Source organism: Aythya fuligula, chromosome 2, assembly GCF_009819795.1.
Source record: "Aythya fuligula isolate bAytFul2 chromosome 2, bAytFul2.pri, whole genome shotgun sequence".
Classification (NCBI taxonomy): domain Eukaryota; kingdom Metazoa; phylum Chordata; class Aves; order Anseriformes; family Anatidae; genus Aythya; species Aythya fuligula.
This window is the reverse complement of record NC_045560.1, coordinates 29951731-30528446: the sequence shown is the minus strand read 5'-3', so window position 1 is coordinate 30528446 and position 576716 is coordinate 29951731. Positions and strand designations below refer to the sequence as shown.

At 35.1% G+C, this 576716-nt stretch overlaps 2 protein-coding genes across 10 annotated transcripts; both read left to right on the top strand.

Annotated features, from left to right (window-relative positions):
* The first annotated feature begins 98009 nt into the window (after nt 1-98009).
* Nucleotides 98010-459109, top strand: DGKB (diacylglycerol kinase beta). 9 transcript variants are annotated; one of them, XM_032182682.1, is made up of 28 exons: nt 98677-98777; nt 131436-131688; nt 167191-167267; nt 170472-170492; nt 188226-188379; nt 190888-190923; nt 192520-192660; nt 196505-196554; nt 198389-198463; nt 199032-199151; nt 206644-206761; nt 209601-209689; nt 209770-209886; nt 214056-214154; nt 223973-224005; nt 227743-227859; nt 232217-232290; nt 239606-239680; nt 252478-252563; nt 254380-254469; nt 259561-259721; nt 316676-316740; nt 373917-374007; nt 379415-379610; nt 446355-446475; nt 448445-448505; nt 450419-450477; nt 458675-458734. In XM_032182682.1, exons 2-28 carry the CDS (start codon nt 131619-131621, stop codon nt 458676-458678), a joined length of 2400 nt encoding a protein of 799 aa, XP_032038573.1. In that variant the 5' UTR covers nt 98677-98777; nt 131436-131618; the 3' UTR covers nt 458679-458734. The 9 variants fall into 9 exon arrangements, with proteins under 9 accessions (XP_032038569.1, XP_032038573.1, XP_032038568.1 ...); XM_032182678.1 differs by lacking the exons at nt 98677-98777; nt 450419-450477 and adding an exon at nt 98010-98050 and having other exon boundaries at nt 458675-459109; XM_032182677.1 differs by lacking the exon at nt 450419-450477 and having other exon boundaries at nt 458675-459109.
* A 50690-nt stretch (nt 459110-509799) lies between these two features.
* On the top strand, nt 509800-576508 carry ETV1 (ETS variant transcription factor 1). The gene is given in 16 exon segments (XM_032182098.1): nt 509800-509942; nt 510451-510584; nt 511376-511463; nt 513184-513231; nt 523246-523299; nt 543999-544093; nt 544095-544126; nt 545645-545678; nt 545680-545772; nt 545774-545831; nt 549522-549773; nt 562083-562151; nt 564542-564610; nt 567635-567804; nt 571426-571527; nt 573989-576508. Coding segments are annotated over 15 exon segments (1431 nt in total). The 5' UTR covers nt 509800-509942; nt 510451-510539; the 3' UTR covers nt 574211-576508.
* Nucleotides 576509-576716: the final 208 nt, after the last annotated feature.

Here is a 576716-nt window from a genome sequence, read left to right as displayed (position 1 = left end):
CCTCCAGCCAGGGGGAGGAAAGGGACAATCGAGTTTATTGGACTGTGTGGATTCGATGGCCTGGCACATCACGCGCACAGAAGTATAAGGCTTTAGTAGACACCGGTGCACAATGTACTATAATGCCATCGAGCTATAAAGGACCAGAGCCCATCTATATTTGTGGAGTGACAGGGGGATCTCAGCAGTTGACTGTATTGGAGGCTGAAGTGAGTCTGACTGGGAATGAGTGGGAAAAGCACCGCATTGTGACTGGTCCGGATGCTCCATGTATCCTTGGCATAGACTATCTTAGAAGAGGATACTGCAAGGACCCAAAAGGGTTCCGGTGGGCTTTTGGTATTGCTGCCTTAGAGACAGAGGGCATTAAACAATTATCTACCTTGCCTGGTCTCTCAGAGGACCCCTCTGTTGTGGGGTTGCTGAGGGTCGAAGAACAGCAAGTGCCAATTGCTACCACAACTGTGCACCGGCGGCAATATCGCACCAACCGAGACTCCCTGATTCCCATCCATAAGCTAATTCGTCAATTGGAGAGCCAAGGAGTGATCAGCAAGACTCATTCACCTTTCAATAGTCCCATATGGCCAGTGCGAAAGTCTAATGGCGAGTGGAGACTAACAGTGGACTATCGCGGCCTGAACGAAGTCACGCCACCACTGAGTGCTGCAGTGCCGGACATGCTGGAACTTCAGTATGAACTTGAATCGAAGGCAGCCAAGTGGTACGCCACAATTGATATCGCTAATGCATTTTTCTCCATCCCTCTAGCAGCAGAGTGCAGGCCACAATTTGCCTTCACTTGGAGGGGAGTCCAATATACTTGGAATAGGCTGCCCCAGGGGTGGAAACACAGCCCTACCATTTGCCATGGGCTGATCCAGTCTGCACTAGAGCAGGGGGAAGCTCCTGAACACCTGCAGTACATCGATGACATTATTGTGTGGGGTGACACAGCAGAGGAAGTTTTCGAGAAAGGGAAGAAAATAGTCCAAATCCTTCTGAAAGCCGGTTTTGCCATAAAACAAAATAAAGTCAAAGGACCTGCACGGGAGATCCAGTTTTTAGGAATAAAATGGCAAGATGGACGTCGTCAAATCCCAATGGATGTGATCAACAAAATAACAGCTATGTCTCCACCAACTAACAAAAAAGAAACACAGACTTTCCTAGGTGTTGTGGGGTTTTGGAGAATGCACATCCCAAATTACAGTCTGATTGTAAACCCACTCTACCAAGTAACTCGTAAGAAGAATGAGTTTGAATGGGGCCCTGAACAACGACAAGCCTTTGAACAAATCAAGCAGGAAATAGTCCATGCAGTAGCCCTTGGGCCAGTTCGAACAGGACCAGATGTAAAGAATGTGCTCTATACTGCAGCCGGGGAGAACGGCCCCACCTGGAGCCTCTGGCAGAAAGAACCTGGGGAAACTCGAGGTCGGCCTCTGGGGTTTTGGAGTCGGGGATACAGAGGATCTGAGGCCCGCTATACTCCAACTGAAAAGGAGATATTGGCAGCATATGAAGGAGTTCGATCTGCTTCGGAGGTGGTCGGTACTGAAGCGCAGCTCCTCCTAGCACCCCGATTACCGGTACTAGGCTGGATGTTCAAGGGAAGGGTCCCCTCTACGCATCATGCAACTGATGCTACATGGAGCAAGTGGGTTGCACTGATTACTCAGCGGGCTCGAATAGGAAACCCCAGTCGCCCAGGAATATTGGAAGTGATCATGGACTGGCCAGAAGGCAAATACTTTGGGATATCATCAGAGGAGGAGGTGGGTCGTGCTGAAGAAGCCCCACTGTACAACCAGTTGCCAGAGAATGAAAAGAAATATGCCCTGTTCACTGATGGGTCCTGTCGTATTGTGGGGAAGCATCGGAGATGGAAGGCTGCTGTATGGAGTCCTACGCGACGAGTTGCAGAAGCTGCTGAGGGAGAAGGTGAATCGAGTCAGTTTGCAGAAGTGAAAGCCATTCAGCTGGCTTTAGACATTGCTGAACGAGAAAAATGGCCAGTTCTCTATCTCTACACCGATTCATGGATGGTAGCAAATGCCCTGTGGGGATGGTTACAGCAATGGAAGCAAAACAACTGGCAGCGTAGGGGCAAACCTATCTGGGCTGCTACATTGTGGCAAGATATTGCTGCTCGGGTAGAGAACCTGGCTGTGAAAGTACGCCACGTAGATGCTCATGTGCCCAAGAATCGGGCTACTGAAGAACATCAAAACAACCAGCAGGTGGATCGGGCTGCTAAGATTGAAGTAGCTCAGGTGGACCTGGATTGGCAGCATAAAGGTGAATTATTTATAGCCCGATGGGCCCATGACACCTCAGGCCATCAAGGTAGAGATGCAACATACAGATGGGCTCGTGATCGAGGGGTGGACTTGACCATGGACGCTATAGCACAGGTTATTCATGACTGTGAAACATGTGCTGCAATCAAGCAAGCCAAACGGTCAAAGCCTCTTTGGTATGGAGGACGATGGCTGAAATATAAATATGGAGAGGCCTGGCAGATTGATTACATCACACTCCCTCAAACTCGCAATGGCAAGCGCCACGTACTTACAATGGTGGAAGCAACCACCGGATGGCTGGAAACATATCCTGTGCCTCATGCTACCGCCCGGAACACCATCCTGGGCCTTGAAAAGCAAGTCCTATGGCGACATGGCACCCCAGAAAGAATAGAATCAGACAATGGGACTCACTTCCGAAACAACCTTATAGACACTTGGGCCAAAGAACATGGTATTGAATGGGTGTATCACATCCCCTATCATGCACCAGCCTCCGGGAAAGTTGAACGATACAATGGCCTGTTAAAGACTACCTTGAAAGCAATGGGCGCTGGGACGTTCAAAAACTGGGATACGCATTTGGCAAAGGCCACCTGGTTAGTCAATACTAGGGGATCTACCAACCGAGCTGGACCTGCCCAATCAAACCTGTTACGTACTGTAGATGGGGATAAAGTTCCTGTAGTGCATGTAAAAAATATGCTGGGTAAAACAGTCTGGGCTACTCCTGCCTCAGGAAAAGGCAAACCTATTCGTGGAATTGTTTTCGCTCAGGGACCTGGATACACTTGGTGGGTGATGCAAAAGAACGGAGAGGTCCGGTGTGTACCTCAAGGAGATTTAATACTGGGTGAGAATAGCCCATGAACTGAATTGCACCATGTTAAATAGTATATTATACTGTATGTTATCACTACCATGATTACTATAGGTGACTAATTAGAATGTATGGAAAAGAGTGTAACCTGAGCATGACATAAATGGTATGGAATAAGGGGTGGATAGATGTCCTGGTTTCAGTTAGCACAGAATTAATTTTCTTCCTAGTAGCTGGTGGAATGCTGTGTTTTGGCTTAGGATGAGAAGAGTGCTGATAACACCCCGATGCTTTAATTGTTGCAGAGCAGTGCTTATACTAAGCCAAGGACATCTCAGCCTTTGCTCTGTCCTGCCAACGGGCAGGCTGGGGGGTGCAGTAAGAGCTGGGAGGGGACAGACCCAGGACAGGTGACCCAAACTAGCCAAAGGGGTATTCCATACCATCTGACGTCATGCTAAACAATATATAGGGGTGGCTAGCCGGGGGGAGGGGGCCGGACTGCTCGGGGTTAGGCTGGGCATCGGTCAGCGGGTGGTGAGCAATTGCATTGTGCATCACTTGTTTGTACATACTATTATTACTTTCGTATTATCACCATTGTATCATCATTATTATTATTGTTATTATTATTTTGTTATTTTTTTTTCCTGTCTTATTAAACTGTCTTTATCTCAACTCACGGGCTTCACTTTCCATTTCTCTCCCCCGTCCCAGAGAGGGAGGGGGGAGGGTGAGCGAACGGCTGCGTGGTGTTTAGCTGCCGGTCGGGTTAAACCACGACATAGACTCACATCCTCAAGTATCTCTGCTATGTAAGTGCAGACTACACCATCTTTAGGAGTCAGTCCACAGTGCTCAGTTAATTCACTTCAAAAGAAGTGACTACAGTCACTCTTCCAATAAGCGTCAAAATATCATGCATCATATAAGTTTTTTTGGTTGTCTAAGGAAAAGCTATACATTCTACTGCCTAATCTCCTTCAGCTTTTTTCTAAGTCAACACCAAATTGGTGCGTTCCATATTGTAGTATGTATAATAGTGTAGTATAAAAGTATAGTATTTATTCTAAACTATCATTTTTAACCAGGGAAAGAAAAATCATTTCTGCTAGTAGACATTGTTTATTTGCTTCTTCAAGAAAAGAAACAGGTGGACAACACGTACAACAGGTCAAGGGAGGTGATCCTCCCCCTCTACTCAGCCCTGGTCAGGCCTCACCTGGAGTACTGTGTCCAGTTCTGAGCTCCCCGGTATCAAAAAAAAAAAAAAAAAAAAAAAAAAGACAAAAAAAAAAAAGTTCTCCTGGAAAGAGCCCAGTAGAGGGCCACAAACATGATACAGGGCCTGGAGCATCTCCCCTATGAGGAAAGGCTGAGAGACCTGGGTCTGTTCAGCCTTTAGAAAAGAAGACTGAGAGGGGATCTTAGCAATGTTTATAAATGCCTGAAATGTGGGAGACAAAGGGATATTGCCAACCTCTTCTCAGTGGTTTGTGGGAACAGGACAAGGGGCAATGGCCACAAAATGGAGCACAGGAAGTTCTACACCAATATGCAAAAAAACTTATTCACGGTGAGGGTGACAGAGCACTGGAATAGGCCACCTAGGGAGGTTGCAGTCTCCTTCTCTGGAGGTATTCAAGACCTATCTGGACACCTACCTGTGCAACCTGCTCTAGGGAACCTGCTTTGTCAGAGGGGTTGGACCCGATGATCTCTTGAGGCCCCTTCCAACCCCTACAGTTCTGTGATTCTGTGAAAATGAGACACCATACTAAAAACCTACAGGCAGATTAGTCAATATCCATCACAGTTTTCTTCATTTCTTTCCCATGTCTGTTGATTTGCCGAGCTGTTATCTGACCTTCATAACTAGGTTTAGATCAGCTTAAACATCTACGGCTTTTATTATGATTTCACCTGTTAAAAGTAGCTGCAGAAGGCAACTATGCTATCAAACTTTCTGAAATTAGAATGAAAGGGATTGAAGTAGCTTCATGAATAGCCTTAGCCACTTTTTAAGGGAATTTTAAGTCTGTTAAACAGCTTTTACTCTGAAAATTAGAACAATTAATAAATCCTGATATCTGTCTCATCTCCAGTAATATATATATGTATATATTCTCAGGGCATCTAAAAGTAATCCAATAGCAAAAACGTTTATTATTATAAACTTTGTACTTCGAAAATTTATGAATTCTAACAGTCCTCGGTAAGGTCTATCCAAAATTGCTTTTAGAGTTAGAAGTTAGTTAGGTTAGTCATCCACAGACCAAGAGATCAGAGTGGTTGTATATCCCTGCATTATGTTGTCAAAGACATTGTACCTGAATTCAATGTCATAATATATAATGTTGCATGCTACTGGAATGCATAGATGTATTAGGTATTTCTGCTGTTACTCAATTTTGCTTCGTTTACTCTTTTTTTTTTTTTTTTTTAACATTTGCACAATAATTCTCTGTAATCAAGAACATCAAACTATTTTTCACCAAGTTATCAGTGATTTTCACAATTAATGTCTCTTACAGCTGTGAAATGCTTAAGAGTAAGTGCTCAATGTTCAACATTTCAGAAGGAAAATATTTTAATTTAAACATGCTTCTCAGATTCTTCAGGAGCCTAAAACATTGCATGAAAATGCAAAACTCATTACATTATAAATAAAATCTTTACAAGTCTTTTTAAATTTCTTTGAAATGGCTGTGAGCACCAGTGTTTTCTGTGCCACACAGAAAAATAAAATTACTTTTTTTTTTTTTTTTTTTAAATGAACGAGCAGTGTCCAGAGGGGAGAGACTCTTTCAAATTAAATGTTCTGTTGCAGTCACAAAAACGGCTTCAGTATTCTTTAGATTGTTTATGTAAACTCCTGAATAATTGATTCTATCACATCAGCCTTCCTACTCTATCTGATATTTATGTGATGCTTTTTTAAATTTTGTAAGTGGATGAACTACTAGAATAGGAGCCTCTCAGTAACTTTAGAAAATCTCAGTGAAACAAAGCCTACGAAATAATCCTTCATTAGAATGACATTAATTACAAATCAGTTACTTTACAATAATGTGATGTGTACCTGCTGTGAATACTAGTTGCTTATGAGTTGTGATCCATTAAAACAGCTCGTGTTCCACACCAATAAATAATTTAACTGAAAAGAAAAACTGAATTTTTTTTTTTAAAACAAAATCAAGCATGTGACCCAGTATAACAGAAGTAAATAAAGAAATGGAAGCACAAATTATGAAGTAGAGAGCTAAAACATTATTTAGTGGGAAACAGTAGGATTGGACTATGCAGGCAGTTCCTAAATAGGATAACTTTTGTCATTGTTTACTTTAGTAGTTCTGTTGCACTTGTTCATTATAAAATTAGCTGGGGATCCTCTGTCACACACTACATTAATAACCTTTTTCAACCCCTGAAAATACAACATTAAACAAGTAAACACATGTAAACATTAGTAACAGCTCCTTTATGAAACATACATTGGTGTTATCATTGCAATTCAGTGATTAGATTTAGATTCCTGCTTTCTTTTTACCCACCTTACTTAGTTTAAATGGGAGCCTTCAGACACTGATAAGTAACAGTCTCGAAATATGAAGGTAAATTACTTTTCCATCTACTGATGCTGCATTATTGAATGTTATGTTTCCATGATTACATTATAGATCAGCAAATAAGAGCTTGTACAGAGGCTTGAGCTTACCTAGGAAAATCTGCATTACTTTTTTAGAATTTGATCAAAATACCAGAAAAGATACTAAAAACAATTTATAAAATGTGAAGGAGGAATTTCCTGCCTGAACTATTTAAGGGTCAGAATAGATGCATATTAATTGTAAGTTAACAGTCCTAGTCCTTAGCCATCTGGGGCCTGATGCAAAGCCCACTGACGTCAATAGGAACCTTTATACTGCTTCCATTTTGGCTCATGTCCTAAATTTCTGTGGCAAAATATAATGCTGTCACACAAAATACAAAGCTGTCACACACACACACAAATGTATGTATGTATATATGTATGTAGTACTGCGACTTTTCAAATCTCAAAATAGCAGTGTATACAGAAATCACATAAGAATTGTATTGCTGCTGTTCCAAGACACTAAGTATAGAAATACTACTACTGCTTTTATGTCCAAAGTAGTGATTTTGAGTACAAAAATTAACCTATCTAAATTAAGTGTGTGCTGCATGGGGAGAACAAATTAACTTAACTGTGCTGTGGAAATGCTTAAGCAATGCTGAGGTAATTTCAGCGAAACTGAAGGGGTGGCAAAATAACTCTTGTATTTCTCAATGGTAAATTTAGTAGAATTGAATACAAATGCTTCTCTTTTCAGTTGCCATAGCGTTATTTCACAAAAGCAAAGTGCATTTTTCCCTTGCTGTTTCTCAAAAAAAATGATTCATGCAGTCATAAAATTTAAGAATAGCATGGATTATTAGGAGCTTAATTTATATAATTATATATATGTTATATATAAATTCTCTCCTACTTATTCTCTTTTTGTTCCTTGGAACTTTTTAATGATTCATCTGGATCTGAACCCTGTTACTCTAAACACAGTGCATTTAACTTGTTAAAATGAGGTTGGAGTTGTAGGATCTTCAAGGTCCCTTCCAACCCAAGTCATACTATGATTCCATGCAATGTCACATCTTTCCTGTTGCATATGGAAACATTAAGAGGGATTGTTCTATATTAAAAGATAAAACAAGAATACGTTGAAAAGGTCATCAAAGTAATTGATACGTGTGTATATATATACATACAATAATAATTTGTTCATGTTTTATTGTGAAGCTTACAAAAATGTAACCTGCTCCGTTAACTCTAAGACTACACTTGTATATATCTGGCTTTTAGGACAGACAAAACAGATATTAAAAGTTGAAATGAAGGGGTGAAAACCTTTTTTTTTTTGTTTGTTTGTTTGTTTGTTTGTTTTTTGTGGCATTTTCATCTGACAGGGTAGTAGTTTTTGACAAAACTGTACTAACATCGTATCTGTGAACAGGTATGGGTTTTGCTGTTTTGGAATTGCTGCCTTTTAGAGTCAATGAGTAACTGAAGTATGATACTTACTAGTTAAGAGTCTTGTTGTCCTCCATCTAGTAAAGAATTATTTCAAGACTTTCAAGCATTATTTTATCCCCAGGAACACTATTTAATATAACTTAATAAGTTAGAGAGATAAGCACTGACAATTGGTTATACAGTGGATTTTTGGTTATACAATGGATTTGGGGAAAAAAACGTATTTATTTCAAAGCAAACAAATTAATAAATAAGATATCTGAGAGCCCAGTTTGTATTGTGTGTGTTATTCTGGGAGAGTAACATAAAGCTCACATTTATTTATTTGCTTATTTTTTCAAATGAAGACAGAGTCCAAGAGCAAAGCACTGCACATTATAACCTGATGTCATTCTATGTGTTTGAGTGCTGTGAATCATGAAGAGCTATGTGAAAAGCTCTCAAATGCGTTTCATTATTCTCCACTCACCTTACAATGTAAGAACCCTTGCATTTCAGGGCATGACTCACTGCCTTTCTCCACAAAGAAAAGAAAAATATGCAGTCTTCTATGAAAAGATCCTTAATGAAAAATAAGGAGACACAGTGCCCCTACCAAATTAAAAAAAAAAAAAAAAAAAAAAAAAACACAAAACAAAACAAAAAAAAACAAACAAACAAACAACACTACCTCATATATTTCCTGAGGATATTTCATTTGTTATATTTTATTCTGTTTTAGAGTTTTTTTTTTTTGTTGTTTTTGTTTTGTTTTTCAAGACTTCATTCACAAGCTGTGCAAGAATTCTGATGCAGCTGCAGAATGTGACCAATTTATCTCCTAAGTACTCCCTGCTCAGAAGTGCAAACACTTATTTCTGGAGAGTTTCCCTGAAAATTCAGGTGTCAGTGTGTTAGAAGTAGGGACGCTGAGTAAGAGAGTACATGGATAACATGGAAAAAGGGCTATGGATATTAAATATCCATATGAAATGATATAAAATTTAGATACGAATCCATTTTATACATGGGTAGAAAATAAAATATAAAATACCACAATTTTGTAACTCGTATATCTGGTTACTAATAGAACAATACAAAATTGTAGTTTTCCAGACAAGGCCTGGAGGTACTTCAGCATGTGGGTTTAGAGTAGATTCACAGAGGTCTATTTTCAGAAATAATGTCTCCTAGTAATTGCTTTCATTGTGTCACATGTGTTAAGGATTTAATGTGTTGTGGTAAAAATAAATAGATAAATTCAACAGTTTCTCTTTACATATGAGTGTTGATCCTCTTTTAAAAACAAAAATGTCCCTCCTACCCCAAGCAACGTAGAGAATTAATTAATGGGCAAACATTCATTGGGTCTGTGCAATCAAAAGGTTATAAGATATATAAATCGAGCGTGTGAAAAAAAATCTAAGGAAAACTAAGCTTTGAAACTAAGCCCCAGAGCCAAGTCTTTCAAATACAAATGAAAAAGTTTTTCTTTCATGAAAGCTTGATGTTACCATAAATACATAGGCTTTAAGGATTCCCTTTTGCTCTGGGAGAAACTAAAGCCAGCCTCGTGCAGTGTTCACTCTTACTGTTCATTGGTTTACTGTTATAACCAGTAAAATTGCATTGGCCTCTGTTTGTTTAATCCTGATTTACATGAATATACACAAGATTATGGTTATGTCCTGCAGGTAAGTCTACAGCTTTTATTTTGAAAAGAAAATTGTAACAATTCAACAGACAGCTATGGCAAGTATAGATTCTGTAGATGTGAAGTAATAGTCTGTGACTCTATAGGTAATCAAATATTACAGCCCTCAACTTTTAAAATAAAATATTCAAAACTAAAGATGTAGTATATTGATATGGATTCCAAGGGCTCTAACTCAAACTACAGGAAAATCATAGCTGTTTGTTTCAGAGCTTTTTGTTTTCAAGCTAGCTTCTTGAATATGAAATCAACTCTTGATTGCTCAGCTTGATGTTCCATTTGTTTTTAATCTCTCAGTAAACAGCAGCGTACTTGCAAAATAAGGTAGGGGAAACATTTCAGTGATTTACTCCATGTCCTGAAATGTAAGATTAAAAAGAATTACAGAAAACACTTGCTGACTTTGTGGGATGACAGAATGATTTTAAAATCAAAAGTATTTTGGAGAAGACAATATTATGTATGTCAGAGCTGCTTTTATTCCTAAACTGATGAATGTGAGAATATAATTCTCACTGTAATGAGTTTTATCCTTATTGTGAACTCAATTAATAAACAGTGATTTTAGTCTTTTCTTGACATTCTTTATGGGTGAGATTGGCAGCACCTTGAACATTTTTCTTGTGATGAACTTGTGATGGCTTGGGATGAACTGATATAATAAAACTCAAGTAGCTTCTTTTTATAATAGAAGATTCTAAATTAACAGCTTTGCAGTTATTTGTTTGCAGATGTTCTAATAGTCAGCACAAATATTGGAGTAAGTGCATTGCAGAGGTACCTTTGCAATTCCACCCAAAACAAACAAACTAGACCAAATATGATGGCAGTTCATATATGTGACTGGAATGTCTTGATGATATTTTGAGCATTCCACACAAAATTATTCTATTTCTACCTTCTAAACAATTTTCATGCATCTCCTTAATTTTCATTAAAAACACATTCTCAAGGCCTTGTTTTGCCATTGAGTTATTGGTCAAGTTCTGAAAGCATTGTATTTTAAGTGAATGTTTTTATCTAATTGAAAACAGCTAGAAAAGTCTGAGTTTGTCTAAATTAAAGTGATTCTCATGTAGAAGCATTTTATTTGCTTCTTCATGTGACTTGTCCTAGTGAAATTTGAGATTCACTGTGGAGCAGGAGCTGATGATAACTAGATAGATTTAAGAACTTTAGGAGTTAGTATGAGAAGGAAATAAATATATAATTAAATGTAATTAAGTACTTAATCTTACTTGAAAGTAAATATTTTTAAATACTTAAGTACTTTAAAGTACTTAAAGTATGTAAGTACTTTACTCTGGGTAAACCCAAACCAACCATAAGGTTAACACTACTTCTGTGGTGCAAATCAAGTGTTCCACAAAGGTCTTGAAACACTAGTATATCGAGACCATAATAGACATGAAATACACAGTATATCCTGAGTCATCCAGTCTTCTTTCAATAGCACGAACTGATGAAACGTGACAAAATTTGAATCTTGGTTCTCTGCAGCTTAGTGCATTTCAGATGCTGGTTTGTTACTGTCCATGGTGCTGTTTGATGGTTACTGAAAATATTATGAGTCCTGTATTTGCCAGTTAAATACAGTCACTCTCATTTCTATTAATATATTATGACACTGATCTTCAAATACATGATTTATTATCACAATATGTCTCATTCCCTTACTCTTAAATTTTATGTCCCAGTCACCATTCTCACATTAATGAAGTAGACACAAAGGAAAGCTCTCGTTTAGAAAGGACCATAGTGAAACAGGTACATGTTGTCCAGGGTAGCAAGTTCACAGTACTCTTGACACTGCCTTATTGCTGACATCTGCATTGTCGCCAACATATGTTTTGCTGCAGGTTTCACCCAACTCACTCTGAGTTCCTTCAAGAACTACGAGAAAGATCAAAACCTTACAGATCATGAACCTTCCCAATCCCAATCAGATAATGAGACCTCACTACAAGTTTGTGCTGATTTATCCAGCCTACAGAAAGGTTTGGTTGTGTACTTACTACTTCTGTATACATGTACGTTTGCTTTCTAAAATCTATTAGCATTTGACTCTGAATTAGAAGTCCTTGAATTGGCTTCCATATTGATTAAATGGATGACAGTTAGTTTTACAATCTTTGTGATCCTCACTGTCTGCCTTATATCACCAAGCACTCTCATGAACAGTCTACTTTCTTTTCCATACTAGCCTAATTTTAAGGGTTATGTCTTGTGGATGCAAATCCTGCTGGTATTATGTTCTCTCTCACTTTCTTAGAAAAAAAGCAATTCAGAATGTGAGATGTTGAGAGGCTTAAGGTTAGCTAAATGACACATTTGTAAGATCTACTTTTCCTTTAGCACAGCTCAATTTTTATTAGATTTCATGAAGCACTTGAAACCGTTTTTGTCCTACATAACAGCTGCACAGTACTTATTAAATCAGAAGATAAATGGAACTGGTTCTAAATATTGCAAGTTACATTCTGATATAAAATCAATCTCTCTAAAATTCAATTATTAAAATCCAGTAACCTTTCAAATGTCTATAAAGACATGTAGAACAATAGGCTGTTTGAAAGTATTACATTGTTTAAAAATTTATTTCTACCCTTCATTACTGAAAACCAGGGCTAAAGTATCACAGAATCACAGAATTGTCTAGGTTGGAAAAGACCTCAAGTCCAACCTCTGACCTAACACTACAAGTCCTCCACTAAACCATATCATTAAGTTCAACATGTAAACGTCTTTTAAAGACCTCCAGGGACAGTGACTCCACCACTATCCTGGGCAGCCCATTCCAGTGCCTCACAACCCTATGATAAGTAAGTTTTTGAGAAAAGAAAAACAGAAGAAAAACAACAACAACAACAACAAAAACTCAAAGACGTGCACACACTTCATAAAATCAATAGAGATATGAATCTGCTTGTAGGTCGGACTTTGATTAAAGTAAGTCTACTGGCCCATGTTATCTACAATTAGATAGAGTGAACTTTGATTATGTGAACTTAGCTGATGTTATCTTATACATCTACACGTACAGACTGCTAACTGTAGTTTGCTCATGAGGTTAGTTTTGAGGGAAAATGCAGAATATCTCAGATAACAAATTTCCATGTCTGTGCAACACACAATTTTAAATCAAAAGCAACATTCTGATAGGCACTGAAAAGATATTACTAAAGAAAAAAAAATCAGAGACAAAGCAAGCATAACCAAGATTAACAGTGATGAACAGTGTCCAATGACACATTCTGCATATAATAAATTGCCTTTTTCATCTTTTACTATTATTTATAAACTTCAGGAAATAAACCAGGCAAGATGTAATAGAACTTTAGAATCCAAAGTGGCAAAGTTGGCTGGAATTCTTATTCTCACTGCCATCCTCCATCACTGAAATATACTCCTGTTTCTTATTCAGTTCTCATGCTGTCATGCCTCAGCCAGTGATGCTAAGTTGAAAAATTAATGATAAAATGGCCATAACTCTAGCAGTGTCTCTGAGTGTTCCTGTTGGATTTTTAATACGTTCTTTAGAGATAGCTTGACTCCAGAAGAGAAAAAGAAGATGGATGGATTTATAAACAAATTACATTATTGCTGCCAAAACTGAGCATATAGTCTAGTCTGTGGGTGATGCATTTGGTCCATCATGGGATTTTTGATTACCTCCATGTGAGGGAGGGTAATGTTTATAGCTACTAATATATAATGATACTAATAATGTTTTATAACTACTAAAGTAATCCCTGAAAATCAAACCAATCATGAATTTAGGGTTCTTTTGAAATATTATTGTATGTTACTGACTTGAATACTTATAAAGTGCAATGAATATGCACTTTATAAGTGAAGTGAAGTGCTATTTCATGTGTTGTGAGATCAGAATACTTTAGAATTTGTGGATACTTTATGGTGCATGAGACTGTATTGCACTGAATGCTATGTGATGTGAATCAAGCACTGAGGTATGGCATTAATAAAAACATTACAGCATTGTCTGTTTCATGTTGCAGTACTCAGTCTCAGAACTTCTCATTACAGAAACTGTGTAAAGGATCTCTTTTTCCTGCTATTCAATCTTCTAAAGCTCTTTATTTTGAAGGAAAAAAAAAAAAAAAACTGCTAAATAAAAGTGAGAGTCTTTAGATAAATTCTTAAAGGCTAGGTACCCCAGATGGAGAGTTCTGAGTTATAACAGTTTCAAGTATCAAGATCAAGGCCTGAAGCACAAAAAGAAAGCTGTTAGAAAGCTGTTTGCTAAGCATTTTATCTTTGTGTGAGACATTTGAAAGACAGACATATCCAATATATTTGGCAGCATTGGGAGAAGTAGAAAATGTGATGAAGAATGTGTTTGAGAAAGTATTTGCATATTTTACTTCTATCTCTTCATGAGGAAATAGGATTTGTGTGTTTTGTATATTAAATATGTTGAAGAAATGCTTAATTTGGTGTTACCAATTTCTTCTCAGAACAGTTACCTTCAAGAACACAAAATTTGCTCAATAGAACTCAGCAAAGTGGCAATATTTTTAAGGTCTGAATTCTGAAAACATTTCATTTCCAACAGGTAATTTGTTGATTCAGTGGAAATAGTAGGGTTCTCACTACCCAGAAAACAACCCATATAGAGGTTACCTATAATTTCATTACCAGACTTCTGTCAAAGGAGCAGAGGAATACAGTAGTGTGTTGTGTTTCTCTCTATGACAGGGAGAAGGATGGGTTAAGGGTTGTCAAGCAAAATCATGTAGAATAACAGAGATGGTCAAAGAGTAGATATAAATGCTGTTTGAATATAGAAAAAGAAGTCTGCAGTGAAGTTGAAACAATGAGCTTTTTATTTTCTGTCCTGATTAAGTTGTCCTTGCCAACATGCATGAAGTTACACAACTTCATGGAGGTACAACTATGCTTATGGCCTAGCCTGGCATTTCAGTTTTGAAACAAATATCACAGGACAAGGGGATTTGACCAACCCAGTTAAGGCTGGTTACCATCACATAAGATAAGAAGGACAAATGTGGAAAGGAAAAGGAGAGTGAAAATTGTTGAAAGAAACACTATTAGGCACTACAAAATTTGCTGGTCTGTAATTTATGGCTTATCCCAGGGAACATTAGTTTTAACAATAACTGTCAAACCTTTTGTGTTCCAATATAGTTCAAATCTTAGATTATAACTGCAACTGAACAAAAACTGAATGTGTTTTGAGTACTTCCTTCAAAAGGAATGCTTTCCCTAGTTATTATTCCGACTATAATACTATCCCATTTGCAACACGTTAGGCTCTAGTACCTTCATGTGAAATATATGAATTGTTTTACTGATTTTCAGGTGAAACTTGTTTGCACTGAAATCAGAAGTAGTTTTGCATTGAATTAAGTGGTGTCAGTTGTGAATTGCTCTTCCTTTTTTTTTTTATTTTTTAATGAATTAATTAAATTTGTGCTAAGCAAAAAGAAGCAGAACTAAGTTTTTGTGCATGGAAGGTAAAAATGACTGGTACCTGAAACTTACATGAAGGATTACAGGTGCTTTTGTGTTGGCTAGGAGACTGGATATCACAGATCTTTAACGTACAGATTGATGGTGCCATTATCTCAGAGTCCCTCTTGTGTGTGAAATGGTAGTTGCTGACTATCCAAGCTGTTCTGACTCTACATGATCTGATCTTTTAACTGAAAACTTCCTGTTCTTTTCTTTGCATTATATTAGCCTGTTTGATTCTCTATCCAAAGTGCAGTTGGGCTGTACAGTGTTTTAACAGACCATTTTATGTCCAGATACATAATCCGTCAGTCCTCTACTTTGCCTATCAGTCATAAATGAACAAAATTATTAAGTCCTGCTTTAAATGTGACTTGATCCTTGTTTACAGTCACAGGATGAGATATATTTTCTTATTCCTCAAATATCAGGGGTCATAAAAGAATTAGAAAATAGTTTAATGCAGAATGTCTTTGTTTAGACATCAATTCATTCATGTTTTATAAGTGTATAGAAGTATTTGTGTTTGAATATTTCTCAGAAGTAAGGAGAGTTTCACATGCATTTAAGTTAAAAGTGACATTGTAATATCTTATCTGAATTCTAGAGAGAATTTATGCTAACCATTTATTTTATTCACAGTGTACAGGTCCATATTCCTGGGTTTGACAAGAAAAAGGTATCCCTGCTTAACAGTAAGACACAATATACTAATTTAGATATTTTGTGGTGTATTTTTTCACACTTACATACCATGCAGTCTGTTTTCTCACTGAGCAGATGTCCTGTGCATGTAGTATGAAACAAATAAGACAAATATATTTTGTTTTGTTTAACTTAACTTCTGTTGTAGAGCTTAGATGTCATTCATGTACAGAACCAAAGGTGACTTTAAGATATCTCAGTATTTCCTTTTAATACACTGCAAATTCATTAGATTCTCAATGTCCTGTAAAACAAAGTTTCACAAATACGGTTTAACATAAGTGAACATCTAAAGACAATAAAAACATATTCCAAAGAGGAGTTAATTTCTGCATCCAGCTAAAAATGTAACAGGTTGGGGGAAACAGAAAATAACTTATGAAATAACAACACCTCAATATTAAAATAATATATTTTAAATTATCTCTTATTCAGTTGTTAGGAATCACAGTCATCAGAGTGTTAGCAAACTGAAGATGCCTCATTAGCACAACAAAATAGCAGCAAAAACTGTAAAAGAGCTCAGAAATTGGCTGATTTCCAAGAGACCTTAAGCAAAATATACATGAATAAGAAATTTCTCAGTAATTAACTACTCCTGATCTGTGCAATTTTATGTTGCAGGATTACCCTTGTTGCAGGAGAGAGAAAAAGACTCTAATGCAGAAGTTCTATAAAATCTCACTGCAGCTTCACTTTCGTGGTAAATTTTACCATGCGTGGGTAAATGATCGACCTAATTACATTTCTGATATCTGCCACAGAAGTCGTATTATTTCCTTCTGTTCCCCCATCTGTCTCTGCCCATCTGTTTTCTCATATGGTTGGCCTGTAAGATCTTCGGGGCGGGGGTTGTTTTTTGTTTCTGTGTACAGCATCTAATTAAGAGTATCTTGGTTTACAACTAGAAATTTTAAGCAGAAGAATCAAACAAATATTTCATAACAGTTCTTACATATATAAGAAGCTGAGTTACTGGTGAGTTGTAAACACTTGAAGACCTCAAGACATCAAATTTTAAGCAAGTGTAAGGCATTCTCTTTAGCATATCTATAGCTTTACCTGTATGATAGTTCCTTATGCGCTTCCCTTATATCAGAAGTGCACTGGTCAGTATGTATCTGTTCTGTCTGTAGGAAGTCTGTCACAGTGCCAAATTCTCATAGAACTGTAAGATTACTATCATTAAAGAATTGTTCTAGAAAACATGAAATGGAAACATTCCTTTCTCCTAGTCTCCAAGTCCTGTCTGCAGCATGCCAGGCAGGATGCTTTTCCAATTTCATTCTCTGCTTTCGTCCAATAGGATTACACCTTGAGTCAGAAGAATTTCTCTCTGTCCTACTTTGGGATTATTAGGGCTTCATTATCCGGAAAAAAATCTAAAACTATCTAAGTAGCACTTCCCCCAAAACAGCCTCATTAATGATGTGGAATTCTTAGAGTAGCAAGGTTTTTTTTCTGGGAAAAATACTTTCATAAAATCAATTTATTCCTGTAGTATGCGTAAACATTCAGGACTTACCAGTGCTCTCTGATAGCTTATTTCTTGTTCGTTGTTGTGAACACGGGATCACATAAGGTAAAAATTGATCTAGAAAACAACTTCTGAGCAGAGCCAATAAAGGATATTGGTAATTGCTGAAGAAGACTGAAAAAAAGATCTTGCTAATCTCCTTTTGGATTGCAAAGAAAAAATGATTAAATCTTGGACCAACCTACATAGTATATTCAGGAAAGAAAAAAAAAGAGAGAGAGACTTCTTACAGCAAAAGGAATAATTTGGGTGCAATTCTAAACTAAATTCTAAACTAAAGATAATTTGGGCAATAGATGTTTTTAGCCAGTCACAGGTTTGGTATTCATCAATAAGCTAAATAAGTGAAAACAGGAATACAGCAACAGGCCCCATGTGGAGGTGAGATATTGTATTGAAGATAGCATTGTTACTATCAGAAAACGTGGAATAGATTCAGAATTCATGATACATACCTTTTATCACTGTTCACAGTCTTATCGTAAAGTGTATTTATTTTCTATGTAAAGCAAAGAGACATAATAACTGGAGGTATTTCCTTTTAGTCTCAGGTCTTTCATGGGGGGTATTTATATGGGAGCCTATTTCCTTTTTTAATCCTCCTACTTCTCCATGAGTATGTAGGAAGCAAATTATGACTGACTGTTTTAGAAAAAATAGCAGAATAACTAAGTTTTAATGCAAGCAGGGAACACTTTATATACCATATAAACACAACACATTCCCCTCTGATCTGTACTTTCTAGAAAGAAAAATGCAGCTATAATTAGGCATTTGCTTTTTTTTTTTTTACTTACATGTTTGTAAGAAAACAAAGCAAAACTAAAACATATTAATCTTTCTTTAAGACAGAGAGGAAGGAAGAAATACTTTAATTGCCCTCACTATTTTTATATTTTTGGCTTAATTCATTTTAATAATGCAAAGTGGTTTATGCCATTCACATATAGGTGAAATTTCAGTTTATAGCTGATTAAATGTAAGTGATTAAACATAAAATAAACTACTGAAAATTCCTTCTACTACTCGCTCTCTGGAACTTAGTGATTCATCTAACATGGAGTCCTCCAATGCATTCTAACCATTCTAACCATCATTCTAATCATGATGGATGCTATCCTGAGTGACTCAAAAAGAATCAAACCTGTAATAATTAATTCAAGATGCTGAAGCCATAAATAACTTTGTGAATAATTCATTTTGCTGTAGTATCAGATTTGTTGATGAACAATCATGAACTATCTGGAATTCATTAGGTTATAAATATTTATGACAGCTATTGTCTCTGTATGTTTCATGATTCCATGCCTGTCTAGAGTCCTCCAGGAAAAAAAAAAAAAAAAAATATATATATATATATATATATATATATATATATATATATACACATGAAAAGAGGGAAGCTGAAGAAAGAAAGATAACAAAAGATTTCTAATTACTTCTGGAATGTTATTTCAGAAATGACAAAAGGCTAGCAGTGTATCAGTTCATTTCTCTGATATGATCATGTGAAAAGAAATATAAATATTAGGCCACAATAATGCCACAAATTGGCTTACAGTTACAGGGAACCCTAGCATAATACTGTTTGCTCTCATATTTATAACTTAACAGTTTGTAACACAATAAGCTATCACAAAACCTTTATATATTTATGGCAGCAACCTAAAAGTTCAGATCAAAAGTTCCAAGGATGTGAAACTGAATATCTAGAAGCTGAATTGTTTTTGATGTAAGATATGTCTGCATGTCATATCATTGCTTTATATGTTGTAATTCACCATCAGGTCAGAATTGCTGTTTGTTGAAAGCTGTACTACACAGATCACATCTTTTTGTGTCATGACATTGCAAATTATTTTAAATTTGTCATCAAAAAATCTGCAGTTTTTCCCAGCTATATGTTTTAACTACACATGAATAACTAAGTCGTTTTAGCAGCATAAAGAGTGTAAAATTTGTCTATGTTTAATACAGCAGCACCTACTGTAAATCTCTCAAAGTGTTTATTAATGAAAAAGAAAGAAATCAGTATAATTTACTTTCACTGTAGTGTAATATTAAATCACTTTGGTGAAATGTTAAATTTTACTTTTTTTCCACATTCTTAATAACACTTAAAAACATATGAAAAATCATGTTTGATCCTGCAAGGTTTGCAAAGTTGCATATTATGTTCCTAAGCCATTGGACTACTTTAAGTAAAACATTTGGGTAGTAACAACCTCTTCAGGGTTAATGAAGAGTTGTTAAGGTTAATGTGCTGTTGCTCCCTGGAAGTAGCTGATGTGAAAGTAGAGGTTCTCGTGAGGAGGAGTTGTTTCGTCATGAAGGGTGGTGTGGAGTCTGTGGAAAGGAGAATTGATTTAAGAATGTCAGGGAAGAGTGATAAATGTTTTCTAGATGTATAATTTGGAATTTTGGTCTTCTGTTCAAGGAAGAGGAGATATCTGGACTGATTCTGTTTCTTTCTGAAAGGTAAGCAGTTACAAAGGTGTTAGGAGTTAAGGTATGCTAGAGTGCTGAGTAAACTGGGGGGAGCATTATTTGCAATTTCCCATCTCTCTGGTGGAAATATTAAGCCTAGTATGTCAGCCAGGGTCTGGGGCCCTCTGTGTCTGACTCAGGTACTGGTGTTTCCAGATGCTTCTCACACCAGGGTATGGCTTTTTCTGTTCACAGAGTTATTGTGCACATTTCATGTTTCTGTATGTGATCACCAGCTGCAGATGCAAAAAAGATACATTGGCCATTTTCTGGAAAGATCAGGTATATTGCTATAGTTTGAAACCTTCTTCCAGATCATCAGAGATGTACAAGTGATTTTGCTCTCAAATTTTAATCTTTCTGTAGATCAAATACTTCTGCACATTTCCTACTCCTATTCCTGTATTAATGAATTTCACAATGTCTGTTCAAGAAGATTCAGCATTGTCTGCATTTTTCCTACTGCTGTGAACAAGCAGTAATAATTTCCTATGCTTCACTAAGGATTCTTAATTTGTCCTTTGTCAGTCCTTTCTTGCACAAGATAACTGCTTGTAAGAGCTGATTTTGATTTAGATCTCTTAACTAGTTGGTCTTCAGTGATTGCTCTGTCTTGAGTAGGCTGCTTCTTATATGCTTTTATCTGGTCTCTCTGTCAGATGACTTCAGTATTTGACAAGGTAAATTCTGAACAAATGGATTTTTTTTATTTTTTTTTCCCTGATGTTTCTCGTTGGTGTTAGTCACCATTCATGTGGCCAGTGGAAGAGCAGAAGTGAGATTTCAGTGAAATATTTGGTACTTTTGGAATGAAGAAAAATTTCTTTCAGATTTTTTCACTGTATTTTTTTCCTGAAAAAAAAAAAAAAAAAGTGTGATTACTTCTAGAACATAAACAGTTGAATATTTATAATGATTTTGTTAAGGGCAATATCTGTGCCAATGAACATCACTTTAAAATGTGTGATTAAAATTGTGTATTACTACCAAAAGACCCATCACAGATGACTAAGTAACAAAGTATCTGGGGAAAAAAAATAGATAAATAAAAGAAAAATAATAGTTTTCAAAAGATCATTTTTGGGGTTTCTCAGATTTCTACCTTGACTGTGAGAACTGCTATTCTAAAATATTTATATTGCTTGAGCCATGCATATTCTTCCTGAGGTTTTTGCTTCCTGGCTAATGAAAGAATAATTATGAAGTTAGCATGAAATTGTAAATTTAAACTGTGAATGTGTTTTAATAAGGATGAATATAATTTCATTACAACAAGAGCTGGAATGTAGCTCCTCCACTAATTCCTTACTACTTCGAGAACTATGAAGAAGCAAAATAAATTTGGGAGTCAAGGTGGATGTTATGAGGTTATTTCTAGAGGGAAGGGATATTTCAAGGGGATTTCAGGAAACCTATGAAATAGTTCAAATCTTGTTTAATACTAAACTCTAATGTTTTTTTGCTAGGTATTCATATACCTATATATACCTATATATATATATACATATATATATATATATACCTTCATGACAAAATTTTCTGAGGGAGATGGGGAACAACCAGGGCTTGTGATGAAAAGTTAAGAAAAACACTTCTGAACCTAAAATTGCAAAAATGGATAAGATAACCTGAAAACAAACAGATATGCAGCAGTATAGACTGACTTTCACCAACTTACATAGTGGCTAGTTAAACTCAATGCTTAGAAGAACACAAAGCAACTTAGAATTGGCATGTTCTTTTCAGTACATGGGTGACAAAGGGAGAGAAAGTTAAGTGGGGAAGGGTGACAAGCAGGATAGGAAGGAAGAAAGGAGATGGGTGTATTTCAGTGTGTGACCAAAAAAAAAAAGCCACATCATTCAGTTATACTTTAATGTTGTACATTTGGTATGCATAATGCAGTATCTGATAAAGATGGATGGTTAGCTGCAAAATGTGGTTTCAGACTGGCCTCTCCGGTCAGCTGTTTCTCTGACAGATCCCTTGCTCATGATTCTTCTTACTACTATCTAAACTAGCAAATTTCAAGGTCTGTTTTTTTGTTTGTTTGTTTGTTTTTTAAGAAAAAATATTTCATCTCTATTCAAAATATGTATATAAAAGAAAAGAGTTGAATTATAACCAATTTACCTGAGGCTTTAATCTATATCAATCTATAGTGTTGCACTACAAAACAGTTAAATCATGCTCCTATTTGTATTGCTTCAATAAGTATTTCACTAGTATATCTTGACCACTTATTAACTCACTTGCTGGTGTCACAAGTTAGTCTTAAAACAGTCTTCAGTACAGCTGAAGCTTTACAATACTGATATGTACAAGACATAAATATATTGTTTTTAAGGATTTTTTTTTTAATGGATACAAAATCATTTTTGTAGATAGATTTCATAGATCTAAAGAAGAGCTGAGGCATAAATTTTGACCTAAAAATAAGGACAGGTGAATTTGTGGGTGGTTGTTGTCAAATGATGATGTTTTTTGAACAGCACATTAAATATCAAGCAACTTTGGCACACACAAGTTAGAAAGCCTCTGATCTTGGGACAGAATTTAAAGGACTTAGACTCTTGAGACTGCATTTAGAGATTCAGGAGCTCTTCAGAATCTACTAGATTATTATCTGCAGTACCTGAAATCTGTAAAAGTGCTAATGGTCAGAATAAACAAGACCAAAGTATTTGAATTGTTTTGTCAAACACCATGAAGAAAACCCCTTTGAAGAGAAAGGAAAGCTGCAGTAGGAGCAAAAAAAAGAGGGCTTAGGAAAAACAAATCCTTCTTTACTTTTCCACTTTAAAAGTATCTTTGAAGTAATTATGTTATTGTACCAGCAGAAAAGCATGTATATGCTGTGAAATGTGCTTGCTGCCCTGTTTGTACCTTACCTTTCTTCTGTATTTGACATGGTCTTCTACCTTAGCTTTGCTGAATATGCTCACTTTTCTTATCCTGAGGTTGCAAACTCTGTCACAGAACCATTTCTTTATAGCTGTATGCTCCAAATTTAATGACTTGACTCATACCCCAGAGGACTCTACAGTTCAAGTACAGTTGTGAGAAAAGCTGTAAACTCAAGGACACAAGGGTTTGTTTTGCTTTCTTAATAAATAATAAAACAACTTCTTGAATACAGTTTCAGGCAGGAGAACTCTACCTTTTTTCTTGATTATTCTAGGATTCATGGCATATATAACTGATCAGTTATCTATAATACCTTTCATTGTGACGTTTGTGTTGTTGTTGGTCTTTGTTTTGTTTTGTTGGTTGTTTTGTGGTGGTGGTTTTGGTCAGTCAAGAACTGGAAGCTGAGACTCAGTGGATAGAAGTCCCTGGTGAGACTGGAACAGTTGAGGTCCAACTTGGCATGAGGTCCAAATAAATCTTCATGCAGAAGTACCAAGGTGTTCCAAGTAGCCATCAGTGGTCATTGCCTTCACCCTTTGGCTGATAGGGTGGTTTCCACAGTTATCAGATGTCCTGGATAAGGTTTCTATGCTATCTTCTGTCTGTACCATAGGTACATAGTCTGTACCATAGTTCATCTATTAGCCAGATGCTACAAAGCCTTCCACAGAGGGGAAAATTACAAAGAAGAAATATTTGGCAAAGACTTGCTTCAAGCTTTTATAATTTCCAGTCACTTTATATGGAAGCTGTCTATTTAGTTTGTTGTCTCACAGTCTGACTGAGACTATGAAATAAAATCATTATAAAACTCAGGATAACTGAAATTCTGACCGTCATCAGAATACCTGCACTGAACATGCCAAATGTTTTCTTCTTCATGTCTTCAAGAAGCCAAGCTATACACACAATTATTCACGCATTGAGTATGCTGAGATAACACTCATCCTCACAATGTTTTGTACAGAACATCATCTGGTTCAATGATCATCTCAGGCCAGGAAACTGAAATCTGTTTTGTACATGCACATGAAAAATTTACTTTTGAACTGTAGAAATTTCCAGGTAGGACTTCAACCAGTAGGTCTTTTTATGAGATAAACATGTAAAAATAAGGAAGATGCATAGAAGAAGCATAAGTATGACGGTGTATGTGTGGAGAGTATAACATAAAATGATCTGAAAATTGCTCTTATGTGTCAAAAATACAGCTATCACATACAGCATATAACAAAATTCTGCCTGGGTATTTTTTCTTTTTAAAGAGTTTAAACTAGTGTTTCTAGCCTGTGGTTAGCAAGGTCCCTGTAGTGAGAGAAAGGAAGAGGAAAAGACTTTATCGTACTCAAATTAAGACCTTATCTCTGTCACACTGGCTGTCAGCAGCTGAAACAAGGAAGTGTATCCTTCTGTTGGTTTAAACTGGTACATATGTCTGCCTGCTTGTTAAAAGGAATCTCATGCTGAGAGTACATGGTGTAAACGCTCATGAAATTCAGTGGCTTACTGGGTAGGGTAGCGATGCCAACTTTAACCTACCTAAGTCTTAAGTACTTTGATACTCTAAAACCTTAGACAGCAGAGATAAAGTAATTCTAAATATTGTTAGGATAAATAGTGTTTTATATTTTTTTAATTTCCATTATGCATCTGTATAACTTCAGTTTTGTAATGCTTCTCATGAAAATCACAAAAATCATGAGTAGTTGCTCAGGACATAAGGTCCCCAGAAGGTTTTTAAGCTACCAGTTGCCTTCAACATCATATACATAACTGATAAGAATGACATAATACTGATTGAAAATACGTGCTTAAATATATATATTTTTTCAGTGTCTCTGACTTTGAGGAAGTATCTTATTTTCATAGTGTTGAACGACCTGATTAGTGATCAGGTAACAACCTGATCAGGTATTGCTTTGAAAAAAGCAATGCTAATGAAATCAAATGTACCGTATGGAAGTATTAGAAATCAGTAAATTTATAATCTAATAATTGCAGTTTATCTTTTAATGGCTCATTGATACTTTATCTTAATCATCCCTTGGAATGGTAAATGGGTGAATATTTATAGAACGGAACCATTAAGGTTGAAAAGATCTCCAAGATCATCTGGTCCAACTGTCCCCCTACCACTAACAACACCCACTAAATCATGTCCCTAATCCAACCTTTCCTTAAACAACCCAAGGGATGGTAACTTCATCACCTCCCTGAACAGTTGCAACCCGTTTCAATGTTTAAAGTGCCTTTAAGTTCTATAAGATATAAATTGTACAGAACATTAAACAAGCAAAGCTTTGCAGATAGAGGTCACCATTTTCTGCAGGGCTGTCTCAAAGAAGAGTAAAGATCAAATCCATTCTACCGCTTATTTTACAGGAGAATTGATCACCTGCTGGGAACTGAAACTTTGCTTACTTAGTAAATACCTTGAGAAATTCTTTTTTTTTTGACTGTGGTATTGGTTTAGTTTTTTGTTGTTTTGTGGTTTTTTTTTGTTTGTTTGTTTTTGTTTGGACTTTGTTTTTCTTCCATTATTGTTGACATCTCTTTTCCATTTAAATGCCTCCAAAAAATGGCTAAAAGAGCCATTTCAGATCAGGCATACCAATGAAGGAAGTGATGTGGTGCTATTTTCCCCACATTCAAGGACTATAAACTAAGAAATGTATATATGTATATATATTTTTATGTAATATACCAAATAATATAAACACTGTATTATTATATACTATTATACATAATTATATATTGTATACTTAAGTATATAGGCATGGTAATAATGTAAAAGATCATCTTGTTTACTAGTTATATGAGATGAATTTAAATTTTATGCTTTAACTTTTTTTTTTCAGAAATAGCGATGGGTTATTGCCTTTTTTTTTTTTTTTTTTTTTTTCTCCATGGATCCTTGGTATATTTTTTTTCTAAATAAGAATGGAAGGTAGAAGGTACTTACTAAGTGGGTTGTTGTTCAGATATGCTATTTGGGCCTCTTTTATATTTATTTGTTGCCCCCCTCAAAAAGCAGCAAGTGTAGTTAGGCACCAAACAAAAATTTAGCTATGATTCTCTGCCTGTGAAACACCTCTAAATATATGTTCTTAAAATGTAAACCTTTGTAATCTCTCAGGGAAAGCAAAATACCTACAGCAGAAATTATAATAAGCAATTTGTTTTGTCCCTTCCTATCCCTTATTAAGATAAGCTTGTTCCCATAAGAATTAATTTTTTAAGCTATCTTGTTTTCTGCGGTGGTAAAAATATGGGGATACATTACTATATTTTGAGGTAAATATAAAGTAAAGCTCAAATCAGAAAATGAGAACAACTTATTGTCAAAAACAAATCTGTTTCCTTTATCTTTGCTGCCAAAATCTTTCACTGGAATGATTAGTTTATTTTCTAAAGTTATGGTTGTGCCACCTTCACAAGCTCCTACTTCCAAGCCCCCACTCCTGGGGTCTAAAGGCATTAACTGTTGTTAAAAATGAAAGTACTGGAAAGTACAGCAAAATGACTCCAATCTTGATGTAGAAAAACAATGGTATAGTACAGGTAGTGTTTAATTTGATAGAAAACTAAACACTTTGGCCTCTAGTTTTAAAGCTACTGTTTTGATGTCAACTTTGCTTTCTGGCAAGTGTAACGCAGAGGGGTTTTTTTATTAACATTTGGTTTTCCTGAGATTGCTATTAGGCACTATCATTCTACAGAACGTAAATTGTATGTGTGGTTACAGACTGATGAAATTACTTTCATTCATTAGATTACAAATCTCTCAGAAGAAATAACACAGATACTTTCCAGCAACTACAATTTAAATAATGCTTAGCCTTTATTGGTCCAATAGTACAGCTTTAGCCCAAGGCTTGATTCTTCTGGGAGTGATGGTCTCAGGTGATAACACAACATAGGAAAAGTAAGGATTTGTAACCTTATAATATATGTGACCAGTAACTCCTCCTGAGAGGAAGCATAGAGGGAAGGGAGAATTCTATTTAACGGAAATTATTGGAGCAGAAAGATAGGGAAAAAAAAAGTTAAATTTGCTTTAATAAAGTACTTGGTGCACAAAACTGCATGAGACATTCAAAATACATTGAGTGTCAGGCAGCCCATGAAGATGAACCTTAAAACTATGATTCAGGAGACTGTAGGTAAGAACAGTATCAGTTTAAACCAGGAGTATTTATATACTGTTAAACAGATCATAACCTCAGTTAACATCTAAGGTCTTAAGAGATGCAACAGACATTATTTTATATTCCAAAGAATTTAAATTGACTTTTGTGTGATTAAATATAGATTAAATGCCCTAAAAGGGTGAAAAGAGATCATGTAGTAATCCAGCTGTGCTTTATTTCCATCCCCCATATTTTTTTTCCACCAAGAAGTAAAGAAGGAAAGACTTTTGTACAAAAAGAGTTGTCCTCTAAACTTAGGAGTTTGCAAATGCAGAAATAATTTAACTGAAAATGTATAAACTTTAACTGAAATTGTATAAATTGGTTGAGAGTTTTAAGGCAAAGTTTTAATAATACGGTGCTTTTAATCATTTTAAAGATTACATTTGTTTTGCATGGTTACACGCTTTGAAGATAAGAACTCTGGCCTACTTTTCAGTAATTTATGGCAGCAAGAGAAGGATGAGTTGCATGAAGCTACTGCTTGCTCTTTCAAATCCAAAGAAGGTTTCTGGGTCTTCAAAGAGAGAGAGCTCAGGCTAGTTCCTGACTTGTATGCTTTACTGTTGTCTGCCACAAATTTTGCTATACTGGCAACCTATGCTTTGTTACATGACTTGAATTGAACATGACGATGATGTGCTTTTAACTTTCTGTTTCATCTTTGAGAAGCAGTATGACAATGTAAATTATTGTAATAAAGGCCAAATCTTTCACTGAGTTGATGCAGAAAGTTGAAATAATTAATGCTGTAAACAGTTTACTTTATACTAGAAAGAATGGAAGATATGAAGGAATTATGATTCACGAAGTGACAACGCTCAATTCCCCTTTAGAAATACAATAGCTCAGTTCATAATTCAGTGTACAGTGATTGCAGAGTTCAGAACAACCTGACAAACGTTAACTGGATTTATTTTCATGCACAGTATATAAAATTCTGCTTCACTGTACAACTTTATGTTGCACAGGGTAGAATTAACTAATGATGTTACTGAGGTTTAAGTTAGTTAATTATTTTCATAAATTGTTCCCACTAGGTTTACTGGAACGGATTCCTAGTCTTAGAAGATAGCCTGGAGAATTTGTTGAAAGTACCTTGCCACAGACAATAGAATAGAATAGTTCAGTTGAAAGGGGCCTTCAAAGATTATCTAGTCCAACTGCCTGACTACTTTAGGGATAACCAAAAGTTAAATCATGTTACTGAGGGCAGTATCCAAATGCCTCTTGAACACTGACAGACATGGGGCATCAACCACCTCTCTAGGAAGCCTGTTCTAATGTCTGACCACCCTCATAGTAAGGAGATTTTTCCTAATGTCCAGTCTTAACCTTCCCTGGCTTGGCTTTGTGCCATTCCCATGCATTCTAGCACTAGTTACCAGGGAGAAGAGACTAGCACCTCCTCTCCACTTCTCATAGAATAATTTCTCCTCTTCAGGAAGCTGTGGAAAGCAATGAGGTTGCCTTTCAGCCTTTTTTTTCCAGACTAGATAAACAAAGTGTCATCCGCCTGTCCTCATGGGACATTTCTTCCAGCCCTTTACCAGCTTTGTTGCTCTCCTTTGGATGCTTTCAAGTATTTGAATGTCATTTTTATATTGTGGAGCCCAGAACTGCACACAATATTCAAAGTGAGGCTACATCAATGATAAATATAGTGAGAGAATTGCATCTTTTTATAGGTTGGCTATGCAATGTTTAATACACTTTAAAATGTGGTTTGCCCTCTTGGATGGTGGGGCACACTTGTGACTCATTTTAGGCCTACTGTTGACCAACACCCTGGATTGCTCAGTACTCCAATGTATCTAGATCCTTCTGCAAGACCTCTTGTCCCTCCCAAGAATTTACATCACCTCCCAGTTTAGTGTCATCAGCAAACCTTCTGGGGATGCATTGAATTCCTGCATCTAGGTAACTAATAAAAATGTTGGACAGAACTTGTTTTCTCCCTGCAGATACAAACTGAAGCTCTGTACTCCCCCTGTGGATCCTGACCTTGCTTTCAGAGGTCATGTATTTTCTTTTTTTGCCCTAGTTCCAGGCACGGTTCCCTGTTCAGCTGGGTCGGTCTTCTGCCCTGCTTACTCCTTTTAAAAGGTGATTCTTGAAAAAAGGCCAGTTCTCATGAACCCCTTACTAAAAGATGTCTGTAACTAAAATAAAAGCCTGTAACTTGAATGGCAATTAAAATGTCAAGTCCAAGCCAAATAGCAGCTAAATAAAAAATTTCTCTCTTCGGTATCTTCGAAGCCCAACTTACTATCTTGCTTCTGATATAACCAAAATAAAAACAGTTTTATTGTATCAGACTGAAGTTATTGGGATGACTGATAAATGTACATTTCTTTGTAAATTTACTCACAAAGAAGGGCACAATGATTATATTTTTAGTCTTTAGTCATGGGAGAATGCAATTTTTATTTTTTTTCTTACTATTTTTTTTACTGATTTGCTTTATTGGTAATAAAGCTCATTTCTCTTTTGAAGTGCTTACAAGACTACTCTTTCAATGGCTTTCATCTTTTAACTCAATTTCCAAATTTTCTCATTATGTTCTAAACCATCAAACAAAACAATTGTTGCTGCCTGCTGTAGTCAGTCCATCTTCACTTTCATTCAATTATAAATTTTCAACAGTATTAATTTCTAAATATTTATTTATTTTCCCTTGAGGAAAGGATCACTGTAATGACTTTATTTTTGCTGCAATGGATTTGGACCCATACACTCACCATTTATTGCTCTGGTTAGTATACAGGTAATGCTTTTTTTATTTCCTTTTTTTTTTTTTTTTTTTTTTTTTTTTTGCCTTCAGTCAGGAACTTTCTCAAAAAAAAAAAAAGATTGAATTACTCATTTGTTTTTTTTCAAAAATGAAGAGTAGGATTCCATGTATTAAAAATTCTGACCTTTTTTTTTTTCTGTTTTCCAATTTATCAACAGTTGGGCTTTTCTGTCACCTAATGTTAATTGGTTAATGTATTAATAAGTAACTAACTGCTTTCTGAATTATTTCTGATTGTTCCTGGCTGTATATTTTGTTCTTCAGTGGAACTACCTGTTAATTTCAGTAGTTATCTACATATTTAACAAATGATAAATTGTATCGTTTTATTTTCCCTGAATAAATTACAGTCTTTCTTTCACTGTTTCCCAACTTAAGCTTCTTTCTCTTTCTCTGTTTCCTTCTGTTTCCTCTTTTCTCAATCTATTCAGTTACAGTATTATTTTCTATAAAGATTTGCAGAAGCACACCTTAAAGTAGCTTTTTCTTCAAAATTCACATTTTTTTAAAAATAAAGTGATTATTTTATTTTATTTTTAAGAAACCTCTACAAAAGATCATGTAAAAAAACATATTGAATTTGTCTTTGGAGGTGCACCTCTCTGAAATGCTTTCTTTCATGTCTGGCTTAGAGAGTGACTATATTCTTTCAGAGACTTTGGCTGTGTGTTTTTTAAGATCAGTGAAGAAGATCTTCAGATCTTCAGACTGAGAAGATCTCAGTTCTTCTCCATGCACAACAGCAAAACATCAGCAGCAAGAGGAGAGTGGATATCTCTCCTCATGTACCAAAACACTCAACTACAAGAAGTGGGTACTTCTTACCTGGGAAGTAATTGACTTCGGGTATCCTTCCTGAAGAAGTGATACAGCCTGGTAGAGACCACCCTCTCCTCTGGTTGGGGTTTCAAGAGAAAACAACAGTTTCTCTTTTGAACAACTAGATGCTTCTTTTGAAGAGACTTGGACTTGGAGAAGAAGTATATCTTTTTTGCATTTGAATAGAGCACATATTCCCCAAGGAGGGTGTAGATTTTCATGTGCAATTTTCTTCAGTATTTCTTATCTTCTGTATGTAACTCTGTTAGTGATCCCTTATTCTAGGTGCCCAAGGTAGAGCTTTGGAGTTCCCCTTTAGCTACCAGTGTACTAAATACAGTCTTTTAAACACAGAAATTTTAAAATAACATGTTCTTAATACATTTGTTGCCTCTCATTTCAATTTGCATGAAGCAAGAACGTTTTCTTCTCCCTCATAGCTCAAGCACAAATATTGTATAGACAATGCTTTTTTTTCATAGAAAATCTCCCATCTCCAAATATATTAATATTGGCAGAAGACCCAGACAAGATTGTGTGTCAGGCCTTTAACTTTCTAGGGCTTTACAAAAGTAATGAGAACAGGAACAAACCTTTATTCCTGGTACAAACTCATACTTGCTTACATTTACCTATTCTAATTTTAATCTTCCCTTGTCTCTCACACTGCCGGTGTGACTTTTTGCAACTCTCATGTTTTTCATCTGCTGGGTCATTTGTGAACTGAAGTATTAGATCCTTCTGGAGAATTCAGTATAGATAAAGATATTTGTTAAGTAGGTCAAATGCTTCCTAGCCTTTCTTAGCTTATTAGATGGTAAAGAAAAGGAGTACAGAATGTCCTCTCTGAAAATACCGGATATTGTGAAAACAGCTCTATGATGACTACTTTTAAAAATATATACTACTAATAATATTTCAGTCAAGATAAAGATTTATACTATGTATTTTCCCAATGAGTCCTTGTCTCACTTTATGAAATTATAGATGCTCAGTATCTTAAAAAATTGTGGGAAGAAGATAAATTAATATTGACCCTTTTAAAATGAGTAGTGGGAAACACCTCAGGGGTTCAATTATTTCTGTCAGTTGACTTAAGTTGCTACACTGTAATAAGCTCAGCCTTTTGAAAAATCTTTTTGTTGACATCAGAACAATTTTTTTTATTTTCCTGACTCTTTTATCCCCAAAATGGAGTATGTGTCTTGAAGAAGTAGCAGTCCGTTTGAAACGGCTGTTGTAATGCTGCATTCTCTTAGCTATTTTTTTAATTGTATCCACGTAAGTCAATTTTCTGGTTTGAATTTTATTTATATACAGTAATAACTGAATATAAATAATATGGGAATACTCTACTTTTGTCAGTCATAGTATTTGCATACTTTTTTTAATTTATAAAAGACATGATCTATTTTACTTTTTAGCTGTTCACTTCTAAAAATCTCAAATGAAATATGCTTTGTAACCATTTATACTTCTTGAAATTTCTATGTAGAGTTGGAGGTAAAATTAGTTGCATAATAATCCTTTGACTTACTACTTGCATGCTTTTGAGGTTTCTTAATTTTAATTTTACTTTTATTTCTGCCTTGGTCTGGATCTGATTTTTGTATTGTTATTTTAGTAATTATTATTCTTTTTATTCATAGGCAATTGATGTGTTATAGTTCTATGGGAGGTCATATTCAGGGCACTATGAAAATATAAATACTGTCAACTCCTGTTTTGATTGCATCTTTGAAACTGCTTTCTGCACTGCATAGTCATGGTTTTCTGATTTGGAGTTAACCCTATAAAAATAACTGCCTCACATAATACTGTTTCACCAATTAAAAGGAAATTATTCAGGATTTATTCCATAACCTATACAGAAGCAAGAATTTATTTTTTTTACCTTTTTGAGCAAGAAATATTTTTGCTTGGCAATATTATATTATTCAACTTTTTTTTTTTATTTAAAATTAAATTTAAAGTCCTCAGAAGTGATATATATTCTGTTCTCATTCTTTTCAGATAGAGCAATAATGCAGGATAACATAATGTGTATTAGTCTCAGGTTGTTGAGAACTATGAATATTCAGCATAAGCTTAATGCTAAGAAGAAAATAAGGCATGTGACTCAATGGTATCAATGTTTTGGCACCAAAACTTTGACTTAAAATCTGTGAAATGAGAGAAAACTATCTTTGGCAAATTTTCCACTTTTTTTCTGACTGTATTTTCAGTAATTGTTTGGGTTATTTTATTTTATTTTTTTTAACTCATCTGACTACTAATGAAATTGAGATCATGAAATGACCATGACTGATGGACACCAATGTGGTACCTTTTCTAACAAAGGTAAGCAAGCATACATACTGAAACACCTCGATGCTGTTAATTGTCTTCAGGATTCAGTTAAATGTGGTTTTACAGAGCAGAGAATAGTGGGAAGGTGATTGTATTTGGGGTGTGGAGTTGTAACATGAAATTCATGGGACTTGATTTCTTCAAGAAATGGCACTAGATCAACACCTCTGAAGAATATGGAAGAAAGTTCCTATATTATTTCATATTTTACTATAATACTGAAATAAACTATATATTAACTTAGAAATAAAAACTGCCATCCACACAACTATGTGGTTATTAATATGAATTAATAGTCAGATAGTTCAGGGAAAAAACTTTGAAAAATAGAAAAACTGAGCAAATAAATATAATGTAGAAACGGATGGACATGTATTGCATTTCATCCCAAGCCTGATATGTCCAATTCACCTTAGAGGCTTTCCTGATCAAGGACAAGGGCAATGCTGCAAATTTAACAGCAGTTATTTTTGCAGCTGATCAAAGATTAAGCTGTTTGCATTGCCGTGTGTAGACCATGAACCTGAATCAAGAAAATAAATTCATCACAATGGAATGGAGAGAGTCTTTCAGATGACAAACATAAGTTACCATCTCTTACTTTAAAAAGAGCTGGGGGCAGAGGCGGCAAGGAGGGACACAGCACTTATGGCAAATGAGCTAGTGTGTCCAGATGGGAAGCAGCCTAAAGCCATGTGGTAGTGAACAGCACTTTGAAAGGAGTGTCTCAACAGGTGTCTCGGAGTTTTCCTTTCAAAACCCCTTCTTTGCTCAAGTCAGAATATGGAGCTTTCTTCTGACAGTGTGGCAGAGGAGGAAATTCTTGACATGTTTCACAATATCTGCAGCCTGTGGCATTCATGAAGGAAAGGCTCCCATTCTAGATGTTCCTAACCTCCTGGGGCTTGAACGTGGAGGTCATACCCCAAGAGGTACCAAGACAAGATTAGGAAAAGTTTTTACTTTTCTTCTTTTCAAGCTCAACATAATAGAGCAAGGCATACAAATTTATATGGCTTAGCAGGAAACCAAGAAATCTCCCCTTTAATTCAGTCCTCCTCACAGAACTACTGTTTCTGGGTAAGGGTTCTCATGGTTGGTGATATTTGGGCAGCAACGTGTGTTGTTGTTGTTTTCCTTTAATTCTCTCACCCTTGAAAGTAAAATGTAAATATATTTTGCACTGCAGCAAGTCCAGACACCAAAACTGCAGTGGAAGCAAATTCTTGCCTTTGTATTCCTGGAGTGCAGAGGCTTAGCAAAAACTGGAAGGGGAAAAAAAAAAAAAAAAAAAAAAGTGTGTGGGGGAGGAGAGCAGGCTGTTTTCATTTAGAATATTTCAAAGGCCTGGTATTAAAAAAGTTTGAAATTAGAGAAATTTGCATTTAAAATCTGCATGTACAACTTATAATTCAAGGCTATTTCTCATTAAAGTCATTAACCTCTAGTCCTGCATATACAAAATATACACAGCAACTCTTTTTGATGGAATTTTAATCACACAATCAGGATTTGTTCTCTAAAAAATGGTATGGGAGGGAAAAATGAAAATAAGTTGCAGTTATCAAATATTTAACACCAAATACATTGTATGTCTCAGAGGTGTAAGTGAATCATGTTTGATTCATCTGAATGAAAATTCAAGTAAATAAGGCTGGTTCTCTGTTGGCCTCAGCTGGTGATGATGTATGAGGGAATTTCCATGTTTAATCTTCCTTTATCATTCTCCCTTCCTAACTTGACACCAGGATTACTTTTTTTTTTTGTTGTTTTTTAATGAGGACTTGACAGTTAAAGGATCATAGCCTGTTTATGAAATTGATAAAAGCATTTTGAAATGTATTTGAATACAAAATAACATAATTTCTAATTACATTTAGTTTTATTTCTGCCCCTCAAAATGTATGCATATAAAATTTTTTGCATGCCAAGTCAGCTGGAAATTTAACACCAAGATGAATTCAGGAAAGTGTCTCTTCACACTCATACGTATTTTGTCCAACCTGTATGTGAATGACACTGAAGAATTAGGTTTCACACTTCTTTTTATATTTGCATCTTCAATGAATGAATTACTTACTATAGTACCTACTTCTGTGCATATTTGCTCATTTTTCTGTTTAGAGTTGATTGCTACACTGTCTCAATGGAGTTTATTGGTGGTACAATCCTGGATGCTGCTACACTGGTAGAAGGAGTAAGGATGATTTTTTGTTGTTGTTATTTTTTACAACATTTTGCAAGTTGAGATGCCAATGGTAGCGTCAACCATTGCAAATGATGTGTTTAACTTTTGTGGTTTCCATTTTACCCTCACTTCCTGAATAAATAGTTTGACAGTAGCAGCAGCAAGGAGCTAGTATACCTGTAAGCTAGTATACTTACGGCCTATAATGGCAGTAACTGTTTATGCTCATCTTTTAAGTTATTTTACTGTCTGTGTGTGGCTGAAGAAGAAAAGGAAACATTGGTTGAGTGCTACAGTTGGTAGATGTGGTGTGGGGGCAGGTAGAGAATAAAATGCACACACACACCAAAAAACAACACGCTATTCAGTCCAGATTAGCAAAAAATGCTTTTCTATTAGATTATGGTGCTGAGATTTTTATGTAGCATATGCTACCACATCTTTGCTTTCATTGTTACTACATTCAGTCCTTTAGAAATATTGGTGGAGGGCAGGAGGTAGACATCTGTCTCTAGTTCTGAAACACATCACTATCTGGTGACAACAGTGGTCTGCTTTTAATGCTGCCAAAAAATATCTTCTCCAAGTAATGCTGAACATGTTCTTACTAATGGGAAAATTCTTGGATGAGTGCCTACTCTGTTGAAAGGCCTGCAAGGCTGACTGCTGTAGAAGACAAACACAATTCCCTCTAAAATGTACAGTTTCTAAAGCATATCACACAGCAATTTGCAACTATACAGCATACCCTAAATTATATTTCTACTCTTACACAAGCCAAAAGGACAAAAACTGACTTTTATTGCAACCACTGACTACTTATTCCTGTTTGTTTGTTTGTTGTTGTTGTTTTGTTTTGGTCTAAAACTAGCTGCAATCCCTTTTTATACTCTTTACATAACATAACCAGGTTTTATGTACTCTTAATTATTAAGCTACAAATACAGGTGGGGGAGAACAGCCTTTCTTAGCATAGAACATTGTAATCAGAGAACATTGTAATAAATGGAATTATACAGTAGTAGTCTATTAGTCTCCTTTCCTGTAAAGCCCAACCATAATATCATTCAGACTTCTATGAAATGTCTAGGTGATGTGTTCCAGTTCTCTATTATTAAACTTCTCCTTGTTCGGTAACACAGCTTGTCATGAAAGTCAGTTTTGCATTCATATCTATTGCAGTCACATTTAATATAATATTTAAGAAAATAAAAGGTCTAATAGCATTGTCTCCATTAATGTACTTCTTTTAACAAAATCTGAGGCTATTACAGACAGTTTTCACAAAAAGAAAACTTGCAACTTATATGGCATTAGATATTTATTGAAAATAATAGATGGAGTGATTAAGGAAGTATTCTATGTACAAGATTCCTGTTAGGAGGCCTTTTATCATAGAAGGTAAAGACATTAAAAAAAGGCGGTTATAGGACAAATAATTCTTCATAATAAGGTTGTTCTATTTGCTAAGTTTTATTTTAAATTATTTTATTATTAAATTATTTTAAATTATTTATTTTAAATTATTTTAAATACATAAGTATACCAATTAAATACATACCAATACATACCAGACCAATTAACTTTTTTTTTTTTTTTTTTTAAATATAACGCCTTTAAATCATGATTAAACATGATTAATGGTATCATTTTTCAGAAATTTTTCTCTTCATACCAATCAGGGTGAAGCAGTTAAATAGTGGAGTCTGTTATAGAAATAAAATAATAATAATAGTGAAACAAACAAACAAAAAAAAAAGAAGAATTTTTTAAAATCAAGCATCTTATCCTCCTTGTCTTGGATTTAAGATTTTGTATCGCTCTGAATCCTTGTAGTATTTGTTATATCTAGTTTATATTCCAATAACAAATTGGAATGGAAGGTAGGAGAGATGATGGATGCTCGAAGGGCAGATAGAGCTGTAAATGGAGTTTGAAGGAACTGGAGACCTGAATCAGGTTGTTTGTGATATCAAACCATGAGATTTTAGTGGTATCACAGTACTTGAAGGGATGCAGAATGCCAGGTGGTTTTGACTTAGAATAACTTTAGTCTCTTATTGCTATCTGTAGCTCCAGGCTATCTACTTCCTCAATGATCTGTAAGGTGAGACAACACAATCCATTCTACCCATTGCTCTTTACCTACTAGTAGTAAAGGACTACTATAGATAGGACTACTAAAACCTTTAATATGCTTTTTACTGAGAAATATGTTGGTAGGTACTCCATGCATGATTGTTCCTCCACTGGTACTGGGTAAACTGGAATAAACATGGTTCACTAATAACATGTCCTATAGAGACTTGTCCATTTTGGCTAAAATAAGACCAACAGGGTCCACATGCATGCACACACATACACAAACAAAACAAAAGAAAGAAAAAAACCTGAAGCTAAACCTAGTTTATCAAGAATCTGCTTAGCATCACCAATCAATTATATCTCCACTAACAAATATCCACAACAAATGAATGATGTATTGCTAGGGTAAGCCTCTTCAGCTACTGAAAATTGCCAGACCAAAATGAACTTGTGCATTTCTAAAGTCTTATTTCAGACATTAGGTACTTACTACTGTATTTGTTTTTGTATGTATGTATATGTATGTAAAAAATGTTATACAAAAGTAATTTCTATTTTTCTTTTTCCATCCCCTTTTCTCCTTCTTTTCTTCTTCATTTTTATTGCTCATTTAAGTGTTACCAGTTTCCTGTTTTACGCTGTTTTCCTCCATTTTCATTATGTGAACCAGTATGAATGTACGGATATATTCAGGATAAGTGACACTAATTACATGCTGCTAGACTCATAAGGTAGCCACATATTTCTTTAGTATTTCAGCACTGAGTATAAATAATTTATATCAGTTACATAACAACCTACACAGAAAAATATCAATTTAAAAATTTTTCTCTGAAGAACCCAATACCATATTGTTAAGTGTAAAACTCATATTGGGTTTGTACAGCAATATGTTGAGACATCTGCATAGGCAAATGTTTCACAGATTCTGAAGTACTAAAAAAAAAAAATAAATAACATGAGTCATACCTATTCAAACAAATTAGAGGCCAATCTTTAGAACATGAGGAAAACAAGACAGAATCAGAAATAAAATTTCAGGGCAAAATTTATACTATGTATTTGAATCAATTATATGGCAAATCTAATGGGATTAAAATTTAATCCATGTTCTGCTTGGAAATGTAACATAATATACACAAAGAAACAAACAAACAAACAAACAAACAAAAAAACAGTTAAAAAGATGTTTCTGAAAAGTACCAGGCAAAACTTAGTATTGGGGAATTTAGAATTAGCCTAAATTGTTGGAGAATTTAGAATTAGCTTTAATGATCTAAAGGCAAGATATTTTCTAGTCTGCATCTAAATTCCTTTTGAAATGACAACTCTACAAATTGCAATCTAAACAGTGGTATAGATATATCAGAAACTTAGGAATGCATTAGACAAAGGGAAAATTTTGATTATCTGCCTGAACACATTTTTTTAAACTACTAAATTAATTTGAAGAACAAATCTTCAGATGAAAACTGTAACAAAAATATAATGCTACTTTATTTATTAAACAGTAAGTCCAAACTGAATCTCTGAACTTCACTGAACTTTGCTGGGAAATGATTTATCTTGTACATTTTATTTTAAATATAAGAATAGATGCAACAAATATTACAAGAATAGAATCTCCACTTGAAATAGCAACATTGAAATTTTATGACTAGATGGAGTGTTTCCATTTTCTTAGTAAAACAAAAAGCGTTGCTTGATTGTATTTTCTTTTAGGTAGCCTCAAAAGAGTACCAATGAATCTTTTCTCCACCTTAAGTTTTCTTAACTGAAGAAAATCATGATTCTGAATTGCAGTTTACTGATTACTGGTTTTCTTTCATTTATTTTATTATTATTATTATTATTATTATTAATCTTCATATTTTCATTCAGATTTCTCTTTCCTCTGGTATGATTCTTACTCTGAAATCTGATCTGAAAGAGCTGAATTACAAAGCACAAAGTATTTGCATTGTGAGGACAATATTTGTCAGGAAGCCTGAGAGATGGTGAAGTGCTCTTGACTGTGACAACATTTTTGTGTGCTAGGTGATGCAGCACAAAGAGAACAACAGGACTTCTGTCAGCAGCAAAATGAATTAAGCTTGGTTTCATAAAATCCTGTCTCCTATTTGAACTTGCTCATGCTTAATATAGTGAAAAACACCACTCAAAAAGTATCTTACCTCCCATCTCCCTCCATCCCCATGCCCTCCATGGCTGGAGTTTTCATGCCTGTTCTGTTTTCTAATAAGAATTTAGCTCAGTGGGACACATTAGTGAGTTGTATCCCTGCATATAATCCTGTATTTCACATCATTTTTAAGGATCTAATACCATAGGGTTTGTATTTCTTTGGGGGAAATCAAACAATAAATTCAGCTGTGAGGAAAGGAATATATATATATATATATATATATATAATATATATATATTCATGCATTATAGTACAAACCTCTCTTTCTAAGGAAGCCAGGCTAAAAAGTATTTCTGCTAGCATGTTATGATAATAAAATACTTGCATTATAGTGGTCAGGCAGCAAGCATTCACTGCTATCAGCAAGCCATGGACTGAGCAAAGAGAATGTAGTGAATACAGGGAACAGCTTTAATAAAAGATCCTCAGCTCCATTCTTCTGCCTTCAGGCAGTTATAACAGTATTTCCTCTATTGACAAATTATTTGGTACGTATAGGATATGAACTGATTCTGCTTTGAGGCTAGTGTCATACTCCTCATGCCCAGTGTCTAGTTCACTTTAGGAATGTTTTCAGTTCTGTAACATCCCCCTCTATTTTAACAGTGCTTTTGTAGAATTAACTAATTTATTGAAAATATAGATATTTCACTGGTAATGACAGCACTGGGAAGGTGGAGGGGCAAGGAGAAAAGTAAAAGCATTCAACATGCAAGTGGCATTGTGTTGATAGAGTACCAAGGAAGGCTGCAATCTCCCCAGCTTTGTATCTATTGCTGTTCACAGGCTTTTAACATTTCAAACAGATTAACAAACGTGCAGCCTTGCTAAGTGTGTACATAGAAGAAGCCACTTGACTAAACTTGTTGGAGGCAGAAAGAAGGTAGGAACTCTTTGCCCTAATTTCTCTTAACATTTTGGAGTCTGAAAAACTTCAGTTAAGGAAAGGTTTCACATCCTTTCTGAATAAATCAGAAATTGCCTTCAACTTCTTATGACTAGAAGGAGGGCATTGATAATTTTAGATAGGAAGCAGAGAAAGTGCTTAGTAAATCTTCTATGGGTGATCTGGGCTTCAACCCAGCATCTGTCAGTGCTTCAGACACGCAGGCAAACAAACGCAGTAAGTATTTGGGGTATGTTTCTGATAGGAGGTTGGAACTGGAGAAAGCTAGTTAATATAGCCAGGGAAGGGCAGAGAGAGTTTGAATAAGTGCATGATGACAGTGGAGAACAGGCATGAAGGGAAATAGCTGACAGAAAGCATTTTTAAATTGCGGTGAAGTTGAGGAAATGTGGATAGAAAGGGAGTGTAAACCAGGCCTGTTTTTATCCCAATGTCATTTTACTCTCTGATCAAAGAATTTGTGAATAAAGGGAATGAAAATGAAGTTTGCTCTATGATGGTTTGCAGAATTGTTATAACTGGCTTGAATAATGCAGCTATCTCTTTTTCTTTCTTCTTTTTTTTTTTCTTTTCTTTCCTTTTTTTTCTTTCATAGATGGACAACCTATTTTGAAGTGAAAACTATAGTTTCCATAGTATGACTTTACTGTACCCCTATGGTTCATTTGCTAACGAAAAAGCGATGTGATCTGGTGGTAGGACACAGTCTGTGCTGTAAAACGCAAAGGCTTTGTGTTTTATTCCAGATTGAACTGTCACTCAAATTAATGAAGGTGTTTAAAGACTATGGGCATAATAACTAACTTGACTTAAAGAGTCTTTATCTAGATTGAGATGCCATTGAAATGATTATCTTAATTACAATTTATAACATATACATAGAGAATTCGTATATACACAATTGAAACAAGAAAAAAGTTTTTTATTAGTTGCAGACTTTTGTGTTCTAAAAATAGAAACCATTTTTGTTCATACTCTGTCTTTAAAGCGTTCTTCAGATGAATTTCTTTAATGACACTCATTCTACAAAATAGGTCTTTTGATCTTTGAGTATTTAACCAGACTGCAGTATTTCAGTTCCTCAGTTGAAAAAACCTTCAGTATATTTAGGGTTTTATACACTGTTAGAGGGACAGTAATTGCTGTGATTTTTAAGTGATGTATGAAATATTATGACTTATCTTAAGTCTTTTCCATCTCTACTCTTCTACTTTCTATGCTTCTAAGGTATGCTTGTAAGGGATGTCTTTTATTGTTACCACAAATTGATTTAAAGTAATATTTGTTCAACAACACATGTAAAAGGTATTATTTGGGGGGAGGAGGGGGAAATCTGGTGTATATTTTTCAAGAATCACACCTCTGTTAACTTCCTCAGCTTTATATTCTGATTTAATGGCAAAAATAACCAAGGATTCATGCCTGTTTTCAGCCTCTAGTTAATTCAGTTCCCATAATAGGAATTTTGAGCTGGTGTTGCTCATTTTCTTGCCTGGGAATTCCAGCATAAGAAAACTTAGTAGAAATTCAGCTGGATCAAGTGCCTCATGTACTTAGTGGATCTGAGCCAAGAGTACAGTTAGCATAAGATGCAATATAAAATTGTGATTCTAAAATAAATAAATAAAAAATTGAAGAGGTTGCTGTATGCTTATAAACTCTGAATTTAAAATAAATAAATAAATAAATAAATAACCTTTTTCCAGTTCTGTTTCTCGCAAATGCTGCAATAGAAAATAGCTATTGCTGAAACTCTAAAAATGCTTTCCACATTTCTTCTTAAAAAGTATTCTTCTAATGTTAAAAAGCTTAATATTTTCCTTTAAATACAATTCATTTGTTTGCTGTATATTAAGCTTCTAAGAAGTGGACTCCTTTTAACTGAACACAGCAGTATTTATAATTCCTGTATGGAAAAAGATATTTCCTAGAAGCCTTTATCAGAAGAAGGGGAAAAAAGTAACGATAGCTGAACAAGCCTAGAAAGACCTTCTGGAATACCAGACTTACATTATTCAGCCTGTACAGCATACAACCCTAGAAACTAGAGGCAAATAAAAAGAGAGACGACAACCAAGAGACTATTTTGCATGCAGGGAACATGGCCATGTCTATTTACATGAGATATGGAAATTGTTGCAACATCTTTTTCTAGCTGCCCTGGAGATTTAAGATTTTGGTATTTCCATTTCTTAGCATGCAACCCAAAGTAGTTTTACAGAATTTGTATATAATTATAACAGAAAGACACAACTCCTGGCTTAGACATGCCATTTGTGTGTAATTTATGCCTAGAGTAAGCCAGCAGTAGTCTTATGTCAGAGGGACTGTAATTTACTTATTTTCTGAGCAGTTTCAAGTTTAAGTTTATAGCTCTGCATGAAAGGACAGTCTATAAGTCTTGCAAGAAAGAAGCGAATTTTGTCCATGCAATATTAATGTCTCCCTACTCTGCCATATATGAACTTGCCAGTGTCAGCTTGCTGGTGCTGTACGAGATTTGATGAGACCAGGGCCTACTGTGATTTGGTTACGACTTTGCATTTGCAAGATGCAGAAAGAAACATGTCAAGTAGAAATAAATTCAAGTAGCTTGGCAGTATTGTCACTCTCTCAGCAGGCAAAATGTAGCATACACATAACACTTCCAACTACAATTGTATGAAGCATATACAGTCTGAGCAGCTTCTACAGGATATAAATTGTAAAAGCCTCAGGGAAAAAAATAAAATAAAATCCTTGCCATCTCAAAGGGAATGGATATTATGTAGTAAACCAGACAAACATGGTCATGTAAGCTACTTCATTAAGAAAAGTTTGAGTTTAACTGCTCCCTAATTATCAATTAGATGTGTTAATTCAATAGTTAAAGGTCAGGAATTACTCATGGCTAGCACTGTGTCTCAGAGGGATATCCAGGAAATGGTCATCAGATCAAATCAGAGGTGTTAATATGTAATTAAAGGTCACAATAGCTTTTGCTGAATTAAATGAGCTGTACCCTAGATAATTTTTTTTTTTATTTTATTGTTTCTTTCTTCTGAGGGACAGCTGCTTAGCTGAGCTTAATATGCCTTCAGAGGAACATTCCAGTTGAGCATCTGATTTTTAGAGGAGTTAGAAGCTTTCGTTAGACATAGTTTTGGAACCAACTTGTTATAGTTTCAAGTCCTACTTCCCCTATCTGGATAGAGATGAATTGAAAAAGTGAAAAGAAAAAAATATTATTTTTGCGTTTTGTTGTGCTTATTGCTGAGTAGTTGGAAGAAGTTAAACTGTATATAGCACAGAATTAGAAGTATATAAACAAGGGTAAGCATGCTTATCTTAATCTGTAGCTTGCATCTCCACTTCCAGAACACTTCATATTGATGAGGAACTAATTATATCTCTTTGATCTCTGTTATCTGGGGTGGGTTTATCAGTTTATCACAGACATTAAATGATGGCTGTGTATTCTTATGTATGCTATAAATTACTTTCCAATTAGTTCAAATCCTCTGCTTCACCTAATCAATACCACTACCATTAATAGGACGCAGAACTACTACCTGGTCAGCTAGTCCCTACACTGTATTTGGGCAGGAATGTATATGCTTGGAGTTAGTTTAAATAGTTTCTGAAATTTTTTTTTAACTCTCTTTTTATTTTTTTATTTTTATTTTTTAAGCATAAAATAACAGTATCCTATGGCTTCTCTTTGTGTGATATTGTTTGTAAATTCAAGTTCCACTGGTTGATACAGAAATTTTTATCACCATTCTATCAGTAAAAACATTGAGCAGAACTGAAGATATGAGAGCTCTGAGAAGAATTTGATTCATCAGAACTTTGCAGCATAAAAATTAACCTGATGACTGCCAGGATTATTTTTGAAGTAGTTTTGAAGTATTAGCCATTACATTCATCCAGACTAGACCAAACTAGATGTTGCTAAATACTTAGATATTTCATCCCACTGGAAATTACAAACAATTCTAATATGGGGAGGTGGAGGAAAGCCCTAAGGAGTCTAAATGACTAAGTATGTTTTAGTAAATAGCACACTAATTAAGTTATAGTAATCTGCTATTTATATAGGGTACAAGTCTGTCACCTCATTCTGTAAATGAGTCATTTTACTTTGGATTTGGTGAAGACAAGGTAGCATGTTACTAGTCAGATATTGCATTTCTGAACATTCTAAAGATCTATTATTATTTCTTCAAATACTGCTAGTTCAATCCTCTTTAACTTTGCTTTTATTTTGTAATTGTCAAACCGTGTTGAAAAAGATCTGTAGGTTCATTCAGCTTAACTTGCACCTGCATGACTGATACCTGTGTTATTCTTACAGCTGCTTGTAAACCAGATGTTTGTCTCAAATGCCTATAGTGAAAATGGTTAGTACATTGATTAGTACATAGGTGTGATAGCATTAAAACAAAACAAAACAAACAAACAAAAACTCTGCATGAAAAACAGCATGGTCACCTCAGAAATGTTGCTTTGACATCAAGAACGATGTTTGGATTAGAATTCAATTGCTTTTTTCCTCCTGCACTTTTCCTTCCATAATGTATTTCCACATCTAATAATGTCATAGATTATATATTGTTCCACGCTTACAAAACACATGAAGGTGCTCCAAGTTTTTAATAAAAGACTTTTTTTTAATAAAATGACTTATTAAAGACTTTTAATAAAATTTCCAAGATCTGAGGTTAGTTAAAGAGTTAACTAAGAGTTAACTCATCAGAACATAATTAAACTGCTCTGACCATCTGCTGCTTTCTACCAGCATCCTTCAACATTCAGTAGATGGCTGTGTCCATATGTATGCTTACTTTGTAAAGTCTAGAAGGGTAGTAGTAATTCCTTTAAAACGCTGGTGTGCATCCCAGTATATGTCTTATTCACCTCTTGATTTAGTTCATCTTGTTTTAACCTTAGTTAAAGAGACCCCTGAGTTAACATAGAACCTTCTATGAAAACAAGTCAAAGTCTTCTGTCCCAAGTTTTATGATGCTTCCTCTGCCAACCTCAAGTATCCTTTGTCAAATGTGATTGAGTATACTAATTTCTCAGTGAAAGTATTCTCTTTGAATACTCATTGTTTGATAGAGAAAAATAGCTAGTTATGTCTCTCTGATCTCTATTATCTCTGTTGTGGTGGATTTATCAGTGCAGTCACGAGGAGAAGCACTAAATGAGTCTGTCTTTAAACAAACACTCTTAAAAACAAACTGATAATATAAGTCCATAAATAGCATTCTGAGGAAGTCCTTTTATAAACAGGTATGAACGAATCATGTTCTTGTTGCGTTAAACTGTGCAACCCAATGTAGTTTGGAACCATGCTTTTTAAGTGAAAAGCTATAGCAACTGAAGACTGATCATGTTTGATTGGATCAAATATATATACACTTCGTTATTGACAGCACTTGCTACTTAAAAAAATAAATGCCAGATACTACAGAATAGAAAAAAAAAAAATTTCAAATATGTAAGAATTACTCAAAATATTATTTTAATTAGGTTTACATAAGACTGATGGCCAGTCTCTAATTCTCCAAAGGGATCCACTTTAGGGCCAGTTCCCTTTAATGTTTTCATAAACGACTTGGATGCAGGGTTCAAATATGTACTAAGTAGGTTTGCAGGTGACACTAAATTAGGAGGAGCTATTGACTCCCTTGAGGGCAGAAAGATCATGACAAATTAGAGGGCTGGGAAATCACCAACTGCATGAAATTCAACAAGAACAAGTGCCAGTTTCTGCACCTTGGACAGGGCAATTGTGGATATATGTATGGGTTAGGGGACAAGAGACTGGATAGTAGCCCTGCAGAAAGGGTTCTGTGGGCTGGTAAGGGTTCTGCATATGGTAAATTGAATATAATTCAACAGTGTGCTTTGGCAGACAAAAGGACCAACTGTATCTTGGGGTGCATTAAGCACAGCATTGCTAGCCAGTTGAGGGAAGTGATTATCTTGCTCTATTCTGCACTGGTGTGACCTCACTTCAAGTACTGTGTACAGTTTTTTGGTGCCACAATATAAGGACTATTACAGAGTGTCCAAAGGAGTGCTGCAAAGACCTCTAGGACCTCTAGGGCCTAGAGGTCAAGATGTGTGAGGAATGGCTGAAATCACTTGATTTGTTCAGCTTGCAGAAGAGGCAGCTGAGGGGAGACCTCACCACATCCTACAGCTTCCTCGCAAGGGGAAGCAAAGGGGTATCTCTTCTCTCTGGTGAAAGCAATAGAACCTGAAGGAATGGCATGAAGTTGTGTTAAGGGAGATTCAGGCTGGGTAATAGGAAAAAGTTCTTCACCAAGAGAGTAGCCAGGCATTGGAACGGGTTTCTGGGTGTTCCCAGGTGGTCAAAGCGCCAAGCCTGCCAGAGTTCAAGAAGTGTTTGAACAATTCGCTCAGACATTCAGTTTGATTTTTGGGTGGAGCAAGGAGTTGGACTCAATGATCCTCCTGGATCCTTTCCAGCCTGGGATATTCTATGATTTATTCTATGATTCTGTGATAAGAACTCAAGCAAGATAGTTCAGTGTGTTTTTAGTATTCTTATTATATATATTTCTCTTCTCTTCTCTTCTCTTCTCTTCTCTTCTCTTCTCTTCTCTTCTCTTCTCTTCTCTTCTCTTCTCTTCTCTTCTCTTCTCTTCTCTTCTCTTCTCTTCTCTTCTCTTCTCTTCTCTTCTCTTCTCCTATTACAAGGTCTTGACTGAAGTCATATATACATTTCACTTCTAAATCTGGGGGCAGGGATGAGAATTTCCCTTTTTTGTTCCTTTTAAGCATTTAGTCCTGTTTTATACAACAGTATAAGGCAGCTTTCATTCTTTGTACTTTTTTTTCCTTAATATTTGTTATGCATCATCTTTTCAAAATGTACGGTCCAAATATACTTAGTTCTCTCTTGATGTGAAAGGTTTCTTTTTCCTGCTGTTAGTAATAGTAATCTATCTGGAATAACTTTCACTGCAATATTTGTTGAAAGTTAAGTTGTAAAACATTATACATAAGGGGATTGAGTATCATAATGTTGACTACCATGTTATTATCAGTGTTATCTCCCATTCCTCTTTTTATGTCATATTATCTAGATTGTTTTCATGATAGGATATTAATTTGATTTTTATGTCTAAGTATGTCCATCACTAAGTTATGTTTAAGATATTCTGCCTCAGTACAGTATACTTTACTGATTGTCCCAAATGCTATCTGCCATCATTCTGTCCAATCACCTAGATAGGCTAGTATTTCTATAGTGATTAGGTACATTTCCAAACTTTCATACCTTTTTTTTTTTTTTTTGGTAAAAATATGAAGTGTATTTTTTTAAAGTTCAATTTATCAGAAGAAGAAAATCTTAAAAATATTTTTATTTCTTCATGTGTAGATAGCTCAATTACATTCCATGGAGGAGAAAAGATCATTTTGGAGGTAAGTGTTGCCTGATAAATTTAAAAAATTTTCAAGTAACATTTCAGCAAACTTATCCCTTTTGCTTATTATTTCTGAATCTGAAAGGTCTGTTTGCAGAACTAAGGAGGGTCACAGTAGCTGTGAAAGAGGAGTAAGACAAGGTTTAATACAAAAATGTGAAATCTGCGTTTCCACAGTATAAACCAAATAACGCTGTACAACTACAGGTATTGAGATGAGAAAGTATTGCTTAAGTGAACCATATGTTTCTGAAGAGTGTGGGCTTTTCTAGTGGAGAGGGATCCGTTTTACTACATGATAAGGGATAATTATTTTGTGAAATACATTGGGAGGCAGAGAGAAATCAGAGCCTAGATTTTTTTACAAATGCACATTAACTAAAACAGCAGTGAGAATGGAAGCCTTAAAATGATAAAAACTAATTAAAATCCAAGTAATTGTTTTGATATTTAAAAAATAAATGAGAAAATAAATGAGTATTTAAAGAGAAATAGTAAAGAAAACATTTTAAGATAGCAGAAGTTATAGCAAGCCATCAGAACATAAGAGGGTAGATTTTAAATTCAGTGCTGCACACACCAAGGCTGGATTTGGAGGAGAAACTGTCATATATAGCACACAAATGTAATTGAAAGGATGGAGTGATAGGTTAGAATCAGTGCTTGTGGCAGGAAAATCAATCACCAGTGTGATCTGTACATGCATTGATACTTCAAGCTTTAACAAAACATCAGTAGGGAAACACTGCAGATCTTTTCTCAAGTACACTACTTAAAGGGTTTCAGTATGAAATGTATGCTTGACTGTCAGCCTGAATGTTGGCAGATCAGACTGAAAAAAAGGATTCTGGCTTTCAGACAATGCTTCAGGACATTATCTTGCCTTACAGTGCCTGTCAGTAGTGACTCTCCAGTGTCTCAGGCTTCCTCCACACAGCAAGTTTTGTCAGCATGAGCTGTTGTCAGAATGACCTTTCCAGTCTGAGATACCTATCCTGAACTTTCTTGTTGCCTTATTCTCAGAGGTCTTGGCAGTGTATCCATCAATCTGTGAAAGGAGGCAACCAAGCCATTAAAGCCATCATGGCTCAAGTGCTGGTGCTGGCCTCTGAAGCAGTCTGTTTGCGTACTTCAGTATCAGTCACTCAGATCTTTCATTTGATCAATAAACTCTAGAGATAGTGAACACTGAAGTCAGGTAAGCACAAAATGTTCCAAAAGTGCTAGGGCTGTAAGAAATTTAAGTTTTTTGTTTGTTTGTTTGTTTTTTAATGATATTTTATGGCAGCCCAGCAAAAAATGTCCAACCTTTTTAGTCATGTAATGTCCAGATTATCATTTAAACTAAACCACAACTAAAATGCTAGTTTAGAATGAATTCCTTACTTTAGTTGCATTTCAAGACAAGGAAACTAATTTTAATTTATACAGCTGTTCAGACTGATGGTGTTAGATATAGAATTCCTAGAAGATATGGCCAAACTTGTAAGATTTGCTTAGTAAAATTACTTCAATATCTATAAAATTGAAGAAAAAAAAAAAAAAAAAAAAAAGAAAAGGAATGGAAACTTTGCTGGAATAGTGATCTAGGTAAGACCTTTCAAAATAGAACAGGTGACAATGGTACCAAACCTTTACAATGATGAGAAAAATATAAAAATTACACTTGAACTCTATGCAAGTAGCAACTGGGAACAGCATTTCTAGATGAATAAAGTTGGGGAGCAGAGGGATTGAGGGTGAATGCCACTGCACATCACTCAGTCGTGTTCTTGACAAGGCACCTAGTCTCTACAGAGCCAAATCTTCAAAACACAGCAACCTTAAAGTCGCAAGTATAAAATTCTTGATTGAATTATGTTACAGTTTGGTAGACAACAGAGACTGATACAGTAGATTTTTCTCTCATGCTGCCTTGTTGCATGTCAATATTAAAAATTAGCTTCTTCCTGTTTTATGTAATATCTAGAAATAGTTGGTGAGGAATAGGGCAGCAGACATAAAGCAAGAATGCTCCAATTTATTTTCAATTGAAATAAAACAATATAGATTCTGAAGATTTGCAGTTAATTGTTTGATGTTAGAGCCGTGGAAGGTGGCAGTCTGAAACACGTTATGCACCTTTCATTAAAAACAAACAAACAAAAAACAGTAGTGCTTTAGCTGTGGAGTTCAAAGAAGCTGTATTTACTCTGTAAGTATTGGTTGTAATAGTATGGTGTCTGGAGTAGTTGTGAGGAGAATATATTCAGCATCCTTACCAACAATATCTGTGCAGCCTGCTACACATGAACTATTTTGTTATGGGTTAATAAATGAATTCTGTCTATTCCACATACACTTTGACTGTTGAATTAACTCTTGATACAATAAACACGTTATTTCTTTATGGAAATGCTTCACAATAAGCAAGAAGACAGGAGCAATTTCACTTTTTAAACACAAACACCACCAACAAAAATCAGTCCTTGATAGCTATTTGAAACTCCAAGTGGGTAGCTTCTCTTCTTCAGTACACTAAAGACAGCATAACACAGTTGGTTTATTCATTTCAACAACATTTTAAATTTGGGGTCTATGGATTCAGATTGATGTACATTATCAGATGCCAGTATCAGATGACTATAAATGCATAGGTGTTTTGAGGGATCACTGATGTTCAATGATACCTTGTGAAATGGGTGGGGAGGATTCTGATGAAACAACTGACTGTTATTCGTTCATTTAATTTTATGTTTAATTTTATGTTATTTACTGTTATTTTTTGTTTAATCTGCCATTTAATTTTGCCCTCTGAGATCTCTTAACTGGTGCTATTTTGGTAAAATTTATTCCAGACCTAACATCTACAACATCATTATTTATTTGTAACAAGTTTTCATATGAAGTTTTGCTATTAATATTTCATAAAACTTAGAGTGATGAATTGAAGGGTTATTGACTCAATAAAACCTCGTGATCAGTAACATCTCTCTCACAAAATTCGTTGATTATAAAAATTGCAAGTATATGGGAGACTTCCCAGATACTATATACTTGGAGACTTCCCTGGGATGTATATGATTCCATATTATAAAAATCTGCTGTTTAAATTCATACTTATATCACTAAACATTCTCATTAACTTCATTGTTTGTAAATAGTCACTTCTGTTACACAGATATAACCAGAATAAATACTCATTCAGAAATGTCAGCTTGCAAAGTTAAATTAACTGTACAAATGAAGCCTAAATGCACTTTATAATGAAGAGATCAATTTTTATTTATGTTTTAACACAAGTAAATTGAAATTCTATGTATTGTCATCACATGCTTATTTTAAGACTAAACCAAGTCAGTGATTGTCAAGGGTATTTTTTTTAGTGGTTAAAATTGCTGTGGTTTAGAGTTAGGGATCATAAACCTGGGGTTGCATATATTAAATTACTCTATGATTAATAGTATAGAGAAACAGAACTAGTAGGGGATTGCTTTATGATTCTGCTGAGAATAGGAAATCTTTTGCTTTACACTTGCTTTTATTTTAGCACCTGAACATGATCTTCACTGATAAAGATACCTAAACCAAGTCATATGGAGAAAAAGAGTTGAAATACCTCCTGTGATGAAAACTTTGGCATTGTTTTTAATGCAAGAAAATATACTGCATATCTTTTTAAACCAATGAATTTTGTTGCTCTAACAGCTTATTTAATGAAACTGACCGCCAGTCTCAATTGCATTGCTTTAGAAATTTTTATTTTATTTTATTTTATTTTTTTCCTGGTCTAGTTAGAAGGCTCACTGTCTGCTCTTTCTGTCAGACTTTTGAAGTTACATTTTCCTCTATGTTTGCTGTTATGGTTGATTCTGAACAAATCCATTTAGATGTACTGGTTGCATGGAAAGTATGCGGTTTCAGTGAGGAAGATATGATAAAGATTCAAATATTGTTGTACTAATGAAAATTCAGGGAACTTAAGGTTTCAGTTTTGTTGCCAGAGTTTTTGTTTTGTTTTGTTTTGTTTTATTTTATTTTATTTTATTTTATTTTCCTAGATTTTCACAGTTGTTCATATTACTTTTTAGAAAGATTGTTTCAAATATTACTATGACGTTTATAATGAGCTCATTCAACTTTTAAAGCAGTTGGTCACAGAATGATTTCAGATCAATACTGAACTTCTGTGCTGTATTATTGTGTAAGAGAACAACTTCCTACATAGGGATATCAGTGAAGAATGTAGCATCAAAATGTAGCAGCTGATAGATGCTATCTTTTTGCTGGCCTTGGATGAGTAATCTGCTAACAGAAAATTTAATCCATTAAACACAAACATCTTTAAAAATAACTACTAAAATCTTCCAATATTCATAACACGCCTAACAATATTTTTGCAACATAGGCAAAAAAACCTGTTAAATACAATTATGTTTTTAATCTTAGTTTATTTTACAAGGAAATAAAATGTGCTTTAATTCGTTTTGAGTTCTTAATCTAATATAGATTACAATGTTTATTACCAATTTGTATGGTTAAATCCATAAGGCTGTTTTTCTATTTAAAGTATATGCACACTATGATAACAAATGTACCTGACTGTGTCAAGTACCAACTCACAGGAAAAAGTGTCCTCTATTGCTCATGCTTTATAATATAGTCCTGGACAAACTCTTCAAAGCATATAATATAATAATTTAGGGATAGTAACAAGAAAGCCTGGGGCAGTCAGGCCTCCCATTAACTGTTGCTGGTAGAAAAGAGCCTAAGTCATGTTTATCACATAGTAAAATAATCACATTTGAAAACAAAGATAGGCTGCCACATTTTATTTTAGGGTTATATTGAGCAGAAAGGGTATGTACTGCAACTCAAATCCTTCTCTATATGCTTTTTTTTTTTTTTTAATAAAATTTGGTCTATGTGAGAGGACTTTTAAAAATGTAGCTTTGTGTAAAACAAGGATTCTATTTTTTTCCTTTTCTCCATTCTCCTTTCAATTTGAAGGAATTAAAAATCAACTGAAAGGAGAAATGGAACAGAGAGAATCCACATACTTGTAGCTGACTGAACAGATGGTTGTTTTCTTTCGTTGTTGTTGTTGTTATTAAATTAAATAAGGTATTCATGTGATTAGAGATTTATTTTATTTTAGTTCTCAGCTGAATTTAATAGTATCCAACCAACTAAAGAAAGTACTGGGTAATACCAAAGGTTTATGTCATTTAGTATTTTTTCTTTATCATTGGCCAGTAGCATGATTATACTGTAACTCTTTTTAGATTATATACATATAAATATATTTTAATATTTTTGTTAGCACTAATCTAGGGCCTTCCTGAGAAAGAGGCTATGGTTTGGCAATCTGTGAGTAGCTATCAGGGAACCTAATTCTTTTGTGAACCAGCCTATCTTCTGAACTTCAAAGCCTGTCTTTGATTATAAGCTCTTTGGTTACAGCTACTTTATTAATTATGACTTATAATATTATTTTTTTTTTAAACCTAATATTTGATCATTTGATTGGATGTTATCTATTGTTTTTAACATCAATGAATCCATATTTACCACAAAAACATGAGATCTTCAATATATCAGAATACGTTGGATTTATGTACTGGTACAATTAAATTTCTTTAGAAACTGGAGAGGTGTATTGGTTTATTTTCTACTTAATATGCTACATAAAAAAAAAAAAAAAAAAAAAAAAAAAAAAAAAAAAGAGGTCTGGTTTAAGATTCAAGCTCCTATCAATAGCTTATGAAGCATATTTTTTTTTAATAGTCATGCTCTTTGGAGAAAATGTTTGAAATTAACATCAGAGTATATTATCTGTACTCTGAAAATTATTTATATTATCAACAGAAAATACTACATTCTACACTAATTTTCTTTGGCAGATTTCATATAGAACCACAGAATCATCTAGGTTGGAAGAGACCTCCAAGATCACCTAGTTCACCCTCTGACCCAACGTTAACCAGTCCTCCACTAAGCCAAACAAAGAACAATGGCTAGATTTGTAAAAGGTGAACTGCAGCCTTCACCTACCATGAATTCCCAAACAAAAATCAAGCAACATACACTTTCTGTTCCAGAACTTCATATCAAGTAGCCTTTAGTGAAAATGTGCAGTTTCAGAAAGGTGACAAGATGTAGGTTGAAAATAGGCACTTAAATATTACAATAAATTGAATTACAATGAAATTGAGGGTTTTGCAGGTTTTGGTTTGTTTATTTTAGAGGGCATAACTATATTTTGCAAGAAGATACTGTACGACTGAGAATATATGTGGGATCAGTTTTTGCTCCTTTTACAGTTTCTACTTCTTGTGTGTATGACTTTACCCTGTAAGAAGCTTCACTTCTTATTTTGAAGTCACTTCTCATTTTTGACTATGTGTGCAGAGTTACAGAATCAGACCTAGAAGGTCTGTTCATTATGGTAGAAAATGCTTGAGATTTTAATTTGTGTACAGAAATTTTACAGGCATACTTTTGGTGTTTCTTTTGTTGTTTCCTTTTTTATTTTTTTCTTTTCACTCCTCCTTTCAAGGCTGCTTACGATCAGAATTAATATAGTTATATTTGGATTAAGGAATGGTATAAATAATCTAATGAAACATGAAAAGGAGACCAACACAAAATACATTCAGGAATCAACACTGATGTTTTCTCCAGATAAATTGCTGTACTGATTGTCATGAAGTATATTGATGTCACTGTCACTATGACAACATTATGACAAGAACCAGTCACTCTAGGCTACCTTGCAAAAAGGATCTGTCATATATATATATAAATATATATATATATATATAAATATATAAATATATATATATATATTATATATATATATTAGAAAAAGTAATAGAAATGATTATTCTAATACAAGGTTTCATTTAAGGTTAGATGATTTGATATAGACATCGGATCAAGGTATTCTCGAACCAGTAACAAGCTAGCTTTTCAAAACAGGTAAGAGCAATATATTATTCATACACATGCTTTTACTTCTCAAGTAGTAAAAACAAGAAGAAATTGCATTCTCTGAAATGTAAGTATTTGAATATTAAACAATAATAATAATGTTTTGATGTATTTCTCAAAAGTAGAACAGGATTTTATTTTTTTTAATTTGACAAAGTAAAACATTTAGAGATGGAATGTGTGTAATTTAACTTCTAAATGGATTAGGGTTTGGGGGGATTTTTTCCTGTAATCAATTGTTTCTCTCCTTTTCATTTAAAATAATCTTTCCACCCTTATGTATTTCTGGTTCTGTGCTGCTTCAGCTAAGCCATGGGACCTGTGTACAGCACTTATACAGTTATATTTCAATACATATGTATCCATAGACCTAGTTTATTTTCTGCTTGTGAATCTGTTTGATTTCTTCTGTCTCATAGATTTTAATGTTTGAGTTTTGCCACATCAGAAATACTACACTGGTGTTAGGAAAAAAAACTTGTGAAAATTGTAGCCTGTAGAAATATCAAAAGATTAGTAAAATTCATAGTATCTCTAAGTTCATTTGTCTACATCACAATTTTTGAAAATGTGTTTACAAGACATAGTGCTGAATTTACTAACTGTTTAGAAACACATAGTATCAACACGATAATAGCGTGCAAGTAAACCTAAATCATATTTTCCTGGAGGTATTTGTACTCCTAATAAATCTTAATCAAGTCCAAAACTCATATGGGGAGTCCTTTGTATGTTTGCTTTGCTGTCTTTTAAGTGTGTAAGCTGAAAAAAACATCCTTATTAAGCTCTAGCTACCTTGATCTTTATTTCAGTTAAAACAAATTTAACTGATGATGATTTATAGACATGTCCAAACATATTTATTTTAAAGAAATGTTTACTACAAAAGAGAATTTTAATTATTTATCAAATACAGTATTCAAATAACTTTAATAAGGACAACAGTTATTAAGGTTTTATATCGTCTTTTTTTTTAGGGTTATTCTCTGAGACGACTTTAATGTGAAAACTGGGCAATCCAAAAAGTTATCGTTTAGATGACGTTTTTTGTTGAAACATAACTAAGTAATATAACAGAGGCAGGATTTCTGAGTTTGAGGGTAGGCATAAGTATTCAGCAGTTAGAAAGAAATCCCATCCAAAGGGGAAAGCTGCCAGGAAAACAGCAATTAGTACACAATACATAGAGTTCAAACCACAACCTCCCCCTGCCTCTCCCTTCCCCACCTCCCCCCCCCCCAAAAAAAAAAAAAAAAGAGAATATGATATCTGCTTTTAAAATGAAGGTCCTGAGCTCTTTAGTGGGTTAGTTGTTTTCCTCAATTCCTCTGCATTTATTTATTTATTTATTTCCATCATAATGTGTTAGTCTGCTTGTTTTCAAGGTATTTTAAGCCTGAATTAAACTTCTCTTGTATGGACACCCTAACACTAAGTGGCCAGATTGGCATTTTGATTAAAAGTCTGAAATAAAATCAACTGAACATATAACTTCTGTATAAAGGGATCAGTGGTAACAACAATCAAAGTAGATTATATGGTCTACATGTACTGTTCTCTGGCTCTCTTTCACACTGTACCATGTGAGAAGATCATTCTGTTGGTGCCTTGTTTCTAAAAGGGACTTAGAAGAGAATGATTCCTTCTCCTCTTCCCAAATAGCATGCACTCAATTAAAATGCTTCATCTGAAACATCTTGCTTTAGTGCAGTGAGAACACAAGATGGGCAGTTGCCCTGTGGATGGATCTTTAGCATAGGTGAGGAAACAAAATGCCAGGGCATTAGACTGCAGGAGGTGGCTTTTCCCATAGAAGGACCTGAAGAAACCCTGCTGTGGATGACAAAGACTGAGAGGTTCAGCAGCAAGGGCAGAGGCTGCTCCCAGAGGGAGCACAACTTGTTTTCTCTCCACTTCTTTGTTGGTTTCAGAAAGGTGCAAGTCCAGCTCCCTTGGGCTCCAGCCTAGTTCCAGCTTTTCTCTTCCAGCTCTGTTCAGGTCCCAGCCTTGTGCCCTTTGGATAGGAAAATTTGGTTCTGACCACACTGCTGAGAGACCTGGAGCTGGTTCATTTACCTCACTGTCAGAGCTCAGACAATGGTTGGTTTAACTCTGCGCTTGCTTTAAAAGGTCTGACAAATTGCATCTGGTTGCTGCTGAGTAGTAGTGGGATTAAGGCCTTTTTAACATTTAAAATCTGTTTTAAAATGTTCAGTTATTTGATGACTAGAAAGACAACTCATTAGCTTTATTGTGATCAGTGAAAATAAGTAAATAGTGTATTGCATTGTGCAAGTGAAAATTCTGATACTGAATTTTTTTTCAAGAAATAGTGATGTCAATGAAATTACTGTTTATTATATGAACATGCCATTCTGGTTTATCTGCATGTTTAGTTCTCTAAAATGTTACATAAATATAGAATACAGTTTGTAACACTTGCATGATTTTGACACTGGAATTTTCATTTTCTTATAAAAGAATAAAGAACTACAAATGAGAATGGATAGACAAAGTAAATCAAAGTTTACCTAATTAGACCAACAAGTGTTTAAATGGTATAAAAAGTAATCTAATTAGGAAAATGTAAAAGCAAGCTGCAGTCAGTGCACACACTGATATATTTTATGGGTCCACTGTATGTTCTGGTAACAAAGTATATATCCCAGAGACCAGGAAAGGGATTCATAATCAAACTAATTGATATTACCTGTTATGTGCTTTAATTTGTAGCACAAATCTTGAAGCTAAATCATTCTTTAGCGTTTCAAATTAAGCTGCTTTTGAATGGTTTACTATAGTTCTTCTTCATTTCCTGAATTCTTCCGGGAGTGTTATTCTGTAATGTTTTCAACAAGCAAACAACAGAAATAAAAACAAATATATATTTTTTTCTATAAAAATAAGCTATAATCTGTGAGTTTATGAGTTCTTGTTGTTGTTCTAGACAAAACCTTAGAAATCTTTAGAAGTACTCCCATTTTAATACCCATGAATGACTCTGATTTTTATTTTTTTTTAAGTTTTGAAAATTTTTTCTCTTTCTAATACATTAATACCTAGCTGGAGTAATATGACTATGACCACCACGCTCTTCAGAAGGATTGAAATAATTTTGAGTCTAGAGCAGAGCAAGAAGAATGATAGGTTGGAAAAACATGACTGATCATGAAAATTTAAAGAAAGCAATTCACATCATTCTGTGAAAGAAAGGTTATTAGCTGTTTGGAAATCAAATGCTACCAACATTATCAGACAAAAGAGTACATTTTGTAGCAAAGAAAGGTATTAGGGAAAACTTTTCATCTCTTAGGACCAAAGACTGGAAATGTAGAATCTCTCATTGGAATTTTTTGCTTCAAAATAAGCTGATAAGAGAGTCTGTTTTAAAAAGAGGTAGAATAAAAATAGTTAAGTATATCAAATCTAAATTATGTTAAGAGATGTAAGTTTAAGTGTAATTCTGAAATAGTTGTGTAATAGTGGTGCCTTTTTAATAAGCATTTCTACCTGTTGAGTATATTTTAATTGGTAGTTTATGTTACTTTCAGAATGGATGATTAACTGACTTTAATTATCTAAGTAAACACAGATGGCAGAATGAAGTTGATTCTGTTCTTTCTTTCATTCTTCAGGAGAATTACCAAATCCCTGTATATATGCAAAATCAACAAACTGCAAAACTTTAAGCAAGGTCATAATACAGATCCCATACCTAGTATTGCAAATGATGGTATACAGGTTATAAAGAACTCAGTTTGAGCCTCAGCTTATAATATAAATACATCTTGGATAAGACTATACACACACACACACACACACACACACACATATATATATATGTAAGTCATAAGCATGTAATTAGAATGGAAATTTATTTACTTATTTTAGTGATTTTCCTTCTATAAAAAGTGTTTTTATATAACCATTCATATTATTTACATGTGCCTGTTTGATGATTTTGTGTGCCTTCTCTCTATATATACAACTGGCTTTTCATTGTTGTTTCTCTCTTCAAAAACAAGAATGAAGATGATCCTCTACTTTACTTTGCCGCTCAAGTCTGGTGTAAGTTCTTTTAACACACTGGATATTTCATACAAATTCACAATCACCTTTCCAGAGAACTAGCTGAGAAAGGACAAATAACTATTACAAGTGTTGGTGGGTTGGCAGTTACTGGAAAGTCAAAGAACAAAGAGGCATTAGTACAGTCATGAACTGCTCCTTCTCTGCTTTGTACTGTGCCTTCTTCCATTGCTCCTGTCTCAAGAAGTTTCATTGCAAGAATTAGTTATGGTTTTAGATACTTTCACTTTGCATCTATTCCTTAGACCTTTCATTTGTTAATGTCTGCCCCATTCAGAATGTGGGTCTATTAATGAATTGTCATAAGCCTTGGTTTTGAAACGTGACAAAATTTCACATTCAGATTTGACCATTTATTTCTGCAATACATCTATTTATGAATGTGTAACACACCATGCACTTTCCATTTTTTCTAGAGAAAAGATATAAGTAGTAACCATAATAATGGATATGAAATCATTTGTACATGAAATGAAGAAAAATATATCCTTCTACTATCTGAGAAATCGTATTTGTCCTAGTGTATACACAGAGCCTTATTTTCCCAAATCTTTGTTTTCGTCTCCTTAGACCCAAAAAAATATTGATCGATGTAACACTGCATTGCCACTGCAAGTCAGTGCAAAACATACCATGTATAATCTTATATATGACAGAGGTCAAATTCTGATAAAGAGCCTTTCTTTAACTCAGTCCTGTCAATACTCTCCACTATTGTCTTATTATAGATATATATATTTTTAAGGGTTATTTCTCTCAAATCCAGTAGACAGAATTAGAATCACAGAGTGACTGAGGCTGAAAGACACCTCCGGAGATCATCTGGTCCAACCCCTCTGCTGCTTTCCAGCTGGGTGGTCCCAGTATGTCCTGGTGCCTGGGGTTGCTTCTCCCCAGGTGTAGGAGTTTGCACTTCCCCGTGTTGAATTTTGTGAGGTTCCTTTCAGCCCATTTCTCCAACCTGTGAAAGGTTCCAGATTAAGGTGAAAATTATGAGAGTAATACAATTTCTAAACTACAGTTTTGAAAAAATATATATGTTTTTAAAGTAGATTGTGTTTGTAAATCAGATAGATTGAAATTTGTATGGTGCTTTGCATGTTTTAAGGACTGTGTAAGTACTAACTAGTCTTCACCTCTAGCATACAGCTAAGCATTGCCCCAGTTTTATGACCTTCAAAAGTGATAAGAGAAAAAGTTAATAATGTAGTCAAAGACCAAAAGTAGATGAGAAACATAAGAATTTAGAAAATGTGCTTGAAAACGTGTCATCAGCCATATCCGATGCACTGACCCGTTAATTAGTTTGATTACAGTTTTGACTATAGTCTTAATAAAAAAGAAGTGAAGTGGAAAAAGATATATAACGTTTAGCATAGAAAATGTTAGCTGTAGGGGACCATTCATAATGTATAATGCTGTTAGTGAAGTGTTTTTTTGTGTGTGTGTGTTTTTCTTTCTTTCTGATTCTTCAGAATATTGAACGTTACTATTATTATATATTATATTTTTATATATTTTATATTACTTATATAATTCTATATTATATATAATATATATATTATATAATATAGAATTATATAATGTAATATATATATATTATATATATTATTTTATTTTTTCAGTTTCTTCAATGACATCTTTTGAGTTTACGTAAATTATTTCTTCTGATTTTTTCAGGTATATACAACAGCTTAAAGAATACTTTAATTGCCAAAAATGTAGGTTAAATTTTTAATGAATTGTTAAGGAGAATGTTTTATTACTCAAGCTACATGCAATTTTTTAATCTCAACATTCACCTGAAACATTCTCAGAGGGTTATGGCAGAGTAAGCTGTAATTCCCCTTCCCTTTCCATTTCCTCTTTCAGTTTGACTTCCCATGTTTGTCTATTTGTTTTTCCTGTACAGAATAGATTTTTCTTCTTACTCTTGATTTCAGCTTTGTTAAAAATAAGAATCTGGAAATTACTGAACCGACATTTAATATTAGATAAATCATTGGATTACCTCAATCATAGTAATAGACTCATTCATACATCTAATTTGCCTTCTGTGTTTAAAACCACAAAACAAACAAACAAACAAAGAAAAAAAAAAAAAAAAAAAAAAAACACTATATCAAGATCCAGAGGTTTACAAATGTGGGTCAATGATTTATGCCTCATCCATCAAGTTGTAAAAGGCCTTGTCTTTGGCCCTTTCTTCCTCTCTCACAGAAGTACATTTCCATGGTCTTTCCCACCTTGGTGGGAGAGATTCCTGAGGGGAGCTGTTGTCTATCTCCTAGGTATATAACTATGTAGATATGCTGGCTCTGTATAGCTGGTCTGGTGTGCATATCAGACCTTCCTCTCCCTTCAGCAGTGAGTCACCAGTGACAATGATGCATCTTTTATTCTTTACTGAGGAGGTTTTAATGCAGCGGGTAGTCTGATTAGACTTTGGTGAAACCTCCACGTAGGAAGAATCATCACCCTCACCATTGTCCAGTTGTCCTCGCAGACCAGTATACCTGTTCTGCAGGGGCAGCTCGGGAGGTAGGGGAATCACTAGGCAGATGCACCTGCTATGCTTGTATCGCCAAGCAGGGACCTTTTGCCATTGTCCCCTGCCCCACAATTCATTACCATTGTTGTTACGGGAAGCAGAGGAAAGGGGGTTCACTGTAGCAGGAACTCTGTGTGCCTGCTGGTCCCCTACTATCATCTGCTTGCAAGGCAATAGGGGACGATGTGTTTCTTGTGTAGCCTCTGCTGGCTGTCTAAGCTTCAGGGTTGGTATTTGTGGTGTCTCACCCCGGTGCCTTTCTTTCAGGCCTGGCAGGCTCCACCAGTCTATCTCCTGATCACACTCCCTGATAGCCCTTAACCTCTCCACCTCCTCCTTGAGCTCTGCCACCAGGCTGACCAGGTCATCCACCTGCTCACACCTCACACACCCGGTGTCTCTGACACCGTCAGATGGCAGCAACTGGCTCAGGCATGCCCTGCCGCACACAGAGACTTGAATGGCCCCATTTTTGGGCGGGCACTCAGTCTGGGTGGCCACAGACTTTCTAGAAAGAGCTTTCTGCCTAGTGCAGACCATGGCGGCTTAGCTATAGGTAGACAGCCAGTAAATGAGCTGTCCTGAGCACAGACGGATGCTCTGCCCTCTCCCAGTGTGCCCTGCCTGCGTGCAGTGCCGTGCCAGGCCGTTTGCCCGTCCTGGTCGCCATGCTCCCCAAGGGCTGCCTTTGAACGGCATGGGAGGGGGTACTGCTGGCTTCGCCTACACCTCATCAGCCTCCCTAGTGAGGGCTGCCGGGCCCTGGCAGCTCCCTCAGTTGCCATGAGTGGTCCCGATGCCGGAAAAAAAAAAGCCCTGCCTGCCTCGATCCCCTGCTGCACTGCAGAACGCGTCTGCCCCGGAGCTGATCGCCTCCGCAAGTGGCTGCAAAATGGCGGCGACGCCTGATTTGGGCAGGAAGTGCTCGAGGGCATAACCCTTCTAATTGCTTGTGAGTGAAAGCGCAATGGGCACCAACTGAAATACAAAGAATTCTGTTTAAACATAAGATTTATTTTTATTTTTTTGAGGGGGGTCAAATACCAGAATGGGTTGCATAGACAGTGTGTGGAGTGTCCATCTTTGGAGATACGCAGAGCATGACTGGACATAGTCATGAGCAATCTGCTGTAGTTTACCCTGCTTTGAGCAACAAGCTGGAGTAAATGATCTCCAGAGGTGCCTTCCAGTCTCAGCAATTCTGTGTTTTGGGTTGCCTTATGCTTCTAGACCACACTTGAATTGCAGCATAACTGTTGATAGAGAAAAGAGGTAATCCAAAATATTATCTATGATATTTTCATACAGTATTTCAATCAAAAATCTCTACAAACTTAGACTGAAAAACTTGTCAAAACAAATGAGTTACAGCAACATTATTTTAGAATTGTGAGCAAGTTCCATATTTTTATAGCATAGGGGAACTCTATGATAGATAAATGATATGATAGATAAATGAGATAGGTAAATGACACAAGACTGTGCATTAATATATCCTTAGTTTTTAAGGATCCTTCACAACCAGGGGAGACAAACAAACAAACCTCACTTGTTTGGCAATAGTATTGGTCCACCACAAGTTTTACTGTATGAATTGTGTCATTAAACACAAAGAGCTACAAAAGACGATCTGAAATGTGATTCACTATTCATTGTTGTATAGCACCATGTGCCCATCTTTTCTAAATACTGATGAGAAGAAATCAAAAGGATCTGAATCTAAATACTATGCATTAGCCACAGTAATGTGCATTCCTCCTTCCCTGCATTCAAGCTGCAGATGAGGAATGAAGCGATATAATAAATAAACAGGATTTTCTCTCTTCTTTTCCCCCTCAATTCTGCAAATATGTTTTTAAGCTACTGCCAGTCAGTAATTAGGATTTTGTTTTCAATGTGGTTATGGCTTTTTAAACTTGCATATTTATGTATACATGCTCCAAATAAACAAAGATGACTTCACAGGTTTTTCTCAAGGGATTTCCTCAAAAGTTGTTTCCAAAATAAATAAATACGTTGACTGTTCGGGCACAAGGGCTGCTACTCCCCAGGACACAGATGCTTTTGGGGCAAGTTAATTGTTTCTCCCCACAACATGACCTCATTACATAAGACCACTTCAGAAAGAAACACATATCAGCTAAAATCTGTTTTTAGAAAGTAGAAGGAAAAGAAAATGCTTTGTTGTGTTCTGTGGTGTCAGTGCTGCTCACAGTGAGGAATTAGATTCCACTCTACAAGGAGAAATCATTAGTCAAGGGGAAACAGGTCTGCTTTTAGAGATAAGTTGGGAAAATTTGTAACTCTTACTGGTTTTATGAAGAGGAAAAAAAAATGTTCAAAACAAGCTTTATGCTTTTTGTAATCTACGTAATTTCTTTAGCTGGTTCTTGTCTTTTGGTCTCAGAACATAGAAAGAAAAGCTCCTCTAACATCTTGCATTATGCATGAGAACTTTAATCTAACTGTTGGTGTTTAATATTTTATACTGGATGCTAAACTTCAGATTGTGAGAAATACTGAAGATTAAAACAAGAGGTGCAGAAAAGACTAGAGAGATGGAGAGACAGTACAGAGACAAAGAAATGAAGAACTACTCAAAGCCACAAACAGAACAGCACAGCAGCTTGTTTTTTTTATGTCAGCGGGTGCTTTGTCTAAGGATATGTTCTTCCATTAAGAAACGTGTATTGTTACTCAAGAGGCATACTTTGAAAAAAAAAAAAAAATCTTATGTTCTAAATAGCACAAAAAAGCAAGTTGTATAGCCAGCTCTGTTTAAAATTATCCTGGTATAAGCCACTTCAGTCAAAGTGCAAAATTAAGGCTCTCACACAATAGAAAAGACAATTTATGATGATTCCTGTCACTGAAGTTGCTTGTCAGTGTTGACAGGCTTGAGATACTGTATTCTGTCTGAAACCTTGTCAGACAAAACCACTGAAATGAAATAAAACACTATCAATGGAATACTAATGTTTTCTTCGCTGAAGTGGGCTTTATGCTTCCCTAAAACTGCTAAAACTGAATGACTGTTGCTCATTGTCAAATAGGATTAACACCTTTAGCTGAATATTTCTCTATTCTTTACCAAACCTTTGCAAACTATTTGCAAACTATTAAAAATGCACTTAGACAATATATTTCTTGAAGACATTTAAATGATATCTGATAATACAAGAGAGAACTGTTTGTAAACTTCCCTGGCTTCCTCTGCTGTTGTGTCTCAAAGAAGAGCATGTCTCAGACATCTGTGAAAAGGTGGAGTAGCTCTAATAATAATAATAATAATAATAATACTCTGTTACAATACTCATTACAATAATAATAATACTCTGTTACAATACTCATTACAATAATGCTAAGATTTCTTTTTGTACTTTCAGATAGAGTAGGATCTCCGGGTTAAAAGCTGTTTTGAAACCCTCACCTGTGTTTTGTAGAGAGAAAATGGTTTAGTGTTTTCTGGTTAAAAAATAAACCAGTGATTCGTAGGCAAAAGAAACAAAATGTTCTCAATGCTGAAGAACGTTTTTATGTGTTATTTAACTCTTTACCTTTTGAAAGCAAAAAAATTGAGAACTCTAAATTCTTTTGCTTGTTTACCTTCATTTTTTAGAAACATATTTTTGAGTGCTTTTGGAAGCTGTTCTGCCCTGTGTTTTTTAGTATTATGTAACATATTCTCCCTCAATGCTCTAACTACAGTGCATGTAGAGAATGACAACCGTAGGCAAGCAGTGAAGAAAATGAATTATATGTCAATACAGCACTAACTTTGGCTCCAATGATTTTGGAATCCTTTGCACTTCCATGTTATAAAGAACATGGAAGCTTATTATTTGTTGAACACCAGGGAAAGCTATGAACTCTACAAGATGAAAAATGAATGTCAATTTTGCCCTAAGCGTCTGCCACATACAGTAAAGTCAACTTGGTTGTTGAGTGTAATATGGATGCCCTATTCTTCCTATATGGCTAACTTGATCAGTTTTCTCTCCATAATTACAGAAGCTGTTAAGAGTGGTTTGGCTGATGGGATTGTGTCAAATGTGGATGAACTGAGTCAAATACATAGTGAAGCAAAGTGAATGTATTCTCATTTCCAATTCTCAATTGAAGTTCTTGATTTAAAAAAGAATTGTCAGGTCATGTCATTATATGGTATGGATCTAATATGTAAATTCTATTTCAAGAGAGAACAGTGAAAAGACTCCAGTGAGTCGTCTTTCATGTAGAATTTTTGGATTAATTGATTTTCCAATCTTAATTTTGATAGTTAGACTTGCCAAGCATTAGAGCACCGCTAGCAAAAATAAATAAATACAGTTATTGTGGGTTTTATACTTGCTGAAATGTACGTATAAACATTCACTCTTACTGAACATATTTTAGATTAAACTAAAAGTCTTATTCACGTTCTAATTTGGTCATATTTTTAATTAATGAAAATGGGCTATAGAAAGATTTTTTTATCCCATTTTTCCCCTATGACATTTCTTACAATTATAGGAACAGACATAAGTGTCTCTAAAGTAATTGCATAGTATCTGAGTCATCAAATGAAGCTTGATATATGGATATTTGCCACTGCAGTAATGAAATTCTTTGATTAGAGCCAGTCAGTTAGAATTCAGCAAAAATAAGCTGATATCCTATTTTTTTTGTATTATGTCAATAATTACTTAATGTTCCAAGGCACAGACTGACCAAAGAACTTGTTAAAATTCTTTGATAAAGTATCTTTTGTCCTCAAACTGCTTACAAATAATATATATATTAATTATTTCTTAGAAATAGGTGAAATTTCTGTGAACTGACTTTGAATATTTTTTTTTCTCTGAAAAACGGAAACTATTTTCATATATATTTACTTGTATTTTATTTTTTCTTAATTGCATTTTATGTCATCACCTAAGCATCAGACTGATGCCTGATCAGAAGTCAAGTTCCTAACTTCTGTAAGCATTTGATATAGTGTTATGATATAGTTATGATATAGTGTTATGAGTTAACATCATATCTCCAGATGTAATAAATATTTATAGAGGGATTGTTTATGACCATGTGAGACCATAACTGACTCCTTTGCAGGCTGTAGAAATGTCCCTATGGTTTAATAAGCGTGTTAAGAGTTAGGCTTTTAAGTTTGTGCTATCAGTGGCCTCCTCTGTACTCAGCTAAGACAAAAATGTGACTCTTAAGCACAGCTCATACTATTCTGAGAGGTCAGATGACTCACCCTCTGTTAATGCTTATATCTTGCAAATACCTGTGAAAAGAACTTAGCAGTCTGATTTTTAAAATGTATATCAACAACATAAACTTACACGTGGTGTTTCAGAGGCATTGTGCTATCCCAATTCGAAGAGATTTGAATGACTGAAAAAGTAGGTTAAAATGACATTTTAGGCTGTGTACAAATGAATGGATGTCAGGTCAAGCAGAAAAGTGCTGAAAAAATTCCTAATACCATTTTTTTTTTTTTTAATGTAAAGTGGATGTTTAAACAGGCTGTTGTTGTGAAGTTCTCACTTGACAAAATCAAAAATTTTTTAGTTGGCTTGAATAACAGCTTGAAGGGTTAGTAAATTGCCAAAGGCTAGATTGTGCAAAACTTATTTGCACAGATGAGACTTTTGTCATGTAAGCTGCTTGACTGAAAACAATGAAATTCCCCATACAAACATGTTTCATCATATGATTTTCATATGAGAATCTTTTTAGTCTAATCTTTGAGTTTATCAATATAGATTGATTCGGTGGAATGAAGTGAATGCATAAATTGTTGACCTCTTGATGATGCCAACATAAATACCTCTAGACACTGGTTTAGCTTCTTGTAATTACCTGATATCTTCTTGGCACATCGTGGGGTTATTCTACAGGATAGAAACCCTGTCATTTTTCCCATAGCGTAATGCACATGATATTGTATCTCATGTATGATATTATTCTTGCCAATGAGGCCAGTGTAGAAAATCATGCTGCTGTCCTGCTATCAGATGTGATGATCTCGGTTCAGAAACCCCATACATTTCCTCTTTATTTGATGATGATTGAGTTAAGAGAAATGAAGACAAAATTGCTAAAATAGAAAGTAATATATGTGTTTTGTGGTGAAATTTAAATATATACAGAATTTGCTTGCCAGATTTCAGTTACAGTCCATTTAAAAGAAATGTTTGCCATGAGTTGCTAATTGCATAAAACTAATCCCATCTAAAGTTTAGAGAGGGTTGGCACAATCCTCACAGATAGATTTGATACAACATATGGGTTAATCCTGGGCAGTCATTTATGGACCCTTATGTTTGGTATGAATGTGTGTGATGAGCCATTAGCCCATCACACTGAAAGTTTCAATTACAGGTGGACTGTAGGAGTGGCTGAGTTTCAAAACTGATGCTCAGTGTTTGAAATAAAGGTGAAGCCTGCAATAGCAGAACTGTAACAAGCTGCACTCAGTCAGATCTTTAAATTTTTCCTTTTTAAATATTATTTAGGAGAGCCATAATGTTAATTTAATGAACTATGACGATTGTCTTGAAGATTAAGAATGTAGTGGAGATGGACTATTCAATTTTAGTTCTCCATTTAGAGAATATTCTGAGGTACATAATTCCATAATTTGTCAGAGCAATTAAAAAAATAAAAAAAAACTATGGTATAATTTATGTTTGTAAGCATGGGGGGAGGGTTGGGACAACGTAACACACAAAACAGAAGTTGGTTTACTTTTGTCTTGACTGTTGCTGAAACCCATCAGTACTAGGTCCAAGTGTGCAAACACTTTGCAGTTTCCTCTGCCTGTTGCAGTTAGGTTACCTGGAGAATGTTGCCAGAGCTATTCCCTTCCAAATGTGTTTGTTCTGCTGTACAACCTGGGCCCATGTTCAGTCGTGCAATAGAGTTTTTTTTCCTGGTTCTTTATCTATTTATCTTGAGCTACCTGTATATTCTGTGATTTTTTTTTTTTTTTCTAAATGGGGGCATGAATTTAATATCATTGGTTGAATTACTTGACTTTGGAATTTAAGAACTTACCTGTTTTTCATTCCAAGTTGGATATCTAACTGGTATCCTGTTATCCAGTTATTTAAAGAGTTACTGGAAAGAACAAAACAAAACAAAACAAAACAAAAAGTCAATATACATGGAGAAGTAAAAAAAAAAAAAAAAAAAAAGTAAAAAGCAAGAGCTTTTTTTTTTTTTTTTTTGAATATTTAAGTATGGCAGCTTTATTTACTCTGACAATGAAATGTTGCTCATACTAATGGTGACTCACAGTGTTTTGCTGAGTCTCTGTGATTAACAAAATACAATAACAGTACAAAATTACTGTAATTTGGGGCTTGGATCTATGACACAACTCTACTTTTCTGTTTGCTTTTCTTTGGGGCTGAAAAGGTTGGATGCCTATAAATAGGACATGATCCAATAATCTGTAGAATTGTTTGTCCTTTGCTTTTGAGAGTCTGTGACATTTTCCTTTGATGATACCAGGTTCAATAGCTTCAGAGAAGTAAAATTGTGCTGTAAGGAAATAGTACCAAGACTGATTTCAGCTCCATTCCCACTTTTCTGTTAATACTTGCAATTTATTTATATCATCATTTCTATGAGCCAGATGGCGTATTGTTTGCTGGGGGTAGGGAGGAACATTAAATCTACAGGTGTCTTCATATTTCTCTCCCTCCCCCTCCTTCTCCAGGCAATATATACTACTGCCCTAATAGTAACCTAAGAAGTTGTTTGTCCTTCTGAGAATGGGGTTCATAAATTTATCCAGCAATCTCAGTAATTTCCTTTTTTTTTTCTTTTTTTAAATTGCTTGCACTAGGCAATTGCTTCTAAGATCAATACAAAGTTTCACATAGTGATCATTACAGTTTTAAATTTTGTTAGTGGCAATCAGTTTAACTACAATAGTTCTCATTTGCTACACGGCATCTACAGGGGATCAGTTAGCCTTAGTGGATTGCTTCTATTTTTCAGATAGAAGAATGGTGTTTTGTATGTCATAATTAAAGTAACATTTGTATATAAATATATTTCCATTATTTATTCCTTTATTTTAGAGCATTCAGTGTACCACATGGAAAAGAAAAAAAGTTCCAATGTGAAGCCTGTGTGTATTGCAAGTCATAGTCAGTTAAGATGCTGTTAACCTGTTAACCATCTCTGTTGACCTAAAATACATTCCTGTACTAGTCTATGAACTACAAATCCATTCTGAATGATGCAGAGATTTTGCCATATAGCAAGATACTCACACTTGGCTGTCTATATCCATGTTTAGGCATAAAAATTTTAGTGAAATAATTGTCAGTGGTTTTGAGCCTTGGCAGCTGCTATTGGCTTGGAGATAATTTTTAGTTACTCACTGTTTCTGGAATCATTAATGATGGTAGATGTCAGTGAGTGGGTTGAACTTGAAAAAATTGAAACTTTTTAAAAGGAAAAAAAAAATGGAAATACGAGAATTTAATCGTGACTTGGAATCAATGCAATCTCATTTGTCTATTCTAAAAATAGCTGTTGCCATGAATAGTTGTTACTTTTTAGCATGTTAACATCTAGGCAGAAAGTCAGGAGATTTAGTTCATTTACATACAGAAAAATAACTTGCATTATATGCATTGTGATGATTAAGGGAAATTTAAAGTACAGCAGTTCAAGGTCAACTATTGAAGTATGCTAATCCCCCATATTAGAAACATATCATGTTCTAGTTACTCCACTATTCTATGTCTCAGGAAAAAAAAAAAAAAAAGTGCTATAAAAGGTTTAAAAGACTGGAATTGATTGAAGGCAAAATATTAAAGAAGAAGAACAAGGCCAAAGTAGGGTTATTACAAGAACGGTGGTTTTTTTTTTCATAGATTCCCAAGAAAATATGGCCATCTTAATGCTGTTGACTTCACTTTACCCATCTTTTGTGTAGGCAGACCTCTATAGTTGCTGTCATTCACAAAGTAAGTCAGGAATGTCTTTCATCCTACAGCTACATTCCTGTATAGGAGTTGTACCTTTAGGGTAATTCTTTTTTAACCAGTACCCTTTGTGATACATGTTATTAACAAAATACTCATAATAAAATGAACAATGGCTAATCCTTAAAAAAAAAAAAAAAATCATTTTTTGGCTTTGAAAAAGCAGACTTTTCCATCCTGTTGCATCCTTTGATAGGTAGTGGATTATGATACCTTCCCTGTGTTTAACTACTTCTGAGACAGTTGACATAACTTATTTCAATCTTGTTTTTTTTTTAAATGACAAAAAATATAGGTGGCTAAAGTCTGATATGAGGGCTAAGGGCAAATTCCCACTACCTCTCTCAGTAACTGTATTAATAACAGACCACCATCTTTGCTGGTTAGGACATGGTTATGACAGGGGAACTTGTCCTTCCCTCCCTGTACAAGGCCGTGGGGTGTGGGCATGCCTTCCCCACGTACACCACCAAGATACACCTGTTAACTTTTTTTTTCTGTTTTCAGAGGCATGGAAGATACTGGGGAAACACAGACCTGGGGAAAGCAAGATGCTCTCAACCCAGCAGAGGAGGGTGGTCTAGTGGGAGCTCATGCTTGTTAGCTCAATAAACATGTCTCTGTCACGATATATAGACTAGTGTAAAAGAGTTTCATGACTTCCCTCTCCCCCACATGTCCCATGTTTCCCATTTTGCTCCTTACCCTGTTACGTAAGCCAGTAATTGCATCTTTAAAGGCTGTGTCAAAAAGGCTTGATCTTCCATTCCTTCTATCTTAAGCTTTTTGAATCTGGATCTCAAGAGAATAGCAGAAATGAAACTGTTTTGCAGTAGTTGAGCAGAGTCTGGAGAGGTTTTCTGGCTGTATTTGCAGATATAAAATTAGTTCTAAGATAACTATTCAGTTGCATGCCTCAACAAACCTCATCCTGACAACAAGTTTGCAATATTCAAGAAATATATAATGAAATGTACAACTAATTTTCTTTAATTCATTTGATTAAATGAGCATGAATAATAAAATTTTCAACAGTGCCTCACTGTAGCAGGTGAAGTATGTTTATTTTTATTAAAAAAAAAAAAAAATAATATAATGAATATATAATATTTTAACAAATGTGTTTAAATAGTCTTTTAAATAATTATATTTCTCTAATCAAAAAATTACAACAGTTTAAATGTTTTGGCAAGATTTCTTTCTCTAACAGGTAAGAAACTCTTGTTTCTCAGTGGCTTTCTTTCCCTTTTTTGGGGAAACATCAGAAAGACATAACATTTTTTACTTACTATTACTGGTGAAATCAACAGAAGCATTGGTAGAATTTTTCATTCCCTTGACTTCCTTTCTAATTAGCATTAAAATAAAATTTGGATGTCTCTATACTGAGTAGTACTTAATTCCTGGACTCACTATGTTAAAATCAGCACATCGGAAAGGTAAGTCCTATATCTAGTCCTATGTATGTTTTGTTGTTTTCATTGCCCAAGCAGGGTAAAACGGCAATAAATAAGTAGTTTAGATCATGGGGATCTTTACAGTTATTAAATATCCTTATTACAAATAGGGATGAAAGGAACATTTTTGTTTGTTCCAATGATTTCAACATCTCTTTAGATGATGTATAAAAATAAAGTGTTTCAGATATTTTCTGAAGATTCATTAATTTTATTAGAAAAGTTTAACTATTTTTACCAAGGTAATTTCTGTTTAACCAAATACAAAAAGCTGGAGACATGACTGTCTTATCTTTCATGAATGTATTCCATGCTCTTGTGAAGGTAGGAACAGTTGGCTGTCAAGCTTGTTGGTGGCACTAATTACTCCATGTTTCTTACATAAATTCTGCTTACATATGTTTCAATAGCATGCCATTTTTCATTCGAGAACTCTTGAAATTCATTACCCTCTCTGAATCTTAAATGTAGCTGGTTGTTCCCCATCTTGCAATGATGGGGAACATCTTACCATTTTACCCCTCTTGAAGAACATATGCTGAAGCTGCATCGTGGTAAGGTTATCAGTCAAAGTTTGTATCATACTTCCCCTACATTAAGATAAAGCAGTTTTGCAACTTTCATTTCTGCTTGGACAGAAAATTGTTGCAGAAGGGAAGCTGAGGGTTCAAATTCTGCATGCCATGAGGTAGACATTTCTCATTTTAAAAAACAAATATCATTTTGTTTTCTTAAATTAAACATTTCTGATATACCTAAAATCCATGCAGCACTATTATCTAGGCAGGCTGCTTTGACCATAGAAATTGTTGAGACTGAAATGGACTAGTGTCATATAAGATTATTTCACATTTCCTGTGTGAAATGGTCCTGCATATATAGTATGATATTTTTGACTTTCTTTGTCTCTGTGATTCATTACCCACTGTAAATTTGACGCATATTTAGTTATTCCACCTTTTGTATTTTTTCCAGCTAGGGATTAATCCTATGTGTAATACTTTGTGCATTTCTTTATTAAATTAAATCTTTTTTTTTTCTTTCTCTCTCCTTTTTTTTTTTTTTTGGTCACTTTTTCAATTTGTCAAGGTCACTTTCAATTCAAATCCTATTCACTAAAGTGCTTGCAGATGCTTTCAGCTTGGTATTGTCTGCAAATTTAATAAGTGTACTCTCTATTCCATCATCCAGGTCATTAATGAAAATATTGAATAACATTGGATCCAGGACAGACCCTGTGAAACCCCACTCAGTATTTCCTTCCAGCTTGACAGCAGGTCAAGCTCTAAGTAGAGCTTCAAATTTGTTGTGCACCTAGCTACAATAATGTCATCTCAACTGCTTAATTCTAAGTTTATTTATGAGCATGGCATGTAAGACTGTCAAATACTTGAAACAACACATGGTATTTCCCTTTAGGAAGAGAGTAGATGGGATTGATGTCTTCTCTTGAAAAGTGAATATTTGCTCTAGTTCATCTGTAGTATTTACTCAAAGATAAAGCATTTTTGTGAGAATTGAAGTTATATTGACTAATATGATATTATCTGGATTATCTGTATCTATTCTACTTTTTCAAAGTTAAGCACAGCTGTTTACCTTTTCTTGTTCCAACTCTCTTCCATATATTCTCAGAGGAAATATAAATTCTGAGATTATTTTATCTGATTCCTGCAATGGTTCCAGTAGCCTGATTCCAGTTTGCTGATTTCACAGTTTAACCACCCCTTTGGAATAGAAACTGAAACAAATAATTTAGTTACTAACTGTTTATAGGTTCCTTTTTTTTTTTTTTTTTTTTCCTAATCTTTTAGGAAAGTAGCTTTTTGCTACTTTCTTGTTGTCTTTATATATTTTGTAGAAAGAAATGTTATTCATGTACATTATGAAAAAGCTAAACTGTGTCTCTGTGGACTTCTGCTGCCAACCTCTCCCTTCTTTTTTGTCTTAATGTTCCCACATATTTGGGGTATTCCTATATTTTCATTTTCAGTCATATGAATTAATTTCCACTCTTTGTAAAATTTCTTCTTGAGTTTTTAATTACTGCTTCTTAACTCTAGTTCTGTTTGAGGTGGTACGTATTTTTGAGAAACTGCTAATGCTTTTATGAAAACGTAAAAATAAAATATCTGTGATATGTCTACAAGTACTCAGCCAGTAGTTGAGGTACATATAAAAGACTTCAGGTTGCTAAACATATTATTTTTTGTTCTTTAGTTTTATCTGACTGTGGAGAATTTGAGCCATTCCTGCCACAGCCTCAGGTAGGGCAATGTTTCCATGGCATCCTGTAAAACAATAAGTGGAGATTTATATTAAAAAAAATTATCTAAGTCTGTTCATATTCAAGCTGATGACAAAACCTACATGAAGTTTAGTGAACAAAATTAAATAATTTTGAGTGTGGAAGTATATATTAACAAATGCATTTGCAAATTATATTCTGTTTTCATAATTCAGAGAACAGCAAATACAATTTAATTTAAGAGCTCTTATCTTCATCTACGGAATGATAGATCTTGATTAAAATAACTTGCAATGAATTAGAAAACTTTAAAGACTTGAGAAAGTGTAGCAAAGAGTGGGAAAAAATTACTTGAAATTACAGGCAGAGTTTAGAGCTCACAAACGCATGGGAACAGCATCTACTTAAACATGAGATACTTCAGGCTTAAGAGCAAGACAGTCCAAGAAACGGCAAGAAGTTTTCTTGATAAATAATCTCAAAAAAATTCCACTGATACAGCAATTTTGGATGGCATGAAAAGAAATTCAAGAATAGATGCTGTCATTTTTTATTGGTACACTAAGAAATGTTTGAATTTTACAGTGGCTCACTACATCAGGTTCAATCAGAAGAGAGAACTTTAATAAAATGAGAAGAAAACATCTTCTCATTTTGAAAGTTAGGATGAATGGAACCTTGATTTTGTTAAGCTAAATCTCTGAAACAAGTCTTTTGTTTGAATAAAAAAGGTGGCTGGTTTGGTCTTTTTTATTTTTGTTATGTTGTTGTTGTTTTTGAAGCTTCCACAATAAGAAGTGTTAAATTACTTTTAAATTAGAACCTGTTTTATCTTAGCTTTAGCCACTGGACGAGGAAACTATTGTATTTTGGATGTTGCTGGAGGCAATAGTTTATTCACAATGAGCATCTGCTATTTTTCTTTTGCTATACTTTTGATTCAAATTAAAGAAAGCTAACTACCAAAATCTAGAAGGCACAAGATAATTATGAAATATATAAGTATACATAAACTCCTTTGCTTTCATTTCAATGTTCAGATTTATAAAATTATTCAGAAAAAAAATAGTCTTTTAAATATTTATAGAAAGTTTCCGAGTGCATTAAATTTATCAACTCTGAAAAAAAAATAGTTATATTGTTTAATATCATTTCAGGAAAATCAGTGTTTCAGGAAATCTGTAAAAGTTCAATAATTTCTAAAATGAGTAGACAATGTCTGATGTGACTAGTTATAATCAATCACAGTTTCTACTTGTCAGAACAATTAATTTCAAAGATTCATGAAAAAATAATCTTTGGTATTCTTGGATGACTTTTTGCAAAACATGCTTGTTACTCAAGCTGTTTTAAGCTAAATAATGAATCGGCCATGAAAATACAACTCTAGTTCCCTTGGCAGATTACCCATTTGCAAATGCATTTGAGTAATGCCAAAATCTGTTCTGCTCTCAAGTTTAGTTTTAACTACAGGAATTGTGTGAAATGATACCTACCAAAATTTAGTTGAGCACTATATACACTTTGATGGGAAGTGCATACATGAAACAACTATTTTTTGAAAAATAATTTAAAGTTATGAAAAAATGTATTTCTGGGGATTAAATTGTCTTCACTAAAGATAGTATTTTGCTATTGATTTCCATGAAACCAAATTTTAAAAACATTCTCCTCTCAAAAATGATTATAACATATACTGTTTTCTTCATTAGAACACTGTAGAGAACAAAGTCATGAAGGCTACCACAAGGTAAATACAAACATGTAGGTTTTACCTTACCTCAGGGTAGTAAAAATATTCAAGGAACCTATAGGGATTTGGATTTTGCTATTTTTCTTATCTTTCTCCAGGATCTAAATATTGATCTTAAAGGTCAGTTTGAAAATTTCTCTGGTGATATATTTACCATGTATATTTAAAAATTTTTCATGGTTATGGTAACATCAGCAAGAAAAGCGAGGGAAATCAAATATTTAGTGGTAAGCCTCCCATCAAAATTTGGTTACAGTTAGCATGTCAATGAAATCTCACTTAACAAGTCTATCATAATTAGTTTCTGATTCTCATTTATGTAGTCTTTTTCCAGGAAAGTTTTTAATTATAGTAATGCAAATAAAAATAAAAATCCATCAACACCTCTCTGAAATTATTTGTGATTAGTGAAGGCAAGATTTAAGAATAGGCTTTTCGAATCTTGAAGTGAATGCTAATACAGATTTAATTAATTTTCTTCTTTTTATTAGTATTGTTATTTTGAATGAATTAATGAATTGGCCATCCTAGTTATTCGCAAGCTAGTGTAGAGACTAGTGTAAAAAATTGTTCGGTCTCTATGCTTGAGGAAAACAATGTCAATTTTTTTCCACCATTTTTTGACTCTGATGTTCACAGTCTAGAAAAGTGTCATACAAAGGCCATCATCTGATATTTCTGGAACTGTTTCCTTTGATTGCCTCAAAAATCATTGGACTTCTCTTTTGGGGAAATCTCCAAAACAGTCTTTCATCAGAGCTGTATAGTTATTTGAAATTAAAAATGATAGCAAATCTATTGCAACAAGTATTAATATGTATGTTATTTTTGTCAAAGATATTGTGAATTTTTGTTTTCTGAATAGCAGCTGTCACAGTTGTATTAATTTGGAGCCATAAGAAAATGAAGCTTCTGGAGCACAATATGTATGAACCTCCATACTAGTATTATTTTCCAGCATTCTGGTGTTTATCCTCCTTTTGGTGTTTCTTGTCCAAATGGAAATCAAATAGCATCATCAAAAAGCCTATTTATAAATGAGTCTATATTTTAAGTGTTGGTTTCTTATTTTTTTACTGCCAGTTTTGCTTTCCTTTTGAAGGAAAGCTACACTCCCAGAAGGCTTTCAATATTCAGAAGGTCTCTCCTTAAATCTCAATTAGGAGAGATTTCTACAGGAACTACGAATCAAGATTGAAAAGACTGAGGAGCTGAATGTAGCCCCTGCTGCTATATGCACATGAAATATTATTAATTGGCTTAAACCAGAAATGAGGTAGTTGTCAATTATGTATATGTGTGGGTTTTTTTTAGTCATGAGTTGATTGTGTTATGTATATATAGACATTCAGTCAGACTCTGATTAAGTTTGGCATGGCTGTTCTTCCAGTTGAAACAAAGTGGGGTGGATTCCTAGGTGAAGAATGTAAACATGGGGTATGAGAGGGGAAGGGTGAGAGTGGTAAGGAATAAATGAAAGGCTTAAAAGGGTAAAGCTTGTACAGACAGTGCTCTTTCATTATTGTAAGGCTCATTTATTCTCTACAGATAAAATCCTACAAATTTTTTGAAACCTAATTTCCATAGGAGATAGTTTTGCTTAAGTGACGAAGATAGTATTCCAACTTAAATGTTTCTGTCAGAATCCACTTACACTAAGTGTTGAGAAATTTTCTATTTTCAAATTCGTCACCAATTTATTAAGTATGTTCTTTTCATTTATTTCAAAGGAAGAAAATGTCCGATATGCCTGTGTGAAAACAGATATAAGAAAATCTATTCTAAACAATACAGCAGAAAGCTTAAAGCCATTTTGCAAAGCTTAATTTAAAAATAAGTCCCTTTCTCATCATGCATGTTTCTGCTGAAGAAATTTATCCTGCCACCTACTTCACCATATGGAATTTCAACTTGGTGCTAAATCACAGTAGATGCATCTGTGACAGTGTTGAATACATGCTTAAGTCAGTGAAGAGGCTGAATTTGTACACTAATAGCATAGCTCATTTGAGTACTGTTTTCATTTGTAATCTACTTGAAGTAGTGCTTTTTACACCTCAGATGTTCTTTGGCATGGTGTACTAACATAATTATTGTCTTGAGGCTCAGTCCATCCCTTCTGGAATCCAACTTTTGATTTTCTTTTCTTGGTCTAAAATATATTAATGCAACTTTGCTATTAAAAGTGTCTTGGAAGAAAACATTTCATGTGCATGTTTGAGATATTATCTTTCCACTGATTCATCCTGTCAATTTACAGATGGGGCTAAATGCTGTTATAAATGATACTGTTTCAGTTTTGACTAATCCCATTTTCAATAACATATTTTCAAAAATACCCGCAACTAACAACATCAACAAAGTTGTATATAATTTATATATACTGTAGCTTATGTCCAGGCACATTGCAGTCCCTTATGTCCACGAAGCAAAGATTCCTCTTTGTTCAAAATACTGAACTGTAAGTCAAGGGAAAAAAAAAATCACTGTATTATACTACATAAAACAACAGTTTTGTCTCTTTCATTAAATATGGTATGTTTGTTTGCTCTTTTTCCTGCAAAACTGTTATTTATTATAGGCTATTTCAGTATCCATTGTCAAATGTTTACCTGTAGGGCTACAGTTATACCCTGCCATGCTATCATGCTATGTGTAATTTGCTCTTTTTTATTGCTATGAAAAACATAAAATAATCTGCTATTTAAAAAAAAATATATAATATCTGAATTTCACATAATACATTAATACATTTAGTTAAAATATAAGGCTTTTATGTTTGTCCTTTTCCTTCTTATTGCCAGGATATATTACTTATGTACAGATCAATAATGTAATCCTAGAGCTGCTCTGGATTGTACTATTATAATGTCAGTGTTTATACAAATAGCATCTAGGTTGTTGTGTTGGTTTTTTTTTATTTTTGTGTATGGACGTTCAATAATTTCCCACTCAACTGAGTTTGTTAAACATTGTAATTCAGTAAATAAATCTGTTAAATACTTATTGGTAATAAATAAAATGTTGAAGTTATTGACCATTATTATAGAAGTGTGATATATTATGTTATGATATATTATTATTATGTGGTGATATATTATATCACAACAAGAATACTTTTCTCTTTAAAGACGCTTCAATTTATATTCCTAATCTTTAGTTCAGCTGGGTACATTTGAAATCTGCTGATGACCAGAAAACTATTAAGTGAAAATAAATAAATTGTATGTAACTCATTAGGGGATATGTTTTAATAACATCAGTAAGATATATTTAACATTATAGAAATACAACTTCACTGCGCTCTTTCTGTGCTTTTTTCCTGTGGGTTTTTTTTTTTTCAATTAATAATGTAAACAAGTTTGCACTCTTGTAGCAAGTTCACCCTCATAGAATAAACTATATCATACTGAATAGCAAAAATGTGCACATTTTGTTAAAAAGAATTTTCTAGAAACCTTTGAATGAATGGGGAGATTGAGTCAGCTTCTAGCAAAAGGCTTATCTAATGCCCATGTGAATGCTCAGTGTATTGTTTTGATTAAAGTGTGAATGGTAAACTGCTGATCTGAGGTAGCTTGTTATCCAAGATGCAGACAAAGCCATTTTCAGCTGTGTAAACTGCAAAGTGTTAGTGGTAGAATGGCATAAATTGTGTGCCATTCAGTGAATGTACATTATGGGTTTGGATTGCTATTCTAGATGATTAGGATTAACACTAAATGAAAAAGAATAACATTACTACTTTTTTTTTTTTTTTAATGTCTTATGTGCAAAGACTGTTTCGCAGGAATATCAGGGTACATGTGGGATAAGGAAAATTAGGATTAGAGAAGCTTTTCTGCCATATATTATTTTCACATATACTTAGTTTAGTGTACTAAGTTTACTATACTAAGTTTAGTGTACTGTAACTTCACAGTTGCCCAGTTTATAAACATTCTAGAGCATTAACTCCACCAGTCTTGGTTACTACAGTGCAAGACTAATTGTAATTTATTTATTTTTTGATCAGTTTTCTCCTCACTCCTCTGCACCTCCAAAACGCAGACTATTAATAAAAAACAACATGAAATGACTTGCTGATTAAAATGCAAGTGATGATTCAGTGATGAAAACACCTTGAAACAGAACTACATTATTGACAGGAGAAGCTGATTTCTTTAACAAGGGCACAATTGATGTAACTTTTTTTAGCATTATATTTCATATGTAAATGCATGTACTATAGCAGTCTAAAGTTCAAATATTTTAACTTGCAGATTAAATGAAACTGAATCCAGAAGCAAGGACAGTCTTTGAAACCATGCCCTGTCTGGCTCAAATCTGTCAGGTAATTCAAATGTTCTGTTCTGCTCATGATATAACCTGATGTTCCACAGCTATAAATGAAAGGAAGATATGCAGAGCCATGGGTGATAAGCATGTGTGGAATAAACAGTAGCCCCTGGAAGAATTTTTCTCACTGCCAAGTGCTCTTGTTCAAGTAGACATGTTAAATCAGAACACATTGGTAAAGCAAACACTTGATAAAATAGCAGAATTGATAACTGTCTGCAACATATAGTTTCTTACTAGTAATCTGGTCTATATGTTATGGTAATCTATTTCTTCCTCCCTCCCTCCCTCCCTCCCTCCCTCCCTCCCTCCCTCCCTCCCTCCCTTCCTTCCTTCCTTCCTTCCTTCCTTCCTTCCTTCCTTCCTTCCTTCCTTCCTTCCTTCCTTCCTTCCTGTCTCTCTCTCTCTGGTGCTCCAGGAAAATGCATGCAGTTGTTGCTATATACGCAACTGTGCTTAGCTCCTGACAGGGTTATGTGGCTTACACAAGATATTTATCTTCAAGAAAATTATTTGTGGCATCTCTGAGACACCAAAGTGGGTATTTCTCATGGTCTTATGGCTCAGACCATGCCACGTAAAATTCAAATTCATCTCAACACTTGACCGTGACACTACATATTCCTTCTGCTCTTCAGGTTCAGAATAGGGTACCAGAGAGGCAGTCAGAGATGATCCTACAAGGATCAAAGAATCAAAGAACCATCTGTCCTAAAAGTAGTTGGCCTCACTAGGTGCTTTGTAGTCAGACCAAACTCTGCCTGTCTGTAAGAAAAATGTGAATATGACATACCAAGTCTCCAAGTCACCTAAACTTCAGGGACCTACTGAGATCTCTCAGCAACGAGAGTTACAGATGTCTGCATAAAGCATATTGTTAGTGGAAGTTGGACAGATAAATATATTGTTGTATTTTGAAACTAATACAGGTTCTGAACTAGGAGTTCCACAGTATTAGTTATACCACTAAGACAGAACAACTCCATTGTTTTGAAAGGAACTGTTACAGATTTGCAAAAGAAGTAATTACACAAATTTGTGGGCTGCATGCTCCATTTTAATTAAGTATGCTCTGAATATAATAAGAAAATGCAAATCAAATATTCTTGTGGGGTCCTTGGTGTTTTTTTTTTTATTATTATTTGTTATTGTGGTTTTTATCTTTTATTTTTAGAAAGGAAGAATTATCTTACTTTCAACTATTTTAAGCATATTTTTAAATAAGTGCTTATTGACAGAAAACAGAGAAATTCAGCTTGCAGACTGAGATGGTGGAATTTGCATGCCCATTGTTTTTTTATTTCAAAAAACACGCAAACCTTATAGACAGTAAGTGTTTTGTTGCTACAGCCTAGACATATGTCCCATCCCAATGCAGACACTTGTATTGTGGCAGTGGATGGGGACAATTTTTCTTCCAATTTCAGACCCAGATCCAGAATTTACTATAAATATGCAATAGTTTGAGGTAAATCAACATTAAAAAGAATTAGACCTTTTCCACTGAATTCTGCTCCGTTAGGCTGATGATGCATGTTCACTTTTAATACGATCTTTAAAGAAGAGCATGTCTGTCTGGAGACAGGTATCTTATAAAATTTATTGATAAGTTTTAGTTCTGCTTTTGTTCATGATTTCTTCTTCCAAGAATTAACTCTTCTAGCATTAACTCTATATGGCCATAAATTTATCTGAATAACTCCAGTATTATTGTGTAAGCTTTCACTTCACCTTGGTGTGTAATTGTCTATCTTTTTTACTTTTTTTTCTTTTTTTTGGATGAACAGTATGCTTTAAAAAAATAGAGAACATTGGCTTGGACTCTTGGGGGAATATAGCTATTTAATTCATAAAAATGTGAACTGAGGGTACTTCTTGAACAGTGTGCAATTATCTTAGTACCTTTAAGTAATGTAACATCACAGACTACAACAGTTTAATTGGATGACTTTGTACATATATTTTGTAAGTACATAAAGTACAAAATGTTTGCTCTCTTTTGAGGTCTCGTGGAAGTATACAGAGCACAGTGAAACCCACGCAAGATATGCATACAAATACAAGATGAGTCATTCAATAGGAATCACACTGTTTAGAAACAAACTAGAAATAGGGAAAGGTATATTGATTGACAGGTAACAGGAGGTTAACTACTAGTAATGGAAGGAGTGTGTCTTAAGACTAGACTAAGTGTTACTGAGGTAAGGAAACCTTATATCTGTATCTTGCAGATACATTCTGTTCATACTGTGTGGAACACTTCTGGGGTATGAATCATTTGGCATAGCAGGCAATTTTGCTATAGACATGCACATTTAAAATCAATATTTGAAATTACATTTTAATTAAGGTTGATATTATTTTCCATAGTCACATTTTTTTATTGTTACTTCATGAGTAATAAAGCTAGATTTCTATTTATTTATTTATTTATTTATTTATTTATTTGAGACTGAGGATTCATTTTGCAAGACACAAGTTATTTCGGTATAGCTATTAAGATAATGAGGCAGCAATGAAACTGATTATGGAACGTCCTGTGGTGTAATCACCTAATATAAAATACATGTTATTTTATGTTCACTTCACCACAGCAATTGAATTGCTTGAATTCTGAGCAGCCTAGCAGTCAGTCCATTGCACAATTTTGCATTAGAAGTCTCTAGTTAAACCTATGTACTATGCTTAGTATTCCATGCTTAGTATTCCATGGTGCTCACAGCTAAAACCTAATAAAAACCAGAGCAACTAAAGAAAGCATTTTATATAATTTTGAGCTACACCATCCAGGGAAGGTGGGGGCTCTTACTTTATGTAACTGCACCTCATTTTTTCTCTGTCCTCAATTCTATGTGAAGATTGGTTTAATGTAAAAAAATCTACTGATTGCTTGTAAGTTATACTGAAATAAATACAGTTTCTAATTATAAGAAAAGGATTAGGTCAAAATATAATCATTAATGGCAGCCTCTTATAAAACAAAACGGAAAAAGAAAAGTACATGCACAAAAACCTTCTAACTGTATTTTTGAGTAGTTTGTTCAGCTGGCTGTAATGATTCTCTGGAAAGAAATTTTCCTATAATCCGATGGAAAGATAGTCAATGCGTCTAGGTGGAAAGTTAATTAAGTGTGTGGTATCTTGTCATTTTTAGTGTTTCTGCTTTTGCAAAGAGAAAGAGAGGAAGAACTTAGAGACCACCTCCTCAGTTTTATATGGAGATGTACACTTTCAGAAGATCAAGTTTTAGTTATCTGAGTACTGTTTCCCAGATGTCTCTTAGTAGTCTCACCAGAATTTCATAAACCTATAGTGACTTGTACTGTATGTGAGCCAGGCACCATAGAGATAGAAGTATGTTCACCTGAGTGCTTTCATTTCTTTTGCAATGCACCTACATTTCATTTTTCATGCAGCATGTGGTCAACAGGAACTGAACATCTATGCCCAACTTGGTTTGCTGTGCTGCCTGCCTTTGCTAGTTCCACATAAAAACTGATCTTTCAGTTATCAATACACGGCATCAGATTTGCACATTGAAACTAGAGCATCTGCTATAAATTAAAGGAACTCTATGTCCAGTCATTATCTCTTTCGGAAACTCCAAATTTCTTTTTTCTTTTTTTTTTTTCTTTTTTTTTGTTTTGTTTTGTTTTGTTTTGTTGTTTGTTTGTTTGTTTTTCTCATGTGAATTAAAATCTCAACATTTCAGTAAGAACATTAAATTTGCTTTCATCTGTTTTTCTCTTAGCTGAGTTACTAACATACATGTATGCTTGCCTTCAGCTATCAAACTATTGTGAGGAAATGCTGCTGGTCTTCCCTTTCCTTCTTTGTATTTGTTTTGAAAAATATATCAATTTAAGGAGAACCTAATTATAATTAAACAATGAAATTATTTTCTTTCTACATTATAATTAATAAGTATTTGGTTCTACTCTTTTTTTTTTTTTTTTTTTCCTCCCTACAACATATTCAGCTAACATATTACTTTGCCAAGGCAATAGCTTTGGTTCTGATGTTATAGGCCCATTCCAAATAACAATTGAGGTGATCGACTTTCTAGTTTTTTCCAGTTGATACAAGATTATATTGTAATAGCCCAGTGGGAAATTAGAAAAGTAATTACTTTTATTAAGAAGCTTAATTCAATGAAAAGACCCTTTCAAAGAACTTAATCTCAATTGACAGTTCATTGTGCCATTAAAAAGTAATATAGGATGATGGCATCAGCAAAACAAAATGATGCTTCCTAGCAAGTGATTTTACATTCGGTACTAATGATGTAGTTCTTTTGTGAATCATGAAACTTTTTTTGAATGTTTAATCTATTATGTCAGTTCACCTGGGGAAAAAAATTGAATGCTTCTAACTGCATCATCATTTACTACTACTACTTCCATAGCTTTAATTCTTAATTCTTAATGCTTTTTGGTAAGAAAGTATTTTTCAAAGTTGTTCTTCTTAGAATTTAATATCAGTCATTTCTTATTCATATGCTTAATTAGGATACAGATTCAATATTTGTCTCTTTTCTGGGTGGAAAGTGATTTTGAGTCATTTTATAGTTCATAGCTTCTCAGCACTGTTTATTTTGAACCATTTTTTCTTTAAGAAGGGGAGACGTTGCACTTGCATACTTCCTCCTTTGATAAATTTGCTAATTTGACTATTGTAGGAATAGATTGGTCCCTCAGGCTGACAAAGTAGCTCTGTTATTTAAGAAGTAGCTTTGAGCAATTAATGGTTGTCTTTGCATATTAAAATTGTTTTGCTACAACATTTCTATTTAAAATGGAAATATGTCCTTCCATGGCCAGCTGTGCCACACTTCTTAACAGCATTTTGAAAAACCTGTGGAGATCTCTGAGTGTATGGAAGGGCAGCACTGCAACTCTTCAACACCTTACTGAGTGCTTATAAGGATGTAAGGTTTATGCAGCATCAGCTTTACAAATGCTTTTATCCTCTGCCTTCTATTTTCCAACTGCTTCATGCAGTAGTACTTCTAGTCTCAAATAGACTTTTCACTGAATCTTAGTCGTCATTTTTGTATGGAAATTACCCAAATTTGCCCTGCCTCCCACAGTGATGATGTAGGTCAGCTGAGAGACTTTTAACCATATCACTTTTGTGATATGGTTAAACCATATGTTTATGGTTAAACCATATGGTTAACCATATCACTTCTGTGACTTTTAACCGTATGTCAAATTTAGTTAAAATTGACCACTGTGTTCAAACATTATTGAAAGATAGGGAGTAGGAACACACAAACCTCATTTTTATTAAAGAAAACCTAAACCTGGGTAAAGACAAGCTAAATCAAACCCCTCCTCAGTCATAAATGTTATTAGATCATATGTTGACTTTTGAAGAGCTTTATACACATTTCTCAGCTTGTTATTTATTTTATTGAAGACTTCCAGCTACAGTTAGTTCATTAATTCTTCTTGGCAATTACTACAACACTGAACTACTTTCTGCTATACAAAAGTAGTGTTCTTCCAGAAGTGTCAGAGAAAAAAATGGCTGTTAAATATTCACATGCATATATATTTAATGATAATATTTCAAGACAATCAGAGCTCATTTCTTGGTCTTCCCAAATGTCCTACTTCATTTATTTCTCTGTACCTGCGTACAGTTCTTTCTATAGTTGCTACTTGTGTCACTGCTGCATTCTACATTGTATTTGAATGTTAAGACTACAAAACAATATGAAACAATTTCCTGATAACTGACCATTTCCTGACCATAACATACAGCATTTAAATTCCTTAGACTCCAGATCACCCTTTCTGTGCTCACCTTGCATAACATACCAATGTAACAAGGTACAACCAGTAAACCATTATTGCACATCCACAAATGTTCTTTTTGCACTTGTTCTTCCTCTTATTTTCCCTCCCGCCCCTCCCCCCCCCCCCCCCTTTTTTTTTTTTCCTCTGCATTATGCACTCCTCATAGGATTTATTCTTCCTTGATGAGGAACCTGGCTGATCCTTTCCGTCTCTGCCACTGACTCCTAGTAGGTAGAACAGGAAGGACAGTGTAAAGTGTCCAAGTGTATTACACCCAATGTAGCCTTTTTTGTAGACAAAATTCATTACATTAGGTCTGAAATACGTGAATTCTGAAAAGGGAAACTAACAGAGAGGAATATACAAATAAAAACCAACATCTACTGCAGTGTCATCAGGGAAAATTGTGAAAGGGAGCATGAATGTTTTTTTCTAACAATACTTCAATTATTTAGGTTCAGTATTTCTAGTAAATCAAAAGGGGATTAATTAATCAAGATGCTGTCTAGTTGTTGTTGCTTTGTTGTTGTTGTTTGCTGTTTTGTTGTTGCTGTTTAGATGCTCTTAGTATATATCTCTTAGTGCAACTAATGAATTTTTCATGAAATATTCTGCAAAATAATTCTGATAAAATGCTGATAAAAGCAAACTGAAAACACTTTTGAAAATACAGTACTATTTTAATAAGATCTGAGTTTATGCTTGGCTTTAAGAACAAATTGTATTCTACCTTTAAGACCACAGAACAGGAAAAAACAACAACAAACAACAAACAAAACAAACAAAACAAACAAACAAACAAACAAACAAACAAAAAACAACAAACAGAAGCAAGGAAGTTAGACTTTGGCAATTTCAAACTGATTATACATTTTCTGAAGGTGATTCAGGTGAGGATTCGGAAAAGACCTTCAGAGCTACTTTACTTACATCATAGGAGCTCTGCTGGCTGCAGTACTATTTGGAATTGTCAATTAGGATGTAAGCCGTATCTCCCTTTTTCCTGTATCAAGCCTATTTTCATCAGTATTTGTGTCAGGCAAAGCCTCTTACGGAAGGATCAAGAACCGATCAATAAAGCGTAAAAATGCTAGTTAAGGTCTGAAATTTCTACTCACAACTTTTAAAACACTGCACCAAGAATAACTGAATGCAGATGGATGACTGTTCATACATATGCAAATTTTTAATATCATGGAGTTAGGTTCCACATAATAAGCCTGAATATATATCTCTGGCAGAAATGAGAAAAAATTCCAGCATCAGAAGTGTTTTGTGTTCTGAGATGGGCTGTGCATGTTTATTCATATTAGCAGACAGACAGCATTGATTCCATTCAAGACAGAGAAGCTAGTCATGAAAATAAGGAATCACCGAAATTACCAAAAGTTGAAATGCTTGTTATATAGTGAAGAAGATAATTGTCAACATTGCAGAGATATTAAAGCTAAAATATAATAAAAATGCTAAAGTAATTACAGGAAACAGAAGAAATATTACGTCAGTTGGCAACATACATGCTTAAAATCAAGTTTACAACAATTAGACTAAAAAGTGTAATTAAGATTTGCATTCAGGAAGCAGCAAATTTAAGTATTGTATTTACTGTTTGGTTACCTGATTTTAGAAGCAAGCATTTCCTTTGCCACACAGCTCTAAGGAGGGGGATTGTATGGATGCACACAGTCCCATGGAATCCATTTATATTAGAGAACAAACACAGATTGAAATTCCACTGTGCTAAGTACTGTGTGAGAACTGGCAGCAGAGGTTTTCCTGGGTCCAGGTAATTTCACTCTAGATAAGTAAAATATATATTAGGATATGTTGAATATAAAATATGTTTTTTCAGAGGGCATGCTCTGAAAAATAGTACAAAAGATAGATTTGACAGTGTAGGCAATCAAGTGTTTCCTGCTGCCTAACGATAAATTCAGTGTCTCTTGTTATTCAAAGCTGCTTAGAAACCTAGAATTGCACATATCCACATATCTAAAATTTCATTAGTCTTCATATTTGTGTCACTATTGTAGTTCAGGCAAAAGTTGAACTAGATCCAAAAGCAGATTCATATTGTACTGCTTTCAACAGCTTTCTCTAATAGATTTTTCAGAGCACATCCAACAAGTATTCACATCATTTGCAAAAGCATCACCATTTCTTTTTAATACTTGTCAAGGGAATGAGAAAGTGACAATATAAAAATTAGAACTTGTTTCAATGCTTTTCTGAAGAGGTTCAAACCTCCACCTCCCCCTACGCCAGAATTTTAATGCTGAGTCTGGTCTTGATGGGATTTGTCTCTGTGACTTTTCATTTGAGTTTAAAGAACAGAAATTTGATTGTATCAAAATGACAATTCAAAGTATCGCTTTATAGACCTTCTAGATAGAAAAGCATTCTGGATCATAGGAGAAACAAAAAATATAAACAAGTTCTTGGCCCTTCTGAAGGAATACAACTACAGTACTGTTCTTCTGATTTTAGTCCAATTATTTTTTTTCTGTCAGTCTCCATACAGTTAGTGAGGATGTTTAATTATCTTCCTGTCAGGTAAGAGTTACAGGTTTGTATTCCTGAAGAACAAGAGGTCTGAACTGGGTCACCCATATCATACGTTAACTGCTGAGCAATGCTGGGCAAGCTGTTCTAGCTGAACCTGCTTGAGCCAGGAGGGTTGGACCAGATGACCTTCTGTGGTCCTTTCCAACTTCAACTATTCTGAGACTCTGCAAAGTTTTTGAAACATGACCTGCTTACCCTCTGCCTATACTTCTAAGTAAATATAATCAATTCCCCTGTGGTTTTTATAGACCTTGATTCTATGTTTATACTGGGAATGAGTGAAACATGGTTACTATATTTAGAGTGCCCCAAAGGGGAAATGAAAGAAAATGTCCCACTGGAGGCCTAGGTATGAGTGCAACATTGATCTGTTAAATAATAATAAATTTTATATATATATATATATACACACACACATTTTAAAAAGGGGAATTTTTGTGCATCTTTAAAAGTAGAATTTTAATTAACTGAGGGAAAAATCTGACTAAATGATGGTAAGAGGCTGTAAAAATTGCAGTCTTAAATCACAGTGCTAGTTTTATGTGCATAGATTCTAGATGTCAAGTCAAGTAATGGGCTGCCAGCAAAACTGGAATATACAAGAATCTAAGCATGCCACTGAACGCTTTACTTACAGGACCCTGCTGCTCTCAGAAATGAAAAACTTTATTCACCTCATTGTGTAGATCTAGAATAAACCATCTTGGTAGCTGTGACAGTACAAATAGAACAGAACCTAGTTATTAAATAGCATGTTTTGTAAAATGAAATACTGGATGATAAAATGCTAAATTTACCTCTGGAATCTGTATGTGAATCTATTTCCAGATAAGTCAGTGGAAAATGTTTTTTATTACATACTTTCAACTGCATGTAGAACATCACATAAAAACATAACAAATGTGAGCATTTTAATGATATGAGGTAGGAAATGATAAAGAAAAAGAAAAACTTGTTAACTTAAAAAATAAACAACATATGTAAAACAGGAGTTATTTAAAATATCTGCAATATAACACTGACGTGTTTATTACATATAAATATTTCTAAAAAAGGTAACGGTAGGCCCAGAAGGCATTACAATATGAATCAAAGAAAATAGTGCTTCTTTACGGATCTAATTTATTTATAATAAAATATTTTTTTTACATTATTATAAAATGTTTTTCAAGTGATTTAAATAGATACATCCCTGATCTATCAGTAAAACATAACTTCAGAAGGAGAAAAAATATATATTTTCATAAATTTGACCAGTAACTGTGGAAGAATTTGAGATTTAAGGACTACAAAATAGAGCAGGTGCTACCAAGCCACTATTTACCACTACTGACTTATTTTCTTTCTCTAATTGCCTTAAAACCACTGAAAGTTTCTTTTTGAAGGCTACTGGTGACCTCCTCATTAATAATAACATAAGGGAAAAAAAATCTCCTCTTTACTTTTTTTTTTCTTGAGAATTAAAATTGTTGATGTCACCTTTTCTGTAAGCTTTCTCTTGTAAACTTCTTTGACTTTCTGTTCCAAGAAATGAATAACAGGTGTACCAGAGAAAAAAGTATAAAATCACTTTGGGAGTTTACTTCAAGGATTTACTTTACAGAATAGGAATAAAACACACTATCTGTGTGTGTGAGAGAGAGTTAATTATTAGTTTTTAATAGTTTTTAATAATTTCTGTGCTCTAATGTTTCTATATGGGTCCATAGATACCTAAAACCAGGGGGAAAGAACATGGGAATAGAGTTGCCAAAAAGTTTGTCCAAGAACTGCAGACCAGCTAGTGAAAATGTGGGTGACACAATGTCTCAAACACCAACAAATATATATATTTGTCCGGTTACACCAACAGATATTGATTTCATATATAATTGTTGTTGACATTGGAAACATGTTTCTGGTATTCATTCCATCTGTCCCCCTTACTTTTTATTACTTTTTTTTTTATTACTTTTATCTAAAGTAATTAAATGTAACTATTTTTTTCTTCTTTTCTACTACTTACTTTCAATTTCCTTTCACAAATCTCAACACTCCATCTTGCCTTTACCTTCTGATGTAAAAATATACATATCTTTTGAATATGCAGTGTAGTAGTACCCAAACTCTGCAGTCTTGGTGCTGGTTTTGTTGCTTATAATGTAATACATGATATACCGACATGGTATATCACCTCCTCTGTATTCTTTCTCCAAAAATTTTGTCTCCTGATCACATTAATGAAAATGCAAGTAAAATAGGTCTAATTAGTTAGGAAATTCAGTTTTTGAATTCTTACAGTTACTTTGATTATGTTTTATGATAAATTGTACCCAAATACAAGGAACTAAAGTGTGTATGGTTTTAAATTTTAGCTATACTTTTAAATAATTTCTTACTATTTTTGTTCTCTTTCCAATGCTTGCTTCTTATAGGGTGTTTTTTGAAGCTAAGGACATTTGCAATACCGTTAGTTCTCTATACATTTATTTTTCTCTCTGTTCTTTACCTTGTGCTCCAAGAACCTGGAAGATGTTATCATTTACATAAAATATTTCTATTTGCATTGAAATCTGTGAATTAAATTCACCCTATGAATTCTTCCTTTGTTGCTCTCTCCATTTTTGATGCCTTAGCTCTTTAGTCAACTATTGTCCTTCTCCCTCATCTTTGTAAGTCCTGCACCTTTGCTCTCAGTCATAAAACTTTGTACTATTACATGTTTAATAATAATCTGTAAAAGTTCTACACTAACTTTATATAGTATATATTCTATATTATACTACCTCTGTCAAGTCACAAATCAAGAAAAAAGCAGATGTTCTCAGTTCTCTTATGAGAACTCACCATAAATAGAAAAGGGAGGTGATTCTTTCAAATATCTGCTGTGTATTTATATTTTGAGACACGGTAACATACTGCTGCCTTTCTTTGATCTACCTGTGAGAAGTAAATATGCCGGTATGATGTTAAACATAAATAAACTAAGGAAATCAAAAATTATAGAAAATTTGGAAAACAGAGGAAGAAAGAAAACAAAACAAAGAACCCATCAACACATCTTTCATTTTGTATTTTACTAATAGGAATGATCTTTGTGCAAGGTGCATACAGTGAACGAATAGCATATAAATTTAATAGTTTAGGCCATCGGGATTTTGGAATGATTACCATCTACTAGAAAATATATTACACTTGGATTGCTTTGAGTAAAATTTTAAAAAAAGTTCTTTCTAAAACAAATTATATTGGTTGCTGAATGTTAAATAGTAATTCCTAAATATGTATTCAGATTCAACAAATGTTTAAGGACATGTAATATCTTTTCCCACGGTTGAGACAGTTCAGAAAACATACAGATGGTAATTAATGTATCAAAACCATCTTTTAATATATAAAGCCGCCTATGAGATATTATTTTTAATGACTTACTAATGACAAAAAGAAGTCTTATGCTTCTTTTTGATATCCTGCATACATGTATATATATAATGAAGTGTAGTGAAAAAAACATGCATGTCACTGCTTTAATGCTACTTCAAGAAGCATACAGTAAATACACTTTGCCCCTTACCTCCTGCCTAGCTAAATATTTAAGAATTTGTATAGAGCTTAATAGTCTTTTTTATTACAGTGTTTAAGAATGAATGAGTTATCAGACATCTGCTTCTTAGATAATCTGTAACCATGTGGCCTCTTCTCAGACTGAGCAAACATTTCTCATTTACTATGACTAAGGGCTCATTTCTGCATCCACTTGAGATGAATGGGACCTTTCATGTAGATTTATGAGCTTGTAAGCCCATTGCCTGCTGATCTCTCTGAAACTCTTGCCATTGAGATATGATGGCTCTAGACTGAGGATCCACCTTTGGAATAGAATCAGAGAATCATAACGGTTAGAAAAGATTTCTAAGATCATCTGGTCCAACCGTTAATAGGGGCAACAGATGAGAAAACTGGTTATGTAGATTGAAGGTAAAGATCAGTAAGATGAAAAGAAAAAAATAAATATTTAAATTCACTGAAAAGTACTATAACCCATTGTCCAGCGTGGAAAATGAAAGCTTTGGAGAGACCTAACAGTAGCTGCAAGGAGGCCGTCAAGAAGGCAAAGACAGGCTCTTCATAGTTATGTATGGTGGGAAGGCAGAGGCAATGGGCCTAAATTGAAATGAGATGTTCAGACTGGATGTAAGAAGAAATTTCTTCAACACAAGGACTGTCCAGCACTGGCAGCCCACAGAAGTTGTGTTGTCTTTGGAGTCTTTCAAAAGATGACTGAACAAAGCCAATTTGATCTAACCTCGTATCTGATACTTACTAGATCTCCTTGTACTGCTCCCAGACTAGACCTCTTCAGGGTATTTTCAGACAGAATTATCCAAGGATTCAGTATTGAAAGTGTGACCTATCAAATGTAGAGGGGGATAATCATTTCCATACAGACCAGGAATGAGTTGGTCAGCTTTGCTGCTAGGGCTCACTGCAGACTGATATTTAGATTGCTGTCTGCTAAAACCCCCAGGGCTTTTTCAACAGAGCAGCTCCCCAGGAATTGCCTGGAGGAGTTGCCCTAGGAGTGCCCATCATGACCCCATCACTGCAGAGTTTTTTCTTCCCTTGTGCAGGACTTTGCATTTGTTCTTCTCAAATTTCATAAGGTTCCTGTCAGCCCATTCATCCAGCATGTGTAGGTACCTCTGGATGACAGTTCTGCCCTTGAGCATGTCAATTAGTCCTCCTGGTTTGTGGGTCTCGCAGACCTAAGGAATGTACACTTCTTTGTGTCCTCCTGGTTACTGATAAATGTGTAAGGACAGGTGTCAGGATAGATCCCTGGCCAATTCTGGTTGCTACCAGCATCCAGATAGAGTACAATCAATTAAACAGTACTCTCTGAGCTTGACCATCTGGCAAGTTATTCACCCCTCTAGTTTCCACCTACACAGTCTGTAATTTCACAATGTGCAAAAGTCAAGATATATTTAATATGGTCAAGTTCACTGTTCTGCTCTTGTCCATATATTCCATCAGTTTATTGTAAAGGACAGTCAGATTGATAAGGCTACATTTACCCTTGGTAAACTCCCACTCAGCATATCTTCCTTCATGTGTCTCAAAATGTGTTCCAAGAGGACTCATCCCAACATTCTCCCAGAGGCATAAACGAGACTGAGTGATGTGTAACAATTAGGGAATCAAGCAAATGTACCTGTATATCAGTGACAAGCCAACAGAGGCAAATTTAAATACTTTCAGTATTATATCTTACTTGCATAAATGAACAAATAGCTAAAGATTTGGCTGGAATATGTGGTATACTGGATAATAAGCCATGAACAATAGTTCAGCTGATTGATGTAATTTCCTGTGGTTTGCCAACAGTCCTTGATTATCGCAAATTCAGATATTTTCTCTGTTGCATATTTTATTAGCTACCATAGATTTATATACATACATTTTGAATATCAGTAATGTAAGTGGTAGCAGACATGTAAATGCCTCTGGGTATTTCACAAGATATTTTTTTTCCCCATTTGAGCCGTGCAAATAGCTATGCCACTCAGCATAAATGTATCAAGGATATTGTACATACTATTCTATGTTTTATCCTTATCACCACAACAATTAATGTTACATGATGTAAGCATGGTGTGTGCAAGAACTTATTCTGACAAAAATGATGAATTCTTCTTTGAATCTGTATGACTAAATTACCTGTGAATTTGGTATTTCTGGGAGGGAGCAATATACTGCACTTACATTTCCTGATGAAAATGGAAAAAGTACAGAATTTACTGGGTGAAAGATGCTTAATCATTATTTTATATTTCCTTCACAAAAACCTTCATGTTGTAAGAATTGTGTAAGATTAATTTTTTTAATTTTTTTTTTTTTTTTTTTTTTTGGGGGGGGGAATATACCTGCTTCTGATAACTGTATATTCTAAAGCAGATTTTCTAACTTATATCTGAATATAAGTTAGCTGAATTCACATAGATTAGTTTTTGATAGTTTACACCTGTGACTTTTTAGAGTCATAGAATCATAGAATGGCTTGAGTTGGAAGGGACCTTAAGGATCTAGTTCCAACCCCTTTGCCATGGGCAGGGATGACACCCACTAGATCAGGTTGCCCACTGAAGTCAGATTTGGAAGACTGAATTCTGTTTTTTCTAAAAGTACCAAAAACTGCAGATGATTGATATTGTTGCAACTTCTCAATAGCAAGTAACAAATATTGGAGACTGAGAACTGTTTTTGCTGTTAAGATTTGGGCTTGGTCCTTTTTATTGTTTCAAAAATGGTAAAAAGCTTAGGGGTCACAGTTCATAATAAAGGTATATTAAATGAGCAATCTAAAGTCATGCTTAGCAACAAAAATCATTTATTTAAATATCGAAACACAGGTCTAAGGATAGACCATATTTTTTTATTTTTTTATTTTTTAATTCTGGCTGTGGATTCTATACATCTGTTATTTGCTCTGCTGTAAGGGAATGAGCTGTTAAGCAACAAACTTTCTGTATATTTTAATCTGTTTATGGTAGGTGCTTGAATAAAGAAGGAGAGAGAGGCAACAAGCACAAACTGAAACACATAAAGTTCCAACTGGATATGAGAAAACACTTCTTCACTGTGAGGGTGACAGAGCAGTGGCACAGGTTGCCCAGAGAGGCTGTAGAGTCTCCTTCTCTGGAGATATTCAAAACCCACCTGGATGAGATCTTGTGCAATGTGCTCTAGGTGATCCTGGCTGTGCATGGAGGTTGGACTAGATGGTCTCCAGAGGCTCTTTCCAACCCCAGCCATTCTGTGAGAGGACAGGGGTATACACAGTTTGTGTGATACACTGCTTCTAGAGCAGGACACATCTTTGCACAGAAACCAGAACAAAGCTGCTGACCTGAATGTGCTACTCCCAAACACTGTCATTAAGGTCTAGGCTGAGGACACTCTTAGCCATCAGATGTATTCCATTTATCCCCCATCTTTGACATATACTCTGAACTGAAAATAATACAATCCTGTTTCTAAGGCTAGCCACATTGAAACCAAACTTCCAAGTATTTTTCAATGCAAGCAAAAAAGCCAAATGTTAGTATGCCTTTGGTGTGACATCTTTCATGTTGCTCTTTCACAGCTCTGTTGTTCCGAGTTGGCTTTGGCCTGTATGGGTATTACTGCTTTTAAAATACAGATTAAATATTTTAAAAAGTGGTTATTTTTCCCATTTCAACAGAAGACCTCAAATTTAACTTCAGTGTTTTAAATCTACAAGTATCAATGGAATTAACATTCCATTTTACATGTAAACTTGGTGGACATTTTCTATTTCAATAAGAACTGGAGTTGTACACTGCCCCAACACATGGCCAAAGATAACAGTAAAGCTCCAGGTTAAGTGAGTATACAAAAGCTATGCTCAATATTAAAACAATAAGAATAACAACAATAAAATTGTAATAATTGTGAAATGTAATTTATCTACTAATTTTGCTTCTAATATGACCTTATGTTATGGAGAGTGCTTGAAACCAATTTTTAAGTCAGTATCATCTTTCAAAACCAGGCTCCCTTCCCTGAACCACTACATCAATCAATTTATTGTAGGGCCTATAAAATTTTTGTGTAGTACTGAAATGATTTATCACAATTAAGTAACTAGTCACTGCACTTCAGTGTTTTGATCTATATTTAGTAACCCAAGGCTTAAATATACTGGGACTGAATTCCTTCCCTGGGAGAAAAAGAATTTTCTGAACTCTGTTGTTTAAATGGATAGCAATATATTAAATGTTGGAGACTAGAGTCAAGCATTTGTCATTTGTCATTCGATAAACTGCTGTTTGGAAAGATATTTGTAAGGTTAACTACTGGATCTGAGATATAAAGGCTAATGTGTGTAATAATACCCTTCCTAGAATACGTTTCACCAAAGTTACAGATAAATTTTTATTCTGCTTTTGTGTGCATATGAGGAGAGGTAAATAAATATTTTAATATTTAGATTATGGGCATATAAAGGTTAATCAAAATTATATCACATCATAATTTTAGTTGTGAATGCATTTATACCACTTAGTATATGGTATAGCATATGTATCTTGTATTATACAAAGTAACTGTAAATTTCGCTTGCACACCTGAAGCTTATCTGAATTTTCAAACTCTTTTGTTAAACACAAAGCTGGAGTGCTAATGAGTTTTAGAAACCTGCTATTTCAAAACAGTTAAATGCCTTTTGCTGTGCTGTGTAGAAGTGGAATTACAAAAATAAGTACCATGTAGTCTGAGGAAGCCACTTACATCAAGCTAGGTGAAGTGAGGAATCCTTTAAGGAAACAAAAATCTTTATAAGTCAAATTGAGCTCGTTATGTTTTACATGGTTATTAAAATAAAGGAGATTCCAAAAATTTCTAGCACTTGCTTGTTATGTAAAAATTAAACCATTTATGTACAGATTTCAGAAAGGAAGAATGGATGCATTTAGAAAATAAACAAAAATTCCTGGCCAAAACAAACAAACAAAAACACATTTTTATACTTTTATGGTCTTCTTATTATACACAGCTATTAGCAGTATGCTATATTGCATCTAAATTGTCTGAAACACTCATCAAGGCTGAAAGGCTAAAGTATTTATAGTATTATATAGCAACAAAGTGAATTTAGATAGGAATTCATTGTCATTATAATTAACCAAATCATCAGGATCCCAGCTGATGTCCTGAGGCTAATCTAAGAGCAGAACCCAGGACTTGGTGAAGATGGAAGTTTGGCACCGTTTGCTCTGCTTAGAAATTCACCTGTGTTTCAGAGGGATTTATTTTAGTCAAGACAAGTTGCCATTGAACACGCTGGGAGGCTGTCAGTGAAAGTTTCATCTGATCCCTTATTTTGTGTCCTGCTAAGTGGGAGGCAGCAGCAGAAAGGCATGAATTTTTATGCCATCGCTATGCTGCTTCCTCTTTTTTCTTCTCCAAGCAAATCTGCAAATTCCTACGAGCCCTAGCTCTGGTGTTGCTACCTAGAGGGGGGGATTCCCAAACACGTGCTGGAGACCCACCCCTCGGGAGGACAGCGCGGCGGGGGAGAACGGGCTGCATTTCAGTGCCGTGACATTCTTGCAGGTCCCTCATCGGGGACGGCCAAACGGTGGCTCTGGAGGCTCCGGGACGAGGAGCTGGGCACCGGGCCGGCCTTACTGGGGGGACAGTGTCTGCAGCGGGGTGGGGAGCATCCTCCCCCGGCTCTCCTGCGCCCCTCCAGCCCCGGGCAGCTCAGTACCGCGCACCTGCGGGAGATCGCCCCCGGGCCTCAGGTAGGCGAGGGCGGGCGGCGCGCAGGTGCGCAGCGGGGAGAGCCGCGCACCAGCCCTCGGCGTCCCCGCGGCTGCGCGGCTGCTCTGCCAGCCCCGCTGCCGCGGAGCGAGCGCGGAGGGCCGCTGGCGGGGGGAGCGGGGAAACTTTGGGTAAGTGCTGGGAGGGAGGTGTGGGGATGTGGGGGAGCATCACCGGGGGGTGCGGAGAAGCATCACCGGGGGGTGCGGAGGGTCACTGGGGAATGCAGGGAAGCATCACCAGGATAATGCGGGGGGTCACCGGAGGATGCGGGTGCGCCGGCCAACAGGTACCGCAGCTGCGCGGGTGCGGGAGGGGCTGCGTGTGTGTGTGTGTGTATGTATGTGCGTGTGTTTTTGTGTGTGTGTGTTGTGTGCGTGTCGCCTGTCCCCTCCCCCGCCCGCCCTGCCAGAAAGGGGTGGGAGATTTCCCTGCCTCCCGGCCGCTTAAAACCGCGCTGCCCGGCGGTGCCTTCGTGGCCCCGGGCGGAGGGAGGCTGGCGGCATCCGCGCTGCGCCGCGGGGAGTGGGCGGAGGGGAGGGCGGTGGCGGTGGCGGCGGCCCCGCGGGGCCGGGCAGCGCTGGGCTGCGGCAGCCGGCGGGGGCGGTCTCTCGCTCGGCTGGATGGCCGGTTCTGCCGGCTGCCCAAGGCGCCGGGCTCTTTCGCATCCCGGGCTCTTTCGCATCCCTCCTTCCGCATCGCACTGCAGTAAGTTCGCCAGGCGCTGGGCGGCTGAACTGGTTGCAATCGCGGAACTGGGGAGGGAGGGATGGAGGGAGGGAAAGGAAGGGAGAGGGGTTGTGTGTGTTAAGTTGTAGCTAAGCGGGCTATATTGAATTTGTCACGGTTCATGGCTTTGGTTCCTAGTTAATGGTAGTTTGCCTCGCTGACCTACATCACTTTGCTCAAGCACGGTCAATGTCCTGCTGCTGCCAGGGCTTTCATTGAGAGCTGCGTTCAGAAGGCTTTCATTGATGGCTAGGTTCAACCCGGGGGACTGCTGAAACACGCAGTGGGGGTAAGCACAGACCGAGTCCGTGAAACAAAAGATGCAGCCGAAAACTTGTGCCGTAAAGACTGGTGAGCAGAAACTTTTAGTGGTGATGTGACAGGCGGTCTAAGGGTCTTTTCGAGGAAGAATTAAAAATGCTATACAAATCGACAAACTTTTGGATGTTTGAAGGCAGTTTACAGGCAGTTTATTTTTATTTTATGTAATCCAGCGTTGTTCTGATTTATTTTCTTGAAAGTAGTTTAATTTGTCGTGTCTGAAATTACAATTTTCATTGTGAGTATGCTGTTTTTGAAATGGATGAAAGACTTTCTCATAAGATTGATGTATCTTAAGTATTTTTCCTCATCTAAATGAGAAGATTACAGTGTCTTCTGTTAATTATCACTACATTTTTAGAAAAGCGGTCAAATAGGAAGAAGAACTTAATTAATTTTCAGAAGTAGTTTTACCTGGTTGATGCAATTTTCGAAAGTTTATAAAATAGGCTTCTAAAATCTATCATGGAAAATAAGAGATTGCAGCAGAATGAGGAAAAAGAACATTAATTCTCACAAGAGAAAATTTTATAACATCACTAAATCACTTTTTATAACATCACTAAATGTTTTTCCTAGATCAAATGACCTCATGTAGCAAAGTTATATTTTTTCCTTTTTGCACTTGAGTGGCATAATGCTGCTGCATATATTAAAACGTCATTTTACATCAGGAAAAAAAACAAACAAAAAAAAAAAAAAAAACAAAAACAAAAACATAGCAAGAATCTGATATGCATTCCCAAAAGACTGGGCTTGTTCTATGCTTTATGGATAAAATGATAGGAAATATGTTCTTTGTTTCTCCCCGAAGTGATAATCCAACATTTCTGAGTGCCTGAAATGTTTATTTTTCACAGAATGAAAGCAAGCATCAAGGAACATGGGGCATAAAAAAGCAATGTTTTCCTCCTGGGGTTTAAGTTATCCCACGTTGACTTGTCAAGGTGGAAGGACTTTGTTGTTTACCATGGCAGGAATGTCCTGAAATAATTATTTAGCAGTCTGAAATGAGTGCGGAGTAAAATATTTTATGCTATAGATTTGAAATATTTGGGGCCCAAATCCATTCCTCTAATTTAGAGCCCTGCAAACAACTGAAGTTGCTGCTCTTACGCAGGTTTAGAAAAACTACAATCTTGTGTTTGTTTAAGAAGAAATGTGTATGAACTGTTGCTGACAAACTGAAATCATCTTTCCTTAAACACCTGTAGGTGTCTCAAAATAAAACACTGAAATAATATTGTTCAGTAGAAATGCGTAAGTGAACAGATATTTTTGAAGAGTTTGTGCAGCTTGAAGGTAACAAAACTACTACGTTCTGAAGAGCACTTGATATCATTTTTTTTTACTTATAAGGTTTCTGCATCATTTCTATTCTGGAGCAAAGTGTAATTCAGGTGATGGGAAAGGTCTTAATGGGAGAGGCACCTAGAGGTGCCTCTTGCCAATGGAATGAGATCACTAGTGGAGGGATGAAGAGAATCATAAGAGGGCTTCTGATAAAGCAGGAGGTAAATACAGAACATTTGTGAGTACAGGTAGTAATAGGTCAAGGCTGGAAAACTTCAAAGTCGGCGGGACTGGGCTTCTTTTGCTTCATGCTTGTGTGGTAATAGCATCAAGTTCTTGCGAAAGTCACCTATAGAATGAAATGTATAGGGTTTAAGTTATGTTTTGTAATTACAAAAAATTAAATAAATAGCAGCATATCTGGATGACATATAATGTTTCATTCTCTTTGAATTGTTGTGACTTTTATTAGTTCATCGATAAGTTAAATGTTAGACACACAATTCTAGCAAGTCTTTTAATGGAGGTCTACAGGAAAGATGGGGAGAGAATTTTTACCAGGGAGTACAGTGGTAGGACAAGGGGAAATGGATTTAGACTAAAAGAGGGTAGATTTAGATTATATATTAGCAATAAATTCTTTACTACAAGGGTGGAGAGGCACTGGAACAGGTTGCCAAGAGAAGCTGCGGAAGCCCCATCCCTGGAAGTGTCCAAGGCCAGATTGGATGGGGCTTTGTGCAACGTGGTCAGGTGAAAGATGTGGGGGGGGTGGAACTGGATGGTCTTTAAGATCCTTTCCAACTTAAACTGTTCTATGATTTTATAAAATGTCGATTATTTCAGATGTTTCCTTGGTGAAAGTTAATTTTGTTGCCAAGAGCAATTTACATGATGAAAGCTGTATTCATAGTATTTTTTCTCATCTTTTGTCATGGTAAGAGATGTGGACTGCTGTGAAAAGTGTGTGACAATACATTCCCATCTGTGTGATGATGAAGGAGTAACAGCCATCAGAAGACTGAGCAAAACAGAAAGAGCAGCTCTTGCTTGGTAGTTTGGTGACCGGGAGCAAAAGTATTTCAATTAGGCTTGACCTCTGGAAAGAAGGTACTTGGAAAGACATCTATATTTATTTTAAAGTTATGATGTGAAATCTGGAAGACATCAACAGAGTGAGTGCAATTCTATTGAAGAACAGGATGCTGGCTTTCTGAAATACATTAGTTTTAGACTCCAGCTCTCTACCTGTTGTCACTATTGAGTAAACTTTGCAACTTATTACAGGAGATGCCAATTGAGCTTTGCATTACTCTCAAACAAAAAGTAAATCAATAGAAGGTACCAGGTATGCCTTGGATATCATTCACCATTCACTTTTTTTTTTTTTTTCCTGTGCAGAATTAGTTCGAAATGCTATTCTGTAGGAATGATAACATTCCATAGCAAATTTAATCAATAGTAGCTAGTGTAAGAGGTTGGAAAAAAAAAAAAAAAAAAAAAAAAAAAAAAACTGAGAAGAATTCTGCATAAATGATTTGTGGTAAGTTTCCCATTGTCTTCTGCACCACTTACAAAATAATTAATAACAGTAATAGTAGACTTAAGACAATTATTTGTCCATAAGTGTGGTTTTTCATAACAGTAGTTTAACTTTTTTGTCATTTGGAGCCTTGCTCTAAAGCTGGACCAACTAATTCATTGTGCTGGAGGGAAGAGTAAGTGGCATTGTGGGTCTCACTTAAAGGGATTAGACGTTTGTAATTGTATTTAATATGTCTATGAGTGTGAAAAAAGTTACAAACTTCAGCTTCAGTACAAATTGAATGATACCATCACTCAGTCAACATGACCTATCTTACATCACACTAATGCTTTTACTATGAATAGAAATTTAGGCTGATTTGGCAGGTAGAGAAACACTTTATTATTTTTTAGCCATTTATTTTTAAAATCAGGATGAATAACTGTCCCAAAACAACTTTATGCAATCTAGAACATATTTTCCTTTTTAATTGTTTCTGAAGAATTTAATTAATTATTTTCTCTGAATAATGATTGCAGAAGTTTAGCCCTGAGGGAATATTGTTTGGCACAAGTTTGAAAACATAACCCATGTAAGTATTTTGAGCCTGTTTAATTACTTCTTGTCCAGCCCCTACCAGTTTGAAATCAAAATGTCCAACTCTGACACAATTGTGCTGCCCTACACCATTGAAAAATAAAAGTAAAACAAATGAACGCAAATGTACAAATGCATTTGTCAGTTTAATGATACTAAATAGGTTTCTAATTGCTGGGACAGATTAACTTTTTATTTTTAGATAGTATTTGTTATTTACTATAATAAACTATGAATAAAAAGATACCTAGATACTTTTTTTTTTTTTTTTGGAAAAAAAAAAAAGTTCTATTTTCAAGAATGGAACTTCTATGTATGCTAGCAGAAATCTTTAGTTAATATAAATTCCATGATTATTATTTTTCTTAGTTTGATTCTCAGCTACATTTTGATTACTTAATGTGAAATTGTGAGAGTTTTTTTTTCACTGTGTGTTCAGTGGGATGACCAGTGCTCAGCAGTAGTAGTAATAAGTAGTTCACTCCCTAGTCCTTACAGTAGGACAAGAAGAATCCCAACAGACCTGTAGTGCAGTTCTCACAAAGGTTTATGTTGTATGGTGCTTATCAAACTATGAGTCTTCTGCTGTGAAATTTGGCTTCCCTATCCTTTTGAGTTGTCTTCTGGGAAATAATGAGGCATTGAAATGTAGTGGTTGTTTATTTAGAGAACTGGGGAACTTGCACAGATAATGGAAACCTTTTTTTTTCCCCCTCTGTCTTCTAAATTATGCTGCATAAAAGAAAAGCAACTAGTCAAATTTGTTCTCCTTGCTCTAAATTTCTCTCCAGGTAGACATTTCTGATGTTTACATTGGTTCAAATTTGAAAGAAACACAGATGATGTGAAACCAACAAACTTTCCTGTCTCTTCTTCTGAAAGTAAAGGAAGTGGTGTCTTGTAAATCTGGTATGTAGAGGCTATGGGTTAGACATAAACAGTATGAACCACTGCATCCCAAGAATCAGGAGGGTTTTCTTGTTTGTTTGTTTTCTCCATGGAGTCTTTGGCCACTTTAATTGTGGATTTTCTCATGTTGCCTGAATGAATGTTTGTATTCATCCTCCAAATGGTAGGTAATGTTAGGATAAGGCCAGAAAGAGCTTTTTTTTTTTTTTTTTTTCGCAAGGAAGAATAGGGGGAGGAAGAAGAAACAAATATATGATTATAGACAGGAATAAAAGGAATAAATTAAGAAAAAATAAATTTAATGGCTACTATTACTCTTTTTCACATTTAATTTCCAAGGATTTTTTTTTTCCTTTTTTAAACATTTGAAAAAAGCTAGCAAATTCTATGAAGAGAGGAAAAAAAAAGTCAGAAATTTTAAAGCTTGAAATCTCTTTCAGATAGCTAGGGTGGTGCTTCCTTATAGTCCTGGAATATTTTACTGGAGATTTTTACATTGGTAGTTTCTTCATATTTTGAATAGAGTAGTTATGGTAATCTATGTATCATTAGAGTAAAGTTTTGTTAATGTTCAAACCATACATAAATGGGACTAGTCTGTCCTACATTCAGTATCTAAGTAATATCTGGTTACCTTCTGTCTCTCCTATTATTCCTGATGGAAAGACTGATGGAAAGACAAAAGCACCTGCTGAGGAAAAGTCTAATTTTATGATAAGCACCCAATATAGGTCAGTTGAAGTACATTCTGGATGTATCCAGGTCTCTCAATTTATTATAAAGCATGCCTAAGATAGTAATTTCACAGTTTAAGGTTTACTTTTAAGGCATCCAGCTTTGGGTGAGATAAATTGCACCCTTGGGTATCTTCTCAGCTAGAAAGAAAAACACAAGGGAGATTTGAAATCCTAAGGATGTATCAAATCTTCTCTGTGCATTACTGAAAATAAACACAAAGTAAAATAGTCTTACAAAAAGCAATTGCTTAGAAGGGGCTATATCCCAGAAGTTAAATATCAAAGTACATATTTTTAACATATATAAAGTAAAAAAGTACTCTTGAGTATTTCTGTTTTTCTCTATGCTGTAAAAAGTTGTCTATAGCTTGCTTTCATCAAAAAGTCACTGTATTAATTCCTTATTGATATAAAATATTCCAGTAACTCTTTTTTTATGGAAAATAAAGCTATATTGCTTCCTGAAAAATCTTGACTTACTATGAAACTGAGAAGACTTGCTCAGGCATTTAGTTTTACTTTACTCTGCATGTTACATAAATTGAAAAACTAATACAACAGTGACCTGGTTTATCTTCACAAGCTGTTGTAAATTTTAATGGTATGGTACTCCAGTGACTTCTGGTCAGGAGGGACAGTGGGCCATTTTGCCTTTTGTAACTTTTGAAAATCTGTGTTTAAACAGCATTATGGCTTTTGGGTCACAGAATTCAAACCTTCTAAGCAATGTGATCTTTTATAGAACAGAAGGAGGAAACTTTGTACTGGCCATTGCTAGGCTTAGCTCCGTTGATACAACCATTTCTTTCTAAAAGTAGAATGACTAGAGGAAGCCTGGGGAAACCTCCCAGTTTTGAAGAACAATTGCTGTTAAACACAAAAGATACTCTGATAATAATATATTTACTTTATATATTATTATATATAAACTACTATGCACTTACTATATATTTTTACTTCCTCTTTAAATTTAAAATACTGAGCGGATGGCTTTTGTTCTTCATGAAGTAAAATACCATATTCGGTTACAATTAGTTTTTCTTTTGAATTCAAAATAATGACTTTTAAAAAAGCTTTATGTTCTGTCAAAGACTGTTTCCTATAAATAATGTAGGCATCCACAAACTATAAAAAAGCTTGTGAGATTACTTGAGTGATCAAGTTATTTTTCTGTCTTACGTTACACAGTGTACCAGCAATTTTTACTTGTCTCTGTTGGTGCTGAGAAAAATAATCTTGATGGATGATCCAGTTCTGACTTCTAGTTGCACGTCTAATGAAGAAGAGGAAATTCAAGTCTCTAGTACGGATTTCTGTGCATTCTTATTCAGGTTTGATGAGCCATGAGGTCAGGGTAGATCATCTGTCAATGACAGGAGAATCTGTAGAATCGCACAAATGTACCCTTCCAAATAACAGTAACACATTCAGTCCTATTTCATCACAGTTTAATGAGCAGAAAACTGTAGAGGAAACTAATAAGAATATATAAACCTAATAAAATAGTTTGTATATTTGAAGGGCACTCCTTCATAGTTCAGTTCTGACCTTAGATTTCTTCAGAGTGCTTTTCTGTCAACTCTGGTCATTCAGTGAAGCTGTTTAATTTCAGACCCTATATCACTAACTCTCAAAATGCTCTCCAGTTAAAGGAAGATATAATCTATTCTTTCTGTATCCTGATACGGTGGTGTATTAAGACAGCAATTCTGTGTGATTAATCCAGGACCCTAGCTAAAATGATAGCCACTACAAAGGGAATGAAATAGTGATGTCATAATCTAAAAACCTTGAAAACTTCTGTAATTCATCCCTAATTCATCTACTATCTTCCAATAAAAACGAAATAAAAACATTCATTTACAAAACCCACACTAAACTACTGAACTACTGTGAAGCTTGGGTTTATAAAGATGAGAATTACAGGATATAAAGACACTCTTGTTTTGTTTATTTGTACTAAAATCAGATCTAAATCTTCTATGTATCCTGACAAGGTACCTTAGATTTGCTATGAGGTCAAGGTCTGGGTTGTCTTGCGTTATTTATGTTGCTGGCCACCTTTCACTGGAGAGCATCACAAGTAGGCAAAGTTTGCCAATTCTTGTACATATTTCTTGGCATGCTTTGCAGTTTGCTCATTCAGATTCAAATGCTTCATTCTTCCCCCTTAGAGACTGTTAATCTTTAATTTATTCAGGAAAAGTTTTACTGCTCCTCCCCTTGTCTTGTTTACTGCTCTGATTCTTTGGAAATGCAAATATGTCTTTGGGAGAGCAGGTGCTATCTCTTAAACTATGAGTGAATTATTAACCCATGGAGGAATGAATTGCAGTTTCTCTCTCTAGGAGTGCTTGCATGCATATCTCAATATGAAGATCTTCTATACTTGCTGAACTTTGTATTTTAATATTCACATGTACATTGATTACCATGCTTTTTGGTAATTCACTACATTCACTACACATGAATGTGAATACCATATGAAGCTCATTTTCAGATCAAAACTGTTCAAGCTAATGGAATCCCAATTCTCCCTGGGGGATACATTGACACTTAGAGAGGTTCAAACCCTCAATGTATAGAACATGCATGTCTACTTTTTCCTTAGAACATACATGTCTTGAACATTTAAAGACATTATCTACTACTTTCATTAAAATATTTTATGGATATGCAAGGAATGGCAAGGCCACTTAAAGATTAATTCCTTGTGCAATGCACAACAAAGTTAGGAGAGATTTGGAACTGTTCAGAATCAAGCAACTGAAGCCAGAAGAGCTGTGACGTCTTTCAACCTGCGAATGCTGGAGAAGGGAAGACACTAGTTCATAGTTGAAGATGAGAGGAAATACTGTTGTCATTGCTTCTTCAGATTTAACACAAATTTCACTGAATATTTCTTTTTAGGGTAACCTAATGGAATTGAAGGGAAAAGAAAGAAAAAAAGAAAAGAAAAAAAAAAGTTCATGTTGATATACCCGTCATGTATTAATACCCTTAAATACCTCCAAATGGATGTAAACAACACAAAGTGAAGACACTTTGCTAAGCTTTTTGTGGAGAAGAACCATGTGCAATAGATAGATTTTCCTGGAGAGTTGATGGTGTAGATTCCACGTTTTGTGTGATTTCAGTGGGATTCAGTAAATGACTACATAGATGATTAGAACTTAAACGATCTTTTTCTTTTGTTTTCTATCCAGTTATTACTGGATTCCTATCCAGTTATTTTTGAAAGTTACACATGTTGTAAAACCTGTTGTTTATATGCCCCAGTTTTTACTATATACTGTATATATGGCAAGGAGACAACTGTGTTACAGAGTGAGGTAAGCTGTAGATTTTTTTATTATTATTATTTTTAGAGATTATTCTATCACTGTTAACTGATTTTGTCTGGACTCTTTATCTTTGGGGAATCATGTTCTGCACATTGTCCTTAAACTTTATGGCTTATTCATATCCATATCAAGTCAAGGCAGTATAACCAGGTCAGGTGAATGGGATCATTTTTCATCTTTCTTCTTCTTAGAAGCAAAAGGATAGCTTTACTGGATCAGACTAGCTGTCTGTCCTTGCTATGCTGTCTTCTAACAGCGATTATCAAGGAAATATAAGAATAGGCTAAGGACCTACAGTGTTCCTCCAGTCTCCAGCATTCTATATACATTCATTACTTCACGGATCTCTGCCGTATCCCATTGCTTCTTTTTGAAGCTGGAAGATTTCTATTATAGTCTTTCATCCCTTATCAGCAATGTGCTCTGTCTTTTTGTCCTTCTCTTTCTCCAGTTCTACTGTAATAAATTCAAAACTCTGTTACTGAAAATGCAAGTGTACCAGGGAGCTATAGAATGGAATAAATCGTTTTATTCTTTGGTCCTTTCTGAACACTTTTTTGAATGCTGCTGAGAACAAACTCGATGTTTCTGATTATACTTAAAAAATTTAATTTCTGAGATATAACTCATCAGTGGTGAGCTCACTGCTCATCACATTAAGTGTACAGCTAGGATTGCACCCCTCCTCCTGCCTCCTCCCCTCCCCCCCCCAATACTTTATCTATGCCGAAGCATATGAGGCATTTCCAGCAGAACGTGAAAGCTAGCTAGTATTAGCAAGTAGCAGAAGGGAGAGTTAGGCTATTAGGGGATTTAGTGTCTCTGTTATACTTAAATCCTGTTTCAACTCTCTAAATCTTTTCCTGTGTCTAGCCTTAAACACCTTGTAGTAAGTTGTGTGTTTTGAAGTGATGTATAGGATTGTCATTTATTTTACTTCAATGTGACAGCTATGTGATATTTATCGATATGAATAGAATAGAAGCAAGTACAAGAATGCTTTGATCATCCATTGGAAATAAACACTTTTTTTGTGAGTAAAATACATAGTTAATAAAAATTATTAAAAATAAAAACTTTGTAAGTAATGAAGAGCATCTCTTGTGTAGACTTATTTATTTAAAGAATTATTAGAATTAAAAATGTTGTAAATACTCTTTTGAAATGATTAGATTTCTTCCTTTTTCTGTCTTTGCTAGCCTTCTGATCATAACCTAATTTAAAAAAAAAAAAAAAGATAAAGTAATTAACCTTTTGCTGTATAATACATAAATAGTTTAACTTTGTCAACTTAGAACACAGGTGTATATATCTAAGTAGGCATATATTTTTCCGTATCTTTCTGACCTCATGTTGAATATGCCAGCAAACATTCATAGTATGTTCTGGTCATGGATAAATCAGAAGCCCTCAGAATGTGTCTATTCCAATTTAATTATTTACAAGATTAGTTTTAAGGGAAACAGTTAGTTTTAGAGAAACAGTTCAAGTGACTAACCCTAACTGGGATCACGTCAGTTCTGGATGAAGTCCAAACCTTGACAGAAGTGTTATTTTTATCTAGATCATATGCTCAACAGAAGTGGAGTATGTAAGTAAATGGTACTTACTCTGTGTGTGTTTGTCCACATGTACAATAACTAAATAACTGACCGTATATTGTAATATTAAAAAATAAATAAATAAATCACCATATTCACCCTCTTTTAATTGACTAATATAGCAGTGGAACATGGAACTGGAATGGATCACATGGACCATTGTGTCATTTACAGCCTTAGGAAACCGTGCCATAGATGCTTTATTTGGATGGAGTTCACTGACCATCAATTTTGTACACCCTTACCACAAGCCACAGAATTTCTCCCTGCAGTCTAAAAGAAAACAAAACAAAAAAAAAATATATTGATTTATAAGAGAAGACCAAGACATTAGAACACTAATGTGGCAAGAAGAAAGAGGGTAAAAATACTGAGATAATTTTTGTTTAGAATAAAACGATTCTTTGGTTTGTATGCCTTTTGTGCTATGTATTTAGGTTTGTATGCCTTTTGTGCTCATCTGTGAAGACACATAAGCAAAGCAGTTAATATCATAATTTAAGGTCTGCTATTTTAAACTGAAATATTGGAGTAGATGGGAAGAATATTATGTTTTAATTTGTAAATGTGACTGTTCATACTGGGAGTCTGTTTCCAAGAATTATACTGTGAAATTGGTGATCACACTTAGTTGAAAAAATACATTTCCCATAAATTATTCTGCATGAACTACCCATCATTATTATTTATAAGCACTATTATTTACAAACATTATTTGTAAAGTATGTAGCCTTGTAGCCTTGCGTTACATCATTTCTTTAATGCTTTTAGTAGGAGTTACAGTTCTGTGATATGCTATACTAATTGAAGTGAAACATTGTCCAGTACTTCACAGGCAGTCTGAGCTAATGAGATGTACTGTACACCTAACAGGCTAGTATGAGTCTAAGAATTTACATTACAAAGGAATCCAGGCAATTTTAACTCAGCAAGGTATGTATTTAATAATAATCGCTGAAGTGTTCTGGGCTGGTAAAATTAATGAATACCAAAACCTATCAGACAGTAGCATGTTATTCTATTAATCTGAACTTGAAAAGGTGAATATGATGAGGGAAGTGAATAGAAAATCAGGTAGGCTGATGCTGTCTGGCTGCAGTTACTTCTCTTTTAAAGTTTACTTTTTCTGAACATATTTAGGTAGGTATTTAGGGCATATTTAGGGCAATGTTTCCTATATCTCAAAGTTCTGAAGCAATAATGATGTATAGTATAAAATAGATGCATCATAACACTGACTATTCAGATGTGTCCTCCATCATTCTGGATATTTTCTTGGCAAAATTTATCACATTTATTTTCTGTGAGTAAAACTATTTTTGCATTATGGTTGCACTACAATCTAAATAATAGCAGATGCGCAGAAAGATTAGCAGGTTAGAAAGTACCTGCATGTTACTCTGAGGGATTTACTTCAGGATTTTGACCAAGATGAATTCATGCTTCTGAACTGTCAGTGACTTCCACTCTGTGTGTGGAACTGCTGCTGGCATATGCAGGAGTTTCCCTTGTGTGCAGAGTGGTTGTGGTTTGGAGTGCCCAAGACAGGCTTCAGTGAAGTGATTTGCAGTCAGTAACGTGGGAGTTGATTTTGATGTATGTTTGAAATGTCCTGCTGAAGTTGTAACTTCATTCATTTTGGAAAACTGAAAAGGGAAGTTGTGTGAATCAGGTATCCGAATAGTTTTGTTATCTTCAGATCCTTAGGTGATTTTCTTTATAATAGGGTTGCACATTTAAAAGAAGAAGCGTGTGCAGATGTGATGATAATGTAAGCTTTTTTGACTTTTAGTACAAAAAAAAAAGATTTTTTTCTATCTGTTTATATCTGGAGCTTGCTGTATTGGAGCACTGTTTACAATTCTACTTTCTATGGATATGTAAAATATATACATTAATTTTTAGAGAATAATACTTTTGTAATCAGTATTCAGATATGGTACTTTGTTCTAGATAACTGTTATTCCTCTACTTTGTTGTATGTTATTCATCAACTGGGGATTATACAATAGCTTATTTTTCTGTTGCATTACTGCCATGGTGGTAAGATTCTTGGTAATGCAACAACATATTAATAAAATCTAGGGAAATTTTTAGTAAAGATTATCCATTTCTTGTGCAGCGTGGAAGTGTATATTTGGTGATGCATGGAAATAAGTCTTGAAAAATAAAAATGTTAATGGATGTAACCCTCTTCCTACCCTATTATCTTAGAGTCCTTGAAACATGTTGCAGAAGTTAAACTCACCTTGGTTTTTATAGAATTCTGGAAGAAAATTCTCTTGCATTTTCTAAACCTTACAACCAAAAGCACGGCTATGAAAAATTCCAGTCATGTCTTTCTTATAGCCCTTGTCTTACAACCTCTTAACTGCTGCAGCAGCCTTTTTGTTTGTTTGTTTTAAATCTCTGCTGATGCCTCCTCACTTTCAATGTCCTTGGGCTGTTCCTGCTGAGTCTCTTCTACTGGGTGTTGATAATGCAATCCAGGGATCAAGAGCCCAAAATTTGGAACTCCTGGGGTTGATCTCTATCTCTGATAGGAGTTAACACAGTCAGTGGTAACTGCAGTGGGAGCAACAGGAACTGGATGATTAGAAATCCTATCTTCTTCCTTCTTTACTGAAGGTGTGGGAATCTGGTGTGTATGGCAAATTAAAAAAAAAAAAAAAAAAAAAAAAAAAGTAAAATCTCTACTTTCCTAATTGAATATTTAATGGTATCAAAGAGAGGGTAGTGGCTTCCCCTTCACCATCATAGGCACAGTCATATTTGATTTACTTGTATGTTTCACACCCTTTTGAATGCATTTCTGTTTCCAAGTATTTACATTTCTGTTTGGAATGATTACAGCAGATAGTGGTATGCAAAAAGTCAATCTCTACTTGTGTTTACCAAGTATTAGTGTTAAAATCTCGGCATTGTTTAACAGTAAGCAATTTCTAGGCAAAGATGTTTCTTTACTTTTTAGATGAAGATGTACTCTATTATTCTGTGGAAATTACAGTCTGTGAGGATTGCTTCTTCAGAGAGACAGAGTGCTACTGCTAAAGACGGTTTGTGAGAGCAGACAACAGATTGACTGCCAGAGTAAAAGTTGGTAGGAATAAACCACACACAATCAAATAAAATCTGTCACTGTTTTTTTTTTGTTGTTGTTTGTTTGTTTTTTTCTGTTGTTGTTGTTGTTCCCTTCTCCTCCTCATGTGAGAGATGCTTATAATTATTTTCCTGGTAGGTAGAAGAACAGAGGGAGTTAGTTCTGTGGGTTTAAGACATCATGGAAATGCTGTAAATTTTTTTGTGAAGCTGTTGACCTGAATAGAAATTGTGTGACCACATCCTGTAAACAGAGCATTTGCTGCTTGGTCCTCTTGTGCTGCAGAGGCAAAAACAGGAGGAGAAGGACCAAGATTCAAGGTGGGCATGTTCCTCCCCAAGGCTGACAGGAGCCTTGGCTCTCAGTCTGCAAGTAAGGCAATGTGCTGTGGTTATGGAAAGGGTAGAACAAGGAGTTTTTTTGTTTGAGGGAATAAACTAAGCACTTGGTAAATTCAAGAAGGAACAAACAAAATGCTGTGGTGAGTGCTTGAGAAGTGTAAGAGATACATCTTCATGTTGATGTTGGAATTGCTGTGAAATTATATCACAGACTTTTTTTATGGTATCATGCGTGTTATTGTTTTACTATTTATATTTGTTTGAACCTATTCTGACAGAGATGTCACCTGTACGGCTAAAATATTTCTAAATATGAAAAAGATGCTACCGACCTCAGTGATATAAAACAAAGTAAAAAGTGTGTTGCAAAACCTATTAAATCTGTGTATGATGCCTAGAGGGTGGGCATTGGATTAAATATGTCCTTTATGTATTTTTAAATTATCTATAAAATTGAAGCAATTTACGGAACTGGTGAATTTGAAAATTAAAGTTTTGTGATAATGCTCTTAGTGTCTACTTCTGTCTGTCTGTATGACTGTGTAAAAGGATATGGTTCCTTTGAACTAGACTGTAGGACAAATAATACTATTGTTCTAAGACCATTGGTAATGCTATGAAAACACTGGAATTCCTAAACAATAACTGTTTAATGAAGCTAAGGGAAGCTTTTCTCATAGTTATGTCAAACATGAGATAATTTGAAGTTGCACTGATACAGAAAGCTATTATTCTTTTGAAAGAAGTCATTTGACTTCACTGGGGACTTCTGTGGATGTTCCTCTGTTTATACTGTAAAATAATAGTTCTGGTGGAGTGTGAATAAGGATAGCATGCCTCTTAATAGAAAATATTTGTTTTGGTCTTAAATCAGAATTTTATGATTACTTTGGTATTTCACAAAAAGTTGTGGTGATTTCATGGCATTAAAGTTTAGAGCTGTGTTTTCTGTTGGAGAAGTATTTTTAACAGAGAGTAAGCAGTAACAAGACATGAAAATATTTCCTTTCTTTTGTGATGTTCTGTAGAGCTGATAAAGTGCATCAAAGGTAACCCGTTGAGGTCCTGTGGCTGTGGTACCAGCACTGTTTGCCATGTACCTATCCCATGAAAGGACTGAGATGGCACTGGTCAAACATGAGGGTAATGTTAGACTGTCAGAACCCAGTTTTTTTGGTCTATGCTCCCATGCCTCTTTGTTTGCTAATATTGGTAATGCTGTTGGCTGCTCTTCTGCTGCCAAAAATGTGTGGGTAGCTGTGGTATGATGCTGTCACTGATGAAGACATGAGGGGAAGGAAAGGGAACTAGCAGGACTTATCTTCTGGAACAGCTTGGACTCCCCTTGTGGCCATGGGCATCCTTGTCTGCCACTGCGGCCATGGTTCCATGTGTACCTGTCAGTATATCTACCGTGTTCATTTCAGTGAAGAAAAAAAAGAATAAGGGAATACCTTACTGGTAAGGCTACAGCTTGCTAAGTGTTGCAAAATCTTTTTACTCAAGGGTATTATAGCTAGGTAAAAAGTACTCTGGGACATGTTGTTCCATTTATTATTTTTTTTTAAGACTGTTCTCCATAAAGTCCCTGGAGAGTTCTTCTTAAAACAGATGGCACAATGTGGGCCATTGTAATGCAATTTTCATTGTAAAATGTTATGTCCCAGGGCAAATTTACCAAAAATGGAGCAATCATGATGTCCCATAAAATAGAAGACATGTGTTTTTGCAAATTTTGATGTATCTAAAAAAAATGCGTAACTCCCCCCACTTTGCCAAATAAGCAAGGCTTGCTATTTTAAGACAAGTATTTTGGGGCTTTTAGAGTATCTGGAGACTGTTGTTATTGCATTAACTGCTTAGAGTATTCAGGAAAACTTTGTATATCCATAACTGTAAACATCAATAAAGAGAGTGTTATCTGGAATTATGATTAGCAAGATGATGTTAGATCTCTCTTTGAACTTTCTGGCAGGAGAATATGTATTTTGTGTTAGCCTTCAAAGCTTCAGTAAATAATATGAATATGTATAAACTTTAAGGCCATAAGACAATTGAATATTGTACAGATATCACAATGGAGATACTTACACTGATTATTTGTGAACCAGAAAGATGACTTATGTATCTTGTATGTTAGTCGTCTGTATCAAATTTGTTTTGGTAGTTAATGAAGCAACAGTACTGTAAGAGATCTGCTGCCATTATTGGTGACACCTGTCGTTTAAAACACTACATAAATTTCATGAATAAATAAAATAAGTGAAAGATATGCAAAACAATATGAATGGTTATTTTCATCAGAATAATCTGAAAAATAAACGTTGATCTATATATAGAAATGTATCTATACAGAAACATATAGGTTCAGGATTCTGAACTTTATCATAGGTAGGTTTCTAGAATATTGGCAATGTAGTAATGTTCTGTATAATTATCCAGAAGAAAAGTGAAAATAGGGAACACAATTTTCTCATATTATTAATAACAGGATACTTTTGCAATGGATTTCATAGGTATATTAATTCTATGTTTTTCTTTCTTTTGGGATGCCAAAAGAAATAACTTATTTTAGTCATGCCAGTTTAAGGCATGTAAGCTAAATCTAGTTTGGTGCCTGGGAACCTTGAAGAGTGGAAGCTACTAATAAACATCAGAGATCTCTAATAATATCTTGCTTAATAATTTGTTTTGCATATCTGAGAGGCCAAAATCTGTGTGAGTCTAAGTGCAGAAAATTCTCATGTGTTTTTGCAAACACAGTATTTAGCATCTTGCAGTTTGTATTTCAGGTAGCTGTAGCATTATTATTATTATTATTATTTTATCTTATTTTTCCTTTACTCTGCTTAAGGTATATGCCAGAAAGGAAAGACAGAAAACAATTAAGACCTAGGAGTAGGTTATGTGTATTGGATTTGTACTATAAGGCAGATTGCTCAGATTCTCTGTCTTCCTTTTATTTAGGGTGTTTTTACTGGGACAGATAGGTTGGTACATTAGGAGCTTGTCTGGTCTTTTGATTGTAGGCTCAGGGTGTGGGCACCTCTTCCCAGCATCATTTTGGATAGAACTTGGGCTTCAGTTTGGCTCAGCTCTGTGGAAGAGGACTCGAGCTTCTGGAATAGGGTGGGACATTTTCCAACCAAGTCTGCAGCATGGATGACTGGAAAACCAGGACCCTGGGGCAAGCCACAGCACACATGCTCAAGTAATTTAGAAACAGCCACAGATTTCCAGAATGATGACATTAAGGGCTATGTGTAGTTAAATCTGTAAGTGATAACGTTTCCTCAGCAATACTGTGAACTATTTCTTGTTTTAATTAGTGGAGTATTAACTAAAGGTAGCTGTACATGACACAGACAGACAGAATTTTAATTAAACTTTTGTGGTTTGGGTAATTAAATTTAAATGATTACTTTTCTAATATATCTTTATTCCAAGATATCATATACCTTTTTTAGGCATTTAGATTTAAACTTACCAGTTCAAACACAGAAAGACAGACAAAAATAAAGCTGTTAAGAAATAGAACTTTTATTGACATACATAAATTAACACTGTTCATGTGTTTAAATATATCCAATTACAGATCTCAGTTCAGTTCCTGACTTTTTCACACGCCTCCCATGTGATAGTGAGCAAATTATTTGAGAACAAATGTTTCAGTGTGTCTAGTGAATTTAAAATGCAGTAATTAATGCCAGTTGAGATCTAGCCAGTTATGAAATTCAGCACTAGATGTTTATTCATTTTTAGGAATTTCAATTCTGTTCTTTCTGTAAAATAGTATATATGTCTTTCTGTTATTTTCTACTCTGTATACTTAAAAAGTAAGCAGGACTGTCATATTTTAATATAGTACTGCCACTGATACAGTCAATCCTAGTAAAAGTTTGTGCTTTTATAATACAAACACATAATAATGATAATAGAATTAGTAGTTCCTTAGCATTTGATGTGGCTGGGGTGCATCAAGCACAGCATTGCTAGCCAGTCAAGGGAAAGGATTGTCCCACTCTGTGCTGGTGCAACTTCTCCGTGAGGTACTGTGTGCAGTTTTGGGTGCCACAGTATAAGAAAGATATAAAACTGTTAAAAAGCGTCCAAAGGAGGGAAACAAAGATGGCAAAGATGGTAAAGGATCTAGAGGGGAAGACGGATCTCAAAGAGTAGCTGAGGTCCCTTGGTTTCTTCAGACTGGAGAAGAAGATATTGAGGGGAGGCCTCATGGTGGCCTGCAGCTTCCTCACGACGGGAGTGGAGGGGCAAGCGTTGAGCTCTGTTCTCAGGAACAGCTTGAAGCTTTGATAGGGGAGGTTCAGACTGGGTTTCAGGAAAAGAACCACAGGGAGGGTGGTTGAACACTGGAACTGGATCCCCAGGGAAGCGGTCAGAGCACTGAGCCTGCCAGAGCTCAAGAAGTGTTTGGACAATACTTTCAGATACATGGTCTGATTTTTTTTTATTTATTTATTTATTGTCTGGTTCTTTGGGGACTCAGGAATTGGACTTAATGATCCTGCTGGGTCCCTTTCAACTCAGATATTCTCATTTCTTTCCTTGGTCAAGTCAACATGTAAAGATCAAGCAGAAAAGCAAAGTGTGCTGCAGTGTTGGACACTGCAGGGTAGGCACTTGGGTCAGGAAAGCAGTACAGTGCCCTGTGTAGTCCCCCTTGCACAGTTCAGCTCAGGTCACAGGTTTCTGTCTGCACAGTCTAAGCAGTTAAGTTGTAGTACTAAGCAATAGTATCTGTCATTTTGAATCATAGTCTTGCATGGATGTACGTGACTGTTATGGATGACTGTTCTTTGTTTTTTTTTTTTTTTTTGTGTGTTTTTTTTTTTTTGTTTTGTTTTTGTTTGTGGTTTTTTTTTGTTGTTGTTGTTTTGTTTTTCTTGTAGCTACTAATTATTCTTTGTTCTTGAGTAAAAGAACACTTGGTGTGCCTAAATAATAAGGATACCCGTCTTTTGGTTTATTGCATATATCAGAAAAAAAGAAATTAATTCATTATAAAAGCTAGTCGGTTACAGCAAAAACACTTCTGTGAATATTCACTGAAACTTATAAACAGGTTCATTTTAAGGGCATTTTATCCTTTTGAGTATGGAGGTTTATCATAGAATCATAGAATATCCCGAGTTGGAAGGGACCCATAAGGATCATCAAGTCCAACTCCTGGCACCACACAGGTCTGCCCACAAGTTTAGACCATGTGACTAATTGTGCAGTCCAATCGCTTCTTAAATTCAGACAGGCTTGGTGCAGTGACTACGTCCCTGGGGAGCCTGTTCCAGTGTGCAACCACCCTCTCAGTGAAGAACCTCTTCCTGATGTCCAGCCTAAAGTTCCCCTGCCTCAGCTTAACACCATTCTCGTGGGTCCTATCACTGCTGTTTACAGAGAATAGGTCACCTGCCTCTCCACTCCCCCTTGCAAGGAAGTTGTAGACCGCGATGAGGTCTCCCACCAGCCTTCTCTCCTCCAGGCTGAACAGGCCCAGTGCCCTCAGCCACTCCTCATACATCTTCCCCTCTAGGCCCTTCACCATCTTCGTCGCCCTCCTCTGGACATTCTCCAACAGTTTAATGTCCTTTTTGTACTGTGGTGCCCAGAACTGCACACAGTACTCGAGGTAAGGCCGCACCAGCGCAGAGTAGAGTGGCACGATTACCTCCCTCGACCGACTAGTGATGCTGTGCTTGATGCACCCCAGGATACAGTTGGCCCTCCTGGCTGCCTGGGCACACTGCTGGCTCATATTCAACTTGCTGTCAACTACATCCCCCAAATCCCTCTCTGCAGGGCTGCTCTACAGTGTCTTGTCACCCAGTCTGTATGTATAGCCAGGGTTGCCCCATCCCAGGTGCAGGACCCAGCACTTGCTCTTGTTAAACTTCATGCAGTTGGTGATCGTCCAAGTCTCCAATCTGTCCAGGTCTCTCTACAAGGCCTCTCCACCTTCATCCGAGTCCACAAGTCCTCCAAGTTTGGTGTCGTCAGCAAATTTGCTCAGAACACCTTCTAGTCCTACATCCAAATCATTTATAAAAACATTGAAGAGGACTGGCCCTAAAATGGAGCCTTGAGGGACTCCACTAGTGACCATCTGCCAGCCAGCTGTGGCCCCATTTACCACAACCCTTTGAGCCCTGCCTGTCAGCCAATTGCTCACCCATCATATGATGTTTTTGTTAAGTTGTACCTTGGACATTTTGTCCAGTAGGATCCTATGGGAAACTGTGTCAAAAGCCTTGCTGAAGTCCAAAAAGATCACATCAGCTGTTTTCCCTTGTTTGACTAGATGGGCGATCTTTTCATAAAACGAAATCAAATTTGTTAGGCAGTACCTACCCCTCATGAAGCCATGTTGGCTGGGACCAATGACTGCGTTGTCCCCCAGGTGTGCAGGGGTTATGAGGATTATTTTTTTTATTTTTGTGAATGTTCTGAGAAGATAAACTTCTGTGTCATCAATAAGTATAACTTTAGCATTTAAGATGCAATCTTTTGTAGAAAGAGTTCACCATGGAACAGATTTCAATAAAACAAATTGGAGTATTTTCTCCCTTTTTTTTTTTTTTTTTTTTTTTTTTTTTTTTTTTTTAAGTTCTGTAAGTTACACCAAAATAGGATGACCTCAGTAAACTGTGACTTACAGATCACATAGCTCTGGTATTTTATTTTGGTGATTAAAAAGGGTTTAAGTGGAACAAACATTTTTAGGCTTCTACTGTATGTGTTCATACAACTCAGTTGTGTGTTTTAGTATAGAACAAGTAAAAGCAATGTCTCATAAATAACAAACCATTTAATGAAGTTAAATGCTACTTTTTCTATTAACATAATGGTTCTTAAAACTCACAATCTGTACTTGATGAAAGGGTTTTACACAGGGGTAGATCATGGGAAAAGTGCTATACATGGAAATCCTGTACTTATCGATAAGGGTAGAACACTCAAAGGACTTTTGAAAATCTCTTAATTTGAAACTCTTATGGATCAGTTCAGGATGTAACAATATGGGGAAAAAAAAAATTATAACCCTTAAAATATCTGCTTGTCTCTCTCTCTTTTTTTTTTTTTTTCTTTATTGGGGACTTCTCATAGGTAGATGGAGTAAAACGTACTTCAGTGGTTGCTGACTTGATATCATCTGATCTATGCAATCCTATCTTAATAGGATAAAAATTTTGACAAATGATGAAAGAAAAAATGTCTTAAAAACATCTTATTATTTATGATTAGGTGCAGGATTGTTATTCATAGTTTCTCTCTGTTAATAGAAAACTAAACAGAGCATTGGTTTTTCAATTGCAGGATAATGTGGAAATTTTATAAGGCCAATGTTTTAACATTTAAAATTTACTTGTATAAATACTGTAGGCCCACTGAAGACATACTGACTGAAACAAAGGTATCTCAAACTGATTTTTTTTTTTTTTACCATTTATGTGAATTTAACTGAAAAAGTTAAATTGTAGGATTGTAAACTTTGCAAAAGGAAACAATTCAAAAGGATTAGAGTCTCTGTGAAGAAAAATTTTTGAAGTAGTCTTTTAACTGCAAAAGTTGTTATAGCTCTTCCTGTAGAGTGAGCTTACTTCTGTGTAAAAATTGCTCTTTAAAGGGTATTTTCTACTGATCTAAAATGCAATAATTAGAAACTTTAATCATACTAATACATATGTAAAATAAATAGCATCTTTCCTGCTTCAAATGTATGATATCACCTTGCAGAGTAATTTTCCCTTAATAGTAGGGGAAATTAACTGACTCCCTTAACTGACTTTTTGTCAGTTAAGAATGTCCAACATTTGTAAACGCTTTTGTTAGAAATTATCAGTACCTAAATTTATTTAATTTCCATTAATTGAAATCTGAAGTTGCCATGTTGTGGCTAATTCAGCAATGTCTTAGTGACTTTTTAAAAAATAATATAATAATAATTATATATTTATTGTTGAGTAAGGGCTGTCTGTCACACTGACTTGTAATGCACCAAGTGCAACGTGTACATCCCAGTGCTTCATTTGAGAAACAACGTAAAACAGAATATGGGTTCAAAGCAGAAAGACTTTTCTAGGTTGTCCTAGTGAAATAGATGCAGGTTTACAGTCACTTGTAGTTAATGTTGCTGCTATAAAAGATAAGAATATACATTCATGGAGGCAGTATGTGAGTAATTGCTATTATGAGGAGAGCGGTAGCACTTTCCTCTGATAGTTCTGTTCTGTGTGGGAAACTCTGTTCTGTGTGGGAGTGTAGTCCAGAAGAGTAAATTATATGCTTATTCCATTTACTTACAGAAGAACGAACGTAGTGTTACGAAGGTGCCATCCATTTCATTATACTTGTTTTTTTCATTTGTGACTGAAGAAGAATTCCTTAATAATTTAAGCACAGAAACCAAAATGATTTTTTTCTCTGTTTGTATATTTGTTCTGATGTTCTTATATAAATAATCCTATTTGATATCTAGTTATTAATTAGTTACTATATTCTAATAGGTAAGCCTTTCTAATGAAAAGCCTAAAAATGTTGTCAGAATGGACTAAGTTCCTCCCCCTTCCCCCTCATTTGTCGTTATTATTTCAAATGTGAAACAGAAGGAAGTGTATCAAGCTTGTGTATCTTTTGCTTTTTAAAGTTACGGGGGAAAAGAACTTCACATAAGCTAAAACAGAGGAGAAAAAGCTCTTAGGTAGAACTGTGAAGAAAAACATCCTGGAAAAAAGACAACAGAAATGCAGAGCCTTTTTCCAGAGAATAAATATTTAAAAAATACAAGAATAATATATGCTAGCTCAGACAAGAAACATTCTAACATTCTCAAGGGGAAGAGGATCAATTCCCCCCCCTCCCCCAAGATGGGAAAATACAAGGAAATTCAAATTAACAAAAGTAAGATTTTTATATTGAACACCATGGGAAAAGAACACAAATTTAGGTCTCATGAAAGTGCAATTATATACCATCATTAATTAAAAGTACAGTTAAGTACTCATTAATTATTTATTTATTTTCAGATGTTTAGAAGACTCGATGGGACTGTTGCACTTTGTTAGCTTCATCTATGCCCTTGGTGGCACTGCGGACATGCCCTAGAGCTAGGAAGAGCTAGGAATGCGCAAGTGACAATGTTCACAGAGCCTTCCCAAACCTGAAATACAATGTCTCCTTGGAGTTGAATTTGAACGTCAGAAACTGAAGGGGTGAACAGGGAATAGTAGTTTGAGATGCTGCTGCCATCACAGTTTCCTTTGGCTGTGGATACACATTCCTGTAGGCAAGGGCCCATCCCACTTTCGAAATCCATTTTGGTAGTATTGCTATAAAAGAGTTCAGTGACAGTAAGCTAATTGAATAAATATGAAATCCTTTGTAGTTGTCTAGAAGGCTCCGCAATATCCCAGTGGACAATGACATAGCGTCGGCTATTCATGTCCCTGGACTGCAATAACTTCTGCATGTAGCTCTCCCTGGGGAAGGTGAAGGGGGATGGGGAATAACACATACACACACACACAAAAAAAAAAGCTAGTGAAAAACAATGTGTCATGCCTTTCTGCTACAAAATCCATTAACCTGCCTGCTAACCTGTTCTGTATTCTTTGCACAAATTTCCTGTTGAAGATTAAATCAGGTTCATATACTCACATATTATTTAAAAGCCACTGAATTACCCTGTTCCCAGCCTATTTTAAAAGTGCATAAAACTTTGGAATGAGGACAGCAGTTAACAAATCTTTTCCTTGAGCGCAGTGGAACAGTTGTGTCACAAGACTAAAGTACATCTCTTCAAAGGCTTATTTCTGAGCATGAAGTAGGAATTTCTGCCCCAGGAAATTAAGGATCATCAGAAATCTTTCCTAGTTATAACTTTTCAGCTTTGCCTTCCTCTAGCATAACCACCCCTAGAGCACCTAAATATGAAGAGATTAATTATACCAAACAATTATACACAAAATAACTGTAGCTGATTGCCAACAGAAATTAATTGTTATGCTGAATTTACAGTTCATCCCATGAGAAGAAATGGAAAGAAAAGAGGAACAACATATGACAGATATTAACCAAACAGCTGAACACTCTGGTAATGTGGGATCAGCTACTTGTGCCACTTGTGGGCAGATTAATGCAGGATTCCCACCAAAGGGTGCACTTCTGAAACTGATTGTCATAGAAAAGGTGGCAAAAGCACAGACTGGAAAGAAGCAGTTGCCACTAAGGTGTTTATTCTAAGATGTTTATTTGAAACTTTGGAGGAGTTTTTGGTGGAGAAACTAAATAGTGTGTGACGTGGAAAGAGTTGTGATTAATTCTCTTGACTGAGTGATTTATCCAGTGGAGCCAAATGTGCTCTATGACTGAGAACTTCCTACATATTATAGTTACACCCGTCAAATCCTGGGCTTTTATTGTCCTAGATTACTTTGCTCCATTTATTAAAGAATATGCCTTAGAGATTTAAGTCATATGCCTTAGTGATTTAGCTCTTTTAAGGGTTTGGCTCTTTTTAAGAGTTTTGCATTTCATGCAAAAATGACATATTTTAAAAATTGCTTTATAAACAATTACCTATAAATGCAGAATGTAATATATTTTTTTCTAAAATTGTGATGGACAACACTTTAACATTGGTAATAGGTCAATAACTCCCATTTAAAGAAGATTTTTGAATTATATGCTGTTTCCCTCATGAGTGTAAAATGAATTCCAGTCTGAAAAGAAAAGTTTTTTTTTCTTAAAAAAAAAAAAAAAAAAAAAAAATTATTCATTATGTAATTTAATTATTTATTTAAGAAAGGCTTTAGACCTAAGCGAAGTACCTACAGTACATCAGCCCATAAACATTCTGGCATTTTATTGTCCTAGTTTTATGCTTTGATTTAATTTACTTCAATATTACTTTTAGTGAAGAAAACATTGAGAACACCAGGTGTAGTTCTTTTGATGTGGTAGATGCTTAGTATAGCAACTTGAAAACAGCAAGCCTAGAATAAGTTGGAAATATTTGAGATCCATCTGAAATTGCTTGTAAAGCAGTCCTGGTACACAAAGTTAAGGTATGCAAAGAGCAAAGTGAAAAAATGTATATATGTCTCTATTTAAAATGTAAATAAATATATAAGGTCTTGCATCCTGATCAATTTATACTGGTTATTGTTGCTAGTATTTCTTCTCATTGTCACAGAAAATAGTGTTAGTGAAATGTTTTATTGGGTATTCAAGTATTCTGCTTATCATATCACGATGTGTTGTGTTTGTTGGTGTTTTTTTTTTTTTTTTCATTTTTTTTTTCTGGTACTGCATGTATTCCCAGTGTTTGCTGATATATTCCATATAAATAATTTGAGGAAGAGAATTCGAATAATTGCTTCTCTAGGGAATACAGCCCACATATATATATTAAAATTTATATGGATAGTTTTGCATATCCTGAACTACTACACCTGGGGATAAAGTAGTCAGGAAAACATGCATAGTTTGAATTTTGTTCAAGTCACTCCTTTAAAGGGAGATATTTTCAGTCTGGCAAAAATTTTTTTCACTGATTTCAGTATATTTATATTTATTTAGAGTTAGTATTTCTGAATTATAATTTATATCAGTAAGTGTCCTTTCCCAAACTGAGAAAGAATGTCTATTACTAAAATGGCTTTACGTATGCTAAATACTATGGAAAAATGAGAGGGTATTATATAAAACATACAGGTTCAATTTATATAGGAAAATATAGTTTTCTATATTTTCTATGGGATCTCTCTTTTTTTTTTTTTTTCCATTCATGTAATAAATGTCTCAGTCTTCAAAATAGGACTATACACAAAGTTTACAATTTATTAAAGGAATAGAGGTATGCAAACAGCGCTGGGTGCGCCAGGAATCTCTGCTCCACCAAGACGCACACCAGTTACATCAAGCAGCTGATTTTTATGCTCCTAGGCTAATACATATTCATTACTACTTCTAAAAAAAACATTACTACTTTCTAAAAAAAACCTGAAACTATAATTAGTTTCAGGAATCTAAACCCTCCTACTGGAGCATGCGTATCAGTCTCCGCTGGTCCCTCTGGGGGTCTCTCGTGCTGAAGACTCATAGTCTTCCTCCCTCTTGTCCTTCTCCTTTGTCCAGCTTGGCTGTACGTCAGAGACTTGTGCAGTGTCCCCCACAAGCTTTGTCTTTTAGTTGTTCTTCAGCTCTCCCCGTCTCCTTAATCTCCTGGCCAGATATCAGAGACTTTCATAGTGTCCCATGCAATAGTCATAATGGTTAGCAGTTATTCTGAAATCCCCCAGATATCATAGACTTCAAGGAAAAGCCTACAAATACATTTCCCTTCAAGCTCTCTATTGACACAGATTGCTAAAACATTCCTTTGCAAGATACAAGAACTATATACATTAACCACTCTGTTTTTCTTAGACTTGTGGTTATACAAGGGTACGTAAGACAGAAGGTCACATTCATCATACCGTGCGGCCCTAGCATTGTTCCATACTGACATGAATCAGATGAACGTATTTCACAATTCATACAGTTGATCCAGCAGCAGTTAGAAACAATCATAGTGTTTGTGTATTTGAGAATAATGAAATCAGGATGATGATTAGTAAATGTTTTTGATTGGATTTTTTTTCCTTCCAAAACTCTTCAGGATATACTTTCAACCACCTGAATTTGGAGTATTTTTGTTGTTAAAGACTTTATTTTCTACAAAGAGTAAAACTAATTGCAACAATATTTTTCACAAATTGGCTATCCATAAATAATGCCAGCATTTTCAAGGAATTAGAGATGCTAGGTTTTTGGTTTGGTTTGGTTTTCTTGTTGTGTTTAATAGTTTCTCTGACAATTGCAGCCTTAGTACGGAGTATATTGTGGTGTTCAATAGTGAGTGTGGTCATTCAGTGCCCAAGAAATACTATGTACTTAGATCTCAACAGCTTAATTAATAAAGCAGAAATAGTGCATCATAATCTTGGTTAAACATTTATATGATATTAATATATATGATCACGAGAGTATATCATAAAATATCATGTATTTTACACATGAAGGTGGAATTTGTCTCTGCAAGTGTTCATTGAAAGAGTACTTTTCCATTGTTTGATAGGCCTACAAATGACACTGAATGTTCAGAGGAAAGATGATTTGGTCCTGTCTGTACAAAGAATATGCCTGCTTTCTCTACCTATTTCAGGGATTGATGGAGAATAGTTTCATAACATGTTATCTGACATGTGCAAATTTTCCTTTGCAAAGTCCATGTCACCCACAGGACCTAGTTAACCATGGTGAAGGTATAGGACCCAACTGAAGGAAATGCCAAGTACATTCTGTATAGAAAGTCCTTGAAAAGCATAATTGCTTCAACCTCCATAGCAATTAAGGTACAAAACATTCTGTGTTGTTTATTCCTGTTGTTCAGGCAAAAATTTGCAAAATTTTTATTTGCAAAATTTTTTTTGCAAAAAATTTTTTGCAAAAATTTTTTTTTTGCAAAAAAAATCAGTCATGTTGTGGAGAACTATAGTTTCCCTGGAAGGAAACTTGTCTCCTTAGGGTTCATGTTCTCCCTCCTCCTCCTCTCCACCCTCTGCTCCCTTCTTTCCTACTAAAAACATAAACAGATTGAAACAAGGTTTTCATGATAGGCTAAATGAATTAGTCATTTAACAGTTCTGTTTCCCACATGGTGGGAGGGATGTTCTGAATCAGTAATTTAAAGGAAAGTGTGGGGGGAAAAAAAAAGACTTGAAGTTCTGACTCTCATATACAATAGAGGATGCTTTTTTAAAATCACCATTTTCTCACTTGCACCCCTTCTTGGCATCAACCTTATCCCGTCCTCACTTTATGGAGTAATTGGAAATTACTGATGAAGTTACATGTGAGATGTGCATCTGTACAATATTCTCAGGAAGTCAAAAATAGCTGGATAATTCCAAAGGCCAGTTTCTTGGTTGTTTCAGGTTTCTCTGTTACAATTAATATAGAAAAGCTCCTTAAGGTATGTGTTAAGAAGAGGTTTGTGCTTTCAGTCACAGTAGTGAGGATGGACCCCAGAAGAAGCATTCCTCCCTTTCAGGAGGGAGTTGAGTTGGTTGAGGAGCTGGACATACTTGTAATTGTAGAATCATCGAGGTTGGAAAAGACATTCATAAAGTCCAGACATCAATATGACCTATTGAGTCCTGCCTCTAAAGCATGTCCCTTAGTGCCACATCCACGTGTCTCACCTCCAGGGATGGGGACTCCACCAATTCCGTGAACAGCCCATTCAAATGCTTGGCTACCCTCTCAATGAAGAAATTTTTCCTAATGTCCAATCAAAACCTCACTTGGCACAACTTGACGCCATTTCCTAACGTCCTATCACTTGTAACCTGAGATAAGAGACTTACACCCTCCTTTCAGGTAGTTATACAGAGGGATGAGGTCTCTCCTCAACCTCTTTTCTCCAGGCTAAGCTGCAGTTCCCTCAGTCACTCCTCATTAGTCTTGTTTTCCAGTCCCTTTACTAGCTCTGTTGCTCTTCTCTGCACACGCTCAAGCAATTCAATATCCTAGTACTGAGAGGCCCAAAACTGAACATGGTATTTCAGGTGTAGTTTCACCAGTGCCACGTACTAGGGAACAATCACTTCCCTTGTCCTACTGGCCACACTATTTCTGATGGAGGCCAGGATGCCATTGGCCTTCTGGGCCATATGGGCACATTCCTGGCTCATGTTCAGCCAGCTGTCAAGCAGCACCCCCCAGGTCCTTTTCTTCCAAGCAACTTTCCAGCCACTCTTACGTAAGCCTATACCACTGTGTTGGGTTGGTACAACCTAATTGCAGGACCCAGCACTTAGCCTTGTTGAACGTCATGCCTCTTTGCACAGACCACAGTCATCCTCTGGATATGGTGTCTGAAGCTGAACCCAGTATTGTTGATTTGTTTCTTTAGAACTGAGAGTAATAGTTTTTCCCCGTACTTTCTAGAAACTCCATTTCCTTGCAGTAAGGACTTTATGAGCTGTGATGAGATGATGTGAGTGCTGAGTCTAACATATAGTGTATATGCTCTTATCTATTATCTTTTCCTCCATTTTATATTCCTGTCTCTTCTCTGTTCTTCAGGGTGGTTTCTTCAGAGCAGCAGAGAATTTCAAGGGCATGGTGGATTCCTGGAAATCTGAGTTTGTTAGCATTATTGTCTGAATGCTGAGTAATTGGATTTGTAGAGTTTCTAACAAAGTTTTGTTTCCTAATTTGGTTATGTGAAGTGGTGGGAATCTTGACAGAAAAACTGTATAAAACCTAAAATACGTAAAGAAAAACAAGTTTTTGAAAGGGAGACTAGAATTGAAAAAAATATATATATAATAAAAAAATCTTAGTCACAGTAGACAGGTTTTTTTATATATATATTTCTTTATGTGATAAAATGAATGATTCATTAATACAGCCTGATTTCTCTTAATTGTGAGGACTGCTTTGTGTCAGGCTGTGAATTGTATCTAAGCAGATAGTAACGAAATGTGTGCACAAATCCATGTTTCCTGGAATGGGTTAAACTCTTTGAGGATCAGTAGAAGAGATACCTACCTGTCATTCTGTATGTTTTAACTGTATACTATAGTGTGTTCTTTGAAGTAATTTATCTTTTTCTTTTTTTTTCCTTTCTTTTTCTTTCTGTTATGTACTACCCCTGTAACTACTTTCTTCTTTATGCACTTGTGTATAGTTTTCTCACTGCATGACTATCCTCAAGCACTGAGAGAGAGAAAGCACTAAAATAATGTGCAAAAGTAGGCATTTAAATTAAACTGTGCTGAAAAAGATGCTGTAAACCAATCTTGTACAGAAATTAAGATTTTTTGTAAGATATAGGAGATCTCAATCTTTACAAATGAGACATCATATAATGTAAATGTGCATCAATGGCTCTTAGCCTTGGCATCTATGTAATGTACATGATTGCTTACAGCTATATTGTTGTCTATATATAGAATGTGGAAAAAGACACTATAAAAGGTTTAAGTACAAAAAAAAAAAAAAAAAAAGTCAGATTCAGGGAACTACCTCTCCTTATTTAGGACTCCCCTACTGCAGAACCTAATTGAAAACTGAAAAGGGAAGCCTGTATGAAATTTCTTTTCCTGAGATTTTCTCCATTATGTTTCTGCATATTCCTGCATCATAGGCACTGAGGTGATGTACAGAATCTGGCAGCAGCCCAAAGACCAGTTAGTCATCCTCAGTGACTGTCTACCTCCCCATTACCTTTCCAGGATTAAGCTTGGCAAATTAGTTACACTGGATCCCCCACATCTTCTCTTTTTAAGGTAGGATTTGTATTTAGGGAGTTTTCCAGAATTACAATGTAGCCTTAAATTCTTATTGTCTTCCATGAAAACTTGGTTGGCTTTATGTTTACACATTCCATTTTCTTTCCTGTGGACTGCCATACCAAATTTTCCATTGCTCTCCCATCTCATTCAGGTCTTGGCTTTTCTTGCAGTGCTGTTCACAGGGTGAGCCTGGATGTCAGGTAAAGGAGAAAGGATATCCTGTTTCAGAGTTGATGATTTTGATCTGAAGTTGGAGAAGGGGAAGTCAATGACAAAGTGTTCATTTTCACTGTCCATGTACTGTGGATGTAGCAATCCCTATAGACAGAGTTCAGTTAAAGATATTGCATGTGAATAGACTGATCAGTTTAGAGCCCACAGCAGGTATTACCTTGCCAACCATAGCAATTCTAATGCTAGGCTTCCTATCACAAACACTCATATTCAATAATTGAGATGATCTCTAACTGTACAGCATTCAACAGTGTTAGCTTTTACAGGTAATGAAGCTAATGTAGTTCCTAATTCAAAAAAATAATACTGTATGAAATCACGGTATAAAATTTTGAGTCTATTAAATCAACTATGCAAATATAAAACCATTTTCAGTAAAACCTAATTAGTTGTCACGAATATGAAAAAATATTTGAAGAAATAAAACTGTCTTCAATACAATCTAATCAACTTTTAGAAATGAAACGTCTCTAATTTGATTAAAATGTCTCTATTGACCATCATTATTTTCTCTTGTTTTAAATAAGAGGACTGAGGCTCTCCAGACAGAATGATAGCTTTTTGATTGAATGTCAGTTTCAGCTTTTGTAGTTAGTCCCCTTTTTCTGGCACTAACGGTGATTCACTGATGTTTAAAGGCTGATGAGCCTCATTCCTGGCCAACATTATCCATATTAATATTGCTTTTTCCATCTCAGTCTCCATGCTCTTATTAGCTTTTGCTGTTTGTTCACTCAGCTCCTAAATTTTACCCTTTCTAACTTATCCTTATGTTTTATTCTAACTTGAGGAAGTGTAGGAATGTCTTCTGGTTCAAATTTTAAAATAGAGGGCAGTTGTTGCACACCTATTACTGTATTTGGATGATGCGACTTTCTATTAATACACATATACATTCATCAAGAAGGGCATAAACAATGAAAGTATACTTAGGGACTAAGGTGTCTTCCTGAATTTCTTTGTCCAGGAGTGATGCTCATATATATGAGACAAGGAGACAAATATATATAATAAATAAATGTTGTCTATAATTGGGTTAATGAGTTGTGTTTATATATATATATATATATGTAGATAATATTATATGTAGATTATATTATAATAAATTGTATATATATATTCTTCTGTTCCTAGCCACTCTGCTTTTTATTTTTATTTATTCCCCATCTCTTCAAACTGAGACAACATGCCTTTTCTTCTCCTCTCCCAGCTGCCAACATCTTCCTTCTTAAGCTCTTTCTTTTATTACGTCAGTCTCTTCAGGACTGATTTTTTCCTTTGCTCTGTTTGTAATCTGACCCTTGTAAATAACGCTATTGCTAGGCATATAAAGAGATTCCACTTACAGTCTAAAATTAGTTTTCTAGTCTAAACTTGTCATCTAGGCAACCTCTGCAATCAATAGAGAAAGATAAATACTGCAAGAAGGTAATTCATCACATCTTAAGATTATGTTGAAACTGGAGGGATTAATTGCTGTCTGGGCTGCCTGTCTCTTTCTGCTGATTAAAGAGAGAGCCCTAGCTGACAACCTTAGATGAGATACCTGACTTCCAGATGGATAAAATTAGATGAAAGGTATCCTACCTGTTGTGCAAGGAGTGGTGTTGGTAATGTATTTCATTCGTAAGGTCTGCTTACAGAGGTAAAAACAATGTAGAACTTGAATGAGATGGTACCCAAAGTTTGATATTTTTGTCTGAACCAATTTGCAACAATGCAAATTATATTTGATTTTTTAATAGTGTCTTCAGCAATGTTGTGACATATTCTTAAAATCAACCCCCTACTATTTTGCTAGAACAGTTAATATTTAAATAGCTCTCGTGAATATCTCACAAAATTGCTAAATACAATTAATTTCATTTTCACATGGGGAGACTGAAGCTTTGGAACATTTTTGACAAGGCCACACTATGCAACAACATAATTGGATACAAACCTTGTTATCTGAGTCTCATTTAAAATTATAGGGGAATAATGTTACCGATAAATAGTATCTGCAGTGGACATTACTGAAAAAGCATCCCCACACAAATTATCCAGATACAATTTGATCATAAGCAATGGATAAGATAATAATTCATGATCAATGCTGCACATAAGCAATTGGAAATAAGAAAATAAAATTTATTATAAAACTAGTTATAGACATTATAAAACTAATTATATACAAATTTTGAGCAAAACTAGGTATGACAAAATACTTATCAGTTACAGCTATTCTAGTAGTAGAACTGGTATTTAGACTTCTAATGTTTGACCTTATTTTAACAGTGCTGTATCTCACCGCTGGACCAACGAATTGGGAACAGCTCATAGCATCAGAAACTTTATACTAATGCCACCTATCAAGTCTTCAAGCACTGTGAACTGAAACTACAGATCTTTATGGAGCTTGTATCAACTTGGTCAAAAGGAATGCTTTTCTGATATTTAACGAGTACCATTTCTGCCATTATGACGAGCCAGGAGAAGTGGGTTAACCTTAGTCCTGGAGAATTCTCTCAGCTTCAGAAATACGCAGAATGTAAGTACTTTCTAAAATATGTCATTTTGCCTCTACTTAAAAATTAAGGATATTTGTAACTGTAGAATAGAATATTAAACTGGAGTCATTAGATAGTTAACATGTTACAGTATTATTGTATTATTAATATTATTCACTGTTAAATAAGTGGTTAAATTATCATTCACGTCTACGGCTTTTTTTTCATCCAGAAAATCTCTTCTTCAGGGGAAAAGAAAAAGCAAACAAAGAAAACCAGTCAGTGACACAGTAACTTTTTTCTTCTTTACTGAACAGTTATTATTCAGTGCGATACCACTTAGCCTGATTATGACTGTGTATTTGGAGAGTGTATTTCTACAACTTTGCCTTCTTAAATTCATCATTACAATTTGTAGGCAACTAGAGTGAGGTTTAAGAGGAAAGCTTTTTCACTCTTGGAGGAAAGGTGATCCTCCCCCTCTACTCTGCCCTGGTCAGGCCTCACCTGGAGTACTGTGTCCTGTTCTGGGCTCCCCGGTACAAAAAAGACAGGGATCTCCTGGAAAGACTCCAGTGGAGGGCCACAAAGATGATACAGGGCCTGGAGCATCTTCCTTATGAGGAAAGGCTGAGAGACCTGGGTCTGTTCAGCCTGGAGAAGAGAAGACTGAGAGGGGATCTCCTCGGTGTATATAAATATCTGAGGGGTGGGGGACAGAAGGATGTAGCCAACCTCTTCTCAGTGGTTTGTGGGGATAGGACAAGGGGCAATGGCTGCAAGTTAGAGCACAGGGAGTTCCACTCTGACATGTGAAATAACTTCTTCATGGTGAGGGTGATGGAGCATTGGAACAGGCTGCCTAGGGATGTTGTGGAGTCTCCTTCTCTGGAGATATTCAAGGCCTGTCTGGACGCCTACCTGGGCAGCCTGCTCTGAGGAACCTGCTTTGGCAGGGGGGTTGGACCCGATGATCTTTCGAGGTCCCTTCCAACCCCTACAGTTCTGTGATTCTGTGAAACATGGAAATTCCAGTAGAAACAAATCTAGCTGTTCAATATGAAGATGTTTCTAATATTGTAGTAAATTTGAAGTTGGTTATCTCCCATACAAGACCGGGAAATAAAAATCTGCCTAAGCTGAAGATACAGCTCTTTAGTTATTATTAAGGCAAAAATTCCATTAATTTTCCTGAATAAATAACTCAGAATTGCATGCTTATGGGACTAGATACTAAACACGAGAAGTCAGATTTAGGTGGCAGTTTGTAAAGCCTGATAGGAACTGAACTAAAGTTCAAGAATGTTTCAGAAGTTTTCCTGTATCATAAATAAGATCAAGTCTCTTAATTTATGAATGCTGTTGATTTATTACTAAAGGAAACATTTCATTACAAAGTATAAAGCATGTAAAGTAAATGAAGACCACTGATTTCTTTTTTGTGCCTATGACACCACAGCATCTAATTAATTGTTCATCAGTGTAGTAACTTAATAAAATAATAATAAAATGATTGTTAGATTTAACTTTTTTTCACATTCCAGTGGAATTTACTATTGGGATTCATAATACATTATGATATCAAGTTGAAGTATGAATTTGAAGTATGAAGTATTTATATAATGCAATTTCATTCAACAACAACAACAAATAGGTAGAAATATTTACATGATGCTTTCTGGAACAGGAGTATATGAATCTCACTGTTTTCTACTATTGTATTGCTGTAAAGTTTAAAGTATTCTATTTATTAACAAATCATGTTTCTTCCCCATGCCACCATCCTGTCTCAAAGTGTAAGTTTTAGGGATGAAGGAAACTTACTCGACATATTGTTTTAAATATTAGTGATATTACCAAAGAAGGAGCTATTTCATTTCTCCTTTAATAGTTATAAAGTTTAATAATTTAAAGACATTGCTACCTCTTCAGTACTTAATCAGTTAGAATCTCTTCCTTAGGTATCTGGTATGAGTCTGAGAAATGAATGTTCAAACTTTTCTAATACTTCTTTTATTTGTATGTAGCGTACAGAAATATTAAACAAAGGGAGACAAGATGAAAATATAAAGAGCTTAAAAAGAACACATACAAAATTTATATTGATGTTGCATTGGCTTCAGAAAGCATTGTAACAAAAAATTGTATGTTTGATGTTGATATGAAGAAACTTGCTTCTTTTAAAATGCATCATAAAATGGATAGTAAACATAATATAGCAGTTTTAATGAAAATATTTCCTTCTGTAAACATTTGCTTTTTCCTGTGAAAAGGTTTTAAATGTGTTTTTTTGTTTTGTTTTTCTTTCTCCAGTACTAGATGTGTAAGATCTCTAATACAGAGAGATATAACAGTTACAGTGTTGTTATTTTTTATTTATTCGTTTATTTTTCCCTATACATTCTTATAATTTAAACCTTCAGTGCAGCATTTGCCAAAGTATTTGTCATCTTCATTACTCTTCGTTACTGGGCAGGGCTGTTAATATGTTTCTTTTCCTTTCACTTTCCTTTCCTCCTCCAACACTTCTTGCACACATCATAATTCAGAGTCTTTGCTTTGATTGCTGTTGATATCAGAATAATGTGTTTGGTAAAATTGTTTGGATTTGTTTGTGTATATATAAAAGAAAGACATGATGTCCTTAAACTGTGTTCTTTCTCGTTTCCTCTGGTTGTCTGGAACAGAAGGATGTTTGTTGTATGAAAATGTGAGGCCTCTATAACTATTTTTGTAAAAATAGTTAAATTTCAGAGGCAATAAGAAAAAAAATGTTAATAGTATATAATAATATATAATGGTTGATACATAATTCCAGGGGAATATAAACCAGATATGGGCCATATTTTGAACCTGTGATCTGTCTAATTTAATTTTGCTAAATGACTGAATAACAGTATCTTTAAATGTGTGTTTAAGACTTTAAAACACAATTTTGTTTATTAAAAAATAATTGGATCCAACATTTTCAAATTTGTTATATATCTAACATACAGAGATATGAAATATTGTGTTAGTAAATGCCTTTACTCACTACTGTATAGTAATTATGTGGAGCTTTATGAAGTTTGAATATATAATTGCTTTGAAATTCCATTGTCCTTGTTGAACGTGACAAAATAGTGAAGTAAAAATCCTAGCAGAATTTGGCTGGCTAGAGTTGCCAGTGAATCTCCTTTCATGATATAATCCCGTAGGTCACAGTGCCTTGGTACACTTCTGTATCAACAATGTCATTTGACCATCGTGCTTCTTTGTGTTTGTACTTCCAGTCATAAAAGATTAAACAAAATTTTGCAGGAATCAATGGCAATTCACATTTTAGTGTGAAGTTTAGTAGTTTCATGATTTATTTAAGTTTAAAAGGAATGAGAAGACTTGATGAAATTCCTGGTTTATGAAATAAGATACCCTGTAGTTCCTGAGGAGCCTTGGAGACTCTTGCTGGAAGGAGCGATGATAACACTGGTAAAGTAACACTGTAGGAAGGTTAAGCTTTCTGGAATATGCATGCCAAAAAAAAAAAAAAAAAGTGTCATGATCCTGCAGCCTTGCCTTATGCTGGAGAGTGGTTTTGTTTGTGTTTTTTTGAAGGTCTCTGGAATACAGTAGGGAAGGTATAGCAAAGTGACTCATTTTCCACTCTCCTGCTGTTACTTGGGATTTTTATTTGCTCTGCCATTCATTCAGTTTGATATGTAGGCCTTACTTCCTAAATCTTACCTGAATTGTAACGTGATATTCGCTTTAGAAATTTTTAACACATGAACTTTCTTAAATTTACAAAATATAATATTCATATTCCCTATTTAAGTTTGAATCACGCCTAAAGTGAATAATGGAATAAAGACTGTAGTTTCTCAAAAACGTCATGAGACTGAAAGAAAGCAGTACAGGGAATTCACTCAGTAAGACCTCCAAAAAGTGTTTTTTCTGATATCTATATTAGTGCACACATATTTTGGTGTGCAAATCAAAAGTAATAACACGGATTAGTAGACTAAATTAAAAGAAACCATAAAGAGATTCTTAAGCAAACCGCTAGAGAGCATAGACTAACCTGAGCTCGCTGGATGTAATTCAGAATTCACACTTAACAGTTCTTTATTGTATTGTAATGCTCAAACACTAAATGTTGGCAGCAGGAGGGTGCTTCACAGCATTTACTATAGCTGATACAAAACAGATAACAGATACCTTCAATGGGTGAGTCCAAAGAACATGAATGCTCAAGTGCCTTTATTTATTTTATTTTTATAAAGCCTGAGTAAATTTAAGAACACTAACTCCACTCCTGAAAATAAATGAGTATGTGTTCTGCATTTTATGTACCTGTCCACCCAGAAAGTAGTCTTCCTAAAATAGTTTTACCTGTGTTTTGCATATTAGCTTAGCTGTCAGGAGGAAAAACAAACAAAAAAACACCTTCACAGTTTCTTCCTCACACCAAATCCCTTCAGCCTAAGCTGGCTACAAAGTGAGATAGTCCTTTGCTTCTCTGGCACCCCCAGCTGCTGCTCTCTACACAAGCACACATCACATTTGTGGTCTAATAGTTGTTTTTATGAAGATGACTGCTGGAGCAATACTTTGCTGGAAGCACATTTATGCATACGACATTTTCTGAGAATAACAAAGGAATAGGCCCATCTGGGTTTTAAAGGAGAAATCAAGTGCCGCTTCTTCAGACCTTCTGACCTGTAACAGAATTTAGGAGGAAACTAAATGTGTTGCTTCCCTTGTGCATCAACTAACTTCAGTCATGTAAAGAATTTTCAAACTATATTGAGATACAGGCTGCACAAATAATAGGCTTAAAGGACTTCTAGAGTTATGTTATATGTGAAAAACTGCAACTGGATTCAGTATGGATCAAGCTGTCCTGGCCTTAAGAGGTCTTTCAGCCTCAACTCCCATTTTGGTTGCCAAAAAAGATATATGGATCTCTTGCTAAAAGCACCTGTTAAACTCCTCACTTGGATCCTAATAGTTGAATAGAGATATTTTTCACTTTCTGACTGAAAGACACTTTGTTCCAGTTCAATATAGTCCAACGATCTTGTGTGTTTCATTATATTCTTGCAAACATAGTTAAATAAACAAGGCCTTCACTTAGCTCTGTGTCCAGATACTCTCCTTGCTATCTCATGAAGAAGTTCCTACCACATCTTGTCTGTCTGTCCTCTTCATCACATATAAAGCTGAGAATCATGTTATCAATATATGTTTTTTACCTAGTAAACAAAAACTCTGAATTTAAAATTCCTTTCTGGAATACATACCAGCTTTTTCCAGTATCCATAAATGTAGTTGAACAGCAAAGAAGAGTATGGGTTCTACAATACTTGTTCTTAATCACAGAATATTTCTCTCCAGTAAATACTTGGAACTTAGTAGTATGTAAATATCTTCCAGTAAGTTAATATCTTTACAAAATACTGTAATTCAATGTAGTTAGAAATAAGTAATATAAATATAATATCTCATTGAAGGATAGTCTTTCCACAGTCCAAAGATTATCTATAATTTCATTTTACAGAATTAATTTTGAGCTCAAGTTGAGTCAACTTTATACTTGCAGTTTAAAACCTTCCTTCATCTGCTCACCAAATAAGAATCTGGGGCTTCAAAAGAATTTTTGGAACAGTTTAAGTATTACTTTAGAATGAAGAAAAGATTATTTCTAGAATTCAAAGAGCATATTAATTAATACTTGCCTCTTTGCAGCTAATTTGCATGTGTGCGGATTTATTTATTTATTTGGGGAGAATAATTATTTCCAATGACAGTTCCTCTGTGTCCTCCTTTCTGGTCAAATTTAAAATTTTATCTTTTTATGAAGAGAGAACAGTAGGAATGTTTTGCATTAGATTTTTGCTTGGCTTTAAAATACCTGTGAAGAGTAAGTGAGAAAAAGAACTGAGATGATGGGGGTGCTCCTTATGCAGTAATAATTGTAATAATAGCCATGTAGTCTATGCCAAATGGAGAGAAATATGTATGCTAAGATAAATTCCTTTTTTCTTTCATTTTTTTCTTCTTTTTTTCTCCTTTAGATTTCATGATCAGGCCTTTCTGTGAGAAAGAAAGTGAAAAGGTACAGGGTATTTTTGCATGAAAATGTCACTTAAAATGCATAGGGTGCATTAGCTGGGTTAGCTACTAGTAGCTGGGTTAGATACTTAATACAGTGCTTTTGAGGCAGAGGTTGCTTCTTCTAAAATACATGTAATATTTCTAATACCAGCCTGAATTGTAGGGACATTAAAGAGAAGCCATAAAGGTAATCCATTTGCTTACCTGTGATTATTGCCTGTAGAGTAAGGTTGATCAGTTTGGACGGTTTTGTATTGTGTCCTTCTTTTTCTTTTTTTTTTTTTATTCTTTTTTTTTTATTTTATTCTTTTTTTTTTTTTAATTTTATTTTGTCTTTCTTTTTTTTTTTTTATTTTTCCTTTTCTTTTTTCTTTTTTCTGTGTCATCAGTAAAAAGGATTTTATTAAATGGATGTTTATGACTGTTATAGTCCAAATCATATGTTAATAGAAGTTCAGAGGATTCTGCTCCATAAGCAAATGAGAAATTATTGAAGGGACAAGAAACAGTTAAAGCAAGACTGTTTCATGATTCAGATAGGTTTTAAAAGAAAGAAGAAAGGTCTGCCCTTCCCTTAGTAGGGGGAGAGAGGCAAAGGAAAAGGCCTCTGAGCTCTGGCAGCATGTGTACTCTGGGGAAATAGCTTTGTGTTGTCCTTTTGAATTTGTCAACAAAATGTGCCCTGAGGAACAAGCCTGAAAAGACGTTTTGCAAAATATTTGGCAGTGATTTTTTCCCAGGCTGGTGGAGGAGAACTTGGGCAAACTGTCACAGCCTGAAGATAGAAATAGATGTTGGAGTGCTACTGAAATGGCTGTGAGAACAGGAAGAGCATCAGAAGAGCTGCAGCATCTTTTGATGTAACATCAATAGCTACTGAAAGAGCTAGACACTGTAATAATTTTATAGGGGAAAAGGAGGAAGAGCTAGTGAAAAAGATCTCTGAAGAGAAACAGGAAAGCCAACAGAAGTTTTGGTCCAGAATTAAGTTGCCAGAGACTCTTGTTTAGGTTTGATTCTCTGTCCCTCACAGATGGAAAAGATTTTATTTTACAGTGGGTATAAATGATAACCTTTGGGGAACTTTATACATGTGGCAGCTGGCCAGCAGTAGCCCCAAAAGCTATGAGCAATTACCCAGTCCCTCAGAGGAATCCAGGCTTCTAATGCCATATTGCCTTTTACTAATTATAATGAGAGATCGAGCCTCATCAAAGAATACAGATTGCTAAAAGCAACTATTTTTGGCTGTTTGGGAAGGGGAGAGAGAAAATCGCTAGTGAGTACTGAAAAGTTTTAGACTAAGTATTGGATTTTAGGAGTTTCTGCCGCTGTAACAATGAAGGAAATTAAATTCTTGTGAAGTTTTCTGAGAGACTGTCAGATGTCATCATGCACTTCATGGAGAAAGTTAACCTAGTGAGAGATTCCCTCTTTGCAGGCAAGGCTTAGTGATGATGGAATAGTGTGGAGTGGCCAGTTGTTGACAGAGAACTAGGATTCAGATCCCAAGAGTAAGTAACTGGGAACTAAAAATCTGCCTCTGAGAAATCAGTGTCCTACTCAAGGGTTTGGTGGGGCATTTGGTTTAGTTTAGAGAGCTGAGCGTTACTGATATAACACTAGTTTTCTCTTAAGCTCAGTGAATTTAAATTCAGGGTGTAAATTACTTTGTTGTATTAAGTCAGAGAAAACAGAGCAGAAATATCTTATAGATGTAGGTTTGTATTGGGTTTACGTGGCAAGGTTTTGGTAGCTGAGGGCTGCAGGGGTGGCATCTGTGAGAAGAATCCAGAAGCTGGCCCATGTTACATCATAAGGGCCAGTTTCAGGGGTCTCCAAGGGGACCTGCTACTGCCCAGAGCCAAGCCAATAAGCAGGGTTGTTTGCCCCTCTGTGAGAGCAGATTTAAGAAAGGAAAGAAAACAAACAAACAAACAAACAAAAAAAACTGCTGTGCAACTGCAGCTGGGAGAGTGAGGAATGAGAAACAGCCTTGCAGCCCCCAAGGTCAGTGCAGAAGAAGGAGAGCAGGAGGTGTTTCAGGCTGGGAGCAGAAGTTCCCCTGAGGCTTGTGGAGGGGACCCTGGTGGAGCAGGCTGTCCCCCTGCAGCCCATGGGTCTCACATGGAGCAGATCTCCATGCTGCAGCCCGTGGAGGAGCCCCCGATGGAGCAGGCCCTGGGTCGGAGCTGCAACCTGTGGAGAGGAGCCCACGCAGGAGCGGGGGGCCTGGGGAGATCTACCACCCGTGGGGGATCCATGCTGGAGCAGTTTTCTCCTGGGGGATGAACCTCATGGTATGGAGCCATGTGGGAGCAGTTCTTGAGCAGCTGCTGCCTGTGGGCAGCCCCTGCAGGCTTAGTTCATGAAGGACAACATCCCATGGGAGGGACCCCACGTGGAGCAGGGGCAGAGAGTGACCATGAGGGAGCAGCGGAGATGAAGTGTCAGGGACTGACCACAGCCTCCATCCCCATACCCCTGTGAAAGATAAAGTTTTGTTGTTTTTTTTTTTGTTATGGTTTCTCATTGCTCTAATGTTATTTATTACCTATTCCTAACAAGCTAATCTCCCTATGCTGAGTTTGTTTTGCCTGCAATGATAATTGGTGAGTGATCTCCCTGTCCTTTTCTTAACCCTTGAGCCCCTTGTATCTTCTCCTTTTCTCCTCCTTCTGAGGAGGGGGAGTGAGAGAGTCATTGTGGTGGAGCTTAGCTGCCCAGCTGGGTAAAACCACCACAAGGTTCTAGTCAGATTTGTTCCTTAAAATAACTGAACAAGCTGAACTCCGTCCAAAGGAAGGTGGATATATATAGTCTGTGCTAATGAGGGTACTAGACTTTGACACGTTACACTGAAATCCGGGGTAGACAAGTTATGAAGGTGTGAGTTATTTTTCCACCTATCCAGTCATAGCTGGGATTTTGTCTCTGAAGGTTATTTTGTAGATTAAGTCATTGAGGGCACTGGAACACTGGGCACCAATGTCAGTAGCAGAAGTATTAATGGATCTCTTTCTCTCACGAGGAATTCTGTTAGGTCTTGAAGAGAATATAACGTAAGCGTGATAAGCCAAACATTTCTGAAGGAAAAAGCCAAGAAAGGTACAATAGTATAGTATAATTTGGCTCTCTGAAACAGGCTTCCTGATGACCTAAAATGTTTAAAGTTCCATGATCTATTCCTATCTGTGACTGGCAGATGTATTTAAGCCCAGACGGAAATCAGGTGGTTTTGTAGTTTATAGGTTAAACTGTCATACTGACTTCATCCACAACTGTGAGTAAGGAGGAACCTCTTCATGGCAGTCATGTGGGTATATGAATGATAGGTGACATGCAGAACTTGGTTCCTCCTTCCATGTCCATGTTGAAGAAGGTCATCCAATTTTTTTGAAGTGTAATAGTCCATTTAGAGAACAGGACAACACAGAAGAATGCCAACCTCTATATACTTTGACTAAAGAATTTGCCAGATTGTTCAGGAGTTACTTTATTTCATGACAAAGGCAAATGCATTTGAGATCTCTCAGACCCTCTCAGGGTACTAGATACTCTGATTTAAAACAATCTTATAGGAAATGATGGTTTTCCTATAACTTCATTTGAATTTTGTACAGTAATTGCATACAGTCATGTTGAGTGACTTGCTACAGCATTATTTTCATGCCTTAACTAATTTCAGGGATCATCTCCTCTTTGGAGTGCAAGAACCTTTGTGTGTCAGTTGCATAGAGACATACATGTACTTTAAGAGGGCAAAACCAGTAAATTTATATGCATTTGTGGCTATTAGATGGCAGAACTGGAATATACTCTGTTTGTAAGATCCCCCTTTTCCTCTGCAGAGCAGAAATAAGTTTTTAATTTCTTTTCCCTCTGCAAAACAGAAATATCTGTCTTGTTCAAGAGTTCTGATGTAAAGGGATTATAGCCAGCAAAATGCATGGCTACTGCTGCTGCATGCTGTTGAATGGAGACTGCTAGCAAGAAATCATAAATCACAGAGAATGAGTCCATTCAGTAAAAGCAGACAAGGCTATAGGCCTTTAGAGTAAATTTATAATTCAAATTTGTTTAAAGATGTTGACAAATTGGTCCACAGTAGGATCAGCTCAATGAAGCACCAGCTGGTTTTAGCTTCCATTCCTGTCCTAAAGACTTCTTTCTGATTCCCAAATGATTGAATGACAAGGTCAAAATTAAGATGGCTCAGAAACTTTGAACTTTCACTTAGAGATAATAAAATTTTAAGGAGAAAATGGTCTCAGGTGTGCTAATGCTAGCACACTTTATTTGTCCATTTTAGGAAAGCTAGTGAAAGTGTCAAAGTTGTGTACCTATCTAGTTCCTATATGGAAGAAATGTTAAACGATTGCAGATAAATATCACCAGTCATTAAGGTCTGGTGTTGCAGCATCAGCTTTCACTGCCTTTGAACACATATTCTGATTATTAAAAATTTGACATATGGTCTTAAAGTCACTGAATGTGTTTTCATACACTATCACATGTATTAACATTGATTGTAACTGTTATTTTTCCTGCATTTCTACATATCTTCCATATTTCTTTATCATTATTGTTTGGTTGTTTCTGTGGTCATTTGCATGAAACCAGAATGAAGCTTTCTTTTCTGAGTTTGTCTGTTCCTTTTGCTTATTCCCTAATACAAAGGTTTGGGGAATAATTCAGTTGGTTGCTGTGGAAATGATCCTGATGTCACAGAGAGAACTATAGTTCACCAAGCTCTGAAGAAACAAAGTGAAGGAATAGTGAACTAATTCTGGGGTCACGTGGCTGAATCTCAGCTCTCAGTAAAAGCATATATTTTTAGTCTTTGTGTTTCTATAGAAAAGCTTAAAAATGGTAATCCAAATGATGACAAGCCATGACTCATCAGGCAGACTGAAAAAATAGCTCTGAGAGAGGGACAGTCCCTCTTTGCTTTTATGGGATTCAGACTCAAAAAAACAGTAGATTCTAGGGGGTCACCTCAGACTAGCAAAGTATTGTATGCCCGCAGACAGGAGGGGAAAGCAGCTCACCCACTGCAAAAGCATACTTTATTGTTAGGATTATTGCTTATGCTTTTCTACCTCTCCTAGATTTTTGAAGAAAGCAGCCTTCCTTGTGTCGTGGTTTAACCCGGCTGGCAGCTAAACACCACGCAGCCGTTCGCTCACCCTCCCCCCTCCTTCTCTGGGACGGGGGAGAGAAATGGAAAGTGAAGCCCGTGAGTTGAGATAAAGACAGTTTAATAAGACAGGAAAATAATAATAACAAAATAATAATAACAATAATAACAATAATGTTACAATGGTGATAGTAGGAAAGTAATAATAATATGTACAAACAAGTGATGCACAATGCAATTGCTCACCACCCGCTGACCGATACCCAGCTTAACCCCGAGTAGTCCGGCCCCCTCCCCCCGGCTAGCCACCCCTATATATTGTTTAGCATGACGTCAGATGGTATGGAATACCCCTTTGGCTAGTTTGGGTCAGCTGTCCTGGGTCTGTCCCCTCCCAGCTCTTACTGCACCCCCAGCCTGCCTGTTGGCAGGACAGAGCAAAAGGCTGAGATGTCCTTGGCTTGGTATAAGCACTGCTCTGCAACAATTAAAACATCGGGGTGTTATCAGCACTCTTCTCATCCTAAGCCAAAACACAGCATTCCACCAGCTACTAGGAAGAAAATTAATTCTGTTCTAACTGAAACCAGGACACCTTGTTGCTCCTGAGAACAGGAGAAAGGAGGTTTCTAATGATGGTTCAAATTAGTAGACAGAATCCGCTGTGTAATGAATAAATAAATAAATGGGTTTGGGGCTGTCTGATGGTATCATAAGACCTCTTTCCTTGTATCATTTATTGGGGGTGAAGAGCACTGGACTGCATTTCTCTCAGTTGTTTTCTACTAATTAAAAGAAGCAAAATTGGTTTTTAAATGTGCATGTAATTATGTATGTCTCGTTTTTTTTCAAGCACTTAAAAAGATGTTGCTTTTTATGTGTGGCCTTGGAAGATTTTTATTGGGTGTTATGGAGTGTCACTGCAAAGTTTTTATGGCTACATTGCAAAATATACTGGCTTTTTGAGAACATTATTGAATGCTAAATTTGTTTTTAGAACCATCACATTTTGTGGGGTTTATTATTTATTATTTTATCAAAACAAGTATGGAATACCAAGGAAAGAGCTTGTCATTAAATTCCAGTACAGCATTTTCTTGCATAGTTTCTGAAAATACAGGTTTTTGATTTTATTTTCAAAATTAAAGGTTACAAGCAACTTGTCCTTTGAAGGCACTTCAACTAATTGTAACAGTAATGATAATTATTGATAATGAATTTGTTTCAAAGAATGTCTTTGCTAGAATTAATTAACTGGTTTAGTAATAGATTAGAAGTTTTCATGCATGAAGGCATACTGAATAGCTTTAAAGTGCTTTGTTAACAATTTTATTTATTTTAACAGATGGTTATTTCTGCTTTTAATACCTTATTTATGCTTGAGAAAGGGAACCGAATCTAGCATCTCTGTGTCAGAATCGATTACTTAAAGACCCTGACAGTCATTAATAACATAACTGCTTTCTAAGAAAGCATATACTGTATTCAATAGATAGGCTCTTATACAATGGAGGTTGAAATGAATGGATGGAAACGTAGCAAAAATTTTAGACAGTTGTGGGAGGAGGATGGGAGCACTCAGTTTATATGCTAAATACATGTCTGAGGACTTTATTGAAGAGAGGTCCTTCAGTACTGGATAGGCTTTAAGAGTTTGAGAAATTATTGAAATGATACTAGAGATGCTGAAAAAATGTTGAAGAGATGCAAAGAAAAAAAGAAGTCAACAGCAGGAAAATTGAAAGATTGGAGTAGCCCAAAGCACTGAATTACACCAATCTGATTCATAAGTACATTACTGTAGTTTCAGATTAAGGTTACAAATGGTACCTGTACCATTTTAGCCACATGAATTTAGGAGATTCAGAATTCCTGGGATGAAGATGGGGAAAATCTTGAAGGGGAGAAATTTATTGAAAGAGATGAAAATACAAGCCATGGGAAAATAAAAACAAACAAAACAAATGGCATCAAATCAAGTTTCAGTATACCAAATGCTAGACCAAAATCCATAGATCTGTGCTACAGCACTGAGCATTGATTGATACAACAAAGAAACTGACTGATTGATGCAGTCAAAGAAACACAGAAAACTGATAATCAGAATGAGATGATTAGGCCAAAATCAAAATGGGCTGTTAAAATGTCAGAACAGCAGAGAGGAGCCAGAACAAACTCTGTACCCAAAGGATGATTTTGGAAATTCTTTTTGATGTTTTTGTGTGGTCATACAAATGATAAATATATTTTTATGAAAAACAAATAGTGAGATTGAGAGTAATGACTACATAGAGCAAGAGGAAAAGCATTCAGATAGAGAACCCTGGTGGCTAGCCACATCTTACTGTGTAGCAATGATTTAAAATACTCTAACATAACTTTATTTTCTGGAGAGGGCCTACAGAAGTTTTTCTATAAATTCCTAATGTTAACGTCTGTGAAAACGTGAACCGGTACTATTATTTTTAATTCTAAAACTTGACTACTTATTGAGCTAATATTGGCTCATATAAATCCAAATAGGTTCGCAAACTGGAATTTGATATAAGCCACTTGAATTCCCTTTGGAGGTGCTTTTATTCTAGAGTAAATCAGAAATGATTATTCATTCAGTACAATTTTAGTAGATGAGATGTTAGTTAATTAGGAATTTACTAATAGTTAAAGGGATAATGGCCTATTTCATATTTCTTTTTGTTTTCATGATAGAACCACATTTTTATGTTTTGCTTCAGTCACAGTGATTCTTGTCACATGGCTATTCAAGTCTAAGCTCATTATTCACAGTTTTTCTAGCATGTGATACCTCCAAAGACTATCATGATATCTCCAAACAGTATATAACACTACCATATGTTTTTATTGTTGCTTTAAGAGGATTCTGGGAGTTTAGTGCCTCCATAGAAAGAATGACAAGTATAATTATGTTGTCCCAAATGGTACAAAAGCGTATTCTGAAGTATTTCCCCGCAAAAGTATGTGTTTAATTTAAAGCACACACTGATTGTTTTCTGGATTAGGTTTCAATAAGTTAGTGCCAGAATAGCACTTGCTTCTAATAGCACTGTAGAGATGTAATGACTGACTATATAGGAGGACTGCTGAGCTACTGTTCAAATTCTAAACTCAAGGCCTGCTCTACCCTTAAGACAAATACTTTGCAGCTCTATCTGCACAATAGAGCTTAATCTGTACATAGTACAGTTATATTGTACAGTTACATACAATTATCTAATCTCATATTTTCAAAAATAGACTGAACAAGTTTAAATTTCTTGCTTTTCCTCCCAATAATAGCTGTAAGAAACAGAGTTTCTCGTTTTTCTTCTTTTCCCTTCCTGTCTTGTTGTGTAGCCACAAAACATGTGTAACATCTTTGGCTAACAATAAATAAATAAATAATCCAATAATCTCTACAGTTTAGCATTCTGTCCCTGGGAGACATGCAAGGTTTTGTAAGGAAGGAAAAACAGATATTTTTCCTATTTCTCCCACCTATTCAATTATTACATGAACCAATAATTGTTGTTGTTTTAAAAACAAAACAAGCAAAAAAGATGGAAGAAATGGGGAAGAATTTTCATCTCGTTCACAAAAACAGAAAAAAAAATCCTGTATCACAGTAGATTTTCGTTACTTTTGTTATGTATTTTTTTCTTAATCAGTTATTGGTGTACATAGTTGTGCAGTACATCAGTCTTGTCTTAGTCTTTCCTGAAACAACACTTCACCAGGAGGGATTCCCACTTTTACTGATCTTTTACTGTCAATAATTGTCTTCCATATAATTATGAAAATTTGATTTTCTTTGCGTGCAGAATCTAGAGCTAGATTACTATTTTTATTTATTTTTATCCACTCCAGATAGTTTTAGATAAGGGTCTAGATAGCTTATGGTGCATAGGCAGTGATGGTTGAAACTTTGTAAAAGAGGGTACTTCTTGACCATGTCATAACCATCAGTAGATAACTTTGGAGCTCCCTGTCAGAATTAGCTGAGACTTTGCAAACTACTTTATTTATTTTTACTTTTTAGTTGGCATCCAATTGCTTTATATATATATATAAATATTATACAATATATTATATATATATAAATATTATACAATAATGCTATTGGACTTCTAATAGTCGTTTTAAGGGAGTGTAGGAGCGTAGAACGTTCTGCTCCATCTCTATTTGCAGGTCTGGAAATTCAAATAGCATCTTACAACTTTCTAAGCATCTGATTTTTTGAGCTTTGGAAAAAAAAAAAAAAAAAAAGAGAGAGAGAGGAAATTAATCTTGAATCCTCCAAACTCAAAAATTAAATTTTGTTTTAACAAATTTAATTAGTACAGGGTGTGCATCACTGTTCTCCATGAAATTAATTCATTATCAGTATTTCTTCTGAAAAGACCATTCCATTTCACTTCGTCAAACTGTTCTCTGTGATCACAGTCAAAGAACATTGTAAGTTTTAAAATGACGTGAAACTTTTGCCTTAAAAAAATGATGCAGATCAAGTAGAAATATGGAGAGAATGAACAAGGAGACAGATAAGGTCTGATTTTCACCAGTTGCTTGTTTCTTAATTAAAAATTGTGAGTCTGTAGCCTATAGAATGGCCATCCGGAATAAAAGACAGGAGGTACAGGTGAAAACAACAGTGGTAAATAAGAAGATTGCAGAAATTTGGATAAAATAGAATGAAAATTATGACAGGGGAAAGGTTAGTAAGAGGCAATGCAACATGCATGAAATGATCAAGGTTTTTATTTGAGTGTTGGAATAAAGATGGAAGCTTCAGAACCAGGGCAAAGGAGGTTAGAATAAAAAAGCATACAGTCTTGGAATGGAGGAAATTTTTTCCTCTGTTCTCAGAAAAATAATAATTAATACCTTTATTATAAACATGTATGTTTTTCTTTATTCGGTTATGCACTGAACCACATGCAAGCTTTTAAACAACTTAAATTATAGCTATTCCTTTTAAAATTGGACAAAAGTCAGTTCTTGATCTTTGTGTGAAGTGCTCAATGCCTTCACAGGACACAGAGCAGGCTGAATGGGAAGCCTTCATACCGATTTTCCAGCTTTTACATGGTTAGAATTAACTCCATATGATGCATGTTGTTGTATTTGTGATTGAAGTTTCCAGGGAATTACTTGAATTCTGATAACAAGAAAATAGCATATTTTCAGTATGCAGAGCGAGTCTAGCCCTGGCAGCCATGTTGCTTTGTGGAGCTCTGAAGTTTCTGCTGCCTGCAATCTGTCCTTCTCCTCATTCTCACTCACAGCAGCAGCTATCCTCATCACAAATACCTTTCAACAGATGTCCCCATTTCCACCCATTCTTATCCCCTTCTTCTTTTCCTCCTTGTCATCTTCTTGCAGCAGTGCATGTTCAGTCCCTGCACAAGCGGCTCTCCACTTCTGCTTAAGGCCTTCGTTATGACCCAGATTGGCAATGGGATGAATTCCCACAGATGAAGCTGAGAACCTGTGTGGTACCAAAAAAACGTGTGCACACGTGTCATAGACCCTGACTTGGATCAGTTTACAGGAATAAGAGGCTGTGATGCTTGGTCATTTCCCAGAGAAAAAGCGTGCTTGTGCTGTACTTTGCAGTGTAGTCTAAGGGATCCTAAACTAGAAACCAATGGTAAACTGGCACACAGCACAGCTGGAGTCTATTTTCAGTTTATTTCAGGAGCTCTAGAATTCCTCTGGTGCCTGATTCATGCTAATCAGCGTATCTTTACATAATAGTACCAGTTGTGGGCATACAGAACAGCAAATTCTTTTGGTGAAACAAAACACTGTGATGTTCCTTTTGAAAAGAAACATTCTGATGTTCCATTTGAAATATTTCATTTGTATATTTACAGAAGTAGATATGTGAATATTAAAAAAAAAATCTGATTGTCAAGGTAGAATATGAATATTAGGTTTATTGGGATATGTTGTATACTGCAGCATTAGGGGTGTTTTCTTTTTTAACAAGGAGATTTCTACTATATTTTATCAGATTGTTTTGATAGGACAACAGCAAATAGTTCACACAAATTAAATGATTTTACTTATATTTAAATGTTATATTGCAGAGGGATTTCTGTATTGTCTTAGGGTTTGATTTGGGGGATTTGTTTTCTGAAAGTAGCTTCAAAAAATCCCGACCTTTACCTCACTGTCTGAAATAAGTTACCTTCCTGTCTAGCCATGTTATTTATATTCATATCTTTTTTATTATTATTATTCAGATTTTGTTAGAAGATGCAGAAAAGAGGTATAAATCATAGATTCTTCATTTTAGTGTGACTTACGCATTCTCTGGTTTGCTATCTGTGAGTGACACCAGGCTTGAGATACTCTGACAAGGATATGGCATATTTCTTAATGATGCAGAGGATTGTGCGTCACTACTTTCAGGCAACTGGGTCTTTATTACATGACTTATCTTGAAGCCATGATCTCAGACATATTGAAAGCTAGTAAGTCATTTACTCTCTGTCATTTTCTTAATGCACAGTCTGGGATTAGCTCTATTTTACTAAGCACACATAATGTTAGAAAAGCATTAGAACAGAAAAAAGAAGTTATTGATTTGTGAGAAAGTTCAGCAAAAATGCTATGTACTTCTTTTATGTGCTTAATCAGAGACCCCATCTGAATTTAAAATTTACCTTTTTATTTACCTTTTTTTTTTCTTTTTTTTTCTTGCAAGAGAATGAACAGAAATGATATGGTGCTGTGGCTAGAGAAGAAATTGGAGCAACCCAGCTTGAATCATCCTAAATGATCAAAAAATGGCATATCCTATATTTGCTGTTTATTGTATTTCTGGGGAAGCAAGTTCTTTTCCAAATTGTATTCAATATTTTATATTTGCCATTGGTTTTATATTTGCGTATATAGTGTTATTTAAAATGTGACAGGGTGTAATGGTACCATAGCTTAAGAAAAACCTCTACAGCTAATCCCCAGAGATGTTACATTTTGTCTCAAGGAAAGATAAATTTTATCAATATACCATGTCTCGTATCTTTTCATAAGATGCTGTCTACTGTGTATAGCACTTACTGCATGCCTGACAGGATCCATTACTTCCAATGCCTTTTTTTTTTTTTTTTTTTTCCTCTTCTTCCCTCACAGGAATAGTTCTGTTCTTTACAACAGAAATATTCAAATGTATTATTTTCAAATTCTGAAATGAAATACAACACAGGAGTCCATCTTGAAAAGAGGAAAAGTCTAAAAAGTCTCCTTTGTCATCCCTTGACAAAGCTCTTAAGTAGCAATGAAGGACGTAAAGTCTATATATTTTTTTCTTTTCTTTGCTCTGTCTCTGATGTTGGTCTCTCCACCAATGTTCCTTTTCCTCAATTTTTCCTGAACCGAGGCATGATGTTCCTAAAAAACGTAGTCACCACAAGCAGTTGAGTCAAAAAGTTCCATTTACTTGGAAAGTTACTCTGCTGCCTCTTGACTAGTCTGTTCCTTAAGTTTCTAGTTTTCAAGAATGTTCAGCTGCAAATTAATGATGAATACGAAAACTTGGGAAAAGTTTAGGTTCTTCTTTGCAACTATAATTTCCTGTTTCTGAATGCTCTAGTACAAACTTCCAATGCTTTTTCCTCATGCAGAGAGCATTTGAAGGAAGATCTTTATTCTGGAAAGGGAATCATCATTTATGATCATCATCAAAAAGTTAAGAATCCTGGAAACTTTAAATATGATCTTATCATTTTCCTAGATTCTTTAAGGTCATTATAACTGATACAGTGCTGCTGAGAGCTTTTTCTCTAAAGATACATTAGTTACACTTTTTTTTTTTTTCCATCTTGTGAGGGAGAAAAAAGGTGGAAGAAGGAAAGATGATCTGTTCTTTTCTTAAAACTGACTTTCCTCTTCTGTTTCGTCTTGCTGTTTTGAAGTCTGATCTGCCTTTTCCTATCTTTATCTCTTCCCCATCTTTTTTTGGTCTTCTGTTGTTCCTTTTATCCTTTTGGGAGACTAACTCTTCCTTCTTTCCTTCTCGTCTTTTTCTCTTTCTTCTGTTCTGTTAGATCACTTTTGTTGAAATTATCTTGGTCTTAGATGTTCTGGACAGTATCATTGTTAATATTCTGAAATGAACGATAAAAAAATAAATAAATAGACCCATCCTCTGTGAGTATACTGTGGTAAAAGTAAATGGATTAGGAAAGGATATAAATTTGAATGCTGGGACCAGGGAGAGTTCTTAGTTCATTACAGTTAGTTTGACTTTTGTCTATGGCAACATTAAGTTGATGAATGTCAGTGTCGTATTACTGGCTTATGTTACATATTAAGTGCTCTGTATGTTTTACAGAATTAACAAGGTCAGGAAACTTAATGTTTTTATAATCCCTATTTTTTTTCAGGACGTGTGTTCATAAAACGCTTGTATAAACTTACATTAAGTTTATGTTAATCTTACATTAAATAGACATTTATCCTTTCATCTAAATATACATTGGATTTATCTTTGGGTTATATCTTTGCAATGTGAAGCATAGCTGACAAAAAAAAAAAAAAAAAAAAAAAGATATTTAAGATACTTTAGCAAATTGCTTTGTTCATCTCCTTCCTATTTTTTTCTTTAAACTGTGGTATTATAAATTGGAAAGGTAAGTGAGTATTGCTCCAAAGGCTACTGTTTGTTGGCATGAATTACTTAAGCATAGGAACAATGGAAAGACCTTACCAAAGCTATAGAAATATGCAGAAATTTGAAAACTGATTTTGATAAGGAAATGTTAAATGCTGTTCTGACCAGAATGACAGATTAATGGCAAGATTCACTTTATAAGAACTAGCAATTTTATCTGTATCATACATATAGTATTGTCCATAGCAAGTGCTCACCTGTAATGGGCCTTTACATTAAATAAATCAATGAAGTATATACGTATTAATATCTCTCTATATAGTATGCCATTTTATAATAGACCTGTGATAGGGTTGCTTGTCTGTATGGAAGGGAAGAATATTAAAACTTTTATAAGTATGCTCACATTGCAGTCAAATTGTCTCACATAGCTTTAAAGCAACTGGTTTAATTTAGCTACCTTTGATACCTTAAGGATAAGGCTTAGTTTTTCTCCTTTTGAAGTTAAGTTCTTCAGTTCTTTAAGAAAAGAGTTAAAACCCATGCTTTTATGAGTCACACTTACTGAAATTAAAATATATATTTCAGGGAGAGCTTAAAGCAATAGAGACCTCCAGCAATAGACTATGAGCTGTGATAAGCATGTGCCTCAATGGCTACAGTCTCTGTTTGAAAAAATATATATATATAACTGCTTGGTGGCCAGGTATGCATGTGTCTTCTGAACAAAGAGCTTGGTCTCTCTTCCTTCTTTCTCTTACAGTAAATATGAATTTAGTTATACATACTGATCTATTTTTAGCAAAAAAAACCAATTTAACCTTTTTGGTTTCTTTAAGTAGCTCAGTACAATCTCTTACTTGTCGATTTTAGTTCTCTTTAGAATGTGTAGATGGATATCAGAAATTTCTTTCTTGAACATGCTGAGTTGTTCACTAGCTTTTCATTTTTTTTTCTTTATTTCATGTAGCAGCACAATTGTTTTATGTTAACAAATTCAGGATTAATCTCAAGTTTTATGTTAGAAGTGCTCATGCTACATAGATATTCAGAGTTCATACAGCTTCGTTTTATTCTTCATTCAGTTAAGCTGTGTGCATTTGTAGTACAAATTACATTTTTCCCAGCTCATTTGATATTTTTATGTTTTGATTAGTTGGTTGGTTTGGTTTGGTTTTGGTTTTGTGTTGTTTTTTTCAGGACTTCATCATATAGCTTTTTTTCTGTACGCTCAGTGACCTCTGAACACTCTGAACTTTTTTTTACTAAGTTCAGGTCACTTGGCTTGCAGCCTTTTCACAAGATACCTCAGTAATTGCACCTTTGTTCATTCACTGTAGTGTGTGTTTTCAAAAGTCCTTCATCAGTGTTTTAGGGAAGAAGGTCTGTATTACCTCTTGCTCTTTCTAGAGACAGTGCCCTTTTTAAATAGGACTATCTTCACTATGACTGTAATTTGCTGAAAACAATTCATTTTATATTATCCCAAACTAAAATATAGTTATTTTTTCATTGACAAGGAGGTAAATTTATAGGGCTGTACAGATGAATTTTAAAACACTGATACTTGTGCAGGGCTACATCTGTCACAGGAAAACAAAAACAGCAACAAAAACACAACAGAGCCAGCATGTATCTTGGGGATACTGGAGAAAACGAAGCTAGTAGTGGGAAAGATGCAAAATGACAAACTGATAGGATAAAAAAAAATGGAAAAACAATTACAGGATAACTTTAAACATACTTCTGAGGGACTAGAAAAAGATGACTGAAGATTTATTTATTCTTTTTTGTTTATTGTATTAGCAAAACAGGGAAGTCCAGAAAGTGAGATTGTACAGTTAAGGAGATAATTTCTTAGGATGATTAAAGAGCTCTGTAAACTTTCTTGAAGATACTACTTATCTAAATAATTGTATTACAAGACCTTGTCAGGTCTTGTAATTTTCAGTATGAAAATGTTGTCCTCTCTGGAGTGGTACTGAGGACTGTTTGCTGTTGTTGTTTGTTGTTGTTTTGTTTTTAACATTAAAATGAAATTGGGTAAATTCAGAAATAGTCCTTGATAGTAGGATTTAAGACTGCCTTTATCAATGGACTACATTATAAGCTTTGTTCTTGCTTGTTGTCTCCTTGGCACAAAAAAAATAGTGTCCTGGATTGCCCAGTAGGCTAACTTAAACAGAATGGGCTAACAATTCCTATTTGAATCTTGATAATCACTTGATAATCACTGAAAAGGTGGAGAATTATATCATTAAATATCCCTAATCCCCTTCAACTAAGGCAGATCTAAAACTCAGGTCTAATGTATATGTAGTGAAAGGGAAAGGATTTGAGATGCATCAAGATACATCAATCAACAGAATACAGCTCTCTAGTAGCATAAACTCATTGTATGAGTTTTTCTTCATGTCCATGTACCTCCTCTTGTACCCCCTTTCTCAATTATTGTCTATTACGATCAATATTGTCCCTGAAGGCTCTTAAGAAAAAGATATAAACTAGTTAGGAAAAAGATACGTAATATTAACAAAAAGACGACTTGGTCTGACAACTTTGAAAAAAAAAAAACTGAATGGAACACAATGCAGACTTCGATGGAAATAAATTTTTAAATTTTGAACTCCACAGCTAGAAGATTTATGGATGTAGTACTTGAAACATATTTGTTTCTCAGAGCTTGAACATAAAACAGACATCCCAGAACAGGTTTGTAATGGCAATTATAAGATAAATGAGCATATATTAACTTTAGTTATTATATGAAGGTAAAATATAAAAACTGAGTTGCTTTACTGTAGTAATGGAAATAAGAAAACTCCCATTCTTCCTCATGTATAACTAAGACAAACTTATAGCCTTATATCTGACCTTTATTTTATTTTCAAGACTTTGTGCATTAGGACATTACAAGAGTAAGATCCTAGAAGTTAGTTCTTGGCTGGAGTCAAGATTTTCAGATTTTACTGCACAGTCTGTAGCCTTTTTTATTTGAGTTTTAGCTTTTGTTTATTATTATTTAGCAGTACACTTTTTTGTAGCCTTCTAAGGTAGCTGCATGTGTAAACATCTCAGTAGAAACAATCTTGGCAGCAGTTCATGCCTTTGTAATTAAGCAGCAGTTGGGAGGCTGTGACTTCTAAGCCGTTGTCTACCTAGCAACTCAGTCTTGTGGACAGCATAGCTCAGATTCTCTTATTTATTTATTTATTTTTTTTGTTCCCAATGACTAACATTAAACTTCTTATGATTTTTCACTCTTCTTTTGGCTAATGAGTCCAGGCAAATTTGCTTATGTGTTTTGGAAGTAACATGTTAGGGCAGATAATAAATGTAGATCAAAGCAACCAATGGGAACATTTCAAGTATGATTTTATGTTAAAATATGATGTATCCAATGGAATCCATTTAAAAACACTTCAGCAGCACCTGAACTCTACATCTTGTTTGCATTAGCTCTACTTTTTGCCCCCATTGCAATCATGTAAGTTCTTAGTAATTGGGCAAATGAGATAATATGGATATCAGGGAGCAAAATGGAATTCAAGAGGAGGCAATATCTACCTCTTCCATAACATTTAGACAGGGAGACAGTAAAGGGGAATTAAGGAACAAACAGTGGAGCACTGATTATGTATATTTAAACAAAGAAAAAAAAAAAACAAAACAAAAAAAACAGTGAATTGCCTTTCTTAATGATTTAAATATATATATTTAAAAAGGAAAAGATGTGGTAGAGAAGATCATAGATTTGATGCTTTCGTCATCCAGTTTGTCCTTACTATTTCAATGCCTGCAATGTTAACAGCTTAGGCAATCCAGTGTTATAACTGAACTTAGAAGTAAATGTCTGCCTGTGAATTCGTTTATATTGTCTTAAAAAAAAAAATAATATATAGAAGAACATCACTGGTTGTGAATGGTCTGACCTCATTATTGTGGAAAAAGCTCATTTTCACTGAGCTGTGTGGACTGACTGGAAGGAAAAAGGTCACAAATAGTAGTCTGTAGACTTAACAACAATGGTAGTATATTTCAGAGAAATTCATAGAATGGGTGTATTAAAAATATCCCTTTCTTTTTGTGACTTCTGCCAGTTACCAATTTTCTTGGCTGATCGTAGGGACTTCAAATGACACGGAAATCTCCCTACCAGTTGGACACATTAAATACTTTTCCATGTTGCATAAATATATTTGTTTCCAAGGTTTAAAAACAAACAAAATCACACACACAAAACAAACTTGAAAAAAAAGAATAAATTATTGTCATACCTGCCATTGATATTATCTAGCATGATGACAAAAACATCTCAAAGTGTATTGCATCTAACTACTATGTATGCTTCTCCCTATATTTCCTCTGTCTTTTGCATTTTGCACATGACAGCAAACAAAAATGATTTTGGAAAAACGAGTAGCTTAAACATCTTATGAAAAGACGGCATATGCTTAATCTAAATCTAAAATGTTTAGATTACTATGTTGCAAACGAGATGATTTATAGAACCAAATACACTTTGGTATCTTGCACCACTAAGAGTGACAGAGTATTTTTAGTAAAATTTCCAACTAATAATTAGCTACATGGGCCTGAAACATATTTTTCAATTTTACAAGCCCCATAAAACTGAAATAACTCTGCAGGATGAGGGCCAAAGCCTACATTTCACTAAGTTTATGTTTGAATGTTTGTCACACTACTACTCTTAAAGACCATCACTTCGTATTGTTCATTAATGGGTGAAAAGATCCAGAGAAATGTGTACTTGTGTTGTTAGTTCTTTTAGTTTTATGGTCTAGATATGTACTTGACTTTAAAACCTCTGCTTCTAAGAAAAACAGTAATAGACAATTGTGACTACAGGAGCTACAGCTCTCATTTTTAAATAACATTTCATTGCAGTATTAAATACGTCTTAAAATGGAAGATCACAGAATCACAGAATTGTCTAGGTTGGAAGAGACCTCAAGATCATCAAGTCCAACCTCTGACCTAACACTAACAAGTCCTCCACTAAACCATAACGCTAAGTTCAACATCTAAACGTCTTTTAAAGACCTCCAGGGATGGTGACTCCACCACTTCCCTGGGCAGCCCATTCTAATGCCTCACAACCCTCTCAGTAAAGAAGTTCTTCCTAATATCCAGCCTAAAACACCCCTAGCGCAACTTTAGCCTGTTCCCCCTCATCCTGTCACCAGGCACATGGGACAATAGACCAACCCCCACCTCACTACAGCCTCCTTTAATGTACTTATAAAGAGCAATAAGGTCACCCCTGAGCCTCCTTTTCTCCAGGCTGAACAAACCCAGCTCCCTCAGCCGCTCCTTGTAGGACTTGTTCTCCAGACCCCTCACCAGCTTTGTTGCCCTTCTCTGGACTCTTTCGAGCACCTCGATGTCCTTCTTGTAGCGAGAGACCCAAAACTGAACACAGTACTCGAGGTGCGGCCTCACCAGAGCCGAGTACAGGGGGACGATCACCTCTCTAGCCCTGCTGGCCACACTGTTTCTTATGCAAGCCAGGATGCCGTTGGCCTTTTTGGCCACCTGAGCACGCTGCTGGCTCATATTCACCTGTCTATCCACCATCACTCCCAGGTCCTTCTCTGCCTGGCAGTTCTCCAACCACTCATCTCCCAGCCTGTAGCTCTGCTTGGGGTTATTGTGCCCCAGGTGCAGGACCTGGCACTTGGCCTTGTTGAACTTCGTACAGTTGACCTCAGCCTATTGGTCCAGCCTATCCAGATACTCCTGCAGAGCCTTCCTACCCTCGAGCAGATTGACACACACACCTAACTTGGTGTCATCTGCGAACTTACTGAGGGTGCACTTGATCCCCTCATCTAGATCATCGATAAAGATATTAAAGAGGACCAGCCCCAGTACCAAGCCCTGGGGGACTCCACTAGTGACCGGCCTCCAGCTGGATTTTACTCCATTCACCACAACTCTTTGGGCCCAGCTATCCAGCCAGTTTTTAATCCAACGAGGCGTATGCCAGTCCAAGCCACAAGCAGCCAGTTTCTTGAGGAGAATGCTGTGGGAAACGGTGTCAAAAGCCTTGCTGAAATCAAGGTAGACCACATCCATAGCTTTTCCTTCATCCACCAAGCGCGTTACTTTGTCATAAAAGGAGACCAGGTTCGTCAAGTAGGACCTTCCTTTCATAAACCCATGCTGACTGGGCCTGATCACCTGGTTTCCCTGTAAGTGCTGCGTGATGACATTCAAGCTAATCTGCTCCATGAGTTTCCCTGGCACTGAGGTCAAACTGACAGGCCCATAGTTTCCCGGGTCTACCCTCCGGCCCTTCTTGTAGATGGGCGTCATGTTTGCTGGCCAGCAGTTGACTGGGACCTCCCCCAATAGCCAGGACTGTTGATAAATAATGGTAAGCGGCTTGGCCAGCTCCTCTGCCAGTTCTCTCGGTATCTTCGGTTGGATCCCATCTGGCCCCATCGACTTGCGTACATCCAAGTGCTGTAGCAGGTTGCAAACCATTTCCTCATGGATAGTGAGGGTTACATTCTGCTCCCCATCCCCTTCCATCAGTTCAGGGTACCGGGTATCCAGAGAGCAACTGGTTTTGCCACTAAAGACTGTGCCAGAAAAATTAGCTCGTTTGCAGCAGGTATTTTTAAGACTTCCCTGACTTTGAAGCACATCCCCTGCTTTGGGGATGGCCTAGCTGGGAACACCCAGGTGGGCAGAGGACAGTGTGCAGATGCCACTTGTCCCCATGGCCACAACTTCCCCCAAGGTCTCCACCTTAGCTTTCAGTGCCGGAAAAATTAGCCCTGCCTGTCTGATCCCCCGCTCTGCTGCAGAACGCGTCTGCCTCGGCGAGTGAAAGATAGGTCAGAAACACATCAGACAAATAAAACAAAATTGAGTTGGATTTCTTATTTTAAAAATCATCCCTTGGTTTAGCATTTATATTCCTCTATTCATAAGATCATTTATTGTATATTAAGAAAATTGCCTTAGGTGAAAGTCTTTTTTTCATGTATATGTTAAAATCAGGAAAAAGTGCTGCTTCCCACTTCTAGTGAGCTAAAATTTCATCTCAGAAATATCTTTTTAGTACACAGGACATCAAGAACTGTCACTGCATAAACCTTTAAACCTTTCTTTGTAAGAGGAAGAGTACAATATAGCTTTTAAATATATCTTGCAATGATTTTAAGGCAGCCTGTTCTTAAGGAAACAGGGCAAGGGAGAAGGCAAAAAAGGAAGAACAAAACAAACAAATCTCCAACTGTCTGTGACACCTTATACCACTTAAGGAGCTTCTCCCAAGCTTTTTAAAATAAAAGCACGTGGTCAAAAGAGGCCTTTGTAAAATGCATTGCCAATTTTGATTCAACATCATTGTGAACAGGTGAAAGGTATTAGCTTGAACTATTTCAGAGGTTTCCTTTGCACAGTTACTATATTTCATATGATGTATGATTTAAATTGTAATGTAAATTCTAACCCACAAGTTTTTAACATCTTTGTATGTATTTTTATTTTATAACCCATTTTCCATTTGTATATTTGGGAAATATGTGGAACGGTAAGAAACTTGTATACCTACATTCTAATGAATATTTCTATATTCTGAATATATACCTATATGATGAATATACCTATATTCTAATGAATATAGGTATACAACTGGAACTTGAGTGTATGTTCAGGTAAGGAACAGGGAGCTGAAGTTTGCTGTTAGTGAAAAAGTAAGCAGTAAGAGTAAAATCTCAGGTAGAAATAAAGAATTTTTGGACTATCTACAGAGGCTTGGGAAAGTAGTAATTAATATTGTAGTGCTTTATTAATTTTTTTTTTTTAGCATTTTTTTGTTTCTTTTTTGCTTTTGTTACTTTGTGGACTACTAAAATATATCAATACCTACTTCCACATTAGTTAAAATGTTTCAAAATATTTATAATTCCTGCAATGGAGTATTCAATATATTCAATAAATTCAATATATTTAATTTTAGTCATGTGAGCAGTCTTATACCATTTTCACATCTCTTCTTTGATCTATTCATTTTTATAATAATTGAAAAAGATCATATTATACAGATCTGTATGTGTTCAAATATACGTAGTTTATAAGTATGTAAGAATGCATTGAATGTATCCTGTTTAGTAATTTCTGAAGCCATAGTTAAACTTTAGGTTAAACAGATAATTTTGCACTCATTAGTGCAAAATTATAAATATTAGAAATTCCAAATAATATTTTCAAGTAAACATAGAAACAACGAATGTATTTTTAAAATGCTTATTTCAGAAAAAATACAAGTATTCTCAAACACAGAACCATTTCCCCATTTCTGCTTAAAATCAGAAATAATATATGATAAATTTTGAACCAAACTGATTTGATTCTTCTCTGTTAAACACTTAGCGCTTAGATGTGGTGGTTGGGGTGAAATACATTGTCAATGGCAGTACTTCCTTAATTTAATAGAGAATATTTTCTTCACTATTCTTATGAGCTGGCAAGCTGTATCAGATACTGTGACCAGTTATAAATAAGCAGGAAATGAGAAAAAGGAAAGAAGGAGCCACAAAGTTACCAGCTGAATGTTTGTATTAGTTTTCAGGCTCAAATAAGATAATAAAATCCAAATGCTGGAGAGGTGTCCAGAGGCATTTAGTCTTTCCTGGTCTTAAGATAAGGTAGTATGGCATATTCACTATGTACATAAATACTGTATTTCAAATATGAGCATTAGGATGACTTGCAATATTGTGTTTTTCCCACATAATGAACTTAGGCTGAGGGAATACTGTCCCAGGCCCTGAGGGAATTGCTAGGTGTGACTATCCTTGACTTCCCTGGGGCTTCCAAAGCCCAGGACCCCGTTTTGAAACTCCAAAAGCTCCCCTAAACCTGCTCATGGCCCAGGAGTCCATTGTAGTCCCTGGGGCCATCAGTCCCTGCTGCAGTGACCACAGCAGGGCTGGTCTGCAGCCCTGCCCAGCCTGGCCATGGGCCCTGCCAAGATGAGCCCACCCATGGCCTGATGTCTCAGTCCAGTCTTGGCATGCCCCTCTTCCCAGGGAGGTGCCCAGTGCCCAGGGCTGGGGCTGTCCTCCAGCCTGACCTGATCCTGTCTGGGGCAGCTCGATAGGCCCTGGCTGCCACTGGGGGTGCCACACGGTCTGGGCCCCAGGGAGCCCCCAGCCATCACAGCCCCTTGAAATGCTGAACCGGAGTGGCAGAGCTGAGCTCTGAGGATCTCTAGAACTCTTTCATCCTTAATTTTCTGAATATCTAAAGGCGAAAGAGTGCAGAATAAGCCAAATAAGATAACTGTAAAGTTGTTTTAAAATACAGAAGATGACTAGGCCAAAACCCAGCTTTATTTTTCTCCTCAAAATATTTTTCATTATGCCTAGCATTTACCTGCAGTTCCTTTCAAGTCATGGAGTATGTTTTTGTCTTTTACTTAATTCTTCCTCTCTATGCTTTATTCTACTAACAGGCAAAAATTAATTTCCCTTCTATCCCAAATCCCTGTTGTTTGACATATACTTCTGTTTGAACATCTGCTGTAGGGAAGTGGGATTTGGAAGATCTTTTTTTATTAATGTGGAATAAAGATGTGCTGGCACATGCTATTAGTATTACTGTTGTTCACAAAGAAATCGTGATTGTCTGCGTAAGTATCATTTAGTACATAGCAATGGATAAAATGCATAAATCTTTCTCCTAATGATGTCATTAAGGACTTCATAGTGTTATATATGGAGTGGTAATTCGTGTCGAGAAAATGGTTGATATTAATAAAGAAGGGGGAGATTTGGGAGTGTGGCCATGGGGATCGGCAAGCCCCATCGTTGATGATAACATCAGATTTAACGATGTTAAGTCTGGAATGTAAAAGAGTTTAGAGGGAAGAAGGGTGATTCAGGAGACTCCATGCAGTCTGGGGTTGCTTGTTCTCCAGCCTTTAAGGTATGGAAGTTTCTGGGTGTTTGCCGCTGCTGTTATATGCAAAGTTGTTTGACCAATGAAAAGTTGTTTTGAAAAGAACTGCTGTGGGGTGAAGGGTATAAGAGGGGAGCCTGTCCTCAAGATAAAAAAAGCAGGCAACACGATGAAGTTATGTCATCAATAAAGAAGCAGAAAGATGGAATGAAAAGGAACAGGCTAGCAGAATGGAGACCAGGATGGGAACAGGCACATTGATCACCTCATGAAGATAGGTTCAGCCAAACTCAGCAAACCGCTCAGAGAAGCTCATACAGCTTCTCTGAGTGGGTGCACTGGAGCTGGGAAGAAGCTCAAGCTGAGAGAAGGGGACCTGCACACACAACTGCTGGTAAGCAGCAGCGCATTATGGGGAATCATATGTCCTTAGAAACAAAGACTGTCCTGGTAATCGTATGGCTTATTCTGACAGTTTATGATCCTGAAACGTGGGACCAAATTGAGGTCAAGGTGTGGGACTCTGCAACTAAAAACGACAAGGTTGCAGTGGGATTGCTCGGCACCTGGCGAGCAGTCTCTGAGGCCTTAAAGAGACATGTGGGGCCACAGTCAGAAACGTGTGGTTTGCCAGATAGCGAGGGAGCTGCGGGCTCATTTACTGGTTCTTCTGCTACACCATCGCCCAACCCCCCCCGCTACTGCCATCACAGGCCTTTGATGTTACGCCCCCTGCTGACCTGGACGTGCCTTTTGACCCAGGCCCTATTGGCCTTCAAAAGGAGATGGATATGCTTTTCTTCGATCTGGTAAGAACGGGATACATAAGGCCCGAAGGCCGAGTTGCTTGACAACTTAAAGCGAGACATATTGTTCAAAAGGAATGGAAAATGGAGACTTGTTTGTAATCAAGAAAAGGAATGGAAAATGGAGGCTGCTAAGTCATGGAACTTAAAGGATTGTTTGTTACCTTTTCTGATTGTATAGGCATACTCGGGTTTAGTATGTAAAAGCAATGTTCTGTATATTTAGAATGTTTGATGTTTGTGTGTGCATGTTGGTGGAGCATAGACTCCCCGCACACCCAGCGCTGTTTACTTGCCTTTTGTACCTTTTATAAATATTCCTTTTATAAATATTACTAAATTCAGATTGAGTTGGGACTTCATTTATAACAATAGTCTCCAAAGAAAGCAAAACCATGGCACATGCCTCCATGGAGCCAGTCCAAAGCCATCTGTAGGTGAGGAACAGGAGGAGGCCATTGCTGAGGCCATGGAGAAAGGTGAGTGGCAAAGTGGCTGTGCTCTTGTGGCTGGTGGGAGCTCTGGAGTCAGGTGGCCTCTGCCAGGCAGGAGAAACAGCTCCTGGAGAAGGAGTTCTCTGCAGCAGTGGCTGTTGTCCCTGTCTACCTCTTCATCTTCCTCCTCAATTTCCCATTGCAAAAACTACTTGCCACCATATATTGTGTTTTTTTATTTTTATTTTTAGGCAGCATCATCCAATTTTGCCTATGTTTGTAAGAAGCTTTTTGTTGACTGTTTATCACAGAATTCAGTAGGAGGGTGTTTTGCTGGAGGGTGTAGTCATTCATATTCTCCAGTTTAAGGAATGTAATCATTGATTGCCGTGGCATTGTGGCTGTTTTGAATGCCACAATAATTTTTATGATATTTAATACAAAATGCAAAAAGATAAAAAAGCAAATAAACCAACCCCAAACAAAAACAACAACAACAACAAACAATGAATCAAACAACATGCAAATTAATCATTTTCCCATTTATGGTTTTAAATGTGTGTTTCTTTTGTGACATTTGCATCGAAAGACCACATCTATTTCACGAACCAAAATGAAAGTATGACCTATATTAAAAGTGCTTTGTAGTGAGCCTGCAGCCATACCTGTGGGTAACAGGACATACAAAGCTGCTGGCTTCTGATCATTCAGTGTCAACCACCAGAATCTCTTACCAACACAGGCATGCTGTAAGACTTTGAGTGATACTGGGAAAGACGTGTTAGTGGAACAACCTCTTTTTGTTGAAAGTGAAAAATTTTTACAATTTGGTGATGTGTACAATTTTGTTAGCAGGCTTGGCCTTTTTAAGATACCAGTGTTTCTAGACCGGTAAAGTTTTAGCTGAAGCATAGGCATTGCTTAAGCAGAACTATTACACAGTTATTTGTATGTTATACCACAGAAGGAAACGTACATTTATAAATGCATGCACACACACACTCCTGTTATAAGTTGCCCCCTTAATTAATTTTCAGAGAGCATTGCATTAATAATAGAAAGGAATTTATTGAGTAAGCAACAGCAAGCAAAACAGCGCTGGGCGGCTGGGGAGTCTCGGCTCCGCCAACGGCGCGCACCTCACCCCCGCCAGGGTCCCTTTTTATATTTTGGTAATTCCGGGGGTTACGCAGCACATGCTGGTATATTCTGCGACTGTGCGCACTGTTGCTAGGGGGTCGTCTCTGTCCCTCTGGTGGTCGTGAAGATGAAGGCCGTAGTCTTCCTCAGCGTTGTGGTTCAACTTCTTTTTTTATTTGGTCATGTTGGCCCAGCGTGAGACAGGAATGCAGGATGGTGATACACTAGTTTAGCAACTTATCAGGAGATGGTTACATGAACTTTGCAGCAGTGTCTTTGAACAAAAGAGGCAACTGAGATGCAGAAGGAGAGAAGGGGAGGGGGTTCTCTTTTTTGTTAACCAAAAGAATTTTCATAGTGTCTAGCCAAGTATTATACATCTTACTTCAGCAGGGAGCTTTTGCAACTCCTGCTCCTCAAATGGAACTCCTTGTTTTATAATACAAAAGACAATGAACAAACATTTATTGTGTATTACAACTCCCACTCATTTTTAATATGTAATTGCATCCACAAAAAAAAAAAAAAAAGAAAGAAAAAATCCACAGCAGAATAAGAATCTGTAGAATTGCAATGACAGGGGAGTGTTGGTTTTTCACTATCCTTCTCATTGGCTTAGCTATCAAGCAGGACATTCAAGTTTGGGCCATAGCTTCATGCCATGCCTGAAAAATTGTATATTGAAGGTTGCAACATTTCTAAATTAAAATATATAAATAAAAATCTCAAATTTATTATAGTGGTATAGAAAATCTCTAAAACCTGTTTGGAGCTCTTAGGTATACATTCTGAAATTGACTGTTATGAGACTTCAGATGTTTGCCTGTGATTTTTTTTTTTGACTTGTATAACCACATCTGGATTTATAAGAGAATTAATTGTGATCCAGTCCTTGTCTGCTAGTCTTATTTTCTCTTAAATTGTGGTTTTAAAATCCACTAATTTATGCTGAGTTTTGTATAAGTCTTCTTATAGCTCATTCATTTTTTCTGTTTTTACACTTTTCAAGAATTTTTGGGGGAAGATACAGAGAGAGTATAGAGAACTTGTGTGATCTGGGCAAGTTTTTTTACTGTTTGATGTTTTCCATTTATGGGAAAAATGGTGCACTGAATTCCAACCTCAACTGAATGCTTAATCTTCTTCATCTAAAGCTGAGTCATTTTTAAAAATGAATCATAATTTTTAATGTGGGCTAAATCTTAAATGGTTTGCAACTAGTATGTAAATTTGTCTTCAGTTATAAAAAGTATCTTTGTTAGAACTGAAAGGTAGTTAAGAAAAAAATAGATACTTTGAACCTTTGCATATCCCACCATTAAATATGCAGGTGTATTATCTCTGTTGTCATGGTTTTGATTGTTCTGCCTTTACTCTGAAGCAATACATTAACCCATACATTAATTATTTTATAACTATTCCTTTTGTAAATATTACTAAATTCAGATTGAGTTGAGACTCATTTATAACAAGAATATCAAAATCTTGAAGAGTTTTGCTGGGACAACCAAAGCAGGAATTACGTCCACAAAGCCTTTTCTTGACAAGTATTTCAAGCATGGAATATGCTTTGCCTTTTGGATGACTTCATTAAGGCAATATGCAGGAAAAAGGGAGGATATGTATGTTGTTCCCAGAACAGAGAATATTTTGTATCTTAATAGTGCTTAAATAAAAAAAAAAATAAAAAAATAAAATTAAAAGCAAAGATTTAATTTATTCTTAGTAAATAACATACCGCAGGTGTGTGCTTTTAATTGCAGCTGCATAGACATAGTATTCATTTAAAGATGACAAAAATATGAAGTGAAAGAAGTATGGTCATTTTTTTGCAGTTTGCCTTTTTTTACATAAGCAACAAAATTGAACAATAAAATTTGCAGTATTTCAGACTGGCACAGAAATATGACTATAGATCACAGTTTATCAAGTAAATATTTCCTGGGGCTGCCCATGAAACCAGTGAAATTTAGGTAGTTACAGTTGACAGTACATCTGATTAATGAAAATAAACAATTTTATCAAGGCCACAAATAGTCTTGGGAGTTTTAATTTAAGAAAAGATCACAACAATAGACTTTTGCAAAATGCTATGCATGTTAACAATCAAAAATGGGATGGGGGAGGGAGGGTTGTTACAAAACTATTTTGCAAATCCCCTCTTGCCATGTTTTCTCCTTCCAAGTTACATGATTTATTAAATGTACGTTTTAGATTCAGGATAGAGGTGCTCAGTTTCTTTGACTCTTAAGAACTATTGCAGTTCTTTATTTTGATAATGTAGTTCAAACAAACAAACAAAATCAGGAAGATTAGGTCCTAATGTCTGTAATTTTAAGTGTCTAACTAATTGCTCATGTGATAGTCCTGTTCATATTCCACAGTCTTTGTTTTTCTCTTTTCTTTCCAAGATTTGCTGTAGAAACAAGTGTGTAGCCATTAAGTACACCTGTTTTCTTTTGTAATCCATCTTCTGGTTCACAGATGACTGGTTCAAGGTTTTGTCCAGTGTTTTGGCCATTATGCACATTTGATCAACTACTGCATTTTAAAGACAAAACTGCTTTACAGCTGTTATTGTATTGCTGAGATACTTAGGGTGGAAAAGAGCATTATGTGCATATTTATGTGCTAAATGAATGTGAGTTCAAAGGTTTTATGTAGTGGTTATTTATTGAAATAACTCTTTTGTTATCTTGCAAGTTGACAAAATAACAACAAAATGTTTTTAAACAACAACAACAAATGGAAAAGTAAAGGTGTGGAAGCATCTATGTGATTTGACACAATTGTGCTAGACAAAGCTTGTCCTAAAGTTACTGTGGTATTTAGAATATCTTAGAGATCTACAAAAGCTGGGGTTTCAATAGTAACATTTATTTTCTGTGATGTCTGCAGAAAAAGATTTTTCTTCAAGTACGGCCTCTATCTTGATGTTGTCTGGCTCCTCTGACAGTTCCTCTACTTACTGGCACCTATGCCAGAGGAGATTTAGTAGCATTGTTGAGAATGACTATGTTTGGTAGATGACTCAGGTTTCAAGGACAAAGAAAAAAAAAAAAAAGAAAGAAAAAGTGACTTGAAATAGCCCTTGCAAACAACTCCTTCAGAAATGTACTACTTAACAACAGTTGGAGTAAAGAATATTTCTGAGCATTCTATGTTGGCTTGCTGTTTTTTACTATTTAGTCAGAGGGTACATTATGTTCTCATTTTCTTCCTGCCCGCAGCTCTCATACATCTAGAGAAAATTACTGATGCACATTGAGAAAAGCTATTAGCAGTTTTGTTGTTGTTTCTTTAATTACAGCTCATATTATGTAAATCAGTTTTCTGTATTTTAATTTTCTCTTTCTTCATTCTTCATCTAGATTCCACTAAGAAAATTAAGGATGTCTTAGAAGAATTCCATGGCAGTGGTGTGTTAGCAAAATATAATCCTGAAGGGGTAATTCTTCTTCTTTCTTCAATGGTCGGACATGGTGGGAAAAATGTTTACAAATGTTGTAGCAAATATAAGCATTTAAAATAGAAGAAATTCTATAAGTCAGTTGTTTGGGGTAACTGAGTCTGTTTTGAAATAAAAATATGAATATATTAAAGAACTAAAAGTTTATAAACATAATGTTAGATGTATCTGCTTAATATGACATTAAAAAAAAAAAAACTTTAAAAATAACAAAAAAATAAAAAGGTTAATTTTGTTTTCCAATTGTTTTTAAGGATTAGAAATGTTAAGCATGTTTTCATATCTTAGATGAATGAAATCTGCTAATATATATATACACATATTATTATTTTTTTATGTTATTTCTGGTAATGGGATCACCTTTAGAGGGATTTTTTTTCTCATGTTATGAAACCAAAAATTCTGCTGAATGTGTGTGCATGCATTGTCACTACAAACCCACTACCAGAGAAAATATTCTGTTTTAAATGTTAGAAAAACACAGATTGATTCCTTTTGAAGCCCTCAACTGCAATTTTTATCTGCTTAGCACATCAAAATGTAGCCAACTAAAAACCTGTTTCAGTAAGGTTTCTATATATGCTTGCATTGTGTGGAATTCAGAGTAGAAAAATGTACTGACAGTTACAAGCATGACTGATCCTACATTTCAGGATGTGAAAGACAAGAATTGTTAAGTAAGGCAGTTATAATCCATTTTTGGTTTTTGAAATCTTCAGTTCTCTCATCATACAACGATTTCAGTTTTGTGAATTGCAGCCTTTTACAGTTCAAAGTAATTGTGTATTTGCATGTTTAAATAACATGTTTTCATGTAGGTAACATATCACATTGTCAATATTTGGTATTGGTATAGACTGGTATTTAAAGTGTTGAGATTAGTCTCACAACTAGCGGTCAAATGGTCATTTCTCCAGTTTGAGGGTATATGGAGGTTGGGTCCCAGTGAAAAGTGATCAGTATGAGCAGATGGGACAACTGCTCTTACTGAAGCCAGGTGAATTGGCAGGATTTGTGCAAAGCTGAAATTATTAAACATAGTTGGTCCTGAGCTGATTCTGTGACTCTGTACCTGTACTGGAGCTCTTCATTTTATGGTGATTTGATTGCAGCATCCTACCAATGTACTGAAACATCCAGGGATTATAGAACAGCACTGTGTCCAAAACTGTGATGAGGGTAGAAGGGGAGCAGGGAACACAAGTCAGACAACTTGCTGTGGTTCAGCAGAATTCAGGCTATTCACTACTACTGGGCAGTGTTGGTCCCAGGCTAAGCCCAACAGCTTTTTTGCTTTGCTGCTTAGTGCTTAGATTTCAGGCAGTGCAACAAAAATAAAACATAGCTAGCAGCTACTTTGGATCTAGTAGGATTTACTAGCTCAGTTTTCGTGTCTTAAGCTGCTTAACTGCAAGCAGAGCAGCCAAAATTTCTTCTGCAGCTGAGTGAATATTCCAAGTCAAACAAACTGCCCATGCACAGGTGTGTCTGTGCCTTTGGCACGCATTCAGCCTACTATGTAGAAAAGCCTTTTACAGGAAGATTTGAGATTTGGTTGTATCAGGTCAGACAAGAACCCCTGTATCAGATATGCTATTTAAATTAAGCAATTATTATCCATAAATCAAACGAACAAATAAGCAACAAGAGCAACAACAAGAAGAAAAAATACTAAATAATTTTAGTGAGAGATACAGGAGATGTCAAAAATTTAATGATCCAGGTGAAATCAGTCACAGAGCAGCTTTTCTCTTCTATATATTGTAGATAGCACTTTGAACTTTTAAACATTCTACTTGTTTTGTAGCTGTGTTTTGTAGAGGATACCATCATGTTTCCATTTTACCTCTATTTCCTAGATCATTGTCTCATAAACACTTCAAGTATTTTTCCAGGCTTACCAATACCCTACAAAAAGGTGGTGTCAATTTTTAGCCTAATAAACATGGGGCATAGAGCTTTGGCAGATTTTGCAGTGTGATATATTTATGTATTTAAGAAAAAGTCTAAAGAACTTGTTTCAAGCATCTTGCTGCTTAAAGGCTTGCATTTATTCCACTCCATTGCTTCTTTATTGCATTTTTTTTTCTTTTTTCTTTTTTTCTTTTATATCACAAACTGATTTAATGGGACACAAATAGCAAAAGAAAAACCTATTGATATTTGAAGCTTGTTACCAGAAGTCATCTGGCTTGTTTTTCTATTATCTTATATCTTGTTGAATGAATGAGTTTTGGGTTTAGTGGAAATGATGTATCTGATTATCAGAAGGTCAGAACTATAGGAAGTTTATTTATGGTGCTTTTACTCTATGCTAGCTTTCAGTGTAGGGCAAATTACTGAAACATCTAAAAATGTTACTTAGCCTTTGCCTTTCCATCTTTTTTTCTATAATTACTGTCAAATATGTAATTAAGACTGGCTTTTATACCTGATGTAAGACACACAGGTAGGTTAACATCAGCCTGCTGGAAAGCTGCTAGTCAGGGTACTTCTAAGAAGAAGCTTTCTTCAGGGTAATTATGATTTCCAGAGGTGCTGGAATTTTTCTAAATTGACTTTGTGGATGTATCAAAGATTATCTTGGTTACTCTAGTTTAGCAAAAGTCTGGCACAGTCTGTAATTTATGCAGAGAATACCACTATATTTTCCATTTTAAGTTAGTACCTCTGACTGGGAATTAGAGGCAGCAGTTTGTGAATAAAGTTGAAAGGTAGAAAATAAATCCAGTGTCTTTATTAAAAGGAGAACAAATTGTTATAAACTAAAGCAGCAATGGTGACTTCTGAGATGGTGTCTGCTAGTATTTATCATTGCATTCTTTTTTGATTCACTTGTTTCACTAACAACCATTCTTGGCAACAAACAATTTTTACCTAATTTTTTTAAGTACACAGGGTTGAGAGAGACTAATGTACTTACTTCCTTATATTTTTCTTGGATGTCTGTCATTGCACAGTTAAAAATAAATAGCTTGCACTCTCTAATCAAGATTAGAATGCTGACCTGAACCATTTTCTTGATGTATGTGCTAATGCAAGATGATGATATTCTATCATGTCTTAAGCCTGTTCATCTACATTATTAACCTTTCAACCAAGTACTTTTATAAAAACAAACCCTAAGTGTTACTATACTGCATTAATGCATATGTCTTCTTTCTTTTATTGCATGCATTGCAGAAGCAAGATATACTTAACCAAGTAAGTAATCTTAATTTGATGTTTTTTTTTTCTTTCTCCTTTTTTCATGCCTAGAAACACTATTTTTTTATTTTTATTTTTTATTTTGTATACCACTGAGAAGTCATTTATTAATAAATACTACCTATGGCAATTCTATCAGTTAATAGGCAAATAATTAAAAGTGATTAGCAATCTATTGTGATGATAGTGACTTTGTAGCCTTTGCAAGAGAAAGGGTTAAAGGGTTGATTGTCAACCTAAGGGTCTACTGAGAAGCTTACACAGCCTAAAAACAGGTATAAAAATACAATGAAAAAAAATGCTAGAAAAGAAGGACTAATCATATGAACTGTTGTTGTTTTTAATGACTTAATTATTCTTTGTGTAAAAACAAACAAAAAAAACCCTCTAATTTCCTTTTTTGGGGAGGAGGTGGCTGGAACATGAGAACAATGGAAAAATCAAGAGAATTAAACGATTAGTTTTGTAGGAACCCCTCACTTTCTAGTGTCAAAGGCCAGCTGAGCTTTTGGGCATGTACTGTCAGGAGTACTCCCTGTTCACAGAAGGACTTGGTCTTCTTCAGGTAACCAGTATTACTATTTTAGTAAGTTGAAGGAGTGACTGTGATGTGTCCTGAAATAGAAGGCGCTCAGATTAAAGCATGGTATCTAGTACCAGACTTGAGACTAATCTCATTATTATTTTTGCCAGCAATATTGTAACAAGAAATAGCTGAATACTAATAGAATCAATTCACTAAACCAAATTCTGGAACTTTCTCCAAAATGGAGAAAAATCTGATTATGCTGGAAAAGTTTGATGACATTATGGAGTTTAGTAAACAGAAATGTAATGAAAGGCTCTAGTGCATGTCATTAGTGTGATGTGCCCTGGGTCTAGTGGTACTGCTAGATAAAGAACTGAGTATGGTCTCTGATGACAAGATTATTGCAAAGCATCACTGTGGTATGGTCATGAAGAAGACAAACAACATCACTCAGGTATTGCAATAGTGTTCCTGTGGCAATAGTGGACTGAGATCAAGATGAGGCTTTTGAGAATAGGTAGATTTGTTCGGCTAATTGACATAAGTGGAAAACTAGGTAGACTTTCCAGCACACACAAATATAGATTAAAATAAAGTTTTTTGTGCTGTTTCCTCCAGCTACATTTTTTGATCTGTTAGAAAATATTAATTTGCTGTAAAGACTTTGCCTTTTTATAATATATAAAGCAAATATTCAAGTACAGATAACCAATCAGTAATATTCTTTAAAAGGGTACGGTGGAGATCTCATCTTTCTGCTTTTAGCCAGTATATGTGCCACAAGGTGGGACAAGCTGAACTCACATTGGAATTAATTTACAAAAAGGTTGGTAGGATGTGAAGCATTATAGGAAATCCATTACATAGGAGAAACGTGTCCCCCACATATAATCACCTGAAGACTTACGAAAGGATTCTTTCTAGCTAGAAAAGAGAAAAAGTTCTTAACTTGTGAGTATCACCAGCAGAAAACTCTTTCATGCAGACACTGGGTGCTCAGCATTCTTCTGGGTTTCTGAGCAGAATTTCTAGGGAAATAGCTTCCTGGATACCTAGAGAGCTGGGAAGCGTGCCAGATGGAAATGCTGGCAGCCTGGCTGTGAGCCTGCTTTCTGTGGAAAGTGTTGAGGGCACTGAGGTGTTAAATGTTTCAGATAGTCAGTTTCTGTTGCAAAACTGTTCAGTTCTGAACATTTTTAATGATCTTTACTGTTCTTCCTTTTCTCTTCTTTCTTCAGTTTGTGGTCATGAATTCATCTTTCCCTCCTTGACATCTTAGTTCTCGTTTGAAACTTCCCCTCTCTGACATAAGCTCCAGACATTTTTGTTCTTGTCCTCCTGTTGTTTTTTTTTTTTTTTTTTTAATTATTATTATTATTTATTTATTTGTTTGTTTTGTTTGTTTGTTTGTTTGTTTTTGTATTGTGCAATACTCTATGTTAAGCTTTAGGAGCCTCATACTGCTTTCATTTACATGGTATCTATTTTAATTCTCATTAGTTTTTAAATGGCTAACTCAAGTCTATTTTGCAATTCTGAGGGATGCTGTTTCAAAATGGTTTAAAATAAAGAGTTTGTTGTTGTTGTTTGTTTAGTAGGGTATCACTATTCAGGGAAAAGTTAATAGGAAATTTTAAGCTGTCTTGATACTAAAAGAGATCATTCTATTTCAAGGAATATTATTCTTGAAACTACACCATTTTTAAAGGAAAGCAAATGAAAAAAATATGGAGGGTTACACTGATGTCTGTTTTATTTTAAACATTTTATTTGAAGAGTGACAGACTACTCTGACAACATTTCAGCTACTCTAACAGCATGAAAAGTGTATAGTATGGTGCCAATTATGGTATGGAGTTATAAAGTATGAAACATTGCTGTCCTCATTTTTTTAATAGCAATTGAAATATCATCTAAATTATTCTCTTGATAAATTGAAGTAAGCACAGAAATAAATTCCTTCAGAAAGGATACTTTTTTTAGTGAATTTTTATATTGCTATTAATGAATGTTTAAAATTGATGCATTTCAGCTTAAGTATGCATGCAATGGTGTGATGTTTATTCATAATTAGGATTTGCAACTATTCTATTAGTCATCAGGGATAGGTTTCATAATATTTAACTGCTAGGATGAGATTAAATAGCAAAGTATTTTTGCTCTATTTTTAATTGTAATAAAATATGAGAAAACAACAACAACAACAACGAAGGAAAATACATTTTGTTAATACTGTATCCAAGATTTTCCACAGTAGTTTTATCCCGATAAGAGTTACACTATATTTATAAAGATTTAGTAGATACAGCTAGCATTCACAACAATTAATGTAAAGTCATCATCTGTGCAATATGCCAGTGGTGCAGTCCTATGGAATGCAATATAGAAGTCTAAACTCTATAATTGGTATTATACATTTATGGAAAAAAAATAAATGTTTATAGAGAAGATATCCTTGAGGAAGTAGAAGTGGTTCTAGCTCTAACCAGTATTTATCAGATCTTAATGCATACCCATGTTTACATGGAGTATCTTTTTGGAAAGAAACCATATAGGCTAATCAATGCATCAATGGGCAAAAGAAAGAACAATTTAACTTTCCCACTGCATATAACAAACACTCTGAAATCATTTTAACAATTAAGTATTTTATAGGCTATGAACATAATTGCTTTCTAAGAGACAGGAAGCAAGGCTCATTCTCTAGTCTGTTACAAATACAATGAGATGATAATAATGAAAGGTGGATGTGATTTCAAATTCGTTTTGTGACATGGATTTCTAGAAACATATCCTCATTTGTTGGCTATTGGATTCAAATCATTTAAACTGAACATGAAGAAAATTAGGTTAACGTTCCAGTGCTTGAAGTTTCCAATCAGTGTTGCAGGTTGCCCTTATTTTTTATTTACTTATTTATTTTCTTTCAGACTTCTTTGTTGTTGTTGTTGTAGATATGTTTAAAATCTCTTAGATGACTATTTAGAAAGTTAGCCAGCCTTAGCATTGTCAAGAGTTAGTAAATATTTCAGAATTGCTCTTGTCAGAATGCTTTAGGAATAAACTACTTGTAACTTAAATACACATTTTACTTGTCTCTACTTGTTGGGCTGTGCTCTCAGTGAATCACTATACATGTATGTATATATTAATATTATCAAAGAAATAGCAGTGGAGAGGTATGTGGACTCTTTGCCAAACAGACAACACTGAAGAAAAGGAAGAGGGGAAAAAAAAAAAAAAAAAAAAAAAACAGACAAAAAAAAGCTTTCTTTAAAATAAATAAATAAATAAATGAAAAACCTAGAAATTCTGTGCTTCATTTATGACAGTAAAAATTCTGAAGCTACCAAATGGATGCTTATTTGTTGGTAAGCACATATGATGCTTGTAAATACGTGTGCTTACGTTACCTGGTCAGACACACAACTGATCTATTTTATTTTCCTATAAAAGATATTATCTAGAAATTACAGAGAATGTCCAGACTCTCTAATTTCTGACTTATATCTCTAAATATAGTTAATTATTATAGGTTTACCCAGGCTGAATTAGGAAAGACTGGTTAAAGTGCTTTACCCAGGCTATTTGATTATGACTTTTTTTTTATGGTTTTCATTCTGAGGTACAAATTTTTTGTTTTGTTTTGTTTGTTGGTTTGTTTTATGATGATGACTACAATTAAAATGGATTCATGTGCATGGGGCCATCTAGGTACTGTTTATGAAACTGCAGAGATAAACAAAATATAGAAAAATACTCTTAATCATAACATACTGCAAAAATTAGTCAATTAATGGAAATGACTTGGGGTTCTCTTGTGAAGTACATGTAATGTTGCTAGTATTAGTCTGTGAGTATATATAATTCAGTAGGTGATGGTGGTAATTTATTTATTTCTATTCTTTTAAATTTTAGTGAGAATAAACACAAATGTAGTTCAGCTAACACATCTCTGTTTTCCTAAAGGCTGTAAATTTACTCAGTGCTATGTGGATGAAAACTCTTGCCAACTAGAATAGGACATTTTAAATTTTCTTGCATTGGTACCAGTGACTATTTGAAGTGAAAAATTCAAGTTATTCAGGCTCAGATTACACTAAATCTCAATTAAAAAAAATAAAATTATAAATTGTAACAGTTATGAAAGTTTGTCAGTTTTTATACAGTAAAACAGTGACTGTTCACATGGCATGTTCATAAATTATTTTTCTTTCTAAAAGTGTTGTAGCAAAAATATATTTTTAATATAAGTAGCTGAAATAGCACCCATAAAAGTTTACAATTAACAGGGTATTCATTCCTTTTAAAATTAATGAGAATGCTATTGATACAAAATGCTTTTAGAAAAATATTATTATGAACTTTAGCCCTTTTATGAAACTTACATTTTCAGCCACATTAGTCTATCAGTAGGTTTTTGGAGTATCTTCACCAGAAGATAAATTTTTTGGTTAAACCTGGACTTTGTTGTAACTTACTATTTTTCAGGGACTTGGTGTTTTATTCTGAAGCATACTTTCTACACCATTTTTCCTAAATTCTATAATAATTTCAATTTTCAATAGTCCAGTTCTGCTTGGGCAGTATGCAGATTATCTACTCTTTACTTTAAGTATCTAATATATGTTTCTTTGAACATTCTTTATTGATAGTACATGTTAAATGGACCCTGGCTGCTAATCTGCTACAGGATCATTCTAAATGTTTCTGCCTTAGCACTTTTTCTAAAATTAAAATTTTTAAAAAAGGCTTTGTCTAGCATATATAGTAACTATATATAATTATATATATATAATATGTTAGTTTGTGTGTAGCACATATGAACATACATACTTAAGTACATTTATAATAATTTGATAAAAAAAAAACCTGCTGGTGTTAAGGTCGTTATATATATATATATTTTTTCGTAGTTGGATATAAGACTAGGGTGAAACTGCAGTGGTTGGTTCTAGATTTATCTGAATAATTAACATCGACTTATTTTAATAGCGTGAGAGTGTGGTAAAAGGCTATGCTGAAAAAAATGTTATTATATTAAATTGAGTCTTCAAAATTTCTCTTAAGATACTTTGTAGAGTTTATTTATTGGAAGAGACATGCTAGTTATTCTCAAATGTTGCAGAGTAATTATTTTTGATAGGAGACATAAAGGGAAGATTTTTGGCAGTTATATATGTCTGTAGTATTGATGTTATCCAAACATTATTTGACCATATAGAATATTGGTAGGAGCTGGTTATGGAAGCATGTGATTTATTTATTTTCTTAACTGTAAGCATTCATGCCAGTAGATGACCATTTATATGATGTTTTATCTAAGAAATCATTTCATTTGGTTTCCAGAATTGTTATAATACAGTTAGGTCAAAAATGTATTAAATCAAATGCTTAAATCAGTAGATGTTAAGGGTTTTCATTTGAACCAACTTTACCCCCAATGTACAAAGGCAGGTTCCATAAAGAATTCCAAATTTAATTTAAATTTCTCATTATAATGAACATTAGCAATACATTTTTAAACAACAAAATCTTATGTGTTCTCCTTTGATTTGTTTTCTAGATTGTTATCCCTCTCTGATAGTCTCTGCTTCCTCCTTCTCCCCTACGCCCCCAAACAATATTTTGGCCAAAGTCACATTTCATTACAAAGCATTGTCAGAATCAATGAATCTTCAATTCTTGGACATTTACCAGTAGCGCTTTTCACAACTTGTTATATAATTGTTGCTAATGCGCTAACACCAATGGAACTTTGCAGTTGTCATAGCATTATGTGAGACTGAAGGCCCTGTTACATCTTCTCTTTTGTCAACAGTTCATTTTTCAGATACTGAGTCCATATAAATTGTGTAAAAAGAAATAATAATTAAGAGGACCCATGCACAAACAAAAATAACCCAGAGATATTATGGTCCATAGATTAAAGCTGATAACATTTTTGGCACTATTTGGAGATGTGGCAACATAATTTAAAAAGTACTTAGTTGAAAATTACATTTCCAAATTCTCTATTTCCATATTCTCTGAAATGTTCTCTTTAATTAGTAAAAGCCATATTTCACGGGAGTCTGCTGGAAAGAATGATTTATTTTGTTAGGGGATTCCATTATCTCCACTAGCAGTATGGGTCTCCCCAGGCATCTGGAATTCACTCACAGAGTCGACTCTTATTTACAGCAGCAAAAATTTAATGGTACCCCTATATCAGCTCAACCTGGGTGCCTCCAAGGACGGACCTTGCTCGAGACTTTCCCTGGGTCAATCTTTGTTTCATCAGCTACAGTCCAATCAGTTCTTAACATATATGTTATGTTTCTTCATTGGTGGCTCTTTGTTGCGGAGCAGGATGTCTTATCTGCTGGGTATGCCTCTCATCCAGTGCTGCCCCCAGTCAGCACATTCATTTTCCTCCTGTCCATGCCACCCAGACCCCAACACTATGCCGCTCAATGGTGCTCAGTCACCACTACATACCACATTCAGGTTATGCAGAGCTCTTACTGCAGCCAAAAACTTCACCAAATATACTCCATTAATGGCAAACAATAGCCACCCGAGTTTCTTACATACCTGTAGCTTGTTTTCCTTTCACATTTTTTTTTTTCATTTTATTTTCAGGATGATGAAAATAGTGGCCTATGTTGAATTATCTTTTACAATTTTATAAGAACAAAAAGGCCAAAGAGAATGTGATATCTCTACCCAGAAATTCTCTGAAAATATTTCCAAACACTAGAACATGCCTTGTTCCCATTTACGTGGCCTGTGTGGTAAGGAGGAATAAAAGAAGTTGCTGTTCTAGCCCCCACCCCCTGGCCCATCCACAGTGACAACTCTTTTGTCAAATGAGTATTAGTAAATTTCTTCTTTGCATCTTATAAGGATTTATAAAACAAGTGGAGTGATACATCTTCTCTTCCTTCCTTCTGTTTGTCAGCCAGTAAAGCTGGCTGCTACTTGTACACCAGCTATGAAAATACAGGAGGCAGTTAGATGCCTCCTTTTGCAGTTTTTCTTCAGGGTACATCTTGAGTCAAAAGCAGTCATTTTTCTCTGATTAAATTTGTTCTCTTCAAATGTTTAATATAGTAGGAGTTCAACAATTTCATACCATATTTAAAATATCTGAATAGTATTCTTTATAAAGAATGCAAAATCTGCTTTACTTGTGTATATCCTATTTTTCACTGAGAAACCATTTTTTATGTATTCTGAGTGTCAGGATATAGTGAGATATGATATCTATAGCATGGAGAGTTTTGTGTATATTGGCACAGAACATACATGTAAATGCATAAACCTTCACAAAATGAACACATGCATCTTTCTTTATCTTACATTTCTATGTACCATTGGAAATACAGAAGAACAAATCACAGAATTGCACACTTTTACTTCAACAGGAGAAAGGATGAAGCCAAATACTCACAGCAGGCATTTCCTGCCTAAGCCTGTTAAGCTTAGACTGTCCTCAATATCTTTTTTCTTGGAGTCCCATGTATACTGGGAAACGGAAACCGAAGAGTGGGAAGTAAGAGCTCTGCTTTATGCCATGGATGTAGAGTAGAAAGTGAAGTATTATATATGCATTCTTTAAAGGCATTAATGAGGTAAAAAACTTCACATATCTGTGAAAAACATGGTGTATCTGCAAATAAATTTTTTTATAATTATGATAGCACTATAGAAAATAATGGTCAGTTTTTATGGTCAGTTTTGAAGTATTCTGTGCAGTAACAGAAAAATAAAATTGCACATTTTAACTGAAAATAAAGAGGGATTTTTAATACCTATAAAAATCCAAAATTCATTGTAATATTTTTGTATTTGTTTCTTTACAGAACTATCATTATTTAGTCATATTGATAAGTCTCATACTATAAATCCTCTTGAAAGGATTTATAGGAAAGGAAATCCTGTTTTTCCTGAAAACTGTAATTTATTTTTCTTACTAGTTGCCAAGGCTTTAATCTCTGAGTAACTTTCGACTCTGCAGTCAAGATTCCTTAGTAACATTTTTTTCTAGTTAAATGATTGTCTTTTTTTTTTTTTTTTTTTTTTTTTTTAATATGTTCTTTCTATTCTGTCATAGGATTTCCTGTGGTATGTTGAAACAGGACACATTAATGATCACAATCCAGAGGTGGGGAAGGAAAGTAAAAGGCCAGGGTAAAGAATTTTCTCCGGAGTAGGCTTTTTAAAAATATTGTGGTGGAAAGATAGGAGAACAGCTCAGAACATTTGGTCAAAGCCATTAGGGAGTTTTCCAGTAGCTTTTAGCAGCTGGGTAAGAGGGAAATAGAATATTTCCCAGAGGCACATTTCCTCAGTAAGATTCTGAGATTCTGTGGAAGCGCTTTCCTTTGGATCTTACCTCAGTTTTTCCACTGAATTCAGATGATTCCATATAACTAGGTTGCCTTTAAATGCGGTTGACATCTCTTGAGTCTAAACACAGAGTTTGTAGCTCGTTTCCAGCATTACCCCAGCCCCACACTCACTTACCCAGTTGTGCCTCCTTGGCTGCTGTGAGAATGAAGGAAATAAGGAGCAGAAAAAATGATGGTGGGAACAGAGGTGTTAACAAATTGGTAGAAGGATTGGTAGTCACCACTGTTTCCACGCCACTCCCCTTGTGCCTGCCTGGCTTAGAGGTAACCTCCCCACATACTGTAGTTAGTCCACAAATGGGATCATCACTCTCTCCAGATTAGACAAAATAGTCATTGTATGGTATTACCTTTTGTAGCTGCTGCTTTGTACATGCATATAGCTAGTGTTGTTTTAATTTTGTATTATATTTTCCAGTATCTATAGAATGTTGTAACTGTTTTCCTTAAGTAACTGTCTTATATTGTCTTATTCCAAGAACATCGTTATGAGGAAAATTTTTGTTTCTGTTTTATCCTGGTTCTTAAAGGGCTATTTGAGGAGAGGAATTTTCTTCAAAGCAATGGGAGTTGGCAGAGCAAATCTTAATTGTTTGTGTTTGTAGCTTACCTGTAAAATGAAAGATGCCATAAACTTCAGAAAAATTTCCACCCCAACACATTGATCGAGTTTGGGTTCTCAAAAAAAAAAACCAAAACACTCTGTTAAAACCAAAGATCTGGGCAAATCTATCCATATTTGCTTAGTTAGATATCGTAACAGCAATATTTTCACGTTGTCTGGACACATTAGTCTATTTTATATCAGCTCTATAAAAACTGTTATTCTTAAGCATAAGATCCCATTAGCCCTCTTCATTTAATAGGGCTAATGGGATGCTGGCATGCATTAAAAGGATTAAAAGGCCAGCAGGTCAAGGGAGGTGATCCTCCCCCTCTACTCTGCCCTGGTCAGGCCTCACCTGGAGTACTGTGTCCTGTTCTGGGCTCCCCAGTACAAAAGAGACAGGGATCTCCTGGAAAGACTCCAGTGGAGGGCCACAAAGATGATACAGGGCCTGGAGCATCTTCCCTATGAAGAAAGGCTGAGAGACCTGGGTCTGTTCAGCCTGGAGAAGAGAAGACTGAGAGGGGATCTCCTCAATATATAAATATCTGAGGGGTGGGAGACAGAAGGATGTAGCCAAACTCTTCGCAGTGGTTTGTGGGGATAGGACAAGGGGCAATGGCTGCAAGTTAGGGATATGGTTTAGTGGGGACTGCTAGCGTTAGGTCAGAGGTTGAACTCGATGATCTTGAGGTCTCTTCCAACCTAGAAATTCTGTGATTCTGTGAAGTTAGAGCACAGGAAGTTCCGCTCTGACATGCGAAATAACTTCTTCACGGTGAGGGTGACGGAGCATTGGAACAGGCTGCCTAGGGACGTTGTGGAGTCTCCTTCTCTGGAGATATTCAAGGCCTGTCTGGACGCCTACCTGGGCAGCCTGCTCTGAGGAACCTGCTTTGGCAGGGGGGTTGGACCCAATGGTCTTTCGAGGTCCCTTCCAACCCCTACAGTTCTGTGATTCTGTGAAAATAATAGTTATTTGCTCTGATAGAACTTTTTTGTATGTAATCTATTCATACATTAACATAAGCAAGACAAAGAAAAACAAAACAAAAATAATAAGTGTTTTGGACTAACACAGATTTGACAAAAATTTAGTTGTAAAACATATGCTGCATCTGAGAAGCCCTATCCCAAAGGTGCAGAATGACCTTTCTGAGCAATCTGCAAATATTGCTCACTGCTTGTTTCATAAATAACACAATATGCATGTTTATATGATGAATATTTTATTATATATATAATAATACACAAAATAGTTCTGTTTCTTTTATTTGTACACTTAGATCCAAAATGGAATACTTCCACTCTGAGTAAAGTTATCACCCGACTCTTGTATAGCAATTAAAAAAAAAAAAATAAAGTCATTTTCTAGAAAAAGAAAAGCCATTCTGTATAAAATCTACCCAATTACCTTACATTCTTCTATGTGTCTGGAATATCTGAAAGATTTTGGTGTCTTTTTTCATACATCTCTCTGACCAGCCTGATTTCTTAAACATGTTCGGATTACCTCCTCATTCAAAGAACTCTTTTAGTAATTTGTTCTGTAACAAATGTACAAGTAAATATTTAACAATTTGTTGGAATAGACATACCTGTTTTGTTTGTTTGTTTGTTTGTTTGTTTGTTTTTCTCCATGAATTCTCAGATCTTTTATTAAGGTTTGGTACTCTCTAGTGAAAGAGATAGGAGTTTGAACTTCCCCAGGCAAAGAAGGGAATTCAGCCGTGGTATCCCACTCTTTGGGAGTATCTACCAGAATTTTTTTCTCTCAAAGGTGGGAATATTGTCACTTTCCCTGTCCTTTCAAAATGGAATAGTGATCTTCACCACACTTGGTGCACCATCCCTTTTCTTAGACATTTTTTGTGAACATGTATAGCAAGACCCAACAACACAGATTAATTTATTTGTCTTAAACGTAAGGTAAAGGGTGAGTTTTTTCAATCCAGTGAAGATTGAAACATTTTTGTTCACATTCAGAAACAGGTTTGTGGAAGTTATAGGTAAAAACCTAAAGAGTTTATCAAGTATTAGTGCTTTATTAGCAATATATATATATATAAAGTAGAGCACTATTAGCACTTGAGCTAGGCCTTCCAGATCTTAATATGACTAAGGACATCAATATAATACCAAAATCCAACTTTAAGCATTTTAGTTCCTTTTCTGAACTGACCCATCTTGTTCTTATTAGACTATAATTATCTGCTTGGTTTTATAGTTACAAAAATGAATGGGTATGCACAGTGCTGTGAAGTCATACCTCATCACAGTATGTTAATGAATGGGCACAGTTAATAAAGGTGTGAAAGGCACCTTTGGATGCCTTTCTCTGTAAATTTGTCATGATACATAGTCACATGCAGTGAGACAAATCCAGGTAATTTCTTTCAGCAGTCAGTCAATCATTTAGAACTCATTATAAACTTTGCTTTATTTCTTCTTTTTTCAATGTATAGCACAAATACATTTGTGGGGAAAGCTTACAGAAAAACAATACCTATGGATCAAATACTTGTTGTCAATTTGAAGATGAAATCAATTTTGAAATTTTGTGGATAGTTAATTAAATGTTATGGTTATATCTGACAATTTGTCACATAAACAAGATGCTTATTTTTAGCTTTCCTCTACACTGAGTCATAGTGAGTCCAGTTTAATGTTTGCTTCCAGAAAAGCTAAAAGTGATTAATCTTTGACACATTTATTTGCTATAAAGATTTACAAATGTAAGTGTAAAGTGTACAGTTTTACTTCTGCCTTCCATCCTTTCTCCTTTTCTTCTCTTTAGGTTAGATACATGCTTTGTTTTTGAATTTTTGGCAACTGGAAACACTGGATAAAATGTATAACTGGGAAATTATGAACATAAAAGTTACTTCTAAGTATAGTAATATTATTTTAATATCACTAATATTAAAGTCAATGTTTAATAAGTATTGATATTTTAATAATTGAGTACTTCTAATATCATTACAATATTATATAGTGATATTTTTATGTGGAAAATAGTGTTTAAGTGAGTTGAACCTTGATAGTGCTTTTGAATGTATAATTTTCTGGACTTATATCAAAAAGTTTCAGAACTAAATGAAGTTTCATTATACAAGCATTGTAAGACATTATAGTGTTCTAGAAGATTATAAACATCTATAAAGCTTTATTTTGTGACTTTTTTTTTTTATAATTTTGAGATATAAGAAATAGAGCTCCAGTATATTTCTCAAATGAGTTATTTAAGATATAGAATAGGATTCCAGTTACATATAAACAATATAAAAACACCTACTTTTCTGTGACCTATTGACAATGTAGTTGGCACCCATTTATTATTTGCGTCAAAACTAAAACAGCACAGTTTGTGGGTGGTTTTTTTTTGTTGTTTGTTTGTTTTTGTTTTTGTTTTTTCTTTCTCAGAAGATGTAGACCAAAATGATTAGGAAGTTCTTTCATGTTCCTCTAATTATTGGCTGCTTTGACCATGTCCTTATATTAACCTTATATTAAACCCTGTTACACTGAAAATTTTCTTGATATCCCTAAAATTGTGACCATAATCTCCCAAACCCCTCATAGTCTCCTATGAAATGGTATTCATTAATTCATGTGTCAAGTTAATCATAGTCAATTTGGTATATCCTAGAACACTCTTATCCTCTCATTTAGGAAACATCATGGAAAATGCTTTTCAAAATGCAAAATCCTTCTTTCACAGGTTCATTTAAATTCAGCTGGAGCTTCTGAAAGCCAAGCAACTGTTGAGAATTAAGCAATTAGCATGCATACTTAAGAAAACAACATCCACGGTTATAGCTTATATATTGTTCTGATAGTATTGGTAGGAACTGCTTATTTAATGCTTATGAATTCATTAACTGCAACAAATTATTTTCAAGTCATCCCAAAATATATTGAACTTTTCATCTGAGAAATTCTGGTATGACATTGAGATTTAAAAAGAAGATGTTTGCATAGCTGAGTGAGTGTGATGCATGTCAGTGTGGAAAATTAATGTCATCTTGACTTTTTATTTATTTATTTATTTATTTTTATTTTTTACTGTTTGGTTCCCAAAGCGTTGTGTGGTTCCTTTGAAAAGCATTGTTAGTGGGGGAGGGTGGATAGAGGTTATGCTAGTAAGTAGAGAGAGGCTATTTCATTACTGAAGCATCTTCATGTTTTGAACCATTAAAATTCTAAGAGGAAAAAAGAAAACTGCCTATGATTGCAGAACAGAAAGATGTTCATAGTATTTTGTGTTATTCCTCTTTTCTGTGAAAATTGGGCTGAGATTCAGCAAACATTTCCCATCGTTAAGTGTTCTATTCTAAATGACCCATACTCAATACTAAAAATAGTACCATAGAGCTCTAACACCTGTAACATGAGTCTTCTACTGTGGTCCTCGTGGGATTTCTTTTAAGGAATTATTTATTTTTTTCTGCTGCTGTATAAAGTGTTATGTTTATTACAATGGAGAGAGATAATAGAGAAAGCAATGAAAATAATTTGAAGTGTGCCTTTTTTGGAAACTCTCCTCTTTCTCATTTGTGAACTAGATGTATAATCAAAACTACTGCTAGATCTGTTACAGTCCAGTGCCATTCTGCTCTTTACTGTAGATAGAAAAGCAAACCTTCAAAAATCACTACAGTCCATTAGAGCTCAGTTCCTATTACGATAATCTGCACTAAGCATATTAGATCCTCTTGAAAATATTACTCAGCTATGGAGTATTAAAATCAAGGATTTTGTGTTTTTTATATAGACAAGAACCTAATCACAGGGATCTGTTCATAAAAGGACTGTTGCAGAGCATTTATTTGTTACAGCATGTGTATTTCTATCTCCATTTTGGACAATTAAAAGCATTTCTCACGTGTATCCAAGTCATTTACTAGTTTCCAGACAACTTTCATCTTCATTTGAAAACTTTTGGGTTATCTGATTTGTTGTATGCATGTTGCTACTTCATTAGGGGTTCACAGATCACAGAGGATATGAGAGCAAAGGATAAAGCACTTTCAGCTGAAGAAATCTAAGTGTAAAAGAGTGTTACAGAACAAACACATTATTTCCTCCTTTGCTAGCCACTGTAATCAGTGGCAGTCAGGGTGTCAAATATATTAAGTGGGCATGGCAACCAAGTCATGATATCTGTTGTCTTTCTGGCCAGAAATTATGTTAGGAATATTTGATTTGGGGGTGCTGAGATAAAAGATGATCTGACCATCTTTAGAAAATAATGAGAACTTTGAACATCTTTGAGAAAGTCTTCAGGAAGAAAAAAACACATAATTTTAACCTTATTTTTTAACCCAAATCTCTAACCAAACACAGTTCTGAGCATATAAATAGGAAAATGTAGCATTATAGATTTAGTTATTGCAATCAGCTCGGTGAACCAGTATTACTGAGCGTGGTGGTCTTACTGTGCTAGGCGGCTAAACACCACAACCACTCTCTCACTCCCCCTCCTTAGATGAGGAGAGGAAGAAGTAATGTAAGGAACAATTCGTGGATTGAGATAAGGATAATTTAATTAAAGGAAAAAAAATATTATTGAAAGATTATTATTAACTAAACAATTTAACTAAAGGGGAAAAAAAAAAAAAGGAAAGGGGGAAAGGGACAAAACAAATAAAGGCTATGTGGAAGTTCAGAGGAAAGAATTACTCTCTACTTCCCACAAATGAGCGATGCTTGACCACTTCCTTTAAACAGAGCTTCAACGCACGTAGCCGGTGTTCGGGAGGAGGACCTACATTTTCACAATGAGAGCACACCCCTCCCCTCTTCTTCCTTTTTCCATCTTTTATTGCTGAGTGTGACATCATACGGTATGGAATATCCCTTTGGTTGGTTTAGGTCAGCTGCCCTGCTGATGTTTCTTTTCTCACTTTTTTGCCCACTCCTTAGGAGGGTTAGAGAGAGTCCTGATGCTGTGCCAGTACTGCTCAGCAGCAGACACAACACTGGTGTGATACCACTGCTGTTCTAGCTAAAAGTGCAGAGCACAGCACTGTATGGGCTGCTACAGGGAAAGTTAACATCCCAGCCAGACCCAGTACACTGAGGCAGCAGTTCAAAAATCTAAGATGGCTATAAAGGAGTATTTTTAGCAGACATATACACAAGGAAAATAATAATTAAAAAGCCTTATGTAACTTGGATATTTTATATATCCATACATAAGCCTTAACTTAAATTGGATTGTAATTTGTTTTTCTGTTTCTCTTTTCACTTGATTACTCCCCTGTATATGAAATGTAATGAAATAGCTAACAAACACATCATTGATGAGAAACTTAAAAAAAAAAAAAAATCTCAGGTTGTTAAAGTCAGTTGATTAATGTATTTGTTATACTTATAGAGTTAAAAATACATTTATATGCTATGAACTCGTGACCAGTTTACTTGGATGCCAGTACATTGTGATTTTATTGATTACATACACTGAGGAGAATATTGTTTTGTTTTTTATTATTGAGAATAAAAAAGAAAGTTTATAGCATGACTGAAAGAATGTATGGTTTGCCAAATAAGAAGACAATGACTGAAACTCTATGATGATGAGAGAAAGGTAGTTACTCTGTATCCAAGTTGATTATTTGCATTTTATACCCAGCGTAAGCCTTGTGGAGGTAATTTTTTCAGTCCCTGCTATTTTTGTGTTCAATCTGTAGGAGTTCTATTGGTGTCACTCACTTTCTTTGTCACAGGTGTTCTGTTTTAGCTCAGCATAGATGCTCACTAAGTTTGCATTCCTAATAATAACAACTTGCACAAGATCAGTCAAAATTTTCAATCTGTGTTAGTCCCTATAAGGGGAGTGATATATGTTTAAAATATTAGCCATTAGCAGTTAGGTATTGGCCTTAATGAGAAATGCCTTATTTGATGTGGACATAAAATTTCTGCATCTCATAAAAAATGGGGAGGGGAATGGGGGGAGAGAGAGAGAAAAATCATTGCTCCAAAGCATTGAAATAATTTTTACAATGACTTAAATATAATTTATACTATGACTCAGGTTCTGAAGGCACTGACGGCACTGAGGATTTAGTTTCCCTTTTCTTTTCCCTTGTATGGCTTCAAGCCTTCGTAGTCTTTTCCCTCCTAATGCTGCATTCACTGGGCTGCACTAAAGGAGTTGAATTATTTTTCTCATGGATGAATGAGTCTTCCCCAAACATGGGAAGTTTTCTCCAAGTTGATGTTGTGGTGTAATGTGGCTTTCTCTGTTAACTATTAGAAAAGTTACTGTCCTGCTCGAGCTAGAAAGGCAGCAATGCTATATAGTTTACAGATCAACAAGTGATAAGCTGTTCTATTAAAATCACGTATGTAACTGAATAGTATCATTGATAAGTGTGCAGTTGTGTCAGTTATTTCAGAGATAAAAGTGAAATTGGCTTAAGATCTCTTGACATTTCACATCTTCATTTTTAGTGGTTCTATATTAGCAGGGTAAAATGGGATCATAATGAATCTAAAATTCATTTTAATATTTAAAACAGGAAACACTGTCTTTCCAGAGAGAAATCATAAATGAAGGTTCATTAATCAGGTCCTACCTTGATGCCAAAAAAATAAATTAAACTAAATTACAAATGCTTCAAACTGACAACTCTGCCTCCCTCCCCCCCAAGTTGTACAGTCTAAGCACTCATTTGAATGTTAGAACCTATTTAGATTATCAGTTCATCTTTGACAAATAGCAGAAAGAGTTGTTGCCACCGAGAAAAAACAGGTAGCCTTCAATTGCCTGAATTTGGCATTTAGAAATCCCCTGCTTATTGTCTGCTTAATTACGATAAAAGAGAAGTCTTAGCAGATACATCTCCATAGCTCCCTAGGTGCCTTTGTTTGCAGTTTTGTGTGTGCTTTTAAGCCATATTGTGATTAAGAAACAAGTCAGCACAGAACTTAGTTTTGCGGTCCTTATAGAAGTGTTCTGAGTTTATTCTGGATTATTTTACACCATACTCTGGGCTATTGAAACAATATTGTGAGTTTTCAAAGTAATAATTCAAAAATCAGTCACTCTCATGAGTAAGTATGCCAGGCTATATCTTCAGGAATCAGTATTTTCAAGGATAGTCTAAAGTTTTTACTAACAGTATTATCTGATGTGTTAATATGAAAGCTGTTGAAAAATTATCAATTCAATTACTTTTTTCCTCCTCTAGACAATTGATTTAGAGGGATTCAAACTGTTCATGAAGACTTTTCTGGAGGCAGAGCTACCTGATGATTTCATTGAGCATCTTTTTACATCATTTAGCAACAAAATCTCTCACTGCAGCCCCTTAATAAAAAACAAACCCCAGCTACTTTCTGGAGGTAAGTAATCAAATGTAAGAATTGCAAGTTCTGTGCTGCTGCTCTTCACCTTCTAATAGTCATAAATATGTAGAATTCTAAACTATTTGTACTTCTTTGTTCTGATATTTATGAAATTGCAGAAACTAAGTCATGAATAAGGAATATCGTGAAGAAAAACAGATATTAAATGGTTTTATCTTTTTAATTCACATTGATGATGCAGCTGAGACACCAAGTGGACAGTCTTTGTCACATTAATGCTAATCAGATTGCTATGGTTACATAGTATTGCTGACTACTTTGCTGTATAAACACTAAGAAACATTCACAGCCTCATGCAGGATGCTTCTGCTGGTGCTGTACCCAGTTACTGCTGCTTAACTGTCTGCTTTTTGCTGCTCTTAGTAATCTTAAATACTTACCAGCTAATAGTATTTTAAATGTCCTGTAACTGTTAGCAGTATTTGTTCTATGCAATGTAAGACTGAAATTTTCACACTAAATAACATTGTTATTAAACAGCAGAGGACAACATGATAAAATATTTTCAGGCAAAATAGTGTTTAAAACCTACCAACTTCTAACATTTTTTAAAACTTTTAACAAAAATGTAGTGAAGAAATTTAAGATCACCATTCTGTCTTGAAATCTTAGGTTTGGCACTCTACGAATTTGGGAACTCTATCAAAACCCTAACTAAAAGTAGAAGTTAGGCTAACTTAAAACTAAATTTCGTCTTCTGAGCAGCTGGGCTAATCAAGCATTTAAAACACTTTACCAAATGGTTTCATGGGTTCTTAGTTGCCTGAATTCTTCATATGAAGATTAGGTGTCTTCAAATTTCAGTTCATCTAGAAGTTGTGAATTTGGTACAAGTACTACTAGCTAAAATGTTATGTGCTGCAGATACCAAGCTCTAGATTTCCATAGTTGCTTCAGTGTGCAGTATTAATTATAGGCTTTCAGGTATTGCCAATTGAATCTGGCCTTATCACTTTATTGTATTATATTGTGTGCATGATTTTTTTTTTTAATTTTTTTTTTTTTTTCTTCTAGCTAAACTTGCTTACCACATCGGGGGAATGGTTCTTCTTTTCATTTGAATTGAATACATCATATATCTTTATGCTTTCTAGTCAGAACTGCTGTGGACACATTTCCATACAAAAATACCTGCTGTGAAGCCTGTGTATTTCCAACTTCCCATGCTTTTGTTATTTTGTTATTTTGGACTAGTTCCACATGTAGAGCAGTAGGCTTGGTAGGCTATTGTGTAATCAGTTGTTTGGAGGATTCAAAACCTTCTGTTGCTCATTACAGCTCAAATAATAACATAGGTTTGAGCAAGTCACACCAACAATTCAGTTCTTTAACCATTAAGATACTTTGTCACAGAATCTCTAAGGACATGTCTAAATGCATTGTTATTGTACTGCAGGAGCTATCTCATATGTCAGACATTATCAGTATTGTATTTTTTCTGCTACACAGATTCTGCTGCCTATAATGTATCAGGCACACAATTTCCACTGTCATTATTTTTAATCTTTCATTGAAATATTCATTGTTTTCATCAATGAGAATCATCAGCTATAAACATACTGTACCAGCTGCCAATTTAACACTTTTCCTGCTAACTCCAATTGCAGCTGACATTTACTGGTGCATATTTATTATGCTGTGTTTTTACACATGTTGTCCTGAGCACTTGCAAAAAGTTGTCTTTTTGGTGTTGTGTTTTTGAAGCTTTCACACTTTATATATAGAAATGATAACAGCTGTTTGTAGGTCATTGTCAGATTTATTGCTAAATTCTGCCTGGTAGATGCCATGCTCAGCTTTCTTTGCTTTTGTTATAATTCTCTCTGACAAATTTTGATTCTAATGTGTAGCTTAAAAAAAAAAAAAAAAAAAGTGAATTCTATTGTTATTGTTAAAACTGTATGCTAGGTTTCTTACTGTAGTAACTCCTAACCTTTTTCTCCTTCACTTATTTTGTACTTCATTTTCATCTTCAGTTTAGTCTTTAGTCTTACATATGCATTTAGTGCAATACCTGAAGGACTATTTGATAAATTGCTATATGCAAAGCATGTTTGGAGAGATAGTTAAGTTCATCTCAAGCAAGAATTATCATTATTATTATTATTAGTAGTAGTAGTGCATGAAAACATGCTGTTCATATTGCAGTTCAGTTGCCTGAGTTTTAAACTAGATGCTACATCTTTATAATATGTAGCATTTAAAAGGAAAAAAAAAAAAAGTAAACATCTGTACATTATCATGTGCAAATAAAAAAAAATATAGAAACCTTAATTTTAGAGTATCTAGCAAACTTAAAATGTTACCAGCAGTGAAAAAAATGACTATACTGGGAAAAAAAAATGTCAGAAACATTTGATATTTTCCTGGAAAATTGAAAGGTATACAAGAGCTAGAGAAGCAGAGTTCATAAATCTATCTGGTATGTGAACATTCTTAGTGTCTCTCAGTCTACTCATGTCTGTTTATAAATTGTATTTTCAGTTAAGGTATCTGAAGAACGATGGAAACAGATGCCAGGTAGGCAGCAGAACTGTAAATCAGTATTGCTTCCACCCCTCTCTCCCACCTCTTGATTATTAACTAATACTTTGACATGTACCTTGCAGCTGATGATAAGCTAAAAGTTGCTTTAAAATTTGTATGCCATTTTCATTTAGATTTCATTGAAATGCAAGACTTTTCTTTTTTTCTCAAGATGAGTGGGTCCCAGCTTTATAATAACTTTTATTCTGTGCATAGGATTCAAATAAGAATAGAACATGAACTATCTGTGTAAACTGTTTGATTAAAGCTAGCATCGTAATTGATTAATGTTTTATACTGTCTTAATTTTAGGTGCACTTACTGACATACAAGCTCCTCTAGTAGAACATTGCCATATTAAATCTCTTTAGTTATTTAAATATTTACTTTGAGTCTTTATTGTCTTCCTGCTGCCATGGACATGAACTTGAAGATAATTTTTCTGCATGCCAGTTTGCACTTATATAATGAAAAATATCTTAGCATACATACCTCAGTAGACCTTTCAAAATGTCTAGATTGTAAATACTTTCCAGATGAAAATAGAAAATAAAAAAGAAAATTAATTCAATTTCCATCATATACAGTAATTCACTTGTCCAAGACAAATGCTTGAGAGAAATTATGTATGCAGGCCATGTACAGGTTATGTACATAACACTGTTCTGAATTAATGACGAAAAATATTTAAGAAACAGTTGATCCCTTTGTAAAGATTTGTCTTTAGCATCACTGAGGTCTATGGGAACTGTGACAGACTTGTAAAGAAAATTTCATTATTTGCAATGAAAAAAACTTTCTTTAATGAAAACTTTCTTTATGTAGTCCTGCTTTTCCTCTATTTTTCTGTATTTATTATTAGTTCTGCAGATTCTAGCAATATCCTCAGGACCAATCATGTTAATGCTCTCTTTAAACAAAAGTATTGACAATGTTGAAACTTGTATTCCAGTTGGTAAACTGGAACTGTTCTTGATCACATTTGAATGATTATTATGACTATTATTTAAATTCTGTGTTTGTTTTCATAATATTCTGTGATCAAGTCTTCGACATTGTAAATTTAAGTTGCTCTGGCACACAACTAACTCTTTTTGGGGGGAAGATTACACATTTATCACTAAAATATCTTTATCTGGTAACAATCTGTAAGTTAAATGAAACTTCTACAAATGTAAGGAATGGGATGCAGAATTGGGCAGGTATTGTTTTAATACTTAAATTAACATATAATACAGTAGAATAAAAATATTTACCAAAATTATTTTGTAGTCAAGTGATCTCAGATCAACACAAATGTAAAAACAGTGATGCCATTCCCGTAGTTGATTTATTTTTATAATAGTTGGCTTTCTGTAGTATTTTAAAAAATAAACCTCACTATCATTTTAAAAAATAAACCTCACTATCATTCTGCCTTTGCTGGATAAACTATGAATGTGAATCGTTTAAACTTCACATTTTGATTTAAATTAAGAAATAATCTGAGTTTCACATAAGATAAGGTTGCATGTACATCTACATACAAGTTCTGCTTTGTACTCTGTTTACATCATATATGAAAAGTAACAGTCTGTATTTAATTTCCAGGTCTGAGACTTAACAAAGGTACCTCGACATCCCGGCCTCCTACTCCTGCCAACTTAAATTTACCAGATGTGATCCAGCTGAAAGATATTGTTTGTTATCTGTCACTGCTAGAAAGAGGAAGACCTGAAGACAAGCTAGAATGTATGTTCTTCCTCTCTTCTTTTTTTATATATTTATTTATTTTATTGTAAAGAAAGAAAGCAATCAAAATTCTGATTTTAAATTTTCTGAGTTTAAGACTTAGTTTTAAATATCTTCCTTATAAAAATACAGTTCTAGGGGACCATTATTGCAGAAATGAGCTTCTGTTCTTGCTAAGAGTATTAATTTGAGATTCTAACCAAATTCTATATAGCACCCATGAAGATAAAACAATCCACAGTTAAAATAATCCTTTCAAATATTTCTTTCTATGCTATTGTCTGTTGACTCTAGCATCAGAGCTGTCAAAAACAAATGAAATATACTAAGAATGCTTAGAGGGCTTTAGAAGTCATGAATAATATGTAGAAAATGAGCTAATTCAGGCAAAGAATAGTTGCTTATATGTGCCATGGGATCCATAATTAGTGAATACATACAAGAAAGTAAAATATATCTAAGTCTGCACCGCTGTTGGGAATGAATATTTGATTCTGAAAGTTAGAAATAACTTGACTGCTTAACTAGGGACCTGATTCATTAATGCAAAACACCTCCACCTGTTCAAAACCACCTGCTCAGAAAATAAGAGTTTGATTTGCAAATCAGAGAAAAGAACAAAAAACAACTACATGTTTTTGCATTATAGATTTTTAGAAGCCAGTTTTCTGGATAGATAAATAATTAATCAATCCAATCATATTAGTCCTTTCTGAGACCAAATATACTTTGATACACAAAACTGGTCTGTCTGTTAAAACTGTGGGATCAGACTCTGATACTGTAGAGAGACAGTATTAAGTATGATAGAAAATGCAAACAGTAGGCTCTGTCTGCTGGAATGAGAAATTCATTACAGGGTTACATAACCACGTTTTTGAAGTATCATGATTTTCTGCTACCTGTGGTTAGCTCACAATGACAACTTAGTACTGTGAGATCACTGACACCTTTGACTCAGCAGAAATTGCAAGGAGCCAGTCCTGAACTTGATAATAGAAGTTTGGTATCATATTGCTAGAATATTTGAATATATGTACCAGTTTGCATTTAAAACACAAATTACAAGATACTAGGGCTAAATTCAACTAACAGTAGTAACTGTTTCTTGGTAGCAAGCTGTGCAAGACCTATCAGAGCTCTAAAGAGGTCTGTGTGCACAGTAGTACATGAAATGGAGGGCAGTTGCCTCCCCTGGTGCCAGGAACTGGTACAATGAGAAGAGGTGGAGAGAACTGAGAGTCTAGGGTAGGGGATGTGCCATGGATTTCCCCCAATAGGAACTGCACAGGCAAAAGACTGTGAATGGTCTGTATGATTTAGGAGCTAGAGTCTGGTCTAATAAATGTATTGTATTTACAGATTAAATATATTCAAGATTGTATGGATTTACTACATGCTATTAAGAATATGGTTATTACATAAGTTGATTTTCTACTTTGTCATCCAGAGTTGAAACATACCATGTATTATAACTTCTTAGTGCATAAATTTTGGATTATAATGCAGAATATGTATGCAGAATTCCCTATTGATTTTTTGCTCAATGTTCCTTATAAATTAATGGTATAATTTTACACTTTATCTTAAATAATTTTATAGTACTAGGCCCTGTGGCTGCAAAGTAAAATATAAATCAGTATGCTAACATTAATACTAATCTCAAATCATGAATTTTTCTGTTGACAACAAATGGAAAGCCTCTGAGTCTTACCTGAGTGTTTGGAACCTAGATGCAGGGCAAGCAGAACATAGAATTGGTGCTTTCAAATAAAATCGGATACAAACTAGATGACTCTTTAGAATAAAGTGCACCACAAGAAAACTGTGTTTAGACTTTGAATGTATATCATCTATAGATTTTAATAGATTTACCAGTATTTCAGCAGATATTTGCAGTGTATTCCTGGAGGTTTTCAGTACTATGAATCCCACCTGTTTACACAGCCAACATATCTATTCTTAAACTATGGATAGCTTGAATATATCCCAAACCTCCATAACAGAGAAACATCGGAAGAATTAAAGTTCTTTTTTTAAGGTCATATAGCAGACAGATCAAGGTGCATATATATTGTTAAGTAACTCCGTGATCTATGGCTCAACCTTCAAACTTGATCCATAGAAAGATTTGGAAGGGTGTTGCCAGCGTGTCAAGGGAGGTGATCCTGCCCCTCTACTCAGCCCTGGTGAGGCCACACCTGGAGTATTGTGTCCAGTTCTGGGCTTCCCAGTACAAGAGGGACATGGAGCTAATGGAGCTGGTCCAGAGGAGGGCTACAAAGCTGATTAAAGGTCTGGAGCACCTGTCATATGAGGACAGGCTGAGAGAACTGGGCCTGCTTAACCTGGAAAAGAGAAAACTGAGGGGAGACCTCATCAATCTGTACAAATATCTTAAGGGAGGGTGTCAAGAGGATGGAGCCAGTCTCTTTTCAGTTGTGCCCAGCGACAGGATGGGCACAAACCAAAGGGCAGGAAGTTCCAGCTGAATACGAGGGGGCACCTCTTTACTGTGAGGATGACAAAGCACTGGCACAGGCTGCCCAGAGAGGCTGTGGAGTCTCCTTCTCTGGAGATATTCAAAACCCACCTGGATGCCATCCCACACACAATGTACTCTGGGTGATCCTGCTCAGCAATGGGGTTGGACTAGATGATCTTCAGAGATCCCTTCCAACCTCAACCATTCTGTGATTCTCTGAGGGGATCCATTGTGGTGTTATTGTTCACAGTTGAACAGCCCAGATGTTAGGTTTTCTGAGACATCTAATAAGATGGTTTGTAAAGTAGATTGCTTGGGTTTTGCTATGAGTTGAGGCATTAAAGTGTCCCGAAACCACCCTTTTAAGGTGGTTTCAGCTCTCTTCTTCCTTCTTAGAAAGTAGATCTTCTAGAGGGAAAAAGAAATTAGCACTTTTGAAGGACTTTTGAAGGGAATGGGGAATTTAGAGCTCTGACTAAGTATGTCCCAGACAGTAGGGACAGAGTGAGGTATGCCTAGGCTTCTGGCCTTCATCTTAAGACTTTTAAAAATATTTCTACCAAATGTTCAAATTTCTTTGCTTTGCAATCTAATGCTGTATATGATCATCTGAATAAACTGCTTTGAAATGTTTTGATATTAATGGATATACCCACTCTTGTGGCTGGAATCAAGTAATGATAGAAACTTGAAGGTATATATTCTTTTCTGTATGTCACCAAAATGCAGCTATTCTTGTCTGGGCGGCTCTCCAGCATATTGGAAAGATATTTTCAAGTTGATAGAGCAGGTAGGATTTATATCGACAGTCTGCGAGGAGTGTTTATTGTTGGGTTTGACTGCATAGATACTTCAGATAATATTCTATTTCGTTTAGCATATGTCAAAAAGTATTTATAAAGCAATATTAAGTAGTGATGACTGCAACCAAGAGAATGGAATAGCATTGTAACTTAAGCATGTTTATCAACATTTGCTTGACCAATTGTGTGTTTTCTTGTTTTGGGTAACATAAGAGAGAAGGGCCTTTTGGTGGTACTCCCCAGAAATACAGATCATCTCTGGGAGGAACCAGAATCACATTCACAGATCAGATTAACAAATGGAGGGATTATGTAGACAATCTGTAAATGTCCTCTCCTGCTAATATGTCTTATTGGAGGCACTATGGCTGGGGAGTCACTGAGTGAACCTCATACAGTACAAAATGTTTGGTGGATCTACAGTTACTATGTTCACTAAGGAAAATGTTAATGCTTGTCCTGTGAAACTCAGTTTGTCCTTTTTTTTTAATGAAATAATATTGTTGTTATATTTTCTAATCGAGTTTCCTTCTCTTTTCTTTTTATTTCCTTTTAGTTATGTTTCGATTATATGATACAGATGGAAATGGATACCTGGATAGTTCGGTAATTTTATTTATTCTGATGTGTTATAAGTCTATGCCATAATGATAAACCTATAGAAGACTACATGAATCCTGAATTAATGGAAGCACTACAAATTTTAGTGAATAGAAAATAGAAATTGCCCATTTTGAAACCAACTTTCAAGTTAGGTTTTCCATAAAGCTGCTTTTTCTACACTGTATAATTTTGCAAATGCTGGCACTGTTATTGTATAGTTCTGTTGTATATTTTTCTGATTTTTAGTCATATTACTGTAGGGACACGTTAATATGGTTCCTAAAACTATATGGGATGGTATGTATGTATGTTTCATATGTATGTTTCTGGTAGATGTATATGAAAGTAACATTTGCAAAGATTTCATTAAAAAGGGAAAGTGCATGTTACACAGTGGGTGTAAGTAGAGAGATGCCAGAACTTCCATGTTATTTTAACTAAGGAATGATAATAAAGTTTAAATATGGAGAAGTAGCCCAACCAAATGTTGTAAGGAAAATCAGAGGTATAGTAATCAGAAAGAGTTTTAAAAAATGAAACTTTTTTTTTCTTGCAGAGCATAAAGGTCAACTAATGGAAATATATATTGTGTTGTATTGGCAGCTTTTATTTATTTTTCATCTCTGTCTCAACAAAGTAAGACAGCAAAGAGGAGACTGATTAAAAAAAAAAAAAAAAAAAAAAAGGTGATTTCCACAAGGGATAAAGGAATAGGGAAGCTAAGATACCTAGAGGTATAATGTAAACACTGTATTATATTGTTAGGCAATAGAAAATATCAGGCAATACAAAATATTAATAACTAGTGAATAATAACTGCAATATGAGAATATACATTCTAGATAAGTATGTTTACAAACCACACTATATATGACTATGGAAAAATCCTAGTGATACATGAATAAGGGAAATTACAACACTCTAAGGTTAAAGAAAAAAATTCCAAGCCTGAGTTTTGGGTGGTCTGGCTATCTGCCTTGTGTACGATGTTCAGTACTTCTGAAAATCGGGTCATAAATATAATAGTACGTATACTGTACATCACCTTGTACTCCTTTTGAGATTAAAAGTGAAAATAATCACGTGTCTACATAGTTTTAATTTAATTTAGCCTGAAGACTGACCTACAGTTGATTCTTATAGTTATATGAGGTTGTGTAACGTTTCTTGTTTTTTCTTAACAGTTGAAGAATATATGACATTTCTTATAGACATCTCTGGTTAAAATCAAACAGATTATGAGATTATACATGTACGTTTATGTCTAGAATAATACTAATGTAGCACTTCTACCTGGTGAATTCCTCAGCTGGCTGAATATAAGGGGAAATCTTTGAATTTTAAATCTCAACAGCTCAAACTTATGAGTTTTGATTACTTATATTAATGAAGTTAAAATCAGAGTACTCCAGAAAATAACACTGACAAAAAAATTAAGGCCAGTTTATTTAGAACAAATGTTTTTCATCTCACTTTCTGTCACATAAGGACTATAGATTATTTCTACCAAGGATGCATGCCAACTAGGAGCCGCCAAACCTCTCTTCTCATGTATTAGAGTTTCTTTTGTAAGGGTAAATACATTTATGTAAATGAAATACATTTGCTATTAAAAATAATTTTAATTAATTTCTTGTTCTGTTCAGTGGGTCTCTGATTTTAAGTTTCACACAGTGCATTGATTAGCAATTAGTGATTAGAAATTATTTTTTTCTGTATATTTTGGTGTTCATAAAAATAGTCACCGTATGCAATAGGTTTGAATTATGATTTGTTTGCCATAAAAGTTGCCATTTAAATATTGCATTAAATAGAATTATTTTTCTTTCATCTATAGGAGTTGGAAAATATCATTGCTCAAATGATGCATGTTGCAGAGTACCTTGAATGGGATATTACTGAACTGAGTCCAGTATGCATCCATTTTATCATATTTTTTTTATGGTGGTGTTAGAGACAGCTTTTATTTATTTCATGATAAAGTGATGCCAACGTGAGTTCCTAGATATTAGCAAGATAGAAGTATTAATAGTTTGTGCTCCACCATGACACTGTAAATTAACACTTTTTTCAAAGTCTTTTTTTTTTTTTTTCTGGTTAAATCTGTTCTGTAAAGCGTTCTTTGGAAAAGTTTGAAGGCTTTTCTTCAGTGCACATAGTAATTAATATTTGTAACAACTCATTTACCCCTGAAAATTTCTTGACAAGAACTGTCTCTTACTAGTATTGTACATAGTAAGTACACAAAGGGGCACTCTGTTTTGGGAAATGTATGTGCTAATTAGTAACATTAGGAGCTAGTAAAACATAAATATGAATATTGCATTTCATTTTCTGACTCGGTGGCACTCATTTTAGTACAGGTACAATACAAGTAATATTTTCAATTTTGCATATGGATGAGAGACCATAGATCTCTACACAACTGGTTATATGGTTAAGAATATAGAACTTATGAGACTTTTTATTAAACTGTTTAGATTCTTCATGAAATGATGGAGGAAATTGACTATGATCATGACGGCACTGTTTCTCTAGAAGAGTGGATCCAAGGAGGAATGACAACAATCCCACTCTTGGTCCTTCTTGGGTTAGAGAATGTAAGTACTAACATAAGAGTGTCAACTTTATGCTTGCGTGTCAGCTGTACTCCTAAGGTTTGTTTCTCTATAACCTGTATAGTGAATATTTTTTCTTGTCTTTTACTATGGCTAAATGATGTGTGAAGAACAGAAGTGTGTCTTCAAAGTCAGAGCTACACTAACACCAAATGAGCCAGCTCTGGAGCTGGAAGTTGTAAAAAGCTCATTAGTTTATCTTGTTGACAGCATATTATTAATTACTTGCTACAGTAGTGTCTTTTAAAAATGTTTTACTACCCATGTGTATGTTACAGCTGGCTTGTGTTTAGGCAACTTGGTATGGTGCTGTGGTGTGTAGCCTAACCATAGTGAATCATGAAACAGTCTAGGTTGGAAGAAAGTTTGGAGATCATCTGATCCAGCATCCTATTGAAAGCAGGTTCTTGGATTTTTTTTTTAATCCAGGCAGGACTCTTTCAAGCCCAATCCTAAATCCATTGAGATGGATTCCACCAGTTCTGTAGGCAGCTTCTCCTAGTGTTTAGCTGTTTTCATGGGAAACAGTTTTTTTCTTTCATGCCCAGACAGAATTTTTCCTGCAGCAAGTCTTGCCTTCAGGCTTTTGTCCTGTCATGAAACATCACTGTGAGTACAGTTCTTCCATCTCTATAACTACCTTAATAAACTATATTAAGTAGCAATATCGAAGAGAACACTTAGACCAAAAGATGGAGTATTATGAAAGAAGTGTGTAGAGTCTGTATGTTTACAACTTCACATTAAAGATAAGGCAGATATACTATGATCAATGTTGTATCCGTTCAAAACAGCTGTTTGAACTCTGGCATGTTGCCAGTGCCACCTGCTGTCCTGTATTTTAGCTAATTTTGAGCACATGTATCTTAGCATCTGTTTCAAGTGCTTTTTTGTTATATAACTTTTTTTCTGAAGTCCAGATGCTGAGGTGAAATCATAAATAATATTTACCTTTCCCCACTTAACTGCTATGTCCTGAACTAAATCTGGACTGTTGTAGTCACTCCATGTTATCTTAATCTCACAAAGAACGTTCAGACTTTCCAAATTTAAGTATGTAACAAAAACATGCATTTAGCAGGAGATTTAAAATTCTTGCAAAATATCAATAATCAAAACTTTATCTCTCATAAAGTTTTATTTTACCGAATTACCACTTACGTACCTGAATTGAGGATAACTTAAAGTACATTCGGATCACTGTAAGTACTAATTCCCTAATTCCATATATGCAGGGCTAAGTGAAAATATATATGTATATATGTATTACTTTCCTATATTACTATATACTATAATAAATATATTTATTAGTTCCCTATCATCAAACAACAAATCTTTGTTAGATTGTATTTCATTACTTCCACAGATTTACTTTAAGCAAAAGGCAGCATACTCTGTCAAGAAATTAGTAAAGGAGATAACTGATGGTCATTTTCAAATTTTTGGCAAGTGTTGTTATTCTGGGAACATTTTGCTGTATCTTAAACAGCACCTGGGAATGGTACTGTTTAATATCTTTATCAATGACATAAACAGTGGGATCGAGTACATGCTCAGCAAGGTTGCAGATGACACCAAGCTGAGTGATGCAGTTGATACAACAGAAGGAAGGGAAGCCATCCAAAGCTTGGGCAAGCCATCCTGGACATCCCTACCCATGGCACAGAGGTTGGAACAAGATGATCTTTAACATCACTTCCAACCCACGCCATTCTAAGAATATTACTAAACTGCTTTTCTAAGTGATGTGTCCTTGCTAATTACTCCTTCTGATTGATAAATACACTTTTCAGAAGTTTCACATTGCATACTAGTGACTGTTAGGTCATTTGTTCTACTCCTCCTCAATTGAAACCTGCAAAAATTCTGACCTTTTTACATGTATTTCATTTTGCATTAATCTAAGCACATAAAAACTGTCAGTGAAGTTTAAGAGAGATCCCGTTTGCTATCCTACCCTTATTCAAAATAATTCATAATTTTGTCACAAAAAAACATTTAATGACGATTTGTTTGTAAGGTGTTTTATTAGCCACAAACTGTTTTCTGCTCTTTGCTAGGAGAGCACACTTTCGCAATATTATCCCTCTCTGTCCTGATAAAAGCACCTAATTTGTGTTAAAAAGTTAGAAACTGACATGCCAGATATTTTGGTCTCATCTCTTGAGATGGATCATTAAAAACGGATCATTACTGTCACCTCTGTCAGAGATAGTACAGAAGGTAGCTATGAACTGTAAGTTTGCAAGTGTTTAAAAATCCTTAGCCTTAGGAATGGAAACTATTTTATTACCTCGTCATTGTCCACTAGATGTCACAGTTGCACTGTAGCTGGTACTCTGCAGTTGCTGAAAAGCTGCCCTAAGTTGAGAGGGAAATTGAACAGTATTGCTTCATAACCTTCGTAAATTGTTATCAATAATCTGAAGCCGGGCTACTGTGCCTTTCTTTTAAGTCACTGGTTGTAACTTTCAAGTTATTTAATCTCCTCTCTTGAAGCAAATATACTCTGAAAACTTATAAATTTGAGTATCAAGGTAAATCTCAATGAGACAAAGACATTTCTGTAGAAGTGTGACAATGCTTCTATTAGGTCGGAAGGAAATGCTCTTACAGTTTTACTTTGGATTCTCAAGCAGCAAATGTTATGCTATTATACTCAGAATTTAAAAAGTTAGTGTTTTGTTTTGTTTTTTTTTTTTTTTCAAAAAATATTTTTAAATCTTTTTCCTTTTTTTTTTTTTTGTTTAAATGTGGAACAGAATACTTGAATGTGAATCCACACATGGGAAATAATTATATTATATTATATTATATTGTATTGTATTAATCTTTGGCTTACTTTTTGAGATCTGAGTATGTGAAATTGGAATCAAACCAGAGACTTTAAAATGTTTGCAAGAAGTTTGGTGTGGAGTCTGTTGCATCATGAGGAGTCCCTCTCAGGCTGAACTCTGAAATGACTGTTTAATACCTAGGCAGTTTAGTAGACTTATATTTCTTTCATACAGAGAGGAATAAGGGTGATTTGGCTTCCCTTTGCCTTCATTTTATTTCTTTTGTGATATTTTGGTAATTCCTACCTGAAGTGTAGCAGCTGGATTTTCTCAATGGCTCAAGTGCAGATGAGCCATATGCTGTTTCTATAAGTACAGAGGGCGAAACCAAGGCCTTGCTGGAAGCTGTAGCTTATGCTCTTTGTCAGCTCTGCAGTAGATCCATTCCAAGTATGAGAGCTATTTTACCAATATCATTTCACATCATTGCCAGCAGAGGGGGTAACACTAATGCTTCGTGAAACTTCATACCAGGAGCTGCAAAGTGCATTTTTTTTTTTTTTTTAACAGTGCCATCTACTTTTATGCTGCGCTCGCTCCCACTTCTTTGCGGAAGGTTTGCAAGTGCCATTCCTTACTATAGCTTTGCCTTTCCTTTTGACTGTACGCTTGTAAAAGCCCATGAGAAAACAGGAATAACCCTAACCTGATCTGGGTGTAAGGTGTAAGATATATGGCATTTCATAAAGAGAGAGAAATTTACTGTTACTTAAAATATAATTACTACAGCATTTCTGTCTCTGCAGATGACAGGTGACTACTAATTTAGGGACAGAGAAACATTGTGGTGTGGCTAATTATGAAGCTTATTTCAACAAATGAATTTCCCCTCCTGTGCTTCCTTTTCTGTTCCTTGCTGTCATTTCCTGATGTGCATATTAATACCAAAGCATCTCTGGGTGATGAGGATAATATGCCAGTCAGGTGAAGATAGGGGAGGTATTTTTTTGTCTGTTCTTCAAATTTTTCAATACCCACTGCACCCACCTTCAAGCACGTGCACGCACCCTCCTACCCCCCAGTTTCCTGGAAGTGGGGAGCCCTCCCAATGGCCATGCTTCTTGAATCGGGTTAATCCTTATCCTGTTGAAACAGACTTAAAAACCCCTGTCTCCAAACCCAAACAAAACAAAACAAGATCTGACATGAATTCTTTGCTGACAGTCCAGCAAAGAAATAGAGCTTAACTGCCTTTATATTAAAATGAGGTGCTCTGACACTTCTCTCCTTCCCAGTAATCAAGCAATACCCAAAGATCAGTCACAAAAACGTCTTCAGGTCATGGACATAGTTTTAAAAGACATGAAAACAAAATAACAATAGGCCACAAAAGAACAACTTAGCATACTCCCTAAAATCCTTCATTCTTGGTTGCTTGTTACTGACACTCCTCACAGAAACAACTGAGCATGCTGATATTCAGGCATTATGGCTATTCTTGTATGAGGAGATACTTGCTAGGACAAAAACTTGCATTTTTTCTCTTCATTTATTTATTCATTTTTAACTTTCAGAATGTGTGTTTTTGTGCTTGAAACCTCTCTTTGGTTTCTTTTATTTACAAATATCTAAGAAACTGTAGTAAGTTAACATTAGATCAGACTAGGGATGTGTAGCTAAATTGTGACTGTATGAAAGTTTCTACTAATTCTAAGGCTGTCTCTGTCTTGGTTGATTTGCTTTTTAAGGTCAGGTCCTTCTGGCAATAAAATCCACGAAGGGTCAGGAGCATAAGTTAAGAGAACCATTGTTAACAAAATAAATGTTACTCTTGTCATTATGTGCTAAAGTCTATGTGTGGCATATGGAGGCTTCATTTTCAGTGATGTATAATGAAGTGAGGAAGAGATTTTTACTGTACCTGCCCTGCTTTGAGATTTTCTTAATGACTATTAGTTTTTAAACTCTTTCTCAGGATATGGAAGCAAAATGACTGAATGCCAGTAAATGCACCAGTATGTCAGAATTGTGGATTTTATTCATACTTAAAGACTTGCATTGAGGGAGCTTTGTTTCATATTGTCTTTTTTTTTCTTTCCGTTGGCAATGTTTTAAAAAGTTATGTGCATGCATAATCATATGCAGCACTTTATTGCTGATTTTTGGCAGTGCACAAGAGCAAAAATTTAATTTGCTATTTTCCAAAAGTGCATTGTGTTTATGTAATGGATTTGCATCAGTTGCAGTCTGTAACACAGTTAAGTGTTTTAATTGGCAGAACACCCACATCAAGACTTGTTTGTTTTTCTGATAAGGAAAATGCCAGCTAAGTTAGTCCATATGTTCTGTTCAAATAAGAAGCAACATATTCACATGTAATAGCCATTCTTCAAAAATAAAATTAAAATGAAAAAGTAACACAAAACTAATGGGGAAGAGGGACATGTTTATGAATAATCATGAATTTTTGTTATTTTTTGAAATAGCAAATATTTTTGCTAAGGAAAGCTTGTTGTCATGCATTTCAAGTGCAATTCTACAAATTATGTCTGTTGGTGTTCTGAGTTAATGTTAAAATGAAAGTGTGCATTGTTTACTGTTTTTTTGTGTGTGTTTGTTTGTTTTTTTCCCCCACAGCAGGATTCACATGGTCTTTATTGTCTAGTGAACAATTGTTTACTTTCAGAAGACTTCAAATCTACCCCGTGTATTGTAGTTTAGCAATACTTAAAAAATAAGTTGAGTGGTGTAGTAAGATGGAAAGAAAAATAGAAGTTGCAGGGCTCCATTTAGTGAAATACATGCTCTTAAGTTGCTGGTCATGGAGGAGCTTGAAAGGCTTCTAAGGCTCCGCGGCCACAGAATCTAAGGGGAAATGGGAAAACTTCCACACTCTTCTAGCCTGAAAATCCCACATAAGGTGTCTGCTCTGCTCCGCTCTTTTTGCAGAAAGGGGACCCTCACATTGCCCTGCTGTCAGAGATGGCATTTGAACCAGGAGAACTCCACTTAAGCTCTGATCTCAACAAAGGAAAAAAATATTCCAGCTGATTTTTCAGTCCCTTTTGTTGTAGGTAGTTTATAGGAATTATTCAAAGCTGTGTTCTGGCTATGACCTGGCTTTGAACCAAATATTCCCAATTTCTTGGAGTACTGATTTTTATACAGGAAAATGTTCCTTTTTAATTTTTTTTTATTTATTTATTTTATCATAAGAATGAAGAAGTCTTAATCATCTTTGACTTGTCATTAACAACTAATTTCTAGAGTAGAGCAAAACTAGCTTTTAAGGACAAAACTCATGCAATACATGCTGACAAACAACAAAATATTTTTGTTTTTATTTATAAATATATGTCCGCTTACATTAATCATCCTTATCAGTGAAAACCATCATATTATCGAATATCAGCAATATCAAAAATCAGCAATATTGTATATATGTTCTTGTAGCTTAATACAAGAAATCACAGGCTGTATAAGAACCATCTGTTGATGGTTAAATCCATTCCATTAAATATGAGCAAATTTATGTTTGTAATGAAATGACGAAAAAGATCACACCATTCAGTAAGAAACAACATATCAAACTACTGTAACCTGTTTCCAGGTGATAGATGTCATTAGTTACTTCTGTCCCATTAGATATTACATTCATTAAAAAAAAAAAAAAAAAGTAAATGGATTTCAAGTGCAATTTTATTAGGTTAGTCACATTGTTTAATTTAAAACCTTTTCTGAAAGAAAACGTCTGACAACCACGCTTGTCTAGAAATCTAGAATTTACAGAATTAATTGTGCAAAAACTGCAACGTTAAAATCACACATCGTTTAGATAACCATATAACAACAGTGAGTTCCCAGGATGGTTCCATTAAGAAGGAAGCGAAAAATAGTACAAGTGAAAGCATACTTTCATAAACATTTCATAACATTTGTTCATGTTTTGGTTGTAAGTGTGACTTACTGGGTCACTGAATTGCAAGTGTCGGTCTGTTGATTGGTCTGTCCATGCAAGATTTGACTATAGTGCTAAAGTTAGCTGAAAAAATGTAGGATTAATTGTAGAGGAATTAAAGTTTTAGAGAGGACATCCAGGATGTAATCCCACCCTTAAATACTTTATTTTTGTTTTACTAGTGGCAGTAGATTAATATAAATTCGAGCTGGCAATAGATATATTATTGTGGTTAGGTTCGGTGTTATTGTGATGTCCCACTTCACACATAATTATGCATTTTACTTTTTCTGAGGGTCTGTAAGAATATCTGTGAAGTTTAAAAAAAAAATCTATTTTTAAACTATTTATTGTTGGTTCGGGGGAGTTTTACTTTCTAACCTGCAGCACATTTATTTCTAGAATTAGTCTAGAGCAAATTTTAGTTGTTTTGAAAACAATTATAATTTAAGATCAGCCTGGATTTAGTGCTAACGTAGCATTGCAGTGTTGACAACAACCTGGTGTTTTTTTCTGAATCGTTTTTGAAACACATGGGCATACATGAGCTTCTGAAGATTTTTTTATTATATCATTGCCTCTGTATTTAGAATGATTCTACTGTGATCTGATGCAAAGTATTAAATGAAGTAACAGCTTGTCTTTTATGTTCTTCATTCAATCTCCAGTTTTACTGGCACTTATATATTTCATTGTTTATTTTATTAAGTGAAATCTGTTTCTTTTATGTCCTGTGCAGAATGTGAAAGATGATGGGCAGCATGTATGGAGACTGAAACACTTTAACAAGCCTGCCTACTGTAATCTTTGTTTGAACATGCTAATCGGAGTAGGCAAGCAAGGTCTCTGCTGTTCTTGTGAGTATAAGTATTTCAATGTCCATTTGTAGCTATTCCTAGAAGTGTTGTAGTCTCTGCATAACAAAGAAGTAGTAGCTTCCTAGTACAAACCCACAGCCAGCACAATGGTGCTTCCCCTTAGTTCACTACATGTATGCTTGAGTGGTCAAGATTCGATTCTTAATTTTTTAGGAAACGGGTGTTTCAAAACTGCTGTTTTCTCTGTTATAATTGCTCTCAGTATTCAATACAAGTGGTGTTCCACTTGTATTGTCTGCTTGTATTCTTTTTTATTTATTTTCTCTTATCAAGCATCATGCTTAAGATACAACCTTTTTTGTTGTTGTTGTACCTCTTTTGTACTTGTGAATAATTGTTCATATTCTCTAATAGCTATACTTGGTCTACTAATAGGTACATACTTTAATAATTAGATACTTGTTTAGTATCTAATTCCAGTGTTTATTTATTTGAATGTTGCACATAATTCATGTTCTGTTATTTGTAAAAGTCAATATCCCAGTTTCCCACAACCTGGCATCAAGACTCCATAACATTTGTAAAGTTTTTGATGTTTACTTGATTTGTGATTATCAGTCTTGCATTAATTTATCATAATAATTGTTTATAGATTTTAATGAAAAAAAAAAAAACACAGAAAAAATACTGCATCAAATCTGACCTTCTTTAAATTATTAGGTTCACTTACTACAATTCAATTCCTTAAGTTATATCTCTGTATTTCAAAATAATCTGTGTTTGACCAGTCTATTACCAGTATGTTGATAACCTAAATCTTGCCAAAAGATATAACTGCTTCAATGTTTCAAGAGATGAATGATCCATAACTCATAAATTTCTTTTTGTAGTGTGTTCCAATGATTAATCTTTTTTTTTTTTTTTTTTTTTTTTTTTTTAAACAAAGACCCGTCTTCTGATTTGAATATGACTGGTAGATGGTTCCAATGATTGGTGATTGGTTCGTGTCATGCCCTTCTCCATGAGATTAATGAGATCTTTAGTACCCAATGTATTCTGTTCATGATGGTATCAAGTCACATTTCATTGTTCTTTTTGATAGATTAATCAGTTTCTTAGTGTAACATACTTTCTCCATTTTTTGGCATGAATGATAGCCCATCATAGCCGATCAGGACCTTTCTGACTGTACGGTTCTATTGATTTAATTTGAGATTAGTCTGAACAAATGAGGGTTTTGGAGTCAGCCATTTCTCTCCCCTCTGTGGGACACAGAATTTGATTCAAATATAAATCCTCTATGTATTGGTTATCACATTGTGTAATTTCATTCACAATGCTATGGAATGAGAGAGATACCTTTCTTAAAAGCAATTAAAACAAATAGAATGTATACAGCTTCAGATTAAGAAACGCTAATGACGTTAAATTGAATATATATTAGATGTTGAATTGACTGTTAGATCTTAAAATAATATTAAAGAATGTATCATTTCGTGTCAAACTGATGTAAATTTTATCCTTGTGAAGAAACAGTAAACTTAGATGATTGAAAGAAAGTTCTATTCAACAAATAATATTGATCTTCTCTAGTAGTTACCAGAAATGTATAGACAAGTTATATAAAATAAACTGCCCCAGAAAGACCAGCCTTACAAGAGCTTACATTTTCTCTGATGTTGTGTACTTTTTAAAAAAATATTATTGTGCTTGGCATTTACTTGGTGGGAAGAATAGTCCCAGAGCAGCTGAAGAACTTCCACATAGTCCTTTCCCTTACTTCGTGCAGGAAGGGTCATGAGTATACTTACAAAACTATTACTCTATTTCTTCATCTCGCTAAGCTTCTCCTCAAATATATTTTCAAGGCACTGCTATAGATTTCATTATTTGCATTTTAGATTGTGTGGGAGGTAAAAAAAAAAAAAAAAAAAAAAAAAGAAACTGCAGGAGGCCTCCCCATCCCTCCATGGTCCAATCAACAATGTTACTCCCTGCAGTTTGTCTGATTAATGGCTGCGCCTCCCACTGGGTTTGTGTAATAGGTGCAAGCAAGGTGTTTAGAAGTACTTTGTGCTTAATTGCTGTCGAGGTCAAAAGAGTGAGACATATACCATGCAGGGAGAAATTCATTCTCAGTTTTTAATAGTTAACTCGATTGAATGCAGATATTAGCTGTAGCATTATTTCTTCATCTAGGCACAGTTGTATAGCTGAAGTCAGAAATCTTTGCATTGTATCTTGATATTTGTGTTTCCCAAATGTAGGTAGGGTGATCTTTACAGACAAGATCAACAGCAATAGTTAGCTAAAGTGGGTTTGCAGGGAGGTAGAAAAGAAAGCTTCTTTGGAGGTTGTATTTGGGAAAGAAAGAGTTAAATTGGGGTGATTAGATGAAATGCACGAAAACAATTACTATCTGAAAATGGACTAATCAACCATTTAAGATTTATAAATCAATAGAAGGAACAACATAAACTCATTGGCTTTTATTTTTGTGCTTGCCAGCTGCTCTCATGCCTATAGTTTGTAAAATATAGATTTCTTTCTACTGGCAAATGACACCAAGCCATTTGGCAGTCATCAATTTGTCTTTAATATTTTTGTCGTTTGGCAATTATTGTGGAAAAAATGTAGTGAGCTCTGATTTAATTAAGCATTTCCTGTTAAGCAATGATAGTGCATTCTTGGATTTTTCACTTGCATAATATTTCCTGTTCTAATTGGCCTTTTGTATTCCATGGAAAAAGCAGTCTAGTTGGAGTTTTCATTGACTGATTGGATTGATTATATAGAGATGACATGCTAGTAATAGTTCATAAAAATGTAGTCAGAAACACCATTGCTTCAGCATCTGCTAATGTGTTTCTTTTTTCAGTTTGCAAGTATACAGTCCATGAACGCTGTGTCTCAAGAGCTCCCGCGTCTTGTATCAAAACATATGTGAAGTCCAAAAAGAACACTGATGTAAGTTTGGGGTAATACTACCTTAACCGTGTACCTGTTAATTTATTAACCCAATGTATATCCACACGTTTCTTTTGTAGGTAATGCACCATTTCTGGGTAGAAGGAAATTGTCCAACAAAATGTGATAAGTGTCATAAAACCATAAAGTGTTACCAAGGCTTGACTGGACTTCACTGTGTTTGGTGTCAGATCACAGTGAGTACTCTAAAATAATACCTTTAGCACAGGCTTGAGAGATGAAAATCTGCATGTTTTTCACAACCACAGAATTCAAAAAGTCTCACTTGGTATTGTCATCAGGAATGGATAGTGTGTACTTAAGAAATTATATATACAGAATATTCATAGAGGGACTTAATTGTTGCAACCAAATAAATGTGTAATATGCTTCAACACAATATAGTGTCTTGATGTACAAATATACATTCTAAAAAACAGAATTCCTGATACATTTTGTGGAGTCTTATAAGAGTTTTCATTACTGGTAAAAGTCAAATTTATGGTGAATTTAGGGTAAAACCCTAATGGGTGGTGAACTGAAATGAAATTGAAGGCATCTGGTAGGATACAGCAATTTCAAGTGTCTATGAATAATAGCAGCGACATCTTGATAGTATACTAATCTGTGCACCAAGCCTCATATATACAACTTCTATGCACACCTTATTCAGCAGGAAACAGTAACTGGAACTAATGACATTCAGGGAACACTGCCCTTATAAGTGAGATCTTCATGCTAGAGAGAACAATGTCACTATTTCTGTTTGTAGCCTGGGCAGGATTTAAACGTACATGGGGAGGGATTCAGCTGTCTTCTAGTTTTTTGGGTGCCTCCCCCCCCAGTCCCCTTCCTTTTTCTGATATCGTTATTGTTATTGTTATGGAACAGCAGTTTTTTGTTCAGTGTTTCAAATAATAATCAGAGAGTGAGGCATTAGTGAATGTTTGTTTTCAACATACAAATTTGGATGGTTTGTGACATATTTTTGTAACACAAGAATACAAAATATAAAACAGCATCAAAGAAAATGGATCCAGGATACTTTCAGTTTTAAGCTGTTATGATTACTTAAAAACCAATATTTTAGAAGAAAGCAAATATGTAGTCCAGATTGCTGTCAAAATTTGGATAATTTATTTAGAGAATGAAAGACACAATCCAAAATTTTGAAATGCAGATAATTAAATTTAGGCGGAGGCTATCTCTTCTTAGGTAGATAAATTAAAATGTTCTGCTCTAGATATAGATGTGTTTACATCTTCATAATGTATTTTAATGAGAAATACTTATTGCATAAGGCTTCCTCTTGAAGTCAAAGGAAACTGTAAATTTTTTAGGTCCTCTGAAAAATTATTATCACTCTATTTATATACCTAAATATGAATCTAGACCAGAGTTGTAAAGTTTTTTGCGTCTTAGAGATGCATAGAAACATTTAGAGGACTTTCATAAGCAGTAAGAAATGCTGAAGAAATACTGAGGCATGATTTTTCATTGATGTCTCTGGGAAGAAAGATATTTTGAGAATATCTTTACTGTCTCTCTGCATGTCTAAATGCATAAATATCAATCAAATTACTGGTTAAAAATGAACCTATGTTTTCTGACATTCAGAATAGAAAAGTATTGTTATTGAGGTTTACCTTGACATTTGTATTTTGAAGACTTTTATTCTGTGTTTTCAAGATTTTTATTTTCAAAGTAATGTTATATTTTCAAAATAATTATTTTTTTATTTAATTTTAATGACTCTGGTGTAAGTTAGACACAAGTTAAAAATGAGTATTTTTAAAGTTTGAAACATACTGCAAATTAGATTTTATTTTTAATCCTATTCACTTTTCTTGCAATTCTATAGAAGAACTGCTTTCGCCTCTTTATTTTTATTATTATTTTTTTTTGCTAATAGTAGTAATTTTCTTAATTACTGAAAAAAAAAACCAACAGTGTTTTAAATTTCTAATGTAGGTATGATTTTTGAATGGATATTTTGGAGTTATGTAATTATCACATCCTTTATACATTTTTACCTCCTTGTACAGCAGCACATTCAAGGCTTGTTGCTGATTTATTTTTGTAATGCAGGAGGTTGTTAGTTATTATATACTAATTCTGAGCCTCTTTCTTGCATTTTAAGTATTCTCCTTTTAAAAAATAATAGGGTCACTTTTAATGTCAAATCACTGATTTAAATCCCCAAATTTAGAGGTATTTGGTGCTATAGCTGTCATACTGAGTTTTCAGCCAGGCCAGTGATTCCTTCTTCCCCATACTCCATATTTTTCTCCACTACCATGGTCTCGTAAATGTTTTTTTTCTCAAGCTTTCTCTCCAGAAAATATGTTGCATTTTTTTTCCTACTTTATAGGCATCTGGTTGTGAGGGAGGTAATATTCTAAGGGAGTAGATTTATGGTAAGGGAATTTTGGGGAAATTAATTTAAAATCTGCTAAAACATTCTTTTGAGATGGGATGCATATTATTTTATATCATTGTGTCAAAGTTATTTTGATTAAAGCTACATATCTTCTACCAATTCTGTTGTCAAAGATCAGCAGAGACTAATAAGAAGATTAAGCTATTTTTTCATAGATAAGTTTGCATGCCTCCGAGTAGCAGAACTGCTAATTACCACTGAATGTGTGAAGATACTTTTATTTGATGTAACATGGCCTGGTGTGCATTAATTATGGTACAAGTATCCTTACCACCGAGGCAGAGAATTAGCATGACAAATGATCTAGATTACAGAGCTACCAAAATACCCTCACAATACGGCTTTAATACTAAGAGTAAATCGAAACTCGTTAGACTTTTATTTTCTGTTGCTAAGTAACTGCCTGAAAAGGTAACTTTGCAGTATAAATGAATATGGACAAGGCTAATATTAGGTGCCATTTAGTTCAAAATTCAGAAATGTTATGTCAACATTAACTGTACCAGATAGCTTTAATGGTAATATGTTCTTTGCAAAGTTTATATATCAGCAACTGGTATCATTTTATTGTAATTTTTGTAGAGTTCAAATGGCATAGTTAAGTGATCTAAGGGAAAAAAGAATCAGTCATTGGAAAAATGTGATCTACAGGTGCAGCTATTGAACTACAGATTGTATAACAGCTATTGAACCTGTTGAACTAATGCTGTGTGTTACCTATTAAACCAGTTAGATCACTTGATCAATAGGATTTTTACTTCAAAATTGATGGTATTTATTACACTTATTGTTTTTATTTAATGCAAATATATGTCTTCTCAAAAGATAAAATACTTGTGCTTAAGATAAATGCATGTGTTACCTGCATTTAATGCACAGTTCATTTGATCAATGCAGAAATAATAAATTTTCATGAAGTTTTACAATAAAACATTGTATTTTACTGTGGCTATCTCTAATACTATGGTGAAGTATACCAATAAATGTGAATGTTTTGCATGAACTAGGTACACAACTGAGCCTTTGTGTTGTGTGTTTGGCATTCCAATTGAGTTAAATCCTAAGATATCAATAGGAACTCTTGATTGATAATACACAATATTTAAATAAGTGTATCATTATTAATATTTGTTGGCATTTTATGTTGATGTTATATACATACTTTCCCTTTCTGCCTTTTTATCAATATAGAAATCAGCCAATGCTTTTTCAGTCAGTAGACTTGAGGATATTCTTTCCATATTCTCAGAGTAGAACTCTTCTTATTGCTTTCATGAAAGCTAGATGAATGCTAGGAATGAAGTAGAAAAAGGAGAGTAATTTAGGTTCTTCAGCAGTCAATGGAAGCTTGAACATTGATTCAAACAAAGTTTCCCCAATGTAGCTTAAAGCTCTTAGGTATTCTTATATTATTCTCTTATATTTCATCTATATTTTCACGGATATTGAAGCATCACAATCAAATCAGTGGTGAGTTTATAAGTTTCAGATGGGAAGTAGAGTTCTACCAGTAATTTCAAAGACTGCCCAAAATTACCTGAGGTCACCCACTAGCAGTAGTACAAAAGTCACTTACTCAGTGCAAGAAGTTGAAACTTTTGATCACTGTAAGCACTGTGCTGATATTACTTTACTGTCATGCAAAGCTCTCATTTTGTGTGCTGGACTACATGTGCAGTTTCTAAACTGGAAAGCATTTTGATCCACTATTCTTCGCTTCAGTATAAATTCACAGCTTTTGTCAATCCTAAGATTTTTTTTTTCACTACAGTGTGTTTCATTTCCCTTGGAATACTCTAGTAATAGTTAGATTAATTTAGCATATCTAAACTCACTCCATTCCAGGATGTGCATTTTCTCAGACTATAGTAGTAAAATATCAAAGTTGAATCTTTTTTTTTTTTTTTTTTTTTCGTCTTCCCATAGTTGCATAATAAATGTGCTTCACATCTAAAACCTGAATGTGACTGTGGACCTTTGAAGGACCATATTTTACCACCCACATCAATCTGCCCAGTAGTATTGGTGAGTTGTCCATATGTTTATTTCAGATGTAATCTTCTGTTGTAGTTAATGGCTGAGACAATGCTGGTACTGACTGCCAGAGGATTTGTTAAATTCACAGGACCGTGTGAGCCTTAAACACAATGGGTAATTCTGGCTGATTAGTTCATGCACAGTGCTTTATCCTCTGTGTATTGCCTTTTCCTTCATGTGAGAATGAACTTTCTGTAGGGCATAGTATAACTGAAGCTGACTCAGGTTTTATTACTTACTTAGACTGTACTTACCAGAAACTGTATAGGCAGAACACTTCTACATTTTACATCTTTTATAGATCCAGCTTCCCAGAATAATGAAGTTATTCTTATGGACAGTTTTTGCTTGGGATGCATATTGTATATCTGCAATGCTGAGGTCTCTGATCTAAGCCGGAGGTTACCTAGAATGATGACGCTGGTCTTGCAGTAAGCTATGCATCAACGTTATGGTATATTTTATTCTGCAGTAGTGGACAGTAAATTTCTCTGTCCGCAAAAACAATAACTCAATTCAATGAAAATAAAAATGCATTCTAGGTGGTACTGAAAAGAGCTGAGCATCTTATTGTGAGAAAGATATCTTTGGAATTAATTTATGTTATCAGAGATTAAAACAGTTGCTATATACTAATGAAATCATAGCATCATCATGTGTGTGGTCCTCTTAACTTAAATATGCATTAGAATAGAAGTAAGAAGTTTCAGGACTTAAAGAATGATTTACGGCAATGTGAAAAAGCAAGAAAAATTACCTTCTAATCTTAAACCTGTTTCTGATAAGAATATTTATGTTTGCTGTAAATTACTTCTTTTCTGATTAATACTTTCGGCTGTTCATTTGTCAATCTGCTAAGGGATGAATGCTAGACTTTATCCTCAACATGAGTAAACTGATAGTATTCCATTGCTGTCAGTGAAAGTAAAACAGTGGAAAGCTGGCTATAGTATTTATTTATTTAACATTATATAATAGTATTATATACTATTATAGTATATATTTATATGCTATATATATAGTGTATATATATGTGTATATATATATATATATACTAATAGTATTTATTTAACATTTGCATGTTTGTGCAGAGTAATAAGAGTAGTTACAAGTTTATCTGTAATGGCACTTTGATATTATCTGGTCACGTTCTGAATAATAATTGCAAAAATGTTACAATAATTTTGCCAGATGATTACATTTTGCATTATATTATTTAATTTTCAGGATTTTAAGTCGTACTTTAAATGTAGAAACTCTGTTTTTGCTATTTGGGAGTTTTTATTTTATTGTTACATATTGTTTGCCATTCTTATAAACTGAATAAACCCTCTGCATGAAATTTCATCTTCAATTATATTTGTGTAATTCCATTTCCTCTTCAGAAGAGGAAGACGTATAGAAGAATTAAGATTTTTATTTCACAAGTTGAGTTTACTTAAGTTGTTTAGAGGATATATAAAACCTCTCTAGAGTCAAAATCATCCTTCAATAGGTTAGTCTTCTCTGCAAATTTTGAAGGCATAAGCAGAAATAAGTATGTTTTCCTGTATCAGAATCATGTTTCAGTATTGCATACTAATAATGTAACATAAAACATGTATTTCAGCACTATGTTTGTATATGGTTAAGAATGGAGAATATGTTTTGCTGTGATTTAAAGGGAACTTTATAATTTTGCAGTATATTTATTCACCTAGTAGCTTTTTTTCAAAAATGCATTAAAATCCTGTGTTACAAATAACACATTGATGACCTAATTCCCCTTAAAAATGATGACTTACAATGTACATGTTGTTTATCTCAGTATTTTTTTAATTAGTTTCTCCCATTTTCTGCTAAGGGGATTCCTTTTGAAAAATGTAGGGCCACCGTAATATGAAACCAGCACTTTCAATAATGGCAATCAAAACAGTGACTGTATGGACACTGAAATTGACTAAAGATGTAATAATAAGAGTGTCTGTTAATAGAAATGTGTTAAGACACAGCACATCATAAACCTGACAGTGGAAGTTTTTCATTTAGGACATGAAGTTAGTTTCAATGATCAAAAATAATATACCTTGAATATACCTTGCAATGTTACTTCTATGCAGAAGACAAGAAAAAGCAGATTACCATTTTGGCACAATGTTACAGTGCCTTTCACAGCACATTTACCCTTGAGTACTTTAAGGTATCAGAGAAGAAAATCTCTTTCCTGCTGCTGTGTTTTAACCCTGGCAGTCAGCTAAGCTCCACACAGCCACTCACTCACTCCCCCTGGCAGGATGGGGAAAGAGTCAGAAAGGAACAAGTGAGAAAACTCGTGGGTTGAGTTAAAGACAGTTTAAAAGCTACATGTGCAAGTACAGCAAAACAAGAAATTCACTACTTCGCATCAGCAAGCAGAAGTTCAGCCATTTCCAGGAAGTCAGGGCTCATCACATGTAAGTGTTGCTTAGGAAGACAAGCCTTAATTTAAAAATCATACAGAAAATATCCCTTTGGCCAGCTGGGGTCAGCTGTCCTGGCTGTGTTCCCTCCCAGCTTTGTGTGCTGCCTGTCCAACTCACTGGCATGACAGTGGGAGAAACAGAAAATGCCTTGATCCTGTGTAGGCACTGTTTAGCAACAACTAATATATTGGTGTTCCAACACTGTTATTATAACAAATGCAAAATGCAGCACCATACAAGCTACTACTATGAAGGCATCAACTCAATCCCAGGCAAAACACGTATACTACCATAGAAGTTAAAGGCGTTGTGGGAAAGACAATATGGCACATGGAAAAAATCTTGTATCTTTGGTCTCCCTTTCATCTGTAACTTTGGAAGTCCAGACTTCTTCTGGAAAACTGTCAAAGTTCATCTCTGACAAAGATGTCTTCTCATTGGTTTTCTTTCTAGAGTACAGGCAAAATCACTTCCCATCTCTTTATGGAACTAAGAAGAGGTATCTATCTTTACCTCTTTCTCATCCAGTATGTGTCATTTTTTCAGTTTTTGTGACGTCTGGTTTAGATTCTTTCTGCTGTCATGAAAGGAATTTTTTATTATTATATTTTTTTTTTCATAAATTGCAGCTAAAACATCACCATATATTATACCAGACTTACGAAACCGGCCTCTCAACTGCAATTTGTTGTCCAGGACAATATCCTCCATTTTTTCTACTTCCTAATACCCAGTGATATCCAAAACCACTGCTGCAACTGTGAAAAATAAATAGAAAAATTGTCTTTCTTGATCTTAATATCACAGAGAGTTTCTTTTCCCCATAAACACAGTCAAGAAATCATGGGGAAGTATCTACTCCTGAAGTAGATACTGTGTATATTGTGAAAGAATCACACATCTATCTGGAGTCAATATCATGTAAAGATTTCTCATATTTCACTGCAATACTTTTAGATGTTTTAGTGGAATGTAGCCTGTGAACTTTAAAACTAGTCCATTTTTACTTTTTTTGTTTACTATATATAAGGAATGTACAGCGAAGTTTTTTTGCTTGAGTTAAATGAGTTTTGTTATAAACTGTGTGTAGGGATCTCAAGTGATAGTCTTTTAATAGATGTCAGATACACTTTAAAGCTACTCTCTTTTATTTCAGTAACATTTTAATTAATTCATACTGATTGAATAAATGTACATTGAGACTTGTTTCCTAATGAGGGCACATTTAGAGGAAAGGTTTTGCATCATTCTGATATCCTGTGGGTAATTATATTCTAATTATATGGTGGGGGGAAAAAGTCTATAACTCAGTGCTGATATTGTTCATTGGACCCAATTAATTACATGCACATAATGAAAGTTCATGATAAGGTTGACTGGCACTGAGTTTAAAAATCTTTAACTCAATTGAATCCTAGCCTACCAAGAGTACAGAATTAGATCATAACCATGTTAAAAACTGGGTATTGGAATGAGATGAGTGAATAGTGAGGGAAAAATGTTGGTCTCTCCTTATGATACAGCTCATCTCTACCCACCCCCACCCCCTTTTTAAAGCTGAAAGGAAAAAATGCTACCATACCTTTTATCTTATTCATTTTGTGCCATCCTTTACTTTACGCCATTTATTGATGAACACATAAGATGTCCTAATTCTTATTTATGTTTGTAGAAAAGTAATTAGATTTTTCTATTTCCAAGCAAAATAGATATAATGACAAATCAACCAATAAAATCCTACTATTTAATAGATGTTTATATATTTCATAATATATGATTATTTTGATTCTCCTAACATTAATGTGAGTTCTAGAATTAAGTCTTTTTTACTAAATATCTAACGTAGGTTTTGTAAACTATAATTAAAACCGTTAATTTGGGGGGTGGGAAGGAAATCATGGGATAAATTGTAAAACATTAGGTACCCTGAATACAGAGTGAGCATTACTATATGGCAGTTACCACTGTCTCCATAGTAACCAGTTTATTTCAAAGAGGGGGGGTGACATGGGTCTGGTGGAATATAAAAGGCAAGAAGTGAACAAAATTAAATTTGAAACTGGATGCAATTCTTTGTGTTTGATTTTCAACTTCATTTTTCAGCTCTCTGGGAGATATTGGTCATCATGATAAAAAGTTTGGAAGAACTCACTTTGTTACTTTTCTCTTATAAATTAATTTGTTTTTTCTTTTGTCCAGTGAAAATGCTCAAAATGTTTTAGGACAAAATCATATAAGCATAAATTTTATGTATAAAATAACTGTGTATCATAGAGTAAATTTATTTATACACATCCAATTTAAAATAAGTAGAATTCACTTGACCTCTTATTTTAAAACATAATTAGTTGTACATTTTGGTTTATTTGATTTGGGTTGGGCTTTAGCATTTCATTGTATAAGAACATAAAAGTTCAAAAAATCTTTTGGTTATAACTAGTTCTATTTAGATACAGAAAACAACATACACAACAGATGACAAGTTTTAGCTAAGGAATATTCCTTGTGCAACTAAACAATATACATTTCAATGAGTACCTTCAAACTTACATGATTTTGTATAAATATAGCAAACATGTTGAGATGCTGGCAAAAACTAATACAGATTTAAAACTGAAAATTTTGTACAAGAATTTCTTTCCCTAGCAGTATTCAGAGAGACTAAATAGCTTGTGCATGCACTATAATTACAATGTAATTAAATAGACAATTTTTCGATGTCTGGTAATACATTTTAGTATTACTATTTTCCTGTGAGATAGGTAAATGTTACATAGGAAAGCAGAGATGCAGAGAGAGCAAAAGGGAATTAGCAGTCGTTGGTTGAAAAATGAGCCTTCTTAACCCTCTTAACCCCAGAAGCTGTGGATGCCCCATCCCTAGAGGTGTTAAAGGCCAGGCTGGATGGGGCCTTGGACAACCTGATCTAGTGGATGGCATCCCTGTCTATGGCAGGGGCGTTGAAGTTAGATGATCTTTAAGGTCCCTTCCAACATGAGCCATTCTATGATTCTTACAGGTTTTCAATTGCAAAAATGATTCTTCTGTTTTTGTTATAGTAGAGATCAGTTTTAACTTAGTTGAATCCAAGCTTAACATGGAGTGCAAAAAGTCAGTGTAGCATGTTTATGAGCAACCAGATTCTTTGAAGCTGAGTTCAGAAACATCATAAGGCTGTTACATACCACAAAAACAGTTATTTCAATATATATGAAGTTCATGAAGTTCTACAAATTCGAGTGCAAGGTCCTGAAATTGGGCCGGGGCAGTCTCAAGCACAAATACAGGCTGAGCAGAGAATGGGTTGAGAGCAGCCCTGAGGAGAAGGACCTGGGGTTTGTGGTTGATGGAGAAGCTCCACATGAGCTGACAGTGTATGCTTGCAGCCCAGAAAGCCAACCCTGTCCTGGGCTGCATCAAAGGAAGCATGGTCAGCAAGCCAAGGGAGGTGACTCCCTCTCTGCTGTACTCTTATGAGACCCCACTTACAGTACTGCATTCAGCTCTAGGCTCCCCACCACAAGACATGGACCTGTTGTAGCGAGTTCAGAGAGGGCCACAAAGATGATCAGCAGGCTGGAGCACCTCTCCTGTGAAGACAGGCTGAGGGACTTGAGGTTGTTCAGCCTCAAGTAGAGTAGAGAAGTAGAGAAGGCTCTGTGAAGACCTTATAACAGCCTTCCAATACCTAAAGGAGGCCTACAGAAAAGCTGGGAAGGGATTATTTGTCAGGGATTGTAATGATAAGACAAGAGGTAACAGTTTTAAACTAAAAGAGGGTAAGTTTAGATTAGATATAAGGAAGAAATTTTTCGCTATAAAGTAGTGGTGAGGCACTGGAACAGGCTGTCCAGAGAAGCTGTAGATGCCCTATCCCTGGAGGTGTTCAAGGCCAGGCTGGATGGGGCTCTAACCAACCTGGTTTACTGGAAGGTGTCCCTGCCTGTGGCAGGGGGGTTGGAACATAATGATCTTTAAGGTTCTTTCAACCCAAACTATTCTGATTCTGTGTAGGCAAGGGTGTATGGAAGTCTAATAGGAGAGAGAGTAAAGAATAACCTTAGGGACAGACAATAGTGATGAGTTGTGGGCCGGCAACTAGATATAACTTAAAATGATTGAATGGCTGCCATTTCAGTTTATCAGCATCTTATTATTTTAACATTGAACTGTGTTTGCCAAACAGATAATTAGTTAGGAAGATACATTTTCCTCCAGGGCAATTACTAATTTCCTTCTGACTTCAAAGAAATGAAAAAGCTCTTGGTGTATATAAGCACACCATTATATTTGAAGTGTGTTTTACATTTGCAGAGAACTGAATCTGCAATATCATATGCAACTGAAAAGGAAAAAAAAAACAAAACAAAACATTTTTTTTTTAAATCTGTTTTAATTGTTGTGCTATTACCTAATATTCATTAGCCAGATTTCCACACACTGAGAAACATATAGAATCCTAAATGGTCTGGGCTGGAAGGGACCTTAAAGGTTATCTAATTCCAACCCCACTGCCATGGGCAGGACACCTTCCACTAGACCAGGTTGCTCAAAGCCCCACCCAACCTGGCCTTGAACACTTCCAGGGATAGGGCATCCACAGATTCTCTGGGCCACCTGTTCCAGTGCCTCACCACCCTCTGAATAAAGAACTTCTTCCTAACATCTAATTTAAACCTACCTTCTTTTAGTTTAAAGCCATTACTCCTTGTCCTGTCCCTAAACCCCCTATCAAAAACTCTGATGGGTTTTTCTTGTGCTGGGGAGTCCTGAGCTAAATGCAGGACTCCAGGCAGGATCTCACAAGAATGGAGCAGAGGGGAAGAGTCGCCTCCCGTGATCTGCTGGCCGTGTTTCTTTTGTTGCAGCCCACAACCCCTTGTTTGGCTTTCTGGGCTGCAAGTGCACATTACTAGCTCATGTTCAGGCTTTCACCCATCAGTATCCCCAGATTCTTCTTCAAAGTGCTGCTCTTTATCCAGTCATTGCCCAGTATTCATGTTTGCGGTTGCCCTGAGCCAGGTGCAGGACCTTGCACTTGTATGTATATTTTAAAATAGTTTTGCAGCTCTTTTGTCTTTCTTCGACAGTGTATGTAATTGCTTACAACAGTCCACGTTTATTTTAGGCTGCAGGTTCAATAATAAGTCTTGGTCCTACTGTTGGGTAACAATGATGCTAATATTTAACGGGTGCAAGATATAAGGCAAGATATCTTCAACCAACTAAATAAACTGAGGCCAATATGCTAAATAAGAAATACTTGATAGTGATTTTGCTGTGTGATTCTTTACGTATTTAAGATATATTAAGCAAGCAACATAATGTGTATATAAACTCACCAGGTAATGATTCCATATGCAAAGCAGTCTTGTTTTTTATCAAGATAATTATTTTAGAAGTATTCCCAAACAACAATCTGCATTATATATTATAGCATTGTCCTTTTTCACATGTTTTTGCTATCAGTATTATGAGTGACAAGATACCTCCTTCTGAATGACATATATATATATATATATATATATACACACACATATTTAATAGCAATTGTTTCTTACCAAGTCAGCTCTCAGGTAAAATGGAAGTTTTATATTTCCTTTATAAGTTGGGCATGTGCAGCTCACTGGACAGTTATTCTTGGTAGTGAGTAGGTCACTAATCTTGTCCACAGGATTACTTTCAGCTTCAGCCCTTGGATGTAAAACTACACCTCTGTGAGCTTTCAAGGCATCATGATATGGTGTCCTAATATTGAACCTGCTGATCAGTATATACACATGGTTAGACCTGGAAATGCAGTGAAAATTCTATAAAGTAACTATTTTAGCGCATCTGAATTATAGTTCCATCTAAATCATAGATATGATTGCTTTCCAGTTGTTTTGTTTGTTTTGTTAAGGTTTTATGTTGTTGGTTTTTTTTTGTTGTTTTTCTCCAGTTTTCAGGTTGTCTGACTCTTTGATTCTCTTCAGGTGTTGTGTAAATATGGACAGAAATTACATGGAATGGAATTTTTGTAAACAGGTTCTTGAATACAACATACGTTTACAAAATGATAGTCTAAGAGTACTTGATCTAATATTTCGTTGTGTACTAAAGCAGAGCTTTTGTATCCCTTGGAGAAAACCAGGTCTTTAAAGAAAGTAGTGCCTAGGAATCATGGAGCAAACTTTAAAAAAGACCAATCTCACATTCCTCCAGTTTCTTTAAAAAACACTCAACTTCAGTTTTGTATTCAAGTTAAATACTTAAACTTTCATGACTTTCTTCCTGCATATATCTGAGGATACCTTTGCACAGGATTCCATGGATTCCATCTGATCTGCTGTGATCGGATTCTTCTGATCAATATATTTTTGCACGCCCACTCCCTATTTGGAGTTTTGAGTATATGTCTTATCCGTAGGCATATAGTATAAAAGAGGTAATTATACAGAAGTCATCTAGAATTTTCAGTAATTACTTGACAAATTCTGTAATGATACTAACTACTATAATAATACTAATAATATATCTAATATAATACTAATATAATAATACTACTATAATAGTAACTACATTATTATTTAGTAATGGTTTTACAATTCTTCTTAGTGTATAAATTCTTTAAAAGTATGTTTTAAATAAATCTCAGTTGTGTTCAAAACAATTAAGAAAATACAAATTCATACAAATTGAATAAAAGGCAAGGTGAGAAAAAGCAATTTTTGCTGCATAGGCAATGGATTCCATGTCAGCTTTTAAAATGCAAACATATTTCTACTTAGTAGGCCACTAGTTGCTGTTCATCTGTTTTTTCATGAATATGATATTTCTAAATCTCACTTTTATGTAAAGATTTTAACTGTATGCAAAGAAAGGGTTGAAATACTATTTGAGGATGAATGTTGTGTAGTTTGTCCACTATAGCAGAAGAAAGCTTTTTAAATAAGATTCCTTACTTTGAATGAGGATTCAAAGACTTAGAAGATTATGAGTGCTCTCCAAGTACCAAGCATCTCATTTTACTATATGAAAGAACACAGTATGTTCTTCAGAATATAATTCTTTCATACTGTAAAATAAGATTCTTGATACTTAGGGAGTACTTTTAAATCTGAGGTTTTTTAATATTTTCAGCTGCTGATAAAATGATCCAACACATTATTCCATTACTATGAATTATATGACAGCCAAAACACTGGGGGATTATGGTTGTGCAAATATAGGGGGGGGGCGGGAGAAGGAGAGAGAAAACCACTGTGTACATTAGTTGTTGAGTACAACTGCTGCAAGGTAACATTCATTGCAAGAGTTCTCACCATGACCTTTGCCATCCCAGCTGTTCAAGTATTTCAGTCTAATATTCTCTTTTTCCAACAGACGCTACCTACTTTAGGAGGTTTGCTCCCTGAGGTGCGTAATGGGAGGAATCCATGTGGGCAGGAATACTAACATAATACTATACATTATTCTTGCTAAAAAGTGCATTTTGGGGCTGAACTAAAAATCTAGACATGGTGTTCTGTGTTGTCAGTTGAAAGGCCCTATCGTTTATTAATTCTTTAATCCTTATTTGGATGAAAATTGGATAGATCATTGGATAGATGTCTTAGCTGACAGTGATCTCTGGAGCAGTTCTGAATTTTAGAAACTCCTTCCTCTCAGTTAATAGACAGTGACTTCCAAGTGAGAGTTCAAGAGAAGAAAAGAGGGCATGAGAGGTGGAAAAATGGGTGGAAAACATTGGTGTTGTGGTAAATACTACTTTGAAAGGTATGTGCTCTGGCATATACCAGAAGAACAGAAAAGTTTAATTCTTTGAGCCATCAAAATGTACAATAGCTTTTAAAATGCTGTATTTGGTATCTCTATCAACCTCATGCATGCCCTCTTAACAAAATGATTCACAAACACATAATCATTTTGTATGCTTTCATATTTTTTAAAAAAAAAGATATTAAATACAGCATAATTGTTGTGTAAACATCTCTTACTTGAAAAATAAATTTTTGCATTTGTAAAACCATTTATTCCATGCATGTCAAATTTGTTTTAACATTGCTAGAACTTGTAGTATATTGTCCAGGTATGATTTTATTAAACTGTTACCATCTCATAAGAAAATTACACTGTTTAATTCCTGACAGTCTTGGATATCTTAATAATGTAGTTTCAGAAAGTTACTCAGTTATGTGCAGTTGGATTAGAAAGCCATGTTTCTATTTCATATATAAAACAGTATCAGTACAAGATAATTTAAAAGTATTTTTAATGAAACTGTAAATCTTTTTGTGTTCCATTAATAAAAATACTGTGTAGAGTCAAGTTGTACAGTATTGTATTATTTCATATAAGCTAGAAGTCAGATCCACACTAGGGTGACACATCTAAACATGTGGGATCTGTAACTAGGAAATCTAGAATATTAGAAATCTACCTGAGAGTACTTAGTCTACATGGTGTCATATGTTGTGGTATCATATGTAAAAAAAAAAAAAAAAAAAAAAAAAAAAAAAAAAAAAAAAGAGAGAGAGAGAGGTGATAGGAAATACTTTATTTTTACTCTCTTAGGAAAGTAGACCTTCATGGATAATGACATCAAATATCCATATCTAATTTTTTATAACACTCTAGAGAATTATATATCATGACTATATTTTTCCTTTATATGTTGTAAGTTTTATGGCCTAATTTTTAATAGTCACTGCTTAGGAGAAATTGTCTTGGTCTGTATGGCAAGAAACTGTTTTGCTTATGGGACAGGTAATATAAATAGTGGAAGGCATCCTGACCAAAAAAAAAAAAAAGGTATGACCAAAAAAAAAAAAAATCTAGTAAAACTAGATTTTGCTCATTAATGATTGATAACAGCAGTATTGATCTCATTGGCATCCTTTATGGAGAGACAGTTCTCAGCAAGGTATAAATGCTTTTCCTCTAAGTTAAAGACAGTTTTTGGTGCCACCCTTTATAAGGTCTCTTTTGAATGGTGTTTTTTAACCTCATTAAGTATACTTCCTCTGTGTGCTAGGTCTGCTTCTTTCTGTTATCTTTTTCTTTGAACTGTCACAAATACGTTTTTTGTTGTTGTTTTTGGTGTTTTTTTTTTTTTTAGCTTAACATTTATCTAGACTTTTTAAAGCCCTCTCTCCATCTATATTTTTTTGTTATGAATCATGGTTTTGTACTAGCCATGTGTCTGTATTACTGGCATATGATTTGGTTTCTGAATATTTTGTAATACACAAGAGAGAGTTTTGGCCATATAACTTCAAGTAACATTAAATTATGTTTAACACTGTATACTCACTTTATCTAAAATGCCTTGACTTTTAAGAGTAACTAGTCACAAAGTTGTTTGAAACCCCAAAGCTACCTTTTACGTATGTAGTGAGTTATGAAGCTTCCTTCACACTGGAGTTTCATACTGTCTGTCCTTAGACTATAGGCACTAACCAATACCATTATGCATTAATGTTTGTGAATTAGTTAGTTCACAAACATTATTCTGCATGGATGCCTCATCCTAGTTAGAGTTTCTAATAATCATCAAACGAACAAATGCAGAGTTGCTGATTTCTTAGGTAGTTTTGAAGGTTAGGGCTGAGATGTGTTGCTTTAGTTGCTTCTACTGTTTTCTTTTTAAAGCAATAATATTGTAGTCTATATGCTTGGACTTCCTTTTGAAATGGTCATGTTATTGAAAATATCCAAGTGCTCAGTTAACTAATCTCTTAGGAAGTTTTTTGTTTGTTTGTTTTGTTTTGTTTTTTTCCCCTGTGACATAGGTTTTTCAGTCCTTTTATAGGCAATGCGATGAGATTGCCAAAGTTCTGCAAAGCACTTTATTTGCTACCCGAAGCAGAAAGAGATGAATTGCACCACTATTTGCATCAGGACTAGATTGAGGGTTGTTGTCCAAATTTAAGGAAATCAAAGATGATATAAAACCAGTGATGGCCTACATCTGTGCTATAGTGATCCTAGAAAGGCACTGTATTAAACCTAGAGTTATTCCATTCCTTCCAGGGAATCTGTTTCAATGTTTCTTAACCAGTTGAAACTGCTGCAGAAAGAGTGGCATGGATTAATTGCTTATGCAATCCCTTAGGTTTTATCAGAGGTACCACAGAGGTGGATTTGGCCTGGTGTGAAATGTAAATGCACTATGGACTGGGTACAATTGCAGGGGGTGAAACAGTGTCCTTCATGTTCCGTTTTAGTGTGGCAGCCCTATCCCCTGACTAGTTTAAAACCTCCTTGCACTTGAGATGTGAGGAAAGTGACGGGAGTGCAGTCAGGATTGGGTTTGCTGATTCTATTTGACAAACATCTGCTGTCTTAATGCATGGTGCATTTTTGGACAAGGTGAAAGGACATGCTGGGAGCAGTTTATAAATAGGAGAAATGAGATACAAAGAGCAAGGGCAATTGTTTGTTTGTTTGCTTTGTTTTGTTTTCAAAGTTTTCTGAAATGACCTTACAACAATTGAAATTATGATTATAACAACATACTTCTGAGCTTTCATCTTTCATCTGCTATGTATCAGCAACCAAAGTTGCCAGTTGCTTAGAATCTGATGTAGAATTAGAACTTCCACCGATTTATTTCTGATACAAAATATGCGTTTTATAAAAAGCTGCTTTAAAGTTCAACCTCTTAAGGACAGTCAAATGACTATGGTACATTTAAAACAAGTGTATTTTTCCATAAGTGGTAAAGTACTCTTAAAACATCTAACCTTTGCTAGCAGTTGGGAAGAGATTTTGAAAAATTATTCATCTGTTATCACTATGCTTATTAAACTATTAAATATGATTGGCTTTCCAGTTTTCAGAGTGTCAACCCGGACCTGGTAATGTCAGATTATCTTTACATCACATTAATTTGTACTGTGACTGCACACTTTCATCCGTCTACTGCCCAGTCATTGTGGAATGTCCAGGCACATAGATAGATGTTATGTGAAGTGGACAGACATCATGTAGTAACTTGACTTAGATCTCATTTTCATTAAATCAGAATCTGACATTGCTCTCCAGTCAAAAAAAAAACCTCTAGAGAGGAACAATCTTAGTTACAGTTGAATAGAATTATATAATGTGTTAAAATGTTCCATTTTCTTTCTTTTTTTCTATTTTTCCTGAAGGAAAGACAGGCAACAGTGAAAAAAGAGAAGGGTTGTCCCCAGCAAATGAACAAACTGGGAGAACGAAACAAAATGCAAAGAGCAAATTCCGTCACCGTAGATGGACAAGGTCTTCAGGTGTGATTATTGTTATTTTAATTTTAAGAAGATATATATATATGAAGACAAAAGTATAATGAACAATCTTTTAATACTTCCTATACATTCATTCCTCTACTATTGCAGTATTATATATTAAAAATTTAATAATAAGGTAAATTCTTGTTTCTATGCAAATCCTCGGTTTTTCGTGTGGCTGATAGGAATTCCTGGGATGTTAAAGGGGGAGGGCAAAATAGCTCTAAAACACTTGTATTGTGGGTGAAGCTGAGCTTGATGTTTTCAGTATTTATCATGAAACGTTGTGTGAATTCACATTATAAATTTCGGTCTATGGCTTGATTAGTGTTGACTCTTCTCATTTGGACCTTGTAACGAACAGATGGATAGGTGAAATTTCAATTTATTCAGGTATTTCTAAGTATGGTATTTGGCACATCAAAATAAAAGGTTGAGAAAGGCAAGTTTGGTTCAGTAGTTTGGTTCTAGTAATATATCTAGAATATATCTAGAATAAAAATAAGAGTCTTCTATTTGGAAGAAAAAATCATGTGTGATTAATAAGCTAATGTCACTGTCAGGAGGTTACTTACAGGTTTACCAGAAGCACTGCCTGAATTGCATGACTTCTTTCCCTTGAGATACGAGTAGTCCTGAGTAAAGTCAATGTTCATGTATGTGATGCCTCTTCTTGATTTCATCAGGAGTTAAATTATCATTGTTAACAATGTAATAATCATTTATTATACACATTTGACTGTTCTGTCTATCTTCTGATGTTCTACAATTGAGGTTCAGTAAAATTTAAAAGATGATCTCATTATCATAGATCAAATGCCTTATACCTTTCATTATATACCTTATTGTGTCTGTTTATTGTATCTGAATAGAAAGACATTTTATTGTTTCATCTTTTTAGGTTAGTGAAACATTCTTCATATGACAACTCAAAACAAAACAAACAGAAACAACAACTAAACACTAAAACTTATGCAGTCACATTGGTGGCCTACTATGATATTATGGTTGTTATTATCCATGGCTCTCTAGGCTCTCTTCCCATACCTGCCATCCGCACAGGCTACATTACTGTTCACGTTACTTAGGACAGATAGAGCATGAAGCAAAAGGGGCAGAATATGTATTAACAGAATACTTAAGGTCTGTCTAATCAGACACAGTGCAAATAGTTGTTCAAATAAAATGGTATAGAGGAAGCAAACAGAATTTTTAACTCTTGGTTGATATCTTTGCACTTTCTGTGAACGGAACTGTTCTAGCTGATCTTTGGAATCTCATTTTGGTAGCAGCACCATGTATCATCATGAATTTTGTTTTTACCCCTTCATTTGATAGCTTATGGTCACAGAATGTTTTCAGGAATATCCAGGTCTCTGTTTCACACTCATGGAATACAGTACCTGGAATACAGTGCCTATTTTCCTACCACCACTGACTCTTTCACACACAACATTAAGTTATTAAAAACTGCTTTCAGGCACAAGGTAGACTTGAATTTGATTTTAATTTTGTTTCTGTGAGCGAAAATTTATATTCCATCTTCTTTCTCCATGATAAATACAGAGCTTAGGATTCATCATTGTTTTTATTTATTATTCTTTGTGAAGGAGATAAAGATAGAGTGAGGGCTAAGAAGGTAATAATAATTGAATGGATTTGAGGTGTTTTCTGGAGTACTTGGTATTGCTTTGTAGTCTATAAAGTAGTGCACAATATAATACTGTCATAGTGGTAACTTAAGAAATAATTCTGCAAAGGTGTCTTTAATTTGCTGATTTTACTGTAGTCTTTGTTAAATAAAATTTATAAGGAGTAATAAGAATCCATCTTATCACCAAGTATTAAATTTTTGATTGGTATCAATAATGATAAGCCTGGTCATTGTAAAGGCTGATTGGATCCCAGAGGATACCACAGTGAAAGGATGAGATCAGTGAAACTGTTGAAGTTTTCTTCACCCACAGATTGTATAATTTTGGAACATCTTCCACAATGATGTAAGACTCCATAAATACAATTGTCAATTACTGTTAGTTTTTTGTCTAAAGATTGTCTGGAGCAAAAATTTCTGTAGCTGGTAAAAGTATGCTACTCTTAATTCTTCCGTAGCTGGGCAAAGCATACTGCTATAATCCTGTGGTAATCAATTTGATTTTGCAAGCATGTTCAGATTTTAACACGATCTTCAATAATTTCTAAGAAAAATAATTTGGAACCTTTTTCAAGATACCTAACAAATCCTTGCACTAGCCCTGTAGGACATCTGTTTTAAATATGGTAAAGCTATATATAATTTGATATAATTTGTCTAATTTGTCTGCAACTTTTTTTTTTTCCCCAGCAGGTCCCAAAAACTTTAAGTCAGTTGTCTCATAACTTCATAGAGATTGTCTTTAAGTCATGATAAATTAAGGCCTGAAAATGTTCCAATTTAATCTAAATCTTTAGTTGTGTTGTGTATTGTATGGAAAATTCTACGTTATTTAGAAAAGTAGTTTAGAAGAGCTGTAAAAAATTAATGGAAAGAGACATTATTTTGGAATTGAATACAAACTATTAGATTAGATAGGTAGATAGATATAGGATGGTCCTAAACCTACTTGTTATAATATGGTAAAGTTTTGAAATAAAAGATATAGAATTGAAATAAGTTCATTGTTTAGTTTTCATTGAGAAAAGTATCATGACCAAACCTTCCTTCTATCAGGCAGCAATGAGCAGATTAACTTAGTGGCAGTGGAGATCTGCACAACTTAAAGACAATTAATCATAGTTAAACCCATTCATCTTACTTCTTTCTAACTAACCAGCATAATGATCAGGATTATTATTTCTAATTAGAGGAAGTAATAGATCATGTATAACCTTAGGATGAGTCTCATTAATTAACCTGCGTCCTAAGGGATTTCAGTAGGTACTCCATCTCTGTCACAATGAGCACCATTGGTTTACACTTAGTTCACAGGAACAAACATCAGGGGAATTGGCTAAATAACTAAAATTGATTAAAACAGTAGATAAAAATTAAATATATGACAAATTTCACTATATCCTGCAACTTGATATATGTTTCAACATACACAAATGTACTGTAACAATATACTGTGACAGAATGTGGTGCTGGGTTGGTTTTATGTTAGGTTTAATTCCAGAGTTTGTTGGAATTTTTCCTTATTATTTGATGCATATATGATCTGTATAGGATCCATTGTTTATGAAGTTATGGATGGAGTCCACATGGTAATGCTGAATTTCTAGTGCTACTAGAAGAAAATTTATTTCAGGTGCCTATGCTTATAGGATGTCTACAGGACTCAGCTGACATGTATTTTTGCTGCTGCCTTAAATTATGTTTTGTGAAATCTTGAGTTGAAAAGATTCTGTTGTTTCAGGAATTATGAATATGGATTCGGTGCAAGAACTTTCAATATATCATTTTGAAACAGAGACAGTCTAAGCTTTATCATCTCTGAAGCTGTTAGTGTGTGACTTTAGAGATGTTGACTTCAAACTTTTAGTGTGCTTTTTAGTATGCTTTTAAACATTCTAGTATTATTTTCTTTTGTATGTATAATCTGTGTTTTCTAAAAACAAATGCTAGAGAGAGATCTTAATGTGCTGTAAGTTTCTTACATTCTTCAAAGTCTGGAGTAATGTCAGTGAACACCCTGTCTTACTGCAATCTGAAATTATTATTGTTACTTTTAAGGAAAGTGTTAGTTTGTAAACCTCTGTCCTTCCTTCACATTTTGTTGTCATCTTTCCTTTTTAAGTTTTCCAGCTTTCAAAACTTTTAAAAAGAAACTGATTATTATTGTTTGATATATTTTTTTTTAAATACGTGAATTCATATAATGTCAAATATCACAGTTTCTGTCATTTGTTAAAATAATAATGATAAAGTATTGAGTTTAAGATTTCATTTTGCAGTATTTCACCTTTAGCGTTATTTCTTCTCACTACAAAATACAATTTCTTCACGGCTTCAAAAACGTATTTCTTGCATTTGAAGTTTTCTTCTCTATTGATGGATATAACCTAATATCAGTATTGGTTTCAATGGAGTTACAGGTTAAAATGGCATTATAGCTGTAAAACAGACAGATAGTACTAAATAGGTATATATATATATATGTACATATATATACACATATATATATCACTTGTAATTTGTGGCAAATTAAGAAAGTTAGGTTTATTGCAAATCATATTCTTCCAAATAGATTATACAGCATAACATAGAGTTTGCATTACGTCTTTCATTTTCTGTCTACTATAGATTTTTGTTTTTTTGTTTTTATAAAAAAAGAATGAAACACAGCATTAATGAGTGGCTGTGTTATTCCTCTTTTAGATCACTCCAGTTCCAGGCACTCATCCACTTTTAGTTTTTGTCAATCCTAAAAGTGGTGGGAAACAAGGAGAAAGGTAAGGCTAATTCTCTCTCTCTCTCATCTGATTTATGTGATACATTTGAAAATGATTTTTTTTAAGTGTTATATAAAAAAAGAAATCCAAAATAGGAGTTTTATTCTGGTATTTTATTCTGTTATGCCTCATGTTTTGACATCCCGTTGCCCTGTTTATAAGAGGTACAAAACTAGTATACAATTATTGATTCTGTTGTTAAAAACTAGAATGAGCTCTAGGCAAGTTTCATTTAACATCTGGAGGAGTATCTATATTCAGTGTATGGTTTGGTGTGATTTGTATGAAGGTGATTTATTACATTTTGACTTTGTATATAGTATCTTTGATATTAGACCAGTTTTCTTTTAATTTCTGTAATAATTATGCAGAAAGTCCAATAATTTAATTTGGAAGTAGTATTCTGTTTTTTAACGTATGACTGGCCTTTCAGAGATTAGTAAATAGACTCTCCAGTCTCTCCATAAGTGAAGAATGTAGGAAGTCACTCTTCCTATAGTGAAGAAACTTGATGATTTCTGTTGATAGGAAGCATTCTGACAATCAGTTGAAAAGTTAAAGTCCAATCACACAAACGTTAAAGATATGCGTAACTTTATATGTCAGTAACTACATTGATTTGAATTCAAAATGCTAAAGTTTATGCTCAAATGGTAGTGTATCCGAGGCATGATAAAACAGAAGTAGGTAACATTTTCCTACTGTAACTGTTCTTCAAGCTCTGGCAGAAATGTAGGTTTTACAGTGTACTTTAGAATCACAAGTAGCTGATAACATTTATGGTCATTTTTGATCAACACACAAATCCATAGATTTTTATAGCCTACCTTATGATGTCAGTGCTAAAATTTATCCTTCAAACCTAGAAAAAGTTTACAGTCTTTTGGCCAAGATCAGGCTGAAGACGACAAGTGTGGATACTGGGTGATGTGGATACCCAAAAAGAAAGGATCCAGTCTGTTTCTAAAGCTTGGAACCAATCAAATATGTCAGCTTCCCTTACCTCTTTCCCACTTATTTCACTAGATAACTTATTTCAAAGAGTGTCTCTTAAAGTAAACCAACAAAAGGGACTAAATCCTACTAAGTAGTTGTTAGGACAGTTCTCAGAGCTAAACAACACTTAACCAAAATTGCACGTGAAGACCTCTGAAAGAAGATGTTATAATTTATGGGCTGATCATTTGAACCCTGTACCTAGCTATACCTATATATAGCTATATGTACCTAGATATACCTATACCCCTATACCTTGATATGAGCAATGCCAAGAATACTAGTTATGTGTAAGGCAGTTAATCTAAAAGATTCACTATGAACAATTTCAAAAACTTGCCTTTGCAATCATGACAATACACTACGAGCCAACAGTTGACACTTACAACATGAACATTTATTCTTGTTTCAGACATAGTAGTGAGACTTCTGTGAAGTCATGAGCATTGTTGGGTGTAATGTGGTAGCATGCAGCTTGACATTTTAAAGGACATGTGTGAAGTGAGTAGATAAGGGATCAGTCTGGAAGTATCTAGCTGAAAGGTAGAATTGACAGCTACACTTAATATAGTTATAGTCTTATAAACAAGTTAATGAAATGCTGTTTTACAGTTTTCAGTTCCCAGCTCAGAATTGGTCACTATCTGAAAGGGTTTAATGTATACAAGGGATGTCATGTAATGTTAGATATTCTGTAGGGTAAAAGTAAACGTAAAACTTTATCCCTGGTCTGAACTCCTATTTCCATTCACATACTGTAGTCTGACGCTTTTAAGTTCTTATTAATTAAACTGTTGTTGGTGCCATACAGATCACAGAAGTCAGATGACTTTAAAATATATATATATATATATATATATATAAATAAATATAATGACATATACACATATAATTCACTAACATCATTATAGCTGTCATTGCATGTATAGCATGATGGCAGCCACCAATTGATAGACATAGTGAAGTACAAGAATCTCCTAAATTGGCTTTGATGCCACACAAAATAATATTAAATTGCATACTAAAGTGTCCAGGTTGTGCTCAGTATTTCTGTGTTGGAAGAAACACATCAAAAGGTCAACTACATAGTCATGTAGACATATCTCATCATTCATCAGCAAGAGGTATTATCTCATGATTTGATCTAAACCTAGATTCAAAAACGTTAAAAAATAAAAATAAAAATGGAGTAGTCTTCCACTTGTGGAATATTTTATGAGGTGTTGCCTTCTACATTTTAAGTGTTTTCATATCAGTGCAAATAACATAGTACAATGATAAAATAAGGATGTTAAGGCTACATATTGACTTGTAGATATAATCTCAGGGAATAAAACATTTTTAGGGAACAGTGTATATATGGTGTGTATATTTATTTATTTATGTATTTATTTATTTATTTATTTATTTATTTTCCCTGATTTTTACCTGACTGCTGTACAGTCAGCAACTAAAAAGGAGGAGGAGTAGCTCCCTCCCCAAAGTATTTTGGACATCTTATGTAGTGAAAAGTAAAATCATAATACATTCCAATACATAAATAGCTTTGTAAGATGAACAATTATGATGACTCACCAGACTTTTTGATTATAGCAATTTTGCAACCTGGTCAGGTATTGAGAAGCCTGAGCTAGGAGTAGAGGACAGGTTGTAACAAAAGCATGATTTTCACAACAGGGAGGAGGGTGACCAGATGACACCCCACCCCCCAAAAAACAACCACCATTATTTTTGTAGATGAGAATGTAATTATCTTGACTTATTCAGATCAAGGTTATCTTTTTCTGGGAGCTGTCCTTCATTCTTTACTTAGGATTTTCTGTATTTGAGAGATCACGATAAATGAAGCTTTGATTTGTAATTGACTTTCATTGAATGCAGAAAGGTTATTGCAAATACTGTCAAGACTCCAGTGTTCTCCACAGCTCCCCATATGAGACTTTATGCCTTGCCATATGGTAACCCAACCTATTTCATTGCCCTTAGTCATACAGAGCATGCATGCATCCATCTGACAACCAGTTGAATAAATGCACTTCCCCAATAATACTCTTGCCACTTCTTTTTGTATTTTACTTTTTTTTTTTTCTTTTTTCCTCCCCCAAATCTCTAAAATGCAAAGGAAGAGAACTGAGGATCTCTTTAAGGTAAACAAAGTTAGATGCTTCAATTGTGGTTTTTGAGAGTTGAAACAGATGGGTGATGGGAAATGAATGTGTAGAAAAAATGCATTCAGAACACAAAAGTGCCTTCTCTACAATCTCTACAATAGATTATCATCTCAATATATTTTAAAACTTGAATTATGTTAGAAAGACAGAGTTTTGCAAAAGGTGTAGTGATAAATATGTTCTTCATGAGCAGATTTCTCTTTTAAAAAATAATGCTATGGTTTTCATGGTTTACTGAAAAATAGAGTACTATCAAAATAATCTGGATATACTTTCTTCTAAATAAAGAGATTAATATTATTGCCCATCACCTGAAATGCAAATGAATTTAAACAAGTTTTTCTTTTTTTAATTTAAACTATTTAGTACAATGTGTAATCCATATATATGTAATAAATTAGAACAGAAGTGTAATTTAATGTTTATTATGGAGAAAGTAACAAATCAGAATTAAAGTTGATGAGTTTAACACTTTCATATGCCACAAACAGATTTTAATTAAAAATGAGTTTGGACTGGTTTAGCAAAGCCAATCAGAGATATCTTACTCCAGACACATCACACTGTAACATGTTTTCAGTAATTGTGGACATTTTGGGTCATTTAGTCAGGAAAGAAAAAAAAAAAAAAAGGAAAAAAAAAGTAGTGCGTTCTTTTCATCCTGTAGCTAGCATTCCTGTATGTCTGAGTTTAAGTTGTAACTAAGTTGTAACTCATCATGACAGCAGCCTTCAATATTCTGTGAATAGAATGGATGAATTTAGTACCTCATTAACAAAATATTTGATTTCAACAGAAAGAATATATATATACAACTGGTAACTAGTTAAGGCATGTAGTGCTTCTAAATACTGTTATTGTTAAGGGTAGTGCTTCTCACATAAGAGTGCTTCTAAATCATGCTGATGTTTTGCCATACTCATTACTTTGTTTTGCCCTTCCCCATTTTCCAATCTATTTACCTGACCAGCAGGTGAGTTTAAACAATTGTTTCCTTGACAAATGTGCGGTTGGATGAACTGGAGATCAGCTTCCATACACTGATGTTTCCTGCTGACTCTACATCTAGTATCTGTGCAGTACAGGTTGATGATGTCTTTGACCTTTGTTGTTTTCAAATAACTTTGGTTCAGAGTAGCTCTTCCATACTACTCTATGACTAATCTAGATTTCTAATCTTTCATTTAGCATTAAGACAAAATATAGAAGCAGTTTCAAATGATATTTTTGAAATGTTTTATATCTAGGAGAGATCACTACCATTCTTTTACTTTTGGGGTGGAGGTCTTGGCTTCTTTGTTCTCTGTCACTAAGGATAAATAAAGTGATGACATCCTGAATCATCATCCCCCAGATGATAGAAAAGATACATCCCCCAGTTGGCACAAGGTACTGACTGCTATGGCCAGCTTTTTCCCTGGTGCAGGCAACTTTTACTACCAGTTTTAAATTGCCAACAGGTTTCTGTCTATTTCTTTTCTCCCTCTGAAGGAATGATTTTATTAGTTTGGAAGGTAGCCCAGTCGGACTCATCCCAACAGTCAGATGCAGTCAGGAGTATTATCTACAGCAGCAAAGCTGTTCATGGATAATCCCAGTTCTCTTGGCCACTTCTGCTGTAATTTTCATCCTCCTCAGCTATGCTAGTGCAGCTGTTTTTGGGCTTCATATGAGATCAGGGACATTATTTAAGTGTGCGTTTGGGGGGGGGGAATGACAACATATAAACTTTTCTGAAGATTTCAATTTTAGCTCTAATTTGTTACCACAGAATATCCCCATGAGCAGTTACAGAAACACTTGTTTATTGGTGAGCTGAGTCATAGGGTTTAGACCAAGCTGGAGGTCGTGGTGACCTGTGGTAGGTTAATAAACTGGCTTTGTTCATGGAATTGAACTGTCACAAAAAGCTGTCTTTTAGCATTACCCAGTGTTCTGTCTCATGACTTTCAATAAATCTTCAGTCATAAAGCAACCATGTCCAATCCCTTCCTTACATGCAGAAGCAACACATCTAGAAACGAGTAGGCATTTTGGTACCACAAATATAAAACTGGAAGGCTAAATTACTGCCCATTTCCTAGTCTTGAATGGGCCACACTGTCTGGTCACACTTTAATATGAAGACAAACATTTATAGACAATTTCTTCTTCTTCGTTAATATGAACTGATATGAATCACCAAGTTATGAATTATACACAGACTAGAGTATATAAATATGTTATGATAACTTAAAGCATGATGTGACATGCAGTCAGTTGTCAGAGTGATTATCTGGTATTGATGTTCAACTAGTACCTGTGGAAAGAACCTAATGATTCAGATAGGATTCAATGTAGTCTTCATTACTGCAGGTGGACTTCCAGGTTTTTGGCTAAAGATAGGCTCTAGAGGTAGGATTTTTGGCTCTCTCTTTACTAGAAAGACTTTTATAACATTTCACTGATACCTGACAACAGTACTGTGAGCTTTAGGTAATGTCTATGTTTTGTAGCACCTAATCTTTAAGTAAATAATTCACTTAAGCCTTTAGGACTCATTAACAATACTGTTCAAGAACTCCTGGTCAGCTACACAGGTTAAATTAGCTGGCCCTTTGACCAGGTTAAATCCTATGTCACAGAGAAGCAATTTACACATACTATGTTTTTTTTTTTTTTTTTTTTTTTTTTAAAAAAAAAAAAAAGATCTTTTTACATCAGTAGATACTGCATATGACATAGAAATATACTGTGTTGTAATCCCACTGTCAAATGTCTGATTCAGTTGTCATCACAACGGTTGGCAACGATGTGCATGCTAGCAAAGTGAAACCAGTCATTTCATACTGATTTTTTTCTATCATGAATGACATCAGGAATAGACTGTGTTGAGTGTATTTGAACATAGTACTTCATGAAGAAGCTGATATCACTAAATAATTGAGAAGTTAAGAAAATGTTCCAATTTGGCAATTTTACAGATAATTAAAAAATTGTTTGTATTCAGTATTCTTACATCCTTGTCTTCCACCTAACCTGATAAATTATGTATTTCTAGTTTTTTTTAAATCCCTCAGTGTGCACATAGATTGTGTCTAGACAGTTTTATTTTCCTGAATTTGAAACCATGTGGCCATTTTAAGATAAATTCAGCTCTTGTTATGCTTCTATTTTATTTAAGGCAGTAAAAAGAAAGGAAGAGATATTTCAGTGGAAAAACTAATGTTTTCTTAAAAACATTAAAATATGAATTAGCTTGAGGACATTAGCATTAAAGTTAAAAGCAGGAGATAAGGGGTTATAATTCAAGCAATTGTCGTAGATCTCAGGTATGTTTTCATTTATTCAGAGCTCAAAATTTCATGTACTTCTGTATAAGAAGTTGTGCAGATACCACAATGTCCTCAATGTGGGAAAATATATATCTAGTGCTCTTAATGAAGAAACATTACATTTGTAATACTTTTAGGACAATTAACCTCATATTTGCAAAGTAATATTTTTTTGAAATATTTTACCATATAAAGAAAGATTGTCTGGGAGTTCCTTATGGGATAGGGCAAAGCTCTTCCTGCTTATCAGTTCCCTTCTATTATTCATATAATTTTAAGTTGTGTACTTTAAGTAACAATGTATTTGAATCTTCTTCATATTTTTTGTTATTTCAATATAATCCAAAGTAATTGTAAATTCTACGTTTAGATTCAGTTGATGAGTTGACAATAGATTTGCTTTCTTAGAATGTTGTTCAACCTATGGGGGGACATTTTTGGTGGGTGACAGAGCCAGTTTACTTTTGCAATTAATTATGCTTTTAATTTTGTGTTAGCTATAAATTCAAGGATACATATGCTTTTCCATGGAGTTAGTTCAACAATTAACAGGGTTCTTTCAAATTCTTTTTTTTTTTTTTTTTTTGACTCACCTTTTCTTGGGTTTTTCCTTATTCCTTATTTTATGTACAATATACAGTCTGTATAAATTATATACTTATTTATTTTTATAAATGACATCCTGCAATTCAAATCATTATAGTAGATGTTAACTTCTTTAATTGTTTGGTTGACAGCTTAAAAAAACAAACAAACAAACAAAAAAACACAATGTAAATGAAAAAACAAACAAACGTAAGTAAATATTTTTCTTTGTCTTTTTTACTTCTTCAGAATTTATAGAAAATTTCAGTACCTTTTAAATCCTCGTCAAGTTTATAGTCTTGCTGGAAATGGACCAATGCCAGGGTAAGTCTACAGTTAATATTATTACCAGGAACTCATTTAATAAAATGCTACATAATCAAATGAACAGACTGAAGCACATACTGCATGCTTTGAATATATCAACACTACAGACCTCTGAATGGCTGCAGAAATTTACAGGTATTATTTGTTCACATGTACAAATAAAACTATGTATCATATGTTTTACTGATAACCATGCAGTATACTGTGAGAACTCTGTGATAAATTGCATTTTATTTGCAGCTTTTACTGCTATATTAGCAACCTGACTTTAGTTGTGTTTATTTTTTTTTTTATGTTGCAAATATCTAACAATCTCAAAGATTGATTTGAAGTTTTCTTTTTCATAAATGAATTTTTGCACATGTATTTGTTCCTTTGTAATGCAGACAGTGTTCATATATATATATATTCTCATGCATGTCAGTTACAGAGTGTTGTTTGTTGTTTCAGATTACTCTGGCTGAGCTCTCCCTATCCATTCTGTAATCTTAGGGATTCAGTGGGGCAGAAAGTGACTAGACAGACTAAATTATGCTGGCAGTGACTTTTTATGGGGACTAGAGTGTTATCTGAATCAGATAGTGTTGCAGTCAGTTGCCTAACATGCTTCTTCCATGACTCTTCAATTTTGCAATCATGTGAATGTAAGTGAATCACGGTATATCAACTTTTGCCACTTGAAATTGTCTCGTTTTTAAGTAGCATGTACTTTGGTAGAAGAGAACAGGCCAGCACTGATTATCTTGTCCATGTACCATTTTCTGTATGGGTTGCATATTATTTAGTTACACAGATACATGAACTTTTACACCAATGAGAAATGTTACAGAAATATATTAAATGATATATGTTCACTGGCATAAAGTTTACGCTATTGCTTGAAAAAAATATATATATATATATGTATATAGTCTTGGGATTTCTTTTCTACAGAAAAGTTTATAGATTTTATTTTGTTTTTTCCTTTTAAGTTGGAGGAAGAAAAAGATTGAAGTGGAAGTGTACACGTTTTGTGCTTTGCAATATCATATTTCAGTTGTCATCGGTGTATTACTGAAAAGAGTATGCTTTAACAATTTTTGCCAATACTACATATTTTAAGGTGAGATATACAGGAAGTTATTCTCTATTAAAACCATTCAGTTGTCCATTCATTCATTATGTTAGACTTAGGATGTGTAAAGTGCTGATGAAACTGAAAGGTGAATTGGCTCTTATCCTTTTGGAAGTTTGATTTCTCTGGATATCTACAAATACAGTGTGGCTATCTTAGCTACAGTGTGGCTAAGGTGCAACCTGCAGAATAGGCAAAACCTGCTCAAAAAAAGTCATACATGAGGTGCCTGATTTCTTTCATGCCTGTAATTTTATCCTGTACTGAATGTTATTGCCGTTTGATTATTCAAACATCTTTTGTTACACTCATCTTGAGATGTATAGAAAATTGAAATAATCTTACTCCAAAAAGTAACTAGATTAGAAAAATTGCAGAAGGTTATTTCAGGAATTTAAAATAAATTTTAACTGAGATAAAACTAATAACCAGTATTGTTTTGCGTAGGGTATACTAGAAATTCTATGCTTTGAGATTGAGAGGACAAATTTTAAAATAAATTAAATATTTATTTTCAACTTCATCTCACTGAATTGAAGCTTTAAACAAAGCCAAACAAATAAATGAAAACACACACACACAAAAACCACTTAGTGACTGTATTTCTGTCTCCGTCTTCTGGTTTTCATTATCTTGTGATGTAAAGGAAAATGTATTTTAAGGAAGAAGCACAAGAGGGCAGTGTTAAGTTCAGACAGAAACCCTGTATTGAAAGCAATTTAAACTCTAGTCTTTTGAACCATAACAGTGTTTTTAGGAAATATTTTCAATTTCTCTCCCTATTAGGAATCTAAATAGTTTTACTTCAGAGTCACTTTGAAGCAATTTTTAATTAATTTTCAAACAGAGATTGCATTTTATTAAGCTTGTTTTGGTATGTTTTTAATTCATTCCACAGAAATGAATAATCCTAAATTTCCAGTTTATCTCCTGCCATCACTTTTTGCCCCTGGCAACACTACGTAGGCTGTATAAATTTGTCAATTAAGAAAGCAGTTGAATAAACTCTGTATTTCATTTACCAGTCTTTGTTTTCCTTTCTGTGAGGGCTAGATTGCCTAATAAAACCTGCCCATACATCCATCTGTCCATTCATTCATCCACATCTATAATGCCAGTTATACTGGACTGTCAGTCAAAATGTTGTATTTGTTTAGTATTGTCATGTACATCATTCAGGTTGAAATGAAACAGTGAGGGGATTGTACAGCACAGAGGTAAACAAAAATGTATCTTTCATGCCAGTTACTGTAATAGAGTGGAAAGGGATAAACATAATGTGTATTTATTTTAAACAATTTATTATTGTAATAGATTTTAATTGAGTTTATTTTGAGCTTTTTTTTTCTTTTGAACACTACTTTCAGACATATTTACTCAACCTGTAAAATGTTTATTATAATGAGAGTAGAATTTGCATGTTTTCTGTTGAGCCAAACTGTATGTTTGAACCCACAAGTTATTTATTAATGATCGTATCTCTCTGATGTATGTTGTCATCAATCAAGATGATAACATTCATAAGTTTTCTACCTTGAGTTCCAAACATCTGTGGTTACTCTCAATTAACATTTCCAGTTCCTTTTTTGTTGAAAATATATGCATTTAAATAATGGAGAAAAACAATAGAACAAGGAGACCCATAAAATTCTAAATCTTAGGGGGACTGTGAAACTGCCGGATTTCATGTAAATGTCAACAGCACAATCATTCTAGGTTATTCGTTCTTCCTTTTTAATGAGATAGCCATGTTCTTTCACAGAAATGTGTTGGAATAAAGGGCTCCTTAGCAGACCTGAGCTGGAACAAGGTTAAAATAGTCCTTGCTCAGAGAAAGTGTAGCCTATGGACACCAGTCACATGTTTGAATTTCTTTGAAGTCTAACTTATAAATCTGAAATTTATAATTCCACTTTCCCTTTCAAGTCTATTATATTCCCCAAACTAAACTAAACTAAAACTAAAATAAAGGTTTTTGATTATCAGTTATTGTGCATTTTTAATAAATATGCTGTAGAAGGTCAGTGTAAAATATTTTGAACAAGCTGTCAGTGAAGTTAGTATCACCGCCTGAATGTCCAGTTACTCAAGTGGATGTGTCACCTAATTTCATAATAGATGTGATGGTACTTAGAGAACTGCTGGGACAGTAGCAAAAATGTTTCTTGTAGTTTATTTGCATGCCTAAATGAAGGTTTTCAGAGTTGTTTATGTCAACTCATGTACATAATCTATATAAAAATACATTGCAGTGGTTCAAATAAATCACAATGAAGCCGACTCTCTGATATTGATTCTTTTCCAACAACGGAAGCTGACCTGCTGCGATGCCTGAAAATCAAGGAGCTCTCAGCCAAAGGGCAACAGTATGCTTTAAACATTGGTATAATAATTAATGGTTTAGACATTCGTTATTTGGGAGCAGAGAGAGATGGGTGAGCTGGAGAAACCCTGAAAACTCGGCAGCTGAACATAGGCATAAAAGGTACTCTATGGTTATATATGTAGACTGCAACAGTTAACAAAGTGACATGAAAATTGCCAGGCTGATACATTGTGTAATTTGTGCCTAGCACCTGTGTTTTTAGCCTTGAAAAGAGTTTCCCTGTTTGGTTGTTATATCTCTATAGGAGTCTTCTACTTCTGACAACAACTGTTATTGTGGATTTAATGATCTTGAAGAATCTGAAATTCAGTTATTGTTCACCTCACAGAGAGGTAAATAATAGCTGGCTGAATAGCAGTCAGCCACAGACCCACATGGCTCTGTAGAGAGGTCACCATTTCACAAAGGCTTTGTCCCTCTGAAAAGGCTCCCGTTCCCTTAAGTCTATTATTTAAAATGTCTAATTTATGTTATTTTTATACAGTATAATAGAAATTATATCCACAAAAGTTGTATTTCTTTGTTACTCCCTTAAACATTTAATTTGGAGAGCGTGTATTTTTAAAATTCTATCCACAAGTTTACATCAGCAGGCCTTTTTAAACCTTAAATTCTGTCCACTTAAATGATGCCCAAGACAGCCAAACTGAATTCCTACAACTTACTCTGTAATTTAGTTGGGAATCTACAGCACCTGGGCCTTTATACCTTCACAAAGCAATGGGCCTATTTTGAAAATTACACTATTTCCCCTGATTATTGGAATTGATTGCTGAAGTATTTCTTTGCTGTTGAACATTGGGAATTTACAGAGTATTGTGGAAAGACACATACACCAAGAATACTTTAAGAAGACAATAAGTGCAGAGTTATTTTCTTCTGAACAAAACCTTTGTTATAAATGAAGTCTCATCTCAATCTGAATTTAGTAATATTTATAAAAGATATAAAAGGCAAGTAAACAGCGCTGGGTGTGCGGGGAGTCTATGCTCCACCAACACGCACACACGAACGTCAAACATTCTAAATATACAGAACATTGCTTTTACATACTAAACCCGAGTATGCCTATACAATCAGAAAAAGGATTGTTTGTTACCTTAAGTTCCATGACTTAGCAGCCTCCATTTTTCCATTCCTTTTGAACAATATGTCTCGCTTTAAGTTGTCAAGCAACTTGGCCTTCGGGCCTTATGTATCCCGTTCTTACCAGATCGAAGAAAAGCATATCCATCTCCTTTTGAAGGCCAATAGGGCCTGGGTCAAAAGGCACGTCCAGGTCAGCAGGGGGCGTAACAGCAAAAGCCTTCGATGGCTGTAGCGGAGGGGCCGATGATGTAGCAGTCGGATCAGTAAAGGAGCCCGCAGCTCCCTCACTATCTGGCAAACCACACGTTTCTGACTGTGGCCCCACATGTCTCTTTAAGGCCTCAGAGACTGCTCGCCAGGTGCCGAGCAATCCCACTGCAACCTTGTCGTTTTTAGTTGCAGAGTCCCACACCTTGACCTCAATTTGGTCCCATATTTCAAGATCATAAACTGTCTGATTGTTAATAAGGAGAATAAGCTGTAAGGTTACCAGGACAGTCTTTGTTTCCAAGGACGTATGATTCCCCATAATGCGCAACTACTTACCAGCGAGGGGCAGTTGTGTGCGTGGGTCTGCTTCTATCAGCTTGAGCTTCTCTCCTGCTCCAGTGCGCCTGTTTCCAGCGACTTTCTGTACGAGCTTCTCTGAGCAGTTTGCTGAGTCTGGCCGAACCTATCTTCATGAGGTGATCAATGTGCCTGTTCCCATCCTGGTCTCTGTTCTGCTAGCCTGTTCCTTTTCATTCCTTCTTTCTGCTTCTTTATTGGTGACATAACTTCGTGTTGCCTTTTTTTTTTTTTTTTTTTTTTTTTTAAATCTTGAGGACAGGCTCCCCTCTTATACCCTTCACCCCATAGCAGTTCTTTTCAAAACAACTTTTCATTGGTCAAACAACGTTGAATGTAACAACAACAGCAAACACCCAGAAACATCCATGCCTTAACGGCTGGAGAACAAGAAACCATCTGAAGAACAAGAAACCAGAGACTGCATGGAGTCTCCTGAATCACCCTTCTTTGTTCCCTCTAAACTCTTTTACATTCCTGATGGCCTCATCGTTAAGAGTCTGATGTTACCATCAACCACAGGGCTTTCCGACCCCCATGGACACGCTCCCAAATCTCCCCCTTCTTTATTAATATCAACCATCTTCTCGACACGAATTACCACACCATATATAACACCTTGGACCTGATCCATATTTCTTTGGAAGAATTATATTTTTGCCAAAGGGCAGAGCAAGCCATGGTGGATTAGTTGTACTCTAATGATTAACTGTGTTACAGTTATGCATCTTAAATCAGTCGAATTTAGAACACAGTGAGTCTTAACACATGAAACTTGGTTTTAAATATAATTATAGAACAGTTGTTTAACAATATTTTTACTTGTGTGATGTCCAAGGTGTTTGCAATATGCATACCACAATCTTCAAATATTGTAAATATCACTAATTTCCAGTACTACTACTAAGTCTAGGCTGGTAAAGCTGTGGTCCGGGATAATTCACTGCTCTCTTACCCACTGTAACTGTTCATTGGTGAGTTTGCCACATCCACAAAACCTGTTGTCTGGAATCTATTCTAAAAAAGCCCATCCTTTAGCCTGCTTATTTGTTTCCTGCCCTCCTCCCTGCCTTCTTGAACTGGTTCCCTTTTCTCAGTCGTTTCCAAGTAAGTTTTTGACTATCATTTTTAAGTTATTTCTGAAATTCACTGTACCTATGACATCCACTACTCAGCATTTATTGATTCACTTTTCCCACAAGTGCTTCTGCTTTCCTTCTTCTGACTGGCACGTATCTCTCTATAATCAGTAAGGTTGCTATCCTTCTTTCTTTATGCAGATAAAGCAAATTTTATTCTTGCAAAGATCATAGGTTTTACACTACCATTATTGTTCAATATCCATATCAAAATAATTTGGGCCATCTATTGACTATATTGCTATAATGTGAAAATAGTTCGATATACATTGTAAGCAATAATTACAGAAAACCTAGGTATATTCATGGTATTTTTGAGCGTGAAGTATGTGATAGGGACTGATATCATCAGTGTGGGAACCAAGACACAGGGTCTTGGTTTGAATTACTTTTCTGGTAAAATGTCCACTATAACCATGAAGTTCACCAGTGATTCTGCATGGTCACTTATTGCAAGACTGAGATAATATTTTTCTAATTGTTCCATCATTTTTAGCAAGCCTGGGATTTTAAATTGGTAGCCACCTGTATCTTTAGAAATTATGAGCTGAAAACAATATTTTCAGCTGCAAGATACCCACCTACTACTTAACTTTTGCACATTAAAATGCCATTCCAGGAGAGGAATATTTTGTCCCATGCTATGATAAACTGGATTTACTGAAACTTTTTTTATTAGTGATTTATTGTAATTACTGTCTCATGAATAGTGTCATTACAATATATACAAAACTGTAACTGAGTTTTATAATGAGGATAAAAAGTGTGTGTTGTCCAGTTACATGGCCAGCTCAGTTGTCAGTCTAGACAAGGAAAAACTAATTTTTGTTTACATTCATAGACTCAATGACCAAACAAAATAACCATTTGTCAGGGATTGTATTCTGTTTGGTAAAATGGCAGCAGTATAGTATGGTCAGTACAATAAAGGGGTAAACATTGTAACAGTGTAATTGCTCTGACTTTCAACTTGGTGCTTTCATATGGATATTCCCCTAGTTTAAGGGGAAATCATAATGAGCAGAGCATCCAAATTAGTGAAATTGCTAGTTCAAACCCAGCATTGTGAATTCACAAGTGGATGGTTTCCAAATTATAGAGTTCACATGAATTGTGAAATATCTAACAGATTAGCCTTTTGTTAATGTAAATCTTTTTTAAAAGGTTTAGCAGGCTGTTACTTCTCTGAGCTGGTGATATTTAGGGTGAACATTTATCTTTTATTCACTTCCATTCATACACAATGCAGGTTCTATTCCAATATACAAGTGAAGTACTAACTCACTCATAATTATCATACGGTTGGTAAAGTTAGAGATGCCATTCAAGATTCTTTTTTAAGTACTACTACTGTATTTGATTTATGCCACACTTTCTCAAACATTTAAAAGTTTCAAAATTTTACATATTTATTTGTTCAATATTATTTTATTGTCTCAATACCTTTAAAACCAGACTACTTTATTACTGGGAATAAGGAAGTTTTAAAACAGAAGTCATAAGAGAAATAACAGTGAATACATTTTTTTTCCCATAAATAATACTGCAGAGCTTCTGTAGTCTTTAGTCTTGCATCTGATTACAGTTAGGCAAGTATTATCGTTGGCAAAATTCCTGTGGTGTGTATAGTAATATTGGCTAAGAAGCTGAGACAAAAGTATTTTGAAATTATACTGATCATCTGTTTCTAGATTACTCTCCTTTTCCAAACACTGAATCCAAATTACTGAAGGGTATCTGTAAAAGCAGCTTAGTAAATACAGATTTTAGCCCTAAGAGCTGAAGTGGCTCTAATAACATTTAGAGCATTTAAGAGGAAATTTCTCTACCGTAGGACAGATACTTAAGTTTTGTTTGTTTTCCCCACTTTGATCTCTGAAATTGAGAAGTTTACCAAGTTATATAGTATTTTAATATCTCCTGATATTTTACAATTTACCTTACATTTTGTTGATACCTGTACCAGGTACCTGTACAGGTACCAGTATCAATGTCTTATTCTTTGCTTGGGCTATCCGCAGTTTTAATTTTTTCATCTATTCTGAGTGAAGAAGGCTGGCTGATGGATATCTACTAAGATATCCTATGTTGCTGATTCCTGAAATCTTTGTATAGTACACTGCTACTAGGTATGGGGGGAAGAGTGTGTGCAGATACCTTAATGGAAAGCATTGCCAATTACATTTTAAAATAGTTTTACTCTGAATAGGACAACAGTTCCTAAAATAATTCTGTAAGAACAGGGGAGAGCCATCAGTGCGTAAGTCAATTTTGCTCTGATTATATATATGATTATATATATCAATTATACATGATTAACATACAAATAGTAAAGTCCTTTAGGGTTTGTGTTTGATTCATTAATAGGTTCTCTATTCATATAGCTTTGATAAGATGACTATAAGAAACTGAACTGGAGTAGTGTAGGTAGTTGAAACAGTTGCCATCTTTCAGGTGGAAATTACTAATTTATCAGCAGAAACTCAGTAATTGCCTCCGTGTGTGATTCTTGTGTCTGGCAAAATAAAAATAATACTAAAAATAGGCTGGTATCAAACACCTTCAGTGGTTTAATTGAATTTGTTTTATTTCCAGGAGATAAGAAACTTGTTCAGACTAAACCAGGTCAATTTACAAGGGACCTACTGAGATGAAGATAGATATTTATTGGTAGGTTTTTCAACACAGTATGATTGATCCTATTTACTGTATTAATTATTGACCCTGACCTAAGAATTCTGTGTATGGTAATGAAATTTGCACAATGTGCAAAGTGGGGAAGTATTGTAAAAGCTAGGGAGCGATAGTTAATGGTATAACAATTTCATCATCAGACAAGAATTAGATGGTCTATTCAATTTTGATGATAGAAATACAATCATGTGTAACAGTGTCTTGTAAACCAAATTTAGGGATTGTTTGTAAGAAAAATGGTTCATTTTTCAGAATCATCCAACAACTTACCTAGCAAATATCCTATTATTTTAAGTCCTTAGGAGGCAATTTCTGTAGTTTTCCTGGTATTATTATAGTTGTGGCTTTTTAGCTTTTATTCCCAAGCTTATAGGAGTGTTGTGTGTCCTGTGGTAGAAGATGTTAGTAGGAGAAGTTCTGCTGATCCTTCTTGTTGCTTGTTTGCAAATGATTGAAGAGTCGGCATTAATTGGGTTAGTCTGTATCAGTATAATGTTTGAATGTACCAGTCTAGCTCTTCTATTTTCTATTACTTGACTACTTGAATTTCTGATGTAGAAAAGCCTTTTACTATTTTACCATTATCTGTAAAGTGGAAAACTTTTTTTTTTTTTTAATTGAAGGTAATGTTTTTGGCCACTTTTAATGGCAACTTTTATAGTGAGCAACAACAAAAAAAAAGAACTGCAATAACTATATTGCTCGTGGATTACAGTACAAATTAATACAGATAAATTATGTTTTGAAGTTATCTGTTGTACCTGTTTTTCATATCTATGTAATATCTTACAAGGTTGCTACCATAATGGATATTTGTCCTTTTTAATTCATGCCATGCTTGCTGTAAGATCCACATTGTGCTATGTAGAGGAATTGTCTAACCAAACTGTTAATATATATATGGTAGAGATTAAACTTTTGGGGAAAGAGACCTATTGAAAGATTTATTTTATATTTTTGTTATTTGACTTCCACTGTTTTATGTCTGCTTCAAACCTTTTTACCATGTTCTTCTCCAATATTTATTTTTGAATCATTTAAAAATGTTCTGTGGATAACAGGTAATAATTGTTATTAAGATACTAATTGACTAAAACTATGTTGATAGGAAATACTTATGCTTTCCCTCAAGTTCTATTAAGAAATCTGTCTAATTCTTTCTTCACTCTTACTGAGTTTGTTTGGAACCATATGAAGCAGAAAAATATTTTCCCTTACAAACTCTTTATGTAGGCTAATTCTAATTCAGTAAGAGAGCTTTATTTACATTTAAATTTATAAATATATTTATATTTATATATATATTTTATATCTCAAATATTTTTATGTATGTGGAATATCCTTATATATCCTACATACCAAATATATAATATATTAAACTTTATATTTGTTTCATATGCATTATATAAAATATGAAAATATAAATATTGCCTTTATACTTAAAAATCATAGTTTTATATTTAAAATTATAAAAAGGAAAGGTCATTTGCACTTAATTCTGTACATGATATTAATTGTTTGGGAAATTCACTGTTTATGTGTATAAAATGCTCCAGTGGAAATATGAATGAATCTTAGTGAGAATTTTTTGACAGTTTTGTCAGATTCTTGAGTCCTTTTTTTTTTTTTTTTTAAATGAATATTATGCCTTGAAAGCCATATGGTGAGGATGCCTGCTTATAAAAAGTTGTCTGAGATTTATTCTGCCTATCTGGATTAAAACTAGCATCAACCCAATGTTTTTGTTTGTTTGATTGCTTGATTATTTGTTGTTGTTGTTTTTTTTTTGTTTTTGTTTTTGTTTTTTTTTATTCCCACTCCGCCCAGCTTTCTTTTTGACATGTATTACATATGGTAGAAGTGCTTAAATATTAATAGAAGTTAGTACCCTGCCCTCACCTCTATAACTTCATTTTAAATTAATCTGAAATACCCTCAGTGGTGGAAGTAGCATAACAGATCTGCTAACTTCCTAAAGAACCAACACCATTGGGTCAAAGTGGGAATGCTGGTAATGAAAAGCATTTGTCCCTTTGCTAGTTCTTATGAAAAGATGGCGAGGCACACCTGTGAACCAGGATATTTTTCTGCTTGCTCTCATTGTGATGGGATGTGACTTACAGCAGAGGGTCTTTCAGCATACATACTTATTAGAAAATGTGTTCTCCAAGAGTAACCAGCCATATTTGGCACATGACATTTTGGATCAGAAGAGATCCTAGAGCGCTTGTCCTTCAGATTCGTCAAGTGACGAATAAAAGGTGAGAAGAGCAGAACTGGGTTTGACACAGAATGAGTAAGCATCCTTGAAACATTGTACTTGACACTTGTTATTGTGTAACAGCTCTCCTGAGCAGAGGAAATTAGGAGTAGGACGACAATGTGATGGACTTATCTATGTAAATTTGTTTACCTTGAAATTCTTGTTTAAAACTAATTAAAAAATAAGTTATCCTGTCTATGGTCTTCTACATCTTAAATTACTTCTTTTTTTTTTTTTTCTTTTTTTTTTTTTTTGACTGTTTTGCTTCCCCTTCTGTTCACACGCTCTTTCTTTTTCTCTGTAGTTTTTCATTTTAAAAAGTGACATTAAATAAAAAATAATAATAATAATAAAAAACTTTCTAGAGACAGAAACACCATTCCCTTAACAGAACCAAAGCTTCGTATGGGAAACAGCTTTTAACTTATACACATATTTATATTACACTTACAAGTGTAATAATTTATATTACACTTACAAGTATAATAATTTATTACACTTGTAACTTATTCAGTATATTTATTTGTATTTAAGAATTTGTACACAATATAATGATTGTGCATTTATTGTGAGGTTGCAAACTGGAAATCTGATCTGGTCACCAGCTTTTAAACTATGCATTAAGATGACTTTGACATTAAAGAGTAGAATAGATTTGAATGGCCATACATATACATATATATAATTCAGCAAAATTACTGTAAGGTTTTTGTCTAGTTACAATTTATTTGTAAGGAATAATTTCAGTACATATCAAAAGCTGTCCTAAAAAAAAAAGTTTTAAATTAAAAATATTGCAACTTAGAGTGGTTTTAATATATCTTCACTTTTCAGCATTATGGAACATTGGTATTGTATAAAGTGCATAATGATAGAGTGATATTGTTCAGCACTCAATGTATGTGGAAGCAAAAATAGCTGGGCAAATATTATCAAAGATGTTGCTCTTTTAAAGTAGTTTGCAGGATGATGTAATGGGTGCTTTCAATCTGATGCTTACACATATTGTATTAAACCACGATGCAAAATTGTTTTATCAACCACAGATGCTCAGCTTATTATGTATTAGTGTACTATATAAATATGCAATTTTCATATGCTCTTATAGGCACCACCTCAGAAGAAAGTTTTGTGGCTAATATATTCAGCCACATTAGACTTTTCTGTCTAGAGAGACTACATTTTTGTTGTTGTTGTTGTATTTACAACTGAGTAAGCAGATAATATTTGCTAAGAATAATTTGAAACAAGTTTTGAACTGACACAAAAATTTGGATTAGCCATTAGTTCCCAACTTTTTCTAATATTAGTGCATCATAATAACCCTTGAATTAATAGATATATATTAAATTTATCAGATAATTCACTGTTGGATTGTATTTGTCGTCTGTGTAAAAAATGAGTGCATGGGCAAAGGTGATTATTATTTAAAGTGTTAAACTATCATTTAGTATTAAATGAAATGTCTTAAGCCATAAAATGTAGGAACAATGCACAATGAATTTATGTTAATTAAATAGATATCTTCATTTACTTTTTTAGGTTAAGTTTTTTCCGAGATGTTCCTGAGTTCAGAGTACTAGCATGTGGTGGAGATGGCACAGTAGGCTGGATTTTGGATTGCATAGGTAATCAACAGAGTTTACATAGTTTTGCTGGACTCATATCTTTCATTTTACTGTTCTTTACTATTTACGAGCATGTGGATACAAATGTTTCATACAAGATGTCCATTTAAATTTTTGAAATTTAATAGTTTGAGAAATTATTATTTTTAAGGGTATTAGAATTGCAAAATCCTTGGATAAGTTCAATGTTTGTAGTCCCGCAGATTCCCAGAAGGCAAGAAATTTGAATCAAAACTGTTTTCAGTTCAAAGTCTGTTCCGTATACTGAATCAGAGCAGCTACCAAATTTCTGTTTATGTTCCATTATTCCATAATGGAGACAATGTCATAACAGTCCTTTGAAAAGAATTGTTTTTACAGCCATTTAGATGCCCATGCTGTGGGGTATGTACATCATTTCAGATGTTGAGTTCTTTCAGTCAGTTGGCCATAAAGTCCTGTGTATAATTAGGAAGGACCAGAGGTCAAGATATTACAGATTCAAACTTCCCAATGATTATTAGCATATCTTCCACACCACAGCATTGTTTAGTGGGCACTAGAGAGGCTGCAGAGAAAATAATGGGAATGTCTGGCAATGGAACTGAGGAAGGAGATGAAGAAAGGCCAAAAGACTCAACTTTGCTGTTTGGAGAGTGTTAAAAAATGTGCTTTTTTTGTGGGAACTGTGGACCAGAAAACTTAAGTGAAAATGATGTCATGGAGTGTCAAAGACATATTTCTGATCATGGTTTGACCAAAAAAAAAAAAAAGGAAGGGGAGATAAAAAAAAGTCCTTTTGCAAATACGTGCTATTGATTGTAATTCTCAAATAGCTTTCAGAATTGTAAATCAATGTACATAAATATCAGGTGAACTGTCTAAACTGGAAAGGGTGAAGTTTTGTAGCTGTTAATTGTGTCGTTGCCTTTGTCATGAGATCTAAAATATCATGTAGTTACCTTTCAGCAACGTTATTTGAAAAGACTGCATTTTTTCTATGAACAAAATAGATGATTGTTTAATTAATCAAATATTACTTTTAAACTAGACATGCCACTCATGGTGATTAAATGAAGGATTTGAAAAATTATATATTTGAAATATACTTGGACAATATCTGTCCCACTTTCAGAAAAGTTGTACTTCTTGACCAGGGTTTCCCCATCTGATTTTGAATACAGATCCTTGGTTTGAAACACTAGAAAATTAAAGGTTGAAAGTAAAAAGACACTCTTAACTACATACATTTTAAAATATTTCTTATTAAATACAAAATATTGACTTAGAGACTTGATGAGATGTTTATCTTGATCAATGATTATCTTGAATAGTAGATTTGATTCTTAATGTGCTAAACCCTGGTGTTGGGTCAAGGGTCTTTGGTAATGGTGGTCATGTTCCACATGAATCCAACTGAATACACAGCTAAACAGAAATTTGGTCACGCAGCTGAAGGATTTGTTTCATTATTCGTGCCCCGAACTAATACTATTTTGCATTCCTAGTTGGGAATGGTATAGGTGAAATTAACAGAGAGCACAGAATATTCAGTCTGAGAAAAATATAGAATATCATTGTTTATGTATGTTTATCACACCCTTGGGTTAAAAAAGTTCAAGTGATAATAATGTAAATTAGGATTAAGGATTGAATATTGGCTAGGGAAGGGGCTGCACAATGGAATGTCTCAATGAAATGCTTGTTGTTGCAGAATCTCCTGTATAAAATACATATCGCTGTCTTTCACTGAAAGAAAATGTAATACAGTTACTACATTGGTACCAAGCAATTAAATTTTTGTTGCTTAGTTATGTTTTTCCTTCTTTATTCACAGAGAAAGCAAACTTGCTTAAGCATCCTCCAGTTTCTATTCTGCCTCTTGGGACTGGAAATGATTTGGCAAGGTGTCTGAGATGGGGAGGAGGTAAACACAAATTAAAATACCTTGTATTATGCAATTAAAAGAAAAAAAAATGCAACAAAGTCTACCCTTAACTTTTGGACATCTCTTTTATGATGTATGTAAAGAAAGAACAATTATTGCCTTTCCTCTTTTTGGAATTAGCTGTCTGTAAATGTTGTATGCACTGTTTTATAGATATCAAAGGTCATAATCACTCTTCATATCTTGCTTGTAGCTCCTGCTCACACCAAAAAAGCTCCAAGCTACAATGAGAGTAGTATACAGCTACTTGGTTGGCTTTTTACCACCTGTATTGCAGTTATTTCTTTAATCAATACATTATAAAAAGAGTATTCTTAAATGGATTTTAATTGGGGCTGTTCTGAAAGGGTTACAGAAAACAGCTAATAATGGTTTTGGAGTGGTTTCATCTTCTTTAATATTCATAAATATTAAATGAAAAATATGTCTCAGCCTCAGACTAGTTCCTTTGGTCCACTCGTTTCTCTTCTCCTACAGAGGATTCCAGACAATAAGTGCTGTGGTGCTATTTATCAGGAAATGAGAAGACAAAGAATGCTGAAAGGAGAATATATGTAAAGGCATTACTTCAATATCCTTTACATCCTTTCCTGAACGTAATTCTCAGCTTCTCCAATAACTTATTTCCATGCAGAATTTGCATTACAGAATTAAAAAGAGCATCATAACCTGAAAGAGACCCAAAGAAGAAAGTCTTAGGCCAGGCAGTCTCTGGAGAAAGCACATCAGTTCACAGGCTCATAAGTAGTTCTGTTTCAGGTCTCAGTTGTTCATTTCAGTTCAGATATTGTATATACGGAAACTGGGTGTTCATTTTGAAATTCCCAGCCTTTGCAGATGTTTCTTCCTTCTTCTGTCTCAACAATTATTTTTTTCCAAATGTCTACCTTGTTACCAGAGAGGTCTTAAGCAAATTCTCTATAGTCTTCATGCTAGAGGACTTTTGTTAACCATAATATTCAGTCAAATCATTTGAGGACCTTCTTCATTCTTCTGTCACGACTGGCAATTGTTTACTCTCATAGGCCTTGAAATAAAACCAACCAAATCAGCCTTACTTAACTTTCTGGGCAGTTCATTGAGAAGTCATAGAATAATTCAGACTGGAAATGATCACAGAAGGTTTTCTTGTTCAATCTGCTACACCAAGCAGAGTTAATTTAAGAGTAGATCACATTGCTCAGGACTTTATCCAGTTGGGTCTTAAAGTCTTCATAGAATAGAGTCAGCATGTTCTCTCTGGGCAGCTTGTTCCTATGCTTGACTGTCTTCATGGTGAAGTTTTTCTGTATATACAATCTGAATGTCTATTGTTTCAACTTACACTCTTTGTCTCTCATCCTGTCATCATGCACTGCTGTGAAGAGCCTGGTTGTGTCTTGGTAATTTCCTCATAGGCCTTGACAGGCTGCTATTAATTACGTTACCCACTACCACCACCACCATTTCTTCTCTAGGCTGAAGAAGTCTATCTTCCTCAGCTTCTCCTCACAGAGCAAGTGTTCTTAGCTCCCAGTTATCTAGGTGGTCCTCAGCTGAACTTCCCCCCATTTATTGTTGTCTGTCTTGTACTGTACATTCATGCGAGGAGGGAGGGCAGGTCTGCTGTAAACTGGATGCATTCTAATCCCTGAGCAAGAGGGGGACTTAACTTCTCTCTAGCTACTGGCTCCGCTCCTGTTCATGTGACTGAGAATGGTGTTGGACTATGTTGCCAGGCTGTTCAGTGAGCTCATACACAGCTTGCTGTCCTCCAACACCACCCCTGGTGCTTTTTTTCACAGAGTTTTTCCTCTCCCAGTCTGTCCCCAGCCTGTATCATTGCAAGGGTTATTTCTTCTTTTGCCAGTCCATGCCTCCAGTGTGTCTAGATTCCTCTGGATGGCAGCCCTGCCATTGAGCATTAGTTTTATGTGACATCTGCAAACTTGAAGAATGACCTCCAGGTCACTGATAAGGAAAAAAAAAAAAAAAAAAAAAAAAGGACAGGTCCCAAGATACACCAGTTCTTGTGGGTAACCATATAACCATATAGAGCACAGCTTATTTGCCACCGCTATCTAAGCCTGGTAATCAAGCCAGTTTTACATACCTACCTAGTTTCATACCCATCCAGACAGTAACATCCCAACTTATCTGCAAGAACACTGTGGGAGACAGTATTGAATGGCTTGCTAAAGTTAAGGTAATCAATACTGCAGTTCCTCCCCTTGTCCACAAATCCACTCATCTTATTACAGAAGGCAATTACTTTGGTCAGGTTTATCCATGCTGGCTGACTTCTTCATGTGCCCAGAAGTGTGTTTGAAAAGGGTTTGGTCATGATTTCTTCCAGGGACCAAAGGCAGACTGGTTTGTAGTTCTCCAAATTATTATTTTGGCCTTTCTAATGACAGATTCAAATTTTTTATTATTTTTTTTTTTTTTACTGTGATGTCACTTGTGACATCTCCCGGTCTCCATGCCTTTTCAAAGATGATAGTGTCTTTGCAAAGCTGTTAGCCAGCTTTCTTAAAATCTTCCTATGCAGCCCATCTGTAACAGAAGCCTAAAAAGCTCCCTTAAATTTGCTCATTATTTGATTACCTCTGTGCTCTACCCCCATTCTGTCTTTTGGCTAATTACCGTGTTCCTCAATAATCATGTCTTGGTTTTATGCAATCTACCTGATTTAAACTGTTTTATAGGTGAATCATGAGGCTAATTTATTGTGTTACTGAACCCGTCCATTTCCTTTTCCTTTGGGAAAAGACCGCACTTAAACAAGTTAAAAATAAAACCAAAATGCTTAGTCCTATTGCAATTAGCAAGCAATATATTTATTATGTTCTTTAAATTAACTCTGCTCATATGAATCAGAGAAACTGAGTCACGCCTTTCTCTTCCATGATCTCTGTAGCTTTTAGCTGAAATCAAAAATTGTTTTTCCATACCAATAAGTTTACAAGTCAGATAAACTGTGCTTGCCAGTTTCATCTTTATGTGCTGAGAAGGTCCAAGTAGTTGCAGTAGAAGTCTGCAGAAACTTATATCTATCACATAGCATAGGTTTCTCAATGAGGTGAAACAAATCGCACTCAACAAGATTACCTGTGATGGTATTTTGACATTTTCTTCAAGAAAAAAAAAAAAAAAAAAGGTGATAAAGAGCAATAGATGGGTACTACCTTTCATTTGATCTGTCCTTCCATTCACTTCTATTTATCTTTTGTTTTAATTGACTACATCTGGACTAAAGTAAATATAATAATAAAAAAGACATGAAAATATTCTGGCTTTCATCGTTCTTTGCTACGTAGACAGTGACATAACACAGATCTCCTGGAACTTATGTAGGCTGGGAGAGGAGACAGGTTTCCCTGAAACCAAACCACGGGTGAGTGGTCTCAAGGATGCAGACAAATGGAACTGAGCATGCTGCTGTTATGTGGTGGTTGGCTATGACTTAAAAAATAAACTATACAACCATAAGGTAGTACATCAGCAATGTGTTTTGAACACAGAGGCTTTGAATGGCTGTTTACTTTTTTGTCTTCCATATGCTGAATTTCAGTTGAATCAGTAGCTATGAAGAGAACTCCTTATATTTATCCTGATTTTCTTCATACAAAAGCTATAACTTCTGTTTACCAAAGATATGGTTTTTACATTACTAGATTGTTGATGACCTTGCAAGTACATATTGCTTAAATATGAAAATTTATTCATGATTTGAAGAAGAAACAAATCCACAGATCTTAGTTAACTATTACAAAGCCATTTTGTCTGAATAGTATTTAGAGCTGAAAACGTAACCTAGGAAAGTCCCCCCATTTTATTTGTATGCACATTCGTACTGTAGTTTGTGTATGCTCAGAATCATGAAAGCAAGTATACTGCTTAGTTTGGTATACAGCGTAGTGAACTAGGGAATTACCTAAAGACAAGTGTGCTTCTAGCAAGTAAGAGTAAGATCTTTTTACAGATCAAGATGAGACTGATAAAGAAGTTGCTGAAAGATAGCAAAATGTTAGTTCTGCTGATGTCATCAGTCATGAATGGATTTCATTTTTTTTATATACTAAACCACACTGAAACAGTTGGTTTAAAAAATAGAAAAAGGCTTTAATCTTTCAGTCTCATGCTAGACTCTTATCAGATAAATCTAAGATTCTGAACTTTTTTTGCATATATTTTGAAATCAAAGGCACTAAAAATTAAGATTAATTTCATAACAAGAACATTTGACAAACTGTAACCTTATGTCTTTGAATAGCTGCTGTAATAATTTGAAAAATTCAAGGGATTGGCAAATTTAGAATGTCAAATTATTTTCTCCAGTATAAATCTGACACCCAGTGAAATCTATAGAGTTAATCGAAGTTTATATTAATTTATCTAAGTGTGAAGTCATAGAATCATAGAATCATTAAGGCTGGAAGAGACCTTCAAGATCATCCTGTCCAAACATCTATCAAGATCACCCACAAAACCATGTCCCTAAGCACCACGTCCAACCTTTCCTTGAACACCCCCAGGGAGGTGACTCCACAACCTCGTGGGCAACCCCTTTCCATTGCCTGACTACTCTTCCTGAGAAGAAATGTCTCCTAATTTCTAACCTAAACCTCCCCTGGCACAACTTGAGCCCATTTCCTCTAGTCCTATCACTAGTTATCTGTGAGAAGAGGCCAACCCCCAGCTCCCCACACCTTCCTTTCAGGTAGAGAGCAACAAGGTCTCCCCTGAGCCTCCTCTTCTCCAGACTAAGCCACCCGAGTTCCCTCAGACACTCCTTACAAGACCTGTGTTTCAGGCCCTTCACCAACTTTGTAGCCCTTCTCTGGACACATTCCAAAGAACAGTTTCATTTTAACAGTTATGCCTTCTCTGTTAATGAGAAGTGCTGGAAAATTTTATGCTCTTCAAAAATAATCCTGATGTTTGGGTCTTATATAAATAGTTTTCATTTTTCCAGCCATCTAGAAAGAGAGTGAAGACTAAACTAAAAAAAAAAAGAGAGACAAACAAACAAACAAACAAAAAACTTATTTATGTTTGGTCAAAATAACCATTTTCACCTTTTGGTAGGTTATGAAGGAGAGAATTTAATGAAGATTTTAAAAGACATTGAGAACAGCTCAGAGATTTTGCTGGACAGGTGGAAATTTGAAGTTATTCCCAATGATAAAGACGAGAAAGGAGATCCAGTGCCTTACAACATCATCAATAACTACTTTTCTATTGGCGTGGTAAGACTCATGCTTATCCTTAAGTGATTTTCTTTTTTCTGTTTTGAATAATTATTTGATTGGTTTAGAGTGAAGAATTGTTGGTTACAGATCATTTAAAATGTTATTTTCCTAGTGAAATGAATACATAGATGACTGAGTGACAGCAATTTACATAGATTTACTTACACGCATTCAAAGTAGAATTATTCTTCATGATCTTCTACCTTCCCATCTATAAAAAAGATATTTGTGCTGTTCCTAATGGTTTATGAGCATCTACAGCACTAAATTTAGATTGTCATTATGAAGGTCCTATAAAAATATAAAGGAAAAACTAATCACTTAATATGAACTCAAGTAACCTTTTCCATTAGGACTCACATGATCAGAACTATTTAAAAGAACAGGGACATTCTCTCTTTCTTTAGGAGAATTTTAAATAACAAAATAATAATAATAAAGAGGAGTATATTCTTGGTTCTGTCTTATGGTCATATTCACAGTTAGAATGAATTATGAGGAAAAGAGGTGCGAGAAGCTGTTAATCTCCTATAAACTGCATCTCCAGCTTGTGGTTCTTTCTTTATATGTACTTCTCCCATTATACCTATTCTCCGCACTGCATATATGAGGGGAATCAGAAATATTCAGTCTAACTCCCTAGAATTCTTTTGGTTTGGATATGCTTTCAAAGACTAGCAGAAGGGGGACTGTGATGAGGTCCAAATTTCACAGAATAAAGAGTTCATAAATAAGATTTTTAACTTGGACACAGCTGTAGTCTAGTTGACTTGGGGACATGACCTCCAGCAGGTAGTACTGGCTGTTCTGAATCTCTCTCTCTCTCTCTCTCTCTTTCTCTCTCTCTCTCTTAAAAAATCAGATCCACTTTTACAGAATGTATAATTCTATAGTCCAGTATTTCCAAATGCTACACAAAAATTTTAATGGGAAGTACCACATAGTCGTTGTAAATCCAAGGAAATTATCTCTTCTTGATTTTCTTGGTCACTGTGCTTCAGTCTTAACAAGGTTCTGCCACAAATATAAATGGTTGTATGAAAATTTTACATATTATTTGCAGTTCAGTAATTTTTATATAGTGCTGATCAGCAACATGCAGTTTATTTCTTAAAAAAAAAAAAAAAAAACTTTCAAAAATTTCCCGTATCATCTTAAATTATGAGAAAATAAAAAATACACAAAAATTAGGATCCCCAAAGTTCAGATATTGAAATCGTAAGAAATTATAATTAGTTTTTTTTTTTTTGATTGTATGGTTTGTTATTTGTTATTTACCCTCTCTTGTACAAAATAAGTGCAAGGAAAAGCTAGATGAATCAGAAATAACAGAAATTAATATAAAAAGGCACCTAAAGGCAAAGTATATGCACCTTAACTAGTGCAAAAATAAGTTCATAATCATGAGTGGAAAGGAAAATCTTTAAGCTTACAAAACAAATAAATAAATAAATAAAAGCAAATGCCTCACACAGGGGAATATATTCAGTGACTTTGTCAAAAGAGAATATTGAAGCTCAAAGGTGAGGAAAGAAAATAAATGTGTTACACTGAAGAAGGAAGCAAATGATGAAAGGGAAGAGGGATGAGATTTTATGCCTATGTACATTAATACAGTGTAATTTAAATTGTTTCTAAAATGTAGACGAGCACCACATGTAAAGACAGCACAGAAACAGGAAATTGATAGTAGGACATTTGTGAATGTGCTAGGCGTCAAAGAATTCTTCAGTGTTATTCAAGAAAAAAAAAAAGTTGAATAATTGAATTGAAATTAGTGGCACGACCAATCATACTGGTATTAAGGACAATGTAAATTATTTGTAAAATACTGCAAGAAAATATCAAGCTCTACTCTACACACAAAGCTCCACAAGCAACTCTAAGATTAAGTTTTCAGTTAAAACCTTTGAATTCAATAATTTAATCACAACAAACTTTTGACTCTTCACATAATATAAATATGAGCAGCAGAAAATTATACCAGAAATGGACAATACAATATGTTGCATTGATAAAAGCTTCTAAATTTTTAAAATTATATTTTTGAAGCAGTAAAATCTGTTAAGTTTTTCATATGTTCAAGTTTATAAAATACCTGTTTCTTAAGTTAATTGGAGTGAATAGGGCAGAGCAAATACAGAAAGTCTGAAATTGTATCTTAAACTTGTTGAACTTGTGTAATTCACGTACTAGGTAACATTTATGATCATAGACCCATAGAAACACAAGATTGGAAAGGACCTATAAGATCATCTAGTCCAACCATCTTCCTAGCACCAATACTACCCACTAAGCTACTAAACCATATCTTGTAGCACCTTGTCCAGGCGCTTCTTGAACATTGCCGGGGATGGTGTCTCCACCACCTTCCCTGGGCAGGCCATTCCAGTGCCTAATCACTCTTGGAGAGAAGAAGTTTTTCCTGATATCTAATTTAAATCTCCTCTGGAGCAACCTGTGGCCATTCCATAGAGTCCTATCATTAGTTATCTGGGAGAAGAGGCTGACCCCCTTCTCATCACAACCTCCTTCAGGAAGTTGTAGAGTACAATGAGGTCTCCCCTGAGCCTCTTCTCCAGACTAAAAAACCCGAGTTCCCTCAGCCGCTCCTCATAGTACTTGTGCTCCAGACCCCTCACCAGTTTTGTTGCCCTTCTTTGGACATGATCCAGGGCCTCAATGCTCTTGTAGTGAGGGGCCCAAAACTGAACACAGCACTTGATGTGCGTCCTCACCAGAGCAGGGTACAGGGGGATGATCACCTCCCCGCTCCTGCTGGCTACACTATTTCTGATACAGGACAGGATGCCATTGGCCATCTTGGCCACCTGGGCACACTGTCAGCTCATGTTCATCAGAGCACTGATCAACACTCCCATTTTTTTATTTTTATTTTTTTTTCCCTGGACCCTTGAAAACCCTTGAAGACCCTTGATAACCCTTGAAAAGACAAGCAAAATGTTTGTCTATGCAAATAGAATACTTAAGATACTAAACCTTATCTACAACTGAAGTAAACCTTGTTTCACAAAAGCAAAAATGTTTTCAGTACTTCATGCCTAATATAAACTTTGGCAAGTATTGAATTATAAAAACATCAATCTACCACCTTGTTGGATGCCAGCTGTTGTTATCCAAGAACATAACTTGAGTCAGGCCTACAGCAAAACAAAGCAACAACAACGAAACAACCAAACAACCAAAACAGTGCCACCTACAAGTTTATATTAAGAGAAACAAAAAGGATTGATATAATAGATGAAGTTAGTAATAGAACCAAAGAAAATGAGAGTTTAGCGGACCTCAGAGAGACACCTATATTCATTCCTCTTCCTAAGGTATTATCTGTATCACTTGCCTCATTCCTGACAGATATTTATCTAGTTTGTCTTTTCAGATAATTTTTTTTCCTGTGATTTTTCTATTATTCCATTACCGTATGACTCTATTACTTTGTTGTCCTTACTCTAAAATTTCTTTCTCATTTCTAATATAAATAGTCTTGGTATAGCCTGGGCCCAGGGTTTCTTGTCCTGTGCAGACAGGAGAAGGAAAACAAATTATTCCATTCCTCTGTAAAACTCCTTGTTGCCTACTGGAAGGTCAGTCAGATTCCTTCTTTTGTTCCATAGCCTAACTATCTCCAGTTTCTTCAGTGCTTTCTCACAGAAAATGTTCTCTAGACATCCGATCATATGTGTTACTTTTAGCTGTGTTTAGATAAAACATGAGAATTCAACCCAATTACTCCCTTCAGTTCATATCTCCCTAGAACTGTAGTGTTCCCAATTACAATGCCACATCTGATGTCTTATCAGCACTGAGTAGAAAAGAGGAATTAACGTCTTGCAAATGATTCCACTATAAAGAAAAAATAGCCTTCTTAGCAATAGCATGATTTTTTTTTCATATTTGACTTGTGATTCATTGCTGATTTCAAATACTGTTCCAAAGAACTACTACCTCATATCTTTTGTGTTTTGTAGAACTTACTCTTCCTACCTACATGCAGAACTTACATTTACTGAATTACACCCTCTTTCAATTTTTACTGTTTCTCCAAGGCACTACAAAGACTGATGGTAACCTGTGGCATATTTTACATTGCCTCATAGATTCATGGAAATAATAGGCGTGCTGTCAAATCATTATGAACAGAACCTGCAAGATGGATTTTGTGAGAGTATGGCAAAAATTGTATTTGGCAACAAACAATCTCAGTGCTTGCTTAGAAAGGCCAAGGGAGTAAAACTTGATAAAATTGTGCCTGACAAGGGGCTTATACTGCCTTACGGACCATAATTCAGGTTGGAAGGAATTGCAGAAGTCAGTAGTCCAATCTCCAATGTTCTTAGCAGGGTCAGCTATAAGAGCAGTCACATAGCTGAAGGCTTTATGCAGTTGAGTCTTCAAAAACTCCACAGATGGAGATGTTAAAACTTCTCTGAGCAACTTATTCTGCTGCTTGGCAGTCCTTATGGTAAAGTTATTTTTCTTTATGTCTTGTTTGAATCTCTGTTGTTCCATTTTACACTCTTTTTTTTACCATCATCCCATTATGCACCACTGTGTAGTCTGGCTTGTCATTTTCATAACTTCCTCTTACGTATATGCAGGCCGCAATTAGATTTCCCTGAAGCTTTCTCTTCTAGCAAAAAAGCTAGATCTTCAGGCAGTCTTCTTTATCCTCCTGTTTTCAACCAATCAAGACCATAACTTCCCTGCTTGGATACAAGAATGCTGGGGTAGAGCATGTTCAAAACCTTGCTGGATGAGCATAACATCTACTGCTCTCTCATCTACAAATCTAGCCCTTTTATCATAGGCAGGAATCAAAGGGTAGTTTACTGTTGTGAAGGAAAATCCTTCAATAAGTTGAAAATTAACATTTTCAGGAGTGTGTGTATTTGAAATGCTTCATTAGTATGTTGAGGCCAAAAAAAAAAAAAAAAAGTTGTTTTCTAAAGCATTGTCAGATTCCTGACGTGTGTACATAATTGTATGTACTATGTATAAGTACAGGGGAAAAAAGAAAAAAAAAAAAAAAAACAAGAAGAAAAAAAGCAAAATGAGATGCAGTAGATAAATGAGTATAAGCAATGTTCAACCTGATGATAGCATGCAGCATATAAGAACCATACAAAGCACCAGCCAAGCTGTGTGTCAGTTTCAAAGCAGAAGCTAGAAAACATCTAAGAGTAAAGTAAAATGAGATAAAGATTTTCAAGTGTTCACATCCATCATTCTGTCAGGATGGCAAGACACCAAGAGAGAAGTCCCATCTGCTTCCAAATAGTAGTGGGATTGCTGAAACAAGCTAAATACCCAAGAAAAAAATGTGTATTAAGGCAGTCAAATCATATTGGCTTAAAAAAGTAAAAATGTGAAGATTAGGTGAGCTGACCAAACATAACTCACAATATTAGTGGACAGATAAACAGACATGATAAAGACAGGAAACATCAGGCCAACTTGGAAATGGGTGACAAATAAATTACTGACATATTTTGGAGAAAATAAAAATAATCTATACAACCTTTAAATTCACGCACTGCCTAATAAATTCATACACTTAGGTTACTGTTATCACAGTGGTCATCAAAGACAGATCTCAGTAATCTTAGCATTGGTGTGTTATCACAGGCTCTGTATTCCAGATAGTAGGCTTGCAATGCATTTCTGCAGTTCCTACAGGAATGGAAATTCAGTCGTCACATCATTTAGCTAAATTGCTAAGGGTATAAGCAATTTACTAGAGTTGACTGTGTGTGTAGATAGTATCAGCTTGTGCGTATTAATTGTCACAGTTAGCCTTTGGTTAGCTGTGGATAAAACAGCATAAGGTAACACTACTTTCTTCAGTCACTTAACTACTTACTAATAATGGTGAGTCAATATAAATATACCTGGACAGTTACTTCAGATAAGTTTCTGTGTCATAATAGCCCTGCATATTTGATTTATTTTCTCCTAGCTATTTTCCATATCTGTATCTTAGGCCTGTATTAAGAACAAAAACAAAACAACAACAAAACAACTTTCACCGATCAATTATATATCTTAGCACAGAGAAGTATTTCCACAAAATTTAGAAATAGCTTTTTGTTCAATATTTTTCCTTTTTCTTTCTTTCTTTCTCTTTCTTTCTTTCTTTCTTTCTTTCTTTCTTTCTTTCTTTCTTTCTTTCTTTCTTTCTTTCTTTCTTTCTTTCTTTTTTTTTTTTTTTAAGAAACAGTCTATACTCATTACTTCATGACAGCATTATTTATAGTGGTTAAAAAAAAAAAAGGAAGAAAAGTGGATATAGCTATCCACAATTCAAAAGTATATTTGCAAAAGCTTTTTTTTTTTTTTTTTTTTTTTCAAATAAGAGCTTACAAGTCTAATCTCAGATCTTGTCAAGAACAAACTATTTTCATAGAACAGTCATACAGTCATGCAGTCGTAACAAACCATGGATACATATTGTTAATTACAAAATATACCAGTGGATTGGTATATATTTGATGAAGTTTACAATATGTGTACCCAAAGCAAGTGCATAGAAAACAGGTAAGAATGGAAGATGATCTTTTTTTTTTTTTTTTCATTGATGATTTTTTTTTTCATTTGCTGAGACCTGAGCAGGAGGACATGGAAGATAGATAGTGAGGCAAATTCTCATGTAAAACCAACCAACCAACAAACAAACAAAACTTACAAACAGTACTTAATACCTTGAGAAAGACTTGCATCTGCTCCACCATCAAACCACATAATGTCATGGTAGCTTAGTTGTCAAGCAATTTTAGTCAGATAATAAATTAAAATAGAGTGACTGTCAAGGGTGTGCATCTTTTATGGGGAAGTTATTAAAGAATGTTAAATATGTAAGGAGGTTGCAATGCTTGTTTTTAGTATTTCTGAAATGATCGTCTCACAGTGAGACAAAATGTGTATGTCGATAAAAGCTTTTTCACTTGTGTCTCATTAAATGATCAGTTATGACTAAACATTAGTAACCTCGACTTTCATTAAACTCTTGGTATAAAAGAGCATGTGGAATGGGGAAGAAGTGATCTTATACACTTAGGGATAGAAAGAATGAAAGAGAGCAAGAAATCTCAGCTACTTAGACTTGCAGTACTTTCTCTTCAAGGTGGACACTCATAAGAAATGATTCAGTGTTTTTTTCTACCTGCGCTTTCTCATACTATTTAGGAAGGGCAGGAAAACTGCAGGGATTCTGGGAGCAAGCTATAGACACATAGGATGAAGAGTGGAGGCATAATTGTGTAGGCAAAATCACTGGAGATTTAGTGTTTGAATTAATTGATTAAAAGCTCAGAAACAGTAAGAGCTAAGCAAAATCACTCACTAATATGATTGTAAGATATAGGAAATTCACTCAGAACCTTATTGAACTCTTTTTTTTTTTTTTTTTTTTTTTTGTAACTTGCTTTCAGTTCGATTAGTCAATAAAAATTCCTTGAAAATTGGCAAAATGTCCTAATTTTCTAAGTCTGGGAGTGCTAGCAGGGCTGCAGCTGCCACATATTCACTGGAGATATAAAATAATAACAACAATAATAGAAGAATCAGGCAAAAATTATAATGGAGTCCTTTAAAAAATCTCATTGTTATTTGATATCCCATAATGAACAATTTTTTTTCCTAATGGTAGGAGCATATCTTAGAAACTCATGATGACAGTCTTGACTGGAGCAAATAGGTATAGGCCAAAGGTAAAAAGGTAATCAGATGGGCTGCATCATACTGCAGTAGTCACTTTTGCTAGAACCTGATTTTTCATGCTTAATTATGCAACCAATTTGAAAATATTCAAAAACCAAACCAAACCAACCAAACAAAAAAACCCTTTTGATTCTACTCAGATAATGATTGGCCTTACATGGCTAAAACTAATGTGTAAGCAGTGCAATTCATTTGTCTTCCATTGACTTCCAAAACACTGATGGTGCATTGTATTGTTTTCAATTTTATGGGTAATAATGCTGAAAGAAATTATGAATAGATTTTCACTGCTGTTAAGATGAAAGTCCTAATGTAGGTTTTCCTGAAGCAACCATAGTTTTGAATTTACTGTTCTGCCACTGAATTAGAGGTTAGCTTTTACAGAGCCAAAATTATAACAACATGAATCAGTGCTGAAATTCTTATCACGTACATTTTATTCTTTTAAACAAAAAAATAATAAAAGTAATAAACTTATCCGATCTTAATAAGAGATAAACTATTAACATTGTTTAACTATATTTTTAATTTGTTATAACCACATATGGTATTACAAAGCATATGCTAGTAAGCCCCTTACAGTTATGTAATTAGAGTGATGGAGCATAATAAACTGAACTTACAAACATCTGCATTGTCTTTTAGTGCAAGTTCATACAGTAAAATATCACTGAGATTGATTCTGAGGCAAACTATACTAGCTATAGTGTAGCATAATTCAACCTTCCCTATGTGAAACAATAAAGATTATATTCCAAGATGACAACAGAAGTTGTCACTGATGTCAGTGCGGTATTCAAAGTGTGAGAATAAACCAAATGCTATCATAATGTATTTACAGATGGCAGCTGTAAAAATTATACTAGTAGCCATTGTATATCCTTGTATTTGATTAGAAATGATCTGTATGAATGATTGATTGGGTAACTCACTGATTTTCATCTCCATTTTGTTTTTTTTTGGGGGGGGGCAGATTCCATCCAAATTTTGAAATAGCTTTTCTCTTATTTTTGACCAAGGTATGTTGTATTTGTAAACAAAATACTTATTCTTTCTAGTCACACCTAACGTGGGTTTCCTAAAAGTCTGGCCAAAAGTAATGCAAGAGATGCTAATTCAGGATAACAGCATAGTCTCTTAGAAGCTTATGCTTTTTGTAGATCCACAATTGCTTTCCCCATGGCTAGGCTGATCATCTGAGTGCATACTTCAGGTTTAAGTCTAGTTGGTGTCTTTATGAATGCTGCCGACCCCTAGCTCCCCACACCTTCCTTTCAGGTAGCTGTAGAGAGCAACAAGGTCCCCCCTGAGCCTCCTCTTCTCCAGAATAAACAACCTGAGTTCTATCTGCTGCTCCTCATAGGATTTGTGTTCCAGGCCCTTCACCAGCCTCATAGCCCTTCTCTGGACATGTTCCAGGGCCTCGATGTCCTTCTTGTAGTGAGGGGCCCAAAGCTGAACACAGCATTCAAGGCGTGGTCTCACCAAAGCAGAGTACAGAGGGACGATCACCTCCCTGCTGGCTATGCTATTCTTGATACAAGCCAGAATGCCATTGGCCTTCTTGGCCACCTGGGCACACTGCTGCCCAGATAGATAATCTTACTTAAAATATTCTCTGATCTCTCTACATACCAAGATAGGAATTAAACAATAATCTTCTGATAATCATTCAGTTGAAACTTTGAATACTTGTGTAAACATGTACACAAGAACATATTGGAGGAGAAAAAGGACTGTAATGCTCTAGGACAATTATTAAGACAGTAACATGGAAGAAAACTGTGATATCCAGATTCTTGTTCCATCTGTTTTTTGTTTGTTTTTTTGTTTGTTTTTTTTTTTCGTCCATTTGATTAACTTGTACATAGGAATTCAGAAACTTCCACTACTATAAATTACTTTTCTAACATCAGTAGACGCAGGATTTTAATACCAGAACAGAACTCATGCATGGAGAATACCTCAGTCTTTCATTCAGTCTCTACAATATGTGTTACTGATTTCATAGCAAGATGATGATATTCTGACATGGATGATCTACAACAACACTGTGTGTTGTGTTTTTTTTTTTGTTTTGTTTGTTTGTTTTTGGTTTGGTTTGGGTTGTTTTTTTTGTTTTTTTTTTTTTTTTGCAAGTGTATTTAGCAAAGGCAATGAAGATGTCTGAGTATGTCTGGAAACATTCTGTTAATTAGTTGAGAAATAAGTCAGCATTATAAGGTTTTGTTTTGTTTTGTTTTGCTTTTTTCTGTGTGTATGTTTGTTTTAAAGGTACTGAATAGATAGTTGGGAAATCTCTTTCCTCTTAGTAGTGCTAGACTTAGGATGTGTTTCCTGCAAAATTATTATCAGAAAATAGCAAAGACAAGTGTACTTTTGTGATACTTAGTATGTTACTATCCAAATGCACTATCAAATAGATATTTGCATGGTCATGATTTAGAATCCTTCAACCTTAACCAGTCACTAAGAGCCTCTTAGTCTGCCAGTGGGGAAAAATATGACTGCTTAATTCTCATAACCATAAATTTGGAATTGTTAGGGATCTGCTTCTCCACTACTGTCCTTTAAGTCATCATCCTCCACTTCCATTACATCTCCTTAATTCTTTTTTGTAAAACTGAAGGAGAAAGCGTATGTAAAAGCCATATATTTCGCTTTTCTCTTGAAAGAACATTTCATTAACATCAATAGAAACTTTGATTATCAGACTTTCTAAGTCACAAGTATGAGTCAAGTAGAGTTGTTCCTCTAACTGACAATGTAATCCTTTAGTTTCCTATTTCATCCATGTTATTTATATTTATGTATATTAATTTCTACAAAAGTAATCTTAGTATGGTATATAACATTTACAGAAGGGAATGAATTTTAGCTTTGTGATAAGCACTTATTTTGAAATTTCAAAGCCTCCCTCACAGTGTTTTGATGTTCACGGTGGTTAGAAGGATGTTTTTATTTATTTATTTATTTGTTAACAATGTGTGAAAAAACTCTATGGAAGTTTGCTACTTAGTCCCTAATTCAATGCAGCATTTATGCATATGCACATCTTAAGGCTAATTCCATGTGACATTTGAGTATATGTTTAAACACTCATCTAGCAAAGTAATTAAATACACAGTTATTTTTTTTTAACCATTTTCTGCACTTTCATTAATATGACTGGACAAATGCACATATTGAATTCTGGGCATTTGGCATAAGCTATTTAATTATTCTAGTGAGATTTGTGGATATACATAACTAAAAAGCATGTGTATTGGTTTGCTGAATTAATATGAACATAAGCACACGCTTAAGTGATTTTGTGAATCCTAATCTTCACTTTGAATTTACTAATGGAATGCTGTGATATATGGCTTTATTTCTGTGCCAGTGAGGGAAGGAACATTTTATAATAAACAATATTATTGCTTTGTAATCCAATCACTTTTTTTTTCTTTTTTCTTCAAAAAGGGCTAAGAGAATCAGCAACTCATCTATATATGAACATAAATACCATTTTAAAAAGAACCGTATTGATACAGGTTATATCAGAGCATAAGCCTCGATCCTGCAGCCAAATCTACAAAAGTGACTGTTCCGTCTGCAGAGAAAATTCTGCTCTTTCCTAAAAGGAGTATGGTCAGAAACAGTTCCTATCCCAGATTTGAAACATTGTCTTAAAAAGAAGTTACTGGTAGTTTGATCTACAGTTACCTTGTTTAACCTTCAAACATTACTAATCTTTGACAAAATAGGTTATTCTTACAGACTGTTGCAGTTTGCATGTTTGAATCATCTTTACTCTTTTCAGCTTTTGTTGCTATTGAAATTATTCTGCAGAAATTTTGCACATGGCAAACAGGGGTCATACAGTTTTGTTGTTTTTTTTTTTTTTTTTCATTGCAAGTGATTTTTTTTTTCTTCATATGACAGAAAGCCACAAACACATACTGTGTGCTATGGACCTGTGTGCTCAACCTGTAGAGTAATTAACAGGTAAGGAGCGACAGGAGCTTCTCTGAAGGCTTTCCCTTGCTGGCATGCAATGATATTTCCCTACATACGGAGAATGTGAACTTCATAGCTAGAAATACTGAGCCTTGAAGTTGAAAATGCCCATATTGTGATATCGATGTTGTCATTTCCTGCTACCTGTTTTTCTTCCATCACTGTGGATGTAGTTCACTTTGTGAATCCCTCTGGCCAGCATTGCATCCTACCTTTCATCCGATTTATCAGGATACCCTAGCAAAAGGCCTACACTGCACTGGGTAGGTAAAAGGCACAGTCACGTAGAGAGCCAAAGATTCATAGCTTCCTCTACCACTTAGTGAATCTTATGACTGAAAAAAAAAGATCATTTCCTAAAGTAACATTTGTACTTTATAGAATTGTAAAGAAATACAAAGATTTTTTTTTTTGTATGTTTGTTTGTTCTGTTGTTTTCATTACATTATCAAAATGTGAATGTACATGGGTCTGTTCTGGACTTCCTAAAATGTGTATCAGCTAGACTGAGAAGCTGTGTGCAATTTCCCTTTTAGCACAAACAGAATACTGAGGACTGTGTTGGATTCACTGTAGGTTTGCATCAGAGTCAGTGAAGACAGTTTTGTGAGCTATATTTATATTAGCAAGTAATTTGTCTCAGTAGGAGTATGGCAATCGATGCTGAGTCCCTTCTGTCTACAAAACATGGGAGTCTTACTTTGAACTGGATATAGTCGGTTGCCCTGTGATGAACTCTTCTGGCATGCACTTGTCCTAAAATGACCTAAAAGACCTGTGTGATTTGGCCATGTTTATGGGACAACACAGGCCCATAATATATGCATTACTTTCACTGGTGCTCAGATGCACCAGTCTTCAAAGAAAATTGCAGGATGTAGGGATGACTAGGAAATTTAGTTAAAAATGTCACTACTGCCTCCAGCAGTTTTGCAATAAACATGAAAAAACATGTAGGAAAAAATCATAGCATGTCTAGCTTTTATTTTTCCATCTTCTTTCCTTGCTTTCACAGATAGTTTTTTTTCTTATTTCTTTTGGAATTTAAAGTGTTTAAGACTGTTTTCATTTAACTGTTCAAGCTGAGGTTAGAACAATGCTGAATATCCCCAACACAGACATCCTTGTTTTAGATTTTTGAGTATCTCATGCACTTGCTTTCACTTATTACCCATTTTTGTCATGTAAAATTATTGTTCCAGTGTACAGTCAAAAGTGGCTTGTTTCATACAGTCAATAAAAACTTAAAGAAGTATCATGGGAGAGTCTTTGGAATTCACCTATACCTTTCTCTTTCATTTATAAGAGATTTGGAGACTAGAGCAGTTTATAGAATTGAGAAGATTTATGTTCAGTTTCATGATTGAGAAAGCTAATTGTATTAGATAAAATGCAATGAGGCTTTATACCTTTACAGAGTTGATACTATAAAGGATATTTTGTGGGCAGAAGTACAGTAAAATAAAACTTGCACTCCTCCAGTGCTTTATGCTTTAGTTTATCTTAGCTAGTAGAGATTTTCAGTCTTGTATGTTCAGGGGGTTTTATTGTGTCTGTTTTTGGTGGTGGTGGTTGGTAGTGTGGTTTTGTTTTGTTTTGTTTTCATAAAAGAAGGGTCTATAAAGCAACCTAGCCAACAGCTACTGTCACAAGTGACAGTTATAAATGAGAATATATGTTTAAAGATATAATTAATCTGCAATGAGCCCAGAACAGCTCCTTAGCTAAATGCAACTAAATCAGCTACACAGTATGTAATTAACTTACAAGTATATTAGTCCTAGTACAATATTACTCATTATATATATAAGGTATTATTTTCTCCATATGAAATTTGTAATGTACTAAGTAACGATTTAGAGTTCATTACAGTATTTCATTTATATTATCATAATATAATTGTGATGTACGTTCATCTTGTTAGTGCTATTATTCTTAGTTGTTCTTAAAAGAAACAACAAGGATATAGGAAAAAAGCGTCTGTACTCAAATAAAATAGAAATGTTAGTCCTCATCCTGATTTTGTAATTCTGTTGTACAGCGATGGCAGGAATGTTTTGAAGAAAAGTGAAAGGCAACCACACTGTATATTAATGTCAAGAGTAAGGTGAATAAGCTTTAAGGTTGATCATAAGCTTTATGCTGAGCCTGAAATAAGAAGTTTAGAGGGGTGATAAAATAACTTGGAGGAAAAGACAGAAATCTCAGACACTGAGGCTAGCAATAGAGGTCATTTGCATATGAAACAAGAGTTTACAAAACATGTGCAAGCTGTGCGGAACAGAAAGCAAGTTTTATGTTTACATACGCTGATACCTTAATCTGGCTAAAACACAAAATTTATCTTGATATGTTCTGTGTACACATCTTAAACTATATTGAGGTCTGGATCTACAGAAATATTCATCACTGTTCTGCTATCCAGAAATATCCAGCTGCCCACCTCAAGGGGAGAATCCTATTTTTACTATGGTTATACTGCCGTGAATGTGAGAAGTAGCTCAGATTTAAATTGTAATCATTCTATTTTCATATAACAATTAATCCTAATATATGTGAATAAGCTTTTGTAACTTATCAACTTTACCAACTTCTCCCTGACAATATCATTCACCTTTTCCCATGCCATTAAAGATCCTGTCTCAGAACTTTACTTCCACAGGTCTACCAGAGCCGTACTGAGTCTTTTCAGACTGCCTGACTGTAGCTGAGTGACCTAAGAAATCATGATCATGATGACTCAAGTGCCCATTGAGGACATTGAGGACAGTTATTTCTGAGAACACTGTATAAAATACAATCTGTTACAGGTAACAAAAAGAGACATGCATTTTATATGCATTTTTATACAATTAAATTTATAAACATTTAATTATATACATCTAAGAAACTAAATCTTAATTGACTTAATTGCTTAGAATTAGTAAATCAACAGACTGCGATAGCCATTGGAGCTTTTTTCCTCTGTCTTCTCATTTTGATATGGTTTAGTGGAGGACTTGTTAGTGTCATGTCAGAGGTTGGACTAGGTGATCTTGGAGGTCTCTTCCAACCTAGATGATTCTGTGATTCTGTGATTGGCTTGGTTTAGAAAAACAGTGTGCCTGTTGACTAGGTGCAAAAATGCTGATAAAACTAGGAAATTAATATGTGGTATTGATGCTCTGACTGTATGTTGAGTACAGTATAATGCCATTTTAACATGTTTTATGTAGATGTAGCTATTGTGTTCTCGATGCTGTGATAGAGACAACAAATAAAAATGAGTAAGAAAGGCATTCTGGACACAGATAGAAAAAAAAAAAAGAAGAAATAAACTTAGAGTTCTGAGATTGAAAATGGGCACCTCTGCACCTCTACAGACTTAAAAAAGAAATCTGATGTGTGAATTGGATGTTAAATAGGCATCGCGGGGTGGAAGGAAAGGGTTCAGTGTCCACCGTATTGTGTGCTTAAACTTCAGCCCAGAAAACAAAGAGATTGTTGTTTTAAAAACCCAACGATATTTAGGAAGAAGCTCTTAGTTCTAAAACTTGTACATATCTGAGAAGAGTTAATGTCATAAACTATATAAAAATAACAATGGAGTATCAGACATTTAAATTATGGGCTTTAATGATTTAATGGATTTATCTTATACAGGGGGGAAATATTATGGGAAAGTGTCTAAAAATCTCAGAAACATGGAGTTATCTGCCATGTAGCATTATTTACATATCTGGAGAATCGATAATTTAATTGAGATTCCAAAGAAAATTTTCTTTATATATCCAGATCTGCATGTTTTCTACATTTTTATGGCAAAGTCCCAAAGGAACATGATTAAACTAAACTGAAAGCAGGCAGATTTAGCCAAGAAACACTTAGTCTTATGTTACCATCTGAACCAGGTGGATCTAAAGGCAAATTACCGAACATAAGTTATTCCATGTCTTTACTGGAACAATTTGTACTACAGACACATAGCCAAGGAACTCTCTACTCACTATTTGCAATTTTACAGTTTCTTCATTTAAACTGGAGTTCTGATAGCAAAACATAGCACATTCTTTGTTTCTGTAACAATCACAAGAGTATGTAGGATTAGAATATGCCAAAGAATTGGTCATAGTTGTTGTCCCTATGTTGCCATTTTATATAACTACTGGTGTTACATTAAAGTTGAATGGACTGACATGGCACACACCAGAGTAAAAGTCCTAGGACCACACTTTTTAGTCAGTGCTTTCCAGTTCATCCTACTAGGCACACTTGCCATGGAGAGTGCTTTCATCAAGAAGCATGCAAGCTCATCGATGTTGTGCAGTAGAGTAGAGTACACACCTTTTTTCAGCACTACCAAGCCATGTATTCAGCCTACTTAATAACTGCTTAATGTAGATAGGACAACTTTTCTGTGCCAGTGTGGTGTCATCACAGTAATGAGGTTCCTGTCTGGAGGGCTGTCCGTAGCATTACATACAATATTCCTGCTACAGGAAGACTGTTCATGAAGCTATTCCTGTCCCCTAAAGTGATGACGGAAGAGTTCCTCAGCTGCTGGATTGTCTAGGGCATTTGCAAACACAGTCCTTAGCTTCTCTACTTCTGTTTTTAGAGAGAGCAAGTTTCCCTTATCCTCGTAATTTAAAACTCGTGAACTTCAGAATTGGCACCAGTCACTTAAGAGCTAATCATGGTATTAACCATTTAGAATTGCTGTCTAGAGCTGTTACCCCCTTAAAATCCTTTGCCAGATTTGTCTTGCACCACTTAAAAGTAATTATTCCATATATATTGCATTTTATTGCATTACTTCTTTCTTAGGCATATCTTTGGCATTCAAACAAATCAGGTAGTCTAGGATGCTAAAGGAAATAAATAGTCCTGCTATTGTCTGAATAAACATGCTAATTGCAATTCTGTGGACTTTTATACAACTAGTACTTAGGAACAGCAGAGTACAATGGATTATGAAAATCAAGCCTTTCCACCTTGGCCAAAGAGAGAAAGATGTTAAATGCACAGCCTGGGAAGTCAATTTTGAGTCTGGCAAGACTTATCTAGATTTCTGCATTATTTTGATTGCCTTAGGCAGCAACAGTAAAAAAATCTGCTGCCTTGCATCTGTAAAATCACATTGTCGGTGCCTAAGAGAACTCCTTCTGCCTTTCTTCCTTCTTGGGCAAACTTTATGGCAGGGGGATGATGTCAGGTGTTCATTGACATGTTTCCCTGTTTGAAAAGGTTGTCGCTTGGAACTGCTATATCGCCTACCTAGCCACTTTCACTTCTGCCAGATTTACAGGGAAGGAAGCATCCCTATTTTCTAAAGAATAGCGCTTGAAAATTATTCAGGAAAATCAATATACCCAGTCAAAAGCATGAATGTGTAGGTAGAATTTTTGTAACATTAAAAATAATTTCCTTTTCAACTTTGTATTTCTACTTGCTTCTCTTGGTTTCAGTGAGAGTTTCGCTATAGTGATCCTATTTCTTTTGTTCTGTCACTTTTGCACTGAGTATCTTATGAGAGTGAGAAAAGGAAAGACCCTGCCAATGTCTAGATAAAATGCTGTGTTAAGCTGAAAAGAAACCCGGTTGCATGAGAGTTCTTTGATGATAGTTCTTCAGTTCAGAAAAATAACTATCAGTTTAAATACTGACAATTAGCTACTTTGATTGCAGTGTATCTCTGAGGAAAGTTCAGCATTTTTTAAGGAAAAAAATAAACAATGGGAGTCTAATGAGAAAAAAGTAATATTTTATGATCTTTTTTGAAGTTATTAGATTAATAAGCACAGCTTTAGTTAAATGACATTTTCCTTCTTAGGAGTGTTATTGACATTTTGATATGAGACAGAGAGACCTTTAATGAGAACTTAATCAAAGGTAATATTTCTATAATGATACATGAATTTATAAATGCTAGTCAAATAAAAATCCTGTAGCCCATTTTGGCCTTCACCTTATGGAAATCTCTACAGGTCATAAGATGAAAAACTCAGTGAATGAGGACTGATGCCGTCTCACTTGACTGTCTAATTATGTGTGGCTAATTGTGTAAGTTAATGTTAGAAGCTGAATCTTGCAATGTAACTTAATCCATCACCCAGACAAAATGCATGGGACAAGATAATGAAATTTTCTCCTTGCTAAATGTAGGGCCTCCTTAATGTTTGAGTTTACAGTGATTTCTCTTCTCGTGAAAAAAAAAAAAAAAAAAAAAGTGAGACATGAAAATTATGTAAGCTTATTTTAGCTGTCCTTAAAATTTCCATTTCAGACCTTTGCTTTTTGCTAGGAAATGCTTTGTTTTACTTAGCTGAAATTAGTCTCTTAAACCTTGTTGTGGCTTCAGAAGGTAAAAATGTCTCAAAAGAAAAATCAGCACAGTGCATGAATTTCTTTACTACTTGATGAGAAAAGGAGGAAAGACATATGAATTGCTTTTTCATCTCTGCTTTAGCAGAGAATAAATTTTGACTGGTAGAATCTCTTGTCCATGACTTCAGCTGTTTTTAGAGACAAAGCATACCAGTGATAAGACATCAGATTAACACCTATGATGATCTAACACTATAATATTGAAATTTCAGAGTCCAGTTATAAGTGTTCTGTCATCAATGGCAGAGATAGGAGATGAGTTACTTAGATATTATGCAATAGCCCTTACTGCCAATAATCTTCAAAAAATTGCCAACCTCAGAGAACTCTGAAAAAAAGCAGATTTCATTATATTTGTTTTATTTGTTTTATTGACTTTTCAGAGCCTATTCAGAAAGGCACTAGTAGAAATGGGAATGGAATCAGATCTGTTGAGACAAATTTTATCTAGAAGGGAATGCTGCCTCCAGAATGCTTTCATATTGAGTTGTTAACTCCACTCCCCAGGTGTAGAATAAAATTATTATTTTATTGCCATAACTTTCTTTTTATGTTTTGAATTTATAGTGTTAAATACAGATAATAGTGATGTACATCTTGTACATTGGATCATCAGGTAGTAATTTGTGCTGTGGATTTTCCATTACATGGATAAAGATACACATCACGCTGTCTGAGCAGAAGCCAAGAATGAGAGTAGATGTCTTACTATAATACCGTTCTGTGCACATACCAGATCAGGTCAGAGATAGCTTTAGGGATGCACAGTCACAGCATTACTTACTTTTTCTTTTTTTCTTATTTCATCTTTTACTCTGTATTTATAGCTTAACTGAGAATGGTTTACTCCTGTTCTTTCCCTAAAATTACCCCAGGTCAAGATATTTGAAAACAAACAAACAAAAAAAAAAACAAAAAAAACAACCAAACAAACAAAAAGTCTTGCAGTTACAAATTTGACCTAAAAATCCATATACATGTACTTGAATATATGATAGCCATGTCATCCCTCTGCCCCACAATGTCTTCAAAATGTAAAGAAAAATTCCTTGAAACATTTCTGGACAAGACCATATTTTATGGGAGATTCTTCTAGGGAGATTCTTCTATTTCTAGGATAGATATCTTCGGGAGATATAATGAGAGAGATAGTAAATGAGTTATGGTTGTATTTTTTAAACCCTATTTTCAGGCTTGTTGTTACATAATCTATCTTCATCTGTTTGAATAAGAGAACCTACTGATGTCTCAAGAGGAAATTCTAGTTTCCAAGACTTGTGAAAAACGATGTGCCCTTTTAGTCTACTCAGATTTAACTACCTAATTTTACCACTTAAATTTTAAAATTTCTTCGTACCACTGCCAAACTTTTTTCATGTTGATTGGTGGTGTTTTTTTGTTTTCAGGTTTTAATGCATGTAAAAAGAAGTGAATGCAGGAAAATGACACAAATAGCAAAAAAATAGGAGGATGAAAATTTCTGAAGTGTCAGATGAGTTTTTAAAATGAGATTTACAATGCAAGGCATCATTGAATCTTGTCTACACAATCTTAGCTAATCTTATATGTATATATATAAAATACAGTTTTAACTATATGGCACAAATGTGTGTTTATAAACAAAACATAAAAATCATGGGGCTAATGAATTTTGGTCCCTGTAACTTTTGTTGTCATGTTGTACTTGCATTTTATAAGCAATTGTCAAAAATTTAAGTAACTACCTCACCTCATTTCATCTTGTAACCCCAGAAGTAAGTACACTTAATGTCACTTGATTCACAACTACATTCATATTACAAGTTATCCCTTAAAATGGCTCTCATGAATAATGAAAATAAATCCCCTTTCTACTCCCATAGCAAGAGGTTTTAAGTGCTACCACCTGGCATCTTAGCAAAAGATCATAATAAGCATGTTTTCTTACAATAGTTCATTGAGATGGTACATGGTAAGAATGAACAAATTTCCACTCTTAGAGCCAAATTAGAGGCTCAGTCTCTGCTCAGGAAAAAATAATAGCAGCTTTACCAGATTTATAAAATCCCTATTTTGTCTTTACTTCTTCTGTTCTTGTTGGTTCTGGTTCTTAAAGCTCTCTTCTTTCCTCTGTTTGATATTCTGCCTGCTTTTCTGTTTTATCCATATACTTATCTATTCTATCTTCATTGGTATTCAGTCTGTCACTCTTTTTTCCTCTTCATAGTTCATTCATTTATACTATAATATCAATTTATTATTACCTTATCTTCACTACTGTCTCTTTTTAACTCTGTCACTTTTGTGTGGACAGGAATTGTTCCTGTGTAACAAAATCAGTTCTAATTCCATTTAGCTAAGCAGGTTCAACTGCATTGTGTGGACATTGAAGCAGTCTAAAAGTGGCTAAAACAGTTTTAGCTTAACCTAATTAAACTAAATCAATTTTGACCACTCTTCAACCACTTTAAAAGCAGCCACACAAATGAGCACATCAATTTTGTCTAAATTTAGATAAATCAGCACACGTCATGTCTGTAAACCCTTATTATCCCTTTTCCTATTCTTTCTCATTAGAACAGAGTCCCATACATTTTCTTTTTGTTCCTGTACTCTAATTTCTGGGGTAGACTGGTTCTGGAACACCTCTTCATTCTTTCAGATGAACAGAATGCAAATACAAAATTTCAGAATCAAAAAAACCCACAAAAGTTTAAACAAACTGTGTTTAAAGTCACTGTGATTGACTCCACACTGGGGCACAAAATGTATTCTTGGAGATTAAGTTCACTGTGGTTAATTAGTGAACACCTCAGCCTGTCAGAAAGGTTAGCAGGGCTTCCCAGATACCAAACACTGGAAGTTGTAAGAGCAAGTCTCAAAGAACATCCTTACTTGCTAATTAATTTATTATCTGGATCAACCTCAGTCTTTCCTCTATTCTAATTTCTTGAATGGCTAATATTAAGGGTTTTCTATTTTAGCACCATCAGATATCTAGAAATGAAGCATGTAAATGGTAATGTAAACACCAAAGCAGCACTAATTGGCCCTGCTCAGTAATCATATTACAGTAAGTTGTTGCTAAAAAGGCATGCATATCCTTGAATTTCTTCTGAGAGAAATAAAGAGTAAAAGCAGAAAGCTCTGGATGCAGCCTTGCTAAATTTGTCCAGCTGTGGCATCCATATTTCAAAAAGGATGCTGAAAGATTCAGGGAAGTTCAGAAAAGTGTAATGAGAATAGTTCAGGGGGGGTGAGAGCTTTATTGCAAAGGACAGCTAAGAGACAGCTTGATCATTCTAAATGTACCTTAATGGAAAGAAAATATATGGTAGTCAACAGTCTGTTAAGATAGCAAAGATCCTCAAGATATGACACTAGACAAATCATAAGTCACTGCTATTTAAAAATGAAGGAAATTAACAAGGGGGAAATTAACACTTTGCTTACTTGCATCACTTCAATTTTCAACTCAAGACAGTATAGTTTCTGAAAAACATACAGCTCAGGAAGAAGTTTTGTTTTGTTTTGTTTTGTTTTATTTTATTTTATTTTATTTTATTTTATTTTATTTTATTTTATTTTGGAATGGCAGTGTTGAATGTTATTTCCCACTTATGCAGGAAATCATAATGAAATCTGACTGGTCAGTTGTCAGTTAGTGGAACTTTTTCCATTTAGTTCAACTATGCTAAGAATTCACTTCTCAGAGAAGAGAAGGAGGGGAAGCAGTTGTGCACAGGTAGGCCCTGGGCACCAGCTGTTATCGGGGTCTGATCTGTCCCTGTCACAGCTCCTCTGACTTCTCAGTTCCTCTGTCTACCTACAGTCATTTGGCACTCCAGTATCCATATTGCTATACAGCTACGTATGTATAGAAGACCTTTTATCTAATGGCTATTCAATATGTAACATTGTTGCATAGAATATGGTACATTTGCAAGCCAAAGTAGGCATAATCTTTTGAAACCAAGAGTTGAAAATATTGCAGTAATTATAGTAGTAAGATTTAAGCCTATTACAGTATAAGTTTTAAAATTATGATGTTAGTGTCACAACAATAAGTGCTACAGTACTTATTAAGCAGCCTTTTCTTTTTGTTTTATCTGCAACCAGTTATAATGAAAGGGAATTTCTTATATACAGGAAATGTGTGGAAAACAAGCAGGCAAATTTCCCATTTCTTGCAAAGCTAAAATATATAACCATTTCATGTGTAGAAAGCAGGTCTAGTTGATTTGAACCCTATGACATATTTCTACATGGAGTGATTCATAATGTTCCCATCATATTGTTGAAGCAAATACTTTAATTAAAAAAGCATTCCATTCTTTAAATGTCCTCCTTGATCACATCATCTCAGCGAATCTCTTCAGCCTTTACTCCGTCTTCTGTTTGAAATCTCGAAAAAAAAATAAAAATGAATTTGATATGTGCCATGTAGGGCTTTACTGAAGTTATTTCAAGACTGCTGGATTTAAAAGGCCTACTTGATTCATATGACAGTTTAGAAGTGGTGTTAATGTCAAGAATAATTTTTGAGTTCTGACTAAAAGAATAATTGAAAATGTTTCAGAAAAAAAAAGAGCATGTACGCATGTGAAATTCAGTTGAAAAGCCGAACAGAATAATTCTAAGGTCTTCCTCACCCTTGGCTCACTGCTTAAATTGTGTGGAGTTCTGTCATTTTGTATACCCTTTCTCTTTAACTATATTTGAAGTTAAACAGCATGTATGGTGTCTTTTTCTGTCAAGAAGAGTGACAGCTTCTATAATTCCCTTGTTTCACAGAGTATAAATATTCCAGTGACTGTTTTGATGGCTACAGTCATTGAGTTTTAACACGTATATTTATCGATTGCCTTGTTCTGATAATTTATGGTCAGCTGCCAAGAACAACTAAGCCTTACAGTTAAAGATGTTTTTCCAAGAAGACTAAAAAAAAGTTTCTAAATGTAAAACATATGTAAAATAACACAGATTTCGTGTATTTGGGTGATAGAAGTAGACTGGACAATAAATAATCCCTTGAGTCTGAAAAGATCTGACTGTCTGAAAGATCCTACCTTCCCTTAATTTGCATAAAATTTCAAATGCTGAATGCAAACACTTAGGAAATTGCTGCTGAGAAATCTACGGTGCCAAGGTGTATTACATAGCTTGTCTGGTCAGATCAAGCTAGAAGGTTCTGGTTCTGATGTTCTCCTTGAAATTGTGTAGATGTTTACCCCTTGTGGGTGGAATATAAAACCCCTGGATAGCTGCAAAATTCTCCATTTTATGCTAATCTGTGTATATATTTAGAAACAGCAAGTGAATTTAGGATTCTGTCTCTGGGAAAGTTTTATTCCTGATGTAGCTCTTAGTAGTAAAAGTTGGAACTTGTATGTACTTGTATGGAACTCGTACTGTAACAACCACAGACTTCAGAAGCCAAACAGGTATCCAGTGTATCAAATGAATGAAAAATACATGGTAATGGCAATGAAGAGAAAAACAAAAACAAAACAAGCAAACGAAAAAAAACAAACACGTAGACTATAGTTTTACTTGCAGTGAGGCTCTTTGTAGTGCAGTCTCTCTATAAAGATGTCTTATGTCAGTGCAAATGTAGTGAAATGATTAATAGATCTACAGCCTTCTTATTCCCAGCTCTGTGCCCAACACAATGTTAAAAAAAGCCTGAAAGCATCTTAACCTTTCTAGTGTTTAGCAAATTTAATGTTACAAACATATGACTATGAAGGTACAGTGATATGTAAAAGCCTATGGTAAGCTTGTATGTGAGTTTGTCCTGCTTTAGAACATGAATGAAAGTTAGTCTTCTTGTAGATAAAGAAGTAACATCATCATCAGATTTGGCAAGGATGGCATTACTATACAATATTTTTACTGTGATCTGTGAGACAAAGGGATAAAATATCTTCAGATTGTGGCCCCAAGAGATAGGGGAGCAAGTCAATATGATCATCTCCCCATTGCTTTTCTACTCAGCTGATTGAAATCTTATTTTCTGCTTTGTCCAGTCATTACCACCCTTGAAAATGAATGGCCCAAAAGCTTAGTAGGAGGGACAACCAGGCTTGACCCAACACATGGGTTAAGCTGCAGCTTCTCTGATAATTGGTACTTTTAGGCCACCAAGGGTAAGATCCCTTATTATTTCATCAAGAAACTTGGCTATGGAGTTGTACTGTTGTCTTGGGCTGTTTATAAGCTATTGATTCTCCCCGCATTTGTTCAACACAACTTGCTGTTGTTTTTGTTTTGTTTTGTTTTTGTTTTTATTTTTGTTTGTTGTTGTTGTTGTTGTTGTTGTTTTTTCTTCTCAAAGGATTTTCAAAACAATTCTTTGTTTCAATCAGACCATATACGTTTTGTTTGTTTAAAAAAAAAAAAAAAAAAAGAGAAAAAACAAAACCCTATTTGCACAATTTATTTTTCTGTAGTGTATTCTGTAGTGTATCTGTATTTAGCTGTCAGGAAGTTAGCCAGATGAAGTCAATGTTTCCTAGAAAAGCCAGGGGAGTTTTATTCCATGCAGACTTTCTAATGAAATAAAGGTTTGTGCCTTTACCTGGCTGAAGTACTTTTAAGCTGCATGATTTGATAGTGTATGTCAATAGTAACTATATTGTTAACTAATTAGCAGTCACTGCTGAGTCATAAGTCCTTAGTTAATGTTTTTGTTGTTGTTGTTGTTGTTGTTTGTTTGTTTGTTTTTCTGGGTACAGGGATCTGATTGTGAGGTTTTGAAGTGCATGATCAAGGTCTTTGTATTTGTATAGGCCTGATAAAATGCATGGTCCCACAGAATCCTTAAAGAATCATATGTTTAAGTTACAACTATTCTGGTCATCGGTCTACTGATGAAACTACTGCAGGTAATTCTGGTTGTTGGTTCTACTTTAATGTTTAGATGTGAATGCTCTTTACTGCATTACAAAAAAAAATAATCTGAGGCTTATTGGTCTCATCTTGCACTTGATTATGTTTAAATTAAAGTTGTTGCACGCATCTAAGTACAATACAACATTGAACCGGGATGGAGTACCTTCAAGTATCAAAGGGTACCAAACAGCACTGTCACTATGCCATCTAGACATTAATTTCTCACATAAAGGGTTTACTAGCACTTTGCATGTAAGTTGTATAACTTGTGACCAGCTGCTTCCGTGTGCAGTGCGTAACTGATGGGAACATATGGCTTTAATTAAGTAGCCTATTCTAGCTGATTTTTAGGCATCTATCCACATGGCATACAATATTTGTTGAATTCAAATCAAGTTTCACAGCTGTCTCTTGAGATAAACTGATTGACTGACATAAGCTGCTTTTAAACACTCCATCAGGTTAGTTCCCATAACCTCAGGGGATTCAAACAATGGAAAAAAAAATGCCTCAGAAGGCTTATATTACTAGGCCATATATATAGATGTATATATGTCTAACATTTCAGGCTACCCTTAATGGATTTTAGTAGCTACTGATTCTGGCAGGTAGTAACATAGAGCTAAAATGATCAAGAAATCTCTGCATTTTTTCTGATGTGACTGTATTATTTAGAGTGGCTCAATACACCATGCTTGACACCAACCTGAACTTTAACAGTAAGGACATGAATAGCAATTGTGAAGTGGAAAAGTATAATTATCAAAGTACCTCTCTGGTTCATTTCAGTGTAGAGCTGGCTGATGTTAGTTATTAGGAAAAACAGTGAGAAAGACAGCCACCAAATACAATTCTTCTTGTTTAAAATAAAAGTATGTTCATTTGTTGAGTAAGTGCATTGAACAGCAGCTGAATGAATCTGTACATATTGTCTGATCATGGGATATATTTGCTGATATAAAGGAAAGAATATAAAAGCCAAAGCTATGAAATGTGAAGAAATATTCATGCCACTTTTAAAAGTGCCAGTGTATTTTCAGTCTTTTGGAATGATTCATTCTGAAAATGAAGACAATCACAGCTGATCTCACCTACTACACTGACCATAAATTTCTGCTAAATGTCTCAGGTATAGAATTAGAAATATCATATTTTATTTGCAGGGTTGTGTAACAGCTTATGTATCTGAGCTAAATCTCTAGGCTTGCTTCAAAAGATTGTATTTTATTTCACCATATGTAGAAAGTTAAACATAAGCTAAAAAAGGATTATGAAAATAATTTTAGAGGCCATGAAATTCTTTTTGGGTAAATTAAACACTTGGAAAATTGATTGAATCTTATAATGAATTCTGATTTACTGATTTTCTATAGTATAGTGGTGATGGCAGGAGCCCAAAACTGACAAGTGCTGTGAGGAAAGGGTGAGAGCACTCTAACTGCCAAGTTTGTAGCTCTGTAAATAATAAGCTGTCTCTGGTCTTTCTATGAAGATAAACTAAAGATTGTGTATTTGAGAAAATGTATTGGTAGTGGTAACTTCTTACAGTTCATGATCCATGGTAGACCTGTGCTCTGTGACTTGCAAAACTCTTGAAAATATTGTGGTAAACTGGAATGTTATTTAAGCTAAAAGAAATGGGCTTACTCAAAGTATGGAAGTAGAAGATACCTTTTTTTACACAATAGCACTGAATAGTAACAGAAGCCAAACAGAGAGGAAAATGTGTGAGTGACCCTTAAACAAAGGAGTAAAGAAGAAAAATGTAAGCAGTAAACCACTCAAGGCTTTGTCGTTCTTAGGGATTAGGAGTGGACTAATTTCTCTATCTTTCTTAAATCAGACAAGATCATATAACAGTTATGAAAGATCTTTATTACTAAAAACAGTCTTGAAGTATGTTTTGCTATTATTTCTTATGTTATATTCCACTTTTGTAATTAATTTTAGATTTTAAAATCAAGAACTTGCTCCTTTTTGCTACAATACATTTATTTTCATATTTAAGCTTGTTTAGTATTTAGTGTGAACTTTGATGTAAAAAAAAACCTGAATGCCAGATTTATCAGAGCTAATAAATCCAAAGGAACTTCTGTTTCTGATAAATCATTTAATGCTTCCAGTTCAGGGCAGTCATGACAAGAACTAACCTTTTATTCTGTGTTTGTATAGTGCTTCTTTGCATTGGGAATCATGACAACAGTTCTTAAATGCATTTTTAATACAAATAGTTAATATCCATGTCCTGGCAGAGGGCAGGAAGAAGAAAGATCATGGAAGCAATCACAATGTTTTCAGCTGCAGAAGGCAGTATTTTTGTAGGGCAAGTAATGCTGTTTTCTGTGTTCACACCAAAGTTTCTAACCAAATAGAATTGTTGTTGTTGTTATTATTATTAATATTAATTAATTTTAATTAATCTCTGTGCTATGTTCAGCATACAGGGGACTCAGAGTGTCCATGTGAAACTGCTTTTTCTAACTATTTTAGACTAATTTGAAATAACATATACCTGCAAACTTAATGGTTTTGTTGTTAGCAGTTAATAATCCTTACCATTAGGAAACATAGACAGCAAGGTATGGTAGAGTCACTGTCCCTGGAGGTGTTTAAGGAGAGGTTGTACATGGAACTTAGGGACATGGCTTAGTGGCTGATAGTGGTGGTAGGGGGATGGTTGGACCAGATGATCTTGGAGGTCTTTTCCAACTCTAATGATTCTATGATGTCAATGAGAAGTGAGTGCATATCAGCATAAAGTTAATAGTGGTTAATAAAGCAAAGACATTTATATATATACATATATAATAATAATAATAATTATTATTATTTATAGAATTGTTTAACTAACACTAAAACCGCATATGAGAAATACTTTTGATCCATGATCAGGGATCATGAGCTGAATTTGAATTGTGTAGCTGTGCATTAGTAACTGAAATTGTGTGTTAGTAACCGAGTTCTGCCTAGTTTCAAGGTGGAGTGTATAATAGCAATTTTATACCAGTGTTTCAGAAGATCAGATTTTAAAAAATCAACATAATAACATGAGAAAGATTTTTTATATTATTTCGTATTTTTAAGAATTTTTACTTCTAATCTAAAATTGTTAGACCTGTTATTCCTTGTCAATGGGTTTTAGGGTTGAAAGAAAATTTATTCTTTATTTATTTAGCTGAGTAACAGCACAAAAGTGATTTTAAATTTGCTTTTTCCCTCAAAGTCTCTCAGACACTGTGAATTACTGGAAGACATCCTTATGGGTACTTTTGCAAGTTCTAATTTTGGCTCACAGTATGTACATCCATGTTATCCCTGCCTGCAGAACTGAGAGGTCATGCTCTCCTCACCACTGCCCCACGCTCTCTACCTTACACGTGGCTCACTTCAGTTACGTCCATACTGCTGTAAAATTTGCTGTGTCTGTTATTGCTCCCAGTTTGATGTACCTGTACCTTGCAGACCACATTTTGCAGTAGGGTGATATCACATAGATGAGAATGAATGTAGGCGTGAGAAAATGAAATTGTGGGAGTGGCTTCCAGGTCTCTGGGGATGTTTTGTGTGCCCTGTGATTGAACCCAGACCAAGAAAGTCTTGTAGAGGAAGGGTTCAACTGTAAGCTAGTGCTTGGTCTGCTTCCTGAAGCTCTGTGCCAGCTTTCTTGCCTCAGACCAGGAGCAGGCTACAGTACAAGCCAACAGGCAGGTAGTGTGAATGGGGATCAACTGTAGCTCAAGAAGGCAGAATTACATAGAAAAATGGTAGGCAAATCAGGGATGCTGCTTGGTGTACCAAGACATACTGTGAGATTAGGAGGATAATACTTCCTAGATGTTGTATGGCGCTTTAGCCCTATGAAAGTCAGACAGCACTCATATAGACAGTAGTGTCTATACACAATGTCTCTGTCCACACTGTGTTCAAATTTTTAGGTAAATATTAAGGAACCCATTAGCATGCCTATTACCAGTGTTATTGTTTTATTTAAAAAAAAAAAAAAAAAAAAAAAAAAGAGCAGAAACAACACCATTTAGTAAACACATCTGAGGTAGTATTTTGACTACTTACAGACTCATTTATTCTTTTGGTGGTTTCCTGTGGTGGTGAATTCCTGATAAACAGAAAAATAAAGAGCATAGAGCCTTAAAGAAGTCACTTAATGAAGAAACAGCAATTGCAATACTATCTAGAATACAGGAGGTTCTAGAGCTCCTTTTAGCAGTAAAATATACTGTACAATCCTGGTAATTTGGTTGTATACACAAATAGTTATATACAAAATACTTTTCAGAATTCTTACTTTTTGATTACATTAATATATGTACTGTATAGTCATATATACTGTATAGTCAATGGTGTGTTTGTTTAGTGGCACATTCTCAGGATTGATCTATTTTCTGAAGCTGGGGCTGAAAAATATTTATTTCAAACACATCTAAGAAACAAATAATAAATATTAATATATGGTAAGAATAGGTGTGTTGCATAACTAATACACAACCAAAAATGGTATTTCCGTGGAATTAAGAATTATTTTCATTACCATTGTAGGGTTAAAATTGCTACTCACTTAATGTGTTGTATTTTTGAATATTAATTCTATCAGCATTAAATGTGTATTTAAAAATCCAGATCTAGAGAGCAGAGTAGGCTTCAAGTGAATTACCCTTTAAACACTCATGTAGTCAAAAAGCTACTAGGAAATCATTAGAAAATCCTTTTGAGAGTTTTTTTTTTGTTGTTATAGTTGTTTAAACTTTACTGTTTTTATTAACAAGGACTGAATGTATAGGTTTTGGAGTAAAAGAATTATATTCTGCAAATTATAAAATTAGACATCTGAAATATAAAGAGAAGTTTTTCACTACAGTAGTTTTACAGTTGCATTACATTTACTGAAGTGTACAGGTAGATGTGTTCACAGTAGCTGTACCAGTACGAAAGCTTTCATAATCTACTGTTTTATTTCATATGTAAAGAACTTTTCTCCTTAGAGCCGTTATTAAGATAAACTAAGCTGTGAAGTGTCTGTCTTTTGTTCCAATCACAATCTAGTTTAATTGAAAATAGAACCTGAGTGAGAGGAAATTTCTCTCTAAGATTTTTTTTTCTCAGAAAAATTGATCGAGTCATAAAGTGGATATGAATATTTTTAGTAACAATCTTATTTTGATTCTCAAGAGCAGCTTCTACCATATTATTAGTGATAGCGTAAAGTATAAAAATGAGCAGCTTTTCTCTAGGCAGGGTGAGGAAAGCATTACAGTAAGTTAATTATTGAAAAGATTGCTGCTCTGAATTTGTTACTCAGATACTATTAGGATGGTCTTCATTCTGAAAAGAATGCAAAAAAAAGGCAATTTTTATTTTTTTACAGGTAGAAATTTTCCTTTAATCAGTGGCACTATTTAAAGCTATTTGAATTTAAGTGACATAGGTTCAAGTTACTGTAGTGGATATTTCTTTTTAACTTCTCAATAAGATAACTATCTATTTGTTGATGGCACTGAGGGCAAATTTGTAAAATGCAAAATGAAGGTTAATTTTATTCTTCTTATCTCTTGAAGTATTTTATCCATAACACATAATCCTGTCATTCACATTTCTTCACTTTACAATTGCTTTGAAAGCACTCTGTTAATCTAATGAAGATTTTTTTACAGATAGTTATTAATTACATTTTATAACATATTAGTTTTCAAATAAGCAATATAAATATAGTTATCATCCCTATATTCTGTGATTTATTAACGGGAACGGAGACTCACAAATCCATTTGTATCCTCTGCTGGTATAGACTTTCATAAATTCTGCTGACAAGGAAAATACATGAATTCTGTACTTGTGAACAGAATTCACATATGAAGCATTCATATATGTGTGGTCTGTCTCTGTGAGTACAGTTGCAGATAGCAATGATTTGTCATTCTTTACTTATTTTCAAATCATCCAGTATGGAGCCCCCACTTGTCCAAACTCAGCTGGGAACTGGAGTGTCAGGTGGGAAGGGGACTGAAGGAGGGACACAAATGCAGAGAAATACTGTTTCCTTGGAACTAAGGTATATTTGAAGCCTTGGTCTACTATGATTCACTGGTTGAATTAGTAGAGCAGGATGTCAAAATTAATGTTTCTCTCTTTGCCTTGTTGGCTGTATTTTATTTTACTTTTTAAGCAGGTAGTACCTTTTTTCAGTCTACAATTTACTTGTATTATTTATCCTAGTGCTTTTATAAATATATATATATTTAAATTGATTTAGAGTCTAAATTATCAGTACTAATTTAGTAGGTTAGAGTGTAATCACATATGCTGAGTGTAGAAAAGGCTTTAGTAGCTTTTAAGATTGATTAGTTAAAATAAATAACTATTCTGTGTTCGCCAGTAGCCAGAGAAGTTTTTACTACACAGCATTTTACTATGGATAGTTTGTATGATTTAACATTTAATAAATTGAACTTTTAGTCATGCTTAAAAGAGAAGCAAGAGTAATTTGTATGCATTGGCTACTGATTGTAAATTATAAATCTGTGGGATTGAGTTCAAATTTCTAATTGGTGGGGAAAAATATCAGTAATTAACTGGGAGGACAGAAACAATTTTTTATCAAAGCTGTCTTCCACAGAGAATTCTACTAAAGCTGTTCACGATTATAAGGGTTATGATACATGGAAACACTATAATTTGTATATAAATGTCAGAATGGTATAATCTGATTATAAAATGCTTTTGGAAATTGGAACATTCATATTGGGTAAAATAGTTGAAAGCATAAGTAACTGTCTGCTTATCAGACTGTATCAGACTCCACAAGATTAGGATGCCTTGAGCAGCAGGGTAGCTTAGGGTTATAGGCAGTAGGAACAAAGCAAAGATTAAAAGGTCTTTGCTTTCTGTATAGTTGTCATCTGATTGATGCATATAGAGATATAAACTTCATGGCACTGCAGTGTCCAAGTACCTGCAGTTTTGCATTTATTTTTGGACAACTGTACTCTTAACCAGTAGTTTTCCTGATTTTTCTGTTGAAATTTACGTTTAATGTCTACATATTCGCTTGTTGGAAAAGCTCTCTGAAGCATTTGGCATTTATGAAATGTGTTGGGCTTCGTTTGTTTGTTTTAAAATCTGTATAATTTGCATTTCTTTCTGTCAGATGGCAGAGGAATCAAACCTTTACTTTTTGTGAGGTCATCTGCTGGAAAGACTTTTAACAAGTACAAAATCCCAGACATATATCCATACCTACTTTTTCTAATTTCATTCTTGCCTTTATTTTCTACAATGGGCAAATAAAATAACATCTGAAAAATAGATACACAATTGAATTTTTAGATGAATCTGTCATAGTTGTAGATGGAAAAGAGTAAGAGCTTGGGTTTATACCATTCTACTAGAATAGTTTTCCCATGTCAGAGAAACTAGTGTTGAAAGCAAAGCAATCTGTGCCCCTGTGGACTGTTTGGGTTTTATCATCTACTTCAGATTTTAGAGTAAATATTATGAAAAACAAACCATGTCTTTTTCTTTTTTTTTTTTTTTTTAGAGATTGTGAAAAAGTGTAAAAGGAAAAGGCAGGCTGGTATGGCTATGAGGTGCTGTATTTCTTTAAACAGCAAATGAAGAATTAAATGATTCATATATGTCAGTAGCAATTTGTTTTAGTTTCAGTAGCAGTATTCAACTAAGCAAGATGTGGTTCAACACAGACCCTACCCCTGTAGGGTCACATGAAATTGGACTTGGTATTAGAAAGGGACCTACAGAAAGCAACAAGGTCTAGAAAAGTGTGACTAATTACTCTTTCCTCAGTTTTCTTGCTTTGTCATTTATTTTCTGTGATTTTTTCCTCCTTTCTTTCTGCATGGTGTTCCTAAAGACAAAAGTAACTATCTTGTTCATCTCATCACTCTGAGGAATCTGGGTTCAGGGGAGAGCTTGAGGAGATATCAGGAACAATGAGTGAATAGGAGCAGACAGTACCAGAGCAACATAAGAAGGTTCATTAAAGAAAAAAAGAAAAAGATCTGAAATCACAGATATATCATATAACAATATGTAGGAAAGGTGCTTTGCTGAAGCCTGATAGGTAGCAGGAAGTAAACAGCAGATACACATCAGATGAAATTGTTGTTTGTAACTGGCTCTTTTCCTTACCTGTAAGGAAACATCTACCCATGCTGTATCACCTTCAGCTACACAGATGTATATACATCTTCATATATACATCTTCATCACCTTCAGCTACATAGATAGCTATACATCAGCTAAATCAGCCCTTGTACCATTTTGAATGTCCTAAACTAATTTATTCTTCTCTGCACATAGAGGAGATAAGCATATGGGCTTTTATCCCTTGAGCTTTGAAACACATTTTTGAAGCAGAGTTGCAATCTAGTGTGGGCAAGTATTCACTGAATAAACGGGATTTACAGTGTTGTTTATTTATAGATTTTTATATGACTCTCATTGCAGTAGAAATGGTTGTAAATGAATATAATTTTCCAGCATGTTGTAAAATAGTATTCCCATTTTGCAGAACTAGGGACTGAAACTACATTTACCTTCAGAAAATCATGTTCTATGGTGAATTTGAAGAAACGGATGTAAGACTGGATGATGATCTACAAAAATATGTTTATTCTTAGGCATTATATTAGTATTCTGCATAAAATCTTACAATTAAAGGTTAGGTATCTAATTGTGCTCTCTTTAAAAACTGCTGTGATAACAGGGGGTTTGAGAGATGCAAGAGGATTCTGTGCTAGTCTGTGTCAGTCTTTCTAAGTTCAAACACTGAATTGGAATTTTTGGGTTTGGTGGTTTTTTTTTTTGCTTTTTTTTTTTTTTTTTTTTTCCCCATCTGCTCATATTGGGTATATTTAGCAAGACTATTGTTGTATGAAAATGACAGATTCATATTTAGGATGGATTAGTGGGAGATTTTGTGAGTTCTGAAATGTATTAAGAAAGTCTTTTTGTAGCTTTGCTACTATCTCAGTATTGTTGGGCATGAAACTTAAGGAGAAAATACTTACTTTTGGGAGGTTTTTGTTTTGATTTTAAAAGATAAAATAACTCAAATGCAACTGCTGAGATTTTCAAGGAAGCTTGTAAGGAAGCAAGGAAGTAAGATTTGAAGGAAAAAGCTCTTAAAGTCAGTTTAGAAAGTCCCCTTCCATTTTAAAAACATATGAATGATATGCTCTTAAATCATCTGGGTATTTTTGCAAATGCAGATCTTCAAGCAACTCTTTGTTGAAGGAAAAAAAAACCAAAATGACAGTATTTATATTAAATAATGTTCAATAAATTAGTGTGATATCAGAATAATTTCCCTGAAACTTGTACATTTTTGTAGAAAAATCAAATAACTCAAAATAAAATTATATTAATTCTGGCTGTGAACAATCAATTAAACAAAGAAAGTCATTGTAGGAAATTTAGTGTAATCATAAGTAATAACTTACACCTGATATGAATGAGAAAAATTAACTTTTACTTTTAATTAAATATAATGCCAAAAGGTATTCAAGCCATTCTGACATATATAGAAGATAGAATAATAAAGTACAGACCCAGTCTTAATCACTCTGCATTATTAAACATTAATATACTGTCATTAACAGTACCTGTTATAATCCATGTCATTTTGTGCCTTGCAAGAGAAGCACTCATGTCCTTTCAAATACTAATCACAAAAGCAGATGCTTAAGATCATTGAATAACCCTTTTATTGCCATGCTTTGCATGTGTGGTTCCAAAGGGAATCTGGGATGTGTCAGTGAGGCATACTACAAAAAACATATTATGCTTTGGCTGTGGTGTGGAGGACTTCTCTAATTACATTATATCCAAATAGTAGATTATGTTTGGCATCCATCTTACAAGCACAGTTTTCCCAGTATCAGCCAAGGTGTTTAAAAATATGACAATGTGCAGCCCTGTAAGAAATCCCGTATTTTTTTTGTTGTTGTTTTCCCAGTCCCTTGCAAAAGGTTTGCAATGTGCTGCCACATTTTCCATCTGTGACCTGAAGTTGATACACTGATTTCTTGGTCTTAATTAAACTAGTAGGTATTGCAAAATTGCCCAGATGACATAAGTAAAATGAGTCACAATGCAATAAAGCTGCAATAATGCCCTACTCTTTGAACCATATAAAACTTATTGTCTATATATAAGAATTGTAACAGAATATTATTTTTTCCTACTTTTCCCTCTGTGATGTTAAATCATTTAACATTAAGCCTTATTATGCCTCTGTGAGGTAAGTATGTAATCCCTTGCTATGAATGGATAAGGTTAGATTCAGAATAGAAAAAGTGTGCAGTTAAATCCAAATCTGGGCAATTTGGAATAGTGATGTTAATGTGGTCTTGATCATTATACCTGCCGTAATTTTTAAGGACTGTGGAAGATAAATGGTTTTCATTTTTTAGGTGTTTGTTCATTTTACTATCTTCCATTGCTGTCTTAACAGAATCATAGCTAAAAACAGAAATTACACATGTTAATACTAGAATAAAGGAAAAGACTTCTGCAGTTCACTGAGTTAGCAAAATGGAAAAAGGAGAACATTATTTTTCATATATATCCTAATGGTAGTAGATTTGTGCATACTAATACCAGACTAACTGTAATAACAGAAGTCATTTTGAGGCAGAAGTCTATGAATTACTTTTTTTTTTTTAGTTGACAGTTTCCCTGCAAGTGAATTGAACAAGGTCATGAAGACACTAGTACTCTCCAACTTGCAGAAAGTGCTAAATGACCATTAAACACCCTACCCTTCATCGTAAACACATCTTAGATTTCAGCATAGGAATTTATGGTCCACTTCTAGTACAAGCTGCTGCTTTTGGTTTAAGACTTGATAGGAATGTGGTTTTGCCAAATGCTAAGTACTGAAATGTGAGGGTTACATAGGCACATTGCATTAAAACTGAACTGTCATTTAGGTACAATTAGGTGCTGACGAGGGTGAGTCAGTACTGCTCATAAGACTGTGTGGCACAGCTATGCTATACATAGATTACGGACAAGCTGCCATTCCGCAGAGTTCCACTGAGAAATGCAATAACCTATTTAAAATCCTGCACACCATCCTCCTCATACTCTCACAATCTCCAGAAGGTAAACTCAGGAGTAGTGGATTACTCATATTCCTGTTACAGAACTAATTAACCCCACCTTAGACTGTTAGGCTTTTCATGGGCATGTCCACCTTATTATTATAGGAAGATGGGATTATTTTTTTTCTGGGTTATCAGTTAAGATTCCATGTATTATTATTATTATATTTTTATATTTAAATTCATTGGGAAGATGAATCAGGAAGAGAGCCTAACTTTTTTCTATACCCTTGGATAAGCTCAAGAGATATTCACCTCCTTCACTTACACCATTTTCTGTCTTCAGCCATCTTTGCAGCTTCATTGATTTTAAGCACGTTTCTTAGTGAATAAAATGTACGTGACCATATTGTCCATCTGTGTGAGCGTCAGGATGATTCCAGCCAATTTAGAAAGAAATGTGGAGATCTCAGAAATTTGAGAAAATCAGTAGCTAGTGGATGAGGGAGGCAGCCTTTGAAGGCAGAATTTAGCTGTCAGTTTAATTTGTAGCAATAGTGCATTAACTGTCTAACATTTTGCTTTGAAATAGCTAGGAGTCACTGCTTCTTGACCAGCAGGGTTAAGTTCGGAATTAGAGATATGTAAGCATAACAGACATAGATCAGTAAGAAAACAGATTGCATTAGTTCTGCTGCTTGAAGAACAGTTTCTTAAAGCCCATTCATCTATACTTTTATTATTGTTATTATTTTAACCTGGTTTATTAAACATGTCATTGGCATAATATGCCAAAGAGTGATTTTCATTTTTATCTTAATGTGTTAACCTTCCAATTCTTGCCAGGCTTAGAGTAACTATGGCTGTTTACATTCTTTTCTTGAAGTCTTCATAATTTGCATTCTCTCAACACTAGTTGTCCAAAATGTCTGTGTTTTTGACATGTCCTAGCTTTTTGTCTTAAACTTTGTTTTCTTTATATGCAGTTGTTGGTAATCAGGGGTTCTTGTGTGTCCTCACCCTGATTTTTTCCCTTTCCCATTTTAATCAGTGCTGTTCTTTACGAAACCCTTATTGAAGCTGAAAATGATAGATGCCATTCATGATTCTGTTCTTTTGCTCTCCTATACCTAGGACAAACCTTTCATTTTCATCTCATAATCCATCATGCCTTCCAGGACTAAATAGGTCAAATTTGGGAGAAATGTGCCTTCTTTTGAATTCCTGAACCATACTACACAATCTGCTGTTGTTACAGCTGTCCTATACAAACAGAAATTTGAAAGGCTTTTGCTTTCACAGCTCTGATAAGTATTATAATGGAGGGATGAATGCTATCACCAAATATTTATCCCTCTGCTCAATGCCCAACATCCCCATGGTTGGCATTATTATGTAATTAGTTCATTTTTTGTGTGCCTGACCAGTTGAACCCTCCAGGCAATAATCTATGTTTCTGATGCCATTTATAATGGCAAACTTTTTTTTTTTTTTTTTTTCAAAGTGTAGTGAGAAAGAAAGAAAAGGTTTATATAGAAAAGGTTTAACCAAATGTACATTTGGTTTCTTAAATCTACTTGAAACTTTTAACTGTGGCGAAAAGCGTGTTCTGCTGGTGTAAATTTCATCTCTGCTAGCCTATTTTACCTGTAGCTGTGCTGTTAAATCCTTTTAAGAATAGACAAGTTCTCTGCGTGAGGTTCAATATGTTCAAGACAAAGGCAAAGCAAGAGCTGATGTAGTAGGTTCTTGACAATTACAACTTTGTTTGGGAATATACTCTATTATTTTTGATAGGTTTTTGTTTTCTATTTCAAGCAAACTGCCCTCTAAGGAAGTTCCCCCTGCACGGGTAAAATAATAGACAACTGTTCCAGGTAATCTGTAATCACACAGCTTTTCCTCCATGAATATTCTTACCATTCTTTATATTTTGCTATATATAAGTTTTCAAAAACTAGAATATGTAATAAGTTTACAGTCCATTTTCTGATCCCATTGAAATCAGTAGTAAGCTGATTTTCTTCTTGTTTGGGCACCAAATTTCTCATGTTGTTTATTAGATTGTTTGGCATGTAGAAAAGGCATCTATCAAGAAATTAGACTATAGTTGATGGTCTTTTACGTGTTGGTGCTGAACGTAGGTATGGTGAAAGTGCATGATTCTATTGAATCATTTGTAGTTGTCTGCACATAGACAACTTATTTACACTGATCAGTTTGTAAGGATGGATCATTTAATGAAACTAATAAAATTGCAGCTGGCAACATTTTTCCCTAAAAAGTTATGCTATGTTCTGGAATTTCCATGTTCTGGAAACAAAAAGATCTTGTACCTTTGGATGAGTGTTGACATAGAATTCAATATTGTTCCTTGAAAATGAAGTTTAGCGAATATCAGACAATTGTATTGAAAAAAATAATTGGCTGGGTTTTTTTTTGTTTGTTTGTTTGTTTTCTTCCAGTAGTCAATTCCATTACAGAATGTGTCTTTCTTTTGTTGCTTCTGTTTTGTTTATTTGTTTTTCACAACATTCAGAAAGATAAGAATGCTCAGTTAAGTAGCAAAGTAATGTTTGTATTGCATGGACTTATGTTCACTAGCAGGAAGCATTTTTAAGAAATAGCAAAATATAGTTATTTGCAGGACTTGATTTAGAACTTCATACAAGAAAGGTTTGCATCAAAACCTTGATTCTAAGAATTAATGTTAATTTGAACAGAGAACAAAAATATTGTCATTGTAACCTAAGTGTAGAGTCAAACCCAACCAACTCAGCTTTAACTGCTAAACATACGTAATGTAAATCTGTATAAAATCAGGGATAGGAACTAATCTCTGAAATGACATGGGAAATAATTTCAAGTAACTAAGCACAAAGAGATCTTAATCTGTCTTGGGGCAGTTTTTAAGCAGAAAAGGAATTCATTCTACTGAATAAATAGATAATTAAAAAATACTAGTTGGGCTGGAGTAATGAGGAATTTAAATTAAAATTGCCTAAGCAAAATCATTGATTTGGATCTTCAGATCTTGCTGAGACACACTATTAGTTGAAGCTGTCAGTTGAATTTGCATTGTTTTGTAGTTCTATGATAGTGAGGACTGATAAGATTTGTAAAGTGCCAGATAGAGCTGATTGTACCCAGCAATGGGTGTGATCATAGTGCTTTGAAAATTTTCCTGTGTCTCCACAGTATATATATATCTCCATCGTAGAAGAATATTTTGTCCTTTATGGGAATGGTTTTATAGTCTGGGAAAAGAAAGAAAGAAAAGAAAAAAAAATAAAAAAGAAGAGGATGATGTACATCATCAATGTATATATATATGATATATATGATAATCAATGTACAGTTCTGCAGCACAAGTATTCCTTTACTCAAAGGCTAATTCTCTTCTCATCAGATCAAGATCTGATGCACAATAATACCACAGCAGCAAGCAACAAGTAGAATGGGTCTGGGAAACTGGCCTCCTTTTCATTGCTATACCTTCTTTCTGCATTTGTTAAATAAATGAACATAGGAGTTCTCTTGAAAGTCAAGTATCTGTCATTTTCAGCTCCAAGAACAATTTTTTATTTTTATTTTTAATTTAAAAGATAATTTAGTACAGAGCTCGATTATTGACGAAAATTCTCTATAAACATGAGCTTGTAAGATCAGGATGGACAACTGTTTAGACCTTCATGGCTGGGAATCATGCCATTACTACCCACAGCCGATGCACATACATGGCTATTTGGCGGTGTACCTCACACCATCTGTTCAAATGGCATTTTGCCTGCTCACAAATTGGTTAAACCTGTGCCAAGAGCAATTGCTCTAGATGGTTACACTGCAAAACACTGGAAGTGGCTCCTATTTTGTATGAAGTCTCTGTCTTTTGGACACCACTTTTAACACTTTGTTATATCCTATGGACATACCTGTATACCGCAGTGATTAGAAATGGAAAAAGATTAATATCCTAACTCTTTCACTAACTCTTTCACTACTAGTTAGTCATCCTAACTCTTTCACTACTAAAACTATCTTTTATAAATCCAAAGAGGAGAAAACAAAATACATGTAATTTGAGTTGAAAGTAAATCAACTTATTTTCTATCTAAAAACTACTTGTTCCTTTTAAGTTGGTAAATGCTAATCAAAGGCCTACAGAAGTTAATAGTAATTATACTATTATAATTGCTAATTACTAATATGAATGGATGTGGAGCTGGAGTTGTAAACGATTGTGTGCTTGCTAGTGAACAAAAATCAAGTCAACCAACAGTTGCTACATCTTGTCGATTGATTGACTGGCTTCTGTTTTAAGTTTCTAAGAGAAGTAACAGGTTACAGAGATTTTCCTTTCTAGATTGGTTATTTAAATTCAGCTGAGGTATACAGTAACCAAAACTTATTACCAGATGACATTTATACAACCTATAGAATAATTCTGCTGAGTCTTCTCAATTGAATAGACATCCATGTCATACAGTTGGCACATTTGTTGACAGCCTCAACTGTGTACCATGGAAGTGAACTTATTGCTTGCCAGCAGAAGTAGCCCCTCTAGGTAAAAGCCAAAGGATATTGGCAGGGAAACCTAAGCTCAGTGGATAAATATAGGGCTTTATGTAGAAAATGCTGTCATCTTTCCAGCTTCTATAGCCACTAGAATAATTATAAAATAAAAATTATTTTATTTTATTTTTTTTTTGCTAGCAATTCAGAGTATTTGCAAGTGTAAGGGAGTTATTTGCCTATTTCTCTTCGAGTGTAATTAACTGTAGGAGTATTGTTATTTTCCGTCTATGAACTTCTCCCTGTGCATGAATGTCACTGCTCAGTTTGAGCATGCTTAGTTGAATCAGGATGATATCATTTATGTGGGTGAGTTTCCATATATTGGTTAGTGGGAGGTATGATATTTTGCTGAGTTTTTTCCAGAGGTGTTGCCAAAGCCTTTAGTCTGAGCTTCACATAAGTAATACTGATTAGCTCTTGCTTACTAGAGTAAACCCAATGAGAAAGAGTTGGGTACGCCTTAAAAGGAAAGTAAAGAGTTCAAAAGTCAGAACTGTTTGGAGTACTGGATGTATTTGCTTGCAATTTGGTGGGTTGTTGTTTTTAATTATTATTATTATTATACTTTGCATAAAACAATATAAAGATAAAAAAATATATATATATATGTGAAGTCCCTATATAGAAGGGCTATAAGGCCCTTTGTAATCAGTCATAAATTTTATATTGTACAGCTCTTACATTGTGAGGTATTTCATAAACCTGGTGACCAAAATGCTGAGTAACTGAACTTCTTTAAAAACAACAACGAAGAAAACCCCTCTCATTAATTTGAAAGAGTCTCAGATATTAAACAACTCTTACTACTCACAGAAAAATTGACTCATACAGTAGTTGATGTTTGTTCTCATAATTGAATTCTATTACTTCTAACAGCTGAAATTTTGTCTAGGAGATATATCAGTTTTGAAGAATGTGGACAACGCTTTAGGAGGTACATCACTGCACAGTCACTCATGGCTTTTACAGCCTTTTCACAGAATCACAGAATCACAGAATTTTCTAGGTTGGAAGAGTATCCCATTTTAGTATGTGTATTTGTGTAGAACTGTTATGTTAGAAAGAATATTTTACATCCGCTTATATTTTCCTGATAGAAAATTGTCCTGTTGTGGAAATAGTGAAGCATCCTCATTTTATGTGGAAAAAAAAAAGCAGCAATTTGATGGGCAAAGTACAAACTGATGAATTCTCACAGGGCTGGTGTGCTCTGCATTCTAAGTTGAAAACTGGACATAGCTGGATACTTAGTGACTAGCTTACACATTCTGAACTAATCTGAATAGTGTCATTCTTCAAAAATCTGTGAAACATTGGGAACTGATTCGTCTTACTTCCATGCAGATGAATGGGAATTCTCCTTTCACTTCACTGGGAGTAGGATTGAATATTTCTTGAGTTGACCAACACAAAGTAACATTTATAGGCAGAAAAATGAGAGGTGTTTTTTTTCAGCTCCAACAAGCTCATTTTTAAAATGCACTTTGCTGTAACCATGTAAACCTACATAACCCTACAGTTTGTTAACACTGAACTTTAATGAGTGCTGATAAGAAGCCAGTCAGTGGATATCCATTTAGCTAGTGATGATCTGAACTCCAGCTGATTGTCCTAGCAGCTGTGTGACTTCATTACCATTAGAAAGGCATACAGCCAAGCCAGCTGGAATCCAAAGAGGCTTCTCAATACACGTAGCATGTCAGTTTTTTTGGTTTACATATCAGAATTACAAAGGACTTCTACAAAAAATAAAATAAAATAAAATAAAATAAAATAAAATAAAATAAAATAAAATAAAATAAAATAAAATAAAATAAAATAAAATAAAAATAAAAGAGAGAAACAACAACAAAAACAGAAGATCGATGGTCTTGGCAAGTACCCTCATAAGCTTGTGTCTAAAGTAAACTTCTATTGAATCCATTATATCCAACCAAACAAAAAGGGTATAACTACAGGCTTGAAACTTGGGAAAAGTATCTACATAGATCTCTTTTACAAACTCTGCTCAACTCTTTCAAAGAATAGCAATTAATGCCTATTTGTAGGTCTGTGGAAGAACTTTGCTGAAGTGAAGAGAAAGACACGGTGGGATGGCCAAATCTGTTTGATTCATAAAGCACAGAAGACTTAGCGTTGATTTTTGAAGTACCTGTTTGTATGTATTGGGTTAAGCATCTGAAAAATAGGTATTGTGGATTCTTTATGTAATTCCTCAAAGATACCAATGTTTCAGCCACCTTTAAAGCAGAAGTGTTAACAAAATTTGCCCTGCATAGACATTTAGGAACTGGCATCAATTTGTCAACAGCTAGGCTTTCAGCTCTGAACCATGTCCTTAGCTCATTTGTTTGTGCTTTTTAGATAAATTTATCATTTGCTTTGAAGTCAGAGAAACCTGAAACTTTTCAAATTTATTTCCTTGGTATACTGTGTGTGTGTGTATATATATATATATATATATATATATATATATTGTACATATATATATATATTATTTTATATTGCAGGAGTAGTTGTGAAGTAGAATAAATAATTTATAGTGTCTGGAAAAAAAAGTCATCCCCCCCTCATCTCTGCACTAAGAAAAAAAGAGAAAAAACAACCCACAAGTCATTGTATAAGTTATCTAACAGACACTCTTAACAAAGCGTTTTTTTACATTTCTGCAATATTGCAATGAAAAAATAGAAAAAAAAAATAAAATAGTTCAACTCTGCAGTTCAACATAAATCATATTAATAAGAAACTTGCTTCTCAAAGAGGTTTAATGAGAGACTTTTAAACATATGCATCAGTCCATTCACGGTCAGAAAACTGTTTAAGTTATAGCCTTCTTTGTGAATATATTCGAACCATTAAATTATTTCATCAATAACTCTGTGTAAGTCAGTGGGAATTTTTCTTGAAAAGAAATTTGAGAAACAAACTGTGGGTCAAAGGAAAGAAGCAAAGCACTTTCAAGAAAACATTGGCTTGCCAAAAACAAATAATATATATATATGTAATATAAACATATTATTTAAAGAGTACTACATCGATCCTCATAGAAATTAAATTTTCCACATCATTTAAAAACTAGCTTATACTAGATGACTACATCTAGATGACTATTCTAGATAACTACATCTAGAATAAGAGCAATATGCACAAGGCAAATCTAAAATTACACTTTTGCACGTAACTTTGCAGAGTTGTCAGAAGTTTGCAAGACAGATATGCTTAAGGGTATCTTATGTTTCACCCATGCCAAAAGTAATCAAAAAGAATATTTTGTGTAAATAGTCTAAATAAACTTCATTAATTCTTCACAATAAATTTTTATGTTACTTGCATATTATATCTCAAGCTGACTGATACTTGCTATTACTAAAGTCCGTTTTATGTTGCAGTTGATAGTAGATAGACTGCAGTTCTTAAAGGTGAAGTTAGAAAAATGCTGTTTCAAAAATAAAATAAAATAAAAAAAAAGGCAAGGCATTAGGTTAAATATTAATTTGAATGTCTACAATAATGGGTACATACACTATTTAAGGAAGTCATTATTTCACTGTATAGTCAACAAGAGTATCGATTAGAATTAATTCACTACAAAAAGTCTCCAATCATTTTTAACATAAGTTTTTCCTCTTTAACAGTACCCTGAAGCTTGTCTTTTTCGTGGTCAATTTAGCAACAAATTTGCAATTAATCATTTGTTGATTGCAATGAATGGTCTGTCGATAATATGCAGCTTACATTGCTAAAAGGGTTATACAAGAGCTTTATTGTTTTCCTTTTGTCTTGGGAACACTTTGTCTAGCTGTGTTTCCTAGAATGGATTTTGAATAGATGTTTTGAAGTAACGCATGCCAGTTTTAAAGAGACACCATGGACTGCTCTGAGAGTATTAATCAAGATATGCCCTAACTTTTTTCTGGCATTAGACTATTTGGACATCTGTTCTGACTCCTTATATGTGAAGTAGGACACATTGGCATAAATGAAGGGTTTCATTATCTTAAATGTCATAACATTTGTTTGAATTACTTTGTGTAGATTTTAAATGCTGAAATTGTAATCTTGGTTTTTTATAGATTTCATTGTCCTTTCAAAAGACTATAAAAATGGAAGCCTTCTAAAAATTCCATCCATAATTTAGAAAGCATAATTTACAATTTGTGCAATAACAGTGAAATTGCTGTAGATGATACTTTAGTAATTTTAAGCAGTGTAAGTATTTCTACTGAAAGAAAATTAAAGGAAAAAAAATAAATGCTGCTTATTCTAGAAACAGTGTTTTTGTCACAGATAAAATATAAATTAAAGCCATTATAAAATGCCCCTTTGGGGAATGTTAACGTGGATCCATCCCTTTGGAAATTCATGGCAGCTCAAACTGCAACTTTAATTTTGTTAGAAAGAAATGTTTTTTATGTTTCAAGCTGTCCTTAAAGGAGTATCTCAATAGCATATTTCAAAAGATTAAAGTTTGGTTTCAGACTTTTCCAAAAGTTTGAAATGTTTAGATTGCACTGATCTTTAAATTGCATAACTTTTAGTTAGTTTTAATTTTTCATTAGCAAAACTAAACCACTGGTAAACTAGGATTTAATTATATTATCCTTATTAAGTATTATACACAATATTTATAGTTATTAAAATATTCTTACTTCTGATAACTTCTCATGTAATATGGATATGATATTTAGGCTTGTGTAAAAGTTAGTATTAACTACATTTGGTTTTGCTATAACTACAAGGATTACTTACAAACATAAGACAAGTGTCTTCTTACTGTGCAGCAAATTTGGGAACACTAGCTTGTCATCTAGTATTGGTTACATTATTTGACTGGCAGAACAGAGGAACACTTTACAAACAGGTGCTCTTTAATTTGCAAATTAATAAAAATCTAGGAAAAGCTTCCAGCCTGTTACATTGTTGGTTTTCAAGGTCAAAAGTTGAAGGGTGATTTGACTATGCTTTCATTTAGAGCAAAGATTTATTTAGAACTTGTGGCTCATGAAGCAGTTTTAGTTACTGTTATCAAAAGCAATGTAGTTTTCCATTTACATCAGATGTTTACAAAATATCTGGCCTGGAGCTCATAGAAACTCTCCCATTGAAGTTCTTTGCTATGAAACTTTATGGATCTGACTTATACCATGTGCATTAGGTGGTCACCTGAACAGATCTGATGAAATCACCATATCAGTAGATTTTCAAAATGACAAAACTCTATAGTCATGTGTTAAAACTGTGATATACATGCAAATAGAAGTGTAGTTTGTTACTTCTGCATCCATTTAATACCTGACTCACATATACATAGTGATATATTCTGTGGCTTATTTTAAATTAAGGGATACTGGGTTCAGAGAATAAAGAAACTGAAGAGTTTCTTGTCTCATACTGCTTGTTTCTGCATCTGCACTACAGCTTGCTTCATTGCTAGCTTGATGGTACAATTGTAGGGAGTAACTCTGTAAACTAGATAATTATTTTGTAGAATTGTACCCAAAAATTTATTGTAAACAACTCAGCCAAGTTGGAAAACCTCATCTATGTTGTAAATCCTAAGTAAATGGGACTTGTGCAAGGAGGTTTTGAGCAGTTACAGAATCCTCCCAAATAATTTGAATCTGAGAATAGGATGCTGGCATAATATATTCAAAGCTACCATGAAAGCCATAAGTTGCTAAACAACCATGACGCACTGAGCCTGTCCAGATGGTTAAGCAAAAAGCATTATGCAAGTGCACACTTGGGGGGGGGGGGAGGGGATTTTCTGACTAGAAAACTTGAGGAATTTCTCAGCTCCACTCACCATATGCATTGCTAGATTCTTTCACCAGTCTTTTGCAAACTTGGATGTATGGCATGTAAAAGATAACAAGGGCAGTTCTTTAGTCCTCCATCCAGGTCCAGTGTAGCAGTTCAATTTGGACATTTTGATTTCTTGGGTTCAAAATTTTCCCTGTGTGAAATACTGGTAAAGGGCTTTAGTGCATTTTCCAGGGTTTCTAACCACATCAATAAACATTTTTATTTTAACATTAGATTGATTAATAGTGAGGTAATATTGCACAAGGCTAAAGTGCAATATAGACTTGGTAGTTACTGCAGTTACTAGTTTTGTGTTTTTTTTATTATTATTTTTTTCAGCTGAAGCCAATTTTAACTGTATGCTATTTTGTTAGCATAAGTTTAAAGTTCTTAATTTTTAGTGAGTTGGATACAATAAAGTATGTTTTTGTTGTTGTTGTCTGTAAGTACTTCCATAATAACCTTCTCTTTATACCACATAATAGAACCTCTCTGTGGAATAAATTCATATATTTAACCTCAAGGACTTTAATGACTTTTTTTTAATTACTTTTAATAAGAAAAATAGATATTGCATAACCTCTGTGTGCCATATGCTGGGTAGATCGTCTCTGTAAAAGCAAAAAGTTTTATATACCTAAATTATTTATTCAAACCAGACATAAAGGTTGATCTGTTTTAAGAGGAAAATATATTTGAATCAATTTTGTAAAATTTGACTACACCTACCATAAACACTTGTTCATATTTTGGCATGTATTAACACTTTGTCATATATCCAGATACTAAGGTCCAAAAAAGCATTTAATTTATAAGCTGTAGATTTTTGGTATACAGGATCTTGTTATTCATACTGAATATCTTTTCAGCTGCTAAATGCTCAATAAGATGACATCTAGTTCAATTTTTTAAATCTAATTTGTAATTCAGGTAGGCATTACTGCAGAGTTTAGACTTTATTTAACTTAGGAAGAGTTGATATCAAACACTATTCATATGAACTGGTTATGTTTTTGGATTGACAGAGAATATTATCCCTGTTTCATGTGGAACTATTGATCATTGCCATGCAGTACATGATTATTGGGTTTTGCATTCCAGAAGAGTCCGGCCACTTGTCCTGTGTATGAAGACATTCACCTTTAAAGTTACAAGTTTTGGTATCAGTAGCAGTAAAACCAGTATGAGATGGAGATGATGGCATCCATTTGTTAGGGTCTAATATCTTAATGAACAGTTTGATTTCATTTTATTTGTGCAGTGCCCTTTTAGATACTAATAGAAACTACTCTGGTGGGGGTAGGCTTGGCATTCACCAGCTTAGATTCACCTCACATTAATCTAACTCATAATTCTTGGATGCTTCTCAGTTGTCCCAGTATTTTCAAACCGTTAAATAGGCTTGTCTCAGTTTGATACAAACCCAGTTCCACCATTTTCCCTATGACCTCACTCTGCTACAAGGCAATCTGCCTCTTTTGCATTAGCTGTAAGCTAATGTAAGTTCTAGAAAGAACCAAGCCATGTGTAAGGACTTCCATGAAACTGTTCTGATATTTCTTCATAACTTGGAAGTCCTCAAATGCTATGTATTTAACATGCTTAAATGCCTAAAAAGAACAGAATAAAAAAAAATAGGGATATGTCAAATAAACACAAATGCCACTAGGTTAGAACACTTTTGGTAAGCATGTCCCACATCTAACTGTTTTATGACCCGTGTAGATTTGGAAATGGTGGAAAGTAACTTAGAAGGTGTTTTCTTAGACATGACAATTACACTGAGTACAACGAATGAATATCTTCACAGTCATGAATATCTTCATCCACAGACTTCTTCATCACTGGTGATACTCATTTGGAATATGCAGGCCAATGGTATTGGCAGGGGCTCTCATTTTGCTAAAGGTGGTGAATTTATCAGTTCAGGGAAAAAATGGGAGGTGGAATAGAAGAAATGTGTACTGACACATTGGAAAATTATGTCAGAGAGAAGGGTTCTGAATGATTCTGGGAGAAGTTCAAGGGAAAGTTGCTGTTAGTAAGCAAAGAATCACAGTGTCAAAGAATAGTGTGGGTTGGAAAGGACCTTAAACATCATCTAATACCTACCTTCCTGCCATGGGCAGGGAAACCTTCCAAGATGCTTGACAGAACTGAAAAACACTTTAAAATGAAATTCAGAGTTATTAGGCAGGGGATAAAACCTTTGTCTGACAGCTGTAGGTCTCCTTAGTTGGGGATAACACAGATGAAGATGATAACAAGAAAATACAGTAGAAAGATTCAAAGAGTATTCTGGTACACAGAACAAGAACACAGTACAAGAACAGATGCAGAAAATAAGCAGAAGAGCAGGAAGTTTCTTTTAAGCCTATAAGAAAGAGCAAATAAGAAGTGATACAAAAGACGTGGCAGAAGGGGTCTTGAAACTTTGTTGTGTATCATTACAGAGAACATCTATAGCTAAATAATCTAACAACTATCCCTAATTTATGGGTATGTTGTTGTTGTTTGTATAAACTAATATTTGTTTGTCTGATGGGGAGATAATAAATAATATTATTATGCAAAAAAAAAATTCAAATTGAATACATAATGAATGAGGAAAACAGTGACCTTTTTCAATTAAGAGAAAAATATTCTTTCAGAGTGTAAATCAATGAGAAGTGTTTCAGTGGTCTGCATACTTCTTACAAAATTAAATATCTGCTATGGAAACAAATGAATAATATAAATATGTATTAAAATTATAAGGCTCTGTTGCCAAGGCTTTGACTAACAAGTTATGAGAAGTTGCTAAGGAGATGTCAGGTGAACATTTATTATTTGATTGCTATCAAGTAAATAAGCATATAAAATGGGTGGTGATACAAGATTTGGCTTGGACCCCATTGAAGATTTCAGAGGACTGCACAAACAGTTGCACTTCTGAAGGCAAATCTTCATACATTAAGAAGCTGGAAGTGCTAAGCTTCTTGTATAGGTAATACCAAAAGTTCTCTAAATGGTAATTCAGAGTGGAAACTTGTCAACATCCCTTTTGGAAGAACCTTCCCAAGGAGCTTTTTTCTTCCCATTGATCATACTGGAGGATAGAGAGTTCATCTTGCCAGTTTAGGCAATTAATTCAAGGGCCTAAATTTAGCCTCTAAAGAATACTACTCTAATGCCAACTTAATTTAAACTCAAGATGAAAATGTCCCAAAGGATTTTATTTTTTTTTTAATTAAGACAATGTTTGAAAACCAATTTGAGTTTAACTTGAGTTTAACTTTTCAAGGCAGTGTACAAACAATTATTCCTTATCCCAACTATGTCTTTTTCTCTATATTTATTTTTAGTGTGATGGCAATAATTAGTATTTCACAAAAAGTTGCTTATTAATGGATTTTGTGGGAGAACTACTCACTTTCCTCAGAATTGCTAATGTGCTGGACTTGAAAGTCTAGGCATTTCTTTCAAGCTAGACGGTCTCTAAATATGAACTCTGTTCCTGTGCTTTTTACTGAATATATCTGTAAGCCATTACTTTGTGTTTCTGGAGGACAGCTACAGTAACATCCACTTTCATTGCGTTGTATTGATTATATTGACTTTCAATCTGAGCTGTGACCTTGATTGTTTTATGCACAAACTCATTGTGCAGACTAATTTGAGACAATTTCAACATAGATTTCCATCAGCAGTTATCAGAAATAGTACCAAAGCTTTACCACAGAGATCTTTTTAATATACAAAATATTTAATATACCCTCTATGTTGGCTAATTGCCATATGATCACTTTTCTTCTCTTTTTAGTGACCACATAAACACTCTGCATGGATCTAGAAGAACCCTTCTCTAGTTACAGCAAATTTAGTGTGACCATATACAAAGAAGATGTGCAACATCCTCAGCAGAGCTCATGTTACAGTGTGCATGCCCTTGGCATCATTGAGTCGTAGGGCACACTTTATTTTAGTCATCTAGTCCTTTCTGTCACCTTATCTGTCTTATCTCTGAGTCTCCTTTGATGGTCCTAGAATTTGCTTTGATGGTCCTAGAATTTGGATGGTGACTTAAAAGATGGATACATAGAAATTTAGTGTAAGTTTCTAAAAAGCAAATAGCTGTTCAGAGTCCTTTAGATACTGGTACAAAGGCTTATTTTGTAGGACTAGGCCCCGGACTGGCCTCTGCACAGCTGGGACACCGGGTCACCCTGAGTTAACTGACAGTTTACTGAAGTAAATTCTGATGAGACAATCTGTGTACATGCCCACTAGTTGTGTGTTACGTAGTTAAATAAGCATAAGCAGAACTTTTTTTTTTTTCCCCTCAAACATCCTTTCCTGCAAAATGGATTCCAGCTTGCTTATACAAAACATTTCTAGTATGAATTTATGTATGTATAGTACCAGAAACATATCAGACTTCAAAAGAAAGAGCATATACTTACATGTGAGGGCCTGCTATAAATATTAAATTAAAACTTCAAGATATACCATCCTTGGGTCCTTTGCCCATCCTTTATAAAGACTGTGGATACTCATGTTTCATCCTGGTTTTAGAGATATTTGATTCTATGATTCTATTTAAATGAGTATTTCAACTGTGAACTGTCACTTGACTTAGTAATATATGTACAGCTGAAATCTATTTAAATATGACCATCAGAGGGCTGGCTGTCAAGAATATCACTGGCAAAATGAATAGCATTAGCTTGACAGTTTCTATGTTTTTTCTTGGAAAACCAGGAACACAAGTTTCTCAGATTTTTTTTTTCTCAGATTTTTCTTAAGATAGTGGATTATCATTATATTTTAGTTGGCTATATCAAAAAAAAGCTTGAAAGCTCCTCTTGCTATCATCTTCTCAAGCTATCACCTTCCTTAGAGATATAGGCTCAGAATATCACTAGAAAATCAGAATTTTCACCAAAAACTAATGTATTGGTGTAATTTTATTTATTTATTTATTTATTTTAGAAGACCTCTTACTTAGTCTTTCAGGTTAATGTGTATAATTTAAGCAAAAATATCTGGGAATCAAACATAAAATGATGACAGCTTGATTCAAATAAGGCAGGACCTGAAGCTTCTTGAGTACCTTTTTCTAGACTTGGATCATTTTAATGTTTCAGTACTAGCCATATTATTTGCTCATCATGAGACAGGTGATTATTATGAGGTGGGTAATATTAAAAACAAAGAATATTTTTTTGTGTTTTGGTGGCGTTTTTTGTTGTTGCTTTGTATGCATGTGCAGCAAGTGGAATACATAAACATAATGACATTTATGTAGAAAATAATTTTTCTCCTTAAGTCACTATAGCAAACTGTTCTAATTTGTTTGCAGTAATATTTTTTTTGTTCATCTATACTACTCCACATTAATAAGTAATGTGAGCTAACTGCTTGTTCAGGTTAGATTTGAATTCTGATCCAAAGATTACAGGTTACTGAGTTATCCCTTAAGCTTCCTAGTCTTCTGGATCCATTAAGCCTTAATTAAAGAGGAATCTTAGGAAAAAATAATCAGACCATTTATATCCAGAGAAGGTGCACATTGGTCATTTGTTTGTTCACCAGCATAAAAATTATTATTTAATGGGAATTTTAATCACAGCAAGTTTATAGATAGACATATATTAAATGCATTAATCTTTCTATAAGGTTATTCACAATGTATAAGGTTACTCCTCTGAAAAGACTGCTTCAGATTGCTTTCCGGTAATGCTAATACCCATTAAAAAGATGAATATATATGTGTGTAAGTCAATCATAAGGTATTAAAGAGGTGTAGCAACTTAAGCTTCTTTTCTTCTTGGCAGGTCACTTTGAGAAATGTCCTAGTTCAATTAAAATATTTTTTCCATTTCCTAGGAGTAGATTCAGATATGCTCTGTCTGTTCTCTATCTTACCTTCACTGTCAGGATTTTAAACAAACCTGAGTGAGATAAAAGGATAGTCCAGCTACTTCAGATTCTGAGCAGGTTTAAATTAGGGGTGTTTGTATGTGTATGTGTTTGCATGTTCACCACATGTATGTCTAGAACTAATCTTTATGGGATGCAAAAATATTTTTTTTAAGAATAGGTTTTTAAGTTTGTTACCACAAAAATGGTAGAATTTAAATCAGGATAAACTGCATCTCGTGTTCCTCAATATTTGCACATTTCTTCATCTCTGCTTTCAAAATACTGCAGCAGTGAATTGAAGCTCTCTAAAGTAAAGAGAGACATACAAAAGAGAACAAGGTGCTGTGTTTTTCTTTTTTTTTCAGATGTGTTCAAAGTGTTCCTGAAAGATATCTCCATCTTGGATGTTTGGTACAAAGTATTACAATGCTTTAGGTGTAAGATGACCTTTATGTATGGATGTAATAAAAAATGTTACTTTCATATTACAGTGGTTGCATAAGATCTTCCTCCTTTAACCTCACAACTGGCCTGGCAGCACTGCATCTCCTCAGATTATTATTAACATTAAAGCTCCTGAGAATTTTAGTTAAGCTTCTGTGCACTTATAGTGTGTTACTATTTAAAAATAGAAAATATATATTCAGGTGTAGTGCTTCTGGAAAAAAGTATTCCAGAAGATTTATTTCATAAATCATAAAGAATGATTTATTAAGAAAAAATAATAATATAATGCTCTCAGATTATATTAATTATAGACTAATATCTGGTTGTCAAGTGATCTGGCTAAAAAACCCTTCACTTGTTACCTTGCTAGGTATGCATGAAGCATTTGAGTTTGCTTTACTGACTCCTGTGTTTTCACTTTTACATCAATTTTATTATCAAATACAAAAATCAAGTCTCAAATTTGACTGGCCAACCACAATATCAGGTACCAGGAAATGCTAGCATTATTAAGATGACAATATATAAACAATATTCATCTTACCATAAATGTAGATATTGCTTTGTTTTTCAGTATAGTTAGGTGATTTCAGTATTGCTCATGACACAAAAATAATTTTTTCATTGGTTCAACAACAGTTTTATGCTCCGAGTACCGTAGGCTAGATGCCTCTTTTTGAAATGACTGAAGTCTACTAAAATGAATCCTGTTTCAAATGTAGCATGATCTATGAAGGACCCTCTGCTCTCTTCACCCAGAAATGCAAAACTCATAATAGTTGTTCCTTAGGATTCAGGGACAGTATCTGGTAATACCTGCAGCTCTAAGAAGACAGAATTTGCATTCTACCCGCTCTCAAATTCCTGCTCTTTTAATTGTTATAGTTGTTCTTTATTTATACTGGTTTATATGTTACTATCTTAACAAATAAAAGATTACAGATATTTGTAAAAAAAAAAAAAAAAAAAGGCATTTTTTTTTCTTTTTTTATTCTCCTCTCTGAAACAAAGGATGATGTTGTTAACGAGCAACCAGCATGGACTGGTTTCAGATTATTCTACAGCATGGAGTTGTAGTTGAGATGAAGTCCTTGTCTAGGGAATTTAAGGGCTGTGCATTCAAGGGTTTAAAAGAGCCATCAGGTAGTATTAACTACCTGAAAGCCTTAGCAGCATCCCAATTTATCTGTGGGGCTTATCTAGAATTTATCTGTGTATAGTAACTAGTCTGTTTTAACGGTCTCCATTAACAAAGCCATAGCCTTTCAGCAGTTTCTGTAAATTGTTCTGACATGTGTCCATCTCATGTTGGGTACATCAAAATTAGCTATGTGTATCAGTGTATCACTTTTTTTTTTTTTTTTTCTCTCAGCTCATTAAGTTAGTTGATCTATTTTGGAGTCAGAAAATGTTCAGGCAGGGGAAAAAATTCAATCAAATCAACCTTGCATAGAAACAACTGCCTGTTTGCCATCTGCAGTGGGCATTGATCCCTAGCTTGTTTGTGCCTTGCATTTGTTATGCATGAGTAAGCACATTAGCCTTTTCATTTCATTCATTAGACAGTTAGTCCTTGATTAGTGTTTCCTAGTTTCTGTCAAATATGCTACTACTTCTTTATTCATTTTGTCTTGAGTCTTTTTCTTTTGTTTCAATGTAGAGAAAATTAACAGTTAACCACAACAGTATTTCTTTTATTTATTTTTTTTCATATAGAACTGGATAACAAATGTACTTTTCTAGTGTTGGCATATCTAATGTGGGATAACGTATGAATAATAAGGGTTTTTTTGTTTTTTTTTGTTTTTTTTTTTTGTTTTTTTTTTTTTTTTTGTTTGTTTTGTTTTTTTTTTTTGTTTTTTTTTTTTTACTAGAGTCAACAGAGTTGTTTTAGTTCAGTTGGCAGGCTTTGTTTAGCAGAGTGACGTCTCAGGGTTTACTGTCAGCTATATTTTATCCATCTTCAAGAACAGTGGGATCACCTGGATATTTGTGGATATTTACCTTGTAAAATTGCATTGCACATGAAAATAAATTTAAAATAATTATAAGTGTAGTTTGACAAGTTTCTGATAACAGTTTGGATGACAGGACAGAACTACTGTGCATTTTATGACTAACACTAGTTCAGTCCCTAGAGCTTTTTCCTCTCATGTCCTTGTGGGACAGTAAAGTGTCAAATAAAAATTCCATTGTCAAAGATGATAGAAAAATAAATTTAATCTTCATAAACCAACAAATTGTATTCATTTTTAGAAACTGTGTAATTAGATCATGAATAAAGTGAGTTTTTCAATTGAGTCAGTACATCTAATGATGCCACTAGTAGATTTTATTTTGTCACTGATCACAAGTCATGTTGCTAAAAACATTCTACACTCTACATCCTTACATAGGTAGTAATCACAAATGTAATCACTTACTGCCTTTTACTCATAATCTTAAAAAAATATATAGATGTTATCAATTTATCTGAATACTTTTTTTGGACATAGTTCATGCATTTATTTTCTAAAGTACCTGTGATTTAATAAACCAAACCCAGAGGCTGGATTAGTTTGTTCTCTGAAAGGTACCCTGTTTAAGATTCTAGTAAATAAGGAGTTATTTTAGTCATGGTGTTGTAGCCATGTTTGATGTTAGTGGTGCCTATATACCTGCACTAAATACTTGCTTGCTTTAATATATAATATAATTTATATTAATTATATTAAAGTTGATGTGTTTAAATAAAAATGATTTTAAACAAAATATCTTAATCATGTTCAGAATCAGCAACAAGATAAAATTTAAGTAAAGTATTTCATTTTCCTTTTCCCCCCAATTTTAATTTGTTAATTTTGATAGTTTGAAAATCATTTAAAATATTGCTAGAAATAGACTTCATACTGAATTTGATACTTCTCTCAATTCTTAATTTTTATATTTCTATAATATTTTAAGTTGTTTCTTATAGCTGATTATAGTGATATAGTGATATTGTATTTGTAGTTTCTGTCAAACTATTTACATGGAAACTAGAATTCATTTAAAATTCTTACTAACTAAACTAACAGTTTGCATATGTATATTCTTATATATGCAACATTTTAAGACATAATTATGAAAACATGATCCAATGTTTACTATCTCCTGCAAGACTAGAGTTGGTAGATTTCATACTCTCACACCTCATTTAATACATACATTAGAAGATGAAAACAAAATTTGTACTTTCTTAATTCCCAGCTCATATCTTTTTTTAATGAATTTTTAATTGAAATAAATATGACATTATCTAGAATGAGGAAAAAATTATTTTCATACCTGAGAAAAAAATTACTTTCATACTTGCAATATAAATGCTGTGAAAACTGATTCTAGCAGAGCAGTTCAAAATACTTTATTTTCAGCAACTTCCACCATTACAATGATTTGATTTTCTTTAAAATGTTACACACATCTTTCATTTTGGTATTTAATTTCAAATACACATTTGATTCTATTATTAGCATCATTTATTATTTTTTCAAAACACTTTAATAATATGTACTTAATTTAAAAGTCTCTTTTATTATATTAACAACCATTTCCCCCCAGATCATTTCCACCCTGATATAGAACAAAGATATTTATTTTTAAATATCTTTATATAGATATTTTAGCATTCAAAGATATTTTAGTTTCAAAGATATTTTAGCATTTATTTTCATTTTTCTACCAAATTCTATAGAAAGCTATTGATTTGGTCTTACACAAATATCAAGCTGTATGTGCATAATAACTCTGTTAAGTCTGTCAATTAGCTTTTCTAAAGCAAGAGATTTCATATACTTTAATATTAAAACAACAACAAAAAGAAAAAGAACTGTGTTAATGGTGCTATTGTAAACCTTCTTTGGATGTGGATGATGTTTGCTATAAAGAAGTTGAAGCCTCTTTCAGTAAATGTAATATGTCTGATTTCTAAAAAGGAATAATGGAGACTGTAACAAGTGTAATAAATTAATTACATTCAGATAGATCTCAGTCTTGGAACAGTGTGCCTGTAAACTTTTTAAGTGATCAGAGTATTGCTCTTGTTGAAAAGAGTAGTTAATAAAACACCTTAAAACAATATGCCTTGTTTACAGTTTTGTGATTTTCCTGTTATGGTAGATTTATGGTTTTCTTTTTTCCTGCTAGGATGCTTCAATTGCCCACAGATTCCATATAATGAGAGAAAAACATCCAGAGAAGTTCAACAGTAGGTAAGAAACTCAAAATGCTTGCATATGAAAAGATTATTTCCATTTCGTTATAGTATGTTCTGTAAGGGGTTAAATTTTGCACAGCCTTTAAAATATTGATTCTTATAAAAGAGAGGAAATCAGTGCATTTTATATTAAGTATATGCTCCCAGACTGCTTGTATCATAACTGTTTCATATCTGGTATTTCAACTGAAATGAATAGCATTATAAATAAACTGTTCTCACATGCAAAATGTTTGACTTGTAAGACTAGCATGGACAAGATGATGCATTGTGGTAACTGAGGATCCATGAATTGACACTTTGCCATTAGGCACTGAAGAACACTTATTAGACAGCTGCAGATGGTGATCCTTATGTTTCATTCCCACACGCACACTGGTACATTGACAGGGGGCTCTTCCATATATACTCTTAGTAAGGTCAAGTGAATGCCACTTTACACATAAATGCTTTTATCATTAAATAGCTTTGGATATGTAAAAAAGTCAGGAATGAGACTTTGCATCTGTTCCTTGTGTTGCTTTTTGAATTTGGAATGTTATCTCAGAGCTTTTCTGGAAATTAAAAGTGTATTACAAAATGTACTGTAAATTCACCTCCTTTCAATATCTAGTTTGTTGAGTAGATAATATTCACAATGCTATGCTTATGTTTTTCTATTTAGGTAATTTAGCAATCAGTTGTGATGGATAAAAGCAACATTTCAGAAACTTTAATTGACATGTAAAGGCACATGAGGAGAGGAAAGTAAGATGTGAAGTTATTTTGGAAGATAAAATGAATATGAATAAATAATTATTGAAACAAATGTTTTGTCATATCTACAGACTTTCTTTGGTTCTCCGTCAGGGTCAACTGGAAGATCTTATTTAGATGCCAATCTTCATAGACCTTAGGATGATAAAATATGCTGTTTATGCAGCCTCATTATGACTGTAGAAAGTAATGCTTGAACATGTTTGAATATTATTTAGCTTACAGTTTTCATGTTGCAAGTATAAATTTTACACTTAACAGTCCAAGATGGGGGCTCTTTTGCTAAAATACTCAATCTGTTTAGCATATATGCAATGACATATGAAAACCAAACTATATATTTCTCTTTAAGTTCCACACTAAACATTTACGTTATATGACCACTTTCTACCTTCAATTCTTCTCATTCTGAAAGAATTATACTGTGAAAAGATCTGAACTTAAGCCTGCACGTCCAAATGTATCATACTCATTCAGAAAGATATTGGACATTTAGCAAATGCAGATATTCTAGGCCCTGAAAATGAAGCTAGTTTATCAGTGGTCTTTCTGCATATTTTCAGCAGTTGGCAATTATAATTTATAAAAAGCTCGGCTAATAACATGAGTTTCAGATCAGATTTCATGTCACAATAAATCATATGCCATTAATAACATCTGCTAGCAGGCTCACCTTGAAATTCATCTATATTTTAAGAAACCTGAGGTTTCTAACATTATCTTAAAGAAATTAATTGCAAAAATATATAGTTCCAGTCTGTGTGTGCTTTGGTACAGTGGTATTGAAAGAACTTGAAAAAAAGGAAGGATTCTCTGGGTGTTGCAAGACTATTTAGAATGATAATGCATTTCTAAAAAAGAATGTAAAGACTTGAACAAAGTATTGTAATAGACACTGCTTTTTTTTTTTTTTTTTAAAGTTACTTCTTTTGTGTAGTAAGAAAAAAATGTGGATTTCTATTTTTGTTGAACAGAATTTTCCAAAAGACGTTAGTTCACAAATAGTTTGTTCCAAATAGTTTGTTATTAGCATGTGGCAATGCTCCATAATATGCTGTAGCAGCATTTTCCTGCAGTGTGTGAAAATAAAACTCTTATTTAGATGTCTGTGAAACCACAAGAATTTATTTTTTTTTAATTTTTATTTTTTTACCACTTTTTTTTTTTTTTTTCACCAGTGTGGAATTTTCTGTGTGATCTAAATGATTTAGGATCAGCAAATGCATCTCAGGTCAGATTCATAGTGCACTCCATGGTTAATAGCACTTATTGGGAAATCCTGCATTGTCACTTGTGAATCTCTCTCATGACTTTTAAAATTAATTCTTTTGTACCTTCGTTATTTTTTTCTTGCCTGATTTTCCAAAGTTTTGCACTCCCACAGCTATCATTCAGTTTTGTAAAGCAGATCCTTGCCCTAAGGTTCTACTTTGAAAATTAATATATAAAATGCTTTCTCACTGAAAAGAAACTGTGAGTTTATGCTATATGCAGGGGTCTTTTGAAACCCAAAGGTACTGTATTTACTTCAGTGATGTTACGTAGGTTAAGTTTGGGGTTGGAGAATCTTAAATAATAAATAAATAAATAAATAAACACATAAATAAATAAAAAGCCTTAAATACTGGTAATGATGATCCTTATATTCCTGTGAACATTTCTTGACATGCTGATGCCATGTTTCATATATAAATAGATAATACCAGTATGAAAACTCTTGATACACTCTACTTGTGTATGAAAGCAGAATCCTTCTGCACTTGTTTACCTTCTCGAAATGAAAAAGAGAACATACCACAAGGCTTATAAGGACTTTTTAATCACTACTTACTAACATTGTAGAATACTTTGGAAGTAGGTGACTAATTATTATGAACTCTGACACATTTTGAAACTGCAGTGTTCATAAGTTTTAGTTTTTAGGTATATAGTACAAAGACTTAGTACTGACTTATTAAAAAGGGAAAGAAATTAAATAAAAAGTGAATTTCTAAGCTGCCTAGAGATTTTTAGACATTTATGTCTTTGAAAAATCTCTAATTAAGTTAAGAACATGTAAACACACTTGAATTAAAAACCTGTTCTTTCTTAAGTCTTCAAATGACTTAGCAGCTACCTTGTGTCCTTTCTTTTCAATGAAGCACCTGTATGTTTCAGATTGTTATTAAGTTGAAGTCAAGTCCCTTTGTCAAATGCGTCTCCTCTGTTCAGAATCTTAAGTTAATCAGTCTTAGTAACTAATGTCTTAGTTATTTAAAAATACTTGTAAGCTGTAATATATAGAATGGCTTTCTATGATTTTACAAATAGGACTCAGCATAAATATCTTATAATGATTGTAAAATATTCATTACTTGTTTGTAAAAATGGATCTGTGGGAGAAAAATATTTCTTTTGGTGATGGTCAAATAGAAGGGAAGTGAAAACACAACAGCATTCCCACTTCTGTCAAAAGAATGAATCCTCATAAGTCTTTTTAAGTAACCGTATCTTATGATCGTCAGCACACACATTAGAAGCCAGCACTGGCATTGCATTAAGGTTTTAAAAAACAGAATCTCAGCTGTCATGGTACCTACTCCATAGGTCTGAAGTGCAGAGAACCCTGTGTGCAAGACAGCAGGGTTTGCTTCCCATCATCTCCTACTTAAGAACAGGGTCAGACTTCCTACTTTCAGTGTGGAAGGGCTGTGTTAACCCCAGGGGGAAGAAAACTTGCAAAAGACAGCATTTCAAGTAACAGTATCATTAAACTAGGACATACTGTTGAAATAACGATTCAGTTAGGCTAAAATGCCCTGCAGGGAGATCTGTGTAAACATCATAGACTTGATGCTGGGAATAACAGATGTATTAGTTATGTGACCAGAATATACACATGGAAACAAAGAAAACATTCAACAACTAAAAAAATAATTCAAGTTTATATTAACTATTCTAAAATAATGTTCAGTTAAATTAGGAATGCTAATTTGACTCTCTGGCACCCAATAGTATACAAGATATTTCTTAGTCTTGGTAAACTAAAGTAGGATTTATAAATTACATTTACAGTTTTAAGTATATCATCTTTGAGATTTTCAAACATCAGTCAATTTTCCTCTCTTATGTAGAGGAAATCAGTATACAGAAAAGGTTCCTATTCCTTGTAACTCAATTCGTATCATGTTCTTGACCACGTACTTCTGAGATACCCTTTCAACTTGTTTACTTATGCTTTTATTTAATCTGGAATGGCCACTGAAAGAAAAGATGGCGGAAATGGAAGGTAAATGAATCTTTAGCATGTTATCCCATGTGCCTCAGCTGAAGCACTGAACTATACTTTGTAGTCATCATAGTAAAGCATCTTGCCTGACATCAAAATAAAAAAATAAATAGGTAAATAAATAAATAAATCCTTTCATGTGCTGTATCTGAAAAGATTTTTAATCCAACCTGGCAGCAGAGAAACTAGAATACAGTTATTCTACTAAAATATTGGAGATTCCCCAGATCCTGTGCTGTTGAAAGCAAGTAGTAATTCCAGGTTGGTGACTGAAACCTACAGATTTAAATTAATAATAAAAAAAAAAAGTTTAAAACTTTCTGCTTATTTTTGCATACAGCAATGTCAGATTAAAAGCAAAACAGTTTGTCATGGGGTGTACGAATTGCTACATTCTCAGATATATTTAGCCTTTGTTTTAAGATTGGCTTATTTTAGCTTTGAATTGAGGTGTCAAAATGTTTCAATTTGAATAGAACAAAACTCTTTAGATATTTTCATTATTACTCCATTTTTTTCAGCATAAGTGATATAGTCTTTAGGGTTGAACCACAAGTACATATTTAAAGTGAATAAACTAATAATCAGTACACAGTTTCTAACTTGAATTACAGACATTTCATCGTTTCCTGTTTCCTTCAACCTCTCCTCCCTTCCTTGTTGTGACAGAGCTGAAAACGCTTAAAAAGAAGGCATGGGCCCCATGCAGAGACCAGATTGCAGACATCTGTTACCTGTCCCATTGAACCGACAGGTTTCTTTTAATAAAAGAATAAGACTCCAGGGAGCAACACCTCTGAACTCAGGCAGTATTGCTGCAATAGTAGTCATAAGAAGAAGCAACTCTAGGCAAAAAAAAAAAAAACCACCACAACAACAACAACAAAAAACATATGACCAAGTCTGAAATATTTTCACATTATCCAGATGTGGTTTGTAGCTGTACAGCCTACTCTGCATAGCTCTTGCTTATAATGCTTATAGGCAGAAAAATAAATAATCAATTAAAAGTAAAGAAGAATCATCATGAAGATTAGTAAAAGTCTTACTTATCATAAGATAAGTAAAGAAGAATCATCATGTCTTTTGTCAGACTTCAACCATGGAGTAGCTCATCTTTAGAAAAACTGCCTGAAATATATCATGTATGTTTGAGTTGCCTAATCTGGGACAAAACTAATAGGATTATTTTTATACTACCTTGCAGCTATTTTCTTGACTTTACCTAGAGTTATTGAATCCTTAGTGTAAGGACTATGCAGATATCAACTTAATACAGTTTATATCTGAAAAATATACAACAATATTATGTATTGACTAGGTTTTCACAACAGTGTGAGCCTGTCACATTGCAGCTTGGGTTAACACATTAAATTATTTTTAAAATGTTCGCTTTTCCTTAGACATCCTTATTTCATTCAAAATATATTAGTCCATAATAAGTTCCCAAAAGAGGACATTTGGAGAAAAATGCTGATTCAGCCTACCTATGTCTGTTGCATATAGAGCAAAATTGACAGCAGTGTGCATCTCCAGTATCTGTGCCTTTCTCAGATACAAAATTTCACATTTTTGTCATTTATCTAGAAAGCAATAGTAGACTAAGGACTTCATGCTATGGATATGCTAGTTAGTCATGGGAATATGCTAGTTGATATGCTAGTTGGTTGAGGGAAGGGATTGTCCCACTCTACTCTGAACTGGTGTAGCCTCATCTCAACTGCTATGTGCAGTTTTGGGCACCACACTTTAAAAAGGATGTGAAACTATTGGAGAGTGTCCAGAGAAGGGCTACGGTGAAGGACCTAGAGCGGAAGACATACAAGGAGCGGCTGAGGTCACTGGGCCTGTTCAGCCTGGAAAAGAGTGGGCTGAGGGGAGACCTCATCACAGTCTACAGCTTCCTCATGAGGGGGAGTGAAGGGGCAGGCACTGATCTCTTCTCTTTAGTGACCAGCTATAGGACCCAAGGGAATGGTGTCTAGTTACAACTGGGGAGGTTCAGGCTGGATATCACGAAAAGGTTCTTCACTGAGAGGGCTGTCACACACTGGAACAGGATCTCCAGGGCTGTAGTCATGGCATCAAGCCTGTCGGAGTTTAAGAAGCATTTGGACTGTGCTCTTAGTCATATGGTCTAAATTTTTGGGTAAAAAATTCTGTGGCGCCAGGAGTTGGACTCGATGATCCTTGTGGGTCCCTTCCAACTCGGGATATTCTATGATTCTATATCTTTTACTCTGTTTAAGACTATTCTGTATTGGCTGTAGGGGAAGCTGGTGTGATTGGAGAGCACTAGGTTCAGTTCACACTAGAGGCAGTGTGCTGTAAAAAATACATTCTAAGTAGAGGACTGGCAGTTCTGTGTATCCCTTGTGATTTCAAACTACATCTTTGAAAACAGTGGACTGTATTAGACCCTATGTGGAACAGTGACTATCTCCTTCTTAGGGTGCTCAACTATCAAGTTCACTACTGCTGGACTAAAATGGGTTCAGGTTTTGTACTGATATAGTGGTAAGGGTTATCTGCTCACTGGGCATGTTCACTGGAATAGATTGTTGTGAAACACTTGCCATTCTGGACTGTTAATAATGAACAAATAATTGAAATAGACTCTTATTAATATTGAAAAGATATGGGGACGTTTTTCCTTTAAGGAAATGTAAGCACTTTAAAGATATGTGATGATACTCAGTTGCTAAAGAAACAGTTGTGGTATAAATTGTCAAGTAGAATATATGTTAAAGGGTGAAAATCATTGCATTGTCTAGGATAAAGGATTGTTCTACGTGGTACACAATGATATAAAGGAATTGACCCAGCATGCTTTCTGCAAGTAACAAACTGTTGATTCACAACAGGTCTATCCATATGCTACAGGCCAACGTCAATGAAATCTAATTTTCTTCAACTGATGTCAGGCTAGCAAAGGATTTTATTGAAGATTATGTTTCATTGCTCAGAGTGGGTCCTTGAACTTTTTCAATGTATTGAAGTGTCTGTTGAATGTTCTACTTATTCTTTAATTAATTAAAAATGACAGCCTTTTTTATTACAATGCTTTAAAGGTAAACTTCCATATATAGTAATTAAATCTGAATCTCTTCCATTGTATAGTCACACCATTTGAAATAAAAAAATAATAGTACAGTGATAGAAAAAGCTTTCTGTCTGCTTCCATTTGTGGTAAATTCACATATGAAAAGAATCTATAGAGGTATGAGAAACACTAACAAAACCACAAATCAGTTTACTATTTGTTTCTTGCTGATAGAATACAGTCAGGATATTTTATGCAAGTGAGTAAAGTTATTTTCCCTGATTTTCTTGAGCACAAGCTAAATAAAATCCAATGTGATACTTGAACTGGTGAATATTACCAGTGCAAATTTGCAGCTTATTTTCACACTTCATTTTGGATCAACTAATATTCAAATCTCTGAAGTAAATGACAGATCTTTATATAAGTTTCATGTGGTTATGTTTCATGTTTATAACAGATGCTGGGCTTTATAAACAGTTAAGCAACAACCCTTTCTTATATCACCAAACCAGCAAAACATTCGTTCAAAATCCAGTCAAGGTTGCTAAATGGTCACACTGCACTTATATATATTATTGACAATATCCAAGCCATTAGAAGCAATGAAATGAATTGTAAAGAAATAAATTTTATATTTCCTATTTAATAAACTTAAACACATTATTCTTCAGCACAAAGAAATTAAAATTTAGTCACAATATGAAAGACTTTACTCCCTTTACTCTGAACTGTGGGTGCATTGTGGGTCTTCCCTTCCCTTCCCTTCCCTTCCCTTCCCTTCCCTTCCCTTCCCTTCCCTTCCCTTCCCTTCCCTTCCCTTCCCTTCCCTTCCCTTCCCTTCCCTTCCCTTCCCTTCCCTTCCCTTCCCTTCCCTGCCCTGCCCTGCCCTGCCCTGCCCTGCCCTGCCCTGCCCTGCCCTTCCCTGCCCTTCCCTGCCCTTCCCTTCCCTGCCCTTCCCTTCCCTTCCCTGCCCTGCCCTGCCCTTCCCTGCCCTGCCCTTCCCTGCCCTGCCCTTCCCTGCCCTTCCCTGCCCCGCCCCGCCCTCTCCTCTCCTCTCCTCTCCTCTCCTCTCCTCTCCTCTCCTCTCCTCTCCTCTCCTCTCCTCTCCTCTCCTCTCCTCTCCTCTCCTCTCCTCTCCTCTCCTCTCCTCTCCTCTCCTCTCCTCTCCTCTCCTCTCCTCTCCTCTCCTCTCCTCTCCTCTCCTCTCCTCTCCTCTCCTCTCCTCTCCTCTCCTCTTTTATCCCTTCATTCCAGTAATTAAGCCCCTATTTTTAGAGAATGTCATTATGCAGTCCTATATTACAGTAGCCATTGATAAGGAGGGGACTCCTTTACCACTCCTTTAGTACTGCATGGGTTGACATATTATATAGCATGTGCTTTTACTTGCCTTGTGCCTTAAGTCATGAGAAAATGGGTCATAGGTTTGCTTCAGATCCAGAATCTTAAACTTAATATACCCCAAACTTCCAACTCTACACTCTGAAACTGCAGACTACTTTGTATCATCGTAGAAAGACTTTGGTAATTGGTAAACACCAAAATAATGTAGCCAAGCCCTCTAACCCTATACAAAACCTTAGTACTAATTTTAAAAATATTTTTTTAAATAGATTACCTGACCTAAAAAGTAATCCTTTCAATCAATGTGTCTGTCCCTGATTAAATACCTTATAGTTCTCATCTTTGCTAATTATGTAGCCGAAGTGATTTTAAGTACTCAATGTATGTAATAAAGAGCCTGTGCCACCATCTCCATCATTTCAGATAACATTTTCCATTTCCCTCTTTATTCTGTTTGAACACAGTTTGCCTGGCTTATGTCCATGTATCAGTTTCATGCAAATAATCAGATTTCTTTCTGATTTGATTTTAAGCCTCTTATATTTATTGCAATAAGTTGCATAGACCTTTATAAGAAATGTACAAAGCAAAAAGTATTCTTCCCAAGCATATACGGTATAGTAAACTATAATTTGTATCTCACAAAATAAGATAAGTCCTGTGAATATCCTTCAGGTAAAGTTCTTATTGACTTTTGATGTATATTGTAGTTTTATTAACATTGTATATATAGTTCCAAATAAAATATTTTAAATATACTATTTTGTTTTAATAATATGACCAATGTCATATAATACACTTGTATGATACTTGTAGTGCATTTTTATAATTGTATAATAGATATGGTTGTACATTAGTACTTACTGTTATGACTGCATCATTGTGGCTAATGTCTTCAGAATAGTTTGGGGTGTTAGATTTATTTGTGAAATAACACTTCCTACGTCTTTTTGGTACACCTGATAAAAAGATAAATACATAATCAAAATTGAGAATTATTTATCTTAGTATTGATTCTCTTTGGAATCAATGTACCCAAATTATTTTTTATATATATATATTATCTTATATTTAAACAAATTGTCTCATTTCTATATATTTTATTTTTATCCTTTATATTATACATTTATACCTAAATTATATACATTTACATAGCTGGGGGGGGGGGGGGGGGGGAGGGGAGGAGTGTTGTGAAATCACTACACATTTTGTAATCCTTTTTTCTGATAATTTATTTAAAACCAAAGAACAACAGCAGAGAAATATATTGGCTGAGTTGGTGATGTAAAGGAAATGTCTGTTGCTTATTCTGATAAGTGACACTGCTACTATTGAAGCCAAAGGTATCTAAAAGTAAAAAGTGGTTTAAAGTGCCCTGCTCTCAACACTTTTTATAGTCTGCTTAACAGGAGACCTGATGTGTTTGGGGAATATTCTTTTGGTTATTTACGTCTTTCTTACTTATATTTGGATAACAGTTCTGTGCACTAGCACAGCACTGAGAGAAGACCATCTCTTCTTTCTATTGTAACTGTATCGCTAAATGAGTGGCAACTATTAATCTACTTTTTTTTTTTTTTTTTTTGGGGGGTGGGGCGTGGAGTGGAGTGGAGAAAAAAGGCTGCTAACCTGGTCCAACAAAGATTGCTCATTCATTCACGTTGATTTAGGACTCTGTTCCATGCACTTCTGGAAATGCACACTGTGTGTACTATCTGTCTCTGTCAAGTGCTCTGTAATGTTCAGTTTGGTAAGTGGTAAAATGGGCTCAGATCAATGTGAGGACTGTAAGGTATGTGGCAGGTTGTGGACCATGGGTCAGAATGCCCACTCTTCCAGCTCAAAAGGCCCAGAAAATCTCTCTGTCGAAACTGCAAAGCGGGATGCAAGACAGCTAAATGAATATATGAGGAACAATATTGTTTTGATACTGTTTCTCCAAATCTTAACAAACAATAATTACAGAATTCTGATTTCCTTTATTGATCAGTGATTGTGCAGATGAGGTGGATGCTTGTAGTATGTCGTTACATAAAGAGGATGACAGTAGAAAAAGACTCAAGAAAGCATTGGACAAAAAGACTGTTACCTAGTAGGTAATGTAAATTTATTAAGCTTGGCAAGTTTTCAAATTATATCCACTTAGAAGTGTATTTACATATACTAGCAACTAATATTGTTATTTAGGTTAAAGAAATAATATAGTATTTTAAAGTCATATTGAATTTACATTAAATTGTTTTCCTGATCAGCATAAAATTCAGACACAGGCTATCATTTGCATCCACATGGCACAGGTAGATGTGCTAAAAACTGCACAGGATTTTTATTTAGTAGTCAGAGGGAGAGGCTGTCTATTAGATTTGTTTTGTTTTGTATTGTTTTATTTTAGTTTTGAATTAGGCTTAGGGAACAGCTGCAAGTCATAAGGCTTCTTGTTTCTTGAGAACTTTCAGTTATCCTTTTTTTTTTTTTTTTTTAAAATAAAGATTTGTCCATATGAGGAACAGCAAGGTCTGTTAACCTTTCTTGGATCATGCTATTTTTGAGCCAATTATGAAGATGTCTGAAGGCATCAAATGCTCTTTGGAACAGTAACTTGTGATTTGGGAGTGTAATGGTCAACTGAAGAACTTTCTCTGTGGTTAGAATATTTGTTCTCACAATATATTAAAAACAAGGACAGCATTGTTTTTTTATGCACTAAAATACTTCTTGAATGTTTTTCTTTTAGTTACGATGATATATTAATAACCACAGTAGCAGCAGAAGTAGCAGTAGATTAAGTGATTTGGATTTTGATAGTAAAGCCTTGAAGGCTGTGTTAAGCTGTCAATCTAGTTCATTATTGAGATTTTGTTGATGTTCAAGAGAAAAGGATGTCTTAATCAAAGAAGTATGTTCTTGCTGGTACGAGGCAGCTGACAACTCACTCTGAATGAAATCTTCAATATGTTTTGTTGCTTTGATTTCATAAATAATTGCAGCATAAATGTTCTGCGAAAGTGTTTTGGGAACATAAATTTAATTGTCAAATTGTTGTGGGCTTTTAAAAATTAAACCTTAGTGGATTGACCTGATTAAGTAGCGCTTGTGCTTCAAAAAAATCCTTGCAGTTGCAAAGCTGCGCAGCAGCAATGCCAGTGCAGCCATGGGACTGTTTGTAGACTGGCAACATGAAGCACTCAGACAGGAAGGAGATCCGGGGAGACAGTTCCCCCTTCTGATGGGGGGCAATCAGACACACAACATTCACAACTATGGCAGAAATGCAGAAAACAAGTAAGCAGGTGGGAATCCAACTCTGTCACCAGGGTGCCAGAGCACTAACCTTGTAAAGAGGCACTTTTGTATTGTTTGAAGTCTGGAAAAAGTCTGAGTTTTTAATTGCATTGCTTAAATTATTAACAATACTTATCCACTACTTTATTCACAAGATCAAAGTAAGTACCATGGAACCTGCACCCATCTGCTATGATGGTGATAGTCTATGTGTAGCATCCTAGTAAGTGCATACCAGAACAAGAGATTTTTGACCTTTTGTTATGTATAGAATAAGAAAACAAATACACTAATCTGAAGTATTTACAATCTGACATATTTTATAAATGCGCACAACAGTCTTCCTTCTGTCTACCAAAGTTCCTTTGACATCACCCACAATGCCCAAAGACACCAAAATCATGGGATAAAGGCATACAGGCATGCTGCAGAACAGTCCCTGTTGAAGAGAAAACTCTGAAGATACTGCCAAGGAGAAAACTAATAGCTACAGAAAGAAGATACATATTGGGGCTAATCTGAACCTGCTCTTACTCCTTCAATTTCTCAAAATTCTGTCTTTGAAAGAGAGTCACAGCAGACCTCCTCTGTAGTGAACTGCTGGTCTGTTTCTTAAGTGGAAAGCACTGTACCATCTGTGTGGAGCACAAGACCACGTGTTCTTCTGTGGTTTAGAGTACATTCAGACTACCTCAAGCACAAGGCAATACCCCTGTGGCTATCTTGCCTGTATTTCCAGAGCCATCCCAGCACTAACTATGCACTGGTCGAGTACCCTGGAGCACACGCTAGTGACCAGTAGTCTCTCACAGTATCTCTCATCAGTTTCTTCAAATATAGGTTTTTTTTAGCTGTCTTAAGTGAAGAAAGTCTTTGAGATGAAATCTTAACTTGTAAGACTGTTCTTGCTAAAAGGTACATTTACCTTATGCCTACCTTTTTCTTCCTCTCTTGCAAGTGTTTCTTGTTCCTCTTTCTGCTTTTGACTCCTTTTTTCCTTGCCTTTCTTGACTTTACTTTGTTCCTTCACCTTATAAAACAATCAAGGATACAGATTTCAGCAAAACTACACTCTTGGTTAAGAAGGATTTCAATTTTTTATTATAAGGCTAAATTAAGAGCTACTTAATGCTCGTGGTTTAGTGTTTTAATAAAAAAAAGGAAACGAATAAGTTGACAGAGCAAGAGAGAAGTGCTTTTCAGCCATGTCTCTCACTTGAGGTCTTAAACATTGCTTTGTTTGGACTATTTATTATTTTTCTGAAGTCTTTATTATATAATATATATATTTTTCATTACATTTTTCTTATCTCTGAAACTATTACTGGCATACAGCTATATGTTATATACACTTCTACCAGAACACTCTTTGACAGTCTGAGAGCATAGCTAGAGATGCAGCCCTGTTTTAAAGCATGTAGAAATGAAAGCCCAATGCATTCTGAAAAAGAAAAAATATATATGTATATATATCACTATATATACATGTATATACATGTATATATATATATATTTATAAATGTATAGTGGTATATATACATATATATATATACTAATGCCATTGCAGGCTAAATAACTGCTTTCCTCTTTTTCTAGAATTAATCTTTTCTATGCTTTTTGAAAGCACTTTGAAATACCTACCTACAAATATTATCTTCTTCTATTGTCCCAGAGTTTGGATTTGGGAATAAGCCTAAACCTTTGGAATATATTAGTTCTAATTGGCCTGCCACTGTTTCTGTTGAAAGCCTGATCTATCTGAGTTTTTGTATTTTATACCTTTTATTATAAGGCGTGCTATTGATCTTCACATTTATAAGTAAAAAAATGCAGAGGCAGAGTTTATCATAAAACATTGACTTCATGGTTTGTTTCATTAACTCAAGTGCTGTCTTGTACATTAAAATTCCAATATTTTAGACAGATTGGCTTATTTTACAGAGTACTGTTAATGTTCCATATAGTGACATGGAATATTGGACCATTTTTGGATGGCTGGATACACCTTACCCACAAGTCACAGAGGTCAACATTTAACTCTATCAAATAATATTTAAGGAAAATTAGTGTATTTGTGAGACTTTTTCTCACAAAGAATATAAATGTTACTGAGAGCCAGAATGACAGTTTTATGAATGAAGTAATTATTGACTTTCATGACCAGTTTGATCCATCTTTCCGATGAGAAGACATATAGGATATTTGAAAATTTTTGTGTGGATAGAACATCCAAATATTACTGACAGCTCAAGGCTTTCTATTTTTTATGATTTTTATCCAGTCTTACAGAACAGAAGAAAAAAGCTATGTAAAATATAGAAGAAAAAGAAACCTAAGTTCTTTACCTCCTGAAATTCTGGATTGCATGTGAGGGCAAAGTACTCTACTTTCTGGAAGGTGGCAGAAGTATATAGTTAGTAAGATTCCCTTAGATGATAGTGCTGGACAGAAAATACTTTCCCCAGTTTGAGGACATTTTTCCTATTTTAAAAGTAAGGTAATTTGGGATTTAAATTAATAGTAATATTAATAAAAAAAGACCCTAGACCCTGCTGAAGCCTCAGTGACAGAAAGGGTCAAAGGACCTGTCCCAGGTCCTTTGCTATTATCCTAAGAATTTGCAGTGCTTTCTTGAAATGGGAGACTGCCAGCTTCAACACCCTGACTCAGCTTCTCCCTCTGTGCCTCTCTTGAAGCATAACTTGCATTAATATTGTTAGTATCTTGATAAAGGAGTGGTGTTTTTTTCTTTTCTTTTCTTTTTTCTTTTCTTTCCTTTCCTTTCCTTTCCTTTCCTTTCCTTTCCTTTCCTTTCCTTTCCTTTCCTTTCCTTTCCTTTCCTTTCCTTTCCTTTCCTTTCCTTTCCTTTCCTTTCCTTTCCTTTCCTTTCCTTTCCTTTCCTTTCCTTTCCTTTCCTTTCCTTTCCTTTCCTTTCCTTTCCTTTCCTTTCCTTTCCTTTCCTTTCCTTTCCTTTCCTTTCCTTTCCTTTCCTTTCCTTTCCTTTCCTTTCCTTTCCTTTCCTTTCCTTTCCTTTCCTTTCCTTTCCTTTCCTTTCCTTTCCTTTCCTTTCCTTTCCTTTCCTTTCCTTTCCTTTCCTTTCCTTTCCTCTCCTCTCCTCTCCTTTCCTTTCCTCTCCTCTCCTCTCCTCTCCTCTCCTCTCCTCTCCTCTCCTCTCCTCTCCTCTCCTCTCCTCTCCTCTCCTCTCCTCTCCTCTCCTCTCCTCTCCTCTCCTCTCCTCTCCTCTCCTCTCCTCTCCTCTCCTCTCCTCTCCTCTCCTCTCCTCTCCTCTCCTCTCCTCTCCTCTCCTCTCCTCTCCTCTCCTCTCCTCTCCTCTCCTCTCCTCTCCTCTCCTCTCCTCTCCTCTCCTCTCCTCTCCTCTCCTCTCCTCTCCTCTCCTCTCCTCTCCTCTCCTCTCCTCTCCTCTCCTCTCCTCTCCTCTCCTCTCCTCTCCTCTCCTCTCCTCTCCTCTCCTCTCCTCTCCTCTCCTCTCCTTCTTCCTTTTAATCTGTAATAGTGAATGTTTATTTATGCTAAATAGAGCACCTGGACATCCTGAAACTGGTGGTTACAGTATAGGTCCATCTGAGAGACTTCATTCTTTTCCTGCTGCCAGGGTGAAAACTCCAGCAAGTAACATTGAAAACCATGGCTAGAATTACAAAGGTAAGAGCACATGCCTGAGATGTTGAAGATACAGCTCCAGCCTTTAGTGCAAATATGGTACACATAAACTGTGCCTCCTAAATCCCAGGTGATGAACTCATCGCAGATAGATATCTGTAGTATAGTAAAGGGAAGAAAAATAAGTTTTTATAGACTAAAATTCTGTCTGATAGCTAACAAGTATTTTTAAATGAAAATTCCATTAACAATTGCTTTGTTTTATGTAGTGTTTGGTTTTGGTGAATAATTTAATGTAATCAAAGATAGTTAAAAATCCAAGTTAGCTCTACATGGAAGCCATAATATTTATCCTGTAAGGGGAAAAGACAAAAACAGCAACTTGTAACAAGGTTTTAGACTGCAAAGACCAGTGAGAAATCTTTAGTACCTGGTGAGCCCATTAGGATTTCTTCATTTAAGGTCAAACAAATATGATGCTGTACTTGCTTACAAAGTAGATTCCTGCATGTACTCACAAACTGTCGACAGTTTGTACAATTAGTGTCCAGAAGGCCTCTGAAGATTTGAAAGTGAAATTTTGGTCTTTTGTGGGTGTTTTTGTTTGTTTGTTTGTTTCTTTTCCTGCTTGGTTTAAGTATAGAATGTGAATTGTTTTACAGAAAAAGTATATAGAGAGACATCACTTTTGTACACACAGCTTATGATTTTAATCAAAAAGAGAAAAAGAGTGAATTATCTAGCTTGTATGTATTAACTATATACTCACTACGTTGGAAACTAGTGGAAACAAATGTTTAAATGTTTGCTAAATTCTAACTCGTAGTAACAAAAATTAGAACATTTTTGTTTCTTACAGTTTTAGTAACAGTTGATATTCTCATTTGTACTTCATAATCCACCACAGTGAAGGCTTAATAGACCATTAAAAAAACGGTGGGAAGTTAATTTTAATATGTAATGGTGTGAGGGCTTCTATTTTTTCCTTAATACAATGAAGCTTCTAACAATTTTATTTGCAAAGAAGATGATTATTTAATAAAGTGACAAACTGTCCCACTGATAGGATACATTAATTTTCTTCTAAAGCTGTTCCTTGTACTCCATAAGAAGGTGATAATTAGGTTTGCAGATTAGAATAACATAATCAGACCACTTGTGTGGATGCTTGTTAAAATATATTTTCCTCTTCATATAAGCCTCATAATAATTAAAAACTGTTTAAAAAGAAAACCATTCTTTTTCGGCATGGACTTTTAAAATGTATCCTAATAATATATCAAGTAAGTCTTAAGCTAATTCAACTTTTTAAAAGGTTAATATTTGAAAAAGAATATGGGAAGTGATTAACTGATGAGTTTAAGTATTAGCATTAGGTTTTGCAGGAACACCTACAGTATAAAACAGCGCTCATTCATATCCTGATTTAATTTCTTCCACTGTCACTGCTGATTGTTCCATTTAATCTTTCTTAAGTCACATAAAATTATCTTGTATGTGTAAATTAACAATCATTTTCTAATTCCCCTGCAAACTTGAAGCACTGTCAGTGGAAAAAAAAAAAAAAAAAAAAAAAGGAGAGATGGAGAGAGGAGAGAGGGAGATTGACAGTGATTAATTCTGTATTTTAAACAAAACTAAATGCAGTTACCATTGAGATAGAGCACACAGAGACTGGAGTTTTTGGTGATTCAAAGAAAGTGACTCAAACATAGGCAATAGAAAAATAACAATGAATTTGTAATGAGTAGTTCACATCTAAACAATCGGGCCTTGTGTATGTCACATTGGATCAGTGCAATATCCACTGACCTTAACTTTTGAAACACTGAAGCCAATTTCCTTTGCTTGGAATTTGTTCAGTATTAAATACTGGTTACAACTAACTTCCTGGCCTAAGCCCAAGGTGAGAAGTGTGTAGGCTAAGATCATTTAAAGTGCTGTAAAGTGTTCCAATTCCATCACTTTTAATAAGATTGAGGTGGGTTGTTTGTTAGTTTTTTGTACAGTTGAAGCACCTAGAATGAAGTCTTACTGACTTACTGACTTTGTTATTTGTTATTGTTGTTGTTTTATTTTGTTTGCAACTGGCATGAAATTAATATTATGAAGAAAAAATGCTTTCAGAAGTATATCTTCTTGGTATTCCATCCATTGTGTTGTAAACTTTCAAGGTCTGAGATGTTTATTTAGAGCATTTATGATCAGTATCTTGATAAAGGTGGCCTGATTTAATGACTGAAAATACTACATGTTCTGTCTAAAAATGATTTCAATAACTGAATGGATAAAAAAAAGTGTTACATTAGCAAGGGTTCACTGAGCTATTAAATATCGCAATCATCTAATTTGTACATACATGTATGTTCTTATAAGCCCTGTTTTGTGTGCACAGTTCCATATATATATTTGATATACCATCTTATTCAAATTCAGCTTGCTGGAGGGACATTTTTTATGGCCAAGTAAAAAAAAATCAGTTTCTTTTTATTTCCATTATGGAAGAAGTGGAGGAGTATTTTTTCTAGTGTGATAAATATACATACTGAAAAGGACAAATGTTCAATCATTTACAGAGAGTTTGCAATACTGACTGATTTAACAGCACTAGATTAATATTACATAGTCAGTTGTGAAGAGATTTATAAAATGTATTTTTAATATTGTTGTAGTGCTTTTGTTGTTGTTATTGTTTTAATCATCCTTGGATATCAACCAAATTTTCTTATCATTTAAAGTCAATCATATGACAAAGATTATCCTGTGCTCTTGCCCAGAAATTGATCAATAACGTCTCTATAAGCCTGAAGGTCAGTAATTTAAAAACAATTGACCACAGTTTCCCTTTCTAAATAGACCATTCACAATAATCATCATAGTAAATATCTACTTTGAATGGCATTTTTGTGTAACATTTAGGCATAGGTATTTTTATTTGGACAAGGAGCGCTCATAAGGCAGAAGAATTGTCATTTTTCTTAAACCTCTGAACTACATAATTGCTTAAGGTAGCAGTCATTAGCTTAAAATCCTTCTTTGTGCTGAAGGAAAAAGTAACATATATCCTGTGGATATATCCTGTGTATGTTCTAGGGATATACAACCTATACAGATACAACCTATACAGATACAACCTTGGTCTCTAGAATCCAGAGCTTTACAACGTGTAGACCATGCTTGCTTCTTATAACTTTTGACTTTTATAAGTATTCAAACAGCTTAAGAACAGCAGGAGTATGCTCTGAAATGCTTTAATGAATTCTGAATACAATCCACTTGCAATTACCATAATTGAAACATTATATGGAGAAGCATGATGGCCTCTCACAAAGTGTCTGCAAGCATTTCTCCATACAGTGAGCCCTCCACAGCGTAAAAGGACTTCTACATGCCAGTAAGTGAAGAAACCCTACCCCAGCTCTGTGTAGTATTTCTTTACCTATTGGAAATACTGAAAAGCTGCAAGTAGATGGTTCAGAGAGATCCAGATTCAATTCCAGAGCATTTCTGAGAAGTAGAAAATTGAAAAAGAGAAAAAAAGTCTACTGATTCATTGTCTCCTGCTCCATCTCCAGTTTTAATGTTGCCTTCAGAGGCCAGGCTTTGTCTTTCAAAACATACTTTGTGCTTAAACACCCTAGAAAACAGTGAAAAATAACTAAGGACGGTAATTTAAATTCCAATTATATTTGCATTATTTGCAATATGTATATTAATAATTTCTCTTTTACAGTCCATAAATATGTAAGATGCAAATGATTTTCCAGGGAGTTTAGGACTGAAATGGTATCCTCTGAAATTCATTCTAAGGCATGGCTATCCAGGGATATTTTATCCTTTTTATTTATGCTAGAAATGCGTTCAGTAGTGAAAAATGTGATGTAAAGTGAGAGAAGAGTTGATGAAACAGAATATAAACTGAACTGTCTTTCTTGCCCCCTTTTGCAACAAACTTTCTAATTGTTGTAGTGTTTTCTCTATGAATTACATTGCTATCCTGAATATTCATGTTGCCACAGAAGGTGCTTTCCTAAGTTGAAAAATATTAAGTATTAACAAAATTATTGTTTGTATATTAACTTTAAATGTTAAGATATATCTTAGAGAGTAATAAAGATTAGCAAGTTCATCAGGTCACCATATCTTTTTCATCTTTTTTTCTTATTCCTCACTCAGATTTTAAAGCATTTGAGTGTTAACCTTTTGAAAAGGAGGAAAAAAAAAAAAAAAAGAAAAAAAAAAAAAGACAGATTATTAGAAGATACTTAATTATCTGCTTCTTTAAGAAAGATACAGTAAGATCCTACCTCGTTCAACTGCCAACACTTGCATAAAGCTGCTGGAGTGATCTCTGAATACCCAATTGCATTGTCCTAATCTGAGATAAAATAACGCATCTAACTTTACTGTTATCTATAATTGATGAGCACTTATGAGTGTAATTCATTGAAATTTCACCTCTGGCACAATCTCTGCCACTCCAGGAAGAAAGATTCATAGCACTTTTTATTTAAATCATTGTGTAAGCTTGATGGGGGGTTCTGCAGTAAATTGTATACAATAAACATATAGAAGAAGCCTGAAAAAGAAGCACGAAACAGAGCCTTTTAATAGCAGAGCTCACATTTGCTAGTTTTCTCTTTCCTTCTTTCAGGATATATAAATTGGAGATGAAAAAATAAATAAATTAATAAACAGTGTGGTCCCCTGCTAAGGCGTAGCTTTTCTTCGAATGTCATCCATTTTCTCAAACTGTAAAAAATTGAAGAGCTTTCCTCTTTTGACCTGCTAATACATCTCAGTCACAGTTCACTGAGAAGCTGTGACAAGACACACACTGATAACAAGGCAGATTGTTGCATCATGACTTTTTTAATCTTGGCTATGTCAGCATTCCTGTGACACATCTCAACAGGTTTGGAATAATGTAATTAATTTATATGAGATTCTTTTGTTCATTTAATTAAACTAGTTACTTGTGGATATATCCAAAAAGCAACTTCTTATGTTGCTGGGATCTTTTTATGTTACTAATCTTAAGTTTTCATTCTGATTTTATCAACACATATTATTTAGTCTCTGTTTTACTGGATACATATAATACTGCATACAGTATAATATAATATAATACTGCATACAGTATTATTTCTAGGTTATGTAAACTAGCCTCTTGTTTGTAGAGGTCAAGTGGAGTGATAAGTGACATACTATGATGATTCCCTGTTCCATGCTCTCCTCTACTACAATTTTGTATAGATCCCAGGTCCAAAATCAGCATCAGTGCTTTCATTCTCTTGCAGTCATAGCTGTGAACAAGGCCCAGTAGGAGATCACAAGCATTATGTGATATTTGCTCTTTTCGTAGGTACAGAGTTGTGGGTAGCGGTTCAGCTGGTAGCAGTGACTAATCAAAACTCAGAGTTGTCAAGGCTCAAAAGCCATTTGCATTTAACTGCTTGTTTTATATTATAATATTTACTTCAAATGATATAATCTAATGTATTACTTTACTAATTAAAAAATAGTTTATCTTGATGTAGTTTGTCCTAATTGAAAAAAATGACAGTTGTTTCCATTGACTCAAAAGAAACCCTTATTTAGCAAGTTGTAAAATTAATTAGTAATAAATAAATAAACCTCTTAGACTGTAATAAAATACATATGTGCTTGTCCATTATTTTAGGTATGAAGCTGCAAAATCACCTGTTAGTAAAATCAAGGCAATAGCTGTGCAATATATTGTTAAATTTTGTGTGGAATAGCACTGCTTGATCAGCTGATGACTAGTACAGTTGATTTGTTTTTGTTTCCAGACCAGGGGGAAGGGAAAGGATATCTACCACATTCTCTTGGTTCTTTTTTTTTTTTTTTCTTTTCTTCTTTTCTAGTCAATGTTAAAGATAATTATTACATCTCTGTGTTTGAATTTCTTTTGATTCAGCAGGAATAACCCCAATAAAATGCTCGGTTTTGCAAAGATGCCCTTTCAAGATGCAAATTAACACAATTATCTTAGTTGAAAACATATTTTGGAGTTATGCAATCAAAATAATAAACTAGTTAAGTAAAGCTTGCATGTGCAATCACGTTTGGTAAATAAAAAATATTTTCTAATGAGAAATTTAATAGGATTTGCTTAGTGCAGGTTTTAAATCAGATTGTACAGTTCCAGTGTTGTGCCATTGTAAAAGTAGGTGTTTCTCTCATTTGTTTAACAAAGTAGGAGATAAAAAGCAGCAATTGCAGAAATGTCTCAGGCAACATCTCTGAAGAAAAAATATATATATATATCCAGGTCTTCCTCTTCACCACACTCCACAAAACAATTATTTGGGAATACAGGACAGCAGAATGGATTGTCAGCACTCAGCAAACTGCAGATGCACAGGCTAAACTTAGTTCTTCACAATCCCCAGTCTGAGATGCAGAGCAAATAATGCTTCTTAGAGAGGGAAAAAGAACGTAATTATTGTGATTAACTCCACAGCAGTTCATCTTCACATGAGGCTAAAGCAGGCAAAGAATCTTCACAGTGGCTCCCAGAAAGCCAGGGGAAGAGAAACATTCATTCCTTCAGATTCACACACTGTAGAGCAGTGATGCCATCACTGTTTTCTATATGGACACCAATCTGTGTGTTTAGGCCTTCTGGGCAGTCATCAAGCCATTTGGAAATAAAATGTATAAATAGCATTTGTCATGAATTTCCCATCAAAATTTCTATGATTAATCAGAAAGCTACTTAGAAAAGCTATATAATGAGTATTTGGTTGTAGGATCTGCAGATCCTTTCTATTTATTTATTTATTTATTTATTTATTCCTTTCTTTTAAGCATGGTACTTTGTGACTTGATTTTTAAGTGATTTTAAAAAAAATAATCATTACTGCCCATCTCATCCTGTTTAAACAGCAATTTAGAATATATGCTGTTTTGGTGTCATAAGAAGATCTTAAATCAGTTGCCCTACTTTCCGAATAATATTACCAGCAATGTGTATTACTGATTTGGTTACAGAAAGCTAATTCCTAATAAACACAGAGTAGATTCCTAATGAAGCTGCTGAAGCTGCAGGGGAGGCTTTGATATTGAAAGTGGGGGAGAGAGAGCTGATCATATTGAGTGAGAAAGAATGTACCTCTTGTAATATCTGATAAAGAATGTGAGTTGACTAGATTATAGGATAACAAAAACTTCCATTTTGTTTTTATGGAAATTGTGTCTGAGTAAGAAACATAGGATTTCCTGTCTCACAAACCTATGCTAGTTAGAGGTTCTGCTTTTTTTGATTATCTCAGATATCTGTATTCTCATTAAGTAACCATCCAGAGATTTATTGTGGATAGAAGAATCAAATCTATTAGTTTTCAATTTCTTTTTACTATAGTAACAGAAAACAAATTTTTAATAAAATAGGCAGAGAGAATAACCTGAGGGAGTAGTTCAAGCCCTCCTGATTTAGAATTGGCAATCCAATTCAAAATGGATGAAAGATGGAGATCAGGAGCTATTAAACATTGTAGTCTACTTACTACAGTGCACAAAGTGAACAGAAAAAGGCAGGAAAAAATCATGCCACATGAACCTAGAAAGCAGACCCTGGTGTGTGTTGCTAAGAAAGAGCAATAAAATTCTGGTGGTCCTCTGTCCTGGGGTAAAAATTCCAAGATTAGCAGTTGATTTAGTGACTGATTTTGTGGACAGAAATGCTGCTACAGGTAACTTAGTGACATCTGTAGTCCTGGCAAATATCTGACCTAAATCTTTATTTATCTGTGGCTAATCTATAAACAGAAAAAAGAAGGAGCAATTCACCATCTGAGAAGGGTTATATATGTTATGTAGCAAGAAGAAAAATGTTCTTCAGAGAAAACCTAGGTGTTTGTTAGAAACACACCCTAATGATACAGTGCATATGACATATTTCTGCATTGTACATTAATTTTTAAGTTTTAAAATTAGTCAAACTGAAGTCCCATCTATCCTGTTACTTCAATCTAGTGTCTATGTTTCATTATAAATATGGTAGAAGAAGAAGGTGGAGTTTACATGAAGAAATTAAATTAAAAGGAATCTTTTATTGAAGAGGTTTATTTTATGAAATGGTGACACACTAAAAACTGAAGGCAATGGCCAACCTGTCATTTTAATAAGACAAGAGAATGACAGCATATACTAACTTAATGCTGTTAAACAAAACTATTACAGAATTCTATTCCATTTTATCATTTCTTAAAACATTTTGTTAGCTTCAGGCTATCCAAACTAGCCTATTCCTAGATCAAATACACTGTCTGTGGTTTCTGAATTTTTAGAAATCAACTTTAACTGACACTGACATATATTTGATGTCATATTACAAACTTCCCCTAAACAGATGGCTTTTCACATCTGATCACATACTCATAAACTCAGCTGACAGTCATTATCAGCTTTTTTCATGCTCTTAAAATATTTGTATAGCCTTTCCAATAGTCTGGTGCTTCTTATAACACCTGACTACCTATGTAAAATGCATTTACAATTGAAAAACTAAATGCTTTAATTTTGGCCCATCTTTTGACTTCTATTTGAATTAATCCTCTCTTAGACATAGGTTAATTAAATGCCAGATTTACCCATGTGAGAGATATAGAACTCTTAGTGAAGTGATTGTCTTAGTGAAGTGAAGGATGATTATAAATATATATATATAAACAAACAAATAAATAAAAAGAATGTTATTTTCCTTCAAGATATTGCAAAGAAATTTGAATGTGTGTTTCTGACACTTCCGCTGTTGCAGTCAATCCACTTTATTGATTTTGATGGAGTAGTGCTCACTTACAGCAAGTGAAGATCTTATTTTCCAATAATATAATTGCAACTATTTTTGCCATCAGCTGGAACATAGCCTCTCTCAAGTTACCTTTTCTTTTTCCAGTATTACAGAAATAAATGCGTTTATTGTCCACTGAGATTTATCAGACAAAGCCTTTGCAAACAGGCAAATGTCAAGATGCTGAAAAATATAACATTTGTAAATAATACATTTGAGGTATATTTCTAGTGACTCCTTCATTCCTTAGGCAGACTACATATTTATTTGTATTCAGTTTCTGAAAAAATAACTTATAACTCCATTGTATTAGTGATTGCACATCCATAGGTGAACAAAATACTAACAAAAACTGTTCCATGAGCAGCCAAACTAACGAAGACTGATTTCCTACAGATCTATGTCCTGTGACCCTTAGTGTCCTTGCTATGATGATCCCAGTTTCACATATGGACTAGTTCCACATGCTGATCTGTGCTGTATGTTTCTGATTAACCAATCAGTATTTGCGATTTCTGGGCTTTGTTACAACTGGAAAAAATGCCAGACACTTTCTTTAAACTGCAATTAACTTGTTTGTGTACAGGCCATGTATTAATGAAAGAAGTAGTTAATTCTTTAAGGGCTCATCAACTATTTGGTGTTTTGTAATTTTGATTCTTCTTCATCCTCCCCACTCCCCAGTATAAGTCATTTGCATTCTTATACAGTCAGGTTCAGATAAATTTGGAATTTGATTGATCCACAGTATTGCATCCAATTTAGACATATTGTATGTGATAAAACCGTAAGGCCTTAGAGTAATTGACTCTTGAACATAATGGGTTATAATGCTGTCATTAAAGGACTGATTGGTTGTTCTATGCTATTGCAAAGAAATCCCATGGAAAAGAACGTCTGTAACGTGCAGATGTTCATCCATCACAACTGGGGGTAGATTTGTTTCTTTTGATGTGTAATTGCAACTGATAATTGTATAGGAGAAAAAAAAAAAAAAGTAAAAAAAAGAGGATGTTAACATTTCAGATCTCTTTCTTTTAACATGCACATGACATCTCTGTCCTAACGCTGTGTTTTCTCTGACTCCTGGCACTATCCCTCTTACTAACTTACCTTGACCTTGCCCACACTGAGGTGGCAATTTTCAATATGTCATAATTGTATTGTACATACTACCTCTATCGCCACCCACTAAAGTTGTGTTGCCTCTCTTTTTCCATTCGCCCAGCCCAGGCCTCAGCATCTATTTATCATGTTCCTTCCAGGAGACCGACTGGCATCTAAAATTGCCCTCAGAATAACCTTAGGATGGAGAAGTAACAACACAGGTTACTTCCCAAGCCCCTACAGCAAATTATTGGTGTTATGCTTCTGAAGTCCATTTGAGGAATCAGAATAATTTTCCTAGTTGTTTAATAAATCATATGATTCACTTCCTCAGTGAATCACTCACTTGAAGTTGGTCATAACTGTTTAATAATGAAATGTACAAGCAGCATCTCCTACTTAAAATTTTGTTGCTGGTCTATTAAGTCCATGTTTCTGCTTCTAGACCCACACATCTATATCAATGTACATCTGTGCATGGTCCATGTGTACCTTGTAATGCTTCCTTTTAACAAATGTACCTATGGAACCTCTCATGTTAACACTTTAGGACATCTCTATAGCATGTATTTGGAGTACTTTCCTGAACACAGTGTCTCTTATATTTAAAAACAAAAACAAAACAAAACAAACAAACAAACAAAAAACACTTAATCAGTAGATTCATGGGTACATTAAAGGGGAAATAATGATTTTGACATCTTATGTTATAAAATAGAATTTCTGTCAATTTGATTGTTTTCGGTCCTAACTTCATTTACTAACTGTTTTATAAGACACTGTCTTATGACATGCCTGTTTTCCTCCTAGATATATTTAATATCCTAACTGAAAGATCTCAGTGATTTACTAAGTTATTTTTTGTTTCCTGTGATAATCTGTCATTGTAAAGAATTTGGAGCCTTTTACCCTGAGATCAAAAGAGAATGCCCTAAATTTCAGCTGGCCAAAGTGTGGTTATAAAAAAAATATTAATTATAATAATAAAAAAAGCAGCCAAGGTAATTTGTAATCTTATGACTCTAGGGAACTATAAACTGCGTTAAGTTTGCATAAGTTATGAACTTAAGATCACTTCTGCTTTAATTGCTAAGTCCTTATAACACCACCACTGTAGCTCCTTTCTCTATCACTAAGTCTACAAAAATATTCTGTAACAGTTTTATTGGTTCTGATATTATCATTTATCTTCTAGATGCATAGTCCCTTTTTTTTTTTTTTTTTTTGTTCTTATTTTCTGGTTTCTGTCTGTCCATATCCATTTGTGATTTCTCTTTAGGCAAAAATAGTCTGTTAGTACAGAGTCTAGCACAGAGACACTAAATTCATGATGAGAATTTTGATATAATTGATATTGATATAATAATAAATATTGATAATAAGGTGAGAACTAGTATCACGGCTCATATGAAACATGCAGTCATAAATCAGTTTTGATGTGTCTTCATAATTTTAATTCTGGTACGGAACAACGTATTATTCAGGAATTAAAACTTACTAAAATGAAATCACCTAGTAAGTGAAATTAAATATGAGCCCTGTTCTCCTTGATCAGATTCAACAACTTTTGTTAGTATGTTCCTGTGAAGGAACAGATGTATATTACCAGCTTCCAGACAACAATAAGTAGTTGAACACTTGGTTGGCATTCTATGGGCAACTGTCTGAGTATACAGTATCATCTTTCTTCTTTGATTGGATTTGTTCTTGTGGAGTTACCAGCTCATCATCAACTAGTTTGATAAAACCTTGCTAAATAAATTGTGTGGCTGGCCACATAAATAGTCTATCAGTGCTCATTTGTCTATCAATCTATGTTACTTATTTGTCAAAATATGTGGACATGTGTATAAATTTTATATATGTATATACCTACAAGTGCTTGCACACTTATGATGTACTGAAGGAACTTAAAAAATTATTCAATTATTAGATGTTTTAAATATTCATTGCACTAAGGGAAGTTCTGGTGACACAATAACCACTATCAAAATGTTTTGTTTTAATTATATTTAATGTAATTTAATTTGTAATATATTTTTTCCTTATTATTGTATGTTTCTTATTTTATATACGTTCTTCATTATATAACATTTTATTTTAGAACAATGTAGTAGCTGGTTGTGGATAGCATTTGTTTATCAAAATGAAAATTCTTCATAGTTTCTGCAATATCCTTTATTCTCTCTGCATGCAACAGAGTATAATTTGAATCACCTTTATACTTTTCAAGAGACTACCAAGATGGGGTAGATTCCATTCTAAGAAAGCTTATACAAGGGAACCCAAACTCTGAATAATACTAATTCAACTAGAATAGATCACATCAGATATGGAGAGTTGTACAATAGTTAAGCTATGATTATTTTCCATGTGAAGTTTCATAATTGTGATTAGACCTAATCATTCTGTTTTGAGCAGCCATAATAATTTCAGATTCTTGTTATGGAGCCATTTTATAGTGTTTCCAAAAAAACCTATAGAAAAAGGCTTTTGCAAAATTGTAAGAAGCTTTTGCATTTGTAGAGAATGAATTAGGCCCATTTTCTTTGCTGTTGACAAAGTACATTCCTTTTAATCTAGTCATTATAGGGAAAGTCAGCAAAAGCAGGGGAGGAAATACAGAGAGATTATAGGAAATGACTGTTTAAAATACATCTGCAAATGAGTAATGCTGGGCTTGTGTTGCAGTACCCCATCAATTTTCATAGAACTGTATGCTACAGATATGCTACACTGTGCATTTGTGTCTCATCTTTTTACAGTCTTAAGGTGCTCCTCTATTACAAGACATCACCGCATCGTATAACCAAAATTCAAGACGTGATTTGAATTTGATTTAATAGAATGGCACTAATTTCATACTTTCATATATATTAATTTATAATTGCTTAGAGCACAAGTTCATTGTGTATTTTGAGGAAAATAAGTCTTGGAAACTAGAAATTCAACATATTAATGTTTAATTGAAGTAATAATGTAATATCTAGAAATAGTTATTTAGATTTTGATAGGCTGCAAGGAATACTGAATACACTTTTCCAGAATAAGATGATTTCGATCTGTTTCTACAGGCATTAACTTATTAAGTGCAATAGAAGGACTAAGTATTCCTAGTGATTACTTTCGGAAATTGTCATTGAAAACACTCTGACCTATTTTTACGAAGTGACTTAGTGACTTGTTCTGTTTTTTTTTTTGTTTTTTTTTTTTTTGTGTATGTGTGTTTTTTTTTTTCAAAATAACAAATCAATTAGTACCAGTTACAAATTATTTGCCTCCAAAAACCCATTTAAAAATCAATCTTTTAAGCTTTAAGTCATTCATTCCTTCATCTTATTGAAGCAGACTCAAAATAGACACATATTTTTCATTATTAAGTTTTGTAAACAAATTCATCCCTAACCTGACTTTAAGTGGCAAGTTTAAATGTAGAACATATTTTTAAGAGCTAAAAATAAGAATTTATTGATAAGGAAAAGGGAGACAGTCTTTCACTGTAATGTATCTGGACAAATAGTACTGTTGTAAGAGTAATACATCTAGCTGAAGAAACTGTAGGAAACAGAATAAAGAATTTCAGGACAAAATGCCAAATAGCTGTGAAGACTGACTATTTTTAAATAAAAGCAGTATTCACTCTGGAGTCGATGGCTCCCTCTTTTAAAGCTAGAAATAAACATCTGTTAGTTTTTCCATTGTAAACCTTCATTTTTATGGGTTTATAATAGGGTCATAAAAAGTCATTCTTTGTTGAAACTTGACATCATAAAAGGCTAGGAAAGTCCTTTGGGTAAGTAATAAATAGATTAAAGGATGATGGAAAGGTATGCTTGCAGAACAAGCACACCGAACCACAAACAAAATCTCACCCCCTTGTCCATTTGACTTGTACCCTTTAATCATAGTTCAAAGCTAAGCAGAATTTCTTCTTTGAAAGGTGTACTTATGGATGCAGGAGATACTTTTCCAATTCCATCCCAAAGTAAAGGGAGAAAACTCAGGGGGAGTGAACTTCTGTGAGGACCTGGCTTCATCAGCAGGGTATGCTTGGAGATCAACAGACCTGTCCCAGAACTTCCATTAATTCTGTAGTGGAACAATGTATCTTCAGACCTTTAATTACAATTTTTGGGGCTTCCTTCCGAGTTCTTGCATATTGAAAGCTGTAGTCACATGAATTTCATGAAACTGTAAAGTATTAGCATTGCATTACTAGTAAAATACAGCTTTGCAAAAGTAAAAAAAGCAAAAAAGCACATTTACAACACAAAAGCTTTGTGATCCAGAAGAGCAAAATTTATCATGGTAAGTTTTTTACATACAAAATGACAGCAGAGATGATGCTCCCTAGAATATTGATATAAAAAATTATTTGTCCTTATGTATTTATTGTGGTTCCACTAGGATAGACTTGTTAGTGATGATAAGCAACTCTATCAGCTAAATCTTCAGATACTAGATTGGGATTATGCACATTTGAAATACTAGTCCAAGAGATCTGAAATGAAATCCATGTTTGAATGAGTGATAACACGCGATGATTTAAAATTCATAGTGAAGCACTGTTAAGATGAATTTCACACCAGAATCAGAATGTGGCTTTGCCTTTCTATAACAACATCTTGCCTTTCTATAACAACATCTCTGGTTATAAATCTAGCAGAAGACAGACAGCAAAAATGAGAAATCTTTTTTTTTTTTTTTTTTCCCCACAGTAATGCCAGTTCCCAGTTCAGCATAACATAGTGAAACTATATAATAACAAAGACAATTAAAACTGCCAGAGGAAAAACTGTTAGATAAATGCAAAAGATACTAAAATGATAGTATAGAAATAACCCAGTAGTTAGCACAATACAATGTACTGAAGCAACATTCATTCAACAACATTGTTATTCACTATCTGAAAAACTAATTGAATTAATTTTTACTTACATGTCAACTTCTCTACTTCCAAAAATTGCAGAAAAAGGAAAGAGGACTTTTTTTTTTTTTTTTTTTTTTTTTTTTCTTTTAAGATCTTAGTTTATGCTTGCCTCAGGGAAGTGAAGCTAAAGACCGAAGTCAGTCAGGCTATTTGTTCTAACACAGGTGTCTCCGTGTTTAAGAGGTATATCACGCACAGCAATTCAGGGAAGGTAGTCTGCATCCTTCTAAAATCACTATGTCTGAGATCTGCTTAGAGATATTAGGTGAATGTAGGAGATGTCAGTAATATCCATGACACTTACTAAAATATCTAGCAAAAACAAAAGATTCTTCCCCGTGTATTCATTTGTCATTGGACCACTAGGACAAGCTTCATTTTGGAAGGGCCATCCTTGTTAGCATTGCCAACTAAGGAAGGAAACTATGAAGAAGCTCCAGAATATTTTCATTAGCAAAGCCCTAGTCTAGACTGAATGCCTAAGGATTCAGTAACACAACTGTGAGTAAATGTTATTTATGAAGAATAATTAAACATTTGCTGTTTCCTTCCTAGTGCTAACCTTTCTGGGGAATTTCCTTTTAGTTAGACAATAGCAGTACAATTTATTTCTTTCATACATGAAAGAATCAGAAATAAAAGATTTATTAAGAAAGCTTCAACATATCCATTTGACGTTTTACTATTATAGCATGAATTTCTTCAGAAGAGATATAGATTATCTCATTCCCACTAAAAGAAGAAACTGGTTAATGCAATGCCAGATCAAGGTTATTATAACAGTTATGTGAATCTTACAGAAAGCCAAAGGCAGACAATAGTATTTGCATTTAATGAAACTGATTTTTGTAATGTAGCTAACTAAGGGAAAGAAAGCTCTTATGCCAATAAAAATCTCATCAGGTGATGGCCTTGACAGAGCATCTCAGTATCTTTGTCACCCAGAGCTGTCGTAAACAAACCACTGATGAGACAATAATAATAATTAACATGGTGTTAATGGGACATAGGCACTCACAGCTATTTTTCAGCTACAGTGAGTTGAATGAATGCCAGGCAGTGCATGTGGCATAACACCATGACATGCTTCTTTTTTCGTTTGCTGTCGTAGCTGTTGGATCTCTTCTTATTCTGAGCCACAAACCCTTGCAGTAATCTGATAGTATTCATTTTTGTCCTCAAAGAAACCATACATCAAATCATAATAATTAAAATATTCAGTGGATAAAAATCTCTCAAAACTGTCTGTTTTTTGAAGATGGTTTGACAAGTCAATTTTTTCTCCTTTATTCCACAAATATAATAATAATAGATCATTGTTACTTAAAGATTAGTCCTATCTACAAAATAATTTTTGTACTGATACATACATATTGAGGCATTATATATAGCAAAAGGCCTCAGAAGGTTTCCTTTCTTCCTTTGTTCCATGGCTTGGATGAGTGGATCTTCAAACATGGATGTTAGTATCCATAGATCATTTTTGGCTAAAATGATGGCATGTTTGGCTGATAGCCTGAGCCTGTCTCCCCTCTGGGACTTTTGGCATCAATGTTAAAGAACTGCAGCTTGTTTTTCATGGGTGACTTAGGCAAATAATGAAACACATTCCACTGAGTGTTCTTAGGGAATAGGTACAGAAAACTAATTTTGGCTTTTGTCTGGACTTGCTATGTCACCACTCTGATAGTAAAAAGACATACCACCTCTTTTCCTTTTCTTTGTCAAGGTATTACCTGACTTGCATTTTCTCCTTGCAAATGTGGTTTAAATCCGTCCAGATGCCATATCTTTACTTCTTTTTTAATCCCCTCATGCCTCCTTCACCTTGACTTACTAAACTTCTCTAAGCAACATGTTCAGTCAGACATGCAGACTCCAACCATTTGAAAATAAACCAAGGAATAAATTTGAAATACATATAAATTGGATGAGAGTTTTACCTTCTCAGGTAAACACACAATAATATTGTTCTCATCTTTAGTCCTTAGTGTTCTTAGTGTCCTTTTTTGTATGAAAACATGTATTTTGGATGTCCTTTTTTGGCCTGCTCCTTGCAAAAGCTCCCTATGAAAATAGGAGTACACTGACCTTGAGTTGTAGGTAATTCATGAAACACTTTTTTTTGTTGTTTTTAATCAGAAACTATCCTTAATATTTTCATCAAAAATGTCGGTCTGTTCGAATATTTCTGAAGTCTCAATTCTAAATTCCTGTCATTACTGGAAAAGCTTGCTTTCAGTAGCAAGTATGTTTATTTCTCTTCATTTTTCTTAAAAAATGTTTAAGTATAATTTGAACACTCAGGCAAGATAGCAAAGGACAAATATAAAGTACCACCCCCCAAAAAAATTATATATACATATATATATATTTCCAAATGACATGCTTTTTGAGGCCTGACACATTATATTTTAATATTGAAGTTGGCAATGCCACTGTTCCAAATTGGAAAACACCATTATATAAGAAACAATAACATTGGCATTCTCTTAGAATTCCTTCCAGAGAATAGAAGCCTCTTAATAATGTGGGGGAAAAAATGTATTTCCATTAAATGTAAGGGTTTTCTGATTCATAGACTTTTTGTTTTGTTTTTGACACAATTATGTCCTGTTCTTTGATAGAGGTTTCTCACTTCTGTGGGAATGAGAAGAATGACAACAAAAATTTTCCCATAAAAATAGATAGATTTATTTATTTATTGTTATCATGACCATCTGATAGTGACTTGCATCTAGATTTTGGAAAATAGATTCTTAGAACTGTGCTCATAAATACCTTTAAACAATCCCACTTGAAGGCTTAGAGTACCTGAAGTACCTAGTAAGTCAGCTCTCTTTAAAGTCAGAGTGTTTTTTTGGAAGATGTAGTTAGGAAAATGTTTCCAATGTAGTGGACGGAGAGAACAGTTGATCAAGGCTCCATTCTAAACAGCTTCTTCAAAATCTGAGTATAGTTTCAGTACATAACAATAGACATGCATCAGACAACTTTACTATGTGCACAGCTTCTCCATAAGGAACTAATGTGCACTAACTAATGTGCACTAAATGACATCTTGTTATTACTGTATAATACATGTTCTACTTTTAGAGCACAGATACTGACATGGGCTAGATTATAGTTTCCTGCACACCTGCTACAGCTGCTCTACACTTCTCTAAGTTGTCTGGCTATGGTGTTACCAAATATCAAACCTTCTGAGAAGATATCAGGAACACAAGTCCAATGAGGAGCAGCTGAGGGAACTGGGGTTGTTTAGTCTGGAGAAGAGGAGGCTCAGGGGAGACCTTATTGCTCTCTAAAGCTACCTGAAAGGAAGGTGTGGGGAGCTGGGGGTTGACATCTTCTCACAGATAACTAGTGATAGGACTAGAGGGTATGGCCTCAAGTTGCGCCAGTGGAGGTTTAGGTTAGAAATTAGGAGACATTTCTTCTCAGAAAGAGCAGTCAAGCACTGGAACAGGTTTCCTGGGGAAGTGGTGGAGTCACCATTTCTGGGGGTATTTAAGGATGTGGTTGGATGTGGTGCTTGGGGACATGGTTTAGTGGGTGACATTGTTAGTAGGGTGATGATTGGACCAGATGATCTTGGAGGTCTTTGCCTACCGTACTGATTCTAAGTGATTCATCTGTGAGTCCAGCAACATGAAGCAGCCACAGCTTTGCCTTGAGGTCTCCCACACAGCTACTGCAGTTTGGAAGCAAGGCAGGTCTGGGCTTGGGCTCATATGCATGAGATAATTTTGATGTAACCACAGACTAATGTGCAGTTAGAAGTTACTTAGATCTTCTAAACATGTGGCACTTTGATTGATTTAAGTTACATCAATTCATTTTAAACATGGTATCTTCTGGAATTTTATGTAATTAATTTAAACTGATTATTTTGCACTTAAAGAAGAAGACATCACAGAATGATATGTTACACCAGGGCTCTAGTTCACAAGATTTAAATTGATATGTTATATAATCTTTCTGGGTTTAGGTAAGCTTACAATATCATCTGTGCAGAGTTTTAGCAACAGAAAGAATGATGTATGAATTTCAATGTAATACTGTTTCTAGTAGAAAGCCAAAAGAGGTTCCGTATTTGTTATATGTTATTTGTTTTTTTGATTGTTGGTTGTTGTTTTTTGGTTTGTTTTTAATTTATTTAGATAAATAATTTGAAATCATCATATGCTTCTAGGTTTCCTGCTAATAATGATATTATTTTCAGAGGTTTCCTTGGTACCACTTCTAAGCAGGCTATTGCAAGGGAATTTTTCATCTAGTTTTCTTATAATTTCCCTAAGGAAAGACTTTATTTTGGGGTTACAAGTTTATAAAGTTGAAAACAACCTACAGTTGTATTTTTGGGAAATTCTCAGAAATAATCTGATACTATCATAATTACTCAAGTGAAAAAAAAAATGAATCTGTGGAAAAATATAACTTTCCATTAGACTTAAAAATGAGAGTCAATGCATTGTACAAGTCATCTGCCAGCTCTATATCAACTCTCGCTGCTTGGACTTGACAATATTTTACCCCAGCTAGCCACAGGTTTTGCAGAGGTGCAAATAGTTACTTCAGGAGAGCAGGCTGGTGGAGGATAAGCCATGCAGCTCCTTGCTACCTTGAAAGACAAAGTCCTTTATAGATTACTCTCACTGGCACTCTAACACTATGAAGCTGCATTTTGCAAACAAAGATATCAGACATATATGAATGCACAAGCAAGCATTAATGCTGATAGAAACCACCAGATCCATATCTCTGTTTGCTGACATGTGAGCTTGAAACAATGACATTGTCTTTTGCCTGAACAGATCGCTGGGCTTGACAAGGACTCTAATAGAAGATGAGCGGTTCTGCATCATAAGGCTTTTGATGGAAAACATAAAAGTACTGCTCTGTCTGACCATTCTCTAAACATGCTAGAAAAAACGACAGCTTGTCAAAATTAAGTGCCATGCTGTTCAAATGAAAACAAAGCAAACATGATGAAAGTTTTTAGCAGTAGGCTAAATATAGACTGTTTTGCCAGCACCTTGCAACTATACATTAATGATACTTTATTCAACCAATTGCTTTTGCATACAGAAAGAAGAGGAGGCAGGTAGGCTGAAATTCAATCCATTCTTTTTCTTCTCTCAAAACCATGCAGCATAGATAACTATCTGTGTTAAAGAGGTGTCTGTAAAATCCAGACTGAATTAAGACACATACTCCAAAAGCCCAAGCTGTGGGTGTTGGCTTCTGGAACTCTTTGATTACATCAGTGACAGAAACATTCTTTAAATCTTGTGGTTATGAAAAAAAGTTGGAAAATGTGACCTGGCATAACCAATACTATCTCTGTCTTTGTCTATTGACAGCTTAAAACAATTATTCTAAGAAGTGTGAATTATCCCATTTTCACTTTATAAACTAAAAAAAAAAAAAAGTTCAAAAGAAAAGCTACATATATTGTGATAGATGCATTTTATTTTCCAATTTCTTCATTTTTCTACTCTTTAATCTAAAATTGATTTTTTTTTTTTTCCCTGTAAGCTATTCTTGCCTTCCTATACTTCTTTCTAGGCTGATCTTCTATAGTTTTATGTCTGTTTTATGAGGTATTTACTTTATGTTCAACATTTTAAATCCTTTTTTTTTTTTTGTACTAATCTTTAATTTACGGATTTAATAGCATTCCTTTCAAAAAAATAAAAAGAAAAAGGAGAAAAAGGCCTTTGAATATGTTTAAGTCCCACAAGACATTTGTAGTAAAATCCAAAGCTTCCCTTAGTTATGAGAGAAGCTGACAGATTTTATTGACATACTAATAATCCTGAATGGGAAGATTTGTAATGAGTACATCTTTTTAGATTAGTGTTATGTGCCCTTGAGATGTCTGGTTATGTAACTTAAACATTCAGGGACCATAGTATAGAAGGAAACAGCAGCAGTAAGACATAAATCTGGCTCTGATATTAAGAAATAAAAGTTTTGTTTGCTCTGCAATGAAAAAGAAACAATGGGCAACATTATTTTCCTTTTTGTGTACTGTTCTTAATCCATATGTGTACCTTTGCTGCTTTAAAGATTGTTTGTTTCCTAATGCTCTTTGTGTTGATGCTTGATTATATCTTACCTGCATCTTTTATTCCAGTTAACCAAAGTTATATGATGTTGAGAACTGCAAATATTTTATCATAATCATTATCATAAATCACAGGCTTTAACATCTGCCTTCTGTTTAGAGGAATCAGCTTTTTTACTGACTGTCTTCCATAATTAATAGCACTTTACTTTGTAAATCAAATTATCTCACTTTTTCTATAAAGATTTAGCATGAGATCATTTTTTAAAACACTAAATGACCTTGACAAAAACGAGCGATCAATAACGTTGATTAGCAGTTTGTTTTCTGTAATATTGGATGTTTCCTTCATCATTAGTTTTTCCTGTTGCAAGTCTTGTAGAGGTTGAAGGTCATTGATACCTCCTGGCAATGCTATTTTCCATGAACTGTTGATTCTACTTATGTCTAACGCTGATGGATTCACTTAAGCATGTGTATAGATTTTGCTAACGTGTCTTTTAATCTACACTTCTTTAAATTACATGATTCAGAGAGAAGAATGCTTGTCAGCTATATTGCCAGAAATAAATGCAGATTTGGTCTTAACAGGAGAGAACTTGGGTTCTGACTCTTCTCTCAGATCTACCTCAGTGTTGCCTTGGCTAAAAACTATGCCAACGTCTGAAAAAAATATGTGGTATGGTGATTAAAGGAACAGACTTTGAGGTGTAGATTCAGCCTTTTTAAGAGCAGACTTTCCAGGTGCTATTAATTCTTCTCCATGTTTATTCCTAGTTTATAAATAATAGCAATGTTATTGCCGTATCTAAGGACCTCAGTTAACATGGCAATAGGATACTGTAGTAAATACTCAAGGTAGGCATAGGTATTTATTCTAATTAATGAAAGACTAGCAATTTTATCAGCTAGGAAATAGCAATAAGAGACATTTGTTTCTGTCTCAAGTAGTCATTAACTATCAATACTTTTAATTGAATGACAGGACTTAAGAAAGCAAATCTAAAATATTCCTGACATTTTCAGTCATCATCTTAGACCTTGAATTTGGATGTTAAATTCATTAAAATTTCCTCAGGCTGTGTTTTCCCACATCCTTTTCAGACATTTTCATTATAGATCCATGCCTGGAGTGGGAGCTCCAGGATCTCAGAGGTATTCATATGGCCAGTGACCCATACCAATGCAGACAGAGTGCAGAGTCTTTCCCAGCTCCTCCTCCATAAACACCGTCAACAGTCACATAAGGGTGAACACAGAATGTCCAATACTTTTCTTCCTCTCTGACTGATCAGGACTGATGTTAGTGGAATGCATACACTCCCCCACCCCTTTGAATAACAGTTCTACTCATTTTCACAGGTCTGTCAAATATTACCCTGGGCTGCACGCCTTTCATGTATCCAGATCCTGTGGTCAGCTCTGAGGCAACCAGATTGTTCAGGGCTTTATGCAGTCTGGCCCTGCAAGTCTGAGAAGGTAGAGATTGTACATTATTTCTAGACAAACAGTTCTGGTGCCTTCATGCCTTCTGGTGCCTTCTGGTGCCTTCAGGTGTATTTGGTGGAAAATAATAACAATAATAATAATATCCATATACCTTATCTGATCCTCTTATTTCAATGTATGGCTTTTGTTTCTTCCTGTCACCATACACCACCATGGAGAGCCTGGCTTCATCATCTCAATAGATTCCCCGTACATACTGGCAGGTTACTGGCAGGTCCTCCTAAAATGTTTTCCTTTCCAGACTAAACCAAAACAGCTCTTTTAGCCTCTCTCCATAGGACAAATGCTCCAAGCCTGATCTTCTTGGTTACCTCTGCTGTACCTGTTGAGCTGGTTTTCTTTTGGTGGTAGGATTGCCTGTGTTCTGTTTGTTGAGGTTTCTTGATTCTTCTGTCTGTCATTATACTTCTGATCTGCACTAGGTCTGTCTTTGCGTTTACTTTGATTAGTGTTCAGTCAGAAAGTCCATGATCAATCAAACCCGATGCATAGTGTCCCAGAGGGTAAGTTAGGCCATGACACTGCATTACTTTCAGCAGAGGCCTTAATGTTTAAGGAACCTATACTAAAAGTCGTATTACCAGTTATGAAAACTTTTTTCATCACTTGAAAACAAAATCCTACCACACAACATACACAAGCATCTGTTTCTCAATTACATTACATAAGCTTGGGGAATTTGTTTAAAAGAAGAATTTTAGAAAATTAAGAATACTCCAACTGCCATCTGCTTGCTCCCAAGTATCTCAGCAGAGTTTGTCCCATTTTCCCCCATAACCAAATCACCTATCCTGGCTTCATCTCCTACAGTGCCTTAAGGCTGTCAGGATGCATTGTGTGAGTCTGGCTGGAGGGGTAGCTGTACTGCCAACATCTACAGCACCTGCCTTCTAAGCACACTGCTTGTCTCAGAGAATAAATTCCACTTTCTTATATTCTCTAAGCACAGGAAAGAAAAAAAAAGGGGGGGGGGGGAGGGGGAAAATGGGGAGTGTTGAGTTTGGGATTCCTGTGAGTGCTTTTTGTTGTTGTTGTTGTGTTTGTTTGTTTTCCCAGGGAAAGTTTATTTACATCAACTTTAAAACCATTTCCATCAAGATTTGTTGTCTGTGCTTCTACTAATTATTAGGATTTGTAATGTTTCTATTTTGTTGATATCAAGGTGCTTTATGTACATTGGTGAGACTGCTCATTTTCTGTTTTATCTGTAACATGAAACTTCTGCTCATACATTGATCAACCAAGACTGGTGATCAGCTCTGAAAATTCAGTCATTTATTCAAACTCTTAATAGCAAAGCTTTGAAAAGAACTTGGCTTTCTAAGTCCCAACATCTGGGTAAAATACTCTGCTTCAGAACCAAGAAACAGCAGGAAAAGATAAATCAAGAAAATACTCTTTATACAGAGCTCATTTTCTTAACATAATCACACAAAAAATGAGTTATTTTATTTTATTTTATTTTATTTTTTTTTATTTGCTGTTTGGCTAAAACCAGAGGGAGGAAAAAAAACAAAAAACATTTACATTATATCAGCTAAAGAACACTTATCAGACATTAAAGAGTGTACTGGGTTAATAGCTTGAGCGGTAGACTGAGATCATGACCCCATTGAAATTGGTGTGAATTTTACTTCTGATCTAGAGGGTCATATTTCTTTCTAGATACAACACATTAGGGTCTAAGTACCCTTACCAACTATTATCATATGGGTGTGTTATAAATGTCTAAAATAGTTATTAAATTATGTTATTGTGAGGAGCATCAGTTCCTGTACAAAACTGTTGTTAAACAGGGGTGAGATAAGGATGCAAAACTGAACATCGAAGATATAATTATTTCGAAAAAATAACTAAAGGTTTTAGTTTCTTTAACTGCGTCTCTATATATACTGAAATAGCTAAGTGTAGGTTAATACATCTGGAAAACACAAATGTAGGTCGTGTGATCAATGAAGAACTTTATATTATAGAACACTGACTAATTGGTCATGCCTGGTAAGCTGAACATGAAATTTTGAGTAGTTTAGAGAGCAAATATGATCCTTAGCTTTATGAGGAGTGGAATCATTTTTGTAAGTTGGAGTGTGATTCTTTAAACTTTGTGTGGTATTCATTAGACCATTGCTGTGATGATGTATACAATTCTAGTATCCAGGCTTCAGAAAGAATATTGACAATTGAAACATTTTCTGAAAAAATCTGCAAAAGTATAGCAAGAAGAAAAAGGTCATAAAAAAAAAAACAACAAAATTCTCCTCCTAGAATATCAAACCTATCACTGTTGTCTTACACTGATATGAACTCCCAAATCTTGTGGAAAAGTAGAGTAGTATGTCATCTTGCATACCCAAGGAGAAAGAGGAGAAAGGACAAGAACCACTTTTGCAAAATATTTTGAGAAGACCTTTCTTTTTTTTTTTTTTCTTTTTTTTTTTTTTTTCTTTTTTTCCCCTCCCTGTGGCTTTAATTTCATAGGTACATCTTTTCACCAGGTCTTATTCTCTGCCAAAGATTAGTGCCATTGAGAAGACTTTAAGGCTCCATTCTTAAGGTGTAATGCAACGGCAATAGATATTTTCAAAGTGACATGCACATAGGAACCCAAGTTCTGCTGATTTTCATTACAGTGCTGTGTGGAGTAATCTAAAAAAACTTCACCAAACCGAGTAAATTGCTTTGGGGATAGAGCAAAGCTGTTGTCCCTGAAGGGGAACTCTGGGTGCTTTTTAGCTGTCACCTAGTGGTGATCGCAATACCAACAGATCACTAGAGACTAAAGCTGCATTTTGGGAATTGCCACTATCATGAAGTCCCATTTTTCCTTCTGTAGAGCAGTGCTGTTTGGGTTTAACATCTAAATTTAGATGATCCACTGTAAGCATCTATTTCTTAATCATTATTAGCATCTATTTTTTAATCATTATTTAGGACTCTGTCAACTCTCCTTTTGATTTGAAGCCTGTCTGTCACTCACCTAAATGATGGTTGTAGTCCAGATAGGCAATTCTATTAAAAATTCTATTTAATCCTATTAAAAAAAAAGAGTGGTTACTGATTACAGAAACTTTAAAAACATCTTCAAACCACTTTCCTGAATAGAGCCATACCCCTTCCCTCCCTTTTCCTGTTTCATTTTTCCTAGTAATTCTTGAATTAGAGAATTTCTAGCAGTGTGGGAGTTGTGGCCATGACTCTTACATTTATTTGTGTAACCCTATGAAGGGTGAGTATAGGTAAAATGCATCATGTTCTCCAGCAGACAGCAGTCTTCATGTGTATAATTTACAGTATGGATCCATTCGCAGCGACTAATAAGTAGTGTTTTTCAAAATACTCAGAGTAACTAAAGAATACGTACTAGTAACTTTTAAAATTTCAGCGAGTGTTAGAGGTGTAAAAGTAGTGTTTTGTTTGCCATGTTATGATGGACTCTGTACTTTATCAGAGAAAAACGTGTGTAAACAAAAAAACCTGAGTGCTAGATTCAGAGTGTAGCTCTTGCTGGCCTAGAGCACAGCACAGGTTCTGTGATCTGAGAGAAAGCCTTTGTGACTAGTGTGTAAAAATAAGGGGGCTTTTCTTCTGCACTCCTAGGTAGAGGGAGAGAAACTATTGTATCCAGCAAACATCTAGTAGCTCAGCAATGACAAAAAAGTACTGATTGGTTCTGACAGCTGCCTGTTTCACAGTGGTATTTAACCAGAAATATTTGAAACGGATTGATAAAAATAATGAAGGATGTGTATGACATATGACAGAGATAAACTTCACCACAATTTAACTCATTAACAAAGAAACAGTGTTATATAAGAAACATATGTTTCTTATGTTCCTATGTAAGAAAAAATTCCTTATTTTCTGTTTACCTCATTTGTGATACTTCATTTGCAATAATCCAACAGCAAATAAGATTTTTATAATAATTTGCTCCTTCAGGTATTGCAAGTATTTCACTGTGAAATAGGTTGAATGGGATGTCATTGTCCTTTAACAAGTACTGCTGATGGATGTGGTCCATTTAAATGTACAACTGAGAGCTGAACTAGATAACGAACTTATTATTACTCTCTGAGGATTACAGGTTAGTCCCAAAGGAGTGCAGTAAGCTAGAGAAAATCCATATCTACTGGCTAAACAATAGCCAGAAGGCTGACTGGAGATATTGATTTACTTTCTAGGCCATTTAGACCTTAATGGTGGAGAAAAGCTGAAGTGCTGTTTACTTTTCTGCAGAATCGACCAAACAACCAGTCCATTTTTTACAGACTTTTGATTGATTTCGCTTAGAGGAATTAGAGGTGATTTATTTTTAAGCTGAAAGCAACTCGTAAATATCTCCCACTACACAGGTTCCCTGAGAGTAAATGTTAAGTGGAAATACTGAGAAATACTTTGCTGCAAATCAATGCGAACAGGTAATACTCCTTGGTAGCAACAGTCAGGTGTTGGACACCTTTCTTAAGTGCGGTGAGGACTCTGTACAGTATGATACAAAATGCTTTTAGAAGCCTCAACTTTTGCGAATCAGTATGAATCTGATTGCTGGGCTGCATTTGTGCCAGCTCTGCCCTGCTGACTTAGAAAAGGACCATGGTGGTGGGAACTTAAGTGGTGCTCAAGGTCAGTAGTGTGCAGCTTTAATATTTGATGGATAAAAATGGTAATTCATCATGTGACAGTTGCGCACAGTACTTCATACTCACAGCAAATCTCTATCTGTAAGGGACAACTCAGAGAAAAAATGGAAAAAAATGGGTGGAAATGGGTGGAAAAAAATACACACACACACATATAAAAACTGTCTGGCAAAGAACTTAGGTTTATACAAAAGACTGTCACACACACAATTTAACTTTCACCACAAAAAGGGAAAAAAAATAGATTGCATGTTCTTGTGGAAGTTAAAAATGTAGAGCTGGTATGTTAATCGTATTCCTACATAGAGGTAAAAGCCACAGTTTTAGATTATTTACAAACACATGGTCTGTAATTACTATATAGAAAAAGTCTGCAGGAATAGTTTGTTGCAAAGATAATGCCTTTTTTTTTTTTTTTTTTTTTTTTTTTTTTTTCAGAAAGTGTTGTGTAGTTCTGCCTTAATACAACAGCCTGTTGCATCATGAATGCAGTACTGTTTTCACCAAACAAGTTTGGCTTTTTTCCTCCTCCCCACACCCTTCCTGGAGTTATGCTTGGTTAATGTGCCACTTATATCTTAACACAGAAACATAGCTATTACCCATAGACTATAATTATAGCCAGCTCTAGGACTTGCACAATGTGTAAATATGGATCTTTTAAATCTGAAACTTATATTTCAAATTGTGCTCGTGTCTTATGTCACCTCTCCTACCACCCAACTCATTAATCCTACACTGATTCATTTGATTCAGCCTCAGTACAGTGCTACAGACCTGAAGACTGATAGGAAAATACAATGTTCCAGTATCCCTTTCTCCGGGCAAACCCCTAAACAAAAGAAAATAATAAATAAATCATTACTGTGAGATATGAGTCATTATGTCCGTTATACAGTAAACAGCAATAATCATTTTTACTACCCCTTTGTACTTATAGACTGATGTAAAAGAACTACAGAAAAGTGGAGAATCTCAGCATATACTTTATGATACTTCTTCACTCAACATTAAAATGAAAAATGATGGATTGATGGATTGGTCAGTGCTACCTGTTGATAGGCTGTGATGAAAAGTTTGGTCCACCTAATTTTTTTTAAAGCAAGTTCTTTGTAGGACTTGCCATGGTAAGCTTTTACTTATTATATGCTGTTGTGAAGTCCGAAGCAGAAAATTTTACAGGCTGTTTCATACATGTTTTCTCTGATTTTTTTTTTTGTTTGTTAAGATTTTGAAAAGTTCACTTGCACATTCTCAGAAGAAACATATTTTATGTTTTTTATTACTTTTCTTCATCCCTAAAAAGTTTATGGCAGAATACATTTTGAAGACCTGCTTTAGATGCTAGACATATATTTTAATATACTTTTATTATTTGTTTTTGTTGGTGTTTTTTTTTTTTTTTTTTGGTTGGTTGGTTGGTCTGTTTTTTTGTTGTTTTGGTGTTTTGTTTTGTTTTTGGTGTTGTTTTTTGAAAGAAGGAGAAGCCTGCAAGCTAAATTTTGTTAGCTTTATACAGCTATGTATATTAGTGGAAGTGTTGTCTGCAGTTCTCATGAAACTATAGTGAAACAGCATTTTATGTACTAATAATTTTTATTTCCCTACTGATACGTTCACAATTCACAAAAAGCAGTGGATGTATGTTAACAAATGATGTGCATTTGATGCTTTCTGTATATCAAATACTATCTGTCTAGATAGAATAATTGTACCAGTTTAGTTTAGGGTTCTTCTGTTTGTTTTGTCTTTTTGTTGTTACTTTTTAAATTCAAGCTATGGAATGATTAAACTGGAACAGTAGTTAGAGTAGATATATTTTGACTTTGAGTAGCTTATTTTGGTTGTGCTTACATCAGTTAGAAAATGGTTAACTAAAGTAAAATTTTCAACGTTATACTGAAATAAAGCCCCAGTTCTGCAAACATTGAAGTGCTTCATTTTATTTGTATGTTTGTTCCTTTGTATGTATGCATGTATGTATATTTGTATGTATGTTCCTTTGTATATATGTATGTTCCTTTGATTTTCATTTCTTAGCTTAAAAACATACACCCAATAATCTGTACTTGTTTATTTAAGTTTAGGAAAACGGTTAAACTAATGTGATTTTTAAGTCAACCAGTCTTTGGAATCCCACAAATTTGAAGAAATCAGATCAATGATTTCAAATGACAGTATCCTTAATTACCATATTTGATTTCCTTATCAAGTTTTAATCCTAAAGTATTTAGTCCTAAAGTATTACTGACTTTAAAGAAAAGAATAATTGCTTCCATTTATCTCAAGAGCTGAACCGTAGTTAGTAAGGACAAAGTTCAAAGAAATCTAAATCTGTTTTGTTGGTATTGTGTTGGTTTGTTTGCTTGTTGTTGTTTGGTTGGTTTTGATTTTGTTTTTTTTCTCCTTGCAAGTAAAGTTCATTAGGAAAGAACAACAGCTGGTAGCATGAAGCTGTGACAGATTTTTAAAAGTAGGCATGAAGTAATGATTAGAAATGCAATATGAAGCTATAAGATGGAAACTAAAGGCACTGAAGAAGACACATATAATTTAGGTAGAAGCACAGGTCTTGCTACTAGGTTTTCTTGATAGCTTTAGAATTATCACCCATAAAGGTTGATTCCCCACCAGTTCTCTGTCTGCGAAGGGAATCCTTCTAGACATTAGTGCTAAATTTAATCTTTGTTGTAGTGTATGATTATCCAAAAATTAAAAAGGCAGATTTCTTGTGACCAGTGTGTATATCCCTTTGAAAATAGGCTACATCCATAGTCTTCCTCAAAGCAGAATGTATATAATGACTGGCACATTCCATAGAAGACATAAAGGGAACAATTTTATGGATTTACTTTAAATATACTTTTGAAAAGATATCAATTTGTTCTTGATTGTATTTTAAATTGTAATGGTGCACAGGGATTAAAAAAAATAAGTGTTCTCACCGCATTCTAACAAGTGAAACAAATGACATGCAGCTGCATAGCTCACAGGTGTTTGAGCAGCTCTTTGCTGATCATCCAACAAGACTTCTGATGGAATGACTCGGTCACACAGCTCTGTATAGAGGAGCAAAAAGATGACAGTATTCTTAACTTTACTCTCTGCCTGGCAGCCTGCCTCATCCTTTTAGGTGCTGTTCAGTGTAGAAAGTTTTCTAGATCTGTATTTTGAAGTGCAAGGTGGTAATTAGTTATAGCTGTAGGATTTATTATTTATACAACCACCATGTGCATTTTTGATCCTAAGTCCTGATTTCTACTAAGTAAAGACCTTCTGTCATACTAAAATGCATTCTGAAGTCTCTGCACATTTACAGAGTAACATTTTAAACCACAGCTGATGACTGTGTTTAGTTTTCAGGAAAAAAAAAATGTTGCCTAAAAACAGAGACTCACATATGGAACATTATTGATATTTTCAGGCTTCTAAACGATCAGTGGCCTTTTAAGAACAAAACACATCCCATCCCACCCTACAAAATAGAAAGGGATGCATTGTTATTTAGTAACTCTGAACTTTTTTTCAGATAGAGAATGAGGCTTGGCCAGCTTTCTTGAAACCTTGAACCAGCTTTCATATGGTTCACCTGCCTGTTCTTTCCTGCATGGTCTGTACCTGAGAACTGGGAATTGTGTTGTAACCATTTTCTAGGTAATAAGGAAGCACAGTGTCCATACATCTTCTGGAAAGAAAGGTGTGTTACATGTGAATTTCATCCAAGCTTTCTCAGAAAAACAAGCTAGAGAGCAAGAACAGCTTACGTGGCTTTTGTATTTAAGGTGCTTTAAGGAACACAGGTGGATTGTGTTAAATTTCAAATTCAGTTCCTGGGCTTTTCTGTGGTCACTAAGTCACTAAAAGTCTTAGGTATATAGATGATCAAATGCCTTGTCCCACTTAAATACTTTTAAGGATATATATGTAGATTTTAATTCTCTTTCTGCAATCAAAGTTAGTAACAATGAGACTTCATTTATTTTGTGGTTTTGTTGTTGTTTGTTTTTCTTGTTTTCTCTTCTCTCCCTCTCCCCTCCCTCTCCTTCTCTCTTTTTTTCCCTTATTTCTTTCTGTTTTTTTGTTTGTTTGTTTTTTTTTTTTTCTCTCTACTTAGGTGTAAACACTTTGAGACAAGACAGGTTTTCAGTTTGAAATTAGACACCTAAACATAGGCTTCTAAAGGAACTTGTGTACACATCAACTAGATGTCAATGCTCTCATTTTAGTTAGTGGAGAGCCAGTTATTTCTCTCAGTGAAGCCTGGAGAGGCAGTTCTGCCTACTCAGCACCAGTGAATCACACCTTCAGTTTCATTGAGTAGATGTCTTTTGTCTTCAGTGGGAATACAACTGTCAAGTTCAAAGGCAGGCAAACACATTGACATGCCTAAATCTGGTGCTAAGCACATTCTTAGAAGTGGTCCTCTTATGGGGGTGGAATCAGGAGGCAATGAAGCTTGAAAAACATGAGGCTTCCTAAACTCATAAATCTGCTCGTTCAGTAGAAGAAACTTTAAAGTCCTGTGAATCCCAGTCAAAGTCCAAGCAAAGATGTTTAGTCCTGCCCCTATCCTGTCAGGCTGAGGTATTTCTGGAGGGATCCTAGGGAGAGAGAAAAGATTTTGTCAAAAAAGATTTGCTCCAACACAGAAAGTCTGATGTTTCTCCCATGTTTTTACATAAGAGTTGCTCACTGTTCCTTTACAACATTTCATTGATTATTTTTATTTATTTATTTATTTTTACTTTTTTTTTTTTTCTTTAATCTGCTCTTTGTGTCCTACTTGAGAGTGATATAAAGCATGGTGTTTCAATGGAATTGAAGTTTTTTTGTTTAGTTGATTGGTGGTTGTTGTTTTGTTTTGGCAAGAATCGAATAGTGGTATTAGTTATTTTGTTCTTTCAGTGGGAGTTAAAATATTGGGTAGAGAAAAAGATAAATTAATTATGTATATACATCAACTTTACAGGAAACAATGCTGGTTTATATGTCTGTTTCTAAAATAGAGCTGAGATTGTGCATGTGAAGCAGCCAATGGGGAGCTCCTGGCAAACCTGTCCCTGAACCTCTGAACTGCCTTAACAATGGTCTCATTAATTTAAGTACTACTCCATGTCATATATGCTTTTACATATCCATATTAGCAGGCAAGGGGAAGGAAAATTGTTTTATTCATCTGACATAATTTAAAGATGAAATGTGAAGGTCTATGACCTTGCTCTGAGATAGCAGGTCTATTATAACATATACAGAGAGGTGTTTTTTAACAGAGCTTGTTGGTTCTCTAGTACGACCAAGGCTGGTAAATGTGGAACAGTTTATAAGATTTATTTTTGCTCATGATAAAAATCCTCCTCAGATTAATGAGTCATTGGTGCCTCAGCATCTGTTCCCTAGACTGGGGAATTTGGGAAAGAAACTGAAGGGAGGTATGAGGACAAAAGTAAGTAAAATGTTAAAAGCAGGAATCTTTGTTATGGGTAATGGACACAAAGGAAGCGTTACAGGAATGTTCATTTAGTAAAATTAGATGACAAATTAAGATACTTGTTAGGTATTTTTTTTTTGAGAAACTAAGCTTTTTGTTTGTTTGTTTTATTAATAACTGTTTTTAAGGCACAATATATTGAAAGTGCCAAATTCCTTATTTAAATCAGATCTTCACAGTTATCAGGCAGGTATAACAGTATTTTATAATAGCTGTTTTTTATTCCATGTGCTGTAGATTAACCTGTAATTTGTCTTAGTGGAGTGTACCACATACACTTCTATAACTCTAGGAGAAATATATTAAATATATTATCTTGTTTTGTTTTGTTTTGTTTTTCCTCGTGAACATCCAGTTGCATGTTAGCACAGAACAGATTCACTCTGAGGTACAACTCAAAGGTCATTGAGTTCCCCCTGCATTCCCTAGGTGCATGAGTACCTAGCACAGAACTCTCAAAATGTTCTTAAAATGATAGGAGGTGCCGTTTGTTTTGTGTTATGGGCACTTTTTATTCATATCTTAGGATAAAATTATCCTCTGTATAGTAGCAAACTTCTACTCTCCACTGGAGTCTATAGTGTGAGGCAATTACAGGTAATCCAGTGGAAACAGGTGTCAGGTTTTATAGAGAACAGGTTATGGATATGACTGTCATCTAGGTTAGGATGTTTTCTGATTACCGTGTTTTTTCCTCTTAGCCCTAACAGAGCAAGTGCTTTCAATCTTGCTTTTTCTTGAAAACCCAGACAAATAACATTCTGATCAGTAGACCAACAAACTGGAAAACAGTGCATGGACCTTGGGTGAATTTTTGGCAATTTTGTCTGCAAATTTAAAGATAATAAATGATGTTCTGGAACATCAGTCCCTGTCTGGAATGTGTGGACTTACTGGTACTCATATGTGGACTGTTGTACCAAGATTTAAATCCAAATACATAGTTGGAGCTTGGGATAAGAAGTGGTAATGAGGATTTATTGAGAAGAAATAGATATTCCAGTGAAGATATTTAGACAAAAAAGGAAATGTGTTTGGACCAGAAAATTAAGAACATAAAAATACCCATCGACTGTCAGCCAAAAGGTCTGTCTAGCCAGGTGCTCTTTCTTCATTGTCTTCAACCAATGAGTATAGAAGAAGAACAGGGTGACGTAATAGTATTTCCACGTTCGTGGTGTTTTGCTATGTGGGCTTCAGTGGCTAATTCTTCCACAAATCTATTAAATCCTTTCTAAGCTTTTGGTATCCTGTTGCAAATAGTTTAGCATCTTAATAACATGTTGTTTAAATAATCCTCTTGCTTGTTCCGTCTCCTCGCTCCTTTTCTGTGGTAGCATTTCCTTAGGAGAGGTGGTGAATTCCCTGTTTATCCTTCCCATATCATGCACAATTTTAGAGAACTCCATCTCTAAAATCTCCCTCATTTACCACCTTTTCAGGCAGGAGACCTAAAAAGAAAAACAATATTTTGATCACTGATTTCTTTTTCCACACTTCTGCCAGTTCAATTGTAGTCTTCTCACTAACACACACCATACCCTCCCGTTGGGGAGGGGAAAACTGCACCAAGTATTCAGCGTCACGACACCATTCATGTAAATACTACTAAGCACTGCGCTGACACTTCATTCACATATCTATTGCAAGTCCAAGACCTTGTTCCTCAGACCTTATTGCTGATTGTAAAATAAGAGTGTTTGTTGTTTTTTTTCCCACTATGCATCAATTTATAGTTGTCCACGTTAAATTTCATCTACAGTTCATAGAATCATAGAACAATTTGAGTTGGTAGGGACCTTAAAAATTATCTGATTTCAACCCAACTGCCGTGGGCAGGGACACCTTCCACTAGACCAGGTTGCTCAAGGCTCCATCCAACCTGGCCTTACACGCTTCCAGAGATAGGGCATCCACAGGTTTTCTGGGCAACCTGATTCAATGCCTCACCACCCTCATAATGAAGAACTTCTTCCTAACATCTAATCCAGATCTACCCTTTTTCAGTTTAAAACCATTACCCCTTGTCCTATCACCACATGCCCTTGTAAAAAGTCCCTCCTCAGCATTCTTGTAGGCCCCTTTTAGGTACTGGAAGGCTCCTATGAGATCTTCCTGGAGCCTTTTCTAAGCTGGACAACCCCAGCTCTCTCAGACTCCAGTCACTTAGTACTGTGAGGTCCTTTTGCAACTCTTCATGATTTCTATTTTTTATTGAAAGGGATCCGAATGTGTCCCAGTGGGGCAGGTAGATTGAGAGCAGACTGCAGAACAGCTGCATACAGAAGTGCAAGCTACAGTGCCAAACTGTATTGTAATGCATGAGAAAAAAATTGAGTCAAACACAGCTTTGCAGCAGTATCTATAGAACTTATAAATGTCGGCAAGAATCAGTCTCAGAATGATGCTTAATTACGCAAGTTTTTATGTGGTAACTTTCCAACTACTTGTAGTATCATCGCATGAGAATGTGAAATTTAGTTATTTTACTTTGTTAAACTGGAATCGTTCTTTCAGAATTGTAACTTTTCTGCACTTATCTATAGTCTTTGCTTATGCTGTGTGTCATAAGGGATTAACACTTAGATTTGCCTTAAGTACGGCTGGTAATGGAAAAAGAGAAAATTGACAAAGATGTCTCTATTAAAATCATGCCAGTCATACATAAATCTCTTATGGATGTGCATCTCCACTGGCTATTTCCTTACCTTTGCGTATGATTCATTATAAAGCAGAACAGGAATTATATGATTGTTAAGACAGAAGTGGAAAGAAAAGAAGAACATTAGAAAAAGTCATACATTCTTATTAATATATATTATGTGCTGCAATGAAATCATTTTTACCTAAGTATAAAATTACCTAGATAATAGATCTATGAACAGTGAGAAAAGATGGAAAAATATGTTGTCTATTGAGAACTTCTGTGAGAAGAACAGGATTTGATAAAATATTCTTTATATTGAGTTGTACAAAGCATGAAAATATATTTTATTTTATTTTTTAGCAATGGAAGTTTTATTTATTTTATCACATATTCAGTATTTATTTAATTAGATAAAATCCAGTATATCAGCATATTTCATTAGCAGGAATGCAAAACAGAGTCACCATGACATACAATCTGCTGTAAATTTTACTTCTCTTACTCTTGAATGTATATTTCACAGGCTGGAACTCCACAAACAAAAGTAACAATTTCAGATACAACTTAGAAAACTTTTCTAAGATCTGAAGAAAATCAGATGATTAAGGTTACAGGCACTTTTAGCCCCCTTGTGCCCATAAATCTGGCTATTTTTCTTCTCACCATATTGCTTCACGCGTCATAACATAAATGGCCACTGAATTACAACAAATAATATTAAGAGCTAGATTATTCTTAAATTATTCTCAGCTGCATACTACCTGGGTATTTACATTTTTCTCTCAGGTGTCTGATTCTAACCACAGTCAGTGGCAGAATATTGGAACAGATATTCAGCTCTTTTTGCCATTGACATTTTCTGTGCTCCCAGTTTTATTTTCAGACCTTGGTACCTGTATTTTCAGTCTTCAGAAATGTGTGCTTTTGCTTAGATCTCCTTTATTTTGTTTTGTTTTGTTTTGTTTTGTTTTTTCTCTATGTTATCATCAATTTTTTCTTTCAGCATTGTAGAACTTCAATGCATTTTGTAAATAGGTTCCTATATTTTTCCCATTATTCTCTTTCATTGATTCCTCGATTTTCCTTGATTATGATATTCTTTTTCTTCTTTCCATATCTACGTGTCAACTTCTTTCTCCCCTTGGACTCTTCGTGGTTTCTTTACTGTGGAAAAACATCTGTCTCTCACACCTCCATTTCTGCACACCTCTCTGGCAGTTTTGATTCCCTGCAGAGGAGTTCTACACATTTTTCTACATTTTCATGGATCAGAGTATTTCTGTCCTCTGTTTTGGAGTGAACAAGGGGGAAAAGTGAGACAGATTTGTTCCTCTGAACTTAACACTGAATGCCTGAACACTGAACACTGAATCTATCTTCTGAACACCTTCCAGGAATATGGTGAATGGGAAGATAAGCATTCTCTCTATAGGGCTTCATTCCTACTGTGTGTGTGTTTTGTTTATTTGTTTGTGTTGCTCCTGTGGATTTTTTTTTTTTTTTGATTCATATTCTGTATACTGTTGTTCATGAACACTGCTCTTAGAATGGGAGCTTTATGTTGGGAGCTTATATATAGACTGAGACCAACTCTTGATGCTCGCAAGCAGACAGTACTTCTACAATGTAAAAAAAAGTCTTTTGAGAAGGCAGAGATTAGAGATTTGGAGAACCAGTGTAGTTTAGAAAAATTCTGAATTCTTGTAGTTTTATGGGTAAAAATCCTTCTTTTTTTTTTTCTTTTTCTTTTTTTTTTAATAGAAAACAGGATAAAAGATGATAGAACTGGATACAAAAACTTGTTCTTTCTCTGCCATGAGAGAATATTGAAATAAAGCTTTCCAAGACTGTATTCCCAATTGGTCACAGTATAGTTAAATTCTATATGTATTTTCACACAGATGGTCAGAAGCATTTTATTGACACAAGGCCATCCTTGCACTAAATTTAAAATCCTGCTCTGAAAGTGTAGCAGTATTAAAACAGTTTGAAATATATGTTATCAAACACAATTAATATAAGCAAATATACATGTTTTTCTTCAGTCATTTTTTAAAATGATCCAACTGTTTCAGTTGATTTTTTTTTTAAATTGCAGTCAAAAATTTACTGATGTAGAATTTTTTAGCTCAAGTCATTGAAGCTTGACATTGCCTCATTAAAATAAAATGGAAATAAATATAAATAGTAGATACATGAATAAGATATGTAAAGAAAACACAGTAGAAATTGTGACAAACTTAAATGTAACAATAAGTGAATACCCCAGTCCCTTAAAGCCTGAATATAACTTTGGTTTTTCCATTTTAAAATATTCCTTTTTTTTATTGCCTGTCCTCCTTTTATTTGAATCTTATTGCTGGTCTATTGTTCCACACATTCTGACACAGTGTGCACACTATAATGAAGTATATGTGCTCTTCAGGTGTAGAATAAAGTATTTACTATTTCCATATTTAGATACAGGACAATTTTTCAATTATATGCCTTGTAATTGCTTAATCAGAAAGGTTATATAAAATAGTTTTAGCAGTAGGGGGGTTTCTGATTAACTGATAATGGAGCAAACCCTTATCACAGACTATTTTGATCATTTCGCCTTGATTACCAAACATTAGACTGAACTTTTCCAAGAAACATATTAAAGTTTCCAAGTCTGACACTTATCTGCAGAACATAAGCACTTTAAGAAAAGGTAGTACTAGCCCTTCAATACCATTTTGCTGATTTGTTTCAACCCTGTTTAAGAAGCTCATTCCACTTATCAGAAAATTGACCAATACTTGACCATGTGGAACACCGCCAGGAAAAAAAAATACATATATATTTAGGCTCTAGAAGGAAGTTTGGTTTTGTTGTTCTTGCATCCATAGACAGTATATATTTTGACATACTGTAATCCAATAGCAGCATTAGATAGGGTTGGGTCAGCCTTTAATCAGAATTGATGTTTTGTTTATATTGTATTTTCAAACATGTTGTTTAAGAGTTTAGCTATGCTCTTTGAAGCATATGCAAAAACACTTTCCTGTAAAATAATCTATTCCCTTTCTGAATCTAAAAGTGTTGTAAGGAAAAGTGCTACTGTAGGACAATTATTTATGAATTTATTTGTTTGTTTTACTGGATAAGCTTTATCTTTGTTTTGGTTATCTCTTATTAAAAGCTGAAACGATTTGAAATTATCAACTCCACTAGGAGGGAAAAAATAGACATGATTCATTTCTTACAGGTTTAATGCATCAAAATATGTATTTCACAGAATCACAGAATCATCTAGGTTGGAAGAGACCTCCAAGATCATGTAGTCCAACCTCTGACCTAACACTAACACCTAACGATACACCTAACACACCTAACACCTAACACTAAACCATATCACTAAGCTCTACATCTAAACATTTTTTAAAGACCTCCAGGGATGGTGACCACTTCCCTGGGCAGCCGATTCCAATGCCTAACAACCCTTCCAGTAAAGAAGTTTTTCCTAATATCCAACCTAAATTTGTTTATCCAATCTAATTTGTTTACCAGTGTAAAATTTACTTGTACCCTTTTGAAAGAAATTAGAAATTTATTGATCTTCTGAATGGACTCGTCTATTTATTGCTGTCTTAATGAGTTAATAAACTTCACTTCTTTGAAAGAATAAAACTAGCTGAAGATGGGAATTTAGATATTTAGATTTTTTTGATTAATAGAAAAAAAAAACATGGTGTATTTGCTATCATTTATTATATGACTGATCATGAAAAATTGAAATTTGAGTATAGAAAGATGAGTGTAATGTGTCTTTATTTCTTACATTTAACTGTGCTTTGTATGTATAACAAAAGATGAAGTATGATTTTCTGTTCAATAAAAATTGTAGTGCCTTTTAATAAAAACATGCAATCTAATCTACCTAATGGCTGATAAAGACATTGGTAAGTCCTTTTGAAAATGAAAAACAAAAAAAAAGTATTTGAATCTATATCTGTCTTTTTACTGAAAAAAAATATGTAAAATTAAATATGTATCCAGTGTAAAAATTATGACAAAAGTACGTTGTGTTTCTATCCTTAAAAATGGCGGTATAGTTAGCTAGGAAAAGGAGGACAGGCTCACAAGACTATATTTTTTACTATATTTTATTTTAATTTATTTATTATTTTATTTTACTTTTGCCTATATTACAATGATATGAAACACATCTGCCATCAAAAATTCACCTGATGAATGCACTTACTTAATCTTCTATCATAATTCTACAAGGTTTTACTTATAGACCTGCACTTCTGGTAAACCAGTGCCAATGCTGGGATTTGATTTGCTGAACTCAAAAGACATGAATTTGAAACCACAGATTCTGAATGACTCTAAGATATGTCTATCTATTTTATCCATGTGCAAGTCAAAGAATTTATTATATGCAATGCTAAGAAGTCAATTTAAAGAAGGCTTTTCAATAAAGAAAAAGAAGAGGTGCTTCTTTTGTGGTAAAATAACAAACAGCAAGAGAAAAGGATCTCAAAGAACAAAAAATGAAAAGGCTTGTTAATCTTAATAATAGTATAAGAAGAAGTGACAAAGGATTTTTTTCTGAACAATTAACATCAATTTTTCCTGTTGTTTCATTATTCATCATTCCTGAATAGAAAGTAGCAGGGGAATAACAGCATCTAGATTTTTCAAAGCTACCCAAAGAAATTCAATACTTTGTTCACCCTTGTTTAGAAATGAAATGATTATACATTTCTTGGTAATCATTGGTATAAATAGAACAGTTGATTCCAGGTCAGCATGTCAGTATATTAACAAATCTACAGGTACAGAAGGAGCTTACATCAGACCACTTCCACTCATAGTCACATGGTACTGAATGTGATCTAAGCCCTTCTGTTTGTTGGTGCTCTTTTAAGAATTTCATTTACCCTCGAGCAGTATGGATAGAACCCGTCCTCAGAAACTGTTTCCAAACATTTTCAGATTTTCTGTGGAAAATAAATAAATAAATAAATAAATGAAATACTGGTACTTTTTTTTTTTTTTTTTTTTTCTTCTTCAGAAATGTGTCGCTTTCTCTCTTACTATTCCCATCTCATATTATTCTTGTGTCCCCCACCCCTTGAAGGCTGCCAGGCTGGACACCCTTGATTATCTCTGACAACGAGAAGGAATTGTTGGCTCTCATGCCAGTAGGCTTCCTTGGAATAGACAGTACTGTATTGCTACTTCTCCCTCTGCATGGCTGAGGAGGCAATTAAAGGGACTTGAAGAGTCACTAACTAGCCTTTTATTTATGTAATTTGAAAAATATACCAAGGGTGGGTTTTGTACTTTTGCTGCCTGATGGTAATCTGAGTTTCACTCCTTCACTTCTAACTCAGGCAAACTCAGTTTTTCAAGTTCCAAGCACACTGCAATGTTTGTGTAAAAGTATAGCTTATACAGGTGGATGCTTTGTATTCATACCTGATTTCACAGAATCACAGAATGGTTGAGATTGGAAGGGACCTCCATTGATCATCTAGTCCAAAACCCTTGCTCAAGCAAGGTCACCGAGGGTGTTACATAGGATTGCATCAAGACAAGTTTTGAGTCTCTCCAAAGGAGACTCCACAACCTCTCTGGGCAACCTTTTCCAGTGCTCTGTCACCTGAACAATAAAGTTCTTCCTCATAAAAGAATTTATTTCTTATTTTGAAGTGTAATATTGAATTCTAATTCAGTGTTGTTTTTTTTTGTTGTTGTTGTTTGTTTGTTTCTTTTTTTTTTCTTTAATTTTTAGCTTTTCATTTTGTTACACAATAGTAATTACTTATGATAGTTAAACAAAACTGTGCATACTTATTTGAAATGGTACTGCTGGTGTCCTGATTGTATTTAACAGTGTGTAATAAGTATGGTAAAACAGAAGTGCAGCCTTTATGTATTTGACGAGAAAAAAAAAACGTAATCTCTGCCTGCTGTCATGATAAACTAAGCAATTTACTAGTGTTTATATCCTGCTTTGTTTTTCTGTAGAATCTATTGATGAACTTCAAAATGCAGGTTCTGTCACCTATTTAAAATGTGTTTATGAGTTAATTATCTTGTAATACTACTCTTCTACTGCAAAATATCTAAAGATTGTTAGATCTAGAATTTTTATTTTCTTTGAATACCTTTCATCAGGAAAAATAACCATTTACCTTTACCTTCAGCTAGCCTAAGGCAAGCTACATTTTTGTCTTGACTCTTCTTCACAATGGGAGTTCCTTGTTTGCACATTCTAGTTCTCTGCAGGATGGAGATTTTAACCATGAATCAGAAATCATATAGTAGGTGTAAGACATGAAATAAAATCGATACATTTTTTCTGAGGCATGTCACTGGTTAAGTGTCAAAAAATATTCTGATAGTCACTGAAAAAGAAAAGTCAAAGGTACATTTGAACCTGTCAGTTCAACACATTTCTGTTATCCCTTTAGGGGATATCATACAACTTGACACCAACATTTAAGCTTTGAAAATTATGAGCTCATCTATTTCGAATGGGATGTCACATGTTCCCAAGCCTTTGCCATTACTTATAATGGAAGACAGGATGATCAGTTTTGTCACATATTGATAGTGAATAAGATCTTTTTTCTTTTCTTTCTTTTTTTTTTCTTGTTTCAGAATGAAGAACAAATTTTGGTATTTTGAATTTGGCACTTCGGAAACTTTCTCAGCCACCTGTAAGAAGCTGCATGAATCTGTAGAAATAGAAGTAAGAAACTAATTGTTGCCTTTATCTTTGAAATGTCACTAGTTTGGCTGAAATTCAGGGAGCAAGGGTGCAGAATGCCTGAATCCAACAAGGCAAAGCAGTGCACATCCTTTTGACCCTATATTCCAAAATATTATTTTTATCATGTCTATTTGTAGTGCAGCCCTGAACACTGGAACAAAGTTCAGTTTGATGATTAGTGAAGTCTTAATACAGTAGACGAGGTCAAGAGGTGAAATATAACATTAGAAATCAATAGGGAGTGTGGCTAGGTCAGATGGAAAAATGAAAGACTGTCAGAGGGAGTGAGAGCTGCTGCAGGATTAAAATTAAAAAAAAAAAAATTACTTATTATTTCTAGGTCCCAAGTTTTTATAACCTTTAAAACTCAATTCCCTAAAATTGTACTTACTTTCCTGAATAAAGGTTAAAGGATATATGTTTTTTGGATTTGTTCCCCTTAATTAAATAGCTTTTCTTTCTGCACGAGGGGTCATCATTCCATTATGCATTGAACATTAACTGAAAGGACACTGGATAGTTACAGACAAAATACGAATTTAAAATGATGTGCCACTGCTACTTTGATGGATGACTGAATAATTGGCTACATTACATAAACTGTTAGGGTGGCTGGTATTTATAAATAAGTAAATTAAAAATGTGAAAAATGTGAAATAAGTGAGGTTACAAATCTGAGAATTTAAGTTAAATAATTAAATCGTTTCATAAGAGGATTGTGGTGTTCTCTTTTGCCTACTGTAATGAGATACTCCTCATGTCGATGGAGTATTTGTATAGGAGTATGAAATACTTGGAGAGGTATGGTAAGAGTATGATAGTTAGGTTAAAGACTCCTGAAAGGCATAGTATGAAATGATCTGAAGGGAACATCTGGTAGTAGAACAGTAGCAAATACTGAGACTGAACCTGTAAGGTTGTGGTGCCAAACTTGCCTGTTACACAGCTTTTTTTTTTTCTCTTTTTTCCACACACATTTCTTTAAAATTAAAAAATAAATAAATAAAATTACTAGGACAGTTATTCACACATTTGGGTTTAAGAACAGATAGCCTCAAAAATACTTGATTAGTTATTGGAAGAAATGCTTACCTCATTAGATTTAGTTTGAATATACTGCAAGTTAAATGTACCTTTTGATTAAATATGAATTTGATTGGCTTTCCTAAGAAAATATTTCTACTCAGCAAAAATCCTACATAGTCTCATTTTTTTAAGAAGATGTTACCTTCTTAAACTGTTTGATTGTAGTCATCAAAAGATTGATGAAACGTTAACATCCAATGTTAAATACAAATATGCATACAAGTTCATGATGCTGCTGATACTAGTTTTATAATTATTACCAATTCATATTAGTAACACTGTTATTACCAATAGAATATTACATTGTCAGTATATAAGATGTGTTTGTTAATATTCACTTTCTCTATCCTGTCCATTCTCATTATTCCTACAATTAGGAACAAAAATCATAGGGGAAACAGTTTCCAAAATGTTTACACAAGAATTATTAGGAGGTAGTTATTTACAGATATTACTACAAGTAAATTACATTTAAATGAACAATGCTTAACCAATATGGTTGTATCTAATATTTCTTGTATGGTGTAAACACTTGGGAGTTGTGCTGTTTTCATTATTTATTTATTTATTTATTTATTTATTTTTAACCTGTTGCCCCTTGCTTGGGGATGTTCCTGTAAGTGAGAGCTTGGTGTATGATTACCTATTTCAGAATGAACAAAGTCCACAAAGAATGTATTTTCTCTACAGCCAAATTTTGAATGAACAAAATCCACAAAGATTAAGGATCTATATCTCTGAGCTAGAAAAAGGTGATCAAACATTCTGTGGGCAAATATTTATTCAACCATGTATTTGATTTCCAACGTAGTTAAGTCTGGCTTTCCTCATATACAGTGATTTATTTTAAGTTCTGTAGTTTTTATTCTGTTTGAGATGGAGAGCACAGTTTTAACACTAAATTCTTATAACTTAGATCTGTATTGAGGATACATGAAAAGTCACCTCTTTGGTAACCCAAGAAAGTAGCATTTACTAAAACATTATTCAGAATAAGAGATGGTTATATTTCCAAACTGTGATCCAAAATTTGACAAGAGAACCAGGTTCTAAAGGAAAAAAATAAATTATTTTTTAAATAATGTGTCAATAAATGAAGCTTAAGACATTACAGTTTAGAGCACTTATACTTTATTTCCACCAGAAGGGAGAAAGGGTGGAAGGGAGGAAGGAAGAGAGAGAAAAAAAAAAAAAAAAGGAAAGAAGAGAAAAAGGAAGGCAGGAAGGAAAGAATGTATGTGAAATGTATGTGAAATGTATGTGAAAGGTACATAATGAGACTAGGCATAGATCCAGTGTAAATGGGGTTGTCATGGTACATAACTACTACAAAAGCATAATGTTGTACTTGGTTACATGGATATGTTCTCCACAGGGAGATGATCTGGAAATTTTGGTGTAATGAATAAGTGTAGAAGATAATGCGAGAATAGGGACTGAAGTCAAGAAAAAAAAAAAAGTAGAAACACTAATGTTTATTTTAAATCTAGTAGGCATACTCTGTATTTGAAAGTATGCTTTTATTTTTAGCAGTATCATTGCTTTATTATTGCTCTATTAGGGAAAAAAAAAAAAAAAAAAAAAAAGGGAAAGAAAAGGAGCAGAATACATCTGAGTTTTGTTGTTGTAGCATATGAATGTGTTAGGACAATGCAGAGCTACCTGTCGTGCAAACTTCTTGACTGTGTGTGAACAAAAAAAATACTTCTTTTGCTAATTCAGAAAGTTCCTCACCACTGTGGGATTCAGAGGCCTAGTCAAATAATTGTCTTAGTGTACTACCTGCTGTGTTCAATATTGAGTGAAAATGGAAGCCAGACCCTCAGCCATCCTATTTCACAGTTCTTCTTTTATTTAAATAATTCCAGTCAGTTTGGGGGACGCCAGACCTTTATAAATTAACAGCAGGGAAATACCAAAGGTGTCAGATTGCATATTTATCATCTTTCTCGTGTAATACTTAAATATGTATTAAGAAGTGACTGACATAAATTAGGCAGATTTCAGAAGCCACAGGCCGTGGCTTGTAGAGGACCCCCTTCTGCTTGACATTTCATCCTTGTCAAAGATCAAATTATTTTAATTTAGGCTGCAAATTATAAGGAATGAAGACTTCTTTGTGGGAATTCCCTGTGGTAATCTGACTTTTGTTGTTACTGCTGCTTGACAGTGTGCAAAAGATATAATATGCATGCAAATAAGGTTAAAAAATATGTACTATCTAATTATCCAGCCAGTACATTCCACTTGAAGACAGTGGGAGGCCTGACACACAGTATGTGTTTGATTCATTGAGGCCTGCAGGGTATTTACACAAGATTACTTTTAATTATGAAATTAATATCTGTTTATCTAGAATGTATAGGAGTAAGTGAGCATATACATGAGAAGAATTTTTAGTAAAATTAATCATCTCGATATTTAATACATATAAAATATGGGCAAAAACATGAATTTGCTTCCAAAATAATTGTGAAGGCCCATGACATTTTTATTGCCAGAAAAGTCTGATTAAAAAGTTACACTTTCAATTATAGTTGTTGCCATATCTGCCAACTCACAGATATGTTTTTTCACGTAAAAGCTTTCCCTATATGCATGTAATACACAGGTTCTTAAAGAGCAAATATGATATGGAAACTAATGTCAAAATTGTTCACTCTCCAGATTTACAACATTAAGATGCAGAGTATGCATTATAATACAGTTCTGTTTTGTGTTCTGGGAAAGTTTTAGGGTAAATGAATAATTATGCACAGCTGTTCTTGAGTTCTGCACTCCTTAAAAGCTGTGATAAAAGTTTATATAAAGAGGACAAAATGCCAGTGACCCACAGAGCATCAAGCTGCAAGGTGTCAGTGGACTGTTACTGAAGCATGGTTAATTATTTTTCCAGTTTTCTTCCTGATTATTACATATGATTATTACATATTGGAATTACAAAATAAGACCCTTAATCAATTTTAAATGCATGACTGGACCCCCTACTGACTAGCAGAGCATTGCAGAAGTAGGATCTAATGTTTGCAAAATATATTGCTGTACATAATATGTACATGTGTAGCTCACCAGGATGTCTGTGTACTCTAGCTATGTTGTGAGACATGAAGCTAATCTACCTTCAGCTAAGGTACAAGTTTATGTAACAGTCCTGGGAACTTTGGCTTACACCCACAGGTTCAACTGAAGTAACCTGAAGTCTTTTTAATTCTGTGGAGGTTCTTCAGTATTTTGTTACATTTTCTATGTGTGAAGAGCTTGCCCGGATCCTAAAAGAATGTGGGTGGGGAGGAGAATTGTGCCTGACTAAGTTGTAGTCACTTAAGGCTAGGTATATCGTATCACGCTAGGTATGTCTTGTGTATGTCAGGCAAACTGTGCTTGCAAATGTCAGCTTCTGCCCCCTGAGAAGACACTGAAGTTTGTTGCTCAACAGGCTTAAAAGCTAAGGTCCTCCAAATAGTTTTCCTGCAAATGAAAATTATGGTCCCTTTAATGTTCCTTTTAACTTAAGGCCATAATGTAATAAATTACCATATATCTATAAAATGTTTGTCAATGTTCAGCGTTGCTATTGAAAGCAGGAGTTTATCTAGTGAGTCTTGGAAAGCTCTTTGATCACTGATTCCTCTTCTTTGGCCCCATATACCTCTTTTGCCTAAATGTGAAAGAAATACTGAAAAACCTCAAGAACATGATACACAAAACAGTGAAAATCCCTCAATGATAATCCTAAAAATGGCCATGTTTTCCTTTGGCAATGATGCATGTTTCAGAGAACTAGCATAATAGCTATTGCTGATGGAGGTCCTAGGATAAGAAATGCTGCACCTGCATCAGCACTTTGATAATCTTACCTCTTAGTATGGGTTATTAATCAGACATAGCTCTACACTAATGTGCCAGTTGTACCTTTGGGTTGAAACTAATATCTGCATGGTGTTCTGTGCTATCAGGCTCTTAGACCCTTTTCCATAAAACTGTGCATGCCCTGTATGCAGGGCATATTCAGTTTCATGTGGAAGGGACTCAAGTGTTACAACAGCAAGTATCATTGCAAAATTGTAAGACAGACAATTTATCTGGAACAGGAAACAAACAAACAAAAAAATAACAGTTATTGCTATAGTGATTTTACAGTATAAATGTTTGTCTGCTAATAGCTGGAGTGATAGGTAGAACATTCTGATTTTTCTTTCTCTTTTACTGCTCTCTTTCTACCCCCACCCCCAACCCTTTGTTGTTTTTTGTTTGTTTCTGTTCTTTTTTTTTTTTTCTTTTTTTTTTCCTTGCTGATCAGTGTGATGGAATTCAGCTAGACTTAATCAATATTTCTCTGGAAGGAATTGCCATTCTGAACATCCCAAGCATGCACGGTGGATCAAATCTTTGGGGAGAGACAAAGAAAAGGCGTAGCCATCGTCGGACAGAAAAGAAGAGGTCAGATAAAAGAACCACTGTCACAGATGCCAAGGAACTGAAATTTGTATGCCAAGGTAAGCTTACAGATTAATATAGGCTACCTGGCTCCATAAAGTCACCTCAGTTCTATAATTGCATTATAATTGCAAACCCTTGCATTGCCACTTGTCAAGAGAAAGGATAGACAGCTCTTAGCTATTTCTTTTCTTATGCATTTAGCTTTTCTGATGGGAAGCACTGGAGCAAAGGCATAAAGAGACATGCTGATAATTACAATCTATGTACTTGCAAACCTGCTTTTTATTAGATGGGATGTTACCTGTTAAGCAGACTAAGCACACCATGTGGCACTGTTTGCTACTGTCATATTCAGTCTAGAAGTACCTGGAGTTCTGGGGAGTAAGAAAATGCTTACTTAGCATTTTAAATGCTTATAAATGTCAGTACACATAAAACTTGGGAATAATCATGGCCTGCTTCTAACAAACTTTTACTGAGGCTGTGGAAAATTACTTTAGTATAACAAGACAAAGCTACCATACTATGTTGCTGTGTGCAATCCTTCATTGTATATGATGCAGCTTGTTTGTATGGACATGATCCTTCCTTCAGGACTTACTACTTTCCTAGTGATTAGGAGGATTTGCTCCTTAAATTTTATTATAATCATAACTTTCAACAAATCCTTACAGTAAATAGTAATATTTATTCTACTTCACAGAATCTGAATACTAGGTGTTTTAACACATCATTATATATCACAAGTTGTGGTGATTTTAAAATTTTCTGTTCACAGCAAGAGATAAGCAGACTTAAGACTTAAGGGAGAAGACTTCAAAAACTATTTATTTATTTATTTATTTATTTATTTATTTCCTTTCTTTACTTCTTATTTTATGGAAATAATATCTCCTGCTTCAGTGGTTCCAGCATCCATAGACTTAATAAATATCAAGACTAACTGTCTGATGTTACTATGGTCCTTTTACTAGTTTTGGGTATCTTATTTTTTGTATTTTATCAGCAATCTTTTTTTTTTTAAATCACTAGTTATATCTTAATATGTGGTGTGGTTTTAATCCAGCTAATTTACCTGGATAACAAAAGTTGAGGAACAAAGTATTTTTTTTATGGCTTTGCAGCTGCAATAGGTACTAGGACCCAAAATTTTCTGTGTTGTAGCAATTTCATATATTCTCATTGTCTCAGGGTAACTTACCAAACACATTGTCACCTGAAGTCTTACCAGTTGCTGAGCTTCTTCATACACTACTATCTTGGTATTCTGTCAGTGTTCAAGAGACGGAAGCAGGCTAATGGGTAATGGACTCATAAAAATATTTTCTTTTCTGTTGCTTCTGAACATAGGGAGATGGAACACGACCCTTTTGATAAGTAGTGAAACAATTTATTATAATTTCTTTAATTGTTGGGGTTAAATATGTATTTAATACATAAATAACAGTGATCTCAAACTAATGACTGTTTTTGGTGCTGATATTAGAAGGATGTTACTATATATTTGCATTTTTCTGTACAGGTAAATAATAATAATAATATCAGAGACTTTAAAACATCAAAGTGATTAGAAGATTCTACGTTATCTATAGAAGTATTCATAACGCAAACATTAAGTACCTTACTGTAGAAACTATGTGCTGTGAACTGAAGTGGTTTCACCCAAAGCCTAGTTTCAAAGCAGAGGTAGACTTCAAAATTATAAGCTGGAACACCTGTATCTTGTCACTGAATACATGGGTAGTATACATCTACAGTAGCATTTCAGTGCTTAATAAGATTAAAAGAGGATTTCCCAACTCGACATGTTTGTTGCACTTCTTTTTGAACTGGGAAGACTTTAATTGAAACCTTCAAAAGAAGAAACCTTTGCAAGGTCCTGCTGCTGTCCTCCCTCTGCTCTTGGATTTGTCACTTAATGTGAGCCAAGTATATGCAGCATGGTCATCACTGCAGGAAAATCTTCTCCAAATGATCATACAGATATGTCTCTCTCTCTAAGCCTGCTCCCCTCTTTTTTTCCCCACTTTCTGGTGTCAAAGTGTAGGTAGCCAATTGAAGCCAATATTGAGCTTGTATTTTCCTTACCTTCCTATTATCTATCTCTGCATACTCAATCCACAATTTTGGACTTCAATAAAATGGACACCTGTTTGAAAAACAACTTGATTAGCCTTAATCAGAAAAATGATATGTTGAAATGTAGCAATTTAAAATATTTGTTGCTTAAATACATTCCCAGCTCATCTCATGAGCTAAAGAACAAGATTTGGCACTGATAGTGTATAGGTTTTTGTGTGTCTATATGTATCATACATATTTCTATTGAACTGCTGACTGGCTTTGACATTTTTGTGTAAAAACATGTAAGTTAATTGCACAAATCTGTTTTCATATAACTCTTTAGAAAGAAAACCTTACTTAGCTAAGGCTATAATAATACTAAATATTATCCTATTCTTTGTTAATGGAAGCAAATACTACAGTTTTCAATTTAGTTCCTATCCAGAAATGCAGCATATAGAGGGTCTTTCAGCAAATGTTATTAGGGAAAGAATTGGGTTCTCCTCCTCCTCCTCCTCCTCCTCCTCTTTCTACTTTTTCTTTATTCTCCTTCTTCTTTCTTCTTCTTTAACTAATCTAACTTAATTTTACTAATTTCTCATTACCATTTATATTGCACATTTGTATTATATTACCATTTATATTGCACAAACTCAATGTATCAGAAAAACATATAACCACATACGTGACAGTCCACGAAGGTAGATGAGTCCATGAAGGTACATGAACAGTATTTGACAGGAATTTTGGGTAAACGTATACAGATATTGAAAATGCCAAAATTGCTTCTATAAAAAGTTGAACATACTGCATATAAACTAAAGTATGAGTTGAGAAACATAAATAAGCTAGTTGATGTTTGGAAATGACATCCAAAACATAAGTTGAATCATGAAAACACATCTTCTGTGAAAGATATGTCACTTATATTAGGTATGGAACAGCAAAACTTTCTTCCTCACAGAGATACTAAATTGAATTTTAAAGCCTTTTGAGAGAAAGGGAAATTATTCTTTTGAAAATTTCTCTATTAAACTTTTTGCTGAGTGGAGTCAGATTCCTTTAGGGGGAGTATTTTTATTCTTTGTTTTGTTGTCATTACTGAAATTTAGTTAGAGCCCCGTCCTGAAATGTAGTATCTTTTAAGGTCATCAATCTCTTTTAAAGTCAGTCATCATTTTGGCTGGGATAGAGTTAATTTTCTTTGTAGAGGCTCACACAATGGTGTGTTTTGGATTATTGATGAAAATTGTGTTGATAACACACGAATGGTTTTAGCTGCTGCAGAGCAGAGCTTACATAGAGCCAAGTTTTTGGTGTGTGTGTTTTCTTTTGTTTGTTTGTTTGTTTGTTTTGTTTTGGTGGTTTCTTTTATTTATTTATTGCTTCTTGTGCTGCCTTACCAGCAAGGAGCTGGGGATGCTAAAGGAGCTGGGAGGGGACACAGCCGGGACAGCTGACCCAGACTGACCAAAGGGATATCCCATACCATACTGTTGTATGCTCAGCAATAAAAGCTGAAGGAAAGAAGGAGAAGGGGTGTGGCTGGGTGTGTGGGATGTGAAACATTTGAAATGATGGTATTTGTCTTCCTAAGAAACCATTACACATGATGAGCTGTGCTTTCCTGGGAGTGGCTGAACATCTACCTGCTGATGGGAACCAACAAATGAACTACTTGTTTTTCTTTGCTTACATGCACAGTTTTTGCTTTACCTACTAAACTGACTTTACCTCAGCCCATGAGTTCTCACACCTTTACCTTTCCAATTATCTCCTCCATCCCATCTGGGGAGAGTGAGCGAGCAGCTGTGTGGTACTGAGCTGCCTCTTGGGGCTAAACAATAACAAAATCTCTTAAGACTTCATTGCAAATATCTACGTAACTTATTTTTACAAGAGTAGTTTCAGTCATCTTGATGGATTCATTCCTGAAGGAAACATCTATGAACTATTAATGGTTGAAATCTTTAGACGGTAAATATTTCAGTACAATACTTCCTTCTTATTTATTTTGTACATCACCCGGCACACTGATACTCAACCAAGTAGTCAACAAGTTGATCTGCACAGCTTGTTAAAAGAACTTCAGTGAGCTATTGCTCAGCAATGTCCCAGACTTCTATAGCATTTCAACATAGTACATGTATGCATTCATGTCACAGCACCTAATGCATACCACAATTCCGTAATTCTATGTGGAAATCTTGGTTAATAACTGCATTATGAATTTCTGAATGGAAATGCAAAAATTTTAGATATAGTTAACTGTCTGGATACATATTATTCTACAGTCAAAAACAGGGGACACACAGAGGGCATGAAGGCCTCAGAACACTTCAAAACTTCCATACACAGTGGAAAAGGAGAAAATACCTTTTTTCATTAGGTATCAATTTCCATCCTACAGGGGAAGGAAAACATCCTATCCCAAATTTTCATAGAAATAGGGGACTTCTAACAAGAATTCTAAAGGCAATTTGTCAGCTTTCTGGGCTAGCACATTATTTACATTTCTGGAGGTCTTTCAAAAAATATGCTTTGGCCACATGATTACTCATTGCTGTTTAAAATTTCCTAACTATTATGAATTTTGAGATCTCTAAATATGAATGAATTACATTGGAGAAGTTAGAAACTGTTCCAGTTCAGCATATAGTGTGAGATCAGTATCAGTTTATTTATGGTATGGTACAAGACATGTATAAGATTGCAATTATAGAAAGCTACAGATAATTTAATAGTTAGATTACCTTATCTCTCTAACTTTGTATCTTGTTTAGGCAGTTTACCACACATCGATAAATTGATACACATCGACACATTATCGCCATGGAAAAATAACTAAATATAGCTGTTTCTGACCTGGTCCACAAAAGCCTGTTGAACCTAGCAAAATGATGTTGTTTAGACAGAGCACCTAAATAGAACCATTTAATTACTTGCTGTCTTGACAATCCTAAGTAGGTATTTTTGTGCATATACGTACAGAACTTGAAGAATACAAGTACTATTGATATATACCAATTCTAGTAACCAGTGTTGTAGGTTATTTGTGTTATTTTAAAGAAAGGAAAATAAAAAGTCAAATGAGAAAATTACCTTAAGTTTATAAAAAAATATCCATTCAATAGCTTGAGGTAACACATTTGTTATTCATAATTCCAGCAAGCAGAAATATGTCTACCCCATGAAAAACAGTGACTAAATCAGTTAAACAACAAATGAAATAATTAGTAATGCACACTGTTGTGGGCTAGGTTAAAAAATCATTAGCTTGCAAAACACTTACAGTCCTTTTGCAAGAAGAGTCTGTACACAAGCTGAGGTGTCTATATATACTTCCAAAGCAAAGATACAAGTAGGATGTATATTCTGGAAATACCTTTCTGGATAATATATGTAAAGGTTTATATTTCTGTGAAGGACAATAGAAAAAGAATAGTGAAAAGGGAAAGCACTAAACAGAGTAATAGAAAATCTGTTGAGATATTTCTTAGGAAAAGTGAAGAGGAAGACAGCTTTTTCAGCTGAATTCTGACTATAAAACTGTTAGCTAAGCAAAGAGACTGCCTTCTGTCTCTTCTGTCTTCCTATATTTAAGGAAAATGCTCTTTTGTCTGTAACAATAAGAGAGAAAGTATGAAGAAAGAAAATCTCACATTGGTGTTCTCTTCCTAATGAAAGCAACCCAATAAGACCTACAAGTTGTCTGATACAGACATCAGGGAAGAAAAAAAAAAGGAAGGAAGGAAGGAAGGAAGGAAGGAGGGAAGGAAGGAGGGAAGGAAGGAAGAGAGAAAGAAAGAGAGAAAAAGAAGAAAATAAGTTTCTTAAGCAGCAAAACAGGTAAAATTTAGAAGAATTATGGCAGGTCCCAGAAAAGGTAAAGTGGAAGGAGTATCCATATGCATGCTAATATGCTTATTTAAATCGAACTAATCACTGATGACACACGTATAAGGCATTAAGTCAAAGCAATAAGTGTATGAAATTCTGGAGAAGAATCCAGTATTATTTAAATGTAAAGTACTATAAAACTCATGGGGAACTTATTCCTAGTGTGAAAATTTAGGAAACATGCATATGATGTACATTACATACGTAGGATATAAAGTTACATGAATCTAAAATGCTTTGAATGTTTCATTCACACATCCACTTCATTTAGAGATATACCTCAATTTCTTTGCATGGCAAATAACACAAAATTATCCTTGTATGATATTTTCAATTTTTCAATTCTTCCTAAATTTTCCTTAATTGCTCTGAAAATAGCAGCATTTTTCAAGGTTTTTGGCACATTATTTTCTGTCCTAGAAAACTAGGAAGGCAGAGAAATGCCTTAAATATAAATAAGATAACTCTTCTAATCCAGATATTTTTTCAAACATTAAACCTTTTGAAATACATATCTAAATTCAAACTGGTTTTTTTTGTTTGTTTGTTTTAGATGAGTAGAACCATGTTCTGTTCTGGATACAATGCTAAAGTATCCCTCATCTTTAAGAATGCTGAAGTCCCTAGTTCACTGTACAGAAAGGACCATGGCAGAATGTCTGTCTTTCCAGTGTATGTGCAAATTCTTGTTGCAGTATAACTTCCAGGTGTTGTGCACTTGAGCTGGGGGAGCACCAGTCAGATTATAGTACAGGCAATGTTAGGAAGTGGAGTTACATTCAGTGGAGTTATATATTGCCCCATTTTTAGTTTGGGTTGCATTATTTTGTCACCTTTTAAAAAATTTGAATGGCTCACTGAATATCCCATTTCCTTTGTATGCACTTGTGTTGTGTCACTCAATCATTGTGCACTGCCTCTTTTATCAGCAGAGTAGCAGCAACTGGCCACCACATCAGGCATTTTGCTCCATGTCTCCAGCTTAATAGCTACTGGGAACTGCTGTCCCACCGAAAGCAGCTTCTTGAGGTAGTTCATCGGTGTAGGAGGTGGTGATCATTGAATTTGCAATCTCTCCAAAGCCAATGAAGGCAAGCAACCTTTGCCAATTTGCTCAGATGGAATCATCTGTTCCTGTAAATCCAGGACCTGCATCTTTCCAAAAGTCAGGATGCAACTCTTAAGTTGTTTCCATTGATACAATAGTTTCCATTTTTTGGCAGTTCCTCTAATAGCTGTGGAGCAGAATGCTTCATATTGTGATGTATTTCCACTGTTTAGCAATATTTTATTTCTGTGGATACATGAATATAATAATAAGGAGGAAAAAAAATGTCACTCTCTTTTTCCACATTAGCAAATTCCTACTTATTGTCTTTAAGCAATGGTTTGGGAGTTTAGACATAGTGCAGAGGTGAGAAAGGTGCTCAGCTACTTAACATGACAAAGTATTGGCTCTGGTAAGTGCACGTAGAAGGTCTTCTCAGTAGAGAAGTAATTTTTCTAACTGAGAACTTGGATTTTTTCTGACTATCTGAGGGGTAAGTTTATATTCAAATACCTTTTCAACATAATAGCTACTGATGACTGTGGATTTAGCTCCTCTCTTTTACAGCTTGAACATGTATACCGGGACAACAGCTATCAAAAAGGGACAAATGGCACATTTACTTAAATTGTGTGTTGTACACTTTTGTTTGTAAGATCTTAAAGTCAAACATTCACTTTACCAAGATATTAAAAATAGCAGAGTTTTCCTAATAAGGCAATGTACTACAGGACTCATATTTTGATTATGCCAATAAAAAAGTCTTTTCTCCTCTTTCTTCCTCCCCCCACAGCAGCAGAGCTTTAGGATACCTTCTTTTCCTCTATATACCTTTATTACTCACAAGGTTCTGTATTCAGAAAGAGCCTTATTCATGCAAGTACACCAATCAGCCTAGGGGATGGAGTCCATAATTCATAACACACTTTGAATCTTTTAGAAATATAAATACCATTCCTAGTTGCTGTGAAATACTGATTTTTATTGTTAGAAGGAAGTAGTAGAACCTTGAGAAATAGATTGATAGTCTGATTTGGTTTTATATTTATAAAGCATGTATATAGGTTTCTGTGCAATATAGATCATAGTAGAAAAACAATTTCCTTTTATTTACAAGGCAATTGAGATTGTCATTGTATTATACCTTTTGGTGCACAGAATGTTCATTTTCTTTCAAACGTTATTCATCAAAAGAGGATAATTATGGTGTATTTCATAGACTGCCAGAAGGAAAATGTATCTTTGAAAAGTTTCATTTCCCTTAAGTTGCTCATTTTCTATAGGAAGACAGAGCTATTAAGTAACATACCCATGACAAAGATTGATTAAAATGGCATAAAGGACTATCTTATCTCTAAGTACAGGGATTTACACATATAACTCTTATGACTTTAAATGTAGTAGGTGAAATTAACTCTAGCTATTGTATAAAAAAAAAAAAAAAAAATATTGGTTTGTACAGAGAACTAAATGAAGGCGGGAAGAATAGCGTGTCAGGGGTGGCGCCCCGCTAGACCTTCTCTTCACAAACAGAGAAGGACTGGTGGAGGATGTGATTGTCGGGAGCTGTCTTGGGCAGAGTGACCACAAAATGGTGGAGTTCACTATTCTTGGCGAGGCCAGGAAGGGGACCAGTAAAACCGCTGTATTGGACTTCCAGAGGGCTGACTTTGAGCTGCTCAGGACACTAGTTGGTGGAGTCCCTTGGGAGGTGGTTCTGAAGGGCAGAGGGGTCCAGGAAGGCTGGGCGCTCTAAAAGAGGGAAATCTTAATGGCACAGGAACGGTCTGTCCCCACGTGCCCAAAGACGAGCTGGTGGGGAAGAAGACCGGCCTGGCTCAACAGAGAATTGTGGCTTGATCTTAGGAGAAAAAAGAGGGTTTATAATCTTTGGAAAAGTGGGCAGGCCACTAGGGAGGACTATAAGGATGTTGCGAGGCTGTGCAGGGACAAAATTAGGAAGGCCAAAGCTCATCTAGAGCTCAATCTGGCTACTGCCATTAAAAATAACAAAAAACGTTTTTATAAATACATCAACACAAAAAGGAGGACTAAGGAGAATCTCCATCCTTTACTGGATGCGGGGGGAAACTTAGTTACAAGAGATGAGGAAAAGGCAGAGGTGCTTAATGCCTTCTTTGCCTCAGTCTTTAGCGGCAATACCGGTTGTTCTCTGGATACCCAGTACCCTGAGCTGGTGGAAGGGGATGGGGAGCAGGATGTGGCCCTCACTATCCATGAAGAACTGGTTGGTGACCTGCTACGGCACTTGGATGTGCACAAGTCGATGGGGCCAGATGGGATCCACCCAAGGATACTGAGAGAACTGGCAGAGGAGCTGGCCAAGCCACTGTCCATCATTTATCAGCAGTCCTGGCTATCGGGGGAGGTCCCAGTTGACTGGTGGCTAGCAAATGTGACGCCCATCTACAAGAAGGGCCGGAGGGCAGACCTGGGAAACTACGGGCCTGTCAGTTTGACCTCAGTACCAGGGAAGCTCATGGAGCAGATCCTCTTGAGAGTCATCACGCAGCACTTGCAGGGCAAGCAGGCGATCAGGCCCAGTCAGCATGGGTTTATGAAAGGCAGGTCCTGCTCGACGAACCTGATCTCCTTCTATGACAAAGTGACGCACTGGGTGGACGAGGGAAAGGCTGTGGATGTGGTCTTTTGACACCGTCTCCCACAGCATTCTCCTCGAGAAACTGGCTGCTCTTGACTTGGACTGGCGCACGCTTCATTGGGTTAGAAACTGGCTGGATAGCCAGGCCCAAAGAGTCGTGGTAAATGGAGTCAAGTCCAGTTGGAGGCCAGTCAGTAGTGGTGCTCCCCAGGGCTCAGTGCTGGGGCTGGTCCTCTTTAATGTCTTCATCGATGATCTGGACGAGGGCATTGAATGCACCCTCAGTAAGTTTGCAGATGACACCAAGATATGCGCGTGTGTCGATCTGCTTGAGGGTAGGAAGGCTCTGCAGGAGGATCTGGATAGGCTGCACCGATGGGCTGAGGTCAACTGCATGAAGTTCAACAAGACCAAGTGTCGGGTCCTGCACCTGGGGCGCAATAACCCCAAGCAGAGCTACAGGCTGGGAGAGGAGTGGTTGGAGAGCTGCCAGGCGGAGAAGGACCTGGGAGTGATGGTTGATAGTCGGCTGAATATGAGCCAGCAGTGTGCTCAGGTGGCCAAAAAGGCCAACAGCATCCTGGCTTGCATAAGAAACAGTGTGGCCAGCAGGGCTAGGGAGGTGATCGTCCCCCTGTACTTGGCTCTGGTGAGGCCACACCTCGAGTACTGTGTTCAGTTTTGGGTCCCTCGCTACAAGAAGGACATCGAGGTGCTTGAGCGGGTCCAGAGAAGGGCGACGAAGCTGGTGAGGGGCCTGGAGAACAAGTCCTATGAGGAGCAGCTGAGGGAGCTGGGCTTGTTCAGCCTGGAGAAAAGGAGGCTCAGGGGTGACCTTATTTCTCTTTACAGATACCTTAAAGGAGGCTGTAGCAGTGGTTGGAGGTGGGGGTTGGTCTATTCTCCCACGTGCCTGGTGACAGGACGAGGGGGAATGGGCTTAAGTTGCACCAGGGGAGTTTTAGGCTGGATGTTAGGAAGAACTTCTTTACCAAAAGGGTTGTTAGACATTGGAACAGGCTGCCCAGGGAAGTGGTGGAGTCACCATCCCTGGAGGTCTTTAAAAGACGTTTAGATGTAGAGCTTAGGGATATGGTTTAGTGGGGACTGTTAGCGTTAGGTCAGAGGTTGGACTTGATGATCTTGAGGTCTCTTCCAACCTAGAAATTCTGTGATTCTGTGATTAGGTACCAACCAAAAAGTAGGAAGTTACTTGTTGTAGGGTACACCCATAATATAGCATGCAAACTATAAAAAGCCAAGTTCTGTACCAGCAGCATTAATGCAGTATTCTGCTGGGACTTCCCTTGGCTGCTAAACAGTAAAAACATCACCTTGCTGATAGGTCTTAGGAAGGGTCTTCATCCAGCACCTTGGAGCAGTTCAGGCCCCTCTACAATGCATGCTGCAGCATCCAAAGTAAATCTAGGCTGTGTTTACCTTACCTGGAACAAGGGATATTTCCTTAAAAACACATTGTGCAGGGCCTATATTTTACCTCAGCGCAGGTGTCTGTAGAAGGCTAGTGTGACATCTTCTGCAAAAGACACAGTAACTCTGCTTTGCTTCATGACTCTTGTAGCTTATTTGTCCAGGTAAATGAATACTTACCTGTAAGGCAAAGGCAGTCATGTTATTAGTGAAGATGTGGTAAATGATAAGGGATGTGAATGGAATACCCAATGGCATAAGATTATACGTATCATTTTCATTATAGTGAAGCTGATCAGCTTATGCATGGTTTTTTGTTTGTTTTCTTTTCCCTCTGCTTTCAGTGCTGAAGGCTATAGATTTGCTAGTGTTTGTGTAAAGACTTGACTTTTGCTTGAAAATACGCATTGCAGGATGTAAAGGTCTATAATAATTAGTTCATTTTTGCACAAAAGGAGGAGCTCAGCTTTGCCTTTTTTGAACTCTATTGTTTCTTCGTTCTGGTCTTTTCTCTGACCATAGCTTTGCTACTGTGCTTTGACATTTTGCACAGACGAGTGACAGTAGCATAGTGTGGTGAGTCTAGAACTCAGTTTACTAACGTAGAAGACAAGTAATTATTATTTAAAGTTCACTGTGCTATCCTTAAAATGTGAGTATTTGTACACGTGCATTGGGCCATAAATCCTTTTTAGGGTAATTCCACTGAAAATGTGAGATTTATATGAGGGAGTAATAACGTGCCATAGCTCAGGACAAAATTTCATATGTTCCATATCTCTGAATGTGCATGAGGAAAAAATAACAAGTTTCAGAGGAAAAAAATTATGAGTTTGTATGTGTGTGTATAGATATATTTAGAAACATATGTTTAATTGACATTTTAGATTTTGTAATCACATAAATATGTGCCTTTTCCTTTTTTCTACATCAGTTACAATTCCTTAACAAATGTATTTTTTTTTTTTTAGATTTTTTTGTTGGATATATCTTCTACATTTTATGTTGATTTATGCTCACATACTTTTTATTTTTTTACAAAATATTAAATTCTCATATTTTTCTCATATATAGCATGATTAACACAATGCAGAAGTATTAAATCTGTCTGAGAACAGAAACTAGCCCCCAACTTAGTTATAAAAGTCTTCTATTATGGTACTTTGATACAGAGTTTTTCTTTAATTAACAAAGTGAAAACATCTGTTACTGTCTCAACATAGTTTCTGAGTTTCATATCAATTTTATAATTCATGTGTTTTTCTGCATCTGAAGTTTTGTAAATGTTGCTGTTCTTACTAAAGCTTACAAAAAGTCAGCAATTAACTAACTACAACAGGTGTTTCCTTTCTTGGGGAATGGAATGCATATGATTATTGTAATTTAGATTCCTGTGTGAGTTAAGGAATTGGTCTGTTATTAGAAAACATTACAAGCACATGGAAAATGATAAAAATGAATTAGAAAGGTTGGTTAAATTTAAGACTGAAACAGTTTTAACCCTTCCAGGCTTTCTGAATGTTGTGGGTGATTGCTATCTCCCTCAAAAATCCTACATGTGACCAGATTTATGCATTTATGGTTTAGATTTGCAGTACTATTTTCTGATGCCAAACATATGTTTTTGTGTTTTGACCTTAGTACAAAAAGCTGCAATAATCATTTTGCAATATTCAATTTGTTTAATGGCAGACCAGTATTCCCTAGGAATGTCTGATAGCATGTTACTCAAATTGCTTGTTCATTTAACCCTGCCCCAGGTGCCTAAATCTTTAGATTAAAGATACAGAAATAAAAGTATAATACCCTATCATTCCTGGCTGCTGTAACACATAATCATAACCTCTGATATGTTCTAGTGTGCTATTACTTGTTACTAGAAAATTTCACATTCCATGAGTGTTTGCAAAAGGTGTTGCATTGACAGCAATTTAATTTTGAGTAACAACAGGAGAGACAGCTGCAGTTAATGTACACATTAATATTACTTAAAAAAAAAAAAGAAAAAAAAAAAAAACAACGGAATATTCTAAAATATTGGTGATATGAAGAATTGGGTAAGACCACAGATTGGTTCTATATACACTAGTATTACTCACTGGAGGTAGAATTTGAATTTACAAGAGAAAATCAGTGTTTGTGTGTGAGAAAGAAGGAGGGATGTGAAAAGGAAGCATATATTAGAACAAAAACAATGTCAGATTCAGTTCGCTGTATTTAAAAAAACAACAAAATCCTCTGTATTGGTTCTGTGTTGTTGGTGGTTTTTTTTTGTTTGTTTGTTTTGTTTTGTTTTTTCCTTTTTCCTCTTGATTTGAAAAGAGTTGAGTTGAGCAAAGCATTAAAATATAATTAAAACTAAATATGTATATATTGGAATTGTGCAAGTATTTTACTAGTGACTAATTACATTGGAAGCAGAGATTTGTTGTTGTTGTTCCCCCACCCCCCTTTCATCTAAGCACCCATGTTCTGCTAGGGAATATGGTATAGCAAAATACTGTGTAGCAAAAGCATGTGTGCAAACACACCTATAAAAAGCACTGTGGTAGTATTGTTTCAATCACATATTTACAGAGACCAAGTGTAATTCTGGTGATTTTGTTCACTTGTGCTGATGATAAGTCAAATTAAAAGAGGGGATATTCAGCCAGACCATGTCATGTCAGTGACCTGTTTCATTTTTACCTGCTGCCTTTAAATTGTAGTATCCCTCCTGACACTGTTAAGCATTGCCGGTAAACCACCAGGTTGTTTATAAGAGCACATTGTAAAGTAGGCTGTATTGGAAAGTATGAGCTGCCCAACAAATTAATGGCATTGTGAGATGCTGCCTGCTGGGGTGCAAATAAATTTTAAGAAAATATAGGGAGACAGGTAATGGGCACTAACTATGCTGCACAACACCTTTCAAACTGCTGCTGACTGTGTGCCAATGGATATGGCAATAATTGTCAACAAGATTTACAATACTTTCGCATTTACACAGTGAGAGTAGAAAGGCTGAAAGAGTTCTATGATTTTATTTAAAGTTTAGCGCCAACTATTTCTGGACCTACTATTTCCAGGCAACAGGGCTACACACACACTGCTCGTCTTTCATACGTGTCAGTGGGAGGGTTTTTTTATTATCATCAGAGGTCCTTGAAATTGGACATAAGAAAAAGAACAGTAAAGCAGAGGTATATGCTTAATTGTAAAGTCCAAGTAGGTACAGATTTTGCCATTTACTATATATGTTGTGATCTCTGATTGCACTAAATTGTGCTACCTATCTATAGCCCCAGTGGGTGATTCCTGCAGGGGAGAAAATTTCTAGCTGTGATTCTTTCCATGATGTTGAGAATGCACAGCTTAAAGCTACTGTATTGGCTTTGTGTGCCCTCGGCAATACATTCCATGCTGCAGAAATCTGCAAGAGGCAAACTGAACAATTTTAAAGGCCTGCTGTGCAAGTCTCAGGAGTTGTCCCATCATCCTCCTTGAGTTTTCAGACATTTACACTTAAAATAATTTTAAATATTTGTTAACATTACAGAAGTGGTAAAATTATGTGATTGAGTTGAATTTTATTTTTCTGGTTTGCACATCCTCAATGGAACTCAGAAATGCATACCTTCTTTGTGCATTATTTTCTAATAAAGACTGTTTGCTAGTTAAATAAGTTCTTTCCATGCTATCAGAAAGGTTTTGCAGTGGCTTCAGCTGCCAACCAGTAATAAAGCCTCTTTAAAATATGGACTAGAGTAGCCACAGATTTGTAATAAATCACAAATGATGTCAGTGTACCATTAGCATCATTTTAATGATGTTTTTCTTTTGCAGGTCTACTATACTATAGAGTACAGGAAAAGCAATGATATCGGGAGAGAGGGAAGCCTTCTTATAACCCAATAAATAATCTGAGGCTGACCAAACCGTTCCTTGTATTACATTACATGAAACTTATCAATAAATTGGCAGTTACTGACTATTATGTATGTGTTCTGTGGTAACACCCAAAGGTCTCAGACACTAGACATTTTATAAACACAGATCAAATGGATGTTTCCTGTTTGAAGAATCAAAAAATAATTTAGGTTGAAAGGGACCTATAAAGGTCAAATAGACCAACCCTCTGTGCTCAAAGCAGGTCTAATTATATCAGGTTGTTCAGGGGCTTGTCTAGTACTTACAGTCTAGAGTCTAAGAATTTACTACCTAAAGTTTGTTTGCTAAAATCTAAGGGTTTGGTTCCTGAATGCAAGGTTAAAAAGTGCAATCTCATTTTGATTGTGTGTCACCCTAATTCAGGCAGTCAGTCTGTCATTTGTTTTATTTTCATATTTCTTATTCAGTTTATGATAGTCTTAGCTGACTCAACAGTCCTATCCCAGAGGCTCCTACCATTCACTTGAAGTTCTCTGCTGGGGACCTATGTTCTTGAAAGAACTTCAGTATTCCCATCCACGTGCAAAAGCAACACTGCCATGTGAAACCTTAGTGGAACTTCCACCTCAACTGGCAAATAGTGCTCTGGAACTGATTATCTCATTACTTTTTCTGGTCTACATTCATGGCTTTTCATTTCATCTCTGTTAAGTTTATAGGCTTAAAACAGTATGTTCATCAGTTCATGTACAGACTTAGTTAACCCGCTGATGATCAATGTTGAATTGTAAGTTTACATTTAAATCCAGTTAGAGGCAATTGAACTTAGGTGTGTTCTGAAGCCCACAGTGTCTTCTAGAAAGCTTCTCCTCCATTTATCTGGACTCTAAATATATTTGAGAATGTAATTTTCCTTCTAAATTCTTTTTATTTCTGCTTAATGACCTCTTACCTCATGGCTGTTTTAATTTCAATTTTATTTTATTCCAACAATGTGCCTAAAAGTTTAGAGCCTCTGCTTTCCAAAAGGCTTACAAACCTGTAATAATAATCACAATAAGCTCCCTGGAGTGCAAATGGCTTCACACTTAGATGACCTTCTACAAGTAATCAAAAGTTTCCCATAGGTGGCCTTTTGCTCTAGGCTGTGTGGAAAACACTACTTGTGTCTCAAGCTTTTAAATAAGTTTATTCAGTTATTCTTTGCAAGTTTGGGGATGTTTAGAACCATTACCTAAGAACTGATAATATGGATGATTAAGTCTTTAGAGTATGAAAAAGTTATGCTAGTAAGAAACAATCAGCAATTTTTGTTATAAGATCGGAAATCATATTAAGATGTAGACACTTTGAGAATTACTGAGTAAGACATAATCAGAAGACATTTAAAACATCAAAAAATAATTGCTGTATAATTAATTTGGGGTGATGGAGTTGATTAATCTTACTCTGTCTGAAGCAATTTTTGAAATACACTTTCTACAGGTGAAAATCTGTGTGGTTAGTCTCATATGCACTGGCAATGCTTTTCAGTTATAAAATTGCCACTCATTTATCAAAACATATACAGCTATTCATTTTAGATATCAACTCATGAAGATACCCATGATGTTTATTTTTAAATATTCTCTTTCTAGAGACCCTTTTATGTAGTGAGGATCAACTCAATTCAAATATCACTGTAATGCAGTCAATCTCTTTGTCTATGTGTGTCCAGGTTTGTAAAACTTTCTGGAGCATACCTAAGCTCTATCTGAGTGTAAATATTAATAGAGAATGGCAGTGTACTTTGCAGTAAGTTGTATTTCAAAGTAAGATCAAACTGGTATTTAACCGAATATTTCCATAAAAAGTAATGGAAAAAAATCAAGGTTACAGAAACCCACTGGAGAGGGGGGAAATCATGCTACATACCTGCAATGTTTGGGAAAAAAAAAAAAAAAAAGTTTTCCTATATGAATCTTCTGCTTACATTGTATTAAAAAATAATAATAATGAAATTATTTGAATGTGAAAATGAGAACTCATTTTGATGAATCATTTTATGAAATCATTTCTTCTTGAAGGAAAGAACACTAAACATCAAATCTAATATTGCTTGGTGTGATACATACATTTTTAGTTATCTAAGAGTGTTTGAAATTAGGGCAATCTGGTGATGGTGAGCCCTACTAAAGCATTTCATTTTTTTGCTACAGGTTTGTCTCAGAGTTATGGTTCTTGTATATACAAAAGAGTCAGTTTAGTAAAAACAAGCAAGAAAGATTATGGTACAAATACAGATTGTCCTTACTAGTTAAATAACATTATTTAACGATGCTCAATACACATTTGGTTCTAATTTATTCCATTTTGAGTTCATAGGCAGGAAAAGTAACTAGTTGTCATTAACTTTTGTTACAGGCCAGATTTGAGGCCAAGTGGTAGATTTACTAATCTAAATGTTTATACAATATAAAAACAAGAACTTTTAAACTACCATACCTGCCATGTGGAAGTACAGCAATGAACCTCATAGAAGAACCTTCTATGAATAAGTCTTCTTTAACCTCAGGTGACTTGCCAGTATCTTTTTGACATTTACATTGGATTTTCTTATACTAGCTAAATCTTAGTTCAGGAGTTGTTTTATAAAGCATCCAAGGCATTTAGGTCCAGTGGCATATGAAAATCCCAAATATTTTATTCCAACTAGAAAGAACTGCAGTTATGCTCCTTGTAATGGAAAATTGAGTTCACGTACATAACTGTATTTGTCCAGTTTTCACTTCCTACTGTTGAGTGCACGTTTATGAAATACTGACTGCTCTGCTAAACTGTTTTAACATATCATGTCATGTACTGTCTGTTGAATTATATGTCAGAATATGTCAGAATATGTCTCATATGTCAGAAAATTCATAACAATTTCATAACAAAAATAAAATTCATAACAAGCAGTATCAGAAAAGACACAGAACAGATAGGCTTTGTCCACGTTTTTCTAAGCTAAGTTTTGTTCCTGTGAAGCAAAGGTTCTGGGTCTTAATTAAGTTCACTTTTGAATTTGGCTGATTTGGCTGATTAATGTAAAAGTTCTTGTTGGTGTAAAACTAGTACTATATTTGTGCATTCTTTGGCTTTCTGTATATCATGTTTTGGAGTACAACATATTTTCTTTGCTTGAAAAATAAATATATTTTGAAACCAAAAGAAAAAAATATATTTAGCAGCATATTATCTGTTTAAAACATCCTCCAAAATTCTCCTAAGGCTACCCATTACAGTTTGGTGGTATTTCTGTTTAATATGTTAGTGTTTTGAAGTTATTTCTTTATGGGTTAACTAGAAGATCGTATAAAATCTGTTTTGAATAACTTTAAAAATGTGTTGGATGGTATGTCTTGTCAAAATCTGGAAAAAAAAAAGTCCCCAAAGTGTTAGATGTTTCCTAAGAGGAATATCAAGGCTCAGGGTACATTTGAGAGATATGTACTTAAAGAAAATTTCATTTGGCAGTCAGCTCATGGAAAAAGATTTGTTCTGCTGTGGAAATAAAAGGACTGTTAAAACAAAAGCTAATAGGAGAGAAGATGGTCTTTTAGCTTTAAAAGTGGAGGAACTACTTGTAGCAACTTGAAAGAGAGAGTGACATTGTGACCAGTGAATTCAAAAAATCACTAGATTCCTTTCATTGTACATGCATTAAGTATCTTTTGGTCTAGGCCACATGTTTGATTTTTTTTTTCCCTTTTTTTTTTTTTTTTTTTTTTTTTTTTTAAGGGATTTGGAGGTCTTCTTACCATATGTTCCATCATTACAGGAATCTGACAGATCTATGAAGTTCATGACAAGTTTTGCCAATGTGAGCTGCTAGATAATTGAATAAAATGTTTCTAGATAATTGAAAAAGAATAATCCATTTAACTAACATTTACTACTCATACAGCATGGTAAAAGGCATTGTTACATATATAGGAAAAATAAAAAAGGAAGAAAGATGCAAAGCAAATGAAGTTGCATAGCTAGGTTATCTTGGCAGGAATAGGATGTTAGATGAATGTGTGTTTCTGCCCTTCATCAGAAAATGCTTCATATTATGTCTTATAAACCTCCAAAAAGGTGTTCCATACAGACTGGACATTGCTGTTGTGAAGGATTTGCATGATGATAGCAGTTGCTGCATGATTTATGCTGTGAAGTATATGTGTTTACAGTTGCTGTGTTTTGAATATAATCTTGAATCTACAAAAGGCTTCCCTAATCTGGAAAGTTAACTAAACCAGTAAACAAAGTAAATCTCTTAATTCAGTGTTATGAAGCATATTTGTACTTGATGTGCATCAGCTGACAACCTCCCAACAAGTATTTGATAAACACCTGTGCAATCAAAGGACACATACTAATGGGTATAGTAGACTATCCTTAATTGTGTAACAACTTTTGTATGTAAACATCGGTTCCTAGTAGTCTTTATTAATGCATTCTTCTTAGTAATGTAGACTTTGTGTGTTAAACCAACCGCATCTTGAGATCATCCAGCTTCTCATGTCAGTGGCTACTTTTCCTCCTCTTTGACTTCCCTGACCTCCCACAGCAGCTGTTCATACAGTGATAATCATTCACTGGAGCATGCTGATATAAAGCAAGCTTGTATTTTAAAAATAGACCTGTTAATTTAGGATGTGCTTTCATTTTAAAAGAATACATTTAAAATTTGGAGAGGAGGTTAAGAAGAAAAATGTTATTTTAAAGCAATTGTTTATTTTCTTATGGTACTTATGTATCCCCACTTCACCCACCCATAACAAAATACTTTCTAATTGGCAAGAGTTCAGCCAGCTCTGAATTGGTACATGAATACAAGACAGCATAGCTAATAGTTTCATTTAGAGGACCACACACAGTTGCTGCACATGTGAGGGAAGCAAGCTGACAGATGTCCACATCCCCTGGCTCTAAGAATAATAATAACCCTCCAACCTAACAGACTACAAGCAGGAAAGACTCTCAGAGAACTGTCACCTTTTCCCCCTGCTGAGAACCAAGTACATTCCTGCAACTTTTTACATGATTTTCCCCAGTCCAGGGATAAAAGTTGCATATCTGAGTGGCATAGAATACATTTCCCATTGTAAAAGAACATTAATTTGTATCCTTTTATAATAATAATAAAAATTCCCTTGTAATGAAGCTCTGAAAGTCATCTCTCAGTCTTCTGGAAGCAAGAATATGAAGTGAGCATTCTTTCAAACCAAGAGGAAAACTAGTATCAGTAATGCAGACCAGAGTTATCAGATAGGTAATGGTTTAGTAGTTTTCTGGAATTAGTAGGTGAAGCACCTGCGGTCTGTCCTTCTCCCCTTCAGACCAGGCATCATTTTGGCACATATGGAGCCTGCACTTAGATACCAAGGTCTTCTGTTCTGAAATTCTCAGATTTCGGGAAGGAAGGAATGGCTTCTCTTCTCTCTCTCTTTTTTTCTTTTTTTTTTTTTTTTTTTTTTTTTTCCTCTCTCTTTGAGTTGCAGAAAAATGCCTGGGTGAAACTTAAAGGTTCAAACACTAGAAGAAAAATAATAACTGTATTTCTTTCTGGAAGAAAATCTCATGGTTATATTACTCATATGGTCTAAGTGCCTGAAATTGGTGGCTGGTTTTGCAACTATAAGGAGTAATAGCAAAAGCAAAATTTTAATATTTGTCTGGATTTTTGGAAGAGGGGCAATACATTATTTACTACTATCCTTTTGCATTTAGAAAATTCCCAGCCTCAAACGCTAGAAATACTTTTTTTTTTTTTTTTTTAAATTGGAAGTTAAGAACATGTAAAACCTGTGTGCTTTGAAGTGAGATGTTCCTTCAGTTCTTCCCTGACATACTGAGTAGATTTTGAAATCTGTGTCACTGCATGAGATGCTCAGGAAATGTTTGTATAGAGCCATGGTCTTTTAATTACAGACTGTGTTTATACTAATATCACAGCCATCAGCAACTGCATCCATGCAGTGTCAGCAGTAATTAGCACTGAATATATAGGCCTCTGTTCAAGAAGAATTGCTGAATGTATGATTTACCAGCATGGGAAGTGATCCTTCACTATCCCCCACAAAAACATTTTTAGTATAAACTACAAGTGTCTAAAAAGGAGTTGCTGTTTAAGTACAGATCCCAGCTTACTCTGCACTAACTTCCCCAATCAGATAAGACCTGAGTTAGTGGAACATGATAGATGTATGAGCAGGATAATGCTGCATGAGCAGGGGTACATCTTGTGTGACATGAAAATTTCAGTCCTGGTCCCATTGACTTTCATGAAGTTACAGCTGTGGTTATGCTTGTTAAGGAGATAGCCCAGTGTTAAGACAGTGAAGTAAGAGTGCCTGAATGCCTGTATTTGTTACTTGCAATGTAACCTCATTTGCTGTTATGGAGGCTCAGGTATGTTACAATATATAGTCATAGTAGCATAATGTACTTGGGCTAAATTAGTTACACAAATTTACACAAACCCGTTCTTCAAAACCCTACCCCCATTCACCCCATTTGTATTCATATCTGATTATTTTCTTAAACCAAAATACCAAAATCCTGCATTTTCTTAATAACATGCAGAACATAGTTATAAAACTGCAGGGAGGGTAAATTCATTTTTATTTTATTTTTAAATATTGAAACCTTTATTCTCCCTGAAATGAAAGTTTGTCTTCAGCAGGTTTCTGCCCTTCCCTCAGTCATGGGGTTTTGTGTGTAGAAAGTTCACTGTAAGATGGGTGAAAATTGTAAATAATTTAAGTATATATATACTGTACATTCTGAAATCTCCTGCTACTTGCTGAATTTGTTTTGGCATGCGGAGACACTAATGCACCTGTGGAGAGAGTATTCTGTGTAATGTATGACATCTGGTTTGAAGACAAAAGTGGAATGTCAGTAGACATAGCTAAGAGAATGACAGTGGTAAGAGCCAGTCTTGATAGGAACTGCAACAAGGTCTTGGAACAACTGTTTCAAACACACACAGCTTCTTCAGAAAACTGCATATGTGTCTGGAATATCTGCAACCTGCTTATATGCACTGCTTAAAAAAAAAAAAAAAAAAAAAAAAAAAAAAAAAAAAAAAGGTTTGGATGATCTGCCTTAAATTTTTACAAAGTTAAAGGAGCAGCCTTGCAACAGCCTTTCATTTGCAATAGTGTATAATGAAATGGTACATCTATTCATACAGGCAAAATCCTGCTGTCATAATTTCTCATGTAGCAAAAGTAAGGATAAACTTGAGATTGCTAATAAGGTTTGATTTTTATTTTTTCAATTTTACCATCTTTTTTTTTTTTTTAAAAAAAAAAAAAAGTTAACCACAGTAGGGCCCAACATGCCAAAGAGTTATTCAGTCTTATATAGTCTTCTTGTTTTCTGTTGGATTACTGATAGCATGTATGATTAAACACACGCAGAGTCCAGTTAAAATTACTTTGTTAATGAGGTTTGAAAGATTTGTTCAAAACGTATGTAACAGTTTGACCCCAAATTAATAACCAGTGTCAGTTTAACACTCTCATGAAAATTCTTGAATTCAAATCATCCAGTTTGTACAGAAATTGATTCTGGTGTTTGAAAACAGAATATCCTCTGTGTATATGTGCTCATATGTGTATAAATCAAAATATAATAGAAATGAGTGTGAAAATAAAATGGAAATAGAAAGATCTCTGTCTATAAAGATTTGACATAACAAGAGCAGCTCCTAACTGGTGGCACTCTTTATTAGTCCTCACTGTATTATTAGAAATAAGTTCAAAAACACTAATTTCCATATAGTGAACACCATATAGTTCTTTTAGAAAGCAAATAGTCATTACCTAGACTATTTTGTTATATGCGATTGATGGTTCTTTCCTACCATGAAGTAAGAATACCTGCCTTCAAGATCTTGCAGTATATGTGTTTTCCAGATTTGCAAAGAGCAAATAGCTCTTCCTAATCATTCTTTATATTCTGGGTAAGACCAAGGCATATAAAGACCCAAAAAGAGTAATAGAGGAAACTGAAGAAGACAAGTAAATTTTTCAGGTGCACAGTCTGTCTCTTGCAAACCTTGGCATACAAATCATCATTGCTGAGGTTCATTACACATGTGTATCAGGTGTAATGTGTATACCTGTCTGCCTAGCATAATCCTCTTGTGCTCCTGATGTAGACATTTGAAATAGAACAGATTAATTGGGTTAGTCCTGTTTATTACTCTGAGAGTCAGACATGGTGATGAGTTAGTGGGATTACTTATTGGCAGGGATGTTGTTGCCTCCAGAAATATTTGTGAAGACATACTAGATGAAACAAAAGATCCGTCCGTGTACCCAGCCCACCAATGCAGCTTTGACAGGATGTTCTAAAAGGGACATGAGATAAATGAATAATCCTTCTTCCTACTAATATGTCCTTCCTAATATGTCAATATTGTATTTACATTTGTGTGACTGTTCTCTGAAGAGAATGATAATAAAGCCTTCAGATGCATTTTGAGTTATTTCTATTTGCGGGAGTCAGAATGATGCAATATGAGACTCAGTTAAATCAGGCCATGAGAGATGTGTAGTTTTCCAGCAGCTGTGCCAGAAGTTTTGGCCTTCCCTGCTGTTGGTACCCCACCCCTGCATTGGATGTGGGTAGTGGCCAAAGTGACCTCAGGTGAGGCAGACAGACAGGGTTGGAACACCTGCTCATGGCTTCTCTGTACAGTGATCAAAGTTATGCTCACTGTTTCAGGCAGGCCAGGAACTCATGAGAAGTGACACTTCAAGAGACAAGAGGATTGTATCTGAGTGATAGCAAACAATCATTTGGTAGTATTATTTATTTTGTCCAATTATTAGGTGAGAAAGTATAAAACATATAATAATCAGTTAATAAGGCATATTGAACCTAAAATGCTATTCATAACCTTTTTAGTAACAGGCAGGCTTTTTCTCTTTAAGAAACCAAATCAATATATTCCTCTTGTTTTGAATAAACTCTATCAGGGAAACAATGATTCACATGTTTTATTTAGTCTTACTAATTTTTCTCTGAGTTATTGGAAACATAAATCTCAGATCTAACACATCTTGATTTAAATAAAGAATATTTTAAGTATCAGAAACTTTCAGTCTTTACAACCAGGATGTGACATTAATGATCAAATTTCAAAGTATTAATGAGGTTCCTATATCAGTCAGGAAATTATATGTTATACTGGACCTGAATCTAACCCAGTGAAATACTCCAAAAGCTCTGGAGTATTTATATTCCAACCTCAACAGGAGAGAAACAGCATATCTTGCTGTGCAGAGTCTAGTGAAGTCACTCACGTACAAACCAGAATGCACATGGAAGCCTAATCTCTCAAATATCCTTCAAAGTGAACTGTCTCCACACCTGACTCCCACTGATAGGGCAAGGCAGCTGCCTTTCCAGCTGTTTATGGACCAGTGTGTCTGGATGACTAACAGGAAGGGCAAGTGGGATGCCTTTTCTTGATAGCCACTTGAATTGAGCAGGTATCTGAAAAAGCACTGTATAGACTGTGGATTTTATATATGTTTTGGAAGGTGTTAATGGAATATATTTGTAGACTAAAAAACTGCTGTTGTCCTGAAGGCCTTGCAAAGGAGATTTTGTATAAAGCTGTTTGAACTACGAGCTTCTCCTTTATTTTCCATCAAGAGCCAGACCATTCTCATTTTCATGATAGCATCTCATTTTTATTCATTTACAAAGAATCCAGTGCACAAAAACAAAACAAAAGAAACAACATACACAAGAGAATAATAACAGACTTGAATATGGTAGTTATAAAATATATTGGAAATAACTATTTCTTCTAATTGAATCCATTTCCTTCAGCTTTGTGAACAGAGTGATTCTCCAGATACTCATATGAGCTGAGTAGTTCACAGAACTGTGACCCAAACTCCTTGTGTGATATATTTCATACACAAAACATTCACCAATATAGAATTGGTGGCCTTTCCGTGTTTCTGTTGGAGTGCTGCTCAGGAATATCTCTTCCTATAGCTTTTCAGGCTATGTTTTCCATAGATATTTCTACCTGATGTAATTTGGTGGAATACATAATAGGGAGCAGAAGCTTGAAGAGCAGAAACTTGAAGAATGAGTAGAAGGAAAATATTAGGGATTTTAGAAAACAGGCCCAAATTTGATTCTGTTACTCACTTTTCAACAATTTATGTAGACTTTTCTAGTTTTTTTGCATCCCCACTAGTCTTCTATATTGGTACCCAGAGTAAACAGAATATTTTAAGAATGCTGTGAGCCTATGTTGGATATCAAGGAGAAACTGTTGTAGTTGGGACCATTAGTAGCAATCAGTTTGGCTTTCCCCCATTTATATTGCTGTATCAAACATACATAATGAAATAAATAAAGTTAAGGTTTTTTACTTATTTGAATTTAAGTAAATGTGTAGGTCACCTCAGTTTACAGAGCTGTTAAAAAAAAAAAAAAAACTATAAAGAGCTACTACATCTGAAAAGGATGTGAGTTTTGCTGGTAAATCTTATGACCACTAGAGAAAAGTCAAGATTTTATAATTCTCATTTACTTATTTATTTATTTATTTATTTGGGGGGGGGGGGGATGGAAAGGGGGGGGGGATTGTGGTGGTAATGTGCATTATTGAAATGTGATAATGTGGTGGTAATGGTACATTATTGAAAACAAACAAACAAAAAAAATAGCTTCACCACACAAGGAAGTAGCAAGAATAAGCATTTTTGCCTTGTTTGCACAGTGCTTAGCATACCCTGTGCCCAGGCCCTGAATATAATTCTGTGGCTGTGGTAATTCAGATGAGAAATAACCATCATTAATCTTCTTTCTAAATTTTGGTGTAAGTATTATTAAACCTTACTTGGCTGAGGGTAGGATTAAGAAGTTCTTAAGTGCTATGCAAACCTCATAGATTTCATATGTCTTCAAATATTATCTGTAGGAACAACTAGGGGCATTTCCACTGCCGAACTTAGATGCTGGTGTTAGGCTGACCTGCACTGCTTGTGCACTGCTTATTGTCTCCAGGACATAATAATATTTTGGAAAAGATTTGCAGATTTTGTCCTTACTTTACACACTTTTATACATTTGGTAGCATTTTATATCACTCCATGGTGATGCACCATTTCTTTACTATGAGGGTGGTGAGGCACTGGAATGCGTTGTCCAGAGAAGCTGTGGATGCCCCATCCCTGGAAGTGTTCAAGGCCAGGTTGGATGGGGCTTTGGGCAACCTGGTCTAGTGGGAGGTGTCCCTGCCATTGTCACAGGGGTTGGAATTATATGATCTTTAAGGTCCCTTCCATTCCAAACCATTCATGATTCTAAATCAACAGTCATTTAGGAATTGTGGGCAGATATGAGCAGGCTTCCTGCAGTTAGGCATCTACAATTTGCAGTATTTCCTTAGTGGTTCTTATTTTGTCTACTTTCTTTTTACAAAACTTTTAAAAATTATGTTTAAATTCAACAGCCTTCTACTGAAAAAGAGGGTATTTCTGTCCTATGTCTGACCCTGTGACAACAAACTCTTCTCCCATCTATTGGGATTCTCTTAACTTTGTTGACAATATATATAAATGGTAAATCTACAAGGAAAAAATGTATGTGACAATACTTACTGAAAACTAATTGCTGTATGTGCTGTATGTTTTATAGGTGTAAAGTAAACCTCAATCATAACCCTAACTGTTAGGTGTAAACTTTTTGTCTAACTAGAAATGAAGTGTTGCAGTAATACCAGGCTGTTATATTAGCTGCTCTTATACTAAGGAGTTACTAAAATTAACTAAGAACTACATGCCCACTTTTATATGAACTGCAAGCTCTCTCTTTACTGTGGTAGTTACAGTATTCAGTGCAAGCAGGGGTATTATAAACTGAAGCCACAATTTATGAAACCCTAATACATGAGGACTGATGGTACCATGTCCTTCTTTGAAGGAACAGGAAAACTTAAAAAATACAAATTTGTAATAGTTGAAAACATCAGCAGTAGTCCAGCTTTCATGTTTCTTAATTTGTCCTTTGACATGATCAGCTTAACTTTATACCTACAAACACAAAAAGTAGCTAAAAAGTAACATTGCACTCTTTCCTTAGTAAAATTATGATTAAAGACTGTTCACCTGGGAAAATCCAAATCCTCATCATAAACATAATGGTGCTTCAAAGAACTAATGATACAGTTTATGAATTTTAATTTCTGTTTCAAAGTCAGCAAGTGCGCTTTCTAAAAATGTAAACCATCTGTTGGCACCTTCTAAAAGACTAGAATTCAGTTCATCTAAGCATGAATTATTTATTTAACTTTTTTTTTTTTTTCCCAAGTAAACTCTAGGTTTTCTTTTTTCTTTCTTCCATAATAAACCAAGTTTCTGTGTGATGTGAAGTTCCAAAATCAACACATTCATAATGGTAACATATAAACAACGTGAGATGTTTTGAATTACAATTGCATCATAAAGATAGAGGAGATTAGTTGCAATTTTTCCTGTGAAAACATATTTTATAACATGTCAAATTGTACTGTCTTCAATGGGCATGTTTAGCTTCAGGAAACATCAGTTTCGGGAGAAGAGTAAGTAGTGTTGCTATTGTAGGTCTATCACGATGACTTGGAAAAGTATATTATTTACATAAGTCTCTACCAGCTTAATGAGACCATATGTCTGTATGCCAGTTCAGTATTGATTGCATATAGATTCTTTCATTAATATATGAACAGTTGGATTAAATCTGTAGGAATTGGAATGCATATTCCAGTATGCATTGTTGAAACCTTGGCACTGAGATATGTTCATGACTCTCTTTGGTTGGAATTCATAGTGAAGCACAGCTCCAGTTTCTAAAGAGATCATGGTTGGTACTTGCTAGTTTTCATGACACTTTTGTCTCACATGTTTATTTATTTATTTATTTATTTTCTGGCAGCTGTTCTTGATGAGATATATTTGGACACTTGAGAGAGGAAGCAGAAACAGATGATCAATCTTGTTGCACTTTGCCAATTAGAACAATTCCCGGTGACCTCCATCTGCATGAGTTCAATTTTGTCTTTGAATTGTGATTCAACAAACATTTTCTTTATTTGGTAATTCACTGCTTCTTGATCTATGAACAAATAGTACGTTAGCCTTGTCTTTCACTTCCATGAGTCCTGAAAAGCTTCTTCCTTTGCTAGTAATTGTCATTTATTGCAGTTAGAACTGCAAAGGTAAGTTAGGTACCAACAATGACCATGTCATCAAACATAAACCAGCACTATTAAACCATCATCACAGCATTATTGGGGTTAATATGCAATGTTAATGTTTAAAAGTCATCATTGCCACAAACCTTATTGCCTTAGGAGCCTTGCACCTGTTTTTCAGTTGTCTTTCACATTCAGTCTGGCCATTTCTTGTCTTAACTAAAATTCTTTTCTTGATTGCTGATATTTTGCCATTCTCTTGCAAGATTAATATGAAGTGTATACTATCCTGTAGGTGTTACTCTCACTTCTGATGTTATGCAGCATGCAAAGGGTATAGGGATTATGCTGGAAACATAGACCAATAATAATCCCTTTAGCATTGGAAATATCTTTCATCACTGGCTTCCAAAATCTCTGTTCCCCTCAGTGGTAGTTTTCTTCATAAATCCGTTTCTTCATTGTTTTGTTGGAGTACTAAAGTTGAACGAGATGTGAGTAGTATCCTTTTACTGATTGCATGTTTCCTTGTACAGTATGATGAGTTTCCTATGTAGTTGAAGTCACATTGTGTTTCTGTAATCATTACGGCTGGGGAAGGCAGAATTTGTGAGTGCATATTTAAGCATTTTGAGGCTCATACATGGTCACCATCTGGAACTGCCCATTTCGCTCCAGTTACTGTAGAGAAAACCTGAAATGAGAACCAGACTGATTTCAGGAGTTAAGTGCCTAAAAGCAACTGGAATGAAGGTGTCCTTTCCCTTCCCCACCTATTCCTTCTGCCTCCCTCCCCTCCACCCCACTTCAACAGGCTTCATTTCCTGAAGCCAAATTACATAATTACTCAGAGCTGTTATTCTCTTAAGTTCTTATATTACCTTAAAAATTATATTATCCAAATTAATACATTTATTTAAATAAAAGTCTTTGTAATCCCTCTGCAATCTCAAACCAAATACAAGAATATATAAACACTGATATGGTTAAATAATTGTGTGTCCTTAGCTTTAATAAAATAGACATGTTGCATTGTTTGCAGTTTGTGTTCACCAGCTTTACATGTGTACTTAAACGTTCTCATAAATACTTGCATCATTTTCTTAGGATGTGATACCCCATCAATTCATTAATGTAATTTAAATACTGAACATGCTTTATAGTTCAGGAGATTCATTATTGACGTAGAATGTGAATTTGTATATGTACACATTATACAAAACGTGCATCTTTAAAAGTCCATAAATGTATGTGTTCATGTTTGATCCCTCTTTGTCAGAGTAAGAAAAAAGTGGAAGGAAAGCATTAATGTTAAATGAAACATCTGATAGCGCACTGTATCTGAAGTAATAGTAATTAACTCCTATTATTGGTCTATATCTGTATGAAAAAGTTGGGAACATCATTTCTGTTTTTCAAGGAAGAACACAAAAGTGCAGTAGGTGTTTGCTCACTTACTTTTTTGCAGGTTTTCCAAGTGTTTCAGAATAAAATTGTCTCTCTTGACTCACTTCCCATGGCTTTGTGAAATACCAAACCAACACCAGAGGAAGACCATGTTCATATAAAAAATGACAAAGAGCTATTTTGTGTGAGCGACTATATACTTTGATAAGTAAGCCCATTATCATTCTCATTTGAGTAAGAACATGAAATTGTCTCACCAGTATTAAGCTTACACTATGAGCACTGACAGATCTTACCATATGAATTAAGACAAGAAAAGCTCAAGATTATCAGCAAGGAAGTATTCTTTCTTGCATCAGTGCTTAGGTTGCTGCATATTTGTAAGTATAACATATTCCTTCTGCTCTCACCTTTCCTCTTGGACAGATTGCTGGTTGACATAGAGAGCTGTGGGCCAGCAGAGCCAGAGCTCTACTGTCTTGTTTAAGGGGACCATGGAATGTGTCTTCTCATGAGAGCTCTGCGTGCTTTGGCATCTGCTTTTATCTTAATAGAGTTTCTACATAAACATTTGAAGTCAGAGGCAGCTTCCTTGTGCTATAGACATTTAACTTAAACATTTATCATTATGTTATAGCAACTGTGCGAGGCCAACATCTCTCAGTCTAGTTGGCTCAGGGGCTTGTTTTGTAACACTCTCAGTGCTGCCAGCTCTCAAGACATTTGGTGTTTTTCTTCAGTCCCCAGATCATGTAATCACATGACACAGTAAGAATTATTTTTTTTGTTTTGTTTTTTAATAAAAATAAAGAAAAAATAATCATTTTCTTAAGAAAAGAAAACCAAACCAAGCAAAAACAAACAAACAAAAGCCCTGAAACATGAAAGAACATTTTTAGCTTCTGAGCTTCTGTAAGCACAAAAGAACACTTGGAAATATTTCTTTCATCAGCACCTAAACCCTAATAAAAGGACTCTTCCCTCCCAAGCTGCATGTTTGTGTTTTTAAGACAGTCTCATTGTGAGAGATGGATGATTTCTTGCACAAGTGAGAGTGCCTGTTCTACACTCAAGATACATTAGGTGTTCTTGGGACAGAGCCAGAAGAATTTTGTTTGTTTGTTTTCTTTTGTTTTTCTGTTTATTGAAGAGATTTCATGTCTATGGGTAAGAAGCCATAAAATTTAGACATAAAATTTACTGTCACTGACATTTCTATTGAATTTGGAAGATCTAACTTCATATTCACACATTAGTATTATTGATTTGGGAAGTCATAAGAGGAGTAGTTATATTTTAGGTATTAGAACTCTTCTGAGGTCACCACTTGTACGTTAGAGTGAATAGTCTTCATCTGTTCTGTTATTTTTGTAACTTACAAATAGTAATAAGTATTTCTTAAGGGTTTGTTTCATAAATTAACAAGAGTTTGTTAAGAAATTACTTTGACAGATCTGGAATTGTGGTGACAGCCTGACCTAGATTGCATAGGATGTAAGCTTCTGCCTTGTTTGAAATAATAACACACACCTAAATAGAAAACCTAGCTGCTATGGATTTTACCATTGGTTCTGCAGGGACAGCATCCAACTCTGCAAATGCAGCCAGACATTGCAGCCAATAATCTGTACTGTGGAAGGATGAACATACTGAATTCCCTCTCCTCCAGCACAGTCAGTCTAGAGATCACTGCTAGGGCAGTGTAAGGGTTCTTTCTTAAGACTGTTTTGGCTTGGATGATTTATTTGGCCTAATGTCAAAATCTGGATTGCTCAGTAATTTAGAGAAACATCATTTTATAGAAGATAAAGTCAAAATTGATATCCACCAGAGACTAGTAATAGTGAAGGAAAATAATGTCAGTCTGCAGGTAGGTCATTGACTGACTGAGTTAAACAAATGAAAGGTATTTAGTTTCTTGCATGCTCTGAACTGAGGAATGTAGATTTGCCTCACATTTGGCCTTTTATGTAGTTGTGTGGGGAAATGTACAAATTACAACTGTTCAATAATCCACTGCAAATTTTTATATTTTTCTGTCTAGTTATATTACAGCTGCTGCTAGTAAAATACCCTGCTCCACAGTATATTATTTTTACTTCATTTTTATAGTGCATTGGACAAGAGCATTTAACATTCTCTTTCTCTGATATATGCTTTAGATTTCTCATCTTTTGTAAGGTTTCTGTGTGTGATGTCATGTGGTCATTATAGTTTTCTCAGACAATTTCAGAGTTTATTTTTACTTTAACGTTTTCTGAGACCAGTGAATTGGCAAAAGGGTCTCCAGCATGACAAATAAATATATCCACTCGCAGCTTAAAATATTTTTTCTAAGGGCTTTTTAACATAAAAATATTTAATTATTTATATGAAAAGCATAAGAAGCTGAGAAGAGTAACTGCTATATAATAAAACTATGTCACTAACTCATTGATTCAGTTCATTTTTGTCTGAATATCTGTGTTGGTTGCTTCACAGAGATGAAAAAAGTTCCTAGAACAGATAAGTATAAATGCCTGAAAAGGAAATTACTTCCTTACCTTAAGCAAATTATGGTTAAAAAATGGCAGTTAAAAAACTGGCATTTGCATGTATTTTTTAATTTTGCTACCTTTTAGTTGTCTTTGAGTATTTCCTTTTTATTTCATTATAAAACAGCATATAGACTGTATATAGTATATAAACATATATACTATGTAGACTGTATACAGTATATAGACAGTATACAGACTAGTTAGAAAGCTGTGAAGTCTTGTATTCAGAAGAAAAATAAACAGGCAAGCAAACAACTAAGAAAACTAAGATCAGAACTGCTTATGACAGAGAAAATAGGACAAAATTATGGTGATCTGCATACAAATATGTTTTGTAGTGAAGAGGCTGAAGGAGCTATTTGTGGCTTAGTGATACTTCTCTCTTAAATCACTTTTCCCTGTGGAAAATTGTAGGCAAAGAGGCATAGTTGCTGTGAGGTTGTGCTCAAGGAGGTTGTCATTCTATTTGGAGGAGCTCTGTTTTGTTATCTTTACAGAGCAAAGCCAGGTAGCCTGGTGGGACAGCCTGGCCAGGATAGCATCAGGAGGAGAAAGAACAGGTCTGTGGCTTTGTCTTACTGCTCCCTTCTCAGCAGCCTTTGGTAGAACAGAGTGTATCAGGTGCAAAAGGCAAAACCTGAAAGTAAAATCATCTGCTTCCATTCTCAGATCTAACACCAGGTTTTTTTCATAGAATCATCTAGTTTGGAAAAGACCTTCAAGACCATCAAGTTCAACCATCAGCCTGACCTACCAAGTCCTATCACTAAACCATGTCCCGCTGAATATCCCCTTTCATATTCCTTGACATCAGAAGTCTGATATGATTCCTACATCTTGTATCTCAAGCTTTTCTCATTTGTCATGCTTTTGAGCCTTAAACTTTCCAACAGACAATTTTTAACCTTACTCTTCTCTGGAATCAGCATTAACCTTCCCTAAACTGTAAAAGACACTGTTCAAACAACACCGTTTTATATGGTCACACCTTTGTTGTTGTTGTTGTTGTTGTTTTTGCTTGTTTAAGTTCAAAAAAGCAGAAAGTTAGAAATAAAGGCTACAGGAATTATATTAATGGATTCAGTGGCTGCTGCACCGTTACACTAAAAATGAATAATAAACTATTACGTAAACAGATACAAGCCAAAGATTAATGCAAAATAAACGAGGGGAAACAAACAGAAAGAGGAGTTAGAAAAATAGGATTTGGGAATCTTTAATCCTTTTCCTTGGAAAATACTATGACAGTGGTGTGGTTAATCATTTCATTGCAGCATAATCAGATCTTCAGAAATATCTGTCCACCTTGGACATACATTAAAAAAATGAGAAAATCCCCATATGTTCTTCATGAACATTTTTTCCCCATGGTTCAAAGTGAGCTATTGATCAGATATGTAGTTCCAGATTTTACTAAATCAAACAAGGTTCTGCTTTGTGAGTGCATGCAAATAAAAATATTTTACCCAGAAAAATAAAAAATATTTTAAAATAATCATGCGTGAAGTAATTTCACTGTGAAGGAAAAGTGTTTTGATTTGTACAAACTTTCAGATCCTACACTGTTTCTTTCAGCTGAGGATTTCCAAGCAGAGAATACTCATCTTAGCAGAAACAAGTGTAGTTCTGTAGTAGGCTGTAAAAAATAAATAGATAAATAAAAATAAAAATCCCTCATTTTATTAATTTTTTTTTAGCTTTTATTCAGCACACAGAAATGTTCCCTTGTCAAAAGATACACAACTCTCTATCTGTTCTTCATAATCTGTCTCCTCTCTGCTATCTTTCTAGAAATCTGTACAGTGAGAGGTTAATTCTTAAATGGTTTGTAGCTCTTTCTGTAAGTCACATAAATGTTCCACTTTCTGTTTTACTTCCACATCTGCAAAGGTCCAGTAGCTGATATATCATCTGATTTCAGTAGTATAATATTCAGCTATTTTTAATAGTATAATAGTTATTTCTATTCTGCCCTTGCTGTTGAATTGGGGAAATATTAAGAAATAAGCAGCTTTTTATTTTGAAAGACGTCATGCACTGATGGCCATGTTGAGACATGAACAATTAAAATCCAATTTTAATGATCTCTTCCTGTCATCACTGGTCCCGATGACAACTGCAGTAGTTGGATAAGCATAGGACCATTTGCTGTAGAGTTTCCAAATCCAATATTTCAGACCAAAAAAGACTATGCAATCATTCAGAGGGGCATAGCTAAAATGAATTGACTCAGCGTACTTGTCACCTTAATAAGTTTGTCAGATTTTTTTTGGTAAAATTAGCACCCATGTAAATTTAATGGGACTGACACTGTAAAAGAAAAATAAAACAGGCAATCTAGAAACATTTCTGTGCAATTTAGGCACATCTCTCCTGTTTACTGTCATAACATTTTATAGCTGTATAGCCAAATTATCAACAGGAAGCTAAACATTAATAAATACTTCTTTAAGTATGCAATAATAGATTAGGTATTTTCAGTAGAGGTGAAAGCAGCATTAGACAGTGGAATCTACAGTCACATATGCAAGTATCAATCTAGTTTGGTTCCCATTGTGACCAATGGAGTTTTTGCAATTGTCCAAAGTAGTCACTGAATCAGAATAACAATCTATGTAACTTCTTCAGCCATCCCACTTTATCTTGTAATGGACCTTCTTACCTGTAATAAGAGTACAAACAGTTAGGAAATAGGTGAAGACAAGATATGTGTCAGTACTAGGCTAGACTCTACCAGTGCTTCCAGATGTCATAGATGGAGGACATGCAAGAGGATGTGCACTCAGCTTTGCATTATACATCTATGGCTGTTCTGGTCTCTCCTATAGCTGCTGTATGAGCCATGAGAAGGTCCTCTGTTGTCTGTCCTAATTGAACCATTACCTCTGCTTTCAAAGGCATTACACACATGTAAGAACTGAAGTAATAAATATACCTTGTGTGTTTTAATTTATACCACTCATGGTAACGGAGATTCATGAGAGTGTGACCCATACAAGAGACCAAAAATCATTTTAATTAAGCCAAGGTCTCATCATGTGTCTCAGAAGTGATTCTGGGGCTATATTTGCATGAACACAGTATGTACTTTTGTAAACAGAAGTGCAAAGACATTATTACTATGACTGCTGCTTAGTGCAACAGTAAGATTTTATCTAAATCTTTCTGCTTTTTACATATGAAACTTGCATATCTGGAAAGACTTCGGGAGTGGCTTCTACTGTAACAGAATTACAGAATCACAGAATCACAGAATCACAGAATTTCTAGGTTGGAAGAGACCTCAAGATCATCGAGTCCAACCTCTGACCTAATGCTAACAGTCCCCACTAAACCATATCCCTAAGCTCTACATCTAAAACGAGGTTGTGGATTGCTGTTGAGTGCCACTGGTACCTCTTTGCAGTTCTCCATCCGGTATTCTACAACAAACTCTGACCATTTTTCCTCTACTTGGATTGTCATGCCAAGCAAGCATAGCATGTCCCTTGCAACTTCTTTGGCACAGCCCTCACAAATTTTCACAGATTTTCTTGAGGGTTTTGATTTACATTGTCTTTGGAGTCACTCTTTTCTACTCAACAGAAATTGGTAGAACTTGGCCCATTAGGTGACCTAGCTCAGCCTAGCTGTGTTGTTCCTATGCAATCACATACAACCTCAGACTAATGGAGCACAGGGAAACTAGTAATTATGTTGTCCTCAGTTTTGACATTGCAATTGACATTCAGAGAACCATGAAAATATAAGCAGGCTAGTATAAAACCCCTTTCAGGCATACTTTGATTTTTTAACATCTTAGCTCTGCTGGTACACAGAATGACTGAGGTGCCAATACTTTTAGTAATTCTCTACACCATTCTTACTGGGACAGTTTGCACATTAACTACATGTTTATGAGCGTGAACCCTGTTCCCCATTCCAACTTGAGCATGCAGCTAAGAAAAGACATTCAGAGGAGTTGGAAGAGAGCAGTGGGGCCTCATTTACCGGGAAGCTCTCCCAACACACCATGTTACATGGTGTATTTGGTGCCTTTTTTCCTTTCCTGGTAACTGACCACCAGTTATGTGTTCTCTTTCAGACAGTGGCTTTCTTTTGAATATTTTTTTCAACCACAAATGTCATCTCTTGAGATTGCAAAATTTGAATTAGAAAGTCCTCAGGTGTTGTATGCTTTCTCAGTATTTTCTAGTGATTATAACAATTTGGTTATTGTGGAAATTATAATCTCTTTTAGAACGCCATAAAATTCTGAAATGTTGTGGCATGAAACAGGAAAGCCAAGTACTATCACATTATAAACTGTGCAGAGACATACAAGGGGTACTTTATTCATAATCAGGCTTTGTGATCTGACTTTCTGGGTATTTTTCAACTTGAAAGAAAAAAAAAAGATTTGCATTCTCAAGTTTTCCATATATTTCTCAAAACGTATCCCCAGGATGAGAGAAAAGAATGGCAAGAAGGTGAATTCACAATAGCTAAATAAGTAGTGTTTTCTGGACTCACAGTCTGATAGTACGAGTTCACTACATGTGTTGGGAAAAGAGATTTGCACAAATTTGGGCTAAGTCACATTCTGTTTTACTACAGGCTTTTTTATTTGTACTGTAAATTTAAAAAGTATTACTTAATATTCTGAAGTTACTTAACACTTCACAATATATGTTTAACTTACTGCAGGTAAACAGAATTTGCTGAAAAGGCATTACCTGCCAGAAGCATAAGTATTTCACTTAAAGACATTTTACTTGTGCAGAAGAATTAAAGCAAGCTTTATTTGGCCCTAAAATATTTATCTATTTTTAAATGGAAAATGGAGCCATGTTTTTTTATTTATTTATTTTTCAATCAATTTTGATATTTACTTTCCAATAAGTATTATATTTAGATTGCTTTTTAAGTTTTTGCTTCATATTATTACTTCATAGTTTCAGGGAAGGGAATCACTTTAAGCAGCTGTAATACACTTCATAGCTTTTATTTACCATGTAAATGTTACAGTAGCTCACCTGTTGGCTGATCTTGTTGTATTTTGTTATGGGGATATTTTAGTATTTAAAGGTGTTCATTTTACCTGACCAAACAGAGAAGGAAGGCCAACATGCCTTAATGATGACATACAACTTATCTAGCTTTTGCTCCTCTAATTTTCTTGATCCTCTCTGGGTGTGTCACTAGTTGGTTGTGACCAACTTTTGGCTCTCTGTTAATCTGTCACTGCAGGGTAATTCTGTTCATTTCTGTTGTCAGAATTTGTGGTAATTTTGCACCAAATTATAAAAGAGCTGAAAATGAAATGATTTCTTGTTTTAATGAGTAGCAGTATTTACCTCCTTAAAATAAATAAATAAATAAATAATTTCTTAGCTTGCTTTCCACTTTTAAAATGTATTGTTTAACTGCTTTGCTTAGATTACTTAGAGTAATCATAACTTTAAACTTCAACATTATATGAACTGGTAGAAGGAAAAGAGCATAATTTATGTTACTTCAGATAAAGCAAATAGAGAACAGTATTCAGGAAGCAGAAAGAAAAATCCAGTATTGTAAATAAACAAACAATTTGAAAATCATATTTTCTGACTAAAAAAAGTTACCTATTGCATCACAAGTGACAACTAATTTTCCCATCTTGTACAGTGTTACCTAATGCCTATAATTTATTTATATAAATGTGCTTAATGTGTCTTTAATGTGCCTAATTTGTGCTCAATTAATTTCGGTGATCCTATATTCCTATACGTTTACAGGTATCTTTATCCACTACCCCAAATCACATCTGTACAAATTCCAGAATGAGTTAAGTAGTGTTCTTGCTCACTGCTAATTATCACATTTAGCGCATAGTCCAGCCACCAATAATATAATTAATGCAAATAAACTATGAAGTGAGATACCTAAGATGAGCACTGGGTAAAGAATTGAATCATTGGTAATATTGACTGGTGACAAATATTAGCATAAGAAACCAAAGCAGTGGTAATAGCCACAAGTATCAAACAATGTAAACACATTACAGCTTAGTTGGCTGAAAAAACAAACAAACAAACAAACACTAAAAATAACATTTTTAGTACTAATGTCTTACTAAATTATATCACAGTTGTACCACATGGAAGTGGTAGGACAGGTACCACAGAGGTGTAGTCAAGGAGGTGACTTGTAGTTTCTAGAGTCAAGAGAACACCTCCAGTTGTAGTTTCTTCCATACCTGAAGGTATTCAGCTTCTCTATATCTGATCTTTAACAGCCAATTATTTGGATAACACCATCTTCCACAACAGCTCATTTTGTGATACTGTGGTTTTCTACTTAGGAAGTGAGAAAAGTGAAGAAGAGGAGGCAGCAGCTGAGGAGCTGTGGTTTATAAAGGCTTTGAAGCATCTGAGCAAAGGGTTCACATCATCTCATATTATGCCTAATATTGAGACTTTGCATTGATATAGACCCTAAACAGTAGCCTGCTTCATAGGACAGCTTAAAATGATGTCTAAAATGAACTGAGGAGATGTCTTGGTGTTGTAATAGTTATGAAGTAAAACTAGCAGTCTAGTAGTGGCATAGTAGTTTTCTGAAGTTTTTTTGTTTTTTTATTGTTTGTTTGTTTTTTCCAAGGTGGTGGCTGATCTCAGGAGCTGAGCACCATATCCCAAAGGGGTAGTGGCCATAAACTTCTCTTCTAGTTTGATGGAGTCAACATCCTTGTTTGCATTTATGGCTGTAAATTAAATGAGGAAAGGCCTCAAGCCCTGGCACATGCTCATTTTCAAGAATACTCCCCAGTGGAAACTGACTTTCCTAGATAATGTCTGGGCTCAGGCCAGGGACTGTTCCCGGTAGGGAATACTGACAAAGCTATACTGTTATCTGGGATGAGAGAGTTTAACTGTATGGAAGGAAACCATTATGTGCCAGTTGGCCTCCGGGTCAGAAAATATGACCTTGTTTAGTTTAGTATTGCAGACAATATTTCAACTGGAGGGCAAGAGGAGGGTAAGATGAAATGCAGATGGAAAGCATAGGCGGTCAGTCCGTGGGTGTAGGAGGCACCATTCAGGGTGTTCTCAGCAGAAAAGTTAAATCCAGATCATACTTTTTCTCAGATGACCCAGTAATGCACAAATCCAGTCTTAATGATAGCCCAAGTGTTATCTCTGATTCTAGAGGGCTTTTCTTTAAAAAATCCCTGCACAGTTTGGAAAGACCAAGAGTGAACATGAGAACAGCTTCCAACTCCTTAAAGCAGAAGGGGATCATCTGTTCTGTATGTACATGAAGAACAGAACAACAAGTGATAAGCTTAAATTCTATTAAGAGATTGAGCTAGACTAAAAACACTTTGTAACGGTAATGAGAGAGAGGAGCTGGAACAGATTGCCTGGGATGGCAGGTGATTTTTGCGTTGCAGTAGGGTTTTGAGAATGAGTGGCATAGGCAAGGGGCTTGCTTCAAGTCTCCACTTTTTTTGTCTGTGTTTTTTTTACAAACATGCTTATTGGTCATTTTTAAGATTCATTAAGTGTTGGTTGCAAGCAAACATCTGATTCCTCACGCTGTTGTTCCTCCTGCCCCCAAACTGCATCTTAAAATGATGAACACGTTCTATCTACAGTAAAGAGATCTCCACCCAGCAGGTCACCAGAAGGAGCTGTGTGAGTACAAACCTAATTTTGCACTGAGGGAGCAAATCCATGCTGCTGGGTATATCATGCATCTACATTAACATACATTTCTTTAATGGAGACAGTCTCTATTCAATTCTTCTCCTTTACTTCCTTCAAACTGAAGCATTGCATAACAGTGGCCATTGTCAGGGGGTTAAAAAGGGGGTAAAAAAAAAAAAAAAGGGGGGGTGGGAACACAGTAAATACAATTTATATCACTTGTTTTCTAAATTTACACATTTCCTGCTTTGATTATTTATTTATTTATTTTTCATCTTGGTTCATTAATGTATCTTCTGGTTTCAGTGAGTTTTCTTCTTTTCTCTAGGAAGACACAATTCTCATTCATAGGGCAAGACCTCTCAGGGTAGGCATTAACTGTTATGAGCTCAGTGTATTGCTAGAAAGTTATTCATACTGCTGATAAAACAGCCCAAAAAGCAGTTTCCAGAATGTTTATATCAGATTTAGTGTCTTTTCATATTAGAGATTTCAGTTTTTACTAAATCAGTAACAAGATTAAAAACTCACCATTATAACAGGCAAGCCCCTATGACTTCTACAGCAATTGGTGGTATTAAAAATGATAATAGCTACATGTTATGAATTAATTCAGGGCATGCTGCAGTGGACAGTGACTGGATTTGCCAGAAATGTGGAGCAACAACTTAGCCTTTGTCCTGCAATGTTGTTAGCCTCCTGCTTTACTTCCTTTAAATTGAGGAAATAATCAATAATACCAGCTGCAGCTGTTTCTGTCCCTTTGTCTGCCAGCCAATCAGTTTCAATTGCAAAATGAAAATCACAAAGAAGCCTGCAGTCATGGAATTAGTGAAGCACAGATACTTATGACATAATACAGTCTCTAAGCCTTTAAAACTAGAATTTCTGCAATGAGCGATAGGTAAGTCCTTCTACCTCTCTGCCTTCTTTCTCCCTTCAAGCAAATAAGAGCATATACCCCCATATGCATACCATCATCTACACATTTTTGCTCTATCAAGTCAATGCACACAATGTCTGAAAGTTTGTTTGGGGGTTGTGGGGGAAATGGTTTTGGTTTTTTAGTATTTTTTATTTTGTTTGTTTTACAACTTAAAAGGATATATATATATATATCTATAGGTGATATATAAAGGGAAATATTTTGATGTTGGACTTTCAAATATAGACTTCTAAAATAGAATTGCATGACAGAGTATGTATGCTGGACCATTATAGAGAAAGTCATTGTAATTTAGATCATGTATAAATGCAGGTAATTATCCATTTATTTTAGCAAGTCACAAATAGTTCTAAATATATTCCAGTTCTATAATCTCAGTATTAATTATTCTAACCTGGGACTACTTATATTTTTTTAAGATGTTCTAATTAACTCTTTTTTTTTTTTCTTTTTTTTTTTTTTTTTGCTGGTCACCTGGAAAACAAAATACCATACTTATGAGGATGGCCACGAAAAGGGGTTCTTCCTGGTTCTAGTACTTATGGGTAATACTAGAATATGTTTATATTGAGATTCACAGAACTTGCAATAGAAGCAAAAGGGTAGCCTAGATACCCTAGGTGTTAAGGTATTAAGTTAAGGTGTTAAGTTCAATGTACTGAAGGAGATATAAATTAATGGATTATCTTTCTTTAATAATGTAGTTTCATTAGAGAGAGTATGCTTCTTCCCCATGTGCTCAATATAATTTTTCTTTCATTTGTTTTCCAAAGCAATTCTGTCTGAAAGTACCTTCTAAAATTAAAAATTAGATCCTTAATTACGATAGCATTTTAAAAGAAAACAGCAATAACATTCTCATATCCAAGAAATTTCAACAAGCATGCTTCCTTGTTCCTCTGCCAGAATTCACAGAACAGCTTTCCTGGTCACTTATGCCACACTTTTCAGACAGACAGAACAGAGAAATCTGCTATGAATGCACTTCCCATCTCCAAGCAGATCTCTGTAATGGTACTGGTACTTGGAAAGCTCAGATCTATACCAAATAGAAACCATGAAGCCTGCCTGTGCATACATGTATACAAAGTGAAACAACATTAACTTTGGTGTTTTCTGATTTTTAATTAGTAAATAGATATTTATTCATAAACAGATAGATAAGCAGTTAAATGAGAAACATTCAACTCATTTTGAAAGTGATCTTCAGTGATCTGAAAGTGAAAATATGTAATTTTTATTTAATGTAGAACTTATGCTACTTGCAACTGCTATTGCAAATGACTATTGCATTACGTTTCTAAATGCTAAGCTTATTTTGGACTAATATGGCTCATACTGAGTTTTAATGGCTTATCCTTTCTTAAAATGTTTGCTTGTCCTTGCTGCTGTTGCATGATTTCAGTATCAAGCTAGAAGCAATCTAAAATTATTGTTAAAAATAAAGTAGAAAATAATTGTGACTTATGATTCAAGTCTTTGTATTACAGTTCATTTTGATTCACATATTGAAACTGGAAATCATCAGTATAAAAGCCAAATAGTTTGGAACATTAGTGATGTGATGGAAATATGTATATAGCTAGTTGTTAAAGTACTTGCAAGTTTTTCAGTTCAAATTTCATTCCCTTAAAAATTAAAAATATTGTAGAAAGGTATCTTCTTTGGGTGAAGGAAATAAAAATATAATTTCAAATTAAATATTAAATGTTGAAAATTTAAAACATTGTAGAAATGATAATACTGTATTGTGAAAACTAGGGAATTGAGGAAAATTACTTCAAAGATCAAATTTTAATACGTCATGATAGTTTTCATAATGTTCTCAGCAAGTAAGAAATTCCTCAAAAATACTGATGTGTAGGAAAGTTATAAACAGAGGTAGTGTGAATCCTGCACAGTATAATCCAGAAATCTGTGAGTTTACCATCACTTGTGTGCTTATCAGTATCTAAGCTCTTGAACACTTGTGTGCTACTCCTTGAGAGGCATCCTTACCTCATCTTATGAATTGATTGGAAATGGAATTTAACTTAGCATATAATAATGTTACTGGTACTTCAAGTTTATTCCTGCTGAGTCTATGGATTCTGGGTCTGTTCAGTATGGTGTTGTACTCAGTGTGCAGAAAGTCTTCCAGAGCATCAGAAAATGCTCTAATGATTATCAATGTGCTCTGCTGTAGCTATCATTGCTATTCCTGTATTTTCTTTTGTAGTAGCGTGCACTAAAGTGTGCTTTTATTTATTTATTTTTTCCTTCTCTAAAGACATAATCTTCTCTGTCTAAAAATCTATCTTTTATCATTACTATAAGCTTTGGTTATGTTACAGACCTTTAACGCTATCAGACTTAAAGAAATGTTTGGTTCTGGGTATTTCTGTTTCCAAATTGTAAAAATACCATCATATCATACTTCATTCTCGTAAGCAGAATAGTTAATTTAGATTTTTATTATTACTGTTGTTGTTTTAGTTATATGGATCTTGTTTGTGCGGTCATTTCAGAATGTGATAGGATGTGCTAAGGGATACAATGTTTCAACTTCTGGGGTAGAATAGAACTAAGTAAAAAAACTGTGGCTGCTATGGAACAAATGCGGAGTTCCTGACCAAAGCAATACTTGAACCAACTGAAGTTTGGTTAGCTGAGCTAGAAAAGAGGTGGCTGGATTAAATCTGAGCCAGATCTGTGGCTTTAATGCATACAAATCCTATAGTTAATGTAGTCAAAGTTCTGGGAACCTGAGATTTTTTAATCCCCCATGACATTTGCTAAATGACCACTTGTGAGTTTGATTTTCCCTGTGGGAGAAGAAGTGGAGGGAAGCACTCGCATATATACACAATCTAATTCTACTTTTGCAAATATAAACTTACTTAAGCAAATCAGGAAGGGATATCTGGCATGTTGATTGCTTTAATTGAATTGTTTCCTGGATCAGTTAAGAGATGAGAGATTATTTATTTATTTTTTCTCAAATGCTTTTCTTTATGCAAGTGTAATATGAGTATTTATGCTTTTACTTCCTCACTGTCCCTCTTTTGCATTATTTTTCTTTGGGGAAAATTTTCTCTGATTCTTCCCTATTTGAAACTATACACCCTACTGCAAAATCTTCCTTTGACCAGGTTTCTATCACCATAGAATGTCTGCTCTTTGAAGGTTTGTCACAGTCTTATAGTTCAGAACATGTTAATATGCATCTCATTCCTTTTGATACTCATTGTGCATATGTATCTAGCCAGGTTACAAAGCCCTGACAATCAAACATATCAATTTGGTGAAAGAAAAGATTTATACCATGTACTCAGGTAGAACTTCTTAAATCCTTATTGGGCCCAAGGCACAGTATTACAAAACAGCACATATTAAACAGGGGAGCAGGGTAAAATATATCATTTTTCTTTTACCTCTTTGAAATCAGATAAAAACTAGTTTGCTGTCCACTGCCATAGGATATTATTTTCCAGCATGATTCTCCATGTCCCTCAGATCTGTATCAATTATTGTTTTCATTCAGTATTTGCTGAAGGAGTGGTTTTGTTTCCACCATAGGGTGCAGTGTTCTTTCAGATCAGTGGAGTATTATACTGTCGTGGTCTATTACACAATAATTCAGTGTTTTCATCACTCTACCTAGAGTTTATAATCCAGCTACAGAAATTCCTCAGGCCAAAATATGACATTCAGGGAGCTTCAAGGACAAGCAACATAATTTAAACCTCATCTTAGTGTTCAATTTGTAAAAGTATAATAAGCACATATCAGACTTTAATAGTTTGTATTTAATTTAAACACTTATATTTTCAAGATAGACTTTGATTTTCAAAAATCTAAAGGCATAATTTTTAGGTGTTTGGCATTCAAATAAATTAATCTCTACTATAACCCTTCACTATGCCTCAAGGCAATTGGTAAAGTCTGCAGGAGGCAGAAGTACCATCAATTCTCTGAAATCAATTTTAATATCAAAATATTAGTATTAATAGCTGAAATCACATGAATCTAAATCCTACTTATCTGGAAATGTAGGTGCCTAAAATCCATCTAAATCATGGACGAAGAGTCAATACGTGTAATTTCTTCCAGTGTTTAGACCCTCTAGGCAGTAAAACTCAGGAGACTCATTTTCCAAAACTACCTGCTCAGTTAGCTGCTGATACATCAGTGAATACAAGTATTAATCTGGGGAGAAGAAGCGCATTTCTTACCCCAAGCTCTGTTGTGACTCAGTTCAAGCAGTGAGAGACTTGAAATGTCATTTTAGTCAGGAGCACAGATAACTCTTGCTGGCCCTTTACATTTTCTGCTAGGGAGTTCTTGTTAGTGTCCTCACCCAGGAAAGATTACTGGGTTCTGCACTCCAAGCCTGCATGTGGTTGAATCCACATTTCATGTTTTCAGAAATAGTCTTTCTTGCTTTCTTTCTGAATAATGTCTTTTTAGTTACACAATGACCATCCCTCAACATATGATGGAAGCTGGTTGTTAGACACTACTCTGTACGGTTTCTCGAATCCCCAGCACAAGAAGGATGTTGATCTGTTAGAATGGGTCCAGAGGAGGGCCACAAAGATGATCAAGGGGCGAATCACCTCTCCTATGAAGAAAGACTGAAAAAGCTAGGGCTAAAAAAGCTAAAAAAGATAAGGCTCTGGGGTGACCTCATTGCAGCCTTCCTGTACTTAAAGGGGACTTAGAAAACAGATGGAGAGTGACACTTCGTTCAATGACATAATGACATGACGAGGGGGAATAGTTTTAAACTAAAAGATGGAAGATTCAAGTTAGAAGATAGGAGGAAATTCTTCATGGTGAGGCACTGGAACAGACTGCCCAGAGAAGCTGTGGATGCCCTATCCCTGGAGGTGTTCAAGACCAGGTCAGATGAGGCCCTGGGCATCCTTATCTAGTGGGTGGTATCCCTGCCTATGGCAGGGGGATTGGAACTAGATGATCTTCAAGGTTCTCCCTTCCAACCTGAGCCATTCTATGGTTTAAACCTTAGAGGGATCTTTTTACCAGAATCTAATCAGTAAGTGCTGCTGCTGTGGCTATAATTTTATTTCCTAATATAAGGCAATATTGATCCACCAGTGCCCACCTCATAACATGTCTGGAAGGAGGAGATCCCATGTGGAAAGAAGTATTTGTTGGCATAGATATCTCTTCGCTGATGAGCCATTGAATATGGCTTAGATATGTGTTGTTGAGAGGGCTGGATATGCCAATCTCCTCATCCACTTTCTCCTCCAATCTTCCAGTGCCCGCTGAACAAGTGAACAAGGTGCTAGAATTAAGATGCAATGGATCCCAATCTGTTATAGTAATGAATAAACCAGATAAGTTTAGAGAGAATGGAAACATACTGTATTTGAAAAGGAGATACTGTGACATTAAAAGAAGCAGTGTGCCAGGATCCAATAAGCAGTGTTAGTAAGAGGTGACAGGACATGGAAGAAGGCATAAAAGGAATGATATAATAATAAAGGCAGAGCAGATGGCAGTTCTGGTACTAGCAGTACTAGCATGGTTCTCAGTAAACCAAGAGAGTGAAAGAAATAATATGAAATACGAGAAGAGAAAAAAAGAAAAGGGGGGGGGGAGGAGGGGGTGGGCACCAGTAAGTATATATTAAGAATTTTGTTGCAAGTGTGGCTGTACGTGCTAAACACGATTATTCACTTCTCTGTGTTAGGTGGCATATCCATTTACAAACATATGCACCTACTTGGCGTGTTTTGGTACTAACCAAGAAAAAGAATGAGGGAATTCACAGTTGTTTTTTGGTTGGTTAGTTGTGTTTTTGTTGTTGTTTTTGTTTGTTTGTTTGTTTTTGGGGGGTGGAGCAGGGAGGGTTGTTTGTTTCTGCTTGGCAATATTCATCAAGATTTGTTTTGAAGGCTTTATAGCATTTGGTTTGTTTTGGGGGGACGTTGTTTTTATTTGTTTTTATTTGTTTTTATTTGTTTTTATTTGTTTTTATTTGTTTTTATTTGTTTTTATTTGTTTTTATTTGTTTTTATTTGTTTTTATTTGTTTTCTTCTTCTCCCTTCCACTCCCTGTGCAGGTTTGTTTTCTTTCTTAGTATGAAAATATGGAAGCACAGTGAGTCAACTTTTAATTATTTTAAATTAATTATAAGAAAGTAAAAGAAGACCTAGAAAAACTAAATATATTTGTAAATCAGCAGGGCCAGATGATGCTCAGTTAAGAGTTCTTACAGAACTGTCAGAATAAGTTGTGGATCCATTCAACATAACTCTGATAAGTTGTTAAGAACAGGTGATGTACCAGGGATCTGAGGAAGAGCAAATAGTTTGCCAAGTAGTTGTAAACTGGCAGATTGGACTATTGGGTCCAGCTGTATCTGAAATTTATTTCGCTTAAACTTCTCCTTCAAGAACTTTATTCCTAGACTACTGGGTTCATGGTTTGTAACAAAGAGAAATAATTGAAAGAATTTCTGAATTTATATAAGAATACACAAGTATAAATTAGCCCCACAAACATTATTTGGTCTTTAAACCTGCATGTACAGTTGATACTTGTAAAGCTCTACGTCTTCAAGTATTTTTCCTGTTCAATATCAGAGGATTTTTTATACCTTTTCCAGTTTTTATCTGAACCTCAGCTGTGCTTTCAGCACAGAATCAATATACAGAGATTTCAAAATGTAAACAGACATAAAAATACAAACAGACATAAAAATATAATATCAATGATTGGTTTTGGTCATCACCCAAAAGTAAAATGCTAAATAAAATTACTTCAGTCTTCAAATGAGAGGGCCAAAAGTATGTGGATTATTATTATTACTATTTAGTTTCAAATACAATGTTTTATTTATTTATCCAAGCAAGTGTAACTCATAATTTCAGGTCTTATGTTGGAGCATCTTACAAAAAAAGCAAATCTGAAAAAAAAAAAAAAAAAAAAAACAACAACAAAAAAAATGATTGCAACAGTCATAATTTGGTTAAAAGTGAAGAGGGTGGTTTGATAAGGAAATATTGTAAGGTGTTTAGTATAAAAATTGATAATTATTAAAGTAACTGCCTAATAATTCTTGTATATTTTTTTCTAATGATTAAGACTTTTAAATATATGTGAGGTTGGTATGGACAGAAATCATGCTGGGATGAAAATAAAACATATCAAGCCAAACATAATCTCTAGCTTTATCAGTTTTTCTTGTGTGTATGAGAATAAAAATTCAAAGTTAGTCCAACAAGCTGCCATATCCATTCAAATACATATTTAAATATGGACTGACAGAGGTTTCTCTGTCTGCCTATGTCTTTGAATGCCACAAAACGTCATGCCAAGCAACTAACTGGACTTCAATCTTTTATCATCATTCATACAATAAACTCTATGGAGGAGTATAAAAACATTAGTTTATATAAATGCTAATGGAAGACTGGATGATTAAAAAATAAAATAAGAAAAAAAGGAATTTAAACGAAATATGAAATCCACATGCTTTGTTTATGGCAAAAAGCCATTAAAAAATACAAAGAGACTGGATATCTGAGCAGCTGATGTTTGTAGCAAGAGGAAGAGCAAGGACAGGCTTAATTCTGCAACCAGTATTCACATTGAGTAACATCTGTTCATGTGAATAGTCCTATTGAGCTGCAGGCACACCCACAGGTTCAGAGAAAAGCCGTGCTACTGTATACAAGTGGCTTTATGATGGTCAGCCTAGAAAGAGATCATTGGCATTGTCCAGATGAACAAGCACTAGTCAGCTTGAAAAAATTATGAAGACCATGTGCAAGATTAATAACTGAATTTCAGGGTTTTCCTTAATACTATGAATTTTCTTCATAACTGTACTCATTCACTCATGCTGAATAAAATCCCCATAGATGGAAAAAATAATTATGAAAAATAAGCCAGCATTTGCAAGAAGGCTGGGTTACTTATGTGAGGAACATTTCACAAGTCAGCAGCCAAGGAAAATACAAAGTAAGTCATCAGTCTGGGATGAAATTTTTGCTGAACTGGTGAGGGAGCTCTGCTCAATGACACTGCCTTGTGCGCATGTGTATATGTGTTCTCTTTTGACAAAACTCCCTTGGGAGTTAGCAGAGCAATATGAAATGTGTAGTTTACATCATAATCTCATAGATTAGTAGTAGCAATTATTTTTTTTTAGAAAAATTGTCTTCTCGCTTATTATTTATGGATATTCCAGTAAGGAGCCTAATCAGAAGAATTATGAGGAACAGAGTATGGCACAAACAACAACAAAAAAAGCCCACGTTCTGCTCAGTGCTTCATTGATGATCAAGGTTGATCATTGATTTCACATGTGAAACTGGAGCTGTTGGAAAATTTTGTGAGAATGTGTATAAATTAAGTCATCCCCATTCCCACAAGATCTAGAAGAATCAAGATATATAATAACTCTAAATAGTCCTATTAATTCAATAGGTACAACCTAACCAAGGTTGTAAATGGCGTATGACATGTTTCCTGAAGTTACACAGCACTTGCACAGTCCAGCTGAAGAGAGTTCAAAACCTCTGACTTTTCTCCCTCTTTCACTGTGCAATTAAGAAAATAAAATGAAGATAAAAATAAAATGAAAATGTTTAAGTGATCATTTATTACATTAGTAATATAACTCATATAAGATTACATCCATTTAGGCCGTTAAGATACCAAATACATGGTGATTGTTTCATTCCTACAGAACTGGCAGGCTTGTGAGCAGATTACAAATAAAGATCTATACTTTATATTATTAGCAGTTGCCATTAATCCTATGATACAGCCCCAAAATATAGTCCTATTTTGTGAAATGCTGAAAATCAGAACAGAAAAAGCAGTAGGACATCTTTGTCTTCGCCTTTGCAGCTAAAATTTTGCAGCAGAAAAATCTCTACATGATAGGAGCTAAGCAAAACAAAGCAAACCAAAGCATAGTTTTGGTTTGATAATGCTTTAATTAAATCTTTAACCCGTAGTTTTGGCAATTAAAAAACAAACAACAACAAAACTAAAAAAGTGATTTAAAAGAAATGTCAAGTAGTAGGGATAAGATAAACAAAAACAAACAAAAAATATATGTGAAATGTTTACTGTATATCCATGTGGATAACACTTCATTTTATGAAGTGTTGTATGTACACTGACAATAAAAAGTAAGTTTATAGCCATGAAATTGTTCTTTTGAGTTAGAATTTAAAACATAGGAAGTGCAAATATTCAATCTAATGTCTAACCTCAATTCAGTCCTCCAAGACATTTTCTGGACTCCATAAAGTGTAGTACATTGTATTTTCCCTGGTAAGTGCCATGAACTTCACTGTGTATGCTGTGCTTTGATGATATAAAGAACTGTTTAAGCACTGGGAATTAGCATATCTTGTTCTAGGATATTTTGGTAGAAAACATATGATGGAAAAAAATATCTCAAAACTTAGCAATTAACTCTTTTCCCTCACTATTCTCCTTTTATCTTCCTCTTTGTTTTTGTTTGATTGTTTTTCATACTATAACCAAAATAGCACTGATTAATTTTATTTAATTCTGAGAGGATACTTTTTCATTTATTCAAAAGATTTAGGACTGAGTCCAGTTCTCTTTCTATCTGAACATAAGTTGAGTCAAACTTTTGTTGAACTTTTTCTGTGCTTGCCTTTGAGTGAATGCTTGTTCTTAGAGTTTGATTTTGTTTGATCTTCATTGTGTAAAGCAGGATGAAGAATAGTAATTGGACTTTTCAAATACCAACTGTAGAGGGATTTTTCTGTGTGTGTGTTTTTTGTTGATGTTGTTTGTTTATTTGTTTTTTTTCCTACCCTCTTATTTTTGTGTATCTGTTGAATTTGACAATATGCTTCCAGTTTAATTAAAATAAAATACCTGGAATGCTCTATTGGTTTTAGATTTTGCAACAGCTTGTTTTTTGTTTGTTTGTTGTCATTGTTTTATTTTTTTCCCTCAAATTAAAAATTAAATAAAATAACACAAATGTCTGAATTTTATGCTCATATTAACTTGGCAATTCCCTTTATATTAGTTGTATACAAAACAGTTTCTTATAAGTCACAACACCAATATTTTTCCTTGCTTTTTAAACCTTTCTAACTGAACATTGCCAAAAATTATAAGCTGGTAACTATCATACAATGTTACAGATGTTTCATTTTCTGCAATAAGGACTCAAATAATATTTTCAAGAACATTGATATTTTTAGCATTTGTAACTCTAGTGACCATTGTTGAGTAAAGGCCGTGAGAAATTAGATATTTTAAAAGTAGCAAATGACAGCTTTTACAGTTATTAAATAACGCTTTTATTCATGTGGATTGATGGTACAATTACAGTGTGTTCAACCCAACTCTTGAAATATGATTAACATAAGCTGATATTGTAGTTAAATATTTAGGTGATGTGCAAGACATTATTTCTCATTGACTACCTGATATTGTTGCCCTTTTCTGAAAATATAACAAGCTGTACCACTCATACCTATAAACCAGGAAATCCCTGTTCCTTTAATTTCTCCTATTCATATCAGGGAGGATTAAAATTGTGTTTAAATTTTTCATAAGTCTAATATCAATAAATGAATATTTAATGTGAGACAAAAACAGGCATAGAGAATAAACTGGTTTCAACAGCTGTGAGCAGATTTTCATCTAGTGCATGGCACGCTTACCTAGAACTCTAGACTCAGAGAAATTTGGTATGTTAGAAATGGATAGAAATAATGAGTACCATGCTTTGTGAGGAAGTCTTTTTTTTTTTTTTTTTTTTTTTTTTCCCATGTAATCTGTCAGTTGTGAGATCTTCTTTCATATACCCTAAAGCATTGTTCCTTTTCATTTTTAGTCAGTTGAAGCAGCTGTGTCTTTATGGCTGCAAAATGTTTGTTCACAACCAACTGCTGTTTTGTATACCCCTTTTCATAACCAGCAAATATTTTTTCACTATTACTCCATGCTTGTCATAACTTGTTGAGGAGAAACATTGTAACATATCCAGTCACTCAATGACAACTTCTTTGTCTCTTCTGGACTAACTCCTCTGGTGATATATGCCTAGGGTGGTACAACAGAAGATCCCACTGACTGACAGATGAGTATCCGTGTGTATGAAGGTCCATCCTGAACTTTAAGAGTCCAGCAATAGCTGGACTCAGGCCTTGACAGCTACGTGGCTGTAAACTGAAAGTTTGGTCAAAAATATGCTAAAGATGTTTTGAAGTGTGATTGAGATGTCCCATCTGATCCACTTTTGAAATGGGTATTGAATCACAGCCATTTGGCCTATTATATGGGAACCCTATCAGCCATATGGTTTGTAATCTGTTGTCATAGATCCATCAGGACCCTTAAACTGTAATGTTTAAGGACAGTAATACTTATGAGGTCTCTGGTGCTACCCTAGTCTAACAGTAGTTGCAATAATAATAATAATGCATACCATAAATATAAATGAAACATATTTATTATGCATCTGATTTTCTGTGACTGTGGAAGCTGATCAGGCTCATGACTGTTTAGCAAGGCTCCCTGGGAATCCCAGGTCCTCTAGGCACACAAGTCATAGCTCAGCAATAGAGCACAGAACTAGAATGAAGTGAGTTTTGTTAATATATAATAACATTTATTTATGAAATACATTTTAAAGCAACCAACCAATTATTTCATTTATGTAGAATTGCAACATACTTTTGCCAGATGGTGTTTCATATCAGGTCAAAAAATAATGAAGGAATCTGGCATTGGAACTGAAGTAACAAGAAAAAATGATTAACTTGGGATTTAAAATTTGTTATAGCTTTTTTTTTTTTTTTTTCCTAAAAACAACCTTTTGCTTTTTTTTTTTTGAGTCTGTTCCCTGTGGATTTATTTGTATTTGTTACATTTTTGTCACACCTTGTTAGAATTTAGCAAAGATAATTTACAGTATGATGAAACAAGCTCCCAGTTTGCAGAAAAGTGTAGACTAAATAATTTGTCCTTCCCATTTTCAGATTATTTATTAGACCTATTCAGGAGGTTTTATCAGTGCCTAGAGATGGCAAGAGCTGATTTAAAACTTCCAAGAGAAAGAAACGATTTTCCAAAAATGTTTCTGAAGAAATTCCTTCAAATCACAATATATCCAGCTGTACCATAGACAACATTTATTTTGTCTTTTGAATATAAATTATGGACTTGTTAAAAGTGCTGGACAATTAAAAGATGGAGAGTTTTGATTTAAACATGTTAACAGTGCGTCTACAAATCTACTCATCCTAGAATTCAAGCACAATCTTCGTCACAATCTTCGTATTTCCATATTTTATTTTTTTCCTCCTTTTCCCATGTTTTTTTTTTGGGGGGGGAACAGCTTTAGCTTTTATTGACTTCCATCTGAACTGACATGACGGTGGGTTTTGTAACAGTTTTCAGCTTTGACTTCTGAAAATTTCTAATTAAGAAATAAAAGATTGAACCTGAGCCACTTAATGAGAAAGAGGTCGTGACCTCTATGTACTCTGTAGGAATTTCCCATATTTGGAAGTTTATTAAGATTGGACTTTAATAAGTACACCAGAAGTGGCTGTTTTGGCAGCTCCTAGCAATCATTGCAGCCGGCTTGTTCTTTCAGATATTTTAGGTCCTCTTCCTTTTAGGTCACTGATATTATATAAATCAGGTATGTCACTTGAATTTAAAATAAAAATCTTCATTTTATTTTGAAGGTTGATTTTTTTTTAAGTGACTTTTCATGAAAATTTAAAATTTCTCAGGAGAGTGGACATATTTCTCAGGAAAAAAAAAGTTTCAATCCAACTTTTAGTTTCTTAGAGAGGAAAAGATTTTTCTACAGGCATTTTGATCATCTTTCAATAGACCAAAGGTATTGTTCTTCCTTTCAAGGGGAAAAATTGCTTATTTTTTTAGCCATATTTTTAAAAATACTGTTAACTCTGTCCACATGATTCTAGGAAAAGCAGAACCCAAATTAAAAAATATATTTAAAAATAAAAAAGGTGACAAGGATCCAAGAATGGAAAGACAACCTGTCTTTTGCTATGCTAGAATCTAAAGCCAGATATATTATGTAAGTACTGTAATGGAATATGGAGGAAGAGGAGAGAGAATCTGATACATAAAAATGCTAGCAGTCAAAATTTCTCAAACTGTACTGAAATTTCCCTTGCACCTGGCCCTGGAGGTGTTAGCCATACCAGTTCAGTCTCCCAACACAGATGTTCTTGTTGTACCACTTCATATGTGTAACATTTAGGCTTCTGTTTAGCTCAGCATAGCATACATAAATTCTGTAATCCAAAGACTATCCATATATTAGTGCACCTGAATCTTCTGCTTCCTTTAATTCCCTTAAAATATTGCCAGTCCTCTTGCGCCACTGATCCTAGTGTAAAAGAGTGTTGTGAAAAAGAATGTTCAGCTACTATTACTATGCATGATTATAATGGTGGGTATTATACATGTAAAACTGAATTTTTGGATGCCTCAAATATGTAAATGCAAACCCATTTGTTGCACACAAACTTACTTATTTTGCTTTATAATTCTGGTATGTGATTTTAGAATACTACAGTAACCACAGAGATAGGCCTGAATAAACAAAGCACTTAATAGTCATGGTTGTAATTCACATGTAGTCTATTTGATAATACTGAATATACTTTCTTAAATGACTGGTTGGGCAGAGACTAAAATTATGGTCCTTCAAAAATTCTGTTTATATTTCTATGTTGGAGGTGAAACTTCCCAGATATTCATGAACTTCAGATATTCATGAATCTTCTGTCCTTCCAGATTAGTTGACATATGTAACAAAAACACACAAACAAAAAACAACAGCCTTCCTACCCTTATTTTCCAGTGTCTAATTGATTAATAAAATGAAAACCAACACAAAATGATTGTTCCCAACTTGTTTTCAATATGAAGTTGCACATTCTGTTTTGAACTGGAGGCAGGACTTGCCATCCTGAAAGTTTTCATTTTTATCTGTAGCAGTTGGCACAATGAAGAACATTAATTCTCCCTAGAATTATTGTCAAACAATATATGGCATATGTTGTACAAACAGTACATAAAATAGAATTAACAACATACGAAACACAGCAGCATGACCTGTCACGCCCCACCTAGAATACTAAGCACTAAATTATCCCCAGAAGCTTCTCAAATTCAGTCTGGACTGAAAAACTGTAATGTTATATATGTACTATTTCTATTGTTCCCAGTAAAAGAACTTAAACAAAGACATCAAAGTTTTTGATATTGTTTCCCACAGTTTCCTTCTAGACAAAAATGTTCAGCATAGATGAGTACATAATACAATGGGTGAACAATTGACTGACAGTTCAGGCTCAAAAGGGTATAGTAAATTCATAAATGACTTGGATATAGGACTAGAAGTTTTTTGAGTAAGTTTGCAGACAATGCTAATTTAGCTTTAAACTTGTTGACCTCTATTAAGGGTGGAGAGGCCTGGCAGAGAAATCTTGACAAATTAGAGATCTGAGCAATTACCAACAATATGAAGTTTAACAAGAGCAAGTGCCAGATTCTGCACTTGGGAAGGGGTAACCCTGAATGGATATACAGACTGGGTGATGATGTACAGACTACAGATGAGAGGCTGAAGAGCAGCCCCACAGGAAGGGATCTGGGTGTTTTGGTTGATGGGAAGTTGAACATGAGGCAAGCTGAACATGAGTCAACAGTGTGCCCTGGCAGCCAAAAGGCTTATCTTAGTGTGCATCAAACACAGCATTACTGTCCAGTCAAAGGAAGTGACTGTCCTGCTCTACCCTGTGTTGGTGTGACCTCACCTCAAGTATTGCATGCAGTTTTGGCAACCACAATATAAAAAGGACAAAAATCTATTAAGAGAGGGCTATAAAGATTGTGAAGAGTCTAGAGGGCAAGATGTATGAGGAGCGGCTGACGTCACTAGGTTTTGTTCAGCCTAGAGAGGAGGAAGTCTTCTCTTGGAATGGAGTACTCATGGTACTACAGCTTCCTCACAGGGGGAGTGGAGGGGCAAGCATAGATCTTTTCTCTCTGATGACCAGCGATAGGAGCCGAGGGAACGGCATGGAGCTGGGACAAGGGATGTTAAGGCTGAATGTAATGAATATGTTCTTCACCAAGAGGGTGGTTGGGCAGTGGAACAGGCTCTCCAGGGAAGTGGCACAGAGCCTGCTGGAGTTCAAGCATTTGGACAACACTTTCAGATGTATTGTCTGATTTTTGAGTGGTACTGTACAGATGCAGGAGTTCAACTTAATGATCCTTGTGGGGCCCTTCCAAATTGGGATGTTCTAGGAAGTGTCATCTTAGTACAAAATTTTAAGCTCTCTTCAATTGTCCATATAAGATACTAACACCATTAGAGTTACTCTCAAGATACCATCCTTTCATCTGCTTCTCTGTAGCTTCTATGTCAGGCCTGTCAACAGTGTGTGAATGTCCTGGAAATCCTAGGTCTCTTCTGACAGTACCAAACATATGTGATTTACTGGAGAAATAAATAAAAGATTCTTTACATTAACTGATTGCAGGAAATTTAGGAAGATTTTCCATTTTACTTAGATAATGTGAACACCTGTGAACACTCAGAATTCATTAGACATGACTTAATTCAATTGTCTCCTGCTCCTTCTATATGCAGAGAAGGTGTGGACAAAGTTTTTAGTTGAACCTGCAATCCAGATAGTTATTTAAGCATTTATTTAATGAAATTAACTTGGGTACTGAGAGAGTGAGGTCACAGAAAGGAGTCCAACCAATTGCTAAGAACTTAGGGTCTCAACAATTTCATATAGACTATTTTGACAGTATCTCTCCTGTGGTTTCTTTCTGACTAGTACCTATCCAAATAATGACCTTGGATACTCTACCATGCTGCAGGCTCCTGTTCCAGGTGCAGTAAAAACATATAATCTTGAATACTTTGACATAAACATTTTAGACCATCATAAAAATGTTTATCTATGGTATGTCACTGGGTTTCAGAATGTTTTCCTGGGGTTAGGGTCTTGGTTAATAACTGAAAACTACTGTTGTTCAAACCAGTATCTATTCTTCATTCTATGATCTCCAGACACCATGGAATACCAGAACAGTAGAGGACACAAATGGAAATGGTTCTCTTGAAATAAAAGAACAATAATGATCTTTAGGAGGTTTATGAGTTCTTGGAACTCACTACCACTTTAAACAAAATGAGTTTTAATACTCATGTAAATGGAATCAAGATTTCTTCCTGCTGGATAACAAAACAAACAAACAACAACAAAACTCTTTGGTGGATAAATATAGGAATAATGACATTATCAGAGTGTGTTACCTGAAAGGGAACATTTCCCCTGTTAGTACTAATCCTCTTAGAAATGTACAAATCAAAGCTGTTTTTCATTGATCAGATTTCTACATTTCCATCAATATTACTGTATTTTTCTTTTCTAGGCTGTGGCATTTTTGTAGGCTAATCAAATATCCGATATTACTGGGAGCCATTTAAAGTGAATGCCAGAACTACTAAGAAGTAATTTGAGAATTAGATCTATTTTTGTTAGTTGAAATGATCTTGACTTGCTCATATTGTATTGTACCTGATACTCAGTAATATGAGAGTACCAATACAAATAGAAAGATATCCGGTTTGAAGTTCTTAAATATCTGTTAAAAGTGGTGAGCAGTCCAAGCACATTAAAATTCCATTTTCCCCCATACAAGTGTTTGCGGCAGATGACCCCCACTGATCTTAAATATATTTCTGTATCTGTAACTGAATAGAGGTTTTCCGTACAGCATGTTCTAATGGTACTCTGGCCTTTAGCCAACAAGGCACTGAATAAGGCTATTTTTAAAATACAGAAACTGGGAACAGCTGCAGCAATCAAATTTGATAAAAACAGAGAGGAACTTTGCTTTTTTTACGGTTTGTCCAAGTTTAGACTCCTTTCATAGAACAGCTTTTGTTCTGTTGGATGAAGGGGGTATAAGAGTAACACAGTGAAATCCTTTTGAACAAATAACTTTTAAAAGAGTACAGATTAAAATAATAGGGGGCTTTCTGGTGCAGCAGTATGTTCAATGCAATTGTACCTCAAACTATTAAAAGAATAAATCTATAAAAAAAGAATACATTTTGTCAGCCAAGCTTTACCATGAAAGATTTATCCATAATGATCTCCTGAAGTGGAAGATGAAACTTCTTGTTTCAAATGTTGAACATCTGAACATTGGTATTTGGGTATATTTTTTGAGTTAACATCTTTTAATTTGAATGATCCAGGGTGTGTGTGTATGTGGTTTGTTTTTTGTTTGTTTGTTTTTCTATTTTTATTCTTTCACTATTAATCAGGAAGGTTTCTTATAAGAATTCTCTCCTTCCCCTGGTAAGCTTAATAAATAAATAAATAAATAAATCACATTTTACAAAGGCCTTCTGTGTACATTAAAAAGTTTCATAAAATATTTAATTATGAGGACTGGTTCTTACTTGTTTGCCCTCCTACTTGAGAAACTTGTCATTCATTGATTAATGGGAGTCAGGAGATGATTATATACTCTCTCCCCAATAAATAAATAAATAAATAAATAAATCCAGTATACAGTAGTAGTTTGAGCTATATCTGTTAAACAATTCCATCTGAGGACAGTGTTTCTGTGCTGCAGTGATTCAGTACAGAAGATACTGTGTGAAAACTGTGCCCCACTAAAGTCTGTGCGAATTTTGCCACTGAATTCAGCACAGCCAGGATTTTATTGATTGCATTCATTTTAAGTATCAAAAATAGCGCTCTTTCAGTTTTACCCCATTTAAGCTATTTAGAGCGTCATCAATTTAGATGGTAGAGCAAAAATGTACTGTACTTCTTGCATATGCATACATCTGGGTATATATCATATGTGTGTATGTACTCATAGGTATAAAATACGTGTGTGCTTGTCTGTGTGTTTATATATCTATAAAATATCTGCTTAGTTTATTATCATTGTATGAGTATCTCACTAGGGTGGAAATTACAGCAGTGATATTTCTTCCTTTCCTCAAACTAAGAGGCAGGCTTAGCTTGTTTCATTTTATTAAAAAAAAAAAAAAAGGAAAAAAAAAAAAAAGAAAAAAAAAGTGAAGGCCAGAGAAAAGCCTTGAGATGGGAATCAATAGTGCCATGAAATAGATATATAGAGCCACATGAGTTTTTTAATGTTTACAAGCAAACTCAAATAGTCAAAACTGGGTCTAATGTTATAGACATCAGACTCAATATATATCTTTAAAGTCAATATTAAGAGGGAAAATAGGTTCTTGAAACCAGAGGGTTGAAATTCAGGAGTTGTTGACTTATTTCCTGTCTCTGGCAAAAACTTCATGTGTGATCTTGGCCAAGTCATAGAATCATAAGATAATTCAAATTGGAAAAGACCTCTAAAAACATCTAGTCCAACCTTTAATCTAGTACTAAAATCCACCACTAAACCATGCTACTAAATTCTTAATCTACACATTTCATGAAGACCTCCAGGGATAGTGACTCAACCACTTGAAATCATGCTTAACCAATCTGATATCCTTCTATGATGAGATGACTAGCTGAGTAGATGAGGGGAGATGTGGTTTACTTTGACTTCAGCAAAGATTTTGACACTTTCTCCCGTAACATCCTCATAGACAAGCTCTGTAAGCATGGCCTAGGAGACTGGACAGTGAGGTGGATTGATAATTGGCTGGATGGCAGAGAACAGACCACTGTGCTTAGTGGTGCGGAGTCTAGTTGGAGGCCTGTAGCTAGCAGTGTCCCTTGAGAGTTGGGCCAAAAAGAACCTGATAAAATTCATCAAGGGCAAGTGCAGGGTCCTGCACCTAGGGAGGAATAACCCCAAGCACCACTACAGGCTGGGGGCTGACCTGATACAGAGCAGCTCTGCAGAGAGAGACCTGGGAATAGTAGACAGTAGGCTGACCATGAGTCAGGAATGTGCCCTTGTGGCCAAGGAGGCCAATAGTTTCCTGGGCTGCATTTGGAAGAATGTTACCAGCAGGTCAAAGGAGGTGATCCTGCCCCTCTACTCAACCCTGGTGAGGCCACTCCTGGAGTATTGTGTCCAGGTCTGGGCTCCCCAGTACAAGAGGGAAAGAGGGACATAGAACTACTGGAGCGAGTTTGGAGGAAGGCTACAAAGATGATTAGAGTACTGGAACACCTGTTGGACATGCTGAGCAAACTGGGCCTGTTTACCCTGGAAAAGAGAAAACTGAGGGGAGATCTCATAAGTGTGTATAAATATATGAGGAGAGGGTGTCAAGAGGATGAAGACAGTCTCTTTTCAGTTGTGCCCGGGAAAACAGGCAATGGACACAAACTGAAGCACAGGAAATTCTGGCTGAATATGAAGGGGGACTTCTTTACTGTGACGGTGACAGCACTGGCACAGGCTGCCCAGAGAGATTGTGGAGTCCCCATCCCTGGAGATACCCAAAAACCTGCCTGGATGCCATCCAAAACCTGCCTGGATGCCATCCTGTGCAATGTGCTCTAGGTGATCCCACTCAGCAGGGGGGTGGACAAGATGATCTTTAAAGGTCCCTTCCAACCTTGGCCATTCTATGATTCTGTGATTCCCTGGGCAGCCTATTCCAATGCCACACATCCCTTTCAATAAAGAAATTTTTCCTAATATCCAACCTAAACCTCCCCTGGTACAACTTGAGGCCATTTCCCCTCATCTTATCAGCTGGTGCTTAGAAGAGCCTGATCCGCACTGTTATGCAACCTTCTTTAAGGTAAGTGTACAGTACAATAAGGTCTCCCTCGAGCCTTCTTTTCTCTAAGGTAAACAACCCCAGGTCCCTCAGCTGCTCCTTATAAGACTTATTTTCTAGACCCTTCACCTGCTTCATTACTCTTCTCTGAACATGCTCCAGCACCTTAATGTCCTTATAGTGATGGTGCAGCCTCACCAGAGCTGAGTACACAGTGACAATCACTTCCCTAGTCCTGCTGGCCATGCTATTGCATTCTGATACAAGCCAGGATGCTGTTGGCCTTCTTGGCCACCTGACTCATATTCAGCCATTTGACCAATACTGCCAGGTCCTTTTCTGCCAGGCAGCTTTCCAGCCATTCTTCCCTGAGCCTGTAGCATTGCATGGGGTTATTGTGCCCCAAGAGCAGGACCCAGCACTTAGCCTTGTTGAACTTCATATGGTTGGCATCAGCCCATCAGTCCAGCCTATCCAGATCCCTCTGCAGAGCCCTCCTACCCTCAAGCAGATTAACACTCGTGCCTAACTTTGCCTTACTTAGCTGAAGTCAAACTCATGCTTTTAACTTTACATAGTAACATAAAAAATATTACAGTTCTTGTGGGTCTACACACAATATATCCAGCTATCTTTTGCATGACCTAAATATCTCGATGTACAATTTTCACTTTGTAACATGGATATAATAATATTTTTCCCCATGTAATAATATTTTTCCCCAAATTTTTTGTTTGTCTATATTATAAATTCTTGGATATAAAAGCTATTTCTTGTTACATGTCTGTGAATCAGTAAGTTATCAGAGTCTTGACATCTGTACCTCTAGGTACAACTCTGATATAAACGATCATATACATTGAGGCATATGTTACTTCAGGTAGATTCTCACGTAGCATAACAAAAAAAAAATTAAAAAAAAATGCATGGATTGATCTTGATTTACTGATTTCTGGAAATCAGGAACACTGAAAAAGCTATTTATCTGAAATCATGAGTACCGTGACATTAAATCATTAAATGCATCTTTAGAATTGCATATAGCAGTCATGGAAATGACCCCACGTTCCCGCATATTGGGAAACTGTAGTTTTAATACATGCAGTGTTCTGAGAAGATACTGAAGCATTCATGTGGTGCAGAGCATTGAGCTCAGCAGGTTTTCAAGGATCCTCTGGCATCACACCAGCTTTCATATTCTTATCCAGTATTTTAACTGGAACAAAAAAAAAATTCCAGTGTGAAGATTACTAGGATTTGATTACATTTAGCAATGGAGGAACCCTTTCTCTCTGAAGACAAACTGCTGCCAGAGACAGATTTACCACTGACCAACAATGTTTTTATGCAAATGTGCCTGAGTGAGCGCAGTAACCCCAAATTATAAGAGTCATTCAATCTCTTGCCGGGACAGCAATATTTATATATTGCAAAGATAAATTGGATATCAAACCAGTTCCATTACAGAGGGAAAGTTCTCTATGTAAATCAGCATTTCTAATCATGTTTCTTTCCACTCCCTTCCCCACTTTGCTTTCCTTCCTTTATCTTCAAAGATGAATTCCAAATGTATTTTTCTATTGTGTATTCACTTTGAATATTGAAGCATTCAGCTAATGCCAAGCTAATGGATAATGTAAACTCCTCACTAGGAAACTTTAAAGTCTCTAAGTGTTTCTTCATGCCCTGGGAAGTATAAAGGGGCCATATTAATGTACAAGTGCTTCGTCTGCTCTTGTGCAAGTTTCTGTTTGGACTTATATTTCTCCTGCTGTCTGATGGGAGGAAGTTGGCAGTCATCTCCCTAGAGACTTTATTCCCCCATCAGGAATGACTGACTGCAAGGGGTCAGATGCCCCATTGTATGCTAGTCACCATTTGCTGACAGCAGCGCTCCCCAGAGAGAGCTGGCTTTGTTTACTGATGGGGCTAATATGAGGAGACACGTGAAGTCGTTTGGTTTGTGGAAGAGGGCAGGAGAGGCATGGTGCTGTGAAAACATTCCCACACACTCTAATGGCTCATTCACATAGAAAACAAGAGAGAGCCTTCAGCTTTTTTCACATAGCTCACAGCAGAACAAACCAACTCCAGAACCCCAAGGCTCCAGTCAAAAAACACTTTCCTAATGCACTGAGATGCTCTCAGTAATAGCTTACCTATGAGACCTCAGCTCTCATTTAGGCAACGAAATGACTTGGTTAGATTGAAAAGCTGCTCAAGTGGCATTGTTGCCATTGTTTGCTGTTAGTTCCTAAACTTTTTTTTTAAAAATGTAACCTTTTTAAAAAAATGTAACCTACATTTTTTTAAACCTACAACCTCCTAAAACTGGTTATAATAGCTGAAATGTGTATTGGAACATGTAGAAAACATTACCAGTACAGTCACCAAACTATTTTATGTTTAGAATAAAAAGTGTAGAACATAAAAGAAATAAAACTACCTAGAAATACAACCTGTCTAAAAAGAAATATGTGTTGTTTTGGTTTATTTCTCTGTATTTGGTAGACATACACACAGATACAGATGTGTAATTTTAGAGTACAATTTAGGGAAACAAAATAAGTGAGTTTCTAAATTAGATTCCAGACATAGTTGGAAACATGGAAAGTCCATGTTATAAGCTGTTTTAAGTGATGACTGATGTTTAATGAACAGCAGCATTCATTATTTGAACTACAATTTAACAAAAGTATAAGAAGGCAACAATAACTGCCACAGAGTCAACACACATGGTCATGTATGTCAGTTTCTGACCTCTAACACCAGCCTGCGTAGCATGATTAGAAATAAAACATAAGAGGGCAGACATCCTTCCTTTGAGATACCTTACAAGATCTTTTGGTGATGTAGGGGGTTTCTAGGTCTAGAATGGCATCATGATTTAACACTGTATTATGTAAAAAGGATTTCCTGTTTGTTCTAGAAGTGCTATGAATCTCCTTAGATTCGTTTTGTTTTATTTGCTTGTTTTTTGTTTTGTTTTCTTTTTGAGAAATACTAAGTAACAACACTGTCTTCACCTAACCCATGTTATTCATGATTTCCTCTATCTATTGTTTTTCCTCCACATATTTCTTTCCTTCCTTAAGGGTCCTGGTCTAATTTCCTTTCTTTTGGATAGCTGTTCTGTTTGTTACCATGTTTGTTGCCCTTTTCTTTATCTTTTCTAGTTGTTTTGTATCTTTCTCTGCATTGTTGACCAGACGATAGCCACAAACTCTATACTGAATGGAGGTCCCAATCATGCTGTAAAATAGTTTTTTGTTTGTTTGTTCATTTTTATATAATTATTGAGCGGATATTTTCATAGAAATTGCCAAGTAAGTCCATAATCTTAATTTCTGCAGGACAACATTAATTGTAAGCCAGCATTAATTGTAACCCAGTATATCCACATATACAGACACAGACGCACACATTTGTTTTTAAATATACATGTATGATACAAGCTACATATATATCATTAGCTCTGTCAGTTATCTCTGTTTCCTTTCATGGACATTAAGTTGCATGTATTTGCATGCATGTATTGAATTTTCTGCCTTCTTATTGCCCATCACTCTGTACTGTGAAATTCCTAAACTTTTTAATTAAAAAATGACCTTTTTGTTTACTTTGCTGAATCCTCAGTAATTTGCTATCTACTTCTATTTCCAGATTATTTAGGGCAATATGTTGAGCAGTACAGGGCCTAGCACAGATCCTTTTGAGAAATCAGTGATAACCTTCTACCAGAATGAAGAACAACTTCCCTTTTCCTATCTTTTAAATTAAAAGAAGACTTGACCTTTTTTAGAAGAGCTTAGTTTCTCTCAGAGTCATTGGTGAGGAACTTTTAAGAACAAATGCAACCCATTCATTGGATTTATATTCAACCAGTGTATCCATACCCACATCTTTGAAGAAATGGATGAAAATATCCACATTCCTTTTTCCACTTTTGTTTACTCTAAATTCTTCTCAAAGTCAATACAGCTCAAGGATTTGTTGAAATGGATGTGGCTATGCAAAGCCATCAGGTCAAATATATTAACTAACACATTTAACTAACCCTAAGTTAAGTTTTCCAAATAATTGTTTGTTACATTTGCTTTAGTTTTTACTGCTTCTGAAAGGATGCTATGTCTAATTTGTTAGATTCTAAAAATATTCATATTTAGCCTAAAATAACCCCACTTAGCGAATGTGCCATGGCAAATGTAAAGTTTAGAAAAGGCTTCGCTTTTCTGAGAGTTAAAAGTATTGTTCTGTTCAATCTTCCAATGTTTAATACACTACATTTTTGGAGATGTGTGGTATGGCTCAAAGGGCAGGATTTGGCCCTTTGTTACCTACTGTTACTGGCACTAGTCTCCTAGCTATTGAAAAATGATGCATCAAATTTATATCACTGCAAATGTCACTATTCTGAATCTTGCATATGTTGCCTGAGCTGTCAGTAATAAAAATCTGTTCTTAATTATTCTCCCATTAAAAAAATAATAATTTTCTAATAACCCAGTGAAATGGAATTTGATGTTCTCTTTGGCTGGAAACATTTGAATGTTTTTCATCTATAAAGTTTAGTGTGCTTTTGCAAATTAGTAGGACTTTCCCATTTAAATTGCTTTGATTAACAAAAAAAGCAGAATTTGTTTAAATCTCAGTTAAGTTTAAAAGTGCATGAGTAACTTAAGGAAAACATTTAAAGAGAATACCATCTTTTAAACAATTCAACAGAAAGCCAGACATACAAAATTGGGTTTATGAGTGGTATAGGGATGCAACTCCAAAAATGCATAGTTAAAAATAATCATATTACATATTTTAATCTTTTGTCCATCTTGTTTTTCTTCTTTAATAGCAAATAATAGGGTTTGGTTTTGCTTCATTAATAGCATGTGGAACTAATTTCACTGTGAAGAGAAATTGGAAATAGTGAAGAATATTAAGAAAAAGGAAGGCATTGGATAGCATCAGATTTTCTGGTTGGAAGCAAAAAAAAATCCAGACCATAAATCCTATTTGCTTTTAATACTTTTTTTTTTTTTCTTTCACAGTACTTCTTTCAGTTAATTACCTTCATTCAAAGCCCAAAGAAGTGAGGAGAAAAGACTCCATTTGAAACTTTAGACTAGCCTCATAGATATGATAATTAGCATGGAATTCTACCTTCATTAAAGGTTGAAGTGTTTAAAATACACAAAGAGTGATGTGCTCTCCTTTCTTTGTTTTTTCAATGTGATGATAGACTCAAACATTTTAGCTCATCACTCTGCTTCACCGAATAACATGTCTTTTGGAAACATGAGTATTAACAGCCAATCTATAAAACACACATAATATACAGCTGAAAAAAAAAAAACATTTCTTTTTCTTGTCCATCTGGTCTTGGCAACATGTATTTAAACCAAAGCATATAAAACATGTTATACAAAACACTCTGGTTGATTCTGGATAATATTTCAATACCTTGCTTGGTTGCTTCTCAAATCAGACTGCTATATTACTATTTAAGTTTCTGGTTGTATCTCTTTGTCCAAAATTCTAGACAAAATTTGTTCTTGTTCCTTGAAGTCGAGCAAACTAAGATTTATTTTGCCAAATACATTATTAAAATATTTTTGGAAGTTTAATGCCATAAAGCTATGTAATCAGAAAGCAGTACGAAACATACTATGGAAAGCTAGATGAATATTTGCTGATAAGAATTTTTTCTGCCCTTTTTGCATTTAATCTGTGCACTAATTGAGGCAAAATCCAATGGAAAAAAATTTGGTCCCATAAACAATGACTGTAATAATATATATACACAAAGACTGAATTAGAGTTGTACACGTTCTTTGGAGAGAGATTCTAGCAGTATATTGGGCAGTGATTCCTCCTATACTAAATTTTAAATATGTGTTGTAACAATAAACATACACATAAAAAGTATAAATTTCTAAACTACAAACATTCCATTTTTTAGTATTTCCAATTTTGATATTTTCCTATAATTCCTATTTTATCATATGCTAAAATTCTTTGTTATGTATGTATGTATGTATGTATTAAAATAAACCATTGAGATTATTACTGTAGTTTAGAATTATTTTGGTCACAATATTTTAGAGTGGTGTGACAACAGGCCCAGATGTGCCCAAACTTAAATCTGTAATCATTGAGAAATCACTGTCTAAACCATTTTCACCTGCTCTGTTCACCTCATCACCTCATATTACCAGCTGGCCTTCTGACCAGTTTGCTAGTTCTTGCTAGTTAGGATCACCACTGTCAAAATCATGGCAAGACCAAATGCAATTTTTTTCAACTTTTTCAGATCTTAGTGACCAACTTATGGAAGTGGTTGGTCTGGAAGGAGCCATGGAGATGGGTCAGATATATACAGGTCTGAAAAGTGCTGGAAGACGACTTGCCCAGTGTTCATCTGTTGTCATCAGGTATTGACAGCTTTAATTTGCACTGCACTGTTGTAGTGAATCAGTAAAGATTTATATATTATTACTTACACTTTCATTTGTAGTTTAATAGTCGTAAATACTGTAGTTAATGTTTATGAAAGTATCATTTTATATATTAATTTTTTTTCTGTCCATATTCTATGGATATCTTCCTTCGTTTAAGTGTGTTGAACGGAAGGAAGGAAAGAAAGAAAGAAGGAAGTGTTTAGATTCAGTCTTTACATGTTATATTCAGCTGTCATTTCATCCTTTGAAGAAATATTGGTAAGCAGCTGGAGAAGAAGGAGTAAGGCAGAAACTTGGACTTTATTATTGACATACATTCGATCCAGTTTAGAGCAAAAAGACATCTAACATTACTTTAATGACACATTTTAACCCATTTGTAATGCATTCCTCCTCAGGGAATAGTAGCACGTAATTAGTGTTTTAAACCATTTTTTATCCTTATCAAAGTGCTCTGTTTTTTAATTTATTTATTTATTGAATACTGACAAGCCATTGTTAATAAATGTGCTGTTATGTGTTAGCTGTGAACAGTGGAGCAGGCTAATTTAGTTATGTTTTATCATCTACTAAGCTAGAAATAACCAGTACATTTACAATAGAGGAAAGATGGATTCTATCTTAACAAGAAGATAACTATTCTAACTTCGGATCAGATGAGGGTTGGAAAAGAGAGAGGTATTCAGCTCTTCATCAGTGAAGAATTTTTCAGGAAGAATTTTCTAAAATTTAAATAAATTCATAAGCTAAATAATGCTAAGACCAAGAAGACTAAAATAAGACATAAAATAAGGTAATTAACATGAGTAGCAATCAAAACTTTAAGAAAGTAAGTAGTATTTCCTGAAATTCATGGCGTATTTTTAAGACTAATCTCAAGGACTGAGTGCTGTTGGCTTCAAAGTGCTTTTCCATGAGGATTAGGAAGAGAAATGAGGATGCTGAGGTATTCCAAACTTTTCTGGATACTGAGAAATATTTTTTATAATTGCACATGAGCAAGGCCGCAACTGCAAAAGAACCACAACCCTTCCAAACCTAAAAACTTAGACCTCATTGAATGTTCTTCCTTTCCTCCACTTATGGCTGTAGATGACAGTGGTTAATCCCACAAACTGCTAGTCATTTTTAAGTAACGTCCAGGTCAGAGTTTCCAGTTGAGAGATCAACTGATTCATTTTTCCACTATGAGAATTATTTGCTTCATGTTATCTTGAATAGTCCTGTATGCAAGTTGTTATAACACAGAAATAGAGTTGGGAAAGAGCATCCAAAAGATCTTTTTTTTTTTTTTTTTTTTTTTTTCAATCATTTTTCTATACTTTTCTAAATATGGTCATAGAAAATAGACATGGAACAATGTTTATGTTAAAATCAGTGAGACTTTACTAACAATTTAAATTTATAACATAGTATATTAAAGCCTCTGAACACAGTACAACAGTCAGTTGTTAGTGCTCTTAGTTAAATACAAGTGTAAAAGTGTGTTTTATGATTCTAATAAACAGGAATAATAGAGCTAAGAGTAATTTCTCTCTTTCTTTATAGCAGTTAGTCTAAATCATTAAAAATAGCAAGGCGTTTCTTTGTGTTTTCAGTGAATAAGGTTTATTCCTGAAGTTTGTGCATCATTCTCTCTTTATTTCACAAACTGTAGAGTATTATCCCATGAGAGTAGTGTATTTCTAGCAAGATGTTTGAATATTTGCAATGTTTTTAATTTATGTGTTCAAAATGTTCATGTGTTCATGCTGCTTTTTTTGACTAGGTTACTTTAGTAAGCATGTTGGGTCATACTGGAGATTACATATAAGCTTGGGGTAAATCAAGCTTGGGGTGGCACACAATTATATGTGTGTGCCACCGCATATGTCTTCTTAAAAATCTATTTATCAGTTTTGTCTAGTTACTCTTGCTTATATTGTGAAGTATATCGTTTTAGGACCAGCAAGTCACTGCCTATGCAGATAGATGGGGAACCTTGGATGCAAACCCCTTGCACAGTAAGTATACTGTTATCTCCGAGGAAAAGAAAAGGGAAAAAAAAAAAAACTAATTATTTTTTTCAATTGCAAAATTACAGTAGTCAGATATATTTACTTATTTATTTAGTTTCAATTCTTCAATGAAAGAAACAGAATCTTTTGGTTTAAACCTTGTCATTGGCATTAACTCAATTGCTTAAGAAATGTGTTCACATGCTGTTATTATGTATCTCAACACCCACTGCATTTTCAATGCATCATGCTGTTTTTTCTGCAGGTTGGAATGGAATAAAAGACAGTTATTTCAAAAGTTTGGAAAGTGTTCAGAAAGTTCAGTTCAGGCATCGCTTTACCTGTTGTGATCGTTGATTTGTGATGCTGTATTAGTTTTATAGTCTCTTGCTGTATTGCTGAGTAAGAATCAATGTGAGTTTTGATGCTAATATGCACAAGTAATTAATTATGCTTTAGAAACTAAGGCATATTTTCCATTTTAGAGTGTAAGAGTTCATGAGTTCATATCAAGAACGTTTTATTTAAAGCTGAAGCCTTGACTATGCTGATTGAATTATGCAACAGAAATAATAATTAAAAATTCCTTGCAATTTAAAAAAGTGAAAACTCTTCTACTATCATAGAGCATTTCAATGCCCACATGTATCAAGTGAGGGCAACTAAGCAGGAAAGAGAACTCTGTTCCTCCAGATAGGAAGGATCTTGTTCAGAGCTGTTTCTTTGAGGAACTCCAGTTGTTCAGTTCAGCTGAGTGGATAATGCAAGAAAGATAGAACAGAGAACTCTCCCTGGTCATCTGTTTCCAATATATTATAGAGTGTAACCAAGCAGTTCCAGATGTTGAAGAACGAGCTTTTCACTGTTGTATACAGTCACAGTAATGTGTTTTATGTGCAATATTACTAATTTTTACTTAAGAAAACCTGTGTTTTTAGGTAGATGAGTTACTATCACCTTACAGTTTGTAAGTTTGATGAACCAGTAATGTAACAAGAAAGTGTCCCGCTACAGAAAGGAGTAATTCTCCAAACCTGGGTCCTGGATCACTTTCATGATCTTCATCTATAGTAAAGGCAACATGAAAAGGTAAAAGGGAACACCTTCAGTAAAGTGCTAACAGGCTTGGGAGCTGATAAAGTATAGACTAGGATGAAAGTAAAGGGTTATGATAGTCCATGTTTGCTGATATTCTGTAGTGAACAGCAGGGAGCATGCCTAAAATCTAATTCTGTATGGTAAGCTCTCAGATACTGCAATGAGAGGGAAACCATGTGAATGCACAGTATGTGAAGGCAAAACAGTGGGAATTTTGAGGTTTATTCCAAAAAAACTTTTGGAATTAAGAGATATCATTATCATTACTTCTTCTACAGCAATGGCTCAGTGCAGAGCAACAGTACTCTATCCAGCATTTACTTTGAGAAAAAGATGTAATTTTTCAGTTGCCAGACTACAGAAGAGAACTTATGGAAGGATGCTGGCAATAACATGTGCTTTTTTTCATCTTGATTGCTTGCTCTGTACAAAATCCCTGCTATCTGATTGATAATGCTAGCAGAAGCTGCCTGCATGATAGAGGACAAGCCTGGAAAAAGAGACAGTTCGTACATTTCAATTACTGCCTTAAGGAAACAGAAAATTATTACTGATAATTACTGCTGTCCAATTAAAGTAACCTTTTCAAGGGGGATTGAAATGGCATATACTTTCTTGTGGACCCTGTCCTTTTTGCTGTATCATCACTAAGAGAATATGCTTTGTGTTACATATGAAAACGCCACTGTAAAATTTATTTATTTATCGAGAGAACAGATTTGTCTATTATACAGCACTACTATGAATTTAGATATAGAATAATTGTTATATTATTCATTTTACATGGAAAAAAAAAATAAATGTTTGTTTTGTCTGTTGAGGAACTGGATGTATTTATCTACCCTGCTCTGTTTTCTACATCTCACAAAATTAAAAACAGGTATAGACCCAACTCTTCTCTCTACACTAATTCTATGTTAAAGTTTTTTCTTGAAGTTCTTTACAAAGTACTAGGAATTGCTCCTGACACAATGCCAAAGATAGATGTTAGCCTTCTTTCAACTGGGGTTTAAGATTTGATTTCCAAGGGGTCTTTGGAAGGCATCTATTTGATCACATAAGTACAAGGATGATTTCTTGTGGTGTATATCCAAAACTGGAGTCTGAAAAAAATATAAAATCAAAAATAATTCTTATGTGTATCCAGCTATGTAGCCAATTATTTGAGCCTGCAAGATCTCAAATTTCAGAAAAAATAAAAATATAATAAATGATGAGACCAATATGAGAATCATAAGTTTTTATCTTCTCTAGAAACAAGACTGCATAAAAAAATTGCTTGCAGGTAATTTTCTCATCAAATTACCTGCAAGCAAATGATTAATGACCAGCTTTTAAATGGAAAATAACTAGATCAGATTAAGAAATCCATGTGTTTTGTTGCTTAGGAGACATATAAGAGTTTGCAGTTTGTTTTTCCTCTTAGAAAAATTCTTTCCATAGCTCTTGCAAGGGCCTGAGGACAATATATAAAGATGATGGTATTTGTACACATAGCATTGTGACATGGGAGGGACATTCGTATGCTTCACATCAGGATGCTGAAGGAAGGCAGTTATTAGTTTGCTAGATGTGTTATTTTAAGGCTACTGTCCCCACACAGTAGATATAGTGAGATAGATAGACCATCTCAGTAGTTCTATGTACATCAATTAGATCATGTATGGCAGTTAGGTAAGACAGATGAGCTTCAGCTTTTTGATTCTTGGGTGCTCTAGACCATTCAGCTACCGTTGAAAAAAGGCTGCTCTCTCTCCCCCTCCAACTGTGCTTTAGAAAGCTGAAATAACACAATTTTGGCATGGTGACCTCAGGAATTTCATTGTCATTTAGATTCAGTAGCTTTAGGGACTAACCTAAAAAAAATTACAGAGCCCAAGTGAAAAAGAAATTCATACAATCAGCATGTATTTAATCAACCTTGCCCAAAGGTATACGTGGTTAAACAGAACTCAGAAGTCTTAAAGAACTTAGAAGTCCTTTTCTGTTTCTCCTTCAGATTTTGGTACAAGTGAGGGGCATTTTGTAAATGATTAATCAAAAAATCAGGTTCAACTTGATCAAAATTCTCCTTCTATATTCTATTACATTCTGCTATGCAGATTAAAGAAGGTAAGCTCTGTATCCAGTCCTGTTATGTATGAAATGCAGGCTGCAAATGCAGGCTTGGAAGTTTATTTCCATTGAAGAAATCAGTAACTCTATCTTTGCTACTTCTTCTCTTTTTCCTTCTCATGCACAGAGACCACGTTCCCCCAAAATGATTGCATGGGCTCAAAAAAAAAATAAAAAATTATATATATATAATCAGAATCACTGCATATATATATATATATATATAATGGAATATATGGAATTATTGTATTTCAATATATATATCTGGAATATATAGTGATTCTCCAGAAGCTGTGATCTGTGATTTTTCATTCCTGTGATCACTTTTAGTACTAAAGAAGTTGCCGCATGCATCTTTTATTATCTAATCTTACACGCGCACCTAACATCCCTAAAAGGCAATTCTATAAGTTCTGTTAATATTTAAAAATTTGAGTGGCCCCAGTCTAAACATCTAATAAACATCCAGAGTCAATTCAATATTTCGAACACATGCAGACATCAGTATCTGACAAAGTCACTCTGCTCTGGTATAATAAGATGCAGAATCTGAACATCAAATTGTATTATTTTTATGTTTTGTTGTTTGTTTGTTTGTTTGTTTTTTATGTACAAGAATCTTTAGGAGAAGGAAGGATGATAATGTTAATATTATGTTAAACATCTCGTCTGATTAGCTGAGGAGGAAATTCTATCAGAGCTCTCCCAGACAAATATAGAAACATGAAAGATATCTATGGTTTCACCTGATCTCCAAACAGGTCACTAATAGTAATGAAACTTCAGAGATTCTCAAGTTAATTCAATAAACTTCTAGCTTTAGCCATCAGGATTTTATATATATATATATATTTTTTTTAAGTGATCTTTCAATTTAGCTACATAATGTATTAGCATTGTTTTGAAAAATCTATAAGAATTTTAGATTAATTAATTCATCTTAATTAGAAATAACTGTGATTTTAGTTCTTTCATCTATTCATGACTTGGTTGGCATCTTATCTGAAAGAGTGTAAAGCTGCTAGCAACATTAGACTAAATAAAATAGAAGACAGAAATGTCTATAAAAGATGTAAGAGTACTGCCAAATAAAGGAATGGTAATCCATAGTCAAAGCCCACCTGATAGATTGCCAGATTGTTTCGTAAACATCTCAAGTGCTTGCATTTAACAGTATTTTTAAAAATTATTTACTGATAGGGAAAACTTGTAAGAAACCATTTAATAATGGAACTCAGAAATTATATTTTGAAATATAATTATAATTTTGAAATATTATAATCTTGTATGCACCTTAAAAATAAGGATTGGAGGACTGGATATTTTCTTTCTAGCCTTTCCTTTAGATATGTGATGAGCATGAGGACTTAGTGAAGTCCTACTTTTGTATTTAAATCCAAAGAGAAAGAAGAACAAAATATGTTTAATCATATTTGTGATATGCCAGGGCTGGGTGAAGAAAAATGAGACAGTCACAGATTTGTTTTATGTAGATCCATTGGCTCCAAAACTCCATAAATGGCATGAAGAAGTTGCAGCTGTTTTCTAGACTCTTGGTCTGTAACGTATCCTCTTTCCATGTCACGGAATGTTTTTGTTTTGTTCCATTTTGTTTTTTTGTTAACATGGGAAATTAAACTTTTGTGTCTGCTTCTTTCGAGCAAAGAGGAACTGGATCCTAGATATGGTGGCTGGTGTTTGTAGAATGTTGTATAATAACTACACGAGTATAGTTATTCCCATAAATGGAAGTCAATTGCTAGAAAAAACAAGTTTTGGATGTTATACTGAAATCCTACATTTTCCCTCTTTTGAACAACAGTGTGCATACTTTTGAAGCCAGAGTGGTTTATTGAGCTTCTAACACTTTATCATGCAGTTGAGCATTATTTTTTGTACTCACAGGTACACTGCACATTAATTAGTTTTGTTTACCTATGCATTTTTTTCTTAATTTCACAACAGTAGTTTTTGTAATTGACAAAGCAATTTACTGCATGTGTGCTTTCTGCACCCCAGACAAATACTCTAGCATGTAATGCACCTTTCTTTCCAGTTCAGATTGTTAAGAAAAGAATTAGTTGTGACTAATTGCCAATTAATTTGCAGTGGTTTCAGGGAGGAGGGAGGAAAAAAAACAATTGCACCTACTAATTAAAATTTGAAATATTCCAAAGTGTCATCTTTAGGTGTCTGTGGAATACATAATTTCCATTTTAGTTCTGCACTAGATCTGTAACAACCCTGAGTTTGACAGCTCTATTAATTTAAAACCTCAGTGATACCTATTAGTACAAAACATGAAAAAAATGCCATTAATCATTTATTTTAATTCTGCAGCTCTGTCATTTTCTCAGTATGTTTAAAAATTATGATGACAACATAATGTTTTCCAATCTACCTGTGTGAAGGGGAAACGGATCACACTACTTAGGAGAGAGACTAGAGTATATTATTAGAGCGTAATTAATGCCAAACTGATTAGATTTGATTGCACTTTGCACAATAATATTGTTAAGAAATTTATTTAAAAGATATATTGCATAATGCTATATTTAAAACAACTGGTCTAGACCTGAGTGATTTGACCAAAATGCCACATAATGCAAATAACAGGTTAATTATTATAGCACTGCTTACATTCTGTACATCTTAGTCATCCAGTACAGCCCTCGATCACCTATGAGAAGATAAAAGTGTTTACCATTTCTGTGACATAGAAGTGTCCTATTTCCTGTAAGGAAAGAAGCAAATGTGCATCAAAACTGGGAGAACCTTCATACCCTCAAAACTATCAACAGCCAGACCCTGATGATAACAAGGAACAAAGTGACCATAAACTAGCAGGTCCAAGCTGAAAAGGAGGTTTTTGTTTTGTTTTGTTTTGTTTGTTTCTTTTCCCCCCTCTATCCTTAAAACACAGTGTTCTTTTATTTAATATTAATTGAAATATTACAAGCAGGGCTGACTTTGTCCACCTTTGGTTATCTATTCTCATTTAGCATTGTAGTTAGCACTTGCATGTATAGCAGTACATTCTGTGTTAACAGTAAGCATTTAGGCATTCTGTGAAACCAGTACATAGTGTAGAAATACCAACATATAAGCAAAATAGACTGACCATGAGATGGCCATTACACTAAAATTATTGATGGTCACTTCATTTTTTTCAGTGGATTCATTTTGTTAATGTAACTTCAAGGCATATTTTGAGACTCTGACCTGAAACAAATAAATTTCTAGTTTATGCATTTATAAATATCTTTAATATAACAAATTCTGGCTTCTCCTTTATCAGATTTTTTTTTTTTATCTATGAAGAGGGAGCGATTATTAAATTAATAACTCTTATTTTAAGATTTATGCTCTTTGTAAATGGATCTTTTGTCCCTTCCCATGAAATGGACACACTTTTTAATGCTAGAAAGACAATTTTGAAATTGCAAATGCAATATTTTTTTCTGCTAGGCCTATTTACTAGATAAGTCTTTTACATTTCTAGTCTTTTTACATTTATTTTACATTTAGTAAATTTTTACATTTACTAGATAGTCTTTTACATTTCTGTGATTGTGAACTCAAAGGCTAAAATCATGGCTACAGTTAGTGAATGAGAGTTTTGCCAGTGCCATTTTGCCACTCAAGCCATTCCAACAGCTTGAGATTAGCCCATAATGTATATACAGCTTTCGACAACAACAAAAATAATAGCCACTTGTGCTTTTTTGCTTTCATTCTAAATGAAATTGCTTTTCCAAAGTTTTTTGGTTTTTGTTTGTACTTTTAATTAAATTTCTTACAAATATGCCGAATAGAAGCTTTTTCTTGCATTCTTTCCTCCAGTCAGTTCCCTAATTTATGTTTAAAATGTCCTCCATACTTGCTGTAAGTCATTCTATATTTTCAATAAACCAGAGTACATTATATCAAAAAATATTTTCCAGTATTTGTTACTATTTTGCATGAGTTTGTCTGTCAGGGTATCATTAGTTACTAAAAATGTCAGGTTTGATTTTGTTTGTTTTCCTGACCAATCACTTTTTGTCTATTTCTTGTCTGTTTGTGAGGAAATCAGAGATTCACCTTGGAAAAATGAAAAAGAAGAAAAAAAAAAAAAGTGGGTCTTATTGAAAGGTTTTAAAATTGTGTTTCTAATACAAAAGACATGACGTTTTTTTTTTTGCTGAAGGGGAGAGAAAAAGCAAATAGTAGAAGTTAGTCTTCAGACACTAGGCACGCAGAATTTATACACAGATAGTGATTTATTTTTTTGATTTTTTTTTTTCAGTTTTTAACTTTTTACATCTTTCCAGGACCAGATCATCACCTTGGATGCCTATAATTATTATTATTATTTTCTGTCCATTTTAGTCTCTGTAGACCCTCTGAGTGTTCAGTCCTACTTTGACCCAATACGCTGTTGCCCTTTCTGAGACCCTTAGTGATCTTGAAGTGTTTGATTTCATTTGTCATTGACATAGCAGCAACTTTGGCGATGTTGCCAGTATGCAAACAGAAGAAGCAACAATTCTAGGACAGAAATGCAGTGACTAAAAGTCTTGAGAAAGGCAAAGTTAGTAGATTTCAGGCAACGTAGTGCAATGGTTCAGTCTGTATTGTATTGATCTCTTTTTATGACCCATATACATGTATATACATATGTGTATATATATTTCATTGGGAAAATAAAAAATCAAAGGTTATCATTGTTAACCAGTGCAGTAGTAACTTACATTACCATGAACATGTTAAAAACTTACTTTAAGTTACCATTTTACTTTTTTAGATTCAGAATGTAAAGTATATTTTATGCCACTGGAATTGTGCCAATTTACAACAGTTGAAAATATGTCTTAGAGAAATGCATGTAGGACACCATCCTCATGCGCATGAGTGGTTAATCATGTTCAGGCGTCTTAGCTGATCTCAGCTGATAGGATAAAACATACTGAAGAGGTCATGTTCTCTGAAACAGATGGCTCAAGCCAAAAAAGAACATTACAAATGATAAATATTTTCTCAAGATGTAATTGCATTCACCCTCAACAACATTGAACAGCCCCAGTCCAACATGCAATCTGTATGGTTTCTCAGGAATAACTCACCTCTTCATACAAAAGCCATCTTTTGAGGTTTGCTCTTTTATTCATTTTAAGATGGAATTATTATGATTTACCTCTGAAATGAAATTCTGAGAACGTTCCTACTGCATCATCATGGCTGAATCTTGTAATATACTGAACCCTCATGACTCTCCTAAAATTCACTCACTGCAGCTGCAGATTACTTTATGTATTGATTCTCAGGATCAGGTTGATGTCATCACTATTCCTGAGACCCAAAATATGTTTTATGAAGCATGTGAAAGCTACAGAAATCCTTGAGGCAGTTTTCCATCAGCTGGTATAAAGTGACATTAATGGAATAATGCCAACTTATCCGAACTACAGATTTGGCTTCCAAAGTGGTGCCTGAAGCAGAATTTCATGTGAGAAAATATGTTGATGCCAGTCTTTGAAAGCAGTAGTTATTTTCTGTGTGAAAGTAATATAAAATTAAAAAAAAAAAAATAAAATAAAATAAAATTATACTACATTTAATACTAATGAACAATGTTGACAAGAAGAGGTCACCTATGAAATTTGAGATTAATGAACTAAGGTGACAGGGAAATGAACATTTGGAGAATTAAAGTAAGTCTCTAATAGAGTTAAACCCAAAACATTTTGTTGGGATTTTTATGTTTCTGTCTCTTTTATATAGTAAAGTAACTTTCCACCACAAGAAACGTCCTGATCTATATTTTAATGAGACTTTCCACGTGACATACATTTTTTGTTTTATTACTGTTAGTGAATGACAAGTGAAGGATATTCATTTAAACTTGAAAATGTCAGGTATGCACTTTAAGAGATATATTTTTCCAGTTTTTAATGAGGTGGTGTTTCTTTTTGAAAGAAATACCTATCTCTGATGTGGGTACTATGCAGATGACAACTGATATTTAATAAGTGATGGTTCTTGTATTAGTCGTAGTTCACTAAAGAAAATGTCTCGGATTGCTTTTGAAAAACTCCTAGCGTCACTAGCCCAAAGGCAAGATGTGACCTTTTTATTACATAATGAGAATCATTTATTATCTTACAATGTATCTTAAAGTCACAGACAAAATGCCACTTTGATAATTGCTTTCAATTAGCTTTGAGCATAGCATACATTCATAAAATGTCTTCTCTAATTTAGACTTGAATTAGAGAAAATTGCAGACATAATCTACTTTAAGGTTGTCTCATTTAAGGTGATTCGTAGTTTTATATCAAAGAAATCAAAACGGGTCACTTTAGAGCAGTCTTGCAAAGTGTTTTAAATAGGCTTTTCAATATTTGAGTCTATTCTATTAACAATTAATTAACAAATTGGAATGCTAGTTAATCTTTTTTGACCTTTTTTGTGTGTTAACTTTTGACTTTCATTCATAGTGGCTATTTTGAAATTAAACAGTATCCTGTGTTAGAAGAGAGGTACAGTTTGATTAGATGTATAAACAAAACATACAAAGATACAGTTTCTATCTTAGTAAAAAGCAATGACTTGGTCTGCCAGCACATATGTCCTTTCCAGCTTTTAAATTCTTATTAATCTTGTAAACATGTAAAATATTCAACAGCAAGCAATAAATTCCACAGTCAAGAAGTAAGGTGATATATTGGCATGTATTTTATTGTGTATGATTTTTAATATTGATTGCATGTATAATTTAAAGTATTTGTGGTAACGATTATACATACATTGGCTTACTGCACATGTATCATCATTCATAAAAATAAGGATATTTTCCCTTCTTTGATTAAATGAAAAAAGGTTGAAAATTACATATAAAGATAATTCAGGCATTTCAGATACTTGCATGTAGAAACTGAACTACCTCAATGGATAACTGATTTTCTTCTTTCTTCCCCCAGATAAAAATTACCCACAAGAACCAAGCCCCTATGTTGATGGGACCTCCTCCAAAAACTGGTCTTTTTTCTTCTATCATCAAAAGAACAAGGAACCACAGCAAAGAATAAGCCTGTGTAGTTTAGTTTTTAGAAAACCAATTAGCTTTGTTGGGCTTTGGAATATTTATGCTGGAAATCTTTCAAGAATTTCAGAATACATACTACTTGCAAAATCATGGATTTTGGTTTAACAGTTTCTGTGACTAAGCTAATGTAAAACTATGCTATTAGGAAAAAATAAATAAATAAATAAAAAGCAACAGTTTTGTAGGTATTTTGCATGAAGAAAGCAAATCTTTACATGAAGTGATACAATATTTTTTTTCTTGTTGTTGTTGCATGCAATATCATTTACTAATCTATGCGATAATTCTGCCATGAAATATAGGAAGGTAATGCCATGAATAATTTGATTTTCTCTCTATTCTATTTCTGTCTTCTTTTTTTTTTTTTTTTTTTTTTTTATATTACAATGATCATATTCAATAAGTTCAACAGTATCCCTTGAATCAAACATCTTTATATCAATAACAAATTAGACCTGTTTCAGAGTAAAGTTTGTTACAGGTCTCATTAACCTGCACTTTTAGTTTATCATTTGTTTCTACCCTAAGAATATTTTTATTCAGATAAGTATTAAAATCTTATATCTTATTCTGATAACTCCTATGTATATGAGTAATTGTATCTGTTGAAATCTAACTCAATGTGTGCATTATTCAAATGATCGTGATTATTCGTGTGTAAGTTTTAGCAAGACTGGAAATCAATGGAAATTTGAGCAAAAACTATGTGGTTAAGGAGATCGTGCTAAGAATGAAGATGTTAATACTTGCAAAAACAAGCATTGGAGTTGTTTGTTGAAACATTAGAATTATCTTAATGAGTAATACATCACTGTAACATGGCAAACTTTAAATCGCTCTGTGTATCGACCGGTAGTATAGTGCATATGCACACAAATAACCAAAGCTCATGCCTAATAAAGTGCATTTCCCACCAAAGATTTAGTGAAGGATGCTTCAGAGAAATGGGTTAATGCATAATTAATCAAGCTCACTGGAGTAGATTCACTTCTGAAAATTTACAGTTCTTTTGATTATGTTGGCAATGTCCAGACAAAATTGTTGGGGTAGGAAAAAAAACATTGAATTAATTGCAAATAAATACTCACTTTTCATTTGTTTCATAAGCTGATAGATATAGACACATACTCTAAATATTGACATTTATAGATACTTTAAATATTGGAAAATTAAACTTATCTAATTTTGTTTTTGTTATTATTTATATACCATCTGCTCTATCCATAATTTACTTGTCCTCTAAATTCATCTCTTAGGAAAGGATAAATTGTTATCTATTTCCCTTTTGTAGTCTGTTGTCTGGAATCAAATCATTTATTGTCATAAATTTTGTGGAGGCAGTTTTTCAAGTCTTTACTTTCTTAGCCCTCTGAGAGACTTCCTAACAGCTTAAAAATCATAAATCAGGGATTTGTCTGAGGATTGCACAACACTATCTAATGTTGAAGGGGAGTCCAAGAATGGCAACTTATTTTCAGTCTTGTATTTAAACAATCTTAATCAAAAATTTTGTGCAGTCTTAACATTGTTCTTCGTTCAGAGTGAGCTGCTTCTCTTCTCTGCATGCTTTAATGAAATTTCATCAAAAAAGAAAAAAAAAAAAAAACTTTGCTTGAAATCCATGATTTCCCATTTTTATCTAGATTTTAAAATGCTAAACGATTTATTAAATCTATTTTCTATTGATTCATCCTTCCATCAGAAAATAGTATTTCATCATCTTGTAGTGCACAGTATTGTGCATGTACTTAAATAAAGTTGATATCATTAGTTCCTCAGTGTAAGAATTCAACAGGGTCCTAATTTATATAATAGACATTGAAATGAAAGTCAGTGTATAGGTAAGGATTTTGTCTTTGAAATATATAATCAGTGTTTTGTAAACATTAGGAGGTAAATATTAAGTAATGTTATGTTCAGCATTAGGTAGAAAAATAAGAGGGCAATTATTTGCTAAAATTAAGATCTTGTAATTCCCCATTCTTGGGTCCAATGGTGTTGACAATTAGTTACCATATGAGTGAACTAATATTTTTCTTGTGCATTGCAAACACACATACAAAACACATTTGATGCACTTCTTGACTGCACATATAAATATAGAGTTAAAGATATGAGCAAAAAGGAGAAACCTGCTGACATAATATTGCATAAAGTGCACAGTGGTTTTATGAAATTATGGTTACAGGTGATATTTTCAGATAACTTGATATAGCATTTTCTACCAATGCTCCCTTTTTTTTTTATTATTATTTTTCTTTGTGGCAAAAATGTGTTTAAGGACTATATATAATGTGTTCTCTATGATTATCTCATGAACATTGTAACTCTGAAAAAAAATAAAAACATATATAAGCTATTCTTTAATAATGTATGCAATTTTAAAAGTGCCAGTCTGAATAGCAAATTGATCATAACATGCTTTTCATATAAAGAGATGGGTTCATGTAATCACGATTACATGTAACTCTGACTAGATCTAGAAAGTGTAAATCAGATATGTTTGTCAGTGTGTGTCTAATTCTTACAGTAGCAAAATATAATGAAATAGCCATTTTATTACATACTGACACATTGCAACAGTAACATTCTTTCTTGTGTTTGTTTGTTTGTTTACAATGGCCTTTAACAATTTAAAACCATGATCAAGATGAACATGATGATGATGAATAGAATATCTTAGAGTACATAAAGCATAGTGTGAAAGGAAAATGCTTGATTTAGTGAAAGAGAACTTCCCTTCCTTGCTTCCTTCCTTTCTTCCTTCCTTCTTTTTCATTTCAGTGTGCACAGAATTAACATTGTGAAATTATATGGTCATATACAGTGAAGTGAAATACAGAAAATATGTACATGTATGTATCTTCATTCAGGTGAAATAAATGCAATGTTCTGAATCTTAAGAGTAGTAGCCCTAAACCTTCCACTGTTTACAATGGGACATTCTTTAAGGCCTCATTAATGACATTTTCAATATACATGGAAATTACAAAGACGTAGGAATTATACCTGACATTGAATTTGCAAATTTTTCCTCTTCCTACTAGAGTGTTGCATGTGGTCAATGTGCTGAAGAAAGAACATGATGTCTCCGAAAGAAATCTAAGTTGTGAAAGTGATTAGTATCACTCTCCCTTCACATGAGTTCCTGTTAAAAGTAGAGTTCAGTGCAGAGACAAATACAGTATTGCTGCTTCTAGTACTTGTAAGATGTTTGCACACATATTGTCGCAATTATTTAATGCTAAGGGGTTTGATGTCATGGTTTGTGCTTGAGTGTGTATGTGTATATGCGAGCTACATCAGGTAGCATGCTAATATGCTCAGAACTTTGATGAGCTAAGAAGAACTTTGTTTCTGAAGCAGAAATAGATATTCTATAACATTGTCTCATTCTTATCAACTCTGTATTATTACATGTAAATCATAATAGTGATTACCTAATATTTAAAATTATCTAATGCAAATAAAGTCACCGAGTTCATCATGTTTCAAAATATCAGTGTAAGTAATACAGTCAAAGAATATCTGCATTCGATATTATTACTGTATGAAATGGAGAAAAAAAAGGGCATGTTTTAATACATAGGTTGTGTTGTTGCTGTTTTTGTTTGTTTGTTTTACTGAGACTGGAGATATTCAAACAGTTACAACAACATGACATATCAGTGAATAAGGATATTTTGTAATTTACTGCCTTCAATCCCAAACAAGCTCTGGGACTTGTAATTTTGACACAGACTATAGGGAGGCCAAGTCTTTCTGGAAGAGAAATACAGTATACCATCTCTCTGGAAAAGTCTGGAAAGAATGGCTGAAAATCTGGAGGGGGGTTGGGGAGGAATCAGACATAATTATCTTTAGGCAAGGAACCAGAGGAAGAGCAAAGAACTCTGCTGAGGAGTGACAAAACAGATTTGCAAAAAGGTTTAAAGCAGACCACAAAAATTGTAGTGTGGGGCCTGAGAGGCCAGATGAAGGCATTCAGGGCTAATGAGCATTGATGTGCCAAGGAAGTGAATTAATTACATTAACCTACTGTCCTATTCTACTTAGGGCTGAAGGACATGGATGTTTGTTTGTTTTGTTTTGTTTGTTTGTTTTTTGTTCATTTGTTTGTTTGTTTGTTTTTTAATTCATGGGGTGAAAGGCTTGTGTTACGCCCAAGAGGAAGATAAAATACTGAGCCCTTCCAGTGAAGGGAGAAAGATTTGTGAGAGAAGGAAAGAACAGAAGGATGATGAAGAAAAAAGGTAAAGAATTTGCTAGGCTTTTGTTTATTCTAAATATTTGCATACACTGGAGAGAGAAGAGAGGGAGGGGGGGGAAAAACAAACAAACAAACAAACAAACAAAAAAACACACACACACTTTTGCCCTTGCTGTTAAGTAACAGTTTTGCAAAGCTTCTAAGCAGTTAGATGGAAAATTAATAAATAAATAAATTTAGAAAGCTGAGATGTTTACAAGAAGCACTGCTCAATGTTTTATGCAAGAGTGGTGAAGAACATGCCTATCTCTTGTCAGATAATTGCTGCTTGTCTCTAGCTCTGTGAGGTTTGAAAGCATTTTGTTTTCCCTACACATAAGGAAGGAAACTTCTTGTGGTCCTGCTGAGGTGAGTAAAAGCCTTACTGTAGCTCTGGCTGGAGAATAAATCAAGCATAGATCAGATCTGGAAGCTGAATCTCTGTTAAAGAGACATAAAATAGTAGGTTAAAATTCAGCACATGAGGACCTGAGGGTATTCTCTGTATGCAGAAATACCTGACTGATAGTGCAAGCTCTCTTTGGGTTTGCCGAGATTTCTGGTTTCTGCCAAACCTGGTCTTGTGTTATGGTGTGCCTGCTTGGTCATATACCCTCATTTGCAATCAGGTGCTGGATTTTCAGTTAATTTTGAAATAAGTAGGTTTGACCTTTCCTGCAAAGCCAGTTCTGTGGCCAGTGAACCTTTTGGAAGAAGACAGCATTCAGGGTAGGAAGATAGAAACAGGTTTTGTTGGGGACCGGCTAGTTCCCAACAACTCTTTCAATTGGGTTGCAGCAGTACTGTCAACAGTTTGTGGAGGCTTTGTGGAGACTTATGCAAGCAGCACAGTTAAGCTTCTTTTGTGTGCCCATTGGAAGACCATATACTGTGAAGTTAGCTTCTGCTTTTCAACAACTCCTACGCATCTTAAAAGTGTCTAAGGCAGGTGGTGCTGAGATGACTTTAAGAGAAGGGTGGTCATGCTTGTGCAGTATTAACTGAATAATCTTGCCAGACACCAATGTCTCTACAGGCATAGGGTTGAATTACAGTGTGACCGGCGGGGGAGGCGGGGGACGACTTTGAGTCCAAGTGCTTCCTTTTTCAGAAAACAGTAATGACGTATAATGTATCATGAATAGGAGTTACTAGTGGATTTGTGTGCATGTGGCATGGGTATGGACATAGCTTTTCCATTATCAATTTCTCAATTTAACAGGCATAGCGGAAGTAGAGAAACTTCTACATGACCACTGACTTCCATTTTGCTCTACAGCTTGAAATTATAACTAGGAGAAAGTACGTTGTAGGCATGGAGAGTCTCGGCATGGTGATATTTCAGAGGCTGCTTCTCTTCTTTCTGATTCAGGATTCAAAGAGACTACCTGAGAAGCACCTCAGGGTGCTCTTTAAATATGACTCATACAAAGAGGAAGTGATAATCACTAGGCTGTGTTATTTATAGAAAGGTGGTAGCTATGTTGATGGTGAAGTAGCAGTTTCATTGTGAACTACCCATTTCTAATAAGCATTGAAAATTATTTCTCATGTCTGAGTGAGAAGTAAAGATTTGGAACATTATATCTTTTTTTTTTTTTTTTTTTTTTTTTTTTTTTTTTTTCTTCTGTCTAGGGTTAATAATGACTCAAAATAAATGCTTAGCTGCTGGTTGTCGTACTTGAAATAAATATTATTTTTTTTTTTTAAAGACAGGGTCAAGTGGTTATTCTGTGAAGCAACATAGCAATTTATGCTAATCGGTAGCTTTTCTGGATTGGAAGTGAATGCTTTTTACTTTCTTGATGAAACATATACTTATGGCCCATGTCCTGCTTGTCAGTAAGAAAATAGAAGTTGTCAATCTTCAGGTTTGTCAGTCTATTTACATTGACTACAAAACAAACAAACAAAAAAAGAATATTTGTGTCGGCAGTGATTTGTATATTTCTTAGTGAGGTAATCAGACTTTGCAAACACATCATTAGCACTGTACTAACTTCATGTCCAACTGTGAGGTTGTCTCTTGCAAAGAATAGGTGTGTATGTTTGGGGGAGGGGGGGTTGTTTCTATGTGTTTTTGTGAATCAGTGCATTCCAAACACTTTTTTTTTTTTTTTTTTTTTAAACCCTGGAATTATAAAGACTTGGAAACTTGATTCAGAAACACATACCTGTGTTTCTGGTGTACACATAAGCATGCAATGGCAGGAAGATCTATACCATTTGACCTGAACTTACATTTGTTCAAACTCAGTCCATCAGTCACGTTAGGAAAGGAAACTTTAATGACTTATTAATTTTAGATAGCTTGGGAGGAATTCAGGGGAAGGGAATGGTACTCTGGTAAGTTTTACCCAAGAACACTATCAATCTTGTTATAACAATATATACTCAAATATTAAAGGAACTTTCACTTCATTTACAACAAACATTGTTTTCAGTGACTATATTCTGAACTTTTTTTTTTTTTTTTTTTTTTTTTTAAACTAGCTTAATCAATCTCTGAGAAGAGAGCTGATACCTTCATACTTTATCAGTAGAAATGGTCAAAAATTCCTTAGCCTCTGTTTCATCAGAATATGCAAATTTTTGGAGAGGACCTCACTTAACCCAAATGATCTAATTTTTCCTGGGTTTCCTTTTCAGAGCATAACCAAATTTACCTTTATAAATGTCAAAATATTTTGTTCTGAAATGTCAAAAGGAAGTGTAAGGTTTTAATTTGTATTGCTGTTTCATTAATGTAGTGATTAACTAATATTGTATTAACTGGCATGATGCTCTTATTTCATCTGAACATAATGACTGAGAAAGTTTGCGCATCCATATATCCATAAAACTTACAAACCTTGTATCTACAAAGTTTTACTGTGCTGCTGGCCAGGATCCAAACTCTCCCTCCTTTCACACCTGGGTACTCTCGTCTTCTTTTGCACTCCTCTCCTCTGTCCTGAGTAAGCTTGTATTTCTGTCTCTAAAAACTTAGTTTGGCTTCCCTGGGTTTTTCCATTGGTTGGTGCTTAGGCATTTTGCTGAGAAATGTGAATTTGAAATTTCTTAGACTAAGGAGGAAATTAAATGCTTCACATTTACTCTGGCATTGTAAATACTGTCACTTTTTTTTTTTTTTTTTTTTTTTTTTAAGAGCCAGTTAAAGACCTCTAGTCAGACTCCACTCTTTGAATCTCAGGAGCACGAGGATGTTCAAGCTCCAACTAGGTGCAGCTCGCACAAAATGTTTTATTTTGCATGCATCAATTCAAATGCAGAATTCATGGTTTGTGTATCCAAATATCCTTCTATTCTCACTATTAAGGGCCTTAAAGATCTACCCTCAGTACTCTGAATCCCACTGCTGGGGAAATGTAACACCAAGGTTTGGTACACATAAATACTTGCTTTGAATGTAGCTCTTAGGACTTATATGTTCAAGGGAATATTGACTTGGTATCAAATTCTGTATTGTTGCCTTAAGGGACTCCCACGCAGAGCTGCAAAGCCATGTCTATGTACAGCATAACACAACCCACTCCTAATTATTTTTGCCTAGAGTAGCTGCTGCTGTTGTATTTCTTGTCTTTTATGCTTAGAACAGCAGTGACGCATAGTGAGTCAGGCCTTTACCAGTGCTTATGTATCTTATGCTAGGTGCTATAAAAAAAACATCACTCACACACACACACAAAGAAAGCATGTGTGCAAACCTTGAATAACATGTGTTACATCAGAAAGATATGTAAATTTTGTACAAAGTGTACATATTCATTCCCTTGCAATTATATACAGCTTTCTGTTTGCAATGTCTTTTAATGTCTGTACTCTGACTGCTGTTTCGTCATCTTTGGTAGCCGTTGTACTTGTTCAAACTCATGCTGTCCAAAGGTATAAAGCTAATCTCATAGCTCATTCATTTCACTGTAATTGGATTGTTGGTTAACATTATCAAACAGCACACTAAAACATAACAAAACATATTTTATGGCATTTTCCTCCTCCATATCTATAATCTGAGGAAGAACAGCAGTTACTTTTCATTAGATCAAAAAACAGCATTCCTAAAAACTGATAATCTTTTTCCTCAGAAAAATGTTGAATGTGGGATTATAAATTAACTCATTGATCTAATCATTGGTAAAGGAGAAGTGAGAATAGATATTTAAAGTAGTACTTTTAGTTGTTACATGACCACACTGAATGCTGAGAAGGTACAAGGTTCTTGGTTTATTTCTTGGTTTGGCTTCATTCAGTTATTTCCATGCACATCATTAGGCTGGCCTGCTACTTAGTATTTCTCTGAATTCTGGCTCATCCCTACTGAATCTTTACTTTCAATCATAAAATTGAATTTGCATTCAATTGAATTCATTGAAGGCATTCTTTTCAATTTTTTGAAAATTTTGTTTTTTCCATTGCTTCATTTTCCCTCTGTTAGTTTCCTTTCTTTGCTTTGTTCACGTACTTCTAAAGTGCTCGTTATTTGTGTCTTCATCAAAATCCTTGTAAATTTTCTTTCCTGTTCAGATCCATTCAGGATTCACCTCTCAAAGATCCCCAGTCTGTCAGTTTGCAATCTTTTATTTTCTCACATGCTATATTCCATCCCCCCCCTTTACAGTAGATACAGTTCATTTGGCTTATGCCTACCTTAACAAAAGGTGGTTTTGTATCTGTACCCAAAATCATGCTAGATTTAGAGTGTGCATTCTATGTAATATGTTCAATACAAAGGCAAGTACCTATTTGTATGAGATATCTAATCAAGCCATGATGACTATCTAATAAGGTAGACCTTAAAACAAAGATTTTTAGTCTTTAGTACATGGTGTATTGAATACATTTGAATAAAATTCCTCTGGAAACAAAAGTTACCTCCATTGTTTTCTTTCAAATCCTTCCTTCAAATATCTACAAAAAGACCATGTTTCAGGTATTACCACAAAAACTGGAAAGTTTCTTGCATAATCTTATGCGTCTTTATTTAACTGTCTCTAACCTATTTTTAAATCACAAGGTTAATTTGTTGAGTCAGGGAGAAGAGTTATGGCAGGGCCTTCTCCAGATTGTGTAGTGTTGTAACATCTAACACAGCAGTGGTTCTGGTCCATAACTAATTCATTCCAATGTTACGGCAACAGAAGTATATCTCTTGTTGCTGTTGGCAGGTGAATTTATAGCTCACTGACTATACTGCAGGTCCCATCTGTGCATGATCTGCAGAGAACGTGAACCCAGATACAGAATTTACTCAGTCACAGTTTCAGCTTTCTTTCTGACACTCTTCCAAATATGCTCTGTTTTGTTGGCCAAGACAACAACTGTGACATATAAAGGGATTTCATTTCTTCTATTGCATCCTCACTACTAGTGGAAGGAACTGTAGAGTCTTTGTCACACAAGGTCCCCCTGGACATGTTTGTAATAGCAGATTTAAAAATATATATATCTTTAATAATAATAATCCTAGACCTGACAACCTTGGAGAGTTTTTGTAGAATATCTGCAAGAGAAAAAAGGTATTGTATTCTTGATTTTGACGAGTAAAAATACAAGACATTTTACTTTAACAATGATATGGGCATGCAAGATCGTATCATGAATGTCAGATACTAGTACCTGAAGTCACAAAGACAAAGTCATGGCTTAGAATGCCTACAGAATGACAATGTAGTGGTAATTTCTGGAGTTAAGTATATGTTCATTTATTTTGATACTCTTTATTTCTCTGAACGTTTCATTTCCATTCCTTCAGTGAGAAGATGCATTGTTAAGGCTCATTCCGTAATTTTGGTGGGGGACATCTGCAAGAATAAAATATATATAAAAATAAAGAGAAAAAACAAAACGTAGAGTTTGTCTTAACTTCCAGTAAGCTACCTTTTTTGTAGCCCCCCACCTGTTATTTCCCATTGGTGTTCAACCAAGCAAGATGTGTTCAGGGATAAAAGAGAGAAAGTGAGATTACTTGGAGTCAGGGGAAATTAATGTGTTATTTGCAACAGAGCTGAAGTGCTGTGCGTTGTATAGAAGGTAGCTTTAATTAAAACCTTTATTTCATAAATATATTTTTTTAAAAAAGTTGAAGTCCACATGAAAGAAAGGAGGAAAAAAAGTTGCATTGTCTTGCATTTTTCTATTTTAGAGACTGTCTACAAGATGAAGGCACTTTCTTTGTCAGGCTGCATTGGTATGTCACAAGCTATGCAGCCAGGTGAAAATATTAGTCTGATGTTAGCATCCTTAACTGCCTGCCTGCAAAATAGCCTGGGTTTCTGCAACTTTATCAAAACTACTTTATAAAGGAAGAATCCTATCTTAAATCTACATAGTACTGATTATTCCCTTGCCTTCTCTTATCTCCTGCCCTGACCTTTTTTATTAAAACTTAGGAAGACTAAAAATAGTTTAATGGCTGCTTTCTGCATTGCATTATTTCTTGACCAAGACTTTCAGGGTATTTTGCATGACTTTCAGATAGCTGAAGTCCTTGCTTCTTTACATTTTCCTGGATGGTTAATTCTTCTTCTATAGCTTCTTAATGTAGGAATTAAAGCTTCAGAGAAGACCTTTGCATAGCCATATTTCTTTACCAAATATTTTTAGGCAGGGAAGAAATGAGCATACGTCTCCTCCCTCTCATTTATGCTCCACGTGGTGTGTACAGAGAAAGTTAAGTACTAAAAGGGGTTAAATATCTTATTTTTCAAGATTCCAGTGGTATTTTTTTTTTTTATTTGTTACAATCAGTTCCCTGAAAAAATAAAAGTATAAGGGAAATGTCACTGTTGCTCCATTATGCATTTCCTTTGCAGAAATTACAACAATTGGACTGGAAGCTAATCTCATTTACTGTAATGTAAGTCAATGGCCATCAGCCAAGTTGTTCTAGATTTTATGTGAGATTGGAATCTGACCTGAAAGGTTAGTTAACCAAAATAAAAGAAGGATAAATAATTGTAATGAAAAATACTTCAGACTTCATCTAACCATCTGGATTGAGTCTACCAGCATCAATATGTTTTGCAGATGTGGGGAAAAAAATATCCAGATTCTGCTAGCTGTACTGACAATGTTTCCTACTGCCTTGAGTGGTCCTTCCTTTCTGTAGTGTAGGTTGCAAAGCTTGTCCCATCCCTGTCCTATATGCCCGCCTCTGCCTCCCTCCCTCAAGTAACCTACCTGTTGGAGAAAGCATCTGTTCAGCTGAGCTGTCTTCCTTTAGAAGCATGGTTTGTTTAGCTCCATGGATAATTATTTTTAACTGCAATGAAATGCATTAATAAAGTGAAAGTGTTAAATATGTAATTATTTATTTATTTCAAGAAAAATGCCTAGTTCTTACAGAAGGGCTTCCTGTTTGTTAGGGAAGAGAAAGTCAAATTAATCTTGTGGCATTAGGGTGTTTATAATAACTTTCTTTTTTTTATTTTTTTTTCTTCCTTTATTTTTTATTCTTTTTTTTTTTCACTTTTTTTTTTTTTTTTTTTCCAGTTACATTGAAATCTTAAGTATAATATTATTTGGCTTTAACTTTAAAAACTGACCCTCTAAGTGATCTAACAAATCCTTACTAAGAGATCACTTAGCTCTTATTCAGGCAAAGTTTCTTTTGGACCATGTTGTGAACTTGCCCCTATTACATTTGTAGCATTCAGTTAATTTCAAAGATAGACTTCTTATTGATGTACACAGCACACATAAGGAAGGGATACAAAAACTTGACTGCAAACTTTGAAATTCTAAATAGTCTACTTTTAGAGAAAGAATGTTATCAAGATGTCTCTTAATGAACAAAACCAAAAGCTGCAGCCTGCAAAATCTACAGTATAAGGCTGATTTTGTCAATAAAACATCTATCTCACCATAAGCAGCTAGGACTTGAGACCTAACCTGAGATGTGTGGCTTTGCTTGTTCATTCACTCCCTGCAAGCGTTCATTTACTGCCATGCAGATAATGCATTGCATTTCACAGCACAGCAAGTTTAATCAGGACATGTCATCATTAATTTGTACTGATATGCACTGATGGACAATGTTTTCCAGGAGCATGACTAGCTGTTTATCAAACGATCGTCAATTCTGAAGAAGAAATAATGCAATCCCCTTGTTGCTTTACAGCATCTGTTTTATCATCTGCTCACGGGAGCACCTCTTTTTTTTTTTTTTTTTTTTTTTTACCTTCCTCTTTCTCTGGGTTTCTCTGGTTTTTATAGCTGTCGCTTGCAGACAGCTTCATTTATTTCTCCTGATTTCTAATTCCTTTAGGAGAGGTGTCTAAAAGGCAGCTTTGATTTATTGAACAATGCTGTGGGATTGAAATGGTTAACAATGGAAAGACAAGACTAAATACTACAATCTGTGTTTGATTTCTGATGCTTTCCTGTTATTTACAAAGTGTTTCTTTGAGTATCATAAATAATTTACAGTTCAAAGTGAACACTTCTAAGTACTAGAAAGCCAAATTTACTTTATTTCATCTGCTAATGTTTCCACAGTATAACACAAAGCATAAAAAACTGTTATTGCTCTATAGCTTAACAAAAGACTTGTTAGATTAACACACACACACACACCACACACACACACACACAAGACTCTTATAATAGTAAGTTAAGGAGCAGAATTAGTTATTTGTTCACTCCTGTAGTCCCTACTAAAACAAAATTCTGACTCAAAGCATAGGACTTTATCTGAGGACACCAGAGTTAACCCTTTAACATGTAAAAATTATCTCTCAAGTATGTTGTTTTACTGCTTTGGGGAGTTGTGCAGTGAGAATAACTCCAAAAGCTAATCTTGGAAAATATTTTTGACTTTCAAAATGAAATAGTCATAACAAATACTTAAAGAAAAGAATGCCATGGAAATTAAATTTTGTCACTGATATGCAGTTAGGTTCATCCACTTTAAACTCTAGTTCTAGTTAGTATCACATAGATCCCTAAACTGGGCTTAGACTTCTAGAAGTAGTGACTAGCTGAACACTTTCAGTACTTTATGAAATAAAGACTTGAGTATTTTAGTGGCTAGTTCTTTTTGAATAAAACTTATTCCAAATCTTTCTGGTGCAGGGGGAGGCAGAAGAAAAAAAGAGGACATTAATCTTGTGGGCAGTGAAGGGGAAGCAAAGACATAAACTAAAAAGGAACATAGAAATTCACTATTCTATTAGCATTAGAACTGTGAAAAGATTTAACCTAATATCTTGAGCTAGGATAATTCCAGTGTAGATAAGTGACCACATCAGGAGATGTGTTGAAGGAGGCCAAGCTCCACCCCTGTTTTTTTGGTAAAAAGATGGATATTAATTCTATCCCATATGTATACACCAAACAAATCACTTTAAGGTTTACTAAAGTTCATCTGAAATAAGATATTTCTGTGACTGATATATAATTTTTAAAATTATGTATAACTTTTGTACTACAGTGTCAAATATTGACATTAATCAAATATCTAAAGAAATTTTGCAGAGAAAATGTAGTTAGGGATCTCTCTGTATTAAGTTTATTTTAACAAAATAGTATTACTGATGCTGGCTTATGAAAATAGTGATCAGTCAGCCATATTTACTATCTGTCATTATTTATACGCTATCCTTTCATGCTGAATGATTGCCATTTACTTTACCCACAAAAGCTGATAGAAAGAATCACTATGTTCACTGTTAAAATTGGCCTGCAACATTTCACAAAACCTAACAGCTTTGCGCAGCAGTAACCAGGGGGAAGGTGAAAAGAATCGATGCCCAGAAGGAATTTTAGGGAAATAGATACTAACTCATCAGATCGACACTTCGGCACTGGGGACAGTTCCTTAGCTGAGGTGAATAAGAGTAGTTGCCTCCGAGTCAGCAGAGTTGATTTATTACCAGCTGAAAGACTAGCTCCGGAGTGACGGCACCCCAGCCCCGTGAGAGGACACATGCTATTCTTGGTGAATACAAATGGGGTGGGCTTTTTAAACAGGCCTGAGTGGAGGTTTTGTGTGTGCATGCCATTTGGCACATGGTTCATTTTCTAAAGCCTGATATGATTTGCAAATTTGGAGAAAGAATTCAACTGGCAATGAGGAGGGGTGGTGGGGGGTGAGACAGAAGACCAGACCAGACCAAATTTTTTTTGGTAAATAAAACTCCTATAAGTACAGAGTGCCTGTGCAACCCTTTTCTCAAGTGGGATAGAGCTAAGAGTACTTGCATTGCAGGAGTCGGCCTTGAAGCCTGTCTGCCTGAAGTAACCTTTGTCATCCTCTGGCTTCTAGGAGAAGTCTCTCTCATTAGTCCTGATATACTGGTGGAGGATATCCCTTTCTTTCAAAGCTGCACTTTAAATATACTTCGGAGCAATCCTGGTGTGTGTGTTCATGGAAGGAATTACCAAACATTAATGCCTGTTCTATAGGGAATAAATTTCTCAGGGCAAGGACTTCTCAGTGAATTGATGGGTTTCATGGATGTGTTTTAAATTGACAGCAAAGGAAGCTTTTAATTTGTGGCAGGCTCAGCAGACCTTCATAGTAGGCACCAGCCTCACCTCCAAAGGCCTCCCTTCCCTCCTGATGGAGCTCAGGGGTGCAGGAAATGGCTATGGCACATTGAATACTTAGGCTGTAACAGCTCAGCTGAGGTTAAAATACCCCAGTACGTACAGTGAGATTCTTTAATAGTTATTTGATGGGAAGAATGGGAAATTCCAAGAATTCTTTCTTTTTTATACCATTGTTCTTCTAATGCTTTAACTTAATAACAGGAGCCCCAGTATGTGAAATGGGGAAACATTGCTTTTGAAAAATTTAGTTTCTTCAGGCGTCTGAGGACTTATTTGTCAACATTTTCCAAGAGATTTGCAGATTATTGAACCTGGGCCATTTTCAGCTGACAAAATTTGGCAAGATGGTAATATTTTAAGTATCAGAATAGTATAGCAATATAAAAATAGCAATAAAAAGGTATATTTACAAATCAAAAACTACTATAAATGTAGTAGTTATAAATGTAAGTGTAACATCTAATTAAAAGGTGTAGTTTCAATGAATGGAACTGTGTAACTCATTTTTAAATCCAGTTTACCTCTCTAAAATAGTATTTACTGTATTTATATTATCTTCATAAATAAAGATGAAAATATTTCCTTTTTTAAAAAATAAAAAATAAAAGGGGGGGGTGAATGAGTAAAATGCCCCAAATTCTTGAACTGCATATTCATAATTTGAAATACAGTTAGAACTGCAGGCAATTTTAATGATGTTATTAAACCCCACCCTCACTACTAAACTCCCTCCAGCTAACATTCAAATTCACTATTTCTACTGGGTTTAGTTTGGCAGTCACATCCCATCTCAATATGAGGCACGTGGAGAGAGAAAATCAGTCTGCTAGCATACTATATTGGACCCAATTTCTTACTCATCTCATGGCACTAAGACTTCTTTCATCTGCAGGAATGCCACCTGATAGAGCAAATGACAGATGAAGCAGTCATTTGCAACAGTTTGGCTACGTAATTTAGGATACTTTTTCTCCATTGTGAAATGCTCTTTGTACTGGAGAAAAAAAAACAAACAAACATAAAACTTGGAGAAACAGTCAAATTTTCAAAGGCTTGCAAATGATCTGGCATCCAGATCTCAAATTCCTTTCTACCATTCCCTTCAAATGTTTTATTTCCTAGATGCTCCAAAACTGTGGGGTAAAAGCTACCTATAGCTAAGTTTTTAAAAGAGAAGAGTTGGGTATCCTCAGTTTTCTGGGATGCTTGGGTTACTTTTATTAACTTGACAGTACATTTTCTGCTTTCACCAATAGGGTGAACATAAGAATTATACTGCAACATGGGGAGTATATACAACTTTTGAAAAGGAAGTTCAATATTTTCCTGTCTTAAGTTCTTTTAACGTTATTCAAAATATTACACCATTAATATTTGTTAAGACTTCTGGTCTTCTGAAAAAGAAATTTCTCATTGAAAAGCTTTTATAAACATCTTCTATTTTCACTTTTATTACTGATGTAATTTGTGCCAGTTTTAATGAAATATTTCTGGCATCTAGAATGGCAAAAATACTGTGATATTTGGAGCTCATCTGGTCTTAATGCCCTGTGATATGTGGTCTTTATCTGAAGTTAGATCAGAACCTCATCTAGTTGCATTTTGAATATCTTCAGGGATGGAGATTCTATATTGACAACTATGTTTGACAGTGTTTGACAACCTTCTTTGGGGAGACTTCTTCCTAGTCTTCTTCCAACCTTCTAGTTGGAAACTCTTTTCCTGCAAATTATGTCTGTTGCTTCTTCCCTGCTTCATGCATTAAGCTTATCATCTTATAGTTCTCTGCCTGTATTTGCTTGTTTCTGCAAACAAGTTAGACTTCAATCTGTTTCCAGTTCCTTTAATTTAAATTTCCTTTAATACAATTGGGTTTTTACACACTTGCATCTCTTGCCATCTGAGTAAATTTTCCTACTTTTACTTGTGAATTTTCAGGAAATATTTTTGTAACTTTTCTGGATAGCTCAACACTACTTCCATACTCTATACACTTCATTTTTGCATTTGAACTCATTCAGGAGTTCCCCATTCAGCCAAATTGGCTTTTTGTGCTTGACTTTTCACATGTCATAATGGACAATTCTTGTACCTTGAGATTATAATTACCAAACAGCTTTCTTGTGCCCCTTTGTCCTTCAAGGCAGTCTTCTATGTGATTCTACTTGTCAGTTTCCTGAACATGGACTTCAGGAGAGTAGCCTGGAGCTTAATAATTTTTCAGTTACTTGACTTCCTCGTGACTCTCAGAATCTTAAAATCTACTGTCTTCTGCTCAGTTTATCAAGACTACCCTTGACCAATATATTCTCAACCCATTCATTCTTATATGTGATTAGCAGCTAGGCATACTGGAATCTATCTCCACAAGATGAAAAAAATTGTCCTTGATATACTCCATAATTCTTCTGGATTCCCTGTGTCCAGAGATGGCCTTATTCCAGCAAATAACAGTGTGGTTAAAATCTCATTTAAGAAACAGGGTCTGCAGTTATGAAGTGTTTTCCAGCTATTCCAAGAAAGCTTTATCCACTTCCACTTCTTGATAAAATGGTCTGTCATCAACCCATTGCAGCCCACCTGTAATGGCATCATTCCCTATCATGTCCCCCTAAGTGTTGTCTATGAGTACTGTATGACTGGTTTTGACCATTGAAACTTAGAACAGGCCTAAACCTGATTTATTTATTTACTTACTTAATTTTTGTTGTTGTTTACTTACCTTCCTAGCCCTCCTAGAAAAAATAGCTTATGTAGATTGGTGCCCACATTAAACACTAAAATCTATGTATTTCCATTTTTAAAACACATCTGTCTGGGATGCAGTTTAACACACAGTTTTTCTATAGCCTGTATTTTAAAGTAGGATGCTGTCTAAATTTTATGAGTGCTGAGAATCCTCCAGCAATTCACAAGTTCTCCCCAAAAGGACATATCCATAACTGATGTGAAAGTGGGAAAGAATACAACAGTGTCATCTCTTGGAGAACCACAGAATATACCACATTCATGAGTGAACATAATAACAACAATATAGGAAGCAGAATATGACATTTCAGTGGGGCTCTTGTACCAGGCTAGTTAGTTATCTCAGCTTCCAGTCTCCGAATTATTATACTAAGCAGGCAAAGTTTTTGTGTTTTTGTAAGGTATAACTATTATGTCTTGAAAAATAATGTTTTGAATTATGTCATGAAAATATAAATTGTATAGATATGATTTTGGTCTACTGGAATTTGTTCTTCACCCTCATGATGCATGATGAAATCAAAAGAATATTCCAGTTTAGGTTTCAGAAAACACCATGAGACCTAGATGTTTGTGTTGTGAAGAAACCAAAATACTTTCATATACAAGGCCCTAGCAGAATAACTGAATTCTGGAAGAAAAAAAAAAAAGGCAGCTTCACAATCCTGTGTTAATGTTCCACTTACCTATTGTGTTGCTCAAGGCTTTCATCCTAGCAGTTGCTGAGCATCTAGCAAAAAAATGAGTGATCTCTAGGAGTAGCAAAAAGGTAGAGTTATTCAATTATATTGCAAAGACCGGCAGCAGTCTAAGGGCACGAGTTGACTGCAAATCTTAACAAGTGTAAGATTCACTTGCGAGCCTCTAAATATACAGACATTATAGATGATATTTCCAATGCATTCTTGAACTCTGGGAACAGTCCTGACATGACAGTATCCTTATAACTTGTTTGCAGTGAGTGGAAAATGCTGCTGCTTTTTCAGAAAGCTCCCTTTTGTTCAGTTTTTGTTGGTGGTGTTTTTTTTTGTTTGTTTGTTTGTTTGTTTTTCCCTCTTCAATTCTTCAAATAAAATGATAAATATTTCTTCAGCTTGTTAAAATTAGTATAAGCTGGTTGCTAGCTATAGAGATGGTAACTTGGTAGATTATAGATTATTTTAAAAGATCATTTGAGCATCTGAATGCTTTACTTGATGACAATGGGTCTATCTTCATACTTGAAGTTCAATATGTTTTCAGGTATTTTTGCTGTTTTGTGGTTCCTCTTCTCAGATAAATTTCATGACCCAAATTTTTCTAAGTAATCAGAAGGTACTCAGCTACTACAGATAAAAATAGCTATAATTTTTTTTCCCTTCTGTAGAGGAAATTGCTCAATTAGTTATTTTTATTTGCTTGTTTGTATGCTATGCATGAGAGAGTAGTTATCATCCATGCGGAAGTTAGATCTATCCAAGACAGTGAGTCAACTGAACTTCATCATCATCAAATGATACTCTTCTATCAGTTTCTTCAGGCAGATTTTGATGTCCAGGAATATATGGTTTGGTGAATTGTTGCTGAGGTTAATTTTGTCTCTGCTTTTACAGATTTAAAGAACTCTCAGGGCTTTGTTTGGAAAGAAAGGCCAGCAATCGCATCTGTCAACTCACTCAGCATCCTTGGGTGAATACCATGTGGTTCCATGGACTAGTGACAGTCCAGGTAGAGCAGCAGGTTTCCACCTGAACCATGGGGGAGTTCTTCTGCTCCCCATCGCAGACTTCCATGTCAGGAGGCTGAGTACCCTGAGGATCGTCTGGCTAGTAAAGACAAATGCAAAGAAAGCAAATGAAGCTGGGATCTTGGATGTTTATGTGTTGATAAATAACTGCTAGGAAAATGTAGTTAATCATTATGCTAATATAATGTTCTTATCTCAATGCTATGACTGCACTTTTCCATTTACTAGCTCTTTGATGGCAGTGATGACTTATTCCAGCCTAGTTCTGACTTTGAAATGGCACCCATACTGGATCAATCAGAAATGCAGGCAATGTCCAGAAAATGTCAGAGTCTTTTATTTTTCTGAAACGTGACTCAAACTCAACAGTATGAAAACTAGAAGAGAAGCCAGCACAAAAGAGTTTGGGAAAGACTTCTGAGTTGTTTGGCTATACATATTATTAAAAAAATTAATCAAGCAACCTACCAAAATAATAATGCAAAGATCAGAGAGAAAACCAAGGCTTAGACTTTGTAAGGACAGGAACAAAACTACTACGCTCTTCTGCCCTTATTTCAATAACTGCTTGTCTGGCATACTGTCTGGAAGCCTTTAATTCAAAAACATCTGGCAATAAAACTTGGAGATTACCTTTCATGTTTTCATCGCTTTCAGTCTGTCAGTCTTTGAGCACTTTGCTTCCTTGTCTTTTCCAAGAATAAAATCTGAGGCCTTTTTGAAATTTTTTTGCAAAAGTTCATGGAATTGGATTTCACTTCTGTGTAAAACACAGATATTAATCACTGCAAATGAGTTCAGGTGTTGTAATCTTCACTGCTCAGGCTAAGAATCTCTCCATGGATAAGTGCACCTCAGCAACTTTGTTAGCATATTGTATTTGTTTCTATGTAAAAAAAAAAAAAATATATATATATATATATATATTCATCCCCTTTCTCACCTCTCTGTCACTTGGTGGTAGCATTATGTACCATTAAATGACAAACTGCAGCTCATCTTTTTTAATTCCTACTTTCTCTTCCAATGTGGAAGGAAAACATTACATCATCTTTTTTGTGTGAACAGGTCTCTCTCTGATGTACTTGGCCCACTGTTTGAGGGTGGTGAGGAGAAGTGAAGGCCAAAGGACTTCCTTTACTTTACTTCGTTCTTTCCCAACATCTTGTTACTGGAGCCACAAAATCAAATGCTACTGAGGGAGGGGAGCATTATTTCCCTGGATAGTATAATGAAAGCAATAACAATCTCAATCTGTTGTAGAGAGAGGAGAGTGGCCTTTCCTCCCTGCACTTCTAATTACAGTCGGTAACCTAGGAAGATAGGAAGGGTCCTTTGGAAACAAGGATCTTGGGTTTTGCCTTGAGCTTCTGTCAGGTCAGGAAGATAAAATACTTAGGTAAGGAATAAAATAAAATAGTAATTCATTCACTATTTGTTCTTTGACATATTCACCATACTTACCTTTTAAGTGGAGGGGGGAAGGTTGGAGGAGGTAAGGTGAGATCATTTTACAGTGTTTTGTTCTGTTGTGTAATTTTGTTTTTTTTTTGTTTGGTTGTTGTTGTTATTGTTTTCATGGAAAATTCTAAAAGCAGCTTTTCTCTCAGTGAGCAAAGTGGTCACATCACAGGCTTGGGGAGAGGACAGATGTGGGAGCACAGTGGCTGCTGCTGTTGCAATGTCTTGATAATAGAGACTCAATAAGATGGTTTTTACTAATGCATCTTCTGGCATTCCAACAGAATGGGCCTTATCTGTTCACTTTGTCTTATGAGTAGCAAATTAGTTTGTACTAGACTTCTTGTTTGTTGTTGTTTTTAATATGTCAACACTTTGGACATTTTTTTTTTTTATTCATGCTGCCTCTCTCAGTCTAATCTATTATTGAATTTTCCGTTTCCAAATATGATCACCATTCTTTCTCAAACTTTCACTTCACACGTTTATCAGACAAGAAAACACCATTTTCACTCTTCTCTATCTTAATTTAGAACACAGTGTACTTTTGATCCCAATTTGTTCTTTTTTTTTCTGACTTTAGAAAAATGAACATTTTGTTCTTTGTTCTTTCATTTATTTATTTATTTATTCCTTCCAATCTGCCTTTAAGTGGTATATTTTGTTCTCACGGCTTAAAACACATCATGTTGTCATGCCACTTTGTTTTCTGTCATTTTCTATGTATACATTTAAAATGAAGTGAAGGTCTCTGACAACCCATTAAGAAGATACTCATAAGTAATAAAAGGAACCTGCATTCTGTTACATATCTTTTAAGAATAATAGTTGGGATATTTCATTTGTACCTTGATTTTTCATTTGTATCTTGTTTGTGGACATATACAAATGATAGACAATTTGACTGAAGCAAACTTAATATAGTTGACTCATTTATAACGAAGACTTCCCTGTCAACAGCATTCCACATTTCTTCTTATGCCAGCCAACTGATCTAAATTCATATGGTTTAGTTTCATTCAGCAGTTCAGGAAAAGATCATTGATTACTGATTCTCTAAAAAAAAACTCCCTGTTGTGCTACTTCTAATAAATACTTTCTACCTTGACTTTTTTTTTTCCTTGTATTGAATAAACCATTTCTAGTTCTATGAAAACTGTATTGCTGGCCAGCTTAGCTTTTGAAATAAATAATAATAATAAAGACTTTTTTTAAATGGGTTTTACTACAGAAAGAGTGAGAAACATCTGAGTGTGTGTATTTACACTTCAATATATACACTTCATTACACTTCAATATATATCCCCAGAGATCTAATAGTTACAACTTGCTATATAAGAAAGGAAGCCATAAGAAAAGATAGCCAGCAGCTCTGCATCAGAGAATATGAAGTTAATGGTGGACAGTATTTTGATGACAACATTGACAAAATGATCCAAATATTTTACTTTTAAACAAAATCTAATGTAATACTTCATCTTTCTTAGTTTGCTTTGCAGTATAACCAAGCCTCTCAGATATTTAAATTCTACAGTTACATCGCAGTATCCACCCTAATTATTTTTCTGTGAATGGTAAATAAATGGTTGTTTATGAGCAGCTGACTAGAATTACTCCTCAAACTTCCCTACTACTCTTTCAAACAGCATAACAATATCCATCTATTCTTTATTTTGAGATTAACCAATACCCTTGGTTAAAATGAGCATGGGGAACTTCTACATTTAAATTTCTTGCTGAATCAAACAATTCTGTTCTTTAATGATATGTTTTCAGATTTTTTGTGTAGGTTCTACAATAATAGCACATTATTTTAGAACATTTATAATTAATTGTTGTATACTTAAATTTCTAAAACAACTTTGCACAACAAATAAATGCTTCTTTTCCAATTCAATAGGTATACTGTACATTTCTATTTACTAAGAATGTATCTATTCCTTTCATTGGTAAGGACCAGGAGACTGTATTTATCACTTAAAGTCATATTAACTGCTTTCTTTCTGCTTTCTGTGTTGATACTGTTATTAACCAAATATAATTTTTTATTTATTATTTTTTTTGGTGATGATAACTGAGGAGAACCTAGTTTGACTTTTGGATTCCTGGCTGAATCTATGACATCTCCTTTTCTTTGAATCAAGCACATTTGATGTGCAAAGTACTACACAAAAGAACCTTACAGAGAATTTCAGAATCCACACACTTCAAACTTAAATACAGATTCTCTCAATTTAAGGTGAGATTTGTCTTCCTGCTGAGAACAATAGCAATACTAAGATAATAGCTGTAACTTAGTAGGTCAGAAGGAAGAAAGATATCCCAACCTAGAGCTTTTCTATTTAAGGTGGTTGAATCCTAAGTATCCTGAATACATGAAGCTAAATCTTCCTGAAGTCACAGGAAAATATAAACATATTATTTTTACCTGGGAATGAGTTAGGTCTGGTGGACTCTTTGCTTTGAAAGAAGTATAAGGAGGAACATTTGCTCAGCCTGGAGACTAAACATTTTCCACTGGATGTCCAGATTTTCTGCACAATTAAATTAGTAGACTCTGCAGATACAGCTCATGTTCCTTGGTGCACATAGGTCACAGACTGACCTAGTAAGCTGTGGTACTCTTTTCTTTAGTTCAGGAATTTTACCATCCAGACTAATACTTTGAGAACAGAAATCTACACATGTATCTTCTACCCTGAAAGAAGGTAAGAGTCAACTGTGTGTCCTTGGACATCACAGCTGACTGTAATATCTGCTAGAGTAGACCATGTAAGTGTGTATGAGGATACAAGTTCTCTGGGTACACAGAAGTCTGTGCATATTTCAGCATAGTAAGCACCATTTTCACACAGTTCCATTACACTTCCTGTGTTAGTGAATTTGCTACTAGTAAGTGTTTCCTCAAGCTATCTGAGGAAACTGTTCCTTAAAGGATATCTCTTATGCTGTTAATCTGTACAGAATTTTGGAGAAAAACTTACTAATGTTGTCAGCAACAGAGTGACAGTGAGATTTTCTTTTGGAAAGGGACATTTGCTTTCCTAAGATTTTTCTTGCTATATACCAAACTATATATACAACAAAATGAAAATTTAAGCTACAAGATTTCTAGCTTAACTCTAGCATTACCATGGAAGTTAATCATGTTACAAAACAGAAATATAAAGATTAAATTTAAAATAACTTGTTTTCATGGTAAAAATGCCTCATACATTGGTCAGTCCTACTCATGCAGAACAAGAACATGATGAACCCAGAAAATTTTGGACATAACAGCAACTTTCTTAGTCTTGGATAGCATTTAAAAAAAATCATCCTCCCAGACAACAGACATTGTTAGCTTTTGTTTGTTTGTTTTGTTTGTTTAACTAAACTAGACTAAATATCTCTACAAGATTTTCCAGTTTTGTAAAGGGAGGCGAAATTGTACTTCCAAAGTCTAACAATGGATTTAAAACATTTAAATAAGATCTCAGTGAAATTTAAATTAAATATTTATATGAGAATACCTAACCACTTTCTGTGTTTGTTTTCAACATCTTCATCAATGCCATCAACGTTTTTGTGGAGCTGGGCATTCTTTGCCTACACAGGATTGAAGGATGTAGTCAATGGGACCTAGCAAGTAGCGTTGAAATGGCATGACTTAAAAACAAACATTTAATCTACTTGCCATCAGACTGTGACCTCAACTTTGTTTTTGTGAACCATATGGTTCAATTGTTTTCACCCAATGGTTCACATTTAAAACAAACCTCAAAACAAATTGCTCTAAACTCCAGCAGATCTGCACTATATGAAGCTTGCATTTCAAAAAGATCTGTTCTTTTTTTTTTTTTTTTTTTTTCTTCGACTTATGCATGTACATATTTTCACTAATATTGCAAGCTTTATTTTGTTGTTACCAACTTAGCAACAGGCTAGTATGGCTGATTGTTTTTTGCTTTTTATTTCTTTTGATGCTTCTTAGCACTTTTTCTTCAAAGAGAAACATTTTCTACTTGAATATTTTTTTGCTGTGACACAGAAAATGAATCCATGTACCTTTTCATTCTTGTGGAGTTTGTGACTTTGAAAGCAGAAGAGTTGTTGTCTGTACTGTTATTTTGTCTACATTTCATGATCTTGATCTTTCAAACCCCCTATTCAGCAGAAAATCAAGTTTCCTCTAGCAGAAGCAGCTCCTGAAGCATCCGCTTTAGTCGTATTAAACCTAGACAGGTTTCTTGAGGGTGTTCACCCTCTGGTTTCACAGACTGTGAAACAGGAAACAATTTAGTGAACTTTATTTACTTGGAAGGGGCAAATGCCCTTTGCTTAGAAAAAGACAACTGAACTAAACACATTACCATCTGAGTGGAAATAATTCCTTGGGCCTGCTGCTCAGTAACTTTTGTTGTCTTTGTTACAGTACCAGAAATTTTGTCTTATTTCCATGAGTCATTTGCAATTCTTCACGACACTACTCCTGTCATTGTGTGTTTTGCATGAACAGAGTTGCTCTGGTTGGTAAATGGTTATTTACCATCTATATGTTATTTATACTTAAATATGGACAGGGTGCATAATACATTACTTGTTCTCTCATTCTGTGTATATTGGGGTAAAGGAGGTGGGGGGAAATTAGGTGTACAGTTTCTATTAACAAGTTTAGGAGTCATATTCTTCAACCTACCATTTAAGCTATGTGAATGATGTTAATATACCCAACTTTTGAAAACTGCTTTCAAAGCAGATTTTTTTTCCTTATCACTGAAGTGGGAAAGAATGAAGCCTGAGTTTTTTTCTAAAAAGTCACATGTACATTACCTTCTGCTAAAGGCACAAAAACAGAACTTTCTGAGTTCCATAACTATGCTTCATCACCATGCTTTTCAGTGAATAAATACTGCTCATCAATAAAACCTCAGGCAGGAGTTCAATAATGGTTGAATAAAAATAAAGGTAAGACTACAATGAATGTCTTGATAAATTTATAGGTTGGTGGCACAAAACAAGAGAAATTTGAGAAGGCCAAACAAAATATTTTTAATCAGTAGAGATTAAAGCAAAGTCATTTGATGGGAAGTTAGGTAGTTGTTTATCACTGGGAGACCTAATACTAAAATGACACATAACACTTTGAAATGTTGAAGAAGAGTAATCTCAACAGCATTGTTCTGTCCTAAAATGTCTTGCTTAGTTCTGTGTAAAATCTTATTCTCACTTGTTACTTTCAGTGATAAGCAAGATAGATATTTGCTTGCCAGACACTTCAATGAGTTACATTTTGCATAGCAGGAATTTTGTTTTATATATTCCAATGTTTTGCAGGGTACTTTACTGTTAGATGTATATGCTTTGCCATGCTTGTTAAAAAATCAGATTGTTAATCTGAGTAAGTAAGTATCATGAGTAAGTAAGGTAACAACAGCATAAGTCAATTCTGTGGTAGGTTAGACCATGTAGATCTCCCTGTTTCTAATTCTGTGCTTTAAATGTAAATTTATTTTTTGTTTTTCCCCTATATTTATAGTAGTGGTGATAAAGTTAAAGCTCTTTCTCTCTCTCCTTTTTTTTTTTTTTTTTCTTTGCTTTATAACACATAACAGGCATATTATCCTTGAGCTGAATTTAAGTTGGACAACAGAAATAAGTATAAATGTACATGTTTTGGTAATCTAGGTAAGAAAGGGAATTTTGAATTCATCCTCCTGCAGTACAGAAACACAATAGAAAGCCGCTGTGTTCTATACTATGCATTTTTTTGTTGTTGTTGTTTTCATCCTTTTGGATGCACAGCCATTTGATCTGGCTGCCAACAGTATTAGAAAATCCTTTATTTATCAGCCTGTCTGGAATAGGTACCAAATGTAACATTGTCTAGAGTCATCTGTGTTTTTCCTGGAAAGTTAGCAACACAATATACTACACAGTGGAGTAGCATTTCTGTCCATTTCTGAAATGTTTTCAGAAACTTCTCGTTGCTCACCTGTTTGACTTCCTTCTCAGCACAACTGAGTGATAGCAGAATAAGAATTTGTTGTTTTGTGCATACACAGTCTTCTTGACTAGTGCTCTTTGTGTTTCCATCAGGAAGTTGTGTATGACTCGTATAAAAACTGTATTTAAACTGTATTTTCAAGTGTAGAAAGGTCCTGACACCTGCTTGTATACCAGCAACAAAATAAAACTTTCATTCAAGTGAAATGTAAAATGCATAACTAAAGCCCATACTGTGGATTTCTTTATAATTACTCTGTACATTTTAAAAAGTTGTCATGATCTTTGACGATAGGTACAGAATCCTTAAGATATAAGGTATCGTTATTAGAAATTGAAGAAAAAAGAGTTGCATTCACTTTTTAAGTAGGAAAGGAGTGAATTATAAATCTAAAATATTCCCTGAACCTCCATAATTAAAACATCTGAGTATCATTAAGTCATTAATTAATTCTGTCTTCATAAATATGAAGAAGTAAAGTCCTATTCATTACCATTCTCTAGGTGTGTAATCTTTGGGGGATATAAAGGGTATCTTGAGGGGAAAGTTAACTTATAGAGGAAGGCAATTCATAGAGAAGATAACTTGTCTTAAAAGGCAAATATATCTACCATTTTGGAATGGGTTATTCAAGAAAATGACGAGGTAGCTTTTATGTTTTGCATATACCTATCAACCATTTTCAACTACTTTCTATGTGAGGTTTTTTTGTTGTTTTATTTGTAACTTGGACCTAGAGATGATTCAGTGGACTATATTTATTTATTTATATGTGCAGCACTACTTTTTAAAGATATAAGCAGAAGTATCTGTCTTCAAGGGCAGCGTTCCAGAAATGTAGGAATGTCCACATTTTAGTACATAAAAAGGATGAATCTGCAAGAGGCTCCTTTTTGGAGTTTATCCACACAAAGATGAAGTCTGCTTGATAAAGAAAAATTCGTGGCAATTTTCATTTTCACTTGTATCCCATGTGAGGGTAGCTAAGACTTATATGGAAAATAAGGAGAGCAAAACTACATTTTATCTTTTTATCTTTATATTTTTATCTTTATCTTTAACATTTTATCTGCCCTTCTGTTGTTGAAAGGTAGCAATATATTGTGGAATTTTCTGGTATGATGATGTTACTCTGAATCAATAAATGAAACCTCATGTTACACAAAGGATACTGAGCAATTTTGTTTTATAATAGGTTGCAGATAGTGACCACACTTTACATTTCCTGCCCTTATAGTGGTTTTTGGCTTTCAAAGTCTCCATCAATATGAAGAAAGTAAGAGTCAAGTGAGATACAGCCTGCAGTGAAGAGACTTGAAAACTAACGATAAGGTAGGAAGCAGACAGATCTATACCAAGGTTCAGGTTTCAGTCATACCTCTGTCTCCATGTATGTTGTCACACCACCCTGAAATGCTGGAGGCTGGTGCATACTGAAGAATTTATTAGACTGAGAGACAGGTGCTGTATCTGAAGAAGAGTAATCACAAAAGATATCCATTGAACTCTGCATTACCACATTGCATTTAATTAACTAGCGAAACACCCTAAAGTAAAATTAAATTAAATGTCTCACTTAAGCCAAGATAGGTGAAAAGTTTCAGAGTTAGATTTTCCACGTTATTTCATTATTTCAAAAGTAACCTCCAGCTCTTACATAAGATCACTTATGGCTAGGTTGGTCTTTGACATTGTAAAAGTCTTGAATGACTCTGTGCCTTAAGCAGAGTTTCTTCTTTTGCAAAGAGTTTGTATGCCAACTCCATATTGGCTGTGATGCAGTAAGTATATTCTAGGGTCAGGAGATAGTCACTGTTTCTCTCCCTTTATTTGGGTGGGGAAATGACAGTGAAATTCTCTCTTCCCTTTCACTTTTGGAAAATCCTAAACAAAGGAATATAAAGCTACTTTGGAGTTTAGGAGGAAGTTTTTGCTTACCTTTAATCTTCATGTAGTTTTTGGTATGTATGTCAAACCAGCCCATCATTCAGCATTTGTATCATAAAGACAAAAATGCCCACTTTTCAGATAAAAAAAAAAAAAAAAAAAAAAAAAAAAAAAAAGCATTGGAAAAGCACAGAATGCATTGGAAATATAAGGAAAGCTTTTGTATTGAACTTCTCAATTTCTGTCATTCAGATATGCTAGTAGCATAGCCTATCTAAATGTGCTGAATATTTGCATTTCAAATATGAAAGAAGATGTTAAAAATGTCCTTTGTCTTTTTCCTTCCTTTTCAGTAACTAAATTATGATGTCAATGGAAAAGTCTATACATAATGGTTGAGAGTCAAAGGAAGTGTAGGAGACAGTGATCTATTATAATATCAATGGAAGTATATGAACTCTGCAAATAGCATCCTCAGTGGAAGTTTAAAAGTCATTTTACAGAAGTGTAAGATACATTCATTGACATGTATGGAATACATCTATGGATGGACTCAGTCCAGTGTAATTTTGGACTATTACTGTATGTCTTTGACAAGTAAATGATATGTGTAAAAGCTCATAAAGATATCTACCGTTCATGCATATTGGCTTTCTTTTAAATGCTCACTTTTTACAATACATATTTTTCTCTTTTACAGATCTTATATTTTCCACACTTTATCTTAATATGTTCAGTTGCATGATGTGTACTGTGGACTTCAACTAGACTATTCACATGAGTAAAGATACTTGCAATATAAATGCATGTATATTGCAAGATACTTGCAAGATACAAATACTGAATACAGTAACCAACAGTAACTCTGTGTGGCTAAAATACAAAGAAATAGTGTGGGAAACAGAAAAAGTGGTCTTATTTTATCTTATATTTTTTAAGAAACAGGTTCAGAGTAAACATAATACTGCTTTTGAGTGCTCTACAGTTGGAAAGTTGGAAAGATGTAGAAAATGATCATAATTAGAACAAAATCATATTTTTGGCTAACAACTTTTATGTCAGATTCTGTCTTCTTTGAATTTAGTGTAACTGGCACATGAAAAACAAAACCTCTGTAAAAGATGATGGGGATAATACTGATAACAAAAATTTCTTAGAATGCCTAACTACATGTATGGTTAAGGAGCTTTCCTAGTAAATAATTTATGGCATCAAATCAGAACTTTTAAATGGTTCATAACTGCTATAGCCTCCTTGATTTATGTACATTATTACATCTGAAATACTTTTTTTTTCTAAAAAAAAAATATTTTTTTTTAGAATGTAGCTTTTATCTATGAGCTACTTTATTTAAAATTTTGTATTCAGATAATGATCTTCGTTTCAATGTAGATAGATATAAATACCCCCTTTTATTTAAGCTGCCATTTTTATGGTAAGGAGATCACACTTCTAAAATATATATTTGGTGAAGTTTATAAGATTAAGTAAGTATGCATTTAGCTTCATGGAAGAACCTATCCCTACATAATTGTGGTTGTGTGGTTGTTACTTTTCTTTGGACTACTTTTAAGGTTGATCTAAATTATACAATAAGAAAAACTCTTACAGGGTTTTGCTAGCTCTGCTAAGTGGCAACATAATCAGCATATCTCAACACACAGCTGTAGACTATTGGTATCAATATTGGAACGATTACTATTTTGTATTATACTTTAAAATAGTGTAACATTTTATATTATAAGTACTATTTTATATTTCTATCTGCAATACCTCCCTTCATATCTCCCCTCAGATTTTACCTAATTTGTTTAATCTTTATTATGAGGACTGGAAGATGAATTTTATGCAAACATAGAAGAATCTTTAGCACAGAAAACTCCAGAGAAATGTTGGAGCTTCTATATGTAAAACGTTGGTGTTAAAAGGGAAAGAATAAGCTCTTTGTCTGTGGACAGGGCAAGAAGCAATGGATAGTGTAACTATCATGAACAGCAATGTTACTGCAAAGGACAGTTAAGAATAGGAATAGTTTGCCTAAGGAGACTTTGGAGTCTTCATTGCTGGAGGTTTTTAGGAAAAGTTTAGACAAACACATTAGCAGTAGGTTTACTGCCATGTGTGGCGTGGGCCCAGGGGATGGACTAGATAACCTCCTGAGGTGCACTCCAGCCCTAATTTCCAATTTCTTCTATAAAACTTCCAGGATAGATTGAATGAAATCTTTCATTAGAATCTACAAAAACAATTAAAATCACTTTACCAAGCAAACATCTCTTTCAAATCTTTTCATAGAAGGCTTCAGTTTATTGTGGCCTGCTAGGCTTTATTAATTTGATCTTATTCATTTACCATTCACCATCTTTTTCTCTCTTAAGTGTTTGCATATTGATTTCTTTGTTACTTAAATTTGACCTGGTAAAAAGAAAGCCATCTTGTACAGTCTACAGAGAAACAATAAAAGCAACCTACACGTGTAGCATGCCCTCCCATTCCTACCATGTTTTTACATTTTTAGATCCATGTAGCTTTTCAGTGGTCTAGTTAGTTCTTCTTTGTTGGCCTGAGTAACCGCCTAAATAATAAGAATTTCTTAAAACAGAAATATATAGCCCTACAAAAAATGAAAAGGGGGAAAAAAAAAAAAAAAAGGACAGTTTGTCTCAGCTAGCTACACAAACTTGAACAAAGAGGGAAGGGAAGAGATCCCAACTGAATCTACTTTAGGTTTTGTAAAATTGAAATATTAACTTAAGACAATTTAATAAAAGCTGATCAGAATATTATGACATTATTTTGTCATTCCTTGACCCTTACAGTTCAAGTTTCTGTTCACTAAGATTTACATATTCAGTCCAGAAATAAAAATCAAGCATAAATGATTTTCTTTTCATCAGAAAGTCAGACATATTTCAGAATTAGTGTAGGTTCAGATGTCCACTGATAAGGCAGCATTGCTTTAAAAATTATTGTGGCACATTTCTATAGAGTCATTCATTACTGTGCACTATAGCTATACAAAAATCAATTCTATCATGTTTACCTGTTTATTCTATTTATCATTATATTGTGTATTTACCGAGTTTTAGAATAACTAACACAAAGCAGAAAAATGGAACATTGAGTGCAGAGGTGATGTCAATACACTTCAGTGCAATTTTCATGGCATAATCTGTAGTGACTGTTAATTTGCAACATGATGAGACACCCCTGAGATAGGAATATGTCTGACACATCTGTGACATTTTCAGGAACCCAGATTATTTTTGCAATGGAATTTAATTCACTTAAATCTGCATATCCTCAGCAATTTACTATGGAAATACCCAGTGGAACAGAGAGCTAGAGGGCTTGAAGCCAGCCTGAGGGAGAGTATCTTTGCAGCAAAAACTTCACAAGATTGCCTGACATCCCTGTCCCCAGAAGCTTTCATTTTAGCCCTGTCTATTAAAGAAATAGAAATAAACTGGATTCTTAGTATGAAAATGCCTCTCTGTCACAGTACGCATTTTAATGGAATCAGTAACAAGCTTTTTGTTATGACTAGTTTATGTTGAGTTTTAACAAGTATTCTAAAGCATGTTTGTGGTGCAAAGCTGAGGTAGTAGGATATTCCACTAGATGTAGTATATATTCCAATAGATTGTGGGAGATGGAGTGAAAACACAGATTAAGCACAGTGTGAATGTTAAATGGACAATTTTAAATCCTTTAGGCCAAATTACTAATCTACTGTTAGAGTTGAATATTCTCATAGAGGATATAACCTCTATTCCAATTAAGTTTAAAACAAGCAACTCTCTACCTTCACAATCCTACAAATTTAAAATTCATTTATGAAGGTAAATTTAATTCCTTCACGGAACTCAGTGAAGCAGTAAAGTAGATGATGTATATATGCCTCATATACATGCCTGTTACATTAGCATAAACATTCTTTCGAAAAGATGTACTGGAAGGGTGAAAAAAATAGAATGTTCATAGGTTTCTTTTCACTGTGATGAAAGTTCTGAAGTTTACAGAAATGTTTCCTCTGACTTAATTTGGCTTTACATGAAGATCTAAGGGGTAGATCAAACAAAGAACTTGCTAATTTAAAGTGGGTGTAAGTGTAGGTACTTTTGTTGCCAAAATTGATAATAACTGATTGCTACCTCTCTGTCCTGTTTGTCTAGAGGCAATCAACAGAATAGGTATCTTTTTTTCCTTCTTATTTTGAAATTAATCAGAATTATGTATCAGTGAATGTCTAAGATTGAAAGGACTGGGCAGATGAAGAGTTACTATGCAACAAAGCTTAAATGGCATCCAGAAACCTTCCTTTTCCCAAAAACCTTCTCTGTGGATGTAGAAATTGTGTCCACACCACTGCCTGTTATTGCTGCTTATGTCACATGTTGGCACAAACTCATTATGTGACTTCACCTGCATGTGTATGAATTACACTGTTTTTGCACATCAGTTATTGTTGCTGTTGTTTTAATAGAATTAAACTTGAAATACATAGGGATGTTATTGTTTCGAAAAGTAGTACAACAAAATACATACCATATATATTTACACACATACATACACACACGCACACACACACACACACATATATATGGCATCTGTTTTATGTATTTATAAGTACTTATATACATACACCAGAATGGGAACCTGGTGAAGTCCAATAAGGTGCAAGGTCCTCCACCTGGGTTGGGGCTTTCCCAAACATCAGTATGGACTGAGTGTTGAATGGTTTGAGAGATTCCCTATGAAGAAGGACTTGGGAGTACTGGTGGATGAAAAACTTGACATGAGCCAGCAGTGTGCACTTGCAGACCAGTATGCCAACTGTATCCTGGGCTGCATTAAAAGAAGCACGGCCAGCAGTTCAAAGTAGGTGACTTTTCACATTCTGTTCTGCTACTGTGAGACCCCACCTGGAGTAGTCCTTTCAGCACTGGGGCCCATAGCACAAGGAAGACAGAGATTTGTTAAAGCAAGTCTAGAGGAGAGGCTCCTGCCCTCTGATCATTTTTATGGCTATCTCCTACAAACAAAGGCTGAGCGACCCTGGAGAAGAGAAGGCTCTGGGGAGACCGTATAGTGGCCTACCAATTCTTAAAAGGGGCTTACAAGAAAGCTGGGGAGGGACTCTTTACCAGACAGTAAAATAGTTTTAAACTAAAGGAGAACAGATTTAGATATTTGGAATAAATTATTTACTATATGGGTGGTGAGGCACTAGATCAGGTTGCCCAGAGAAGTTGTGGATACCCCATCCCTGGAAGTGTTCAAGGCCAGGTTGGATGGGACTTTGAGCAACCTGATTATGTGGAAGGTTTCCTTCCCTGCAGATGAAGGTTTCTCAGGGCAAGGAGGTTTGAACTTGATCTTTAAGGCCGTTTCCAACCCAAAATATTTGATGATTCTAAAATTTTCCACATGATTCTGACATGTATCTGCATTGACTATCTACAGTGAAATTTTAGTCATCCTACAAGGAATATTATTTTGGTATACAATTTCTATATGTGGAAGTAAACTATTTACTTCATATGCAATTATTATTTTTTTTTTCTTTAAGATGAAGAGGTGTTTTAATGCTGAAGGTGAGAGGAGTTACACTTTCTCAAGTATTACACAATGACCTTTTTTTAAAGTCCTCTTAAGCCATCACTAGAGAGTAGATGATGCTCATACAAAACACTCAATTATTGATTTTTAAGCACTTTTAAGATTCTCAAGATGCAGTTTATAGTTTAAAAGATGCACCACAGCTCATGCTTTGGAAAAGATGCCAGGTATTTATGGTTGTGTGTCGCACATGGCCTCCCAAGGAAGTACTCATCTATTTGAAGTGCAGTCAAATCAAAAGAATAGAAAAAAAGTGAATGTTTTAACAATAATTAACAGCAATACAAATTCCTCAAATGTTTCAGTCTCATAGACTAAAAGGTGTGACAATATGAAGCACGAACAATATTTCTTTTCCATATATTTTTTAAATGTTTCTCAAAATCCTTGGAAATTTTGGCATGCAATCTCACTCACATATTTTGATGATGATATTTTCTTCCAAAACTGTTGACTCATTGAGTAGATTCACATTTGGTTTTAGGCTTCTGAATATACTAGTAACACATAACCCTGATTGATTTCAGTAGAGATTACAAGCTATAGTATCTATCTCTGTCTTTAGACACCTCTGTATCGGTCAAACACATAGCTTTAATTCTCCAAATATAAAATATTTCTTTTCAAAAGCATAGAAATTCATTTGTTAATGAGTTATAAGACTAGTTGGTCTAAGTAGTATTTGATTATTTTCATAAGTAGACATAGATCTGAAAAAAATTCTCAAATCAGCATCTTAAAGTAGTTCTCAGCATTAATTTTAGACTCAAATTTAGGGAGGAAAAAAGGATCATTTTTATTATTTTAAATTTTTTGTCAATTTTAAATGTTTATATGCAGTTACATATTAACTATACCTATAAATGCTATTTTCAGTTTCTGCAATATGTCAACAGAAAAATATTAATAGCTTTATGTTTCTTGGATAGTCTCTAATATAAATTTAAATATAATAAGTAATTTTTTTTTTTTCTGTGTGTGAGATACATTTGTTCAAAGATGAGACTAAATTTTAGCTAAGGTCAAATTTGTTAGTCATCTTATCAAAAATAAAATTCTTAAAAGGATATGCAGATTACTATAAAATCTATCTTGTAAGCTAACTTTGTGTGTTATTGTTATAAAATCTGCTACTTTTGTTAGAATATTTTTAAAATCACCATGATCAGTTTTCATTAATTATTTATACCAATATTTTGATAAATATATTTATCCATAATTATTTCTGTATTCTTTTCAGCAGAGGATGAGTTACACAATATATCCAGGTAAATAAAGTGACTAGCCTAAGGATAAACAATCCAGTTTTGTGTGTTCAGACAGAATGATCCAAGTCCATATATTTACAGAATTGAATGGTTCTTTAAAGGTTTGAGGGGGAACATTAATTTGTGACTTCATAAATGAGAACCATACCTCATAAGCTTTTTGTCTGTCCTGTTTCTTTACAGCCTTTACATCCTCTATGTTGCAGCCTGTTAAAACCCTTGCAGTTTGGAAAAGGAATGCTTGTCTACTGGACAGGGAACCCTTCCAGATGAAACAGGAGACTAGACCTTCCCCAGTAGCAAGTGATCACACACAGATGGCAGAACCTTCTGTGGTACAGCATGGAGTAGTTGAGGTGCTCACTTTAAAGAATGCAAAAAATCCAGCTTTAGAAATGTCAAGTTTTTGTTTTTTCTAAGAAGAAGAAGGATAAGCACTCACTTCAGCGACAAGTTGCAGAGGAAGTTCTCCATAAGATATTGGCAAAATTGGAATGTCATCGTGCAGTTAAATAACAAACCATATGAGTTGTTTCTTGTCAGATACCATTTGTGTTGTGCTCTAAAAATTGCTCTACTGATTAGAGATAGTAATAGTATCTCTTCTAAAAAGTAGGCCTTACTGAAAACTTTCTCTAGGTTTTCTTATTGATTAAAAACAAAGAAATGTGAAACAAAACAACAACAGCAAAATGCATTCAGTTGCAAACAGCACAGTTGGAATGGCTAGGTGATACTACCAAGGGTTGATCTCAGTTCTTAGGGTTGGCCATGACTGCAGTGTTGGAGGGTAGAAGGAGATGTGCTATGTAGCACACTCTCCATTGTTTTGATGTGCAACAGAGAACATATAACCCTGACTAGTGTTTTGGGGTGACATCCTTATCTTCCTCCTTTTATGTCTAATCTGTGTTAGAGATCTAAGACATTAAAATTTTTGTTGAATCTCTGTGCAGCATACTGGTTTGTCACCTACAAAATGAAGTTCTGGCTCGAGTGAAGATTATAACAGAATGCAGTCAATGTTTGTTAAATTTATCTATTCTGTTCTATTGGAGTTTCACTATGCAGCTGGGAGTTTTTAGCAAAATGGCTGCATACTTGTGGTACACCAAAGAGCTCAGCTATGTTCTCAGAAGCATTTAATCTGTGACTCTCTGAGGACTTTTACTTGCAGGAATGAGGTCCCAGCTTTGGCCCCTCAGCACTCTGGGCTATGCTCCTTGTGTGGGTGATGTTTCTGGAAAGCATTGGCAAGGCTGTCTCTTTAGTTTGAGACAACCATGATGTGCTTTGATGAATGCACCCTCTATGCACCCGGGGGTACTGAGAGACCTGGTGGAAGTGCTCGCCAAGCCACTTTCCAGCTTTTATCAGTAGTCCTGGACATCAGGGCAGATCCCAGACAACTAACAACTAACAAATGTGAAGGCCATCTACAGGAAGAGCTGGAAGGAGGATCCAGGGAACTACAGGCCTGTCATTCTGACCTCAGTCCCAGGGAAGCTTATGGAACAGATTATTTTGAGTGCAATCATGCAACACTTACAGGAAAAACAGGCGATCAGGCCCTGTCAGCATGAGTTTGTCAAAGGCAGGTCCTGCTTGATGAACCTGATCTCATTCTATGATAAGCAAAAGGCTGTGGATGTGGTCTATCTAGACTTCAGTAAGGCTTTTAACATAATTTCCCACAGCATTCTCCTGAAGAAGCTGGCTGCTCAAGGTTTGGACAGGTGTACACTTCATTGGGTTAAAAATCGGCTGGGTGTCAGGGTCCAAAGAGTCATAGTAAATGGAGCTAAATCCAGTTGGAGGCTGGTCAGCAGTGGTGTCCCTCAGGGCTCAGTACTGGGGCCAGTTCTCTTCAGTATCATCAATGACCTGGACAAGGGGATTGAGTGCATCCTCAGTAAGTCTGCAGATGAAGTCTGCAGATGACACCAAGTTGGGCACGAGTGTTGATTTGCACAAGAGTAGAAGAAATCTATAGTGGGATCTGGATAGGTTGGACTGATGGGCCGAGACCCATGCTTGAATAATATGAAGTTCAGTAAGGCCATGCCAGGTCCTACCTTTGGGGCACAACAACCTCATACAGTGCTACAGGCTGTGGAAAGTGTCTGGAGAGTTGCCAGTCAGAAAGGGACCTGGGTGTATTTGTGGACAGTTGGCTGAATATGAGCCAAGTACCCATTATTTTGGCCATATTCTTTCCATCAGATTGTCTAATGCTGATGTGATAACGTTCTTTTTTTACTTCATGTGCTCTTTGTTTTTCCCATCTACATGGGAAAGAAATATTCCTGTAAATGGGCTTTTCAGGTGATATTCTCCCCACTTGTCCCTTTCAGGACAATTTTATTCCTTTTCTGTTTCACTGACTACAAGGGTATAGAAATTGTAAAGATTTACCTCTGTCTTTCAGTACTAGATTGAATAATTGTATTTGACAAGTACATACTTTCATAGTCCTATCACAATTGTCATAATTTCCTAGTCCCAGCATCATTGTCATCTCTATGGAAATTTTAGGCAGAACAAGAAACTAAATATAATGTTTTAGGCTAGTATCAGTAATTAAAATGAAAATAAATACTGTTGTATCAAATTTATACTGACAAGGCAGATTAGATTTAGGATTAGCGAAATGTGCTCTGATCTGAGGCTGATTTGTAAAATGTGATCATTTAAAGCAATGACATTCTTAGCATTTTTTTTTTCTGCTAGAGAAAAAGAGACACTTTCAGATGACGCCAAAAGATGTCCATGATCTGACAGTCTATGGAGTCAATTGGTTAGCTCTTACTCTTTTCCAAATCTCTTCTCAGGGTTGCTAAATGTGGCTAATTTGATGGTTAACATTTTTGATAGCACTTTCTCTTTTACTATAATGGTTATTTATACCACAATTTGAAATAACTGAATATCTAAAAAAATAAGTAAAACAAACAAACAAAAAACAACACTTCTATTAATAAACCACATATGACACTATCATCATCTCTCTGAGAAAGCAAGCTACATTTTTTTGTACTTGTCATTCTGATATTTACTAATTTATCTTAACAGTGATAAACAGGATAGGATATGGTTTTGTGTTTATGGTGAGGTGAGTTATGTTTAGTGTTTCATTCTAAAGCTTTATGTAGTATTTTTATAATTGCTTATTCTCAAATGTTTGTAAAGATAAGAAAGGGCTTTTGAACATGTTTCTATATTCCAACATTAAGCATTCAGAACAGCACATGATATCCATATGGAAATCATGACAAATATAAGAAATTCCATGTTCAGACAAAAATTGTGTTTAGTGGTCTTGCAAAACCACAACTACAGTTGGCAAGAATGTTTTCCTTGTTGACAATCTTTGCTCAGAAGCCTAAACCTAATGCTCGTCAAGACTCAACTGCACTCTTTTCTCTAGAAGTGTTCCTCTTGGAAAAGCTGAGGGATGTTTGTCAGACAGTACTGGCAGCACAGATTTATCTGTGTTAAACCTAATATAAAACTGCTAATTTTAAATGCATAATGTGGGTACTTTGAGTTGCCATTCCAGTGTTTTCCCAAAGTGCTCAGTTCACTACAAACAGATGCATTTTTCTTCTTGTTGTGTTGAAGTAAATGCCAAGAGTATTTGGTCTCTCTCTTTTGAGCATGAAGATTCAGAAGAAAATTTTTAATTTATCCACTGATAAGGGCTTTGAGTGAGCTTTCTGAATTTCATAGGGTGCATAACCCTGCAAGATACACTTAGCTGAGGTCTTCCTCTTGCTAAAAAGAGCCACATAAAAAGAAAAAAAAAAAAAAAAAAGGAGAGAGAGAGAGAAGTATTTGGAAGTTATAACAATTTATCCCTAATAGTCTTGACTTAATGTACTATTGCAATGAAGTGGCATAGAAAGACTATTGAAGAACCCAAGTTGGTTTATGCAGAAGTTACTCCTGTATCATTTGCACCTTTTGCAGAATGAAAAGTCATTGAAAGCAACTATTAGTAGAAAAATGGTGAAATCACATTTGTTTTCTAAAATAGGCCAAAGAATTTTGCAAACACTGGCTTAGTCTTTTGTGACCTGAGATTGAGTCCATTCTTCAACTCTGAAGAAATCAGTGCAGTCTACAACTGCTCCTTTGTAATAAGGAGGAAAGCTAAAACATTTTTATTTTTATTTATTTTAAGTATTTTATTTATTTAAATTAAATGAGAGTGAGAGGATGAGGCAACAGGCATAAACTGAAGCACAGGAAGTTCTGTCTGAATATGAGAGGGCACTTGTTTAACTGTAAGTTACTGGCACAGGTTGCCCAGAAAGGTTGTAGAGTCTGGAGATACTCAAAACCCTCCTGGATGCCAACCAGTACAATGTGCTCCTGTTCAGCAGGGGCTTTGGACTAGATGTTCTTCAGAGGTTCCTTCCAACCTTGGCCATTCTGTGATTCTGTGATTTATGTGTCAAACATTAGGATGTATTCTAGGGCAAGAAATGCTTTTAAATTGTTCAGCAGTTTTTAAAAATTTTTTTTTTTTTTTTTTTTAAGTATCGCTCTTTCTTTTTTTTTTGTCTCTTTTGTTCTCTAACAACATATACAGTAGATATCAGGAAAATGTAATTGTGCATATATTTATTCCTATACTTGCTTACGGGAAACTTTCAGTTCCATTTAATAATAAGAAGGTACTAAAAATATATTAATATATCCCTGTGGTAATAAATTTAGGAAGATATTGGGGGTTATTTTCCTCTGTTTTTGTAATAAACATTTATCTGTATTGTTTGTCTTTAAATGGTGACATCTTTTTTAGAAAAAAAAAAAAATTCACTTTCTTAAATTTCTAAGCCTTCAACTTCAAGGTTTAGAGCTTACTCCTGTTTTGATTTCACTGGTATGGATTGAATATTGAATCTGGGATATGCATATGAACATCTACATTTTTCATTCTTTGAGTCACCTAAAATAACTAGATATTTTGTCATTTTATCATTATAAGTTGTTGATAGCTTTTTGAACTGCTTTAGTTTTATGTGGATAACTTTGATATATGTTGTCAATAGTATGAACTGAGCTGCACTGTGCCTAAACTATTAGCTTAAACTTTTTTTTGAGTTGCATTGCCTAAACTTTTGATCATTGTCCAAGAACATCCTAACAAACTGACCAGTATCTGTCAAGTGCACAATTTTTATTCTCCTAAGGGTAAAACTCTTAATGGTATATTTACTATTTGTATAATTTTAGGTGTTCTTGCATATAAGTGCTTCTTTGTGTCTATTACTGCACCTTTATACCCATGTTATATAAGGAGCTTGTACTGAAGACAGTATCTTTATGATAAAATGACAGGAACATCCCTGGGAGGTAAGGATAATTTTCAGAAACTAAAAGATACAGGATGAAGTTAATATTTTTGACACCCTATCAAGAGAACTTTGATAGTAAAGAATGGGATCCAATGAAGCAACAGATACATTGTACTAAGACTGAAAGTCCTCCTTTTAAGGGATTTGTTGTTGTTGTCCAGTTGAAGACATCAAATGTCTCAGTACATACTTTTTACCATTTTGATATCAATTACACTTACAAAATGCAATTTAGAAATTAGAGTTGATAAAAACAAATAAATGTTAAGAGAAAGCATGTGAGAATGTTCCATAGCTCAGGTATGTTTTCTTTACATCTTCCCTGTGAGTGGGGAAAAAAAAATAAAATCACAGTGACTCAGGGGGCTGTGCTTAGTAAATCTGAGCTTTCCTTTGTAAGATGTGAATAGATGCCAGCTTTCTTCCTTAGGCCATCATCGAAAGCATAGTGATGATAATAGAAAGAGTCAACGGAGTTTGTAACTGGAACACCCTGAATAAAATACCAGATTTTGGAGATTGTAACCTTATATCTAAGAAGTCTTGCATTCTTATTGTTTTCCTGAGGCAAATTTACAATCTGAGGATTTTTTATGCCATCTTGAACTTCTGTTCTTATTTGCACTGGATTCTAACTGAATGAGAAGACTCATTATTACTATTATTATTATTTTTAAATATAGCCTGGCCCTGTTCACAATGGGATTCCAACATTTCCTGTTAGAATGTGATTTACCAGGAATTTAATTAATCTCCAGTTCAAACTGTACTGCAGGCCTCTAAAATTAAAAAGAATACTAAACATAACAATTAAAGAGAGCTAAACTTAGCACTTGAAACTGCAATTACAATAAATAAAGATGAACCCAAACCAAAATCGAAAAAATGAATGTCAGTGAAGGTTATTATGTTCAAAAACCAAATATGGTTACTGTGTTCTCTAAATCTTAGGTTAAGAAATAAAATAGATCATGATAAGAAAGGCATAAGGTAATTGTATAATCTGGGTCCTACCAAATATAAAGTGTACCTTTCCTATTGCTGTTTTTCTTAGAGATGCTTATTTCTTCTCTTTCCCTCTTTCTCAACCAAGTTGTGATTTTGAAACACAAGCAAATAAATGTCAAATCCTTCTGCTTCTGCTCTGCCATTCTATTTCTGAAACTCTGCCAAACTGAAAATTTCCATTCAAACTGACTGGCATTTGATGCAATTATTTTATTATTATTATTATTTTATTTTATTTTATTTTATTTTAACACTCATTTTCAAAAGTAGTGGAAACTTTGTGTGACCCTGATTGTGTCTGTGCATGACATTTTAAGAGCAGCTGCTTCTGTGGATCTTTTTCACAATAGTACATTTTTTCTGCAGATGCTTTGAAAAGCCTCCACAAAAAAAAAAAAAAAAAAAAAAAAAAAAAAAGCAAACAAACAACCAAAAAAACCAACCACTTGTGAGCCTTGGTCTTTGCTGTTTCCAAACACACATATAGAGCAGGTACGACACAATTTAACACTATGCCAAGATATGAAATACAGAAACAAAATCAAAAGCTACAGTAAAGAGTAAATAAAATTAGTGGAAAATTTGTTAAAACCTTTACCTTATCCTTCTTCTCTGAAACAGAACAGAAGATTTTACAGATTTTGGATTCAAAGTCTCTGCTCTACTACTCAGTTGTTTTTTTGTTTTGTTTTTGTTTGTTTGTTTTGTTTTGTTGTAATGATAAAAATTAATAGAATAATACACACAGGAAAATGGCTGTAGCAGAATGGCTTATGAGGCCTTATGTAAAAAGGCTTTTCATGTTTACAGTAGAGTAATTTCTCCAGTCTGCAATGTTTTAGAAAGAAAAGTAAGACTATGAAATATCACTATGCTACAGGAAGCCTTCTCGCTCTTTGTGGACCACGCAAGTTATTTGCTCATTAAGGTAGCAGATGGTTCTCAGAAGGTGTACCTTTTTAGTTATAAAACCATTTTTTTTCTTTCATAAAATAAAGAAAAGCCACAGGTGAATTCCTCTATGGTTTTGCAGACCTGAAAAGCCTATACCACTTTTGTGTGGACCCATAACAAGATGTTTCACAGAAAAAAATGCTCCTTTTCTGGGCAGGTTCCTTTAAGCTGCAGTCATCTCCACCTATTTACTTCTCTATAGTGAAGTTATCCATAGCTGTAACACCAGCAGTAGCAAGTGGGGCTAGACCATATTTGCCCTCATCACATAATGAAACTTCAATTCCAACTCCTGCATCCCAGTTCATTTTTTTGTTTGTTTGTTTGAATGCAGGATAATTTAAAATATAATTTCAAATCAATGAAAAAAAATATGACAAAATAGAATCCGATATGAACCAGTAACTTAAATAAAATAATGCCTTATTAAAATAGGAGAGTTAAAAAATAATAATAAATAAAGTTCCTAACATTCGAAGATAAAGTTATATCTTCCCTTCTCCCCTCTTTTTCAAATACTGAAAACTAATGAATTGCAAAGTTCCAAATGATGGTAACCTTGTGCACTCTATGTGGAAAAAGCTTCTGAAATCAGAGCTGAGTTTGGTGACCCAATTGCTCTAGGTCAGAGAAGCAATGAAGTCCTTGAATATGACTAAAATTCTCCCAGCATGCAACATCTGTCCTTCTCATTGATCCTTGATATACTCGCAAGAGCTTCACTTTCCTTTTTAGAAAAACAGGGGTAATTATGCTTCCATATCTTGCTAACAGATTTCAGGAGGTGCAAATGAAAGTTTTTAAGCATATTAAATTCACTGAACAAAAAGATTACTTCCTGCTTTTAAATGTTCCATGCCTGTTATGTTTTATAATTCTGAGGGTTCAAGTGTTACTGTGTTGATATGTCTTTGTGACATTTATTATTTCTGTGAAGTTTTGCACAACTCATTGTGAGGGACTCTTGCCTGCCTCTACATCCTACTCCTCTCTGTATGTACAATTTTTGGTTCCATTTTTAGGTGATTTCTTCCCATCTTGAATTCCTTTCCAATGAGACATTTACTAATCATATCATACTTCTATTGCATGGGTAAAACTGTTGTTTATGCCTCAATCTAAACCTTGCTTGCAAGAAAACATTAGCTTGCAATTTCTATACCTCTGAATGTCTTTTATTTTTTTTTTCTTTTGCCATCTCTGCCTGCACACATCTTGTAGTGCTATCAAGCACTTGCTCCTTGTCTGTATTGCCATCCTCCTCTTGTTCCTACAGCTTCCATGCTTTCCTCAAACATCTTTCATAGAAGCACTCTGCCTTTGGCCCTTGACAATGCAGTTCACCCTAACACTGATATTATTTACTCTAGTCAAATAGCTGTAATAGCCATTCAAGCAGTACTGAAAGCCTGCAGTGTTGTGTTTTCTACTTTATTTCTGCTTCGTATGGGAGAAGTTCACATAGAAAATGTAGGAACCTCTTACATTGTGTTCTTTCCAAGGCTTCTTAAACCTGTGATTAAGATATCTCTGTCTGGCACAACTAGTAACCATACCTTTCTACTACATATTTTATTACCTCTGTCTCTCAAGGATACCAGTTTTAGAAGAAGAGGGAGAGCATGTTCTCATTTGCTTCATGAAAGAACATACATACGTGTACACTCTCTGGGGCAGAGATGGGCATCTTTATTCAGCATCTTCACAGACATGACAAAGCCCTGCTGCAAGGTTGGCATTCTTGGCAAGTGCAAATTACAGAACATATTCAATATGGCAAAACTGAGAACTTAATGTATATGATCTGATTATCCTTACAGAAGTTATAGTGCTTTTCTCCCACATTAGCTACTCCATAACAAACACATATGCCCTACTGCAAACAGAGACAAAAAACTAATTCATCACCTGAACAAAAAAGGCACTACACATCTACAACTCTTGCCAGCAAAGCAGCTTCCCAAAGAAACAGATATTGGGGAAAGGTTTGTCTGAAACAGCATTTACAACAAATATATTCTTCAGCTAATGTTATGGTTTACTCAGGTCTTTATTGTTTGTTTCTGTTATTAAGACAAGATTTGCTTCCTATTTAGGAATGCATTAAGATATAGCATTCACAGTCTTTTAATTTTATTCTTTCTATAACTAATCCATATCTGCTCTTTGTTTTATTATATAATGTACCTGGAATTGCACTTAGATTTTGTCTTTTCTTTGACACCAGTATCATTTCTTTTGGAATACTGAGATGTTGTAGTCAAGCACCTGTGTTTAAGGTTGGTAGGCATGCAAAGGCAGAAGGTTAGGTTATAGGTATTAATGGTTATAGGTGTTTATGTAATTTCACTTGTACTCATCCAACTGGGGAGACTAGGGTATAAAGAGGAGAGAGAGTCACAGATAGTTAATATAAGAATAGTATAGGTATAACAATGCCAATATAGGTATAACAGATGCCAATGATATTAGTATCAATATAGACATTGCCTGCTAATAGTAGTAGTTCATGACCATTGCTGTAACTGCCAAAAATTCATGAATGAACATTTGTAGAGAGGGAGTGTTTTTTTGCTAGCTCTATTGATGCAATTACTAAAAAAAAAGTGCAGATAAACTTAAAGCTCATAAGTCCTTCTTTGGGTTCAAAAGTTTGGGTTTATATATTTATTTATTTATTTTGTGTATGTGTGAATAATGGCATTGCAGATCCTGCAGATCTCTTGATTGTTATTTGTGCTCAAATCCTGAGTGTGTCCAATAGTGAACTACAATTCTGAAAGGGCCACTTTATATCATCTTTCTGTCTTTAGGATTTCAGGTTGTCAACAAGGCTGAAATCATGACCAAAATCACATGATGTATACTGAACAACTTCTAAACAACAGATTTTCCAGCAAAGTTAGTAAACACAATTGATAAGCTTTCTCTTCCTTATATTTCTTCCATGTTTGTCTTAGACTATAACTGCATCAGGAGATTTGAGGTTTTGTACAGGCCACATGAATATGGGACATAATGGGACAGAAATCTCACATAAAAGTATGTGAGGGATTCTGAAAGTGTTTGCATGATTCTCTCTCAGTATTCATAAGGGAGGACATGTAGATTAAAGCCATCTGTGAGATTAGGGTTTTTGGCACAAATTCTTTGACTCGCCTGATATCCAAATGACTTTTAGGGTACTTCATTATCACTTAATCATGGCTGGCCATTTTGTGAGTGTAATTGCAATGACAGCAAGCTAGGAACTTCACTGACCCTGCAAGAACCCACTGCAGTTTAACTTTATATGTTTTTACTTGGTTTGTTCTTAGTGACTCATATATTGTTATGTTAAGTCTGAGGCTAGTATCTTTTTTATTTTATTTTGGTTTGCTCGTTCGGTCAGGAAATGAATATTGTTGAGACTGGAGAGTAATGATTTATACAAGTTGATCAAACTGTCATTTAACTTGTTGTCTGTTATTTTGTGGCAGAGGATTGCTTACTGCTTTGGTTGTGATGGTATGCACAGCTGAGTGTTCTTTCCTGAGCATCAATTCAGAGGTCTGGATGACCCACTTCTGTTATGTAGCAATGTTGTTGAAGTTACTTTGTATGTGTAGCATGACTTTTGCCCTCCACCAAGTCAGAAAGACCTAGACAATCCAAGGTGCTAGGTGCAGTCAGAACCTGGACTAGGAATAGGTTTTCTGTGTATTTTCAACAATAATTCTCAAATGAAGAAAGAATCATTGTCTCTCTTCATAGGAACAAAAAAGCAGTGAAATGCCAGGGTCTGCCCCTTCAGGGATTATCCAGCAGAGTACTGGTGGAGCCAGAACCACAGTAAGTTTACTTCGCTCCTCAGTGATCTGCAACAGTGCTCTGTCAACAAGAGTTGCCAGGCTTTCTCCTCAATAAAGCTTTTATAGCTTTAAGTCTTAGTTATGATGAAAGCTGAAAATATTATTAAAACTGGGTTCAGTTTTCACCAGTAGTAAAAATAAATAAATAAATAAAAGGTGGGGCATTTGGTTTCTTGCACGATTTATGTCATATCTTTACTTTTAGTTTTTCTGACTACCATAAGTTTCTGCACATAAATGTTTACTTGAAAATTACCTTGCACTGCATTAGCAGGTAACACAGGCATTACATTGCAGTTACTTAGGAAGGCCTCCAGGTTTGTGCATTGATAATACTTAACTACAATGACTGTATGCCATGTGTTATTAATCCATATGTTAAAACTAACTGAGATTACTTCTTTGTCTTTCTTCCTTCTTCTTGAAGACACTTGTTTGTATACATTATTATTTCCACATCTGATGGTTTTACCATATGGATATAATCATCGTGTGTTTCCTTCTTATTAGTACTTTTTTTTTTTCTAGTTTAAGTTTTGGTCCTGGATGCTGTATTTGAATCAGAGGCTTTCTGAAAAGCCACACTGTTGGGCAAATATCTGCCATTCTCATTTATCTTTTTTGTTTATTTGTTTGTTTGCTTTCTTAATTTTGTTATTATGTTGTTAATTTTGTTGTGTTCCAGTAGCATTATGATAAAATAACCACTGCTAACATGCTGAAAGATTCATCATCAGTAGGTGGTCAAGGGTTAATTTGTCAGAGAGAAATCTCATTAGCTTTTCATAGTTTTGCTGTAGTCAGTCACACATTTAGTTGTTATTTTATTGAGTCTGCTACAGACTATGCTTTAAATGTTGCTGTTCAACAGTTGTTTGGATGGATGGCATCCCCCCCCCCCCCTTTTTTTTTTTAACAGCAAGTTCATAAATACATCACTTTTTCTGGGAAAATGCCTGAAAGGAATGGTTAAGCTAAACAGTGGGGGGAGGAGGGAGGGAAGAGAGAGAGATTTTTCTCTTTTAATTTAACATTATTTTAAAATTTACCTTGCTACTTGTGATTATCCTTTTTTTTGAGGCACTTTGTGAAGGTGCTTAAGGGGCTAATGTTTTTCAACGTAAGGCATTTATTAGTGTAATTCTCTGTTTTGCTATCAGTTCAGCTGTTTCTGTTTTGTTTTGTTTTTAATTGAATTTAGTTTTCATCACACTGGATTATGATAATTTATTTCTTTATTTGAAAATGTGGTTAAATTCTTCTTACATTTTCCAGGAAAAAAATACAAGGTTTAAAACAAGGTTTATTCACTTTACTCTGCCTGTCTGGATTTACTTTTTTTTTTAATGTTAAAATACTGATTTGTTTCATATCGAGCAAGAAATATATATTTCATTGTCCTCTTTAAGATATGTGTTTGAAGTATACATTGCCATTATATTATAATTATTACCATTATATTATAATGGCAATGTATGGAAATAATATATTGTTTTCAATACAACAGTGAAGGTTATATTGTAATTTAACAACTCTGTTTCTAAAAGAAAACAAATATTTTATTTCTAAACCATTGACATTAGAAAATCTGAATTAGTTTAAAAATATATTAAAATAAATTCGCATTTGTGTAGAATATATTCAACTTGATCAAAACTGTTCAGTGGTTGTTTTTTTGTTTGTTTTCTGTTTTTTGTTTGTTTGTTTTCTGGAAATAGTAGTTAAAACAGAAAAGTTTTATTTATCATGAAAATGAAGCAAAATTTCAAGATTTCTGACGAAAATGTAAAATTACAAAATTACAAAATAATTACTGATTATTGTGGCTGCACCAGTTTACATATAACGTATGTATGACTGGTGATGGTACAAGGCTGCATTTCTGCACAAGGACCTTGGAGTGGGTTACCACTAGTTATGTTTTTTTTTTTTTTTTTCCTGTAAGCACCTATCTCTTAATAGTTAATGAAGTTCCTCTGAGTACCACTCAGCACAGTGGATGAACAGAGAGGAGGATAAAGAGGGCTTCAAAATAGCTTCACTCTTCTTTTTCTCCTCAGCATGTGTGAAAGGGCCAGAGATGATGATGAGGAAAGGCAGAGGCGTGTGATGTGAGGAGCAGCAAGCACAACAGCATGTCTCCTGCCAGGGTACCTGTAATGCTCATGTAACTCTTGGAGTTATAGCCCAACCAGGAGCACAGAGAGTTTGGCCGTTGTAGGGTGTCAGCCTCTTCCAGCTCTGTAAACCACCAGTGATGTGCAGGCCGCAGTGCAGGGAAGCTGAGCTAAATCCACAGGCAGTGACAAACACCTGATGGGTCTGAGGTCCCTCAGAAACTTCATCTGGGGAACATACACACCAACAATCTTTAGTGCACTGTTTAGAGGGAAGGCGATCCATCACTGATTTGGATTTAGACTAGACAGTCTTGTGTTTCGGGAGCTGATTGATGAGTGGCTCAGACAGGATGGGACAGACAACCAGAGAGCTTCATCAGCTCTGCCAAAGGCAGCTAACCTGGCTGGTCTGTGGGTTAATGCCAGGTGCTCCCTGGGGACAGATCTGTAGCCAGAGCCACTGTCTTCCAAGCCCATCATGTTCCCCTGACTCAGCAGCTGCTCTAGTTTGGGCATGGGTGTAACTAAGAGAATGATGGAATCATTATCCAGGAAACTGCTATTATACCTGTAGATTTTTATTTCTTTATTACATACCACAGAAGTGATGTACAGGAGCAGCAACTTAGAGATTTGGCCAAGAACACAATTGAATTATTACCTGTTTATACGAGGTTTAGAATATAATCAAGTACCCTCCTGTAATTCCAGGTGTGCTCGCATGCATGTGGGGAAATGGCAGCAGCAAGAACACAGAAAGCCAACAGCAGGTCGTGGAGATTTTTCCTGAAAATGCAGTATGGGAAGGAGGATGTGGTGGCAACATGGGTCTTCACTCTTCGTTGTCTGGACAGGACCAGTAGCAAGTGAGTATGAATAGTGAGATCAGAACAGAGCAGAGAGGGGAAAAAGTTGCAGAGGAAAGTAATATACTTCAGAATATAGAGAAACAACTGTCATTTTCAATACAAATTAATCTAGAAGAAGTAAACTAAATTTTGTTAATACAATGTGGGCAATCCGAACAAAAGGAGATTTCTTTAGTTGCCTTTACACACTTAGCTGTAAAAAACAACCAACCAAACAAACAAACTTGGAAATGGCTGAGAGCAAAGTTGGACCTGGTCACTCAGGGATCTGTCTGTTGGTTGTGAAACTGCATCAGATCTTAAAAATCTGAAACTGCATCTCACAGCAAGCCCTTGTCAGGAGTCCTAACTATGCCCTCCGATTGCTGCAATACCTGCAAATCTGTGCTCAAAGCATAGGTATGGCTGCTGTATGAAACCACACAACCTGCTTTGTTGAATTTTGGCAGTTCAGAAAATGCAAGTGTATTCAGACACAGCCTTCCAACAGCCACTCTATGCAGAGAAAGAAACTTACTTTGAGAAGCCATCAGAAATCCTGAGCTTTTCCAATCCTGGCACTACTGTACCAAAAAACACACTCACTCACTCTGGTGCCTCGATGCAGCCAAATTCTGTCCACAAAACCTAGAAATTGTGTCATCCTAGGAGAAGTAACAATTGCTTTCTATGATTCAGCTAAAATATAATAACAGTAACAACAACAAGAACAATAACAACAACAACAATAATACTAATAGTACTACTGATAATAGTAATAATAATAATAATAATAATAATAATAATAATAATAATAATAATAATAATAATAATAATAATAAACAACCCTGGGATGCCACGGGGTCGTGACAGAGCGGTGCAAAGCCTCTGAAGTGCCGTGAGCCTCTTGCTGTGTTCACCTCATCCTCACCTCTGGGCTCCTCGAAGTTTGGTGGGACTGCTGTGCCATCAGAAAAAGCGGGACAGAGTGTGGCGGGGGAGGGTGTTTTCTTGCCTTTCTGGAGCCAGGGAGGCTAAACTTTATTTTATTTTATTTTTTGGAGGGTTGGGGGGTGAGGTGGGGGGTTAGACCGGTGCTTTCCTTGCCACCTGGGGGCTGTGGCGGCCGTGGCGCGGCCGCAGCAGGATCCCGGGATCGGTGTGGTGGCACGGCGGCGCATCCGAGCTGTGATTTCCGAGCCCCCCGGCGGAGGAGCCGAGGGCAGGGCTGAGGTTCGCCCTCGGGGCCGGGGCCGGGGCCGGGGCCGGGCGGCGGGCGGCGATCCGGCGATCCGGCGGGGGGCGCGGGGAACCAATGGGCGGCGGGGATCCGCCGGCGCGGCTCGGGGGCCCCTGGAGGAGGAGGAGAGGAAAAACCACGGGATTGAGCTCTGTCAGTGGCGCTCGCCGCTTCCGAGGGGGAAGTGCCGGGGGATAATTAATGTTTTTATTAAATTTGGAGGGAATTTTTTCGCAGCCGACCGCCGCGCGTGGCCTTCAGGTGGGTCTTCCCCGCAACTTTGCCCGGCGCCTCTGAGGATCGCGCGGTGCTGGAGGGTGGCGAGAAAGCGATCGTGGGGGAGAAGGTGGCCGGGGGTGCGTGTGGGGGTGTGTGTGTGTGTGTGCGTGGGTGCGGGTGCGTGGGGGTGCATGTGTGGGGGTGTGCGTGGCGGCGGCCGGCGGGCGCTGCCGTGAGGTGTGCGGCGCCGATCGCCATTTCGAGCCGAGCCCACGTTTGCGAGCCGGGGCTGCCACTCGCACGGCTCGCCTGGGGCTCCGGGGGGAGTGTGAGCAGCCCCTGCCTCTCGCCTGCCTTTCCGCTCCTGCCTCCCGGGGCTTTCGCGCCCTGTTTTCCTGGCAGAAGTGCGGAACCCAGGTGAAGGCAGAGAAGGGAGGGTTGTTTTTATGAATGGGACTCTTTGAGGTTAATTAGCTATGCAAATTCGAGCAGTTCATTCATGATTTTTTTTTTTTTTTAAACCTAAAAGCCATCTTGTATTCCCCTCTAGGCTGACTGGAGGCCAGATCCCGAGGAAGTCTCCAGATCCAATGCCCAGTAAATAAAACACTGGGCTAAGACTTGTGGAAGAACCGCAGGATGGATGGATTTTATGACCAGCAAGTGCCTTACATGGTCACCAATGTGAGTGATCACTTCGAAGTTGGTGTTTATAAACTTGACTCCGACTTATTTCTGTGGGGGAGTTTTGCAGACAGAGTATCTGCTTTGTTACTGCCGTAGGGGCGACTCTTCATTTGGGAGCTTTGCCTACAAGATGGGCTTATCTTCTTAGTTATTTCAATAAAGCATCGTGTTCTTTTAAAGACAGTTTTGGGATGATTAAAAAATCATGCACACGCTTAGAGGATCAGAGAGGCAAGAGCAGCAGCTGCATTCAAAGTTTCTGGCTGCATTTGCCTGCAACACTCAGAAGAATGAAGTTGAGGCAAACCTTAACATTTTATTTTTCCTTTGCTTTCAGGACTTTGAAAACAATTTTATAAGTAACACAGGAGGGAAACAAAGCTATCAATTAGCATCTTATATTTGGATTCTCCTGCGTAGCGTATGCAGAGAGGATCTATGTGCTATTGTGTAGGTTTGTGTGCTTTAGGTGCTAAAAATACATGGTTGGTATTGTGTTGCTACTCGAACACATTACATATGTATCTGCACAAATAGTTGTCTACATGGATAGCTAGAAATGTGTTGCATTTAGACACAGGAATCTTTTGGAAGATGTTACATACTCAGCATCTTCTGCTAGAAGCTGGAGGCTGTAAGACGATCATTTCCTGTTTGAAAACGTAAAGAATTCATGCTGGCTTTGAGTATTCTTAATTAAATGGAAAAAAAAAAAAAAAGAAAACAACAACAACAACAACAAAACACAACTCAGATTTCTAAAGTAAACTGATCTTTCCTGTTATTAGAATCCGCGTGGGAGAAACTGTAATGAGAGACCGACAAATGTCAGGAAAAGAAAATTCATTAACAGAGACCTGGCTCATGATTCAGAAGGTGAGGGCTTGTTCTACTCTCCTCTCCTCCCTCTTACTTACTAATGCAGAGAAGCTTTCTGAGAGCTGTTTTTTTAATTTATTTTTGAGGTATATTTATCTAGATCAATCTGAATAAACAAGACAAGAAAATTTCATTTACAGTTGCAAAGCAAACTGGCAAAGGCAAAAACTGATAAAGTTGATATTCTTTTCCTTGACTTAGCCAGTTGCATCTAGGTTTCGCTGCACATGTGGCACATGGATGTCATGCGCTGAGGCCAAGCCTTTGCAGCGTCTGACACAAGTCACAGAGAGAGTTCACCTGGCTCTTTCACCTTTAGGCCTCATGAGATTCAGGGCTTTCCATATTTCCTCTAGGCTTCTAACATCTTTTCGCTGTTGTGTGTTCACTGGTGGTTGCAGGAGTGGGAATGCTGGTGTGGAGACCACTCTAGCTTTCTGCTAGTAGTCAAACTCCTGTTGTTTCTGTTACTGTTCCAGTGCCAGCATAACACTGATAGGGTTAAAAGCCCTGGAAAATTTAGTTAAGGAAGCCTAGAATGGAAGATGAGAGCCAGAGGTTTGTGACTTAGTCCCATCAGTAGCTGCTCTCGTAACCGGTGCTTGAGATCTGCAGTCTAGTTAACATTTCTCTAGGTTAAAAGGTCAGTCAGTAATTATGAAAGACATACAGGAGAGTATATAGGGGCCTAAATCTTAGTCCTACATCCATCTTATCAGGATGAGGACACCATGATATGCTTTTAAAACCTTAATTATTTGCATATTGCAAAAGTTTATTCTAGGGCAAGTGCAAAAGAAAACCACTTTCTGCTTGTCAGCGAAATGATTTCCCAAAACGAACATGAGGTATCAGTCCACAAAATAAATGAATAGCTTCTGTCATTTAAGTATATGTAAATAGCTATATGTCAGCATTCATAAAAGAGGAAGTTCATTCGCAAAATACAGTAAATTAAAAATAAACCATTGTCAGTTCAAATATCCTACTTAGCTGTCCATAAACAGAGTTTTCATAACTGAGTTTCTGAGCTTTGCAATAATCAGAATGCTGCTCTGATATGCACCCATTATAACCAACTGATTTCAGTGAACTGCAAAAGGTTATGCTGCTGCAGAACTCAGTCCATGGAGAAGTGGTTTCACTTTAAAGAAGTACAGTAAGTACAATATAAAGGAAATAGTGGAGATTCTCCTGTCATATATGGTAAAACATGAGGGGAAGTACAAAAGGTTTTCCATTTCTGTTTGCTGTTGCAGCACCTCAGGTCGTTGCTTCAAAATTTTATATGATCATTATGACCCTGCTAATAAAAATATTCAGTCTTTGCTCAGGCACAGCTTGCATTAAATTCCAAGAGAGACAGATATTGCAGGAGGAGCCTGGATTATAAGGAGAAATAGTTCACCTGTATTAGAAATACCAGCAGTTTTAACTTTTCTCTGTGTTGCTGAATAAGCCTGTTATTTTGTAGAACTTGATGAATATTCTGGTTATTATTTCAAGAGCCAGTAAAATAATACAGTAAGTACTTGTTATACAGGTGTAGAAAAATCATTAACCGCAACCAGAAAATATCTAATTTGTCTATATGTTTGATTGCCAAAATAGAATTCACATATTCTTCAGGGGAAAAAAATATATTTTTGAATATATTTTAATCTTATGAAGAGATTAAAGGTGTGAATCTTTTATCCCTGTGTTCATCTTTTCGCAGAACTCTTTCAAGATCTGAGCCAATTACAGGAGACATGGCTTGCAGAAGGTAAGGGAAAAAACTGCTTGTAAAAAGAGGAAAAACAACTCTGGAGGGAAAGAAAAAAAAAAAGTCCTGAACTTGCTGTCTTAATGTTCAGCCCAATTAATTGAGCTCTAAAAGAGCCACCTCATGTGTCATGCATACATTAGAGCCTCTGATGAGTTTGTCTTTGGGGACTCTGGGGCTGCTCTACCCAGTGTCATCACAAATTACCAGGAGAAATTGCTTCCAGCTCACAATCACATCTGCTTTTGGCAAGAACTAATGCACCAAGACTTCAAGTTCTAAGCCTCTGTTCAGATTTTAATTGCAATTGATCAGGTTTATATTATTGTACCTCGAGAGACTACATACAGCCAGAACTGGGCTTGCTGTTTCCTTTAGAGCAGCACATATAATTATTTGGTGTTCTGGTGGAGTACTTTTCTGATGGCAGAAATTAGTTTCTCTGGGTTCATCGGGACGGGATGCTTCAAGATTTAAGTGCAAGTGTCTTCTTTCCACCTTGTTCACAACACAGAACATTAGGTGTGTATGGAATACTTTAAAAGTACTAATTCTTTATTTTATTTTTTTTACTGAAAGCTTAAAATATTTTGCATGCTATTTTTTTCTTCCTATTTGTAGTTGTGAGATTGTGTATTGGATGATTAGAGAACTGACATCGGTCTTTTTTACACCTGTTTGTGCTTTTAAGTATTTTGAATAATCTTTCAGAGCGCATTCTGCTGAAGAGAGAAGGATTAAAAACAATAATTAGAAATCTGAATTAGAGTAGCTATTGAGAGATTCATTTACCAGTAACAAAAAGATGAGCTGCTGCTGTAAGATAACTTTAACAAAATGCAGAGGAGCTTTCTGCTTGTTGAAGTGTTTTTTCTATTCAGCAATGCTTTCTGATATTTTTTCCCTTTATATTTACTGTACTGTTTATTTCAAGCACAAAGATTTTTATACATTTTCTGTTCTTAATATTGCTGGTTTAAATTTGAATGTAAACTTCTGAAATAAATCTAATTTTGATGCATGCTAACATAATTTTTCCAAATTTGTCCTGATTTAAATGAATGTGGGTATTCACATATGTTTATTTTTTATTTGGGACTGGACTATGCACAATTGTTTATAGAATAGATATTCAGCTTCTGTGGGAAGGGAGAGATGTTGGGGTGAGCTGCTTGCTGCTGGTTTTCATAGAAAGAGGGAAATATTGCTGGTGACTACTTGGCTACATACTGATTTTTTTTAACAGCTTTATATGTAGTTAGTCAAGTTCTTAACCTACAAATAAGTTGTGGGGTACTGTTTATTCTGCTGACATTCTTATTCTCCTAGCATTATTTTAGCATTTAGTTATTTTTCGTGTAATCAAAAAGTCCTTTTTAAATTAATGGAAGTGAGGTTGTATTTTATGAATTCATATGATTCTTTCCTGGTCGTTGGAAACAGAATGTCCTGCAACAAGATAGTTTTTTGTTTGTTTGTTTGTTTAGTTCTTTTTTGTAGTGTAATGATCAGATATAATTGTAACCGTCTCTCTGTGGTAATTTTACTAAGGATCTCTTTATTTTTGCCATCAGTTCATTCATTTTAACTAGCCAGAAGTATGTTAAAAATACTATTAGAAAGATACTATTTTTGGATGGAGAGGAGAACTTTTACTTTGAATTTTCATTGGCATAGATGTTTTTGTTACTGAAAATGAGTTGATATCTTTGATCATAAGTCAGAAAAATGCAGGAAGATTCATAATGCATGTGAAGATAATGTAAGTTTGAAAAATAATATGGAATATAAAATGGACTTAATAATTTCTACAGGTACATAAATTACTGTAATGGCAAATGGGGAAATGCTTATTTAGACAAGAATGAATTGTTTCAAAGCATTCTTTTCCCTTTAGTTGTGCCTACTTCACTTAATAAATTTAGACAGGATTTGAGAAAGAAAAGTGTCTAGTCCTATGTCAGCTAGGTGGAGAAGCCTTTGTAAATGCAGATAGCATCATCTGGTAAGTATTCAAAAATAATTTTAAAAAATAGGAAAAAGTTGTGTTTTCATATAGAAGCATTAAGCTGCTGTGTGTTATAATAATATTTTTTTGACAACATATTAAAACAAAATATTACAGATTTTTTGGTGTTCCAGAAATACTTCATCTGTAAGTTTAAGGCCATGCCATGTTTTTAGCTGTTCCATAAAACATAAACCTTGCACAGCTTTTCTAAAGGATAAGCTAAAACTAGAAGAGTCGAGATGAGAAAATCAAATACTGTTTTATTAAATTGAGCACAAAATTTTTATTAAAACAACCAAAAAAAACAAAAACCAAAAACCCAACCAACTACTTTTGGTAGTCTTTATAACATGCTAGTGCTTGTGGATATTGTGGCTCTGCTCAAATGTCTACATGGATGAGCTTAGCCAGGAAACAGATTTTGAAATCAGACTTGTTTACCATTGCTAGATGTGTCCATTTTATGTTCTTCTGGACCTTTCATAGGCTAGAAGTCTGCCAATTGGCAGCATCAGTAATGTTTACATATTTCTTTTCATAATGCTCTGGAGCCAGGGAAATGACCATGAAATTTTAAAACATCGTGACCCTTTTTAAGAAAAGCAGTGGCAGCTGACCAGGGTTCTCCCACGAGTTCAGATCCCCAGTGGGGAGAAACCTGGTCAAAAATCTACTTATTAGTTAGGAGAAGAAAGTGAGTTGCATTTTATTACATGCAAAGAATGCTTGCTGATTTTTTTGTTTTGCTCTTGTTTTATTTTTCCTGAAGCTATCCATACTACATCACATATTCTAGCCTGGAGATCATTTACACTTAACGTCACCTGTGAAAAGTTGGTAGCAAACAAAAAAACACAAAAGAAATGTGTTCTCTTCCACTGAAAATGGTGAAGGTTCATACATATAAAAGAATTAATAAAAAATGTAAACAATTTAGTAATCTCTTTAATATTTTATTACTCCATAATTAACAAGGTAAATGCTACTTTCAGAAAACTTACAAATGTGCTAGCTGCACAGTAGATTTTTATGGAAATGAGTTTTGCTTTCTACTCTGTGTAGCATTAAATGTACAAGAAAGAAATAAATTATTTTGATGTAAAACTTGGTCTAAATAACTCTTGTCACTTGTTATGCAGGACAGAATATAGATTATAACTGTTTCCTGAGGCCAGAAATTGAAAGTGGGAAGCCTTCAATAATTGCTTCAGCCTTCAAACTTGAAAGGAAATAGTTAAAATTACTTCTGCTATCCAAGGCAAATATTCAGATATTATCTTTAGTTTTATATTTAAATAACTTGATGGCAACATTTGTCGTGATAAAATTATAAAATGAATTTATTGATTCCGTATATTTGGAATTAGATTGGTTTTGGCAGATAGCGATTCCTTCAGTGACTTGAAAAAAATTGGTTCAAATATTAATCTAATGTTATCTCATCATGGTAGCTGTTTTTATTCCATAATAAAAAGAAGAGAGAAAACAAATTCTTAGTGAGTGAGAGCCTCTTTGCGTGGTGGAAGCATTTGGGTTTGGGAGAATAATAGATTAACCAAGAAACAGATTTTTTATTAAAAATTACTCTTTCAGATACAGATTCCTCTTACACTCTGTTAAAGATATGTAAAAAGCATCCCAAGCGAAGACAAATAGTTAATTTATTGACTGTATCTGCCTTCTTAGAGTGGTAGATAATCTGCTCTACAGCTAGTAATAAACTGAAAAAACAAAATATTATGTTCTTTGGGTGACTTGAGAAAATACAAAAGACTTAAATGAACAGTAAGATGTTTGAAATAATAGCTACAGGTAATGGGTTCATGCCTCTACCATAGCTTAGCTAAATTAAGTGAATGGCTACTACCGGCTACCAGGATCTAAAAAATGGTTTTTGGTATCTGAGAATAACTTATTTTTATAATTAATATAAATAATTAATACCCACATTTGAGGTGGACTTTAGGAGGTAAGTTTCTGCCTTCTAGTTTCTGCCTTTCTTTGGTAAAGGATGCACCAGTGTTGCCTAATCTAATGTTGACTTCTAGTTTATTCCTTAAGGAATAAACCAGAGGAGGATGAGGAGGTATGAAAATGACTAGTTTCTAGTTCTTAAAGAGGTCTTCAATTATGTTTCTAGTTAAAGTGGTTTCATTTAAATCACTGAAAATGTGTAGCAGCTTACTCTGACTAACTAGTTTTTCTCCTGCCAAAAAGTTGTAAAATTGAGCCAGTGTAAGGCAAATGCTATGTAGCCATATTCAGCAACTATTTCCTAGGAAAACCATGTTTTCCTAGGAGCAAAAATTGTTGAGAAAGGATGCCTTAATACCTTCATAGCCGAGCTCTGGGCATACAGTAAAAAACAGTGAAAAGAATAGCTTTTTTTTTTTTTTTTTTTTTTTTTTTTCAGCTTTCAGATACTCATAACTCTTGATCTTAAGTATTTGTGCAAAAAAAAAAAAAAAAGGGAGAAAAGTTAGATTAGGCAAAATGGGAAGGGTGTGTGTGTTTTCTTTTAAAAAGAAACAAATAAAACCACCAGAAATCTACAAGTTTGAAAGTTTGTATAATAATAAACTTTTTAATGTTTTCCTTGTTTGCTGGAAAAGTAAATTCTTTTTATTCAAATAATAATTTTCAAAGGCATAATGGGCTTTGCAAACCGTGAGGGATGTAGCAAAATGTTAAATGCAAGTGTTCCTTCTAAGCTATTTTTTTTCTCATTTTTAGTATAGCACCAAATGAAGAGCAGATTCCTCAAACACATCTTCATATTCCTAGGGATTATTCACATAAGAAAGAATTTTGAGATCTGGAGCTAGTTTTGAAATGCATTTAAGTTTATTAGTCAGAGCATCTCACTTATGTAAAAAGGGCTTGGTGTTGTTTTGACAGCAAATCCAGTGCTTATGGGAAATAATTTTTTTTTAACCATCTTGAAATTTGTCACTGTGTTGCCTTCTGAATGTTCCTTTGTTAGAAACAGTTGTTCCTCTGGAGAAAAAAAAAAGCCAAAAAAACAAAAAAACAAAACAAAACAAAACAAAAAAACAAACAAAAAAAAAAACCAAAAAAAAAATCAACTTCCTACCCCCTCGCCCCCCCCTCCAGCTCTTTCAGGAATACTTAAAATTTATACAATCTTTCAGATATTCAGAACTGACAATGAATCAAAGAAAACTCAATAGACTCATTACTTCTGAGGCCTGAAGTCTTATTTTAGCTCCAGCCAAAACAGTACTGGCCATGTATAATTTCCTGTCAATTTCAATTTCTTTTGGCACTTTGAATAAATCACTGATATTTTAAAACAAATGTCTCTTGGCTCTAAAAGTGTAGCTTGAGGTCAGAGAACACAGCACCAGAGGAAGTGTCATGATACCCAAAATAAAGTTTTAAGTGAAGCAAGGAGGTTTGCAGCTCCTTGTTTTTCTGGAAAGTTGCTGTTTTTTAACAGGAACACCTTTCCCTGGAGTGTAGTTTTGCTTTTGGAAGCAGTTTGTAATTGGGAGAAGGAAGAGTTAAATTTAAACCCTTTATAGCTCGCTTTAACTTTTCATTTATTAAATACGTTCCTCAGCAGGTCTGCGCTACATCTTGAGACAAAGCAGTGAAATCAGTGTGTTTATGCCTAAAGTTCAAGTTTACTTTGCTGTAGCTTTCTGGAAGGGTGTGACATGAAAAGCTTGTGGTTGGGGCCACATGGTTCATGCTGGACTGTGTTTTTGTGAATGGAGGCAGAACTCCAGTTTCTGACTGCTTGTCTTGAGGAATTGCTTCAGAGATCAGCTGTCTCATTCACTGGCAGAAAGAATGACTCATACATCTTCTGCCTTGTTTGGCTCCAGGTCATTGTTACAGTGGATAGAGCTGGTTTTAATTAAATATTAACTCCTCTTGTCCTGGATGCTTGTTAATAGAGACTTTTTATTTTTGTTTACTTTCAGGGAAAGCAAGCTAACAGGCTCTGGGTTAAAACTTTTTTTTTTTTCCTTTTTTTGAATTGCTTTCCCCTTGCAAAATGTGCTGTCAGTTCAGCTTTTTAAAGGTTTTTAAAGCTCTGAAACTACAAACAAGTATTATGTATTTTTGTGCTGTAAATGTTTGCTTTTGGCAAACTGTTTTTAACTGAGTAGGTAGTAAAACTGTAAAATCTAAACTGATAATGTCCTTGAGATCATCATTAACATCTTTGTGCACTTCCCAAATCCTCTTGAGATGGTATAGCTATAATCAGAGGAAAAAGAAAACTTTTGGTAATAATCTAGACAGAACTGGATAGTTTGTGCTGCAGATATTGTCTACTTCAGGAGTCTGAGACTTGATGGCTATGAATGCAGAATGAACTGAAGTAGCTGCTTCTGCTATTAGCAGTAAAAGCCACGTGCTTAATATCCTTCAAAACCTTTTATTAGGCTTTTGGTATATACTTCCCTTCTCAACCCCCATAATTAAGTAGGTCAGGGAAATAGTCTCACTCAGTAGATGATTATTTCAGGTATCTTTTTCAGTTTTCCTCTGAAAGGCAAAGTAGAAAAAGAAAAAAAAAAAAAAAACAAAACAAAAAAAAAAAACATAAGTTTTGTGATCTATGCATTAGTCCTGTATTGAGTATGTTAACAGAAGGCCAATGAAGATTTTATGGCCAGCCTTGCTGAATTGCAATATTTATGAATAAAAGAAAAGAGGAAATGAATGACATACGTCTATAAATGTGCAGACTGTTGCAACACTGCAAGTTATGTTTTCCTTTCAGACATTCAGGTTAAAGTGTCTTTACCTGTCTTTTAATTTGCTGCAAAGGCTGCTGTAGTTATCCAAACTCAAGGTATAAAAGCACTCTTTCCTTTGAGTAATGGGATGATGTATCCAAACCATTTGCCTTCTCACAGCAAGATGCTGTCGGAAAAAGGCTATGTATTGGGTTGACGGTCACTTGCCATTTATGCAATATAATCATGTGTAAGTTGCAATTCTGCTAACTTAAACAAACAAACAAACAAACAAAAAAATTAAATGAAGGAATAATTTACTTTCTCATCTCCAAAAGTTAGTGGGTCCTTTTAATTTCTTTTTATAAGCTTTTGTGCTTATTTGTAAGGTACTGATGCTATTAAAAATAGATTCCAGTAGGAAAAGTATGTTCCTGGGTTGAACATTTTGGATGTTATTCTTTGTTTTGTTTATATTTGGCCAGGGTTTTAAACACTTCCTAGCTTGCTGTATTCCTTGTCCTACGGAGACTTTTAAGGCTATGTCAGTATTGTGTTTAAAATACATTTTGACAGCACAGTCTCCACCTGTTCTACCGTACTGATGTACCTTGATTTCTATTAAATATGTCTTCATGAAATTTGGAGATCCATGAACGAAGTGTATTTTTCTTGTTTACTCCAGAGCACATCAGGGTAATGCCGGTGTCTCTGGCATAAGTAATAAACTGGTTTTGTGTGAAGATTCAACCAGATGTATTTTATTTTTTCTTACTCTTTCACTGGGAAAAAAACAGACTTCATTTCCTAACATAGTAAGTACCAGATTTACTTGAAGTAAGTCACATTAAACTGCTAAAGCCAGAATAAGCACCGGTGAAGCAGCCCGACGCACAGAATATGATCTAGAAACTTATATGAGATTGCTGTTCTAGTTCTATAATCACTAAATGTAGCCTTCTGATTTCAACAGGAGGGATTTTTTTGTTTTGTTTTCTTTAGCCTTTTTCAAATATCCCAGCTTCACCAATTAACATATATATATATGCTCATATGTGTATAAAAAAAACATTAGAGTCATACTAACCTCCTTGCTGCATTCGAAAATGATAGCTGGCTTAAGAACAATGTGTGGGATATGTCTTCTGTAAACACGAATATTACTTGATAGAATTGCTTTAAACTCCGAATGTTTAGAGTACAAACCTTTCAAAAACAATCAGGAATGTATAAAAACATAGTAATTGATTTTAAAGTAGAAAACCTTGTTTTCATAATTGGATTCTTCAGTGGCAGTCAAATAGTTGGCATTTTTATTAGGAAAATGCCTAACATTTGAATGTAGCAAATTACATCAAATGTCAGAAATTACGGAGTGTTAATATATGGACTCATGTTGTATACCTGAGTTCATTTCTGATAGGAGTCCTGTGGTTTCTCTGGAGGAAAGAGAAATTTAAAAACATCAAAAAAATTAAAACATCAAAGTCCTGGGAGTATTTGGTTTGGTAAATGAATGTTTTATACAGATTCAAACTTTGAGGAGCTAACATCCTCAGAGACACTGGCTTCTAAGTCTCTGTAATGTTTTTTGAAAACAAACAAACAAACAAACAAACCACAACACAACAATAGTTATGTGTTGTTTTTTTTTCAGAGTAATGTTAATTACCCTTCATGTACCTTACTCTCACTTCCTTTAAAATCTGTGTTTGCAGAGTTCCCAAGGTCATTTGTTCTTAAGAGGTATTTTCTGCAGTTAAGACACTGGAACATTTGTTTTTAAAAATGAGAGCAAATAATTTTTTGGTATGATGAGCCTGATTCTGAGCTCTTTACCCAGGAAAAAACCTTCCAGATAAGTCATTAGAAATATTTCCTGAGTAAGGAGTGGAGATCTGGTCCACAAAGAGTACTGTAGTGCACATTCAATAGAATTGTGAGTAATTATAATTAAATCTATATTTGTAATTCAAATATATTCTGCTAAACTAGTATCAATTGTACATATATGAGAGAGAAGATATGTGTCTTAAACTAGAAAGTGTTCTGAAGGGCATTAAAGTTATATTTTATCATTTACTGTATTTCATGTTTTGGTAGTCACTGTTTCAATAAATGATTATATAACCAGTATTTGCCTCTTGAATTTTGTTGGGTAACTGGATCATGGCAGATGCTAACTTTTAATTAAGATCATATGAAATTATTTGCTTGTCTTTAGACAAGAACCGTGTAAATGAAAATATTTTCAAACATATTTTATGAAGCTTTGCTGTGACGATTGTAGTTAGCATGTGTTGAGCAAAAGATGACAAAGTTCAGACATGGTAAGATGAATCTCCCGTAGGATGTAGCCAGGACCAGTCATGCTCTGAGGATGCCGTTTCTTAGAGTAATGTTCTGCCGGTATTCAGATGTACTCACCTGTAACATACGTACAGTAGTATTTCAGCTTAAATGGTTTCAAATGAGTTTTCAAGACAGTATGGCTAATGTCCTAGGTACACAGTGAAAAGGAACTGTGGTACCACAGAAGCAAAATTATGTTATCAGCAGGCCAGGATTGTATTTTGTAGCTCACATTTCTGATGAAAGTTTAAAAGCAAAGATGATCTTGCAGAAGATGAATGTATGTTAATAATGATTCTTGTTTAAATAAATAAACATATATATGTATATATTTTTATGTCTGAAATGTTGTTGTTGAACCAGCAAAATTCTGTGGTCTAGTGAAATAGCTGTTTTTGAGTATTTAAAATAATAACAAAAAGAACCCTACTGTGTTGGCTGACTGCCACAAAAAACTGGAATTGTTTTGAAGTATGCCGAAGATGCGGTGGCTTGGGGTTAAAGATGCATAGGTGTTAAGCGCTAAGATTTGGTGTTACTCAGACTTCCTGTGTAAATGTTTTGCAAATGAGCACTGCTGGTTTTCAGCAGTGGTATGGCAGGTGCAGACCCTGGTGCAGGCGGTGAGGCAGGGCGGGTGCCAGGAGCAGCCTTCACATCCTCCTGCCCCAATCGCTCTGTGCCGGGGCTGCTCAGGGCTGCCGCTGCACCACACGGCTTCATCCAGCGTTTGTCCGCTTTGCCTGATTTCATGCCCAACAGTGACAGAAATGAAAACCCTAGTTTTAACCTGGCAGCGCTTCAAATTAAGCACAAGAGTCTTTATTTATGCTTTAGATGGCTTCTTTTAATTCTTTCCTTTTTTTTTTTTTTTTTTTTTTTTTGTTTGTTTGTTTGTTGTTGTTTTTTTGTTTGTTTTTGTTTTCCTTTCTTCAGCTCAGGTACCTGACAATGACGAGCAGTTTGTGCCAGACTATCAGGCTGAAAGTTGTAAGTATAGTATGAATCATCGCTTTCGTACTTGTATATTTATATTTGGCTCTTGTTATTTATTGTGTCATCTGTAATCATGTGATGGTGCCTTTTGCTGTGGCAGTGACATCAGTGCAAGGAATAGATAAAGCAAGCGGCGATTATCAAGAAAGAGCCCAAAATGGCTCTTTGGTCTGAAGGTATAACCTTTAGAGGGGGCCAGCAAGTGTCATTTCCAACCCCAGGGAAGCAAGGGAAAAGTCCTGCCTAGAGGCAGAGGGGCTTTCTCTGTCCCTAGGGTATGAGGAGGTGGACGTTGGCCCAAGTCAGATGTTAGGGACGTAGGAGACAACTATACCGGGCAGAAATTGGCTGCTTGATAGGTTTGTGTACCAATACATAAATGCCTGCACATAATCAAGTACAGACACTGCTGGAGCATTTTTAAGTAATTCTAGCATGGTGGCATTTTGCTTTGAAGTAAGCAAAAAAGCAGGAGTTGTATTAAGTTGGATGCTTTGTGTTGTTTGCTATTTTACTAACATGTCCCCAGAGTTATTTTGTTAACCTGTGTCCCTCAAATCTTGCCCATACCTGCTAAACTGCTACTATTCTGGTAAGCAGAATACTGTACGTTGCTGGTCTGTGGTTTTAGGTGGTTTCAAGGGCATTTCAAAGATACGGCATGAGAGATGCTGTGTGACCAAGTCACAGGCTTCTTGCAGCTTCTTCACGCATCTTTCTTACTCACGGCAAGTCTTCTCTCCATCATCAGGTCTCTTCTAAACAGTGTCTGCTGATTGCAGCAGAGCGCATGGTAGCTTTTCCGTTTTGCTAAATAACTTAAATAATTTATCCTATCAGAGTGAATTACTGCAGTTCACTAAACCAGATAGCTGTTAAAGACAGTCATGTACTGATATGTTGGGATTAAAGTTTGAGAGATCAGAAAAAAATGCATTACAATAGTCTTTAACCCCTAAAAAACAAGTTCAGAATTGTTAAGTTTTGGTATAGGTCTTGTAGAGGATTTTTCCAGTTATTTAGAAACAGTTTTAACAATATATGGAGCATATGTGACAGCATTTCATGGAGAAAAAGAAAAAAAAAAATGTCTTCCCCGGAATGCTGATAGTATACCTAGTTTTTGTTTTTCCCTACAAGTTCCTCTATATATACCAACCAGCAAGCACAGTCACTTTTAGAGTTACCCTTTGTAACATTTTTTTTTTCCCACCTCAGCCTTCACAGATTTTATTTTATTTTTTAATATAATATGAAAGCTGAAACTGTTCTATACATTGAAAATTAAATACTTTATCCTACATATGGAGCTGTGTCCAAATGTAGTCATGTATGCATACATCCTTTGTGTAAGAGTACAAAGTACAGTTAGGGCTTCTATTAGCCCACAATTATTGTTACACAACAAGTCAATGATTCTTGGAAAACAATTTGTGAACTGTGAATGAAAAGCCCCATTGAAGCTTGTCACTGCTTTTGGTGATAAAGAAATTCTCCTAATATAGCTATTTCATTAATGCTGTTGTATTTCAAAGTTCCTTAGCCCACAGCTTACACAGTATTATCAAAGGGAACATTTATTTCTTCATTTCAGTTGCTTTCTTTATCTTAAGTAAAGGTCAGGAGAGCTTCCTGGAGAGTTACCCTGGCAAAGGTTACGGAGTTTCAGACATACACTTGTATATAATGTATGTAGCTGAGGGCTCTGCAAAACAGGAATGGAGATGAACATAACCAAAGCCATGGGGAAATTACTGTTGCAAAAGTGCCGCGGTTGTGACTGTTTTCTCTAGGATCCAAACCTGCCTTCAAACTGTATTATAATTACTTACTATATATAATCTGTAAGTCTGAGCAGCGTTAACCCTGTTACTGGCAAGAATCTGGCAGAAGCACTTGGCTTTTCTTTCTCTTCCTCCCTCTCTTTCTCCCTCTCTTTCTCTTTCGGGAGAGGATGGGTAAGTTTTCATTGCAAAAAATGACCTTTGTAGGTTCAGTACTGATACACTCATTTAGGCCCTAAATGGTGAAGGACACAAGTATTAAACCATTGAAGGTCGTAGTCATTTTCTGGTGCAGATGCAAGCAAACCATACATTTTTGGTGCACTTTTCTTCTCCGGCCTCATTTAAATTTTCTGAAAAAATCTCATTTATGGTGCCATGTACAGATAAAGGAGATGGGTTAATGTGATTTGCAGAATATGTAAAGAAAAGTAGGTGCTCCTCTGAAACAGCTACAGCTCAGGTATAATCTTAGTTACATTTTACTTCTAGTTTAATTCCTTGAAAAATGGGCTTTAAAACTGAGGTAGGTCTTAAATTGAAACTTGCAACATTTGAAAGAAATTGTAAGAAACGATGTAACAGTGGCAGTTCTGGGAAACTCTGGTTAAAACCTTGCCTAGTTAGAACCAGGGTAGTCAAATCTGGAAGCAAAGATGTGGAAGGCAGCAGAATAGGTGATACTGCCAAGAACATGTGCTGTGTCCTGGCACTGAGCAGGATTAAATGCCCCTTAAAGTGCCATGGGTTTTTCATTTCTTTTCTGTAATAATGATTTGAACTAGTGAAACTGCATTTGTATTAGTAACTAAGGGAAACATTTAGTTTAGATTAGATATACAGTCCACTTTATCCACTTAGGGATTTAACTTCAAAGCTAACTTGGGACCATGAATATTTCAATTATGAGTTGCTATTAAGCTTCAATCAGTTTTTAAAAAGCAAACATAATATATGTATTTATAGTTAGGTGTGGGCTCTAGATACTACGAGTGAGATCAACAGTTAGCATAACTTCATGTCATATTATTGACGTTGCTGGAATTATATATATCCTAACAACTAAGGATCTAGCTAGTTAAGCTTCCCCTTAATGCTTTAAACTTCATTTTGCCTCTTTAAAGCTGAATTTATTTTGTTATTCCAGTGTGCCTTTTGGGAAAAGTTTCTTCCTCCTAGAGAAATCTTAGACATGTCTACACTTATAAACCTTTTTTTTTTTTTTTTTCAGTGTCCAAAGCCCTGTCTTGTCCATCTTGTATTACTTTTTTATTATACTTCTTTTTTTAACCTTGAATACATACTACAAAGAACAGTTTTTTAGTTTAGCTCAGAGTGAGAAGAATGAAGAGTAGATAACAACCAGTCTGTTCTGCTGAAATTTGAAAAACAAATCACCATTTAGTTTCTCTTAACCTTCTGCTTTCTGCAGTAACTGAACTTTTTAAGTTGTGTGTGAGAAAAATGCATCACAAGATGTTTTCATCTTGCAATTACGCAGGAAAAATTATGGAAATTGCATATTAAATAGTGTAATTTTCTTACTCTTTCATGTCTATTCTTTAAAGATATACAAATTCCACAAAAAAGAGCAAGGAATCATTCTGTACTAAGCAGGGTGGTTTTGCCCCTCTCTTGAATCTGTTTCTGTACTTCATGCAGCAGCCGACCTGTTTGCTATGTTTTAAGCTACCAACAAATGTCTCTTCTTCCAGCAATTATGTGAAAAGTGGCATAAAGCAAAAATGCAAAGACTGTTTCACCAAGAAAAACAGCTTTTTGATATTTTTTTTTAACGACTATAGGATACATTTTTTCTGAATTCTTAGTTAAAAGCTGTTTTTCTGGCCTTATAAGGTCTCTATTTACATGTCAAGAAGGATAACCTGTGTTAACTTCCTCAGATAAGGTTTCCTATTGTTGCCAGTCCATTTTCATATACTGAGGAGGAGCCAGATCTTGAACTGGCTGTAATCAGTGGCAAGGTTTTCAGATACCATAGAACAGCAAGGACTTTCCAATCTGGGAGTAAAAATGAATAAATTTTTCAGTTTGCTCGAAGTTAATAGCTGTTGAGGTGAAGATTGCTTGCTCCTATTGTTTGGATGGTTTTGGATGGAGGAAGTAGGTAGGATTTGCTGATGTCTAAAGGATTTAGTTGGCAGAGAAAACTTAGTATTGTCAACAGTGCACTGATTTGTAATTTGACCTTGGTGCTATTGGTTATAAACGGGGATTACCCTGCACCAAACCAGATTGCCTGTTGTCTTAATAGCATAATCATGTTTTGCTATTTTAAAATAATTTGTATTTACATTGGTCTGTTCTTCTAGAGTTCTTTTTTTTTTTTTTTTTCTTTTTTCCTCCTTCTTCTTCTGCCCTAAAACATTGGTTACTATTTAAAATTCTGGATAAAATCTTGCTTTCACTATTTATTATTGAATTTATGCTCATGAAGATTTGTGCTGTGCTTCGTGTTCTTGACCGGTGTCCTTCCTGCTCTTTCCTTTTGTGCCTGTATCATTTCCCTGGCCATCACAGTATTAACTTAACACTGCCAAGGGGTAAGTGTTAATGTTAGACCACATCTGTTGACAGTAAATGGGAAGGGCTGGCTGTAAAATCCCTGCTCCTCCATGTCTGATTAAACTTTAAGATAGGAATAATACTTTTTAGCAGCGACTTTGTTGCTGATCTTTCAAGACCCTTATTCTTTCTCTCTCTTTCTCTCTCTCTTTTTCTTTTTTTTTTTTTCTTTTCTCCAGGTTTAGCAAAAGAGCTCTTTCAATGTAGATGCCAGGAGCCTTAAATTATTCAGGGATGTGCTTTTTAGATGCTCTAGCTTGCAATCTTTAAAAGCCTGTTAAAGAGAGATTCTTTACAAAGGCTTCAGGTAGCTGTATTCTTCTGTCATTTTAACTAATGGCTAAGGATATTCCAAATGCAGTTTAAATGAGGAAAAGCTTTAATATTTATTTACATGTTTGCAGCATATAAGATCATGCACAGCTTTTTGCACCATCAGGAGAAAAATGTTCTGTTTGTTTTATTTTCTTTCTCTTTCTGTGACTTAAGTTTCAAAAGTGAATTTTACAACCTGAAGAGCATTTCCTATTTGCCTTAGTATAACAAGAGCTGGTTTGAACAGTTTGTGGAGCTTAATTTTCACTTATTTTTACATATTTTGGAGAAGAAATATGCTAATAAAATGAAATAGAAAATACCAGAATAATGTAAGTTCTGATGGACCTAACAAAGTTAAAAGGAGATCTGTTTACTGGGTTTGGTTTTGTTTGTGCTGTAGAATAGTTTAATTTTGCAGCTTCTAGAAAAAAACATAGTGGACTGAAAAAATGTCAGCATTTTTAACATGATGATTCAGTGCATAGGCAGCTGGTAGTCATATCTTGGTAGTGCACAGTGTCCTAGAAATCGCAGTTGGTAGTATTTTGGTTTTCTGTGTGGCAAGTTGCACACACCCAGTGTGCTTTTAGTTTTCTTTTTTTAATTTTTATTTTCTTTTTTTCATTTCTGTTGTTGGTGTATTTTTCTTTAGAGACTACGTGGCTGGAATTACATTTTCTTTAAGTGTATTTCTGCAAGAATGGTACTGCAGGTGACAGTCTGACAAATATCCTACAGGGTGGTGCTAGTTCTTGATACTCAGCTATTCCCTGTTAGGGCTTTCTGCTGCAGCCGTGCTTTGTTTCTTGCCACTCAACTTTAAAACTACTTCCTTTCATAGGTCAGACATTGTCAAATACAGATACATTTATTTATTTGTTTTAGAGTATGCCCAACTAACAGATTCTTCTTAAACGGCTGTGAGAGTCAGAGCTCTGTAAGTTTGCCCTTAGCTTTGCGTGACCTTGGGCATGTTGCTTAACGTCTTTGTTTCTTGGTTTGAAGTAGGTGCAGAAATGCATGTATCACTCTGCTGTGAGGTATACAGCTTTCTTAATGATCACTTATCTAGAGATCTCAAAAGCATTTTACAAAGAGTCCAATGCAATTGCTGTTGTAAGAGCTGGAGAGGTCAGACTGAGGAGTCGATGCTGACCACCTATCTCCCTTCAAGGTTCCCTTAGATAGCCTTGCTTCTTTCATTGTGTTCCTGAGCACTTGTTTCCTTTGTTTAAAGCAGGACTGAAACTTTTATCAACTCTTTGCTTGCTTGCTTTCTTTTTCCTTTTCTTTCTTTCTTTCTTTCTTTCTTTCTTTCTTTCTTTCTTTCTTTCTTTCTTTCTTTCTTTCTTTCCTTAATCAAAATATGTTTGGAATTGGTGTCTTTCAGAGAACTTTGTGGGCTCGTTTTGTGGTTTGTTGCTGGGCATTAGTTTATGCTAAGATGAATTATTTTTCCTACTCCTTCCTCTAGAGGATTTTTGGAAATATTTAATTCTACTGGAGTTGTGACCTGTTCTATCTTGCAAGATTTAATTCTTGGAAAAGTTTTACCAAGAGGCAACTGGTGGATTCTAAGGCCTTTAATTTGTGACCTTAATGGCAGGGAAAAAATGTTGATTTGCCTTGATTTTAAAAATTAGTTTCTGTTTATATGATTTTCTGACTGTATTTTGGTGCTACATTTTCACCTTTGAAAGAAGAAGGATTTAGGTTCTCCTGAATTGTAGCAGTGGCACTGGGTCACAAATTGTGCAAGTACCTGCGGTGGCAATAGCTCTGTGAAACAAATGACAGGGCATCGTTGAGCACGTGGCTTTTTCTTTCTCAAACTTTTAAAGTTGAAGCCGTTCCTTTCAGAGTGCTCCACATGCCGTGATGGGAATTTTATTGCTAATTGTGAGGTACCCCTGGGCGTCCCAGTTGTGACAATGCAACCATAGATGTGGTTTAACGTAGATGTGGTTTAACAGCACAGGGCCAGGCTGTGAAACCCGTGGTTTCCAGCACTGATGTACGGAGGATCCTAAGCAACTGGATGGCGCTGTTGTTGTGGGACTTTTGTCACCCTGTCCTCCCCTGGCCTTCCACCCGCCCGTCCTTGTTAGACCAAGCTGACTTGGTGCTCTTTCCTCAGAGCCCCATCCTCATTTGCTGTTTTATTGCAGATTAAAGGCTTGGGTTGCATGTGGAGTTTATCAGCTAATGAATAAACTTCAGTCATCCTGTCCTGTGATAAATCTGTCTCGTAGATCAAAGATGAAGCATGTAGACCTTTTTTCTTTCAAATGGTAATTTCTTAAGGCTGTCAGATCACTTCCTGAGGTCTGTTTACATAAAAACAAAAAGCATTAAACACATTTTATTCAAAATGTTGGATTTTTAGTTTTGAAAAAAACTTTCATTTCCTCTCTGAGGAAGCTTCCCCTCCTCCCATCCTCATAAGGACTCTGTGAAGATCCCATCTGTGGAAATACAGGCAAGCCTCACGCTGTAACTTGTAGTCACGGCAGTATTTTCTTAACACAACAGTTATTTCTGTTTTAAAACAGATAGTTGTTTAGTTAATTTCATCAGGAGCATGTATATGTATTAGAGCATCTGTTCAGCTCCAGTTGTATTAAACAAAGTATGCAGATTTTTTTTTCTACTGTATTTTCACAGAGAAATCAAAACCAAACAAGGCAGACTGAAGGGTCTCTGTGATTGTTTGATACAAAATCATTATTCTCTTTAAACTGATTTCCATGCAGTATTTTTGCAAAAAGTGTTTTGTATTCCAAGAACAGCCTAAATAATGATTTGAAAATCCACGAGTTCTGGAATGGTGTAAAATAAAGAGGCAGTCTGCAAGCTGAGTCTGCTTCAGTTTATTTTGTGTTTCCATAGGTAAAACATATTTACAGGCTGTATCGTTTTTGTGTCTTTTTTTTTTTTTTTTTTTTTCCTACTGCTTGCTGCATCAGCAACAGAAGACAGAAGTCAGGCTCTCCTACAGACTGCCGTGAAGTTTTCAAAGGGTGTAGAAGGAAAAAAAGGCAGGAGAGAGTGACAGTCCTCAAAACATCCATTAAGTGTTGGACAGTTAGTGATACATTCATGGCATGCAATACCGATTTTGGTAGCCTCAGTGAGCATACAGGAAAATATGCCCCTTGCTTGAGGTTCTCTATCCTTTTGTTGTGGTCACTTTTGTTGTGCACTTCAGTGCTGGGAAGTAATTTGGGTGGAACTTTTTATAAGCTGTTAAATATGCATAAATTATGATATTTGTTAGACTAGCTACTCAGTGTACTAAGTAGGCAAGTTAAGCTTTTCAGGTTTTAGAAATGGTCAATGCTTTTTCCAGAAATAAACCCAAACTAGTCTAACCTTGTAAATGGAAAACTGATTCCTTTTTAAAGGCATCTGCTCTAGTCTTTTGCCTAAGAAGTTTTCTTTTCCTTTTACTTATTCCTCTTGATCTCCGTGTCTTTGACACATTACTCTTACCCATTTCTGGATTACAGTTGGACCTTGATTTGAGGTGAAAAGAGAAGTGAACTGTCTTGGTGAAGGATATCTTTTTTCTTATGTATCTATTTTTTCTGTAAACTGAGGATTATGCATGTTAGAAAAGAGTGAATGATTAGCAACTTTATTTCTGGTTCCCTTTTTTTCCTGTGACTGTTTATGAACTTATTCAGCAAATGTGGTTGCCAGTAAGTTAATGTAGTGAAATATTTTTTAGCAAATTTACTGCCAAGTCCTGCAGTCTCTGAATAGGAAGGTTACTGACTGGCCAGGTTGTTGTCTTTAAATTTATATGTTATGAGTCATCATCAAGGACATTCAAAAATTACATGTGCAAAAAACAATTCCCAGTCTTACTAATTTGATCCTCTTTGCTCAAATATTGTTTTCTTTTCTGCTTCTAATGTATATCTGAAAAAGATAACCCCTTTTTTCATACTCTAATGTCTTCTTGCTGAAACTGAGTGCAATATTTTCTTATTAACCCATCCGTAAAGCAAAGTTCACATAACTAAAGTACTAACATAAATGGAGATATAAGGAACTTCAAAACAGTGCCACTATTTAGAAAAGTACAGAAGTTTTAAGTATTTGAGAGTAGCATTTGTGAGCCAGATTTGTACAAGTGCGCATTTTCAAAGTGTACTTGTATGTTCAGTATATAGGAAATGTACACGCCATGTAGTTTTCAGTCTTACTGGTTGCATTCATGTGTAAAATAATCACACAACATCAGGAATGATGAGGTTCAGAAAATATGTGTAATGTATGTAATGGTTCTGTGTATTCCATTGTGAGCCCCCTCTACAGAAAGGATGCTTAAAGTGGCAGAAGCCTTTAAACGTCTGTGCTGAAAATCAGAGCCTGGTTGCAGGTGGTCAAAATTCCACCAGCTTCAAAAAGAGCACTTTTCTAAGAGTCTTTAAATATCAGGCTACTTATTTAAGTCCTGACTTTTTGTTCCCAGACGTAACCACTTTTGACAATGGCTTCTTTGTTCCCCTGTTGAATCAGTGATAAAAACTTGTGAGCTGAGTATTATTGTTGACTCATTTCAGTGGCCTGCACCTTTTACAGTGGAGAATGCAGGGTTTTGCAGTGTTTTTTGTAGTTGGTAGTAGACTAAGGATTTAGATTTCAGCCTCACTTTTTAACAGATTTAGGTTAAGATTGTTAGAGTTGCTTTACTGGTGAGTATTCTTGAAAATTTAGCATGGAAGTATGAAAGACACATACATCTGGGATGGTGACAGTCTCATTCTTCCAACAAAGTAAACAAAAATCCCATTAGCTAGCCTGCGTTAGCGTGTACTTGTTTTATGAATGTATGCATGTTCTTACTGTAAAAGTCAGAAACAAATTAAAAATCATTTGCTGGAAATGCAGTTTTCTTCCTTTTGATGCCTGTCTTTGAGATTTGCTAAAATAAAAACAAATTGTAAAGAATATTTTAAATTAGTTGTTTAATTTATGCTAGAGAGGTAACTGTGTAGTCCATTATTTATTGGCTTCTCTTGCTTTCACATACTCTTCAGTAGCTAACTGACAGACAGGCATGATTATCCTTAAGGGTAATCTATTATTATGATGTTCATTTATTATGAGGATATTCCTATTTTACAGGGAAGCAAATTAACACACTGATTATGAGCCTCTGAAGGTAGGCTCCGAAGACTGAGATACTTAAAACTAGAAGAAATCTTCTAACACCAAAAGATGTTTTGGTTACAAACAAATAATGGCAGAACCAGATATTAAATCCAGCTTCTTTCACTTCTTGTTCAGCTGCAGGTACAAGATCAGTTGCCTTCTCACATGTAGGTGGTTATTAGCTCTTTGTATGAATATGTGTGAAAACATACAAACAAAACAAAACAAAGCAAAACCAAAACCCAAACTAGGTTGATGTGACTTGAAATTCCGTATAAGAGGGAGATAAATCAGAATCAGTTCCTGTTTGTTTTTTGCTGTCAACATGCTTTCCTAAATTTCTAGATTTCATGCCTTTAAAACAGAACATACATGCACAAAAAAAGTTTATTTTACAGATGAGTGTTATATCTGCCAAATATATTTGTTAGAATTTCCAAAGTTTTCTTCATTGTATTTCTGTCTGTGCATCCTATTAAAATCCAGACCTGAAACCCCCACATTGCTAATTTACCTGAAGTCAAAATTGCGTGTGTATAAAACGCTGGGATATTATCTCACTTGGATATTTTAGTAATGGCAGTTTTGTAGTACTTAGCCATTACCTCTTGCAATTTAAATTAAATTTTGGAAATTGCTGCAAATGGAACTCCTGTCCTCAGAAAAGCACACAGACCCTGATTTAGTGGCCAGCTTTCTTTTCTTCCCATTTAACTCTATTGATAATTCCCAGGTAGGAATACAATTTAAGTTTTCTCCCAGGCTTGATTTTACATTAAGACTTTCAAGGAGGTTTTGCCTCCCCTTACACCCTGCCTGGGAGCCTTTGGAGCCACATACCTTGTAAGTAACTGTAGGAACAAATGCTCCTGATCTCCTCCCAGGACTGTAACACCACAAGCTAATGCACATGAAGAACAAGCCTTTCTCTCTGGGGTCCTGGATGCTGCCAGATCCGGTATAGGGGGATTACAAATTCTTCAGATTTTTTTCCCTCGTGATCATGTTATGCTATCCATGGGTTTTAGATCCCAGTTGGTTTAATTTTTATGAGGTTACTGCTTCCTCCTTAAGAGAGCCCTAAGCCTCTGTTTGTTTTGGGGGCAGGGGAGTGGGGAGATCTCTTCCTCCTGCCTCACCTTTTCTCCTCAAACACTAAAGCAAGACAGTTTGCTCCTCCTATATTAATCCTCCCTTTCTCCCTCCTACCAATATTCTGCAAATTTCCTTACCTTATTCGTAGAGTTACCGAGTGTCTGTGGTATTTATCAGCAAGTTAAACTTTTGCCCTGGAGGTCCAGGTGTGGGGCCTCTACCCCTATGGCAGCACTTTCCCCTGGGCTGCCTGCGTGGCAGGCCTCATGAAGTCAGACAGGTAAATGTCTGGAAGAAAAGGAGAGCATTGCATGAAGGGGACGTAAATCAGTATAAAGCAGTGCCCATGACAGCATTTCTGTGAGATTGCCGATTTCGGAGGCTAAGAAACTGTGTCAGTGACTGCAGCTCCCAATGAATAAAAATACCTTCTGGACAATTCTTAACTAGAAGCTGAAATCTTTTGGGGGTGGATGAGGAGAGGGGGTCAGCTAGGCAAAATTGTGTCAAATTAGTTCTTTGCTTGGAGGTAGAGTATAGGCAGTTTTATAATCCCATGGGGCAGTCCAGCCTGCTAGCAGCTGCCTAAATAAAGTGTTAGTTTAGTCCAAAAGTGTTTACCAGCAGCCTGTTGAAAAGTTTGCCTTGTAATTGTTCTTTGGGTCTGGGGAGTAGGTTAACTTGTATTGATATATTCTGAAACCTTTCCCCTTCCCCTTTCTCTAGCCAGGTGGGAAGGGTTGGCTTTTTATTTTTTTGATACACAGAACATAGTTGCAACTTCAATTTTCAACCGGCATGGACCTCTTAAATGAGAAGCCAAGTGGCTACAAATATCCAAATTATCTCAGTGGTGCCTTCAGCACTGCCAGCATCAGAAAGCTGCAGGGGTACCCTCAGTAACACTAATGAATATTTCAAAAATTGCAACTGTGCAGACAAGCAAACAAGGGATAGGTATCTTTTTATTAAAATGGGGACTAAACCATTTATTAAATTATATGGGTATAACCTCTGATATTGTATCCCGACTCCACACAGAGGGTGGAGTCCACCTTCAGCCTCTCAATAAGGCTTCATCCACGGCAGCAGTGTGTGTAGGGTGTGTGTGTGTGGGGGGGGGTCCTAGGTTAGTTGCCCAGAAATAGCTAAACTGGCACCAATTTTTAGAGTCCTAGCACAGAAGCTTTAGGAAAGCATGTTTCAGTTAAAGAATGACGTTTATTTCCAGTTCTGAAGAAGTGTCTAGAAGAATTTATTTGCTGAAAAGAGGCAGGAACATCATTTTTAGGAGTCACGCAAACTATACTGTAGGGAAGTGGCAATCATCTGCTCTATAATTGTAATTTTGCTGGTCCACTTTTTTACCATGTACAAATGCCCTACGGTAAACCTGCTGTATTGGATACTTATGCAACCTTACCACAATTTCGACATGCTGTAGGTACAATGAACCCCTCTGTTCTCTAAATAAACCTTCTTTTTGGTTTTATTGTTATTCTCAAATGCTTTATTAATATATATCTTAATATATCTTAAATGCCAGATTATAGTAAAGATGGAATAATTATGGTTGATATATAGAATTAACATAATCTAGAGATGAGCAGGTAATTCAATTAGTTTAAAATTGATTTTCATCAATACTTGTTTTTTGTCTTTTAGTCCTTAATATGTAATGCTTTGTGGTTTGCATAAAAAAAAAAAGAAAAAATCAAAACAAAAGAAAACCCCTCCCCCTACTCCTAAGCAAGAGAAATTTATTATAGCAAACAATCCTTGTTAATGCAGGGGCATTACTGCCGACTTTAAGGTTCAGAATTATCCAGTATTAGTTGTAGGAAAATATGCTGTTATTTTCCATCTTGAAACTCTGCAGTACTACTCTACTGCTTTCAGTGCAGTTCATCTTTACCTGCTTACTGCTTTTTCCTATTTCAAATTCAGAATCAGTATTTTTTTTCTTCTTATAGCATGTTATCTGAGAACAGTCCATGGGGATTTTGCAAGCAAAATCCCCCAATTTTGGACTGTCTCTTATTCTTCAACCCCCCATCCTTCTCCACCCCCTGATGATTTTAAAGACTATACTATTTTGTAGCATTCTGGCAATGCAGTATTCAAGTAGACTGTTAATTGACATGCACAGTATTGTATGCTTTAGGCTGGAAGAGAAAATAAGCAATTTGCTTCATTTGCAGAGTGAGTTCTAACTGTTATTAAAGTGCATTTGTAGTTGCATATTTTCCAGTAAAGGTGACAGATTACTTCAAAGCTGGTATTTGCTTTTTGTTAAACAAGGCTTCTCAAATAGATCCATCTTGGCCCACGTATTCTATTCTTGCCAGTTGGCTTTGAAAGCTGGTGCTTGGGCTCATCGTTCAGAACTAGCTTCCAAAAAAATGAGATCCCATGCTGTTTCTATCTATTGAGCTGGTAGGGGCTGGAAGGACCTGATCTGAAGCCAAGGCAAAGACCTGAATTGATGGAATCATATCTAATAGGTTTGCCAAGTACTGCCCAGTCATGAAGTTCTACTTCTGGGAAGGAGCACCAAGGTGAGGCATGGCAGAACATTCACAGTGATGCCATGCACAGATTTCCTTAGAAATTTGACTTAGAGCCAGGACCCTTACATACGAAAGGACCTAGCTAGAGGAATTATTAACCTTAATTTTTGTTCTGCATGCCTCTTCCCCATATTCTTTATAGTTGCATATATATATGTAAGAATAAAAACCTTACTGCCTTTTATTACAGTATTATATGTATTTTGACTGTACATATTGTATTGTTGCAGAGGCATTCATACACATTCACTGTGTTTACTTCCAATTGATTCCTCTTTGCACGCACACAAATGCCCAAACACTGATTCAAGCTCTGATCCAGGTGGATGAACCCCACCCATGCAGTAGGACTAGATGGAGGCCAGTTGTCTTTAGGGACAAATTCTCTGTCTTCAGTAAGTTCTGATTTGGTATGTGTAACTATAAGATGGGCAGTAGCATTCATATCAAAATCATATATTTCTTCTTCTTTAAAAAAAATTAAAAAAATGACAGGTTTGCTTAGGGATATCGCTTTTCTAGCAGCTTGTGTTCATGAGATCCTGACAATTCAGGTTTCTTGTCTATGTTCAGTTTTTATATAAACTTCCAGAAGAGTCTCCTGAAACCACAGCGATGATAAACATCTGTGTGTCAGATATCCAATTTGTCACCAGTTTCTTCCAATATCTGGCAGAGAGCAGGACCTAAATGAATCCAGTTGACTGGAGCTCAGCTAAGATCGATAACAGTGACTTGATAGATCAAATGGATGGAGAACTTGGTGGACTGTGTAGATTGTAATCTGCTCAGTCACTTTTGAAACAGTCCACAGTCTTCAAGTCTTGCTCATCATCATAGCTGTTTTCAGTGGTCAGAAGCAAAAGATTTTTTTATTTTTTTTTTATTTTTAAGCCATTGCCTAGCCTAGCCAAGAGATTGCGTAGGTGAAAACAATTGCAGATCTTGCCTTGATTCTGTGTTTGCAGTCACTCTGTCTTCAGCTATTGCAGTGATCTATATGTGTAGGCTATCAATTCAAAATCACCTGGGAACAGGTTAACTGGAATGACTCAGTTACCACCTTTACTGTCCTTCTGTCCTGCAACCTCTCCTCACCTGGCATCTGCCCAGTGTGGTGTTTTTATTTCATTTTTTTTAGCTACACCAGGCTGTGTGCCACATTCAGCTGTAGCATCAGTAACCTCCAGAGTACGAAGGATACGGTGGTCAGCTGGGTCCAGCACCTGCTTCAGCTAATTCCTCCTCTGCCATCTCAGCCAATTATCCAGCACATGTCATTTTAAAGTATATTGGAATGAAATGGAAGAGCACCCTGTTTAGGCATCCTTTTGTCTGATAGTCCGATACTTATTCAACGGTTTCTTGAAATTCAGAAGCTGCTGTCTTCAAGTGTGTAGTTCAAATCCTAAATGATTGTAGAAATAAGCTATTCAGTAAATAATCACCAGAATGCAGAAGGCGATTATTCCATAGTTAAATACATATTTTTGAAACCTCTCAGAAAATGGGGTATAAATTCTGGCAATCCCACATGAGAAGGTCCTGTAGGAAGTATTTAGTTTCATAGTTCATTGCATCAAATTCTTAAACACCTATACTGAATGTACAGTTTAAATGGTTACTGTTGCAGAATTAGATTGTTTCAGGCCTCAGATGAACCCACATCATAATCGGCTTTATTTATTTATTTATTTTAATGTCTGCTAATAAGAGCACCTAGGGTCATTGCTATCAGATAAGTAACCATCATTTTATCCTCTTGAATGAACCGTTCAATAAATGCTGGTTTATTGAAAACAGATTTTCTTTCTTGCCCTTTTCTTTTTTTTTAATTAAAATATTTACCTGTTGTACTTATAACATAAATAATTTCTTTGAATCATCAGGTGAGTGCTGTTCAGTTACACTGAGTGAGGAAAATTGCAAAAACATGTATTAGGGTCCCTGTCCTTAAGTGTATTTCAGTTTGCATTTTGATAGCAGTTTAGAAATGTTATCGCCTGTTTTGTCACAGACATAATTCACATCTTTCTTCAGGCACTGTAAACAAGAGAAATGGTTTAATGGCTCCATAAAAGGCACTCTGTGCTGATAGCTGAGATTAGACCCTTTAGTAATGGATTTTTGTGTGCTGGGGGAAGGGGAGAGCTTGGCAGAGGTAAATGTACTGGAAAAGAATCTTTGAGAGACTCTGATGTATCTGGAGTGCCTGCTGCATTTCTGCGTGCATCAGGAGATGGATTCAAAGTGTGACAGTATTGGCTTTATCGGTACAGGGACCTGCTTTTCTTGCTTTTGAAATTTTACCGAGTACTAACTTCAGTTAGTCCAGCACCTGGAGCTGTAGTGGTATTCACACAGAAATTTCTCTGGTTTTGTCTTGCTTTTATGAAAATCAAACCCTATCTATTCAAACGTATTCAGGAAAGCTCTGTAAACTTATGTTGCCTATTAACAGTTTTGTCTCAATTAATCAAAAAAAATGAATCAGTTTATTTGCAAAGTTGGGTTTAGACAGTGGTGTGAGGGCATAAAAGTGAAAAGCAATTCAGAAACAGAGCAGAAATGTCCAGTGCATGATTTACAGTGAATTCCATGTTGCATCCTTTTCTCTGCAGGTACACAAAGCTCGCAAACTCATTGAAGATGAAAGTAGTATTACTTAAGAGTCACCGGAGTTCACTAACAAGTGAATTTACTGTTCTTAGTTGATTTAATACCATATAGTAAATGCTACAAATGTTGATAATAAGACGTTTTTGTCTTTTTTGATCTGTGGAGTCAAGATTGCCTGATGTTCACCAACATTGTTGAATTACCAGAAATATTTAATGCCCTAAAAATATGTTTAAATCTGTTCCCCAGAAAATAAAATCAAATTTTATATTGTGCTATGGGTAGGAATCTGAAATTTGTTATAAATTGTTATAAATTTGTTATAAAATAAGTTATAAAATATTTGTTATAAAATAGCTTTTTGCTCAAAGGAGAAATGACTCAATTTCATTTAAAATATTTTTGATTTCTTCATCTTGAATAATCGTTTCTTGAAATAGAATAGAAAAATATGAATAATTGAAGAGAAAAATATGTGAAAACTTGGCATTTACATTTGATGCAGTGCATTTCTGGGGCTTTCTCAAAAGACGAGGTTCAGTTCTGTCCATGATGGTACATTTCCTGTTTGTCAGCCTAGGGAGTACACAAATCAGTCTCCTCTAAGACAAACAGATTTCTTCTTTAATTTCAAAGTTCTTAATAATACTCTTCTTCATTTGGGTCTTAAACTGGGTTTTGTTATGAGCAAAGTGATCATTACATGTTGGCAGACTAATCCCCACTCCAAGGAGCGGAACACTTCAAAACGAGGGGTAGCAGCTCATATTTCTGCATGTTCTGTGCAAGTTCATAACATGGTGACATAGTCATTGATTACTATAAAAACACTTAAAAACACAGAATACTAATGTAAGACTATGGAACACCATATTAGATATAAAATACAAGTCCTCTTATTCTGCAAAGCTACATAGATATATCTATACACAGAGAATATGCATTACAGTAATGCATTATAGCGTAATCAATTTGCTGCAGATGGTAGCAGTCCTTCTGCTTGCCTTATGTCTGCATGTTGGCTTCAGAGAAGCTCCAGGCAGGAGCATTGAGCCTGTTCTGGTGCTAATAATCCTTATTTTCCCCAGTATTTGAGATGAGGTTTTGAAGATGGCCATCTAAATACAGGTTCTAAGATTGTTTGCCTTCAAGTTGGGAAGTAGTTATCTGTAAGTAATCACTTGGGATGAAATCTTGGCCCTTGGTCACTTCTTAATAAGGTCGTTATTAAGGCATAGTGCCTGTTGCCGTAATAGGGTTGAGACTCACTTCTGGGGTTAAGTAAAATGAATTTGCCATCAGGAAGAATGAAGTGGTGAGGAGCTGGTTGCTCAAAATGTATTTTTAATTTGGATGTTGGTAGTTGGGTATGCTGCACTAAAATTAGATTATATAAATAAGCAACCTTGCTCTCATCAAATGAAAAGTGAATGAAAAAGGAATATAAAATCCAGCTTTGCAAAACTATGTGTGTTTAAAAACTCTTTTAATAGGTACACTATGAAATAAGTGTCATACTAAAATGAAGAGCAATGGGTGGAGGTGGCAGTGATGATGTGAGGAACTGTTTTAAATGTTTGAAATTTTTTAGTTGGAATAAGTCTGTCATCTTCAGCCACACTTAAGATGTGGTTTCAAAGGTCAAGTAGCCTTCATGAAAGCCCCCTCCCCCCCAAGCATAGAAAGTATTTTTCTCAGACTATCTTTTTTCCTTTCTTCCTATAGAACATACACTTAAAAGTTACAGATAAAGCTTAGCATGGTGACTGTGTCAGGGGACTGCCGGAGGAAGGTTTTAAATTTTACAGCTACATTATATTTCTGGACATAGTTAAGATAAAGATCTAATATAAAATCACTTTGGACTATAATGCTTTCCCTAAATGAAATGAAGGCGTTAACCTACTTGATTTGATACACTTTACCCTAGCTTATAAAGCTGGGAGGAAGGTGAGGTAAACTTTAATTAAAACTACAGCACAGATGCCTCCTAGCACTGTGCCCTATACCTTGCTAGGACTGTACAGTAAGCAAAATAAAATGTACCTCGCAGCCGAGGCAGCAGGCTGGAGCACGTGTTCAGTGAAAGTAATTTAATTAGTGTTGATCATGACTCCAGATGAGGGTGATTTGATATAAGGAATAATTGTAGTACTTAACAGCCTTTTACATTGCACCAACTCCATGTGGGAAGGTAAAGCAAATTGCACAAAATGAATGTGCTGCTTTCACTTGTGCCTGTGCCAGTGAGCTGGAAAAACTGCCTGTTAGCAGACGTTCAGGCTCTCAGCGCTGTGAGAAATACCCAGCCAGTTCTCCGCACAGGGCTGGGTGTGGGAGTCTCTGTACTCCCGTTATTTAAAAATAAAATAAGGGAAGTATAATTTTTCATAACAGATTAACTCTGAGGAAGTAGCAAAGTTAAAATAAAAATAATAATAATAATAAAAAAAATAATGCCGCGTGTGACCTTGTGCAAGTATGTGATACTGGCTTAGAAAAGTCTTGTTACAGTTGTGGTTTTACTTCCTCCGATCAAGTCGAAGAGTTTTGCCTGCCTCTGTGCCGGAGCCACGGTTCTGAGATGTGGGTTTCCATCATACACATTAAACGCACAGTGTGCATTATTATCTGACCAAGACGTGTGAGATAGTCAGCAGTAAAAGTTCACTAGTGTAAACCCAACCAAGCTACTGGATGTCAGCCTCTTTGCAGTAGAAAGCTGACCATGGGCGCAGTTGCTTTACTACTACAGTTAAAAACCTTGATTCAAGAAGTCCCAATTGTCTTTTGTTTTATTGTAAATTTATACAATTGTATGCAGAAAGATTTATTCTCTTGTTGTGTTGTTCACCACTTTTCATCTCTTGTTTTCTTAAGTTACTGTGCTGTGTTGCTGTGTTCTGTGCCTGTTTTACTCTCTGCTTTTCGTATGTAATCTTTCTAGATAGGTTACTACTGTCCACCAAATAAAATAGCTGAATAGCAGTCTTAGAGACAATTTTTTGCATTCTGTGAAAATACATGGGAAAATAATCAGCGATATCTTGGCAGATGTCTCAGCTGCAGAGATAATAATATGAGCTGTCATGTAAGAGGAAGATGATCAGTTTGTGAAAAAGTTCTCTGAACATTGCCCCAGTTGTGGGAGAACCAGTGGTGAGAATCAGGAATCAAGATCTAGCATAATAAACTGGGGTTTATTCGTTCTAATGCTCACTTCTTAATGTTTCATTAACCTTTCCCTCACAACAACCCTGTCCACGTGGCATGCACATCCCTCTTAATAGAAAGTATATAGCATGTAACAACTTGTTTTTCGGGTCAGGTTGCAACGGAAAGGACAAGATTCTTCTTAACAGTAATAATAATGACCTAATTTTGCATTGAGCTTCTCTAACAGAGACTTTTGCATATATGTGGATTTCTGCAGAGGCGTACTGTTGGTGTCAGGCTGGAGCATGATGTCCAAACTGGTGTTTTGGTGACAACAGCAAAACCCAGTCATGAGAGTTGATCCCCAAAAAACTCTAGGCTGCTCAGAGTTCAAAAATGGATTTGAAATCTCTTTTTTTTAAAAAATAAATAAATAAATAATAATAAAAATTGAAGGGTATGTTTCAAGCTGATTAAACACCTGTTTCTTTAGTCCTTTGTCTCCTAGCCACTAAATTTAGATTTGCCTACATTAGGTGAACTTTGAATTTCTTCTGTTTTAATTTTGGTTAAGGTTACCTTTGAAATAAAGGAAAGTTGGCTGCTTAAACTAATATGCTAGTTAACTTATCTTTACCTTTGACCTTTAGCTTAATCCAGACCAATTTGTGCTTCTCATTAACGATGCATTTCTGTCATACGCCCTATGTTCTTTTGGCTATTAAAAAAGCATGGCCTATTTTTTTTTCTCCATTTGTGTCTGTCACATTTAGTGTTGACTTCGGCGAGGCCCAAATTTTACATTGTGCATTTTTGAGAAAGCGTACCTGAAGGCATTTCTCATGTGTTTTTTCCAGATATTATTTGTATAAACTAAAGAAACATGTAATCACCCAATTTCATAGTTTCACTGCAAATTTTCATGTATTCTGTGGGAGAAAAAGGTGACCGAATATAAACCTGAGGCTGGTATATGAGAAATTTATTTGGAGTAATTTGTGTGGCTTCTTTGAAGTGATCTGCTATTGCATTTATAGCTAAAAGCTACCTCACTAATAATACTTAGAAACATTTGGTGCCTGGAAAGTATTTTGCCCTGACAACATTTACAGTAGTTAAGCCAAATATAAGTTAGCTGTTATTTTCCTGCTAAATGAGATGGGATCCTGGCCATCATTCTATTAAACAATAAAAGTGCTAATAGCCAATGCAAAGGATCTCTGGTGTCTATTTTTCAGTTGACACATGAAGAAAATCCTTGAAATGTTTATTTCCTATATTGTTTTTAGTATTACAATGGTTTAATTAATCATGTGCTTAATTAGCAGTGTCTATTTACTTGAGAAAGCTCATTGTTAATGTTGTACTTGGTTTTCAATTATATTTTTCTTTCTCTTTCCAGTGCTTTTCATGGTCTCCTGTGAAATCAAGAAGGAACCCCATAGCCCATGTTCGGAACTTGGCTCTGCTTGCAGTCAAGAACAACCATTCAAGTTCAGGTTATGGGGAAAAGTGCCTGTACAATGTCAGGTAAAGCAATCAGGAATATGTTTGCTGTGAGAACTGCTGATTTAAATGAGGACTGACTAAAGAGTTATAAAGCCATAATAGAGATCTTATAAAAGTTCCCTCTTCAGCAGATAGCAGCCTGATGAGATAATGCATTTAGCTGATGAACACTGATGGTGTTGTTTACAGTTATATCAAACATATAACTATTTAAAGCAGTGTTTTTCATCAAAATGCATATTCTCTATTCCTCCTTCATGGGAGATAGCCCGAATTTAGAAACTCGGGGTGCAAGTGTGAAATGGAAGGAGTGTCTGGTTTGTATGAGTTGTGTGTGTTAAAGTACTTTCAAAATGCATTATACACATTAGGAAAGAGAGCAAGATCTGTGTAACAAGCAAGAGATTGGCAGGCCTGAGGTATTTGACATGTTTTGCAATTATATATGTGTGCATTCAAGGATGATTACAATTTGAAATAGTATTTCATTAGGATCTGCATCTTTGTTATCTTTTCAAAAGCAAATTGTCTTTTATAAGGGTAAATAGTAAAACTTTAATAATTCTGGGGGCTTGATATGACTGCATTCTTTATTGACGTTGTTTTGGTTTTGCACTTACATGTCACTCCTTCCTTTAGCAGTGAAATGTCTTACTGACATTTCAGTCAATTTTAGAATGTTTAATCTTGCTAGTGAGTTTTTGTTCTCATTAACGTACTACTAAAACTGATAGCACTTAAATAATTTGCATTTAACTTTTTTACCGTGTGAAAGAAAACTAAAAACAGACTGGCACCTTCGACAGTCATAGAGGAATGGTTTTGATTTAAAAATCAAATGTGTACATTACCAGATTTGATGGGTGCTGGGAGATCTGACACAGGAAAGTATGCCAAGTTCATGCTTACTATCTGCCTTTTGTCTGTGTTTTTCCTGTTCAGAAACAAGAATAATCAAAGGTACTAAGGTCCATTCCTGTTCTGGAACTCCTTTATATTTGCAGGACTTAAACTTTATTTTTGAGACAGAGACAGAAAACCTATCAGGAGAGCCTGCTGACATCTTAGTGTGGGTAGCTAAGCCAGCATAGCATTGTTTTTCTGGGTCAGATCCCTTCCCTCTAACTGCATTCATTGTTTTACTGTTTCACTTTGTGGTTTTGTGCAAGCTCTAAAAAAGAGTCTTGACAGGCACTGCCAGCTCTTTGCACTCTAGTCCAGGTGCATATAATACAATACCATGTTTGTGTACTTTGTGTATCTCTTGTTAGAATGTCAGTGTAAGACTGAATCCTTTAAAAATACATTTCTAGGCCCCATGAGAAAAAAATGCTGTTTTGAACCACTTGCCTTTAAAATTTTTTTTTTTCTGTGCTCCTCTTCGTGTAGAGAATTTCTCTGCTCCAAACTGCTTAATAAAGTATCTGTAATAAAAAGCTATATGTGATACTTGCATTTTTTTTTTTTTCCTGAACATACGTGCTACACGTTTTTGCAGAGAAAATAACCTAACCTTCTTTCTCCTTGCTTTTCTAATAGTGCCTATGATCAGAAGCCACAAGTGGGAATGAGGCCCCTCCAACCCACCAACACCATCCAGCACTCCTGTGTCACCGCTGCACCATGCCTCCCCAAACTCAGCTCAGACTCCTAAACCTGACCGGGTTTTTCCCGGCCCATCTCCCTCCATCCCAGTCCATTCAAGACAACAGCTTCCCTATGGATTCACAGGTTAAAACACAGAATGTGTGCAGGACCTATGCAGAAGTTTATTTCAATGGTAGACGTGTGTCTCTCATATAGGGCAGCACTGGCTTCAAGCCAGGTAAGGTCAGAATGTCAGAAATGTATGTTTTATGAAAGACTGGCACCCTGCTTGAGGGGCTTCAGTAGGAGTTGATATTGGCAATGATACGGTTTTAGTGACCTGCTTCTGCTGACTCTGAGGGTGATTCACTTGAGTCTAGTAAGCCCCACGAGATGAAGTCATCAGCAGGCGTTGATCCTGGCTAATCTGTCTCCTGCTAAGAAATTTACCGGTCCAAGAGATAAGTAGCCGTATGTGCTACTGCTTCAGAATATTCAATGAAGGGTGGATCATTTTCCAATCCCTTTAGAAATATAGTATTTCAAACAAACTTACATGCCAACATAAACTGTGTTCAAATAAACATTTAGTCTGAGTAAAAGCCACAAAACTGGAGACTAGAATTAAAGCTTAAACTGTCCTTAAGTCACCCTGTTTTGTTTCGGTATGTTGGAAGTCCCCAGACAACTGACTGTCTTTTTAGCTCAGTTTTGCCAACAAATATGCTTAGTGAATTTCCCTTATTTTTGAGACCAAACACTTGTTTGTGGAATTCTATTAATCCTAACCTTTATTACATGAACCTGTTTTTTGTTTGCTGTGTTGTGTGATTGCTCTGAGCATTTTGAATTTCAGCTATATATAGAGGTGATATATATGTTTAGAGACTTGTCTTAGCACTTACACATTAACAAATTAAGAAGCACCTGAAAAGAAATCACAGTTGTCGGAGTGTGATTTGCATGCATCTGCTCTAATAAGGGCTATTATCTCCAGGGATTTGTGCAGATCAAATCTGGAGGAGGTCGCTACAGTTTATATAGCCATTTTGTGCTCTGCTGAGATAGTATTTAAATATTACCCAAGGTCTGTATGCCCTTTATGGTGGTAAAGAAACACTGAATCAGCCCTGTAAACTGCCATAATGCTGTTTCCCCCATCCTTGACTGTGGTCTAACTACACCAGCCCTCAGTGAAGCCAGGATGCAGTTTTGATTGCAGGAGGGTGGATAACTGTGTTTTTGTATATACACCCAAGTTGTCAGGAGACTGAAATCTCCAAAAGCTAAATGGCTTCTGTGCAGAGATCAATAGTATTTTACAGATGAAAAAAATCTTTGGATTTAGAGCAACTTGTAAAGACAATACTGTAGCTGTATGTCAGCCTTTAATTTGAATATTTATAAAGATTTGCATACACCCTAGTTTATTTTCCTATAACCATAACTCTTGTTCTGTACAAGCTTTATGAGTTCCTTTACATGATTTTTTCCCCATGTCTTTGAAATTCATGTTCTTTATTACATTTTGCACTGATGCTTTCCTTCAGTGATAGAACATAACGTGTTTTTAGTGAAGTCCAATTAGCTGACTCAGGGCAAAATCTCATTTTTCTATTTTTTTAAAGAAAGTATGATTTGTAGTGGAAGATACATATTATTATTTTTTTTTCACCATTTTCCTCTTTACTTTGAATCTTCTCCATTTTTGAAACAAATATGTACTTGATATTTTTGTGCAATTCACATCTTCCTGATTTACAAGATGATAGCTACAACAATGAATGTATTCAGACAATGTCATTTAAACAAATAACCTACCTGTGTAACTTTGTATATAAATCTATAACTCCAAGCATTTTTCTTTGGAACATGCGTTGGTGGTATAGATAGGATCAGTATCTGGAACATACAGCCCATACATCTTCATACAGGGCATGAATATAAGTGGTCCTAACAAGTACCAACAGGAATCAAATCCACTTGTATAAACAAATGGCTTGATTCCATACAAAGCTTCCAGTACAACAAGTATTATTAACTTCCTTTGAGGCTTTGTGAGTGAGCCTGTTTCTTATTTTAACTTCAAGTTGCAATTTTCTGATTCACTCCTTGAAGTTCTTAATGATAATTTCTGCTTCTTTTTTTGGCTAATGAAAAAGGAAAAGAGGGAAATGAATGCAGTGCCAGTCAGCCTAACTGTTTCATAATACATTTTGAGGTTCTAAGTTTATTTTCCTGCAGGTGTAGGTGGAATTGCAAAAACCAATGTTACAGTGCAGTACTCTTTCTATTGCCAAAACAGATTATTTACAGCAGCATTAAAAAAATAATTTTGTCTCCAGTGCTACATTGTAATAGTTTCTATCCCTGTAGCTCCCACAGTATTTGTAATTAAGCTATGACAGTAAATATTTGTCAGACCAAGTTCACAGCAGTATTTTGACAGATGTTAGTAGGGTTAAAATTGTTTCAGAAACACATACTACATATAAGATGATATTCAAGGACTGTGTTGCTTATGCAATCAAAACCCTCCTTCTTCATTTCACCCCATTTTCTCCAAGAGAATGTCTGCTTTTGCTGTCATGAGGGAAAGTCAGTTCTGCTGCAAAGTACAGGAAGCTGAAGAGTGATTAATTCTTGATTTTTAGTGTGACGGTGTGAAACTGGCAGAGAAAGACGCAGGTTTCTCTTTTTTTTAAAAGAAAAAAGAAAAAGAAAAAAGTATGCTTTCATGATGAGTGATAACGGGGGCTAGTAAGCAGTTTGTTGCAAGAACATTGCATTTGCTGTGGATTAGTGCAGACACAATTCCTGGTGGCGATGGTTACTACCACTTGCGGTAATCTATAGGAGATGACAGGAACACTTTGTGCAGTTCATCAGAGCATGGTGGGAAAATAGCATCCTTGTATTCTCTAGGCTTCTGAACCCACAGATGTCCTAATAATTACATTCTAAATTTTTCATTCCTGTTTTATGGAAGAAACAACAAATGTAGGTTCTTGAGCAGTGCTGCATGGAAATTAAGTTGATTTAAAACTGAATTCTCACATGTTATGCTTATTGAAGAGTATTTTGGAGTAGTAAGTGGCGGCTTGGTTTGTGTGGACTACTTCTTTTTGTGTGGAAATAACTATGGGAAGAAGTTAAGGCAGGAGGAAAATACTTAGGCTTTGCTTCTCTTAACAAAAATCTGTATGCTGTCCTTTTTCTGGAGTGCTTATATTCTCTTCTGGAATACAATACCAGTTTTGCAGGTAGACCTCCCACGGCGCTATCCCCGAGAGGACAGAACTGTGGAACTTATACCCTGGCATGATTCCAGGTGTTTCAACAGGACAATACTCTTTGTTCAAAATGGTTGTGTTTGTTGTCATGGTCAGAATGGTTTCCATGTAACAGTAAGAACTGCAAGAGTAAATTAGAGTACAAGCAATACGTCATTCATTCTCATGAAACAACAGAGAGCTCCACATAAGCCTCTTTCATGTTACTGTGGTAGGAAAACGTCAGTCTTTCTGCGGTTTGAAGCTGGTACATTTTTGGTTGGCCTCTTTTGATGAGAGAGGGACACTGAAGGAAAGAACATGGTGGTGGGGGCAGGTACTAGAGCTGGTATTAATAGGTGGGGGTATGTCACTTTGCTTCTTGCTGTTCTGCAACACAGCCATGATCATAATCCTGATGGCAGCATTTGGCATTATCATAAACAAAATGTTTACTATTGAGGAAGCGATAAACCCTCTTGCTAATCATGATCTGTGAAGATCTTTGTGAATGGAATGTAGCTTAAGTCCTTTACATGACCTCTCTAACTTGTGTCCTAGATTTCGCCGCCAGCTCTCTGAACCTTGCAATTCTTTTCCACCTCTGCCTGCAATGCCAAGGGAAGGACGTCCAATATATCAGCGGCAGATGTCTGAGCCAAACATCCCTTTCCCACCTCAAGGTTTTAAGCAGGAGTATCACGATCCAGTGTATGAACACAACGCTATGGTTGGCAGTGCAGCCAGTCAAAATTTCCCCCCTCCTCTGATGATTAAACAGGAACCTAGAGATTTTGCATATGATTCAGGTAGGTGAGACTCTCCTTATTATGCATAGTAAAGTAATAAATGAGTCCAAGCTAGTGCTATTGATGTTTTGATTCTATGAATTGGAACTTGCTCTTCTGGCTTCTAAATCTCCCAAAGTAATTGATGTCCAATATAACTTGAAAAGTAGTGAGATTGCCACATAGTACAAGGTGTCTCGTGCCACTGTTGCCTTGTCTTGCTCTGTGGAGGTTTTCATTTCCAGAACTCTCTGTCCAGACAATACACAGGTTAAAGAAGCTGGAGAAGAAATAATCATGGGTGCAAAATGAGCTTTGCTTAAGAGGGGGCTTGCTCTGCATTATCTCATCTCTGACCTCTAAATTTGTATGCTCCATTTTATGAGCTCTTTCATTTGTCCGCCAGAAGTAGAGGACTCTCCTCTTGCCTGCACTGCTTTAAATCAGGAGTAACTCCGCTGAAGTGGGGTTTATACAGCTATAAAACCAATGAGGGAGAAGAATCAGCCAAATTGTGTCAGCTTCTCAATTTGTGCATACTGCTGTGTTTTGTGGAGGTACATAATCTGTGATGCCAGATTGCTGATGTAGAGAATAAGCTGTTGCTATTAATAATGTTTATTATTATTATTGTGCTCATAGGGCAACCAAAATGAGCGTTATTGCTCTACAAAATAGAGGAGGTGGTGGCAGAGCCCACTCTGAATAGCTTCTGGTCAAAAAGGATAAAAACATGAATCAAAGGAATAACATTTGAAATTTTAGGTTACTTTGCCACAATTTAAAAATAATATTTATATTATATTTGGGGAAAGAGAGAGAGAATTGGGAAGCAAAAAACAGAGTTTAGTGATGAGTACCAAGTAACGAGGAGAGGGAAGCTAAGGTTAAAATTGCATGGAGCAGGCTGGATAGGGTAAATGGGGTAAACAGTATGGTGTTTGACAAAATTCAGTCAAAAACACATCTTTCAATTCCTATGTAAGCGATTTCTGCAGCTCCTCATCAGTCCAGGCCTTCTGTCCTGGTTCGTGTATGCCACACTGTTAAAGAGAAGGGTTTTCAGTGAGTTCTTATGGCACTCCCAGGGGAGGGTGCATTGCTTTCATACACACATACCCTAATTTGGGGCAGCGTCTTTTTGAGCCTTGCCTGACTTCTGGGCACTGCCGTGCCTCCAGTGCTTACCTTCTGTTCAGTCGTGCTAGATGCTTTTGCAGTTTCTTTTGCAAACACTGTGTGGCTGTTGAATTGAGGTCTCCTTTGGAAGTTTAGCCTATGACAAATTGTTTTGCAGTTGATACAGTGAAAAAATTGTTTTTATCATCTTTTCTATAGCTAACTTAACATTGTCTATTTAGTGGAGTTTCTTTGGTATCTTTATAGAAAGTGCTTGTTTTAGAACTGATCCCTATCTTAGACCAGGGGAATTTGGAAAGTAGAGTTTCTCCTTTCTTATTCTTTGCAAGCAAATAACCAATCCTTTGATGAATTTGAGTTAGGGATATACAAGGAGGGGAATAAGGAGGAAATATGAAATATTTATCCAAGCTGAAGTATAAGACAACATGAACATAGGTTCAGATTAAAGGATGAAAGCAAGAACTAAACCTGTTCATTGATTAAGGTTCTGAGATATGTGCTTTGGCAGTCGTGTATCTTTAGTCTTACAGAACAGCATGGGAGAGACTGTCTGCATAGTTAATGTGGCTATGGATAATAAATAGGGACTGCAGCTTCAGGCACTGCCAGTCCCTTGCAACCTTCACAAGCACCGTTATTCATCCTGCTAATTAAAGGGTGAAAAAAGGCCCTTTTGTAAGCATGCTTCATATTTGGCTAGGAAGTGGGATCTCCTTATTGCATGCTATTACTTTAAATCTGGGTTGGCTGCTAGCATTCATCTTTCATTGTAATATTCTTTATGGGAAAAAAAAAAAAAAACAGCAAATTTTATTCTGAAAGGAAGATGTGCAAACTTGTGTCAATTCTAAAATGCTCTTTTTTTATTATTATTATTTTTTATTTTTGTGCCAGCAAGAACAACATTTCGCTTTATAGTAATGACGTCTGAGGAAGATTGTTTCTTTTGTGACAAATAATTAGTTTTTAAAAATGTAATAGCTGTGTAACCAGTGGTCATGAAAAATTAATCTGTTGGTATCAGGAAGTACTTTTATTGGCCTCAGAATCACTGCATTTAAGTTGACACATCTGTACACTCCATAAATTGCAGTCAACAACTGTGGTCTGTTGATATTTTGTCTTGTTACCATCTGTTCTCTAGAAACCATCATTTTCCATCCTTACTAGGAGTACATTAAATAACCCCTTAGGAAACATAATGTATTTGTCACTGAATCATTGATTTCATTTTTCACCTATGGATGTTCAGGGAAGGAGGAATGTTAGAGTGAAAAGTCTTTTTTTGCATGCTATTTTACTGCAGCTCGGATAAGAATATAGAAATATATTTAAAAAGTTCATTGTAATGCACCAAGATGTTCCTTTTGGATGTTTTTGAAAGAGCCCTCATAAAAGTTCATTGCTTTTGTGCACTATACTTTTATATTTTGTGGGAAGCTGGTGAATGAAAAGCATTATTATGGAATGATTATAACTCTATTAAAACATGACATTAATTATGACATGGGAAATGGCAGATCAATTAGTTGTAATTGTAATTGCAGGTATGCAATTTCTACTGCAGAATGTTTGAGATAATGGAAAAAGAAAAATGTCAACAAAGTAGAAGCTCTTCCTTATCCATCTACACTTCTAGAAGTCACAATGCATCATACGTGTCCAATCAGACTTTTTCTGCCACAATTTTTTTTTGGGCTGCTAGTCACAGATATATTTAGTACCTAATGGTATATCCAGCAACATATAGAACTTGGAGATTTTACATGGTTGATGAATATGCCCTAGAAGCCTTCCCAAGATATTTGTTTACAAGGGTTAATAATGGAAATTCTTGAACAGTTAGTACTTCTACAATTCAGTCCATGTGTTTGGTTATTTTAATGAAAAGGTCAACTTGAGGAGCTTTGAGCTTCCTCTGTTCTAGGCTTTATTTTGAGGTAGGACCCTTTTAGGCTTGATGCTTCCTACTTCACTTAGTCTATTTGCAAATATACCAAGTAATGACTTCAGCTATGCATGTAGATTAATAATAAAAATAATTTTGCAATGACATCTTCAGTTTCAGTTTAAATCTCACATTTTGTTTTGCCTGATTAAAACAGTTATTTTGTTTGGGAAGTTCTTTTGTGCCTATTTCTTTAACTGAGAACTTTTAGATCTGTCACAAGGTAGTGTTAGTCAGAGATTAGTAGACAAATTGCTGCTTGTATATACTTATTACTGATTGCCAGGAATTCATCTGTTGAAATCTAGACAAAATCAGTCTCTCCAGAGCAGATTAGAGGCATTGACAGGGCTGTTCTTGCATTTCAGTGTAGTCTCATGAGTAATACATTTGAATGGACCTTAGAAAATTTGGATTCTATCCCTGTCACTTCCAAAATTTTCTTCTGAGTTACTAGTCACATCACTTGTGGAATAAACTTTTGAGACAGAATTATTAGCCCTTATGTCTTCCTTGCTGGGTTGCTCATCCTTCTAATTTCTGAGGCCTCACAACCTTTTGGCAGCACCCAAGAAAGGGTAAGAGATATGGTTGTAGGCAGAGACACATTTGATAGAAACCTGCTTATTTGGGGTACCCAATTAGCACTGGAAAATTCTTAAAGAACACTATGTATTAGACAAGTTCAAAATTTAGCTCCTAGGGACTTCCTTTGTATTTAGTAGTGAGAAAGTATAGAAACATCAGATTAGTATCCCAGTCCAAGGACCACAAATATAAGAAATACATAATGTGAAAAAAATTTGGCCAAGATGACTTGACTACTTTGGCAAACTTAATTGGAGCTGGAACAGCCTTTGTTGAGTCCTAAAATTTGCCATTCCAATATCTTGAGGTTGTCTTTTCCTTTCTTGAAATGTTATGCCTCATTAATGGCACAACTTCCAATGTCTCTAACAACTGAAGCAGGAGCTCCACCTGCAAAGCTGTTCACTGCACCACTCTCCTTCCCCAAAACAGTTTTGACTTGTGCACTCAAGAGGCAAGAGTCGTCCTGAGACAAAAGGCTATATCATAATTCATTAGCAACAAAGCAGTTGTATAAATGTTGCCCAGGAAGATGTAATTATGACACTTGCTAACCACCAACATTTCCACCTTTAGGTATAAGATGTGTTAGCATTCTACTATCCATGCATAAAGGTGTATTTACCTAATGACTGGAACAGAATAAAAAGCAAGAGTCCTTTCAAATACCTGATACAGTGCTCTTTGAAAGCAAATCAATGCAAATTAACATTGAAAAAGCTTCCTAGTAGCACATTCTTCCCTTTGAGATCAGCTGACATCTCTTGAAATTTTGGGAGTTGCAAGAACAACATTAGAGAATGTGTTGAATTAAAATTTCAAGGGAAAAAATAGACTTTAAATGGTTTCTTGGAAGTATATTTATTTGCAGTTTTCCTTTCCTTTCCTTTCCTTTCCTTTCCTTTACGCTCCTTTCCTTTCCTTTCCTTTCCTTTATGCTCCTTTCTTTTTTTTTCCTTTCCGTTCCTTTCCTTTACCTTCCTTTCCTTTACGCTCCTTTCCTTTCCTTTCCTTTACGCTCCTTTCCTTTCCTTTCCTTTCCTTTCCTCTTTCCTCTTTCCTCTTTCCTCTTTCCTCTTTCCTCTTTCCTCTTTCCTCTTTCCTCTTTCCTCTTTCCTCTTTCCTCTTTCCTTCTCTCTCTCTCTCCCTTTCTCCTTTTCTTCCCTCCTTCCCTCTTACTTTAAGAACAGTAGTTGGATATTTTATTGTACCTCTTGCAGGTACAGGTTAGACATTTGGAGATGCTAGTATGAAGGAAGAAAGGAAATCTTAGCTGGCAGTCAGAGTCAATGCAGGTTGGCTTTTTCCAGAATATCTTCTAGTGCCTTGACTAATGCAGTATTTAAAATGACAACTCATGGTACTTCTACTGTCTTTAATTATATTGGCTAATTTTTCCACATTGCTTTGAAAATGTAAAGCACCGTGTTGAGTGCTAAGTATTATTACTACAGTTATTCCCTTGGGAGATTATTTCACAGACTTCATAGTTAAGAAATATTTCTTGATAGTAAGCCTAAATTTTCCCTTTGATCAGTCTCATTCCACTGCTCATAGCTACACCTCTTTGGCTCATCCTAAACAATTCCTTGGTATTAACATACCACCTCTAAATCTCTGTAGACAGTCTGCATGTATACTTAAAGTATGTCTGTGTGAATTGTTGTTGAGATCCTGCTTCATAAATCCTCTAGCTGCTTAATCTTTTCCTCAAATTCTCTCTAGGTTTTTCCTTTTCTTTTCTTATTTTTTCTTCCTCCCGCCCCCCCCCCCCTTTTTTTTTTTTTTTAATTTAAGTCAGGCTGCAAATATTTGCAGTATTTTCAGCATAATTTTTTAAAATGTGAAAATGTGAAACAGAACTAACCTCATCCTTTTACAGGATGTGGTCCTTCAGTACGTGCATCCCAAAATTGCATCTGCTTATGGCCTTAAAGAAATTCTTTTACACGGTGCAATTGTTCTGAATGAAAATCTGGCTGGGATAAAGGCAGGAGGGGATAAGGGCCAAGGGCTTGCTCTTTAGTTCAAGGTTTGCAAAGTCTCCCCTCCTCATTCTTGGTTTTGCAGTTTTCCTGAGTCTCGCTTCTGTGGTTTAAAATATTTCACTGTCTTGTTTCAGGAGCTTGTCTTTAGTGTGTTGTTTCAGTGAATGAACATGGGTTTCGTTCAGTTGTTAAGCTGTGCTGCACTTTGTACTTGCTCTTAAAACACATAAACACAAATCTACTGTTGGATGGTACAACAGTAGAAAATAATGGCATCTGAGGATGGGAATTTGAAAAACCTGGACTTAGGAAGATTGCAGTGGCAGGCAGAATTTGAACTTTTCTCTTGCTTTCTATCTAGCCGATTCCTTCTACTCACTAATCTGTCTACAATAAATTTGTATTAGAATAGAATTAATTTTGTAATTTATCCTCATGAACAAAGGGAAATCTGAACACCGAGTTAATATAAGCATATAGGCAGGAGGCCATACATCTATTTTTCATTTCAAAGCAGACAATATGATCTGAAAAATTGTCCTGCAGTCCCTGTTTTTTTTAAAGAAACGGATAAATATTCTCTAAATCTACAGTTACAGTAAGTGGCACTGGCTAATGATTTGATTTGAGGATTGAGAGCACAGTCTGGATTTACTCTTTGTGCATTAACGCAGGTCAAATGGACACAGGCTGCATTTTAAATCAGTAATGGAAGGCTGAAGCCTGCCTTAAACCAATCACATCAGCCTTACCCAAGACCGATTGATCCCGAGAGACCGAGCCCTGTGAGCACAGCTTTTATATGAATGGACTTTGTGCAGCCTGAAGTTTCATTCATAAAATGGATGCTGAAGGGGAAAAAAAAAAAAAAAAAAAGAAACACACCAAACCCTGGAATGTCCATTTATACGAAGCTGAAGGGTGTAGTGTTCCCTCAGCTGCTGCTTTTTCCAGTTGCCTTAAAGTAATGATTAATGCTCCTTGGCCCTGCCTGCCTGTAACCTGACTCCATTTATGGCCTTGGTGTGTTTCTAATGTATAGTGAATGAGAAGGCTACATTCTCAAATCAGAAACATAAACAGGAACTGGTTGGTCTGAATTCCATTCAAATATGTCACTTCAGCCGTGCAGTGTTTGTCCAACTTCAATTTTACAGGCATGGGATGGGGCGGGGGAGAAAAAGCAACACAGACAGTTTTTTGCTGTAAGATTACCAACAAAAGGAGAAAGGGAGAGTGAAAATACTGCTGTGTTTTGTTGAATTCGAAAGGAAGCAATGTTTAAAATACATTTTACAGTTACTGAGGTTAATAAAGCAAATGCATGATTTTAAAGTATGCTCAAAAGATCAGTTCCATGTGGAATTTCAATTCGGAGCTGAATGTATGAGCCTTTGTTTTCCTGTTCTGCTGTATAAAAAGTTACACATCGCCTAGACAGGCTGTTGACATCTGGTCTCAGAAAATGCATTAGATGTTGTCATAGAACTAAAAACCAAAGTTGCGGAAAGGAAGCTGTTGCTTAGGTTTTCTTTCTGTGTGTGTGTGATAATCGCACTTAGACACGAGCTATTGAGGCCTAGATTTTTGTCAAGTAAAAAGCAAGAAATCGAGCTTAAGAAATCAAAATTAGTTATCTTTTAGAACGGAGGGTGTGTGTGTATTTATGAGTGCACATACTTGTAGATGTTATTGTTTGTTTAATTGCTGGTGTGAAGGTTAGTAGCAGGCAGAATGAAGAATGAAATCTTCCATTCTGAATGTTTTTGAACTGCATAATGATTTGGGAAAAGCAAGATTAATTTTTAGATGGATTTTTAGAGGAGACAGTGACTGCTTTTACCTCTGTAACTTCAGTGCATCTACATATTTCATACTGACCCTGCTAATACAACATTAGTGCTGACTTTTGTTTTGCCAGGATTTTAGCAGTTTGTAGCACTCTGTTGAACCATGTAGTTTCTCAGGGGACGGTGCTTTCAAAGGCAGTTGGACTAAAACCTGATCCACCAGCATTTGAGCTGTGAACATGCACAAGCAATTCCTGTTTAGGAAAACTGTCATTAGCTCTTGTATTTCTACCTGAATCTCTTTTTATGCAGAGATATAGGAGTTTTAATTTCATTGTGTTCTGCAGGCTTACAAAACCATAGGTTCTGTATCAGATAAAATCATTAGGTTTGTTTCCCTGCGTAACACAGATCATGCATTTTCCTTAGTGATGCCTGGTTCCACTTGTTGTGATCTAGTGTGAAGAACTGCCTTTCCTACCTGAAAAATCCTGTCTGTTTTCCCATGATTTTAGCATTGCTCTTGATCTATGAGCTGGTCAGAGCTTCTCAGTGGCAGTAAATACTGCTTTCCACCATGAGGCTAAAAGTGTTTCAGTGGTGGATTAAGCGCTCCTTTGTAAACAGTTTGTCAGCGCTCTTGGAAATACATGAACAGAAAAGTTCTTTGCAGTCATATTGAGACATTACCAAGTTTGAGGCTGAAAGTACAATGCCTTTTAACTTGCTCATTTTATTTTAAAAAGGCTACTTTTGTCAGGCTACCTTTGTCTCTGCATGCGGTAAAAACCTCTCCCACTGCCCCGGCCATCTCTGTGCATACCAGAACTTGCACTGCAGAAGATGGGAGGAGGCAGTGTGGGCAGGACTGGCACAGCAGCAGGGTTGGGCTGTCACATACTGGTATCTGCCTGGCAGCTGAGTGTCCCAGCCCCTGAAGGGCTTGTGTGTGCCCCCCTGCACCCAGTGGCACCAGTGAAAGGGTCTGCACGTGCTGGATTTCTTGCCTCTGGGAAGAGAGGTGGCACAGCACGCTTAAGTGTATGTAGAAACACCAATTCTGAGTCACTGAAATAGGAGCAAAAGACTCCGTAATTCTTTTTCAGACCAAGAAAGGATAACTGAGAAGGCTTCAGTTTCCAACTGTGGCTCAGTTTCCAACTGAGAAGGATATGGTGTAAGTTAAATTACAGGGTTGGCGTTATCCACAGCCAGTGGAATCCCTGAAAACTTTTGGGGAATTTTTCCTCTTGTTAATATCACTGAGTTGGTAATAAAGTGTAAATCAGAGAACTGGGTGAGCAATAGTAACACGGTTCCAGTTTTAGTGCCGTCACATATTTGATGCCTGTCAGGAAGGAGACAAGTTTCACATGTGGGTTGAGGTGTTTGATGAATGTGAGCAACTCGTTCACAGGCTCAGCATGTAAGGTAGCCACTGGTCAGGACACCATGCTGCTCACCAAAGCTGCCATGCTGTCTTTTCACCCACCCAGATTAAGCCTGCATGCACCTGCTGAGCCTTGGCCTCTGCCTCTCTGCACATGCACATGTGTAGTGCATGTACACCTGTCACACTTTGCACTCTTACATCCATGTGGGTCCTGCCCTGGGCCTCCACATCTTAAGATGCTGATGATAAAGTGAACTGAAAAGTAATTCAGAGTCAGAGCATAACGTGACAGTTTGTGAGACAGAGTGAGGAACGCTGCATAGTGTCAGAGTCACAGGAGCAGCCAAAGAAGAAATCCTGATGAGGGTTCCCAATATCTGCTGCATTCAAGAGGAGAAAGTCACTTCATTCGGTTTCTTGAAGAAGCTTACTTTTCCCTGTGTCTTCCCCAGCAAGAGAGACGTGGTGGAAATTGTTTTTGTGCAGGCTGTGATTGTGGGTCTGAAACCTGGTCCTTACCTCTGCATAAAAAATGGGAAAGGATTTAATGATTCCCTACCCACCTTGAGTTAGACAGGGCTGAGACAGCCTAACCCTTTAAATTCCACTATATTAATTAATACAAAATGCTTCCTTACTAAGAGACTACTCAAGTGCTTTATTTGATAATGAAACCTAGAACCTGTGCTTGCTGAATTTGGCAGCAGGTTTTTCTGGGGAAGTCTATTTGGCCTTTTTCTGCTTTGATATATTTTAAAACACAGCAGAGCATATTTCTAGTGGATTCTCTGTAACATTCGTAGATAAGAAGGTATTTATTATATAGATTACATGTAATTTTAAAGTAACACCTATTGTGGAAAAATAGTTCCAGAGCTACATGATATAAGACCACATTCACTGTTTTAAGATGACTGCTATGTTGCTGTTAGCAAGAGGAGCAATGAAGGATGATGTCTAGGTATTCCGAATTAACAATAAAAATATTTTTTTTTGTCTCCATATTTTTAGTTGCTTTTTTAAAAAAAACAAACAAACAAACAAACAAACAAACAAAAAATGGACTCTGCTGTTCTTGAGATGATGTAACTTCACAATGTGAACTACTTCATTAAGAATCTGAAATAAGCTTATCGTGAGTCCTAAAGCCAGGCGCGTTTTTCTTCAAAGACTAAAAATTACTAAAAGGTGGTAGAATCAGTCACCTCAAATACTTGGACCCTGCCCTGGTGGTATTTTATGCCTAATTCTGTCTTATTTGTTGTCTTAAAACAATACTTTAAGGAGAAGAAAACATATAATTGCTCTGTAATTTCTGCACTAAAATGTTTTCTTTTGAAGTAGCTCCGCTTAGCTAGTAAAAATACTTCTGGGTCTTAGTCAAGCATTTAGTACAATTTAAAACTGCAATGCTAAATTTCATTGGTTGGACTTTTTATTAGATAAGGTAGAAATGAAAGCAGCAGGCAATTTAATTAGCAGTAATTTTTCTGGGCAAGTCATTACTTTGATGAACTTCAGAGCAATGTTTATGGCTCCTAATTAACCATGTTAGTCATTTGATTGAATAATCACTTTGGAAATGTTTCTACAATTTGATTAGAGTCTGACCCACTCTGATAGTCATAAATTAACTGATAGCACTTTAGGATAACAAGACTCTAGTTACTTTACGAGAAATAAACTCTTGTCTGCTGTATTTTTCAGCCCTCTGTGGACTGTTTAAGCACAAACTAACCAAAAGATTAAGTAATGTTGGTACAAACAATGCTTGTCTTAAAAAGACTCCAGATGTTAATTATAATTGATTTTAGGAGCATACGAGATGAAACCCCAAATTGGCTAAAAACACAGCTTCTTGGATTCATACATAATTCTTTATTCTGTATACTCTGCTGTATCATTTTGCAAGAGTGGAGTTCATGAGTCAAAAAGGGTTTTGCTGCCAATACTAGTGAATTTTTACCTAAAATAGAAAATAGCATCTGTTTCAGTTCTGCAACTTTTTTTTTTTTTTTTTAACGTAGATTTTTCCATTCTCCTTAAAATTCAATCTACTTGGTAAGATGAGTGATTCTTTGCAGGTGAACCACTACTTGTAGCCTTGACTTCTACTCTACAGAGCTATACTTGACTTGTGTGATCACTGAGTCACCGAGTCCTGTGTCTGCTCAGAATAGTTGTCTGAGACATTAGAGATCCTCAAGGCCTGAGCAGGCAGGCACTGAGCATGTAATCAAGAGAGGAGGTAATAAAGAGTTTGGCATAGATGTGCAGGAGAGATTGCGGACTGATAGAGGAAACTTATTCCTGTTCTGTGTTTCACTTGTTTTGTGAAGTCGGTGTCAAACCTCATTTTCTTAGCCAGCCAAATCTTTGATACTCATCAGTAGTCAGTGAACAACAAAATTTGGAATCACATTCTGAAAGAGTAGGTAGGCAGCATTGGAAAAATAATGGCTGCTCTTTTCACTTCTGTTTGCATCTCTTAAAGAGTTACAACTTACTGGTGTCAGATTGTAGTTTGGGGTAGGAGTTTATCCCAAGATTGAATAGATGGTGTTAAGCAAGACTTTCAATATTCAAGAAGCGGTTTAAACATAGTCTAGAAGGGCAAATGTATATGGTGTTTGCAATTCCCTGTGCACAACATGTCACTATTGGAGACAGTGTAAGACAGGAGGAAAAACAAACAAACAAACAAACAAAAACATTTAAAGAATACCATTTTAATTAGTTCTGGTTTGTTTGTTTGTTTGCTTGTTTCCTCATTCTTCTTGCATATTTGAGTAGACATGAAGAACTGCAAATAGATTTGTGTATTATTTAAAATGTGCACAATATTTATTTATTTTTTACTTTTAAGGGGTTTCTTTTTTGGTTAAGGGTACACAAGCAGAGGGTGAATTGGTGCAGCTGAATTCCTAGTTTAAATGCTTAGCATTTGCAGAAAATTTCTTTAAAGTTTCAAGACCTTAAGCAGAGTCTAAAAACCAATAACCTACTGTAGATTCATCCTGACATTCCTTGTATTAATGATACTGTATTTGTAGAGTTTATAAGTGCCTACTGTGATTGGCAGGCTTTACTGTGTAATTGATTAAAAACGGTGTGTTGAATTAGTTACAAAGACAGATATACGAGCACAGAGTTTAAAATATTCATACTGTTTGTGTGGATTTTTTGGTCTGTGAATGATCTCAAATATGTTGTGGGAATCAACTTTTAGCAAGGTTGATTGCAATAAGGGTATGAGTTCAAGTACCAATGTTGTGTGGGTTCTATGATCTTTATGGTTTTCTCTTTTGCCATGCCTTGTGCATGCTGCTCTGAAATGCTTACTGGGGGTTGTCAGGTTCCTTCCCCCTTGCTGTAACTTGCATCCTTCTTAGTGTTCTTCTGCCTGCAGCTCTTGTCATTGATAACCTGAACATTTCAATTCCAGACAGTCTTTTGACTAGTGTTGTCTTCTCTTTTTAGAAGTGCCTAGCTGCCATTCCATTTACATGAGGCAAGAAGGCTTCCTGACTCACCCAAACAGAACAGAAGTTAAGTTTTCTATTATGTATCACTTATTATGAGATTATGAGAGAAATGGGGGGGGGGGGGGGGGGCGGGGGACGGTGGTTAAAGCCTGGAGAGATTTGGGTTTCACTGGTTTGATCCTGCTGCTGGGAAGACACTGTCATCTTTCTTTCCCTTCCCAGTCTAGAGTTTCTGCTGAGCTGGTCTTTTGTAGTTTCTTCTAGTGACACAGGTTGGTTAGGATAGAAGCAACTTTGTTATGAATTTATTCATTCTACTTTTCAGTGCCTCCAGCTGTTGAATGGAAGTGATGCTAACAAATTTGTCCATATAACCCATTCTATTTAAATGATATTTTCCAGGCTACTAGTGTGACAGGCTTGGTTAACAGTTAAGTAATCCATTTTACACTTCAAAAAGTTTTCAGTTTTTGTCTTTTTGTTTTTTCAATGTTTTGGTGCTTTTTAGACCATTTAATATATGCAAAAGCTGTTAAGGACTTCAGTAAGGAAGAGCTAAGATCATTGTCAAAATTAATAATTGTAAGTGATAGCACTTTATACATATTAAAAAGGCCAGCAGAACTAAGCAAAAATGGCCACTGAAACATAGCTTATGCCATTCACTCTCCTGCTTTAATGCATCCTTTTTGTCAATATGTGATTTTTTTGTTTTTTAGGGTTTGTTTGTTTTTCCTCCAAGGGGCGAATTTCACAAACCTGAGGAAAATTGTTTCTGAGATAGATGGGAATTCAAACAGATGTATGAGTGAAAGTCCTGTAGTAAGGCTTCATTCGTTAGTAAAAGACACAACTGGAAAGATAACAAAGCTAAGTAAAAGCCCATGTGCTTCTGGAGTGGAATAAAGGCAGAAAAATAGAAATGAAATTTAGTGTATTACAAGGAGGATGAAAAAGCAGGTAGAAATTTGTAACAGCCTTGGTATATGAAATTCTATGATGTATATAAGCTTGATAAGAGAGGTGAAAGACATCAGTGAAAAATCCACAAACTACAGGGCGAGGGTTAACAGATTTGAGTTTTAATCGTGGCATAGATAGGGGAGAAACAGACTTAGCCATGTTATGTACTCGTAAGCTCTTGGAGGTGGTAAATTTGTTATGAATGACGTAGGAAAAGCAGCCATGTTTGGGTCAATATTTGTTTTCTGTATTTGGAAATCAGTCAACATGATTTTATGGAATAAAGGTCATGTCAAAGAAATCTGATTTCATTCTTTGTTGAGATTAAAAGTTTGATTGATAAAGATACTTGTCTCTTGTATCATGTAGTTGGCCATTTATATGGCATTCAATTTGCGACTGTATTACATTGTGATTAAGAAGTTAGCACTAAGCAGTATCAATAAGGTACACATTAAATACATTAAGACCTGGCTTACTGACAGATCTAAAAGTAGCTGTCACTGGACAATCATCACAGAATGGATTTGTTTCTATTACAGTTCTGTATAGTTCTGTGGGAATTGATATCAGTGCTATTCAACATTTTCAGTAAAGATACAGAAAAATGTTAATTGATAACTGTGTGGCACAGTGGTAAATAACAGGCAGGACAGGGCAGTCACACAAAGCAGTTTCGATTGTATGGTAATCTGGGCATGTTAAAGAAAATGTTTTTTCAATACACTGAATGCAGACCGGGCCTATGGAATTGGGAAACAGTATATTGGAAAAAATGATGTTGAGATGGGCCTCCTCCTCCTCAGCTTCGCAATGGGAAATCAGCCCAACCAAACATTGCAGCCATATGGCAAAAAGCCCTTCTACAATATTTGTACAGTCAAACGGAGAGCCGGAGGGAGGCAGGAGAGGAGGACTTGTTTTGTCTCTCCAAGTTGCATTAGCAAGGCTGATACTGGCATCCAATACAGTTCTGGTTAACAAAAACGTCAAAATAATACTGCAAAATAGGAGTGTGCACAGAATAGGGTCCTAAAAAGAGTGCAAGGTTGCAGGGAGTGTCTTTTAATGAAAAAAATTAATTTTCAAATGATCTTAATTGAAAGAAACATCCACTGAGTGACTTAGGTATGGGGAGAAAATACAGAGTAGAACTTCTTCAGTCTAGCAAGCAGAAGACACACAGGAACCAATGGTTAAAATGTGAAGCCATGCTAATTCAAATAGGAAATGAAGCAAACATTTTGGAATAAAGCGTAAAGAAAAACGAGTACTTTTTCATTTTTGCAGGTGGCGATTAGCAGTCTTTTGGGAATGCACGCATTAATTAAACACCCCTATATTGAGGCCAAAATGTTGTGATTGGGTGGTGTGTAAAGGATGTGGGATATAAATCTAATTCCTGTATGACTTACTGTTCCCTCTGGCATTAAGCCTATGATCTCGTCTTTCTCCATGCATCTTTTAAATAAACACCTCTTTAACTTACAGGTTGTATGTATGAAAAGGGACCTAGGCAGTTTTATGATGACACTTGCGTTGTTCCAGAGAAATTTGATGGTATGTATGACACATCTCTCGCTCTTTTCATGTGTGGCAAGATAAAAAAGAAAGAGATGAGGGACTTTTCTCTGTTGGTGATCAAAAAAGGTCAGTAACGTTCCAATTTAGGATTCCTTAACACACCATTTGCAGAGCGCCCAACCAAAGCTGACCTTTGTCTCTTGAAACCAAAGTCTCCTTTACAATAGGATGTCGTTTGACTTTTGCCAGTGAAGGGTTCTATATCCAATGTTGGGGCACAGGAGCTCAGTTCCTGTACTGGAAGAGAAGGAATAGGAGGATTTCCATTGCACTGATGATCACATACTGCTTATTGTTAGAGATTTAATGAAAGCTTCTCTTATAATTAACAAAACAGAGGAGACGGCAGCAGCTTTGTTTTTAGTGAGGAGTAAGCCTCTTGTCCCATTGTCTGTGAAGATATGAATAGGGGGGAGTGAGTCCGTAGGACATTTCTGTGTTGGTGTGTTTGTGCTACATTAGGCATTGTGCTAGTGGTTTATTTTTCAGTAGGGTTCTGGGGTCAAGTAAAATAAATGGCCTGAATTATCCTCAGTTACTCTGATGTAAAATCAGTTTCCTGGTGTAACTCAGTTGATTTCAGATTTATTTCATTACAGACAAAGTAGATGGACTCAGTATTTTTTGCTGGTGACTCTGTTAGTCTGCAACTTTGGGAAGTAATTTGGAGATCAATTACTTAAATTTGCTGGAGTGGCTTCTTAAGTTAGTGTATGTATGTCCAGCTTTATTTATTTTTAAGCAGGAAGGATTATATACCTTCTGATAGCTAAAGGAAAGCTGGAGAATTTATGGTGCTATTTTTTTTTCCCCTCCTGCTTTATTTTTTTTTGTTTGTTTTCCCCTGAGAATCACTTAGATGGATTGCAAAACTATTGTGTGTATAGCAGCATTTGTTGTGTTTACTGAAGAATGGGAGACTCTAAAATGAAATTAACCTGAAGAATTGTATGTTTCTCAAACTGAGGTGTCATGAGCATTTCAGGGTTGGTAAGGAATAGTAAGAAATAAATAGAGGATTTTAAATAATACTAGCTTTCACCTAACTCTAAATATTGCTTAGTCCAGTATTGCATTGTCACAGGATTTACATATTCACTGAAAGGGTAATTTATTGAACAATCTACTTTATATGTTGGCTTTGGAATTTTTATTTTATTTTATTTTATTTTGTTTTATTTTATTTTATTTTATTTTTTTGGTGATGATGGTGGTTTGTTTGTTTTTCCCAAGTGCACTGTGTCAGGTTCCCCCTCCCAAAAAACATTGTGGGCCTCATACGTTTTCAGTATCAGTGGCAAAATCATTTTTATATTTATCAGCGTGGGATCAGACCCTGTTCTACAAGAATATAAAAATATTCGAGATGAGTACTTGTTCATGCCATTCTTGAAAAGCGTTTTTGTTTATTTGGGTTTTGTCCAGGGAAGGGAATGAAAATGGGAAAGAAATACAAATAAAGTTAAAAAAAAAAAAAAAAAGTTTGGAAATATTTGTGTTCTTGCAAAGCAGGCAGTCTGCTACTAGCTGCTGTGAGTGACCATTGAGATAACACCTTGTACTCTAGAAGACTGATGTCACGATACAAATATGTGTGTTTATACTTGTAGCATGATGACTTTTGAGGAAAAAATAGCAGATGTGTCATTATGTTTTGGCCAGTAAAGCTAAAATGGGATAATCCTAGGAGTAGCTTTGTTGTTTCAGAAGTAGATTCTCAGCTGCTTCATTCGGAATCAAAGATCGAAATAGGCGAAGAATCTGATCCTCTGTAATACTGTACTTGCTATTTGCACATTGCTCAGCTATCATTAAAAGAAAAATCCTGTCCTTGAGAAAGAAGGCCTTTCAGGACTGGAACTTGAACCTCACATAAACCCAAAAGCCTTGTGCTGATTTATTTGTTTTCCACAGCTATTGACTCAATTTTCTTTCCTGATTACAAAAGGAAATGCTCCATTTTTAATACTATTATTCTTACTTTCACTACTTGGAGCTGTTCTGTAATGGCCATCAGAGCATCCTAATGCTGTGGTTGGATGTAACATCCTGGCTTTCTGTATTAAACAGGTCATTCTGCTTATTGGCAAGGATTGCAGTTCTGGTACTCAAAATGAGGAGTTTTACCAGTTTATCAAGGATTGCTGTCATTATTCAAAGAAAAAAATAAATAAATCTCTGCTTCAACATCAGACCTTTCATCTGTTTCTGTTTGTCTGAGTTGTTTAGTATGAATATGATTTAAAGACAACAGAGACACGGTATGGATGAAGCAGGACAGTTTTTCATTGGCAATTTGTGGAACAACAGAATATTATTGTTGGTTTTTAATAGCTTCCTCTGGATTTGAAATTTTAGAAAACATTACTGCTTTTCAGGGGGAATACTAATCTAATATGTAGATACAAGTAAAAGTAATGTGTGCTTATATGCAAGTCCAATATACCACAGAGGAACTCGCATATCTGCAGGATTTGCATACCTATACGTAAAGCACATGCTGTTTAAATCCAAGTCAAATACTTTGTCAAATTTTCCTCTAGAGAATTTGCATGCAAAAGAAGTTTCACTCAATAGGGCTTTGCAGCTTTATGAAGCATACGTTACATTTCCAAACAGGGGCTTGTTCGAAGTACAGTACACAAACGCAGTTCTTCAGACATCAGAGTTGCTTACAAAAATAGTTCATGCTCTTTCAAATAAAGGATATTACAAAATGGTTTGCAAGCAAGATTTGCGTGTATCAGAAGTGAATGGGGGTAGGCTTAGGGAGACTTCCATAAAGTGTGACTGAATTTAGGTACTTGTTAGTATACGAATATGTTACTGTAAGAGTGTTTACAATTAATAGCAGGAGGGGGACTTTTGCATTTATAGACAGCTGGGTAGTAAGAATTCTTTAATTTTATTAACCCTAATGATTGCTTTGCCAGCTTATTACACAAACTGAGTGACGATGCTTTTTGTGCGTTGGTCAGCTAACACTCTTACTCTGTGCAGGTGACGTCAAACAGGAGCCAGGAATGTACCGTGAGGGACCCACGTATCAACGGCGAGGCTCACTTCAGCTGTGGCAGTTCTTGGTAGCACTTCTTGATGACCCATCAAACTCTCACTTCATAGCATGGACTGGTCGAGGCATGGAATTCAAGCTGATCGAGCCTGAGGAGGTGAGATAGATAAACAGCAAGTCTCAGTGTCCACTGCTCCATCCTGCAAATTTAAGAGTGCTTCTTCAGAGCTAGGCTGTGTTTTCCTTCAATATTTAATTTCACAACACTTCAGAAAGATAATGGAGAGAACTGGTAGGGGAAGTGTTGGGACACATGCATGCTTGAGCATAGACTTGATTTCCTATTCACATGAAATAATAATAATAATATTGCAAGTACCAGAATTTCATAATACTCAGCACTAATTGTGGGGCCCAGATTTTACAGAACCATTTTCCAGGAAGAATCATTCCAAATTACTTTGAAAACTTGTCCCTGGATAGTCTTGAATAGTGCCAAATATTCTTTAGTGTAAAGGTGTGGGCAGTTGGAACTCTAGCTGTAGAATGAAAGACCCCATCTGAAACAGCTGACAAAGGAGTTTAAGAATGCTATGCAGTAAAATCCCATTGAAATTATAAATAAAAACTCTCTCTTTAGAGTCTTATTTAGAACCTTCTTGCTTAACTGTATCATTAGATTGCTGAGTGCATGTTTAGGTCCTAGTATTGCAAACACTCTTGCACATGCACAGCTTCCCTAACCATGAAGGACTCATGGGGTAGATAAAATTACTTGTATTCATGAACATTTGCTGAACCATGACTTAGTTCACTTGTGTGATAAACAGGAATAAATTGAACATTTTATTACATAAACTATTTTGACTAGCTAACATTAAATAATCTATGCTGTGTTCTAAACAGCAGTGGAAACTGTTAGAAAATCTGGTGTGTGTGAATTTTATTATAATGCTGATGTGGATGATTTGATGAATGTTGTCAAAAAGCAGTATCATTCTGGTTTACTTGTTTGCCCCTTGGAAGGGTTTGAGTATTAGAGGAGACCACAGTAAATTTTCATTCAGAATCTTCTCTGAGTCAGAAGCTTCGGGGGTGTAAGGCAGCTTCTGTGTTCCACCAGCTATTTCTGCCATCCATCTGCTGCCATAAGTGCTATGAAAGCTTTCTTGCATTTAAGTTACATGACGTGCCAACAGCCCTAAGGGTAGCTGAGGATGGAGATGGTACTGATGTTCCTTTTCTTCCTGACATGGTCTGGCTGAGGGGCAGGCTGCTCCAGGGACCCATGTGCCGGCTCTGCTCTGACCGAACATCCCCCATGCTAGTGATAGTCACCATGCAGATCCTGGCAGTGTGCATTTGAGGATTTGATCACAGAACATCTGATTCTTTCCTCTGGCCAATATTGGCATTTTTATTTAACTTCTAAGTTTTGTCCTGTCTTTAAGGTATGTCCAGTATTTTTCAAGATCAAAGAGATTTATTGAACAATGCTTCCCAGCATATGTTGCAAAAACTTTATAGATTTAATTAGTTAAAGAAAGGAAAATAACAAAATAAAGCCCCAAGAGTTACATATTGCAGAATTCCGTGAAGAATTAGATACTCACATTTAAGTTAGCCAGATCATCTGCTTGTCTGACTGCACAGCAGTTGCTTTGTGGTTTTGAGCAGCGCTACATCTAAGATCTGGAGGAGGCAGACAACTTGAAACTTGCTTGCTCCTCCGTGCTCTCTGTGAATGCAAAGAAGACTAAGATGTTTTCATGTGAATGTCATGGATCTGACAAAAGCTGTCGATTAGAATAAGAATAGCCTGTGGGAAGTTGCACACTTCTGTTGGTTGCCAAGTGTGAATCGAAGGCAAGTCAAAGACCTTGTTGGTTCAGCTGTGTAAGTGAGGATGTTAGTGGCATGACCTTTCTATGCCATCCCTTTCTGGAGGTTTATGTAGGAAGGGTGATAACAAAAACAAGTATGTATCAGCTTCTCAGGCACCATAGTTCGTTCACAAAGCACGTGACTGTGAACTGTGGAGGTTAAGAATTGGCATAGGTCCACTTCCATTGCCTTATCACCGGCACAGTAACCTTCAACAGAAAAGTGGGGTGGAAGCCTTGAACCCTGAATCTCTTCCCCAGAGCAAGATTTGATATATGTTGTAGTTGAGGGACAAGAAGATTTTCTTACCAAGACTAATTCTGGACTTGGTTGCCTATTCATTTAGTCAAGATACCACACAATATAGCATATTCTCAATGATTATTTTGTTATAGAAAACTTTGCTGTGTACTTACTTATTATGCAAACCTGATACAGTAGTGATTTTTAGGACTTTGTTTAATGCAGGAATAAAACTTGGCAGGAGTAAAGAAAGAGAGATGTAGGCATGTGTTGCAAAGATGAATAGGCGAATCAAGGTTACATATCTAGGCCAAATCTACAGCTGGAATAAATTGACATGATTTGGAGGTATGTTTTGATACAGCTGTAACATAGCTAAAGTTAGCAGAGCCATGATAATTTACATAAGCCTGAGAAGCTGTACCATTGAAAGGAAATAATTATATAAAAAGAAATTTTAAAAATTATTGTCCAGATGGAGATCAAAGTCATGGCTTTTGCTGTTGCTATTTAGTCCCCTTCAATTCTCAATGCTGCATGTCATCTATGGTTTGCATCAAATGACTCCAGACACCTGTGGGAAAGTTTTGTAGAGCTGTCTGCTGAGAAGCTGCTTGGCTTCTCTCTCCCTTTCCCAGAGCTGTGTGCATATGCACCTCACAAACATTTTTATAAAATTTGCTCTAAAGGGCTCATCGACTCTTATTTTTCGTCATAATCTTTTTTTTTTCTCCCCTCAAGTGACATGATAGTCATTTGTACAGCCAGTAAATAAAATGTCACAAACAGCCGATTGTAATTTTGGGTGGGGAATAAGCAGTTAAGCTCTTTAAACAAAAACACTCTTTCTCCAGAACTACCTTTGACAATAAAACAGGAAGCATAGAGGCAAGTAGAAATCATAGGAGCAGAAGGCATATTGTTCTCTGAAATGGCTTCACAAGTTAATTGTGGCTTCCTTTAATATTAATTTTAAAGAGAAATACAACCACAATCATGTAGTTTCTATCCTGTTCTTCGTACTGCCATATAGTTCCTCCAGGTGATTAGCCTTCCTCTTCTGATAATTTATTTTCTTTGCTGAAATTGTACTTAGGACTCAGTTTTGACTCCTATCTTGTAGCATTGCCATCGTTCCAAGTTACGGTCTGTATTAGTTCATGAACTAAGCCTGTATGTATGTGTGTTTAATAGAATTTGGTAGTGTTAAGACAGGAAGGAAAACTCAAGAACAATTATACATATTTTCAAACAAAGAGAAGTTTTCATCTTTTCTGAAAGTTTTCTGATGAAGCTTGATGAATATTTTTTGTCTATAATTTCTTTATATGACTTGAATTTTTCATTGCTTTCTTTAAAAAGGCAAAATAATCCTCCCTCCCCCCTCCCCCCCCCAAAAAACAAAACAAAAGCAAAAAAACAGTCAAGTTTGCTAATGAGTAAGTCTGTTTCAAGTTTAACAGATGAGTGGTGAGTCCAATTAAGAATCATGTTAGTACATGGGAAATTCAGGTCATGGCAACATTTTCGCTTTTATTTATGCATTTTACCTGCAGGGTTCCCCCGCTCCGTCCCCAAATAAAATATCTGATGATAAGATCTGCTTGCTAAATGCATTTAACAAATCAATGCTAATCCATTTATGTGGCAGGTGGCACGTCGCTGGGGGATTCAGAAAAATAGGCCAGCTATGAACTATGATAAACTTAGCCGATCACTTCGCTATTATTATGAAAAAGGAATCATGCAAAAGGTGAGCATCTAATTCTGTATTAAATTTCACTGGAATATTGCATGCTAATCTGCATGTTAAGTCAGTTTACAAAGAGTACTTTTAACTGCATTGCTTAGATAGGTTTTTCATCTATTTAGACAAACAATAAGCTATATTTTTCACCTACCAGGTATATGCATCAAGATATTTTTTTCAATGTAAAAAGTGTCTGTGGTTTCAGTTCACACAATGCACATCATGATTACAGGAAAAGAGGTAACATTCAAAAATATCCAAAAGAGCTTCCTGGCACCTGGTAAAAGCAAACAGCAGCATACACTATGAATAATATTTTGCAGATCTAAATTATCTGCCCAGTGCTTGGCTACTTTGGTAACTGCAAGATAAGGGAGAAAAATTATACCTATTAAAATACCAAATACTTTAATATTTTATTGATGATGTTGTAATAATACTATTTTTTAAGTGGAATTTAATATTTTATAATAGGCTGAATTATGGGAAGTATTTAACAATAATTTATGTATATCAGTCTTGTCTTGCTGACTGTATTCAACCTCTTCCTGTGGCTTGCTGTTTACATGTATGTTTTTAAATCTTGCTATGTAATGCTATAGTCTAGACTGAAAAGTCACTGGGAGAAACCTTCTGCATCAATGAAATTTGTAGATATGATCAAAGATCATAAGAAACACATTGTATTATATAACTTGTTCCATAGCCTGGCATATTAGTTTTGTTATCTGTGTTGACTAACATGTTTAAACGTGCCATTTGCCAATTCCATGAATAAAAACAATGTCCTCCGCTCAAGTTGCTGGGTAACTTTTCCTGTAGGGTTTGTGAAGTCTGGGTTTGGAGTTGCCTGCTCCAGATTCTGTAGCTATGACTATGGGATCATTGTAGTGCTTGCCTGTTTCACTCTCTGGGTGTCTGCTTGGTCAGCCCAGGCTAGTACTGGCTTATGGCCAGTGCCTTATCCCCTTCTGTGTCTTATCCCCTTAGTCTTTGTAAAGTGGACTGAAAAAAAGGTCCAATTGGGGAGAAGCAAAAATGCTTGGTTTTACTCGGCAGTGCTTCAGCCAGAGGCACGCATGGCCACAGCTCAAAGGCAGCACGGAGGCAAGAATAAGTGGCAAACAGAGGGAAACTAGTTGAATAGGTGGGAACAGGAATATAATATGTACATATACATTTAATATGGAAAGTTCTTCTGACAGCTAGCTTGCTAACTCTTTGCTACTTTTTTTTTCCTTTTTTTATTTTATTTTTAATCTACATGAGTGTATTTAAAACACATTTCAAAAGCTAATTTGAATACTTATTTTTCTGGCAGAGCAATGTTTGAATTTTCCGCTGGGATCATCTTAGCTGACCACTTACTATATGCTAAAAAACTAATGGAGATTATAGATTTGCAGTAGGCTTCTTTACTTAAAAAATTGTATGCACAATTTTCCCCTTTTGTTTAAAGTTAGGCAATGGTAATAAGCTATGCAAATGTCCAGCTTCCAAATGCAGACTTCAGTCTGTCAAACCTGTTGACATTAATTTGATGAAAAAAATCTATTACAGATATACCAAGGCCCTACCAAGACATAACATTATTTGTAAATAGATAAGCTGAAACTTTAAGGAGGTACTTCAGACTATCTTACACCTTTAAGAACAGAGTTAAGTTTGCAGCACTTTTGCCACCTTCATTCGCTTTCAATCCCATACTAGCTCTAGTTGCAGGAATTAGACAGTATGATCTTTATTTTCAAATAATTTTAATAAAAGATGAGCATGCAACGTGTTTTTTTGCCATAATTCCTTAGTGTGATTGAGAAGACATGATTGACCAGCTTTCTGTTTTGTTTTTAGATGAAGCACATCCATTTAATGGTATTTCTGAATAAAGGAAAACTTTAGGATTGTTGGATAATTGTCCCTCCATAAGCAAATCCAAATGTCACAGGCTTTGCATGAGCAATTGCTAAGTACATATTAGCCTACGTATTTGCTTACGCTGTCCCTGTACAATCAGCATACACTATAACTAAGTGCTTTTATACTTAAGTATGAATCAATTTACATAAAGTGAAACTCAGATCTCTATCATGCAATGTGATTCTTTTTTCCACTTCACAGTGTGTTGGACTTAGTCATTTTATTTTGCCACTGTAGTGACAATTTGTTTACATTTTCCAATATGAACAGTTCCATTTGTGGTTAAGTATAGGAAACAACCGCAAACAAAGTTTGAAAGTAGAAGAGCTAGTTCATCTTCCAACAGGATATCATATGTCTCAAAATCAAGACAAATCTGCACAGACTGCTTCTGCAGATCCCTGGTTTTGCTAGGTCATTGCCTTACCCATTCTTCTGTCTCATTATTAAGTGAAAGGGTGTATTCTTCAAGAGGTCTGTTGAACTTGGAGTTGCAAAACCACAAAGCCTTACACTGCACTTTTTTTCTTACTTCTGTTATCCTAAGGTTGCTGGAGAAAGATATGTCTACAAGTTCGTTTGCGACCCTGAAGCGCTTTTCTCCATGGCCTTTCCAGACAACCAGCGCCCCTTACTGAAGACTGACATGGAGCGCCACATCAATGAGGAGGACACTGTGCCTCTGTCCCACTTTGATGAGAGCATGGTCTACGTGCAGGACGGTGGCTGCTGCAACACCCACCCCTATAATGAAGGCTACGTCTATTAACAACAGTGACAGTGAAGGGGATATTTTCCCCCTCCTTTAGGCTTCTCCTCTTTCACAAGACCCAGAGGAAAGCTGAAACGACTTCAGTTTGTTTTTTAAATAGTACACTAAAAGGGGCTTTTCCTGTTGCATTACTCCTATGGTCTGCCATGGACAGCGCACTTTATTTGAAAGGGGAGGGTTGGAACTTAAACGTTATTCTGTGTAACAGGAGGAAAAGGGTGGGTTTGCTTTTTACTTAAGTTTGGGAAGGGAACATACAGGTTTTAAGTACAAAAAAAGCTATATCATGTCTGTTTTGTTTCATATCAGCATAAGATACTGTACATTTTCTCTGGGTATCCGTAGTACAGTTAATTCTCATTGTGCAAAATAACCACTTGCTGATGATATCAGCACAGCATGCCTCGGGCATTTGTTTCTTGCCATTCTTAATTGCCTTTCTACAGTTATAAAAGAGAAGCAAAGCATATACCATAGCATTTAATTTAGAAACTTGAAGTGGCAGACCTTGCACCTTGCCTCTAAAAACAAGCATCTTGAGAGGTTTTTTTGTTTGTTTTTGTTTTTGGTAGGGCTTCAAAAAATCCAATTTAATGGCAGATTGGCTGTAAGTACAGTGACTAAATAACAAAATCCATGACTGCAGACCACAAGCTGCATGCTGTAACTGGTGCCACATTGCTATTCATATATGGCCCATGCTATGGTTTAGACCTTTCAAGATCCATTTGAGGGTAATAATTACATGTGGTAGGCTTTCTGATGATCATGTCAGCATTAAATACAGGATTATGATCAGGAGGGAGAAAACATTTTGTATCCTTCCATTTCCTTTGGTACATAAATAAGTTATTTAATCAATAGGAATTAACTGTACTAAGTCACATATCTAATTATGCTGTTTAGACACAGCAAGCACTCCTTGAGAAAAATATCCAATACACTAAATAGGTACTTTAGTAATTTTTAGACACGGTACCCATTAATATGCATTTAAACCTTTTACTGCTGTGTTATGTTGATAACATATATAAATACTAGATAATGCTAATGCTTCTGCTGCTGTCTTTTTCTGTAATATTCTCTTTGATGCTGAATTTACTATGACCATTTATAAGCAATGCTGTAACTACAGGTAGCATTTCAGGACAAAATAGATGACTTGAACCATTTATTGCTTAGAAAATAGCTTACGCCATAGCTGTGCTATAAGCAGCTTTTATGCGCATCCACAAATGACTAGTAAGCTTCAGCTTGCTGAGGAAAGCTCTGCAGAGCCTTTTGTAATTTTCGGTGGAAAAGAGACGAACTGTCAAAGAATACCATGAAGTCGCTGTATGACGTTGTAGTGCTGGCACTGATGTTACCAATCAACTTGTTTTGGACACTAAATGTAAATGTGATCTGATATGCTCGGAAGACAATTTAAATTTTGAGTTCTTTTTTTTCCCCCATTGTTTTTTTTTCTTTTTTTGAGAGGGGTAATCTGAATACAAGCCAAACGCAATATTCTGTACGTAAAATGAAAAAAAAAGAAAGCAAAAAAGCAAAAGTTTTAAATATGTATGAGCACCTTTTCTGAAATATAATATTTACTAGTTTGAAGGGAGTTAGAGAGGGTAAGATGTGGATTTCTTTCTTTGCCCAGTGAAATTTAAATAAGTGTTATATGGATTGCCTCATTTTCCTATATTCATGAGAAGTGGGAGGAAAATGAATGCATAACCATAAAACAAGAATAATTTTCATCACAATGGATGGATTTCAAAGACAATCCTAGGTGGTGGGTTAATTTTCCATCCTGTGTCAATTAAGACATGAGTTAAGCTATGAATATTTTAACATGCAATTAATCAAAAGTACAGAAGTAGTGATCACTAGAAATCACGGGTGCATAAAAAACATTTGGGCAGGTATTTAATTTACTCAGATACATAAGACAACATATTTTATGGGAGTGTGTGTATGCCTTAATACACCACCTAATTCTGTTATCTGTAAGTCTCAATGGCACTTAAATTTGCAGTGATCAACCCAGAATCACAAATCTCAAACTGCATAATTACCAAGGAGGAAAGGGAAAAGGTTAAATAAGATTGTTTAAAACAAAAACAACAAACGTAGTTTCCATTGAAATAAGGTTCAAATGAAACATGCTTTAATGAAAAGTCCTTGGATTGATTTTGTTTTTTTAATGTCATCATTGAGCGCCTCCTGCCTGTGGCAGGATGTGGGTATGGGAAAGGGGTTGGACAAAAAAAGGAAAAAAAAAAAAAAAATGCATCAAATGTGTAATATTTAAGAAGAAATATATATATATATCTGTATACGGTAGTGACTCACTGAACAAAACAAGCAATCAGACCAACATTACCATGATCTCTCAGCAGAAGATATAAAAGTCTTTCACTGAACTGATTAACCCTTTTTAAAATGTACCTAAGAGGTTTATTTAAAATCTGTTTTTATTCCACTTTTTTTTGTTTGGTTGGTTGGTTTTTTT

Coding starts and splice junctions, on each gene's coding strand:
- DGKB (XM_032182678.1), top strand. CDS start 131,619: ATGACGAGCCAGGAGAAGTGGGTTAACCTTAGTCCTGGAGAATTCTCT. Junction 199,152..206,643: donor TCCTTCTTGGGTTAGAGAAT/GTAAGTACTAAC, acceptor TGTCCTGTGCAG/AATGTGAAAGATGATGGGCA. Junction 259,722..316,675: donor ACTACTTTTCTATTGGCGTG/GTAAGACTCATG, acceptor TTTTCCTGCTAG/GATGCTTCAATTGCCCACAG.